Raw genomic sequence first — 561,340 nt, forward strand, 5'->3', positions numbered from 1 at the left:
CGCGTGTCAACGTGTCTCATTTCAGCTCAATGATGGATGAAAAGAAATTATAACTGCTAAAGTTGGTCTGAATATTATTCTGGTTCAGGGTTTCATTCCTGATATCATTTAAATGCCTGTTTAGAGAAGACTTACAGAATAAAAAAAAAACAGCATGATAAATTTTTATCCTTCACCAACCAATCAGAGGATGGAAAAATGTTGATATTATCGAGGACCAGCGTTCTGTCCCTGTGAAAAAAACTTGAAGTCTGATTGTTGTAGAAATGGTTCTGTTGCTAATAATTGAAGTTACATTAGCCTGCACTAAAGATGATTAAAAACACACAATACACAAAATGAACTTTATAGACGGATGCATTCATGATGCAAATCAGCTTCCACATCTGTTTGGATGAGCAATCAAGTTTACATACCGTAATTTCCGGACTATAAGCCGCGACTTTTTTCCCAAATTTTGAACCCTGCGGCTTATAGTCAGGTGCGGCTTATATAAGATTTTTTTCCGTGATATTTGTGATGACTTGATCACTTTTACACACTCGTAAAAAGGCTGTGGACCACTGTTGTGCGGTATCTTGAAGAAAAAAACAACAAAAATACTATTTTGAAACACTACTATGGCTGCTGCTTATTCTGGCTGTGTTGCTTGTGACTATTATGAGTTTTAGTAGGAATGCACGCTAGGTGACCTGCGTCAAAGGGCTCTAAACCATTTCTCTTACTCTGCCATGTGACTCAGAGATTACACAAAGCAGTGGCGCTGTTTGGACCATCTGCATTGTATTAAAACCCAATCAATCAGCATTTAAATTCAATTCTTCTGACATTTTGCTCATCAAAAACAAGTTGTAATGAATGTGAACTTTTAATGCATTTTATTCAGAAGGTTACTTTTAACCCTGAGGCTTAAATGGCCGCGCGGCGTATTTATGGATTTTTACGGCTTTCTGTGTACTGTCTTTCTTTGTAAAAAAACTCATGTGCACGTGCGGCTTATAGTCCAGTGCGGCTTATGTAAGAAAAAAACTAAAATATCCCTGAATTTTAGCTGGTGCGGCTTATAGTCCGGTGCGGCTTATAGTCCGGAAATTACGGTACATTGCTGCACTCACAAACCTTCAGTAAATCAAGCTCAATGAGTACTTATTAGTTTTGACAGTATATGTGAGAGCATGCATGCATTTGGGTTTTGCATGTTCTTGTGTGCAGTCCTTATCCAACTTAAAAGCTAATGAACCAGCAGATTCCAACCTGACTGAGCATCTGTTCCTGACAAAACCCATTTCCTGAGCCACTAATTAAAGGATGAGGTTGCAGAAAAACAGATGAAGAACAGAAAATAGATTTCCGTTGATACGTACGTACGTATCCACACAGTTGTTGAACTGCAAGAGTTTCTTTATGCTAAATAGATGAAACATTTTCATCTTACTTTCACAGAACATGGCTGGAGTTTTTTTCAGAAACCATATTCTTTCAGATGGAAATTAAGAACAGATCCCGACTGCTCAACACGAGCTTTTGTGCGTGTTTGAGTTCCCACACATGGATCTTTGTTCTTATGATAGCCCACTCATTTTAAATTTATATTTTTTTTCTCAGTGCACCTATTTCAGCTTTTGTATTTTACCAATAAAGTGGAGCCTACATTTTGCCTCCTTTGAAGATACATTATCTAACAGAAAATAATGGGATTTAAATGAATTATTTACAGGGTCAAGTATTGTACAGGTTCATTTTAAATCATTTTATCAATTGAAAGCAAACTATAATAGTGGACTGGGAATAAAGACAAGTGACATGAGACATGATGCACTGCATGCAGGAGCCAAGCTCATAGATGCTGCATGTTAGGTGCAGCCATATTTTTTCATGACTGGACGGCAATGTAGATTACCAGTGCTTCAGCTTTTACATTGTATTAGATTGGTAAAGTATAAAAACACACATTTAGGACTGTGACATGCTTGGAATCCGACAATTATCTGATTACATTTTTACAACTTGTTGAAACTGGCAGTACATGCTGCTGAATTTATCGGATTAATTATGTGCATTATTCAAAGATGGAGGGCAGATAAGGTCTGGCGACAATGGCGAGCTGATGACGCTGCCAGAATTTAATTTCCTGCTGCCTAGCCGTCAGTAGCGAATACCCCGAACATAATGATGGAAGGTTGGATCATTGCTGGTCAACTGTTAGTTAGATAAGTCATTATTGTGTTAACTATATTTTCTGTGACTTTGTTTTGTTACTTTGAAGTAAGCAAATAAGAAGTAAACAATCAACCCATACAACAGGTAAACATTATGTTGTTTTTTCAGAAATATCTTTCGGATTTATCTGGTACCTTTTGCAACTGGGACAAGATTTAATCTTGCACGCACATTTAATCCCAAAAAAGGAAATGCCTTCAAAACCAATACTTTAAGAATTATGAGACTGAAGAATTGTGTGTATTTCCGCTGGGAAGCACGGTTGGACAAAGTTTATGTACAATTGTCAAAATGTTATGAGTTTTGGATTATGAATCTTGCAAAAAGACTATTACGGGAAGCAAACCAAACTAACAATTCAGCATTTCTTTTTAACTCACAAATTCTAAAGAGTGTAATGCAGCATAGAGTGGCTACAATTTCAAACTCCTATGAAGCATTTTGGCGCATCTACATATCTAAAATATTAAACACAGCCTAAAGTGGACACTTGCTCCTTATCCAAAACTTCTTAGATTTGACCATTTGCTATTTTATAAGAATTAAATACAATGGATGCCTGATCTGGGAGTATGCAGGAAGTATGCAGTCGTGCAAAACGATTTGATGTTTTATTTTAATAGAAATTGCAATTCTAGAATCCGATCCAAAATACGATCATGTGATCACAAAATCTCTGTTTTGTGCATTCCTGAGTGACTCCGAATTACAACACAAAGCTAAGTTATGTTTAATTTACCCACAGAGAAACACAGAGATTTAATTTACCCAGAGAGAGACAAAGACAGAGAGACACTGCATTGGTGTATTGACTAATTGGCTCTTTTGCACTTATTGGTATTTAGGTGGATTAGTGAATACCTTGTCGTCAATAAAAGTAATAACAAGGTTTTATGATTCTGCGGTACTGTATGTGACCGCCAGCCCGGATGCCAACACTGGCAGGGGAGCTTTGTTAGACTCTACTGGGGCCACAAACATGTTTCAACGCTGCCGGGTGTTCATGTTTCATGTGTAGAAAGCCTTGACGCAAAGTGAGAATTGCAAGTGACCCCGTCAGAACATGAAGGGTCGATAGGGAACATACTGGATTCTGTGGTTAACCGCGAGCCAAACCATATTGTTCCTTTGAGCCTCCGCGACTAAACAGCCCCATCCCCTTACAACCCATGACAACTTGCTATACAGGAGGGTCATCCAGGGTCAAAAATGGGCAAAATCTCACAGTGGTCTACGTTTTTGGCAGTATACAGTGGGGCTGTTGCGGCACCCAGGAGCATAATGTAAATGTAACATAAAGCTGTGAAAGACTATTGTGGTTTGATAATTACATTTTTTTTTTTCTGTCTTCAGGTTTGGATATTGAAAACAAATATTACAGTTCTCTGAAGTCACACACTGCAGCTACTGAAATCAAGTCTTAAGACATTCAGGCATGCATGATTACACACTCGCTGCAAGAAAGCAACAAGTGCAACTGTGACCAACGGATCAGATATTTTCAAGTAATTGACACATCATGCTATAACTGAAGGCTCAAAGTTTACACCCTTGAAACGTCACACAGGCTCCCGATTATTCCCACAAATCACAGACATTTCCACTTGTTCCGATTAGTCTATCAGCATAGAGAAGGTAGAACCAGACAGGATGGCCGACCGCTACCAAAACAACATATACCACCAAAGCGACGGCGACAGCTATGGGACTTATGGAGAAGGTGATGGAGGTGGTCATGATGGATATGGCTACCAGGCTGACTATCCCCCCCAAGAAGAGGACGCTGCCAGTGATGTGACTGAAGGTCATGATGAAGAAGACCAAATGTATGAAGGAGAATATCAAGGGATACCACATCCTGATGAGGTGAAGGCCGCACAGAGGGCTGCAAGGTGAGGAGACACATTTACCATGCTGATGTGGGAAAACTGTATAGTACAGACTTTCCAGATGCACGTTGAACTCATGTAAAATGAATACAGAACTAATTGCAGTAATAAAATATAGTTGTTAGTATCGTAGAAAGAAAACTAATTTGAGTCTTAATAGTTATTCTGTCCAATTAACATCATGTATCATTTTGATGTTAACGTGAGCTCATTAGAGAGTGATTCCACCTCAAGATTTGTTCTCCTTTTTTGTGCAATCTCAGGGCAAAATCTCGAGCTGGCGGTGCACTCTCCGAACTGCAGGAGTTATCGGAACAGTATGAGGATATCATGGAAGACTGTGGCCATGGAAAGTTCCAGTGGACGCTCTTCATGGTGCTGGGTCTGGCTCTCATGGCTGATGGGGTGGAATGTTTTGTGGTTGCCTTTGTTCTGCCATCTGCCGAAAAGGATCTATGCCTGTCCAATGCAGAGAAGGGGATGTTGGGTAAGGTTGATTGTCAAACTGATTTGATACTGGCTTACCTGTTATGTGTGCTCTTTGATTTTGTCTAATCCGTGAGTCAATATATTCCTGCATTCCAAACGGGTGTGTGTATTGACATATCCTGTAGTGCTCGTTTCAGACAATTTCAAACATTTCCTTGGTCTCTTAAAACCAGGTCTGTGATTAGATTTCATCTAATTACCCAAAGGATCAAGAAATACAAGATGCGATCAATGATTTTAATTATTTTAGAGCCACATTTTCTCATTTGCAAATATATATATATATTTTTTTATGTGCTTGGCTTGCACACCTTCCAGCTCAGCGGATTCTCCCGTCAAATTGCTGACACACCCTCTGTTAGGAACTTGGAAATGTGTAGGCAAACACCAAAGAGGCATGACTCAATAAAGTCTGAGCCTGGCTGTAAATCATGGAATATTGGGTTTTCCAGAGACTTGTCATTGTACTGACACCTTTGGAAAGCAGAGCACATTTTGCTTCAATTGTTAGGAACATTGTAGAATGAGCAGCAGAGCTGAGTAGCAGGTTTGTGCCCATGAAGAATTTTCAAAAAAACGCTAGTGACCAGCAGATTATTTTGCTGTTGACTCGTTTTGAGGTTCTGTACATGTGGAGGAATGTTATGCTGAGCTTGAGTTCAGAATTGTGGAGAAGACCCAAAGAGTTTTCTGAGGAAGCAGAAATAAATCTACTTGCTTGCTGGAGATTGCATGCAGTCTTCGTTGCTCTACACATGAAGGGCTTACTTGAGTTGCTTATTTGTATTCTACAAGTTATGCAGGGCATGGTTAGAAGTAGACGTGCGTATTTGTACAACTGACATTCATGCAACTGTGAGAAAAAGTAGGATAGACGCTGAGCAAACAAATTCCACTGGGAGAGAAAAGTGAGAAACAAACAGCAGCAGAAACAAGAAAACAAATAGCAGTCAAATGCAGACAGGGGGATACAGAAACAACTTGTGTGTGAATGAATAAGCAGGGGAGTGGATGGCAAAGGGAAATGGAGATGTGACGTGAAGAAATATGGGTGGAGGAAAAAGCCTGCTGCAGTGCGGTCATCATGAACTATTTCAGTCGTAGATTAAATGGTCTAAAATGGAGTCTGGTCAGACATTAACACTATTACAGTATTCATAAGAAATGTTCTGATGTGTTTTCATACATTCACTTAACATGTATGCAGCCTAATAAAATAATCTTAAAATGAATAGTCACAGCCATAGCTCGACCCCTGTTGTACGACCATCTGCACACTGGTGGTGCGTTCCAGAATTAATCTGATGCAACAAATAGATAAAGAGAATGATCTGCCCACAACTCTCTTGAATAACTTGAGAAAATTCTGTAATTCCATTTGCCACAGACAAGCTCCTTCCTTCACCCAGATATATTGAGATCACATACCATAATTTAATCACATCTTTCAAATTCATTGATCTACCTCACAGTCAGCTGATCTACGCTCAAATCTCTGCTGGGACATTTTTGTGTGGCGTTTGCATGCTCTCTTTGCATGGCCGACTTTCAGTACATTAGTTTTTTGGCTTTATTCTCACCCATGTCGTCTTTCTGCAGCAACGTGTCTTACTTGGATGACAGGAATACAGATACAGGCTTGCACAGTTCACATCACATTGAATCATTGTGCTAAATTACCTGGAGAGAAGAGTGAGTGGCCATTTTTTATGATCGGACCGAGGTGGAACCCGGAAGAGTCACGCGCGGTGACCCTTGCTGTGATGTTGTCATGGAGGAGTGGATTCCAGTGGCAACCCAAGAAGCTTTGGTAAAGTCCATTCTCAAAAGGGTTAATACACTGTTGGAAAAGAATGGACAAAACATATTGGCACTTAAGGATAAACACTTATTGACACAAGTTTGGACATTTTTACATAGGGGTGTCACATGCCTGTGTCACCTGCCACCAAGCCAGTCACTTCCATTGACGTCACATGCTCACAGCCACACCCACGAAATCAAGTAATCACCTGCATCTGTCCCTTCTTGTTGGTGAACGCTACTTAAACCCGGCACTACCTGCTTTTCTCTGCCAGTCTGTCCCATGATGCCACTTGTTGCTCACCGCGCTTTACCCCTCTGACTCCTGTTGCCAACTTTGCTCATGTGCTGACCTGTCTATCTCTGTCTGCCGCCCACCCTGACCACGTCTTGCTAGCCACCCGGCCTGACCTCCTGCTTGGTCAGGCCGGGCGGCCGCACCTGTCGTTCAGCTTCTTCCTCTGCGGCCTCTGTTCCCGGGACTCAAGCGCCGCCGCCCCCTGAGCCGGTTCCTGATGCATCTGCGGAGTAGTGATCCGCTTCTGTAATTGGTTGTCCTGTCCTGTCTGTCACAAGGGGCATGTCCATTTTGTTTCCAGTGGCTAAGACAATGTGTGTGTTGAGGTATTTTGAGGGTACAGTAATTGACCTCCATTTTTTTCAATGTTGTCCCACTATGAAGTACCGAAATTGCCCAAATCTTTTTCTACGCATCTGCCATTGAGTATGAAAAAGTGCGTTTAATGTCAACCAAATAAATGGCATTTTATTTTCAAAGCCCAAATTCAAAACAACTGGCTATTTCAATGCAATTTACATATCAATCAGAACTAGAAAGATGCTCCTCAGAAAAAGAAATAAACTGCATGAGAAAGTACTAGGCGAGGGAAGTGATGAAACACTCCCACTTTCTCAAATTTAACACCTTGTGTTTCTCTCTGCAGGTCTGATTGTCTTCCTGAGTATGATGGTGGGAGCATTCATATGGGGTGGTCTCGCAGACAAGATTGGCCGTCGACGCTGTTTGGTTGTGGCCTTAGCTATAAACTGTGTCTTCGTCTTCCTATCTTCTTTCGCCCAGAGCTATGGCTTCTTCCTCTTCTTCAGGCTGCTGTCAGGCATTGGGTAACTCATGCACTGTACATCCCTGCTAACTGTTGTGTTGTTGCCTTCACTTCTTTTTACTCAAGAACTCAGAGGGTTCATACTTCTCCATTATTATCCACCATTGCATGTTTTAATACATGATTATCTTTGATCAGTATATTGTGGTAGACAATATTTCTGCCAAATGCAAAATGTAAATCAATTCTGGATCATTGTCCTTTTTCTGATACCGCATAGACAGAAAATATAGAGAATGTTTCTAAAGAAACATTTTTTTGCAGTAGAGGACAGCACAGTGTCTCACTGGTTACCACGTCCGCCTCACCGTGCAGAATTCGATTCTGGCTCTGGCCTTCCTACTCAGGTTTCTTCCCACATCCCAAAAACATGCATGCTAGGCCTATTGAGCACTCTAAAATTGCGATGTGAGTTGTCTGTCTATATGTGTGCCCTGCGATTAGCTGGCAAACACTTCAGGGTGTTCCCCGCCTACTACCCAAAGTCAGCTGGGATAGGCTCCAGTGTGCCCGCGACCTTTGACCTTCATGGCCATTGACAGCTATAGACGTTAAAGATACATTTGAACTAAGATGGCAGTGAATGAGTTCATATTTAGCACATCTTTTATTATGGTACTGAAGTTTTGCTACATTTCCATTCCAATTGCCTTGTGCTGTAAATCTCATATTTACTTTCACGTTTACAACCCCACGTCGGCAGTCTGGTGTTTCATAGCAGGGACTAAGCTCAAAATAACTCAAATCCACGGGGAACCACACACTCAGAAATCAGGTCACGGCACACCACAAATGATCCCATCCACAAACAGCTTGCACCACATCAATAAATTTCTTGTAGTTATAGCTTGTTTGCCGTGTCCTGCCTCATTGTATGTGTCTAATAACTATAGACTTACTGTGGACTATTAGTATTACTATTTCATCCATGCATGCATTCTTTAATGCTTGTCTTCACTGTGAGTGTACCCTGGAACGGTTACCAATAGAGCACATTCACAGCAGACAAACAATTCACACTCACATTTACGCCCATGCATGATAATAGAGTCTTTAATTAGTCTAACATTAATCCCTGTGGAAGGAAGCTAGGAAACCTAGTAGAAATGCACGCAGGCAAAGGAGCAACAGTCAAACTCCACACTGAAAAGTATCAGTCGAGAACCAAAGTTGTAACCTCTTGATGAAGAGGTGGATGTGCTAAACAATAGGCCACCCTGCTGACCACTACTGATCTTTAATATTATTTTAAAACTTGATAATACCTCAACAAGCAAGACATCATAAGGTATCAGTAATTTTAAAGTATTTTTTTTAACATATTCTCATATTGTGACACTCGCAACATTCACGATAGCTATGAAAAACAATGTATCAACATGAGCAAGATACATTATATCTAAAATATATATACTATTGGCAAATATATTAGGTTAGGGGAGTACAAATATGCATTCTGCTAAGATATAGACCTCCATGTGTATTTATTTGTGTATTTGATTAATAGCGTGATTTATTCATATCTCTCTCTCCGACTCTCACTCTCTCTCTGCAGATTTGGTCAGTAATCAGATTAATTAGATATTCAAATTGTACAGGAGGGCGACACTAGAATATTCTGGTAGTAGTCCAAGCGGCCTTTGTTGTTGTTTTTATGACCCTTAATTCAATTATTCCTTTGAATCAAATAATTTGAAAACAAAATTCTCTGCCGATAATGTTTGCAAGCAAAGTTAGTTAAAGGAGTCTCATCTGTTTTTCAGTATCGGTGGCACAGTACCGATTGTCTACTCGTACTTCTCTGAGTTCCTTCAGATGGACAAGCGAGGAGAGCATCTTTCCTGGTTGTGTATGTTTTGGATGATTGGTGCGATTTTTGCCTCTTTTACTGCCTGGGGAATCATCCCCAGATATGGTAAGATGATTTACTGTCATTGTAGCTACATGTACAGCACAACTTGGCATATAATTCTCAGGTTTAAGACTATGTATTTGTGCTTGTATTTTGCGTAGGTTGGGGGTTCAGTATGGGCACAGACTTCCAGTTCCACAGTTGGAGGTTATTTGTTCTAGTTGCAGCTCTTCCTGCCATCGCCTCTCTGATCGGACTAACGTTCATGCCTGAGAGTCCTCGCTTCTTGCTTGAGGTGAGATAGCTCACATGTTTTGGTTCCCTGCTCACTTTCGCAAACGTGCTTCGTTTAGTATATAGGTGTTGTAGTTTTTTCAATGAGGCAATCTGCATGACTTGAAAAATCAATTTATGCATAAAGGGGATTAGTAGTGTGTCAAATTTCTTTGAATCTACAAGTACAAAGAATATGAATTTATTCTTGTGTTGCTCTATAAACACCAAGAATCTAGTGTGCAGAATTGGTGCTGAAAATGTCATCTTGTTTGGAGCAGAATGCCAAGCACGATGAAGCATGGATGATTCTAAAGCAGGTCCACGACACCAACTGGAGAGCCAAAGGACAGCCGGAAAAAGTCTTCACTGTGAGTCAATACTGCAGATATCCAATAAAACTATCCAGATGCATAGAACTGCCTATACATACTGCTTGTACACTAACTGCATATATATATACATCTTTACATCTCTTTACATCTATATATATATATATATATATATATATATATATATATATATATATATATATATATATATATATATATATATATATATATATTTTTTTTTTGTGCATCTCAAAATGTGGCCACATTCAGCTTTGTAGTCACTCAGTTTTAGGATCATTTTAAATATGAAACTGAACTATTTTTGGTGGGAAAATTGCATCAGGCATTAACATTCTCAGAACCACCCTGAATATTATAACATGACTGGAGGGCTTCATTTGCAAGAATTTTACGAAAATGGATATCACTGTTGCATTTACATATAATTAGTCTCAGGGTTGTGTCAAAAAGTGGATAAATAAGACTCTTTTGTTCATGTTTCAGAGTTGGTGATTTTGCAAACATCTATAAATATCTGCATTGGCTCAAAAGTTGTTGTCTTCTGAAAGTCTGTCCTATTTGAAGAAATTAAAAATGACGTCATTGGAGATGTTGGACAAATTTGATCAACCGTACGTATATCAGTTCTCCTTTACCTTCTTCAGGTGACTCACATCAAAGCTCCAAAGACAGCAGAGGATGAGTTAATTGAGATTCAAAGTGCTACAGGAACAGCTGTGCAACGCTGGGCTGTCCGCTCTCTTACGCTATGTAAACTGGTACGTAAATCACATCCAATACTGTATTTTAAATTTAATAGAGAATACTAATTCAAGTGAATTACATCTCACAACACATGCATTGCTGTTCTGGCTTAACGTTGTTCTGTATTAGAGAGTTTAATTCAATGTAGATTTTCTGTCATGTGTATTTGTGTTTCGGCCCCAGGTATTTAAGAACGTAGCATCTCTCTTTTCTGCTGAGCTGAGGTTTGCTACTCTCTTTATGGCCATCATCTGGTTCTGCATGGCTTTCAGGTTTGCTCACACTGTCGCCCACTCCAGGTGAAACTTGCCATTTATTGCATTTTAAACACCCGCTTTTCTTTTCACACTGCTTTCTCACAGCTACTATGGCCTATCTGTGTGGTTCCCAGACATGATCAAGCACCTTCAATATGAGGAGTATGAATCCAGAGTCAAGGTAATGTAAGCACCACTCTGCATTCATTGATCTGATAGATTATGCGTGACCCTTCGCGAGTGAGCTGTTACATCTCAAGGGGCTAAATAAAGAATTTTCACCAACTTAAACAACTTTGTGTAATAAAATAATGATTACATTTTCATACCCAACTTTTTCTGTTTCTGTCTCACCTTACTTGATGCATATAAATCAGTCACATATCCCATCTGTGAAATGTTACTTTATTTATACAATTGCTCAATTCTGAATATCTGCCTCTCACTGAAGTTTTTTCTGTCTTCAGGTATTCCATAGAGAAAAAGTGGAGAACTTCCATTTCAACTTTTCTTTAGAGAACCAGGTCCATAAAGAAGGCGAATACATCCATGACAAGTAGGTGCTTCTTTCCCGTTCTCTTAAAGTTGTTTTATTGACATTTATGTGATTTGTCATTTAAATACGTAAAACTATGAGGTTGTAAAGTTGAAATTACTTCAGCTTCTCTCCACAGCCCTGCTCAGTGAAAGCACAGTAAATCATCTTGATGTGACATGTAAAGCTTCTGTAGTTTGAATGTGGCCAGGATCCTATGCCTTGAAAAACATCATAAGCACCTTGTGCAAAGTACACAAGAGTTAATGCATTTCATTAGTTATCCAAAGTGCATGTTGTGCTGTGTGAAACATTTGCTCGATGTGATTAATCATTTTGCTCTTGCATAATGGCCAAATGCTTAAGTTGAGAAGCTGATCAACCTCGTGAGGTTTACGCGTAGGCATCATTTAATTGCTGATTACTGAAACTGTACAATGTACTCGGAATAGATCGATAAACTGCAATTTCATTCTGCACAGCTTTTCAAGCATCCACTGGGTCGAAAGATTCGACCTGGTCAGTCTTGATGTTTTGAATGTTCACAATTGCCAACCTATAGAAATTCACTTCCCGATCATTCTCATATTTTAAAAATTCTGTCAGGAACATCACAGCGGGACCGAGCAGGACATTGAAGGCATTGAGAAATTCGCTACTCAGAGTGTGGGTGTTTTTGGAGAGGCAGAATGCGTTCTGCTCCCATTTGTTTACGAACACGACCAGCAATGACATACTGAATAAAGAAAACGGCAAACTTCATGACGCCAGTGTTGCACTTTTCGTCCTCCAACATTATTTACAGCCTGTTAATTCCTGTCACGTCCTTTTGCATTCACCCCATTTTTTTTCTTTTACAGTGACTAGATTTCTCATCTATACCATGACTTAGTGGCTAATATTTTGCCAGTTTAAATATGAGGCCCAGCATCACATTTACCCATCTCACTTCCTCACAACTTTGTTTCCAGTCCACTGTAATTTGTCCCAATGGCTGGCCTGAAATGTGATTGAAAGAGCCGCCAGAAAAAAATTATGTAAACACAGCATAACAGAACATGACGTGTGCTATTGCTTGCCTCCATTATAGAGTTTATAAGGGGTGTGTGTAAAGTTTGAAAGAAAGTTCTGGCAGGTCCCCAAAATATTGTTCTGAATGTGCCTTAACAAACTTTTATTGGTTTGTGTAGCGCACGGGTGGTTGGATGAAGACACTGAGAGTGTTGTAACTTTCTTTTTCTTTTATTCGGTCACATTTACTACAACATGTCCCAGACACGGCTTCCCCACACGACTCACTCGGATCTCCGTCCCTCCTATCTTTTCCTCAATCCGGACCCGTGAGGACCCCTGAGCTGTCTTTCACCTGTCTGCATGGCTTCCCAAGTATCTCCTGACTAAAAAAAATTGACTTAATTACTACTTTCATGCAACTGTTACAAAAATACAAACATGTCAAGTGGACGACCTCCTATGATTAAATTCTGATGACTACCGTGTACCCCACATTTGGCTATTTGCTTAAAGTAAGTTATGCATGGCAGCACATGTTAATCAAGTTAATTAATCACTGGCATCAGAGACCAGGCAGGATGTTTCCTCCTATGTTTCAAAAACATGCATGGTAGGCCAATTGACAACTCCAAATTGCCTGTAGGTGTGAGTGTCCGACCTTCCTGTTGCTCATTGTGCGGATTTACCAAACTCGCTGTAGCAGTAAAAAGTGGTTCAGATAATGGATGAAAGGATGGATGGACTTTACATCACCAAATCAATCATACGGTTTGCTCACAAACAAACATAAATATAAATTTCTCTAAAGTGGAAAAAAAAATTGTAGCTGCTATTGGGCTTTACATCATCTGTACGTGACTATATTTAATGACGTTTTCAGTATACAGTATGTGACTACTACTGTATATTACTTGACTTCTATGCTATTGCAAAATTGAAAAAAGACAGAATGGGACTTCACTTCAATATAAAAACAAGTTTTCCGCTCAAACTATGATACTGCCATGGAGCGCATCATGTATGCATACATGTGTGCATCGTATGGCGTTCATATGTTTGCATGCGACAAAGCTTGTTTGCATAGCAGTTGTGACTGACTGCAATGTATTACTAGACCATTCTGCTCATTCTGCAATGCTTCAGCTATAGAAGTCTGAGTCCATATTTTTTTTGTCTATTGGCTTGTTTGTGTGTCCCATCCCATGCCCATAGGTTCATCAAAATAGAACTGAAGTCTGTGAAGTTTGAGGACTCATTGTTTGAAGACTGTCTCTTTGAGGACATCAAGTCCACTGACACGATGTTTGAGAACTGCACCATACGCAACACTGTCTTCACTAATACAGGTAGGTTCAGGTGAAGCAGCTCATGTTGGTGAGGCTCACTGGTTTGGCTGGTATGTTTATTAAATATCATGGTTTGAGGTAGGCAGAAAAATTCATAGCTGTCCCAATACTGTACACCAAGGGACAACACCCTGAATCTCTCTTATGCATTATCTGCTTTATGATACTCTGTAGATCTGAAGGAGAAGTTCATTGACTGTAGAATGGAAAACAACACCTTTGAGGACGACAAACGTGGCTGTCACCTAGACACTGGTGAAGAGAATGATGTCCTCATATATCTGGTCAGTTTCCTTGGCAGTCTGGCTGTGTTGCCTGGCAACATCATCTCCGCCCTCTTCATGGAGAAGATCGGCAGAGTCAAGATTATAGGTGATGTGGATTTTACTTTGCTGACCTCTCTGATGGTCATTACTCTGTATATGCAAAAGTCAACCCAAGATCTCCAAATGTCCAATTGGCATATTTACTTACCACCCTTTTCTGTATTTAATTGGCGGTGTCTTGATAAGTACAATATAAATCCAATTTAGTGTGTTCATAAAATATAATAGCCTGATATTATCACATCTGCAGACCTCCAGTGTTGGTGTACACCAGCTCAAATGAGTAAGGCTGTATAGCACTTGCAAAATCAGCTTCTTGTCCTGATTGGGGTTATAAACTATTCCAGCAGACTTTTGGCGAGAGATGGAGTGCCTGTGGGCAATTGAAAATGTTCAATTAATTTAACGTGCAAACTCCAGGAAGGCTGGAGCTGAAAGTCAAACCCAGAACCTCATACAGGAACTGGGAAGCCTACATTATTCCTATCTATCTCATCCAGATTTTTAGATGATGAAAGGGATTATCCGTCGATCTATTAAATGGGAATATTCTGGCAGATAGAATTTGGGCTGTGTCAACAAGTGTGTTGGACGTCAGACAATCATTTTATAAAGACGTGGACAGCACTTTGAGATTTGCATAAAAATAATAACTGCAATATAGTTAAAATGTATTATTATCATTATTATTATTATTATTATTATTATTATTATATATTTTTTAAATCAGCCCGCAATAGTCAGGGTCAGGTCGCAGATGTCGAGAATCTATGTGGAGACTCAACGAGCATATTCAAAGGGAATGAAAAGAGCTGCTTTGACTGGCCATGATTGAAGTCCGCTGTGACCACTCCCATAGTGGCGCAGCCCTCCCCTTCACAAATCTGCCGCCTTACACTCGTTTGTGAAATTACCAACATGGGGTTGAACTTTTCTTTGCGCAGAGATATACTGTGTGCTGCGCCAGATTTATGTTAGTCACAAAAATAGAGCCCAGAACCTTTCAATTCTAAAGTGGGATTTGTAAAAATTGATTTTGAGTCCAACATTATGAGTAGTTCAGTCAGGCCTTTGAAGTAGGGTTTTAATTGGACTTATCATCTCCTCAGGTGGCTCAATGCTGATCTCAGCAGGCTGTACCTTTTTCCTGTTTCTGAGCTTCAGCCAATCTGCGATCATCGCTCTACAGTGTCTCTTCTGTGGCGTCAGTGTGGCTGCATGGAATGGCATCGAGGTGGTGACAGTAGAGCTCTACCCTGCTTCTAAAAGGTACTTGCCTACTTTTGTCACAACAGGAGAGACTTTGTTAACATCAATCAGCATTGAATGAGTTTTAAATAACCAGAGAAAAATAGTCATTCAAACCCCAGAAGCATGTAATTCAAAAGAAGTCATGGGTATTGTCTAATTTGTGTCTTTGTCGCTTTGCAGGCATGATCACTCAAACCTTGATTGTAAATCGATTAATCATGGAATACCAAGCTATTTTAAGGTTGCAAAAAATCTTCTTACATCTGTCTGTATCTCAGGGCAACAGCCTTCGGTGTCCTGAATGCTCTCTGTAAGCTGGCAGCGGTTCTTGGCAGCTCTATCTTCGCCAGTTTTGTGGGCATCACCAAAGTCATCCCCATCCTGCTATCATTTGTTGCGCTGGTATGCGGCGGCATGGTTGCCCTCAAACTGCCGGACACCCGAGAGAAAATTCTCCAATGAGGTGACTTGAGGTCCAGTATTGAGAGCGTTTAAGACATACTGTAATTGCTTGATGTTGAAGTCTTGGCAGCACCAATTGACTTTTACTGCACTTTTCTTTCCAAGGCAAGGACGGTAACAACTAACACTTCAAATACAAAATGCCATGTTGTACTGATTATTTTTTATTTTGACAATGCGCATTTTGAGGGGTAGATCAGACAAAGTGAGATGAGATCGATTTATTTTGTTTCAGTTATCAGGGATGATCTTAAAATAATGTGTGAAAAGGATATGCATACACTAACTTAAATCATGTGCACACTCAATATGACACAAATCACAATGTAATTGATCATCATTCCCCATGCTCGGTGTTGAATATATAATGTGAAATGATATCACAAACTGGCAACATAAATTTTTAACTGTCTCACTAGCAGCAAAGTCCATTTTTAAATGTGTTGCAAAAATGATCCTACAATTGTGATTTCATACCCAGCTCGTCCTAATGCTATTCATTGCGTCCTTGTTAAATGATTACACTTGTCAGTACTCTTAACTGGAATGACTGGAACATAAACTGTGATAATTAAATCAATAATAATCCACATTTTTAAAATGTACTCAAACCCATGGCTAAATTGCACCGATGCTTTTGTCCCGAGACTTGACAAACATGAGGTTTTATAAGTAGTCAGTTATGTACTATTACCATTCATAGCTGCTTTACATTGAAGATGTTTATTTTAGTACTGACACTATTAGAGAGATGTTTTATGTGTTAAATATTCACCCATGCGTTCTCAGTTAATTTATAGAGACAAGCGTTCGCACCTTGAAAATGAATTGACGGCACATGCATGTACAGTAAATCAGGCGCGTGAACCACTACAATGACTCCTTACTTAATGTGTGTATTTTCGTGGCTGCAGCAAATAAACACATTTATCTCATGAAAAGTACTTATTTGCACTCAAGATATTTGAATCTCTAATAGTGTCAGTCAAAAAATAACTCAGCTTTGTAAAGGCACATCATTTAATACAATTTTGGAAATGACAAACGTGCAGGTGTGTCTAATAGTTTTAAAGTGTCCAGTGAATTCTGTTTACAGGCACATTTATTATTGCATTCCAAGCCGCTCCTGCACATCAACACACTGACAATGCACATACCAATGATGGATGACATTACATGTGTGGGTGATGGAGCTAAATGTTTTATTTTTCTTGTAAAATTTGATGTTGACATGTATTTATTGCAAGTGGTTCCGTGGCGCAATTGGTTGTGTAAGTAACTAACTGCATGTTCGTCTGATGTTTTCTCTTGTTTGTATGTTTGTCAACGTGTGCACCTCAAAAAATTTCCTCAAATGGTCTGTGCTTCCTCTAAAGCAGGGATTGTCAACGGGTGGGCCGTGGTGGTATTGCAGGTGGTCCGTGAAATTGGAAATGATAAATAATTGTAAGATTTTTAAAAATAAAATGTATCTATTATTTACACTTAATTTATTTTCCAGCTAATTTTGTGAATCATTTAGCTATACAAATTGTCAAATGTAGCTGAGATTCCCAAAATTGACAAACAGATGCAAATAAATAGCCTGTGTAGGTCTATCCAAAATTCCCAAAAATTCCACTGCAAAAACAGTGGTCCCCGAGTTGCTTCTTGGTTATAATGGAGGTCCCTTGGACACAACCAGTTGAAAACCCCTGCTCTAAAGTCCGAATAGTTCATTTCTCTACATATGACTCGCATCCAAAGAGGAAAAAAAACCTGGTTTCGAAATTTTATTCTACATCCTCGGTTAGCTCTGGTTTTGGTTGCTCTGTTGGTTAATGACAAGTGTTGTCTTGCACCAGCACATTTACTAGCTTTAGGTAAACATACGTACATGAGCTGTAACCAAACAAAAACATATAAGCCCTGGGCATACCGCTGCAGAATAAACACATTTACGCCGCTTGGCTTTAATTCAGTGACGGTAATCGTGAGTATAACATCAAAATAAGTTTAAAAAATGTAGTCGCTCAGTTCCTCTGCCTAATAGTATTGATGAATTTTGTCAGAATACTGTAAGGGTTTTAGAAAAGTAATCAGAATCTTCCTCCCACAACCTCTACTCCCTTCAAAAGATTCCATATTGTTACCACACAAACAAGTGCAAATTCTGTTTGGGTTTTTGAATTTTATTGTGTGTATATTTCTTTTATCTTACTGATCTTCATATTTTATACTACTGTTTATCAGCAGTTATTTTATTGCAGGTAGTTCTACAAACTTAAAAGGGAAGGCGACTCCAAAATATTCTTTACAATAATATGTTGTATGTACCCACACTAGTCTAAAGACGGCATTCTGACAAATTCGACATCTTTTGAATGGCAGTAAGATATTATATCCATTTGAGGGGCCGGCTATTTTGCCATTTGCCATCGACTGAAAATGATATTCCATAAATAAAACATACATCAGAACACTGTGTTTTGATTGGATCATAATTGTTGCTGCAGTGAGGGAAAAAAAAGGGCAAATCATCAAACGGTGACAGTATTTTTTGATGTCATGACACCAATAACCAAATTGCTTCTGACAATGAAATAGTAACATTCAGTTTTTATGGCTTATCATATTTATAATTTTCCCGTGTCAATATTTGTGTCTGGAAGAAGTGAAAGCAAAGCCTACTGTTTGTTCCAAGTGCAAGTGATTGAAATGATTGTCTTTCATTTTATTGGTGGTTCATGGTATAATTTGATTTCTATTCATTACATATGTGTATTTGTGGCAATGACAAATCTGATCATTAAAGCAAAATTGTCCATGCTTTGCAGTCTTTGAAGTACATTTATTTATTCCATGACCAAAAAACACATGCATACTCGTACTGTACTTTCGACTTCAACTCAGATATAAAATCAGATATTGTAATCTTTGAAGATGCATATTACTAAAATGAGACCAGAATAAGTTTTGATGCCAATTTATATCCATAAATGACTCTGCAAATATTCTAGAGACCAGCTTCAAAACAATTGACAAAAATTATTTGCTGTAACTACCCTCATTTCGGAATATTCCAGCGGATTTTTCTGCCAGACCCCTACCAAGGTCTCCTGCATCGGAGACAGTGGAAGCAACGATGCTTGCTTCAAGGAGAGGCCAATCAATAGCATCATATGCCTTCATCACTCAGAAACTCCTGAATTACTTCTGCCTCATGAGCACTGACAATTGCATTCACCAGAAGGAGCCCTGCATAACGCCTGCATAAGCAGATGGTCTGACAGAGCCCGACCATTTGCTAAAACCAGCCAGGGTCCATCTGGCTACCCCACAAAAATTGTGTGCCTTTCAAGGACAACCCTCATAAGACCACCTTGAAAACTCCCGCGAGCATGGTGGTGGCAAGACCATGAACAGGCATGTGCTCGTTGTTTTTTCTAATTAAGTTTTACAAGTCATTGGTCAGAATAATGGTGAAAAAAAGACATGTAAGCAGAGGTGAAGACTTTTTATATCGACTGTAGGTCTACATTGGTTTGTAATACTAAATTCTTACTAAAAACCACAATTTTGTAAGTATAAATTCTAGCATGAGCATAGCTTCTCTCCCCAAGCAGAACAAAGTTTTGGCCCGGGTGCAGTAATTGTAAAATAGTGACATTCTCCTGTAAAAAGTATTTGTGGTCACACTCTTCCCCTGCCTTTAACATCAACATAAATGTGGTTTTCAATGACCAGTGAATTTGTCTTAGTTAAAAAGTCACAAAATCTTAACGGGTAAGTGTTATGTATAAATGCATTGCTGATCACACACACAGACACACACATGCTCTGCTACTTTATTTTTGTGTGTGTATAGAAAACATTGGGCCATTAGTCAGGTGATTTCCATAGTGACATAATGTTAAGTATTACGTTTGCATCAAATCTTGTCGAGACACAAAATCATCAAAATCTTCACTGGTCTCTCTGGCTGGTGAACCAGTGGAGGATCTCCTGTTTGTTCTGCTCTAGCCATTTGATATTTGCTCTGGTCCTCTCCACTGCTTGCTCCACTGCCATAGTTGCTGAACCAAAGCCTGTGGCATGGTGTTCAGTCACAAAATCCTCCAGCTACCAGAGAAAATGTGAGAAATAGTTCAGACAGATGCAGGACTAAAATACATAATGATTTTTTTACATTGACTGACCTGTTGTAAGTGGACAGGTGTGGAAAACCTTGCTGTGACGTCATCAATGATTGAGGCAAAATTGAAGGAGCCACCACCATATCTGGAAAGAAGAACACAGGAACAGCTTCAACTCTATTTTCCTCTACTACTTTGACTCTTTCTCTGTTAAAGTTCATCAGCAACTCTCCTTTTAGTTTGTAGTGCCATAACAGAAGCAAGTTTGTGTTTCCAATTTTGGCCAGAAACATAAAGCACATAAATGCACACACACAAAATTGACCAAAATCGACTCTTTACTGGCATTCATAAATGAAGGTATCACTGTAATTCAATTTCTCAATTGAAGCCATAGGTCACAAGCAAAAAAGAAATCACTACAGAGGAAAATCAAATGTTATGTTAAACCAAAAAGCAGGAGATAACCAGACGACAAAACACAGATTAAGTTCAAATTCAATTAAAAGTACACATCCATGAAGCACTATTATCCATGACTGTGCAAGACTTACTCATTAAACATGAAGTCCCATTGAAGTCTCACAAAGTTCCACGCTAATTCCTGACCCAGTCTGTTGCTGGCCACAGCCCCAATGACTGTAGCGGCATCCTGCTTTCGAATCATATCTGGCATTAATGTGTACGAGAGATACCTGTGAAACCCGACAACAGCTATTAAAATCAGTCTTCAAAGCACGATTGAATAAAATGTACTTACCTTTCCAGCAATTGTGTGTTGCTGCTACACGCTAGGGCGGACATGAGTTTATTTGCCTCACTGGCTACAGATGCATTCTTAAACTGGGCCCAGCCAAACTCCCACTCCGCCTCGTCCCCAGATGCTATGGCACTGCAGTATACTGCATCTCTCAGGTGTGGCTGGATCCTGTCAGAGAAATACAATGAGGGTTGCATTTTGTATTTGTTCAACAACATTAAAGACTGTGTGGAGTATAAAATATATTATGAAGAACACACGAGTTATGTTGAGGGTTTTGCATCCATTGTTCGAACCAAGTGCTGGTCAATTTTTGGCACTGTGTTATTCCAGTCTGACAGGCCATTTGGATGGCATTCACCTGATTGTACCTGCAGGGAGAAACAACATGGCCATCAGCTTGGTGTGCAATTGGTCCATTTGTTCTGTATACCTTTGACTACACTATGTTCATCCTCCCTGACTGAAGGTGGTAGGAGTGCAATACTTCTTAAAGTTAGTTTTGAAAACTCATCCGGTGTTGTCTTCTCATCAAAATGCTACCATGACTACAAATCAATTATTGGATTATTAATATATCATTAAAGCTCCTGAACAGGTAAAAACTTTGTCTACCTTGATGACATCATATCAGCAAATAAGCTACAATTTTCCACAACAACCAACAAATGTCAAACTTCATACATGGTCTGAAACCTCAACGCAGTATGGACCTATCACTAGTGCAGTGGTTCTTGACCTAGTTGGACGTACCGAACCTCACCAGTTTCATACGCGCATTCACTGAACCCCTCTTTAGTGAAAAATAAAATAGTTTTTTTCAAATTCAAGACATAGATGTTTTTGACTGGTGCGCAAAATGAGCCGTGTATGAGCATCACCTTCTTCAGAGAACAAAACCAACACAATGCATGAACTCACAACAAAGTACATACCTGCAAATTAGTGTGACTTCTGTTTTGGCCTTTGCGAGCCAGTTTAGATATGTCATCACGAATTTACACGATAAATCAAGTGTGTTTGGACCTTCGCAGTGGAGGCTCTGCCGAACCCTTGAGACCGACTCACCAAACCCCTATGGTTGGAACCCAGGTTAAGAACCACTGCACTAGTGGAAGTCATGTGGAGGATTAAACAGGTAATACCCATTACCATGGACTCCTTTGTGTTGTTCTTGTAAGTATATTTTCCCCATATTTGTAAGTGGCCAGGTGTGGACAACCTGATATACTCACTGGTCTGTGTGTCTCTGAGGAATCTGGATCCAATCTGACGTCATGTTTTTGAAATACAGGTAGAGAGGCGTGACTAACTTCTTCATGTACTCCTGGAAGTGTTTCAAAGAGATGAGTGAAGTCCAGACTGTAAATGTTACTTTCCAAAACTACACAGTAGAACAAACATGACAATGGGTCGAAAAGTGACTCTTTACGTACCTGCATAGGGTGGTAGACTTCAGTTTGGTCCAACATAAGGTAATAATAGTGAAAGTTATTCAAAGCAGTCTGCCAGGGAATGTACTCAGTCTCAGCATATAAATAAGATGTGGTTCTCAGAGCAAGTGAGGCAGAGACGAGACCAGCTCTGCAAAGGGAACAAAAATATCGATGGGTTATCGAATTTATAACTTGGTTATAATGAATGAATCTTCTTCCCAGTTTTTTCACTATTCAGAGGTACTTTTGTTTTCATTTTTTTCTGTTTTGTTTTGCTGGGAAATAGTCAATGTTATCCTTGAATTTAATTGGTCGAAGGAATAGAAGAAAAAAAATCGATGGAATTTGCTAACAATTTAGTTAATGTTGTAGTAGATTTTAACAAATTTCCTGTAAATGATTGGGAACGGAGCAAAAATATTACAGACACACTTGAGTTCTCTACCTGGCCAGATTAAAGGCATCATCCACAAGTTGGGCTCTGTTTGTTAGTGGTATAACCTGCACAAGAGATTTAAATGTTCACACACAACATATTAGCGTATATATTTATTCCACAAAGAAGACAGAACCACAAAGTAATTAGAGTTGATATCAGTATACTGTACCTGATGATCGTTGATAAGCTGAGAAAAAAGTCTTTCCCAGTTTCCTAGATCATAATTTACCCGATAATAACCTGTGACGTTGATATTAGCAAGAATCCACAAGCCGTCACTCTTCATCTTCATGTTTACAGCTAAAAGGAGCAAAGTGCATGATAAAAAAAAATAAAATAAATAGTTTCTGGACTGATGTTAAAAATCGTTTTAGTAAGATTTGCCCTTCAGTGTAGGTCAGACTATCAACTTGAGCATCTACAGAGAGATATTTGTTCCATACCTGTTTTCTTCAACAGCCACCAGGTATCTCTTTGGACCTCACCAGACTTCATCCATTGAATAGGAATTAGCCACTCATAGCTGTAAAATTTATAATAAAAGCAAATTGTAAAGCATATATATTTTTATATTTAGTCCAATCTATTTATACAGTTTCTTTTATTTATTTATTTATTTATTTATTTATTTATTTATTAATTTTAAAAAGAGTGAAGTACATACTTATATGGTGATTGCAATGATCTGTTGGTCTGAGCGTCCAGCAAGAAGTGCTTCTGAGATACTTGTCCTGTGGAAGTATCAATGGTAACGACAGGGAAGCCCATCTGGAGTATCCACCGATTCATGATGTCATGAACTTGACGAGGAAGATATATATCGTTGGCTTTCACCGCCTGTTGACAAAGATTACACAATTTTCAGATTTCTGACGAGGCTTGCCCCATTTTTGTCTGACGTATTCATGGTACTCAGTTGCACCACTTGTCACATTGGAATTATCTAAGCATATTATGGTTTTTTTTTGAAGATTCCATTAAACCGCACTACATTTACAGTAAATATTTTTCCCCTTGTCATATGATATAGTTACAGGTGCTTTACAAAACCAAATATAAAATTACATGAACAACTTGCAGTTTTATGTTTGATATGGTATTTAATAAGTGTGTGTGTTGTTTTCCATGCATTTCACACTATTGATCATATGATCACTTGTGCATTTTGACCATATCATATTTTAACGGAAGCTTGCATTAGCTGGGATTTGAACTTAATGTTGAACTTAAATCAATACCAATAGCGATGAAGAAAAACATTCAGTAAAATATTTGGCTCTTTATAGGCTCTGCAATAAGTAAAATAAAACTAAACCAAACTCCTTACCATTTGCAAATTGTGCCATAGGTCATTTCCTATTGTGTTACTGTAGGCAAAGTGGCTCAAGTATTTCTGGAGAAGAAAGACAAGCACATTATGCTACATTAGATTTGCAATTACCGTAATTTCCGGACTATAATCTGCACCTGAATATAAATCGCACCAGCAAAAATTAGGGGGAAATCCTGTTTTGTTGATATATAAATCACACCAAACTATAAGCCGCAATTGTTTTAAATGAAATGTGCTCATTTCTATTTCCTGTATAACCAAAACAAAGCATTTTACATTATCATAAAAATCATGATAAATCCATAGATAAGCAGCACCGCACTATTATATAGTATAAAATAGCCTGTGGAAAAAGCAGCGTCTTATAGTCTGGAAATTACATCATTTATGGGTTCTGGACAACATTGCTAATTGTTCTATATCAATTCTAAGAACGATACATACATTGAGTCCTTGGACGAAGACGGGCTCTGACAGGAAACTAGACAACATTCTCAAGACTGCTGCACCCTAGGGAACAGAAAGTTGTGTTTTGAAACTTGCAACAATGTATTGGAACTTTTTCATTTAATCTTGGAAAATATCAGAGGTGGTAAATCCAGATTCAGAGAGGAAAAACCCTGTCACTGTTTGGCTTTATCTATAGGAGCTTTGCAGCTTTTTCCTACAGTACGTGCACATGCATGTGTGTGTGTGTGTGTTAAACCTTGCTGTATGAGATGGTGTCAAACTGCTGACTGATGTGCTCAGGCAGTAGAATACTGTCTTCTTTCGAAGACAAAGGGTGAGAGGAGGTCAAGGCATCAACTGCAAACGCTCTGTGGGTTTCTTTCAGAATTATCTGATCCTTCTAGAACAAAGAAACAGAGATATATAATCAGTTTCTGGTGTTCACAATAGAGATTTATGTAGGAAAGGGAAAAAAAAATGTACAAGCACATCATACCATTCCAAACAGTAACATTAGCGACAACACACAACTAACGACTTGAACAACTATCGTGAAAAATGTAAAAATCTGTTTGTCAAAATTGCCCAATATCTGCAGTGGTTTTTGAATGAAGTCAAACAATTATTACTGTGCATTAGCAAGAAAACAAGCTGCAAATACAAAAATAGAAAGATTGAAATAAGGTCCTCACCAAGCCCCATGTTGGCTCATAATAGTCAGCTGCTAGATAAGAGACATACGAAGCAAAGCCCTCATTGAGCCACACCTCATTCCACCACCTCAGGGTCACCAGGTTACCAAACCACTGCATCAGAGAATCAAATCACACAACTTTACTGATTCAGTCAACTTGAAGGACTCATTTTAAGTGTGAGAATGTGATCATCAGCAAACCATGTGTGCCAGTTCATGGGCAATGATGGTGGCTGTGCTCTGTTTATTTTGACCGGAGGAGGTCAAAGGGCTGTATAGCAGTTTGGTTTCTCTGTATGTCACCAAACCCCAATTCTCCATCGCCCCATAATAGAAGTCTGGCAGAGCGATTTGATCTATGAGATAAAGCAGCAGAGAAAGTATTGATTGGACGGTCTTTGGAGGCATCAAAAACATGTAGGTGAACAATATGAAGAACTCCAGAATAATTCTTATTTATAAAATAAAAGTGTAAGTTTAAGGGGAAAATTGTATTTTTCTCCTAATCTAACCCAACTTCCTCAAAGGATAGGAGATGTTGTAATAGAATTGAAGGAATTCCAAAACGGGTCCCGTCACATTGAGCGCATAGTTTCCTTGTCCTTGCTCCATGGACTTCCTCCGGGCCCAGACACGTAACTGAAAACACACCCATGTTTTAGTCCACACATGACTTTTTCTTTAATCTAAATTAAGAAAAGAAATTAAAATAACACAAGTATTTATATAAATATATGTATTCACCTTTTAATAGCATGTGGGTTGACAGTAATTGGAGACAGCAAAATAGTTACTGTATTCATGTTTACCTAAACTCAATACTTAATTTTCAGAAAATATTTTTCACAAATGTGATGTCAAAAAATATATAGATATATTCTTAATATGAGTTACCAAGATGTCATCCTGCACAGAATTGACGTGTGTGTAGTCTGAGATGACAATAGCCAATAGATATGTTGACATTTTCTTAGTTGGCTCAAATCTGGTCCTCGTCACAGCTATGCCGTCAATAGTGGTGTTAACAGCCTCTAAAATGAACACAAAGGATCAATCAAATAATTAATTCACGTGTAAAGCAAAAGAGGCAGAGAGCCTATATACAATATGAATAAATGCTGACCTGTTTCATTGCCATTGGACAAGGCAACAGTTTGGGGTGGGTGGATGAGAGTTATGTTGAAAACAGCTTTCATAGCTGGTTCATCGAAACAAGGAAAGGTTTTTCTTGCGTGAGTCGGATGCATCTGAGAGCTAGCAATAATCCTGTGAATGAGTCATAATCAATCTGAGCACCTGACTTTACCTCACTCAAAACAAATCTTAAAATACTGCACAGAAATATGCAGTAGAATATACCTTCTGGCTCCATCCTCCACATATTCACTTCTGTATAGGCCAGCTAAGTCATCAGCCAGCTCTCCAGTGAACTCAGTGTGCAGAAGGTATGTCTCGTCTTTGGTTAAAATATCATTTAGCTGAACCACCATGTACTGTGTCTTTGGCTGCAACCAGGTGGATCTAATACTTGGAACGTAACCATTGCCTGCATAAAAATACAAACAAGTGAGATATGCTCGCTACCATTTATTTGAACCATGCACTGAAATAGTCGTCAAATCACATTGCACATATCTAGACAAACTTATTTAGACAATCTCAGCAGTGTCCTTCAGTAAAGTTTGTATTATATGGTTTTGACTTGAATGGACTTAAACAAAATACTTCACCACTTTTCATTGAAACTTACAAGTTTTATAACCAAGGTAGAAGTTTCTGGGACATTTGTCGACCAGCATTCATATTGGTTGTCCTTCACTGAGGTCTCTGCGCTTGGTATATGGTTTTACCTTCAGCAGACTAAAAGGAAATGTCTTAAAAAACCCTAAGCCAAACCCTAACCCAAAAGAAAATGCTTAAAAAAAACTAACCCTAACCCACCACTCATTAAAATTACACCCAGGGCAGGAGTTTTGCTGACATTTGTTGACCAAACATTCCCTTCATTGTGGCCTGTTAGCTCAGTTGGTTAGAGCATGGTGCTAATAACGCCGAGGTCATGGGTTCGACCCCCATATGGGCCACTGTCTTTGCTTATGTGTGCTGCTTGTACTGCAAAAGTTCTCGCTGAGCATGCTGTTCTTGGTGGGTTGATATTTTCCATCACTGGGGTGTCATACATTGTATATGGTTTCATCTTCAGCAGACTCAAAGGAAATCCCTCGTCACTCTTCTCATTAAAATGTTTGACTAAACCAAGGCGGGACATTTGAGGACATTTGTTAACCAGATGCAGACTAAATTGTGGCCTGTTAGCTCAGATGGTCAGAGCGTGGTGCTAATAACGCCAAGGTCATGGGTTCGACCCCCATATGGGCCACTGCTCTTCCTTATGAGTGCTCCAGATCTGTAATGTTGCCAAAGTCCTCACTTGGACATGTTGTTCTTAATGGGTTGATATTTTCTATCACTGAGGTGTCATACATTGTATATGGTTTTATCTTCAGCAGGACCTAAATTTAAAAGGCAGGACTTTTGGGGACATTTGTTGACCAGATGCAGACTGAACTGTGGCCTGTTAGCTCAGTTGGTCAGAGCGTGGTGCTAATAACGCCAAGGTCATGGGTTCGACCCCCATATGGGCCACTGCTCTTCCTTATGAGTGCTCCAGATCTGTAATGTTGCCAAAGTCCTCACTTGGACATGTTGTTCTTAATGGGTTGATATTTTCTATCACTGAGGTGTCACACATTGTATATGGTTTTATCTTCAGCAGGACCTAATTTTGAAAGGCAGGACTTTTGGGGACATTTGTTGACCAGATGCAGACTAAACTGTGGCCTGTTAGCTCAGTTGGTCAGAGCGTGGTGCTAATAACGCCAAGGTCATGGGTTCGACCCCCATACGGGCCACTGTCCTTCCTTATGAGTGCTCCAGATCTGTAATGTTGCCAAAGTCCTCACTTGGACATGTTGTTCTTAATGGGTTGATATTTTCCATCACTGAGGTGTCATAGATTGTATATGGTTTTATCTTCAGCAGGACTTAATTTTTTTAAAAGGCAGGACTTTTGGGGACATTTGTTGACCAGATGCAACCAAAACTGCGGCCTGTTAGCTCAGTTGGTTAGAGCGTGGTGCTAATAACGCTAAGGTCGTGGGTTCGACCCCCATACAGGCCACTGCCCTTCCTTATGAGTGCTCCAGATCTGTAATGTTGCCAAAGTCCTCACTCGGACATGTTGTTCTTAATGGGTTGATATTTTCCATCACTGAGGTGTCATACATTGTATATGGTTTTATCTTCAGCAGGCCCAAAGGAAATCCCTCGTCACTCCACTCATTGAAATGTTAATTTTTAAACGCAAGGCAGGACTTTTTGGGACATTTGTTGACCAGATGCAGACTAACATATGGCCTGTTAGCTCAGTTGGTTAGAGCGTGCTGCTAATAACGCCAAGGTCATGGGTTCGACCCCCATACAGACCACAGTTGTTACTTATGTGTGCTCCAGATCTGTAATGTTGCCAAAGTCCTCACTTGGACGTATTTTTCTTAATGGGTTGAGGTTGTCGTTCATTGAGCTCTCATCACTTGGTACATGGTTTTATCTTCAGCAGACCAAAAGGAAATCCCTCATCACTCCTCTCGTTAAAATGTTCCAATCTTTAAACCAAGGCAGGACTTTGGGGGACATTTGTTGACCAGATGCACACCAAGCTGTGGCCTGTTAGCTCAGATGGTTAGAGCATGGTGCTAATAACGCCAAGGTCATGGGTTCGACCCCCATATGGGCCACTGTCCTTCCTTATGAGTGCTCCAGATCTGTAATGTTGCCAATGTCCTCACTTGGACATGTTCTTAATGGGTTGATATTTTCTATCACTGAGGTGTCATACATTGGATATGGTTTTATCTTCAGCAGAACCGATTTTTAAAAGGCAGGACTTTTGCGGACATTTGTTTACCAGATGCAGACTAAACTGTGGCCTGTTAGCTCAGTTGGTCAGAGCGTGGTGCTAATAACGCAAAGGTCATGGGTTCGACCCCCATATGGGCCACTGCTCTTCCTTATGAGTGCTCCAGATCTGTAATGTTGCCAAAGTCCTCACTTGGACATGTTGTTCTTAATGGGTTGATATTTTCTATCACTGAGGTGTCATACATTGTATATGGTTTCTTCTTCAGCACGATGTAAATTTAAAAGGCAGGACTTTTGGGGACATTTGTTGACCAGATGCACACCAAACAGTGGCCTGTTAGCTCAGTTGGTTAGAGCGTGGTGCTAATAACGCCAAGGTCATGGGTTCGACCCCCATATGGGCCACTGCTCTTCCTTATGAGTGCTCCAGATCTGTAATGTTGCCAAAGTCCTCACTTGGACATGTTGTTCTTAATGGGTTGATATTTTCTATCACTGAGGTGTCACACATTGTATATAGTTTTATCTTCAGCAGGATCTAATTTTAAAAGGCAGGACTTTTGGGGACATTTGTTGACCAGATGGAGACTAAATTGTGGCCTGTTAGCTCAGTTGGTCAGAGCGTGGTGCTAATAACGCCAAGGTCATGGGTTCGACCCCCATATGGGCCACTGCTCTTCCTTATGAGTGCTCCAGATCTGTAATGTTGCCAAAGTCCTCACTTGGACATGTTGTTCTTAATGGGTTGATATTTTCTATCACTGAGGTGTCACACATTGTATATAGTTTTATCTTCAGCAGGACCTAATTTTAAAAGGCAGGACTTTTGGGGACATTTGTTGACCAGATGGAGACTAAATTGTGGCCTGTTAGCTCAGTTGGTCAGAGCGTGGTGCTAATAACGCCAAGGTCATGGGTTCGACCCCCATATGGGCCACTGCTCTTCCTTATGAGTGCTCCAGATCTGTAATGTTGCCAAAGTCCTCACTTGGACATGTTGTTCTTAATGGGTTGATATTTTCTATCACTGAGGTGTCACACATTGTATATAGTTTTATCTTCAGCAGGACCTAATTTTAAAAGGCAGGACTTTTGGGGACATTTGTTGACCAGATGGAGACTAAATTGTGGCCTGTTAGCTCAGTTGGTCAGAGCGTGGTGCTAATAACGCCAAGGTCATGGGTTCGACCCCCATATGGGCCACTGCTCTTCCTTATGAGTGCTCCAGATCTGTAATGTTGCCAAAGTCCTCACTTGGACATGTTGTTCTTAATGGGTTGATATTTTCTATCACTGAGGTGTCACACATTGTATATAGTTTTATCTTCAGCAGGACCTAATTTTAAAAGGCAGGACTTTTGGGGACATTTGTTGACCAGATGGAGACTAAATTGTGGCCTGTTAGCTCAGTTGGTCAGAGCGTGGTGCTAATAACGCCAAGGTCATGGGTTCGACCCCCATATGGGCCACTGCTCTTCCTTATGAGTGCTCCAGATCTGTAATGTTGCCAAAGTCCTCACTTGGACATGTTGTTCTTAATGGGTTGATATTTTCTATCACTGAGGTGTCCCACATTGTATATGGTTTTATCTTCAGCAGGACCTAATTTTAAAAGGCAGGACTTTTGGGGACATTTGTTGACCAGATGCAGACTAAACTGTGGCCTGTTAGCTCAGTTGGTCAGAGCGTGGTGCTAATAACGCCAAGGTCATGGGTTCGACCCCCATACGGGCCACTGTCCTTCCTTATGAGTGCTCCAGATCTGTAATGTTGCCAAAGTCCTCACTTGGACATGTTGTTCTTAATGGGTTGATATTTTCCATCACTGAGGTGTCACACATTGTATATGGTTTTATCTTCAGCAGGACTTAATTTTTTTAAAAGGCAGGACTTTTGGGGACATTTGTTGACCAGATGCAACCAAAACTGCGGCCTGTTAGCTCAGTTGGTTAGAGCGTGGTGCTAATAACGCTAAGGTCGTGGGTTCGACCCCCATACAGACCACTGCCCTTCCTTATGAGTGCTCCAGATCTGTAATGTTGCCAAAGTGCTCACTTGGACATATTGTTCTTAATGGGTTGATATTTTCCAAAGCCTAACCCCCTAACACTTCACAGGGTAATAGTGTTTGATGGATATAGTATAAGCGTTTTTTTAACTTCATATGAACTCCATATAAACAATCATTAAACATTGCATCTTAAAGTCTGAGAGCTGTAACAACACAGAGTAGAACACATGAAGCACACCAATGATGTCAAGGAACCCACATGACATAATCCCCCTTCATCAGTATGTGTTGATGTGTGAATACACCTGAAGCATGAAGCCGGGCAATGTGTTTGTTCTCCAGCACAGTATAGTTGAGTTTGTTTGAGTGGATCAGGACCAGATCGGTTTCTATTGCACACTCAAACTCCACAGTAGATGTGCCTGATGGGAAAAGACATCGCATGTTTTAGTATATATTGACACTGTTGGAGCTAGCATCTTTCTCAGAAGGGACTATGGAGGAGCCGAAGACGTCTCAATCCTTCAGATTTGACTTCAACCAGTAGGTGTCGGTAATGCGATTGAACACTTGGCGGTGTACCTAACAGTGTGTCCAAGTGACGTCACAGCTCAAACAGCCAATCAGGAGGTGGGGGTGAGGGCGGGTGTGGCACTTTCACTTAAGCTTTTTCCCTATTGGCCTGTTATGCAAATCACTAGTACAAAGCAGTGCATCCGAATGTAACCTGTCAAGTCGAAACAGCTGACTGGTTAGTGACACAGGCACTTGTGGAGTAAGATCTTGGTTCGATCCCAAGTGAGAGCATGTACTTGAATGTACTTTTAGAATTGGAACCTCGCTTTAAGTATACACATAAGCGAACTAATGCAAGTATTTATGTCGAAATACATGAGGTGGACCCCTCTGCACTCTTTTCAAGTGTACCTAATAACAGGCCACTTTATTAAGGAAATATCATGGTCAAATGTCACAGGTGTCAAACTCCAGTCCTCGGGGCCGCATTCCAGCATGTTTTAATAATAAAGTGGCCTGTTATTAAGTACACTTGAAAATGGCGGTGTACCTAATGCAGTGTCCGTGTGATTCCCTCGTTAAGCGCACCTGCGGGAAAAGTTTTAGCTTCTTTCACGTTCTGAAGTGGCTAAAACTTTTCACGCAGGTGCGCTTAACGAGGGAATCAAACGGACACTCCATTAGGTACACCGCCATTTTCAAGTGTACCTAATAACAGGCCACTTTATTAGGGAAATATCATGGTCAAAGGTCACAAGTGTCAAGCTCTAGTCCTCGGGGCCGCATTACAACATGTTTTCCAAAATTCGCCTCGTGTATTTCCCTAATAAAGTGGCCTGTTATTAGGTACACTTGAAAATGGCAGTGTACCTAATGGAGTGTCCAAGTGACGTCACAGCTCAAACAGCCAATCAGGAGGTGGGGGTGAGGGTGGGTGTGGCACTTTTCACTTTCACTTAAGCTATTTCCCGATTGGCCTGTGATGTACATCACTAGTACAAAACAGTGCATACAAGTGCAGCCTGTCATGTCAAAACAGCTGACTGGTTAGTGACATGGGCTCTTGCTTGGTAAGAACTTGGTTCAAGCCCAAGTGAGGGCATTTACTTGAATGTGCTTTTGGAATTGGGACCCCGCTTTAAGTATACGCATAAGCGAACTAATGCAAGTATTTATGTTGAAATACATGAGGTGGACCCCTCTGCACTCTTTTCAAGTGTACCTAATAACAGGCCACTTTATTAGGGATACATCATGGTCAAATGTCACAGGTGTCAAATTCCAGTCCTCGGAGCCGCATTCCAGCATGTTTTAATAATAAAATGGCCTGTTATTAGGTACACTTGAAAATGGCGGTGTACCTAATGCAGTGTCCGTGTGATTCCCTCGTTAAGCGCACCTGCGGGAAAACTTTTAGCTCCTTTCACGTTCTGAAGTGGCTAAAACTTTTCACGCAGGTGCGCTTAACGAGGGAATCAAACGGACATTCCATTAGGTGCACCGCCATTTTCAAGTGTACCTAATAACAGGCCACTTTATTAGGGAAATATCATGGTCAAAGGTCACAAGTGTCAAGCTCTAGTCCTCGGGGCCGCATTCCAACATGTTTTCCAAGATTCACCTCGTGTATTTCCCTAATAAAGTGGCTTGTTATTAGGTACACTTGAAAATGGCAGTGTACCTAATGGAGTGTCCAAGTGATGTCACAACTCAAACAGCCAATCAGGAGGTGGGGGTGAGGGTGGGTGTGGCACTTTTCACTTTGACTTAAGCTTTTCCCCTATTGGCCTGTGATGCACATCACTAGTACAAAACAGTGCATTCGAGTGTAACCTGTCATGTCGAAACAGCTGACTGGTTAGTGACACAGGTTCTTGTTGAGTAAGATCTTGGTTCGATCCCAAGTGAGGGCATTTACTTAAATGTGGTTTTAGAATTGGAACCTTGCTTTAAGTATACGCATAAGCAAACTAATGCAAGTATTTATGTCGAAATACATGAGGTGGACCCCTCTCCACTCTTTTCAAGTGTACCTAATAACATTTTTCATGCCACTGGACTTGCTGGTTCTACAGAATAGCAACATTTCAGTAATGTATTCCTCTTGACAACTATCCAATACTACGACTCACCAGTGAAAATAAAGAGACCAGAGTCGGGGTCAGGGCTTAAACGAGGCCACAAGGTAATGTTGTATGAAAGAGGGATCAGAGAAGTGGGCAGACGATACCTGAGGAGACAAAACATTTACTGTGGGCCCAGCTCAAGTAAAATTAGCCTTTCTCATTAAATAACAACAACACATAAATCGTAATGAGGAATGAAATCATTATGCCGAGAGGATCAAAACCCACGGCTCCTATCTAATCATAAAAGTGGAGCTGCATAGTCATGTAAGTAGATATTTAACAAGACATTCACGTGAGCAAAAACCAGCAAATAAAAATTAAATAATAATCTAGAGAGAGAGAGAGAGAGAGAGAGAGAGAGAGAGAGAGAGAGAGAGAGAGAGAGAGAGAGAGAGAGAGAGAGAGAGATTCAAGAGTTTTTTATTCGCCATGTTTGAGCGTGCCAAACAAGGAATTTGACTTCGGTAAATCACAGCGTCTGTGATAATAGAGAGAGAGAGAGAGAGAGAGAGAGAGAGAGAGAGAGAGAGAGAGAGAGAGAGAGAGAGAGAGAGAGAGAGAGAGAGAGAGAGAGAGAGAGAGAGAGTAGCTAAGCAGTCATGACAATGTTAACCCCAGTCGTAAGAGGAAGTTTAACCTGAGATATAATAAGATAAATGATGATTGATTAACTGGCATCAAGTCCAGCGCATAATCTGTTGGGTCAGTTGAAGAGGAAGGATAGATGGAAGATAAATGAATTCGAAATTCATTGAATGGTTCTGTTGCTCGAATAACCTTTGTGAGATTTAAGTATACTGGAAAAATGTTTTTCCAGTGTGTTGAATGAATGCAGTTGGAATGGAATTGACGGAATCTTCTCTTGCAAATTTACTGTCAAACAATGCTTGTTATTTAATCCTAAAACAATTATCATATCAAAGCAAAGTGGTGACTTGACTAACCAAGCAACTCAATCTACATGAAAAGAATGAAAAAAAGATCTCTTATGAACATCACTAAACTGTTAAACATCTCCTGAGGCTAACAATCATACCTGTCCCAAGGAGCAACAACATGATCACCTTCATCTCCTCCTGTCAGGGCAATAGTCCACAGAGTGATAATGGTTGCTAGTGAGACAAAGGTTAAAAGGACACACAGAATACAAAACTTGCTGACCCGACGACGTCTTTTCTCCATCACCTGATAAACAAGACACAGAATGTTCACACAGAATAAGTCACAATTAAAATAAAAGGCTAATATATCCAAAGCACACTTACTTGGCAGGGCTTCAGATCCAAAATGACAAAAATCAAATGAAAGTCATCACTACAGTTATGCTCCCGTGCTCAGTCCTCTCACTGTTTGCAAGGGAATGGATGACGTATTTGGACGGAGGAGTGAAATAAACAGCCGATAACCATTGACTCGAGGGAGCAATAAGAGTGGTTTACAATGTTTTTTTAACAATGTCCATGGCATGTTCCCACGGCCTCATAAAATGTGAAGATGTGTTGCCTCTGTCACAGTGATTACAGCTCAGTCTTTACTTATCCCCATCGGAAATGAGTTTGAAATAAACAATGCTGCGAGTATTGATTTTAGTACCTTGAAAGTTCTGTATAATTACATATATCTCACAAATACACACCAAAATAGTTTATTTTGTTTGTTTGACATAAATTAATTGTGTAGTATTCAGCGAAATGAATGACAAAATGAGTAAATAGAGACATATTTATTGGAGAAAGCTGATGGAATTAAATTTTACAAAACAAAGCTTGAGTATATATGATACATGCAATAAAAATAAATAATGGAATTACATGTCTCAAAATTGTTTCTCATTTTATGCTTGACTGACAAAACATTCCAGAAAGTACAGTATATAGTTTTTAAGTTAGGTTTTATTCTTTCAATTCATGTAATAGAGTGATCCTGTTATGAATAATTAAAAGAAAATTGAATTGCAAAGTTGTCCTTGTAAATGAAAACATTAAATTATTTATTTACAATAGGAATCTTACTTTTGACTCCAACAAAAATCTTAAATTGAGGTTGTAGTATTTTCAAGGGCAGAAAATACCCAATAGTTGTGCCTACTCTGTCAAGATGAAAGTATCAACAGCTTCAAAAGATACTTTGTTTAACAATAGATGTTATAGTTGATGGAAAGTGAAGGCATCATTAAGATTTTGCTGCATCTTGGAACCACTTTAAGACACTTTCCTTGTTCTCTGCTATCCACTTCATGTTGGCGATGGTTCTCTCAATGGACTGATCCACTGCCAGGGTCCCAGAGCCAAAACCGACCTCGGCATTATCTGCTTTGAACTGCTTTAGCTACAATGATAAAGAAAACAGACATTATTATTAGAAATTATGCTAACACTTATGAAGTTATGTTGAGCAGAATAAGAATTTAATTTACAGAAGTGCTTGTTTGCCACAAACACTGACGGCAAGTGAATATGTGCTTGACAGTAACAGATGTCATTATTATCATCACGGTATCTAAATATTAAGTTGTTTTACCATGTTTGGCGGTGACCCAAACTAGTCTACATAATTGCAGGATTGACAGAAAGAAATCATGTGCTGGCTAAATGTGTGCCGTAAGGAATGATGTCTGACAGCTGGTAAAATGATTGTTCCAACCTGTTAGATTAGCTAAAAACAATCTAACCTGTTGAAGCTCAAAATCACTGGAAAATCGTTTGGTGACTCCGTTAATGAGGTTGGAAAAGGAAAAAGATCCACCTCCATATCTGTAAGTGAAAGAAGACAAGAATTGACTTAGTTATATTGTTACATCTTTACAAACAGTAACAATAAAACAGTAATAGTAATGGTACAAAGAAATTGGTCTGGACAGGCATATGTTAAATATAATTTAAGCAGAAAACTATAACAAATATAATTTAAAAAAAAAGAAAATATGCTTAACAATAGGGTAATATTGTTTTCAATAAAACAGACAAAGTGATTGTGTAGTTTTTGTCTTTTAGTATGTCTGAGTAATCAACCAGCAATGTTAACTATACATTAAATATATATAAATTAAATAAATGTAGCATTGCATCTTTTTTTTGTGAAACCCTATGATTCATTTTTGAAACTCTATTTGGTGCTTTCAGTCTTTAATCTTTTCTGTTTTTTTTTTTAAGTTTGGAGGTCAACATTTTTTAGTTGTGCATTTGTGGAAGGAACGTTTTTTTTCACATACTGTAACTGAATTCAATGAATGGACACTGCACAACTCATGAGCCTATATAAGAGGCGGTAAAACCAAGCAATAACACTAAGAAAAAAAAATCAAAGATAACGCATTGTAAATGAAACCTATTGATAAAATACAAAGATTTGAAAAATAAACACTTAGCCATATTATGTTCAAGGTTCTTGAACATAATATGAATTTAATGCTGAAAATACACATTGAACCCTTCAAACAAACGATCAAAAGGTGAGTTTAAAGTATCGGATTGATTCTTAACTTGAACAAGCTGCACTTGCCCAGAGAGCAACAGTCAGCACAGCAGAGGTTGGATTACAACCAGGCTCACAATGATCTGGGCTATAAAGCTGCCATTCTATTTTTATGTGACATGAGTCGAGACCATTTAATTGCTTTAAGCTTGTCAGGTAAATAAGTTCCTTGACATATCATAAAATTTAGCGGCTACAACAATGTCAAGCTTTTACACAGGGCCGTAAAGTTAACTTCAGCAATTTGAAACAGTCACGTTGTGAACACGAATGATGAGCAGACATCATTTGTCAAAACAAGGAATTAAAAAGCTCGACTTTATACTCACTGGGTAAAAATGTATGACCAACGAGCCCTGACAAAGTCCCAAGCAAGAGATTGACCAACCACATTGTTGGCAATGTAGACAATGGTGGAGGTGGCATCCTGCTTTCGGATCAAGGTGGAATTCAGCGTGGACTCCAAGTACCTGAGGAGACCCCACCAAATAAATCTGTGTTGTTCAAGTAAAAGCATGCTGGACTGTATAATAGTAGTGTAGACTGAACGTACCTGTTGAGCAGCCAAGGCTGCTTTGTACAAGCCAAAGCAGCACGGAGTTTTTCAGCTTCAGATGCAATGGTAGCGTTTTGAAATTCCGACCAAGCAAAGTCCCACTCTTTAGCACCACCTGCTGCGATGGCATTGCAGTATACAGTGGAACGTAGGTTGGGGTTGATTCTGGACAGAGATAGTGTCAAATCAGAAACAGCAATGATAGCAAATCAGAAAAACTAAATGGACACATCTTGCTATTCACGTACGGGTTTTTTCCCCCATCCATCCATTGCTTGAACCATGCTTTGGTCAGGTCTTGGCATTCTTGATGGCCCGTCCTGCAGGCCAAACTGATGGCATTCACCTGATTGTACCTGAAAGGCAATCCAAAGTTAGGAAGAAGGGCTGAAGAATATATTGGTATTGGAAGTGTTGAAGGCTCAACATCTGCCAAACCTGTATTTCAATCTATACTCACTGGTCCATGTGTCCATTTGGTACTGTTGTCCAATTTTCAGTGATGGTCTTGAAGTAGTTAAACAGTTGGATGACCTGCTTCTTTAAATAATCCTGAAACAAACAAGAATGAGCTTGAATTAGTTGAGGAACATGGAAGAGATCATATTAAGATATAGCACACCGCATACAGTATACACGACACATTCTGCAACATCTGGTTTCTTTAATGAAGCTGCTGCCAAAGTGTTTGTGGGAATATTTACCATTATTTTTTTGTTAAGAAGAACATTCCAGTATGTGAAATCATAGGGTGTGCTTGTTTGTGGGCCAGTGAATGACTTCATTATCAAACTCTATACACGCCTTCATTGGCCCTGCCAAACTTTTTCCACACTGTTTATTTCCAAAATATTTATTCAGAGGCAGCTAACCAGGGATTATTTGATTAAAAGTCATGTTTTAGTTATTGGATCAATGGAGTGTATTTGTTGTATATCTTATGAAAGGAAGAAACCCCACCTGCATGGGACCATAAACCTCACTACGATCAAACATGAGGTAGAAGAAGTCCAGGTTGTTCAGGGCCGACTCCCATGGCATGTATTCCCTCTCCTTATCCAGATACTTTGTGGTTTCAAGAGCCAGCACAGTGGGGATGATCTTTGCCCTTGTGGAGTTTAAAGCATTGTGAAAATAAGTATAACATTACAGTAGAGTTTTTTTTTTTTTTTATACTGTGTATCAGCATTAATATAGTCAATATAGTCAAATTGAGCAAACTTCCTGGGTCGGTCCGATTTTTAACCCTGTGGCTGGAGTGAGTGAGTGAGTGAGTGAGTGAGTGAGTGAGTGAGTGAGTGAGTGAGTGAGTGAGTGAGTGAGTGAGTGAGTGAGTGAGTGAGTGAGTGAGTGAGTGAGTGAGTGAGTGAGTGAGTGAGTGAGTGAGTGAGTGAGTCAGTGAGTCAGTGAGTCAGTGAGTCAGTGAGTCAGTGTTTACCTTGCCAAGTTGAAAGCATCATCCACTAACTGAGCTCTGTTGACCACCGGTATAGTCTTGAGACAACAGAACAAGTGTTATCACTTGACTAAAATTAATCGAAAAACTGTAGAGAAGTGTGATGTCACAAACGGTCTTACTGCGTGAGTGGTTTTCAGGACATCCAGAAGTTTGTTCCAGTTGCCTTGGTCATAGTTAACTCTGTAGTAACCCATCACATTGAGATTGCCCAGGAGCCACTCAGAGCCTGATAACTTCATTGACGTTTTCGTATCTGGAGAGAAAAATTTAACATTTAACGTTTCCCAGCCATTTGAAGCAGTTCCCCTCATTCCCTTTAAATTAAACGCATGAGAGGTGCAGAAATACACTCAGCTGAGTCCGTGTGAAGCGTGTAAAAACTCTTTATAAGGAAGTGGAAGCAGACCTCAAGGGATGGAAGATGGTCACTGTGATCACCAATGTGAAGGGGACCCGATGATAATAATGATACTTTCAATTAATAGATCTTTACAATGATTACTTAAAAGGTTGGATGCATGCTTTCCATCACACGTATCCATGGACCTCATCGAATCGATTAAACGTTACAGCACTTGCGCTGCAACTTCAACCTACTCCAAGCTTGTCCTAAGTCTGTGTACTGTCAGGTGTGCTGGGCAGTATAAAAAAAAAAAAAACCAACCTTGATCTGTCAGAACGCCCAGTTTTTTTTTTTTTCATTATGTGCATGTCTACAAAAAGAGAGCCCATAGCGTCTACTATTTTGGTAACAACATATTCTTGTATTGATGAATTTACTATAATTTTTAAATTGTATAATGGATGTGAAGATCTATTACGACTTTGTTTTTACCCTACCAGTAGTATTCAAATGCAGGAGAAATTATAAGGGCTATGATGACATGATGAAGTGATCATCTTAGTATAATTTTGCATTTTCAAGCCTAATGCTGAAAAATAAAAATAAAAATAAAAATAAATAGATAAAAATTAGCTTAAAACTACTTATGCTATTTACCTGTTCCATGAGTTAACCATAATTGATCTTGGGCGACTCCAGTCTTCATCCACCTGATGGGTACAATCCATTCATAACTGCAAAAGACAGATGGTACAAATTTGTTGGACCACTACAAAAATTCATTTTATGCCTTTCTTTGCAGTTAATTACACCAGTAATCATATGCACTTAATTGATTTTCTATTTCTGAAATATAGTTTGTAGGTTTGTTTATTAATTGATTTTTGAAAATGCTTCGCAAAGTAATTTGCCTGTATTTGGACGGTCTAATTTTCAAAAATATTACAACTGAACATAATTACTTGAAAGGAGACGGTGCAGTAACTTTGGAGTCGGGATCCAGGAGAAAATGTTTCTGTGTAATAACTCCATTTGTTGTATTGATTGTAACCACGGGAAAGCCCATCTGCAGCACCCATGTGTTCATGATGTTATGAACACTTTCGGGAAGATCACCAGCACCATCACTGTCAACAGCCTGCAGAGACATATTAGTTTTCTTCATTGTTCAATTGACTTGCATATTTACACGACCTTTGACCGCTGCATTTGACCCATCACAGTGACCACACACTGCTGTTGGCACCCACTGGAACAGAAGCAGCCAAGGATGGATCTTTGTTCATCTATGTGTGCCAGTTCAATGACAGGCAGAACAATTCAATCTTCTCCCATTACACGGCAGAAAGTGAAATTAACCTTAGTATCAATTTTTCTAATGCAAATTATAGCCTTGTCATAAAGTTTGGGATGCACAAATCTACACCCATTGAGCATCAACTTGGCAAAACAACTATTTTACAGTAAGCTTAAAAACTTCAACACAGCGGCTAAAAGAGATGTGCCACTGTTTGAAGATATAGGCTCCTAAATGTATAGTTTTTCTATTCATGTATTTGATACATAAAAAAAACACTTGCCTTTTGCAGATGTTTCCACAGATCTGTATAAACCGCATTTCCAAATGCAAATTCATCCAGGTAGGTCTAAAGGGACATGAATAAAAATGGTAACTGTGGATAAATACTGCAAAAACAAAAACATCAGGAAATGCTGGTACAAGCTGTAAAGTTTAATAAAAGGTGAACGTAATATCATCGTAATTGTCTTAATTTTTAATTTGTACATGCCTAAATAAATTCGAGCGGTAATAAAATGATTTTATTACATGTGATCCGACGAATCGCGACCGGCAAATAATCGAGAACATGAGTGTGTATTAGCAAACCATCAAGTGAAAATTATTCAAAGCATCATGTGAATATATTTTAATTCATGTGGTAAATATTGGTGCAAGCACTCCTTACCCTGAGGCCCTTTAAGAAGACATCTTCAGACAGGAAATCTGACAACATCCTCAGTACAGACGCTCCCTACAAATGAAGGAAAAAGGTGTAACTCTGCTGATTACTTACCAAAATATTGCAGGGTTTTTTTTCAGTTATAGAGATTTTGAAAATTCACATGTATGTGTGAAAAGTCTGATGGACTAGGTTACCTTGCTATATGAAATGGCATCAAACAGCTCACTGATTTGTGCTGGCTTCTGGATATCTTCTTCTTTCGATGACAAAGGGTGAGAGGAGGCCAAAGCGTCAATGGCAAACACCCTGTGCATATCACTCAGCACAATAAGATCTTTCTGTTGAAAGGAATATTCAAAATAATCAGAGTGCTTGATCATCATCATCATCATTTAACGTGAAATTCAAGAGACCGAGTTGGAAAGCAATCCTTACCACATTCCAATCAGGTTCAGCTCTATCTGCTCCAAGGTATTCAACAAATGAGGCAAAACCTTCATTTAGCCACAAGTCATTCCACCACCTCAGGGTGACCAGATTCCCAAACCACTAAAGAGAACAAACAAATGGAGCTATTGAGGCAAACCTGAGAAGATGTCACCTTACATACTATATGTAGCATGTCATACAGACTCTGAATTAAATTTCCTCTCCTAATTACAGATTGTTCTACATTTTATTTATAATTGGCTTCGCCTAACTTCTCACATTTGAATCTCCCACACTCTGGGCTTTTCGACCTTACAGAAAAGGATGTGCTGTTAACCATTATCTGAACGAACCATATGAGCCAGTTCATGACTGATGATGGAAGCGATCCTCTCCTTGTTGCCATTGGAGGAGAAGTCCTTATCGTAGAGGAGAGCTGTCTCTCTGTAGGTGATTAGACCCCAGTTCTCCATGGCTCCAGCATTAAAGTCTGGCAGGGCTATCTGATCTGTATTCAGTAAGAGTAAACAACAGTATATTTGTAAAAGAAAACCTTCGAATGACTGCTTTTTCAGTTAAACATTGATCATTTACGACCAGGTACAATGCAGTTCCCAAACGAGACATAAAAGACAACCGCAAAGAAATAAAATATTTACTGTGAGCTAATAAAAGTCCGGCATCTCTCACCTACTATGATAAACGAGACTAGAGTGCAACAAAGGAGTTTATGAAAAGTTATCGATAATATTATCAAAACCACACTGGCCTTGATGGTGACTTGACATAAATGCAGACTTATTTTATAATATATGGTTTAATTTTCATTATTTTGAAGCTCATTCTGATCACAAATGTTTGTTATAACTGCTCCAATTGGCCCTCACCTTTGCATAAATACAAAGCGGTAACATCATGAGCCCCAAGATGAAAATTCAATTTAAAGTAGAAGCATTTGACATACCTGACTTGGGCAGGGGGTACGTGGAATTGTAATAAGTCTCAAAAAACTTCAGAATTAGTCCAGTTTTTTCAAGAGCATACGCTCCTTGACCAGCATCAATAGCAGATTTGCGGGCAAAGATCCGGATCTAAATCAACAAAACAAAACACAACAGAAGTTAATGCATAAATAAAACACAACTCATGAAGTGAAAAATTGATTTCCTCAAATGAAGATGATTTAGAGTGCATCTGTTTTCTTTAAATGCGAATAAAACTTAATGATGTGAAAAGAGGGTAGTGTACAGTTTTTTATTTTAAGTTTTACTGGATCTCTGTCATGCTCGTGGCTAACTAAGCTTAGTGTGGAAAGTGAAAGGGCTTTAAGAGCCACATGAAACCGAGTAAAGAATCGCTTGAGACTTGGGAGCCGTGGGTTGCCCAGGCTTGTGGTAGTCAGGGGATGCTTTGAGAATAATTGTCAATTTTTGTCTATGTGAAGCCCTTTGAGACTGCTTGTGATTTCGAGCTATACAAATAAACTTGACTTGACTTGACTTGACTTGACTTGACTTGACTTGACTTGACTTGACTTGACTTGACTTGACTTGACTTGACTAGTCTCGATCCCAACTGTAATAATACTAACTACTGAGAAGATTCTGCCTTTCTAACATTTTATCAGTGGAATGGGAGAGTGCGTGTCACATGAGACGACAGATCGTTATCACTCATCTGATAAAGAATTCATTCTGTGCAAGAGATTGACGTTTTCTTTAAATTTATATTACAAAAGACAGATGAGTCAGCATTGACTATGCACTATTTTTAACGTTAATGTTGTCTCATGTGCTTGTTCACTTAAGAATGCTAAACTATTACTTTTATAGATGTTAATTATCAACCTTTCGACCCTTAAAAATAGATTATTACCCTTTATGTGTTTTCTCTCTGTTTCCCATTGAAGGTAAAAAAAAACCCATCCTGGAATGGATTATTGTATTCTGTTTTAAGAGGTTCCATGGCTATTTTCTTATGAATACTTGGTTTTGTTACATGCTATAAAAATTTATTACGAACATTATACTTTGGTAAACTCAGCCATAAACATAGTAATAACACAACTGTTGGTATTGCTGGATTGAATACATTACCGTGACATCATCACTGATGTTGGAGATACTGCCAAAATCACTGACAATAAATGCCAAAAGATAGGTGGACATTTTCAGAGTTGGTTCAAACACTGTCTTCTGTAGATTCTTTCCACCAATGACAATATTGCTTGTTTCTGCAGAATGGAATATGATGGATTATAACAAATGAACATCAAAATAAGAAATAAACATGACAATAATCTGGATGAAACCTTTTGGTTCGCCATTTGAGAGTGCCACAGTTCCTTTGTCATGTATCAGAGTGATGTCAAAAATGGCTTTCATAGCCGGCTCATCAAAACAAGGGAAGGCCTTCCTGGCATCTGTTGGCTGCATCTGAGTTGTTGCAACAACCCTAAACAGTAATAAATGCAATCACTGCATAAAATACTCATAAAACAATTCATAAAATACTCAAAAAACAATGAAACGTGTTAAGAGCAATAAAGAATCATACCGATAAGAAAACAGATAAGCAAATGATTGTCTTGCACACGTGAACGCTTAACAAAGGGATATCCATTTTTTTCACTATATTTTACAAACATAAATAGAAACAAGTCCACATACTTTGTCACTCCATTTTCCTTGTATTCGCTTCTGTAGAAGCCTCCAAGGTCATCAGCCAGCTCTCCGGTAAAATTTGTGTGAAGAATGTACCGCTGGTCCTTCATCAGTTTATTGTCCAGTGTTATGACCAGATATTGAGTTTCTGTTTTGACCCAGGAGGATTCTATTGAGGGAGCTTTGATTCCACTCTCCACAGCCTTGAGCATTGCCAATTGGTTATTGTCATACTTGCTGTAGTTCAGTTTATTGGAGTGGATTAGAATCAGACTTGTCTCCTCAGCACACACAAACTCTACACTGGATTCACCTAGAATGACATTGAGTGTGATATGATGAGAATAATATATACAAATATATAAAAACACATGTAATAACAGAAAGTGTGTCAAATTGTCTTTATCTAAACCAGAAGCTTCTATGACAAAGTACAAGCAGGAAATGCTTTTGTGAAAGTGATGATGAGTTATAATTTACATTGGGGCCTCCACATTTTTTATAAATAGAGTAATCTGCAAACAAGACAACACTATATATCATTGCAATTTTTGATATTTTGAAAATGTGTATTTGCAAGATCTTATAGGCGAGTAATTCTAATCAACTTATCAACTTCATATTAGGGAAATTGGACATGGTTATATTGGGAAAGGGTGTGAACAATTAGAGATGTTTTTGTCAAACAAATTCTTAAAAAAATAGGGATTTTATTTTAAATAAATACCGTTCATGATCAAATAAAAGACATAATTATTTATCAATTTCCATCACTTTGTGTTGGTCTTATTTTGATCATGAGAGTAACAACACTGAACAGTTTTTTGGTGATACAAGTTAGATTGGTCTAAAATTGAAACCACTTTACCTGTAAAAATGTAGAGTCCAGTCTTTGGATCTGGAGTTAGCCGAGGCCACAGTGTGACCTGATAATGTTCTGGTACCAGGCTCTTGGGCAGTCGATATTTGTCCCAAGCATTGTTGGACGGTGCAGTTGTGGTGGCAAGGGGCTTGGTTGTCGTTGCTCCAGCTGTTGGGGAGACCTGACTCCCATTTTTTGCCTTTTCCTGGGAATAAACAACACTCAATGCTATTATAGTGGCGACAGCCCCAGCTCCAAGAATAATACAAACTACCCCAACGCCTTTACTGATAAAGAACCCTTTCCCCATTTCTCTGCCTGAAGTTGAACCCCACTCAGAAACGGAGCAGGCAACAGAGAAAAGGTCAGCTTTTATATGTGGCCCTGCAAAGTATTCCTCCTCCCTTTTTGCTGGAGCAGCCGAGCAGGTGATGCATTAACAGGGACATCATTACTAACACTATGCAATAACTTGTTACTGCTTACTAATTGTTACAAGTAACTAAATGTTCTTTTTTCAGTCAGGTATATTAAATTTAATATTGACACTTACCAATATTGTGAAATAAAGTCAGATTACCTTGAAATAAAAATGTGATAACATACAAAGATGTGTCTTTTGAGATGTTATAAAATAATATAATAGTTGTGAAGACATTTCTTTTTCTTGCTACACTTAAAAATGGGAGTGGTATTTACTTAAACCATAGAACGAGTCATTAAGTCACAGCAACCAAATTATTTGTTTTAAAACCTGTTTTGCTGACAGTTTTTGAGAAAAAAAAAAAACACGCAAAATTTGCCCCATGTTGGGCACTGCTTCTGGGGTGATCATTTCTGAATATATTTTTTATTTTCAAGCACTCAAAATGTTCATTGGCATCAGACCTATCCATACATATATCGTTTTTCAATTATGTTTTTGATAACTTCTGTGGACAATATTAGTATTTTTATGCTACTATCAAAGATAACTAAGATGTTCTCATTCAAATTTCATAAAAATTTTACTTGCATTTTATCCGTATATCCGTTTAGTAATATTTGCTTTAAATTATTTTTGAGATACAGTTTTGTCATTGAATTGTGCTCTCTTCATTAAAATTTTCTACAAATAATAGAAAACAGTAAACACGCATGCACTTGTGATACTATCTCCTCTTTCTCAACATGGAAGAATTGCACTTTCAATTTAAGTGCTGATAATACATTTTGAGATGTTTAATATTCTACCTGAATGCTTATCAGTGCCAGAGATATACACAAATTACCGGATACACACGCTATCACATGTCTCCCATGATTGAATTGTTCTCTCATCGATAAAACTGCAGGGAAAGTCACGCCCCCATCGTGTTGATATTATCATTTGTATAACATCTTGCATGCAGTAAAGCACAGTCAGCATAAGTATTTTGTTCCATTCTGACAATAAAGATACAACCAAGTAAAAGTAAATTATTTACTTTATCTTATGCAATGGTGATGTTCATGTCACGTGTGGAGCAAGATAGGGTCCCAGAAGGAGACATGATACAAAAATTGAAAAGTTTTTATCAAGTGTCCCCAGAAAGCAAGGATGGCTCCTCAAGAAAATTAGAGGTTCTACCTAGAAGAAAGCTTGACACACTGACAACTTCTCACAGAGTAACCCGGGCTTACATCAGGCCTGTTTGACGGAATAAAAGTTGACATAACGGAACAAAGCATATAGTAAGGGAAACGACAACTGTATAGCAACTGATGCATTATGAAATCTGGCTCATGACAGAATGAACTGGACAAAAGCATAAAGGATCAGCATTATCTGAACAACTGATGAGTCACCGACCGGTCACAACAGTTCAAGAGATAAGTGATTTTTAAGACTCAGTATCTCCATCAGATTACACCTGTGACAAGGTTGTGAGCGTTTATGGGAAATGTTTTAATGCACAACCTAACCTTGGAATGTGACATGAAATGACAACCGGCCTCTTCAGAAGGGCTAACAGGAAATAGTAGTCAAGATAATTTAAACTGGAAGCAAAGGTTTATATAATGTAAGATTGTTCAATCATATTTTATGACCTTTAAGTGGCTGAATAGTCAATAAAACTACATTTCAGTAAAAAAATAATTGAAAACTACAGGAACATCCTGTGGCTACTTGCCTAGTCATGTGGATACACCATTGAGAAACTGAGCTCCTGAAGATTTATATAATGCCCAGCATTTTAAGATACAATCATATCTGCAGGCAAAGCGAGCACTTTAATCCAACAGGCTCAAACACAAATAACAGGAGTGGTAAGCGGCTAATTGTACACTTGAATAAAATATTTATTTATTTATTTATTTATTGATTGATTTATTGATGGATGGATGGATGGATGGATGGATGGATGGATGGATGGATGGATGGATGGATGGATGGATGGATGGATGGATGGATGGATGGATGGATGGATGGATGGATGGATGGATGGATGGATGGATGGATGGATGGATGGATGGATGGATGGATGGATGGATGGATTTTAGGAATAACATTTCCACACGTGATATGAGAGTAAGTGATCTCTTCTCACAAGTGTCAAACTCAAGGCCCGGGGGCCAGATACGGCCCATCACATCATTTTATGTGGCCCGCAAAGACAACTTATGCATCAAATTCATGTCATTACTAAAATTGCTAATTGTCTTCACTTTTAATAATATCTGTTTTTTAAATATTTGACCAGTTTTTACTCGTCTGATTTCAGGAAGAGTTTGTTTTGTAGCTTAAAATATATATAATATGAGGCGTTCATGCACACTCATGTTTCCGATAGACTTGAATGCAACGTTAGCTCCATGGTCTCCATAGTAACGATCATCAACAACAACAACAACATCTCCGTCAGCCTTTTGCCTCTCGCTGGCAATAAAATTGTATCGAATCATAAATTAAGCGCGACTTGCGAGTTTAATTTGACAGTAAATGCAGATACATAACCAGAAACATCCACAAACCCATACATTTAAGAAAATTCTATGAGAGGACGTCGTACTTAAGTGGCAGGTAACTAAAGTCAGTCTTCCAGTACCTGGTTTCGGGGTTTGTGCTGTATCTGTCTGTGTGCACTGTATTGCACGTGTAGACCCACGAACTAGATGCCCCTCCTCGTAACAGACCACTCATGGACCCAGACAGAGTCCATGGTTTTCATCAGTGTGCCTCTGAAAGGGGCCAAGAAGGTAGACATCATGTCGTCCGACGAGTACCTGAAGGTGAGCTAACATAAACCTGTTAAAGACAGAATCAAATTAATTGTTAAGATGGTGAGCAAATCCACATATTTGTGATTTTATTTTCAATAGGTTCATTTCCCACCATTCCTGTTGGAAGTGTTTCCTTCGGAGCTTGTTGATGATGACCAAAGCTCAGCAAAGATTGGAAATGGTGTTGCAGTCATCAATTTGTCAAAGAGGACCAACAAACTGTGGGAGCACCTATCAATAAACACATGTGAGAATTTATTTGGACTCGTTTATTTTTTAATACAAAATAATAGATGTATAAGATAGAAATACTTTTTAAATTCAGTATGGGAAAAAAATACTCAGTACATGTTTGTATATCTCTAGCAAACAAAAAATATAAACTGCATAAATGACACTTTGAGCTTCCTCATCAACATATTTAATATACATGTACATTGCGCATAAACCGCACAAACTAACAGGAGGGATTTATTAAACCTTTCTGCTATTAGGTCATAATAAGATATATATTTTATGATACAATATACAAAATAAATAACAGCAGTCAAAATGTTATTGCACATCCTCTTAGATGGGGATGACTTGAAAACCAACTCATTTATGTGATGACATATTTTATCTGCTCTCTTTCAGATGATAAAGAGAAAAAAAAGGAAATCCGTGAGCGAGCACTGTCAAATATGCAGGAAAAGCTTGCTGCCCAGGCCAAAAACAGATCAGAGAAAAGGCATCATGAGAAGAGATATGCTGTGAAATCAATGATGAATGTAAGAAACACGAATGCCTAGTGGGCGTCAAGTGGCAACAGTCAAATTGCAAAACTCACATATTTGCTGTTTTTGTGCTCATGTCACAGCAACAGTGGTAATATTTCGGTGCCACGTTGAAATGGGATGAGGTGCTTGCAACTTAAGGCATAATACTAAAGTACATATGTCGAAGTAACCTGACGGAATTGGATTAAACTAGTTCTGTGTGCCATCTTGTGGCATCTTTACACAACTGGGTTGCAGCATCAGTTACTTGCAAAGTTTTGCTATTCATTCTATTGATTAGCTTTTCTGCTCTCTCCCTATTGAACTGGTTGAAGCATTTGCAGTCCTATCTAATCCCATTGTTATCTGTTTATAGATTGAAAGTGAAGAAAAAGACAGAATCCAGAAAATGAAGGATGCTGAACGAGAGAGAACCACAGCTGAACTGGAGGCATGGCAGCTGAAGGAGAACAAAAAAGCTGCCGAAGAAGCTCGACTCAAACTGCAAAGTCAGAGCAACCATTTAAACAAAGCAAAAAGTGTAAAACACACCCGTGAGAACGGAGGATCGGATGAGAGAAAGGTCATATTTGGTGAGTAATGTCCAGGTACCATGCCAAGTATGTTATTTGCTATTATACAGTGGTATTGCTAAATAATGTCTACACTTTTGAAAAGTTATTTTAATTATTCCCCAGTAAACATGTCATCATCTGTGCTTTTCATTTAGTTTCTATTTTGTTTTGTTTCATGTGCTTATTTACTTTATTTTGAGCATTGAAGTTTACTATACTTCCAAATTGTATCCTTCCATTTAGATAAAAGAAATGTCCGTGAAGCAGAGAGAAAGAAAAAGCAAGTGGATCTTCCTGCTCCAAGAGTTTCAGGAAACATCCAGGTCTCATTCACTCCTCGAGTTTTCCCCACGGCTCTCAGAGAGTCACGAGTTGAGGAGGAAGAAGAGGTAACATTTTAGTCCTTCGTGCAAAGGAACTCTCAATAAAGAATTTGAAATCGCACCCGACACCTGCGTCTCTCTGCCAAACAACGGCAGTGGCTGAAAAAGCAAGCAGAGGCCAGGCGTGTCATCAATGCAGATATTGAAGAGCTGAAAGACTTAAGAGAGGAGGAGAGGAACCCCGACTGGTTGAAGGAGAAAGGCAAGTATGTGAAGTTTTCTCTCATCACCAGCGTTAACTAGATCCTGACATGTGACTACTAAATAAATCATTTCTTTCTCCAAGCAAATATTTTGCAGCTGGAAACTACTTGAGTGCTTTAAATGCCTACAACCTGGCAATTAGACTCAACAGGAAGATCCCAGCTTTGTTTTCAAATAGAGCTGCGTGTCATCTCAAGTTACGCAACTTTCACAAAGCCATTGAGGACTCCTCTCAGGTCAGACTGGTCAAACTGAATACTGACAGCCAGACTTTTGCTGACAGATTTACGTATATGAAACATCAATAAAGGTATTAAAAATCTGCAGTCAGTCTGAAGTAATCATTGCAAGTAGTATTGCACTGAGATAATTACACACCTAAAACAACAACAAAAAATAAGATGATGATGTCATAGGGGGCGGGGCGTCTATTATTAAATTATCCTTTTTCTATGTCCTTGTCTTCTTTAGCCTCAAGGGTAACTAAAGCCTACCCCAGATAAGTGAGAGGTATACCTGGAATGGTCTCCAGTATAGTATCACAGGCTGACAAGCATTCTACAATAAATCAATTATTGATATGAGAAGAAAAACAGTACAATAGTAATTAGGTTCATGCACTTGTCAAGTACCACACTAGACTCATCGAAGTTTTAAAAACGGCCTCTGATGAAATGTATATCCAATCCAAGTATTATGGTAATGCTGAATTTCAAAATACATTAAGGTGGTGGTTAATACTGAAATGAATCTTTCTCTGCAGGCTCTTGAACTGCTGACTCCAGCCGTTTGTGCCAATGCGGCTGCCCGAGCGAGAGCTCACGTGCGTCGAGGCTCTGCTTTCTGCCAGCTGCAGCTCTATGCGGAAGGTCGGAAATGCACCACACTCAGTCTGACTAAGCAGAGTCGTATATCAAAGCACTCAGATTAACAAGCCACTCACTTAACAGCAGCTCTTCTCATCACACTTTAAGAAGGAAATCTACCCAAAGTAAAGTCCTCTTGCATAATATGTTCATTCTGGACTATTTCTGTACCTGACACTGCACCTTACCATAAAAGTTCTATTTTTTTAAACACAATTTAATCCAAACTTTCTACTGACTACTAAATCTATTTTCTATGTGTAATAGGGGAATCATTGTATCATAAATACTACAAAGTTTTGGTGAGATCAACCTCCAACTTTGAACTCACTACCGAAAACGATGCTCAGCGTCACATTTATAGTCCTTTGAAACTTGCAATCGTCTATCACTGACTTGTGCTTACACAGTAGGCTAAATCCCAGCAATTTGTGGAGGCTAGGAACCACTCATGCTGCAAATAGTGAAAATGATGCCACACCACCCCAAAAAAGTTTACAATTGCCAATAGATGGCAGCAAAGCTCTTTTTATGTCCAAATGAAACTCCGAGTAATGTCAGCGTAGTTCTGTGTCAGAATGAATCTTTCTAAATTACTTTAACTGTTGAAAGTTGATATCCAAAGCAAACACACACATCATAGCATATTTTTACCAAATATTTGTTGATTAACTTGTTTAACTTTCCTTTCCACAGGACTACAAGAGTACCAAACTGCTTTAAGGATTGAGCCAAACAATGAATCTCTGCAGGCAGACACTCAAAAAATTAGGGACATCATACAAGGCAGTGCAGAATAGGCTGACTGTGGCAAAGTGAAAGCTGTGAGGCTTAGGATAAGCGGTTCAAATAATGGATGGATGAAGTTTTGTTTATTTCAGTAGTTCATTTCAAAAGGTCAAACTCATTACACTCACCAGTTTCACTGACACATCTGTTAATCAAATTGGAAAATTCTTCCCAGAAGTCAAATTCTTCCCTTATTTCTCTATTTAAAAAGTTTTGATTTTAATAGAGTGTTCTTATTTCTTGAGATGGTGCTTGAATCATCCAAATTTTTAGTATTAGTTGCTTTCATTTTTTAATTCCCATTCCATGAGTTCATCTTGTGAGTCATTATAAAATCAATATCCTTCATTTGCAATGTGGTCCTTTTTTTTCTTGCTGATCCACACAGATCCAATCTTTCCAAAGATTGTCAAGTGGCGCTTGAGGACCTCGACCACACACCCTGCCCTCTGTTAGTTGGCACAATTGAAATCTATAAACACCTCGTGAAGCCGCATTTCTTATTTTTTTATCCTACTGCCAATTTTGTGGGGGGGTTTTCCCCTAATCTTCTAATCAAATGTGCCGAAAGCTTTGCCTGGAATTACCAGTGGTTGAAATTCTGCATCAAAAGAATGGGGTCATTAAGAGGCTGTGATTTGTAGTGGGGCTGTATTGTGCCGGGGTAGTTGCAGTGAATGGCTGTCACTGAATGACGTCTCAAAGCGTTTGAAAAGATAAACACAATTCCAGAGCTCACGGACAAGCGAATGGCTTCAAGTGTTATTACAAAAGATTAATGCAGGGCCTTGGAAATGGGACTAAAGGAGGGTCGTGCACTGAGTGCTGCTGCTGGGAATTCGCTGCAGTACTTTCAACAGTTTGTACTCTGATATCTAAATTAGGTACTGGTAATGACAACCGGGGACAGATATTTTAATTAGATTCTTTTCAATTAAACAACATAACTAAAAATGGTATGATTACTGAGCGATGATAGAATGAAGGATGGAAATCATTATGACAAATTAGAATCAGTGGTGGGCCATGCAGTGGGGATTCACGCAACGTTATTCACATTCTAATATTAAATCACTATTACAGAAACCATCAATATGCAAAAATGTAACAACAATAGAAGGTGGAGCAATGCAGAAGCAAAAATAGATTTAATAAAATACATGATAATCACTAGAGAGGTGAATTATTACATTATTTGCGCAGAGTTTTGTCAGCTGAACTTAACATTTTACTCTGACCAACCAATCAGAGGACAGAAAAATGCTGTGGGTAATGTGAGGTGAAAAAAACATTGATTGGTTTAAGAAACAATCCCATTGCTAATAAATTCGACAGCAGTATTCATTCTGAAGGCTTGATTAGACTCTTACGGCAAACAGAAAGAGGCTGAAAATTGAAAATGTTATATCCACTCGCAATAGGTAATACTGCAGCCAAAACTGAAAAGAAATGGTAAAAAGAAAATGGAAAAGGCTTACGATTCCTCACGTCTCAGAGGAATATCATCAGATTGTGATCATTTTCCACATGATATGGAAATCTAGTTATCATCAGTGTGTGTGTGTGTTTGTGTGTGTGTGCGCACGTAAGCGCGTGCACGTGTGTGTGCACCTGTGTGTAAGCTCTGGGCAACTTTCCCATTGTTGCTGGAGGTGGTTTGATTGGCAGCTGGACGCCCCCTCTGGCTGGCGACTGGGTCCGAGTGACCAGCACAATATGGAGGCCTTTATCCATGCGCACTGGCCAAGACACACACTGCTGCTTCTGGACACCACACTTTAACCCATTTTACACACTTATACAAAGGCTCGGGGACCCCCATGTGTACATGTTCCGGCCACAAAGAACAGTGTAGAATCAGCACCTGGATTCAAAGTTAGGTCTGGTTAGTGTTGATTCTTGTGAAACACTGAAACAGGAATAAATTTTCTCTCTGGTCAGAGTAAGCTAAGATCTGAGTCAGTGTCAGTGGTTGTCTGATTTTATTCGTACTGATTCGTGATTGACTCATAACCAGTCCAGCGTGGAGTCCGCTAATCGATACCTGTATGGCTTTTCATGCTGGTATAGTAAAAATTCACTGCCTCAAATATTCAAAGTATTAGTGATTAAGTTCGATAATCGGTCTTAGTGGTATCAGAGGGATCAACAGCTCTAAAAATATCAATGCCGCACATCACAGCAGATGTAATGGCCATTTGAGTGAGCGTAACTCCAATCACACCATTGCGCTGTCCACAGTTTTAAAGTTATAAACATTATGCAACTGTTAAGTCCAATGTCCACCATGAATATGAAAAACTGCACAACATCAATGTCCTACCTAACTTGACACTGCCATGTAGCTTCGTTGAAATAATTTTGAAAACATTCCAACTAAAGCAGGTATAGTCATTTTGATGCTGATTTTGATGCGTCACGTTACTAAAAATCAAACTGCTCATTTGTTAACGAATATAAACATTTCATATTCTAATCCCACCCATTGTTAAACAATACTTTAGAATGTTAAAACATGCTTTAGCATCATTTTAGTGACAATCAGTATAGCATAAAGAAGCACATGCAGTAAATAAAAGTTATTCTAATCGAAATTCGTCAGGTCTTGTGATCGTGATATATGTATAAATATAAAGTTCATAAATTCACCTTTCTACCTTCTGGTTTCTTTACTTTTGAATGATAGGAGAAAAATTGATTGATCCTAATTGGTCCTTTTGCTTCTGTCACTCCCTCCTTACCTTACAGGCTCATCTTTTCCCGCTTCCATTCCCTCCGCCTTCCTTTCCTTTCCTTGTCTGCCTAGCTGAATAACCACTAAAGGTAAATTAGATCATAATGACCCTGCAGCCTCTATACAAAACCTGATTTGACACGCAACCCTCTGCCTAATGAGCTGAAAAACTCCTCTGTGTGCGTGTATCTGCGTGTATGTGTGTGTGTGAAATGTCTGTATTTTGCTCCTTTCGTCACAGCTCTGTGTGGTATCTCCTAACACACAACCACACATGCAAACACGCACATACACCAGTCACCATATGTTGGCATTATGTGGTTAATGTGCTCTCCAAAGACATAGTTAAATGGATTATGCGGGTAAACGTCACAATCTGAGCTCCATTTAACTTTTCAATCCACTAAAAGTACACATGAAAGTGGTTAAAATCCCTTTTTTTTTAAGTGTACAAATGTTACACAATGTTAGCTGAAGTGGGAATGCAGAAACAAAGCAATCAAGTAGTATGCATGGTCATCCTGGACAACTCCAGTCCTCCAAGTGCACAATCTGATTGGCCATCTTCCCATTTTACCACAATGTCCGTGTTTTTTTTTTTTTTTTTAATAATTCAAATTTGAACGAATTAATGCCGCAATGGTTAGCACGTCCGTTTCAAAGTTCGCAGGTTTGATTCCAATTCTGGCTCTCCCTGTGCCTTATAATACTTTTCTAAGTGTTGTACTTTTTGATGCTGTACTAATTTTTATGGGCGGCATGGTGAAGCACTGGTTAGCACGTCCGCCTCGCAGTTTAGAGGTTGCGGCTTCGATTCCACCTCCGGCCCTATGGTTGGATGGACGGACGGACGAACAAACCGACAAACAAGTCCTCCTGCTGGAGTTTCAAGTCAGAGGTCAAATGTTTATGTGTCCATATAAAGGAGACCATTGGGGTCTTAAACACTGTGGTCTCTATACTTGACCTTTGACCCCCAAACTTTCTTATGTGTCTCTGTCAGATCAAAATACGCAATCGCAAGCTTCTCTTTTGCTTCACAGTCTTTCCTATCTTTTCATTTCATCCACAAACTCTCGAAATGAACTCCTCAATCTTCCCCCTGTTAATCTGTGTGTGTCTGCGTGTGTGTTTGTGTGTGGTGGTCTGAGCGTGTGAATGATAGACTAACCCCATTCTGAATTATAGACTCCTAGGGGTCACCCAGTAACCCCATGGGCCAATTGTTACTGCCCCACTTGCAGCCTCTCTAAGCTGCACTTGACATCACTTTCCTTTAGTGTGTGTGTGTACGTGCGTGTGTGTGCATCTGTGTTTATGTGCATGCCTGCGTGCTCGTGTGTGTGTGCTTTCTAGCGCGTACATCCGTGCAGTCGTGTGCGTTTCCTCTCAGGTAGATAAAACCCCATAGGTCTCTATCCTTGCATGCCTCAGTGCTTCTTTTGTAAAGCCTCTGACTAAACTCCCGCAAATTTCACTGAAATGTCTTGCTCATTCATCACATGTGGTTTTATGAGCCATCCAGGAGTCAGGTAGAGGATTTTTATCAGTCCCAAAGGTGAGAATAAACACTCATGGTGAAACATCCAAACATTATTATCCTCCCAAAAATCCATTTTATGCCAAGCAGTGGTGGGGAAAGAGATTCTTACAAGTAGACAGCACAGATTTATTTTGAAAAAATACCAGATCGACCTCAAATGCTGACGCCCGACTTCCTGTCTGGCTCGTCTAATTTCTTCAGCCTCATGAAAATCTGCATGCGTTATCCGCAGAAAATATAAACCTAGGTTTTACATTCGGAGCCAAAAAATGCTATAAATATATCTCATGATATATCTGAGTCACTACTACATTGATCTCGAGCTTTGCACGTTTCCAGCAATTTTCTTCAAACATAAGATATACGGAATTGAACAGAACAGATTCAGAAACAAATCTCGAAAAAATGTCCTAATGGAAGATGTTGATTGCTTTTTAATGAGCAGATGATATAATAATTACATTAATAATTAGATTATCTGTACTTGCTTGTAACTTGTAGCACTTCTCTAATTCAGCAGCAATTCTCCTTCTTCAAAAACCTCTCATGGCCTTTAACCTAAAGCTAATTAGACTTTTCATTCGTCTTGAATGACTTAATTGATAAACGATCAACCGTAATGGCTTCATCTATAAACATCCTCTCATTTGCTTTCAGTGCCTACTCCTATCCACTACGGTCTCATCCCTCTTCCATTGTAGCTCCAACAAGTTTTCCAACACATTAAGCTGTGCGCTCACATAAAGAAAGAAGAGAGTTGCTTAGAATTCCTCTGGTGATTTTAATTAAAGTCCAAGACTAAACACCTCTTTCTCTGCCTCTCTTTCTTTTGGTCTTGCTCCACTACTGCCACCCAAACTTTTTTTTCTGTGATCACCTCTTATCCCTACGTCCGCTCAACAGAGTGGCATAAGGAATGCCCAAAAACCGGCCTTGAGAGGGTCCTTGTGTCCTGACAGCTCCTAAAATAAGAGCCATTAGTGAGATGAGATGAGAGAGAGAGAGAAAGAGAGAGAGAGAGAGAGAGAGAGAGAGAGAGAGAGAGAGAGGGCGTTCTAATTAAAAAAATTTCCTCCTTTATGTCGTATTTATGTTTGACCCAAACACTGAAAAATGGTACGAGCTGAATGAATAGTGTTAGACTTCAAAGTTAAGTTGTAATAGTAGTACTGGAAGACAAAATAAGCATTGGGGTTAGAGTTATTTAGTTGTATAAGTGTTATACTATGTAAGTGTTAGTTACATAAGATCTGTATAATGTCCGAATCCCTTGTTTGATGGCTTTCATGGTTTGCAATTGTTAAGATCCAAGTAAAATAAAATGGGCAAATCACACTCTTTTTGATGGGGATATTATAATTTTGCTACTTGTTGGTTGGTCGGTCGGTCGGTCGGTAGGTTAATCAAAACAAGACAAAAATGCAAATTTTTGCAAATGTCTTGTTTTGATTAAACACCAAAGATTATCTGTTTTCATAATGACTGTAAAAAAATAATGAAACATTACTGTTGAGAGGCTGGCATTAGAGGATTTGGACAAATCTTTGGGTTAAAATTACTTGATTATTAAAATAGTTGTTGATTAAGTTCATAATCGATTAATTTGGACAGCTCTGGTTGGTTGATATTTTTCAGAAACCTCTCAAATTTAAGCTTCAGTTCTTGCCATCAATAGAATATTACTGATTTCATTTTGTATCTATTGTGGTGGTGTATAAAGGCAAAATACAGCGAAACAAAAGATACGATTGCATGATGGCCAACTCTTCAAAATAGTCCTTTCTGTAAGGGATTAAGCTGGATCTTTAACAAAACGCTCACGCTCGGTTAGTCTTTGACTTAAAATGCAGACGACTACATACTCACGCACGTATGGTTAGCCCTCGTTGCGTGCACCTTTTACGAGCTGAAAAGCAACAATTATCTTGACACAAAGAGATGTGGACGCACCACAGAAAAGGAGTAAAAGAGAGTCGGGCTTTCTTTGAGAAGAAACGAGAAAGAGAAATTATCTTGAGCATCAGCGTTTATCGGACATATGGTCAAGTGGAGCAGACGATGAAGACTTGAGGACAATTCATGAGCTCCACTCAATTAAAGGGATTAAGAATGCTGGGGTAGGCCACACACACACACACACACACACACACACACACACACACACACACACACACACACACACACACACACACACACACACACACACACACGCGCGCGCATCTTGACTCTTTTACATCCTTGAGTTAAATGCACAGAGAACCAGTATTCTTTTGGAAGACATTTGGAATAAAAAGTGGAAAAATATTAGAGAAAAAAAAACAATCCATATCCCTCAAGTCCTGTTGATTGTTTACAAAAGATGCTATAAAAAGTCTACACAACCGTGTTCAAATATTTTTTTTGTGATTGCAATTATATGAGACCAGGGTAAATCATCTGAAAACTCTTCCCATGATTAATGTGACCTATAACGCGAATAAAATCTCTGAGAGGCGGAGGGAGGGGGTTTAGAATTAACCGATCAAACTCATGTTAGAAACACTGAAAGCAATTTAGGGTTCAATCTACTTGGAAAATGTAAGACAGCTAATGGCATCAAATCATCAGGTAGTTACAAAATAATATTTTTTGGTAAGACACACAAGTGTAAAATTTAAATTTCCACTTAAATTCTATTTAATCACTGGTCAATATTTTAATCTTTAAGTTTAGTTGCTTTTTGTTTTAAAAATGTGCTCTTTGTGAGTAGGTGCTGTACTTACTTTTTAAAAATATCTACACTACTCATTGGATTGTTGCGATTGGATCTACTTCATGTAATTAACTAAGTGAGATTTCATAAAACAGCCCACCTTTTTCAATTTAAAGTAACTGAAATTGAAGGCCAAGTCTACTCAAAAATTTTCTTTCAAACAATGACAACGACATCCTGATTAATATTACGTTTGTGTAATTGACTCGCCAGTTTTCTGAAACTGAGCCGCAACTGTGATGTTGTTTTCAGTCAACAGGAATTGGCAAAATGGCCGCCCCTGAAATGGATAAAGTCAGGTGGATTTTGCTGCTTAATTAATATTCCACAAAGGCAATATCAATCTGCATGTTGTGTTTAGCCCACAGAACATTTGAAAAATTCGGACTTGACTTTTCCTTTAAATAAAGTAGGCTTTTCTTGCATTGTAAGCTTGACAGCAGTTCTTACTTTTTTGTGCCAACACTGACTACAATTTGTAACTGTTTATAATCCCTTCTACTTTGACTAAGGCCCCAGTTCCAGCTGAACCAAAATAACACCAACACACGATGTTGTCAGACCATGCTGTACTGTATACTTTCTCTGGGGTTAATGAAAGTCACTTTGAATTGTGGCAGGTATGTGCGGACTACATTTAACTTGAGTTTCAATGTGATTGGTTAATTCTGAAGAGGAGCCACGAGTGCACACCTTTTCTGCGTTGCTAAGTGATCATTTACCGTGTGTGTAAAAAAACATTGTGTGCCGATAATGTGCATCGTAAATTGATATAAATTAGTTAGTTGAGCTCTGCTTTCCTTCCCTTTCTTTTCTCTTTTACGCTCTTCCTTCCTTTCTTTCCCCCTGTCCCGTTCCCGTGTCGCTGGGTCTGAAAGGCCTAGCCATGTATAACAGATATGGTCGATTGTGAGTGGATCAGAGCAGATCATTGATGTGAATGGCTTCAGTGAAACCTCTCTTTCAGCTCAGAGTCAAAGCTTTCAAAGGATCCCTGATATGGAAGAAATGAGGATATCCTTCCTAGCTGTTCCTTTCTTCTGCAGGGTGTCAGTCAATGTGCGTTTGTGTGCATGTGCAGGATGTTTGGCGCGGGCTGCTGACTTTGGTGCTTGTGAAATTATTCGACAAAGCTGAAGTAGGAAGTCAAATGAATGGAGTCATGCTAGGCACCATGACCACGGTGGCGTAATGCGTTGTATGTTGCGTGTGTGTGTGCATGTGTGTATGTGTTGTTTCATATTGTTCTCCTATTTTTCTTTTTTGGTGCGCATCCTTACTAGCACCTTTTTTTAACACTTCCCACTGATGGCCTTTTCTGCCATTAAATGGAAAATATTTTTCCAGACTGGATATTCAGCTGTTTAGATGCCTCAATAATCAATTGCGGTTTTGCAAATGGTTCTACGAAAGGACAACTAAAGTTCACTTGTTTGGTATTGAAAGTATTTCCTTATTTTTGGTTGTGTTGGGGCTACATAGGCAAAGTGTGTGTGTGTGATTCTAACTGGCATATTCGTAGTTGTACCATACTTCAGTGTGACACTTGACAGCATTTCATATTCTCTCAAACTTAATCAATGGGTGATATCTACTTTATAATCAACAGGTACAGAAACCCTGTAGAAATAGGATTTGTATTTATCCCTTGGGTAAAAAAACTGTGCCAAAGCCAAGATGATGATCATAATAAGAGCATCGGCCCCCTGACTGGGGTTAGATCCGACTGGATTAGCTGTTTCCTGCCTCGACACAATAGGGTCCACTAGGAAACCAGATCAAACCACACACACTCATATACATGTGTAGACTCTGCATATATAACGTGTGCCTGCATGGATTTGTGTGTGCACTTGCTGGGAGCAAAGAAGCAGGCTAAAGGGCCGAAAGGCAACAAAGATCAAGAAGAGAAGAGCAGCAGGAAGCTGACTAGTCACTCTATCCCAGCCATCTCTCCTTGCGAAAGCAGACGGTGGGATGAAGGGAGAAAGTTGAAGTTTAAAATCAAAGGCTAAACCGCGGATTAGCCTCGGGTGGAGAGAGGGTGGGGTGTTGCTGAAGGGAGGTTCGGGTTAAAAGAGATTCGTAGGGGCGCACTGACTTGCACTGAAAGCAATATTAGAATGTCTGTCTGTGCGTCGGAAAACGGGGTTACTGTGCGGAACTCCAAATTGCATTTCCTTCACTGACTGCAGTTTCAACGCGTCACAGAGCTGAAATTTATTAAGGACTTGTGAAAATGCAAACATATCACAAGAATGCCGTAAGATTGAGGTGAGCTGAGATTCCTAACTCAAATCTCAGAAATGTCTGTTAGACATCCTTGACACAAACTCACTGTGCTGTCCAACATTATTTCGAATTCTATATTTTTTTCCTGTGGCTTCAAACTGAAGGACCTACAGCTCAGCTAAAGAATTTGCGATAAAATTTCATGAACACTATCGCGAGTTGATTTTATTTACCTTTTAATAGTGTTAAGGGCAGGAATTTTCATTTATTCAGAGAAAGATAGCCTCACATTGTTGCAATTAGCTTCTTGCTAGACATAATTCTTATAATTTAACTACTTTTGCGTGTCATTATGCGACTCATTAGTCTTTTATCTAGAGATATAAACACTACTGTTTTTTCCTCCTCATCATTTTCATTTGTTTTCTATAAATGATGGTTCAGATAATTCCTATGGATATTCAGAATCGCTAATATGGTACATGCATCAATAATTATAATATATTACCAATCACACATAAATATCAATGGATCACACACGTAAGCATTCATACGGGTATTTCTCACGTGAGCAGTTTTTGTGCAACAGAACCTCAGATGAACAATATCGTTGTATTTGTTTAATTTGGTATCATATATTCCAAGAAAACCTTTTGAGTCTGAGCAATTACTTGCTTGAAATGCCATCACAACAATGATGTGAATTAGTCAATACACAGCAGCATGCATGAGTGTATTGCAACAGAATCTCTCTGTGTGCTGATCCGTGTGAGAAAGCGTGTTGCCCAGCATATGCATATATAAGCCTGCTATACACTTTCAGTTACAACACTGTTCCTGTTCTCCTTCTCCCTCAAACACACACACACACACGTACACACACGCAGGGACACTGAAAAGGCAGAGTCCCTTCTCCCTGTTATGCAAATAACGTCAGCTCTTAAAATGTTTTGAGTGAGAATTAAATGTGAATTAAATGAGGCTTGGCTCTTTTCTCTCCATTCTGTCTGAATAAGGCAAAGCTCCGTCACCATGGGAGATCCCCACGCTGTTGCCATGCCTGTTATAGGATTGACAAGACAAGAAGTGACATAAATACCGTAGCCAGTGTTCAATCCAATTATGTGGCGTGGACCGCTTCAATACCTGGTAGTCATGCAGAGTTGCGCTGGCGTCCTTGTATTCAGCCTAAGAAATGAGACTGCGTTTTTCATTCAGCGTCAAGCCTCTTGCTAACCTTTCTGTCGCTTCACCTCGGCTAGCTTGGAGTCTCTGCCCTCAACTCTGAGCTCAACAGCCTTCTAAAGGCCTTTTGGGACTGGACAATTTGCATCCCCCTGGCTCACTCAAACTCGGAAAATGAAAGAAAGTCCCCTCTAAAGTAACCAACATTGTCATCAAAATGAATAGCTACTGAAATAATTATGTAGACAGAGTAAAGAAAAGCAAATAAAAGGGGAAGGAGAATAGAAAGGTCTACGTCGAGGAATCCAGAGTTACACAAAATATGTAGATTTAATAAAAGCGATTTTTGTTTAGGTCATTTTTTTTCAGTAATTCAGTTTGAATAGTACACTCACTACACACAAAGCGACATCTTTTCTGACAATTATGATTTATCCAGCTTAGAACTAAAAAAAAAAAAAGCAAATTCACCATCTCGAGAAATTTTAGTATTAGATAAGAAACTATCAAAGTGTTGGAGTAGAAATTAGGGTAGGAAATGTCATTCTCAAGTGGTTTCTGAGTGCCCACTTCACAGATCTATAATCTCCCCGATCAGCTTGCTCTTCCTTATAAACGTACTTTGTGCACTTCAACCTCCTGCTTGGACTCCGGCAAATCAATTTCTTCTTGTGCCATGTCAAGGACTGCGCCTCTAATGCACCCATTTTAGAAGGAATGCAGGGAGGAAGAAATCGGTCACTGCAGTTTTCCAAAAGCAAGAAGGCAACGTTAGTGAAAGACCCAAAGCAACAAGTTGTTGCAAAAAGTGTGTCACTATCCCCACCCTGTTTAAAAACCAAAACATAAACTAAAGTTGACAACCAAATCGGTGCCCCTCCTTCTGCTTGTGCAGCGACTGGCTTGTGTTTGAACCCCAGGGCCCATTTTAACCACAGACGTTTACAAGCTCCCTTCTAAACAACCTGCCAGGTTCTTTAAGACCATCACTAAAAGGCCGTAGAACATTATGAGACTCCAATGAGATTAAAGCAGAAAGGCTTTTGAATTGAAGAACGGCTGCTCTTATAACGGCAGCGATTGTGGAACAGTGATGTGATGCTCTTAGCTCCCATGACCAATCTGCAACTAATGAGCATGCTATGTGTCACAAGTACCCCAATGATGGGGACACAGAGGCATGCTACTTCTCATATTTGTCTGCAACACAGTCTAATTGCTTTGGTGCACTTTCACTTTTGTTGCACGCATGAATTCAGGCTAGGGACGTTCTCACACTCTGACACCGATGAAAATTCATGGGGTTGGCTAATGAGCATTTCACAGCGCAAAGTTTGAGGCATCCAGCGAATGAATTATTGAAGCAGTGACTATAAAAGGCAATTGCTTGCATGGTTTCTCTGTGAATGAGCCCAGAAAAAAAAAAAAAAAAAAAAAGGTTATTTTTTTTTAAAAATTTGTTTCATCAATGACTAGCAGTGCCTCTTGTTCAGTTCAGTTCTTTAATGGTCATGTTTGCCAGTTATGATAAGAATGCTGTTAGGGTGCTACTCGCACAAATATTGTACTTAGTAAAAATCTACTTGGGATTAAGGAAGAATTCTTGATTAAATTACCGTATTGGCCCGAATATAAGACGACCCTGATTATAAGACGGCCCCATCTTTTTCAAGACTCAAGTTTGAAAAAAGACTTTTTGAACACCAAATTTAATTTTAATACAGAAAATAATTACAGTACATCTGAAACAAATGATAATAATATATTTGAGAGAAAAAGCATGTTATTTTGCCTCATTCAAATCATGCAAAAACTGTCCATCACATCTTAATATCTGAACTATTTGCTCATGCACTTTTTCACAAAGTAGTAAAACTTGCGCCGTGCTTCCCTGTGAACGACGGCGCCTTTCGGGATGCTCCTTTAACACTCAATAATTCACCTGTCTCCAATCAATCTGTTTACCTGTGGAATGCTCCAAACAGGTTGGTGTTTTTTTTAGCATTACTCAACTTTTCCTATCTTTTGTTGCTGCAGTCACAGCTTTTTATAAAATGTTACAGGAATCGTATTCAAAGAGAGTAAATACTTGCCCTCTTTGTCGTCTGTTTTAATTCACATCATACACACCATCCCAACTAGCAGCACAGTGGCTAACTGATTAACACATCATTGTATTCTGTTTGTGTATTATTTCTCTCATGCAAACATTTGCAACTGTTTGAAACTGACATGACACATCCATGTTTGGTTCCTAATCCAACCCTTTCAACTATGCTGGGAAACGGTACCATGCTTGAACGCGGTACACAAATAAAGAATCCAAACTTCTGGGGCTCTATTTTCCTGTCCAGTGCAAATCAGGTGCAACAAACACTGGAAACAAGTTTTGGTCATTTCACAGACCCATGCAATGCTGCATTTTAAAAGTTGTGTTTTGCGAAGTTGTGGGTGTGAACACAGTTGTTTTTCGCCACCAATCAAAGAGATTCTGCTTATTTCCAAGTGTTGTGCTAGTAGCCCTTGACATGGCGGAAGAAGACACTGATTAGTTTGAGTTCAGGGCAGGTCAAAGTGCACAAAGTATTTTGAAGAAAGTGCAAGTTACATGGGTGGATGACATAAAGTTGGCTTGAAACATCACAGATCTGTCAAGTGAACAGTTCCGCCAAGTTCTTCAATAACTCATGGGTGAAATTTGGGATTTGATGAAAATTATGAATCTTTTTCATTTGATGTAAATCCGCTCTATTTGTACAATCACAATGTCTGACAAAGGCATTGTATTTGGTTATCTTTTTCAGTGTACATTACACTGAGAGAACAGGTGCGCTCTGTCTCTCTGTCTCGCTCTCGCACTCTAAGCAGCTTTGTTCACCGCCTTGTCTCTCTCACCCACTACACAGCGAGGTGATGTTTAATGGAAAGTTAATATGGTTTTAATGCTTGTCGCTGCTCTTCGACACCCAGGGCCCCACTAATCCACTCTGTTCCACACCGCCTGGAAACAGATGCTCGGGGAGAGAGAGAGAGGGAGAGAGAGAGGGAGAGAGACAGACAGCAGACAAGCATGCCAAGAGAAAACGTGATTTTGATGTATTTTGAGATGAAGAAGTGGTTAAACGTACATTTTTGTTTTGGTAGGAAACCCCAATCAGAATTTTGCAAATGACTAGTTATCCATGAATGCATAATAGTTAATATGAATACTGTAATAATCAATAATATATTGCATTTTATTGCATGTCATTTTCTATTACCCACCCACATTGTTTTGCTATGCGGTCATGACAAGGTAGTTTATTAATAGTTTTGAGTGTTATAATACTAAGGCACTATTACGATATAGATAAGATACATTTGATTTGTTGATATTGTCATATAATCAACTTTGACATACACAGGATGTTTTCTCATCAGTTTGACAAATCTTAAATTGTCTGGTGCATTAATTAGCCTTCCAGTTACCCTGCCCATTTGTTCATTAAGAGCAATCAAGAGTTAATGCATCGGCATGAGCATTAAAGAACAATTACATCCCCACTGACACAGCCTCACTTGTGTGACCTTCTTTGCATGTGTTATCAAACGAGGCAGTTATAGGGGAGGGTTGATGTTGGAGGACTTCTCCAGGCAAAGAGCTTTAAAATGAATCTTGACTGGTGTTTAATTCACTAACAGCTGTTACGTTTGTTAAGAATCTCAGTGCAGGCTGTTCTGTTTTTCGACCCAGGAGGAGAAATTAGTTCTGCTGATGTCCACTTTCCCTCCCAGAGAACCATCTGCTCTACTTCAATACAAAAGAGGGATTTTGTGAAGGAATAAAATGCTTTGAACATAATAATTTCTGGTTCTTTCCCTTTGAAAGAAGTTTTGGTTAAAGTGTCGCATTTCCCAGCAGGTCAGGTGCTCAGCGAATCAGCTGCACACTTAATGATTGCCTCCTTTAGTTGAAAAGTGGATCCTTTCATCATAATGCCCTCATAATGAGTAATGTGCAGAACTTATACGACATGTTTTTGTTCATGTCCAAAATGTATAAAGTAATATACCTATGTCAAGGTTATTGTATATCATAGTGCAACGTTGCTATTCTGCTTATCATTGGGTTCTATTTATTCTTCTATGAGCTACTTCCATCATGGACTTTAATTATAGTATTCAAAATATATTTTTTAAATCTACTCCGTTTCATAATGCACATGATCACTGTTTGTTAGTTGTGTTTCTTGCTATGAGTGTTTCTCAAATTTTAATATTAGCCAAATAATTCATTTTAAACTATGAAGATTTTGTTTTTGTATGATTTAAAGAAATACCAGTAAAATTAACATCTCTCTAATCAACTGAAATTATATACAGCGCAATTTAACACAATACAATTTTATTTATACAGCATATTTCATGATAGATAAATAGATAAATAAATAAATAAATAAATAAATAAATAAATAAATAAATAAATAAATAAATAAATAAATAAATAACAGCAACTGTGGGATTGGAAATAACCTACAATATTGCTTGAGCTATTGGTGAAGAAATATGTACACATTTTAAAAATGCATGTTCATTAGGGTTACACCAGTAATCTCTAAACCATGGTTTTATACAGTACATTATTCACTTTTTTTTATATTCTTTTGGGTTGTTTTTCATAATTAATCATACATGTTTAGTGAACATAAGTTACTGCGTAGTTCAAAACCATGAATTAAAATAAACCTAATATCGACCATTGTAGTCCAGATGTTTTGGTCATTTGGATATAAAGATAAGCGCTAATTAATTTTGTGGGGGCATGAAGATTAAAAACATCAGTCAAAATCACCAAATAAGAATTTACACTGATTGAGATTTCCTGTTTGTTAAATGATGAAATTTATAAGGATGATCGACGGAGTGAAATAACATTAGTCACGCATCTTGTCACGTGCCCCCTGGGACTCATGGGCTCTTGTCCCACATGAGCTCTTTAAAAAAGCGCTTTTGTCCACCTATCACCTCTTTCAACTCAAACATGTTGATAATAACATACTCTTGAAAAATGATATTTAAATCGACTTGATCTATCTATGTGACTCATTCCAGAATTGAAATAATCACTGCACGTCACTGCACGCGTGCAAATTATAGTTGTCCTAAATCAAACTGTAGCGGTACTTTGCAATATTTTTTTTCTCTCGTATCTCTCCCTCTTCACCAATTTACTCATCAAATACAACAGCTACAACAAGACTTCAATGAGTGAAACATTTTGTTTAATTGTGAGATATATAACTCAGCAGAAATGACATCATCAAGATAATTGTATTTCCATTTCTATAATGACCCATCTCATATACAACTCCCCCGTCCCCCGCACTAACTCCAAAAGTTTGCATGAGATAGGCGCAGAAAAAAAAAAAAGGAAGAAAAAAAAAAAAAAGAGTCCAAGTCCAATCAGGCCAGGAGCAGAGACGCGTTGACCAATCCCCGGTAATGGACCTTCTCGAAGGCTTATCCATTCAGATGATGGGCTGGGCGGTGAACTTGCCAGCCAACATCGCTTCTATAAAAGTTGCAACTAATCACCACCCAAGAACAAACTTTTTGCCTGCAGGGCCCAGCCATGATGTTTCCGTGCAGCGCCTTGCCACATCCTCTCTACTCGGACCTGTTGCGTCCCCCGGCCGCTCTGACCTGCCATCTTCCCCGGTCACCGCCCTCAGGCTACAGGGTGGAAGATCTCCTTCGAATCAGCCAACCGGCGTACAGCTACATACAGCGGACATTCTCGGTTGCAAACCCCGGGGAAGTCCTCTCGCTGAGCCCAGAGCAGGGCGTCTCGCACCGGGCGTTGGGACCGAGCACTGCCCGCTCAGTGTTTCAGTGCTCCGGGCAGCCGAACCACAGCGGGGGTGGCGCCACACAGTCCGCATGTCCGGCCTCGAATTGTCTTAAATTCGGCGTCAGTGCCATACTGGCACCATCAACCAGGAGTGGTAAGAAACTCATTATATTGTTGGAAATTAGATCGTGCTTGGAGTGCAGTATTTTTTTAGTACTAATATAAATATGTGTATTCATAAAATTATGTATTTATGATATCAAACTAATTGGACTTCTAGACCATGTGACATTTGAATAAAAATACATAATTCCGTTTCATTAAGATCTATGAATATTTAGTCACAGGTCCTACCAATAATATCAATTAATACTGTATCATGATCACTTATATTTTTTATAGTCTGCCACATTACCTACAAAAACTATGGAGCATCTTCAAATGAGTTTTATTAAAATTATATCAACAAACACATATGCAGATTTTTTGGGGAATAATGATAATTGAATTTAGGGGATAATGTAATTACAGATGTATGATGAGTAGTGTATTTATGTTGCGTCACAATCATAACTGACCCTCAGAGGGAAACAAATGTGACAGCATAACTGTGACACACCTTTAATTTTCTTTTCCAGGTTGTTCTTCTCCTCCAGTCCATAGTTTGCAGACAAAATCTTTCCCGCTACCATTCTTGGATGCAAGTCTTCTTTCATCTCCTTTCATCAGAGCTTCATATTTCACAGGTAGGAGTTCTATCAGCTCTACAAATTCATACAAGCAGCCAAGAAATTACATTTTAGATAAACATATTTCTATTAACATTGCTCTAACAGTATCTGTTGAGTATGATTGTAAACTTGGAATTGATTCATGTGTGCAGGTTACTTAGTAAAATGAAACTATAGGAACGTTTTGGACAATAAATTGCATATCCAATTCTCTTTGAATTTTTTAAGTTACACCTCATAGTTTGAGAAACTAAAAAAAAAAAAGTCACACATTTAAAATACTGCCAATTCCGAGTTTTCATTTTCAAGACATTGTCAGCCTTTTAGCATGGGAATACCACGGACAGCACGAAACCAGCTCCGCCAATTTGAAGACCTATTTAGGAGACAATCTGACTGCTGACATTAGCACCAGTTGTTGTTATCTACAAATTAGTCTAGTTTGTCACGCTCCATATATATAAGTGCCGTTTGTCATGGTTTAAATGTGAGGCGGGTATCTTCCCAGCTCGGGAACTCAGTGCCTCTTCACGCGCTGTCGTTTTCCCACCAAGCTCTTCTGCCTCCTCACAAAACTCCCTGTACCGTGACCAATAGGAGCCACGACACCCACCCACCCACACACACACATATACTTTGTAGATTTTATTCTAGAGCTACAGTATGTGTCACACTAATAATTCTATGCTGTGTGTACAGACAATTAAGCATCTCTGTGCATATCCTCACGTCACCTCAAAATTAAATGGAAAAAAAAATACTGGATGACTTTGCAGGGACATGAAGCTTTTGACATCTGCATTAGGTCATGAAGGCAAGTACATAACTGGCAACATCTCTAAGAGCCCAGCAGCTCAAGGCGTTTAACAGTAGCACATTATACTGACCTGCCTTTAATGGGCCTGTAATATACTGGCATGTCGACAGCCTTCTCCGTGCAATTCTTTGAAACACAATCAGCTTTCTCTATGCGTTTGCAGCCTATACAATCCTTCTTCATGCTTCATTAGAGGTAGTGTGAGCTGAGCTTTGGAGAGCCGGTCTCATTAGCATTGGCTCTGTTTGCACCACTTGACAAATTGGACTTTTAAACATCACATTTCAGGGAGGACAATTCTATTTGAGGCAGAGTCAAGACGATGAAAGTCCTGACTTGCTCCGACTACTGACAGCAAGAGCGCTACTCTACCAATCGCAAAAGCAGCCAAGAGACAACAGAAAACGTTCACTCTGTAAAGTCATTTACTCTCTTTTACTTGAGTTATATGAGCAGGAGCAAAATAAATGGTTGTATTTACTGTATGTTAATGAGACTAAAATGTAACCTTTAGAGCAGTGGCCCTCACTAAGTACAGCCAGCCACTGTGCTTAAATATAGGGGCTATTTAAGTCATGATTTAATTAGAATGTTTTGATCATAAACATTTTAAGTGTACGTTTAAAAACAACCAGTTCATAAGGATAAAGAAAACTGCATTACCGTACCTGAAAGTTAAGTAGTGGATTTAAAAAAAAAAAAAAGTTTCAACTGACTGTACTATGCATGGCTACAAGCTTCATTTCAATGTTTTATTGTAATTCATGTTTTTTTTTTTTTTTTTTAATTGGGTGATTCTTTGGCCCACCCACCACAAGTGGTACTCATACCACACCAGGAACTGATACCAAGTCCATTATATACAAACAACTGTATTATAAATGTGTTTACCTTAAATTCTGTTTTACATTTTGTCACTTCAGCTTCCTCCTCCTCTGTGGTTCCTGTCCCAGGAACCTTTACATGGCCTCTGGTCCCCAGAGGGAAGCCAAGAAGGGGCATGCTGCGACGAGCCGTCTTCTCAGATCTTCAGAGAAAGGCCCTGGAAAGAACTTTCCAGAAGCAAAAGTATATCAGCAAGCCCGACAGGAAGAAGTTGGCTAGTAAACTGGGACTCAAAGACTCACAGGTACATATATATAGAAGTACTTTGGTTGACATGAACATTTCTTCTGTACAAAATATGCACACGCTTGAACTTCTTTACATGCAGATTTACGTTTTAGTCACTGCAGTACGGAAAAAACACTGTAAGTGTAAACCGTTGAACACAGCAACCATGGGTGAGCTATAGAGGTTATTTTCTTCAACACAAACCAGAGACAACATAAGAACAGCCTAGCCTAATGGGTTGGCATTCAGTAGTTAACGGTCAAAGGTCATCCATTTTTCACCCAACCGACCAGATGTTATATCCATCTCATACAATAAGACAAACAGGATTTTTGTTTGTTCTCATAGGTAAAGATCTGGTTTCAGAACCGGAGGATGAAATGGAGGAACTCAAAAGAAAGAGAGCTGCTGTCGACAGGAGGTTGCCGTCAGCAGACCCTGCCCACCAAAACTAACCCCAACCCAGACCTCACGGATGTGGGCAGCGTCTACTGCCACGGTGGGCTTGAGAGGACTGCAGCTAGCAGCCAAGGACAGAGCCAGGAGTCACATCTTCCCCATCCTCTTCATCATCATCACTACCACCAACATCGCTCCTCTCCGTCAGAGTGCAGTAAACCATCAGAGTCAGAAAGTGAAGAAATCACAGTTTCGTAAGAAAATGATCAAAAAAGACTCATTCTTTGCACGACAGTTGCCTTACAGTGTCAGTTAGGAGCAAAGCCACAAGAACGTCTGGTGACGTTGTGAATTGACTGTATTCTATCAGCGTCTAATCTCTATTTGTGTATAGTGTTTTATTTGACTTTTTATATTTAGTTCAACATATTGTGTACACACTGTAAAAAAATATATGGAGCCAATTTAGATAGACTATCTGTAGGATAGCCTATTTTTTTTTTAACTACGAAAGATACAATTGATTCAGCGGACTATATTTGTTTCCTTTATTTTCGTAAATAAATCTTGAAAAAGTCCAATAAATCTATGTCATAAATTACAAAAAATTTTTGTCAGCACAGAAAACTTTCCAGTAAATTCCCAATTGCTCATCAATATGCCAAAAATATTCATTCAAACTGAGGTTTACAGATAGTTTTGCCTTGACGTCACACATCTATATTGCGGGCATATATGGACATGCCCGTAACTGCCATGTTGGAGGTCAACACATTGTTTTGTTCTGATGCTTACTGGAGTGTTTGTATGGACAAAATTTGATAGACAACATATACAATTTTTAACTTCTGTCATTGAATTAAGGACTATTCATTCATTTATTTTCCAAACCGCTTATCCACATAAAGGGCAGCATGGTGGGACACACGTTTGCCTCACAGTTCAGAGGGAGCGGGTTCAGGGTGTCCCCTGCCTACTGCCTGATGACTGCTGGGATAGGCATAGGGTCCAGCACGCCTGTGACCCCCATGAGGACAAGTGGTACGGAAAATGGATGGATGGATGGATGGATGGATGGATGGATGGATGGATGGATGGATGGATGGATGGATGGATGGATGGATGGATGGATGGATGGATGGATGGATGGATGGATGGATGGATGGATGGATGGATGGATGGATGGATGGATGGATGGATGGATGGATGGATGGATGGATGGATGGATGGATGGATGGATGGATGGATGGATGGATGGATGGATGGATGGATGGATGGATGGATGGATGGATGGATGGATGGATGGATGGATGGATGGATGGATGGATGGATGGATGGATGGATGACCACACAATGATTGCAGGTGTGCCACTGCCTATCCCAGCAGTCTTCATGCAGTAGGCCGGTACACCCTGAACCATTTCAAATAAAATGTAAAATACATACATTCAAAATAATAGCCATTTTATATATATATATATATATTATATATATATATATATATATATATATGAAGATGCCACTTCTATTTTTACACACAATTGATGAGGTGTTAAAAATCAATGGATGAAAGTTCATGACTTTTTACTTGACTTGAACAATGGTTTGCTGCCCAATGAAAGAATAGCTCAATAAATCTAATAATTTTGCTGAAGAATGAACCAACAACCATCAAACTAATAATGAAATGAGTGATGACAGGAGTAAAGTCAGTACCTGATGCAAACTGCACATAACTGTGGAATAACGAAAACAAATCCCGGAGAGGGTCAAGAGAGGGTGACAGCATCGGGAGACAGTAATCCGTCACTAACTCCTTAGTGACCTCTAGTGGCCGGAGGAAACCCCTACCTGTGAATCATGAACACGTTATATCCTGTCTATTTTAAATAGATACGGTGGAGCAAATATGTATTTAGTCAGCCACCAAATGTGCAAGTTCTCCCACTTACAAGATGAGAGATGCCTGTAATTTTCATTATAGGTACACTTCAACTATGAGAGACAAAAGGAAAAAAAAAAATCCGGAAAATCACCTTGTCTGACTTTTAAGGAATTTATTTGCGAATCATGGTGGAAAATAGGTGTTTGGTCAGTAACAAAAGTTCATATTAATACTTTGTTATACACTCTTCATTGGCAATGATAGAGGTCAAAGGTTTTCTGTAAGTCTTCCCAAGGTTTTCACTCACCGTTGCTGGTATTTTGGCCCATTCCTCCATGCAGACCTCCTCGAAGACTTACTGAAAACGTTTGACCTCTGTCATTGCCAACAAAGAGTGTATAACAAAGTATTAATATGAACTTAACCCGAAGTGCCTTATGGTGCGGAAAACACGGAAATTGCTAGTTGGATTGACTTCACCATGTTCAAAAAATTAAAGTAAAAATAAATAAATGTCAAACTGGTCCTTTGTCCTATTTTTCTGTATGCAGCCTTCCGCGGCAAAGGTTTGGACAAAAGTCTTAAGGAATTGTCACTTCAGACTTGCACAGATCATATGTATGCAGTGTGGATGTACGTATTGTATTTTTAAATTACAGTATCGCATACCGAAACACCAAGTACTGCAAGTTGGAGAAGAAAAATGATAAATACAAATATTTGTAAGGAAAAAAATCCTTGGGGGGAAAAATGTAATTAAGGAGCATGTTAGGCAATGTAAACTTTATTTACGTGACCAAAATAAAAACAATCATGAATGTAATGGCATGCTCTCAACCCTGCGCAGCAAGAATTTGCTTCAGTGGGATGAAGAACTAAGAATTGGTCTGAAGCGCTTTTCCTGACGCCGTTAGCTCTGGACTCGTGTTCCAAAGAAAATGTCTTGGCATTAAACAAGGACATTACATTAGTACATACAAACAGTATTTACAAGGACTCACAGTGTCCACGCTAGGGATGAAACTGTTTACGGTACATTACTAACAGTAAAATCTCAATTCTAAATTATTCTCATTGCCATTGTTAATGTATTCAGTGGCGCACGGCCTCTTAAATGGCGAAAGAACAAGGGGACGAGTGAGGCGGGCTTCACGTTTGCAAATAACAAAGGTGGGTCAAAAGAGAAATCACAATCTTGGTCTAGTTCCTACTCCCGATTGTTCTTTATACGCTCCAGACGTTTCTTCAAGTCGCCTAGGTTCGCCGCTGGCGAGGCCGAGCGGGTGTGTGCGTTGGACGGAGAGCGGGGCTGAGCGTTGTGTTCCTGCTGACAGAGCTCGCGGGACTCTTTGAGCTGCGACAGCTTGCTGTGGAGCATGTCGGTGGAGGAAGCCACCGAAGGCTTCGATGACAGCAGACAGGACAATGGGGCTCGCTGTTGCGGCTCATCGTCACCCCCACTGATGCTCTGCAACACGTGCAAAGGCTCGTATTGGAGTCAAAAGGCTAAATTGCAGGGTGGCGTACCATGGGGGTTAATAAGACTGATGATTTACAGCAGTGATTGTCAACCGGTAGTCTGCAGCCCTCTAGTGGTCAAGGGCGGTATTGCCAAAGTGAAATTTTGAAAAACTCACCCTGGTGTTTTCCAGGCCTTGTCTCTGACGTAGGATCTTGAGTCGCTCGTAGTAGGCGGCTGGCTTTAGATCTTCCTCATTACTGTTGTCAGTACCATGCTGTCCAATCACTGCATAATCACACATTACTCAAAATGGCTATCGGTCAACAAAGTTCAAGAACACTTTTTGTCTATGTTCTTACCTGCTGGGTTTTGAATGCGAGGTTTGCCCTCTCGCTCCGACTCGATCATCCGAAGCCCTCGCTCCACATAACTCTGGAAGAATGGGCTTGTGGTTTTGAGGAAGGGCTCAAGGTCCACGTCGGAACACTTCTGTTTGTACTCGTACAGCTCTGTCAAACCCTGGGGAAATTCAGGTGCAGTATTTAAAGACATGTTGCTAATAAGCCTCAAATACATGAATATTTTGCAGTATAAAGTTTAAAAGTAAGCCACGATGATCAAACTGACCTCTTTAGTATTCTCCCTGGAGCCGATCTTCTTGAAGATTTCACTCAGATCGTCACGGGCTTTTGCTTTCGGCATCCCATCCTCCTGGGAACAAAACTTTCAATATCAAACTTGAAAGTCAAAGATTTTGTAAAATTTACATTTTAAAAAATACAACATCAAACCGGTAATATTGAGGTTTTTGTTTCCCAACAGATTCCCGTAATTTTGGGACTAAAAGTCGCTCCGGAGTACAAGTCGCATCAGCCATAAAATGCACAATAAAGAGGAAAAAAAACATATATAAGTCGCACCGGAGTTTAAGTCGCATTTTCGGGTAAATTTATTTGACAAAATCCAACACACTCCGAGCGACTTTTAGTCCGAAAAATACGGTATTTGCAATAAGTGTGTTACTCACTGTGATCAGACTACCCTTCTCATTGCCTCGATCACTCTTGATACCAAACAGAATCCCCGGTTGTTTGACAACACGCCTCAAATAGGCCTCTAATTCAGACTCATTTCGATTCTCAATCATCGAAAGGTGGTCCAGGATCTGTCAATTAAGAAAAAGTTGAGTAACTACATTGACAAAAACAAAACCCTCCTAGGATGATAACAAAAAAGAAAATAATGAAACAGTTACGATCAACAATCAAGCAAAGGCAAAAAAAAAAAAAACTTCAAACAACCATATTTAAGATTTTCAATGGCAAAGGAGTCTAGAAGAAGAAAAACAAAACATTGCCAGCTACAGTACGTGAACTCTGGTTACCTTAGCCCCAGTAAGCTTGCAAAGTGTGTGTAGTAGAGTCTTCAGGGTTCTGTGTGGAACATCAGTCTTGAGCTGCTTCAGTTTCTCTTTGGGGAAAACCTTCATGATGTTGTGCACATCGAATAAAATCCGATCGAGGTTGATGCTGTTGATGGTCTCCGGAAGATGCCGGATCAGCCTCCACAGACACTGAGTAAACATTTTCACATTAGCCTTGATTTCTGTTTCAGTTCATCTACACTTCCGGTTTTGCTGCTTAGCTAAGGGACTTGCCTTCAAAACCAGGTCAGAGAACGTAGGAGACCCAGCTGTTGAAACCAAAGTGTCTTGAAGCATCACCAGGAGGGCACTGTCGAGAGTCAACAGGTTGACAAAATGCCATTTAAAGAAAAAAAATTCACATAGGGGTTGTGGTTTGTGGACCAAAGTTTTGTTTGGGTCCAATGAGTCCATCTAAGCTGGCTTTTTTACAAGAGGATAAAGCAGTTGGATGGATGGATGGATGGATGGATGGATGGATGGATGGATGGATGGATGGATGGATGGATGGATGGATGGATGGATGGATGGATGGATGGATGGATGGATGGATGGATGGATGGATGGATGGATGGATGGATGGATGGATGGATGGATGGATGGATGGATGGATGGATGGATGGATGGATGGATGGATGGATGGATGGATGGATGGATGGATGGATGGATGGATGGATGGATGGATGGATGGATGGATGGATGGATGGATGGATGGATGGATGGATGGATGGATGGATGGATGGATGGTTTTGTTTTGTCCCCCTTGGTATTGGAAAAAAAATATAAACTCTCAATGAGGTTAAAGTTGAGTCTGTTAACACCTAGGAGTCATTTATGTACCTAATCATGTTGGTCTGGTCAGACTTCTCCAGCACTTTGATTACGAGTAGATTTACAGATCTAATGACCTGCTGCCCCTCCTCAGAGACCTCCACTCTGTTGTCTAGCAACAACGTTATCAGGCCGTGCATCAGGTCCTTTAACACACCCATGGATGCCTCTCTCGCCAAAGACTCCAACGAGAATAACTGAGGAAAAGAATATGGCGACCATTAATGCATCCGGTGTATCCACCTCAGGGTTTCCCAATAAAATCTAGATGTGGAAGATACTTACAGACAGCATGTTGCCAAGGATGCAGCTATATAGTTTAAAAATAACCTTCTTGTCCAATCTGTCATCTGCCATGTGGGTATTATAGATGAGCCGAAGCTGCATGATGGTGGCAATGAGAAACTGGTCAATGTGTCCAGACATGACCTCTGCCTTGTTCTCCTGCCACAATACTTCATCAATCTGTAAGGAGAAACCCACTTGTCAGCATTGGTATCCAAAAAAATGAAATCAGCAGCCCATAGCTGTCAAAATAACGAAGACCGTAAAGGGCTAAGCAGTGATCCTTACCTGTGCAAGTGCCTGTATGCTGGTGTTAATGTCTCCACTGGCCACCTGAGAGATCACAAAGTTTATAGTGGACGCAGTGCTGTTGTGAAGGTCATCCAAGTGTGGTGAAATGCTACGCATCCTTGTGAGACAAAACACAACAGCATTCAAATGAACATCAAGTTCCATGTCCAAGATCTGTTCTCGATATATCTTGTGCAAACTAATTAGACATACTTGGGCTTGGGTATCACAATGGGTTCCAGAAGCTCATCTAGCTTGTGCTGGACAAGGTCTGGCAGCTCATTTACCCTGATCTGGTCCTGCTCAATCATGTCCAAGTCCAGTTGGAACACTTTGGGGAAGGGCACGTGGGAGGACTCACTGTGCTGGGCATTTTGACGGGCTTGGCTGGGGGAGAGAACAGTGTATCATGTCAGTGGTGGTTCTTATCAATAAGGCAGGACGATCATTTGATTTTATTCATTGAGTTGATTGCTCAGGACTTTTTATAAATCGATTTAAAAGGACCCCCGTGGAAGGCAATCACAGAATCAATTGGGATGAACACTGCCAAAGATGACTTGTAAACATGTGTGCACTGAAGCGGTGTGCTGGTACTCAAAAGTACTGAAAACATTTTTGGTGTGCGCTTTTGGATTTTGGTGCTCGACTTGACTGAGGTCAGAACGACTGCAATGTCAGAGATCATCAGGGTTTGGTAGAGGTCGCAAATATTGCCCAAGTATTTAGGCCTTCGACAAGAAGTACAAGGCAAATGTCTGGCGAACATTCCCAACCTTGAACGAGAATGCAACATTTGCTGCCTTCAAAAACACTCCGGATTCACAAACGGATTTGGTCGCTTTTGGGTGGTGCCAGCAGGTAAGAATAGAGCAAAAACACAGCATCTATATTAGAATAAAAATAGATCCGTACAATGTTAGATTGTGTTTATAAAAGAATAAGAATTGGAATGAGAAAAATATATTGAAAAAACATAAAATGATAGGTTGCGTCGGCAGTTTTGAACAAGTGTGTTTTGAGTTGTGATTTGAATTGAGCAAAAGTCACTTCCTAACTGCCATTGTGCAAATAAAGAGCAATTCAAGTATTATCAACAAAGAAACTGTCAAAGCTTTAGCAGAAGTTTAGTTTTAAATTTAATTTTAAATTCCAGAGGAGGGGGGAAAAAAAAAAAATCAGCAAAATTTGTTTCAGGTATAGAATGGTACGTATGTTTAAAAATGAGCCTAGGTACCGAATTCCTTTTGTCAACTTCACCCATTGTTAATCCTCAACTAGCAAACACCCAAAAGTACTACTTTACTTTGACAAAAACCTTCCTATATGCTCAGCAGACCAACAAGTTAAACATGTTTTGTCATCATAAAAACAGCTAAGCCTCTCCAGTTACACATAATTTAGGTATCAACCTCATCATAAGAAGCATCACATATTTTATCTTCGACTTGCCTCAAGTTCAACAAAAACTAACGTTACATGTTTAAGCACCAATAGCCAAAATGAACTTTGATTTGAAACTAAAATGATAACCTTTTGTTACAGCGCGGCTAAAAGGAACTCCAAAGTGACATTGGCACGACATCATGGGGCAAATCCAAAAGATGGTGTCCAGTTGCATTAAGATGATAAAATGATGTTTTACATTCTTATCAAAGGATAGACACAAGAGGTGGAGGAGGAGGAGGAAGAAGTACTCACATCCTATAAGTGCGATACATAATTCTGCTCCGGAAAGGAAGGCAAGCAGAATACAGAAAAGAGGAAATCACAGGAAAAACACATATAGTTAAGAGACATGCAGGCAGCAGGTCCACCTTCCAGCCAAAAGACACACAATGTTTGTTTTCACTGTATCATCCTATCAACTAAGTGCCATATATGAAAAAAAGAATTGTAGTGGGCCATAACTTCTACAAGAATGTCACTAGGAACATATGGAATTTGTATCCCCTCCTTTCATTCATTCAATTAATTTTACCCTCCTGAGACGAAGGAGTTTACAAAGTTGACCCAACATTTCAAAAGAACATTTGTCTAATCAGACAGTAGACCACAACTTTCAATCTCGCTAATTTCTAAAGACACGTTTGAATTTAAGGCTTTGGGTGAAATCTCTCAATCTCTTAACCAACGACACCCGTCAGGGTGTTTCATTGAGCAATAGGACCATTTGAAATTGTCTTGGTAAGACAGACAAGTGATAAGTAATGGGTCAAGTTTAGGCCCTGATTTTTACTCTAGTTTTAAGCTTCAAATTAATTTCTCCACATCAAGTAGTAGGTTTAATAATGATTATACATCCTGTTCAGAGCAACCCAACATCATGCAGGAATGAGCAGAGGAGGAAGGGTGAAATAATAAAAGAGACATTTAATCTACATTATATGTATTCTGAGATGAGATGGATTAGTGCAGTGATTGCCAAAGTGTGGTAACGAGATCCCTTGGTGATATGCAACTGGAAGGATTCCGCCTGATGCCTGTTCTGTTTAAACTTAAGTACATTTGCATTTAATGTTTGTTGTCAATTGGATCTATGTAAAACGGGGGTACAAAACTTTGGTCCTAGAGAGGCGCTCTCCTCTGAATGGACATGCCTACTCTGATGTAAGCATCAGAATATATTCGAAATGAAACATTGACATCTTTTTTTTCTAAAAGCGCACCGTTTATTGTGCATATACGGAAGTATGTTACAGTGGCTTGCTTTCAATGAAAATACATTTCAGGAATATAACCTGAAGATCCTAAAATGCTCTGACCGCCATTTTACAATTAAGCATTTTGAGTGAGCAAGCATTTTGAAAAAAAAATGTCTCAACAGCTTAAATAGTGCACATTTCCAATTACACACAACTCATCTATTCATACTGGTTCCATATCCTATTGTTTTAGGGGGAAAAATCAAATTTTTTTAATATTATTTTCCTTTTATTATTAGTGACGCAATGTGAAGCCCCTATCCCACTAAGGGGCGAACCACCTCAACTGTCTGCATTCACGTCAGAGTTTGCCAGGGTTCAATAAAGGTCACAAATGTTTGCCAACAGGCGAGCATCTGGCGACCGGTTAACATTTATGGCCCTGAACGAACCCGGACGGGAACGCAACATTCACTGCCTTCGAAAACACTGCTCAGAGGGCTTGAACGGTTCAACTAACATGCTATTTTTGGGGTCTCCTGAAGATTTTGGAAGGATTCCGCCAGATGCCCGCAATATATGATCATGAATGTGTCTTTGCAAACATTTCCATTTACCTCCTTTTACCGGTGCAACTGTTCACTTTGGTTACCTACTTGAGTTTATTGGGGTCTTCCTGTGCAGACTTGCGAATTAAAGTGCCATTGGGGTTAGCTGCGTGATCTTTTGGAGACCGCTCATTTACACTCTGCTTGGCTGGAGCAGCAGCTGTCCTCTTCGCTGATGAACGTTTGATCCTCTCTTCTAACATGCTCATGTCTTTCTCCGACAACTGGAAGTGATGGAAGTCCATGGTCAATTGTGGAGTTGAGTTTTAAATCAACTTAGCGACTACAGAGATTGTAATCCTCAAACTTACATTTCCAATTAGTTTATAGACTTGGTCTCCACAGACGTTGTAGACGGCCACGACCGTGTTTAGAGCAGCATTTCGGACAGAAGTGTCTCTATCACCAATATGAACTGCGATCTCTTTCAGACACTTGGCTGGAGTAGGTTGGCATACATTCATTCCATAGCCTTCTATCAAACATCCCAACTCCTCTAGACATTCTTAAGACATAAATCCAAAGACACATTGTAAGTAGGCTTACACTCACAGCGAGCCATAAAATGTCAATACTGCAATGACAGTTAGCGTGTTGATCATCGGGACTCACCAGCTCTTTGTTTGGAGTTTTTGGACTTGGTACCATCCATGAGGAAAGGAAAGATCTTTGAGGCAGGGTAAACCTTACATAGCATGGTCAGTATTGCACGGACATCTTTGCGAACTACATCCTTCGACTCTCCAACCTGAGAAAAAGAAAGAGGAGCCAAGACTTAAACTATCATTGACGGTTTAAAAAGGCTTGCCGAGCCAAGTGCAGCGTGCGCGCTGACCTTGAGTAGAAGGTAGGGGACAAAGGAGTTTGCCTCATACTCAGTGAGATGATAGTTTTCCCTATCGAGCATGGCAAAAAGCATCTTCAAATACTCCAGCACCTTCATGAGGACTGTAGTATTGGTGTCAAAAAAGCGCAGAGTGAACCACTTAAGAATTAAGTCCAGACAGCTTATGGTGGCATCACTCTCGCTCTCCAACCTCTGTCAAAAAACAAAAGTGCAGTAACTGTTTAGATACTTGAGTGATCTATCGATAAAAAAAAGAGAAACTATTGTGTATGTACGCCTGAAATTCCTGTAGAAAAATGAACGCTTGCGATCTCACCTCACTCATGGAAGTGATGGCCTTTACTTGTCTCTGGAAGTCAAGATGGAAGAGTTCATCCTGGAGCCACTTGGCAAAGCAGGTAGACATCTGAGTTTTAAGCTGTTCCAAATATTCATCTCGAGGAGTGGTGAAATTCCACTTCAAAATCTATTAGGAGAAAAAAAATATTAAGTTACATTTTACTTATTCAAACATTCCAGAAATTTCTGGTTCTCTATTTTCAATGATACTGGTCACATTATACTAAGTACCATTAAATTTCACAACATTTGGTAAATCATATAAGAGAATTACATTGCTCCAGGAGTGCGTTCAACCATCCACAAGAATGTTCTCTGCGCTCGTTTATAAATCACCGCAATATATCAGGTACCTTCAGCTGCTTCTCCTCTTTGATCCTCTGCTCCTTAGCATTGGGGACAAGGATGAAGAGAGGCCCAGACCTGTCCTCATCATCTTTTACGCCTTTGGCCGCAGGCTTCTTGGTAGGTGCACTCTAAAAGTGAGGCAAGGCCAAAACGTCAGAAAACAGCCGTATAACACAAATATTTGACCCTATAACAAAAACAAACACACCGCACTCAAAAGAAACAAATACACAAATGACAGACAGAACAAATGGAAACCATGACACATGCAACGATTGAATTCATGCAGCTGCTGTGAAGGAAAACTGATCACTTATTAGCGTTCCATTTCAGCGCACATGCAAGTTCTGCAATTTGAATCACTTTTCAGAAGGATGATTATTCATTGAATCAAAACTGACGTGTGAATGGGTTAGTAAGCGCTCACTTAAGAGAGGACTGTATTCGCACAATTAAACATTTAAATAGTAACACCACGACGGTCTAAGGATTCAACAGTTGTAAACACAGACCAAGGGGTCACAACGAAGGTCAAAGCTTAGTGGCTACACATTCATTGGTCTATCACAACTTTTTTTGTTTGCTGGACTACTGCTTGTTGACAACAAGACCTCACAGAAACATTTGGTTAGTGGTAGAGTTGTGCAAAATCTGTCTCATAGGCAGCACGTCTTTTCTACGTCTACCTGTTGACTGCCAGCAGCAGTCTTTCCCTTGTTGAGAGACTTTTTATTAGCATTACAGTCCTTGTCCTTTGAGGGAGGGGTAGGGTCAGGTTCCTCGGGGGGAGAGGGTTGCTGAGCGAACAGAAAAACCAAATCATGTTCACAAATCACTCAACAACTAACTGAGGGGGTGATAAATGATATACACAGACATGCAACGGACAGGTTGCTCCCAAGGACCACACAAGTAGCTCGTGGGGCAAGTTCTAGAAATAGCTCACCAGTGAGATGCTTGGTGAGCGTAGCTATTATAAAAAATAAATCAAAATAGAGCTACTTACCAGAGAACTGCATCTAACTTTTTATTGCCATTGCTTTTTGTTTTGTTCAAATCAAACGTGTGTAAAATTGGAAATTACAATATTTGGGGGGAGTACAGTTCAAAGTTCAGTAATGACAAAGCCATAGTTGGAGACAAGCTGGCAGGCACATTAACAATGAGCTTATCTCCAAAAATGGGTGGCGTGAATCAATGGTAGAGTGTTCGCCTCTCAACTCTAAATTTGTGGGTTCGATCCTCAAACCTGGTGACCATGTCGAAGCCTTCCCATTGGTGTAAGAATGTGTGTGTGATGGGTGAATGTGAGGGATTGTAAAGCACTTTGGGCACCATGTGGTGTCCATAAAGCTCTATATACCGTAATTTCCGGACTATAAGCCGCACCAGCTAAAATTCAGGCATATTTTAGGTTTTTTCTTATATAAGCCGCACCGGACTATAAGCCGCACGTGCACATGAGTTTTTTACAAAGAAAGACAGTACACAGAAAGCCGTAAAAATCCATAAATACGCCGCGCCGCCATTTAAGCCTCAGTAACCTTCTGAATAAAATGCATTAAAAGTTCACATTCATTACAACTTGTTTTTGGTGAGCAAAATGTCAGAAGAATTGAATTTAAATGCTGATTGATTAGGTTTTAATACAATGCAGATGGTCCAAACAGCGCCACTGCTTTGTGTAATTTCTGAGTCACATGGCAGACTAAGAGAAAGGGTTTAGAGCCCTTTGACGCAGGTCACCTAGCGTGCATTCCTACTAAAGCTCATAATAGTCACAAGCAACACAGCCAGAATAAGCAGCAGCCATAGTAGTGTTTCAAAATAGTATTTTTGTTGTTGTTTTTTTCTTCAAGATACCGCACAACAATGGTCCACAGCCTTTTTACGAGTGTATAAAAGTTTTCAAGTCATCACAAAAATCACGAAAAAATCTTATATAAGCCGCACCTGACTATAAGCCGCAGGGTTCAAAATTTTGGAAAAAAGTTGCGGCTTATAGTCCGGAAATTACGGTAAGTGCGGTCCATTCACCAAATAATTTCTGCATTTATTTTTCTGTTTACTGAATTTTTTATATCAAAGCTTTGGAATTTGCCGTTAGCTGGCGTTGTTTTTAGCGTGTTTTAAACCATTGTGACGCCCGACTGCAATCGCGCGAGGTGCGCTTCCAAAAAGTTGCACTGGCGAGACCACAAGACTCACGTGAAGAGTTGAGCTCACACGATAACAACCGTGTAAATAAAAAAACAACTGTATTTGTCAACAATAACCATCCTTTTGTTCATTCACATTGATATGCTTTACGGACATTACATGTATCTTCGCTACTGGCGTTTCAGGCCAGGCTTTTTCTAAGTGATTTATTTTTTGAACCAATATACATACAGTACAATAAAAGACTTCCGTGCGCAGTCCTGCTGTAATAATCTTGACGGAATTTCAAAAATTAAATGGCCATTGATATAGAAATACAGTACCTTTTTGGCAGCTACTCCGCCTTTTATCTTCTTGGCTTCTGGTTTATTATCACCAATATCCTCACTGATTGCCTGAGACCTGGGGGCTGCAGAAAAATAGGAAAACATGTAAAAGACACAAAGAGCAATTTTACTTATATTACAGAAGTGTCAATCTGGCCACAAGTGTGATACTGAAAGAAAACAAATTTTCTTCAGATATACACACCACAAAAGTCTCTACAAACTCAAACGATACCTTATTTAGTTCCAATAATAGCAGGACCAAAACAACAACCTTTTTTGCTCATTTGAGAACCATGACATTTTTATTATGTACTACTACTGTCAACCTTGACTATGATCATGATATCAAATTTGAATTTATATGATTTTATCCCTAGTTAACATGCTGAATGATACTAACCTGCTCTGCTTGTCTCAGAAGAGCCTTTTTCTCCTCCGGTTTTGACAGGAGCAGCAGGTTTATCTGGCATCACAGCTCTGGCCTTTTCTAACATGACTACGATCGGGTCTTTGGAAGTTGTCTAAAAAGGGACAACACTGAGTATGATAGGAATCCCTGTAAAGTAGTATTGTCGAGAATCAGCTGAAACATTTTCGGGTACCTTGAGCTTGCTCGTAGCCTTGTTCATCTTGTCATAGCCAAGGTGCATCATGAACATGGGGAGGGCATCCTGAGCTTTCTTCCTCACGTCACCATTTCTGTCTTCGAGGCACGCATATAGGTGCGGGACGCAACCCATCAGATCCCCTGGCACGGATCTCAGGGTGGGTAACTTGTCGGCTAACCACCCTAACAACTTTGAGAGGAAGGAAATGTTTTGATCATTAACAAAATGAATAATGACTTTAAGAACCATATGGCTATTTCTCAATCAGGTATTATTACAATCATTTCACAGGGTAGCAATTTTTTCTCTCCCCCTATTCTCCATATATACATTACTCTGCAGTCTGTCACGTTCTATGTACCTCTTGCCGTAGAAAGGGGTTTTCCTTCTTTAATTCCTCTGCTAGATCATCTCCTTCCAGCCATTCTTTCATCCCAGTCTGCTCCACCCAGGCCTGCAGAGTGGCCATTGCAGCTGCCCTGACATTGGACTATAAAGATAAACATTGCTCATTAGGAGCACATATACAGGCAGTCAATACACAATATGTTGTGCTTACGTACTTTACTATCTCCAAGCACAGCGATGATGGGGAATCCGAGCGTTTTAACATGCTGTTTGAGTCCAGGCCCCATGGCTGTGGCAAGCTGCATCAGGATAGTCAGGCTCTGTTGGACCTGGACATGCGCAGAGTCATTTCAAATGTTTTAATTATAAGCCTGAATGTAAAAACTTTCAAACAAAAGACAATTTGACAATACATCCAACCAATAATCAATGGAACACAAGACAAGTTGCTGTATCTAATGTTGAAATTGGTAAACGTTTTATTTTTGGCAAATACAATTTTGCATCTGGGAATGCTTCTCGAGTATAAAGTGACAAATAACATGGATTTACCGTTTACACAGCATCTCAATTTCATTGGCGTTTGTTTGTAGCTACCCACATGTTAATCATCAAATGGATAAAAACAGGTGGATTTTGCTCCATCATTCAAATGTATTCATATATTCTTGTTCCACCTACCAAGATCTTGTTGGAATCACCGAGTCGTCCTTTTAAGGTCAGAGGGAGCTCCCCGATGTTGGCAGTTATGAATTTTGCTTCTGAGATGATGGCTGCAACCTCATCAAGTCCCTCCTTTCTAATCTTCCAGTTCTTATCGCCGATTTTAGAGACCAGATCATAAGTAATTTTGTCACTAAAAGGTGGAATAAAAGGTTAAATTTAGTTTTTCATTTTCACACATCCCTATTTCAAACGTATTGGCTAGGTTTTCGACTGACAACATGTTTTTTTTCCCATTAACAAATACAAGGCAACAAATAGGAGATAAGAGATGTTCAGCTTTTTATTTCCAGGTATTTATGTCTGGACCAGATACACTATTTTTAATCAAATATCAAATGTTTAGGTGACATTAGATTTAAAATGTATTCATACATCCATTCATCCATCCAAATAAGGCTTAATCATTAGCTTGCAATGATTGTACTATCAAGCCTGTGCTCCATCCTTCATCTTTTTTTCCCTACTCTTCTTTTGTGATATTTTTTTTCAGGATTTCAAAGCAGCCTTGTTTCTCATTTCGGGGGTTACTCCCTTGAGTTCACTTTTATGAAGAAAGTTCTAAAAAGTTATTGCATTCAACAATTGATAGCTGCATAGAGAAAAAAAATGAACTCGCGTTCGGCTGTTTACACGAGTTGCGTTCAATGACCACTCCTAAAGTAGGACATCTCAAACATCTATCGAAGTCAGTGAGTGGAGGCTCATTTTTCTGACTTTCCTAACTTTTTATCTGGACGGTCAATATGTGATATTGGGATTAATGTATTCATTTTTCAAACTACTATTGTGTGACTATGTCGGACGGGTGATCCAGTCAATAACGAATGACTTTACAGTCCGGCAAAATTTACTGACGCTCCCTGCCAGGTAAATAAACGTTTGATACTCCCCGACGCACACAAGGCGCCATCGTGCTCCTTCCCCAGTGCTCATTGACAATGTGCACTATCCATATCTCCACCCACGATTCATACGCACAAAGAAAAACATATAAATACATTTCACGAAACAGCGAGGCTACAAAAGGTGAACCACAACATCGCAAGGGAACGGCGTACTTCTAAATGACAAACTTGAATTTTCAGTAAGTCACCTAATCTCTGTTCTGGGGAGTAGGTCCATGATGTCCTGTCCTCCTTCCTCTTCTTGCTCCTCTGCATTGTCACACTCATCTTCATTGCCAGCCTTCTTGCAAAACCTTGTTGGCGCTGGAGGTGATTGGCCTTGCATCTATGATGCATTATTACAAAAGAAAAATTAGGTAGCTTGTACAATTCTTTTGTTAACACAAACAGATGTTATCATTGTGAGCATTAGAAAAAGCCATTACCTTCTCAAATGCCGCATCTATTTGTGAGAGGAGAGCTGGTTTTTCATTCTCAAAGAACATGCGGAGTGGAGCTCCCATGTAGAGATACATAACACTCAGCAGGGTAATGGCTGCTGTCCGAACAGCCGGGTTAGTGGCACCAAGCGCTGTCTTGACATTGTTGATGAAACCTTTTACATTAATACTGAGAAGAAAAAGTTAAACGTCAGTTTACTTTACACCTGCTAAAGCCTCTTCCGTTTCTACAGTCCCGTCAATTTTGTAGTCAGAATTGGCTAAACGAAACAAATATAACGACTGTTAATTACCCAGCAAAGCCAAACTCCTTCATGGCATTAGCCAGCCAGTTTAGAGTCTCTGCCTGGTTTTTCGGGTTCTTTTGTGCAAATGCCAAAGATACAACCTGGACACAAAAAGAAAAAAATAACCAATGTTACTACAGTATTATCTTCATAAAATCACTATTTTGGTAGCTAGTTTGCTCTTTGAAGAACTACAGCAAATTCTAGGAATGAAACCAAAAATGTAAACTTGTTTTGAATAATGTTTGCAGAAAATGAGGTAGTGAGGATTGGTACAAGATTCAATTAATTTTTTCAACTTGAATTTCTTTAATTAGATTTGCATGGGTGTGGGAGCACAGAGCTCAACCCTACTATTCTGTGTTTGAAAATATTTTTGTAAAGTTAAAAACCTGTTCAGCAGTCCACGGCAGTGAGCAGGCCTCCCCAATTGCCGTCATTCCTTCCTTGGCATTTCCACCACATTTGACATCACCAACCTTATCCACCAAGCCATCCAAAACTACAGAGGCTGATGTTTTTGAAAATTGCCCCTTCTGGGCAATAAGGGCCACAATGTGTAGCTTCATCTGCATGACCTAAGAAAGAGCAGCACAAAAGATTGCGATAAACTAGAATCACAAAGACTAGTGACTATAAATCCTGAATCACTGGAACAGGCAGCCTAGTTTAATTTACATTCAACATAATACAAAGGTTACCTGGAAATTTGTCTCCTTCCAGCCTGGTTTCTTGGCCAACATTTTGACTAAGGCCTGACATGGCATCGCCATCTTATCCATCGTCTCAACAGCCTAAAAAGAAATGCAAATTCATCAATTGGCATTCTTTTGTCCATTGCGTCTTATCAGCTCTTTTTCCAGCTTTCAAAAAAAAAAAAAAAAAAACAGACCTTCAGTCATTTGCTTGTGCAAATGTTATGAATGTGCTTGATTATACTTAGAATGGTGGGATTTCCTGAAGTGAATCAACAAACCTACCCTCTGAAATTCCTCCATGCTGGCGAGTCTCTCCTTCCAGTTAGCTGAATCTATCTGTTCAAGACAGGATGCAGGAAGTACTTCGGCTGCCCGCTCTTCACACACCTCAATCTGAAAGAAAAATGCAAAGGTCAACATGTCGCTTAAGTGGGTCAAAGAGCAACCAAAACCTTCAGGCTCTCAAAAGTAATAATTCGGAATTCTCTCGCCTTTGTGAAAGCAGACAATTTTTTTTTATTTAATCAAAATAAAACATTTGCTAAGATCTGCTTTTATTTTGGAAACAACGACCACGAATCTTGTGTGATATTGCTGTTTAGTTCTTCTTTAATCAATAAAGAAAATACCAAATACTAAGCAGGAATAGTGTTGAATAGTCATTGGGGAAAAAAATTTAACGCAAATAAAATTTTATCAAATTATTCAATTGATTAATCAAATAATCTATTCTGAAAATATTTCATAATGACATCCCTAATTTCATTACACTTCGAACGGTCACTTCTGGTGGACAGCAAAGCTACTTGAGACAGAAGAACACTTAAAAAGTCAAATGGATGAAAAACAGGTCTCACCGACAGTTCCGTTTCTGTGAAGTCTTTACTTTCCATGGTCTTTTTGGGTTTCGCGCTGGAAGCAGAGGCTGGTTTGCCTTTTTTTGGTGGACCAGCAGACTGTTAGAGAGAAAAAGAATCACAATTTTAGCCACTTTTTTAACAGCAAAGCAGGGACTGTACTTTGGATAGAATTACAGTAGTTCTCATAAAATGCATCTTTAAAAAATTAAAAAATGGCCTTCAATAAAACAATTGTTCAAGTTACACAATCTATTTACAACATACCAGGGCACAATTTACCATTTAACCCAAAAAAAAAAAAAAGGTCACGGAAGCAAGATAGTGTTTGGTTGTACTTTATTATAGTATTTAACCATGTACTCTACTGTACTCATATTAGTGTTAATTGATATTCATACATACATCAAAGTCCTCATTTTCTGTATTTTATCTTTTTGAGAAAATTAAAGGCTTTTAAGTGCACCTTGTGGTGCAGAAAATACGCTAAGTTCAAGTCATACTACATGGTCCAGGAAATACGAAACTACAAACAGTAAAAATGTTACCTTGCCGGGGGGACCACCTGAGGACTTCTTGGGCGGGGCAGAGGATTTAGTTTGGGCTTCAGCAGCAGGAGGTGCTTTCGAAGCTGCCTTCTTTACAACAGCTCCACCCCCTCCTGCATCCTTCTTTCCTCCTAGTTCTACTTTGTCAGCGCACTCTTTTATCTGCGGTGGAAAAACACAGGACAACCCACAAGTCAGAAATCAATAGGTTCACCTTCTCGTCAGGCTAATCGTTGTATTTCACCTTGTCAAGTTTTAGTTTATCCAAATCAGCAAGGTGAGGGTTGACAACTTTCTCGCCCACCACTTTCATGACTGTCCCCAAAGCTTCAAAAGCAGCATCTCGCACCTCTGGGGCAGAGTCATTCACTTGCTGATAGAGGAAAAAGACAAGTACAGATGTGGAGTGATTCAGACTTCATTTCCTTCTTTATTTAATGCGCATGCATGTACCTTTACAAGGGCAGCACAGAGGAGTTTGAGTACACCCTTGGGCAGTGTGGCCTGAGTGCAGTGTCTAAAGGAGCGGGCCAAAAACAGAGAGGCTTGCTGCTTTATAGAAGGGTTTTTATTATCCATCACAGCCAAGACGTCCTCCGAAAGATTTTGTAGAGTAGTCTAGGAGAGAGTTACATTGCATTAAGTTTCACGCAAAAAATAAAAATTAAACATCTAACAAGCAATAAGCTATGACCCATGAGGGAAAGTCCCAGAAATTCTCATTAAGTTCATGTGGCTGTGGATGAGTAGAATAGAACCCCGCAATTTGACGCTAATTTGTTTCGGAAGGAGCATCGAAAAATGAAGCCATCGAGTTCCGAAGCAATTTGTCTAATTTTGTCTAAACCAGAGCATAAAACCATAAAAAAAAAAAAAAATGCACCCTCTTACGTACATTTAAAAGATAATGCGTTTGTAATTAATATTTTGCGTCAAACTGCGAATATGTCGAGTGACACTGCCAGAAAATTTCAAAAAGGGTCAATAAGTACTAGAATTAGCAACCAGTGCCTGTTTTTGTGCCTTCTACTGCATAAGGTTTTCATGAAATATTTTTTTCTTCCAACTTCAGTGCTTAGAATTTGTGTGTACTTACGGTAAGAAAAATGGCATCAATAGCCTCTTGCAGGGCTTGGACAACCTGAGGCTTTTTCTCTTTAAACTTTTCCAGAATAGTTGGAACAACCTGGGGAGTGGAGAAAATTGCACCTCTTATTTAGGGATCAACCATTTAAAAAAAAAAAATGCACTCACTTCTAGCTGGGTTATTTTCTATTTTTCATTTCATTTTCACCCTGCAAAAAGTAACCGAGTCTGTCCTAAAAATATACTTTTTCATGAATCATTTTACAGTTTCTCATTTATTTAGATGGTTGTCATACAGAAAGCTGTCTGTAGTTTTACATTATAAATCTAATGAAATAAACTTGTCAGCATTAATGAAGAAATGCAAAATAAAAATAACAGATGATAAAATAAAAGAAGAAAAGATTGGGAAAAACCGAATTTCCCCTCCATTCACCCATCGATCCAAAAGAAGAACTTACCTGTCCTGCATATGTTCCAAACTTCTTCCTGAGACCGGTGGCCAGACCAGCCAGACATTTAGCAGCCATTGAAACCAGCATGACATTGGCATCTTTCCCCACCACCTACAACATTCAACCAGTACTATAACGTCATCATACCAGTGTTAAAACACCAAGAGCCAGTCAGAAACTTGCCATGTAAGTTATTTTTTTAGAAATAACCAAACATTAGTCTTCCAGTTCTTTGTCATAATCGACAACTGCATGTATGTGTATAAATATAAATCATAAACGAATCACAGCGCTACAGTTTAAAAAAAAATCTGAAATCTGAAAATGACTCGAATCCACCAGAATGAGCCATAGCTTTAGTTTTTTGCACAGACCCAGAAGCAAATAACTCAACCATGTACCTTCTTGAGTGCTCTAACAAGGTCTCCATAGTCTCCACTCTCCAGTTTGGGATTCTTTGACAGAGATTCAACAGCTTCCAGAGCTTCTTTCCTCTCCTGCCACTTTTTGGCTTCCTGCAGATACAGAAAAGTAGGTTTGCAATTAAAATGTAGATAATGCCTGATGACGACTGGGATAGGCTCCAGTACGCCCGGGGCTCCCGTGGGGACAAAGTGGTACACACACACACACACACACAACGTAAGCTTAATACACTCACAATTTTATCATAAAAGTCTTTGGGCAGCTTGCTAAGTATATCCACAGCTTCCATTAGCTCATAAGGATCCACTGCTACAACGGTTTCCTCCTCTTCCTCTCCTGCAAAATGGGAAACACCATCAGATTAATTTACCAAGTATGAAAATACATTATGTAGAATAGGAACATTGTTTGAAACACAGCTTTTCGTACTTACAAACAAAATAAATTGCACAACAGCACTTACTGAATATTTTTGTAGCTCGTTTCTTGAGCAGTTTAATTTAATTAAATGGAAACATCTCCAATGGTTTTATCAAACTATAAAGACATTTGTTTGAAATATTTTTGATAAAATATCCCATAACTTTTTATATGTTTTAGATGATAGTACAAATCTGCAAAGTAAATTGATCGCAAAAATGGTTATCAGTAAAGTTTGATTGATTGATTTCTTAATATAAATGGGAAAAGGTCTTAAAGGTGGATAGCGGTTCGAAAATTGAATACCTCATCAGATGGCATTTCCTACTTTTCGATGGCCTTATTTTTTGTTAATTTCGTTTACTACCTTTTAATACCGTTTACAACTCCCGTGGAGACCTTGCGAACTACCTTGTTAAATACAAATGGAATTCAGCAAGCGTTAATACCAGACTCTTCTTGTGTTTGTTGTTGAAACTTCGCCTTCAACTCCTGCTGGGAGCGCAGAAACCTGCTTTGCTTGGGTGGGCTTGATGGCAGCTTCACCCACTCCTCTTCAAGTTCCTTCAGCTAGTGAGGAGCGACAGACATTGTGTCATTTAATGCACACTAAAGTATTCAGCAAGTACTAATGTAGTATGTTTCCAGAAATGAGCGTATCCCACCAGCACAGAATTGATAGTCTGCAGTGAAGGTCTCAAAGCATCTCGGATCCATTTGTAGATTTCAACAGCAAGCATCTTTGCCTCATCTCTCACCGCCTTCTCTCTGGACTCAAACTGCTTGGATAAAATCTTCACTACTGGCTTCAAAGTCACGATTTTGGATCCGAATTCACTGAAAGGATGACACCCACGTGAAAATGTCGTATGCAAGTTGTGCGATTTGTGTTTTTATGTTTTCTAATGGACGATAGGCTGTGTGGTAGGCACACATCACACATTCAAGTTCATTTACATTTTTCACATATCTCCAAATTCTTCTGGCAAAGGCCATCATTAAAGTTCATTGAATGTGTTTTTATCACAGTGATTTTCTTTATTGGTGGGGTGGAGGGGGTAAGGGTGGGGGGTTTGTAGCACTGACCTGAGAGCTTTCCGTAGAGTCTCAATACAGGCCACAACTATCTTGGGGTTCTTGTTTTCCAGCCCTTTCAGAAGCGCATCCTGTACCACCTCAGCTTTTTCAATTTCAATGTACATCAGACAGATGTCCATGCCGAGCTCCTTAGCCCGGGCCTTTGGCTGGTTGAACACTTTGGTCACCACGCCCGACACCACGTCACCTGTTGTCCTGCAAAGAAAATGAAAATCAGCCCATGCCAGCACTCGTAAAATCTCATAATGAATACAGCTAAGCCTTGATTTTACGCGGACTTTGGGGTCTAGAATTTGGGAATCGTGTTAAACCCCCAAAGGGGGAGATTAATGAATCAATATTACACTTAATCTTAAATATTAATCTGGAGCCATGATATTCAGTTAATAAATCGGAATGAATTTAATTTTTCACATGACAGCATTTTGCTTGTCACGTTACAAAAGGATTTCTTAATTCAACTTTTCATCACTTACTTCACAGCGACGTGAGCATTCTCAACGTACGCCAAGGCTGCTTCGAGGCCTTTAAGCTGAGCCACTGCATTTGACTCTGTGACAAACTTCCTAATCAGTCCAAGGTACTTCCCCCACTCTGGACTCTTGTCATCATCGATCCTATTGAACAACTGTAGAGCTTCTTCATAACCACTAAGACGAGCTTTCCACACCTGGAAATCAAAAGGTTCAGAACAAATTGTAAATGCACAAAATGGCACAAGTGCAATCTTATATTTTTACGTGGCCAATTTCCCCTCAAATGATTTATTTTCCTGTCAGTATAAATCATTTTTGTGTAGTCTCACGATAATAGCTATGTAATTTTAGGGGATAATGTTACTTTTACTCTATGCCCTGGTGATTTCACTTTGACCTGACATGCATTATTTTCTGATTAGCATTTGGTTGAGAGGACAATATAGAATATCACTGGAGCACAAGTACCAGATACCTTATGTTCGCATTTCTGGTCGATGGGAAGCTTCATCCACTCACTATCGTCCCCCATTTTGCCACTTGTAGCGGCAGGCTTCCCCAACGGTACTCAACTGCAAAACATCAACAATTTTAAGAACAGTTAAATTGTGCAGAAAACGGTGAATAATAAAGGCCCAATAAAACTGACATCAGGGAGGAGTTTCAGCCCTCAAAACAGTCATGACTTGTACATTTGAGTGCATGGATGACATTTGTGTTCAAATTTGAGCTCATCTCTATTTCTAATAGAACATCCACAAGGCGGCGACCCAACACCTGGTTACTCGCCATTCTCTTAGCAGGAAAAAACAAAAAATGCCTATGACGGATTTAAATAGGGTGCATTCAATGCATTTCTGTACCTCAGGCAGTCAAGAGCCTCCAATCATTTGCGCTATCTTTATGTTATCTATGTCAGCATTACTTTACTTGCCCACACTTCTTGCACTCAAATGCATTAGTAGATAGACTAATGCACTTTAAGTGTGGGCATTCAGTCCCCTTTTTTTTTTTTTTTAAATTGATTGCCCTCCATCAAGCAAAAATGGTACGTGTGGAACCCCTAACGTTGAATGTCCCTCAAGTTTCACACATCAGAAGTGTGAGAAAAATATGCCCACTGTTGGCCTGGGAACTAACTCGACCATGAAAATTGGTGAAAACAAAAATGTATGTTTGAAAAGGCCTGCAGTTAGTTTTTTGTTACAATGTATTGTCTTTGTTGCTTTTTCTTTGATGACTTGTATCTTGTCACACTTATTGCTTCTCTTTGTTGGCGCCATGTTATTTCCAGCCTTTTCTTGGACCCTATTACGTTTACGTTCATGTTATCTGTACGTCTTTTATATTATATGCACACTCTGCAGCATGAATATCGCTAATAATCGTTATCCATCCATCCATCCAATAGTGCACTGTGAAAAAACTTTATAGATTTAACCTGCACCCAAAATCATCTGCAACAAAAAATTCAAATTACTAAATAAAAAAAAATAAAAAAAAGATATTTCCCAGACCTAGAGACAGCTCTAATCTTGTGTCACACAAAGCTGCGTTTGATCAGGTGGAACTCAGAAAATCACATATGATATGTTTTCTGGTTTGGTCATGTGACATTCGCAAGCTAAGCCCATAAGCACTCTGATGGCATTTTCCGTTTACAGCAAATGGCAAAATGGGCACCACGTGAGATGACTAAATGAATTGGTGTATTTTTTGATTTATATTCCACAAATATTAATCAGAATGTGGCTTGCTGTAAAGAAAACTGGCCACTCTGGGTTAACTTTCTCCAATTGCTCGAGGACGAACAGAACCTGTCTTGTAATATCGGCCCAAAATCCTACTCACACAGCCATTGCATACCAGGATAATAAAATATAACACATTTGACGTGACTTCCAACTTAATTATCAATGGCTGGTATCGGCAGCCACCATGAGTACCCGATACCCAAAAATAAAGCTATATCGACTCGATACCGATATGGTATTTGGACTTGCTTATCCTTATGACTGAATTATACATTAATTAGTCGAACTATTGAATAAAAGCAGGCAGCTGAATGACACCCCCACAGACAGACACATTCTCAGAAATAGGAAGATAAACGATTTAGTGGCAGTGGACCCAGATTTTTGGTTATATCAATCAAAAAAGTCAACTTTGTATTATAAAACCCGATTAAGTTGACGCTCCAGTGCATCACGTATACTTTGACTCTTATGCAACAACAAACTTAACCACATTATCATCAGAATGAAACAGTTCATTCATGACAAACAAACCTCTGAAGGGGCTAATATAACAAATAGAAAGACATTACAGATAGTTTTGGCAATTTCCATATCAAAACACAGGACACGATTTCCTGAGCTTAATTGCAACCGTCACCGCCACAGTAAATTTTTCAGTCTCACACACACACACGCACATCCACAATATATGAATTTACTCAGACATGGAAGATCAGTTTGATCGGATACACCGGATGTTATACCAGACTGCAAGTTCCCTCGCATATTGTTGAACAAATGTTTTGGGGGATGTTTTTAATATTTTTTAAACGGGTCATCGTCATACACGCAACAGTAACAGTAACAAGCTAGCGCATTACATCGTTCATTTAGCTTGGAGACATTTGCACTGAAAAAGCAAAGGCCGACATGCATACATACACGTGTGTCAATGGACAAAATATGCGATGATCGATATGCTAACTGGGTGTCTGCCATAGAAAACGCTTATTGTTCATCGGACACGGTAGCCGCCTTTAGCTGCTCTACGAGCTAACCATCGGCGCCAACACAAACAGGCCGATCAACGCATACACATCGGCCTCCCAACTGAAACACAATAGCCTTTCACGCTATCTATGAGCCGATTACACATTTTAATACTGACGACACAGCAATTCTTTATAAGATGATTGAATACCTTTTGGGGGGGATCTTGATGTAGATGTGCGGTGGTGAGACGCAGGTGAAAATGCAATCACCCCAATCAAGCTTCATAGAATAGTCATCGTACGTGGAGGATTCAAAAAAGTAACATCCGGTACAAAACTAAAAGCTTGCAAGTACTGTTGACATTGTGCCGTCTGTTGATGAAACAAGTTCAGTGATATGTAGTGAATATTTTATTGTGAAAATGTTGTATTCTGTATTTCAATACAATGAATCTTTTTCGAGGACATTTTCAAAGATTTAAGACTTGTTGTATGCACTACATCCGGTGTGGCGTTGTTATTTGAGTCCAACTTGTTTCAATAATTTGAAACCTTTCCAGGGGCGGAAAAAAGAATGAGGGAGTCAATGTTTTTTAGAAACATGTTTTAGATTTTTTTTTTTTTTTTTTTTGTCAAAGCGAATGCAAGGTATTGCAGATCAGTCTTACTCAAATGTCGCTTAACCCGACAATTATTTTATGCCTGCGAAATTGATTCCTCCTGTGTCACTAGGGTCGAAAACTGATTGGTCAATTTTGAAACTAAGCTCCACCCTAAACTGTAACTTTGACTTGAGGACCGATTTAATTGGTCCAGGATGGGCTTTTTTGATCCTTGGAAATAGTCAAACCTCGGTTTTCGAACGTCCCGGTTCTCGAACAAATCAGAATTCGAACAAAAATACACAAATGAGTTTTCATCTAACAGAAAAAAACGTGTTTTGTATGTCATTAATCCAATAATTATTGCAATGTTATATTATTTAAAAAAATAACTGGTGAAAAAAAAAACTAGACAAGCAAGGGCCAAAAGGAATCTTGGTAGGACTTATGTTGGTAAATCCATGTTTTGAATTTTCCTACTAAATAAATCTTCAACATGTTGTTTAAGCTATTTATCTGAGAACAGCATTTGCTTATTTTCAAGCGTAGTGGCGATGAAAAAGGACATTCGCCTTTCCAAAGAGAAGGGTAGGAACTATATGTTCGCTTTTGTTTTTTCGCGCTATTCGAATGGTGACTCACAACATCCGGTTTATACATACACATTCGAATCCAGACCGAAGGATAAACGAACTAGCAAATCCTGAGACTCATCACATATGTGTACTGTCAAGAGCGACTCAAGAATATCGTGTAATGTATTTTCGGAAGATGTAATGTTCATCTTTTTCTGTCGATATGACGTCAGGATTGAATCGTTTTAACCCAACTGTCTCGGTCGACGAATATCTTGGTATGTTCTTTCCGAGAGACTTGTTCACGTCTGCTTTTCCTTAGCTTTGAATTTGAGGTCATCCATGGTGGCATTTTGGGTTCATGCAAAACAAAAAAAGAACTGTGAGAGCCCCAGATCGTGTTATTTAATTGTTGTTTATTTGCTTCACAGCTGACAGTCATGTGTTGTTTTACCTGAGTGATGCTCTGACCCAGCTGCTGGAGCACAAAGAGGAATACACCCATTTTGGCGTGATCAGCTACTTCGCTGAATAGTATGTCACATTTATTAGGCTGCAAATTTACGGGAATTGTATTCTAATCTACATCACAAGTATATGTGTGTGTGTCTAATATATTTGAACATATTTATTGTGTGTGTCTGTAGTTTTAGCAGCGTAAAGAATAGTAACCACATCCTCTTCAGAGAATTTAACTACATCAGGGCCACCCCTCATAATAGAGCCTCATTTATCAGAGTCTTCTGGAGATGCTACCGGCAAATTGGCAAGAGTGGAGGTGAGGGAAACACTTTGAAAGTCAAACAGAAGAAAACATTTCACCAAATGACCTTGAAAATTCAATTGAGTGAAGACAAATAGTTACATTGTTCTTCAACGAGTAGATCTGCACAAAATATTAATCTACTCATTGATAAACACAAATGGATCACTTGTTTGTGTTTAGACATAGGTGCTGCAATTCAAATCATTAAAAGAAATATTCCAAGAGTATGTTATAACAATTATCCTAACTGAGCAGCGCTCTTGCATGTTTCATGTCAAATGATCTGGGGTTTTTTTGTTATTTGTTCCTTTCAGACCTTCTGTCCATTTTGGAGTACTGCTCCCTGCTCCAGTTGTTATGTCCAGACTTCCCAGTGGAGGTAGTAAAAAGTGCAGCCAGGTCCGTTAATAGCAACATCACAGATAACACAATTTCAGTATCAATCCCTGGATATTTGGTTTGCAATTATCTATCATTTTGGATTTATACTGAGAGGGTGAGCCTCATCTGCAATGCTCTTTGCAGACAGTGACTGTTGTTGTGAGGGCTAACTCGAGCTTTGTTCAGCACTTGCTTGACTGCTGAGTTAATATCAGATATAATTGACCAAAAATTTAAAAAGATAAACTCTGTTGTGGTTTTTAACTGAGTTCAAGTAATTCAGTTTTACTCATTAACCTCCAAATGGGCTTAGTGGAGCTAACTTAGAATATTTATTTAAACTCAGCTTGGAAGAATGTCTTCAGACAGCTAAAACAATTTTCACAAAACATGATAAATGTGATGAATGCTGAGTTGTGAATATAGCATGTGTACACACCACAGAATATTCATACAAGTGTTTGTGGACATTATATTCACCCTGTTAGCAGTACAATGTGTTCAAATGCTCTTCTTGTGTCCCTTTAGCATTGTTTTGATGGATGATGGCTCCGATTCCTTGATGTCTTTCTCGGACTTCCTGTATGCCTTCCAGTTGCAATTCTACTACCAAGGTACTGTTTCATGTTTTAAAGACTGCAGGGCCTTTTGGGTAATCATGCAATCATTTATCGATTTTATGTGATCGAAAACAGATATTCTGACGTGCTTAAAATGTAAGTCCATTTTGGTTTTAAACAATCTTATTGTTAACATTGACATTTACTTTTGATTTGTTTTTTTTCGGAAAGTAGAACACAATTATTAACTGGAAGTTTGATAACAATTGATAGCAGTTTGATTTGATTGCAGCAATGACAAGTTAATTGACTTATAATATATTTTAACAGTTTGATTTTGAGAGCATATCACAGCCCTACATCTTGATAGATTTAGATTCAGTTCATCCTGTTTTACACTCAATACATTGAAAAATGAATTCAAATTCGACATCATTCTTGATTCCCTTTTCTGTGTGTTGCTACTGTTCTTCTAACCCTTACTCCTAATTGTGCTTGTAGAATTCCTGGATAGCGTGTTGCTAATCTACCAGGATCTGTTAGCTGGGAAAAGTCCAAACACAGTCATTGTTCCAACATCAACTTCTGACGAACCACTTTCTTGCTTGACTACAGAAGAAAATAACAAGAAACAGGACTTAGAGGTCGAGGCTTCCATTCTGGCTGGGTGTATAGATGCACTCTGTGACCGCAACAAAAACAGGTAGAGCAATTTTAGGCTCACCAATTTTAGTCTCACCAGGAACTGATACTGATCTGTACAGTACAGTACAGTACAGTTGAAATGTATCCAGCCTCTTTATATAGCCTGTGTTTGTGTATATGGATAGAATCTTGGTTATACAACAGTAGGCCTGCAACTAACAATTATTATAATAAAAAAATTCTGACGATTCTTTTTTTTTTTCTTCAATCGATGAATCACCCAATTTTTTTGAGGGGCATTTGGGTTCATCTGCACCACAGGAGATGCTCTGAAAGTCTCATTTTTAGTTCCCTCTCCCCCTGAGCGTCCACCTCATCCTTCTGCAATTCAGGACTCCGCTGGACTTGCTTAATAACCGTGTGTTTGCATGTGCGTGTGTTGTGTGTAGCCACCCTCCTAGGTCCTGCTTACAAGAAGCACTGGAAGAGACTGCCAAGTTGTCATACTACAGTTTACTGAGGAGCCTGGCTAAGCATGAAACCATAAACCAAATGATTGGTAAATATTCTCCTTGTCATTATGTCATGCCCATACCGTATTTATTCTAATTATCACCCATATTCTAATAATCGCCCAGTGCGTGTTAGCGATGACATAAATAATAAATACGGTAGTTATTCCAACTCTCTCATTGGTTAAGGTGCTGCTTAACAGCCTGTTGCTTTCATTCATTTCACTGTGTAACGTACCACCGATTTAGGATTATTGTATTTAGTTTCCTCCCCATTGTCTGTTATTCTTTCAACTCATACCCTCTAAATCTGTGCAGATTACAACCACAATAAACAAATAAATCTGACTCAGTCATCAAAAAGCAATGTTCTGTTCTTAACGTGTCTTTAGCTTTCTGGTTATGTTGTTGTGACTACCAACAACATGACCAGAAACCTAAAGACATAATTTCTTGCAAAGAAATCTTTACAAATGGAAATACTGACTACCAAGACAGGATTAGTTACTGTAGATGGATATGTGGAACTTGAAATCTTCAGTCTTTGCTTGTCGGTTACAGGAGCCTTACCGTGTAAAACCGAGGTACTGAATGACCCAGAGATGGACCAGGAACTGGACAAACTGTGAGATATGCATAGATTGTCTTCCTCGTCATGCTTTTCCTTTCACCTTCAGTTCTCGTTGCTGTTTCCTTAAATTGGCTCAATTTGCCTTCCTTCCCGCAGCATCGCTCAAATCTCAGTCAGCCCCAGCAGCAACAGTAGTAGTAGTGCGGTGGGGATGCTGAAGGAAGTGCAGAGAAAGGCCTCACCTAGAAGGAACATCCACCACAGGAGGAAGATGGAGGTGGAGAGTGACGGCTCCACAGAGGAGACGGACTCTTCTGAAAACTAAGCCTTCACCATGCTCTCGGTTATAATACAATTTTTTTTCTTGCTTGTGTCACACTAGTTACTGGCATTCACATCTGAGTAGTTTAGTAGCATGAAAATACTTAAACCTCTAATGTAAGGAAGTACGTATAACAAAAAGACCTCACTGTACAAATGTAGTGTATTGTTAAGCTTATTTTAGAACTTGGTGACTGAAAGTTTATAACCTAGATGTCCTTTAACTGTACACTCAACTATGCTCTATATTTTATTGGAATGGGGGTATTAGACTGAAAGATACGATAAAGCTATTAAAGATGTAATTGTGAGATTGTTTCTGACTATTTCTGATACCTACAAAAATGATTACAGCATTGACTTACAATAGTTGTCATGGCAAAAGGTGACAAAAGTGTTGACACAGGCTACTTAAGACTGGTAAAAATCTAAGTTCTTACTGATTTCGTTTCTGTTGTTGCGACTTTTGGCTTATCCCATCAAGGGTTGTCACTCGCGTGATTTATTTGCCCTTTCTGAAGCGACCCACCCGTTTTGCCATTATCCAGCACATATAATTGACTGCGTAATTCAAATATAGTACTCAAATTTTTAAAAAAAAGGAAAGAATCAAGCGTAGTAGAGTAAAAATGACTTTTTTCTGTCAATTGTAGACTGAACCTGAAATTGGCACATTGAAACAAAATACATACTTAGTGCTTATTGCGAGTATTGAGAAGGGGGGGAAATCCCATAGCTTTGCAAATGTGAAGTAGATAAAAATTTATCAACTCGCTGATGCTAACTGCAAAAAGACTTTTTTGAACATTTGTATGTAATTTACCAATTAGATGCAGAATTTTTGAATGGCAAAAGCTTATGGTTTTTAGGCTGGCAATTGCCATTTCTGTCGTCGTCATCGGACAGTTTTTGTGACAGCCCCAGCTGACAATTAGAAAATATTCCAAAATTTTGAATAAGCTCCAGGATGGAGAGGCTGATTTTTCATCATTTGAGTCCGACCGCGGAACCAGCGTGGCACGGACATTTTTTGTGACACCCCCCGCTGACGCTTAGAAAATATTCCAAAATTTGGAATGAGTGACGATCATGTTCAGTTGTGTTTGACACTGTTGGACCTACTAATTATTAGGTATCAGGTATTAAATATTTAAATTCACTATAGTGAACTAGGTGTACAACTGCACTATGTCAACAGCTGTTACTAAAATATTGGTTAGGTAGACAACTGTTACAAATGTTATTGAGCCAAATGTATTTAGGCTGTCTTTGTAGAGACATGTCTAAAAAAACAGATCTTGTATTGATCGGATCTTATTAGCATGTGCAAGGAGTTGTAATGTTGTGGCCAGTTGGTACATGTGATGTCATACAAGTCTCATTTCTGCTTTCTTGAATGTGTTTTATTGACAGGAATAACCAATTAACCATCATCATCGGCACTAGTCTGTGCATAATTCAACATCAATATCATGCAGTGTTTCACCCATGGTTTGGTCAAACTTCCAGTATAGAATAATAACTTCTATACAAACATACACTCTCCATGTATTTGGATAATTATGTACAGTTGATCCCTTTAACTGAGGAGATGAAATAAGACGTTCAAGGGGACAAAACAATCTCCACTGCAGCTGGGCTATCTGGCATGGAAATGATAAAAAGCTCCCCCATTAAAGTTTGGAATTGATCATTTCGGTGTGTGTTTAATTGTTCTATTTTACTTCAAAATTACATCTTGAGGTCAGAACCTGAGGTTTGCTGAGATTTTTACCACTTTTTTTTCACTTGAAATAACCATGTTAGCGATATTAGTGAACCAATTAATACCAAGCTGTACAAATACAGAATTCATTTGAAGACAACAGTAAATATAGACAGAACATAATCATAAAAGAAAAATAAATAGGCACTCTTTTTGCATAAAACATAGTATATTTCCCGCTTAAATCTGTCATTCAGCAGCTTGTTCTCAGTCACCCACCATGATGAAGTTCATGTTGTGATGGGTGAATTCATCACTTGATAAGGCAGTACTACTCATTTCTGGGTCCAGATCTGGTGAGTGTGAAGGCCAGATGTTTTTCATATACCGAGGTCCTTAAAAATTGGAGTTCATTTGCAGTTGAGGTATTTTTTTTTCATATTTATTCAAGAGCATGCCAGACTAGTGTGATCAGATTTAAACAGGAAACAACAATGTAAGTTCATGTGAGCTCAGGGCATCAACGCAAATGGGAGATGGGGCACAACGTAACTTTTTCTTTTGTCTTGTATTATGTACTCAATGCCATCCATCCATCCATCCATCCATCCATCCATCCATCCATCCATCCATCCATCCATCCATCCATCCATCCATCCATCCATCCATCCATCCATCCATCCATCCATCCATCCATCCATTTTCCGAACCAAGGATGACAACGGTCACGGCATGCTGGAGCCTCTCCCAGCTGATTTTGGGCAGTAGGCAGGGGACACCCTGAACTGGTTGCAAGCCAATCGCAGGGCACACAAAGACAAACAATCATCCGCACTCACAGTCACACTTACGGGCAATTTGGAATGCTCAATCAGTCTACCATGCATGTTTTGGGAGTGTGAAAACAAACCAGAGTACCCGGATCAATTCTATCCGTAGTAAAAATGTACTTAAATTTCTATTTTCGTTCTTAGTAACACCCTTTTTTTTTTTTTTTTTACCATGCAAGGGGTTGTGGAGGGGGAGTTACTGAGAACAGGTAGCCGGTTTTAGTGTTCAGAATAAGAAAAAAAAAAAGATGAAATCACAGCATTGTCTCAAAAAGCAGACAAGTAGACTATCCGAGCTGTGGCAGTTAATTGTTCTGTAACGTTGGGAAACTAGTCACAATAACAAATATTTTAGTTTCAGTTGCTCCCCATACCCCCACTTCCAAAATCCCATCTGCGCCCCTGGCTGAGGATAATGTTGACTGCTAAGACAACAGGCTGCGGTGTTGAACATTACACTTAATTGCACGGAACACCTAGGCCACTACACAGTGCTTACAAAAAAACTGCATGTCAGGAATAGGGGTTGTACAGACCAATTCATTTGTCAACTTTACTACTCAGAATCGTTTGGACATAGATGGGTCACCAATCACATGTTTTTGGCTTGAGGAGAAAGCAGAGCTGCTTGCAGCAAGAGGGCTCTCAATTAGATGACTTCAATACCTTAATTGATTAACATTGTCTTCTATTTTTGGATGTGTATCTTCTGTGAAGTGATGGAAAACCAGTAAAGGGGTACGAATAATAATACAAAAGTCAGGCTCAAAGATGATGACATTTTTTTTCACAATGATGGTGGAAGGAGATTGGGAAAGAGGTCCGTCATTATTGCAAACGTGACAAATTCCCACCATGTTCTGCTGTGGTGGCCCCAAAAAGAAGAATATTTTTAAGCATTATCTCAGATCATGTTTTTTTTTTTTTTCTGTATCTTGTCTGAAGTTGTGCAACCCCTACTCAGGAACACTACTTTTGTGGTGGGCAAAAAACAAACAATGTCAGAACTGTTGAACAACAGTAGATTGTCTTGGGATTGTACGATAAAAAGTGACACGATTGTATTATTTTTAAACACTTTGTTTTCATACAGTATGTGCAAAAGAAAAAGCAGGGCCATTACTTTATAGTGCTTTTAAACAGCAAATGGAAGTTATTAAGAAGCCCTTGTTTGGCTGTGCTGAGTCAATAAAGAAGACAATTTGATGACAGGAGAGGCACAAGGACTGTGAGAAGTTTTAGTTCATACAGCTGACTTTACTCAAAACAATGTTGAAAAGTGATGCATCTTGCTGAGGATAGATGCACACTTCATGCCCTCTTCATTTATATCTAGGATTGCAGTATGACCAAAGATCGACTGCTAATGTGTGCTTTCAAGTAGTATCCACTATTACAGCAAGGCAAACTGTAATTTTAGTCAAAAGACAAAAATAATCATATAAAAAATATAATATGGGAACAAAAGGAACACAGTTTTGTTCAACAAGAGTCACTATGTACTCTAGATGGATTAGTTTAAAGAGGAAGTCAAATTTTCTTTGTAATCATTTTTCCTGTGCAACTACTCAAAACACAGTGTTCTGATTAATGTTTTGTTTATGGAATATTACTTAAACGGACATAATCCACCAGTTTTTATTCAGGTCTCAGGTCACAACCAATTATGGCGCACCAGTTTTCTGAAGCTGAGCCGTGATTGGTTAAGACCTGGCAACTGTGATGTCATTTTCAATTAACAGTAAGTGGCATAATGGATACCCCCTGGGATGCATGAAAACGGTAGATTTTGCCTCTTTAATTCATATTCCATAAACAAAACATTAATCGGAACACTAGGTTTTGACGAATGGGGGCTCATACTACATATTATTAAGAACATTTTGGGGTTGCCTTCCCCTTTAAGGTGGCGTGTAGAGCTTCTATTGTGGCAGGAACTCATATGTATTCAAACACGATTAAAGAGTCAAATTTGAATCATCATTTGAATCATGTCCACATTTATGGTCGCTAAACAGTCTCTATTGATCGTTCAAACATTATTTTATTGTCTTTCTAACCTTGCAGGCCTATTCCTAAAGTATGTTTTGAGTATGTGTGGTCCTGGGCAGGTATGCTGTACGTTACAATTTTGGATAGTTCGCATGATCAGGTCCAACCTTCCATCGAGACATGGCTATGTGACATACAGTATCTACAGGCAAAAGTTGTTGCCTGTATGTGGATGCAGACAAGAACAATCAAACATGCAAGCAGTCTCACATTGGTCATTGAAGTGGTCCAGTTTATGATGTAATCCCTCCCCCCCACATACCAAGACTACCTCCAAGGCAACTGGACTTCTTTGTGGCTGAAGATGCTTCCCCTGTTTTCCAAAAGACTTCTTCTGTTAAAACTGTCTCGTAGTCCCTACATTAAAGACGTTTGGACAGACAAGTATGTGATAACATGAAGTCAAGTCAAATATATTTACTATATAGCCCTCAATCACTGAAAAGTCTCAAGGGGCTCCACAGTTGACCAATATTAACAACATCCCCTGATCTTAACCTCCAGGAGGACAAGGAAAAACTAAACCAAAATATAAACAAAAACATCTGGGGGCGAGAAACCTTGAGAACTTGACGATAGATAAAACACTTTAAATCTCTGTATATTGAAAGTCAATGTCTTGTAAATTTGAAGCTTAGTGCATAACCTGCATGAATTCTCATTCTCAAATCTTGTTTGGGTGTGATTTAAAATGGCACACGTGAGCTGCTGTACTGTTTTTAAAACCAGGTTAAAACTATGCTTTTTTTTATTTTCGATTCCCCATAGCTAATTGAAAACTTGAAACATATGATGAAGGTATTTTAAATCTGTTTAAAAATATTTTAATAAGCTACTTTTTTTTCTGATTTTACTTTTTTCAAACTCAGAGATCTACCTGTGTTCTATCTGGTTTTACGTTTTGTTCCTCTTAGGGTCATTTATGGCTAGTGTTGTCACTGCAGGCTGGAAAAGATGGTGTGTGGGGGTTTGTGGTGTTAACATTGAACTGATCCATCTCAGGCAGTTGGCTGCTTGAAAAGTAGATTTTGAGTCCAAAAAAGGTTGGGAGCCCCTGATCTAGATGGATTACACATGCACATCAATAATATTTAGAACATACTGTTGCTCGGAGCAAAAAGAAGCATTATTCAATGAAGATGTCTTCGGTGGGACAAGAGTAGCCAATGTGTTCCTTGTAATACTGCTGAAAGGCTTTCCTGCAAAACATGAAGGAATGCAGTTCAGACATACTCCAAAAATGGTCCATATCGTACCCCAAAGGGCTAAAAACTAAAGTGCAAGAAAAAGCAGAATACAAAACCGGCCTACCCGACTGACTTGGCCAGAGGATGTAAAGTTGTGTCTGCCATCATTACGTGACAGGCAAAGCGCTGTTGGTCAGGATGTTTGGTGATGAAACCAAAGTACCTAAAGTAAAATAATTAGAGTCACGTGCAGTGAGCACGCTGAAGGTACGATTCCAAATTGGTGACCTCATGGAAACTCCTTAGTTCCACTTACTTGCTATGATTTGGATGGCAGCCACAGAATGAGATGTTCTTCAAATGAAAGAAATGGAAACACTGCTCTCCCTGAAATAGAGACAAAGAAATCAAGAATATGAATGGCAAAAAAGTCACGCTGCACGTACCCTGTGAGCAGCATGACACTGGTCCTGGACGCTGATCTTCACACCCCTCACGCTGACTTCAACCGTACAGGTCGAGGGAGGCTGTCCTGCTAATCGTCTGTTATATGCAACCTGTTGACACATCGGTTAATACGTCTGAGGAGCACCACCAGCAGCGTTGTCAATGCAAACTACCAAATGTAACATTTTCTTGTTCTTTTTTTTGTTCTCAATAAACTGAAATACAACTACGCAGAGATACTAACATCGGTGTAGTAAATATATTGAAATCAGTTTTGTAGTGGAAATAAGACAATGTTGTATTTACAATCCCTTTGAAAAAGTATTAGAATAGTGAGGTAAATTCCTTTTGTTTTTCTGCAGTTTGAAAACTTGTAAAGAATCCTGATCAGAAGAAAATACATTTAGAATTATTTTTTTTATATATATACCCAATGACACCCAGCTGAGAAAATCATAACGGTTTTAGTTGTATTTTTGATGATTCCTACAAACAAACAAAAAAAAGATTGTTCGTCCAAATAAATCAAGCGCACAGTGGCTTTGAGATTACTGCTCCTAATTTCCATACAGTATTAATCCATACAAATTTTATTTCCATCTTGACCCTTAGACGTTGAGATATATTTGTTTACCTTACGCATGGCTGCACACAGCACATCACTGCCTTTGTGGATGGGGACTTGAACGGAACCTAAGAATCGTACCAGGAACTGCTCTATGGAACCATCCTTTTGTCCTGAGAGAGTGAGATATGATGAAAGAAAATCTTGTTTTTTATATATTTAGTTTATAAAAGATTTGTGTTCAACAAAACATGCCTGTGTGTCACATTTGTGAGTAAGAGAGCATCAGAATTTAAGTGTATTTACTTTTTGGGGACATTTATATTATACATACGCTGTATATTTTTGGACTGTGGGAGGAAGCTGTGATACCAAGAGAAACCCAGATAAGCACGGAGACAACATTGAGGTGACAGTAAAAACCATTGGCCACTATTCGACTGATTCCATCAAAGTCGTGCTAGTTTTTGGTTAGGACAGAGTCATATTTATTGATTTATTCACCTTTGTTAGTATTTCTGGTTAGCCTGACAGCATAAAAAGCAGGGAAGATTCCAGTGGCTCCAGTCCTCATGTTGTAACCCTGACACCATAGATCCTCAGACTGCTTGAGAATTAAGACCGGGTCATCTGTTTCCAGGTACAGCTCATCAGAATGGCGGGGGACGAACCTAGTCGTTAATAAAGAGCAACATAGTATTTCTAAAGTCTTGAATGACACATCGATTAAAATGTTAACATGTCAAAGCGTCAACCTGTACACCGCTCTGTGACTCTGCTGTTGCTCCACGCCATCCAGAATACAAGAAAACACACCAAATGAGCCAGCACCTGAAAAATATCAATATGTATCATACACGTGGTCACTTTCCAAGTGTATTATTGTTAAAAGAACTCAAGCAACTTTAATATGTTTCTTAAATATTTAATGCTGCACGGTAATATCACCTTTGTCTGAATCTGAAACACTAAGAGAACCAAATTATGGTTTGTTAGTTGTTGCTATGTTTTATCCAGGATTAGAAAATGACCACAGTGGATGAGGTAACAAACCAGTGGAACTGTAGTTGTCAGAAGAAAACAGGTTGAGGAACTTCTTGCTTCTGGGGGCACTTGCCCTCCCCGCATTTGACTCCTCTTGGTCTGATGTTTTGGTTGCCATTATTTTGGGGTGCTTGCTGACCCTCGCCACCACCTCTCTTCTCCTCTTCACTTCCTCCTCCCGCCTCCTCCTCAAGTCCTCTTCTTTCATCTTTCTCTTCTCCTCCTCCTTTCTTTTCAGTTCTTCTTCTTTCCTCCGCCCTTGGAGCAGAAAACACCGACAAATCCGATCCGCTTAATGAATACTTGCACGTCTGGTCTTTTAATTTCACAATCACATAAATCTCAATGAGAACCATTTTTATTTGATGCTATATTTCAGTGCTCAAACTGATTTTTTAGATTGAAAATATAAAAACGTTCATCCATTTTCGATGCTGCTTGTCTTCATTTGGGTTAAGAGGTGAACTGGAGCCGATCGCAGCTGACTTTAGGTGCGAATGTCGCAATCACACGTATGGTGTCGATGAAATGAACATGCATGCGTCACAGTACGCCAAGTATTCCCCACAATCATAGAAAGAACAGAAATTTGAACCGCAAACCTCAAAACCGACATGTCTCACCTTCCTTCCTTGCTTCTTCTTCTTTCCTTTTCCTCTCCTCCTCATACTCAGGGTCTTCCTCCTCATTGGCTGACTGATAAACCGTCTCTGCATCACTGTCATCATTGTGTCCACTCTTTGTGTTCACGCAATCCTTGACGCCAACCAGAGTGTGTTCCTCAACTGCCAGGGTGTTTTTGGCATCATTTAACACTGCAGATGCTTCGCTCTTTGGTACATTTTGTCCGCCTACGAGAGCTCCTTGAGAGGCTGATTTGGTGCTCTCAGCCCCAGTCACATTATCATCCTTTCCGTGCACTGACTTCACTTCTGACTGGACCTTCACAGATTTTGAATCAGGGCAGGATTTTGTACTTTGATGACCTTTCCGGGTGGAAGATTTACCCTCCCCTTCTTCTTCCCGGATGTCAGGGTTTGCTCGATGCGATAAATGGGGATGTTGGGGTTCGGGTAGAGGTCCCTCTGTGTCTGAGCTGAGGGACATTCTGTTGGAAACCACCTCACTGCTAGACTGGGAATGGCCAGTGGTATTTTGACTTTTCCTGTCATGGTTTTGGCCTAAGAAAACAAGCAAAGATCAACAAAGGTTATAGTTTAAAAGCACATCCATTCATTTATTTTTCAAAGTTTTGAATTTCTTTTCAGAAGTTCTCCCTTGTGGGACTTTTATGCTCATGTGGGCAAAGACAGCGAGACCTGGAATAGCTGCAGCGTGCTGAACCCAATCTGTACATTGTTTTTTTATTTCTAAGGTTGACACTGACAAGGATAGTCCATAATCTAAACATATCCAAATTTAAGAGCGTCCATATGAACACTTGGCAGAAGTTTGAGGGGAGGCAGGAGAAGGTGATTATGAGTTGGGGCTCTAAATTGGTTGGTCCCTGTCTTATAAAAATATTTGATTTATATTAAAGGTAAAAAAGAAATCATAACATTGAAAGGTAAATGCAGCAACCTTTGACAACAAATTTACATTAACAATTTCTTGGAATACTCATTTTCGTTATATTGATGACATAATTATTATTCAGCTGAAACTGTCTTGAATTCTAAACGGTCACATGATCAAGAGTCACGCATACGGACACATCAACAGAGCCAATCCTCAATTTGAGGCCACGGGTGATTTATTACCTTGGACCTGGGTCTTGTCCTCTTTTCTTGGTGCTACGGGTGTGCGTGGGACCACCATGGCCGTCAAGTAAACCTGGTTTGGGAGCGAGTTGTTGGGCTTCCCCCGTCCAGTCAGGTTTTCCTTTTTGGTGCATAGTTTCCCACTCCCAACTGAGCCGGAGCTTTTCAGTCCATTTCCTTCTTTTGCTCTTTGCTGTATGGTTTTCTCTTTCTCCTTGCCCTTGGACTCATCACACAGTCTTCCACCTCTTCGTTCTTCTCTCCCTGATGTCACTCCATCCTTCCCTCTGATGTCCCCCAAGCTTCTCTCTCTCATCGCACCTGCTCCCCGCCCTCCCCCTCTTCCTCTACCTGGTCCCGCTGCACCACCTCTCCGTTGGCTCCGAGGCATGCTCAAGGACTGAGCGTGTGTGGCTCCGAGCGGCTGTTTGTCTCGAGGCCGAGCCCGCGTGTCACCAGCTGCAGCTTGAGTGCTGGCTCTACTGTTGGCCCCATTGGCAGTTGGAGGTTTAGGGGCTGGGCGGCGGGTGCGGGGTCGGACTTTGTCCTCTGCTTTTGATTGGCTATCGGGTTGTGTTTTATCCCCTTACAACACAAAGACAAGCATCAGATTATTTATTCGGTAACCTGATGTGGAACTGCATGCAGACCTCCAAGGGTGAATGACGTAAAAGATGGCTGGGGTGGTTACAGATCGCCACTGAGAAGTAGGAACCTGCTTTCCACCCAGATTTTTGTGTGTCTGGGCCCCTAGGACATACCTGTAATGTGTGGGGATGAAGATCGGGACTCCTTCCAGCTCTCCTTTTTCCCAAGAGAATTGTTGTTAATGGTGTCCTTGGGACAGATGATGAGAAAGAGCAGGAGTAAAAAAACAAAACTAAAAAAAAAACAGTATGCAAAAAAGAGAATGCAGTGTGACCATCTAAATCTTTCTTTTCTATTGGGAAATTGTAAATAATGAACACAGGGTTGCAATGGTTTACAAAGGTGTTTCAGATACGGCCCGCCACATCATTTTATGTGGCCCGCGGAGAAAAATTGTGTATCGACTTCATGTGTCAATACTTTTAAAAATATGTTCACTTTTAAAAAATAGAGATATTGCACAATTTTTATTACCATGCATCTTTTTAAAACATTTGAACATTTGTCTCTGGTCTAAATAGTCCTCCATAAGTGGTGGCAACTGGTATCAAGTAAGAAACCATAATAGCTGCCTAAATATTCCTGACTTAACAGTGTGTTAATTAAGCTACCTTGTTAGGTGTCTTATCTTAAGTGTCTTATGTTGGGGACTCTTGCTTATTTGTTCCTTTTTGTCCTTTTCCATTTGAACAATTTACATTTTCATACACTGATTCTGACCTTGGAAGCACATCTATGCTTGTAATTCAGATTTTTATACTAACATACTAACAATATATTAACAATATATGTTTATGTAAAAGTAGTTTTTTTTTAGAATATGCATTTTTACAAAAGACTAATATTTCCATGACTCAATAATTAGGTATCAGATCCTTGTTTGTAAAATGTAAAGTTGATTAGCACATTCCAATATGGTACAGTCCAGTTTTGCAACACTGCAATTCCACTCGCAATAATCGGACATGACAAATGTATTTGATAAAACATGGCAATCGGAGTATTCACGTTTATTGTAAATCTGGTATTGCATTTTTCCCTACAGCCAAGGTCAAATCCTTCACTAAATAAAATTGCAGGATTATTGTTCATTACATATCAGCGCAAAAACATTATTGATTTGGAATGATATCAACCCCCAGTGAAGACATCCAATCCAAGATGCTGAAAATAGCAGGGGTCAAAACAGTTCCACTGCACTCTCCTAGCTTCCATTTTCCAAGTATATTGTTTTTCTAGGACTTTACTTTGAAAGTCTGCTGTCCTGCAGCTGTACAACATTACTCTTTTATTCAGTTATCTTTTTGTCACAAATAATATCAGTAGTGTCACTATATCTAATCGGCAATACCATATGTCCTTGTGGACTAATGAGTTCAAATAAATATAAATATATATATATATATATATATATATATATATATATATATATATATATATATATATATATATATATACGTGTATATATATAAATAAAAGACTCCACCTACACATTTATGTACTTTCAGTTTCCATTTCAATCTGCAGTGAAAATAATGTTACTGTAATAGGCTGAAAGAAAGACAATGTCAAGTTTAACATGTAACACATTTTTAGCCATCTATTGTATCACTGATAAAATATATATTTCAATATATTTTTTAAAAGTCCATCAAATGTGTCAGGTTTAGGCCCTCTGGACAAAAGGCTCATCCTTACGATTACAGAGACATTGTGTACATGATCTAAACAAGTCATATTCTCTCTATTACTAGTCTTGCATGAAGTCCTGAACTTGTTTTATTAAGCAATTTGAAAGCTGATGATAAAGGGATGCTGCGATGAGATGACTCCACTCTGACACTGTAAACAGGATGCAGCTCATTTAAAGGCATACTGCTCCTGCATGGTCTGGCCTACTAACACTACTAAACACTGAGAAAATGATAAACTTGTTTGAATATTCTTTGTGAAATGATGAGTCATCTAAGCTTTGCTTGTATGCATGTCTTGTAATATACTGTACATCGTATTTCTGTTGAAGATATTAAATCCAGAGTTAAACCAAGCATTTATTTGCACTGACCTGCAATTCGATACATTTCTAATTGTGTGAATTTGGCACGATTACTAACAAACAAAAACCACATCCACTGCCCATTAAATGAGCACTGCATGTAAATTCTTCATATTTTTCCAGAAACGCTGCACACATACACTTGACCGCAAAGACATAGCCAATGCTGTATCATGATGATGACAGGACACACAAACATTCACACAGAGTGGAGCTAATGATGCTTGCTGCTAAGTACAGGATCCACCCATACTCTCGCACACACAAACTCATTTGAAAGAGATAAAAAATAACAAGGGTGGAGTCATCCCTAATCCCTACCTGGGTGCCGGCTTGTGGTCGCTGTGGCATTAGAGCTAGCGTAGTGGGCCTCTTTGGTCGATATTTGTCCATGACAGCACAGACTGCTCCGCCGTGGAGCGGTGACAGCCTCCACCCACCCTCCTCCTTCTCCTCCTCCTCTTCTCCCCTTTTTTAAGCCGGTGTATATTCTCCGTCTTCTCTACCTCCTTGTTTCTCTCCGTCTCCCTTCTCTGATTCCTGAATCAGCCCCAAGCTAGACAGCGGACACACCCCTTGCATTCCCTTCATGCTTGATCATTGGCCAGACTCATTGTCACAACATCATCTTCCTGGCAGGAGCAAAGCAGTGACGAGACAGGGAGAGATGGCAGTCAGATGGGAGATGGAGAGAGGAGTGGGTGGATGATGTAGTAGATGCAGTGAGGATGGACGGTTGAACGAAGGCAAAGGGGGAGGAGAGAAAGTCCTCACCGACCAATCATCACAAGGCATGACATCACCAGCTTCTAAGATGCTCTGCTTATGCTGCATCCCGTAAGCAGAAGCCACGATGAGTGCATATCAGTTCTTCGGTTATACAAGAGGACACTATTTAGAATGAGTTAAAGGGGGAATATTCCCCTCACAAATTGAATCTCATTAAGTAGGGAACATCAGCAACAAATTGACCCCCCCAGGGGGATGTCAGCAAATGCAGTGTGCCACCACAAAATTTCACATTGTGTAAAGGTTTCGAGTCAACATTAGATTAGTAGTATTAAGTCATTTAATGCAGGACATAAAAACAAGTACGTTTATAGCCGTAATCCTCCCCCAAAACATAAAAAAAAAGGATACATGATGTACTGTCTCAGGCCAGTTTTATACAGGTGGAGCACTTCCTAGGGTTACCACACCCGATTTAATTCAGTGTACCATATCTAAAAACAGAATTTATTTATGCTAATGTAATAGAAACGAAACTGTCAGGGTTTTTTTTTTTTTTGGGGGGGGGGGCATTCTTTGATAGTCTCACCCTCCAAAAGTCATGGTCTTGTCTAAACTGCAATATTCTAACCCCTGACATGACTAGTTTACCTCACAAAAATTTGACTTTAAAAAAATCAGTCTCCTCATTGATTGGTATTGTGGGCCACATTGCAACAGTGTTCAGCCATGTTGAATACAATGATAAAGTTATTGTGGGAGGAACAAAATTGCACATGAATACTTTAACTTTCCAATTGTTTTATTCAGACTACGCTGGCATGTCACAAACTTCCCGACACCAAGGAGACAGCCTACAGCAAGTCATTTGGAAACCAGACCTGAAGGGGAAATAAAACATGCACAAACAATATTCTCAGACAATTGTGTAGAGAGTTCAAGTCTTACCAGCAGAATCTTTTCAAAAGCCACCAGGGCCTGCAGGTTTGGCAGGTCTCCTCCAGTTTTTGCCAAAACGCCAGTAGATTGGCCAAAAGGGATAACGGGGCTCACCAGGGATGTAACGACTTTGCGCAAACATAACCTTTCCTCGTCTGTACCTTGAGCCAGTGTCAAAGGAGTAGACTGGCTCTAGATGTGACACGCGACTTAAGACTGGCTTCTTGGGTTCATCTGTGGGATCATCTGTGGCATCATGCCATTGGTCATCTGGTTGAGGTGGTACAAACTCATTCAGTTCTGGAAGCCCTAGATTTTGACCATCAGCTACATCCCCAGCGTCATAGCCAGGGACACCGGGACCCCAATAAGGACGCTTCCCCAAAACACCCTGAAGCGCATTGCCTTCAAATGCATTTCGACCTTCATGACTGGGAGGCTCAGCATTGAAACGGCCACTTAGAGGACCACGCAACTTGGATGGATCTTGGTAGGCTTGCGTCCAAAAACCAGAGTTGACTACTGGCAAAGCAGCATAAGAGCCATAATCTAAGAATACACAGCACTTGCAGATTTAAAGAACAGAAGTGATGGCGCAGCTTCACATGGTGCAGAACTTACCAAATTGTAAAATATTACAGATTATGCTTCCAATCAGCAGACATGAAATCATCATCCTGCTGATATATTTAAAAAGACATTTTAATACCATGCAACCACTGCAAAGTTGACCACTTCTGCAGCAAAGTTACTTACATTACACTGGTGGAGGAGGGGACACAGAATGTTGTCAGGCTGTGTATGAAAATGACAAAACCATTGCAATTTAAAGTGAAGGTAAAATAAGACCTATTCAACCAAGAAAGACTCTGCTTACCTGCTAGAAACCCACCAAGTGAGCCGCAATTCTGCAGAACGTCCAAAACCTTCTTTTATGGGCCCTTACACCAAGTGTCTAACTCAAAACAGATGGTGACAATCAATGGGAATGCGTGATTTAAAAAAAAAAAAAAAAAGTCTAAACTTTCTTGGGATTAAAGTTACTTTATGGCAGGAGTTTTCAAATAATTTTGTCCAAGGGATCACCATTATAACCAAGAAGCAACTCGGGCACCACTGTTAATGCGGAATATTGTTTTATTTTGCGCCGAAGGAGGCTAGACCTAAACAGGCTATTTATTTGCATCTGTATGTCTATTTTGGAAATCTTTGACATAAATTGGACGGGTAAATGATTCACAAAATTAGCTGGAAAATAAATCACGTCTAAATAAATAATAAATCCATTCTATTTGTAAAAATGTTACAATTATTTCCATTTCCAATTTCACAAACCACCTGCAATACCACCACGGACCACTAGAGGGCCATGGACCACCGGTTGACAATCCCACATATGTTGTGAATTTACGTGTCAAAATTGTATTTAAATAAATAAATAAATAAATAAATAAATAAATAAATAAATAAATAAATAAATAAATAAATAAATAAATAAATAAATAAATAAATAAATAAATAGATTACGAGCGTTTTCAACAAGTGGGCACATATTTCGCGGAAATTTTTAGACATAAAAATAAATAGAGCGTGACACTGATTTTTCCAACAGTCCCCCAATGTCTCCCACACAAACCAATGAAATGTTGACATATTTGTTGATGATGTGGCCAGCCAATCAGCAAACGCAAGAGAAATCTAGCCACGCCTACGTTGCGCTGTCCCTGCCATCCAGTCGCCTCGCAGTCCAGTTTGACAGATAGTAAACTTTAGACGAATCTCCTCGTTCGGGACCGTTCAAGACCAATAACGTTTGCTTTTTTTTGGTAACCTCTTGACGAAACCGTCCATATTTTGCTCTTATGATAGAATGAAAAGGAATCATGGTGGTGAATTCAGTGCACTGGTTTCGCAAATGTCTTCGTTTACACGATAATCCGGCGTTGCAGGAGGCCCTGAATGGAGCTACTTCAGTGCGTTGTGTTTATATTCTGGACCCGTGGTTTGCTGGCGCTTCCAACGTGGGCATCAACCGATGGAGGTTTGGTTCTCTCCGATTTACTATATTCGTTGATTACTACACTAATAAGAATGTCAAGAATAATCTCGCAATTTGCATGATTCATTGCGGTCCCGGCTCTGGAGTTGAGGCTCGGGCCTCCTCCCTATGTCAGGTAGCTAATGCTAGATTAGAATGGAGAGGGTGCTAACTAATAAGGTACTTTGATGTTATATTCGTCGACGTATCGGTGATCGGAAAAGAACGCATTACTGATTAGATTCGTGCTAAACGCTTACTTTGTCAAATAATAAGACCCTTGGAGACTTTCAATTGATTCACTCATTGCTTAAGTTACAGATCGGACAGGTCTCACTGACACTAGTTGTATTTTGGCTGTGTCAAAAAAATAGTGCTGGGTTCACTTTTTATGAACCTCTTTAACGTGATGTGTTTACGGGCCATGTGTTATACAACGTAGATGAACGCGCAGCGCCGGTTGGAATATGTTGTCATATTACGTCGTATTCGATTTATATAACGGATTCCCTCTCACACGTTTTCCCACCATATATTGCTTGCCTCATCAAGCTTAGTCATTGTGTAACGGAATCAAAATACAGCAATTGCAATTTATACATAGATGTGGGATGAAATGACTTTTCTACAAACATAAAAAATTGCATTAAAGATTATATTAATTTTGCTGTATAAGAAATTGAGGATACAGTATTTCTCGGTTTGGATGCACTTAATTTGTTATTTTATTTGATCTTCTTTAAGAACTCCATTTCACTGCTTTGCTGTCGTCAGACTCTCAATTTAATTGATTTGAGCAGCACAACTGAAGTGACCAGATTTATTTTGAAAACACACTAAATAATTATATCATGTACCGGTACATAATAGTGCTATAACGTCTTACTTCATTTTAGAAGGTTGATGATTTTGTCTGCAATCCCTGTCTAATGACTCACTTCTTTGCCTGAAGGTTTTTGCTGGAGGCACTGAAGGACTTGGACTGCAGTCTGAAGAAGCTCAACTCCAGATTGTTTGTAGTCAGAGGGCAGCCTGCAGAGGTTTTTCCAAGGCTTTTTAAGGTCTGTACTCCTGTCAGCAATGTGCTCATAATGATATAATTTGTCATACAATTGATTAATTTGAACAGAAAACTAGATCATGCTGTACAAGAATGTCTGCTCAGTTGTTGGTGTGCCTACTGATTTCATTTAGACTTGTAGATTAATGACATTGAATTGTTTTTCATTCAAATATTTAGCATGCCTTTCCTATTGTGTTGTTGCCATTTAATAACCCACTGACATTTCAATTCAAACGGGATGCATCGAGAGTCTTTTTTTGTTTGTAAATAGAATTACACAAACTACAACAAACAAATGAAATAATATTTTGAAGGTTTTTATATTCTGGTCTTTTTTTCCCCAAAAGGTAGCGTCCTGGCCATCCAATCCTAACATTTTTGTTGTTCACAATATACTACTGCTAACATGTGGGCAAACAAATACAAATTTATCATACAGCATTTTGTAGTAGTTTCAGCAGAGATGGGCATTTCGTCAGTCACCGACGCATGCCCATTTACTGATGAGGGACGAGAAGGTTCCAAAAAGCGAATGAGGATGGACGGAAGTGTTTTTTTGTCCATCAGTTTAACCATTGCTAATTGGAATAAGTCCCGACAGACCTCGCCCATTTTATGAATGACTTACCAAAACCCGGCCTAAAAATGTGATTATTAAAAAACACATCATTGTTTTTCTCCAGGAATGGAAAATGACAAGGTTAACTTTTGAGTACGACCCTGAGCCGTACGGGAAGGAGAGGGACAACGCCATAATCAAGATGGCTCAAGAGTTTGGAGTGGAGACGATTGTCCGAAACTCTCATACCCTCTACAACTTAGACAGGTTTGTGACACGTGTACATGCACATATTATAAAGTTAAGCCCAAAACGTTTCATTTCCTGGCTACATTTTGTGTTGAAGCAATTTTTTGTTGAATGATACTTTTGTTGAGAAATGACGTAAGAATTTTTAAAGATTTCCTTTGTGTTATTGCTGCCAATTTTGTATTAGCGTTAAGCGAAATGGAGAAGAGGCATGGACAATTGATGTTCTTGAGTAAAGTTTTAGATGTATGCTGCTAGTCGTCAGTGGCCATGTGAACCAACCTTTATTGATTCAGATCAGCTAGGTGAGACTGGCAGCAGCCACCACCCACATCCAAGGAGCAATTCTATTGTTTTAGTTGTCCACTCTGGGTTGGAATGCGTCAGCTGTACGTGAAAGTCAGCTGGTTGGACAGGGCGGCATTGTGCAATGGCGGCTTGGGGTCGATTTCTCTGGCTGTTCTCTCAAATCTCTCCAGCACCGGTGCTCGTCGATTTAATTGACATCTAATTCTCAAATCAATCAAGGCTTTTTGATAATCAATCAATTGTACTTATTACAATAAAATGTGTCCAAATTTCAGATTCTCAACAATAAATTATTTTGAATTAAATTATCTTATTAGTGTATGAAAGCATCAGTTACGCAATCATAATTTCTGCAATTTGAATAAAATAGCCTGTTTTTGAATAAAGGGATGGGAATTAAAACCGATTCAGCGATTATTAAAATAATCACTAGTTGCAGCCCTTGACCAAATGTGCATAACTAGAAGATTGGTTGAACATTTTGCACCGGTAAAAGAAATTGGTGGATCTGCTACTTAGTATAGTAGTGCCAGTGCAAACCCTGTCCACCCCAGTCCAACAGTATTGATGGTTTTCTGTTATACTGAGTATAATTCCACTGTCTTTTTTTGTGTGTGTAAATTGGCCCACACAGAGTAATATACCTGGAAGAAATTGCAATTGCATGCCCCTGTTAGGTCACGCTGCTTTCTAAATGTTACGAACAGATTATGAGACGGTGTAGGGAGAGAAAATGGCCCTTGTGTGTCACGCTGCTCTCTAAATGCTACGAACAGATTATGAAACTATGTCAGGGAGAGAAAATGGCCCTTGTGTGACTTCTTACCTCATGCCTGCTACACGGAGAGTACTGAGATCAGCTCGTTATTACATAATGATTTGGAATAGAGATGGACCGATAATTGACAACCCGATGTCCCTATTCCACTGAGATGCGAACATTTGCAAGTGTTTTCAAAGGTACTGAATTTTGCGTTGCTCATCACGGTTCGCTAATGTTCTCCAAACAGTCACAAGGCCTTAAATAAAACTGTTGGCGAATGTCTGTTGACCATTTGGAAAACATTTCCGACCCAGAGCAGTCAAGTTAAATTGACCAATAGAAAGCCTGCTGCAAATCCTACTGGCAGATCTACACAGGTTGTATAAGAAAGTAAAAATACACAGCTTTGTCATCAGTCCCAGTGGCAAGACAGAAATAAACCATCAAGATGAAATACAAATTACAGAAACTTAAACACTTTAGAATTATTTTTGTGTATTATATTAACTACCAAGTGGTGTTGTCACTGTTGAAATCATTCCATTGATTAATTCATCTGATATATTTCATTTTGTACTGTTTATTGCAAAAAAAAAAATCTGTTGTGTTTATGTGGTGTTTAGACAAGGCTAAATAAAAAGCTAATAAATAAAATGAGTGATAGAGTAATCACCAATGGTAATTAAACTTGAACTCCTTGGGTACTGATTAATTCAAAGGGCTTGAGTGTGAAGAGTTCGATGTGCATTTCTGAGCCTACTACTACGTGTCAGTTATTCTTTCTATGGCTGCAAATAACAATTATTTTCTTAATCTGACTTTTTCCAGAATCATCAGACAAAAATGCTGATAATTGTTTTCCAAAGTAAAAGTAGATGTTTGCTAATGTCTTTTTTCTTTTGGTTTCATGGAGCACTACAGGAATCAAAGAATATTTACTGTTGAGTGAAATCAGTGTAATTGGACTGCAAGTTAAACAATGGCTCCAAATGATAGCTTGAGAATCCATATCCTTGTCAAGTAATCTGATAATTATTTAGCTCTTATTTGCGACAACTTTGATGCATAAAATTGAAACTAAAATTGAAAAGTTTTTTTTTTTTAATCAAAGTACAGACTCTATCGTGGCAGCCCAGTGACAAACAATAATCCATCATACCTTGAATTTGAAATGTACTTCCTTATCAGCCTTGTTGTTCGGCCATGTACATTTTACCTCAGATCAGACTGCTACATGTGTTTCTTTCTCTCCCTTTCTTCATTGCTTGCAGGATAATAGAGATGAACAACAATAGCCCTCCACTGACCTTTAAAAGGTTTCAGACCATTGTGAGCAGGCTGGAGTTGCCCAGGAGACCACTACCTCCCATCAACCAAAAGCAGATGGACAAATGTCAGACTAAAATCACAGACAACCATGACCAGCTTTACAGTATACCATCACTGGAAGAATTGGGTAAGCATGTTTTACATCAGTCATTAAACTTGATCTTCTCTTGTGTCGAGATGAAATTTTGCACTACGCGTCTGGATTTAAGTAGTACAGTTTTTTTGCACCAAAGCATCAACACTATTGCCATCATTTATAGAAAATGGGGTCAGACTTGGTCGATGAGTGCTCGTTCTTCTTTGTTGGAACTTATTTTGACATCAATCTCTCCAGGCTTCCAAACAAAAGGTTTGCCACCAGCAGTGTGGCGTGGAGGAGAGTCTGAAGCACTGGACAGACTCAACAAACATTTGGACAAAAAGGTAAGCCACATACATAGTTAAACACATCAGATTGCTTTTGTGCCGAGTGGCGGCTGGCTTTTATTTGACTACATTCCCTTGTCCGATTATTGTTTTTAATGTTATTTATTTTCATAGAATAGCTTTACAAAACAGTCCAAAGCCAGTTCTCCACAAGCACCTTTGAAATGCTCAATTAATGTGCTGTCACTTGTCTCATGTCTTTTGTATCTTTGAGCAAAATACAAATGTTGAGTCATTGTCTCTTTGTGTGTAGGTGTGGGTGGCTAACCTTGAGCATCCTCGGGGGAACATGTGCTCACTGTACGCCAGTCCGACCGGTCTGAGTCCTTATTTGCGCTTTGGTTGCCTGTCCTGTAGGGTCCTCTACTACAACCTCAGAGAGCTCTACATGAAGGTATCGCCTATAACTCAATTTCTGTTATCTTCACCACTGCATCACAATCGCTGCCTTTACACTCAACCTTGTTTGCAATTAGCTCCGGAAGCGTTGCAGTCCTCCTTTGTCTCTTTTTGGTCAACTGTTATGGAGAGAATTCTTCTACACTGCTGCCACCAACAACCCAAACTTTGATCGGATGGATGGAAACCCAATTTGTGTTCAGGTGGGCAATAATTAAACAGAACCAGACACTTGATGGATACAAGTGCATGTATTTAGAAAACTTATAAACTACAGTAAATCAAATTGAACTTCTTATTGCCCAAAGTCACAGAGAGTCAATAGTCATGTCCTTACCGATATTACAGTCCGTTCCTCTTTCTACAGACAAAGAAATACTTCCACTCTTTTTGTCTGCTATGTTTTGTTTAAACTATCCATCGTCCTTCATCTCACTGTGCAGGCCCTTGCCGTCGCAAGGACGTGTCTCAGAGATTGCCACAACCTTAAATCTTAAGGTTATCTACTATTAGTCATCCTGGACTTTAGCAAAGTTCTTCCTGAGGGCCATGCTATTAAAACAATCAATCACTCACCCAAACAAATTTTTTTTTTTAACACTTACTCACCCCTGTGGCCTAAAAAAAAAAAACATTCATTCTAAAGAACTAGAACAAAATCACGTCATATCTGGCTGCCGTCGAGCCAGTAACATAGGTAAAGGTGTCAAGGAAGCGTAGATGAGACGACACAAGGCGTTGGCCTGTGTGGGAATACTAAATCCAGAAAATAGATTGTCTTGAAAAGACTGTTGCCGTGTTTGCAAATGCCGAGTGAAATGTAACGAAACGTGAAAATTTGTCAACCCATCTTGAGCGCCACCTTGGCATCACAAACACAAAACCTAAATGAATCGACAACAACGGCTACTAGAATTGGGTGGTATATTCCAATTGAAAATGATAAGAAATTTGCCTCCAGATTCCATGGGATCAAAATCCAGAAGCGTTAGCCAAATGGGCTGAGGGTCGGACTGGATACCCCTGGATTGATGCTATTATGACCCAGCTCAGAGAGGAGGGTTGGATCCACCACTTGGCTCGGCACGCTGTGGCTTGTTTCCTCACCAGGGGTGACCTGTGGATCACCTGGGAGAGTGGCATGAAGGTAGGGCACGGCGTTTGTCATCTACGAGGTCAGATGTAGTACATGGAGCAGCTTTTGGAATTTCGTAATCTTATGTTCCTGCAGGTGTTTGAGGAGCTGCTGCTGGATGCCGACTGGAGCGTAAATGCTGGCAGCTGGATGTGGCTGTCCTGTAGTGCCTTCTTTCAACAGTTTTTCCACTGCTACTGTCCTGTTGGTTTTGGAAAAAGAACTAACCCAACAGGAGACTACATCCGGTAGGCATTGTGCAGTAACACCCCTCAGATTTGTGGTTCAGCGCTTATGTAGGCACTGATTTGCAGATTTCTTTTGGAAACTATACCTTTGCTCTGAAAAACACATATTTGCTATTTTGTGCTCAGGCCAAGGTTATGATAGTTTCTTTCCTTTTTATTTTGCTTTTACTTTTTGGAATTCAGCTGATTTTAGCAAGTTTTTAGAGCAAGTTTTTATTCCTTTATTTTTTTTTGCTCAAGTACAATCTTCTAAGTTTAGATGCATCACAGCATACAATAAAACCATTCATAAGGCACATGCTGCATAGCTTTTTGTACATCATTTTAATAAACAAGTCATTTAACCCTATCAGTGCCAGTCATAGTAAAATTGGATGGACGGACCAACGTTATTCTTGTGAAAGAAACATTGAAGGTAAACGATTGAACTCTCCTGCAGGCGTTATATCCCCATCTTAAAGGACTACCCAAACCGCTACATCTATGAGCCCTGGAACGCACCAGAGTCCGTCCAGAAAGCGGCAAATTGTGTGGTGGGAGTGGACTATCCGAAACCGATGATCAACCACGCCGAGAGCAGCAGACTCAACATTGAGAGGATGAAGCAAGTTTACCAGCAACTGTCACATTATCGAGGACTCAGTAAGTCTGTGTTATGCATTCAACGTGTGAGAGAATATAACATAATTTGATGTCCCACAAAAATAATATATCATCCAAGGGGCAAAACACCAGGACAAAATCAGCCGTATGAGGAGGATTGAATTTGTAATTTCATAATTACAATTTCATTCATTGGTTGAATATTAACAACTGCAATTTCCCAACGACACAGTTTGTTTGTTAGGCTTCCTCATAAAACTGTCATGAGCCGTTTTCAATTTCCGATTTAGCAATTGCTTGTCTTTAAGTTTACTTGCCTAACTTAAAAAAAAGAAAAAAAAACCTTCACAATTTCTACAAAGCTTTCTGAAGGATTGGGCCAATTTTTTGAAGGTTTGGGCTAATTGCCAACAACGTACATTTTCTTCATCTTGTTGATTCAATATTTATTTTCTATTATTGTTTATGACCCAAAGCCATTAGCCAGGGAGTGCTTTTTACAGTATTATACCAGACCGCATTATTGTCTGAATGATTCTTGAAGCAAATTTGTCACTCCCGACACTCGATTGTCCACAATTGTATAGTTCTAAAGCTCTGTAAAGTGTCTTTGTGTAATAAATAACGACTCCTAAAGTGTACCTCCAGAGCATCCCACATTGAGGTCTTGATGGGGAAGAGAGCAATATTTCACCCACCACTTGCTACTGAGAGTTATTAAAGATCACTTGCCCATGGATGGTAATCTTTTTTTAATTCATTAAGTGACCCAATTAAGCCATCGTACGAAGAAGAAGAACAAGCCCACTGCCTGCCAGGCTGCGAGAAAACGTGGCATTGAGACTCTGATTAATTTATTAATTCATTATTCCTTAGTCCACGTTGAATGTGGCATTTCGACTCAGATTTATGTATTACTCATGTGGGCATGTGGTTATTTATGCACAGCACCTGTTAGCCCGATACAGACTTACAGAGAGAGTGCGTCATTAGAGACAGATTGACAGGCCTTCTGGTAATATTTATGCTGCAAAATTGCAAGAATAACTCGGATTTGTTAGAATCAGGTTGTCTCCTGGCTACTGGAGACGGATGCCGGGGACATCACAAATGAGGAAGCGGCGTAGATGAGCTGGCTTCTGCCTGTCTGTCTGTCTGTCTCTCGCTCTCTCTCTAGAAAAATAAAATGTAAAAACAAGCAGATGAAATGCATCTGCAAAAGTGGGTTGATGGTTTTATTTTCGAACATACTGTTACCGTATGTGTTGTCATTTTATCTTTGTTTGTGTTTCAGGTCTGCTTGCATCAGTGCCAACAATCCAGGAGGAGGCAGAGCCACCAATGACTGATGAGTCCCAGACCAGCAGTGGTCCTGGTGAGAAAAGACCCATCATATTTATTAATCTTACGCAGATTGAGAGCAATTTCATCACAGTTGGTTTAATGAATAAAGCAGCATGTGCTTCATTTTTCTTTTTAACCTCCATCCCTAGACTCTCCGGCCATAGTTCATGATGAAGCGGCTCCTGATTCATTCACAGTCTGCACATCTTCCCACACTGTTTCACACCCAGAACTGGAGAAGGATGCAATGAGAGCCTTATCCCACACATCTGCCAACTCGTCAGTATCACAAATCCATCCTTCTGCAGCCATTACATCATCAACATGTGCAGACCATTCATCAGCTGTAGATAATCCCGTTCCGCTAGTCTCAACACCAGCCCACAGCCCTTTATCAGAGTCCAAGACATGCACGCCGTCTTCATTGTGTTCCACATTGCCCCCGTCTCCTAGTCCATCTTCAGCCCAAACCCAGACATCTTCTTTAGGACCAAGAAGAAAAAGCTTTACCCGTAAGGTACGCCGTGGCCAGAGGCAACGAGGACGACACGGCTGCCACGCAGTAGCCAGAGAGGGAGAGAGAAGGGGTGACGAGGAAGAGACGGAGCCGGGAGACAAGAATGAAAAGATGGAAGAGGGTATAGAGATGGAGGAAGAGAAAATGGAGGAGGAGACTTATGCAGGAAATCCACGATAAAACAGTACAATCAAACCATCATTGGTTTTACAAACATGTTAAAACGGTGATAAAATGCATTAGTGTTCCCTTTTTTATCGCAGGGATTACTTTCTCGTAATAATGCCCGTAATAAGTGAAATCCACAAAGTACAGGTTGACTTAAAATTATATATAAAAAATAATAATAATAATACACTTGTTACACAACAACGCAACTGTCTACCATCCGGCTTACACGGCTCGACTGACTACGGCACATTTGAATAACGTTCAGAGTTTCCAAACAGAATGTTGTTCAGAGATGCTTTTCATTTATTCAAGGTGCACCAAAGACGCGGTGCTTCACAATACATCGCTTTCCAAATCCCAGTCTCTCTGTATACTGTAAATTGTTGTATTTTGCCAACAACATCTGAATGGTGCAAATAATCTGGAAACACAATTTGCATTTGCTTTCTTTAATTTATTTTCTTTTCAACTTTCCAAAAAAGTAGCATCTAACATATGTTCTGGAAAACTGGACGGTTAAACCCAATGAGATGCTTATGTGGTTATTCAGAAAATCTGCACTCAATTACAACATTAAAGATACAAGTTTAAAATCCAATTAGGACAATAGAATAACTTTACCCTAAATTCTGCCTTTTAAATTTTCTGTTCTGTAAAAATGTCAGTTTTGATTGACACTGATATTTGCTAATATCAAATTTGATGATTTTATTTTTGCAATTGTGTAGCGCTTCATAATTCTGTAGATAAATAAGGTAACCAAAATCCTATTCATCATCCGCCACAAACTTAACATAACTCTTGATAAACCAACATTTATCTCTGTCAAAACATCTTTACTTAAATGCTTCCTGTATCAACTCTCATTTGGTTGTGCAGGTTTGCCTAATTCAATCTGTCAAGTGTTTATAAACAGTACAGAACCAATGTACTTATAAAGTAATGGGAGACTGCAGAGTCGTGTGTGCATGCAAGATGTGCTTCTTGAAAATAAATGATCACTCGTCATTTTAATTTGGGAAAAAAAAACAATTATGGTGATTGCAAAGTGTCTTAAGTGATGGACACACAACAAACATGGAGCACTATATTGCATTGCAACTCGTGACTTCGCTTTGTTTAACAGTACAATCTGTAGCACCTTCCTGCTTTCTCCTGCTTCTCTTCACATTTTCATTGAAACCAGATCCAAGATCACCTGAAACGTCTGTGCGATTCAGCCCAAAGGGACAACATCTATTAACTGACAAAAGATAAAGCAGTGTATTTTGACTTTATCTGTAATGCTATTTTAGACCAAATAGGGGGTGTCAGATGTAACTTGCTCCCTGGTCTGCTTTGCAATTTGGTGAAAAGTAACATTTTGGAGAATGCTGACCCCAAAATGAAATGGATTGAACTTCCCATTGTAGGGCCTTCAATGTACAGTTTTTGGTGGCGCGCATGTATATAATGTATACTGAATATAAAGTGTCAGAAAGGTTCTGTGACTGGAAAGATAATATTTGCAATCCAAACTAGGAGTTTTTCCTGCTTCAGTGTGGGTCAGATTACAAACCAACACGTCTACAAAGAGATCCGACGGTGTTTGTTTTGTTCACTGCATGAGAAGAGATAGGAATTGTGGTAGAGCAATTCATGGCTGCAACCAAGCTCCTGACGATGGAGTTGCACATGGTCACTGCAATGGCAAAAGTGCATGTGAAACTAATTGAAAAGAGAATAAGTGAGAAAAAATGAGATGCAATTCAAATCTTTTAAATAAAGAAAATAACTTGCTTGCGCCGTGACATTTCGATAATAACCAAGTTGGCAGCCGCAAAGAAATACTTGCCTAATTATATGTAAAGTATGCACAAACATAACGAATAGACAGTCATGTGGGGAATATTTTGTAATAGCGTGATATCAGAGAAGAGGAAGGAGATAAGAACAAGGTGACCTACATTAGCGTGAAAGCAGTTCATATGATGCTATGATAAAAATACATTTTACAAGTCCAAAGAAATATTTTTCTTACAGTACCGCAAGAATCCAGAAAGTGTGTTTGATTCCAAAAGGTCTTTCTTAAAAGGGGAAACGTATAGTTTGGATTTATAATATCTTTGGTGACACCAGTCCTGGAATTTTTTTATGAAGTCTCGGAATAATGATGTGCAGTCGAGTTTTAATATTTGCCATACTTTTCTTCTGGCAATTGATAATGCTGCTTGTATTTAATGAATGTAGAGAAAAGCCTGGGGTGTTCTCCATGTATTTATCAGAGTTTGTACATAAAATATTTGAACCCATTTATTGTCTCTTTTACTTAGTCTTTATTATACAAAGGGTCACATCTACAAGTTTGATACACACTTTTGAAAAAACGTGTTATTTTTAATTACCTTTCGCTTTATTATTAGTATTTGTGTCAATTTCCCCCCACAAATTAACTTCCTAATAGCACTAAACATAAGTTACACAAAATTGTCTGGTTATTTTACATTACAGTACAGAAGTAACATTGCTTGCTGGTGGAGTTTCCTCTCTTTTTCTTCCTACCGTACCTGAATGCAACCTACGGACAACGCGTTGTGACGTAATATTTAAGCGCCGGTAACATGTTTTTAACAAGTTAGCTAACAATTAAAAATAGACATGCCGTAAAATAAGGTATTATTCACACGTTGGAAATCCATTTGATGACAAAATGACTACGGCAATAATCTCGGCGTTGAATGTGCTTACGAAACCTGTTGGTGGTAAGTGGTTAAGAATTTTTCGCGGTTTTATCTCGTAGCTGTCCAAATGTGGCAAGAGTTGTCTAAAACTATGAAATACTTCCAAGTGGCGAAATGCATTTTCTGTGTGTATAAATTCAATTCTAATGTCCTTTAACTTGTTGTAGTCGTCAAACTTGAGCCCATGTGTCGTTTTTTTAGCCCAATTTACAAAACTGGACTCACTCATGATTCAGCACAAATCAAATCAAAGTTTGAGCATGCCAAACAAGGAATTTGACTCCGGTACATCTCGGCCTCCGTACATCATTTAGGTAGACAAGTTATTGAGTCTTTGGTGGACAAGGAAGTGGGATTCATATCGCCTCTATTATTATTTTTTTTTTAATAAAGAGTCAAACAAATCTGTGTATCCAGATATGTATTGATAATGTATTGTTTTTGTCTGCAGAGGCATCTGGACATAATGCACAAACCTCAAAGGAGGAGGCGCTTTTGTTAGCATTGCGGGCGAACAGAGAAGTTCTCCTGGAGCAGCTGCACGGTGACCACAGTTTGCAGGAGGCGAAGGAACTGAGGAACGATGTGATCGCTCACGCAAACTGGTTCTTAAATGATACAGAGGATGTAATATGGAGCTTTGTCCAGGAGTGTCTCCTTCTGCTGCTCAGTTTAGCACGCCACCTCTCTGCTGAACTCGAGCTTTTTAAGCAGACACCTGCTCCCTCTGCTAAACTACACACCCCTGAGATGGCTCCACCCTTACCACCAGACGTCCTCAGTTTCACTCAACTAAAAACAGTTGGGACAGCCCTTCAGTTTGTGGTTTCTTTTGGCCTCTGCCCATTTTTGGCTCCAGGAGTCGGTGTGCCACTAGGTCACAGGTCTGCATTTGGCGCAATGGTGGAAAAAATGGTGAATCCTCATAGTGCTGTTAGAGCATCACACCAGCTTCTCACAACGACAACTATCTTGTTGCGTTTAGCGGAACTGTCATCTCTTGCCACACTGGTGTTCACCCGACACCTAGGAGATGTGATGGCGGCACTCTGTCAGCTTGGCTATCAGCCGCAGAAGTCCAAGACAAGCAGCACAAAGGATGTGCAGGTAGTGCATCCTCAAATTGGTTTATTTTTGCTGTCTGTTAATGGGGTTCAATTCATGCCTCTCTGTAAAGGCCAATTAAAAAATATCATCAACCAAGGCGGACTTTTTGAATGTTGTGGATTTTATTTGAATGTATATTGTACTTGTGCAATTGTTTTTTTGTATGGTGTCGGCTGAGATTTTTTTTTTTCTCTATAGGAGTTCAGTGAAGAAGAACGTAGAAATAGTCGAGAGGCTCTCCAAAGTCTTCTGGCAAAAGTGTATCAGCCAGTCGTGATCAAGGAGCTCCTTATTTTACAAGGTGGAGCCAAACAGGTATGTTTCTTCTTTCTGTGTCTTGATAAAATAGAATTGAAACTTCTGAGATTTGGGGTTCAATATGTGTCTTTTAATTGACTGGCGACCTGTCCAAGATGTACCCTGTCTTTTTCCCCCAAATCAGCACACCCGTGACCTCGATGAGACTGTGCAGTATAGAACATGGAAAGATAAAAAAAGGAAAAAAAAATACAAACATGAAACTGTTAGACCCAAATACAGTCTAACTGTAGAAAAGAGGCTGAATGTACCGTCATTTTATGTCCCTCCGATAAGTCGAGTCCAGAAGCAAGGTCCAGTGGTTCCAGAAGCAGGACAGCTCCTGGTTGGCTGAGGCGCCTTTGTGGTCAGTTACTGTCTGAGCGTCTGATGCAACCAAATGGAGTCCAAGCTGTAGTCAGAGCCATCCTGCAAGGAGGAACAGGTAGGCAAGTGGCAGATGATGAAGCCCAGAAATGTCAAACAAAAACCTCTCGTGATATTGCTCATGTCCTCTAGGTGAGTCAGACTGGAAGAAATGTGACGGGATCGCCAAGATTCTCACAGCATGCCCGCAGCAGTCTGCTTCAGCCGACGCTTACTATGAGCAAGTCTGTTCTCAGGTCAGTTTACACACACAAAGCTATAATAATGGGACGAAAAGAATGTTTCGTGCAGAACCATCATGACAAAGCAAGGCAACTTAATTTGTATAGCACATTTTATACACAGGGGTGCTTCACATGACCAAAAGCCTAACATCTAATCTAAAAGCATGAAAAAAACCGAACTAACCCCCCCCAAAAAATAATAATCAAAAAGCACACTAATCAAGCTATAATTGTAATTTAACCCGTTACATCATTTTACATAAATTATCTCATCTAATTACATGTATTTCATTGGTTTGTATCGGTGTAGATCCTCGAGCTCCTGCACCTCAAAGACACCTTCACAGCCCAACAGTTTCAGTGTGTGGCCACCAGGACAGCTCTCTACCTGATACAAGACAAGACCAGTTTTGCTCAGTCCTACTTGCTGCTTCCTCTGTTGGGTCCTCTCTATCACTGCATCACTGCTGCTGGTTAGTCGCAATCAGATTTCTGTATGCAATAGATTTCCTATTCAGCAGATGAAATGTTTACTAAGTTATGGCCAGTGATGCCCGAAACGCGCGAAACGTTTTCCAATAATGACTAAGATGCATTCAATCGTAAAGAGAAATTCCCACCAGATTGTGTGACTGAAGAAGGTCCCCAAATGTAATTGGTATATTTATAAACAATGTAGTAAATATATAATATAAACAACTAAATTAGTTGTTTTAATCAGAAAAATGCTATTAAATGAAGTTCTGTATGTTGGTTTTTTTTTTCACCAGATGATGTTCACGGCCAAGTTGCTGTGGAGGAATGGGAGATGACACAGTGTGTAGAGGACATTAACAAGGTGAGATCCTCTAAAAGTGCTCGCAATGGTGTTCATAAGAAGAAATATTTTTGAATAGAAAAAAAGCAGGTTGTCTTTGGTTTTTGATGGAGTTTGATTCTGACAAACCATTCACACTCTCAGATATGCACGATAGTGGTGCGAAGCAGTCTCTAAGTGCCCACAATTGTGATCTACTTGGACAGCTGAATATCAGCTGCCTGTAGATTTCTGCTTACAATTCCATCTATACGTACTTTGGGCACCTTTACTTTGCGCAGCACTCAAGCAAATCAATGTCTTCTTCTGCAATGTCCAAGACTATCAACGAGCTTCTTGCACCAGATTTGCACAGAGCCCGTAGTTACTATCACTAAGCTACGCGGTTAGAATCACAGTAAATATTTGTGTGAAAAAATATTTTTAGGGCTTAAATGTAAAATAATAAAATGAAGAACCAGAACAAAAAAAAAAGAAAACAATTTGGTACCCTTAATCCCACTGGAAAGTGTGAGAACTAGTTTGTGTGCGCTTCGTGACCACAAAATGCAATATGACAGACTGTTATAAACCCTGTGCATATTGAGTATGTATGAGTTTGTCGGGTTAAGCATTTTCTACTTCAATGTCATGTGTCTCAGTATTTTTTCAATGGATTTCTAATGGTCAGATTTGGGTTATGGGCAACAGTCCTTCGACTCGTCTTCTCGGCGCATTAGAAGAAGTGCTTCCAGTTGTCTTCACGCTCTTCTGTTTCACCAAGCAGAATGTCTCCAACCTACGGTAGGCTTTTTTTTGGGTTTTTTTGGGTCCAATATTGTTGGCTCAGGAACTAATTTGTGATGTTTGAAGTCCAGCTAGCGTAATCTAATAGTGTTCATATATAGATATTAAGGTTATGTCTATATTTTTGCACCCAGTACTGACCAATAAGAGATGAGAGCAATGTCACATGGTTTGTTTTTTATAGTTCATTGATTGAATATTTGTGTGTGCTCTTTCTGCTCCACAGAGGCCCGTGTCAGGACATTTTGCTGTGGTATCTGAGCCATGCTGAGACCTCTGCAGTCCTGTCACTACTCAGGCAGCTCTCAGGTTTGAAAGATCAGAAGAATGATGTAGCAACAGGCTTTCATTTCACCCCTGGCAGCAGTGGTGGAGTTCAACTTAGCTGCAGAGAAGGCTGCAGGTGACGGATCCAGTTCGATGATGGTCTTTGCGAAAGAGCTCTATAATAGAATCAATTTTCCCATGGTTTTGTCTCCCAGTGATGAGGATGATGCTCTTTATGAAAAGCTGTCAGGGGAGCAGTGGAGGTTGGAATGTCTGATGCACCTGCTGGCTGAACTCAAAGACAGTGATGTCCCTGGAGATTTCTTCCTTGACCTGCTGCACGTGAGCAATCTAATTATTAATAAAACAATAATGTTTTTGTCATTTGCCTATCTTGGCCAAGCTGTGATCGGCAAAATCAGGGATAACTGTATTGTTTCACACAAGACATGAGATGTTCTGTTTCTGTACATTAATAAGCCATACAACAGTAAGGTCAGTGGTTTTTACTGCTAATACCGTTTAGGTCACTGATGTAGAATGAACCACAGGGAAAAGGTTAGCCGACTGGTGACAGTGATGTTTCAAAAGAATTCCATCATGTTGTCTCTGATTTACATTGGGAGCCTTTTCAAATGAAATGTTCAGTATGTCCAATGCAGCTCGTCGGGTAATATTTATATTCCTTTACGATTGCAGGCCGGCAGCTACTTGTGTGGTTAAATATTCATGCAAAACAATAAATATTTGACACAGTTTTATTTCACCTATTGGTAACCAAGTGGCAGTACATTTTATTTCTTTGGGGTTTCCGCAGGAGCTAACAAGCTGGGCGGCAGTGGCAGCAGAAGAGGAGGAGAAAGATGGACAGCAATTGGACATAGCCTCCATGACTCTCTTGGAGTTGGAGCAGCAGCAACAGGGTTGTGTTGCAAGGCAAAACCACGCATTGGCTTTGCTTCACTTGTTGGCCGTAATGGTGGAGTCCCTTCAGCATACTGTCGTGCTGAGAAAAAACATACAGGTTTGTGAAGAATGTGCATTCCAACTTTCTAGAATGCTGAACAATCCAAATTATTCTGAGATGTCACCATTCTGGAGCCATATCACGACATAAGCAATTTTAGTTACGTCAATTAGACTTTACACAGATCTGATCGGATGGACCAGATGGGCAGATAGTCCGCACTTAATGCAAAATCGGTGAAAGTTTGTTATGTCTTGATTTGCATATTGATCAATGATGTTATTGATCACATCCGTGAAATAAGACATTACAGCAAACATTATCTGGTACACTCAAGGGATGTTCTGTGCTGCCGTTAATAATCCAAGGCTTCGCGTCATATGCAGTCAGATATTATTTTTTTTCCCCCCCTCAAAATTTATTACATTTTTTTTTTTGGAGTGGAGGGAGGGATGTTCTTGTTTGGCTAAGGCTCAGCGCAAGATAATGAAAGCAGGCCATGTTTAGTCATGCTGTTGAAAAAAAATAGTTGTTCATGTTCAGTTGAAGCAGATTAAGGGAAGAGGTATTACAGTTTTGGTCATGTATTTGTGATAAGTACAATAAATATTTGTCTGGCTGGAAATGTAGGGCTAACACGTTGCCTGACGGATTACGAAATGACTCATACATTGGCATTACATTGCGGAATAAATAATAATACATTTTCTCCCACAAACCTTTGGTACTAACGGTTTTAAACTAGTCATTGCTGTTCTATTTTCCACAATGCTGTGGTTAATTAAGAGGTTGAATTTTTCCAAAGACAATGTTTGATTTCATTCTGTCTTCTCTCTAGGTGGTTGATTTTATTGACTCACTGCTTCAGAGGGCATGCATTGTTCTGGAGAAGGCAAATGGTGTTATTATTGAAAACCCAATAGAAAACCAAACGCTGAGTATGGGGATGGGCCTGGTGGCAACTCTGCTCTCTGGACCCCAGGTACTCAATTTTGAGAAATATTGTCTACCATATTACATACATACTGTAATCAGTCAAATGGAAAGCAATATTTCAGTATAATGTTTCTAGAGGAATAATTATTTGGGCAATGACACGCTTCTCTGATTAACCTTCATGCATCACCACAAAAGATCTGAACAGTCAACATGAAATTTAACTAGTAGCTTATTATTTTTTTTGTTTCAACATATACAGTGATCCCTCGTTTATCGCAGGAGATGTGTTCCTGAACCACCCGCGAAAAACAAAATATAAACATTGTGTTGACATTTCCAACATGTGGTGTTTCATGCTGGCCGCTAGAGGGCGTAGTTGTATTGCAAGTCATTTAGAAGATTTATTTTTTTTTTTTTCACAATCCTCAAAACTTTTACGCTAAATAAATGTTTCCCATTCTCTTAATAAACATTGCCACACTCCGCGATAGGTGAAGTGGCAAGGGATCACTGTTTGTATTTGTATCTGGCATACTCGATAAGCATCTATAATTGGAAGTGATAACATATTGCAAGTGACCTTGCCCAACCGCTTCAATTTCCTGTGACATCCACAGCTTACTGTTGACGTCTACTCATCAATGTCAAGACTGCTCCGGCCGCTCGAAACTGTTTCTCAGCAACACCCAGAGGTGTTCATCCAGGAACTGGCTTCAAATTTAAGAGCAATCATTGCGACTCACGGTGCCTACCGACCAGATGACCTCACCATCGGTGCCTTCCCAGGCTCCAAAGACTGTCATGTGTCACCCAATGACAACAATCTGCCATCAAAGAGAAAAAATAAGATTGAAACTAAAACACAGACTTGTCCTCCATCACCTCTGTCTCTCAACAACACGCTTCAACAATCCCATATCAAACAATCAACGTCCTCTGAGGGCTCTTTGGCAGGTGAAGGTTCACGTCCATCTAAGGCCTTTTCTGATTGGCTACTCGAGGCGTGTCACCCTGATGTTCCAACCAGAGCATTTGCCCTGAGGAATTTGACCCAAATGGTGCGATCCAAAGACCAAGAAACTGTACAAGCCCAGGGGAAAGTCCTAACTGTAAGTTCTTGATTTTCAGTCAATGCAATTAATACATTTTGAACAAAAGGGACAGCAGAGATAACTTGTCTGTTGGGTGCTGCAGGTTTGTGTATTGTGTCATGGACAAACACTTGAGCCAGCTCCTCCATGGCAACATTGGTGATGTCTTGGGACTTGTTAGTTTGCCTTGGCATAAAAGGAACGAGAACTACTTTCATATTCTCTTTAATCGACGTTCCCTCCCTGTCATATTGGACATCCATTAACCGTCTATCTGGACAGCAGGACCTCGCAATATTGATTTTTTTTGTATTTGTATCATTTTATGAATGTTTTTCCATATCCCTAGGTTACCGTTATACTGTCCTGGGGCTACATTTTGAATTATTCCCTTTGTAGTCCTGTTGTTCTTTCCCAGTTTTGATCATCTTTGATTTAGAGGTCTGTCTTGCTGTAAGTTCAACTACAACTGTCTTCTGCTGTGTGGTGATTACTAAAGCAGTTGATTTGTTTTCCTTAGCTCTTCCTTGAAAACCTGGAGCATGAGGACTCCTTTGTCTACCTGTCAGCCATTCAAGGTAATGTAATCTAACAATCTGAATATAAATGTAATATTTTCTCCTTACAAAGTTATAGTAGTGGAGAAGCCTTTGAGTACGGCTAATTCCTGAGACAAAGACTTACTGTATACTGTCTGCAGGACTTGCTTCATTGGCTGATTTCTATCCTGAGAGAATTCTGGAAAGGCTCCTGAAAGACTTTCAACATGGTTCCTCACTCTCCACATCCAATAAGGGCCACTCCTTGGAATTTCGCCTTAAATTGGGTGAAGTCCTAATGAGGGCCAGCAGAGCTATGGGTGAGCATCATCGTGTCATTATCCATTTTCTGAATCATTGTTTCACAACCGGTGAAGTGACCCGATGACTAAAAATTCTGTTCAGCTCCCTACCCTTTTTTGGTTTTGCTGCTTTTCCCCAAGAGAGTCTCTCTTTTTTTTTTTTTGCCTTGCTGGGACTTTTAGTTTATTCAGCACCCTTTACAAACATTACACAGACAATCTACTGAGATATGGAGTTGGAAAATAGCTGAACTTATTTCTAGTATGTGATCTGGGATGAGCTGTTAATGTTCACAAGTTTGCATGGAATATGCACTGCTGTTTGAGGCAGTGTTAAAGGTGATCACCTTCGACCCCTTCTGCTACTGCAGGGGAGTTGACACCCCACATCGGTCGTCCCCTGCTGTCAGTGTTCCTGAGAGGAACCAGAGACTCTGACCAAAGCATCCGTGCCAGCAGTCTCTCTAATCTGGGAGAACTGTGCCAGAGACTGGACTATGCACTGGGTCCGCTGGCTCAGGAGGCAAGTAGAAACAACAAATGCTTTGGACATTATTACAAATGTTTCCACAGTGACAGGATACAAACTTCTTACATCCTTATTTTCATCATGAAGCTATTGTTGATCAGCTCAGTGATGTGTCCCTGCTTGTGTTGTTCAGATAAGCTCCTGTCTTACTGCCTTGATAAAGACAGAGAAAGAAGCAGAGGTGAGGAGAGCTGCTGTTCACGTTATCACCCTACTGCTCCGAGGACTCAGTGACAAAACCACCCAGGTACAAACACACACAGCAAATGTTCTAATGCAAACAGTTGACTGCATTCCCTCCAAGTAAAATGCTCCTATTTTTAAAAATTCTGTCAGGAACATTGCAGTGGGAATACGTAGATTTAATATGAATGCTTCCAAAGATTGGATGAAAATGTTCCTGGGGAAAGAAGCATTATTTTTTCTTTGATACCATGGCAGGAAATCATTAGAAGCTCCACATGTTTTGTAGAGGTTATTTTGACTCTTTCAGGTACCACAGGAGGCCACTTTTCTCACTCCACATAGCTTGCGCAATTTTGACAGAAAGAGAGTGATGTAAGGGTGGTGTTTTGGAGAGTGAGAACGTGTCACAGTGACACAGCCTTTAATCTAGCAACTGTGGCCGCAGGGAATGTTTAACTTAATGTCAGCTTCTCACCAAGCACAGGACACACAGGGACCCTCCCATCACGTTTAACAATCAAGCAATTTCTCACTGTTGGTCATCACTGTTTTCACAGGTAATATTATTCTTAACACCTAATAATAATGTGAACCCTTGCATACATGAAGTTCCAAATTTTCCTATTTGCAAATTTTGGAGTTTCCCCTTCATTATTTGCTGGAAAAACTCACCTGTCTGCTGTTTTGTGCTCACGCTAAAGCCATCTTGTGGTATTCCTGTTGACTTATGCTGAAGTAAGAAGAGGAGGCTCATTTATCCTATTCCGACATCATTGTACTGTTTTTCAAAGATAACTTTAGGTTAGAAAATATAAATGTTTCTGTGTGTTTATAATATATATACAATACAATACATCTATTTTCTATGCCCAGTCAATCAAATGAAAATTTACAGTCACATTTCCATATATAGTCAATTGACTCTTCTTGAAAGGGGAGGTCAAGTCAAAAATGTTCTTTACAATAACATGTTCAGTGCAACTCCATTAGCCTAAACATGGTATTCTGACTACTGTAGCATTTGTGGAATATGAACAAAGTAACAAAATTCACTTTTTAGGATTTTGCTGTAATTCATATTGCGCAAAGGACATATTGTCAAGAAAAAAAATTGACTCGAACAGAGTTTTCAATCAACCCAACATTACAGTCCATTTTGGGAATATGGGAGGAATTGGAGTAATCTGAAAGAAAAAAACAAAAACATCCAGGCTCAGAGAGAACATGCAAACTGCTCATACTCGAAAGGCTTTAGCTGAGATTTAAACCCATTGACTCCTAAATGCAAGAGAGCTGTACTAACCATTCCACTATGCTAGCCTTAGGTAACATTGAATGAAGCAGCAGCATTACACTCTTTATTATTCAATCAATGGTATGTGCTTGTCATTAAAACCTTCTTGTGGTGCAACCCCCGACCCTTGACACCTCCACCCAAAGAAAGAAATGTTCAGGTGGGGCTGCGCTGCTTTTCTCAAACCAGGCTCTGTCATTACCCAACAGCTGCAGTGCACCATCTGTAGATGCTTTAATGATACCCGGTGACGTGCGAACAGACATTAGCAGAACACATCACAAAGGTTAGGCCAGGTGGTGACGCTCTTGTGGAGGGTGAAGGGTCATGTGAGGATTATCTCAGTGTGAAAAAGATTGGATGCGGCTTCAGGGTCACTTTACCAGTGTAACATCTAGCATTTCTCTGTGTCCACCAGGTCCTCAGCGATGTTCTGCTGGACCTGTACCGAGCTCTTAAGTGGGTCGTTCGATCTGACCCGGATGAGGTCGCCGTGCTTCATGCCCAGCTCGCTCTTGAGGAGCTGGACGACATTATGCGAAGCCTCATCTTCCCAAAACAAAAGCTGGAGAAGAAGATAGTTGTCTTGCCGTAAAACTTGGATTTATTTATAAATCTCTTGGCTCGTAGAGTTAGTAAAGTTGAACACCCCAATTAATCAGTCCCCCAAAATCAAATGGTGTATAGTATTAGTTTGTGTTACTGTGTGCTCATATCAAAACCAAATATTCATGATATGTGTAACACATTTTAAAAACTAAAAATAAATCAGCACAGGTTCCATGACTTAACCCTATTTAAGATGAGACATTTCAAGCTGGATTTGAATAAATTTCCCATGGAATGATTGAAGACACCGTATGTACCAGAAATGGTCCACCTCAATTGACATAAAGGACTTCAAGAGAATTGATCTGCTTAACCGGCCAGCTTTGAGGGGCGTCAACCCCCACTGTGTTGGTAACAAATCAATTCCTTTGTACAATATTGTAATTGGTCTTGTTCCTCCAACTGGATGCCGACTTTGTTTGAAAATCATGTAAGGAATCCATTAGAAATTACTTTTGGAGTATTGTCATTCATTTAGACTGAATTAGAAGGGAGGGGTGGTTAGCTCTAAATAAATACACCCAAATGACCTTCAGGGTTTGAACAGGATCTGATTCAAGAGGCATTCCTTCTTTTGTCCTTCATCATGCCTCTCATCCCTCCAGCACAGTGCATGAAGCATGACCTCCCCCTCTTCCCCCTCCGAGGGCAAACATGGCAGACCAGCCTGGTTTCCATGGATATTCTCTTTAATACGGAGTCAAGGTATTGGTGGTGTGAGGTGCTTTACAAATCTCTTTGAGTGTCCTGGTAGATTTAGGCCTCTCCAGGAATATCATGGAATTGTGATCTTAATCAAAGATGTGTTTATTCTGGAATTATATGTTATTTTGTGAAGAACAAATACAACATAGACTCCCCCCTTTCACCAAGGGGGTGTGCAATTGGGGGGGTGATTCAGATATTTTCCATTCGTTTATAATCAGCATTAGAACAAATTGGTCTAACAAAATGAAGCCTTTTCTCCCCATTGGACTCTTGAGTTGATTTCATATTCAAAATGGTGCATTGCTGCCATCTATTGGTTGTTGTGCATCAATAAAGTAGTTTCCAAGCTTGAACTTTGCAGTAGAGCACCATCAGATTCTCCTTCACCATAGTAATTGGCAAGTTTACACGTCAAAGGCAGTGAATGGGTCAATCTGGGGTTTGGCTAGATAGACTTTTTAACATTTTATGCTTCCAACAATGCACAAATTAATGTCCATAAATGGATAATTTGAGTAGTGTGGAAAAAAATCCCCTTATTTAACATTGGTGACCTTTAAGAGAGGTTCTCTGTGAATGAACAAAATTTTGCCCAATTTTGGACTAAGGTGGTTACGAACAGGGAACGTTTTGCAGTTCAAACAAGGATGTCTGAACATTTTTCTTTGTGGGCTCCATAAACTAAAGACTCCAGGGACCATTTGAAAAATATTTATTAAACATGACAAAACCAAGCCACCAAGTGATCATGTTTTGTTTTTCATTACTAACTCTTAAAAACTGCTGCATCGCAGATTTTTTTTTTTTAAACTAGTAATTAGGCAAATAGTTTTACAATGTAGATTATTACAGTATCTTTAATCTGAAAGGATTTTACCTCTTACTTGTTTTCTGCTATTTTGTGATTTGATCAATCTTTACTATAGACAGTTGCAAGCTGAATAAAAAGATATGAATAAGCCCCCTAACCACCTTCATTCACACCCTAATCCAAACACGCATTCCATATTCCAAATATTTTATGAACTGTGTCAATGTTGATGGAAGATTAATCTTTGTAAATGTTCTTAGGTGATGAGAAGCTTTTCGCCTATGATTCTTGCTATTAAGAAAGACGAGTGACAGCATTAAAAAAAATAAAAATAAAAAAAAGCATATTGGCGTCAGTATCACACCAGTTTTATTAGAGAGAACAGTAAAAACAGCCAGCCATTATTTTTTGACATATTCATGTGGTATAAAAAATGGCTGGGTGGATCCATAACACAATTTTTTGTGTAACACTTCATGTTAAAAAATTAAAATGTCGCCTTGATTCAAAATTTAACAAGGCTATGAAAACCTTGACTGTATGACTTTTAACTGGAGGAATGACGATCCAGTTCCCACACACGAGGGCCTGTTTTTACCTACTCTGTTCGATTGTTTTGTCTCATTTCTTTCCCTGTGATTGTCCCGAAGACAATCAAACTTTTTGTTTTATTCCAGGAGAAGATTCTCCCACCATGTGTTCCCCAATCATCAAGTTAAAGGTCATGCAGAGAGGCGTGGGAGGCAGGAATATTAAGTAGCTACCCTTTCTGCTTCATCTCCCTAACAGACAAGTGCACACTATTTATTACTGGATTTTAATGAAGTATCTAAGTAGTAGCCTCATATCGATCCCACTGAGGCATGCAGGCAGTCTGTGTCATGGAAGCTGCAGCTAAGCCTCAGAGCAGGAGAGGGAAGGAGGGAGGGAAGAATAAATAAAGTCATAATAGATGCTTTGAGTCAGGCGGCGGGAAGGCGAGAGGTGGCTCCACGCAACCAAACAGTCCCGTGGCTTGTTGGATTCCGCTGCCTGCATTGCAGTGAGAGAGCCAAGGTAGAACTTCAGTGTACAGGTACAGGAGGGGGAAGAGGAGAGTGAGAGGCGAGGACAGGACAGGACAGCACGGCGGTGGCGTGAGGTAAGAGCCTATAGTGCAACCGAGGGGGAGAGAGATGGAGGCTCATCTGCGCCCTGGAGGTTTGAAGTGGAGCTGATATTGCGGCATAAGGATGGCAGGAGCGCTGGAGATGAAGCATGGGTAACCTTCAACCTTCTTAACCTCTTTGACCTCCCAGTGGGCCAGCCAGGATGGAAAACTAGGAGAAGAGCTGGACTGATCTGACCAATCTTCAAGGGCTTCATCAGAGAGCACGTCCTGGGAGACAGAAGGGGGAGGGGGGTGGAAGAGGAGGAGGTGGTCGGTGGGGGGCTGTCTCACAGAAGTGGTCTCGCAGTGGTTTCGGCTGCCGGCTGTATTTTTGGGATCCTGCGAATGGAGCGAGTGCGCTGGAATAAAGATGTAGTGTGAGCCGGTGGAAGGAGGGGGACCAAACAAGGAGAGCGCTGTGCTCAGGGAAGGAGAGGACGTCCCAGCTGGGCGCACAGACTGGGAGGACAGATCTTTGGGGGGGAGACAAAGACGGCCGGTGGGTCTGCTGGATCAGGAAGGTAAGGAAGGCATTCAATTTCCTACTATGAGGAGACAGCGGTGCGTCCTTATAATGTAAATGGATGCCCACTGGGAGAGGAGAAAAGATCAATTCCCCCACCCCCTCCCACTTTTTTTAACTTTACTATTCAAACAGGACTCAGGATTAGTGTTAAAGCCATAATTAGGTGGATTCAATTGTGAGGGTTTGTTGGTAAGAAATGAATGAAAGTCTTCATCCATGAGCAAACGTGTTCTCGGGGACTGACACTGAATGGAAAAGTTTTTAAAAGCTTGAGGAAGCGGCATTAAAGTTGAGTTAGAAGATGCAGGACAAAGAGCTGAGTGTGTTCATGTTTGAGGGGCAAATGTGTTTGCAATGTGGGGTAGAGAAACCGTGGTTTTTTTTCTGTGTGTGCGTGGGTAGGTGCACTTGTTTGGGTGCAGTACATGCATATATTCATCTCATGTGTGCGTGTGTGTGTGTGAGTATAATCTGAATTCCAAAATATGTCCGGTTTTAATTGAGCCTGTCAGACAGGAATTCATAATTATGTAAACTATTGCGGTTGCAAAGGTGTGGGCCTTCCAAATGAATGGTGATGTCATTTGTCATTCAGAAAGTTAGACTGAAAAACATGCTTAAATCTGTAAATGATATTTGAAAACAAGTAGAAACAATTTGGTGACACACATACAATTAAACTATCACACATTTTCGATTGAAAAGACTGTGAAGGAATATCAGTTTGTCAAACACCAATTTTAAGATCTGGTATAATGCAAATATGGGGAATAATGGGGATGACCTCCAATTTAGTCAGATTTGGGGAGCTTGTAGGAATTAATTTGAGGGTCAAACTCTCATTAAAAAAAATACAAAAAATTCCTTTTACTTTCTAACATTGTTTTTTTTCACACCAGCTACATTAGAATATTTTACCCCCTAAACAGTGCTCATATACAGTATATATTTTATTTTCTGTCATCTCAATAAGCTGTACATGTGTACACGGGCCTCCCAGAGCTGAGCGTAATGATATAAATAAATCGGGTTGTGTCTGCTGTCAAGGTCTAGTGGGGAGGTTTTGATGGGGGTTGGTTAGGAGGAAATGTTAGGAATGAAAGGATGGAATTGTAGCTCCAGGTACGCTGGTTCTGAGCACCAGCCACACCCAGACTGACCTTTAATCAGCTTTATAACCCCTCCAGGCAACAAAGGATCAGGGATATTCTCGTGAGAATTTCATATGAAAAAACACTAGACTCTATATATTGCGCAACCTTTTTTTTTTTTTCCCAGAAGTAGCCTCCACGTAAGCTACCATTTTTCAAAACGGTGCATTACAGTTTGTACAAAGTCCTACTATATTCTCATGAGGACAGGCTTGAGAGGGAGTGCTAGATGCTTGACTAAGGGGACATCTGGCGAGGGACAGGATGGAGGAAGATGAAAGACGCAACACTGAGGCTGTGGATCCATGAAGTGTTTTATTTGATGGGGCCAATTTCCATTGCTACAAAATGGCCAATGCTCAAAAATCATACTGGCATTCCTCCAACAAACACTTCCATTTTTATATACATAGCAAGCTTTAGACCTGCAACCCTATAAATTGAATCATGACAATTAATACTCTATATTTATTGAATGTGGAAATTTAATGAGCTCTGGGACTGCTCACATCGTAATAGTGGTAATCAAATCGGCAGTCTGAAAAAGAAACCAAAGGACTGGAATTTTATTTTGGGATTTTTATCAGTTGTACTGAAGATATATTAGGAGTGATTGTTCTTATTGTACCTACTACTATTACCAAATGGATCCTCCAATCTGAAAAATCTTTAGGTAGAAAGCCCAACTCCAAGTTGCTCTTCAGTCTACAAAGTGAAACTCTTCCCAAGGGCGCTAAAAGTAATCAACTGCGTAGTGTCCATGATGAATTTATTTCATTTCCAGGCTGTGACGTTCAACGTTCATGTTTTTTCCCTGTGTATTCATGATGTCATCCAGAGGCTAATGATGTGTTTTCAGCTGATGGGAAAAAAAAAACAGGAAATCGCATTTGAGTCAACTAATGACACCTTTTAAGCTTTCCAAAAGACTCGCATACTGTATGTACCGCTTACGTCAAAGCACTAACTGTGACAGAAATCACAAATTCATGCTCCACTGAAAACAGTTTTCTCGAGTCATCGCTATTTCTTTCCATCTTCTGCTGCGCTGCATTTACGTGCTGATCCTAATCTTATTGTGATGCCCCCTCAGATGACCTCTTGCTGCAGAAATGCGGTGAACATCGTGGTCACCACCGTTTTTGCAGCGGTGGTCCTCTTCACCATCCTGCTGGCCTACATCACAGGTTAGCATCTTTATTTATTTCCAAGTACTTATTTGAGTTAACTTTGTTCTTGTGCTTTGCAGGTTACCAGTTTATTCAATCTGAGCAGCACCACCTGTCCTTCGGCCTCTATGGCGCTTTCCTCTCCCTCCACCTTCTCCTCCAGAGCCTTTTTGCCTTTCTGGAGCATCGGCAGATGAAGATCCCCACTCACCCTCAACATCTCCGCCGAACTGTGGCCCTCTGCATCGCCGCCTACCAGGAGGACCCAGACTACTTAAGAAAGTGTCTGCGGAGTATCAGACGGATTTCTTTCCCAGGATTAAAAGTAGTGCTGGTGGTGGATGGAAACAGACCAGAAGACCGTTACATGATGGACATTTTCCAGGAGGTGATGGGTGGGGCTGACCAAGCGGGCAGCATGGTGTGGAAAGGAAACTATCACAGCGATGGAAGCGGTGGAGGTGGAGTCGGAGGTGGAGTCAGAGGTGGAGTCGGAGGGAGCACAGTTCACATGGAGGAAGCATTACGGGTGACTCGGCTGGTCAGAAGTTGCCGCTTTTCCTGCATTATGCAGGAGTGGGGAGGGAAGAGGGAGGTCATGTATACAGCTTTTAAAGCGCTGGGGGACACTGTGGATTATGTGCAGGTAAGGACCACACACAGATCATTTATTCTTTGACCACGTTCGTAGTATACCTCAAAGCATTCTCATCTCGTCTCATTTTTATATTTTCAAATCATTGTCTCATATAAACTTTTCCCCTTTAAAACAGTAAAAAAAATTGTAATGTGATTATTCATCATAGAAATACCATAGTACAGCATTGAATGAACGAATGAACGAATCTTTATTTCGAACATGATTTAAAGAATAAAAACAATATTAGATTGTATAAGAATGATGCAGTCTTGCCAATAAAATTGCATTAAAAGTAACAAAAGTAATATATATAATATATATATTTTGTAGTGCCCTATGTACGGAACATACTGTAGGGCAGAACCACCTAGGATACTCTGAACAGTGGTGCAGTAAATGAATTCCTGGGATACTTGAATTAACAATCGCCAAATGCCATCTGTTTTACGTCGTTTGTTCTCAAGCTAATGGATAAGGTCATAGGCCGCAAAGATTTAGGCATCTGTCAATAGTGGAAAGTCCTTAGCATGTGCTTGTGCCTTTTCCAGGTGTGTGACTCAGACACAGTTCTGGACCCAGCATGTACCATTGAGATGCTGAAGATCTTCGAGGAAGATACGACAGTAGGAGGAGTTGGCGGAGATGTACAGGTAGAACATCAGTTCAACACAAAAATCTCTCCTGGCAACGGATGAACATGCAGTTCTTTTCCTTTCATAGATCCTGAACAAGTATGACTCCTGGATCTCCTTCCTCAGCAGTGTGCGCTACTGGATGGCCTTTAACATTGAGCGTGCCTGTCAGTCCTACTTTGGATGCGTCCAGTGCATCAGCGGCCCTCTGGGAATGTACAGAAACTGCCTTCTCCAGCGCTTCCTGGAGGCTTGGTACCATCAAACCTTCCTGGGCTCCAAGTGCAGCTTCGGCGATGACCGCCACCTCACCAACCGAGTGCTAAGCTTCGGCTACAAGACAAAATATACAGCCCGATCACAGTGTCAGACTGAAACGCCAACCCAGTACCTGCGTTGGCTCAACCAGCAGACTCGCTGGAGTAAGTCGTACTTCCGTGAGTGGCTTTATAATGCTTTGTGGTTTCACAAGCACAGCCTCTGGATGACCTATGAGTCTGTGGTCACTGGTTTCTTCCCGTTCTTCTTGGTCGCCACAGTCATCCATCTCTTCTACCGTGGAAGGCTGTGGAACATCTTGCTCTTCCTGTTGACCGTCCAGCTGGTTGGGATGCTGAAGGCCACCTACGCCTGTTTCTTGCGTGGTAGCCTGGTCATGATCTTCATGTCGCTCTATTCTCTGCTCTACATGTCGAGTTTACTCCCTGCCAAAATATTTGCCTTGCTCACAATCAACAAAGCAGGCTGGGGAACTTCCGGCCGGAGGAAGCTTGTGGTAAACCTGATCGGGGCTGTCCCTGTGACAGTGTGGATGATGGTGCTGCTTGGAGGCGTGGTGTATACAATTTACTGTGAAACGCAACAGCCGTTGAGTGAATCCGAAAAGGTCTTGTTGATATCGGGGACGATACTCTATGCCTGCTACTGGCTCATTCTGCTGGTGCTTTACCTTGCAATTGTAGCCAAACGATGTAACAAGCGGCAAGAGCAGTATCGCCTGCCGTATGTTGAGGCATAAAACTGCTTCAAGAAGTTCTTGACAGGTTGCTAATATGAAGGACAACTGCTGTATCCTCACACCTTTGTGAACTGCTGGAGCAAATGCACAGTCATGTCTGTAGTGCCAGTGCTAAAAAGGTGGGGATGTGAAATCCAAGCAGCAGGGAGCAGATCCAGTTAGGGGGGTGGGGGGGAACTTGTGAGCTATGACTGCGTCCATGAAGCACAACACTGCTTGCGCTGAAAGGAAAGATCATGTACTCTATTTGAACATCATGAAGTTCATGGGTAGAGGTTAGCTGACAACAAAGCGGTCCAGAACAGGGCTTGTGATGAGAAGAAAGAATTACAGAGGTGTCAATTCCTGAAATAATATCTTCAGGAAACATGTGGAATAATTATTTAGGTTTGATTTTAAACCTGATCAAATCTATTCATTTTAGGAAGTGAGATAGAGAAATTAACAAAATGAAATGGCCATATTCTGACTGAGATGGCTCCAATCAATCTATCGAGCAAGTGGATTAGATTAAAAGCTCAAAGAATGTGTCAGGGTGGCTGTCTATCCTTTAGCCTGTCCCAAAGTTGATCAAGTGGCTATCCAAAGCCAGTGCCATCCTCTCAGAACTTGATAAAACGGGAATTTTGACGCTGTTGTACGAATCGCTGTCATGCCAATTCTTGTTTGTCTGTGTGCCCTGCGATTGGCTAGCAACCAGTTCAGGGTGTCCCCCGCCTCCTGCCCGAAGTCAGCTGGGATAGGCTCCAGCACTCCCGCAACCCTCGCAAGGAGAAGCGGTTCAGAAAACGGATGTACCATGTCAAATTTACCTTACGGCTATTTCTATTCCTTATTTTGTTCTGGTGAGTTTGAGCTTAGTGATCCCTGAGGTGGCAGAACATCATCCGTGATCATCAAGTAATATTTGAACCAAAGGGCACTCTTCTCTTGACCTTTTACAGTAAATGTAGAAGAAAATGCTTTTAACTGTAACTGAGTACCAAATATATTTCCTTGTGAGAGACTTGGGAACTTTGTGTTTGAGTGTTTCACACTCTTTTCCTGTTATCCAAGCAAAATGACTGTGACAATTCGGTGTCCGACTGTCAAATCTCTCCTGTTTGATGATGATCTCAGGAAATCACTGGAATGTTTCTCACTCAATAAAATGTGTTCTGCTTTTGACAGAATGGAGCCATTCATTCATACTTTCCATGTTTGTATTTTATTCAGTACGCCATGTTGAAACATAGACTACTGACTCTATGCCCCAAAACAGTTAAGTATCAAAACAGAAATGCTAAATCTCAATACGACATTAAATGACAACAGCATTTGAAAATACAGCCTCAATTGACTAAGCTTTGACATGATTGTCAAAGTGTTTTGTTTTGTTTTTCTCTTGAAGACAGGTCAGCCTAAACACATCATGGCATTAGCTGAAGAATTCGGTTTGGGTTGCAGGCACTCCAGAGACCTAACTGCTTGTAAACAAATATAAAACCTCTGTTTTCATAATATCGGCCACCACATAACATGCAGTCCGTACACTATACTTTCTTGGGTACATTAGTGATGATGGGTTTGGGTCGCGTCTTAAGATAAGTTTTCTCTTGATGAGTGCCGACACGGAGTAGGAGGTTGAGACATGCAGCTCGGTTTTCATGGCAACCTGGGAGGCGTTGTGGTAGTCGGTGCTGTCCATAACATCCTGTGATTGGGCAGGATGCTTAGTAAGGACGGCAAAGGGTTTTTCCAGTTTGACCTGCTTCCCGTACAATATGTGATGTCCTACAATTAACACAGGCACCCCCTGTTGGAAAGAGAAAGGACAACGGGGCTGATTAAAAATCATGACAACATAGAGAACAAGCAACTCTGATTTAGCGGGGAATTGGGTTTAATTTATAACAAACTGCATAAAGTCAAACTAAGTAACAAATTCACTTTGACCTGTTATGCACAAAAAAATGATAAATAAAGTTTTTAAATGACTATACATGTATATGTTACCCTTATTTAGGGCTTTGGATATCAGCAATATTAGAATAATGTCATATATATACAGCGCTGTATTTTGATTATTGAGTGTGGTTCAGTGTTAGCAAATATGTAAACATCTTCAGCATTATTAACTAACATTGTTCATAGTTTACCTCTTTGGTGTAAAGCAGGTCTCCCATTACATTACCTGCCAGACCAGAGTTGTGTCTGGAGATCATCTCTCCTTGCAGTTCGATCAACAGCCACTCAGGAGGACTGCTGCCATCAACACTTCCTCTAAATAGACAGTCATAAATCAGATTAATACATATTGACAAGTAGTATTAGTTACATATACTGCACGAATAGTAACCTCAAAAGTCAACAATAGAGCATTCGCTTTTTACCTTATGACTATTTGAACCATTGTGGACACTCGTACTCCTCAATTCATTAACAAAGTACACAAAAAACAATAAATGCACATTAAATGCAAGTAACCACGCATAACGAAGCCTCGCCAAAAAGGTCTTTCGATTATGTTGACAGTCACGTTTCCCGCCAGACGCCGGTGGGCTGGGTCCCTGATTCATGACGTAGTTCCGGTTAGTGCCATCGTAGGTTGTTCATTTCCGGGTCAGATGTTTCTAACGTGGCTACCCATGTTTTCCAGCGTGTGTCAAAGTTGTGTGAATCTTTATTATAACGTGAGAACTCGTAATCTTCAACGTGTTCTTCTGGCCAATTTCACGCGCTTATTTTTTCCCCCCACGTGTTAGCTGTTTGGCTTGCTAGCACGGAGCGAAAGCACGTGTTTGCCAGGCTCCCCCCTACTCGTGTAGGAGCTACCTCAGCGTGGCTTTTCCCTTACGAACAAAATGGGTGAGTTTAAGGTGCACCGGGTTCGTTTCTTCAACTACATGCCCAGCGCTATCCGAGCCATGGCGTTCAATAGCCGCACTGAGAGGCTTGCAGTGGCCCGGGCTGACGGAACTGTGGAGATCTTTAACTTCAGTGACCACTACTTCCAAGAGAAGGTAAGAAGCTCAGTCATCCCTTCCACAGCAGCCTGTCGCAATTCAACTTCATAAAGTGCTTTAGAAGCGCCACCCAGCTGTGGTATTCCAGTTTTCACTAACAAACTCACTTCGTATATTTTTTTTTGATCAAGAAAATTAAAACAGGTTCTATTTTATATATTCCTTCAGGAGGAAATAACGCCTAAGGTGGGCGGGCCAATTTATCTAAATCGAATCCCCCCCCAAAACCCTTAAATCATCATTTTTACATATGGACGTAGGTCAGCTCACTCAACTCTCACCTCTATTGCTGTATTCCAATTTAATGAGAAATGGCATTTAATAAACCAAGCATTAAACCACATTAACAATTTAATCAGAATGTTTTATTATTATTAAAGACATTTTTTTCCCCTTACAAACATCAACTTTCACTTTGGGGGAAAAATAGAATGCAATGACTTTATTGTCATTGTCCAACTGATGTACAACGAAATTGTGCTGTTTTTGTTTTAATAACATGATGAAAAATAAAACATTTCTTGAATACGATTCTCCAATTGACAAAATAATCATTAGTTAATAAAAAAAAAAAAAAAACAGAATGTAAAATTGAGATTCATCTACATCAAAAATAAGTGATGGTTTTGGCCCTAATTGTTGTGGCCCTACAGGAAAATCACCTACGGAAGCTAATGATTGTATTCTGGAACTGAGAATAACAGTTTTTATTATTATGTTTGAACGTATAATTGTGCAGTGACCATTTCCACTCTTTTGGTAAGGTGATTCCTGGTCAGGATAACGCCGGCATTGGGGCTCTGTGCTGGGTGGGTCAGCGTCTCTTCAGTGCTGGCTTGCGTGGGGAGATCACAGAATATGACCTTGAGAACTTGCAGCCCATGTACACTGTGGATGCCTATGGGGGACCGATCTGGGCCATCAGCTGCAACAGCAAGGGAACCCTGCTGGCTGTAAGTTAGCACCTAATGGCTCACTTTTTTTTTTTTTTTTGTTCAATCAATATGTCAGCGTTTTAATTTGATGCACATTTTTGTATCAGGTTGGCTGTGAAGATGGGACAGTGAAGATATTTGACATACTCGAGGGCAAGATTCAGTTTCAGACAAACTTCAATAGGCAGAAAAGTAAGACCATTTTTGAGAAAATCTTCGTTGTTGTGTAATTTTGCCACTGTACGTGTCTTGTGAAGACAACCTACAGCCATTGTGACTCGTCTGTTACTGAAATCTTGTAGGTCGTGTCATCAGTCTTTGCTGGCATCCCTCTGGCACGCAGTTGGCCGCAGGCATGATGGACATGATCCGAATATTTGATGTTAAGACTGGTAATTTGATTCAAACTCGACATTAATGTATACCGAACACATGGTACATGGATAAATTTTTTTTCAAATTATTTATTTATTTATTTTGGGTGGCTATGCTTATTTCAGGTCAGAGCTTGCAGAGAATGCTTGTTGATAGAGCTGCGCAAGCATCCAAAACCAAGGAGGTGGTGGTTTGGAGCATAGTCTTCTTATCTAATCACACTGTCATCAGTGGTGATTCTGCTGGAAAGGTCCAGATATGGGACGGAATTACAGGAACACTCGTCCGCACTCACCTACTCGCCAAGTGTGACGTGCTTTCGCTTTCTGTATCCAAGGCAAGTGGGGCATTAGTTGAAGCATCACATTTCGCATTATAAGGGATTGTTTCCAAATCCAGACTTTCCAAAGTATGTATATGGTGCATGTAAATGAATTGCTCTTTTTGCAGGATGAAAACAGCCTTGTAGCAGGAACGTCAGAAGGCACTGTTGCCCAATTTGAATTTATTTCCCGCTCCTTCAACCACGAAGATAAGGACTGGGTCCGAACCAGAACCTTTAAACACCATTCACATGACGTGGGGGCACTGGTTCACACCGAGACTGCTGTTGTATCTGGAGGTCAGTTTGAAGTTTTTCTTCTGTGGCTGCTCTGATGTATATTTTATGCTCCACCCCCCTTCCTTTTAATATTTTATCAATTGTGGAGCACCCCAAAGAGGATGTTTAAAAATGCCTGTTAATTGTGCTTGTTTTGTCGGGTTTTTGTTTTTTGGGTGACCTCATTGTGACAAAAGATTTAGTATATTTTCTCCAGCTCACGATGCCACCTGGAATTGAACTTTAATCTATAGAATATGGAGACAAAGTTTGTGAAGATGTGGGATGACCACTGTGCGTCGCTGACTTTGTTCCTCTTTCAAACATTCATATAATAAGCCCTGATAGCCATCTGTGAAATGAAACTTGTTATGAAGGCTAAGAAAGCAGCTAAAACATTTTTTATGGTTTCTACCTTGTCAGGTATGGATACACAGCTGATAATTCAGCCCTTGCTGCACAATGTGGAGAAGAATACACTTGAGTCGTCTCAGCGTAAAATAATTTTCCCTCATGTGAGTACTGTAAATTTTGAATTTATTTCAGTCAGCCACATGAAATTGGATCAGTTTAATAATGGTTTGGGCAATCACAACGTAAAATACAAAATGTCAATGTGGTTCCCTTCTATATAGAGGAATTTGGTGTCTTGTGCCAAGAAGTCTGGACTGCTGCTCTTCCAGTTCCCTGATCATCTTGAGCTGTGGAGACTAGGGGAGAGTGAGGGGCATGGTGAGAACAATAACACACCCAATTTTGATACCTGTGCTCATTTTGGATTCTCAAATATGAAGTGGTAATGTGTAGCCGTGAGGTATACCGTATGGGCCCGAATATAAGACGGTGTTTTTTGCATTGAAATAAGACAGAAAAAGTGGGGTTCGTCTTATATTTGGGGTGTAGACATTAGACCCATTCGCAATGGTGGTCACGTGTCTAATTAACAGCACAGCTCAAAGCACTTGAATGCCGCCAGTAAAGAATGACAAGCCTTTGACGTATGTCAGCATACTATAAACATGACCTTTAAAACACCACTATGATGTTGACCAGGAAAACCTGGTGATAGTCTACCTTTGAAGAGGAAACCAGAGAAACTGCTTCATCTGAAGAGGAAGGTATGTGATGTGAAGTTCACCAAACTTGAGCCTGATACTTTTCTCTAGCGTTGACTGGTGAATTGGAAGAGGATCTGGACTTGATTCATATACTGGCATTGCATAAATGTACGGGCCAATCTGAGATGCCAAACATTTTAACCAGATTATGATTGCACATACAAGGCCACAACTTCCTCTCGTTTAGGACACTTATCTTTATTGACTCACTATGATTGCATATGGACCCAAAATTAACACTGCTGATCAGTAGAGAAACTTCTTACCAACTCTAATGACAAGCTGTGATGTGCGCAGGGCGAAGAAAATATTTGGTGCAGTGCTCTGTCTCCATGCGGAGAGTGGCTGGCATACTCGACTCTCTCCAGCGTTCGTCTGTACAGGCTACAGGTCCTCAACAACATCAGTATTACAAAGGTGACCGCCTCGCTGCTAACATGAAACATGTTAAGTCGGACTTCTAGTAAAAGCATGAAACACTGTCGTGCCTCATGTACATTCTGTGTTTGATAATATTCATGTCAGACTCATGACATGCAAAGCCAGGTTGACCTGGGTCAAGATTACTCACCTCTTGCCTTTTTTTCTTCCTCACCTTAGGTTTCCAAAATACCCAAGATCCTTCACTCAGCCCAGCAGCTCTGCTTTTCCTCGGATTCCTCCAAACTCTTTGCATCCTGCAGCTTGTCATCAGTTGTTGTGGTCTCCCTCAGCCAGTCAGAGTGCAAATACATCCATACCCTTAAACCTCAGCCAGGTGTGATTGCAACTGACCTTTGTCTGGACTCATGTGACCTGCAATAATCCCTTGATTATGCAGTTGATTGATTATAATGTTTTGTTCCCCACCCCCACGAATTAAGCAATGCACTGAACCGGCAAAAAGTGAACCGCAACATATAGCGATGGATGACAATCCAGTGTACGTTTGTGTTTCAGGTTCCACACAGGCAGTCCACCTGTTGAATGCGAGTGACGATGGCAAATGGCTGGTTACAGCCAATACAGGCTGTGAGATCCACGTTTACAACCTTCAAAAGCTCAAGGTGGTTTGAATTTTATTTTGACTGGACACAAGATGTGTGCCTGACTGTACACGGCTTCAACTTGTTCCTATTTGCATATGCACGTAGCTTCACTGCATGCTGCCGGTGTACAGTTCCTGTCCTACCGCCTTGGCCATCCACCCAACCACTGGAAACCTCGTCACAGTGCATGCTGACCATCAGGTGAACATCTCCGTCACCTTTGTTCATATCTCTTACTTGTGCAATACCCAAGATTAATGTTGCAATCGCTTAATCTGCCCGTGATGTGTGCATCTACGCCACGCAGATATTTGAGTTCTCTCTAGTACAAAAGGAATACACCGATTGGAGTCGCAAGCTGCAGAATCATGGGCTGCACCCTCGGTGGCTGCAGAGGGACACGCCCATCACCCACGTCGCCTTCAACCCCAAGAACTCGGCTCATATTCTTCTGCGCGATGCGTTTATGTTCTGCATCATTGACAAGAGCCTGGTGTGTGAGCAGACGAAAATCCACCTTGATTGCCTTATTTTGTGGTGTGCGAAATTCAAATTAACAGGGCCTTTTTGTTTTCCCCACATAGCCCCTTCCTAAAGCAAATTGGCATTTCTCCAATCAGATGGCACTAAGGAGTCTTCCCGCATTAGAGAGGATGGAATACAGCCATTCGTTCAAGATTTGCAAAACCTTTCAGGTATCCTGATTGTGCTTATGGTGATAGATAGATAGATAGATAGATAGATAGATAGATAGATAGATAGATAGATAGATAGATAGATAGATAGATAGATAGATAGATAGATAGATAGATAGATAGATAGATAGATAGATAGATAGATATGCAAGCAGGGAGGTGTTGAGTTTCTGAGCTTTCAGTTTAATAACTCAAAAGTAGCAATGTTAACTTTCACACTTTGCTTCCACAGCCTCTTTTGAGTTTGTCTCTGCTGGATGACCAGTCCTTAGTTGTGGTTGAGCGCCCCCTGTCGGACATCCAGTCTCAGCTGCCTGCACCTGTACGACGGAAAACGTTTGCCACCTAAACAAAAGCACGCAAAAGCAGCTTTTCACCGACTTGTCAGCATAGATGTCAGAAGGTTGTTGCTGGAGCACATCCAAAAAACAGCAGGTTATCACTTTGTAAAAACATTTTGATAAATTAACACAATTATTACCATTATTCTTGTTTGTTCTGTTTGCTGTTCTTTCATTTTTGTTGCTATCACGAGGTACTTAATATGTTAATGCTTTGTTTTGATCATCCTTGCAAGTCACACTTGCTGTGTCCAGCCCAAAGTTTACAAATGACGGGACAGCTCTAATTTCAGTTCGTCTGCATTGAGAGATGAACGTAGTATGCATAAAAAAGTTTGGGCGGCGATGTAATTTCTCAAGATTTTCTACTATGACTCATTGATTATTCCGATCAGAATTTTTTTCCTCAATTTTTCTTATTTTCAACATGATTACAAATACATGATGCAGCCCTAAACCCCATCCTTCCCCACCCTCCTCAAACAAGACACTGTTTTGTACATGATCACCTCAGTGAACAAAAATTACCTAAACATCTGCGTACACATACAATTTTCAGTATCCACCATCCATAGTTACAATATGTACCTTGTATCAGAAAAAGACAAAAATAAGTATTATTTAAGTGTTAATATATAGCAAGTATATAGGAATTTTTTAATAGACATTGAAACAAAATTATAACCAAGGGAATTGTAAATTAAGTCTACGTATTAGTTGAAAGATAAATAATACCAGCTTTTTCACTCAATGTTAAAGGTTCCTAAAAACTTGCCATATTCATACAGTTTGTTCTTAAAGAAATATTCTCTCGACTGCCATGCACTGTCTCATAAACTGGATCCAGGCTCCAAGTGAAAGTGGTTCAGATTTCTTTTTGCTTTGGTCACTTCTATGTGCTAACAGTGTTTCCCAACCAGTGTGCTGCATATGACTTCAACCAGTAGGTGCCGGTAATGCTCATTGAAGCTGGTGCTAGTGATGTGCATTCCAGTTCTTTTAGGTGAACTGAATCTTTAGAATCAGTTCACTCAAACGATTCGTTCTTCGATGAATCCCACACACAGATACAGCTTTTTTTTTTTTTTTTTTTTTTAACATCCAGTGGAAACAACTCATACACATAACAATACAACTACACAAAATGGGTTCAAAAGAACGAATCTTTTCAGTGAACGAAAGTGACCGAATCACTTCCTAAAGTGATTCGCTCTTTTTTCAGTTCATATGACTTCAACCAGTAGGTGTCGGTAATGCCCATTGAAGCTGGTGCCACAACGCCGTAAAACAAAACGAAGAAGAAAATGACGTCACTTCCCCTTCACGAACGAGTCGTAAATTGCATTTCACGTTCATCAATTGAACGGATCTGCGAGTGAACGAGAAGTGAGTGATTTGCATTTCCACTTCATCGCGAGAACCTACCAGTGAGGGAACGAATCCTGACTTTCCGGTTCGCGAACGAGCCAATGGGTCAACTGCCTTCCTTCCTTCCTTCCTTCCCGTGCATCAACGGATCAGTCAGTGAACGTGTTGCGTCTCCCTCCTGGCGTGAACTATGGAAGCCAGAATGTCGATTTACGAAGGAAAGAAAGAAGCACTCACTGGAACACCACTTCTTTTGTGCACGTTTTCACCAAGCTAACGGCTAACTTTATTGCATGAAGGGATGCGCCGTTATGCAACAACGGGGAGATTATGCTTCTCTTTGGCTCATCTTGATTTTATAACACTTGTAGTAGTTTTTAAATAACGTGTGCATATATACGCCTAAATATTGTTATCCAATATATCTACTGCAATTTCACATTGGATTTCTGGTTTGAATTTTACTTTTAATATTATTATTTTTAATAAACATTTATGTTAAAACTTGTCTGGTGTTTTATTCCTTGTTTTTATATTCGCCAATTAAAACATAAAAAGCAGACATTTGCTTAACTGCTTTATATGACAATATGTGTATGTATATCTACTGCAATTTCACATGAGATTGCTGGTTTGAAATGTACTTTTATTATTATTTTAATAAACATTAAAAACCTGTTAAAACTTGTCTGGTGTTTTATTCCTTGTTTTTATTTTTTTGGCATAAAACAAAAATTTAACATTTGGTTAACTGCTTTGTATGACAATATGTACGTGTTTTACGTTGTGTAATATGTGGTGGTGTCCTCCAAAATAAAGAGGAAGTAGTCAAATACACATTCTTGACACGTACAAAATACTATGTATAAAGTTATTAAGTACACCTGAAAATGGTGGTGTACCTAATGTAGTGTCCGTGTGACGTCACAGATCAAACAGCCAATCAGAAAGTGGGGGTGAGGGCGGGTGTGGCACTTTTCACTTTCAGTTAAGCTTTGGCCAAGGTTTTTCCCTAATGAAGTGGCCTGTTATTATGTACACTTGAAAATGGCAGTGTACCTAATTGAGCGTCCAAGTGATGTCACAGATGAGACAGCCAATCAGAAAGTGGGGGTGAGGGCGGGTGTGGCACTTTTCACTTAAACCAGGATTGCCGACCTCCGGTCCTCGAAGGGCCGCGTTCCAACATGTTTTCCAAGTGACCCTCGTTAAGCGCAGGTGCGTGAAAACTTTTAGCCACTTTCACATTCAAAAGGAGCTAAAAGTTTTCACGCACCTGCACTTAATGAGGGAATCACTCGGACAGTCCATTAGGTACACCGCCATTTTCAAGTGTACCTAATAACAGGCCACTTTATTAGGGAAATATCATGGTCAAAGGTCACAGGTGTCAAGCTCTAGTCCTCGGGGCCACGTTCCAATATGTTTTCCAAGTGACCCTCGTTAAGCGCAGGTGCGTGAAAACTTTTAGCTCCTTTCACGTTCTGAAGTGGCTAAAACTTTTCCCGCAGGTGCGCTTAACGAGGGAATCACATGGACACTCCATTAGGTACACCGCCATTTTCAAGTGTACCTAATAACAGGCCACTTTATTAGGGAAATATGGTCAAAGGTCACAGGTGTCAAGCGCTAGTCCTCGGGGCCGCGTTCCAATTTGTTTTACAAGTTACCCTCGTTAAACACACAACCGATTCTAGATTCACTAACTGGAATGCACATCACTAGTACAAAAGAGTGCAAGCAATTATAAGCTGCCAGTCGGAATAGCCGACTGGTTAGTGACTTGGGCTCTTGCTTGGTAAGAACTTGGTTCGATCCCAGGTGTGAGGATGTGCTTTTGTTGTGCAGTTAACCCTTTATTTATTCTTTTTTTTTTTTTTTTTTTTACCTCGTGTAGTGTACTTATTGAAGTGTTCATGAGTGTACACATCATATAAAGCAGTTAACCAAGTGTCTGATTTTTATGTTTTAATTGGCGAATATAAAAACAAAGAATAAAACACCAGACAAGTTTTAACATACATGTTTATTAAAATAATAATAATAATACAAGTAAATTTCAAACCAGCAATCCAATGTGAAATTGCAGTAGATATATATATTTAGGCGTATATATGCATACACGTTGTTTAAAAACTACTACAAGTGTTATAAAATCAAGATGAGCCAAAGAGAAGCATAATCTCCCCGTTGTTGCATAACGGCGCATCCCTTCATGCAATAAAGTTAGCCGTTAGCTTGGAGAAAACGCGCATAAAAGAAGTGGTGTTTCAGTGAGTGGTTCTTTCTTTCCTTGGTAAATCGACATTTTGGCTTCCATAGTTCACGCCAGGAGACGCAAAACATTCACTGACTGATCCGTTGATGCACGGGAAGGCAATTCACCCATTAACTTGTTCGTTGGTGAACGGCAAAGGCAATTCACGACTTGTTCGTAAACAGGAAGCGACGTCATTTTTTTCTTCGTTTTGGTTTACGGCGAGGTGGCACGAGCTTCAATGGGCATTACCGACACCTACTGGTTGAAGTCATATGAACTGAAAAAAGAACGAATCACTTTAAGAAGTGATTCGGTCACTTTCGTTCACTGAAAAGATTCGTTCTTTTGAATGAATCGTTCACTCACGAGCCAACACTAACAGCAACACATGCATAAACTGAGTATGTGCCGATGCCACAACATGAAATCTCAAGATTTTCCGATTTGCCACGCATGCACGATTACCAAGTGGCTGACCAGGCCTTGCGCTATCTGACCTGTGGTTTACAATGCCCTCGATATTTAATGTTGGACAATTTCCCACGGCACAACTGAACATCTCTCACGGCACACCAGTGTGCCACGGCACACTGGTTGGGAAACACTGGATCAGATGACCTTTCAATAACATGGTGAATAGCTCATATTTGTATCGTATTCTTTTCATATTCCTTTGCATTCAGGACGAATAACACAATGCAAATTCAAATGAGCAACACAAATGTCAGCCTAACAAAGAAACCCAGCAAACGGCTGCAAACCATGAGAAAGTAATGTCATCTTTATTTTGGTTGAATGAAGCTAACCATACAAGTCCAGTCGACTGGTCCCATTGGGACAATACAGACACGATATCAACATAGATACATCAATTCACTGGCTTTCAATGTCAGATTTTCTTCGTTCACTCTCAAAACATCTAAACCTTGCAGAATAGATCAAACGAGTCGCGAATATTGTATGTTAAAATACCAGAACATCTTCATAAAAGAAACTTCTTTTTTTTAAATCCAGTCGACTGGTCCCATTGGGACAATACAAACACGATATCAAGATAGATACATCAATTCACTGGCTTCCAATATCAGATCTTCTTCGTTCACTCTCAAAACATCTAAGTCTTGCAGAATAGATCAAATGAGTTGCGAATACTGTATGTTAAAATACCAGAACATCTTCATTAAAAACCTTTTTTTTTTTTTTTTAAATACCCCTTATGAGACAAAATGCAGCACTGTAAACATGACAATAAATAAATAGTGTAGAATAAATAAAAGTTGGTTCAACTTTGAAACCCTGAAGTCTTGACCGAATTACAGCAAAAATAGAAAAGGTCAACTCCAATTGTTCTGGAATGGGACGCCACCATCAGAAAGTCCACATTCCAGCCAGAGATCATAGTTGACCTGAGATGAGACTACGCAAGACGAGGTCTGGCACAGGTGCAGCCCACCACTACAACCACGGAGACAGGCTTCAAGTAGTAGGTTTTCCCGTCAGCGCAGCGCTCCCGCTTCAGAAACACTCGGGTCTGATTGACGGGAGCCGAGTTGTAGTCGTGGCTCAACACGGCGCTCCCTGTACTGTTGATCATGATGCACCCGGAGCACAGACACTGAGCTTCAACGTAGGTGGACGGGTAGTGGTCCTCCATGAGTCTAGATCTGGAGATAAACGACAGCGCAGGGTGAGCAACGCGGGCTCGGGGAGAACATGCAAACTCCGTACAGGGTGGGTCGGAGGTGGAATCAAATCGGCACCCTCCTAACTGTGAGGCGGACGTGCTAACCAGTGCTCCACTGAGCCGCCGCCATGGAAACTAATAGACGAACTATTAAGACATCTCCCTTTAAATTACAATTGGTATTATTTGATCATGTATATACATCTTTTCAGTGGCTAAATTAAAAAAGGGACTCTCGTGGACAGCACAGCATCAGATTCACACAAAGTGAAAGATTTCATGATTACAATGGTTTTCATTATTTGAAAGGAATTCGGTAGGAATTGGCATTAACAGCATTTTGCTGTGTTTAATAATAAAACTGAAGTACTATACAGTACATTCACTTGTATTAAGGCAACTGTTATGATTTGGACACGGATTGGTTTGTTAGAAACATCAGACATGCAGTTATGATAGCAGATGCAGGTAAGAGCAAGAGGGGAATCAATAAAACAAAAATAATAGTAACAAAAATGAATTTGGTTTTCTCTCTATCGCATTGTTAAACAATGAGGAATTGATCGGAGCAAAATTAAAAGAATTTCAATTAGGGTCACAAACCTGTTTAAGTAAATAAATGAATATTAAAAAAAAACAGCAAATGTATCTGATGTGTTAGTGTTGTTTCATGAATGTAAATACACATTTATTTTATTTAAATTTCTTGTGTGGCAGAATCTGCCTGAATTTGTTATTTTCTCAAGAGTAAATGTATTATTGTTTCAGTTAGACTGATATTGTCTGTATACCTGAATTTGCACACTCCCAGTTAAACCTTTTGTCTAATTGACGTTAATCCTTCAATCAAAAAAAAAAAATCACAAGTGACTGAGCATTTACTCCTTGTCTAATTTTCCCACAATTACTTTTACTCAAGCAATATTTGGAGGAATACTTTTTCCAATGACAGATCTCTTACTATTCTGGTCACCTCTGGTTATAAATAGATCTGGTTTATAAATAGAACAAACCTACTCTGGTTATAAATAGGTCTGGGTTATAAATAGAACACAAGTATTGTACGAGTCACATGATGATGCAATATGTACAATGATGCAATGCTGCTGAAAAAGATCTTCCCAGTACCGCCCACTTCGCTGTATAAATGACAAACTACTTCCCGAAGTCAGTTGATATAGGCTCCCGCACGCCTGCAACCCTTGAGGAAAAACGATCAGATAATGGATGGATCGATAGGAAAATAGAGTTTAATCTGACTAATGTTTTTGAACGTCATAATATATCGATAGGGGAATATACTAGCGAATGTGCTTTCAAGAAGGGTGGGTTCAATTTCGTCACAGGATCATTTCCCAACTGCTGATTTCGCCACAGGATCATTTCCCACTTGTTGGTTAACTAATTACTTTCACTTTGAACAAAGGAAACGTAAGGTGCGAGATGGTGAAAGTCTGGAAATCCCGTCATGACAAGAGATGACACCACTTTCAGACTCAGCTGGTTTCAGCGATCACGTGATCACGCGTCAACATAGCACGAGAGCGCGTCAGCGCCTCAACAATTGATGGCAGCAGTGTGACGTAATTTGTTGTCTTCATCGGAGTTTCGACATATACACTTTTTTTTTTTTTTAATGTGAAAGGTGATTCATATGATCTAATACATAGCAGTAATCAAAATAAACATTCAATTTTGAGGTGAAAATTCAAGAGGTAACATGATGAACTTAATTAGACCTAAACTTCTAAATCCATGCCTAACTGTTTAATGCTGTATTATATTTTGAACAGCGAAACCTAGTCTATCAAGTTCAGTCTCTCTATCAACCTGCTATTGATTACACTGTGCAACAAACATTCTGAATGGCCATTTCCCTGCAATATTATTTCTGTTTGAAGCCTTACAATGGCAAGGTAGAATTTTTGGGTGTTGTCTCCGTCTCATGATGTCAAAACTTAAACAGCATGATAAAGAAAACTGGTTGAATACCCATTTTAATTCAGCCAGGAAACAATATAAAGTTGGAAAAGGTCAAATTAAGCTGACCTGTAACTGTAAATGTTATTGTGCATTTTGAGGTGACGTGTTAGCTAAGATTTATTTTGATTTTGGGATCAGCACAGCTTTTAAGTTGAAGATAAAGATTAGAGGATGAATCTCTTGCATGATAAACACTGCACATAAAATCATTCAACTTAAGCCATGCGGCGACACAGCGATGCCTTAATAATTAGTTTGCCATCAAAAGCCATTTCATAGTCTTGTTTTTTTTATATAGTTTGAGGTGTCACAAAAGCAAACATTATTTGTGTATTTGAGTTCAGTTTGAGGTGTTTTAATGAAAAGAGCGTCTACTCTTTTCTATTTCTAGATATGCCACGGTTGCCACCAAAGTGGAGCACCAAACTCAATAGTCAAAATGCACTAAAATGGCTGGCAGTGACAGACGAACAGGAAATTTGAATTTTTTTTTTTTTACAATATAGTTATTGTTCATTTCACTTTCACTTTAATTTTTAAATTCAGTTAGTTTTATTTTTTTATTTTTTTCAAAAATGCTTCATTTTGGTTTAGTTTTGTTGGAGTATTATTTTTTTGTAAATAGGTGGAGTATTTGTGGAGATCAAGACCATTAAAAGTATTGTGTGATAAAGTAAACTACAATTCTCAAACGACTGTTTGACCTTCCCTTTTGCACTGAACAAAATTTCAAATGACCGCCAAAGACAAAAATGATAATTATTTTCGCTACAATTAGTTTTAGTTAGTTATATAAACATATTATTTCGTTTCACTTTGTTTTGCTTTTTATTTAATTTTGTCAACAAAAAGTTTTTTTCAATTTCAGTTTTTCCTTACTTTTTGTTAACTAGAATAAAACCTTGTAAGTAACTGAATTAGGTGTAATTAATATCACAAGTTTACTTTCGATACAGTAATTTCACATGTTAAAACATTTATCCGAGTAATACTCAACAATGGTTATACTAATGTAAAGTAATTTTCTGTTTAGATAGCTGAGCATTTGGGGTTACTCAAGTGTCATTTCATTTGATTGATTTAATCATTATTTATCCAGTTGTCATTTGCAATGCAGGTCTTTTTAACTGTACAGGACTGGATGACAATGATAAAGATGAAAAGGATGCTTACACGTATCTCCAGGGAGACAGTGACCTCTCCTCCAGGTCCCAAAGCGAGTAGAGGTCCAGGGGGCACTCAGGGGGGGAGTCGTGGTCCGGTACCACCGCAGGCTCCTGCGGCTGCGGGTAGTGGGTCGCCAGCTTCCTGCTGGCCATCTTGCTCAGCTCCCCCTCCTCGTAGCAACGGTTCGGGTTGGACGACCACGCGAGTCCCATCAGGAGGGCCACCACGGCCATTACCTGTGTCGGACGCGAAAGTGGTTGGTACCGATGGGATGAGGAACAGTCGATTGTGACGTCCCCACTCACCTGAGTCTCCATCCTCTCTTGGCTCTCTTTGCCTGTCTGGCGTGTCTGCTGCTGGCGGACATATTTATTATTTATGAGCCAGCGGAAGCTACGGTGGCATGAGGAAATGGAAAGCAGGTGTAATTGGTGAAGAGTTTGGATAACTACCACTCACACGCGTCGTCATGTTTACACGCTCACGAGTGTTTTGATTTGCAGGAGACGTCACGTGGTCGCTCCCCCCCAAATTGTTAAACACAAAGATAATACCGAGTGACGCATGGGGCGAGATTTCGTCACATCGGCTATCGTTTATTATTTGCCAAAGTACTGTTTAACTACTTGGGTAAGAATCCCCGTGCATCGAGGATTGTTTAACTGTGTTTTATTAATAATTTCCTCGCTGTAATAAATGTAGCCAATAATGATGAAAAGTTTCCCGTGCAGGAAAAGAAACGGAGCGATTAAGATCAGTGTAAGCACAAGCAAATTTCACTGATAAGAGTAATTCTAAAGTAAAAGAATCTCTAGCTTAGGCTTCTTGGGACTCCTTTTCGAACAGTGATATATATATATTTTTTATTGTTTTTATTCTTTAAATCATGTTCGAAATTTGATTGTAGTTGGCACTCTTATTTTCGGGAATTGCTGACAATTCAGAGTATGCTTTTAAGTCCTTGTCAAGTGAATCATTTGTCTTTCGTGACAGAGAACACGTTTGTTAACAAATCTGCCATATTTGTGTAGTCACGACATAATGACGCTGTGCTTGACGAGATTTAAGGAATTGCTTACCTGTCAATCAAACACTTGCTCTGCAGCATTTTTTTTTTTTTTTTTTGCAGTATTTGGCAGAATGAGCAAGGAGTACAACAGCTCCACATACAATCAAGTAAACTATTGAGGACGTTCAATCAGCAACCTCACGCACAACCTCACGATGCCAGATTCTCCCATGAATGTATGTAAACTTGTCCCACCACAACTTTTGTTGCTATTCAAACAAGCACATTAATTTCTCTACATACTAAATATAGGGGAGTTATCTCAAAATCTCTGATGTCAACTAAAATGATGAAGTAACTGACACGGGTAATCCCACTAAGTTAGAAATTCCTGAGTATTTTGGCCCACACCTTCCACTTCATAGACAAATTTTTACAGAGAGGCCAAAAAGGAAATACAACCTCTCATTAAACATTTATAGTTCCTTATTCAGACTCTGTATACAACTTTAGGTGACTCACGGGTCATACAAGTGTGAAACTGACAATATGACTATTTATACAGTACCTGGACAACCGCAGTGTAACAAAGAAAAAAAAACAAGAAGAATAAATCACATTACAATAATAAACGACAAATAAGTACACTGGGATGCTGAAGTTATAATACGGCAATCATGTGTAACATCACTGACATTAGCCACTTAGGTGAGTGAATCGGTATCTAGTGTCGATACTCCGTATTAAACAGGTCAACATCAGTCTGAAAAAGGGTGTGCTGCCTCAGCAGTGGAAGACGTCGTGCATCATCCCTGTCCCAAAGAAACCACGACCAGCGGAGCAGAATGACTTCAGACCAGTCGCGGTGACTTCACACGTGATGAAGCGCTCTTGGGCAACTCTGAGTTCTGCCATGTGCAGAAGTTTGCGGACGACACTGTAATCATTGGCTGTATTGGAAATGGACGGGAGGAGTACAGGGGCCTGATCCGGCGCTTCGTCGGTTGGTGTGGCTCCAACCACCTGCACCTAAACCCTGCCAAGTTCAGGGAAATGGTGGTGGACTTCAGGATGCCCAGGACTCATTCTGAGCCAGTGACCATCAATGAAGACTGTGTAGCGATAGTGCAGACCTGTAAATATCTTTGGAGTGTGGTTGGCCGACAAACTCGACTGGTCCGCTTTGTGCAAAAAAGGACAATGCCAGCTGTTGGTATCCTTCAACATCTGCAATTTGATGCTGCAGATGTTTTATCAATCCGAGTGGCCTCTTTGCGGTGGCGTGCTGCGGGGGAAGCATTCAGAAGAAAGATGCCTCCTCTCAAACTAGTGAGGAAGGAGGGTTCTGTTGTGGGCATGGAGCTACCTAATGTGGCGTCTATGGCAGAACAGTTGGTGTTGGCCAGGCTGCTGTCCATCAAGGACAATCCTGTCCACCCACTGTACAGCACCGTCACTGGGCAAAGGGGGAGCTTCAGTGACAGGCTGTAGACACCATCTTGCTCCACGGAAAGGCTGACGGGTTCATTTCTCCCCCATGCCGTGGAGACTTTTTAACTAGTTGCAAGAGTTAGACTTAGACTTAGACTCAACTTTATTAATCCCTTGGGATTACTCCTTCAGGGAAATTCTGTGTCCAGTAGCAGTAAAATACAAAATACACAAGAAAAAGCACAAGAGATAAAGATATACAGAAGATGCAGAAATACACACAGTGCAAGAGTTAGCAATGAAATGTAAAAGAGGCAAAAAGATAAACTAGGCAAGAAAATTGAGGGAGGTAAAAACACTACACAGTAGTTGCCATAATATTGCACATTGTATATTGACGTGTGAATGTGTACAGTTATTACAAGCATCTCCATGTCCCAAGGACATAAGGGTGCGTTCACGGTCATGATCTTGGGTTGGCAAATAAATATTGTTTGTTGTTTATATATATATTGACTCTCTCTCTCAGTAGCTAAGGTTGTAAGGATTTCTCTTTTGAAGAAGTAGGTGTGGTCAAGATGATGGCATGTTGGAGCTATTTCAGACACGCCAGACTGCTGGGGGTGGAGCTAATGTGGCTAGTGCAGTCATTTGCTTGGAACGAAGTCACCTTTCAGTCACCTCATAACCTCATATTCGTGTCATTTGATGTGAAGGGAGACGTTTCAAGTCATAGTAGATATGTGACGTGGATGACAAGTAGGTTCAAATCAACAACTGAAAGTGGAAACCTTGGCGGAGCACATTACCTCAGTGGCCAAAAACATCAAGGTGGTGTGCAGTAATGATGTCAGACAATTTAGGCAAGTTATCTTTTTTTGGACTGCATGTCCATGTTGGGCTTTCCAGAAAAGCCACACATTAACTACTAATAGCCACTTTTTGCTGTCCTATCTAGCCTATGTAGATGAACTGATGATGCCTTGTCTGATGAGGCAAAATGTCATCAGAGACAACCAGAGCAATCCAGTTGTGATGATCCATGCTCCAAGAATGCTATGACCTGGGTGAATGACAATATTCAGATATACAGCAAATTAATCACTTACTAGCAAGTTTGTATCTCTTAAAGCCTTATCTCTTCAACTTTGTCATTAACCTTTCTAAAACTGAAAGCCACTTGGGTACTGATTAAGCCAAAGGGCTACCAGTTTGGGAAACTACTGGAAATTTCCTCATTTGGATAGTAAGCTTGAGGTTGGCCTAGTTCCTCTGGACAGCATGGCAAAAAAGTCAACTGTGCTCTTTATCAAAATAGTTTATTTGGGCTTTTGTCACAAAAGCAAGACATAACTTGTCTCGAACATCCCATTTGCAACCTCTCTCACCCCCAACTACAAATATGACACAAATAAAACATTGGTTTATTCATTACTTCCGAGAAGAGCTATGAAGAAAATAAAATGCATATTTCTTTTGTTAAAAAGCATAACTCACTACTGCTGTATATAATTTTCTTGAGCTCCTGATGACTTCTTGTCATGGTACAAGGTGTGACAGACATGGTGTCACAACATAACTCCAGACAGACTTTTGGTTGAAGGTGGGCCTACGACCAGTGTTGTCATATACAAGGAAACACTACACACTTGCAACAAATTTATTATTATTTTTTTTACAAAGGATTGGGGGAGAGGGTCTTGCTGATTCTGTGTCCTACTACAGTGAACACTTCATACAGAAAATAACAGGAGGCACCAAGATCTGATGGAACAAAATCAAAAATAGTCCACACAACAGCAAAAGCAGATTCGTTAGAATCTTGCTCGTCATCAAAAGAACAAATAATGGATTTTGTTTCATCACTCAAAGATTAGAGTGACACCTTCTGTTAGTCAGGAGACAAATTATATGATCCCAGCATGCCTGTGTTCTGTCCTGCTTTTAAAACTACTCGCAGAATGAGGGCATATGGGATTGAAAGATGCTCTAAGACAAAACTCTTTTGTGGAGGCCACATGTTTACTTACACAATGTACATGAGAGCCACACAGCATTTGTACATGTCCACTGGAGCCAGAAGACTAAAGCAGGATTCACTGGGAATTGATCCCCACCTGCGAGTGGCCTGGGCTTTCCATGCTGTGCGCTGGCGTGGACTGCCAGCCAGCCAATAGAAGCGAGAGATGCACTCTGGCTTATTTGCCGGGGATCTTTGCTCTTTTCCTAGCGATGGCGTCTTCCACGGCCTTCAGTTGTTTGAGCAGCTCCTCACGACGAGACAGAGTGTTGCTGGTTTTACTGGAAGTGGGAGCTTGAGTGGGGGCAGCGAGCTTGCCAGACTGAACTCCAGGGCCTTTCCCAGAGGATTTTGAGGGTGGTGATAGAGGACGTTTTCTAGAAAACCAGACAAAAATATATTCCAGTTTTTGTGATTGTATTTTTGGGGGGTTGTAGCCAACCCCCTCAAAAATCTTTGTAAACTTTCAGCCGCCTAGATTTTGACAATCTGCTTTGTCATGGGGATGGGGAGGGGTCTGGGTTATCGTCACCGGCATCTTTACCAGCCAAAAAAGGAAAGGTGCTTCTCATTGTTCTTCTTTCAAAAAAGGAAACTGGGTAATTGACAGAATTAATTGCATTCGTCCACCAATGTCACCAGAATAAGTGAGTGGCAAAAATTAGCAGGCCTAGGACAAGATGCACTCTTGTGATTTTGTGAGTTCAAGGGGCGCTTGTTATATTTATTGTGAAAAAAAAAATGCATTTGATGAATTTCTTTATACTATTTTAATTTATAATCAATTTTACAACCTGTTTATGCCCCTCCTATAATAATGCTTTGATACTGTTTTTTTTTTAATATATTTTGCTGTTTCTTATCAGGAATTAAAATTGCCTAATGCGAAAATCTTTTGTGTCACTAAATATAGCGAAAAACTTGTTAAGTTGTCAACACTGGCTGCGTTGTAAAAAAAACAAACAAAAAAAAACCCATTCCTGTCTGTTTGCAGTTAGCGGAAGCAGTCGACGTCAGCTGAGACCTGCTTTGAACTAGAGAATTGCACACGTACATATGTACCTTTTATGATATGTTCCTCATTGAGACCAGACATTTGTGACCAGAGCACACATTTGTGCAGCTGCTGGTAACAATAATAAGTGTGTGTGTGTGTGTGTGCGCGTGCGGTAATTATTAAACGTCCATCTTTTTGACAACTCGAATTACTGTGTGATCAAGTGTAACAAATGTTGGACAGCTGCACTTACCGGTCTCCCTGGGGGGGCACCGCCCGGGGTCCTTGGCCTCTGGATCGATCCATTCGAGGCGAGGGTGGGGGTCGGCCAGGTATCCTGCGATCACGAGCTGAAAGAGGTTGAGGAGGCCATTAGTCATGATTCTTGGCATTTTGTGATACGTTCTGCCACAGCTATTGTGGCATACACCACACATCCACTGCTGCCTTTGTCATAGAGGACAATAGAAGACATTGTGGCTTGGACCAAGTAATGGTTCCGTACCATGATATTTAGCTGGCAAAAATAACTATATAATCATTTCTTATTTGGGGGGAAATGCTGCAACACCTTTATGTTTGAACAAGGTGTTTTTTATGGACAATCCGTGATGAGTGGCGGGCCATTTCTTTCAATTCTAAGTATTGAAGTCTCTCAGCAGAACCAGGGAGTCCTTAGGGACAGTGCTATCCAGCCAATTCCAAAAAGGTGGGTAATCTGTAATATGTCTCCCAGTTAGCTTACATGTGCATTACGATGTTTCTCACCTCTGTCAGGAGACATAGCCATCCTTTTGCTGAGGGGCGAAACAGGCCGGTCTTTGTCAGAAGGGAGATAGCGCTTTCTGTTGCTCTTCTCACTATGCTGCTGGGAAAAAAAAAACATTCAATTACGTGTTAAAAACAACAACAATAAAACAAGTTGTACCTTCACTTTCATGTTTAATTTGTTCAGTGACCAAATTGTAACTCAAGTTACTATAATTTTTTTTTTTTTTACAGATACATGGCAATGTCAGCAAAATCAGGAGCTTGGTGTCAAGTCACATTGGCGAATGTGAGCGTAAATAAAACTCAGACATGAAATCATTCACCCCTCTGTTTTTTACTTCACAATTTTGACCTCTGTTGAACTACTGGCTCGAAACTCATTAGCAGGCTAAGTAACTACCCACAATACGTGTGCATCCAAGAAGCTGATTTGAATTTGACGAATTGTTCAGCCATAAATTAGATTCGCAAGTACCTTGTTGAGAAGGGTGAGTTTGATATCTTTATGGGAACTTGGCCCGCCATAGTTTCCTGGTGGGGGCATATTCCCAGAAGCGTGGTGTCCAGGGTGACCACCTCTGTTTCCGGGGACTGTTCTGGGCATGGGGTTGCCTCCTCTGGGTGGGCCGCCAGATGGGTTCATCTTCCTGCGATCGTCTCTTAAGGGTTCTTCTTTCTTCACCAGCCTCTCTATGATAATGGACCACATCAGTAAAACATACACATTATGCTTCCAACTGTCATCACTACGCAGTCCATCCACACTGACCCCTATTCTTGTCCCTGTTCTGTGGAGGTCGTTCCCGAGGGGGGGCTGCTCGCTCTTTCCGTGGGTGCCCTGGCGTAGGTGAGCGAGTGCTGGCTGAAGACACTGGACTAGCCAGGTCGGCATACATGTCATCAGAGTCGGCACTACGAGCAGAACTACTGCCTGTTGAGCCCGATGACACCGATGACACACTGCTCACACTCAAAGACCTGTGGCAGGGGAAAAAGTCATTACGTAAGAAGACAGCTAGTAGTATTTGCAGGCACACACAAAGACACTTCCTTTAACAAACAAATCATGACAAACATACCTGGACTTCCTGAAAGGTTTCCCAAGATCAAGCATGTGGAAACAAGAAGAGATTGCTCAATTAATGCCTAGCTCGACTGGATCAACATTGTCGTTACGCAAGTGTGTTAAATTAGACAACACGTTATTAACATCATAAATACCACCACTACGAACACGAACAACAAATATAATTTAAATATAAAACGTCTTCTTCTGGACAATCATGCAGTATCTACCATGCATGCAACAAGTGTGTTGAGGGTCGACATACTTGGATTTTCTGGATCCGGAACGTGAAGGTGACAAGGAGTTTGAAGAGGATCTGGACCTAGAGCTTGAACCAGAATAACTACTGCCACTTCCGCTAACACTTCCACTTAGAGTGCGCCTAAAAGGGGAGACCAACCATAAAGGAAAGAACTGACAACACAGTGCACACAGGAATGCTTTATAAGATAAACAGGACACAACTAAATCTAAAATTAATATGAATGTCTGAATAATCCTACATTAGAATTCACAAAGTATAATGTCTTCTAGGTCATTTAGGTCTACCCCCCTCGCTCCCCCCCAAAATACAGCATCAACAAGATTGGCAACAGACGTCTAAGGAAGACACTAAATAAGTCAAAGACACTAAACAAGTCAATCTTAAATAAACCTTTTGACATTAATTTACTGCTTACCTCTGAGGATGCTGCGGCTGCTGCTGCCGTTCTTTCAGCCTTCCTTCCCTCTGGTTAGGATGCTTCCCAGGTTCTCGGGAAGGTAGCTGTCGAACCATCACACCAGCATTACCGTCACCACTGGCCCCGACAACTATGCCTCCGGTTTGCCGAAGATTAGAGGAAGGCTTTCCTCCCTCAGGCAAGGCTTTGAAAGGCCTACTCATTGGTCCACTGGGTAGTGGAGGCGTCTGAACTTTTTTAATGAGGGGTTTATCTCTTCGTAGAGTGGGTGCAGCACCCTGTTTCAATGGCACACTATGGAGAGAAAGAGGGGGGAGACATTTTGAAACATGCAGACAACACAGTGCAAACAAACTATAAATGATAACAATATACAGTTTCATTATTCAAAAAGACAGTGACCCTGCATTATAAAATGGGTACAATGTGCAAACTTTGAATGGATTTATACTTGATCATTTTTATGATTCTGTGGCAGCTGCGGCCCAGGTGGTAGAGCGTTCAGTTTTGGTTCGAGTGTCCAGAAAAGAGCTATATAAATGTAATGCATTATTATAATAACGTGAGAAGGAGCAGCTGAAAAGCTCTAAATATGGAAAATTGGAACATGGTTTTGCGGAGTAAACATAACTCTGATGTCCCACACTAAGCATTTAATTAAATGCATCACTTGTTGCAGTTATGAAATGCACTTTGATTTACCCTTTAGTAAGCACTGGAGGAAGGTCTGGCTTATTTTTGGCATTCCTTGGAGCAGTTGGAGCCGGAGAGGGAGACGTGGAAAATGATCTTGACCTGAATCAGTAAGGCAGTAAACAAGAACAAGTTTAATGTAGTACACGTTTATATTTTTGTTATTCTAACAATACACAATTTTCATTCCATAAGTTTATTGAGCAACCCAATCTAACAAACAAAATCTCAATATATGAAAACAACCGTTTTTTTTGTGTGTGTGCTCAAGGGAGTAGGTTCAAGGAACTTATTGAGACCTACCTCCAATTGTACAGTTTATGTAACACTTCTTTAGAGTAAATAAGAATCCATTTGACTAATACACCCAGAGACCTACCTCCAATTGTACAGTTTCTTATGTAACACTTCTTTACAGTAAATAAGTATCCATTTGACTAATACACCCAAACGATAAGAGCTATAATAACATTTGAACAGTATGACATTTCTTATTCATACAAAATAAACTTACCATTAATTAATAACCACCCATTCCTTTTGTCATTTGCAGTCGTGTAAAGCTCAAGTTATTTTTAAGTGAGGAAATTGGACTAAAGACTCCGATCGGAAGTTGGACTAACTTATTATTTTTTTTACATTTCATTATTATTATTAATATTTTTATTTTTCTTGGACCTCAATCGTGTGTTATTGAAGCAGTGATTTATAACTTATAACTATTTTTAAAACGCTGGCGGGAAGAAAAACAATTGTTTTTATAGGCAGTATTCAAAATAATTCAGGACAACTCCTTTGTAAAGTAAGCTTACTATCCATTTCACAGGGAAAAGAAAAGCCGACAGCTAATAACACGCTAATAACATCTGTGGTTCTTTTGAACACAATTTTGCAACATTAGCTTGAAAAAACTATTTTGCACTCAATGCTAAAATGAACAGTGCAAGACCATCAGGATGAGAGTGATATAACGAAACATGAGGTATAGCTAAAAGCTCAGCCTGGCATTTTGAACCGATAAAATGATGATTTATGGAGATGGGTCAAAAGAAAACTGCGATTTTCAACATGCGAGAAGAGAAAGGTATGAAAGATCTTTTCTGATTTAGAGTGGGATTGTATGAACCTAAGTTTAGAAACACTCTTAATTAGAAAAAGCAGGAATGGATTACAGTTTCAATATATTACTGAAAAAGTAAGGCTTGATCAAATATGACACACCAAGTTGTCTTTTTCCGTCCGGAGAACATAGCAGTGTTAAATTTTGTACGTGGGTTTGATTCAACAACTAATTATTTTGGCAATGCTCAACTTTAGTCACTTTTGGCCGCATCTCCGTCTGTGGTGAGCCTACAGCAAATAAACAGTCTGCAGGGAATGTGACTGAACACGGCCATTTGAGCTAATGTGAATTTTATACGTGTAGTTTTGTGAGTAGGTATATTTAGTAAAGCTGCAGAGAATGTCTACAAAATGATTTAAAAGGCATTGTGAGACAAACAAACCTCGAGCGGCTCCCACTGAAAGAGCTGTGATGCGAGGAGTGGCTGGTATAGGAGCTGAATGAGGTGGAGCGGCTGCGGGAACGAGAGGAGCCCGAGCCAGTGTAGGACGAAGAGTGAGAGGAAGACCTGTGGCAGACAGAGAAATCTTGCTAAATTAAGGAGCTAACAAAAACATTGACACAAATCGAAAGATACTTGGAGATTGCACATCATTTGGTGGATGCAATAAAATAATTAAATCACAAGCCATACAGCCGGTATATTGTAGAATGAGATTTTCGTCATTCTATCAGGCATGCTGACTTGCAGGAAAGCTCATACCGGGAAGAGTTTGATGGAGAAACAGAAGAACCCGAATGACGATTTCTCCGACGACCTCGGGGTGGAGAGCCCAGACTGGATCTTCTCCTGGGGGATTTTGACCGACGCCAAGGGTCCTTCCACTCGTCCGGTTGTCTCATTGCTGGCACAAGCTCTTTCTTGGTGGGAGGCTCCATTGGTCGGCTGAAAAGATGGAAGAATGTGGACTGTGTTCCGAGTTGTACGATGACGCTGCTCTCGAGCCATGCCCATCTGAAGCAGTTCGACTTGTCTATTTCCCTGGCACGATCCTCGTCTTTTTTCTCCAAAACCTTTGCCATCCTGGCGAAAACTTTTGCTGAGTAGGCCCTAGATCTATCTAACTGAATAACTCGTCTACAAGTGGTGTAAAAACACTTAGTTCTCCGCGTAAGTGAACACGTGGAAATGATGTGACTAAAGTAGCGCCAAAATGCTGCCGAAAATAAGGCGGATGTTGTCGCATCACCGCTGCCAGTCGATTTCCGTACTCACATCTCACATCGGAAAAAAACACAGAAATCCTCGGATCCTCTGAAAATTCTCATCCCTGCTACATATTGCTGGTTTAGGGTTAAAATCCCAAATTAAAATTTGGAAAATTAGATTTTTTTTCACCAGTTGATACTATTAGTCAAATGATTGACAAATTATTGCCGGATCTGAAGTGTCAAAAATGGCTTGTTTTTTATGACGGTGGTACAAGGATTCTGCACGACACAGATGACGTTTCTTTGTTGACTGCCATGTTATACAATCAATTACCAGGATAAAGTCCAGCTAGATCACCCAAATCTAATTTTAACCACAAACAACAATAAAGGAGCTAACGACACCTTTTGCAATATTTAAGTGAGTTTCACATCCTCAGACAACTCCCTGTGACGCATCAAGGATCGTAATACAAACAAAGCATTCCTGTTACACTCAAAATCTTTCAAGTGTTATATGAACCATTCAGGATGGCCGGTCATTACGTAACAGTTTGCTTGGGTAAAGATATTGTTCGAATTACTGCAAGTATTGACAGGGGGAAATGAACATATTTGGGGATTTCCCCATTCTTGCATTTCAAAAGGGCTGTAATAAAAGTGGTGCTAAGCACTGTTGCATATTTTGATTCATTGCTATATCCACCCATTTAAGTTTAGCATCACGCTAAAACAGGAAGAACTGATCATTAAACAGAGGACCATTGTCTTGAGAGTTGGTGATTATCTTATCTGGAACAACATATTGTCATTTTATGTCAATGTTTTATGTTAATGTAGTCAATGACTTGGGGTTAATGATAAATTCCGCAAGTGTGATGCAAGAGCAAATAGATGACTCAATACATCAGGGTGTCAGATCTAAAAATAGAATCGCAAGCTATTTTTAGACATTTGATGAAGCATTTCATTTGCTCAAGGATCAAACAAAACAAACAAAAAAAAATCAAACAAAGTAAAAAAAGAAAAGTAAACATCCATCCATTCAATGTTCAGTCAACAGTGTTTCCAAAGCTTGTCGATGTAATTAAATGATTTTTATGAGGGTTCAGGAAAAGCATAGCTCAGTCGGAAGTGAGGACTTTACAGGAAGTGGATTGTAAACCGAAGTAAGCTACTACTGGTCGATCGCTTGACATTTTAAAAACTATAGGCTAGAATCCATCCCATCGCTTGATTGACATATAGGTAGCCTGTCAGGAGGCAAACACAGTGAACCGCACACGCGCAATAGACAGTATTTTACTTACTTGGGTGGTAGAATTAAAGGTGACTGTGGCTTGAGTTTGTTCTCATTTTTCTTCTCCCGCATGTCTCGAGGAGGACGCATCTTGGGTCTCTCCTTCTCATCGCGCTTTATCCTGTCTCTCTCCCACTCTTCTTTCCGCCTTATTCGCTCCTTCTCTCGCTCTCTCTCCCGCTCTCGTTCCCTCTGCCGGCGTTCCCTTTCACGGTGATCTCTCTCCCGCTCTCGATCTCTGTGCCTCTCCCGAGGGTCCCGTTCCCTTTCCCGCTCCTGGAATGGTGACAAAAATCATTACAAATAATATTGTATTATTTTTTAAATATTTTACCAACAATACACACAGGATTAGATCCCCCTGGGATTGACATCTGTTGCTTGGTCAAAAACATCTTGTAAGGGTATTTTGGTTTTTTTTGGGATGTCCTGACTAGATGTCAGGATCACCCAACTGTGGGGCAATGGTATGTAGACCAAGAACTAGGGCTGCACAATATTGGAAAAAAATGTGATGCTGTTTAATAAAGCGATATATATTATTGCAATATTCATTTTGTACCTAAGATAAATCACATTTTTTATATAACTTCAAAATTATTTTTCATGTGACAAGCTCAATGTATTCTTACCTAATTAAAGTGTACCCTTGGGGCTTCTACATTGAAGTCTTGATGGGTAAAAGAGAGCAATTTTGTAAAGTTTGAAGGCTATCTGGTGTTTCTATTTTTGTGCCTAGTCTTGTATTTGTCCAAAATAATCTTCTTGGTGTATTTTAATGCACAGGGCCATGTTGGGAACAGATGTGATGTCAAGTCATTGCACCCAGCACTTGCTTTTGAGTGATACGCTAGATCACTTGCTTATGGCTGTAAATGTGCCTTCTTTCCCCCGCCCTAATAGCGAGGGGACCCTAATGAGCTGTCGTAGGGGGAGAAGAAAAGGGCAAGCCAAGAGCAAGCCGTCAGCCCTGCCTGCTTCCTCATTTGACATGGAGATGTCGGATAAAATCATTTATTTACCTTCAGACGGCATCGACACTGGAAAATTGCGAGAGTGCCTCCGATTTTTCTGAATCTGACCTTGAAAAAGCTGCATTGCAGTCAGTCGCCAAGTCACCTTGTATGGATGAGGTGGTCGAACCAAAACCGCTCTCAATGCCGTTGCTTCACAGCACACCTTAATATGGATATGCCCCGGGAGACTTGACAAATGGCTTCCGCAAACTATCATAAACTTGCAATAATACAACCAGTGTAACCCAAAATGTGTTTGGATACAGTTTTTCTTGATAAACCATGTATTTTCTTCGGTGCTCCACGGGTACACTTTAATTTGAACCCCCTTAATGTTCAACTACGAAACAGCGATGTGCATTTAAGTTTGTATTCCCTTTGCGATAAGCATATTGCCATTATCGCGATATGGATATTTTTTCAACATATTGTGAAGCCCTACCAAGAAGGGTTTTGTTCAGGGTCTGTGAATGCTGGTGAAATAAAGTAACAGAAAAGCAACTGTCTAAAAGGGATCACTCACACTAGATGAGTTCTGTAGTAACACACTTTGGTGCGATTACCCTTCTTTCCCCTGGCCTCCTCTAGCCTGCACTCACGTTGCTTTGCAAACATCCATCCTTCAAAATGTTTACGTGCGGCATCACCTCATGATACAACACTTTAGAGCAACTTTCCAGATTTTTTTAGGTTTGGTACACTTCCCCTCCTCTGGCACGCTTGGAAGAGGTGGGCCAAGGCCTGACACTATTGGTCATGCATGCACATGGACGACGTGTCATACAATTACTGTAATGCAAAAGTTCCTTGACAGTTATTCATGGTAAATGGCATCTTGCATAAATATATAAATGGAATAACTTAAAAGAAGTGATCAACTTAAAAGAAATGAAAAAAAGGTCTCTGCACTACGAGAACAAGAAGCAGATCAACAGCCTGTATAGGTCGGTGCATGCGTTGAGGATACTTACATTATAGTGGTATGGAAGAGGAGCTTCGGTATACTGCACTTGGAAATTTTCATACTGCCCACCTCGCCATAGGGCCTCCATTTCATAGTCATAGTATGGATCAGCATATTGATCACTGTGAACGTATTACAGCAATTTAATGGACACATCAAAAATGTGCGTACCTGAACATTTGAGTTAAAGGTCTGCTGATTTTTTTGATGGACTGTAACAACTGGGATGATAAAGCAAGCTTTTAATATAGACTAGTTTATACTTACCCATATATTGGCTCTCTGATGTCCATTTCTCTGGAAGAGCAAATAAAATATTAGTGAATTAACTGTTTATATTCTATTGACTGTCTCACATTGATTAAAACAACATCAAAAATAGTATTTTTTTTAATAAAAAGCTGAGTAATCAATTAATTATTCATTTTTAAAGTCAGGTCACCTATTAATGCAGTCTTGCCTGCAGTGTCTGGTCTTCATAAGAAAGAGCAATAAGGTAATACCAAAAACCAAATTATATTGTCTAGTTTATCAATCGAGTATGTATATTTACAAAATATAGTACCAAGTACCCGCAATTGCATAATGGCTTTAGAACCTCTCAATCGAGGTGCTTTATTTTGACACTCAGTTCTCCCATTGTAACTGGGTAAAGCTCAAATTAAAAAATGTAGACATTGCAAATTTTTTTAAATCAAATTAATTCCATCCAAGGTTATGTTATTACTTAATTTTAAAACCATGTACCCTACGGAGGATGCCCACTATTTGCACCCAATAGTGAAAATCCGAATAACTGCGTGACACCCATTCAATATGTGGGGATGTCCCGCTAACAAGCGTTTTCCCTTTCAGTTGAATCTTGAAAGCCAAAAATAATTCGGGTCCCAATCGCTGAACATTTGGTCAGTAAGTACGAGTCATTTCAAATAAAGAATCAGTGCAGCAAATGCAGGTAGATCATACTCTCTGATTATACGGTAGCTGCGGTCCCTGAAGAACTCGTTCTCCTTGTCAAATTCTCTCTCATCTTCTCCAATAGTCACATTGAAACATTTCTCCTCAAAGTCTGGCTCTTGTTCCTTTCGGATGGTGGCCTTCTTCAAAATCTACAGGAAACGTAAAAATAAACAAAATTTGTTTAAAAAATGAACACGGCCATGTCTGAGCACATTGGCGGGTCCAAAAGGAGCTATGCCCAGTGTCTAGTTTGAAGATAACACTTTACCCAAATATTCTACTCATTCCTGAATTTTTGCAGACACATCTGTCATCGGTGACAGTGGTGATGTCTTGAGTTTTTTCCCCAGAGTAGCCAAAACCAAGCCAAAATAGCAATACCAAATAAAGGCCAATTATGTCCACAAACTATAAAGCCTAAATCAAATTAAATTGGAACTTTGTGTAAAATTTTGGCAAAAACAAATTACACTGATTTGCAAATTCCTTTCCATCTCTATTTAGCTGAATACACTACAAAGACAAGATATTTGATGTTGTATTTCATCATTCTTGTTTTGAGTAGCCTCCAATAGATGATCCAAGTAGTTTTGAGTGAAAATTGTCCCCCCCTCCCCCCCCAAAAAAAATGCAGTGGGCTGACGCTGGACTGCAAAACGGGTAAAATAATAGTTTCAGCGAACGAGACTAAAGAACGCTTTGTGCAGTTTGCCAAGCAAGTAAGAATTGCTTGTCTTAGTGAGCATTCATTGATTTATTTACATTGTGTCTTTCCCCAGGCCAGTTGAGAATTACTAGTACCAGTATGGAAATTCTCATCGAAATTCCAAAACAAATACAATGCAACACTGTGACTGCCCTTCAAAACCCCATATGTGATTCATCGAGTTTTGACACTTACCTCTTTGGCATGCCTAACGCCTCTCTCCCACGCACTTTCCACAGGAGGTTCGACAGGAGGTGGAGGAGGAGGGAGTTCTTCCACTGCAGGTGCAGCCTGAAAGAGAAATGATGATCATTTGGTGTGAAAAAACAATTACAAAAATGAAAATAAAGGTGTGAAAACAAAGCAACAGAAAGAAACAAGCCACCCCCCGCTTGTGAGGCAAAGCCAATTTGCTAACAGGTTGTGCCAGCACCTTGGAAAACCTCTTTTGTTGGCCCGTGAGCCATGTTAGTAATGCACCTTGTCAACCATGCTAGTGTGGATCCACTGTCTTTAATAAAGTCCACAGTCAATGCAGCTGTCAACCACAAAATGTTGGAGCAAAAAAATTAGTCTGGCTGCCGACAAGCTTTTTATAAACAATGATTCTATTTTTCAGCAGGATTTGGCAGTTGACCATACATCAACACTACCAATACCTATCTAAACAGCCATGGACTAACAGAACTTGATCGGCCAACAAACTTGCCTGACTTGAACCACAATGATGATGATGATGATGATGAATTTATTTGTTTCAAACAGGCAAACCACTAAAGCATAACGCAAGGTGAAAGTCATTAAAACTATGACGCTATACAAACAACAAACAGAAAAAAATCCACTCACGCACAATCATTCATATCAAAATCGTGGGCAACACTAACATTAAACTTTCATATTAAGGTGGAGGCCACAAACTATAGTCTGTGAGTTTGAGAACACTTTTCAAAAGGCCAACGTTTGACAATAATTATCTAAATTAAAAAAAAGTCCAAGTTGAAATATTTCACGCTGTTGTGAACTAATACAACATACAAGTTTCACTTTGTCAGACAAATTCAAATAAATGGACTTTCCCTTGTCCTGCACACATGATTAAAAATAACACAAATACCCACTTGAAGAAGTGAGACAGCGACTTACCCAGGAGTTGTTGGGTATAAGCGGCAGGGGTCCTCCAGGCTGTGCTCCATTAGGTGAGAAGATGTCTGGCTTTGTGATGAGGGAATAGTTACCTTTGTCATTGACGCCAGGGTGGATAAACCGACAGTTCATACCCCAAGTACAATTCCCTGGTGAAACAAAATAGTTCTTGAACGTTCATGAAAATCGACCACACAATAGAATCTTGTAATGACTTCGGTTGGAGTTATTAGTGGTTCATCTTTGGCAATAAATAATGATCCACCAATGAGCTCTTCAAAAACATTGACATCAATCAGTGAGCTGCATGAATTGGGGAGAACGGTGTAATAAAATTGCAGTTCTACTAAAAGAAATGTTTACCATGTTACGTTATTCCAACTGACACTTAAGAGAAGAAAATATACATAACTCTATTAGGGCTTCAGCTATGGAATATTTTGGTAATCACCTAGTCTTCTGTTTATCCTTAATTATTATCAAATAATTGGGTATTTGGATAGAAATAATAATTAACGGAAATCTTGTTATAAATACAGAAGACCCCAAAAAATTCCCACTGAATGAATTTTTATTTCAGACAATATTTGATACTTAAATTTAAATTGTGCGTAGCAGATCTATGAGACAGATTAACAACAGAAAGAGAGTAGCAATTTTGCTAGCAAAAACAGCAGGCTTGACTTGAGTAAGTCTGGTTTGTTAAAAAGTGATTTGTGGGAACGGCATCCGAGTCAGGCTGTCAGCAAGAATCAAAATGCGATAGTGTCATTTTGGTCTAATAAACTGCTTTTAAAAAGTTCTTGCTAGCCTATATGGGGCACTTGAGCACTTCGAGCAGCTAGCGTTGCAAGGAGCTAACGCTGGAGTGCCATTAAATGCTGCAAAAAGGTGCCGCACGAGTGTCAGCGTAATCACAATAACAAATTGTTGTTGTTGTTTTTTTAAGTGCCCTTAATTACCAATTGAATGTTATTTCAGTTTGTGACGGCAAACGCGAGTCTGGGGGACGACAACAAGTCAGCCGCAACACTGCAGGGAACAACATGACAAAACAAACTTGGCATTGAAGAGCTAAGTTTTCCGTTCAAGTTGGCTTTTTCGTCACGTTGGCGGCGTATTACTGTCATAAATAGCTTGAACTATTGTTCCTGCAGTTTGACTTCTTCCTACGTCTTTACTTCTATTGTGCACATAAATAAATGCGTACTTCTTAAATTTCAACCACATGATCTGTGTAGTTCTGTGGAGGATCACAAAAATTAAGGCACAACTGTGAACACTGTTTCACAATTTACAGAACGCATTTTTACAGGTTCTCTATACGACAGAAGCTTAACAGAGGTCACGATATGTTCTAACATGACTTACCTTTAATAAAGAACCTGCAGATAGGACGTGGTCTGATCTTTCTATCTGACGGATCTTTTACCTCCCCTTCCTCCAAATCATCGTCCTAGACATTAAACACGAAAATACAGCTTTACATTTAACAGAACATTTTCAGGCACATGATGTTCAAAGTTTCATCTCAAGTGTAAATTTGACATAATGTGCTTGCAAGGTATGAAGCGGCTCATTCAGCAAACGCTGCCAATGAGAGCCTCGATAGATCAATACAACATTTTGGGTTAATGAAGCGAGGCTTTTGGACCTAATTACATGGAGACGCCACTCAAGATGACGTCACGTCACCGCCGCCAGAATTGTCTGCTGAACGTTAGCTAAATTACTATTACGGAATTGGAATTGAGCAGGATGCAGTGTCATTAAAAAAGATACAGGTAGATTACGGGCAAAAATAAAATCCTATCTGGGTCGATTTGCCTGCACTGTGACACCAACTGTCATCAAGCCCCATGCAGTTATCAGTCAAACCGTGTCTACTTACATCAATCTCGCCTTCATCAATCTCTCCATCATCCTCTTCTTTCTTCTTGTCTTTCAAAGACTCTCTACGAATTTTGGAGTTATCGGTCTTTCTGGTTTCCCCATCTTTGGGGGACGGGGGAAGGATTGGTTTCTTCTCTCGCTTTTTTACAGTTGTGGCTTCGCTCACCTCCTCTTCCAAGGCTAGTTTTGCATCCTCGTCTTCCTCATCGTCATGTGGGGGGATGTTGGGCTCATCTGGGACTTCCTCATCATAATCCAGCTCATGTTCATCCAGCTCCCTGGAAACAGACGGCGAGTCCTCCTTAATGTCTCTCGACACAGGAGCTCTCCCGTCTCGAGTCCGCAAAATATCATTCTGTTCTTCTGCAACGTTTTTCGCTCCCTCCTCCTCCTCATCTTCTTCCTCATCTTCACGATCAGCACCAAGGACTGCTGCATCCCTTCTGGACTTTCCATACGTGTCTGATAATTTTTTGTTTTCCTTGGTGACAAAGTTCTTGCCTTGTGCTGGTTCTAATTCAGGGGACAGAGTGTGAAGTAATCGATCATCTCCATCTTCCACCTCATCCTCTCCATCCAAACCACCCTCATGTTGCCTATCATCATCGTCATCATCATCTTTATAATCGTCATCGTCCTCATCCCCTTCCATTAGCAAAATAGCCTCATTCTCTTGGCCCAGTCCATCAGTTTCTCCTACAGATTCATCATCTTCTGGCTCAGAAACAAAGTCCGGTACAACCTCATCCTCTTCTCCTGCCACCGCCTGTAATGCCAGACCTCCTCCTCTGATTTCGACTGTATCCTCATCTTCATCCTCCTCCACCAGTTCTCCATTTTCTTCATAGAGTAGCTCACTGTCTGATATGACCCTATCCTCCTCACCAGGGGAATCCAGTAGCTCACTGTCAGAAATGTCCTTTTCCTCCACGGGAGACTGCAATGACCGGGTAGGGCTTTCAGGCGTATCCATTTGAGAATATTTTACTGTAGGCAAAAAAAAAAAAAAGGCACACGTACAATTTAAGGTAATATGGATTCAAAAGGCAGCCTCCTTGTGTATAGCAATAATTAAGCTGCTATAGCAAACTCCAATAATTCCCTATTTCTTAGCACACCCAAGTTGCAAGCGATAAGGCTAAAAATATCGGATTGTTCAGGCCTTCTGGCCATTTTGATGCTTTAATGTTAGTAATGACACTTGCGTTAAAGCCGATCGCCAAATTCAAGTAAAACGTGTACACAGTTGTAGACACAATAAGTCTAAAATAATAAAGGTTAGGAATAAAAAAGTCAATAATTACATATTTATGTTTACACGTAAGTGTGCACACAACGAATCTAATGTTTCAAATGAACCATCCCCTTAGCATTAGCAAACTAGCCAATATGCTAGTTGGTAGCATGGGTTTAAAGCATTCAAAATCATATGTAGAGTCAATAATGTCACCTACTAGTGCGTTCAGCACTTTACAACGATCAAGAGAATGTAAACACGACACGATTCATTACAGGGTCATTGACTGGTAAGCATGCTAATAGCCAGGACGTGTAGTCGGCAACAAGGCCCATAACGCGAGGGCGCATAGTTAACAGGCTAATCGCCTAACAACAACCAACTGTCTTCGGGGTATGATCGAAGAAACTGATTAGCTTCGAGTTCAGAGGTTAAGTCCATTATCACTTGGGCAACCTCGGGACACTTGTAAATCGACCAATAATTCACTAACAATGAGCGCCGACCCCGGTGGTAAGCTATACGCGTAACGCCACTAAGCTAACTATGAACAAACCCTCGATGTAATTCACCTTGCCGACCGGAACTCCTTAAACGCGTCACTGTTGCGTTAAGAACTGTCCTTCCGCAGTGATAGTGGTGTTTGACGTCTATAATGTCTCATATACGATATAATTTAACCGATAGGATTGAGAAAATAAAACACCCCACTCGACACAGCGAGGTTGGCCGTTAGCTGACGTCATAAAGACACGACGCGGCAACGCAAAAACGCCGCGCCATCGATGGAGACCTGCAGCCAGGGCGCACTGAATATAAGGTGCCAGTGGCCTGTCATGAAAAGATCACCAGAATATGTCGTAATTTCATTGTCTTCGTGAGAAACGAAGTGACTGTAATACTTTGATATTTGGTGACAATAATCCGTCAATATGGAAAATAGTATTTTGAAAAGCAGTTTGAAGCTGACGAAGGACACTGTGGGAAAGAAGGGGACGCATGTAAATGACGACCTCAAAGTGAGTGACCCCAAGAACTCAACAGAAATGTATTTACCTGGTGTGAAACATGCAGAAACCTCAACCAGGGGCACAATGGACAACTCTAAAGTCCAAACCAACAACACAAGCAAGAAGTCTGTCATTAGACAAAAGAAAGGAGACAACAGTGATTTTTTGTTAGCAACTCAAGGGCTTTCAAATAAACAGGAGATTTCCCAGAAGATTTCAAATATTGAACTCATAATGGAAACAAGTTCAACATTTCGACGCATTGAAAGGATAACTTCGACAGTCGAGCAGCTTGGTGTGAATGTTAATTGCCACAAAGACATTCTGAAACAGACGAAATTGGAAATTGACCAACTGAAAAGAGAAAACCACATGCGGAGAGGAGGAGCTGCTGAAAAGCGTGAGGGGCGCTTCTACGGCCGACGAAGATGATGACTGCAAGAAAGAAAAGGGAAGTGGGGTGAAGCAATTCTGCTCAGCTAATCCCGTCCCGATGACAACCAAGTGTTTCACTGCCAGACACACAATCTACATTACTACAGGACTACCTATAATACTGACATAATCATGAAACAAAAGAAAACAGACATTTGTCCAGGATAACATATGATTTGAAGACAACAATAAAAAAATAAACTGGAGTTTGAATAAGATTTGAATACAGCAATTATTTGCATACACCAACAACAAACTGGAAGTTTGAATATGATTTGAATACAGGAATAACAAATAAACAGGATGTTTGCATAACAAATTATATCAATTTGTTTTGAATACACCAATGCCAAGTTGATTTAGTTATAACATGTTTTAACTGTTTGATTTGAATACAACAGTGACAGTTTAATCGATTTCGAGAGAGTTGGAATCACAATCCTGAAGGCACTTCGGGCATGGTCCCCAACAACAGGCGGTACTTGCACCGACCGATCACACATCAACCATGCTGGCTTCCTTTAGCTTGGCCATTTTCTTGTTGAGTCCAGGAGGGTCAGAGAGAGCCAGCCGATGACGAGGAAGCTCAAGATGTACACATCTTCCGTGTGCAACACATCAATGCATATGACATGCCATTGCTCCAGCTATCCATTGTGTACCTTGCAAGAGCGGTACCATTGGGGGCATTGCGGCTCTCTAGTTCTTGGATGTCAAGTGGAGATGATTGCACTGAAACCCAGCTCAGGAGATCCATAGCTTTATGATACAGTTGGGGAAGTGCCTCTTCCTGCCGCTAGTAGATCTGCTTCCAGTGTGCCCTCAAGTCTTAGTCTTTTCACTTTTGCACATAAGGCAATTCGTGATATTTGGTATTGGTTTTAGGTAAATAAATTAGCTACATCTGTGGAGCTCCACTAAAGTGAAGGGGAAGAAAAAACTGATGGTGGTGGTAAGCTTTTATATCCAATACAGTTGTAAGTTGCAGGTATCCTTGTTGTCCGCTTGGGGTCACCATTATCATGCATGATTATTACCACGGAATTCATTAACGAGGATGACGGTAAATAATGAATGAATGAATGTGTTTGCTCATCCGTCACGAGATGTGCACAGATGGGTTGATACTACACTCATTGCTGCAAATGAAGTCCTTTGGTCCAGTTTTCTGGGTGTTTTACACAGTAATAGGGCAAAAAGTGTGATTTTTGGGAAAGTCCAGCACGCATTATTTGCTTTTACATTGATTCCTACAGAAAACATTGCTTCTACTTACAAAGGTTTCCATTTACAAACCCTATCACGGAACCAATTAAGTTTGTAAGTAGAGGTATTGTTTTATGAAAATGCGGACATGATGCATTAAATAATGCAGAAGTACATAATATGTATGCATGGTGAGAATTGTGTCGCCTAAAAAATACTGAAAGCCCCACACTGTATACTGTACCTTATTGTGAAGGTATAGTGCTTTTATTTTGAAATCACACACCGCATCTCAAGTTGTAGTGAGTGGTGACTGGTGATTTATCTTGCGAAGGGAGCGTTACAGCAAGTCGACCACTGACAGTGTCACAATTGCTTTGGAAACTAGTAATAGTTTTGATCATGTAAGTAAATATGAACTAACAAGGATTCAGGATGAAACTAACACGTTGCAGAGAGACGTATGGTAAGTAACTCCTTTTGCTACAACTAGATTAAAAATAAGTTTAGGATCAACATATGTGCAGCCGTATGATGTCACACTGATGCCTTCATTCCATTGTTTTGCATTTAACAAGGGTTTAACACAAAACGATTACAATAATTGAAGCAATTAAGGCAGAAGATCAAAATTGATACATCCACAGTGTGTCATGAAATAGCTGATCATTTATTTCCTTTACCTAATTATGCAGTTTTTGAAAATGTTTGCATACCGTTTGGTTTTTCACATAGAAGTTAAGCTTGAATAGCTTGATATTCACAACGGACTGGTCTTTTTATTTTCAATCTTGTGTGCCTTCTACTTGCAAATGCATGTTGCATATATGAGTATAGGAATTTGGAGTCAAAGCTGCATCATCATATTATATGTGTTGTCATCAGCTGACGAATACTATCCATAGTTTAAGTATGTCAATTACGCTTCTTATTTATGTACCTGTATGCTTTCCTCTTTTTAACTAAATATGGATACACATGTAGGCATGGACAATGAATCAAAGCACCTGAGCCTTATGCTTGTGTATGCAGAAAAACAAATATGGAGTTCACATCTTTTGTAGTTTCTCCGAATTTTGGGAATAGTTGTCCATTAATCTACACAAGTGACACATTTGGACAAGACTTCCTGGCTCGTAATATGCACTGTAGATCTTCCTCGATTTCTGAGTTGGTTGTAGAGACAGAACAGCATATACAGTCAAATACACACCAAGCAATGTTGAGTTTTCCAAGTCCACTATATTTAAAAAATGCAGTGTCACCCATTTAATTAGAGTTAATACTGTATATGATATATATATATTTGTTGGAAGGACAATGCGCCACTGATTATACAATCTGCTGAAACGCTTCTCAACTGTCAGTCATACTAAAACCCATCGAGGACAAATCATGTTCCCAAAATGAAGTGTCAGTCACCTTTTTTGTCAACATGCAAATGAGGAGAGTAGTACGGAAGCAAGGTTGATTGGTCAACAAAACTGAATTTGTGTGGCGCTTAATTGCATGACCTCAGGTTGACCTTTGGCTTAGTTTCTTTTAGTCAGGGGTCGCCACAGTGAGTTACTCGCATGGTATGTTTTGGCAGGTTTCACAGGGTCTTCAAAATTATTACATGGACTCAGGTCCATGCTACGCTAAATCTTTTTTTTTTCTATTTGTCAGTTCTATGACTGATGGGTGATCAATCTAGGGTGTATCCTTCCCATCGCCCTGTGTTTGCTGGTAAATGAGTATTGATAACTATTGATGAAAATGCGTCAGCTGCAATTTTTATGAGAATGTATGGGAACATAATTTCAAGGAGATGCAGAAGGTCAGTTATTTTGTGACACATTTAAATTAATGGCAGAATCGTGTAACTAAATTGCTTTTTCATTCCATGTGAACCTCAATTTATTAGAGGCAGACCCCAGGAGAAAAAGTCCAAGATGTGCTTGTGCTTTGTCTGGGAGATGGGCCAGGAGAGCAACATATGCCTCCTTCACTTTCAAAGTGGTGTACACCGGTCACTTAATTTTTGATGGAGGATGAAGACAACCTGAAAATATAGCAAGGTTTTTAAACTGACCTCAAAGTAATTAAAAAGTAACCATCTTATTCAAGTGCCACTGACAAGGCGTACATTTTGTACCATTTTTCATCTGCACCGGGAGCAGCTGAAAGAAGAAGGCGTTTCTATATAACCCCCTCCTGCCTAATTTTATGGTATGGCTTTTTTATGTCTCCATCATTTTCCTTTGACTCTTCTGCTTATTCGACCGACATTGAGAATGATCAATTCAATTGACTCAATAATTCCCTCTGGTGACGCACTACCTTCAAACATGCTGGGAAAGATAAATGATTTAAATCATCGACAACAAACTGATCCCTTTCTTCTGTTTTTATTCTTATTCTAGGTGACTGACTATGGGCCTGGAGCTGCTCAGAAATTGAGAGACAATCACCTTTAATGTCGTATTGGTTGCCTCATGTGTTTACAACTGCGTTTGTTTAAAATAAGGACTTGATGATTAAATCAATTAGGAAAAAAAAGCCGCTAGCAAGTTTCTGGTAATAAATATCATTCCATTCCTTTGAAATCAAATAGCCTAAAATGAGAGTCAGCTCTCAATGCAGGGGAAGGAGCATGTCCTTCATCATTAATTAAAATCAAATCATTCTAGCCTTCATTAACTCACACTAAGAGCAAAAAATTGTTTAGCTTTTCAAGTAGACATGACTGACAATGCGAGCGCCAGAGTTGACACCCCAACCAATATTTCTCTGAGTCCCAGCAATGCCGTTTCCCAGTCCCTGGAGTACAAGACCGTGTCTGTTTTCTTGGTCCTGCTTGTGTGTGGTGTTGGCATCGTGGGAAATATAATGGTGGTCCTCGTTGTCCTAACCACCCGACACATGAGGACACCAACAAATTGTTACCTGGTGAGCCTGGCAATAGCTGACCTAACAGTACTAGTTGCGGCGGGACTTCCGAACATCTCAGACAGTCTCACGGGAACCTGGGTGTTTGGGCACGCTGGCTGCTTGGGAATCACCTACCTGCAGTACTTGGGCATCAATGTCTCATCATGCTCCATCACCGCCTTCACTGTAGAAAGGTGAGCATGACCAATCAAAGTTTTTTTTTATTGTCTTTTTTGTTTTACCATTGGTAATGATGGATAAATGAATGATTTGTCACATGTGCAGGTACATTGCGATATGCCATCCAATGAAGGCTCAGACTGTGTGCACAGTGTCCAGGGCCAAGAGGATAATTGCAGGGGTTTGGATCTTCACCTGTATTTATTGCATATTATGGTTTTTCCTTGTGGATATTCAGGTAGGAGGAGTAATGCATTTTACAGCAGAAGTTGCCAATTTATGTATTTACAAGCAACAGTAACCTTTAGAACTAAGTGGAATATGAAAGGTACAAGTGTTTGTGCTTGAAACGCTCCCAAATAATAGAGCAGTTAAATAACATTATGTTTTCAAAATGTGGTCCACCTTGAACATACTTAGCAGTCCTTCAGTCAATAGTGGTAACCTTTACGAGACGAGAAATGTTTTGCTCGACAGTAAGTGAACGTCAAAAGCCATTTTGAGAGCACTCTTTTCTGTGTGTTGACGTAAAGTGTAAATGAACATTCTAATGTTCGGTCTGCTGTATTTCTCCAATAAATTTGTGATCAGGTGAGCCTGGATGGACATGTACAGTGTGGGTACAAGGTGAAGCGGGAGCTCTACCTTCCCATCTACCTCATCGACTTTGCTATTTTTTACGTTGTCCCATTACTTCTCGCTGTTGTGCTCTACGGACTGATAGCAAGGATTCTCTACCTCGGGTAATTACAGTTTCATTATTGACACTACCAGTGAATCACTATTAAAGTTGACGGATCATTTATGTTTACAATTTAAAAAAAAATCCCAGATGTTTTAATAAAAGGTCACTTGCATTCTAATCAAATTACACAAAATGAAACAATCATTTCTATACATACTAATGTGGAATGAACTTTGTGTTGTCACGATACCACAATTTTGACTTTGATGCATAAAATGCCTCAATACTGAAAAGATATCCTTATATTCCTGTTTTGTGTGTTTTCGACTGTCTGATTGAAGTGCTTGCTGAGCCTCCAGACATAATTGTATCTTAAGATGTTGGGCATTGCTCAAATCTCCAGGAACTCACTTTTTAACGGTGTATCACATGACCATGCAAGTAGCCACATGGTGGCGCAAATCCCCGGGCTTGTTCATTACTGTACAAAGAAGCTGTCCCACAGCTAAGTAACTTAGAAATTGTTTTATTTGTACTAATTTAAATAATCCAAATACAAAAGAATAGAATAAGATAATAATGCAATTAAATTCAAATAAACAACTGATGGAACAATAGTGGAAAAGTGAGCCAGTTTGGAATTTGACCCTGTTTGTGTTCACATGTCTCTCCAGACCTCTGGCAAACCAACCAGAAACCAGAGCCACAACATTGCGGCAAAGTTGTCGGGAGGTCACAGAAATGGGGAAGGGGGGTCGTCCTCGCCGTCTGAAGAGTGCACTCTCCTCCAGGAAGCAGGTCTGTACCTCACTTTTATAAATGTTGATTAACAGGTACAATTTGGCTTTGTGGGGGTCTCCAACACGACACAAGGTTGGAGCTAGATTGATTTTTTTTTTTTTTAAATGTTTCTTTATGTTTGTGCTAAAAACACAAGAACCCACGAGAGAACAGAAAACAAGCATCATCTCATCTTATCTGAGTGGTTAACAATGGTTTATTTTCCACAGTAGGCTTAACTTGCCTCCATTTTGCAAAGCGTCAACATCTAAAATTAGTACTTGTCAAGTGCAACCAGTATTGTCATTTGTGAATGTAAATCAGAGGTTGCCAAAGTACTCACACTCTGCGCTCAAGTAGAAGTGTCTAAAAACAGTGTGCAAAACACAAAAAAGTAGAAGGTAAAAGCACATATTCAAGTTATTTACTTAAATATCACATGCCACTATTTTTCTTGGTTTTTTTTTATTTCTTATAAACTTTGATGTCCTTTTATTGGGGCTGAAAGATCATTTGGGTTGGAAATGAGTAGTATGCCTTTTTTCACGCTATATTCATTCATCAGAAACGGCCATAATTTTGAATGATCTTGTAATTAAAATTAAAAAAATCAATATGTAAATAAGCTTTGCTCTGATCGAGTCTGTTTCCATAATTTGATATGGAAAGCAGCTCTGATTGGTAACTGCCATGTCTCGGTGCACTTTGAGCGTGCCAGCTTGGTCGATCGTCTTTCAGGAAAAGTTTCCCTCCTTTTTTCCCCTCCATTGTGACGCCTGGTGTTACCACCCTGACTTGCGTCCGTGAGTTTGAAAATGGATTTCTTTCAGCTGACACAATTTGTGAGAAGGCTGGTAATAAATAGAGTTCTAAGATTTTTTTATATGATTTTTTTTATCCTGCTTGCATTCAGAGTTACCTCATGTATCCGTGGTAAGCACTGCCTGAAGTCTGAGTTTTAGAAGACCACAATCTCCTGTAGTCAAGAGCCTTAATCTAAGAGCAGAAGATTCGCATAATGTGATTTTCATTTTCCAAAGAAGTGTGCTTAATATCGCTGATGATTTTACCCTCTCAGTTCTTAGGCACTTCACACTCTTCCATTCATCATTTGATAGGCCAACTTAATCTGATGGGATATTGATAAACCTTTGCTCGCTGAAGAATTGCACTTTTATGGATGAAGGTTAAAGCAGTCCGTTGCCAGATTTCTAAACACTTTTAATCTTATTTAAATCCCTGTGGCTATGATGTGGATCTTAAAAAAGACTTTATACAGTAGAGTCATTGTTGCTTGCAGCATTTTGATAGCACAGGAAGATAAATATATTTTATTTTTTGATTCTGAAGACAACGCTATTGTTCAATCCCAGAGTGGAGGGTCTTCTTATGTTGGAGTAGTAGCCTGTAGCCTCCCACCACATCATTAATCTGCATATTCAAATTTACCCAGCGCTGCTCTGCTCATTATGATGTAATTAGAAATATTCCCCTCTCCTTTCAAATCAAACATTTGGCTCTGCATCCAGATTTTTTCTTTATCTACCTGCTGAGGTAGCTGAAACTGTCTTACCACAGTTTAGACCTAAAACACACTTATGGTGTACTTCCTGCTTGTTTTTCCCCTATTGTTCTTTCCTTGGTGGTGAAAAGAGGCGGCTGCATGAAAGGAAATATACACACTTGACTTAAAAAGTCATGGCACAACAAAGGTAGCAGGAAGGCTTTTCCAACAAAAATGACCACTAGAAGACTGAGGCAAAGATGCGTAGGAGGTTAAAGGTTACCAGTATTATTAGATTGCCGCCCTCGCCAACTCTGTGATGTTCAAAAATGTCTGTTCCCATCTGTGCGGTAGTGGGTAAGTGTTGGGAGGGGTCAGTAAACCAAGAGACAGGCGCACGCACACGGCCTTTAATTATTACCTATTTGAATTATATGCATGACTCTTTTGTGAGCTTATTATCTTTCTTCTTTTTTTTGTACCTGTTCCTGCTCTATCATTTTTGGCTTTGCCCGGTTATGTATCACCGCAGCACGCGTTCAATGCATGTCTTCTCTTTCTGCTTCCTTTCTACAGGTGACCAAAATGTTAGCTGTCGTGGTGATCTTGTTTGCTCTGCTGTGGATGCCCTATCGAACATTGGTTTTGATCAACTCTTTTGTGTCCACACCCTATTTGGATGCCTGGTTTCTATTATTTTGTCGGACGTGCATTTATTCCAACAGTGCAATCAACCCTGTGATATACAATGCCATGTCTCAGAAGTTCCGCTCAGCATTTCGTGGGCTGTACCACTGCAAGCCGCAAGGAGGAACGCAGAGATTATCAGCCATTCCTGCCGGCTTCAGTACCGGTCGCGACCCACGTACATCCTTGTCCAATATTAGTGCACCAAGTGAAAAAGCAAAAAGAGATATTGTAAATTCTACTCCAGATGTAATAAACACAAATCAGAATGGAAACGGTCATCAAGAGACAAAGTTGATAAATGGCAACAAAGCAGACAACTTTATCAGATCGCCATCTTATTGTTTAGATGTCACTTCCGTTGACACATTGCTGATGAGTGATGTGAAGCGGTCTCCATCAACTCATGACACAACTAATTTTCTTGACACACAGACAACAAAAGCTCAACCGGATGCTACATCGGTAGACGGACGGACGGACAGATAGATAGCTGGATTAATAGATAGATAGATAGATAGATAGATAGATAGATAGATAGATAGATAGATAGATAGATAGATAGATAGATAGATAGATAGATAGATAGATAGATAGATAGATAGATAGATAGATAGATAGATCTTGCATTTGTAAGCTTTAGTGCTGTGACTCCGAGTGTTATGTGATCGACGTCAAAAATACGTGTGTTTTTGTTTTTTCCTATAAAGAATGCATGATTATACTGTTTGACTAACAAGCAAATATGAATGCTGATGCTGAGTGAACTAAAACCTATAGCTAAAAAACTAGATATCGTTTCAAAAAATACAGTCTACTCATGCAGGTGTTACCTTTACAATTATTGATTCATCCAAAGTGTTTAAAATGCCTTGGCTTCTTTGATGATGCAATGTTAACGATTGAACAAACGTGCAGTTTTTGAGGTCTCGTGCAAAGGGACTTTTTTAGAGGTACAAGGATTTGCCCCGATGCCAGCAATATGTAGCATCTAGCAACTAACTTTTTCTAGCTGCAGTTCTTTCCCATTGATGCATTTTTACGCCGATGACACAATCATTTACTGTTTTGGATTAACCCCTGCTAAAACTGTTGATTCTCTGCAGAAAGCTTTTAACGTGATCCAGCAAACTCTTCTTCAACTAAAGTTGGTCCTTAATGCTGACAAGACAAAACTAATACTGTTTTCAAGCACAAAGAAAGTCCTTAAAGCGCTGCCCACAATGTCTACCTTGAAGGGAAATGTCATAGAGGTGGTTCCTGTGTACAAAATATGTTGGAGTTTTGCTTGATGACTCTCTCACCTTCAGGACCCATATTGACAATCTTGTTAAAAAAAACTGAAACTGGGCTTTTTCTTTCAAAATAAACTGTGTTTCTCATTTGAGGCAAAAAAAGCGACTCGTCACTGCAACGTTTTTATCTGTTTCAGATTATGGATATGTGTTGTTCAAGAATGTCTTAACTGTTTATCATGTTTTTCTGAGGTTTATTACAAACTGTAGAGCCTTGACTCATCATTGTGAACTGTATTATCGAGTGGGATGGTCTTCTTTGTTAGTACACTGGTATACTTTTATTCATAAGGCCTGGCTTGGATTTTTACCTTAAATCTGTAATTTAATCACACATAGAAGTGTTGACTCGTATTATTTGCGTTCAAATGGTAATCTGTTGCTCTCTGTTCCATTTGCCTGAACTGAAGTGGGAAAAAGGGCTTTAGTTCCCTTTGCACCTTCAGCATGGAACACATTGCAAAAAGAGAAAATCGACGGAAGTTGTTTCATTGACCAATTTTAAGTCCAAAATAGTAGCACTTGAGATTACTTAATCAAATTGCAACTGCTTTTTATAATGTTTATGTACAATTTAGTAAGATGTGTAAATGCCTCTTGGCCAGGACTCCCTTGTAAAAGAAGTTTTTAAGCTCAATGGGACTTTCCTGGTTAAATAAAGGTTAAATAAAAAAATAAAATTAAATTGATCATTATGTTCAGTTGATAATTTAAGGCTGCCTTCTGAAATTGGCCCCTTGTACAATAATGGTATGTCTTTCTGACCCGGACTGTATTTCAATCAGCTCCTTCCTTCGTCTGGCAATTTGTTTTGAAGGAAAAAATGTAAATTATACTTTAACATATTTTATGAAGAGAAGTGCGCAATATGTGTAACAAACTGTTGCACCTAATTACTTGTTGTGTGATATGTATTGCCTTGCTTTATTGACATCATTTAAAAGTTTTAAAACTTCATCAACTGTGGTTATTCGGCCCTGGAAAGCTGCTTTTGTTACATGGTATATGGTATCACTATTGTAATTGCATATCGCTGGCGTTGGGCTGGAACTTCCCATGTCACAGTTGGATAAATTTCCCTTTTTTTTCCACAAATCTATACCCTTGGTCTATTGGTGTACCTGTCTATGTTTATTATTATTATTATTATTATTATTATTATTATTGGAGTTGAATGAAAAGTGAAAAGTCCACCCAACGCCAGCAATTTATTTAAATGTTTTGGGTTTTATCTTTTGTCCATTTGTTTTATATTTTCCCAATATTGTACTTATTGTTCTGCTCTCTTCTTACTGTGTAATTTGTGCATGAATTATTTTCACTTAATAAGTGAATAAGTAATAAGTGAATAAGTAATAAGTGTGTATAAATTATTTTCACTTAATCAATGGGAATAAATAGTTATGTTTGCACAGCATCTTTTGGTCACAGCTCATTTCTAAATAATTACCGTGCTTTCTGGACTATAAGTCGTTGCATTTTTCCCGCTCTTTGAACCCTGTGGTTTTTAATGTGACATGGTTTATGAATTTTTACTGACATACTTCAAGCTATCAATATAAACTCATAGTGTTGTCATAGCTGTCCAATGAGAATATCAAACATCCCAGTGGACCAATGAAGCATGCACACGTGATGGCAGAGGAGAGAAAAATCCAGAAGTGTTCATGTGTAGCGGTGTGCAGTTGTTGATGGAGCAATTGGGAAATTTTTAACATATTCACAATTATTTAGCAGCAAGAAAAAACTGTTTGTGACCCTTAAAACTGTTGGTGAATGTCTGGTGAACCTCTTTGGAACCTTGAACGAACCCTCACAAAATCAACATTCACAAACACTTCACAACACAAACACGGTCTTCAGATCTAGTACCTCTCGAAGGGAACACATGTTGCGCATTTTTAGTCATTTCACAACCATTGACAGTGTGTGTGTGCGTGCGTGTGTGTGTGTGAGATCTTAAGTAGGGTGAGGATTAACCATAACTGTGAAAACGTGTTTGACCTTGTGGGGATGGGGTCTGAAAGGGCGTGGGTGGGGAGAATAATTTTAACTTTGAGCTACAATTTCTGAATGAAAAGTGCTCTCTAAATGAAATTTGTCTGTCTGATCGAGCGACTGATGTATTGATCTGTGAGGAGCCTTTCTACATGCTGATGGGACTTTCGAAGCACTGGTCACAAACAATACAGTCATCATAATAGGCCCGTTAATGATCAATTCAGGGGGTATTTGATGCGCACAATGCGTTGCTTGGCAACCTGGTCAAGTCTCAGTCCTATTTTTTAGACTGGCATTGCTTCATGACAAATAGACACACATATTGGTGTGTTTAAGTCACAGTTAAGTGTAAACATTCATGGCAAGGCTCAGCGACGCAGCACAGAAAACAAACTTTTGGGGCAAGGAATAAAAACCTATTTATTACTTTATTGCTGTGGTGAGTGGCATGAATAGGAAGTGTTTTATTGATGGGACAACATAACAAATGGAAATTAGTCATATTTGCGTCACAACGTCTGTGTGTCACCATTTAAAGAGGATTATACAAATGTAGGAGTAACTTTGTTCCTTCAGGCATGTAAATGGACTTTTACAAATGTGTCAGAAATTGGAATTTTGACCTTAACCCGAATACTGACTTGCAAGCAAACGTAGTCACTGGGTGTTTCTGATGCACCTACCGGCCCAATTTTAAGTAATTTTAAGGTAATTTTGGAGAGACGCTAGTGGACAGATTTTGTGCTCCAAGGAGGTGCGTGTTGGAAGTCATCGAATTTTATTCACACATATGACAACCAGGATGAGGCAATCCGTATCAGTTTGTGGAAATGTATTCATTGAACATATTATAATCATTATGATGTTAAAAATATTTTATTAGCTCCGCCCCGTTACTATTGTGAGGGGCGTCACACACTGTCTTACGATTGGGGGGACAAAGCAATCTGAAAATGCCCGTGTTGTTTGCACACCTAACAACATCCTCCTCAAAGGTAGATTTTGGAGTTAACCTGCAAACTCCAAGCAGAGGTTAAAATATATTCTTAATAGTAGTTCTTGTGCTGTTTTCTCGCAGTTGCAAAATAATTATCCTTTCCTCTGAGAAATGAGAGTAAATTTAAGGAGGAAAAAAAACAGAACATCCTAAAAGCCCTTTACTGCTTTTTTGAAACTGAGAGCTACTTTTTGGGTCCCAATTAATGAGTAAGGCTACCAGTTTTTGCTCAATTTAACTTTGAGCAATTAGTAATACTTAATTATATATGTCTATTTGAAGACACTGATATTGTTTTCTCAAGAATTATTTTACAAGGTAGGAAACAGTTGTAACAACATTCAACAATCATTTCTTAATAAATGATGACACATCCTCAATTACATTTTCAAATTATCATTTCTCCAACTTTCATTGGAAATCACAATGTTCCATCACTGATGAGCTATATTTTAGAGCAAGCTACTCATGTGGACCTTTGGGCTTCCTTATGTTCATAAGGACTATGTATGTGAACCCTGAGGATCTATATGAATTAGCACCTTGTATCTCTAAGTAATTATCTATGAGATGAAAAAGAGTACCTTCCTTGAACATTGCCACACATATCAGCATACAATATTCATACACATGTACACATACGGCAAATAAATAATACATGAATCAAAACATCATTTGCACTTTTGATCAAACTATTAGTTATTCATCCACACAGTCCTGTGTTTTGACTTTCATAGCTGTTATTTGCAGGCAAGCAAAATGTATGCGTTTCTCACCGAGGCACTGATATGTATGCAATGTTTAATCTCCACTCTAATTCTATTCATGTCAGTTGACCTGTGACTATATATGGTTAAAATGTGGTTTCGTTGTATGGATGCAAAAACTATGTGATCTTCAAAGATGAATATATCAAAAATTGTCCAATGAGTCAAGCATGCAGTCCATGCAACGTTTATTATTCCTGTAAACTATTTCAGTTCCATATGCAGATGAACCCAAGGTCACGTCTGTTCCTTGTGAATCAAAATATCTCATCTAAAAGCTAAGTGTGTTTTCTTCCACTCTGTGTTCTCAGCTTTAACTGCAGTCTGGAGCGATGAGATTTTGTCTGTGACAAGGAGATGTGCAGAGAGCAACAGATGAGTTAGACTAGCCCTAATAGCAACAAATATCCCCCTCCCCACAAACACACACATGTCAACCTAGATGTAATCTATTCCTTATTAGAATTCCATCCCACAGCATTCTATTGTCGTATTAGTCTTGTTTGGTCTGTGTTGATGAAAATCAATCTTTCTGGGGGGGATGAAACTCTTGGGCGTAATAGCCATCACACTACCTAAATTCCAGTGGCAAGAGGGTAAAAAGGTTAAAAAAGGACAAATAACCTTTTCAATAATCATTGAACCAAATGTTGAATCCATGGCATCAATTCGATCTCAGATTTTCCTTAAAAGTCTTATCTCAAGGGTTGAAGTCATTTCCTTATCTTGTGCAAATAACAGTGAAATAACCTCCAGTAAAAATGACATTTTAGTCTCAGGTGCCCTTAGATTTACGTAAAAAATAAATTACTATTCGGTTTGATTCGTCATACATTTAATTATGTTGCCATTTTATGTTTAATTCCATTTTTCAGTCGCACTTATTACCTCAGTCAGGGGTGACCATACACGTTATTCACATTCTTGTGAGCACCTCTGAAAACCAGGAAGTTATTGTTAATCATCAATTTTATCCGATTTTTATGAAATAAAATGCACACAAATCAGAACCTGAATCAGGTCTGCTGCAGCAGGGAGACACGGAAAACATTTATTTAGATTTACTGCAAAGATTTCAGGTGAAAAACAGCAATGGGGCTTTCTGAACAGGTTTGCTGGCCATATTTCTGGATGGAGCTGGTCTGAATTTCTCAGAGAATGTAGAAACTAAAAATGAAAATGACAAGTGTGATATGATCACAAGTATGAATTGGCTCACTGGTACACTTCTGAGTCAGCAGTGCATCAGTGCTGACGCCAGTGCTGACGGACTCCTCGTTGGGAGAGACACCGACGGCTCCGGAACGAAATATTGACTGATTATTGAGTATGCTAGGAGGCAGTTTAGACTTCTTCACACCAGAAGTCTTCAATATTTATTCAAACATTGTGTGTCAACTCAGTGGTAAAGAAGCATAGCTCATCTCCTCACTGAGCCAGATTCAAAAGTGACAAATGCTTGATGAGCAAGGTTCTTAACAAATCGACACTACTTGTCCTATTTGCTCTCTTTTGTTTAAACATGATACTCTGTGCCCTTTTTTAACTTATCTGTGAACTGACACTGAAAAATCAACATCTGAGCAGCGCACAGCGTGCATCTTTGATGAGTCACTTCCCTAGCGCAGGTTTTGCAGAATCTGACCTTCTATAAAGCGTCATAAATACATTCAGATTCTGCTTCAATAGTGGCATTTAAGATTATTTTTCCATGAGTCACATCCTGTCAGGACAAACACTGCAACTACGATATCGTTCTTTGGATCTGTGAAGGCGCCAGCTGTCAGACTCATTACAAGTATTGACAAACATGATGATTTCAAATATCACCCAAGACTAAGACAACATTTTCCAACATTACGTAGGAAGTGCGTAATGTAATTACAATGTCTGTTTTAAAATATTTGCCTGCTGTCCACCTGGCAGTGCTTGATCTTGTTGGTCCTCTGAACCCACGTACATCAATTCTAGAGAGCTGAACCAAATTGAGAAAGGATGTGTGCCACTAGATCGGGCGCAGATCCTGGACCTGTGAACAAAAAGGGTCACTGGCGGAACAGTTCTACACAGGCAATTTGTGGAGGATCCTCGGATAGCCACTAAACTGGAACTAGTCTCTCAAGATACTACGGAGCCAAAAATGGGGACTTGAAGTCAGCCTGCATGCTGCAATAGAAGTTTGGAAACACCAGAAACAAGAGTGGCAAAGTGCGGAGGAATGAAATGAAAGCAAGGATTACCTTTTTGACGGTAATCCTTTGCACAGGAGGTGAAGCGACATACGAGGTGTCAACGAAATGAGACATTTATGACATTTATTTGGTCCCCACATAATGGTACCACATAAACTGGTAAACACGTAACCAAGTAAAGGTCAGCGGGCATACAGGAATCTGAAAAAGGAAAACACATCAAAAATAGGCCATGACTAGAAGATCAGATCTTTATAGTACGTGCCCTGCAACCAGTATCCATCCATTATCTGTGCCGCTTGTCACCACGTGGGTCTCGGGCTGGAGTCGAGCAGTAGGCAGGGGACACCCTGAACTGGTTGCTAGACAATTGCAGGGCACACAGATACGAACAACCATCCACATTCACACTCACACCAATTTGAAGTGCTGAATTGGCCTAAAACATGTTTAAGGGATTTGGGAGGTAACTAAACTTAGGGCCGAAGGTGGAATCGAACCCGCAATCTTTATGGTCCACCACTGGTAGATCATTTGAACAGTTAAACGTGAATCAAGTTTTCTGAGGTCTCCCTGGAAACTCACTAGATAAAAGCAGCTCAATCATATTGGCTTTTTCTTCAATGCATGTGCAATTTGTTACCATCTCTTTCAATTGGCCACTCAGGCCTTGCCGCAATAGCTCTCTCTCTCTCTCTCTCTCTCTCTCTCTCTCTCTCTCTCTCTCTCTCTCTCTCTCTCTCTCTCTCTCTCTCTCTCTCTCTCTCTCTCTCTCTCTCTCTCTCTCTCTCTCTCTCTCTCTCTCTCTCTCTCTCTCTCTCTCTCTCAACACCCACTTCTTCCTTACATCTTGTCATGTGTCATTAAGGGCTGCCGAAACAGAACTGCAGATCGTTGCAGGAATAACAAGTCTAGAAAATGTTTGTGTCAACCACACATCGACTACGTTTATATATACATATATATTTATATTCACATGCATTAACATTGTGGTTTCTGAAACATTTGGAATAACCCGTTTTAATATCTGAACGGACATAGTTACATTTAAATATCCTGATTTGAATTGCAATGCACTGACTTGTGATGCAAACTGATCCAATTTCTGTATGGTACTTTTGACCATGAATTAGCTGGACTCACACAGCTAGTAAATTAGATTATGACTTAAAAGGTGCTACTAATAAACATCAATTTGAAGAACTATAAAATGAGATTTTGCATAAATATGAACAGAACAGAAACATAATATTTGCCTCCAGGGCTCTTGTGTCATGGCTTTTAAGATTGAGCAACTGCAGAGATGAAATTCTATTTTTAATTATTTCTATATTCTCTACATAATCTTCTGAATAAAACTCTGAGTAAGTTAACCCTGAAATGAATGAGTTAGTTCCAGAAAGAGAGGTAACAAACTCTGGGTCAGTTACTGCGGTAACTTACTTTGTGAACTCTGTGGCCGTTCATTCAAAATCCGATCGACATGGAAGCCGTAATAATTCGAAATGCTTTACATCGTGAGAGAATCTTCCGACCCAGATTAGATGTTTTATCATTTCTAGAAGAATAACTGAGAGGATGTTGGAAAACATTTTGTTTGGGGTTTCAATTATTTGAAGTAGCCACTTAATTAATATTTCAGTTTCAATTAATATTGACCTTGTTTAATAGCGCGAGTCTATTTAAAATAATAAAATTAAAATCAAAGTGAGGTGCAATCACACCCTAGCAAAACATGCCTTATCTTTTTCAAGTCCTGTCTTTCACATGCTTCTCTCTTCTTGTAGTAATACTACTCGTAATTGTTTCCTTTGATTTATGGTGATGATCTCCACCAGTGTCCCAAACTATAGGTTTAAATAGTCTGCATCTTCCCCTCTCCTCAGTCAAATTATCTTCTGTACTGACATTTCCCAAACTCACCTGTAGTACTTGCTATGATTCTGATTCTTTTGCTCGTCTTCATTCCAGCTCAGCTTTTTTTTGTTTGTTTACCTGTGATTAAGACTGTTGTAATTGCTTCATTGCGGCGTTTAAAATCCCCGTTAAACTCAATAAATCTACCGTCAGTTTTTGGCAGACTGCAAGTTGTGTGTTTGGGTTCTTTTTTGCTCTTTCACAAGTGTGCATGCAGGGTGGAATTGCTATCTCTGAAGTGGTTTGAAAGCCTCACTGATTGACCACATAGCAAAGCCATTCTACAAATGGCACAGATGAAATCCAATTCAGCGTCAAATCTACCACAATGGCTTGTAATAGGGGGAACTGAGGCAGACAGAAAGTGCAACAAAACAAGCATGCATTTTTAACTTCACCATTTTGACTGTTGTGTTTGAAATTAATATAACAAAACTGAACGACTGGTCAGCATTGTTACCTCACATCAAGAAGAGACTCAGGTGCCTTGAGTGCCTTGACTCAAGATACAAATTTCAAGACGTACGAGCCACAGTTGGATCGATTTTTGTCCTGCTTTGACTTCCAAAGACTTTCAATCAGTGCTGAGGAGCTCAGTTGAGACATGGCTGTTTCTCAATAAGCATGCTTGTGCATTCTTACATCCTTGTGATCTTCGAAAATCGTCATCGGTCGCGGCCCCAAGTTTTGTTCCAGTTTATTTTTTATAGACAGGCCAGGGACGGAAGCCATTTTTAAGGATGAGGACAACTATATCGTGAATAAGGACGGAGGGACGAGCACGGAAGTCGGCACATGTCTTGGGCCGTGAGACGGAGCGGCAAAATTCGAAGTGCCCACTTCTGCCACTTTCTTTACCCTACCATTCAAAAGCTTGGGGTCACCCAGACAATTTAGTGTTTTTCATGGAATCGAACATAATTACACAAGGGTTTTCAACCATCCACTAGGCTTCTAACACAATTAGCAAGCACAATGGACCATTGTGCCACTGGAGGGATGGTTGCTGGAAATGGGCCTATATGTATAGATATTACATTCAAAACCAGATGTTTGCAGCTAGAATAATCATTTACCACATTAACAATGTATGGAGTGTATTCCTGATTAATAAAAAGGTTATCCTCATTGAAAAAAATAGCAATTTTCTTTTAAAAATAAGGACATTTCTAAGTGACCCCAAATATTTGTACGGGAGTGTATTTAGAGCTTTCACAACAGAATACTTTGTGGCTCATCTATAAAACTATAGAGATGGGCACGAGTTTTGCATCCCTGGGCATCCTTACGTCTTTATCCTTCGATTCATCCCAATCCCCTCTTTATGTGAGGAGGAAATTTACTGCTTTATTTTCGTGGTGAGTGACATGACTATAATGTGTTTTATTTATGGTAGAAAGCAACAAGCGGAAATGGTCTATTTGTGTAATAATGTTGACGTGTGTCACAGTTTCAAACGGGGTATTTTAATGTAGAATTAGCTCTGTCGCTCAGGCATGTATACGAGTTAGTGATTCCGAAACTGTAATTTTGACTTTAAACCAAATATTGACGCAAGTAAAGGTAGTGAATAGCCTTGGGGTCTGTGTGACGGGACTGGAAAACATGCAACGACACAGCGAACTTTCTTACTGGCTGGGAGTATCTTGTGAGTGGACTGAATTGTCGGAATATCGGAACTGTAGAACTGCAGAAGAAACCACCAAAACCCTTTGAGAGCACATTCCAAACAAATTAGAAGGCAACCAACAACTGGTTTTGAGCTCAAAGGTTTAGTCAATATATAAATACTAGACCTTTTTCCGGAGCTCTGTCTTGAGGGAACGAATGTGGTAGGAACGTCCAGCCAATTGCTCCCATTGGTTCCACTTCACGGGACGGTTCTCTGCATTGAAAATTGTCTCGCACACCTTGGGACATGTCTTGCTTTGCTGACTAATAAGCAGAAGAATGAATCTGGAATGACAAGTACATTGCTTATAAGTGGCCTTGCCGGGCGAGGAAAAAGGTGCTGTTTTCAGTCTCCAAAGAATCAATCTTCTACCCGGGAATAAGGAACAAATTAGGCTGAGAGTGGTTTGAAAAAGAACACCTCGACATCGTACATGTCCTGCTTTTCCTTTCATGGACGAAGATACGACGCAAAAACTCGCACTGTGCTAATGTGGTTGCATTAAACCACCGGAGCAGAGTCACCATGAGTGCCACAATAACATCGAGCATTTTTTAATGTGTGTGGGAGACGTTACTATTTGTCAACTTCTGAAATTATTGCTACAAAAATCTTCATTTTATGGACAGTAACTTAGGGTGATTGTCACTAAGCTGGAGAGAGCGAGCAAGCACAGAGTTCAATGTGAGTGTTTTTAGATTTTATGGACAGGAACTAGCGTTTCTGTTCACATGAACTTTGAAGAATGATTGTAGTTTTATGATATCGAGTGACGTTAAGCTTGTCTATATTTAAGTCTCCCGGTGACCAGGCAGTGGGAAGTAGTTTGGCTCCAAACAGTTATGTCTGCTTGAAGCTAAATAAGACTGCTGTCCACCCTTTTTAAAAAAAATCTGACCAACTTTATTACATACGCCTTAGAGCTTTTCAGATTCATCGCATCTGAAACAGCAGAGTTCAGAATGTCGTAAGACGTGACTGTAACTTGGAGCTGGCCGCTTTTTTTTATGTCTTCCTCCTCCCCCGCTAAGATTAGCAGGAAGTGAGATTGAAATGTTTTCTCTTAGAGGTTGCAACAGTTGGCATTCCCATAAAGTCTGTAACTGTCATCGAAAGTGGGTTCCCATAGAAATAAAAACCTGGTTTTGCTATATCAGAAGTTCCGCCCACATTTCATTCTGGGGTGATCTTCACACATAGCTAATATGAACATTTTGTGGTTGGTGTCAAAGAATGGTTTAGCAGGAAATTACTTTGGAAGTTCAATGTGACGTCATGAAAAAGAAAGTCTTCCGGCTGGACAGCACTATGTTTAGGTTAGAGGAGATTAATTGAGCAGAAACTTTCAGCCAACATTGACAAAGTGTATGAAACTGAACAGGTCATTATTTGGTTTTACAAAAAAAAAATTCAGAGTTAAGTAAATATTCTTCAAATTATATTTTTTCAGGTCAGTACAAATAATTTCACAAAAGTACAACAAAAATCTTAAATGATAAAAATATATGTTTACTCTAATGCAAAAGAAACATTTAGAAAAAAAAGTGCCATCAATCATGCTGGTAGCAAAAAGTTAACCTGATTTAATTTCAAATGAATATGCATTAAATCATTTAGTTGCAACTGTGGATCATCGATATTGTTCTCCTTTATGATTTAGTCTCCCGACAAATAACGAAATGTGAGCCCACTATTGGTTCTCGAAGCTCCAGCTGACAGAACAGCAAATGCCTTCACCTTTTGTACAAACCGCATGCGTCAACATGGGACGTGGGAACAGATGGGTTTGACATTTGGAAGAGAAGCGATTGCTGTGACACTGCAAAGCATGCGTGGCTGCCAGTAGGCGGGGGTCAAAACATCTATTTGTGACACCAAGGCGGCTACATAATGCTTGTTAACACCGATAAAAATACATCAGAAGGCAGAACAGGGAAATACGCATAACTGCCTTAAAAATTGGATATGTACTGTACATCTAAAATCTCCAAGGCAACAAGATGTATGTCCTATATGTGGGCGTTCGGAATGGGTGAGGCAACAGTCCTTTTATGGATGGCAATCAAACAAGGTCACTGACTAACTAACTGAACGGTACTTGCTCATGCAGCAATACCCAAGGGCGGCATTAATTAAATTCCATTTTGTGTAATCTTGGTCTTACTTCAGAAGCAGTAAAAATATTAAGATGTAATTTACCCTCTGTAATGTGGTCACGTACATTATTTTTTCTATGTAATTTTAATTTTTATGTAATTTTAACTACTTTTAACTCCAATCTTTTTTAAAACTTAAAATAACTAAATTTCAATGAAATGATTGTATCAGTGAACGAAGACAATAATATTACATAAATACATTTGTCCAAATTCATGCCAGCAAAAAAAAACTTGAAAAATATTATTTTATTGTACATTTCGAACGCATATGATTTTAAGCAAGTTAACGATGGAAATCATGTCTTAAATGGCAATGACAATTTTTAATTTGCGAATCCTGCTTTTGCTTGGAATCCCTTTTACAGCAAATATTAGACAGCCTGTAAATTGTTACTGCACAGAAACAACTGTATTCACTCTCATGCTGTTGGTATTAAACAAAATGTGTCACTGTATTAAACCTTGGCTTATATGAAATCATTTTTGATTCTGTTAATTTAGACTGCTTTTTCTTATTTTTCCTGGACGTTTCAAAATGTGGTTGCTTGGTCAATACTTAGTTTCAGTCAACTTTTCCAATGACATTTCCAGCCTGCACATTTCTGCCTGTCCTTCAGCTCTTTCTTCTGTTTTATTGTCCTTTGCTTGTGTCTATGATGGACCCTTTTCAAGTATAAAAACTAGCCTTCAGAGTGAAAATGAAAATCTTTTTTTCTGAGCTTCCTCCATCACAGCTTGAAGTGTTTTGATTAGTGCTTTTGTGCTTTAGCTCAAGGCCCAACACTAAAAGGTAATTAGCAACCTTTTTAGGAATTTAAATTAATTTTCCTATACGCTGTATGATTTTGGGCTGAAGAATTTAAGCCTCCTTAAAAATCCACTCATTATAAAAACATAATTGTCCATGACATATTCATGCTTTTATGCATTAAGAGTAGGCCTACATATTAGTTGCAACAATTTAGTACCTATAATTTTTTCATACTAACCTAGTCCCAGTCCTTCCACCACATCTCCTTTTTTACATTTCTCACATATATTGTGTGAATGCTAAGTTCATGGAACTGAAAAGGCATACATTCAATGCACAAATATTTTAGTGTGATTCTCAGATGACCACCAATGGTTGTTTGGTGCTCATATTTTTTCCTGACCCACTGACCTCATAGATGAATGGAGAAGATTTACAACACATCTGGGCAAAGTCAGGCTCTTGGACTACAACCAGCCTGTCCACCATCTCTGCAGTCTTTGGCAAGTCAAACTAAAACGTCAACTATGCTTTGGTTATATTATCAAATGCATATGCATCAGCAATGCAAGCAAACAAGAGAAGCAACTTGTCTTCAGTTTTGCCAACTTAGTAACTCAATGACTTCTGACCACATGCTAGCTAATAATAAAAAAAAAAACACTCTGAATAGCTGTAGTGGTAACACTACTTGAAATTAGCCTACTTTTTGCTGTTGGTAATATGTTTTTCTCACGGATCGGATGGAGCAGGGCGACCAAATGCAGCTTGGACCCGGGTTTACTGGACAAAACAAACTAACAGACTCGGCAAACTGACATAACTTGACGAAATAACAAAAGGACTAACCGACAGGGATGCGAAACAAAGGATGTGAAGACATTAAGACAACAGGAACCAAAAAGACATCGAGACAACAACAACACACACACAATGACCCGAAGGGTCGTGAGGGGCAGACAGGACTTATATACACGACAGGTAACAAGAGGCAGGTGAGACTATTCACGCTTAATCATGGAGGGGAGGGGCGAGCACACAGACGGAAACCATGACAACAGAGACACATAGTAACACGGCTGGGGACGAGACGTGACAGTTTTTGCACAAGCAAAAAACAGCATTGCATGGAATAGGCAATTGGTTAGGTTGTGTAATTAATCAAACGAAATACAATGTTGTAAATAATGTGAAAGTTATATTACAGGTACATGCCATTTATTGATAATAAAGTGTGTTTACACAGATTTATTTATTGTATTGGATTTATTTCTAACTACACAATGCTAAAAACGAAATGCACTTCAGTAGCTTCAAGGTTCACTCATGGTTACAGTTTATTTAGATTGTAGGACAGGGAGTTCTATTTTGCAGCACTCTGCTTTGTGAGTACACACACATACGCACACACACACGCACACACACACTAGACTCCACTCGAAAGCAATGCTTCAGTGATCAAGTGGACAGCTGGTATTGGCTTGTCACACTTGACCACTTTTGTCATCGATAGTCATTGTCCAAACTCAATGGCAGCTTGCTGTTGGATGCTGTGAGTAAGTGTGTGTATTTGTGTGAAAATGAATGAGTGAGGGATTTTCATTTGTTTGTGAACATTAGAGTTTTGAAAGTGGCAATTTTTCGTCCTTGTGACCTTTCGCTCCATTTCCAATCTTGGCTTACAATACAATACAGTGATCCCTCACCACTTCGCGCTTCACCTATCGCGGCGGCGCGACTTTGCGTGTTTATAAGTGACGGGAGAACGGCGTTTAAATACACGCTGATAGCGCGGGCCGTGCCTCTGAGCAATGTGCATCGATCGCTGCAGGCAAGCGCGGATCAGACAAACGGGAATCAGTTGGAACGCGTGCGTGTGTCAAAGCAGACAAAACGGCAATGATTGACTGGCGACGATCGCCGTCTATTTACACGCCCTAATCAGCGGGTAACACGGGACAGATGGTGGTGATCAGCCATCTGCGTCTGGTCAACCAATGTCCCCAAAAGTCCTGCCTTGGTTTAAAATATCTAACATTTTTAATGAGAGGAGTGGCGAGGGATTTCCTTTGGGTCTGCTGAAGATAAAACCATATACAATGTATGACACCTCAGTGATGGAAACTATCAACCCACTAAGAACAGTATGTTCAAGCGAGGACTTTTGCAGCATTTCAGTTCTGGCAAAGCTCAAGCAGCACACATAAATAACTGCAGTGGCCCATATGGGGGTTGAACCCATGACCTTGGCGTTATTAGCACCATGCTCTAACCAACTGAGCTAACAGGCCACATCTTGGTTTGTGTCTGGTCAACCAATGTCCCCAAAAGTCCTGCCTTGGTTTAAAAATTTTAATGAGAGGAGTGACGAGGGATTTCCTTTGGGTCTGCTGAAAATAAAACCATATACAATGTATGACACCTCAGTGATGGAAGATATCAACCCACTAAGAACAGTATGTTCAAGCGAGGACTTTTGCTGTATTTCAGTTCTGACAAAGCTCAAGCAGCACACATAAATATCTACAGTGGCCCATATGGGGGTCGAACCCATGACCTTGGCGTTATTAGCACCACGCTCTAACCAACTGAGCTAACAGGCCACAATTCCATGTGCGTTTGGTCAACTAATGTCCCCAAAAGTCCCGCCTTGGTTTAAAAATAGGAGTGGCGAGGGGTTTCCTTTGAGTCTGCTGAAGATAAAATCATATACGATGTATGACGCCTCAGTGATGGAAACTATCAACCCACTAAGAACAGCATGTTCAAGTGGGGACTTTTGCACCATTTCAGTTCTGACAACGCTCAAGCAGCACACTTAAATAACTACAATGGCCCATATGGGGGTCGAACCCATGACCTTGGCGTTATTAGCACCACGCTCTAACCAACTGAGCTAACAGGCCACATTTTGGTTTGCGTCTGGTCAACCAATGTCCCCAAAAGTCCTGCCTTTGTTTAATATTTTAATGAGAGGAGTGACGAGGGATTTCCTTTGGGTCTGCCGAAGATAAAACCATATATAATGTATGACACCTCAGTGATGGAAACTATCAACCCACTTTGAATAGCATGTTCAAGCGAGCACTGTTGCAACTTTTCAGTTACGGCAAAACTCAAGAAGTACATGTAAGGAAGGGCAGTGGCCCATATGGGTGTCGAACCCATGACCTTGGCATTATTAGCACCATGCTCTAACCAACTGAGCTAACAGGCCACAGTTTGGTTTGCATCTGGTCAACAAATGTCCCCAAAAGTCCCGCCTTGGTTTAAAAATGGGAGTGGCGAGGGGTTTCCTTTGAGTCTGCTGAAGATAAAATCATATACAACGTATGACACCTGAGTGACGGACATCAACCCACTGAGAACAGCATGTTCAAGCGGGGACATTTGCAGCATTTCAGTTCTGACAAAGCTCAAGAAGTACACATAAATAACTACAGTGGCCCATATGGGGGTCGAACCCATGACCTTGGCGTTATTAGCACCACGCTCTAACCAACTGAGCTAACAGGCCATCGATTCGGCCGCATCTGGTCAACAAATGTCCCCAAAAGTCCTGCCTTGCTTTAAAATATACAATGTATGACACCTCAGTGACGGACAACATCAACCCACTAAGAACAGTTTGTTCAAGCGAGGACTTTTGCAGCGCAAGGAGCACACATAAGTATCGACAGTGGCCCATATGGGGATCGAACCCATGACCTTGGCGTTATTAGCACCACGCTCTAACCAACTGAGCTAACAGGCCACATTTTGGTTTGCGTTTGGTCAACTAATGTCCCCAAAAGTCCCGCCTTGGTTTAAAAGTCGTGGCGAGGGGTTTCCTTTGGGTCTGCTGAAGATAAAACCATACACAATGTATGACACCTCAGTGATGGAAAATATCAACCCACTAAGAAGAGTATGTTCAAGCGAGGACTTTCGCAGCGTTTCAGTTCTGGCAGAGCTCAAACAGCACACATAAGTATTGACAATGGCCCATATGGGGGTCGAACCCATGACCTTGGCGTTATTAGCACCACGCTCTAACCAACTGAGCTAACAGGCCACAGTTTGGTTTGCGTTTGGTCAACTAATGTCCCCAAAAGTCCCGCCTTGGTTTAAAAATCGTGGCGAGGGGTTTCCTTTGGGTCTGCCGAAGATAAAACCATATATAATGTATGACACCTCAGTGATGGAAACTATCAACCCACTTTGAACAGCATGTTCAAGCGAGCACTGTTGCAACTTTTCAGTAACGGCAAAACTCAAGAAGTACATGTAAGGAAGGGCAGTGGCCCATATGGGGGTCGAACCCATGACCTTGGCGTTATTAGCACCACGCTCTAACCAACTGAGCTAACAGGCCACAATTCCTTCAGCGTTTGGTCAACTAATATCCCCAAAAGTCCCGCCTTGGTTTAAAAATGGGAGTGGCGAGGGGTTTCCTTTGAGTCTGCTGAAGATAAAATCATATACAACGTATGACACCTCAGTGACGGACATCAACCCACAAAAACCAGCATGTTCAAGCGGGGACATTTGCAGCATTTCAGTTCTGACAAAGCTCAAGAAGCACACATAAATAAATACAGTGGCCCATATGGGGGTCGAACCCATGACCTTGGCGTTATTAGCACCACGCTCTAACCAACTGAGCTAACAGGCCACAGTTTGGTTTGCATCTGGTCAACAAATGTCCCCAAAAGTCCTGCCTTGGTTTTAAATAGATTTCATGAGAACAGTGACAAGGGATTTCCTTTGAGTCTGCTGAAGATAAAATCATATACAACGTATGACACCTCAGTGACGGACATCAACCCACTGAGAACAGCATGTTCAAGCGGGGACATTTGCAGCATTTCAGTTCTGACAAAGCTCAAGAAGTACACATAAATAACTAGAGTGGCCCATATGGGGGTCGAACCCATGACCTTGGCGTTATTAGCACCACGCTCTAACCAACTGAGCTAACAGGCCATCGATTCAGCTGCATCTGGTCAACAAATGTCCCCAAAAGTCCTGCCTTGCTTTAATAATTCTAAAATTTTAATGAGAGGAGTGACGCGCGATTTCCTTTGGGTCTGCTGAAGATAAAATCATATACAATGTATGACACCTCAGTGACAGACAACATCAACCCACTAAGAACAGTATGTTCAAGCGAGGACTTTTGCAGGGCAAGGAGCACACATAAGTAACGACAGTGGCCCATATGGGGATCGAACCCATGACCTTGGCGTTATTAGCACCACGCTCTAACCAACTGAGCTAACAGGCCACATTTCCAATTGCGTCTGGTCAACTAATGTCCCCAAAAGTCCCGCCTTGGTTTAAAAATAGGAGTGGCGAGGGGTTTCCTTTGAGTCTGCTGAAGATAAAATCATATACAATGTATGACACCTCAGTGATGGAAACTATCAACCCACTAACAGCATGTTTAAGTGGGTTCTTTTGCACCATTTCAGTTCTGACAAAGCTCAAGGAGCACACTTAAACAACTACAATGGCCCATATGGGGGTCGAACCCATGACCTTGGCGTTATTAGCACCACGCTCTAACCAACTGAGCTAACAGGCCACAATTCGGTTTGTGTCTGGTCAACCACTGTCCCCAAAAGTCCTGCCTTGGTTTAACATTTTAATGAGAGGAGTGACGAGGGATTTCCTTTGGGTCTGCTGAAGATAAAACCATACACAATGTATGACACCTCAGTGATGGAAAATATCAACCCACTAAGAAGAGTATATTCAAGCGAGGACTTTTGCAGCGTTTCAGTTCTGGCAGAGCTCAAGCAGCACACATAAGTATTGATAATGGCCCATATGGGGGTCGAACCCATGACCTTGGCGTTATTAGCACCACGCTCTAACCAACTGAGCTAACAGGCCACATTTTGGTTTGCGTCTGGTCAACAAAGTCCTGCCTTGGTTGCAAACGCTTTGGTACAAATGATTATGTACAATTTCCTGACGTTTTCATTGTTATCAATTGCTTAATTGATAATAACTACAATAATAACTACATTGTAATTCCCAAAGTGTTGCATGTACAATTTTCCCTCAGGAGATGCAGATTGTCCCATGTTCATATTCAGTACGTTAAGTGGGTCCTGGAACTTCTCAACTGAAGCATCTCATATAACAGGACTTTTTACGACATACAGGGACTTCCTCAGTACCCTCACTTGTTTTATTTCCCTCTTCCGCCTTACAATACTCCTAAGACTTTTTCAGTAATTCACCTAAAAAAAAACGGCAGAGGATATTTTATGCTCGGGTGACAATTTACATGCCGTCGTTTACGTAACACGTATGCAAAGGCTAAATTTAAAATAAAAGCTCGACAAATAATACACTGGTGTCAAACATTTTGTCTTAATGGTTTGCTGATATCTACCGTCTAAATTACCTGGCAAAAGTCAAATAAAGGGAGTACCGGCACATTCTTACATTCTTTTCCCCACTTAAAACACTCTTCATCATCCATGATTTTAAAAGCTAGTCTGATGAGTCATTCAAGGTCTCTTCACAGGCCATCATCAAGACGACACTTTAGTTTAAAAGGAAGCTATTCACCTGTGATTAATCATACATACGTTTGAATGCGTCATTCACCAACCTTAAGATGTGCAAAATGAAAAGTGCGTACATAAAGGAGCAGACGTCACAACAAAGTACATTCCCATAATGTGTCTCAGAACTTTTTTTTATTTCCCATGCATAGTTTGGACAAGCTTATAGAGGAAATGAAATATATGAAAATAAAAAATAGAGGTTTTGACATTCATTGTGGTTTTCTACATCTGAGGAAAAATAAAGTGGGAGGGTCCTTCATAGTTCAATAAGAATTAGTCTGTTTTTTGATAGGGAAAAGTGCTGTATAAAATAAATACAGTTACAGGAAAAGTCCCTAAAATAAATTTTAAACAACAACAACACAGTGCAATAAAATGGGAAAAGACCAACACAATAAAATAAAATTCCAGCAGTTGACAAGATTCTGACTCTGGGCTCTCTCTGCAACTGTAAACTATTTTAGTGAAGATAATGTATCAATGTAAAAAGATGTCCAATAATTAAATGTGTCGGATGAATTGCAGCAAAAGAGAAAATTGGTGGAAACATAATTAAAATTGGACTCACACCGTCATCGCATATGACCTACAGACATTGTGTCATGGTTTTAAAATGCAGCTGTGATTTCATAGGATTAAGCAGAAGCGGTTTTCCACAAGGTTGTTTGAAATATTGTGTTTATTTAAGTGAGTGGCAACCATCTGAGCTATATGGAACATCATGGAACATCTAGCAGCTTTGGATTTATTCAGTGTAAAAAATGAGAGTGGGCTGCACAGACACATGACGCATACATTATTGAATGTTGTTCCTGGAAATCGGAATGTCTGACGAGGTCGTGATAATGCACACTGGTGATGAGAAAAATGTCGGGGACTTTGTGTTGTAGGACAATTGGCTTTCTGACACCGCCAATACATTTTTTTTTTGGTCATGATAGTCAAAAATGCTTGCAGGACAGATATAAATTCCACACTACTGACTTTTGCAATTACAACTAGATCTTGAATCTGATGAAATGAAAAGAGGTCTTCTATATTTGCATGTGCGACAAATGACAAATCAAAGTGTCACATGGACTCTCACCCAACACGTTATGAAATGACGTGTTTCCTTTAGTGCAATGAGGTGCTGGCCGTGCTGTAAAGAAACATGACAGTGTCTTTGCCCACGACAAACAATCACCATAATGAAAAGCATTTTAGAATGTATATTGATTGAATGGCATGGGGGGGGGGATGTCAAACACTTCATCTTACACTTATAGGACAAAGAAAAAAGAAAGCATGTCGATAAAGCCAGAATGAAATTAAAGATGTTGTATCGCTTAAATTTGGAAGGTGACTTCATTGCTATCACAGTATACAAGCAGCTGTGTCCAAAATATTTTTCCGAAGCCTTGATTGACGATTGGATCACGTTGTGCTGCTCATCCAACAGTAGATTAAATCAATTAAATATGAAATCAATCTAATGTTAATGTCACCATCGCATAGACTACAAACGCAGAAGAAAAATGGTTACACAATAAGAAAATTCAGTGTAGTCCCATGGAGAAGACAGATATCTACACAAAACCACTTCAACACACCGAGAGCCACACAGTTCCTTCTAACAGCATGAAGATAAAGCAAATAACAAATAAAAATACACGATATGTAGGTAGTTTTCTGTTGACATGAAATCAGTGAGGACTAGAAGATAAATATTTCACATTTGTCTCTCCCTTGCGTTTGAAGAGAAATAAAAAAAAATGCTTGTACGAAAGAAAAAAAAGAGAAATTTGAAATATCCTTCACTAATTAGTAACATTACATACCACATTTATTTTCTTTTTTTCTTAACAAAAATGCCTTAGCTTCTTCTAGTAAGCATAAAAGAGCCAGTGTTGAAACCAAAATGTCGTATAGAATTCTTTTTAGACATCATCGACTATGCACAGATAATAAAATTACATGATCAAGTCTTTTCTATACAAGAGATTATTCCTCTGTTTAGGTCTGGACCGAGGTGAAAAGACTCTCCGATCGCCTGTCGACGTAATTGTTGCTCAGTTCAACCGAGACAGAATGAGGTTGTGCACATAGAACCTTTTAACGTCCCACGACGCAAAATATTGAGAAGTGGTTGGTGTTTAATTTGGGACAAGAAAGTGACCTAGGGGACGAGGCACACTTTAGTGTGCAGGTAGTCATACGGGTAGGATCCCTCTCAGCTCACAGTGTTGTTGACCCACGAGAGAGGAATAATCAGTGAGTAACATCACTGGCAAATTGCGCTCAGGAGCAAAATGGACACCGGGCCTTGCCGACGAGTAACAGCCTTTCATTGGGATTAATGTCATGCCAGCTGAGTGCCACTTTAGCAAGGACTGACAGCACAAAGGGTGCATGGGACCTTCTTGGAGCGGAGTGAGGACTCGCATCTGCTCAGTCAGATTAATGAAGGGAAGGAGAAAGAGGATGATAGCAATTGCTCAGCTCACTTGACATGTTCAGCACTGTGGGAGGAACAGTAATATTTTTTGTGAGCTATGAATGTCGAGAGGCTGCTGAACTTAATATTGCACAGCCTACAGTAGCGGGAGTTACCGTTCTGGACCGGGGACACGACTGGGCTTTTGGGACCGGGGTTGGGTGCAGGGAGGTGACGCGAGGCAACGGTTGGTGAAGTCTTACCGGGGGGGAGGGATAGCCCCGCTGTTTCTCTTCGGTGGTCAGGCACAGGTGACAAAGTCAGAGGGGGAGGAGCCCTTGAGGGGGAAACGGGTTGAGGTGAACTCGCTGACGACGATCGCCCCTCACCTGATGGGCTGCCGTTTATCGGAGGGGAGCACGGAGAAGTGGCGTCGCTCCTTCCCTGCCCATTAATAGTATCTCTGTGAATGCGAGGGAGCAATTTTGAGGGGGCTCTGGGCGGGCTCGTTGAGTTGGTGGCTGTGACGCCGTCTCTGGGACTAAGGCTCGGGCTGGGACTAACTCTGCTGCCTGGCTGGGGTTGAGCCTCTTGGGGCGACTGAATAGAAACAACCAAGCCATGGACAGTCTTGAAGTGCTCCATTAGGTCACATGTGATGGACTTGTTAGGACAATATGGACAGACCATCTGAGAAGAAGCCATGCAAACGCCTGTGGCACCTGCACCTGGGGTGGCCGCATGTCTGCTTGTTGCATCAGGGGGAGTTGTGGCATCAGAGGCACTTAAGGCTGAGGTGTGAGGACTGGTTGATGAGCCTTGTGCCTGTGTCATCCATTCTGCGGGGAGTACTTTGGCTTCCACGGGCTGAAGAAGGAGATCTTGGCGATCCTGGTGAGACCTGCTTTTTGGAGATGTAGAAGCTGATCTTTTCAGCCTGTGAAGCTGTAAGCTTTGCTGTTGGAGGGTGGTGGCAGGGCAATAGTAGGTCTTATGAGCCAAGTAATTCTCAATGCTATTGAAGCTGATACTGCAGGCGGTGCACTTATGGTAATCGGTGAGCGGCAAGGCAGGAAGAATACTGCTGGTACCGTGATGAGGAACTTCTTTGAGGCGGGGCCTCTTGCTCAGATCGATCGGGCCGTCGCCTTCTGGGCTAGAGCAGCCTGCGGCAGTAGGAGAAACCTCTTGCTTCACTGCCAAGCCAAGTACGGAAGGAGAGGGCGCAGACGCGGCAGCGGCAACCGTGGCAGCGGCGGCGGCAGCCGCTAAGGCTTCTGTTCGCGCCATATGAATTTCATACATCTTCTTCCTTTTGCGTGTACGAATGGGCTGAGGATGAAAGGCTGCTGTGGTGGTTCCCTTTGCCGTGTGGACGGCTCGATGATTGGACGGGTCGTGGCGCGATGCACAGTAGAAGCGTTTGTGAACGGTGTAGTTTTCGTGACGGCTGAAGCGAATATTGCAGGCCTCACAAAAGGTTCTATTGGGATCATCATCCAGATCTTCAGCAGACCCGCTGGCGGGGCTCTGGCTACCTTCACTCGCTCGTCCTCCTCTACTGCCTACTCCCTCGCCTTCCGACGAGGATGATATTCCTTCCCGGCCTGTAGGAGTTTCGCTCTTCACCGACACTCTCTTGGTTTCTGTTGCTCCGCTATCTGCAGCAGGTTCGGATTCAGAGGGAGAGGCGGAACCTGCTCTGCTCACTGCTCCATCTTGAGGAGATGCTGATGAATCTTGCACCTTGCTGGACGGCACAGTGGCTGGGGAAGTATCTCTTGCTGATCCAGGGCCTGAAGCTGAGGTTGCACCTTCTCCGTGGTGCCTACTAGAGCAGTAAAGCCTCTTGTGTGCATAGAAATTGTTGATATTGTTGAATGTAATATCACACTCAAAGCAGGTGGTGCCTTTTAGAGGTGGTGTTTCTGCGGCTGTTGGTACAGTTGGTGCAGAGGGGAAGAAAGTGGCTGTGTTAGTCTGAGGAATTGCCTGGCCCTGCTTCAGACGGCTGTGAACCATCTCAGACATTTTCGCCAGGATCTCGGAGGCCTGAGGCAAAATGGCTGTTTCGGGGTTAAACATGTACTGAGGCAAAAACATTGATCCACCGGGGAAAACGGAGCCAGCACCACCTATGTGACTTGGGCTACAACCAGGAGTGGGACTCGTTGGTTCTGCTTTTACCGCTGTGGTGGCAGGACTCTTTGATGCCTGACAAATAGAGGTGGTCGTTTGCCTCTCCTTTATCTTCTCTGCTTTCTTGTCAGCCTCCTCACCGTCCTCTTTAAAGTCCATCTGGTGGTCTTCTGCCTCCGATTCTGAATGAGGCTCTTCTTTGATTCGGAGGGTGGTGGTTTGGTCATCAGGTGGACTGCATCCACGTGGAGTGGCGGAGCCTCCGTGAGCACCTGGGCTGGAGGAATCTGAATTTGGGACACAGCCTAGAGGCTCACCCTCCGGAGTCGACGGCTGATCAGCAGATGACGGGGTGCTTTGACGAGGGGTGGGACTCCTTTCGGCGGGGACTCTGACTTCAAGGTGGGTTCGTACGTGCTGCTGCAACTGGGAAGGTGAATCAGCGTTGTGGCCGCAAACTTGACACTTCAGAACCACTCCAGAGTCTCCTGGGCTGAGAACTGATCAAATAAAACAGGTTAAGGTAGTCACTACTATTCACACCGCAAATCATTGTACTGTTTTCATTTCATTTACTGACTTTATTTAAAAACGTAAAACAAAACCGACAAGTTTACATCAAGTAGCTTTCAATTGCAACCCGCACTTTTGCAAGTGAATGTCGGAAGCAAAGGTTAGCGTACAAGAGCCTTGACTTTATTAATTACGTGTCAAGAACAGCACCCCCCATGACAGAATAAGAGGTGTTGAAAATGGATGGAAAATTGATGATGGGGAAAATTATCCTTCAATCTATTGCTGATTGTTCTGAACTTTTGTTTGCACTTCCTGCAGTTGATGTCTTGTCAAGACTGAATGCCTCTGCCAACTGCAAACAAATAATTCACTCTTTTATTATTATTTATTGAGTATTCAAAATAAAGCGGATAACTGAGGCTTTGTTGTTTCGATACGTAGGAGAAAGGCTTCCTTTTCACAGCGCATTGAGCAGGGCGCAGCGTGGCGTCATCAAACCCATTCATTGCATATGTGGTAAGGGGCGGCCAGGTGCCGAGAATTAGAAAACGTTCTATTCAAGAGCGCCGGTGCCATGACATCAGGCATGTGGCTCCAATTGGGGAGAAGATGGCGGAGAGATTTAGTGGTATTTTGGCAGACTTACTGTCAAGTAAGATAATTATCCAAGTTGCCTGAGCTATTAAAGTTTCTCTCCTGCTCACATCTTCCTTTCTTAAAATGAACAGTCAAGGCTTTTTTTGTAACAGTGAACGAAGCATTTTGTAGAGGTGCGGTCTAAATACTGACTTATTTAATAGACTTATTTATGGTAGAAAGTAACAAGTGATCAAATTCCCTTTGATTGGCTGTCGATACGTGCGTAGAATAATTTTGGGCTTAAGATCAGGGGATGCTTTGAGAATAAGTGTCAATTTTTGTCTATGTGAAGCCCTTTGAGACTGTGATTTAGGGCTATACAAATAAACTTGACTTGACTTGACTTGACTTGACTTGACTTGACTTGACTTGACTTGGCTGAACTGGGAATCGCTTTAAGATGTTAAAATCAATATCGCTACTCTGCAATGTATTCAATTATGCTTGCTATAATTTTCACACAGAAAATAAAACAATGCTTGATTCTGACAAGAGTTGAAATTTCTTCAGAATGAGTCCTAAGACATATTTACATTGTGACTTACCTGTGGACATGGGCAACTTTGGAAGGCCCGGTCCTGGAGAGTAGACCTCACTACGAGATCCGGGCTGGCAAACCATGTGGCTCGTAACCAAGTGGCTGTAGAGAATGTCCCTCGTCGTGGAGACAAAGCCACAGCCGTGGCACACGCCGTTCAATGTGTCAGTGTGGACTTTCAAATGGCGCTCACAGTTTGCTTTAGTGGTGAAGGCAGACAGACAGATGAGACAGACAAATGGACGCTCCCCTGTGGGAAGAACAGGAAAGTGAAATGAGTCAGGGAAACAAAACTGTTGCTGAGGTTAAAAGTCTGTGTCTTCGACAATGCAATGTTCTCACCGCTATGTGTACGCATGTGAATCTCCAGTGAACTTGCGCTTGGGCAACTCTTGTTACACTGAGGAAAGGGGCAGATGCGTTCATTGGGATAGGACTCCTTCGGTTTGTCTTGTGGTCCAGGAGATGAGGCCGCGGCTGGCTGTTTCTGTCGGCTGGCACAGTAGTACATGAGGTGGGCTTGCAGGTTCCTTTCACTTCTGTACCAAATCCCACAGTCTTTGCACGGGAAAATGTCCTCTGATCACACAGATAACACAACGCTGAGTTGATTCAACACACAAAGTGAAGTGAGCACACTTTGAAAAGCTTCATTATTTCCATAGTTTTGCTGGGTGTGTAATCGAAGTTGATTTTTACAACTTTAGCGACAAATATAGTGTGCAACAGCCAGACAGGGCAGAAGCTTAACAGTCACTGAGTACTTGATAGTTGCTGCTAAAGAGCCGCATTGCCATCATGTGGCTAAAGTCAGCATTACTACAGGTACTTAAAAAAAAATCCTTGTTGCAGAATGTGAAACATTAGAATGTTATAAAATTTCTGGGAAGGTGATTGCAATATCTACTTATTTTAATGGGATTAAAAAAACTTACTATTGACAACAGCAGTAGCCAAGATTGCAGCCATGCCTGCTTGCTGTGGGAGGAGCTGGATGTCTGTGTGAAGAGCAGCAGGATACAGTGGCTCCTCTTTTGCCACCAATGTTTTAGGGGTTATAATGTTGGGAAGAGGGGAAGCCCTGGCGACAGGGGAGGAAGGTTTTGGAGGAAGCAGCGGAGTGGCCAGGAGTTTTTCTTCTACAAAAATGTCTCTGGTCACCTTGCAGAATAACTCTTCACCTAAAAACACATAGGGTCAGGACATGAGTAAATAACTGGGACACTTTACCATTTTAAAGCAATTTTAATCATGATAAACTGCATCTAAATTTGATAAACTTCATATTATCATTTCATTAATGACATGCAGTGGAGATCTTCAGGCTAAAAGTCAAATTGTGAGACGAGTTGGGCACAGCAATATCTCTGTTGCCGATCTCACCTTGGCTGTAGATAGTACAGTTGGCCTCTGATGGGTTCGTGGTCAACGCAAGACTTGTTATCCAACAATCTGGATCATCACACACCAAGGTCCAATTGGAATTCTACATTAAAAAAAATATACAGAGGCACAGCAAAATATAATAGCTAAACACACAAATCTCCTTAACTTCAATTCTTAGAATCATCATCAACTTTCACTAATCCTTATGGAACCGGTGGAACTGATGCTGATTCAGCAATTATGCTCTTAAGAGAACAATAGTGCACTTTTGATCATCCGTGCAGTCGCCCAGTGTAGTCATTCATTAAATAAAATAAAAAATAAATAAATAGCACATATGCAATTATGTTTAATAGCCAGTTGGGGGCAGCAGGGATTCAATATTATGGTGTGGCAGAATTAAGAACACGTTTTCATTCCACGACTGATTGCCAATAACTCAAACAAGACACAAGCCATCAAACCTATAAAGACAATTTGATGTAACAAAGGTCACACGCCTAACTGCAGGCCTGCTGGGTGAGAGGCCTGGTCCTGAGGTCCGCCACAAAGCCCCCTCTAACACCCAGAAGGACACTCAAAACATAAAAAACTCCACAGGGTCCATGAACCGGTACAGAGGTGGTTCGGCGAGCAGGTCACAGACTACAGAGCGAGCCGATGGACTGTTCCGGTGTAAACAAAGATCAGACGTTTGGAAATCAGAAAATTGGTACAGGCAAGACTTTTTAAACAGCAAATTTGGTGCAAATAAAAAAAGAGGAAAAAAAAAACATGATGGAACACCAAAACACGTGACAAAGATGGAAATTATGCGTGGGATTGTTTGGGATGGAAAGAAGAGTGGGACGAGAGAAATAAGCTTCTCATTCTGTTCTCCAGTAGAGATCGAGGCCGAGCGTATTGTATTTCACGGGGAATTGAAGCTGATGGGACGATACGACTGCTTTTGTTTTAATTTGTAACCCAATGCTGGAGCCGTCTGAGTCGTAAGTACTTCTAATTTGTTTCAGACTAATTCATCATGGCCATGAGTTTGGAATTTACCATGATAAGGCAATTGGGAGAGCTCAGTAGCACACCAGTGGAAAACACAAACACCACACATCCGTACGCTCATAAAATAAAAAAAATGAAAAAAATCATCAAAATGGGCCTATAATGAATTTAAATTTAGAAATTAAAATCCCAAAGTGGTGACTACATATCTCTACAATGTTACACTTACTATGAATAATAGTATTAATATGATTACAAACTGGTGACAAAATGACAACATTATAAAATGGTTACAAACTTTTGAATCCAACAAATGAACATGTTGATCACGGAACTCCCGCAGTTGTATAATTGAATTATTAGGATGAGTATACCAAATTACATGAGATACAGTTAATCCAAACACTGAATAAAAGTAAAAAAAAAAGAGTCCAAAGTGTATGCCATAAGGGTAAATAATAGACAAGAAAGGATCAAGGATTTACAAGGATCCCCAAAATTGATGCCCCCACCCAACATGCTCTTTTTTTTTTTTTCTAAGTAATAGGGACAGAAGCAGAAACCACCAAAATGACATGCTGAGTTATTGTACCTTGAAATGTACTGAGTGTGCATTTTTCTATGATCGTATCTCATACTTGAGAAGCATTGTGGTCTTATAGACTGAACTTTAAGAATTGCTGGTCCATCCTGGAAATTGTCAAATAGAAAATTTGAAACTTGCATATACATATATATTACATGTCAATGTGTTTCTCATCAACAAAAACGGGAATTTAAAACAATAAAATCTGTCTTTTTTTTTTTTGCTGTGTTTTGCCTTTAAGAAGTTATCTGGATGCACGGCTGAGCCGTCACAATGTCTTCATCTTGGGGTCTTGCGGTCTCTCAAGAGAATGTAACAATAACAGCACATTTTTGAATAATATGTCAGATGTGACAACATCCAACATGAACCTCAACAGCAGTCGATACGAGATCGGCAGTTCCTCCTAAACAGTACGTGCTGAATTTCCCCATTGCCGGGCTAATAACGGCTTATAATAATATATCATGAGAACTGAAACACAAGAGGGTTGAACCAAGACTTGCTACTGGAGGATATAAACGGCAAAAATATTTGATTAATATCATATACCCAGCATTTCAGTTATTAGCCAATTAGACAATCATCTATAAATCCGCAGAGATGAAGATTTATTCAACGTCAAGACATTTCCTTGGCTGCCATTTTAACTGTCAACGCAGCTCTCCATCTATCAGTCAGGCCTTTCCGCTACAGCTTGGTGGAGAGCATTGCCTTAAGCCCCATCAGCCGGAGGAGAGTCTTTGAGCCACAGTCTAAGCCCGGACCCTGGTCCCCTCATGAATATTAACTAGCCTTGAGCCTGGCTTTAATCTGCCTGATCCTCGCACTGCTGCTGCTGAGACGATAGCGAATCTAATTATTTGGTCTGATATTAACCCCCCGCTCCCACAGCCCCAGCACACACGCATACATCTCCGCAACGTCCGACAGCACGTCTTGGCTCTTCCAACATTCAAACATGTATTCCGGCACAAACACACACCGAACTGAACTCTAAGCCACCTTCACTTACTAAAGTCAATTCATGCATCACATTTGTAAGCACACTCAAGCTCGCACGTCTCCACCAACCCCCTCCACCTCTAGCACAGCCTACGACACTCTCTCCTTATCAGGCCCCAAAACACCCTCCTCCTTTGCTGATAAAACTTGAATGCAAATGATGCCAGGCTGATTTCATTTCTTCATTTTCTTCCTCCATTCTCTTGTTCACTATCAGAATGCCTCCTTGCTCTCTATCCTTTTCTCGCTCAATCTGTACCAAACTGGAAGATGACGAAAGCGGGGACGAGAACTTTCCTTGAACAAAACCAAAGAGACTTCTTCGTTTCATATTGGCATGTTCCCCGTGTACTCGTCTCGATTATTGTACAAACGATTTAAAATATGTGACTTTGATGCGGTTGCCAGCTTCCTGATAATTATTGGACCAAACAGGATTTTCTGTAACACAATGATTTGCTTTTTCTTCTAAGACTTCCAGTTCCATGATTTTAAATTTTGGTTTGTGCTTGTGGTTCTCAAGTACATATTTCATGATGACAACAGAGTAGTCGAGATCATTTTCATACCTGTTGCCAAAACCGCCAACATGTAGGTACTGTAATTTAGCGCCTGCTATTTGGGATTGCAGTTACTCTCCAGCTCCTCAGGAAGTCTCAGTATGAAAAGATTTTATCATCATCTTTTAACAAGTGTTAATGATGCAGTTGTCTGAATCCAAAATTGGAATGCGTCGGTTCCAAAAAAAAAAAAAAGTGGCATGTAACAACTTGCTTTCCATAAAACCCAGAAAGGAGTGATGGATGTTTTGTGTTGATGAGTATGGTTCAGAGACGGCTTGGATATTTTTGACAGCTGTTATGACAAGCACAACAAGAAATATCCACCCAAAAATTCCAATCGTCAAAACGAAGCTTTGTATCTAGAATGACTTCTAATTCCCTGTACCCAGAGGCATGCTACATGCGCTGGACCAAAGACAAAACAATTTGGACAAGCATCAAGACTCTTGCTTTGTCGGCACGTCTATCACTTGGCAAAGGTTATTTTTACTTCTGTCGTTGTCGCAGTTCTTTTTTCAATTTCCACTTGCAGTTTGCGTATTTGTTTGCAATGTGATACATTTCCCGGAGTCAACCATATTTCAACAGCATTGAAAAAAAAACATTTCTCAAAGGTTAATTAATATTCAAACTTGAGGTTGGAAGCATTTTCCTGAATTTATTTCCCATTTTGAATCATTTTAGTGTTTCTTTAGCTGGGAATCCTATCCCAACCATTTCAACCATTGTTCATTCATTCATTCACTCCTTCACAAAACCAATCACTCCATCCTCTGATTTTTCCACTTCCTCCCATCTCCCCTTTCACTGTCTCTCCTATGAAGCCTTCTCCCATTCTCTTCCTCTCTCAAACTCCCATTCGTCCCCTTCATCTCCATCATAGCGCTCTCTCTTCTTTTTTCTCTTCCACCTCTTGCTACAGGAAATAGTCTCCTTCCCTATCCGGGGGGTTACAGGGTTGTACTCACTGTCCCAAACAAAGAGGTCACTGTGTGAATCCTCCAAAAATACAAAGAAGAAAAGGAAGGCAGATAAAAATCTGAAACCTACTCCCACTTCTCCCATCCAAATACACACTCTGGCACAAAACACACGCAAAATACACACTTAGATTCTTTTTTGCAGTCGAAATGGAAGAAGAATTTCCTTTCATAGACAAGCTGCAAGCAAATGACATGCAAAAATATAAACTTGTGATAGTTTGACAAGAGATTGGAAAATGAGAACCTCTTGGAGAGCGAGCTCCTGAACAGCCAAAGATGAGAGCGAGATAGAAAATGGAGGAGGCAGGCTTAACGCTTGCACTTGCTTTCCTCCTCCACCAGGCAGGAGCCGATGCAGATGACAGTGGGATGCAGATACCGGAATCTTCCTCTTTTATATCCTCAGACATCTCAACATTCCTTCTTTCACGTGATACGTCTGCTTGCATAGTTTGTTCCAATTAACAGCATTTTTTTTTCTTTTTCTCCAGATGTTTTCTTTCTCCTCTTTCCAATAATCGCCATCTCATTTTCCCTCTCTTCAAACAGACAGCCAAAGTCAAGCTGTGGTTTTACAGGTTGCCCCAGCCCAAGATTACTTTTGTAACTTGGTCCTGAGCGTTTAAATTTAAAATCAAAAGGCAATGATTGAGGGGGGGGGTTCTCCTTGGGAAGAACACTGGATGGATCCTTGACTGCAATGTTTTCATGCTCTCTGAGTTTCTTTGAGCCACTAGCCAAAAGGTGAACAGACCAATTTGGTTTTCATTAGCTAAAAATACTTAGCGAAAGTAGCAAGGGCAAAACTTGGAAAATAATATTTGATTACTACTTTGGATGCCCGTTTCTCGCTGTTTTGTTCCTTCAAAGAATCTAACTGCTGCATCTCTTCTGGGGGGCATCACAGAAGGTGTCTCACCATAAACATCGATTTGTCATCTTATGAAGGAGCATAATTTTAATTAACATTCTAATTTGATGGGCGGAGGAGACAGACGGCTAGAGAGGAAAAACTGCTGATGAGTCTAGATAAAGGCAAAGATGGAAATCAGTACATAAACAAATTGGCTCAGATGAAAAAAAAAGAGAAAGAAAGAAGACCGCTCATGGGAGGATAAGGAGGTGATCACCTTCACGTGTCCTTCCAGCACAGGAAGTGATGATGAAGTGGAGGGATGAGGAAAGTAGTGGAGGTAGAGAGAAGCAGAGATAGAGAGAGTGGGAAGAGACTACCCCAAAAGTGTTTGAAAAGCCGTGGGTGGCGCGCCTTATCGCCCAAGTTCTCCTGGAGAGATTATTGGGGGATTAGTGCGAACGCTTGTTTCTAAAACATGATGAAAAGACGTTTGCGCGTGATAACGTTTTGAACTCCACTACTCTGCTCCTTCTAGGATCGTGCCTTGAGGCTGCCTTTCCAAGAAAGACAGGATTGGTGTGATGCGTGAGCCTTTGGGAAGTGCTGACGGAGAGAGAACAATAGGAATGATGTTGTACACGGGCGTTTCGAGACTTTGCTTTGAACGTCTGTCAACTCACGAATGAACGGATGAATTTCTGCGCAGATTATGGCATTGCCGCATCATCACTTCTATCCATCTCAATTCAAAACAAAGCTGAAACTTTGGTCCAATGACATGCATCTCTACTATCAGTTAATTAAAGCTGGATCCAATCCAAAAAAGGAGACCATTTAAAATCAGATTTGTTATATTCGATCCAATCAGATGAATGGCTCACTGTGGGGTTGCCATGGGAGTCTTGCCAAGGAGGACCTGGTTGTTCACTCAACCAGAAACGGGAGGAATCAGCAGCCATGTGATCAGTCCATCAGTAAACATTATCATAGGCCTGTTCGCAACTCCACCGGCCATATCAGCTAGAATATGTTTAAATAGATAAATGGTTTTACGCCTTTTTCTCAAGAGATGCAAATGGGAGGATTTCCATATGACACAGGCCAGTTAACACGTTGCTAATCTAATGAAGGAGATCTGTTTCTTAGCTCACTGCTACCCGCATGATAACCAGCACATATAGCGGCTGCTCACACCAACACGCACAAACAGCAGCAAATCCATATATTGATTAAGATAAAAAATACGTCATATGTATCTGCGTGGAGCATCTTCACTTGAACTTAAACATACTGCTGCTCACACAAAATTTTCCCCGTCCGGGTAGTGTTGCTAAGTAGACCTCCTACTGAACTGATAGGTTATCTTGCTGGGCCAAATACGAAGCAAATTTGTTGACGGATAAGTTGAGAGGGGAAGAGAAGTGCCAGAAGGGGCATCATGGGCTGGGGTGTGCCAATCTTTCCTAGAAATGGGGGGGCAAGGTCTTTGGCTGAGGAATAGGGAAGATAGGTCAGAATATAATAAATCGATTTAAAAGAAAGAGTGATTAGACTGATCTGTCTGCCGAACAACCATTTCGATTTTTGAGCTGAGCATACATGTTTTTGAAATGGTGGTAGGACATCTTGGCACAAGCATAGAGGGAACATGCAAAGGCATACTACGTCCTGAACTGGTAGCCAGCCAGTTGCTAATTTTTATAGATATAAACATTTTGAATTTCTAGTTTTGCCATTACATTGATTAACAAATTAGTCAATTACATTTACTTTAGATTTTGTTTTCCAAAAAAATTATGTTGAGTGAAGCAGCCCATTTATGTTAAGTGAGATCAAGAAAGAAATAAGATATACATGTATGTCAAAAATGTTGTTTTTATTGTGTTTTTAATTTATTTTATTAAAATTATTGTTCATGAATGTCACCGTCAAAATAAACTTCCAAATAAATGGCAAAATGGATTAATTACTGAAGTTTCATTATTATTAAGCAAGGTCGTTGGTATCTTCTGAAAGTAACTATCGAAGAAACTTGTAACCTAACTTGGTTACATTTAAAATAATCAGTAAACTAATTTAGTTTTAAAGCATGAACTCAGTAAACAAGTTACTTTTTTTCCAGATAACCATGGCAACATTGCTCGTCTGTCATTAGTTAAATCTAAGTGTTTTATTTCTTTCACACAGTACTATTAAAAGTCATTTATTGATTTATTTTACACTTGTATTATAGTTTAAATACTAAATAAATGTGTTTTCTGATGAAAAAAGATGATCAAGTTGAAAGTGGGAAGAATGCGGATGACTCAGTGGTAGACCAGTGTTTTGGAATACATTACAAACAACTTTAGAACAACTGAATTAAAAAAATTCTCAGGTTGCTTTACATGTGCACATCTCTCTTTTTTAGCATAGCCCTGACCTCTGCTGACCCAGGTAGGGATGGAGTGATAGTAAGCTGAGGGGGGAGGATACAGAGAGAAGCGGAGAAACAGGAGGAATGTGAGATTGCGACGGCTATCGCCAACAGATACTGAAGGGCCGACTCCTCACTCCTTCAGTCCACTCGGACGGATGGGAGGAGGTGAGGATAGAAGGGAAGCATAAAATGAGGTAGAGGGAAAGAGCATGAGTATTAAAGGCTGAGTTTTAAATACTTATCATACAAATACAAGCCTTCAAGGACAGACTACAGGACAAATAGGACAGTAGGAAGGGAGACGAACAAAAGGTGATGGGTGATCAAATGCACACGGACACACACACACACTATCTGTATGCTTCCTGATAAATAAAATCTTAGAAATGAGAGACTATCAAATAGAAATCAATCATTGGGGTTTGCTGTCCAGGAGGATGGCGCCAAACGGAGATAAAAGACAGGCGGATGTCTGGGGAAGGAAGGGAGGAGAGGTAAATGACCGGCTTTAACTAGAGAGAGCCTCAGTCAAAAAGTGAACTAGGCACTGCCTGACTGACCAGTTGGTATTTAACATGATACTCTCCGAGCATGTTTAATAGTTTTCACTCCGTACCAGGAAGCCTCATCCGGCATGAGCTTGGTATGATTAGATGGACTTGCACATGATGCAAAATAACAGATAGGGCTCCATCCGGTCACACACACACACACACGCATGCACGCACGCACATCTGACCCGTGACCATCTACCTCTCAAATTAAAACCACTTCTACTGTACTTCACCTTGGAGGCAGTCTCAACCGAGTGTGTGTTTCTGAAAACCACACCATACAAATTCTGTCCCAATGACAGAATGATTTGATGTAGAGTGTGAAGAACAGGCTGAGAGGAAAAGCATTGCAAAATTAAAAAAATTAAAAAATCACCCAGCCATACGATGCATACAAAAATGTCATTATTGTTTCACAAACTAGTTAAATGTTCTGCAAAGTAGACTGATAAATATCCCTAGGCAGTCTCAAAAAAACACCAAAATCCAACCTACGATTTAAAGGAAAATATCAAGCAAGTCTCCAGAACCCAAACCAAAGTGGAAAGCAACTGGATATTAAATAATCTCCATTGCCAAGTTCAATGTCATGCGTTTGGTCAGGCATACACAGCGAGACAATCGGGTTATTGTTGTCGTCCCGACGTTGCCCCTTCCCGACAAAGACATCAAACGCCCAGCTGTTTTATGTCTTATAAAACCGTCCCGATAAGATTATCCTTCTGCCTGAGGTGTGTTAATTTCTGATTTGTCCTGATTATAGGGACCAAAAGGCGCGGTACAACAATCAAAAAAAGAAAGCCGACCTGGGTGACCTCAGTGTGTATTCTGGAATTTCTATTCCTCAATTTCGAGAGATTTCATGTGACACTTGTGTCTGTGAGGACATTGATAGAATTGTTGTATATGAAGCTCTGTGTTGAGATTATCGGAGCAGAGCACACACCCAATACAACCAAAATTGTTAACACGAGGACTCCCCGGATTTTGAAATGACCAGACCTACCAGCTGTTATTTTGCCAACCTGCGCTCTGTTGCGCTCTGACAGTGACATTGCCTAAAAGCAGCGGTAAATGAAATCAAAGTGCCTTTGGGCTCAGATAAAAAGCAATCACAGTGTATGTACCAGATCTACTCAGGTGGTCAGATCGGCTCAAGGGGCCTGCGCCTGTTGATGGCATCACGCTATATGATTGGGTAGAAGACAGTACAGTGACGGACGTTGGTTTGTTTTGCAGATATGGAATTGTAGTTTGTCAGAGAAAACAAACATTTTGCAAAGAAAACTATTACTGTGAGTGAGTGAGTGAGTGAGTGAGTGAGTGAGTGAGTGAGTGAGTGAGTGAGTGAGTGAGTAAAGAAATAAAGAAATAAACAAACCCAGACAGTTCACCACGAATAAAATTATCTACAGAATCAAATTGCTTTACAGACATGGAAAAAAATTAAATCTATATTGCCAATATGTTCCCACTATTAATATGTGTAATTTGATTGAAAAATGATAATTAAAAGAAGAACATATAAAAAAATGTCTGCTTTCTTAGCTGAGTACGTCTTTTTGATAAAAAATTAACATCTCATTATTAAAGTACAATTAGTTGTTAATCTCTGTATTACCAATGTACATTTGTGTTCAAACCTCCAGGTGAATTGAATGAGCAAACACCACTAAAGAAAACAGGAACACTTCCTGACTCTTAATTTATTGAGGCACAATATTACTTATAATATTAGTACTTATTATTCGTATTACAAGTTTTTAATGTTGCAGTATTATTCTATCATTACTCTCTGTATTTCAATGTCAATGACGTGCATACGGAAAACAGATAACGATCTGACCACCCGAGTAATCTGGTAACAACAGCTCACACGTTTTCTGGAGTTTGGTCACGTGATGAACATTTTTGACTTACCTTCCCCTTTAAGAGTTAAACAATTAGAATAAACAAATTCACTGCAGCCTTTCTGTTTGTACTGTATCATATTTGAATTTCACATCAATAACATAATATATTTGGACCTTCATGGTTCGAGTCCTTACCTCTGATGCACCATCATTTGCACTGCAGTCTGACTGGAGGCTTCCAGGGTAGGGTCCCCAAATTGTGTCTGTATGGAGCTCCCTGCGAGCGACGACCTTTCTTCCACTGCCTTCTTTACTGAGCTCCAGCTCATCTGTCATGAGAAGAACATCAGCATTACATTAGCATCAGTGACATTATAAGTATACGCATTTAAATAAGCATTAATACTATTAGCATTGTGGTTTACTTCCATGTAGAAAATTCTTATTGTTATGTTGAGGTGCTTGTGGGAGTTTTAATGACCACATTTATTGTGAAATGAATACTTTGGACATAATATCTGTGAGTTGTTGGATTACTGGACACATCACATTAACTCGGGAGCACGTGAGAGGTTTTGAAAAACAAATAAGGCATTTGACTTGAACTTGACTTGAACCCTTGGAGCTGTAACACCAGCAGCACACTGACCAAACAGTCCGTGGCTCATCAGCAGGGGGCGTTTGATGTGAGCTGAGCAGCTTGACTTCTGGCTCAGTTCAGCAGCTTCTTTTTGTGTATTTCCTCTATGTGATAACTAGAAGGATGGCAGTGACAGCTGCGGTCGGAGCACACCGCATCCCAGACAGATAGTGGGCTGTGGGAGTGGTCTGTACTTTCGAGAAGTTCCAGCAGATCTGAAGATTTGTGACCAGCTGAGTAGGAGGGTCCCTTCAGTGGAAAAGCTCTCTCATTATGGTCATTTCATATTTGTCTAATGAAAAAACATCCAAATTCAGCCTCACCTTCCTCTTCTTATTCTGCCTTTTTTCATCCATGGTTCAGGAGACTGTTTCAGGGGGTCGGTCTAAAGTGTTGGGCCTGATAAGAGTGTTTGTCTAACACTCTCCATGTCAAAACACTCATCTATCTTCTCTGTATCTATCCCCACCAGAGAACAACGGACAGACGCTGATAAAATGTCTTTCCCACAGTTGGTGGGGGGAGGAGGGGAGTGTTGGTGCAGGGACGGGAGGGGGCAGATTTATGAGGAGGTCCATAAGCATGGTTTGAGAAGGAAAATGATGTTATAATGTATGAAAAGCTCAGCTAATTACGTGCAGCAGTGGTTAAATACTCGGAAAGATAACACTTTCTCTTTAATTGACAATAAAAACTGCATACTGACAACTGTATGGATTATGAAAATCAAGCGCCTGAAAATGTAAAGCTGTCTCCTTCATGTGCCCTCTCACCCAATGTACCAGTCCTGGTCAGTATAATAAGCAATTCTACTTTTTATTCTGTCACCCTGCTGAATATGACACCATGAACTTAGATTTGTGCTGGCAGTGTATTTTTTAGTATGCTCTAAAGACGACCAAAAAAAATAAATAAACTGGCCTAACGTTGAGTAACATAAACAGCAGATATCCGTTCTATTTCAAGAGCCAACCCAAAATGACTCCTATAGTCAGCCTAACCTGCTCACATCACTGTCTTAAGTCCAATGTCCGTCCAGGCGCTTATATTCCAGGACGGTCTATTTGGCCACTGTGACCCTCCTTATCACAGCAGTCCATCAATGCCCAGCCTGTTTTTGTGTTATTGGCTGATCCTCACCACACAGTCGTCTTATCAAGCTGACCAGCTCCATTGACCCTTATTGTGAAATTGGGCTAAAATTTGAGCTCAGTGAGCCAACACAGATATCAATTTATAAACAAGAGCGTGAGCTTGTCAGTTATTACGGATGAATACACACCTTACTTTCATAGTGTGTGTAAACACATCTTCCTGTGCTTCCATGCATATATCCACAGGTTCATCAAACTAGCCAATAGTTGTTTGGGAATATGTAAATATTACAATATACATTTGTTTTCCATACTACAAGTCAATGACTCTCATTCAAAATGGTTATGATTTCAACAATTACGTATCGTGATCAGACAAGTGAAACCTTGAAGGTGAAGGCCCCCAAAAGTGACACATTTTGCAGTACAACCAAAAATTTCTTGGAATACATACGTCAAAGGCCAAATTTTGTGCGATATCAAGTGACGTCAACATTTTATTTCATATTTTACCATTTATTTGGTTCAAAGTATAACTTAGCTGAAAGCATAATGGACTGACTAATATGAACATGACCAAACAAGCTTGTCAAATAAAAAGATGAATTTCACAACGCCGCAGACTGAAGAAGCAACCGCACAACTTAAGAAATGTTTAAATGATTCCTATAGACACACAGACAATTTATTAATTCCAGCAATATCTAAAAAAAATCATCAAGTGTCATCAAAGTTGGCTAACATCCCTTTGTACTGAAATGTTAACAATTAGTACCGGCACAATCTAAAAAGCTTTAATAATTGTCTGGAACAAAATAATGACCTTAATATTATTTCTAATGGGAAAATTGTTTTAAAATGAACAAACTTGAAGTCAACTGGTTCTATTTGATGTTTAGAGGTAAAATCTGTTAAGAAAAACGGTCAGTGAGTTCAGATAATATTTACTCATAGTTTAACAAGGATCGAGAAAATCAAATATCCAGTAAGAGCTGTAGGGCAGGATTGTGTTTTTATGATACACAGTATTGATACATTTTCTCTAGATGATATGAGACTCTTGGTATCAATATAAGTTGAAATACTGAACTTGGTTCTCTTAGAAATCTGTGCTCCACAAAGAAGCACTCTGTTCAACCAACCATGTCCCTAGTTTAAAGGTCAGACATTACTAACCAATCAGAAGATGAAAAAAAACAATAACTTGAAATCACTTCTTCACTAAACGTGTTCTTCTATTTTTGCACATTTTAATAAATATATGAATTGAAGTCCCCACCTCTGTTACTTTAAAAAAAATAAAAAATCAAGATTATAAATTTGATGCAGACAATTCTAAGGACAAAAATAGAAATGTTGAAGATTTGATGGCACATATGACCAGGAGATTCGATCTAAGCCAATGCCAACAAAGCCCCCAAAAGGCTACAATCCTACAGAATAATTAGAAAAAAACTTTTCTGTATTTCATATTAAGAATCACTGTTATCATTATTCAGCTGATTAAACCACAAGGCAATGTACATAGTGAATAAATAAATGCAAATGATGGAACCAAGTAGGTTAATTAAAGCAGCATAATCAAATGTAGATTATGTCCCTGTCAAGGAGGTCCGCTTAATAAAAGACTCTTTTCGGATGGTTTGAACACCTCCACTAATGACTACGTCTTGCTAATCCCAACAGGTTTACTGTGTTTGCTGGGATACCATGAGGCCTGCAAAAATCTTAATCCCTTTTAATTACCCCCCTTGCTCACCATAGACCTGAGCAATAACCTGACAGTCCTTATCAATATGACTGCATGCTACCCTCACTGCACTGTATGATACTATCCCCATAAACGGTACACAAACTGTGCGCGGCTGACACACTATTTCTCTGTCATTGCTTGATGACCCATTCAAAAAAAAAAGAACAGACACACAAGACAGCATGGGCTTGTTATCAATATAAAACAGCTCTGCTACAATGTAAAAAAAACCACTCTCGCACACACACACATGCACACGCACACACACACACTGCGTTATCAATATGGATGCTCCAGCAGCCAGTGTAGCACCCAGGTCTGCGCTGAGCCAACACAATAAAACAATCAGTCTGCTATTAATTTAAACAAATGACGCGATTAACTATGATTTGGGGGTTGGAAAGAGCTGGGGACATTACCATTGTGTGAAGGAAATCCTGGAAGATGGGATCTTGAGTGGACTTCCTGAGCAGCACCTTTGCATTATTTTTGTTGTTATAATGTTAACCATTCCATCTTTGTCAGGGGATGATGATGACTTACAGATTCACAGTATGTTTGAAAGATTCATGAACGGCTAGTTCCAAATCATACATTGGAATTGTTTACAATCATGTCAGTAACTTATCTTACTGTGACTTAAATATTTTACTCCAAATAGGAATTTTCAGTGTGAATTTATCAAATAATAATAACAAATGATGTAAGGATATTATCTTATATACATCTATACAATCTATCTGACTCAATCGTTAAACTGATTATAATTATCATCATCTTTTGAAAAAATTATAAGAACCCCAGTAAGTTTTTATAACTTATTATTGGTGTTTCCATGGAAAGTAAAGTACGTCAGCAACGAGACGTTATCAAATTTCATCCAAATGATTTAGGCACTTGTATATAAGTGAATTCTTTCAAGAAAAGTTAAATGAACGACAGCAAAAAAAAAAAGCAACTTCCAAATGGAATGCAATCTACTACTTATCTACTCCTGTGTGGAAACTGTCCATGACTCTGTGTAGAAATAGAAACTGCAGTTTTACCCAAAGGCTAAAACCATTTCCATCTTAAGAGGCCTGTAAATGAACATTTCATTTCTTTCTGAAACATGTTAGTATGAGAGTAAATTAGGACAAATTCTGTTTTTATACTAACATTAACTCTCATCTTTTTAATTGAATATTAGCCAATATGCTTTGACCAACCAACCACTGTCAAATGCAGATGACCAAAAAGACACTGAAGGCTTTGCAAGTCTATCTCACAATACACGTCTTTACTAAATGACAGCTTACAAAGTAATGAGTCTCACAAAGGAGCAACCCCACACTGATCCTTTCCTCTATTCCAGCTAATTGATTAGAAAGGACTATTGTTGATATCAAATGAGAAGATCACGGCAGAGCTATTGATTTTTTGACACGGTACAACAGGAAATCTTTATCAAGGTGCTGCTCCGACCCCTCACTAATAGTTTTGGGTTAAACTATGTGGATTTGCACAGTAAAATCCTGACCCGTCCTTCTCTCTCGTTTTCTTACACTAAGAAATTAATATAGTAATATAGTAATGAGGTAAATTTAGACAACATAGTTAACATAGTCCAATTCTATTTGTGATCAAAGACGTTTCTGAGTAATGCTTGCTTGGTCCCTCACTCAGGAACTTTTTGCCACATTGCAAAAAAGTGAACAAGAGCACATAAATCAGCCATTTCAAAAATATTTTTGAAAATGATGACAGAAAAAAACATTTTGTAGGAGCAAAGAAAATCCATCAATTGTGGTTTCAATGTTTAACACTAAATTAGCTTGACTAAAAACATTAATTGCCAATATATGTCACAATGCGTGTGAGCCAAAACATAATTTCCTAAATTTAATGCAGATTGATCCATGCCCTAAGTTCACTTTTTTCCGTTTATGTCAAAATGGTACTATAGTGAATCCCCATGACACCACTTAACACTGCTAAAATAGACTTTTAAAGCTTACAAAAGTATTCAAATACATGATGTTTGTATTCCTTCTAACTCTCACGGCAATTTTGTTCTATAAAAGGCATCATCGGAAAAAACAAGAAAGGTCTAATTGCTTTTCGTTTTCTCCTTGTTATTCTCTCATCATGATCTTCCACGTTGCAGCCGAGAGTCCAGCAGGATGAGCTCAGTGGCAGATACGCATTTCTGGGATAGGCATCTACTGCTCAGGACCACGCAATCATTTCCATTTTACCCTCTGTTGCACAGTCAAGATAAGACACCTGCGTAGCCTCGCTAATCAGATGAGCTTCAACAGAACTTTATCATTGACATTTACCACTGTTTACCCAACTAATTTCTCTTAACTGCACTGCTGAACTTTTATCTACAAAATACATACACTACCAGAAAAGAGCAAGAAGCAAACATGCAAATTCACAAATATGCAAAGAAAGATAAAATGAAAGGGGCAAAAAAAAATAAAAGCCTTTTTATTCAGAAGAGGAAGGAAGTGAAGACGGACCAAGTTACCTTGCTGCCACTGACATTAAGCAGAAAAAAAAAAATTGTGTTCATATCAACTGCTGGTGAGATGTTGTTTGACAGCAGCAAGAACAACAACTATTCTTTGACCTTGTCGTGAAAATCCCATTATCAACCACAATATCACATTTGAAATCTGTTGATGAAAGATGTGCTGGCACATTTTAGTATGTTGTTACCAATAGTTTGTTAATGTGTGTGCCATTGGATACAGACTTTAACATACACTATATCACAGAAACTCAAAATGAAGCACTCCACAGTAGGCTGTTTCAGCGTAGAAGGGAAAGAGTCACGCTTAATTTAGGTCAAAATTAAGGAAATGTAATTGGATTGTCAATCCATACAATAGTCTGGTACTGAAAGATTGATTACAATTAGTACTCCACAAATCCACAAAAGACGATTCGATACGCTTTTCGATATGTGGCTTGTGAAATGATTCAAAGACTGTTTGATTTCAAAGTGGAGCGATTTGATTTGGTTCAACTCAGTGGGGGGATTACGATTGCTTTTGACATTCTTTCTGGCTCAGTTTAAGAGGGTTTGACGAAATTAATTTTTGTGTTGTAATTTTACATACGCTGGAATTAATTTATTAGTACTGTAAAAGTTCCATTTCCTTCCTAGATATCGCTCTCCAATAAAAGACAATTTAACATCTACGTCGATATAGTCCAAAGTGGAACGATTAGATACGGTTTGATTCAATGCACTCACATCTTAAAAAAAAAGGTTTGCCAGTTCAAAACATTTTTTTGTTATGCCCCTAATTATAATCCATCCATCCAATCATTATAATATAAAGTATCATCATTTAATGACATGATGTATGGATGCCAAAAATAACTTTACTATTGTGTTTTTTCACATGCTAGTAATGTGCACATTAGTTTACAATACTGTCTTTCGGTTTATAAATTAACTGCACGGCCGAGCCAATTAGTTAAGACGGCAAAATCTGTCTTGATCAACAGTAAGCGCTGTAGTATGGGCAATTACATCGCCCACGCACTTAACCCTAACAAAACTAAAAAAACATGGAAGATAGCAGACTCGTGAACAGACTAAATGTTCTATTTACGTATGTGATATTATTTTAAGAAAATAATCTATGTGTATCAGCCCCACATCCCCAAATCCTGCTTCTTAGATTAATTGAAGAATCTAAATTGGCCATAGGTGTGAAAGGGTTTCTGGTAGAGTGTACCCCACCTCTCGCCCGAAGGTAGCTGCGTGCTCGCTGATAACAGTTGCTCGTAATTTGCAGCATGAATGTCCATCTTTACAGCCCGAGTTGCTAGCTTTGAGTCCGTGATGTCGTCTTTGAACCTTTTCTCTTCAAACCCGTTAATAACGAGTCAGTCATTGTTCCGGAGTCAGAAATGCTAATAGGATCTTTCGAGTAGCGTCACTCTTGTGACTTGGGTGAAGAGTAAATCAGCTGTGAAACTTTGAATCGGAGAGATCAAGACAATGTAAGTCCCTCCAAGCATGTGTTTTAGGATTTCAGCCAGTCGCTAAATCACACCCTGGCCTCCATTTTCATCAGCCATCCCTTTTTGTTCAGCTGTAGCCTGTCACAAATTGAAAGTGACGACCTTCTAGAAACTATCCCTGATAATCACATAAATTAATTAGAAAATGTTACTTGACATTCTCCAAGCACAGACAGAATGAGGGGGGAAAAAGATTGAGGCAAAGCCACAAAATTAATTGTATGCTATGTGACTCTGATAATTAATTCATGTCTGCTTTAAAAACTCCTTCTGGCATTCAATGAAAAAGGATGTTTCAATCAAACCAGTATCGGCAGCGGTCAGGAAAGGAAACATAGAAAAGTTAAAGAGTGACAGACTCGCTCGACATGCTCAGGGTCATTTAGAGGTTCAACAATTAAATAGAAGCAACCAGAAAGGGAAGAAAGAACAAACGAAGACAACATGAGAGGGACCCTTAAAGACAGACCGTGTCCATATCTAGAAAGAGTGCAAAGATACTGTGGACAAAAGCCTCTAGTGCTTTAATGGTGGCTCAGAAGTTTTGATTTTGAAGAGGAGAAGATTTTAGAGTTTGGATGATTATTGCAATTATTCTTTGAAGGCATTGACCCGCCAATCTTTAGTGAGATCGATTCATATAGAGCAGCAACCGTTTGTATAGCCTGCACCCCTTACAGCTATTGAATGTTTTTGCCTACAAAAGTAATACATTTGAAAACAAGAATTTATAGAATATATCATTTCAAAATCACATCATGTTGCCTTATCATTGAATTGTTTGCACCTCTGGTTGGGTATGTCATTCCATGTGGAATTTTAAATGCTGATTTGTATTTGATTAACTGACAGAGCAAAGGCAAGTATGGGGCCAAGACATCAAAATCAAAGAAGTTATGCCACTGCGGCACAATCTCATCGCTCTTCAACGAAGCCTCGCGCGTGTCTTTGTTAGCCAGGCGGAGATCTTCGCTGCAATTGTTCTTCATTTGTACTCGTGGTTTGATATTCATTGATTTATTCACATTGTTTGAATCACTGAATTATATTAATCGATTTGTAAAAACAATTAATGCCTATCACCCATAATAGTAAATTATTTTTTATATAAAATAAAATATATGAGTAATTTTATGCTAGAGGAGCTTCACTTGTTAATTTAAAGGCCCGCGGCTGAGTGTTGTGATGATATAAACTTCGTAGGTCCCCCATATTCTCTGGATGCCACAGAAACATCAGAGATGATGAGCAAATAGTGTCTTGGGAAAGGATGAGGTGAGTGACACCTCACAGACAGGCTGGAGAGAGATGTTGGAGAGAAGAGAGCATCATTTGTCAGTCATATCAGGAAAGGCAAGGGCTGCAGCCAAGAGGAATACAGAACATGGTTTAGCAGCTGAAATGACCAGAAATGAACTTTGACCAGAAAGACTCGATTTTCTCTTATGCATGTGTAAACTGAATGAAAAGTCAAACATAGAATTTTCTACACGGCTGTGTGATTCGATGTCGACCAGTCCAGTTAATACCTTGCTTCTCACCTATAGTAAGCTGAGTCAGGCAACAGTTCACCTGTGACTCGACTGGAGAGGTGCTTTATTTAATTGGAATCTTTTATATCAATTTTAAGATGACTAGATCTTATGGCAATAATTGAGGGTTGTGTGGCTAAGAAGGGTATGAATTTGATTTGCAATTAAGGATCATAAAAACAATTAACCTCAATTCAAATGGATCAGAAATGGGGTTTCTGGTCACAAAATGAAGTTAAGATCACGGGAACATGGAAGCACTCCATGAGGCATTTGCCATTATGAACATTTGTTCAAGGCCAAAATACCATCTGGGCCAAACAAGTGGATGTGCCGACTGTAGATTACTGCTTGGCTGCAACGAGCACCTGTGCTTTCTTTAGTCTCAACTAGTTTGAAAACAAGAACATCGGCGATAAGTAAGTGTGATAAATCCACTAAGACCTCTCGTGCATACGTACGTTCTCACAGGGCAGTACGACACTGATATCAATCCAGATGTCCAGAACATGTACAAAAAAATAATAGAAAGGATTTGATCAAATAATCTATTCATTTGAATCGCAGAATTATGATGGCCAATTATGATGGCCATAGAACAACAATGTTTTAGTACTTATGATACTGAGCAACAAAAGCCTGCATACATGACGGGTAGGCTAAAATGTTGGCAGCCACTCATTAAAAAAAGAAAGAAAGCCTGAAATGTTTTCAAACTGATGAAAGAAAATATACAAATGATAATATTGCATTGCCTTTTTTTCTAGTTCAACAGAATTATTAAACAACATCGTCATGGACAAAACTGATACTGATGATAATGATGGTAAGTTGGTAACCTTGACTAAATAATTTTCTCCCAACCTTTCTTTTACCAAACATTGACATTTTACAACAAAAAACAAGGGCAATAACAACAATAGGCAAGTACCTTGTTAATTTCAGTAGATTTGTATTTTGTATTTAACTTGTGTCCATTTCAAATCACAGAAGTAGCCATTGCGGGTTTTCAATCTTGAAGGGGAAACTTACAGACAATTTTTCCAAGCCAAACTTCCCAATCTCCTTCAAGTATGACCCATAGTGACAAGACAAGCCCTCTGGTGGTGTGACAGCCAATCAGCATCCTGTGCCATTTCGACTGACATCTCAAATTGACAGCTAGCAGAGTGGTACCCTTCACCTGAGATGCAAGTGAGTCTGCTGGTTGGAGATATGGTGCAAGGAGACAGTCGGAGCCCAGTAACCTCCACGTTTGCAAGAGATGGATGGATGTGGGTCAACTCAACTCTCATGCAGCTCACGGTTATTCTGGAACTGCACTCTTTTCCAGTATACTTGAGTTTTGGTCCTTCCACAAAAATACTTGAAAACAAAACGAAGATGAACCAAGAAAATATATATATTTAAAAAAAGATCTTAAAATCAATCAAAATGTTCCTTCATCTGTTCCTTCCAACTCTACAAAAATGTCCCATTTCGAGGACGGCTAAGATAAAAGAGAATATTAAATTGACAGCCAAGCTGAAATGTGATCTACTTAAGGTACTTCATTTAACAGCAGCATCGAGACAAATGATATCTCCCTCAGCCTTCCAACTCTGAACCCGAGCCACTTCCCATCGTTCACCTCTAATTTCGCTATCTGAATTGGCTCTCTTAAATCTCTCACCCCTCATCTGTGCCTCTCATTGATCTTTAATCCCTCACCCATTTAAACCCCTCATTATCTCAGCGCTCTAAACTCAATATTCTTTATTCCTCACCGTTTCTATAAGGGCCACGCTCCCTCACCTTCACCTCACCTGTCCCTTTAAAGGGAAAGTACCACGGAAAATGTACTGTATATCAATAAATGGGTGTCATCAAGTGCGAAAACATACAAAAAAATAAATCTATTCCCTGAAATGTGTCTGTGAGCACATTCACTGCATTTTCAATTAATTCAACGGCTTGGGTGATGAAGTGCTGCTGAAAGGAAATAAAGCTTGCACTGTTTATCAGGGCTCGGGTGCACTTTGCGTTTGCAAGGCTCAACAAGTAATCAACCCCAAGCGTTGCCTATAGTTGTCTTGGCAACAAATGATCATGAAAGCTGTACTTGGCTTTAGCTCTACAAGTGCGGGCCTTATTTTTGTAAGGCAAAAGAGGATGTAAAGTATCACTGACTGTGACAAATGGAATGTATCCTCATGTGTCCATATACAGCATGGAATTGTATACAGTATGATAATGCAATTTCCACAGGACCTAGTAAATATTACTCGTGCTTATTAAAGTAGCCGGCGGAACGCTGGTAATTTAAAACCCTGTGCTGAGATGGATAAGTGCCAAGCTGGACGATATGTCTTACTTGGCTGACTTGCTTGCATAGTTGACACTTTCAAAGGCCGTTTATCTTTAAAGGGCCCCGTGAGGCTATTCTTGGCTATCCTTGCTACACATCATGAAATTGGAAAACTAAAATGTGTTAATAAAATGACAGGTATTATCATACTACAAGTGTAATAGAATGGCAGATATTGTTATAGTCATGATTTTATAAATAACAAATCTAAGGTCTATCATAATGGTAAAAGTTGAATTTTTTTTTCATTTCCATTTTGTGAAATTGTGCAAATGTACGTTTCGTCAGCGGTGTAGATTTGCCCCATCAATGACGATGGCTTCTCATATTCAAATCTATAATAACAAGCGGAAACTGGGAATAGCAGTTTGACCTCACAGGTTTGTACCACAGACATCAAGGTTATCTTTTTTATGAGAGCTTGTGAATTTGATAATTCATCACTGTGTTGTTCATCAGCTTGCAATTGTATAGTAAGGACATGAAGCACTTTTACTGTTTCGATGGAGATTGTCTTTGGCCACTGACAATGGCGTTAGAAGGCGAGCAAGTGGGGAGACTGCCAGGCAGCCAGCTAGCAAACGACAAGGGATTACTGTGACACCATTTGCATATCAAGAAGTTAAAGCTGCGAGGGAGAAAATATCGAACCGTCAAGCCTGCAAGGTCATTCGAAAGATAGTTTTTTTCCCCCTTCACTTCATCATTTATTTTGCATATCATGCAATATGGACAAACTGTAGATTAAAAATGGCAGCTTTAGCAAATCATATCATTCCTGATAGGGAGCGGCTCCCACCTAGACCTTTCTTAAGGCACCTCGCTGCCAGTGCGCGATCAAAATGGCACGAGAACACACACGCAGATACACACACAGTGCTGCAGCAGGCAGATGTCATCTTGATTGTTTCACAATAGAGTACACATCCGAGAAGTGAAAATTGCTGGACTCACTAATCCATTCTGAATTATCACTACTTTAATTTATGTATTTTATTATATCGGCAGAGGCCACTAAGTCATTGTCTTGTTCCTCACTCTGCAGCAAGTAATCATGAAAAGAAAATTGTTGACGACAGTCTAAAATTAATATAAGCGGTTTAGAGTACCACATACAACAGTGTCGAATATATTGAATGAAAAATGCTCTCCAGTGATCAAATACTATTTGTATGTAACAAAAGGAGATAATTAATTATAAAGAAATTAAAAATGTCCCTGATCACTGGCAATGGCAGTTAGATAAATTAAGAGACATCATATGGTTACAGTAGAAAGGGCAAATACAAGATTGCTATTCAACAATCCCCGCACGTTAAAATAAACTGAATTGTGGGGAAAACACACAAAGCTTAGGTGGATGCCAAATAAGGAATGGGAGTCTGCGTGGCAGTGTAAGATCATTGAAAGAGAGCCAAAAAAAAAAGCAAACGAGGAAAAACAATTTTTTAAGAGAGCTCCAGCTGGCTGCATTATGCAGTAAGTGACTTCTGTATATAATCTGTAATCTGTATATGATTGCATTTCAGTGCATTGGAACACGGCGGTAGGTGTACTTTATTAGAAAATGCCCTTCCTTAGAAATAGTGACTGCAATAAAAGGACATTTGTTGTCCAGTGCCTTCAAGTGGAACCTTCAAGTGGAACTTTGAAAGCGGAATGCTTCTGAAATTCGTATTTTGATATGATGGAATTCAGTATAATTCAGTCGGACATCCATTTTAGTCTTTAAATGTGGCGCCTTAGCTGACATGCAAATACAATTAACTCCTTCTGCAGGTTCACCACAGAATTAAAAAGAATCATTCATTTAACACGAAAATGTTCACAGTTCTTCATGCACTTGTGGTTTAAAATATTACATAAAATGGCAATGACTCAATTTCCATTTGGGGAAAAAAAATACCCTCCATGATCATATCAGAGGTCAACCGGTGTCTAAAGGAGAGTGGATTCAACTCTATAATGTTCACATTAGTAGTTATTAATAAGTTAACGGGCTATAAACATTGTGACACAGCATTAAGGGTTGTTAATGTTGACACTCCCGAGCGACTCGACACAACGTAAACGGCGAACCACCATAAGATTAAACACTAGGAACTTCTCGTCCCTAAAGCCAGTGTCTACAATCAACAAGAATGAGAAACGAGTGGAATGCCAACACTCCCAGGGGAGATAAAACCCTGTTTACTTCCATTCTAGCCAATACACACTTTCTCTCTCATGCGCTTATGGGAAGTGTCTGATACATGATGAGTATTTTGTATGGACAAGAGTACAATTGGCTGGTGGCACTTATCCACAATGACGGGCCAGAAGAGAAGAAAAGAAGCAGCGAAGGAAAGACGGGTTGGCGGAGTTGTTGGCCAGCCAGTGATGGAGAGACCAGAGGAGGAGAAGGTGGATGGATGGATGAATGGAGGAAGGGAGCGATGGAGGAAGGGGAGGCTTGACGATAAGAGAAAAATTCAGACTGGTCAAAGTTTCCTTTTTGCCAATCGTGCTCCTGATAAAGACAGCGCCTGCTCCGGAGCTGATAGAGGGGCTATCTCTCTCCCTTTCTCTCCCCCACTCCACCACCTCGCTCAGCCGCCAGTTAGTTTGCGTGGAGGAGTGTGTGTGTGTGTGTGTGTTGGGGGGTAAAAAAAAAAAACACGAATGACCATATCAGTACAGCATCATGGTGCTACCATCAACCAGCCACCACGCAGCAATTAATATCGCTCCAATTACTGTTAAAAGGACAAGGCTGGGACAGGACGATAATGAACACATCCTCTCTTCCCCACTGGAGGAATTAAAACATACGCACACACACTCACACACACACATGCAAACACGTAAAAAAAACCACAGCTTGAAAAGGAACTAGTGAGAAATGGTGTGCTAATCTTTGTGCACTGTTTAACTCATTGAAGACAAAAGAAACAGCAAAATAAACAAACCTCGATAAGAAAGGTATTTTTCGTGTTATCTCCTTCGAGCTCTGTGTGTCTGTTTTCTGTTGTTGTTTATGAGTTGAATACATTTGCATCCCTGTTGTGTTCACATCTGTAGAAGGGACAAGGTAGGACAACCGAAAGGACATGGGAAGACGGTGACACAATAGAAGAGAATGTTTTTTTCTTATATATTTTTTTAATTGATTTCTGATGACGACGATTTAGGCTATTATGCAAAACCTATTTTCTCCTTATTTTTCTGTCGAATGCTGATTAAAGTGCGTGCCTCTACGATCCAAAGCAAATACACAAGACATGTCTGAATTGTGAACTGTCATGGCTGCTTCAGATGGACAATTTTAAGGTGAGACGCAAAACGTGAGAAACCATTTTGTCAGATAGATTAGTGACCATAGCAATAACGTGTATTTTTTGTTTACATTGATTTGCTTTCTGACAGTTGATATATTAAAAGTATCCACAAAAGGGATGAAGCAGAAATGCTTTTTTTACGACAAGCTTTTTTTTTTTATATGTTCATTCAAACATCTTTTGAACTTGGTGATGAAGCAGGAAGGCAATCACATGATCCTTTTTATGGTTTTATAAGCAGAGAACTAATGGGACAGAGGGCAGGATTCAGGAAAGCACAGTGGCGCCACCATGGGATAGCACAACAATTTACACCATCATTTGAACGTGATCATTTAATTGACTTCAAACTTCTTGTCCAAGAGATCTTCAAAGTTGCACATTTTAGGAGCAATGACATGAACAACAGTGAATGCCAAGGTCACTGTCAAGGACATTAAGAGCGATACTGAACTCAACGTGTGGGGCTCTACTCACCTGGACCGCTCCACTGCAACACCCCATCCTCTTCCTGCCCTTCATCTTCCTCTTTCCCACCACTGCGTGGCAGACGTTGCTCATCCCCATCTTCGTCTGCCTCATCCGGGTCTCCATGAATGTCCCGTGTCCTCGGATCTAGATACAAGACGCATCGAGTCGTTAGTGAGAATTCCTTTGAGCTTCAGACTAAATAAACCATTCATAATAACTGGCTTTCAAATCTGGACAGTCATCGACCTAATCTGGTGTGTGTTTGCAAACTCTGGATATTTGCCCGTGTGATGTGTGTGAATGTGTCTGGGCAGTGGCTGTTCCTGTCTGTTGATCAAAGGCTGCTGTGAAATGACTACCTGAGCTGTGTAACACAACACCTCGCCGCACAGAAACGGGCCCTTTCATTCCGTCTACAACTCTGGAGAATCAGAGATGATGCGTTCACTCTTCCTGCTTTCACCTCCCTCATTTTGAGGCTACAATATTTCCACTTGTCTTCTGCCAGTATCTCATTATTTGTTTTTATCGTTAGCCACCACTCTCTCGATCCCTCTGCGAAATGTGAGAGTGTAGAGGAACGGGGGATGTTCCAGGTTTGCTTTTTTTTTTTTTTTTTTCCGCTTTACCGCTAGCTTACCCTTGCTCTGTCACATTTAGCAAAAATTGAGGCTACCAGTGTATTTCCAATCAACGCTGATATAGATGCCATTGATCAAGCTGATTACAGTGATCAAAGAGATCCTTGTGTAGTTTGGCACATGTGTGTGTGTGCGTGCATGGGCTTCACGTGTGTGGTAATGCAAAGTGTTCATCCATGCATGTGTATTCGTGACCTTTGCCTGTGGAGCTGTTATCAGTCTGTTTATCAAACGGTCACGTCCCCTCCCTATTAGCACAACTCGTGATTAGTCAAGATTAGATCGATATATAGTTACATCATCTCAGACTATCTGAGTAAAGATCACTCTTTTCTTGTTCAAGAAGTCTTGCATCATATTCAGGACAAGGGTTGTATCAAATGAAGAAGTCTTTAATGTTTGTCTTTTTTTTTTCAAGGTGTTTCCTTTCTAAATCGACACCACCTGCCATCTTTATGGCCTTAATAGTCTTTATTGTATGCAACAGCATGCTAAACCATCGCTTTTTTTTGGTGCCAAAGTACAGAATGAATAAATACTGGGGCTGAATTCTTAACGTGAGGCTCGAAGACTTGTTTTGTTACTATCCATCAATTGACCCAAAAAAATAAATAATACACGAGGATGAGTACCTGTAACTAAAAATTTAGCCACTTTAACCTCGGCATGCTTTTTTTAGCCTCCAACAATTTAGCTTAGACTGCACAAAGGCCGTGTTTACCCTAACACTGCCACTTTGATAAAGAGCAATCGCGTCCAATCAATAGCCACCATAAAAGGCCAGATGACCACGAGGCACACCCAACATTAATAATGTAACCATTGAAAGATCTGATCAAATAAAGCAACATTCCCACTCTCACACTCATACACGCACATCAAATCATCCGACGGCTACCACTTTACGTAGCAACATACTGTACGACAACAAAGGACAATGCAAACACAAGCACACACACACACACAAATACCCCCACCCGTCTAAATAGTGCCATTATTTTCAGCTATAAATCACATTGAATGGCACATTGATTTTATCCCGCGGGGGATGAAGCGTGGGAGGGGAGCTGGAGACACAGTTATTGCATTTAATATTATCAATATTATCTCCCATATCATCTCAGACAGGGAGGCAGGTATCGGGAGGAGTCGACAGACACTTCTCTGCCAAAACCCTCCCTCCCCCAGTCTCAAGACAGTCTCCATCAATCTGATAAGCTCAACTTCCCCTGTCAAACTGGCAGGGCAAAGTCATCCAACAATCTCACCTCCTAACTCATTTCTATAATTCTTTTTTTGGCTTTCATTCTGCCCCTCTGTGTAGTTCTTGCTTCTTGCATATGCTGTCATGGCTGGACACAGGGTGACAAAAACTAGATGTGACCTTGCAATTGATATGTGGTGGAATCTTTGCAGGAGTTGCATCAAAGTGTGGACTGGTATTATTTATCCACAAACTCACAATCTAATAAAAACAATCAATGAAACAAAGAGCGAAATCACATCGAGGAAAAGCGTTTCATAAGCATGTCCTAAAAAGATAATTTAGCATTTTTATACTAGCTATTATTTCAATAAAGTCGGCTTCTGTTTTTTTAAATAACACTTCTGGCCTTGTCCAGTCCATCACTTTAGGGAAAACAGTTCAAATATTAAAAACAGCAATAAAAACAAGTTTGGAAAATAATTGTGTGTTTTTTCTTCTTAGTATTTAGATGATTCACTGTTTACTGCTTGTAGGTAGAATGTAAATCATATATACAAAAAAAAAAAAAAAAGATACATTTGCGTCTGGCGAATCACTAACATATTATGGAGAAAAAAAAGAATCAACTATCTAGTGCACACACAGTTTTAAACAAAGGGCACTCATGCATCCGGTCTCTTGAGGCCAAGGTGTAGCAGAAGAGAATATACAAGCCCAAACATTCCCAATTGGAGTATAGCCAAGCACCGTATCTTGAATTTCTCTCTTAACTCTCTGCTGGCTATAAAGCCATAAAATGGTTTTGGATAAAACACAAAGGAAATTACGGTACTTAAAAAAAAAGAAAAAAAGAAAAACAGGCGGTGGTTTGCTCATTGTAGTTTACATGTTCGACTTGTTTCTCCCACAGTCCTTAATCACATTTGTTTCCCTGAAGTAAACATGCTAAATTGCCTTTTGGTGTGAATATGAATGGAAATGGTCATCTGTCTCAGGTCATGACTGCTGATCCGTCAAGGCAAGGGTATCAAATTATTTTTTTGTCGTGGGCCACATCGTTTCCTTCGGAGGGCCATTATGACTGTACACCTAAATAAATGTATGAACACCTCATATGATATTCACTTTAGGCTACACAACAAACTGAAAAATAACTAGTTTTCAAATCAGAGACTAGTCCAAAATGTTAAAATATCTTGAAAATGAAAATAAAATTTCTAGCAATCTCTTTTGTAAGTAAAGACAATTTGCAATTTTAGTATGAGTAAACTCCATGTGTTGCACCTGACTGTACAGAACACTGACATCATTTTTCTGCTACAGATACCCCAAGGAGACAATCACCTTATCACAAATTCCCTGGATCAATGACTACATAATCCATACTAAATGCAATGTGCGTACTTTGCCACTAGTTTGTGATGACATTTTGCTTGCACTTTTGCTGAAGAAATTGGTGGTAGGCTTGCAAAATCTTCTTTCTCTGTGGCACTGAAGTGAATGTAACTTTAAAATCTACATGCATCAATCCTAGACTGTTACATCGTATTAGTTCTGGTGGTGAATTAATACCACATCCATCCATACATCTTCTGAAACACTTCTCCTTAAAAAATGCTCAAAAATGGATGAGGTTGGCTCTAAAAAGGACATGAAAGTCAGAGGTCAAAACTGGGTCATACATAGACTAATCAGTAAGCTTTCGGCCAGGCTTCCTGTGATCTAGAAGTTTGATTACTGAAGTTTTTTGTAAAAACGGAACACGTTTGCGGCGGTTTAGAAATTCTGAGATAGAGATAGAGAGAGAGAAAGAGCGGGAGAATGTACACGAGAGTGTGTGTGCAATAATAAAAAAAATACTACAAAATGAGAAGGGTGGTAGGTAGAGAACTGAATGCATGCTTGTGTTACTGGTAGATTGTGTTTTTCTTGCTAGTTATCGGAGGCACTTATCACCTGTGTGTGTGTGTGCGTGTGTGTGTGTGTGTCAGCAATTGTCTCTCTTTTTCTCTCTTCCAGATGGCGGATAAGAGGCCTTGCCTTATTAGCCAGCGCTGGCCAGATAAAGACCTGGTATTGATCCCAGGTTGAAAGAGCAGGTTCGTCAAACATGGCTGATTTATAGAGAACTGATAATGACAGCGCTGGGAAACTGAGGAACCCTCGAGAACGGAGGAGTATATCAAGAGTGTGTGTGATGGGATGGTCCGTGTTGGGGGAGGGATAGAACAAAGATGGTAAAACAAAACAGACAAGGGCGCTTCAGTAATAACATAGTAGGAACATGTTTTTTCTTTTATATTCCATCGTTCCCATAACCTACCGCTTACTCTTTTCTTGCATGGACACACACACACATACACACACACACACACACACACACACAAACACACACACACGGACACATGCACACACAGACTTTCCTAATCTCTAATCTTGTCTCGATTAGCACCTGACAGAATTTCCATGGCTTTATCAAACCAACCGAACCAACAGACGCTTATCACTTCCAGCCCCAAAATTTCACAAGTGCAGGAATTTTTGAGATTACAAAAACACAGCTAGAGAAATCTTGAATAAGTCAAAAGAATATGACTGAACACTCTGCTATCAGACGGTACAAGCGGGAGGCATGGGATAAGAGGTGCATTGAGGGGACAGATTTACCGGTCTCTAGATTGAGCTTGAGGATTTTTTTTAGAATGTAGATAAATTTTTAAAATATGATGAGGGGGCACTTTATTGGGTACAAATTTAAGGGGAAAATCACATACAGTAAGACAATCACATGGCAGCAAGGTCAAGGCAATCGGCTGAAGCTCAAACTAAGCTTTAGAATGGAGAGGCGTGGTGAGTGTGAAATTTAGAATGGTACGGCGTTTCACATTCCTATTAAAGTGATCGATATAATCACGGTTATCAGTATTATCATAACGTTGATAAAATAAATGTAAACAAAGTAGTCTGAGTTGCAGCTAGTTTCAGAATGTTATTCAAGTGTGTTGATATTGATTCATATATTATTTAATGGATGTGTGTTACTGAGAAAACTAATTCACTTTTTAAACACCAGGTTGTTTGTGGTCTGAGTCTCAAGTTTTTCAGACGACTTATCAACAGCAGTTTAGTAAAAAAAAAAAAAAAGATTGTAGTTTATGTTTGTACTGGTGGAGTTTTGACCATATGCTGCAGTTCCAGTAGGGTTAAAGGACAACGTTCTGAAAAGAAACTATCCAGTGAGCTAGTTTTACGAAAAAGAAAACAATGGCAAAGAATCAGAGGTGACTGGTGAGGCTGGTTTGAAGTGAGAGAAATATCAAGCATTATTAATCATACATGCAGAGAGAATCATGGCCATACACAAACGCATGCAACCTTGATTGTTCTGCATGGCAGCTGCCCGGTAATAACTTGCTGGAAATGTGATGAGGACTTAGATTTTTCATATGCGCTGGTTACCAGCATGTAAAATGAAACTGTGAAAAACAACCAATGAAAACTTACGTTGCCAAGTTTCAGTAAGATTTTTTATTCACTGCCAAAATGATCTTTGTACTGGCAGGTAGGCACATAATGCTGAAAAGGAAAGCTGGCCATTGTTACTGTTTTAGTCAACTAAATGTAGACAAAAGTATATGGGAGACAAATTATTCAAGTTATTTTATAATTAATACATGTAGATTAATCAGGTTTCTAAACAACTCTTTACACATGTGACAGGTAGAGGTGTCTAAATTGAGGATACAGATTTCTAAACTGAGGATACATTATGAAAACCAAAAGTAGAGATTCCTAAACTAAAGGTCAAAATTTTCAATGATTATTTTAGTAGGTTCCAAATTTTTCAAGAATTTGTGATCAAAAAATTATAATTGTTAATTGAACATTTGTGGTGGTTGATTGTTTGATCACTACAGATCAGACGAAAAATAGAAGTTAATTTACTCACCAGTGTATTTCTCATATTTACTATTAACAATGTGTAAGATAAAATGTGTTTTAGATGTTTTTTTTAAGGTGTTGTAAATCAGCTTTATAGGCTTGTGCTGGGCATCATCTCACCTTCATTGTACGGTGGTGTGTAGGATGGTGGACTACTGCTGTCACCTTCTGCTGCTGAATCATCTAGGTCCGAGGCCTCTGCCTCCTCTCCTGAGAGGCCCAGGTTGTCAAGAGTGGTATCCTCATTCTCGTCAAGATCACCAAGGGAACCTGCAGGGCAAAGATGGAACAAACTGTAAATATAAAACTATTACAGGTTGGTGAGAAGTGAATGGATTAGGATTTTTTTTTTTTAATTGTTGTTATAAACGGTGAAATATTGCGAGAAAAGTGTCTTATACGAGGAGCAGCACAAATCAAATGCAATTTAGAGAAAGAAAGGCAAACTGTAAAGACACAAAACAAACAAATACATCCAAATTAAACCAACGGTTTAAAAAAAAAATGGTTTGAAGACAGGGACCCGTTTAATGATCTAATCCATAAGATTAATGGCAGAAGCCAAAGGGGACCTAAAGCCAAATTGCAGTATACCTAAAATTGAAGCTAAAAGAGTGATTAGTAAAGGGCTGATCTATATCAATTACAATTTCACAATCCCTACTGACCATAGTAATTATACAGTACTTTTGATCTATTTTAGCCTGTTTGAAGATTACATCCATGAAAAGGGGTGAAAAAAGCGTTTTCATTATTAATGCCCCCTCTTTAAGATTAATATATCAGCCTTCTTAAAATAGTACATTTGGAGCTCGGAACCGTCTCTTGTTTGCTGCAATTCAAGCTTCAGTTATGATTCTTGGCTTGCTGCTTGGTTGCCAGACAATATTAGTCATCGTTTTCATTTCCCTGAAAGCCTGGGTAACCATTTCATTTAAATCCAGCTGTTTTTATCCATTTCAGGGCGCTGCCATTATGCCACTTGCTGTCGACTGAAAATGACATCACAGTTGCCAGGCCTCAGGTCACAACCAACCACGGGCCAGCTCACCCATAAGCCGGGTATTTAACTAATATTTTACAAATGTAATAAATATAAGACAATATATATCTATATTTAAAAAAGTGGGGCTACCCATCCATCCATTTTGAGCTCTTGAGTAAGGCAGACATGTTTAATATAATGTGCTCCCTGTCAAGGGAGAACACCAGATGACAAAATACTAAAAAGAAGAAATGGCGTAAGGTTTTAAATTTAATTCAGAGGGAAAGCCATGATTCGCATTTGCCTCAGACAGGTTGTGAATGAATTCTAATTTGATTGTGTCAAACCAATCGAGGGATTGTTACAGAACTAAAGCCGTGACTTGGGGCGTATATATTTACAATACTGAAACAAAGGAGTCTATAATCTATACAAAGCACACAACAATGCCTGTGAATAAAGAAGCTTGTAGAAAAAGGGAGAGGCAATTTTTCTAATTCTGTTAATTTCACTTGCAAAGCAATTAAAAGCAGCCAGAGATAATGCTTGGAAACAATCGCTGCCTGACAAAGTGTTTCTGTCTTTGTAAATGAAACATCTTTAGGCTAATTTCAACTTCCACGCCTGCATGGTTCACTCTAATTTCAGATAAAAATTAACATAGCTAGATTTGGACCTTCATAAGAGAAAAAGATAGTTGAGAGGGGGGAGAAGAAAAAGATCGATCCCATACACAATATTTTTAGAATTAGGCCAATGCCGTCCAAGCGTTGCTTTATCTAGTTTTCACTATCTATGAGGACATTTTCATACAATTAATTTTGCTTTAATCATAATTGTACAAAGGGACTTCTCTGTATAAAATTCCAATTACATTTTGTGTTTCAAATGTTAAGTTTGAATTGTGATTTCTTTCCTCATTACAGCCCCAGTTTAATTAATCAATCACTGCATCACTGCTTTCGGACATTGAATGGTAAAGAGAAAGTTTCGGGTTTCTTTTTTTTTTTTTTTTTTATCCAAGGAGAAATATCTTCTCCTTGTGTCTTGGAGAGTTGGTAGAAAGGATTGTGGGAGACTGTAAGATTTAACTGGTGGATGTTCCGCTTCATTTGCCCTTTAAAGTTTAAGTTAAGGCTTTATTAATTGTTATTCTGTGATATATCCACTAGGAAAATTGGACGGAACTATTGGAGACCAACGAAAAAAAGAATTGCACAAGGCACATATGTATTATCAATTGTGCTGAACTTATCAAATAGCACTGAACTTTCCGAGTTTTGAAATAATGACGTACAATCCACAGCTCATAAAAAAAGCCTTGAGCTGCCTAATTCCCAAACTCAATGACCACAGAAAAATAAAACTTAAGCACATTGCTAAGAATGAAAGCTACACCGAAACCCTAAAATATCTAATTGACAGAAAAATGATACGATGATTAAGTAATAATAAATTCATTTCAATTTCAATTGAGAGGTTGTTTCAATTTGAAAAAGCTACAATTCAGGTAAATGATGTTGTCTAAGTGACAAAACAAAACAAACATTTCTATATGATTGCTTAAAATATTGTGATGGATTTTAAATAATCCCTGACAGGATGACAGGACATCTAGCAAAAGAAGAGGCTGCTTTAGATAAACACCCTTAAGATTAATTTAATCCATGAAACGCATGTAAATCTCTGCAAAAGTCTCTGCAAATCAAGATTTATTAATATACTTCTATAAATTTTTAGTGCAATTGTTGCATTTTTGGACAGTAACAACATATGAAGCTTTTCTATATGTTATATGAAATATTTTATTTTTCATGTCATTTAACTTTGATACTTCCTACGACAGTAAGTGTAAAATACATGCTTTTAATACATTTCAATTTTGATCCATTTTTCAATGCACATACAAAAGATCTATTAAGACGTGCATCTTCGTGCAATGTGAGGGGAAGCTGGAAAAAGCCCAGGCAGGCACGGGGAGAACATGCAAACTCCACAGAAGAAGACAGGAGCCTGAATATAAAACCCACGGCCTCTGAATTGCAATTTACAGAGAATTTAATTGGAATTAATTTTATATTAGAAGTATCTTTATTTATACTGTGACTAAACTGTATTGTTGGCGGTGTATGCTCAGTGATGATCAAGAGCATCCCTTGTTCACACATGCAATGATGGTGTGAAGGCTTGTCAAAGTTTTAAATGAAAACAAGACTTTAATGTGGTGATGAATCTAAGTCCTTGCAGACACGGAGCGGCATCAAGATGAAACCGAGAAGAGTTTTGTAGAAGAGGAGAATACTTGAGCTGCTGCTCAGGGACTGTCGCTGTCTGTCTTAGAGAGGCACGAGGAGAGGCAGAACAAAGTGATGCAGCTGATGAAGGCACCCAAGATACTGCTTTATTAACTCTCCATCCACATCAAACCTGCGGCAGGCAGCTCGGTGATTAAACACTGAGACAACACACATCAAACCTGTATGCTCAACAAGCCTGATTAAACAGACGCAAGCCTCGCCGCTCTTACGCTAATAACCCAACGCACAGCGAGAAAAAGGGAGAGTAGGGGTGTACTTGTATCAGACAATCAGAAACTTGGAAAGAAAAACATGAGGAAAGGATATTTAAAGAAAGGCAGGAGAGGGTGGGAGCATGACTTACGTGACTGGAGAGGAGCCACTTATTGATCAGTGTGAAAATTGTTCAATCAATCGTTCACATCTAACAGCTCCCTTGGGCCATGCCCTACCTGCCGCCAACTAAACCAAGCCATAAAATCAGAGAGCCCTTGAAATATAACTTATTGTAACCTTGATTTACAGGTTTAATTATTAATGGGGACACACTGGTGAGCCAAATCATTCATTTCCTTTATGAAGTAAATACAAAGACCATGAATCCCAACCTATTAAAAAAAAATGACATTTTTGGTAAAGCATTTAACTGTAAAAGATTGCCAAGAATGCAGGCGTTGATCAGATCCATCCTATTAAGTGCAATTGTTTTTTATAGTGTGAATCATAAAACAATTGCATTTATTAACTATTATTAAACCCAAGTGGCGGCACGGTAGGGCACTGGTTAGCACGTCCGCCTAACTCTTCAGAGGTTCGATTCCTCCTCCCTGTGCGGTGTTTGCATGTTCTCCCCGGTTTCTCCGGGAACTCCGGTTTCCGCCCACATTCCCAAAAACATGCATGGTAGGCCAATTGAGCACTCCAGATTGCCCGTTGTCACGTGTGGGCGCCGCCGGCCGCTCGGCCACGCCCCCCTATCACCCTGATCACCGGCACCTAGCGCTGATTCATCAGGAAGTCTATATTAGCGTGACCAGTGCAACTCCAGTTGTCAGCTTGTCTTGTCATGTCCTTGTCCGCATCGATCTTAGAAAGCTTGACTCCCCCGTTTCCCGGTGATTCGGTCCTTGTCCAGTCAGTCCTGTCCCGCTTTTGCAGCAGCAGTCATCCGCTCCAGAAGAGTCCTGTCATTTAGCCACCCACGCTCAGCGAATACTGCCTCGCCCGTCCACCGCTCCAAGACTCCATCGATCCCCTTCCCTTTCACAATAAAGTCTGGTCGCTCTGCATATGGCTGTACTGTTTGATCCTTACACCCGTGAGTGCGAGTGCGGATGGTTATTTGTCTCTGTGTGCCCTGCGATTGGTTGGCAACCGGTTCATTGTGTCCTCCGCCCACTGTCCGATGACTGCTGGGATAGGCATAGGGTCCTGTGACCCCCGTGGGGGCAAGTGGTACGGAAAATGGATGGATGGATGGATGGATGGATGGATGGATGGATGGATGGATGGATGGATGGATGGATGGATGGATGGATGGATGGATGGATGGATGGATGGATGGATGGATGGATGGATGGATGGATGGATGGATGGATGGATGGATGGACGGGCAGATGAACGGACGGGTGGATGAAGCCCAAGACATTGTACGCGTGACACTTTTTTCCTTAATGAGAGACCAAATACCTCCACGGGAATTTGAAAGTCTTAAATACCCTGAGTTCAAAAGAATTCAAGGCCTCTTTACCTTAACTGCATACATGTCTAAATGAAGAACATTCTCTCGGTCTCTATCCTTCATTCTACTTTCTGACCTGCTGTCTCCCTCATTTCTCTCCTTATCTATCTCATCGCCTCTTTTACTTTATTCCTCTTTGTGGCCCTTTTAATATCGCTTCTGCTCTTTCCCCATTCCTTATAGCACCACCCTCCTGTTCTCTCTCTCTCTCTCCCTCTCTCTCTCTCCTTCACCTCCATCTCTTCCTCCTCCTCTTATTTTTCAGCGAAAAAACGTAGTGACTGGGAGCGTCACTCTGCGGATAGCTGGGAGCCGTTGGCGGTTATCGGCTCCTGCAGACTCTCTCTCCCGGTCTGATCTGTCTCCTCTTCATTAAGCAAATACGCCGACGTGGAAATGAAAACATAATAGCTATTTGATTTCCAGCGAGATATTTTGCATATTGGTTCGGAGCTGATAGCGGAATTTCATCAAGTCGTTTTTTTTTCTCCCCTCTCTCTGTCTCTCTCCCCCACTCCCTCTCCTGCCATCACTACTGCCACTGCTTTTCCCTCCATCCCCCCGCCACCGTCTTCCCCGTCCCCCCCCCCCCCTCCCTCCCTCCCTCCATCCACACACTTTAAAAACTGCATTACTGAGATGTGCCGACTTTCAGAGAGATTTCTTTGCATTGCTGGGAAGAGGGGAAAAAAGAAATCTGGTTCCCCAGGAAGACTACTTAAACGATTAAATACCCCCCATTCTCATCTTTTTTTTTTTGCTTCTCCCTCTTTTGATAACAAGGAAGAAAATTTAAAGAATTCACAGTGCTTTAGGTTGACTGCACTAATCAGAGATAGGAGGGAGAAAATTAACTCCTTAATGAGCAGAGCTGTCTCCCTGATAAAGGTTCTGGTGAGATGGCAAAGTGGGACACTGGCTGAACCTTTGGAGAGAGACAGTAAGGGGAAGATGGAAAGTGATAGAGCTGGCCAGTGGATGGCTTGTAATCGAAACAGAATGAGTTAGACTTGACACCATGCAGAGGAACAATTAGTTTTGCTTCCTTCTCCTCTGAGGAGATATTTGCTTCTGGAGGTACGAGAGGGGGACAGGTAGTGAGATAATAGCGATAACGGCCTTATAGCATCACAGATACCCTTCGTGCATTGCCTCGGCGCCAGACGTGATGAATGGTCCGGTCGTGGAGTATATCCATGCCCCACTGAGAGAAAAACTAGTCCTGGAGAAGAGGATCAGCAGCTTCTTCACCACAGGACTACAGTATCTGATAGTCCGGTGCCTCTCACGAGAACTATTCACTGGCCCTGAACCCGAAGAAAAAAATCTCCCCGTTGCTGTGCTCCGTCTTGGAACACTATGTTGCTTCGAGCCTGATAGTAGTGTGCCGTGTTGGAGCTCCGGCAAGTCTGGTACTGAACACTGATGTAGAAAGATCAAATGCGCTGCGATGTCAAAATTATTTTGTAATTGATGAAAACTGTCTTCTTGTCTTTTTTCCCTCCAACAGTCATCCCAAAGGCTCATATTATACCACTTAACCTCAGTACACGATTACACTTTTTAGAATTAGATAAGCAGTACTTGACTAGCACCTGTAATCACTTCTGGTTCTTGGATCACCACTAGCAGATGAAAAGGGGCAATACACAAAAAAGAACTTTTTGTGAGATTTAGTGATTTCTGTGAGATTTAATGCGATTTAATGGGATGGATGGATGGATGGATGGATGGATGGATGGATGGATGGATGGATGGATGGATGGATGGATGGATGGATGGATGGATGGATGGATGGATGGATGGATGGATGGATGGATGGATGGATGGATGGATGGATGGACAGGTGGGAGGCAGGCAGGCAGGCAGGCAGGCAGGCAGGAACGAACGAACGAACGAACGAACGAACGAACTATTACAGTAGAAGTCAAGTAAACGTTTTCTTTTTTCCAATAATACGCTCTTTGTGCCCCCACTCGTCTAAATATTCTATTTGAACTAATATTGTGTTGTGTTACTGCCACCTGCTGTCAACTGAAATTGAAATCACAATGCCCACGGACTCAGCTTGCAGACATCACAGCTCACCTCTCGTCTGTATACATGTATGTATCTACATCTTACATACTATATACATGGGATTTCACTGTATTATTGCAAAGAAAATGTTTGACTTGACTTCCCCTTAAAGGGTATTTTAGTTGCCTTCATGGATCTTAAATTTGAACTACATGGCAAACATTTTGCGAGCATTTGCAACTTTGAACGAATCCTGACAAACTCGCAATTATTTGCCGCTCATGGGATTTTGCTTTGTTTGATAACTTATTATAATAATAGGTGTAACATCTTTAAAACTGCAGTTAAAGTCTTCAGCAAATCCTGTGGAAATGGTCTCTACATCTAATGAGCATGCGTCACATAACTACTGACATGTTGTTGATAACATATTCGAGATGATGCATGTCATATTTCATCACCTCTGACAGAGATTTAATCAGACTTATTCGGCTCCTATAACGTCACCTCTCTGCTCCTCAGATGATCTCTTCTTTCATCGTTGTTGCTCATTGAGTTTGGTGCATCTTGTAAAGTTTCCATCAAATAAAATAATGGTCTCCAGATTGCATTTTGAAGCAGAGTATCAAGGAAACAACATGTTTGCAATTTAATATGACATAGTCTCTAAAAAAAAAAAAAAGTATTGTACTTTGTATCGTAATGTAGAATTAAGGTGTTTCACATTCAGTAGCAAAGGCACTTTCTGTTGAGTTGGATCAAATCTTTCCTCCGGTGCTGTATTCGGTTTCAGTGTTTCTTCAGCACTTCAGACGCTCAAAAAAAAAATGTACTACTCAAAGACAACCCACTTTTATATACGCCACTCAGAATAATATGGTTGTCATCATAATACAGCAGACCTGTATAATACTGCCATGTCTGGCTATTACGCAACCCACATCAACAGAAATTTAAAGAATGAGGCCATGTTTTTACTAGATAATTTCCCAGTAGCTTTGAAACAACAGAAAGACCGGAAATGCTTAACGTGATGCCATGCATATGGTCAATTCACAAAGTATTTAGAGCAAATAAACATATGTATGCGTCATTAGCAAATCTGGGTTCAAAGGTTGGCTCAGGTCCAAAAGTTTGTTTTTTGTTTCCATTTTGTCTAAAACGAAAAGCAGCATCAATGCTTAAAACTTCTGTAGTTGTGTTGTTTGGGTTTCCTGGATGCAATGTCGTATTTTAATATTTAATGTGGCAGAATAGCTAATCATATCAATTTCCGCTGCATTTATGATGCAACCGAGATAGCCAATTTTGAGAACAGAGGTTAAAAACAGGTGTTGTTTGAAATCGCAAAAGGAAGGGGTGGAGTTTTCAATAAGAGTGATAAAGAGCAGTTACCATGCAGCCCGAGCTAAGACCCTGGACTATTGAAGCCAGGCATGCAGACGAGAAAGCCAGCTGATAAGCTCCCCTGATAAAAGATGGAAAATAGCAGCAGATTTGAACTTTCCCACCATCCTAAGATCCATGAGAGAAGGAGGGGTTGAGTCGACTTATTGAATCCCTCTTCCTATCTAACCCCCCAACACACACACTGTTCCCCCAGAAACACCGCAACAAGGCTAATACACAGTAGAAAGATACGAGGATGATTTCTCCAACTGCACAGAATGCATGGAATTCTGTGAAATAACTTCCAGCCTTCTTACGAAAAAAAAAATAGTACCACATGTGTGACTCACAGTCTCTCCCTCTTGCTCCAAAGATTCTTGACCTTGAGGAGAATGGTGAGAATTTTCACACAGTGTGATCAAATAAGGTCATTGGGGTATCCAACTTCCCGATCCAAACACACGTCCATTTTTATGTCCATTGACCCATAGTCAAATGACTTTTCATATTTATGACGAGTTTCCAGAGGCTGACCCGCTTCTGCAACCTTAAGTGGTGACGGGCACGCATTCAAATGGATAAGGACAAATGAAGTGCTCAAAAGGAAGACTAATCATTTTGATTAGCCCAACATCTTATCTCTCAACATATTTTAGGAAGGTATTCATCACACCGGATGGTTGTTCGACAAAGTAACACTCTTACGCTCATCCTCAAAACTACAGCGGCCTTCATAATTACTCTTTATCGGAATGTCGACTGAAAACTCGTGTCAACTGTAAAACTCCACAGGCAGATCAAACACAGACACAGACATTTCTGTTGCTTTCAGAGACTAAACAACTCAGAGGGAGGAAGGAACAACAGCCCGTACAAAGAGGAAAAAAAACATTCATGGAAAGTGGAACAATATCTTCCCTGAGGGTTGTTTCACTTTGACAGTGTGGTGGGATTGAGTGGATTTCATTTCTATGCTATATTTCAGGTTGTTTGTTTTTAAATAAAATGTAATGTTGCCAAATAAGAAAACCTACTAAAGCACAGAAGAACACTTCACTTGGGCTTCCAACTGCTGCCAAACGCCAACTCAACTGTAATTGACAGTAATTCCTAAATGGTGGTCAGTGCCAGATTTTTGTTCAATCTGAAAAGTCTAATCTGTGTTTTATTTCAATAACATTGTGGTGGAGTTTAAAGGCTAATTCAAAAAGAAAATAATCCTTTCATTTCTCAAACAATTAAAATGAAACTCATGGGTAGTTTCCATCTTCATACATATTTAAAAAAACATATTCAGAGAATAATGTTATAATTTAGGACATTAACTTTCACTTCTACTTACTTTACATTGTGAATGTTCAAAACGTGTCTTTCAAAATTCCATTTGATGGGACAAAGCTCAAATTTATTCACGAGAACCATCTTAATTTTGATAAATGAGTTGAGATTAGAAAGACATGACAGAGACATGGGTCCTCTCTTCGTTGGAAAGGAAACCAAATATAAAGACAAAAATGTTAAGACAGTCAGGAGCTGGAACATAATTACCTGCTTTTATGATTTAATAATCCTCTATTTTTAATATGCCTGTTGGTTAATGCCCATGCTGCACTGTAAATTATAAATTACTGCAACATCTAAAGTTTGTGAGCGACCTCTTGAAAATCTGAAAGTTATATTGCTAAAGACAGAGAAGAGGATACAAAATAAGAGAGCGAGAGAGAGCGAGAGAGAGCGAGAGAGAGCGAGAGAGAGAGAGAGAGAGAGAGAGAGAGAGAGAGAGAGAGAGAGAGAGAGAGAGAGAGAGAGATGAGATGAGATGAGATGGGTTTGTGGGGTGGGGGGGGGGGGGGGGGGGGCAACAGTCACTTGGCTTTGCAGCCGTTATCTCCGCCTCCTGTCACAAGGCTTAAAATAAAAATAAAAATAAAGTGAGATGGTGGCAGCAGTGTTGGGATGATAGCCCTGTGGAGCATGAAGAGGGGATGTAAAGGAGATAGCTGGTTAAATATAACCTATTGCATGGCTGGCAGCAGCAAAGAAAGGAGGCATTTTCAAGAGGCAGGGCATCAGTGGAGCCCTCGTTGCCCTGATAATCCACGTTAAGTGTGTGTGTGTGTGTGTGTGTGTGTGTGTGTGTGTGTGTGTTTGTGAGCAAAAGACAGCCATAATTACTCTGCAGATGGAAAAAACACACATAACACACGACCATGAAAGCTAAGTCATGAAGGATTACTTTAGCACACAGACAAAGGAAACACACACAAAAAAAAAGGGAGCAGAGCCAAGAAAAGATGCGCTCACTTACATCTACATATCTTTCTGCCTTGCCAAAGGAAGTATCAGCAGCCCCCTCTCGCTCACCCCCTTTACAATGCCAAAAGTCACAACAGGGTTTTGATGGGAAAAATGTGCTTTCCTCAGATGATGGTTAGATAGGGGGAGTACAGCCAAATGTCAAATATGATAAATGGAAGGGTGCAGAGACAAGATCACTCACACAGCACACACAGCACAGGCAGGCAGGCAGGCAGGCAGACACACGGGGAAATACTCCCTCTCTTCATTTGGGCATATAAGAAACATACAATAGGTTACAACTGTTTCTTCCATGTTAAAAGTCACTTAGGGTGCCTTGTTGGTTTCTATATTGTGCAATGAACCAACTTCGATAAAAAAAATTAAAAAAAAGGACTGACAGGTTGTGTATTTAGATTCAACTAATGCTTGCAAGTTTGATTTTAAGGCACTCATACACAAGGCTATTTTAAAAAAAATTACTTTTGACCCCACGTTTAAAAAAAAAACAGGGTGTGTTCTTCAAAAAAAGGCCGATTGACCACTCCAAATTGTCAGTAGGTGTGATAGTGACAATGATTGGTTGTTTCTCTAAACTGTATGTGCCTTGTGCCCAGATCCACCCGAAGTCAGCCGGGATAGGCACTCCCATGACCCTCATGAGGATAAGTGGTTCAGATAAAGGATAGATGGATAGATGGATGGATGGATAGGGCAAGCTGAAATCAAGTCAAGCAAGCGCTCATGTCACCATGCTGGCCAACTAACAAAATAAGAGCCGATTGTGAATATTGCATTGCCATCAATGTATTTTTTTGGGTAACTTAACCTTTGCGTTGGTGGCATGTAAGTATGATACCCACCCCACTTTTATTTGTCGATTAAGCCTCTCCTGAATTTGAACATGTGCCTCCTCTTCTAAAATGAAACACTGTTGACTAGATTAACTCATGGTAACCTCAGTATCTCATCATCTGCTGACATCTGTGATAGCATCAAGTCTTTGCAGGACTCTGTCGAGTCTAATGTCTTTTGAGGCCATGGAGCCTCGCCTTGTTCAGTGTGTGTGTGTGGAGGGGGGGGGGCAAGAGAGTATGACAGAAGATATTATTTTAATATCTCACTGGTGTGGATTGCTGATAATGTTTTAAGGCAAGGCCCAGTGGAACGAGTGGCGGTAGTACCTATCTGTAATTAGTAACCATTCGCTATCACCGATAAGATAAACTATGCCTGACCTTTTCCATTTGTCGCCATGGTAACCAGTAACTTCCCCACCCAAGCACAAAAGCACTCCTTTTGTATTATTTCTCTGATGAACCTGCAAATAATGCCAGAGATGTGAGGAGTCGATGGGATGATTAATAATTGTCTTTACAGTTTCAGCCAGTGTCAATCAGTCGTGAGATTGACGTGGCTTGGCTTTTTGAAGTGAATAATGGAAATTTTGTAGGAATCCAACAGCTTATCCAACCATGGCAGAGCTATACATCGATGAATAATGAATGCAAGATGCCGGGTTTACCCTCCACCTCACTTCACACACACACCTCGTAGTTTAGAGTGCTGGCCCTGTTTTTTTTTTTTTTTTATTAAAGGAACTTGAAAAGAGATACAAGGTGAAATCTGTGATGAATGTCAGCGATTAAGTGGCCTTTCTTGGAAAATTTCACAGTGAGGATTGTGTGAGATATATTCAAGTGTAAAATATGATTAATAAACGTAGTCTGGGAACATAATCTACTAAGCGGAAGTTTGTATTAGTACGTACATATACACACCCAGGTTAGTACCCTGTTAATGAATGAAAAATAATACAAACTAATGGTGGAATAATACAAATGTGATGAAAATTAATTAGTCGCTTAGTTGTAGATTACCTAATTAATTAATTTTGATACCTCAACTGAAGAAAAATCGCAACTATACGTAGTGGAACAACAAACATTTAATGAAAACTAATGAGTTGCTTAGTTGTAGATGATCAATTAATTTTGACACCTCAACTGTAGAAAAAAATGCTACTATATAGTGTAAATTGTCTCTATTTACCATTTTGATCAAATTGGATTATTCATTTGTTAGGCTCTGACATCTTTATTCCAGAAAAGTAAATCAGATAACCATTTGATTCCATTCCGAAGTCATTCATTACTGTTAGTGATGGGGAAATGAAGCTTCAGATTTGCTCCATGAACCAGTATTGTATTTTTTTGACCCCTCCAGATGGAACTCTGTTTCATTCAGTTTCATTTTCACAAATTATTGTCAACACAAGTAAAAAATCAATATTTGGAATGCAATTCTGACCTCAAACATACAATACACACTTTCTTCCATAGATTGTGCTGTTACGATTTGTCCATGATCAGGATTAAATCCAGATGTTTAATGATAGTGTCTTTATCCATTCCAAAATCATTTTTGATGCATTTTTGGGATTTTTGTTCTGTTCAAATGGTGTAGTAAATTAAAAGAATTTGGATGTATCAAATATCCTACAATATTCTTCAATTTTCTATACCCTTTTTTTAGCCATTGTGGCTAACTATCTCAAACCTTGTCTCGTCTGTTCATAAAACTTCTGACTTAATTCGTATTTGTATGGTATGTTAACAACATGGACTTTCCCAATCCTAGGCAACATGCATGGCATCACAAGTGGGTATGCAAAGCATGACCAGTTGACTAAAAGGTCAGTGTAGGCCTCCCGGATGTTATCAGCGAGATGCCGCAAATGAATGAAATCAAGATGAAGGAGATACTTTCCTATGACAGCACTTTCTATCTGAACAGGTGGATTCAGCTTTCCCCATGTTTCACAACAGGTATATTGTTCTTTCCTTCGTATAGGGGCATAGGAGAAATAACCAATAAAGCAACAATGATCATGACACTTGAATTGATCAAAATGAAGAATGTAAAAAAAAAAAAAGAGATAAAACTTAATATTTTCAGCGAGGCAAATTAGCTCTATGTTTTCAGATGCAAAAAGGAGTGTGTCTCATTTGAATCCAAACGTTACACCATCTGCGGCAAAATGCAGTCCACCAAATTCACAAGCACGCTAAACTAGCCCTGCGCCACCACAAAAATAAAGATGCACCTATTTCTATCGTCTACAAAACAGGGTCCATGTTGTTATCAACAAACGGCTACTTTTGTCCAAGGCAGTTTTTGACATACTTTGATTGGACCACAAATATAAAGCAATGCCTAATTCTCATTATTTATTTTTATTAACTTTAATAAAATCAAGCTATTTCAATGCCAGTTGTTTTTCTTTCTTTAATGGACGAGCAAGAACAATTTTGGCAACACGTGTAACGTAGTGATATGAACTGAGCCCCAGAATAAAGATGGCCCTGACAAAAACTGCACTCATTGGGTTAGCCAGGTTTGAAAAATGTGCTAGGTGAGGACGATTTCAACCAGATCAAATGTGCGTCAGTGTGATATTTTAAAGATAATGAACATTCTGGGATATTTCTGCAAAATCCCTGTCTTTTGTAGAGTCGTTGATAATGAATGAAATACAATGCTGAGTGATGTAGACTGAGGCAAGATCAGATTCACACAAGCAATATACACCCCACCAACACGCACATATGCACGCAAACCCAGAGAATACATTTTTTATTTTTTTTTTATAAACGGCGTGTGATTCCAGCACGCCTTTGTGTGGGACACACACACATTCAGAGTACGCCTGCATAAATGCTTGAGTAAGCAAATCGGTTTCAGCAATGGCTGAGGAAGCAATATGTTTGCAGAAAAGAGGGATAATCTTTTATCTTTCCCCCTCCCAAATGATTTCTTAAAGTCTATATCACTTCTCTGGCAGTTGACGTTCCACTTTTTCAGCTTTAATTATTTATTTATCTATTTCTGCTTTGTGTGGGTTCAGCTAAAATACTTCTAAAGCGCTTAATGGCTCTATCGCTGCCACAGATCTGCTGCCACATGCTGCCTTTTCCTCGCTTCCCTCGTTTTTAGGAGATACTCTATGGCCCGGACCCAAAAGTAATGGCACTTTATCAAACCGTCTTGACGAGAACGACACGGCCAATTATTGACAAATTATTCCTTCATAGAATAACAGTAAGACAAGGAATGGTGGGAGTAAAGGGGAAGAGTGACTATTGGCATAATGAGTCCCACCCCCCCCCACACAACACACACACACACACACACACACACACACACACACACACACACACACACACACACACACACACACACACACACACAGAAAGTCCCCAAGAGGCCTGAGGAGACAGACATCTATCAGATTCTATTAAGAGCTTGACACTTTGGCGAACAAAGCTGCCCGCGCCCTGCCACGCATTAACTTCTATTATATGCTCATGAACTCTTTTTTTTTTTTTTTCTTCCTTTTTCCACATGTGTGTTTGTCTGGGCTGCAAATGCAAAGTCAGACTACAACTGTACTGTCTTGTTATTGTATATACAGAGAAGACTAATAACAAAAAGGAAATTAAATATATTTCTTTCTGGAGGAGATATGGATGAGTGTTTCATTTCTTTCGCAGCTTAACATTTACCAAGAACGAAAAACGTTTTGCATTAGCTTTCAATATTAGCTCTTCTGAAGTGTATTTACTGGAGGACCTTTTGCATCAGTGCTAACCCTGACAAAATTGGGGCCCTAAGCAAAATTTTATTTGGAGGACAGTGGATGCTTTCAGAGATTCCTTTTCAATAAACTGTTCATTTGTACCACAAAGATTTATTTCATCAACATCTGTCTACGTTGAAATGAAGCACGACCTTACTCTTATTAAACCTTTTGACTCCCTCCTGACTCATGGTGATATGTCATCTCACTTTTTGCCCTGCAAACTGCAAGTGCTAGCCAGCACGTTTCTGTGATGTCACAGATTCTCAGTGCTGGCATTGCATCCACTTTGTATACGAGTAAATGTGTCTCCTTGACTTTTTATACAACGCGCTCTCAGGGTTCACGTGATTTCCAAATTTTCAAGTTTTAGGTGTATATGTTTAACACACTTCTTCCAAAACAGGCTTCTGGTTGACACCTACTGATCTAGAAATATCGGAGCAATTTTAAACATTATCAAGCATTTCTTTATAGCAAAACAAATGCTTCATGACTAACAACTGTTAAGAGCTGTTGTGACATCAAACTTCTCTCATGCGTTTGTGATTACAATGTCAGAAAATAGAAGGGGACAGTATTAACTGGTTGATTCATCATTATTCCACTATTGAATGTTTTATCATTTGTTCGAACCACTTTTATCAACTGCATCATAATTGTGGGACTTTGAGGCCTTACAAGTCCAATTAGCAGCAGAATAGAGGCTTCATGTGGACAGACTGTGGAGTCGTCCACTATCATCATTTTTTTTATTTATTTTTTTAAATGATGACAACCTTCAGTTTGAAGCAGTTCAGGCTAGCCAAAGGGAACAAGGGTTGGTAGGGATCTTTTTTTTATTGTTAGTATTTAGCAAGTTCATGTTTCTAAAATAATACTGGGGTGCTAACCAAACATATGGGTCAACAGAAGTGAAGATAAATGAGTTATTAAAAAAAAATAAGACAGGAAAGCCAAAAAACAACATATTTAGTGACTGCTGATTGATGCCTCTCTTTCTTCCTGTCATCAATGTAACGCTTTTCTTCTCTTGTCCAATTTTTTCACCTCTGTCCACCCCTTCCTTCTGCTGTATTTTGCCAAGTCGACGTCATCGGCAATGAGGGTGTAGTTTCTTAGCATTCATCATCGCTGAACTCTGAAATTTTATCAGCTCCAGAGAGCGGCGCCACAGCCCCGGCCCAGCTTTCTTAGCTTTCAGATAGTGCTGATAATGAACTGATAGATTACAGCAGATTGTTTAACTTCAGGGAACACTGCCGCTGTTAATACTAATACGCAGACAATAGTGTGGTGACCGAAGGAGAGGTGAGCGGAACATAGTCGGGGGTAAAGGGTCACATTGGTGTGAGAGAAGAAAGCAAGGGGGGGGAGATTTGGCTTAACAACTGGGAGTCAATATGTCTTCCAAAATAATTTTAGTTATTACAATTGCTGTTAATTCAGGTCAACTGAGGCATACTGTACCACAGAGGGAAATTTGACAAACTGAATAAAAAATAAAATGTAGCCGTTTTCAATATCATTATTCTTTCCAGTTATTTTGTCTTTCTCTGTGTTTTTAAAAACTATTCGCATAGGTGTGCGCCAAACATGATTGCATAAGATATACATAAATGCCCATGCAAATAAGTAATGACTTTTGGTGAACAGCTTCAGGCCAGGTCCAAATGGAAGCGATAGCTAAATGAAATTGCGACAGCTCTAGCATTTGAGGATAGTATGCAAATACTGCCAAGGGTCATGGAATGAGATTCATACTATCATCCATCATCTTTGCGTAAAAAAAGGCTGCAGGACCCAAAATACACAAATTACCCATTTGGGGAAAATGGGGAAAATGTTTTAAACAGATGTAAAAATTATTTCTGGGGTGCTTAGGAGTGTGCTGGAGGCCGCGGCTGACTGGTCGGATTTTCCTGCCTTCCGTATAATCACCAGGCTGGTACTTCTTGAAATTATTAAATTTGATAGGGGGTGGGATTAAATAAATTTTACTTCTTCCCATTCCTTTTCAAACAGGTAGGCTCCAGCTATTTGGTACAGTGGATTGTTTTCTGTTTGTATTTGTTGTTTGTATAGAGTCATAATTTTAATGACTTTAATGACGTTTTGCTTCATGTTGTTTGCAACTAAGCTACTCTACGTGTTTACGAGCCGATGGCCATTTACAACTCCAACCAATCACGGCTCAACAGTTTTCAAATATGAGGTTTTGGGTAAAAAAAGAACATTTTGCACTTCCGTACCACTATTTTGCATCATAGGAACTTAGTGATTACTTTTAATAGGTCAACCTAACATTCATGAGCAAAAAAGATGCTGGTCAGCTGGGACTTCATAGGTATTGTGTTAAGCACCGACACAATTAGTGATTCAGATGTAAAGTGAGGTCAAGCTGTCGACCCGCCTGTCGCCGTGTCTTCAGTTGAGACGCCATCTGATGTCTCTGTGCCACAAAGCAGGGCAATCAAAGTGTCCCATTCATGCATCGATGACGTTGCAGCCCTTCATTGGGGAAACTAAAACCTGTCCATCATGGGTTCTTGGCTCTCTATTAGCAATAGATTAGGGACTGAGCTTATCTGCATCCACCAGAGTGCGCTTGTGTGCATTCTACTAATACAAAACAATAGCAGAAAACCAACCAATATAATTATTTTAAAAAATGACAAAACTTGCCAGAGAATGACAAACACCTCTCTGTGTTGCTCCTAATTTCCTAACTACATGAATAATCCAGACCGATTTTTTTTTTTCTTGTGACTCTTTTTGTTCTTGGCATTTTGGTGCAATGAGATAAGGCCTAAAAACAACAAAAGGGTTTGCTGAGTGAAAAAAGACAGATAGATAACATTGATATCAACTCCTACACAACCCAGTCCCTGTCTTATCTACACTTTTTATCATTTTTCATTTTTTGTGCTTTCTATTTTCTTTCCTTTTCAGATGTCTACTCCCTGTCCTTTGCGGACTGAGACACATGGGACACAAACGCAAGACGTGGTTTTGTATCAAAAGTAACTTGAATATCCATGGTGAGGTAATGTACAGGGATCTGTTGCAGAGAAATGTTTGCATATGTGCAAAGTAGATTCTGTGCAAGAGGAAAAAAAAAAAAGAGCTGACCTATTAAGGTGGAACAGAAGATGCCTACTTGGGGGCACAAATGGAAAGATTTGGTAGAAGATGCACATGTGCACACACAACAACAACGTTGTCCACTCCCAGACTGAAACTATCATTCTGACAGAGGAAAACTATTTCGCGTAGACGGGCTTATCATTGCTATGTGTCAGACAGAAAAGCCTCTCTGACTCTAATCTATCAAGGTCAGCTAGTGTGGCCTGGGCTAACAGCATGTTGTTTCATTCCAGCACTCCCGGTTGGAGAACACAACATTGCTTGATGTTTGGATCATGACTAACTTGACAGGGTCAGCAACTGTAATTGTACGATGTCGTAACATGGATGATATGACAGACAATTTCAATAAATGCTATAGATGCATCAGTTATTCCAATGTATACAGTATAAGTTTTAGTTACGAGCATTCCTGTTTATATAATATATAAATAATTGACATTGTAGCCTCATAAAAATTCAGAAATTATTTTATTTTTTACAGAAAATACACCATGTGTTGGGTGGGCATGTTGTTGGTCATAGCGGTATAGAAACTATTCCAAAGCAATATTGTTTCCAAGATTTTTGCAGGTGGATCAACTTGTTTGAGAAGCCACATTGTATTTGCACACTTAAGTTTCAAACGTAAGTAAATAAATGATTAAATAATTTGATTGTGATCTCTGTCACGCAAACATTTCTTCAGTCATCATCAGGAATCATTTTACACCCCATAACAAAAAGTCAGTTTAGAAAGGAACAGCTGATCTGTGGTGACAGACATCAACACAAAATGGGAGGACCAGTGCACCTGCAACTTTGTCAATAAAATTCCTATCTCCAGACAGTGAGCAGTTTAGAAAGCAGATGTCATTTGATTTCACGGCAATGTTTGCCAGCTGGACGGTTGCGCAAAAGGACTTGCCTTCATTGATGATTAACCCATCTTTGGATTGGCTTCTAGATTTATTTAGCCTTGAGATTGCCAAAGGCAGCACATTGTAAAAGCGGCTTCATAGTAAAAAGATCCTTGCTTGATGGATTTTCACCACAATCTCGAAACTCTTCCCACATTCCAAAACCACACAACCTGAACATTCTAATTTGCCCATCGGTGTAAAAACGAGTGTGAATGGTTGTTTGTCTAAATGTACAATTTGCTGGTGAGCAGGCCACCCTGCCGCGCAACCAATTAAGGATCTCATCGGTGACGTTAAATGTGGACAACTTGTATAGAAAATTGTTGGACTGATGGTTTGATAACATCTGCTGTTGCAGCAAGCACCAGATGCAACCAAACAGATACTTTTTTTCCAGACGCTAAAACAAAGACGCTAATACAATACATTTTTTCCAGACGCTAAAAGTACAGCAATAAGTAAAACCGATTTACTGCATAACCCTAATGATACCAAAACTTCGCAGAAGGGTGCAAGTTTTGAAAAATGATGGATAAACTCTTTTGTGTGTTGGGGCTTTTACATGTTCTTAGTACCAAGAAGATTGTTTTGTAGCTTAAACTTCAAGAAGATAAATTTGACAAGCTGAAGTAGAGACTAAAAAACAGATGGACAACACTCAAATACTTCTCCATAGGTGATGTATTTGCAAAAAACCCATATTATGATTTGATAGTGGCATTACCCATGGTCATTCTTGCCACCAAGATCATAACCAGAAGAGGGAATTTCTCTTTGTGGAAAGGGGCAGAAAGAGATGACAGAGGTTCAGTCAGACAGACTGATAGCTGGAGAGCTTAAAAAAATAGTATGGGGGGGAGAAAAGTGTGAGTGAGTTGGGGGATAAAACGCAAATGGGTTAGAGGATTTGGATGCAGGGAGCATATCCGTCAGTGATCTCTCCTGATATCAAAGTGGCACGATCAGCGATTAAAAGAAAAAGTCTACCTGGAAATGGCTCAAGCTGCAGTTCACGGGGCGACAAACAGACCGTGCCCCCGCCAATCTGTCTGTCCATCTCTATGTCTTACTACATTTGTAGCCATCTTTATTCTGACAGGAAATGCCAAGTTTCTGCTACGACTTGCTCGATTTTGTGTATGTGGATGCCACACGTTTATACAGCGCAGGATGTGTTAATAAAATACACATCGACACATCAAGTGAGTTTCTCCAATCAGATGACCAGTACGGAACGTGCCATTCCTCCTTCAGCAATCTCTCTGCACTTCATATTGCTCCTCAATGGAAAAGAGAAATGAAAAGAATAGAGGTTTTTCTTCCCGCTACACCCACCCCTTTTCTCAATAGAGAGTGAGAGAAGAACAGAAAGGAAAGAAACATAATTTATCTGTGTATTATCAAGAAAGGCAGACACTTTAATCAGTCAGCTATGAAGTCAGTATTTCCATCCTTATCTGTCGCAGGAGTGGAAATGGAGAGGAGATAGCGTTCTGGGAGCCCATCGGTGGGCAGGAATGATAATGGGGAGGGGGGGCAGGGCGAGGCTATTGGACCGCTGTGTCAGCGCTATCTGCACCCATTATCAACGCCCTTATCGGACCTACCATCAGCCTCGCTGTAATGGGGCCAGTTCAACTTTCCACATTATCATACCGCCAAGACCTGGTTCACCAAGGCTAGGGGTCTGGCTGGAGACAGAGAAAGGGGGTGGAAGCGGGGAGTAGATAGATGGAATGAAAGAAAAGGTGATAGAGAAGTTGAGGTGGAAGGCGAGCAATAGAGTTTAAAAATCAAGAGTGAGATGGAAGATTATTTGGAGTAGAAAATTAGTGAAAGGATAAAATGATGGAATAAGGTGGAGGGCTGAAGGTGGTGTCATAGGGTTTAGAAACCAGCATACAGAAAAAAAAAAAAAAAAACATTACAGACTTTGTTATTTAATGTCAACCAGTGACGTTGAATTTTTGTATCTACGAGGCTGTGTTGTGTTTACAGTCAAACATTCTGCCTCTATGGACTCTTAAGTTATATTGGATCAACACACTCAAAAAAGATGGTATCACAGCGTGGCTTTAATAAGCTTGAAAAGTACAAATTAGTTTTATCTTGGTCATCAGGAGGAAAAGGGAAGAAGTATTTTAATGGAAAATTGCAAAAAATGCATTCTATTATTATTATCATTATTAATGTTATCTACCCATTCATTTTCTTCATTGGGGTTTCGGATATGCTGGAGCCTATCCCAAATGAATTGGCCGGAGGCAGAGTAAACTTTGGATTGGTCGCCAGTCAGTCGGGAGGCACGTAAAGACAGCCAAGCATTCACACTCACATTAGCGTTTTTATTTTACCTAAAAAAATAGGTATGTGTGCTACATGTGCTAAAATATATGATGTCAATTCAGATATTAACACTTCTAAGCTTGAAAGAAAATCAGGCATCCGTCAGTGACGGACTAAAGGACCTCAGTCTGACAGAATGCCTGCCTTTGCTCTTTACATTGAATAATCAGGTCATTGCTGATTGGTCATAATCGACCAGATTATCTACAGTACACAAAGATCTTGGCATAAATTGCAATTGTGCTATGACAAAAGACAAAAGTGGGATATTTACAGAAATGGCGAATTCAAATCATGTGACTTGGACTCAAGTCCACTTGAATTGCTGATTTTATGACTTGCAACTTGCTTGGCAAACACTTGTGAGCTTCACATAGGACAATGTTGACTCGACTTGCTTAATTTTTTTTTTTCTCCCCACAGTAATTTGAGACTTGTAGGTTAAGAATTGAAATTTGCACATAGGTGACTAATTCCCACCTCTGGATATTTAAGCAACTGTATGCATTCTCACAAATGACAGCTCAGGCTGTCTGAATTTGTCTAAACTGGTATGCTCGGTGATGTAACAAAATTAAAAAAAATAGTGTAGACATTTTATTTTATCTGAGGTTAATCGAGTCCTATATTACTGTATTTCAGACAGCAATATTCCACACAAAAAGTACTACAACTGTTTTTTTTCTCACACAGACAATCTATTTGCATGGACACACATTCACACAAGTGATCAGTAGAACAATGCTCGCTTATAATATACAAACCGACACCAGAAAGGGTTGCTTACTTGCAATAGCCTTCGTTAAGTTGCCATCCAGAAAATAAATATTGCATTTTAAAAAAAGGACGCATTATTTATGGCTTTTATCATCCTCTGTTGGCAGCCAGATGTAACTGCAACAACTGACTGAGCTTCCGGAGGTCTTGTCTGCAGCTGATAAAACAGAGGGGGAAGCACACACAAACAACAGTCTCTTTTTAGGAATTTAACGAAAATGCTGGTTACTGCTTGACTTGTTATTTTCCATACACATATTACTAAAGGTGATCTAAGGGAAAGGCAAAGTCAGTTTAGAGAGACTGATAAGAGGTGCCACTAGTCTAAGCTCCTCTGTTAAGGAGGATCCCAGGAGATCATACGGCATCTCGTCTTTCTAGTTCCCATTGTCTAGGATGCTGAGTCACCCTTATCACCCCATTGACTCTCAACCTCCCAATTTCCTCCTTCCCATACAACCTTCAAGATGTGTTTTTTGTTTTTCAAAGTATATTTTTTATTTTCCATTCATACATACATAAAGATTTTATTTTACATACATACATAAAGATTTTGTGGTAAAAGAACAATACATTTCTGGCAGCATGAGACAGCAGTCATTTGTTATTTTACGGTGCATTTACTGTTATTATTAACAGGACAGTACTGTATTTTGAATTACAATACAATTTCATATTTTGAAACAACATAACCGATTTATTAATATATATAAAAAAAATGACTTAAACTTAACACACACACATCCCAGTTTGGAATTGCCAATATTAGTAGTTTTGGATTATGAATACATCCATCCGTTTTCTGAACCGCTTAGTCCCCACGGGGGTCGCGGGTGTGCTGGAGCCTATCCCAGCCGACAACGGGCAGTAGGCGGGGGACACCCTGAACCAGTTGCCAGCCAATCGCAGGGCACACAGAGACAAACAACCATTTGCACTCGCACTCACACCTAGGGACAATTTGGAGTGCTCAATCGGCTTACCAGGCATGTCCTTGGGATGTGGGAGGAAACCGGAGTGCCCGGAGAAAACCCACGCGGGCCCGGGGAGAACATGCAAACTCCACACAGGGAGGGCCGGAGGTGGAATCGAACCCCCACCCTCCTAACCGTGAGGCGGACGTGCTACCCAGTGCATCACCGAGCCGCCTTCCATCCCAAAACAATTTAGTATAATTTAATAATCTTTTCACATAATCCTTAATAAAATTGACTACAAATGAGTTGATTGTTATAAATGTCACATGCACTGGATGCGCACATGTCCATGCACATTCTGCTTGCAAGCTTGTCTATTCATGTACATGCTTCCCTAAAACCAATTGCTATGCTACTTAGCTGTTTGGACAGGTCCCAAAAAAGTTTTTTTTGTGGTATGAATGACGAGCGATTTGAAAAGTGATATAACTGGGAAAGGAAAAGACATGCATACAAAAATGCACATACCACAAAATGTTAACTTGTGTCGCCATCTGGATGGGATCGCTATCCCCTCAAGGCTTTTCCGCTTTTCTACACAACGATATCGATAATAGGCAACTTGTTTAAGAGTACAACTCGACTTGCGTGTAGAGGTGGAGCTGTAAAAACAGGCTGTGCTGTACTAGACCTGAGCATTCCGAACAGTAGGAGAATGGGCTGTCTTATCAACGCCACTGGGGGGGCCTTGTCATAACAATTGCCGTGTGTGTGTGTGTATGTGTGTGTGTGTGTGCGTGCGCGCGCATGTGTACGTCTCTCTTATCCACACACCTTCATGTGTCCAATGGCATTCTGAGCAGCCGTCTCCTAAACCAACATCCTCTAAAACATAGGTATCAAACGCAAGGCCCGAGGGCCAGACATGGCCCGCCATATCATTTTAAGCGGCCTCCGAAGACAAATTTTGCATCAACTTTGTGTCGTTACAAAAATTACAAATTGTCTTCATGTAAAGAAGATATTGCGTTGGATTTTGGGGTTGGTCAGGTCAAACTTCCACAGTGTCTCATATGTCATCTGTGATCTAAGTCCTCTCAAAGCTCCTTGGGAAGATCTGGCAGAGTTGTAATTACCGCTTGAGCAAATAGTTTGGACTTAGATTAGGTTACTGTTAGTCATGGAAATATTTTATTTCTTCATCCGTGGAGCTGTCAGCACCAGAGTGAGGAGGTGAAAATGTTTACATAATAGGGAACGTGCAACGCTCATCATCATCAGGGTCATCATAGACGAAGTGTCATTTTGGAGATGATGGAACTACAACACAAGACGTGTTATTGCTATGTCTATCGCTGCGTTCCTTCTGAGTTGTAGTAGAATTTGTAGAATGGAAATATGATGAATGTCTAGCAATTATACAGTAAGAGGCCGTATCTCATTGAGTGGCGAAGATTTACGAGTGTGTGTGTGCCAGTGTTGGGAAACGTCAGTTTTTACATAAACTAGTTCAAAGTTCAGTTCATGAATTTTAAAAATAACTTGTTCAGTTCATACTCCATAAGTGGATTTATTTAACTAAGTATATCATTCCAAAAATGAAAAGTTCATAGTTCTTTTGTTCACGTCACTCAACGTTGGTTGTGTGGCGTTGGTTTGGATATTTCCAAAGTGATATGGAATAAATTTAGCTCATGTGTCAGTGGTCAGGGCCCACAAAACACGAAATCGATTTAATCATTTAAAGAAGTACCAGCCAAGGAATTTTACGGAGAGCATGAAAATCCGACCAATCTTCACATTCAGCCGCATGTTCACATTTTTATTTTTATTCCCAAGAGGGTAATTTGTGAATTTTGGGTTCTGCACACCTGCAAAAGCACTATAGAATATAATCCACCATTTTCCACGTTAACATTTTTTCTACTTCTGTTTTACCGTTGACTATTTTATGTCAAACAATCATCTTCATTACCGTCAGTTTTCAGTGCAACAAAAGAAAAAAAATTGTGACAACAATCGAGCTCAAACGATTATAGAAATATTAGATGGTGAATATATTTTTCCCAGATTGCCCGGCCCACTCACGCCATCCACAAAGATAATCGAAAATATCCAGAGGCAGTAGTTCCGGGTTTCTGCTCCACTCTATATATAATTTACCAGGGGTCAAAATGATTAACAATACGTCATTTTGCAAGGTGTGCGTCTCTCGGTTTGCGATCAAATCCCACAGATTTCTTGCATTTCATCTTGACTGCAAAGAAATGCTACAAATACGCCGCCTGTGCACCAGCCTACAGTTAGCTTTTTATTCCCGTTGGCAATGGTGGATGGTGACGTTGTGATGACGCCGTGCCCTGGGCCGATTCAACAAGCTTTTCCCTGGGTAAATAGCAGGAAAGGGTAATAACTCATCTGCACACTGAACACAAATGGTGTTTCCTCTGTAACCTCGCCAACTTCCCTTTTGAGTATATTTGACCATGTGTCTACATGCATCCATACACACACACACACTTTGTTGGCCGTGCTCAAATAAACACAATGCACACATAATATAAACTGTGTATATACGTATGTGTATATATGTATTTAGGGATTGAGATAAAAGAAGGTATGTCCACAATGATGTCAAATTTTGGGGCGGTACATCTTCTGTACTTTTACAAACTCCACAAAGCACACAAAATGTTCATGCATACCGCTGGTTTTCTACTGACTACAGTTATATGCAGTTCTCAAGCAAGAGCTAGCTATCTGATCATAGGAACGAGAATACTTAAGTTCCAATAACCAAATCAGACGCCATCTCGCTTGTTCAAAATCTGCCAGTAGAATCAAACTAAATGTGAGTCATCTTGCTGAATCAGCAACTTCTTTTTCCTCACTCGCACTGGCTGCGCTCTTATGGCTCTTAAAGAGAAAAGAGGATTTAAAACGGGAAAATTGGTGATAAGCATCCGCAAACATAAAAATTTCCCAACATGTCAACTCTATCTTACACTTTATCGGAATGAGTAATACATGGTATTAATTTTAATTTAATTAATCAATGACAATGCTTGTTAAGGGGTGCAAAGAAAGAGATAGGGGAGGCGAGGGAGAAGGAGGAGGAGAAAGATACGGTTTGAATGAATGAGAAAAGACTGAAGCGCATTCACACCTATCATCTAATTATACAACAACATTAATCCCATTACCAGTGGAACTGATTGCCAGGGTCCAGACCCTGGCTGCTCCAACCGAGGCCTGTTGTTATTGCGGTGGAGCCGAGGCTCCTGCCTGCTCTGGCCAGATAACAACTTTAATCGTGCTTGGCAATCTCTATCTGTACCGGAGATCGGGCCCCGTGGCTTATCGCAAGTTCACATCAAGCTAAAAGCAGAACAAAGAAGAAAAAACAAGGCATCGAGGCACAATGCGTGCGTGCTGCGTGTGCGTGTGTGCAGAGAAAGAGAGAGAAGAGCGAGCACGAGAGAGCGAGCGAGAGAGAGAGAGAGAGAGCGAGAGGAAGGGAGGGAGAGAGAGCGACATGCTTAAAGCATGACAATTCAATTCTCAGTTGTGTATCCATGAAACAATTACGTGACTGATAACTTTAACCTATAAACGAGAGCGTGCCTGTCATCTCACACATGTAAACCTCATTTATGAACTTTGATGAAGTTACCGGGGAAAATAAGAGTAGACAAAAAAAGAGGAGGTTGGCTTCGAGATTTCCTTCCGTCTGATCTTGCAGGCTTCCAGGTTTGCTTTAAGCTGGAGGAGGGCAGCTATTATTCATGCTGACCTCAGAAGCTCCGGCTTGGCTGTCATAGAAACCAAGCTTTCTCACACAGAGGCACACAATCAGCATTGTGGATCTGCCTGCTGTTATCTATCTATCATCAGCAGGCCTTCTTATCGGCCTGAAACATCTTCCACAGAAGGGTGGGGGAGCAGCAGAACAGGCTGCACTGCCATTAAAAACACACCACAACACATTCATCTAACAGCTATGTATTCTGCACACTTTTCACTCTATCTCTACCTACCCCCACCATACAACTATGTCCACTCCTCTGCATCTTGTCTCTTTTATCACCCTGGCTCTGCCTTTCTCCTCTTTACTTATCTGGGGATCCACCCCCAGCCAATCGCAAACAAAACTAATGACAACAGCGCGACAATGCTGGAAGAATGGCACGCAACAGCCAAATGTAATTAAAATGCGCCCTCCAATCTGGATCTTTCCTTCCATCTGCCCTACCTCTCATCTCTTCCTCTCTCTTCTGCTTTCTGTTATCACCAGCAGGGATCACTGCCATGTTTTATCATGTCTCCCATCTCAACTGGCAAAATATAAGCCCAGGGATCCAGCCTCAGTGGGCTGGCTGGCTGACTGACTGCCTACCCCGCCTTCCGAATCCCCTCCCTTTCTCACTCCTATCTGTCCATCAAGGAGAGAAGCCTTATCAGGCTCAAAGATCTCCAACTGCAGGGGAGGATGACGCACAAAAAAGCACAGACAAATATCTATCTGCTTCACAAACATCCGCTTCTTCTATTGGCCACGAGAAAGCCTGAAACCCAACGTACTGATGTACGACTTCATTGTAAAGAGGCTGTAGGGGTGGTTTGTCTCTTGGGTGGTTTAAACAAAAGTGCCTACAAAAAACGACATCACATGTCGGGTGTCAGGCAATGCAGACGCAAGAAAGGAAACTTTCAAGTATGCTACATCTCGAAAGCCTAAAACACTGACAACGGGCTCCGGAAGACTGGTGGGCTGTCATTTCTTTTGGATTTCACGACTATTTTCCAACAGTAAATAATGAACTTAGATTAATCTCTTGTTTCCTTCGTAAAACTTACCTGTACAGGCAGGTAAGCGACATTTGAAGAATTGTAAACAGCAAGTGCAGTGTAAAAAGAGGTTAAATGATCACTGTTAAGAGAAAAAACATTTTTAACATTCACTTCATATTCACAGAAGTGTAAAAAGACATTTAACTTTTTTTTGATGAGTGACAAGGCATGTCAACGGCTAGCCTGTCCGCAGCTCGTTGGGCGCTAGGCCCTAGATGCGCGGGAATGTAAACGCGAGCCCGCCTTTGTCATCATTGGTAGCTCTTAAAAATATCTTGGTAAAATAAAAGACATTGGCTGTATCCGAATGTCCACACCCTTTCCCCGTCACCCCTCATTCATATAGTCTTACACTATAGAAAATAGTTCCCTCGTTGTGGGTAATGTTATGTAATGTTCACGTCACCGAGGTGTAGGGGATAATCCGATCCATTTTCAAAATAAAAGATCTTTCAGGCTCAGATAAATAAAATGCAAATAATGCTAATTATTTATTTTTTCTTTAGCGGCCTGGTACCAAATGATCCACGGACCGCTGCAAGTCCGCACCCAGGGGTTGGGGACCACTGCTCTAAAGGGAATACTGTGCACATTCGGACAAAGCCATTGTAGATGTTTAAAGCTCATATAAGTGCTGTGTTTCAGTCTCCTGCTCATGTGCAGATAGTGGAAGCGCTACCGGCAGTTCTTCACACAACAATTCGGTACTGGACACTACATTAGCATGCACTGGAGTCCTTATGCTTTGAATGACAGTTCCCTTCTGCTTTTCCTTACGCTGGTGTCTCGTGGAACATGTAAATTTAACATAAAAAAAATTGACTGCTTTCCAATCATTTCCATGCAGGAATTGCCTGCATCTGCAGCAATGTTGGTTAGAACATAACAGAGCAGATCAATCATCATTATCTTTAAGCATCATTCCTGAGTTGTAAATAAATAACACAGCAGAAACGTTGCATTGTTCTGAAGAGAAGGAAGATAGAGTTGTAGCACCTTGCAGAACCTTACCAATACCTCACTTCAGTAAAAATATGGATCACAGTGGACCCGCTGCTTTAATTAGTGCTAATGTAGTTGTGACAGCACAAGCCCACACCTCTGCTGGACCCCCTCAAAACCCAGATCAACAAAGTTGTCCTTATCACTCCACACTCTTTCCTATCAAAATGTCTGCCAAATCACAAGAGAGTCACGGGGCTGAGAGCTGGTTGGCCTCGACTACAGCCAGGCCTGCTGCACAGGGAAGCATGAGGGACCAGAAGCGCTGATAAAGATGGCCATGACACCCCTGAGATGGAAACACACAATACAGTATGTTCTCCCTGTGTTTCTTGTTGTCACTCATACACACAAAGTCAAGCTGGGATTTAGTAGCCGATTGCTCTGGGATGCCTTTCCAGACCTCACCACTTCCCAAACTGTCTACTAGCGATTTAGAGCACCTAAAACTTAGTGAAGAAAGGTATGGATGATATTGGGCACTTTCATCATGAAAGCCAATGCCATATATTTTTTTTTAAATATAGCACAAAAATGTGGTGCATTGCTAGTACAAATTTTGAGAATAAGAGAGGGAGAGAGAGAGAGAGAGAGAGAGAGAGAGAGAGAGAGAGAGAGAGAGAGAGAGAGAGAGAGAGAGAGAGAGAGTGCACTTGTCTTATTTTAATCTGTGGCTGAATAACATCCAACATACTCGTTTGATTTTGATGAAAGAAAAGTCTGTAACTAACAATATGAAATAAATAATGAAATGGGAGGAATCCCACCAGTTTTAAATTAAAGAAATATAATTTTAACAGCTTCTTAAATGAGTGCAAACTTGCACTTCTCGTTGCGCAATCTCTTTTCAAATTACAATAAACAATTTAATTATCAGTGATGGTTTTAACAGAATCTAGTAGTAACTGTAACTTTTCTTCCATCACCAGCCCAATTGTTTAATACCGTTATTTGTTAATCAGCTATTGCATTTCAAAGTTCGGGACTGGTCAACGATTACATACAAAACACTAACATACATTGATGGCTTCTGAAACTAATGTTTGTCAAGTGATGCTATGCAGTTTGAAACATCCAGGTGATGCTTCAATGAAACGTAGAGAGAGAGTGGGCTTGTTTCCTCAATCGTTTTGTTAACAGACTGAGCAAATTGCAATGTATTTTCCCCAATGATGCATTCAAGGTACAAAACTACTTTATAGAAAAATGCACTTTTAATGAACAGTCAATGATTAAAACTGCAAAGCAACAAAAACCCATTCGAACCCAATAATTATTGAATAAAAAGGAGAAATATGTCAAACTGTCTAATTGTAAGCAGCAACGGAGGAAAGATCGGGCTATCTAATGCACCATCTCTGGGGGAAAAGAAAGAAAAGAAAAGTGAAAAGCCAGCGGGGAAATTCACCGGCGGCCTTGGCGCTGCTTCAGACACAAAACAAATAAAAAAGATCCAATTTTAATTTTTATCAAGGCTCACATCGGATCGCTGCTTTATCTCTGTTCACATCGGCTTTCTCAGAGAATACTGACGTTTTCACAACAGAATTAAACAGGAAGTCTCGGCTACAGTTATGTCTGCCAATGCGAGCCCAAGTATTTGCAGAGTATTTTCTTTTTTTAGTGTGACACACACGGGGGGGAAAGTCTTGTGTCATTTGCACTGCAAGGTAAATTCTGTAAGATATAAAACGCAATATATTGTCTGTTTTAAAAAAGGCTCAATAAAACTGCTACTGTAGATTAAAATCATGCATTATAGTTGGATTTTGTCCTGTTTATGAACTTTTAGGATGGAGCGGTCCCTATGGAGCGTTACAAGCGATTTTCTTGTCTTCTGTTTATCTGACAAGTTTGACACCGAGCAAATATCGCATACGACAAAAACAACAAGTGATTTCATCTGACTTACGCTTTATCTGTCGGGGTTTGCTCTGCTTTCTCCTGGACATTGTGGCTTTTCCTGGGACCAGAAACCCGGTCGACTGGACCGAGAGGCGGAACAGCGTGCAAAGTCTTCTCGCTTCTGCTTGTGTTCGACCTGCGCCGTTCCGCAGCTGAAACTCGTCGCTCGGGTCAGAGACTAAAATCTACATGACCAGCTTGCACTTTGAGATCTTCTGCCACGGCAGCTTTCCTACCTGTGGCTCCGTCTTTTTACTATCCTCCTTCCAAACGTGTCCACGACACCTCGCCTAGGCAGGGTTTTACTGCTAACGTTAGTCCACGTTATTATTCCGCGCCTTGCCAGGCAACGATGCCGAATATTTGGATAAGAACTCGCGTAATGTCAGATCGTTAGTTCATCGGTCCGCCTATTTGTCCGTCTTCACCGGCACTCAAGCAGGGTATAGTGCCACTTATCCAACGACCACACTGTCAAGTCGGCGTACTACTTGCCCGCCCCTTATTTGTGACGTAAGATGTCGCACTCCTCTCCTATTGGTTCAAACTTCATGCACTTTATATTACATGACAAACACGCACATTATTTCTCTTGAATGGCCTGTTTTTCATTTAAAAAAAAATCTAACCTATTTTGGCCTCACCTGGTATTTCTGTTTAAAACCGCACACTTGTTGTTATTTTTATATTTATATATTACTTTATATTATACATTATATTACTTTTATTTATTACACTATAGGCCTATACGTTTAAAATTTGACTGCATTGTATATGAGATATCAATTATTTCTATAAACAAATGCAAATTGTTCTTCAAGCATATAAGCATAGCATAATATGATGTAAATATTGGTTAGCTCAGTGTAATCATATATTCGGTGTAGCATCAACCCAAATGAAGGTGTAACCAATTCCCTCTCAGTACAGTAAACAGCGATCTGGGAGATAGATAGTAGTCCTTTCCTCACGAATGGTCGGGTCACAGTTTATTTCTGTTTGGAAGATCCAATGCTGCTATCTGGCGGTCAACCTATAGACTACGTGAGAGTCAAATGAATGTCATTTTTTGCTCGTGGCCTCCATCTGTAGGCGTCAAATTATAATTTAATTTCAAGCAATTTGTAAATAACTACCCAATGAACGCAATCCTTAATAGCATCCCAGTAAATCAGTTCTTGCGATGTATTAATTTAATTTAAGCCTCTTCCAACTTAATTACTACCTATCACCTTTTATGCACTTGCTGGAAAATATATTGTAAGCTTTGTCATTGGATTGACACAGCTTTCCCACCCTTTTGCAAAACAGTTACACTTTTTATTGATTATTTTGACGCAGCCGTCAACACAAAAGTGAGTTTAGTGTATAGTGTTTATAAAATCATAAGAAAAGCTGCACGGGACACCTACTATTTCTTGTAAAAGTTATGGTCAAATTCCAAATTGTATGACTTCAGGGGCGTTCAACTTATGGTTACACCATTCATAATAGCACAGAGTACACACTTGGTATAAACACAATTTCCGCCTTGCAGCTGTCTTCAACCAATAAGTTTAACATGACCTCAGCAAACTTAAAAAGTAGCCTATAGTTGCGTGAGTATTGAATTGCCCTTGTCTAGTCATTGGCAACAGATTCCACTTTTGGAGCTTGGAGTGGTTAAAAAACAGGGTTTGTCATTCACAACTGCGGTCAGAGTACTGTTTGTTCAGAGGAAGTCAAATCAATCAAATCAATGGAGAATTTGAGCAGTGGTGTTTGTGACGTTAAAAGTCGAAGTGTGTGTGTTTGCATGTGTGTGCGTGTGTGTGTGTGCTTGTGTAAATTTAAGGGGGATTCAAGAGGACCAGAACAAAAACAGGACTAGCATTCTTAAAGTGTCTAGTTTAGGGTACATTCAGGATGAGAATAATACTCTTCATTGCTTATCTGCTTTGTCCTGTAGCACTGAAAGCACAGGAAACACAAGGTAAGGTGCTTTAACTAACCTCTGTTCACTTTGCATAGTCAATGGAAAAGTTCATAAAACTGTAAGAAACTGTAAAAAACTGTAAAAAAAAAAAAAAAAAAAAACACAAAAAATTATATATATGTATATATATATATATATATATATAGTATGTGCATTTAGAAAAAGATTAACTGTCTTTCACCCTTTTAGGAAGAAGCATTGACCCTGTGGTCTCACTGACAAATGGCCAAATAAGAGGAGAAATTGTTTCTGTAAAAGGAACAACGATAAAAGTGAAACAGTTCCTGGGAATACCTTTTGCCCGCCCTCCAGTGGGGCACCTCCGTCTGGCTGCCCCCAACGATGCAGAGCCTTGGGAGGGGATCAGAGATGGCACACGCCAGCCTCCTATGTAAAATTTAATAACCACTTAATCATGAACTGACAGAAAGCATTACAAGATTTGCTTAATACAGCTTATAGATCTGACTTTCCCTTCTATTTTTTTCAGGTGCATTCAGGACTCTGATATAGTTGTGAATGTTTCCAGAATGATGTCAGTGGAATACACTCCACCAGAACTTTCAGAGGATTGTCTATATTTGAATGTATACACTCAAGCTGAGGCAAAAAGAGATGACAAACTGCCGGTAGGTTTAAGACATACATTCAGTGTAAACTTTCCTCAAAAGAAATTAAAACACATTAAATGAGCTGAAATCAACACATTGCTTTTATTTTATCTCGATCCGATATACAGCTTGAAACAAGATACATTTTGTGGGAATCCACTCAGTTTTCATGTGAGCAAAAGTATTAGTACATTGATTAATGCCGCACAAAATGTCTGATCGAGAGTTGGACCAACAAGAACTATTTTCGATAGATAGATAGATAGATAGATAGATAGATAGATAGATAGATAGATAGATAGATAGATAGATAGATAGATAGATAGATAGATAGATAGATAGATAGATAGATAGATAGATAGATAGATAGATAGATAGATAGATAGATAGATAGATAGATAGATAGATAGATAGATAGATAGATAGATAGATAGATAAATATACTGTTCTGTTATTGTCAGGTCATGGTGTGGCTCCATGGAGGTGGTCTCGTAATGGGAGCTGCCTCTCAGTATGATGGTGCGCCATTGACTGCTTATGAAAATATAGTGGTGGTTATCGTTCAGTATCGCCTCGGCATTCTGGGATTCCTAGGGTAAGACATCATCTTGTTCTTCACCTATGGTCAAAGAAATGTTCCTAATAATAAGCACAACAGTACATACTACAAGATGTTTTGTTCATTCGTACTTGCTTTGGTTTTGTATGGTCACTCATTTATTGTCCTGTTGGTTGGTAAAGTTTCCAATATGTTTTTGTGGTGAAATTACCTGAATAAAGTTCTGCATTCCAACAGAACTGGAGATGAACATCTGCGGGGGAACTGGGGTTTCTTGGACCAGCTAGCAGCTCTGAGGTGGGTGCAGGAAAATATTGAGGCCTTTGGTGGTGATCCTCAAGCTGTTACCGTTGCTGGCGAATCTGCAGGTGGCATCAGTGCTTCTATACTGGTAAAGAAAATAAATTGCAAACAGAAAATCACCAATAGAAGATTTTAGTAGGCTACTTGTCTACTTGAGTTTTCTAAGTAATTTTCTATATCATTTTTCTTTCTTTCTAATGACTTGGCATTCAGGTGATTCCTTTTCTAGCTTTGGGAAACACTCTCACGAGGCATTCATGGCGTGCCTAAAAATGACAGAGACACCGGAATGAGGATGTTGGCGTTGGGTCAAAACCTCCTATGACACAATTTGGTTAATTTGATATTTTTCACATCTATATTATTAATCCATCTACATGTGTTGGTGTTATTTTTACAAATTATTAAAGTATTAATGGCTTGCTGTCCTTGACCATGCTATGTTAATAATACTTGACATTTTTTAGTCTCCTGAAAAGTGATAATTTTGGCGGTATGAGGAATTCAGCCTGATGCCAGCGATATATTTCTTTTAAATATTAACGTAATCATGCCAACTATGGACAGTTCAGTCAAACAAAAAATAAGATTGACTTTGCTACCCTCCCTTCTCATCGAGAAAATTGTTCTAGTGCATTAAAAACGTCGTTTGCACGGTTTGCACATCCGTGTTCTTACTTTTCGTTAGCCCCAAAAACATTAACCAAATTCTTTTGGTGCATGACCAACACATGATATGGGAAACGACCATTTGAGGGGCACAGAAATGACATTATGCATCAGGCCACAATTTGGATAGCGGCGAGCCTGTTGTGTATTGATTTAATCAAAGATGTATTTCTTCAGACTCTGTCTCCGCAAGCTAAAGGATTGTTCCAAAGGGCAATTTTTCAAAGTGGAGTTGCAACAGTTGGAACTTACACTAGCAAGCATTCATCGGGTCTTGTCAAGGTATGTGACCTGAATCAGTTAGGTTTATCTTGCTTTGATTAGTACTGAGTCGAACATTTAAATCATGTTTCAAACCAAAGGTATGATCATTATTGTGGCCTGCTTAAATCACAATAAAAAATAAATAAATAAACAAATCAATTAACATGTGCATGCCATTTTATTTTGAATATTTAAATTTGCTGTTTGCTCACAACACCAGATTGTAGCCAACCTGACTGGATGTGATGACAATACATCACAGGAACTGGTTCAGTGCTTGAGAGGAAAGAGCAAAGAGGAGTTCGTTGATGCAACTAAAAAGGTAAATGGCACACATGCAGTATGTCAAAAAATCGATTTGAATGGAGTATTTTTAATACTGGGTTTAGATGAAAATTTACCTGGGAGGCGTGGTAGATGGCGTCTTTCTGACGAATACTGCTGAGGAGCTTCTAAAGAGAAAAGAAGTAATGGCAGTTCCAGTTATGATGGGAATAACCAACCATGAGTTTGGGTGGATTCTGCCGCAGGTAATACATTTCATTCCAAATATTAAAATAGTTCACAATTATAAATGCATTTATCTTCAAATGGATGTCAAACAAGTCATTTAAATCGGTACATATTTTTAATGTGGTTTGCAGAGTTTTGCTCTTCCTGGCTGGGAGAATGGTATGACCACAGAGTCTGTGCTGGCAGTGGTGAACATGTTCAATCCTGAAGGGGTGAGCTCCATGAAATTTGTTGTGAAAATTCTAATGACAAAAAAGACTTTACTTCAATTTGTACAAAGTTTTCGCACTTATCACTGAATTTGAATTCCTTACTATGAAAATCTAAGCAAATGGTAAATGAATGGGAAGACACCTAGAAGTGTTCTAAAATCTAAAACCAGGAAATTTCATTAAAGTGCCCAAAAATCAACAGGGTGACCCAAAATCAACTGCAACTGATCTGCTTTGACAAATATTTGCACATTCCAAAACTTCCTAATTTTTCAGCCCCCCCCCAAAAATAAAATCCATATTAGGACATTATTTACTCAGCATTTCTTGCCAGATTTAAACATTCCACTTCCAACACAAATAATTTTATCCGTCTAATTTTGCTGACAAAATTCATATGATTTCAAAAGCCAAAACTAAACAATTTTACATATTCACCTCCAGGTTCCGCAATTTTTGACTGATTCAACTTCAAGTTCAACTCAGTCCAAATCATTGTATGCCTATATCATTCCATATCATTCAATATCATTTGACATCATTTTATATTATCCCAAATAATTCCATAATTATTCTCAGCCTTCATATGCATTTTTTCCCGACATACATTTATTTGGGTTGACAGTAATAATGGCCCTCCGAAAGAAGCTATGACTACAACGCGACCCGCAAAAAAAATGAGTCAGCTTGGAAAATATGAACATTACCTAAACACTTCTATTTGTTTTCCCTAATCAAGGGGAGCAGTTCCCGGAATTTGTTTTTCCTTCGCACCGGCGATAAAGTTGGTTAGTGTAGTGTTTAAAATGAGATAAGGCAATCCTTTAATGATGCCGAGGGGGGAAACCCAGGGTCACAGTAGCACACTGGGCACAACAGAATCTTATGATTAAAAAAGAAAGAAAAACACAAAACACCACAAGGCAAAAAAAGGTGGGGGCTGCACGAACATTAAACATTAATGTCAAGTATGGGGCAGCAAAATATCAATATAAAAGTTTTTTTATTTTTACTTACGTAATTTGAATGACATCAATGTACTTTGGCGTGAATGTTAAGCTCTCATCATTTTTTTTTCACATTCAACATAAATGTGAACTCTAATGCACCAGCCCTTCGTTTTGGTTTAGGCCTCTTTAGCTAACGGACTCATCGTGGATGAATACCTGAAAACTGCCAAAACTCCACATGATATTAGAAACAAATTCACTGAACTCATGGGAGACCTCCTGATGACGCTACCTGTTGTCAAAGTGGCAGACTACCTCACAGGTCAGAAATAGCTTTATTTATACGTATATTATTAATATTAGCACCGTTTTTTTTAATCTGTGTGAATCATTGAGTGAGTTAAGAAATATTTCAGGCGTGCCTCTTATCTACAATAAACAAATGATGACAAGGTCATTGACAGTAATGACAAATTTGTTTAGCTCGTACATCCTTCGATTGACCTTGTCCATCCGTATCTAAATTGTCTTTCATGTTTAGATGCCGGCAATCCAGTTTACGTGTATGAATTTGGATATTGTGCTGGGATACACAAAGACTCCAGGCCCGATTTCGTGAAGGCGGATCATGGTGATGATGTCGGCTTTGTGTTTGGCGGATGTTTCTGGAGCGGAAATGTAAAAATGATCGGTATGTTGCATATAATAAACTGTCATGTTATGTTTGCCTCATGTTATTGTTTTCTGTTTGACTTATCTGATTCCCTTGGATGTATTTTCAGGAAACATTAGCAAAGAGGATGAACAACAGTGTTTAACTATAATGAAATACTGGGCCAATTTTGTCCGTGCTGGGTAAGTAAGAATGCGATAAAGCTAGCTAGAATTCCACCCATTCGTTTATTGATCTATCCACCGTTATACCCATGGTAACGATTTCTTGGGCGTGACCAAACAAACAAACAAAAAAGAAGCAGAATCAAAAGAAACATGAACACGAAAGTGATGAAAAGGCAAAGTTTTCTGTGGGGTGGAAAGGTGACACAATATCTGTGAAAGTGACCACGTGTGCACATGAACAGGTGGAGAGTGGAGTGTGTGCACATGCACACGTGTGAGCACACACTCATATTTGCTCATACCCTTTTCTCTAAGTGACTGTTTATGACACCATGAGCCGTCAGGGGTTACATAAAATAAAATACACAAATGTACAGAACCTTGCTCAAATACACTCACAACAGGAAAGGTGTATAAGTAAAATCTAAAAAGCAATGTTTTTCTCATCCTAATTGACTTTTCTGTCCCTTTTGTTTATTACAGTATCTCATGGTTTATTTCTATTACATGCACTGATGTGCTAGCGAACAGCCAATCAGAGTGATCAATTGTCACTGACAGGCTCAGTCTACGCCGTTTTGCATACTGCGATCCGATGCCTTGTTCATTCAAATCAAATCTAAAAAGTAGAATCACATAATTATCTTTTGATTCTTCATATTTGTAAACATTTATTTTTCCTGCTTGTATTATGAGTGTGCTAGTCAAGATTGGTGTATGTGTGAAACCTGATTGTGAATGGTAAACAATGACTTCTCTGCCATGTTAGTAGTTTAGTACGTTACTAATGGTTTTGAGTGGTGTGTACTGTAAAAATCAAATGACTGATTCTTTTATACTTTGCACGGAAGACTAAGATTTTCAGATGTGCATGATGCCCTTTAGAATAAATAAACAAATAAAAAACTAATAAAATACAAACAAACAAATAAAAAACTACATGAATGAATTGCAATGATGTTTTTTTTTCTTTTTTTCCTCATTAGCTCACCCAATGGCCCAGGGCTGGCTGCTTGGCCTCAGTATGACAGGCAGAAGCAGGAGTACATGGAGCTTGACGTGAAGCAAACCGTAAGAGAGAAACTGAAGAAGGACAGAGTCCATTTTGCAACGGTCACCCTGCCCCAGAAAGTGGAAATGCTAGCTGCAGCTGCTACATCTGGAAACTGAACTGGTTGTAGTGTCCTTTTTTACTACTTGACGACGACAGATATGTTGGCCGGTGATCTGAGACCTGGAAACTGTGATGTCATTTTCAGTTGACAGTTGGCAAAATAGATGGATAAAAACAGCAGGATTTTGCCTCTTTAATTCATATTCCACAAACGAAACATTGATCAGAACACCGTGTTTTGACTAGTTTGGCTGCATAGAACATAATATCATAAAGAAAATTTAGGGGTTGACTTCAATTTTTCAATATCTTCACTTGTCTCCACAGTACTCAAGTATGTAATAAAAACATCCATCCATCCATGGTCTGAAACATCCCGGAGAAATAAAGGAACTTGACAAAGTCATAGTTTCCTGCTGTGCATATATGTTTTTAATTTGTACATGTACAGTTACCGTACATACAATATACACTGTTTGCTACAGAGTCACTTAATGAGGTGCAAAAGGGGAAAAAGTCAAAGGTTAAAAAAAAAAAAAACTTTCAGTTACATTTGCACAGTAGGAAGAATTAAGAGTGAAGAATTAAGTTTTGAATGTTCTCTTTTAAGGTATATCTGAGTGCTACTTAAATATTCACGTCCATCATGTCAGAACCATCAGGACAAATTAGGTGCAAAGTGTAAATCTAACTTCAGGATGCTGATGTAATATACTCTGATTTTTTTGTTTTTCTGAAAAAAACGAACAAAAGTATTTCGTAACTATGGCAACGGGATGGCTGTCAGGGCCCCGGTTTGTTAGGTCGTTCATCGACGTCATCCTGGATCATTTTCCATATGCGCGCTGGCTATTGGTTGTCCTGATCAAACGTCACGTGAGTTTACCTCGCGTCATTCCATTCTTGCGCATGCTCACTTCCACAAAACAAGAGCGAAGAGCCACACCAGCAGCAAAAGCGAAAACATTGGACGGCAGAGAGGAGCAGCCCCCTTTCCAGGCAGCAAAGCTCCCTCTATTGTACGAACATTTCTACTTTCTGATTCGTAACATGTACGTACGCATATTTATTATATATGCCTCAAGCTTCCGCAGAGTTTCGTGTTTGAAAGCATTTTGAAATGTTGTTGTTTGAATGGTGTCCGAGTTATTCGTCCCGTCCAGTGCTGTCAGGGCGTTTTTTTTTTGGCAACCGATATAGATATTTGACTACAATTGTTTAGCCAGTGTTTGACCTCTTAACGAAATCAAGTTGTCATCGTATTCCGTAAAAAAAATGGCTACGCAAGTGACGCTTATCACACTGTATCGTGCAACCTTCCAGGAAACGTCAAGCAGCGTTTTTCTGTTTATTTAGTGCTGCTTCCTTTATCAGCAGCTCTGCGCCCAGCTTAAGCTCTCAGGTTCAAATTACAAGTCTGTAGTGATGACTTATACTTTTCTTTAACCTTGCCCATAAAAGCAGATTTTTATTTCTCTCTGATAAGTAAGTATTGCTACTACATTGGGATGGCTTGATAGTCGCTTCTAAATAGAACAGTTTATTGACACTTCATCTTTTTCTCCCATTTTATCTCTAGTCTGTCTGCAAACACAGGAAACAAGTCATGTTTCTGTCATATTGTGAATAATAGGTTGACATAAAACGTTTTTGAGGTCGATTATAATGAGGAAAAAAACCTAGGCATTGCAAATATGAGTTTAGTTTTGAAGCATATACTATATTTCTGTGTCGACCAATTTTTGCGGTCGACTAAACGGACTTTTTCTCCAAGTCCTAATTATAATGAATAATAATTAATTATATAATTACCTCTTGCAGAGTCACTCAAAAGAGGCAATTAAATATACTTGTACAACACTTTCATTGAAACTAATTTGAATGTGCACAAGTTTCCATAATGTGTCCACTGAGCGTATGTTTGCGGTCTTATTGTAATTAAACCAGACGTCACTGCATGAAATCAAATAAATTATACTTCTCACATAGTCTATGGTGGTACTCATTCTCACCTCCTATATCATCTGTCAACTACTTCTGCTTGTCCTCCGTTTATTGTAGCATGTGACGCTGTGAAGTTGTCACCCAGCCTGATTGTTGTGCCTCTTTGAGAGATTAGAGTGCTGCTTTTAGTTTTAGCAGTCATGTGTTTGTTTTTTGTTTTTTATAGAACTCAATTGCAGTGCTTACCAACCTTTATTGAGACGATGCATTTAGATTACACACAGGGATAAAAATCTCGCGGCACACCACTTAGCATGCACAACCAACACTGATTGTTCAAGAACTCAAATCCCACGTTCGGCATTGGTTCCATCTGTCAGAAAACTTCTGGGATGCCAGAGAGCACTTAGCTGGAAATTTGTCAAGCGCTATACCCATTGTTCACAGTTTCCAGTAACTGTTATTCTTTTCCAGTAATCAGATGCCAGACCTTCATTTTAAAGCGACTATTATGTAACAGCTTCTTTCTTTTGTTTCCAGATGCCAAGTGTTTGTGATGCCCATATCACCCGAACGAAGCCTCATGCAGCCTCACTTGCAGCCACAATTTTGTTCCTGCAGAGCACTTAGTAGGTCGATCTGAAACCTAAGAGGAAAGAACCAGCGGAGTCTATCTATCGCAATGGACAACCTCATAGACTTTGAGCCTACAAGTCTCAACGGGGCGAGAGACAACCCTCAGGCCCGTTCCGACTTTCTGTCCCCAGAGCACCCGTCCTCCAGATTTGCTCAACAACCTGTACTCCCTGAGCCAATCGCTCCCACCGAGTGCAGTTCTTATCACATTCCTGAAGATGAAGAGGAAAACGTAAGTGATGCAACAGAGTCTGCGGACAGTGAGAATGACATGGATCCACCTTCAACCATGTGGGAACTTAGACGGTCGTCATCCTCATCCGTTCATAGTAATGAGGACATTGATGCTGAGACCTTAGAGAGGAGAGAGTTTATGAAGATTTATGTGGAGAAAGTGTTTCATGGAAGGTAAGGCACGTTATTGATCATGCAAGGTTAGTCTAGTACAGGGGTTTTCAACTGGTTTTGTCCAAGGGACCATCATTATAACCAAGAAGCAACTCGGGGTGCAGTGACTTCCAGATCCAGCAGATGGTGCTAAGACTTTGTGTATTTTACATTCTAAGGTTGAGGAACCTTCATTTGTACATTTTCAGATTTCTGTTGTGGAAGCTTTAGAGGTCTTCGTGCCGCTGGTGTCATAAAATTTTTAATATGTGTTTTTTTCAATCATTGTTTATGTAATTAAACTGTAGAATTGTGTTTTCAATGTTGTCTTTGGACAGGCAGGACTTGGACCAGGAAGAGATAGCTCGTTTTGGACAGCTATGCACTGGCGAGAATGGCAAAGGCAGGGAATGGTTTGCAAAATACGTCAGTGCACAGGTAAACAAGAAGAATCGAATGACTCTAAGAACAATATAGTTTTGCTACACTGCCTTTACCAGATACCAAATGACGGAAGTGTGACATTTTTCTCTCACCAGAACCATTTAGTGTGTGTTAACTGACAAATCCTCTCTGAAAATCATCAAATCTGTCTACTGTATCAGAAATGCATGAAATATTTTTCATTTTAAATGTTCTTTTCCCTCCTCAGCGCTGCCACTCTAAATGTGTGAGTGAAGCTACCTTTTATCGACTGGTGCAGTCGTTTGCAGTCGTGCTTTTTGAGTAAGTCAATTTGTGGCGCCCATTTGACAGTCAGATAATTTATGGCTAAGTAATATTTTTAGAATTTTACAGTAATGTATGACTATTGCTGTTTGAATCAAGTGCAAGTGTTATAATGTGTGTGTGTTTTTTTCCCCAGATGTTACCAAATGGATGACTACAGCCCAGCCAAAAACCTCATGACCATGTGCTTTACATACTACTATATTGGTAAATTAATTTTTTTCCCTCTGACGAAAATTCAAATATTTGCAACCAACATACTGGTTGAACACTCGGAGACTTATATAAATATGTAAAAGAGCAACATCAGAATAGAGTGGGAGGTTGTTTATTGATAGTTTTTTTGTTTTGTTTTTCTGTGAAGGAAAATCCCAGCCATCTCCTGCAGAGCTCCTGGAGCGAGGTGGTCCTCCAGCTGGACTGGACTCATATTTAAACAAGGCCAACTCCTGGCTCTCCGTTAAGAAAGACGCTGCCGAGCGCCTCCTCAAGAACTCATCAAAAACTGATGTTAAAGGCTTTTTCGGAGGCTTAGAAAGCAAACTGAGAAGCTCAATAACTCCAAAGACAGAGTAAGCAAATATACTTCCTTGTTTTGGACAATCTCTTAAACGTAATCCATGTTTGTCATTTAACGTATCTTTTCCTTTTACATTCACTTCAGGAATGGTGAAAATCCAGTTGAGACAAAACCCAAATTAACAGGTAAACGGCATTGAAATTTCATTGGGGTTGTGTGTGTGTGTGTGTCTGCATTTGTTCTAAATAAAAAAAGAATCTTCTTGGATTACTGCATTCATTTTTCTTTGACAACAATAAACACATTCTTTTCACCCTAGTGTCAGAGGCGCCGGAGGAAAAGAAGGGAGAAAAGGTTTACTTGTACACCCATCTGAAGCAGCAACCTATCTGGTATTTGTTGTTTTTCCATTTGCCCATTTAAGAGATACAGAACGTCTACAACAAAACAGAAAAGAAACAAGTCTTAAAATAGCAGACAAGCTTCACTTTGACTTAGTTCCCTTTAGTGGTGTCGTGGAAGATCTGCAAGTTGGTTGAGTGAAGTTAGCGTCGCACACTTTTTCCTCACCTTGACATTAGCCATATGGCTAAAAAAGTTCATGATAACTAAAAGAACATTGGCATTCAGACTTAAGTGCGTTGATATGAATTAGTTCTTCCTACTTAGAGGAGAATTTTCAGATTAGACTTGAAGTGTTTGAATGCTAAATTGTCAACTCACTTTCACGTCATAACTGTTGGAAGTCTTTTATGTCGATGTACCAAAAAAAAAAAAAAAAAAAAAATATATATATATATATATATATATATATATATATATATATATATATATACATATATATATATATCCCTTTAAATCTGATAAGAAATTCTTTTGAAGTAACAAGAACTTGTTATTGGCTCTTGTCAGGCATACGTTGCGATTTTGGAACGCTGCATTCTTCGATGCGGTTCATTGTGAGCGGAAAAAGAGGTCGCCAACAACAAGGTGAGTCTAAAAGTCATAGAAGGCCAGATGAGTAATTGACTAATTGAATTGATTGTCTAGATTATTTTATATTGAATTGGTTGTTAAAATTGTAAAAAAAACTTTCATGTGTGTGCCTGCGTGTGTCTGGGCAAAGTGTCCTCCTCTTTCTTCTACACGCCCTCTTTCTGCATGTCGACTTAATCCTTGTCTTCTTGTGCCTTGCTGCCGAGCAGGGGAACGCAAGATGGAAAGAAAGATCAGAGGTCTGTCTCCCATTTGTCTGCTGCTTTCGAAAGGCCATTCCAAAAAGAAAGAGCAGGGTTTTTGAAATTTATCAGAAAAAATTAATACTCTCGTGGCTGTCTTGTTTTTTTGCGCATGGCTTCATGTGATTCCTAAGGTTCTTTGTAATGGAATGATTTTTTTTTAGTATGTTAAACACTAGTTTGTAGTTTAGTTGTTTTCTTTTGAGGTGTGCGGCTCCATTTTCATCGTGGCCAGCGCAAGTCTAGCGTCAAGTGCAATCTAGTTGTGCGCACGAGAGTTTTCGTATTTTCATAGTCGGGCGTTCACGTCGTGGGAGTGCCTCCACTCATTCGCTTTTAAGGCAGTTCAAATGAGGCGTGCGGTCTTTATGGTGGGAGCTTAACAGACTTGGTGATCATACTGGTGATCGTCTCGCACAGAGTTCGTTTAACGTGGCCACTTGGAGACCACCTTCCACCCCTGATCGCCCATCTACGAAAATAGAGCCCCTGGACTTTAAAATACCCAAGCAGTTAGGAAAATAGATGGAAGTTGAACTATAGTTTGAAATGAAAATGACTTTGACTGGGTTAGGGTTGAACTTGTAAGTGGGAGCTTGTACAATATTTTTAAAGACTGTTTAATTTAATAGTTTTCTGTTTGCACCGGACACACAGTGCTTAAAAATATATAAAATAATCGGTCAAAGAGAAATGATCCATCGTCATTAATGCCAACGTCCGATTTTGAGCCGACAAACGTGTCGTACACAAACGTAGCCGATTTGAGCGGTCTTGACGTGTTGTAGCCTACTCAACGATTGGTTGGTCTGCATCTGAGCCTGCTCAGTGGGCTTCAGAAATGAGACGAGAAGTTATTATAGTAGCAGATTTCATAACGGTTCATCAGGAGTTCATCAGGTAAAAGTATTGAAGTATTGATTATTGTTGCGAAGCATATTTGAAACTCATTCCAATTTTATTTTTCCCTTTATTCCTTTTTTCCGTGTCCTACTTTATATCCATTTGTCTTTGTTTGGCATCTGTTGGCATGTACTCATGGTTTGTCTGACAATCTGTGTGCTTTCTGACGCTGAAATGATCTCTTGCTTCTTGTTTATTTTCAAGTGAAGGTTCTTTAACCAACAATTGATGTCATAAAAGTGCTGCGGAGGCATTGTCCGGAAATATATTTTCTGTATATTGTGAGCCAACAGATCCTCTGCTTGCTGTTCACTATTGCTTCACAGCTCAGTGCATCATTTTCCCCTTTTATGTATGATGTGTTTTTTTTTTTTTTTTTCTAACAAACGCAAGGAAACATTCTGCTGCTATTTTGCCATTTCACAGCAACAGTTTTCACAAAAGCAGCAAATGCACCAGAAATGTTGAAATGTTATACGTGTTTATTTAATTTCCTGATATGTTGAAAGGGACATAGCCCACTTCCCTACCTGTGGTGTCTTTCAACAAGATGTCATTCATGGTGTTTAATCCATAAATAGCCAATCAGATTCCTCTTCATCATCATGATGTTTCACATTTTGACATCTGATCTTACTGTCGTTGTTGGATCGCAACATAAGAACATGAAGGGACACCGAAAGGGGAACTTTATTTATAAAAGAAAGAATTTTGCCATTCAGTTCCTTTTTAGACTAGTGTGAAAAGTACTGAAACATTGAAGTTTAAAAGTCAGTTGTAAAGTTTACAATACATCACGGTGCAGCGGTAGCCCAATATCTTTCATTTTTTCTGAGTGGTCTGTCTATGACAATAATGCCTCTTAGTGATTAATTGCTATTCTTTTTCGTCCTATCTTCTTTCCCACTGATCTTATTTTTAATCTTTTTACATCCAATAAATCAGAATCTATGGATATTCTAATCGTCTATTTGAAAAGTGGCATTGTTTAACATCCATCCTTGGCCTGGCCTTTTCTCTTTTTTGGGAGAATTCAAATTCATGGCAAACTTTTTTCTGTCAACAGGGAAAAGTGGTGTCACATGACCCAGGAGGAAAGAGACGACAGCTCCAAAATGGATGAGAACATTGCCTTTGGCCAGCTAGGGTAAGGAAGGGTGGAAAAACGTGGAAATGCGACCTTTTGTTTAGCAGTTTTGTTGCAGATCTTTTCGAATCCTTTTTGTATGACCGCAAATGGAAAAACTTTGACTGCATCGTGTCAGGTACTCAAGAGAACTGCAGCCAAAAAAAACAAACCAAAAAAAAAAACCCACCCACCCGCTCTGTAATTTTTTAACTGGTAAAGATGCCGGTTGATGATGTTATCATGACTGGTCAAAACAAAAAGTTTGGTCGGTTTGTACAACTTGCCATATCGGCCAATCAGCTCCAAGTATTGTACCGTATGCCCTGCATTTCCCGAGTCGATCGCCTCTTTGCTTTTGTGTGTCTTTTTCAGGACATTTACTCACAACATGCTGGCATTTGGGCTCAGTAAAAAACTCTGTGGCGATTTTCTGAAAAAGCAGGCTGTCATTGGAAATCTAGATAAAGGTACCGTAATACATTTTAAAATATACATATATGATGTAGTATAGGATATAGTAATATACATAAGCTATTGGTGTTACTTTGAGTGTGACACTTTGCCAGCGATCGAGTTCTCATGCATCTTATGACCACTTGCTCTCAACTGACCTATATTGAAATTGTTTTCCAAGAATGCCAAAGTGACATCATTTAAATCCTTACAGAACAGTACAAGTTGTTAAGTGACCATATTGAGAAAATGGCGACAGAGTGAGGGTCACGACGACGTGCCGAATTTCAAAGTCTCCGGTCTTCGCTTCACGTACGCCTAACGAGTGTCAAGTGGAATGGAAAACACATTACTGTAGTGAACTGTATCATAGCTGTAGCGAAGCTTATCCGTCCATTTTGAGTGTGCTATTCTGAACACACCCTACATCAGCAATAATACATCATCATCAGCTGTAATATTGAAAATATTTACCGTGTAGCAACTGTGTGTAGCCTGAAAAATCCTATCTGCCTCTGTGTTGCAACTGTACAGTATACAATGCAATAAGCTCTTGTAACTGGTTTCATCTGCCACAACTAAATGACTGAATATCTTTCCCAACCCTCATGAGCGCTCCATAACACCGTACATTGACAAAAAAAAAAAAAAAAAATCCAACTTTTAGAGTAGCATTTAAAATGGAGGAAAGTTTGGGCAAAAAAATAATCATAGAAAAAGGAACATTTCAGTCTGAAGCTTGATAAGCCTGATTAATTCATTAAATCAGAGCTCTATGGCCAGCGGGAGATAGCATAAAGACTGTTCAGTTCCAGGATCTAGCTGTTACGTAATGTCTAATTATCTATATAAGTGAGGTCTGACCGTTTCAACAATTACCGTAGTTTGCAGTTACTTGCTGAATTAAACTGCACTGTCATCGTCACAATTGAAGTGCACCGTCATCGATCATTGTTACGATTCAGGGTTGCGGGTGCCGAGGTTGGTCAATTATCATCCAGAATTGTTTCAAGCAAATATTTCATAGTATTGCTCAATAAATATACATGGGTCTTGAGTCGCGCTGTCACTGTTTTTCGAATCGATTATCGTTCCAGCGATTAGTCGGATTTTATTTTGCATTAAAGTGCAGAGGTGTCAAGTAAAATTGACTAACCATGAAGTTAGTTAATAAAATTTCAATTATGAACTATGAAGGGAACAAGTTCTTTTTAAAACATTTTAACTGAACCTTGAACTATTTTTTTTTAAATGTTCCACAAATGCTTTTCCAATTTCAAAAACGTAATCATGTAAATAATCATGATTTCAATATCGAACAAAATAATTGCGATTTTGATTTTAACCCCTAATCGAGCAGCCCTACTATGTATATATATTTTTATTTGTGCCTTAACCTTCCAAACAAGTCTTGATCAATGCTGATTTAAGAAGCGCGACCAACTAAACTTCCTCCAGTAGTGTTTTTCTAGATGGAAGCACAATAAGTGCTTTTAAATGCTTGTTACAGTTGCTTGAGCAAATTGTGGGCAGGCTTTATCAAGCTCAACGTTCCGTGAATTACTATTTGTAGGCGTACTGGTTGTGATCCATGAGAAATATGAATGTCTGTCACTCTGTAGTTGATCCCACCTATGTTATCCATTCTAATTTCAAATATTTATGTATTAATTAGTAAATGTCCCCTTACATGATGTTGCACATACAGAATGCCCTTCATCTTTGCCAGATTGCACTGTTTTTATGACTTTATTATTCGTTTATTTTCAACTGTCACTTACTGTGTGTGCTCCAATGTTGCTACCAGGATATTAATGGGGAAACCTGCGTGCGTGTGTAAGGTTGACCTCACTATGTGGCAGCTTCAATTTATTTTTTATTTTACACCTATTTTGCTGCTGATCACAATACTCGTGTTAATATGGCGTTTGAAGCATTTATTTGTATAATGTAGTCTTTATATGTACAGTACATGATACTCTTGCCTTTGCTTTTGATAGTTCCTTCCAGTATCCAGCCAGATCCCCCTGAATTTACAAATTGGTGCTGCAAAATGTTTTCACGGACAGGGAGGAATTAATTAAGATATCAAAATAAGTAAGGAATTCAATTGATAATTTAACCTCATAGCAAAGAATACAGTGGTTGTTTTTTTTTTATGCATGGACAAGTCGATGTGAAATCAAGATGCTGTAATAAATGTATTTTTGTTGAGGTTTTGTGTGTGATCAGTTCAGGATAAATGGATGGATAGATAGATAGACTTCAAAACTAAAAATGGGATTTGGTTAGCATGCCCAGTGAGAGAAAACAACCAAGTAGATACCATAAGTCACTCAACTACATTCTGAGATGTCTTACCATCGTATCTTTTTACCTGACTTGAGAATGTATCAGTTACAATAACCTTGATGTTTTCTGAGAAACATTGAAACTTATCCAATTATCATAACGAAGCCATGACTCTAATGAGAGTTGTGTGGTTAGCAGAAAAATCAAAACCATGTCAGGCTGAGCAAAGAGAACCAGCTTAAAAAAATACCGCACACCAAAAGCGTTTCTCTGAGTGCATACGTGTGATTGTGAGCGCTTGTATATGGTCGTGTCAATAGACGTGAGGTGTTGATGAGGAGCCTCTGTCGCTGTACAATGTGCTGGAGTGTTTCAGTGTTTGCGTTGTAGTTGGAGCTGCCTGCACTCAGTGCCGCGTATAAATAAACAGCGGTCGCATTGACTGCACTCTGATTGGCCATTCTGTAACAAGCTCTGGAAAAGCCAGTTTGCAATGTCACAGCATGAACAACCTCCTCCATCTAATTAACACCAGACCTTTGCACAAGGGACAACCACGTCATATGTATCGGCATATTCATGCTCATCCAAGTAGATGTCTGAATTTAAAAAAATAAAATGACATCCTGATAATGTCTTTAATCAATATCTTTGCATAAGTATTTTTTGGGACTTTATGTGTCACCTTCTGGAACTGCCATGTGAATGAATTATGACTTCACTGCTCCTGTTTTTTTGTATCATCCACGTTTATCTAAAAAGTATTTTTTTACTGTATTCACGTTCAAAATTTCTTTGTTCCAAAATTATAGTTACAAACTTCCTGAATAATGAAAGTCTTGTCAAACTGACCCAATTAATTCAATTCAGGGCTGAAAACATTACTGTATTCTCATGAATGACCTCTTTAATAATCTCTTCTGAATGCATTTTTATTAGCTTCACTTTAAATGTTTTAGTCTCCTCTTTTACTTGCGTTTTTAATGTTGCTAACCCTGAAAAAGACCACAAAGGCAGTTGATATCTACGTAACAATTTTTTAAATTTAAATTTACTATATTAATCAGTGTTGAATAAAAAGAGGTGAATTTTAATACTTTTGTTCATTTAGTTGATGTTAGAGCTTTGCAAAACTATGGCAGATACACAACTTTTGGGACTGAAAATCAAGGTGGTCATTAAATGTCTTTCCATTAATTTGACATTAATCAAACCTGAATTGGATTCTTTTTTTAATTGACTTTAACACCTCTGTCTTTGTTCAGCCACGCAAAAAGCAAAAATATATTTAATCCCTTTCCTGAAGGCTCATTAATTACATTGCTCGGTGACTCTGTGACACAGCCCGCTGTACTTTTTCAACAAAACGAATACATTCGGTGTCCCTCTAACATTAACACAGTCAGCAAACATGTTAAAATTGTACACGAGCAGCTGTACAATATAAATCTTAGGTAGTTTGTTTTAGCTTACTGCTCAAGATGCAGTGAGGTCGTGAGCATGTTTACATATGTGTGTACAGAGGGGGTGGTGGCCCTTAGTGACGAAGCTCCGCCTCGTCGTTGGATTAAACGTCAGGGTGGTCCCAGTCGTGGGATGGTAATCCTGCTGTCCCTTTAGCAGTGTTCATACAAACACACACGCTCACATACACAAACATAAGTATTCATTAAACATTTATCAGAGTAAACTTTTACGCAAAATCAAATATTTTCACATTTCAGGGTAAATATTTCGTCTTAATAAAATTCTTACACGGATTTCATGTTAGCTAAAACTGACTGCATTAATGCTATCCAATTGACCGATGCAAACAATTACATCCTTGGTATTAAGATATTTAAATCCCAACAGGTTTCTTATTTTGATGAACACAATTCCCTTTTAGAAGATGTGTTGTCAGCTTTTCTGCAATTGTTTCTGCTATTGATAAGGTTGCGACAGCTTGGGTTCTCGTTTCAAACGCCACATTTGATCTTTCTGTCTGTAAATTCTTTTGAAGCTGTTTCCTCAAGGTTTTTAGAGGATGTAGCTCACCAGACTAATCCATCCAACTCCTCTTATGACTCTGTTCCTCCTCCTTTCTTTCATGAAGTGCTCTGGAGTAGCGGTCAATCGGTTTTGGCCTTCATTTGTATTCCAGCGTAGTCCTCGAATATTCTCAACATGCCGTAGTGCAACCCCTGCTCAAGAACTTTGGTCTTGAATTTTACACCCATGTCCAAGATGGTGAAATGATCTCTCATGTTTAATGACAATATTAGAACCATAGTGCTTATGTTGCATGATATTAAAAAGGATTCCCACAATGATAATAACCAATTTAGGCAGCCCTTTTGTGATGCAATATGCAATGATTTGGTCCGTACATTACCACTGTCTGTAGACCAAAATATAAAAATCTGATTTTTACTTTAAGGATAGCAACAAACGAAGCTGGGTGCATCGTCAGAAATCCCCCTTACAGCAAGCTCCCCCTTTCTTTATTATAAGGTCTATTATTATAAGGTTCTTTTTGTCGAAATGAATTAATGTGTCAGCTTCTGTTGCATGGCCCATATTTCTCATTGGTCATTAAAAAATATTTATGTTACTCCCAATTTGCACATGTTGACTCTGTATCGAGGAGAAACAACAATTCTGTTGTTTGATTAGCAATTAATGATGTTCACTCACTTGTTTGTCTTACCGGTTTATGTCAAATAAAAAGGTATAGTGATCAAATAGATCAGGACGCTTGAACCAGCATGTTTTTAAAGTTGGTGATATTTTAGATGAGCTATTGCAGAGTGCGAGGAAAAAGTATGTGAACTCTTTGGAATATCAAAAATGCTTGCAATAATTTATCAAAAACATTTGTCTGATCCTTATCTTAAACAAATATAACTATGAAACCATACAAACAATTCTATATTTTCATAACCACTCAGAGAGATGCCTTGAAAAAATTATTTAAGAATTGATAAATACCAAAAGGTCAAGCAAACAAACAATGCAAATAAATGAAAAAGTGTTATAGCCAAAGCTTACCCATTGGACACATTTGTTTTCTTATGGTATCTCAAACACCGCGATATGTTTTTTTTTTTTTTTTTGCCAGTGCTACGTCTCATGAAGATCTTTTACAATACAAACACTCACCATCAGATAACAGTAACCAGCGTTTATGAGTCCCTTTCTTGATACAGCACTTCAGAGAAAACAAAAATGCAGATGGATGGATGATTTGTTGAATTACTAATGTACACAAAGAGCAAAGAAATTAACGCAATGATTTTTCTGTTCTATTTCTATAAATATCTGTTTCTCCATTCTTTCCCCTCTGACATTTTAGCATGTTTTGTTTACAAAACACACACACAGAAAAAGAAACAATAGTATAAACAGGAAATGTGTCTAACTGTGAGTTGGTCATCTTTAAATATTTTTATTTCAACAAACATTCCTGATTTGCACAGCCCTGCAGGGCCAAGCTTTCTCAGGCCACTGGGTGTCCGAGCTGTAAAATTATATTTAGATTGGCAAACGATGCTGTCAGCTGACTGGACTGATTTCATGCGGGTGTTGTAAATATAGCAGAAGTTAAAGTACATTTATCACATGCTATGGAATTTCAATAAATTGTACTTCATAATAACAATAATGATACTATCAATTGAATCAAAATTCTGTTTTAACTTTTATTCTGAAACTTAAACATATCATATCCTAATTTGGATAGTTTTCCACAATTACAAAGTGGCCAGGTTTATCGATACTTCTTAAACTCTGCAAATCAAAGAATGGACCAAAATCAAGCTATTCAATTTAGTGGTCCTTTTTTTTAATTATTATTTTACACACTGAATTCACAGCAGATGAAAATAAATGGTCATGCATGGATTAAAATCTTACTTGCAGGATTACAAAAGACAAAATGTAGAAATAGCTATGTCAAATATATGGTACATTATACTTTGGAACATGTTATCTTATTTCAGAAGAGAAAACATTATATGAGAGGCTTCTAAACAGACTGAGCCATGTAGAAGAATGTCCATCCATCCATTATCTGAACCGTGGATCCTCACAAGGGTCGCGAGATTGAATGTTTGCATTTTAAAATAATCAAGTCTGCATTTGCATAGAATTTGCATAATACAGTGATACAGTTGTGGCAGTGTGCCATGAAAGATCTTCAGATGCATGAAGTTCCTTTTATTGGTCCAAAGGTTAGCTCAGAATTATTTCATCATTTCTAATAAATCATTGTTTTTATTTTTGTGGCACTAGTTTGATGGTGTGCCTTGAAATCTAAGCCCCCCCCCCCCCCCCCCCCCCAAAAAAAAAGTTGAGAATCACGGTTTGAATCAATAATATTCTAAATCTGTCATTATTGAGATTTGTAAGGCAGAATTTGATCTGGACAAGAGAGTGACAAATAAGAGCAAAATGGAAATCCCATTTGGTAGAAGTGATGCTGTCGAGTTTCCAAAAACATGTTTGGAGCGACACCAGTACGTTGGCGCTGCGAGCCCAGGTCACCTTCACTTTTTGCAAGGATGCTCTCAATGCTGAACGCCGTGCATTTGTCCTTGCTGGGAACGCTTGATTTTGGAGCCAAATGTGCAAGAAGAGAAGTGGAGTTGTTGTCACCGGGAATTTGCAAGCTGAGTCTTGGTGCGCCCTGCGTCCGCGGTGAAATGTACCTCTGGTCCAGCTTCCTCCTGTTTTGCTTCCCGGCGTGACATCCTTTCTTTCTGCGGCTTTGCTGTTGAATTGAGTCTGGTTGCGTTTCAATTCTCTGTGCGTTCTGCCTCAGCGTCATCTCCACCACCAAGGAAGATGAACTGGAATGGTCCCTCACGGAGGATGACGAGGAACCTTTAGCGCGCTCCTGTTGACTCTTCACCTTCCTCTTCCTCCGCCGGTAATTGCCGTTCTCAAACATGTTGGAGTATTTGGTATCCAGCGTCCAGTAGCTGCCTTTACCGGGTCGACCCTTCTCCCTGGGCACCTTGATGAAGCAGTCGTTAAGTGAAAGGTTGTGGCGGATGGAGTTCTGCCAGCCCTGCTTGTTATCGTGGTAAAATGGGAATCGGTCCATGATGAATTGGTAGATGCCGCTGAGCGTGGCGCGCTGCTCCGGCGTGCTCTTGATTGCCATGGCGATCAGGGCGATGTAACTGTAAGGGGGCTTCTGGGGGGGTTCCTGGCGGGCCGACACGACGCTCAAAGCGGCGGGGACCACCCCATCGTTGTCTCCTCTGTACAAGTAGATGAGCGGAGGTGCGGAGAAGTTCAGTGCGGAGGCTGGCACGCCGAATCTCGCCATACATCCGCGGTAGAGCGTCATGACGCAAAGTTCGAGCACTCTGGAGTGAGCCCCAGAGTAGAAGTGCGCTTCAGACTCATGTGCTCTACTAAATAAATGTTAATCACTGTTGTACTTTTGCTCCGTTTATGTTGATTTTGCGCCGGAAAATAAATTGTCCACCCTAAACCGTCGGTGCCGTTTTAGCCCACCCACATTAATTAAAATTTCATTGCAGCCAATGTGCCCCCCACCCCCTTGTTCCCCCACTTGGCTCCACGACCAATCAGGTGCCGCTTTATTTCCTCATCTGTTTATAGAATTAGTCGCTTGATAAGTCTGCCCACCCAAGTTGAATCAAGCTGTGTTTATTTGGAAAAATTTCCGGCCACCCAATACATAAACGCACTGATGTGCTGTTTGAAATTTCACGTCCACCCTTGACGCTGAGTCTTGCTCGCACAGAAAGAACAAGCAAACACCGCAGACTTTTTTTTTCTAGGTCTTGCTGTGGGTTCACTCAGACAAAAACGTGGATGAAACGAATGCTATCCATCCATCCATCCATCCATCCATCCATCCATCCATCCATCCATCCATCCATCCATCCATCCATCCATCCATCCATCCATCCATCCATCCATCCATCCATCCATCCATCCATCCATTGACCAAAATTCTCCAACTATATTGCAAATATAATATATACTGGTCACATGGATGCAGGAAAAAAAAAACGAGTGTTACTAACTAATGAAATTAAAGAGCGTTATCAGATTTCCCATTGTTCCCCAGATTTTGCCTGTTCCTACCATTACTTCAAGATTCAAAAGTTTTTATTCGCCATGTTTGAGCGTGCCAAACAAGGAATTTGATTTCGGTAAATCACAGCCTCTGTTCAACATTTAGGTGACTTTTTTTTTTTTTTTTTTTAGTTGTTTGGTACATTTCTCAAATTATAATTGAATGACTCTAAATTTTAACATCATTGCATCACTTGTGCACATCAAAACGTAATTTCTCATTTCTTGGAACAAGTTGGAAATCCTTTAATTGCATTACAGTGTTGGCAGCTAGCATAACACACGAGTGGAGAAGTACAAATAGAACTACAGCAACAATAATGTTCCAATTACATTATCATAAAAATAAGTAATAGACTCGTCTGCACATTGACTGCTTTTATCAAACCTGGAGGAAACAGATTGTGATATTTTTCATTCTCATTCGTAGGCTACAGTCAGACCCTGGGCCCAATTGCCTTACAAGGACAAATTGAAAAGTGTATTTTGTCATAGAAGCCTTATACTAGGATTTTTCCTGTTTATAGGTCAAAGGAGTATTATAACAACTTTACAAGTGCTCACAGCTGGCTCGTGCTTACATTGGCTTTTGGAAGACTTCAGCGAATAAACCTACAAACTCAGAATGTACTCTGTTTGTGTCTCAGCAGATGATGATTCAATGTAGCAAAAGAAATAATACTAACATGCAAGTAAGTACACAAGTCAGCATGCAGACTGACTGGTGGAACTTTTACACTCTGCATTGTGCAGAAGATATTAGGACTTGTACTGATGATCTGTTGCAACTATGACTAAATTGTCTGATGTGTCTTTCAAAAGTGTAGATTTTTAATAGGCTGTAGCATTTTCAACAATAACAATATTCTGTAATAAAATAATTCATAGTCCAGACATGGCCGGCAGGGTGATGTAATGGTTACCCAGCATGGGGTGACTTGCAGATCCTGGTTGGTGGCTCGAAGGGTGCCATAACAGATGGTTGATATTGGCCTATATCAATATATTCTATCGGAAACCCATATCAACACTGTCATGGTGGGGGATTCATTCAGGGCTCTGCCATTTTTGCTTTTATGTTTTGTTGTGGTTGTTGTTAGTGTGAATTTTAACAGAAGGACACTTCATCCCTATCCTGCCTGTTGTTTTCTTCCTGTTGTCTGCGTTCTGACGTGCAGTAAATCGGAACATAAGCGACACCTGCTGGACATGTTGAAGAATACAATAATCCTGACTTTCCAATAGTATCACGTTGTTACATTGTTTTATCGATTGCTTTGACCTGTTTGAAGAAATCTGGGAACCTCTCAGTCTTTACTATCAAGACACTTGATGAGATGAAATGTGTTAAGCCATTCTCTTTTGAAAATTTTCTTTTGTTACATATTTTAAATAATTTGGCACAGCCTTTTGCAAACAATTTTGTGCGTATATGTTTACTCAACTAACAAATCTGCCATAAGTTCATCTACATTATTTCACAGACAATTTAGTCTTTAATTAACCTACCTACATGTTTATGGAATGTGGGAAGAAACTGGCAAAAACATTAAGTACTGGCATGTTTTTAAGCACATTTTATTTCTTTTAATTAAGCAGCATTAACTATGTGTTTGAAAAAAAAATTGACATGTCAAAAACAAAATTGATATAAGCCCCCCCACACAGTGTATCTTAAATGTTAAAAACTACTTTACTGTAAAGATCTGTAAATACATGTAAAATTATCACAACCATCGTTCAGTAAAATCTCAAAACTTAAGAGCCTGAAATTGAATGAAAATAGTCACCATGATAACAAAGTGACATTTCAATTAGCTGGGGTCCAGTCCAGTTAGAGATTTTAAAGATGCATCATTTTTTTTTTTTGGAACAAGATACTTGATAGCCCACGACAGCAGAGATTTTGCGACTTGAAACTTGCTGAAGTCCTGAAGATTCTGCTCAGACACCGTGTAAGTGTACGAGAATGGCTCTCCGTCAGCGTGAACAGTGAGAGTTGGTCTTCTTTCAGTTTGAACATAAAAGCTGTCTACAACAGTGCCAGAAGCCCTCTCAGTGTCAAACAGCCACGATGGGGGGCTTCCATTGAGCTGAGCCTCACCTTCCTCCACCGCAATTGCCGTTTGCGCCCACTCACGTTTTCTCTTTGACTGTCTCTCAACGGGCTCTTGTTGCGTGTTCACAATCTCGTTTATAGTCTGTTTGTCTTGAGGAGCAGTGTGACTATTTGCTGTGTCCGATGAGAGTGGTTTTTGATACGGTGGTAAGGAGTAATGGTCCCTTTTGCTGTGTTGCAAATCCTCAGGTTGTGAGCTAGTCATGGGAAGTCGGGTTATGTCCACATGACCGTTTCGATCCTGTTCACGAGACAGTTCTGTTGCTGGGGACTGCATTGGCATGGATTCCTCGGATACACTTGAGGGTGAAACGCCATTCGGTGGAGGAAACATTTCCCACGGTTTCTCCAATGGTGCGATGTGCTTATGAATCAAATCTACACATACGTCATCATCGTGCGTGATGCCACAATTCTGGACTTCTTCCTTGATATCTGTAAGATCTGCTATTTGGCGGTCCGCGGCGTGAACACATGATTGGCTGCTCTCCGAAAGCTGCAAATTCAACACAGCGTCCTCATCTGTCGTCAATACGGCAGCATTTTGTTTTTGGACCTGCATTGTATGTCCTTCTGGGATGAGGAGACACTTAATAGGAACACTGAAACACTCTGTGTCATTATCTTCAAGGCGCTCAATGTCCCAGCTGGTGAGAGCGAACGTCTCGGAAGGAATGTCGAATGATTGCCCAATCGGCGGCCAATGCTGAATTATTTCCTGAGACGAATCCTCTCGCGCGTCTTGAATTATGTGATTCTGCCATTCACCTAGAAGCTCAGACAGATTTAAGTCATCGCGGTCCATTTGGGAGCTCTGTGTTTCCTGGAAAAAGACAATCCTCCATGTCTCCAAGATTTTCTGCTGGACAGAGATCAAAGATGTGCAGCAGGGCGTAACGACTCTGTCTAGAATTATTAACTCTGTATACATGCTGTCGATTAATAAGAAGAACTTGCATTGGGCCGGTTCTGTGCTCGGGTGGAACTTCAGTTGGTAGTTGCTGATGCAAACGACGTTATTGACCAGACCAAAGAAAGTCTCCCGATGCTCCGACTCCTGAAGACGTTTCCATGCAGATGGGGTGAGAACGGAGGAGATCTCTACTGTACCATCAGACAGAAAGATCAGGTCAGTGGGCTCTTCCTGGTTTTGGGCCTGAGATGGAGACATCAGACCAATGGAGGTAACAGAAGCCCTTAGTTTTTCAGTCGGGCTTTCCTTCTCACTGTCATAACTCTGGATGAGTTTCTCAATCCACGGAGACAGTGTGTCCTGCTTCGGAATCAAGGGTCGCATGTTTGAAGATTTGGCTTTTTCTTTTGCTGTCCTGTTAAGCAATCATTGAAGACTTACTGAATGAAGTTTCATCAGATGATCTATAGGACAAACACAGTAACACAAACATAATAATTATCATGGTATGTTTCTCACCATCATTTCACATTAAAGGGACACAAAAGCCATGATGGGCTATTTCTCATTAACAAGCTCAGTCTTTTTGGATAAGGATGCAAAAAAGTTATTTTGCAAAAAGAGTTATTTTGTATTCTATCCATTCATTTTGGAGGAATAATATTCACTGTATTGTAGTTATTAAGTAATACTGAATAATTAAGTACTGCACATTAATTTTGCTGACAATGAATCCCTACTAGGTGAAAACAGAACGTGCAAACCTTGCCAAGAAACAATAAGCATTAAAATGCGGAGCATCGTGATTTGATCGTGAAATGAAAAGCAAGACATGTACGAGGTCGAGGTGGTCTTTTCAAACGACTCTAAGACATTTTCCTCGTCTGCTTGTAGCACAACGATCAGCAGCCTAAACTCTTACCGGAAGTTCATCCCGTATTCGATCTCTGGCAGAATCTGGGAATAAGATAGATATACTTTAGATTGCATTAGTTTTGTTCACTTTTTAATTCCCCGTGATGGTGCCGGTTTGGCAGATAGTCAGCGTACATCAACAGAATTGTAACGTTACTATGACGCAAACAAGGCTCCATTCAACTTTGTCCATGAACACCGAACACAAAAAGTTCAACTAGCGTATTTGAATGTTACTCAGCTACGTATTTCCGGCACGCTAGTGGTGTGTTCAGGTACAGCAAAACTCTGTGTATAACAATGTTTTCAAATTACAAAGACCGACTTGTTTTAGAGCGTTCAGCAGTCGTTTGCAAGGATAATAATAGTAGATGTATCAAATAAATATTTTCATTTTCAAATCAAATCTACTCGTGGTATTGTATTTTGTATGCAAATAGGATGATCAATTTTCCTGAGGCTTCGAATGCAGCACAAGCCATGTCGGGTTTTCTCAAAACATTGTGAAGTCAAGTGTGCTCACTAAAATGTTGTTCGGTAACAGGACAGACTACACCCATTGGTAAAAGTGACGCACGTTTCTATCTCAAGGTAGGGCATATCTATTTTGCACTTTAATTCGTTAAAAAATCACCTAGCAAGTTTCGAACATCTGCAAACACACAGCTCCTAGCTAGTGGAATCAATTCAATTTAATCACACCATTATTGACCTCTCGTGTGAATTATAGATCGCTAACAATGTTTCATTTTTTTCGGAAACCAGTACAACAAAATAAGCTGAATCTTTGAACAGCAAATAGAAATGAAATTCATTGTAGTTTGTGAAGCCCCCTGTTGACGAAAGTCATGACATTCTTTCTTCTAGTTGACATTCTACCGACTCGCAATCTTGAGTATCCACTACTGACAGTATTCGTGGTACATTATTAAGTAATAACTGTGTAATAAACCCATTTTTGTCAGTCATGTTGCTTTTCCCATGTGTCTTAATAAAATGTACATGACATACTTTTGTACACCAATCATGTCTAATCTGTTATTTGCTTAAGATTCATAATGTCTTCGTATACTATATAGGGTAGTTCTTTTGTTAAGACAAATATAACATTTATAACAAATATAACATAATGATGCTTTAGTATTTTAGCCACTACTTGAAAGTGTCTCTTTTGATCTGAAACTCAGACTAGCCTAGCTGTCAAGTTATTGTATGATAATTGATGGGGTGGTTATTATGTGAGCCACTTAAAAAGGTGGGGAAGACTTACAGAACAATTTGCTCACATAAACATTTCCAAAATTAGGCAGATTTCACACTTGATGGCTGCACATACATAATATATCCCATTTTATAACAACAGATTCATTTTGAGGCAATGTGTTTGTTATGTTATCATTTCCAACTTGTTTTTGTTTACTTGCTATTTCTCACAATAGTTGATCTGCAAACTGTCATTAGTAAACAGAATTCCAGAGTGCACAACCAGACGTCTCCGAGTCCAGAAATGCCAGATTCAGCGTCAAGTGATCCTGGTTCAAGGGTATTTGACCCTCAACATTCCCAGAACCTCCTCAGAGTTCTTCGTACCTTCTGGCAAGAGCAAAGCTTCCATGATGCACTGCTGGTGGTAGACGGTGAGGAGCTTCCTGTCCAGAAAAACATCCTGGCTGCAGCCAGCCCTTATATCCGGTAAAGCAACATATATAAGTATATATATTTTAGCCTTATTTCACGATTAAGTAGGTCTGATGGTAACAACCTATGTGTCTATAAAGTATAGCGGCAAGGTCCAAGGAGTTGCTCATGTTAATGATTCTATTGTAGGACCAAACTGAACTACAATCCTCCAAAAGAAGATGGCTCAGTGTACAGGATTGAGCTACAGGGGGTCTCCATGGCCATCATGAAACAGATTCTGGACTACATCTTCAGTGGTGAAGTGAGTGCAAGTGTTTTCAGAAGCAGCTTAGATTTCTGGTTCCTTTTGTTTCACTTGGTACTACCTCGCCCTGGTCATTGTTTACGTTCCTGTCTGTGCTTTAACATTTACTTGACCTCTTCTACAGATCACTTTGAGCGAAGGGACCATCCAGGACATGGTGCAAGCATCTGACCTGCTCCTCATGACTGAGCTCAAGTTGCTGTGTTGCCAGTTCCTCGAAAGCTGCATCACAGCAGAGAACTGTATCGGCATCCGTCTTTTCTCCCTCCATTATTGCCTGCACCACGTCCACTACGCTGCCACCGAGTACTTGCACACGCATTTCCGCGATGTGGCCCTCACAGAGGAGTTCAGGGAGTTGCCTCACAACCGACTCTGTGAGGTGCTGTCTGAGGAGAAGCTTAACGTCGGTAATGAGAAGCATGTTCTGGAGGCCGTGGTGCGATGGTTAGTCCACGATCCAGACGCTCGCAGGGTATGTGCTCGGTGATATGGAATAATCCAGATGTGACAACAATAGATTCCATGTGTTCTTTTTCTGTGCCATGCATCTTTCGTCTCATTGCTGTTTAAATTGAATGCACATTTCAAGTGACGTCCTGATATATTTGTGGAATTGCAGGTCCACATGAAGGAAGTGATGTCTGCCGTGTGGTTGCAAGGCTTGGATGCAAGCTACCTGAGAGAACAGGTACTGAAACACCCCACAGTCTATGTTCACTCTGACGATTCAGTTTATTATAGGTTTCCTTGCCGTACAGATATTTCTTGACAGGCCAGATTGTCATTTGTGTGCATGTGTCATCATATCCTTTTAGGCCATGGGAGAGCCTCTGATGAGAGAGGTGATTAGAGAGCACTGCCAGCCAGTTCTAGCAGAGAGTCAATTGCAGGGCGAAGCTCTTCTTGCTGCTTTCAAGCCTCGAGGTTACTCTGAGTGTATTGTTGTCGTCGGCGGAGAGGATCGAAGGTATGATATTATAGTATATATATTATGGTATAATATATTCAATCATAACTGCATAGTAATCATAAAATGTAATCTGATTGTGCTAAAATAAGGTTTGTTGTTTTTCTTCTCTTTGGTAAATATGTATGTTTGTAAATGACACACAGTGGCCAAAAACTATCACAGTTTTTTATTTATTTTCATCATTACTATTAATTGAGTTGCTCTTTACGTAGGGCAAAATATATGCACTTGCAGCACTGCACTGGGCTGTTGTTAACAATAAACAAGGATTTAAATTGTTTAGACATGACATCATCATTATTTGTTGTGTTTATTTGGGATTTTAATACGTAGCTCCTTGGATTAAATAAAAACAAAGTCACCTGGACAAAAATTGTACCCGTACTCGCTTAGGCAGGGCAACTTTATTTATAGAGTGCATTTGATACACAAGGTAACTCATTGTGCTTTAATTTATATGATTAAAAGTACAACATTTAAAAGGATTTAAAAACAAAGACATAAAGACATTTACAGTTAATGTTAATTAATGTCATAATAATTTCATTACAAATTAATTCAAATCAAAAAGACTAAAAATAAAAGAAAATTATATTTTTCAAATTATTTTAAAAAAATCTTTATGAGTTCAATCATGTTAGCGTTATTTAAAAAAAATAAATCAGCTCATTACATTTGGGTGTGTGTTTGCGTTTAACTTTGGGCTGCACCATGTTACCCAAGTCTGCAAACCTCAGAGCTTAGCTTAGTACTCTTAGTGTTAAAAATAGTTTGGAAAAGTAGAAGTTACTGTAGATCAGTGCAAATCTGTTTGCTTTCCGTACAGAACCAGAAAACCCACAGCTGTGACCCGCTGCATGTGTCCACTCTATGACACCAACCGACAAACCTGGATTGAGCTGCAGCCTATGAGCATTGCCCGTGTGGGTCATGAGGTGGTCGCTGCTGGTATGTGACAGGTCATACCCATTAGGTTTTACAATAATGTGTCAAATGAGTATAGTCTGAACCTGTGATACTCAACTGGTGGACCGGGACCCAAAATGTTTTACTATTTTCCTTTTTTTTTTCCCAGACCAGAGGCATACTTTGTTCCCACAAATAACCATAGTCACTCGTCATAAGTATTCTGTAAACAAATACAGTAACAGCTCAGATATTCTTTTGGCAGTACATCTAACTAATTTAAAACAAAGTTTAAAAATGTATGTTAATGGACATTTCAAATGTTTTAATGAAACGAAAAAAGAATTCATTGTTCTTAACTTCTATAAATGTTTTTTTTCCTGTGTTTTAGAGGGATTTCTGTTTGTGGTGGGTGGGACAGACGAGAACAATATCGTCTTGGACTCTGGTGAGAAGTATGACGCAGACTCCAATACATGGAGCCCCATCCCCCCAATGTTTCAGGTATACTGACCAATTCCTGCGTTTCTTCAAATTGCTCACCTTGTTTCTTTTCACACAGACATAAAACAGTACGGGCATTTTATATGAACAGGTTTTCGGTATAATTCCGATAAAAAAGAAAAAGAAGACAAAAATTTTTTTGGAATATGCGGTTCGGAGAATGAGAGCGAGAAAAAATATAGCAGTGAAATATCAGGTTTTATCGATAAACTGTTTCATCGCCAGGCTCAATCTGTATTTTATCTTTTGTTTATAGACCATACTATCTGATGGAATTACAACTGCCACGCCATTAGTTGGCATGGTGACATTTTGAGGCTTGAGGTTTTTATGACTGTCACCACTTGCCAGGGATCAGAGGGTGAAGAGCGTACAATGAACTCGCCCTTCACTTCTATCACAATTACACACCTGTAAAATGTTGTGACTACAGCTTCCTTGCTTGCTTGATGCTGTTGGTGACGAGATCTGTCACTGGACAGACATATAAAAACATATACAGCAGTTTTCTAAAGCTGAGCCGTGATTGGTTGTGACCTAAGACCTGACAACTGTGATGTCATTTTCAGTTATCAGCAAGTGGCAAAATTGCCGCCCCCGAGACAGATGAATTTAGCTGTTTAACTCATATTCCACATTAATATTGAAATTAATCCGAATGCCGTGTTTAGACCCGTGGGGGCACATATAACATATAATTGTAAAGATAATCCTTGGGTAGATTTACGGTTTAAGGTATGTATTTGTCAAATGTTCATAGTTAGATCTTTTAGTTTTTATCTATGCTGTTGAATTTTTTATAGAAAATATTAAAGTGTTGGACAAGCTAAAATTTTTGTTCCTGTGCCATGTAGTTTTCTGTAGAAGTTTGAAGGAGAGCACTTAAATAATGTCATGATGCTGATTTATGCAGACTCGTCAGAACTTCGGCATGGTGGAGCTGGATGGTCTAATTTATATTCTGGGTGGGGAGAATGACGAAAGTGAACTGACTACTGTGGAAGTGTTTGACCCTCACGTCAATACCTGGAAGATGCAGACCAGTATGACTATGATCCGCAAGGTAACGCACCTTGCAACAAAGTAGAACGTGTGAATAGCCTGGTAAATGTTATTGATACTCCACCGTTCCCCCTCATTCCAATGGCACCAGGAATCGGACTGTCTGTGCCCAAATAATGCATCTTATGTATACACTAAATCTTATCCCCCCCCTCCCCCCCAGGTGGGTTGCTATGCCACTATGAACAAGAAGATCTATGCCATGGGTGGCGGTTCCTATGGGAAACTTTTCGACTCAGTTGAATGCTTTGACCCCAAAACCCAGCAGTGGACGGGACTCTGTCCGCTCATGGAAAGAAGGTAATGATCTCGTTTTGCGTCAGCTCATCTTAAGAGTTATTTCAAGCGTTTTTCATGTTGAAAGGATTTTTCAAGCTGGAACTGTACTCTAGTATTACAATGATCCCTCGTCACTTCGCGATTCAACCTTTTACCACTTTGGTCTACAAGTGAACAACTGGGTACTTTACTTAAATTGTTTAACTTATCAACTTTGCGATGACGCGTACTAGTTTACCGTTTACTATTGCGCTGTAGCATTACGTCACCTTCCCGCTTCTTCCCCGGAAACAGGAAGTGCCCTCGAAGTTAGACTTACTTTTGGTTTATATCCCAACTTAATATTCACAATACACTGCTACAAACTATGTACAAATAACAAGAAATAAAAACAAATTCACACAAATATAATTTGCGCACCATGTAAAGCTTGAACCATCGCTAGAGCTGCAACAGCTCCGACTAGTGGCAAAGGACACAACTGCATGCAGACTTCGGCAGTTACATGGGACACGTGAAACTATCACGTGTTTGTTTCTTTTATTTACTTTAAAGTTACAATACATGCACAGAACAGTGTAGGAATGGTTATTAAGGGAATGGGCAATGTCTATGTTGCGTAAAAGTATTGAGGAGGGTTTAAAAAGTTTTAATATTGTGGATGGGTGGGTCATGTATTTCAAAACTGTTCTATTTGTTAGGTTTGGATCTGTGGCCTGTGGCGTCGGTAAGGAACTCTACGTTTTTGGTGGAGTGAGAAGTAAAGAGAACGACAACCCAGAGCAACGTCATATGATGACCTGCAAGTCTGAATTCTACCATGATGAAATGAGGAGGTTTGTATCATGCGGACAGCTACTCAAGTGAAGTGTCTTTTGACTCAAGTTAGCTTGCAGTAACAGCAATTGCTCGGAACACCTCCCCGGGGAGGCGTCCAGGAGGCATCCTGATGAGATGCCCGAGCCACCTCATCTGGCTCCTCTCAACGTGGAGGAGCAGCGGCTCTAGTCCGAGTCCCTCCCGGATGACTGAGCTTCTCACCCTATCTCTAAGGGACTACTACTAGAAAAGATTTACTCGCTTTTAACCAATGTGATGATGTGGTTTTGCGCAGGTGGATGCTTCTAGATGACCAAAGCCTATGTGTCCAGACGAGCTCATCATTCGTCTATGGTGCAGTTCCCATCGGAGGCAGCATCTATGTCGTTGGAGACTTGGACACCGGTCAGTGAAGCGCAGCCACGGTGAACGAGCAAATGCAAGCTAATGATTTGAATCATCTGACCTGTCGTGGACAAACAGGTACCAGCTTCGACTACATCCGCGAGTTTCGCCGCAGCACGGGAACCTGGCATCGTACCAAGCTCATGCTAGCCAGCGACCTCTCCAAAACAACCTGTGCCGCACTTCGGATCGCCAACTGCCGTCTGTTCCGCCTTCAGTTGAACCAAGGCATGTTTCGAATCAGAGTCTGAATTGAGGAAGACCAAAGATGTTGGTGCGTATCGCTTTCACTTTTGCACACTTGTAACGTCAACCCACATATGACATGTCTGGGTTTAGGGAATTCAAAAACACTGAAGTATTTACTAAGTGGCTAACTATGCTTGTTACTAGGGAGACTGTTTGCGGTATACAGTTCATGCTGTGTGACTTAGTTGCAAAAACTATTGTTTTCTTTTTATAGCCTGATTTGATTTATTGATTTGATCAAATGCTTGGTTTTTCAACCAAATATATTTAGTCATGGTTTTTATTTTATTTATTTTTTTACTTCTAGTCTACTGCTTGATGGGGGATTTGGGTAACACTGGGGAAAAAAAAGCAGTAGGCTATGGATACTTATGGGGAAATGATCCAACATGGTGTATGTGTTTTTATTTTTTACTGTTCTAGTGGAACATTGAGTTAATCATTTGGAAATCGGCAAAAGTAAGACTGGAGAAAAGACAAAATAGCTTGCAAACACATTTAGGAAGTTTGCCGGTATGCTGGAATTTCTCATTTAGTACCAAATGTTTTACATATAGTTTGTCTTGCACAAGTGACAAACCATCGTTTTAAAAATAAGCCAAATGATTGTGTCGGAATATTCGTTTTCTTTACTGCTTTTTCTCTACATTATTGCGTAAAATTTTGAGAAGTGGCGCCACTAGGAAATTTTGAAATACGGCTTGTGAGCAAAAAGAAACCGTTAATGTAATTTCTGAGCCACAACAGGCATAATGTCAAAGAATAATTAGAAAAAGTTTGTTCTGGGTACCACGGTGGCCTTTTTGGTACCCTGTCTTCCTCACAGTTGAAACTTTCTGTGTTTAAATAGTTTCTCAGACCTTCCTTTGTGGAGTTTGCATATTCTCACCGTGTGATTTTATTCGACTAGCTTCATCCTACAGTGCAAAAACATGCTCAGGGAAGGTTAATTGAATGCTCTCAATTGTCCATAGGCACGAATGTGAGTGTGGTTATTCGGATTTGTTGGCAACCCAGTTGATGAAAAGTAGTGTAGAAAATGGATGGAAGGATGAAAAAAGGCTGTATCATCATTAAATGGCAGCATACTAGCATCACTAACAAATGCAGAAATCAGTATGCGTAGCACATTCACTGCTGTCCTCTATGTTTTATTGCATCCAGACTCCGACTGAATGTATACACACACACACACACACACAAGTATACACAAAAATGGATGGATGGATGACTATTACATTAGCAATGGTATACTAAGGAAGGGGTGGGTACTGCTGTATTGTTTTCAATATCACTTGTACACCGTTTACTGCTACATTTGCACTCTTGATTTCTTAAGTTACTAACCCAGGGGTATCCAAACTCAGTCCTCAAGGGCCCCTGTCCTGCCTGTTCCGTGTCACGATGCCGCAACACAGCAAGGTGTCATGGAAAACTGGACATGCCTGCACTAACCTATTTAAACTTGGATTACCGCCACTGTGAAAATTGTGCGTTAAACTGACTAATTAATTCCAGACTATACGTCTTACTTCGGTGCCATCATTGAAAGCACTTTGGAGACAAGCGCCTACATCTGTATCTACACCTCACGCTCAAAGAACAAACATATAAAAAAAGAATTGCCGAAGAAACTTGTAGCATAGCAAAGTTGTCGGGGTTCTTATTTTCATTCCATCACACGTGCGCTTCCAGTAAAGATACAGGGATTGTCAATCGGTGGGCCGTGGGGGTAATGCAGGTGGTCCGCGAAATTAGAAATGGAAAATAATTAACATTATAAAATTGCTTTATTATTTAGACTTGATTTATTTTCCAGCTAATTCTGTGAATCATTTACCCATCCAAATTGTCAAATGGAGCTGAGATTCACAAAGTAGACAAATAGATGCAAATAAATAGCCTGTATAGGTCTATCCTCCTTTGGTGCAAAATAAAATAATATTCCGCCAAAGCAGTGGTCCCCGTGTTGCTTCTTGGTTATAATGGTGGTCATGTGAACAAAACTAGTTGAAAACGCCTGCTTTAATACACTCCTCATTGTTGATGGTTTCTTCTGTTAATGATTCATTTCCTCTATTAATATTTTAAACGGCATGACGTGAGTTAGAGTTATGACTGAATAGAGAACACTAGGCAGTAGCCTATTTCACCTGTGTTTTAACAGTTACTGTAACTACAGTGATTTATTCTGTTCTTCCACATTGGCACTTAATTACGCGGCACAACAGTAGAAGTCTAATCTGATAATGAGGGTTTTAAACAGAGTTATTTTAGACAAGTGGAGAAAAACATAATGTTTAGCTTGTATGAACGAATGTGTTTTTGGAAGATATAGCTTGGTGTACTGTATGTCAAGGGAATTAAAGTACCATAATAATTAACATTTCTAATCTCCTTTCTGTGAGGTTTTTTTCGGATGACTTTGGATCTATGGATCATTGTTTGCCTTGTCATGTTATCTCTCAAATGCAAAGTGACATGCATGCACATCAGTTTATGTAATTCAGTGGTTTTAAAATGCAAATTGTTTGCTCCCACCAGGCTGATGGTGAGTTACTTCCCCAAATGTTAACCCTTATTTGGATTTTTTCATTCTAGAGCTATCAGCTTTAAAAAAAAAACAACAACATGGTACCCTGATGTAATGAAAGAAAACCCATTGGACACAGAAATAATGAAAAGAATATATAAAATCTGAATTATTGGACACATGGACCATGGAGGAAGCTATTGAATGATCTTGGGAGATCAGAAAGAAAATCATAGACAAGCATATTAAAGACCTCAAAGACACTCTCCAAGCACCCATGTTTATGTGACTACAGTTTGTCATGATTATTTTATAATATACTTATAATTTTCTGAAATTTGAGATCCACGGGACCATAGCCAACCTCCCTATTAAAGGTAAAGGAGCCCAGAATGACCTACAAAGAATTTAGAGGCTACTCCAAGGTCAAGGTACATTAGTGGCGTATCACACCATCCATTGGGAACATTCTGGGAGATGACCAAGGAGGACACCACTTTTGAAAATAAATTATTAGAAAATTGCCAAACTGCATGTTGACAAGCTACAAATCTTCTCAGAGAATGTCCTATAGAACGACCAAATTTTTTTTCTGCCAATGAACATGTTCAGAGAGCAGACCAAGATAAGAACACTGTGAAACACGGAGGACGCTTTGTTAAGAGCTTTGAGTTGTTGTTGTTTTTTTGTGAACACATGCACAAAACGTATTGCACTTTATGTTGGTTTCCTGTTTGCAGTTTTGCGTCAACTTTGAATGTGATTTGTTTTTATGCTTGGGCGCTTTGCATGGGGAAAAGGGCTGTGGATGCCCCCTTTCAGGTGCACGCCCCTGGTGTATTTTTATGGGTATCATTGGCCACAAATTCTTCCTAGTAACAAACGACAGAAAAACACCTAACCAGATAAATAAAACCAGAACCTCTATGGATGCGTAATTACGTTCGTTTTATTTGCTGCCTGTGTTTGGTCCATATTTTCGGGATTGTGATTATAATGAAGGAATTCCATTGTTTTAACCTCGGATCCTTCCATTTTTCTATATAAACGCAACTGGTTTTCATTCTAATCAAACGCCTTGAGAGAATTGTGGAGGATGTAGAAGGCGAAAGTAAAAGAGGAGGTGGTGGAGGAGTATGCAGCCTTCGGCGTACAGTCAAGCGCAAAAGACACAAGAAGAAGGCTCATCCGCTCGCCTCCCCATACCCGATTGACGTCAGTCCAGTATCACATGAACCGGCTGCGACCAATCGGCGCGGCGCTGCTGGAGAGAGCTGGCTCATTTACAGCAAGATAGGTAGGGGGGAAAATACGGAATAAAAGGGAACCAAGCCAGTGAGCCTGTAATGAGCACAAAATCCCAGGGAGGAAGCGAGACCCGCCGCAATTGGAGCTTTCTTTGCTTTTCGTGCTACTCTCCCCGTCTTTCTCTCGCTGGATTATTCGTTTTGGCTCGGCGGCGGAGCGAATGGATAAGGCCATGGCCCTCGCATATTGAATCGCTCATTGGCAGCGGGAGGGGAGTCGAGACGCGCACCGCGGACACATTTCATGGAGCATTGTGTGGGGAGGAAAATGGTGGATTGTTTACAGTGTCTCGTCAAAACCTTACCCTGTGTGGATATCCTGTCATAAAAGTGCTCGACGGCTCATCTAGCGCCCGTCTCGGCCTCGTCTCCTTCCAGTAATTAGTCGTGTTCGAGCACCACTCGGTAGGTAGGTACCCCCTCCCCCAGCTCGATCAGACACTGCTCATTTTTCATATACATGTAGGTAGGTGTCTTGTGTTGGAGACTTGTGCCAAGCGAACGCGCTCCGCGTTTTAGGGAAGAAAAAAAAAAAAGGTTGGATTTCTGGATTATGGATTTCAACAGCGCCGGCGGAGGCAACGAACTGCACAACAACCAGTTTTATCAGTGCGAGGAAAGCAAGCCTTTATTGGGGGACATGTCGGAGGGGAATAATAACGCCAAAGTTGCCGCGGGGCCGTGCAAGAGGAGCCTGCAACATTGCAGCAGCAGCGGAATGCGCTACAAGCTGCTCCACGAAGGAGACATCCAGGTGTGCGTGGTCAAACACCCTCGCACCTTCCTCAGCAAGATCCTCACCTCCAAGTTCCTGCGCAGATGGGAGCCGCATCACCTCACGCTCGCGGACAGCAGCCTGACCTCCGCCACCGTGAGAATCTTCCTTTTCTAACCCCGAGTGTGCGTGTGTCATTTGAAAATGCTGCGTCTCGCATTCCACGGGCAGCGTTGGTGTTTGTCTTTTCTTGTCTGGACGCAGCAGCAGACGAACGCCAAGATTGTGCACAATCTGTTTGACGCAGTTGGCGAGAAAGCAGCGTGTCAGCATGTTGATAGCACTGACATTGTGTTTGACAGGAGCTCACTTTCTTAGTTAGACACACCTTGCCCATACCTGGAGCTCGGGGGGATTTTGCTTTTCACGCCTGGGGGGTCCACGATACAATTCGAGGCCTTCGTCTTGGCAATCTTTGAACATCATTTCAATATTCCTTTATGGCCCACAGTGTAGATGACTGTCTGGCACACCTCCTCACACTTCTATGGTTGGAGGTTCAAATCAGGGTTTGAATGTTGCTCTGGCCTTTCTTGTGTGTTTGCAGATTTTCTTAGGATTCATTAGCTTCATTCCATATTTAAAAACGGGTTTTATTTTAATTGTGTTTGGCTGTATTTGCTCTGCAATTGGCTGTTGATTAGGTTAGGTCCAAAGTCAACTCGGAAGTCCATCTCCCCACCCACCGTGGCACTGATTGGCAGTAACGAAATTAGATGGATGGCTTCATGCTTCCTTCATATCCAACAACCTAACTTAAACGTACGTCCGACAGAGTGGGGTTTTAGTAACAGCTTGTGATGAGATACAAATGATATGTGAACGTAGCTATTCAAGTCTGTAATTCAGTTTCATACCATATATCTTGTTGAGGGAAATCAAAGCCTGTGCCACACTGACTAGGGACCGTCATATCAATATTAAAATACAGTCTGTGTCCATGAAAGTATTATTATTATTTTTGCAAGTAACTTTAACACCATGTCTGGACATAAACACTGTGCCTGAATACAGGAAAATTGTGTTTAGAGACAAAATAGATTTGAAATCTACTTGGCCACCATTTGTCCTCGTAAGTGTTGCTCGAAGCCTATCCCAGTTAACTTTGGGCCGGGGTACACCCGGAAATGATCACCAATTGCAGGGTACATACATAATAGGGCTTGCATCAAAATTGGGGTGTCTACCCACCCAATAAAAAATCTGATTGCCCTCTGTGGATTAATCACGCTTTTGCAACATGTAAAGCGGCATTATCTTGTGCAGTGTCTTCCACTTTTCTTGGTATACGGAAAACAGTGCGAAAATGATTCATCTTATCTCGTCTTTTCTTCAAGAGGAGTCAAACTCGCCAGTTGCTTTTTTAGCTACTGTAATTTCTGGACTATATGACACACCTTAATACAATCCGCACCAGCTAAAATTTGGGGAAAATCCTATTGTGTTTGTATACATCAGCCGGATTGGACTATAAGCAGCAGGTGTTTTAATGTTTAATTTCCATATGTAAAAGAATATGCACAGATGATACAATATTGTCATAATCATGAAAAATCCATATATAAACCGCACTAGACTATAAGGCGTTGTGCAAAAAGTAGCGTTTTATAATTCGGAAAATACGGTAGTTCCCCTCATGTTAGGGGAAGCGGTGGATGTCAGCAGGGATACGCTTTAAACTCACTAAAATCATCCGGATAATTGAAATATAGTTATTTGTTAAAATCCATTAATTCACCAGTTGCAGTTCATAGACAAATAATCACACTCACGTTCTAATATGGGCAATAGAGGCTGGGTTTACACTGCAGGTCCAAGTTCCAATCCCAATTCAATCCATATTCCTAGTTCTTTTCATTCAACTTCTGCATTTTCATGTATAGATGTCTGCTTTTTCTCTTATGTAATGAAACCTATTTAACAAAAAAAAAAAAAAGAAAGTGCAGTCTGAATAACCGAACAGTATTTTGGAACGTTCTGTTCAGAAACTCAGCACATTATTGCGGTGCTCCATTACTTTTTTCAAGTTCTTAGGAATCTTTGTTGTCAGAACAAAAGAAACATGTTGATTCAAATATTTTGATCTTGTGACATAAACATTTGTTTTTGCGCTTTATCAGTTTCACTGTCGGGAAGAAACCGTGAACTGTCAAAATGACAATTTTACAGAATTCAAAAAAAAACATCAGCTTGTTTGAGTTCCCAAGCACTTCTTCATTCAAGTTGTATCATACCTTATATTGCTTTTGCACAAACCCAAAATCTAATATGCTAAAAAAATGATGCTGGCATCCATCAAAACAGGAGAAATCCAAGTACCTTCACTCACGCCTCACTCACACCGGAGTTTGCCAAATAATGTCCCAAAAGCGTATCAATGTGAATGAAAGGATGGCTATTGTTTACAAATAGCTCTCTTTTACTCTCTTTTTATCGCGTGAACTCAACTCTTCAGCGTGCACCCCCACTCTTCCCACGTGATCTTGTGGTCTCGTGGGCGGAGATACCCGGAGACACAATGCAGTTGATCGCCGCCGGTGTGAGTTGCAGTGCGTTCCGCGGAGACACCGCGCCGCAGCTGTTCGGCGCCCAGTGTGAGCGAGGCGTGAGCGGAGTCCCCGCCCGAGGCACCGGTCTCTTCGGTTGGAGCTCCATTCTGTAACTTTTTGTACGTTCACGTCTGTCTGTCCGTCCATCCATCCATCCATCCATCCATCCATCCATCCATCCATCCATCCATCCATCCATCCATCCATCCATCCATCCATCCATCCATCCATCCATCCATCCATCCATCCATCCATCCATCCATCCATCCCTCCCTCCGTCCCCCCCGTACATAAATACATACCTCATCCCAACTTCTTACCCTCACGAGTATCGCAGGCGGAGCCTATTCTAGCAGACTATTCCAGCCAATCACATGAGACACATAATTATATTTAGCTTAATTTTCCTATTTTTTAAAATTCTGTCTGGAACATTACAGCTGGACTGTGCAGAGGAGTAAATAGGACCAAAATCAAAACATGATTAAATATATAACCCACCATAGCTGGACTTTAGCGAGCTGTGGCCATTTGTATTCCAACTATTAACTATTATTATGACTGTGCTGATTTCTGGTAGAAAGTAACAAGCGGAAATTACGTATATCTGCGTCATGACATCGTCCGTGCGTTGCCATTTTAATCCGGATTTTTTTAAATGTAGCGAATAGCTCTGCCTGTTGAGGCATGCAAACGAGTTCTTCTGATTGTTTCAGACTTACGAATTGTGACGTTAGCCCAAATATTGTAGTAGTCATTTATATATAAAAAAAACAAGGAAGCTTTCAGATGTTCTTCTTTTTTTTTCAAATCCAGCTAGACCCCAAACCAGGCATGGTGTTTGTGTGAAAGTTGTCCATGTGAAAAGATTGTCAAGTCTGCCATCAAAAAACAAATGCGCATCACATTTACGTAAGAGTGATAGAGCGAGCGCACGCTTCCTGTGTTGCGAGGGGCTCACAAAAGGCTTGAGATGAAAGGAAACAGGGTGCGGCACAAGCCTAAGGGGCTCATAGTAGGAACATTACTATTTAACTTTTACAAAGCCATCACAGAGATATTTTCATTTCATCACTTTGTCAGTTAATCATAAGAATAGAGTACTTTTCAGGCTCCTTGCAAATGTTTATCCACATTTATGTGGTTTGTTTTCGGTTAAATGTCTACCCCACATAATTGACAATAGGAGAATTGCATTTGACTACCTTGAGTCTCAATAGTGGTTGTACAATATAACTCAGTGTCGTCATAATGCACTTAACTACACAAAACAGGTTAAAAAAACATGGTGGTACCTTTCTGACAAAACTGCAAATGCCACGAATTCAGGCTTTGTTTGCTGTAATAATAGAAAAATGAAATAGCTTGTGAAATCCTGGAGCGACTAAATGAGCATTTTTAAATGTCAAAAAAAAAAAGAAAAAGAAGCATGTGACGTCTATCTATTCCCTCCGAATCAGTTTGTTACACATTTTATAAACATAACACACCACGCCCAAAAAAAACACAAGTTGCAAATAAACGAAGACTACAAAAGTCACAATTAAGTAAATTTAATATTTTTTCCCCAAAATCCTTACTATTGATCAGACCACACAATTAATAGCCAAGTATTAAAAATGGCTTTCTTTCTTTGATGAATGTTAATGGTTAAACAAATTTGCTATTTTTGGGGTGTCTTGAAAAGTGACTATTTGGAAGAACAAAGTTTCTGCTTGACGCCAGTGATATGTTTTGATACAGTTCCTTCATTAGATGTAATAAGTGTGCAGTTTAACGGGACAGTACACTGGTGCAGTGAAGATTTTTTTCCTTGGGGTGGTAGGGTGCGATCGATACACCACTTTTCTCCCCAGTGATCGCCTGTCTGGTCACATATCCCTCGACTTTATCCACTTCTGACATGTCGGTTTTTGTTTTGGTAGTCTTTCGAGTGCTTATCACTTCTTTTGTCCAGCTTGCTGTCACTTATTGTCTACCATTTTTTTGCATTTACTCAAAGGAGCGATATGTTTTCCATACTAGTGCCAGTACTTAATGAAAAAAATATGTAAATACCAGCATCAAACTCGGATAATTATAGACCGATTGTATATTATCTAAAGTTCTAGAGTGTATTTTATTAGGTAAACACCAAGAATATATAACAACTTCTGAAAACCAGTTTGTGTTTAAAAATGAACACGGTACTGATTTATGTGCTTACCAGAAGTTGGGTATAAATAGAAGGGGCACAACACTATTTTTGTACTTTTTCGATGCAGCTAAAAAGTTTGACTGTATCAGTGGTCCTCTTTAATTTGTATTTGGGTGAATTGTCATTGACTTGACTTGACTTGACTTGACTTGACTTGACTTGACTTGACTTGAAACTGAGTGGGGTTCACTAGATACACTAAGAGTTGCACTTTTGTGTGCCCAGTTCTATGGGTTACGCTTTTTGACTGTCTTGTTTGTGATTTTTTTTTTTTGTTTAGTTTTTTTTTTTTTTTCTTGGACATAGAGTCTGTCAATAATGTAGCACTGTTCTGCCAAAGCAGCTTTGTTTACGTTTGGCACACCGCATTGTGTTATGCGTGACGGCAACATCCGGAGCTCTATACAACTAAATGCTCCATTAACATCCAAATGAGGTCATTCAGGACAGTGAGTAAAAGACTTCCATTAGGGCTGAATGATTTTTATTTAAATGTAGTCCCCTTATAATATAAATTGTAATGTGCGGTACATTTCATGCCCTTTTTATTATGTATTTTTAAACAAACACACACCATTATTAATTAAACGTGATTAAAATAAACAACATCAGCTCAAACTTAAGTATTTACTATACGGTAAATCAGTAAGAAATCACACAAACTAAAGTGTAGTTATCAAAAATAATGCAAACAAAAATGTGGCTTTACCTGTTCGACATATGAAACATGATACGTAAAATTTGGACTGCACTTCTTAAGCGCTGAACTTTTCATCTAGAGTCTGAATGAATGATCTAGAATAAGTGTAAGTAAAGTAAGAATACACTTGCTTAAATGAAATAAAATATTCCAAAATAGATCAACTCCAGCAGGCATTATGAGCGGCGATCGAGTAACATCATTTTGTCTGTCTTTGGTTTCATTCATGAAATTGGACGGGATGAAAAAAGTGAATTTCCAGGAGCAGATTATGACTTCTTTACCAGTTTTGTTTTGCACGTTTCCTTAGTTGTCTGAAATTGCATTTAAAAAAAAAAAACTTTTAATTGACAGTGATTATTTGAATTATCTAAATGTCATGATGTACGAAAATCTATGAACTTGTGAATGTTTTCACTCGTGTTGTTTTGACTCATCCTCTTATTTAGCTAGTTGCATTACTTCTTCATCTGGTCGAATGTTTAAAATTACACTGCGGCTTTAAATGTGGATTTTGAAACTGCCTCGAATTTTCTCACACGAGCGAGTCAAGAACTGAACATTGTTGGCATAAATCTCTCATGGCAGAACCAACCATAGCAAACCTCAAGCCGCAGTAAACAAACTTGCCGCTCAGAAGGCTGTTTTTACGTGTTTGGGTACTGTCGCTTGTCAGTCGTCAACGTGTTTTTTTTTTCCATGTTCATGATCAACAATTTAGTTCCTCATCTAATGCAGAAGTAACATTCGCTTAAATGGCACATGGACGTCGTACGAGGGAGACCAGCATGTAATCAACTGTCCCTAAACATATCATATAACATGTCATGAGCATGTCTGATCAACGTGTGTATCACAGAGAGGGACCAATCAATTTGAAAGAGTGACACGTAGGAATATTTGTATATATAAAAACAAGGTAGCCAAGGTGTGGAATCGTAATGGTTGCTTGCGAACAGGAACAGGAAGAACTTTACCCGTGAGGATGATTGTGGTTTTCCGTGTGTGTGTGTGCTGCAAACACAGTGGCTGCAGAACTGCTTGTGTGTTTTATGTATCAATACATGTGACATTCTGTATAACCTTTGACCAAAGAAAACAGAAGTATATAAATGGAGTACTATAACAAAACAATATTAAAGTGATGGAGTTGTCTGGTAGTAATCTCGTCGGGCGAATGGATAGTCTGTTAAGAGAAATTTAAAAGAAATACCATGCATAATATGCACCAGTGTATAATACATCTCCATAAAATCAACGTTGAAAAGTATTCTTTTTCTCTTTACCCTGATTTCTTGGTTTCCATTATTATCATTTGGTTGCATTTGTGCATGTTTTTAATGCTCCCATAACACAGTCTCATTAAGCATTATAAAATGGTTGAAAGTTGCCCTCTTTTTTAAACATTTAGACAGTCTAAGTGGTTTCAACGTACCCTCTTTTTCACTACTTTGGTCAAGCTCCTCCATCTGCACTTCTGTTTTGAAGAGAGTGCCAGGAGGGAGTGCAGAGCCAGATTTTTTTTTTTTTTTAACATATGGATAACTTGCACATAATTAAACCGTGTTCAACAAATATGTTATTTGATTATTTATTTAACAGACTTAGCGGAAAGGAATGTAAACCAACATTTGGAGCAATACTACATTGTCCTAAAGGACATATGTGATCGTTCATTTCTCTTGACTGCTGTACTCCTGTAACGTGTATGTACACGAACGTAAAACAGGAAGTAGTATCGCCTGAAAACGGCCTTCAAAATAAAGCACCCTACCTCAAATCAAAGCACGGCTGAATAACATAACACACTTACTGTAAATATGTTTTTAGAAGAGCTTTTATTATCATAACAATGTTTTAGGTAGAAGTGTATATACTTTAAATATGTTTTTAGAAGTCTTTTATTATTATAACATTTTTTCTACAACACTAAATATGTTTTTAGAACTCTTATTATTAAAACAATCTTTTTATAAAAAGGCAGAAGTGTACGTACTGCTGGCGTGTGGGCAACGGATTAAGTCATTTTGATGCTATGTGAATTGGATATAAGCGTGATAAAGCAGCTAAAACAATCCCAGCTATGTGTAATACTAAATAATAATAAAAAAAAAAGCAGTCCTACAGATCAAACGGCCTGACTTCTTATTATCTGACGCCTTTATATTGGTCATGGAAATTCATCAAATCACTAGCACTAAGGCTAGTCATTTAGCTTTGTCCCATTAAAAAAAAAAAAAAAAAATACTTGGAAATGTATTTATGATAAAAAAAATTGGGGTCCATGATCAAACCTCTTTAGACAGTCACGTGGAATCGAAGCGAGTAAAAACGAGATGTAGGTAGAACTAGTAGTGTGCGAAAGCAGTGGTTTATGTTAATATTGTGGTATCCGCTTACAATGCTGAGTGAGACAGTTTCATACAGGGCCCAGACTATTTTGATTGTCTCAACCCGGAGGTTTGATCCCCAAGCATTGAGACCATGTCAAAGTGTCCTTGAGCAAAACAATGAACCCTGAGTTGCTCCTAATAGCATGTCACTTTTAGTACCCTGACTGCCAAGGTACTAGAAATAATATATTGCAGTTCCCGGTAGTATTGTACCTAGTTTAAATTTACACGATTGCAATTTTAAATCTTTTCAATAATCTGAGTGTTTGTCTATCACTATCCATGCAAACTCTTCTTCCTGGCACAGAACAGAAGCAGCATAGTCATAGGTCCCAAGAGTCAATTTAACTCTTCTTCAGTTGTGTCTCTTATCTGGCTTCCTCTATGACCCCAGTTCCTCTTTCCTTTGTACTAGCTATGCGTCCTGACTTTGTCATTTAGTTCATAGCACATATTACCTCTGTTTAGTATTGTAAACTACAACCAAAGAAAACTGCAAGAAAAAAAGAAGTGTATTCGAGGAAGGCTTTGACTTGGGTTAGCTTTGACTTGTGCTGTGCAGGAATTACATGGATGATTAAATAAGGGTGGGACTTAAATGCATCAATTTTAATTTCTTCACAAAAAAAAAAAAAGGCATTTAAAAATGTATTATTTCAATGGCACTTTTTGTTCTGCACTCCAGGCCATGTGAAAATACATATACGTAAGTAAGAGACATTGTTTTTCCAAAAATGGTTAAAGATACACATTCCAAGGTCGAGCTACAGTGATGATAACACATTAGTAATCATAAGTTATTGAGGGATTGTTTTCTTACTTAATCACTTCAGTGCCATTGTGCTTATATGTGTTTTTTTTTTTCCCCCATCTTGGTCGATTTTTCTCTGGAAACAAACAAAAGAATACATCCGTCTCCATCTTGTTTCTATGGAAACGCATGGGAAAGAGGAGCAGGCAGCAAGATTATGTTGCCTTTTCTTCTTTGATGGAAAGCCAGAGATTTAGAAAAATGGAAGGAAAACAAAAGCTTTCTCTTGAAGACAAAGGTGGAAGAAAAGACAGCGTTTTCAAGGTTGAGATCTAGAATCGAAGGAGAAGTAGGCAAACCTCAATGGGTTATCAAAAAATCGAAACCCCATCTGCTGTCTTATTCCACAATCCATCTCCTTGTTGACGACCGAGCACGTCATATATTATCTTACAATTTTAATATTCCACTTCCTTGAGAGAGCGACAGAGAGAGAAAGACCGAGTTCACCTGTTGGATGGCGATGCACATTTATTGTCGTATGTATAGTAGCACATGCTGAAGGGTTTTCCGAGTGTGTGTGTGTGTGTGTGGCCGTGTTCTGACTTCCTGCAGACATTACATGAAAGACAAGCTGCTTGTTCTTTGCTTGTGTGTAGTTTCACCATTCAAAGTAGGACTGGTGCAAATAAAGAGAACCACCTGTCTACCTGACACTGGTGGTATGTCAGGCCAACAAAAAAAAGACACTGGTTGCTTTTTCCAAATGGGCTTGTGTTGACTGGAGTTTAAGTTTGTGTGTGTGTGTGTGTGTGTGTTTGTACGTGCTAGAGGAGGTCAGAGACGGGATTGTTTAGAGAAGAAACATGGAGGCAGTGGAGTGATACCAGATACCATAGAGGTCTGTAATAAAAATAAAAAAAATGCCGGTGGTGATGTTCACATTATCATACAATCAGAATTATGTAATATTTTTTGCCTAACAGTACTTTTTGCCCAATACAACATACATCCCTTTTTGGGGATGTTTTAAACTGGCTCACGTGGAGTCAAAGTTTTGTGTGTACAGTTTGTTCAATGTGACCATGCTTGAAGTTCTTCTTCCCCAGATATGATTTTGCTTGCAGTAGATTTAGCATCATCACAGTTGACGAAGACAAATCCGTATCGTGATGTTTTGGTTTTTGTCTATTATTTGATTTTCTTTTTGTGTTCCAGATGACAGCCAGTAAACATAAATACTACATGGTCCGTCCAGCTCAAGTGTCTTTTTCTTTTTTCTTGTCCACAGCCCACTGGTTACATGGAGACTTCATTGTCCTACAGCTCCATAGAGGACTTGCAGCTGCTGTCATGGGACAATGCACCAAAGTACTGTGTCCAGCTCAGCTTCCCTGGTGGCACAGTCCTGCTGCAGGTAAAACTTGTCGTTAGAATGTTTAAGGGATTTGTTCGCATTTGTAAGGTTAGTTTGCAAACCAGAATTATTGATTACGATTTGAAGACCAAAAAGTCTTCTATAAACAGTGAAACCTCTGTTAACCACAATCTGTTCCATGACGTCAGCTGACCTACAATTGTTTGTTTCAGATTGAAACTGTCTATGTAAATTAACTTTTAGAAATTACGCCGTGTTTCAAAGGGAGTTTATGGAAAATTTACTTTTTCTTTGTTTACAAATACTGTAGTTGGCCCACCCTTCAAATGTGAAATTAAGTCAATCTTTTGTTATCTCCATTTTTGAAAATTTGTGATACCGATACCAATTATTCATGGGTAAGGAGGCCGATAAGTGATCTTTTAACACAATATTCATTTGCAGTTAAAAAGAGAAATTTGGCATACGTTTTTTGATGTACCCGACACATTTTAATGCGAAAAGGGCATATGTTAATTAAATAACAGCAATTCAGATATACGTCATTTCTTTCTGTTTTTTTTTTTAATTATATGTCTATTCTAAAATAAGACCAAAAAATGAAAAGTTACAAAATAAAAACTGTAGGGACTCCCAAGGGTCAGCACCTCTTATAAATGTGATTCAATGAAAATTTCAACAAATAGTTCCCTGAAGTTTTATGAAGTAAATATACTAAAAAGTTCAAAAACTAAGTGCAGAAACTCGCATGCACGCGCACACACGAACACAAGTAAAAAGTCTAATTTTAAAGGTAGGTCCTTTTTAACAATGACACTCTTTAGACACAAAGTTACCTGCAGCAAAGAAGAAATAATGACTTTAAGGAATAATGTGGGCCAGAGTCTTTAATAAATCTAACATACATTTCTCGATTACCCAAAGAACCTTTCTCGTTTGTCGGTTCGTTATTTCTGACTATGATGTGATAAATGATGTGTCTTTGATTTTGTGTGCTCCTGCAGGCTGCTAACAGCTACTTAAGGGACCAGTGGTTTCATTCCTTACAGTGGAAGGTAAGCGGCTAAATGTTAAATATCTTGGTATCCATTGTTGCGTTTTGTTCAAGATGTCCGTCGTTGAGCAAGGAAAACAAAGATGTGGTTCTTTATTTGCAAGATCTTGGGTCGGAGTACACCATGCACTTCAGCAGATAAAACAACAACCTCATAGTTCCGGTCAGAAGGCTTTATAGTATCCACAAGCAGGAAAAGGGAGGGGAGAAGAAATAAAAACATACCCTCATAAGGCAGACATTTGTTCTGTTATCGCCTGAATGTTTTGTTATCTACTGAATGTTTTGTATCTATGTGTCATGACGTTAATGAGCTGTGCCTTATGTGTAATGGAAAAGTTACCAAGCTGTGTGTGCTGGCAGTGTTTTTGATTGAATAACTATGTGTCTATAAATTATTAAGGGTATTTACACATCGATTGACATGATAAAATATATAAATTAATAGGAATGTGTACACATTGATTGACATGATGAGTAAAAAAAAGTATGAAAAGTATATAGGTTTGTGTAAAGTAACAAAAATATGCTCTCTCTTCACCATATTTCCAAAGACGTGACTTTCAGGCAGCAAAATAATCATTCGTCTCGACTTTTTCCTATTTTTTTTTTCTGAGATGAAATCATGTGTACACGTCTTGCCTCTTGTTTCTAACAAGAAAAGTGCACGCACATTGTGTAGTATTTAGAAAAGATCTTTGGTGTGACCTTCGACCAAATCTTAAATTCTGCGTTACATTTTTAAATTTCTGCTCTGATCTGTTATACATGTTCATTCTACAAATGTATTTGAGCATCTGTATGTTAAAAAAAATTGCAAAAACAAAATGGCCGCCCCTGAGATTTTAATTATAATAAATTATATAGATATAGTAAAGTTATAAAGTTGGCAAGTAGAAGCAATGAATGACCCCCCCATGTTTTGCAATACATTTAAATGCAAAACAATTTTTTATGTGATTATTCAATTAATTGATGCCCAATTCTTAAAAGATTGCACAGTAACAACTGTACATATGTGGAGAATAACAAACCAAAAATAAAGACCTTGATGTTTCTCAATGGTGGTGGTGGTGGTTTGTAGTGTTAATCCACAAATGCTTTTTTGTATAACTTATTTTCCATGTAGAAAAAGATCTACAAATACCGTAAGGTGCTGAACAATCCAAGCCGCTGGGATGTCGTGCTGAAGGAGATTAGAGCGCTCGTGGACATGGCTCTGACCTCACCGCTGCAGGACGAGTCCATCCATCAGGCCCCTCTACATATCATCTCTACTTTGCTGGCTGAGGTAGCAGAACACATACACAATGATATGTAAAAGACCAAGGGCCTCCTCTTTTACCATCTTTTAAAATCTTTTTCGTCTTTATTTCAAATGATTGTGGAACGGAAACAACTGCTGCAGGTGTTGAGAGGCATAATGCACTCTTTCTTTCTTTCTTTCTTTCTTTCTTTCTTTCTTTCTTTCTTTCTTTCTTTCTTTCTTTCTTTCTTTCTTTCTGTCTGTCTGTCTGTCTGTCTGTCTGTCTGTCTGTCTGTCTGTCTGTCTCTCTGTCTCTCTGTCTCTGTCTCTGTCTCTGTCTCTGTCTCTGTCTGTCATTTTACTCTCTGACATTTTTAATTTCTGTCATTCATTTATATCTTTCTTGTCCTCTTTTCGCCCTCAGAACTCTAATCTCAGCACACAGGATCACGAGAACATCATTGTGGTAAGAGTGGTCACACATTAACATATTCTATTTTATGGGTGTTTATGAGTGTTTGTCTGATTTAGTTTGCTTCAGTAGAACTATATAATTATATATAAAAGTGATGACACTGACTGTAATGAGTTGACATTTTTTGATGATCTGGTGGCATCTGAGCACACTTAGCTTGTAATGTGTGTGTGCGTGCGTGCGTGCGTTATCACGTTAGCACGTCCGCCTCACAGTTAGGAGGGTGCCGGTTCGATTCCACCTCTGACCCTCCCTGTGGAGTTTGGATGTTCTCCCCGTGCCTGCGTGGGTTTTCTCCGGCTCTCCGGTTGCCTCCCGCATCCCAAAAAATATATATAAATTTTGTAATTTTAACGCTGACTTGGTGTATCTATTTCCCTGGTCCTCTTTCGAATATTGTTTTTACCTGTGTCTGGGTTTGTGTCTGTATTTACAGGCAATTGCACCGCTTCTAGAAAACAACCACCCGCCCCCAGATCTTTGTGAGTTCTTCTGTAAGGTGAGGTGATGAGTTATCCTGGAGCTGTTAATGCATTGAACACACAGTAGTGTTTTATTATTAGACATTACTGCCCAATCTGATGTGTCATATCTACTTTCCGTTGGGATAACCTTCTCATTATTTGGCGCTATATAAATTAAAATGTACCTGACTTTTTCACAGCATTGTCGCGAGCGACCCCGTTCCATGGTTGTTATTGAAGTATTCACTCCTGTGGTCCAGAGAATCCTCAAACACAACATGGTGAGAAATTATTCTTTCAGAAGATTCTTGCAGGAATGAATGTGATGAGTTTTGATACACTCACTGTCCGGTCCTAATAGATTTTATTCAGTCAGAATGCTCAAGGTTTTGTGTTTGTGTGGATTTTGCAGGATTTTTTGCAGGAATGAATGTGATGAGTTTCTATGCACTCACTGTCTGGTCCTAATAGATTTTATTCAGTCAGAATGCTCAAGGTTTTGTGTTTGTGTTAATTTTGCAGGATTTTGGGAAGTGCCCTCGACTTCGCCTCTTCACTCAGGAGTACATCCTGGCCCTGAATGAACTGAATGCAGGAATGGAAGTTGTCAAGAAGTTTGTTCACAGGTTAGAAATATTTTAGTCACTAAATTCAAGGCTGACCGCCGACTTTATGGAACTTGGGTCAAGTTGACTTACCTGGTATTCAGTATAAATAACAGAATGTTGATTCAAATCATGGATCGGAATTAAAATGACTGACTTAGCACATAAGGCTTGAAAAATCTATTGCAGAGTTGATCTGGTGAATTTCACCTTAAAAACGATTTATTCCCGATGGTTTTTTTTTTAACTTTACAAATTATTTTATTTTAGCCTACTAACCTCTCTTTTTCAGGATAGTTCATGGTAAAATGTCACTTAAAGATTGCATCATGCAGTAAATAAAATGGGTTTTAGAATGGCGTCAGTTTGAGCAATTCGGAATTCAATCATTGTCACAGAAAGGAATGTCTTTTAGAGCTTCCAGTGCATTCATCTGATTTTTAAATTTGAATACATGACAATGTGTCACACCTATACTGTGTTGCAGCATGCACGGGCCAACAGGTCAGTGTCCTCACCCACGTGTCCTGCCAAACCTGGTCGCCGTATGCCTTGCAGCCATTTACTCATGTTACGAGGAATTCATTAACAGGTTAGTCAGACGTGCGCATACACAGTTACTTTCCATCTTTACTGCTCTTAACTCTTTTTATGGATCTGGCTTTCGAGTTGTTAAAATATGCTAATCCTGAAGGTCAGCATCATAAAAGATAACCTCCAGCTCACACTTTCCTCAATTTCCTTATAGTACTTTAAGACAACACAATTCATGGAAATAAAAAATAATATATATTTTCTTGTTGCACATACACTCAATGATATAATGTAATTAATATGATTATAATATAATTTCCCTTCAATTTATAACCCTCTTCACTTGCACTGACTTTTTTTTTTATATATGACGTATGAGCTGTCTACAATCCTCCAGTATAGCTGACAATTACCTGTTTACAATGACCTGCACTATTTAACACGCACAGTATCACTCAAATCAATTCAGCCACATATTGGTTGTGTCTGTTTGTAGATGTTTTTTTTTTTTTAATAAACCAGGCCCAATGTTCCATGAGTCATTGCAAAGACTAAGATACACCTCATAGGATGTAATCGCACAATTAGCGTCATCAATGTTGCCGTTGTCAACATCATTTACCCTAGAGGAAAACACATCTTTGTTTATTTTCTTTTCTTTTCCGAAACACCAACCCTCCAAGGTACAGTTCTTAAGGTACCTCGTCCCCTGACTCAATGCTCTCATCTTTTCAGATTTGTTGTTAAAGGGGAAGTCAACCCTCATGTTTCCTTTGTAATATGTTCTGTGCAGCCCAACAAGTTGAAAGGCAGCGTTTAGTTTGTGGAGTATGTATTAAACAGACAAAAATCCACGTTTTTATCCATCCCAGGTGGTGGCCATTTTGTCACTTGCTGTCGACTGAAAATGACATCACAATTACCAGGTCTCTGGTCACAATATTAATCAGAATGCTGTTTTTTAGACTAGTGGGAGTAGATACATTATTGTAAAGACAATTTTGGGGTGTTGTCCTCCTTCAATTTGTATGCATTTGTTCATTGTTTGAGGTTAAGCCCTGTCAACGTTTCTTTTTTCTCTGCCGCCATTCACTCTCCAGTCGAGACAACTCTCCAAGTCTGAAGGAGATCAGAAATGGCTGTCAGCAGCAGAATGACCGCAAACCTCCGATGCCTCTTCGCCTGCTGCGCCCAGAGCCTCCAACGCCACCTTCAACCACCCTGCTCCCCCTCTCCTCCAACCCCAGTCCTCCTCAGCCACCTCCTCCTGCTCCCCCAAACCCTCCACCATCAATTCCCATATGTTCCCCAACACCGAGCCTGCCTCTCTCGCCTCCTCCGTCTGTCGTCAACTCCAGCGAGATCCTGGTGGAGTTAGAGCGCAACAACAACTCCGCCAACACAAAGCGGAAGTCCGAGCACGACAGTGAACCCAACCTCATCGACTGTCTACTGGTCAGCCCGGCTGTCAACACTCTGTCCATCCAGCTGCCTGCGCAGGCGGACCGTGTGCTTGGCTGTTTTGCTCTCATCCTCAAGATGCTGTGAGTCTTTCAAAACTGATCAGTTAATCATTTATCACATTGTCCAATGGTATAATAGCTGTTATAGTAAATGATCTCGGACCTTATATAACGCCAGGTCAGATTAATAGCTGGAAAATATCTCGTGTTAGATCATATTTTTTTATGTTTGACTTTGGTATGTGAACTTTTTTTTATAGATAATAATTTTTACCTCTTACATGCACAACACAGTGGAGAGAGAAAGTGGTACCGCTAAATCTTTAGTTGTTTTCTTTCCTGTGATTTTACAACTAAACATCCAATTCGGCTAGAAGACAAATACGAACAGACACAATCAACTCTTTGTTTCCAACTCTTTCGATGTGAGGGTCACGTGCGTGCTGGAGCCTAACCCAGCAGTCTTTGGGCGGTAGGCAGGGTAAACCCTGAACTGGTCGCCAGTATAAAAGTATAGAACTGTAGTAAATGTAGAATGTGCATTAATTTTAAACTCTAAAAAAACATTTTTTTTTTTTTTTTTTTTTTTGCGGGGATAATTACAACCAGAATTGGACAGACTTACTTTCACTGAACAGCAATATTTTATTTTTAAACTCATACCTTCTGAATGTCACATTGTTTTGCAAAGATGGCGTTTTTTTGGGGGTACAGCTCTTGTCTATTCGTGTACATACAGTAAAATAAATACTCAACTATACAGGGTCATTTCTACTCAACGAAGGTGACATATTGGTATGACTGAAGTCACCGAGTGAAAATTATTCAAGCAGTGCTGAATGTGATCGCACAGTGTGAAAGTGGAGCTTGTGACTTTCTTTGAAGGTGGAGGTCTTGTAACCACATATGTAGACTAGGCTTCATCATTTGTTAACTAAAAAGAACCCGGTGTTACTTCACTCCCAGTAAAGTGATACATCTTCTGTCAAGTCAGCACTGTGGATTTGCGTCATCTCGGCAGCTCATGTTCAACCGCACCTTTTGTCCTGGATTCGACGTTCAGCATCCAACCCCCAGAATTTACGTATTTTACCTTTGTTCCTCTAATGACTCTCTCTGTGTGTGACAGGTCGGATTATGACGACTGGAGACCTGCGTTGGCCAGTCTGTTGCAGCCCATCCCTTTTCCAAAAGAGTGAGTTGTCACACTCATTAAAATTGAATCATCATCATATTATTGCCATACTGCATTTATCTCAATGCTGTACTACATTTTTATGGTTATTGTTGTGTCGCAATTACAACTTCATTAACTGATCACTGAAAATTCAGACCTTTTAAATGTGGCAAAAATACAGCGAGAAGAGAGGTTTTTAAATTTGCATTTCAGAGAAATTTGGTTTTCAAAATCTGGAACACTTAAAGAGAATTGCATTTTTTGTTTTTAAATCAAACAGCTAGGCTTTATAAATGCCCTCACTATCTCAAGATAACACATAATGGAAAACACCATTAATGGGCTTGGCCCTGATAGTCACTTTGTTATAACCCTTTACGCAACAGATCCTCATAGGCAGATATTCTTTATTCTCTGTGAAAATAAATAATATTACAGTAGTAACTGTTAGTGTTTGCATGCCTATTATACTGCCCCCCAGTGGCCAAGGAGGACACACCAGAAGGAGCAACATTATGTTAGCCCATCAATTGTGTTCAGAAGCATGTTTTAAGTAACTGCTGGATCAATATATTTTCTTGAGGTTTTAAAAAATAAAGCTCTTGTAAAAAAATGTATAAGTATATACAAATAAATATACTGGTCAAAATAGCCCTTTGAGTAACTCATATTAAGCTTTACAAAATGTTTGTGACAAGAACAAAGAATTCAATACGATTCATCCCAAAATAACTAAGAATCGTTAGGAACCAGAACGGAAATCGGAACCATAATCGTCCAAACCCTCCTCAAAGTGCCAAAGTACTAAACTGCAACTTCTACAAAAATAAATCTAAAAATGTGTGCACAACCTTGGAAAACATCCCTCTCGTTAAAACAAATATGTGACGCAATACTTCATGAAATAAAAGTTACGATTTTTAGTGGTTAACAATTCAACATCATAAAACAAGACCTTTTAGTTCCAATTCATTAACCTCAGCCCAATCATAATTATAGACCGTACGCAACAACATAAATCAAGTTCATAATACTTTGCTGGATGTACCTTGGAAAGTTGAGACCATCGTTTCCTTTGGGAAGTTGAATGCTGACGTGGGTTGTAGTCTCTCAGGCCTCTTGTCCTGGGGGTTGTGAACTGAAGAGTTCACGCCTCGTTCCCCAGGGATCCTGTTATAATATGCTTGAAGCCACCCTAAGCGACTTCAAGGATGTAGCTCCTGAGGTGTCAGATTGACAGGTTCATTAAGCAGTTGAGATGAGATGAGATGACTTGTTATCCGTCACACTGGGACTCATCTGCATCATCGTTGCCTTGTCGATGGCTTTTGATGTCATGAGGAAATCAACAATACTCCTCAGTAACGATTAGGATACGATTAGTCAATCACTACACACAGGTTGAGGCTTTGATTCCGGTTCCGGTCTTCCTGTGTGGAGTTTGCATGTTCTCCCCGTGCCTGCGTGGGTTTCCTCCAGCTGGGATAGGTTCCAGTTTCGTGACCCTTGTGAGGAAAAGCGCTTTAGAGATTGAATGGATGGATTTCATAAAGGACTGCAGTTTCAATGCATTGCGCATCTTGGGTACAAGATGTGCGTTTGACATTTTGTGTTTGAAGGCTGATGTATTGTGATTCACGAACGTACGAAGATATTGATGAATCATACATTATGTGCTGACGCACGGTTAGTGAATAGGGCCTATTGTTCCTGCCTCGCTAGTTCATTTCTCGTTCAGTTCCCGAGATCATCACAAATGACTGTACATGATGTCATTTTCTTTTATTAGTCACAATAATGCAACCACGAAGAAAGTTTTCTGTGCACAATATTAAGTAAATAAGCTTAAACACACACACAATAGAGGTGAAAGTGGTATTTGTTTTGTTGTAAAACTTCTCTTGACACTCTAGCAGGCTACAAAAAATGGTTATCATCAGCAACCACTTATTCGCTCAAACCAAATGATGACGTAAATGTACGCGAAACAATTCCAAATATTCAACAATGCTTCCATGAAGACACTTACATGTCATTTTTCTTCTTCCCCCCAGGGCCCTTGCACATGCCAAATTCACAAAGTAAGTATCATATATAACCCGAGTGGATATAAAAATATTGACTTTAATCCAGTTTACCAACTTTATTGTTTATCCCCCGTCTGAATAGGGAACTGAAATATGTTATTCAGAGGTTTGCCGAGGATCCCAGGCAGGAGGTGAGACTTTGTTCAACCCAGTGTCAAGCCCCTCAATGATCCAGAGAACACTCCTGAACTACTTCCTTGTACCTTAGGTCCATTCCTGTCTACTCAGCGTGCGTTCAGGAAAAGATGGCTGGTTTCAGCTCTATAGTCCTGGAGGGGTGGCCTGTGATGATGATGGAGAACTTTTTGCCAGTATGGTGGGTCTCCATACCCTCAAAAACGTCATCGACTACATCTACAACTATCCCATCACTCTTCCTCAATACCAGGTTCATATCCTGATGGGCTCCTGTTACAAGACTAAGAAGTTCCTCTTCTCTTTGGCTGAGAACAAGCTCGGTCCCTGCATGCTATTGGCCTTGCGTGGGAACCAGACGATGGTGGAGGTATGTTAATGTTTATGTTTAATTCTAATGCAATTCTCTTAGTCTGGTTAAATATATAAAGTATTCACACTCTACATGATTAGGCTTTGGTCAAGATTTGTTTGTTGAGGGCAACCCAACAGTTTAACAGTTTGTCCATGGTGGCGGTCTGCCCTCGTGTCATCTAGTTGAAACGTTGAATTGTGTGTGGCCAGATTTTGTGTCTGATGTTGGAGTACAACATCATCGAGAACAAGGACACCCAGCTGCAAATCATCTCTACCCTGGAGAGCACCCAGGTGGGCCTCCGCATGTACGAACAGCTCTGTGACCGACAGCGGGAACTCAAAGAACTGGTGAGTGTCTATTGCCTATGCATTTAAAGACACACATATCAAAGTATTTTTTAAGATATTCAAAAAAAGTCAACTCGGTGACTAACACTTTGTTTGGCTAAAGCTACTCGCACGCCATCTGCTGGCTGAAAATATTCTTGCAAGGTCATGTGTACTGACGCTATCTTTTTTCCCCCTCCCTGTCTCACAGCAAAGAAAAGGAGGCCCTACCCGCCTGACTCTCCCCTCCAAATCCACGGTTAGATAACACCGATGAGCTCCAACGTCTTTGCCACTCTGTCCTCATATATGCGTAAACCTCAATATATCGTTTTGCTGTGTTTTAGGATGCAGACTTGGCTCGCCTGTTGAGTTCAGGGTCTTTTGGGAACTTGGAGAATCTCAGCCTGGCCTTCACCAACGTCACCAGTGCCTGTGCCGAGCAGCTCATTAAGCTGCCTTCGCTCAAACAACTTAACTTGTGGTCCACTCAGGTACAAACCCACGCGCTCACATGGAACAATCAGAACTTCTCTATTGTTGTGATGAGCGAAATGTATCTGATAAATTTACATCTACCGTATTTTCCGCACTATAAGGCGCACCTAAAAACCTCCAATTTTCTCAAAAGCCGCCTTATAAATGGACCAATATTGAGCCACTACAGCAGGCGTGTCCAAATATATGGATTTATAAATGTACAAAGTTTTAAAATGGGCCATTCATTGAAGGTGCGCCTTATAATCCAGCGCGCCTTATAGTGCGGAAACTACGGTAAATTATTGAAGGCTTTCATTGCAAAATAATCACGTGACATTATTTCAGTAATTTCATTTCAATTCTGTAGCAATTCAGAAAATACTACAGACATTCAATAAAGTATGTACACATATTGAATGTTCTTTATCTCCACAGTTTGGGGATGCGGGGCTGCGGTTGTTGTCGGAGCACCTGGCTTGCCTTCAGGTGTTGAATCTGTGTGAGACGCCTGTCACTGATGCTGGATTATTGGCTCTCAGCTGTAAGAAAACACATAGATATACGCATGATACCGTTGTTCTAAGATTTCAATGAGAATATGTACGAATAGTACAAATAGTAACCATTCAACAAATTGTCTGCTTGTTTCAGCCATGAAGAGTTTGTGTAGTCTGAACATGAACAGCACCAAGCTTACAGCGGACACATATGAGGACCTCAAGGTAAAACAAGCCACAACACGAATAACGACAAAAGCTACGTTCACACCGCAGGTCACATCTGTTTTTTTTTTTTTTCCCCATATGCGACCTGTAGTTTGCTTTTAAGTCTCAATCCCGATTTTGTTTTCTTCAAATCTGACCTGGGCACACTTTCATATGTGATCCTAGATCAGATGAGTCAGATTTTTTTTGCAATTTTTTGCATTTTTTGCTGATCACTACCAGACATGGCTGAGAGCAAAGTGAGCAGGAGCATAGCGCTGGCCAATGATTAGAGCAGAAACATGCAGAAACATGCCTGTTGACAGGAACATGGCTGTTGTTAGCTTGTCAATATGTTTGTGCTCGCTTGAGGAGCAGAGTTTTTGTGCTCAGTGATGCATGATAAGTTTTGCAGTTTAAAATTTTTGAATTTTTTTAATCAAAGTTGAAGAAATGAAGGTCGGCTTGTAACGTCTTATGCGCTATACTCCCCACAGGCCAAACTGCCCAACCTGAAAGACGTGGATGTTCGGTACACAGAGGCTTGGTGATCGACCGCACCTTGTGTGGGAAAGCAGACTCTCACAAAAAAATCATAGCCACTCTGAAAACATTTTTTTTTTGTCACATCATCTGATATTTTCATCATTAGACCATGATGTCAGACAGCAATCATCAGGATCATCTTACTTTAATGTGTGTGTGAGTGGAGGATACAAACGACGCCATAACCAGGAAGGAAGGTTCCAATTTTCTCCGACAATGAAAGCTTTGTGGACTTTGTTGCTCCCCTCGCTACTACTAGTGGACCCTTTTTTTTTTTATGTGATCAGAGGTTGTTCAAGGACCTGCGATACTGTAACTCTCTCTATGTATATCCTCGTAATATGTTGTCACATATGTAATCTGTTTCTGAACCGGTCCAACTCTGATGTTCTGTGGCAGAGAGTGATAGCCACTCCCAACCTTCCGAAGGCTCTTTATCATTTTTTTAATGGCTCGTGTAGATCTCACGTGATGAAACGCTTACTGTACATTCCAGCTCTTCTCTGCCCTAATCCAGGATGTAGCTATTTAAGCGGACTTTTTCCTTTTAATCACATCAGCCCCCCCCCTTGCATTATCCAGATTGATTCCCGAGGCCTCCTTTTCCAAGACTTTGGTTGGGAACGGTGCTTGCCTTTGCGAGTTGTAAGACTGTGCCTGCTCCTCATTTACAAACATATTCAAAGGCAAGGTTTTTACCAACTGAAATATACAGTACATATTTTTCCAGGCATCTGCAATTTCATATACTGTGTGTTTATATGAAGATGAATGTCAGGAATTACAATTGACAAACAACTTGGAGTAGGAAAATTCAACCGTGATAGCAAAATATGTCCCTTTTTCAGTTTGTCAGTGTACATTCTGATTCGCTCTCATTTCTATTTAATAATAGGACTTTTGTGTAGCAGTAGCTTGGCAGTCTGGGACTGCCTGTTGTTTATAAGCCTCTTTTACTCTGTGGGATTTGATCCTGGCAGTTTAGATGTACACAGACTTTGTTCTTTTTAGTTGTTTTGAGAACTTGTTTTTGACACATGAAGCCAATATCGAGCGCGCCCGTACATGGATCTCTCCGTACTATGCCATGCTGGTCACATAGTTTATGTACACGTCTATACGAGAAACGTCACCAGCTAAGAGTTTGTATATTTTCATAAGCTCAGTCTTTTGGACCCTGTTGGAGACTGTTGGACACGGAGAAAGGACACTTGCCAAACAAATTTGTTTTTGTCTTGTTGTGTCAAGCCAACATGAGCTTCTTTCACTACACTGGTGCAGCAGATCTCATGGTGAGCTACCCGTGCAAAAGCACAGTCTGACCTCCCCTGTCAAGGTCATACTGAAAACTCGTTTCTGCTGTATTGAAATCGGTGGTGTTCGTAAGGTTATTTGTAAGCAAGATGTTGGGACACAATTCATGTAAATACTATTGAGGTGGGCTTTTAAGGACAATGACTTGGGCGAGGGGAGGTGTGTGGGGGGCGGGGGGCAACCTTTGGCCATAATTGTCCCTCGACATTCCCTCAAAGCGTTGCCTGTGTACTGTGGTAACATGACATTATGTGGTAATCGCCCTGGCTCACTGCAAGTCACCCTATTTTGTCTCATGTATGCGGCTTCACGTTGAGACAAAATAAGTCAAGTCTACCTTTTTTCAGTCCCTTTGGCTCCATCTATTTTCTTTGTACGTGCCACCTGCAGGCTGTTGAAAAAAGCAAGTTTCAGCAGAAAATACAATGCCGTCCTCTACTTACTTTACTATTTATTTGGTGAAATGCAGCTTTCTGTTTGGTCAGTAAATTTTGGCCCATCCGCATCCTCACTAACTTTCATATCCTGTATAATGTACATATAATTGTAAATAGTCTTTCTTTTCTTTCTTGTATTGGAATCATTTTTAAACCCTTCTTGCTTTTCTTTTCTGTTTTAATCATGGCTCTCCATCAGTGGGCCGGTGTTGCCTTCATTTAGCAATCTCTGCGGTTGTTTTGTTGTTTCACACAAAAGTGCACTGTAATCAAAATTGTCAAAGCATCATTTTTTTTATTTTAAGTTTCTGGCTTTACTGATTTAATGATAATTTTGTTGGTCATATTTTCAGGGTTGTTTTGCATGTATGTGTCTCGACGTCATCTGATATTTTCATTTTGGTTATTTTATATAAGTTTTGAAATCGTGATAAAGGGTTTGATCACTATCTGAGGCTGGGTACTGAACTAAAGTTATCAATTTTCCCCCCGTCATCCTTTCAAGCCATGACACATTTTGTCATGTACTGTAATTGTTATCATTATTTACAAAACCTAATGCAGTCCCATTATTTTATATATATATATATATATATATATATATATATATATAATATTTCTCCCACAAAATACTGTAACCTTTGTTACCTGACTATTTCAGGAGCGCCACATTAGCCAATATTGCAGTTCAACTGTTTTTTTTTGTTTTTATCTCTAGTTTGCTTTGGTTGCAAAAAAAAAATAGATAACCACTCTTGTGTTTGAAAACATACTGCTGTGGCTACATCTACTGGTTGCGTGATGAATTAATAAACTACAGCCAAAATCACGGTGGTCCCTGCTACTGTGTCAGTTTTATTTATTGTGGTTTTTGTCAATTTAAAAAGAATATTTTAATGATAATCAGTGAATTTTACAGGTTCTGGTTATTTGAATTAAGCCACGCTATTTATTTGTGTTTCAGATTGCTCCTCTTTCTCAGAAACACATCAAACAGCTTATTCTTTGTGGCCGAATAGAGGCTACTACTTTTTGCCTTGTTTGTAAATGTGGGGCAATCATTTTCTTCTTAAATGTTCACTTCCAATTATGTTCCTAAGAAATAAGATTTATTAAACTCCCAACAAACAGCAAGTTTGTACAATTTTGAAATGCTCTGCAGTTAGAAGTTTGGGTCATTCAATGTAAGGATCTTATTAGATTGGGCAAATCTCAGTTTTGAAATCTGACTGAAACCTGAAGAGATTTATTTTTTGTCATTCCTCCTTTGTATTTTTGGGGGGCAGCTGGAAAGAGTGGTCATCTTATTTTTTAGTTTTAGTCCTTCTCAGCATTGATCTGCTTACTGGGTTATTGTTATTACTTTTATTGTATTTATTATCATTATTATTATTGTTGTTATTATTATTATTACTGCTGCTACTATTCTGTGGCTGTAATAAAAAAAAATCTTCAACATGATGTAAAATAATTTTAAACAAAAATAAATTGTCTGTGAGTATGTTCTAGTTGTAAGTGTTCATTTTCTATTACATACAAAAGTCTTTATTTTCTAATGACAAGCTTTTCACAAACCACTGTCCACGGACATGCACATAACATTTTATTGATATAAAATGTGAATACTGTATATCTTTATGGATCGTTACGAGGCATTAAGGGATGGACAGCGCCATCTGTTGGATAATATGGAGAGGTGTCTCCACTTCATTCACTGAAAATATAAAAAAAGAAATACGTATGGGGAAACTGTGGAAAAAATAAACGTGATCTACCACTAAACTATGTACTTATTTGCGGATCATCCGTTCATTGTACTTCAACTCAGTCCCACTATTTAGGTGAAAATAACATAATAGTCTCCATAGCTGTGTGCAGCTCCTCCATGGAAAAAAAAAAAAAAAAAAGATGCTCGTCATTAAAGCAAATTCGTAATCCTGCTCAGATTTTCCAAATAAAACCGATCCAGCTATGTGCAGTGGTGCTCTCTGCGTCATTCGTCTTTGAGCGCTCCGTGGACTCACAAGAAGGAACAGAGGCAGAAATGTCCGGCCATGCATTATTCTCACTTTCTTTCCGTTTGTGTTTGTTGTGGGCGTCTGTCGGAGTCGTGCCGAGCCGGGCAATGATCATTCTGGACGTCCAGGAGCAAGGCTTTGTCAGCTTGAACGACATGTTCCGTGAAGTGGGGGAGTTAATGGAAGATACCCAAAACCGACTGGAAGATGCCGTCGACCAGGTCTTGCATAATATAATATGGCCATTATTGTGTTTGAAACGAGTGAAGGACAAACATAGGCAGTCCAGGACTAACTTAAGTTTTTGTTGTTCGACTTCAGTATTAAATATGTAAATAAGTAATTAATGTCACTGAGGCCCATCTTTTGCTATCAGTATTTTTTGCAATTCTATACTTTGTCCGGCATTTTTGTTGCATGCAATTTCCAAGTTTATTCTAATTCTCAGATAACAACGGAGAGTGCCAGGTCACTGGAAAATCATCATCATTATCACCACAGCGACACGAAGACTCTGAAAGATGCAGCGATAGCCATTCAAACTGACAAGGTACTTCTTTAATCCTTAAGTATCAGAACTACTAAAGAGTATTTTAAAGATATTTTTCTTCTTTCTTTGTTTTTCAAAGAAAATTAATAGGACAACAGGAGAGACAGAATCATCACATGTCCATGTCTCAAGCAACTGGAACAATGTGGATCATGTAAGTCTTCAGCATACCTGTCATCTGTTTTGGAAATGTAGAGAAATAACTAAGATAGTGAGATAGCAGTGCAATCGAGTTTAGCAATGGTCTCTGACTAAGTGTTAAGGAATCCCAGTTTTGCTTCCCAAAGACACAGACTTAAAGTCAACCCCAAAAGTTCTTTGCAATAACATGTTTTATGTACCGCCACTAGTCTAAACATGACATTCTGATTAATATTGCGTTTGTGGAATATGAGTTAAGAAGCAAAATTCACCGTTTTTTCATACATGTCAGGGGGCGGCCATTTTGCCACTTACTGTCAACTGAAATTGACATCACAGTTGTCTCAGGTAAACAGTTCTCACAACCAATCACGGCTCAGCATCAGAAAACTGATGAGCCGTGATTGGTTGTCCTCATTTAATTCATATTCCACAAACGAAACATAAATCAGAACACTGTGTTTCGATTAGTTGAGCTGCACAGAATATATTATTACGTAGAATTTTTGGGGTTGACTTCCCTTTAAGAGCAAAGACCAGAAAGTTATTGTATAATAACAGTGCTTGATGTGACCTTTTAAATCCAAATGTCATCGACTGGGAGGGGTTCTTGGTCGGGCTGCTTCAAACTGTGACTGTATTAACAAACACACCAGATGGTTTTTGTTTTCATCATTTGTCAACAGGCAGAGAGCATGGTTGCGGTCAAGTGTTTTTTATTATGCACATTAAATCCCTTCAGGGGAAATTTAATTCACAGTGCTGAATATTTTATGTAGTGTGTGTGTGTGTGTGTGTGCGTGCGTGCGTACGAGCGAGCGAGGATGGGAGAGAGAGAGAGAGAGCGAGAGAGCAAGAGAGAGAGAAAGAGCGAGAGAGAGAGAGAGAGAGAGAGAGATAGGTGACAGTTTGACTAAGCAGAGCTCTAATAGTTTGTTCTACTCACTAATGAGTTATCAATAAGTTCTTTTTGGGAAATGTTGATTTGACTAGACTGATAAGAGCTACTGTGCACATATGAGCAACTCCAGTAGCATTTGTCTGGACCATATTGAGGTAATTGCCATATTGAAGTAATTACAGGGTTGTCTGGCCCTTACTTATAGTTTCCAGTGTGTTTTATTACTTCCTCATGTCATATGCTGCAAAAAAGCTGGGAAATTCAGTGAGTACAGAGGATGATTATTTTAGCATGATCTGGTCAACAGATATATTTGCAATTATTTTATGTGTGTAATTCTAATAATGGTTCTGACTGGACACAAGCTAAGTAAATGATAATGATATTGTGCAAAACTGTAAGAAACTAAATGTACAAAAAACTAATCCAGATAATCAGTTACGTTTCCTTTTATCTGGCGGTAAGTGTCCTAGTTTTAAATCTGATTTAGTTTCAAATTTAACCAAGGCAGCAGTTTTTGGGACATTTGTTGACCAGAATTCGTTTTCGTTCAGACGTGTTAGCTCAGTTTTTTAGAGCGTGGTGCTAATAACGCCAGGCTTATGGGTCGGACCCCCATGTGCGCCACTGTCTTTGCTTATGTGTGCTTCTTGAGCTTTGCCAGATCAGAAATGTTGACAAAGTCCTCGCTTGAACATGCTGTTCTTAGTTGGTTGATGTTGTCCATCATTGAGGTCTCATACGTTGTTTGTTTTATTTTCAGCAGACCCAAAGGAAATCCTTCACCATTCCTCTTATTAAAAATGTTAATTTTAAACCAAGGCAGGACTTTTGGGGACATTGGTTGACCAGACGCAAACCAAAATGTGGCCTGTTAGCTCAGTTGGTTAGAGCGTGGTGCTAATAACGCCAAGGTCATGGGTTCGACCCCCATATGGGCCACTGTAGTTATTTATGTGTGCTGCTTGAGCTTTGCCAGAACTGAAATGCTGCAAAAGTCCTTGCTTGAACATACTGTTCTTAGTGGGTTGATGTTTTCCATCACTGAGGTGTCATACATTGTATATGGTTTTATCTTCAGCAGACCCAAAGGAAATCCCTCGTCACTCCTCTCATTAAAATGCTTTTAAACCAAGGCAGGACTTTTGGGGACATTGGTTGACCAGACGCAGATGAAATTGTGGCCTGTTAGCTCAGTTGGTTAGAGCGTGGTGCTAATAACGCCAAGGTCATGGGTTCGACCCCCATATGGGCCACTACCCTTCCTTATGTTTACTTCTTGAGCTTTGTTTCCGGTGGAGCATTTAAAGTTCAAGACACAAGTGGTGCGTCATCGCTCAACCAGTCTTCGGGTAGCTCGACGTAGTAAATGTCGAGAAGCGGGTAGGAAACCGTAGAAGAAGAGAGAGGCAAAATTAAGGCTACGAAGGTCGCATTTTCATAGCCTTAACTCATGGCCCGTCCCCATAGAAACCAGGCCAGATTTGAGGTCTGGTTGTCGAAGGCTGCGTGAATTTGGACAACAGCGGTAGTCTTGTTGCGCCGGGACGTACTGAAGATGCCCCATATCAGGTCTTTGCTTCAGTTTTGAGCTGCCAGGAGAATGCTGGGACTCACCGGCACCTCGTAGGTATGTTCTCCCAGGAAAGGTGTAGTTTTGGTTTATGATGATTTATGATGGTTTATTATGATGACGAATGATTACTGAAGAATTATCTTAAGGTTGTATGTGGAGACTGGGGCAGAAGATTTGAGGATTCTGTGCCACAAAACAGCATAGAGATTAGTAGTCCAAAGTTCATGCTTGATTTTTTTCCCCCATCAATGATTTTATGTGTGTCTCACACCACAGGAGTGCATGGTGGACGAGGACTGTGGTGAACTGAAATATTGCCAGTATATGATTGACAGCTCCAAGTGCCTCCCATGCATACCAACTGATATGGTGGGAAGTCTCTTCTTTTTCTTTCTGTTCATTAACCAAGCCTATTTTTAAGTGACAAATGAAAAAATGGCTACTGGTGTAGTGATTACTGAGATTTAAACAGACACAAACTGAGAAGCTAAAGCACCTTTCAAAGTGATTTACACGTGATCAAATCAACAATCGAAAGCTTAGTTATAGCTAGATTGACTTGTAATTTCAATTTAACTTCCATTATGCACCAGCCCTCGTGGAAATGTAGTCCATCGCAATGGCCCTGTGAAAGTCGAATTTTGATCTATACTCCCTGTGTCTCATCATTTCTTAATATCATCGGTAAAATTTCACTGTGGCTAATAGTAGTATGTGGATCGAGCTGGGTTCTGTCAAATATTTGCATTACCGTTTTGCAAATCTGAATGTCTTTCCCTTCTTAGCCCTGCACAAAGAATGAGGAGTGCTGCTCAAGTCAGTTGTGTGTTTGGGGCCAGTGTACAGTCGACGCCATTGAGGGAACAGAGGGAACAATCTGTCAGGGTCAGAATGACTGCAGAATGGACCTCTGTTGCGCCTTCCAACGAGGTAGCCTTGTTTCTCCAAGACTTCCTCCAAGACTAACATTGAAAGTTGCAACCCGTTCTATCCACATACTTTCTGCCACATATTTTTTTCAAGGTCAGGAGCTTCCCCCCCCCCCACTGACACTGGGCAAAGTCAGGCATTCACAGCTCTGGGCAATTTAGAGTTCAGAAAATCGAGCATGCATGTTTTTGGAGTGAATGGAGAAAAGCGTGTGGAGCACATTCAAACTCCAAGACGCATTCCAGATGTGCTACTTTTTTTCTCATTGGTTCTTTTTTTTTTTTTTTTTCAATAACTATTTTGAAATCCAGGCGTTTGAAAATGCCGACTCTGTCATTTACCCCTTTCTCTATTCTATCCAGAGTTTTTATTTCCTGTGTGCAATCCCAAACCGGGAAAGGGGGAGGCCTGTCTGAACCAACCCAATTTATTGATGGACATGCTTGCCTGGGACCAGGAGGGTCCTCGTGACTACTGCCCATGTGCCAATGACTTGCAGTGCCAACCTCAAGGGTAACAGCAAAAAATAGTACACAATTAATGACGTAGGTCCTAAACTATGCTCCCTAAATATTTCTTTTACAGACGTGGATCTGTTTGTGGGCCGTAGGACAGAAGTGCAGTTGCTAAAATACAAGCAACAGTGAAGGAGCGACTGATGATTGACCAAACAACCGACCGGCTGCAACTTAGTTTTTCAAAATTGGAAGGCGTTGCACTATTTTTATATGTATTATTTGTAATAAAAGATGCAAAGACTCAATAGAAGATTCTTTTTTTTCCTCTGAAATTGACAGGAAACGACTGAACGCTAGGGGGCCCACTCATGTTTTATCAGTAAGGCACTGTTATAAGAAATTCCTACTGAGCTAGTTGTTTCAAACTTTTAGCCTTGAATTATGATGATCGGTTTTAGGGTTCGATTACTGCTTTGATTACCTCTTTATTGTTTTTACATCGCTGTTTCCTGGTCTTGACAGGACAAAAATACAACAAAATGTTTTCAAATGTAATTAGTGGAGATCACGCCGTACTGTACAGTCGGGATCTTAAAAAAAACAAAACAATTGTGGATAAATGTCAAATGGTGTTTTTATACATGTGAACATGTAGTTGGAGTCGGGATTAAAACGAGTCACCGTGATCACTCGAATGAGCTCGTGGGTAAATGGTAGACTTCTTTTTTTCTGACGTCTCTTTACTGTGGAGCCCGCCGTTCCTTCGACGTCATGACGTCACACCATCCGCCCCACGACCAGCTTCCTCGTGAGTGACCGACCACTCTAGAATTTAGCGATACCTACCGAGTGCTTCACCGCTCTGTTGTCAGAACGCTGTGCAACAGGCTAACAGATTCGGAAAGGCGGACACATCCTCATTTGGGTAGGTACAATCGCTGTTTAACAACCGTGGGCCGATATTTTCAACTGTGCTTTTCGAAGCTTGTGCGTCATGCGGTTCGAGATGCTTGAAATGTAAGAAACCGTACATAAAGGATTTTTTTGTCCCCCCCCCCCCCTCCTTCTATTTACTGTCGTGTTCGCTTCTCTTGGCTACCACAGAAACATAAATGCAATCTCCAAGCAGCCGCCGCCGGGTTCTTGTGTTAAACAGTAATTAGAATCCTATTTGGTGGCCAGCCAGCTGTTGAACTTTCTCTGCGAGCTGCAGCGGTTCAAGCAAAGGCAGAAAATCCACGATGAAGTGTTAGTGGGAAAGCACGCTTGTCAGGGTGGAAATGTTCAGGGAGGAATTGGAATCACGAGTTTAGTGGCTTCGGTTTTGTCTCCTGGGGTCTGGATTTCTCCAGCTCTCGTATGCATGCTTGCATACGTACATGCATGCACATATGAGGTCTGTTCCAAATACCGTCTGTTTTGCAATTCGCGTGTACGCAATGTTTCTTATTCCCTCAAAGTAATGCACGAAAAAGTATTTTCTTCTTTTAGGGCTGAACAATTAATCCATGATGATGATCCCGTCATATTATCACATATACACAGACAACAGAAGCCAGTAAAAAGGCATTGGTAACGAAAAAATGCTTCAGTATCTCAATGTTAGTAAAAGTGAAGCGAATTTGCATTTTATTTTAGCAAGAAACATGCAATCGACATAAATGATTTGCCTGGTTGTCCAGATCTGGCCTCTAGGCCTTGAGTTTGACAGCAATGAATTACTTAAATTTCAATCAACTTCACAATGTATTAGAATGTAATTGGGGAGAGTGAGAGAACCACTTCTGATTCATTTCAGTTGGTCATTGGGATTTATAGTTGTATATTATTTATATAGTGTCCAGATGAGTTTAGTGCAAGTGCGAGCCACATCATTGTTTCATGAAACATGAAACATGAAAAGTTGAAGTCATAAAGCCGCTGATCTGTTTGCATTGTTGTCGTAATCCCCCTTTTAAGTTAAGTCTGTGGTGCTCAGAAAGAAAACTATATGGTTGATTTAATAAAAACTGCATCCAAATGCATTTTGAGTTACACCGGTTGTACTATATCAAGCTCTACAAATCCGATGGAATGAGGACTGATGTGCTCCCTCTTGACTTGCCTTTTTATTTTTTCCCCCTCCCCTTCGGCAGTTTATTAGGCTCACTTTGCAATTGAAAAAAATAAATAGGAAAAGACAGATCACCAGGTGAGCAATCTGTCATATCACTCAAAAGTAAGTGAAGGGTACAAGGATAGCCCAGTTAGCGACTTGACCTCCCATCCATCCCCAACATGGGGCTGTGCATTATAATATACCATAGGGATTATTTGGGCAAAAACAAGACTAGACACAAGTCAAGTCAAGTTTATTTTTATGGCCCTAAATCACAGACAAGTCTCAAGGGCTTCACATGATTGACAATTATGTATTCTCAATATCCCCTGATCTTAAACTCCCAGGAGGGCAAGGAAAAACTAAAAAAAAAAAAAAAAAAAAAAAAAAGAGTGTTTGGTCACATATAACCCCGAGATTGGTTACAGTATCACTTTGGGTTATAGTATACTTATCCATATTTGCAGTGGTTTCCTTAAATAGGTGGTGATAATGAGCAGGACCAATTATCAACATCTCGGGTTTTATCTGGGTTAAGATGTAGAGACGTTGAGAGACATTCATTGTTGAACCTCAGCAAGGCAAGCCTCATGATTACAACAATCCCGCAGATTTGTCATCGATAACGGCATAAATAATTGGCTGTCATCCGCATAACATTGAAAACGAATGTTGTATTTCTGTATAATGTCCCCAAGCGGAATCCTATAAATACTAAATAGTATAACAAAGACACAAAAAGGAGGACGCTAGATATATACCGTAATTTTCGGACTATAAGCCGCACCGGACTATAAACCGCACCAGCTAAAAGTCGTGATTCTGGGTTCTAAAATTGCGAGAAAAGTCGCGGTTTATAGTCCGAAATTTACGGTATACATTTTCCAATATTGCTTCCTTTACCCATTAAGAACTAAATGTGGGAGCTCCAGCGGTACACTTTAACAACTCTAATTAAAGTAGATCAACAGTCTTTTGTTTGAATTCATGGTTCATTTGTCGTTATTTTTGCATAAAGTTAAATCTTTACATAGAACGGACAAGATATAAAAGAAATATAAAGCCCAGTAAAATCTCAAAAGTTGCCAATTTTGTCATTTGTATTTTATACTGTCAAAAAAATACACAAGAACATGCAAAACTGTATAAAGATGCTTAATATGTGTTATACGCGGATAGTGGATTTTGCTGACCCAACTCTTTAACTGTTCTCTCCCTAGTTTTCACCTTTGCAGATTTAATTGAGAAACTTGAGCCTTCTCATTCTCACCCAAGCGCAGCAATGTGAGACCAAAACTTTCCTCTGTCTGTGATCTTATGCTGTTGTGCCTGGATAGATGACGATAATCTGAGTGATGAATTATTGAGGGTGTGAATGTGACATCAAGGATCAGCTTGCTGCCTGACTGTCCAACCGTAAGCTACATTAGCTCCAGAATAGACACCCCATTAAAGGTCGCAAGAGTTCAGACCTAAGATTACCCCACTTTCTATGACACATCAGGTTTGTTTTTAGCCCCGTACACTAGCTTGGTCTTTGACGGCCAACATTTTGATCACGACTGACAGTTTCCCCCGTGAGAGTCTCTCTTATCTGCACACAGTTGAACCGTTGAACACATCTTTACAGAATTTCTTCACAGATTGCACAAATAATGCAACCTGTAATTTCTGTTCTTTTTTTAAATATACCAAAACACTCGTGGTAAAATTCCGACAACCTTTTCTCAACTCACTTTACAATTTGTAGGCATTTGACGGTGAACTGGAAACATTGCCAATCTGTTTACTTGTAGATCTTATTTAAATATTGTCTTGGCTGCAGTCTTGCAAAGGTCACTTTTACTGCCTGCCCCATGTCAACTCCTTGTTAGTTGTCACCGAAATGTTAATCACACCCACGGGGGACAACGAGCCTGCACAACCAAAGATGAGTTGCTGTACTTACGCAAATGAATGAAAAGTCGAGTTTTATTTCTACGGCAATGAAAGCAGTGATTGCAATGTTGTTTTGTTAAATGTTTATTCCCTTGCATGTTTTCGTCTAAGCTCTCTCTAACGTGTGTTGGCAAACGGAAATTAAAACAGGCCTTCCCCTTTTTCAAAGCCACATAGATTGGCTTTTGCAATAACAACCTATTTCCACAAATCCATTTTGAATAATGACCTACTAGGTAAAGTATATATATATAACGTGAACTGTCATGCTGGACTGGAGCGTCCTTTAATATTGCATTATGATGTTAGAACTAAAAATGTACCAGAATTCCTAACAAAAATACGAAGCTAATCATATTTCTTGTTTAATTTAATATATTAACATACATTTCAACTAGCCAGTTAACCATTTCAAATAGAGAAATAAAATACACGGCAAATTAAAATTGAGGAAACTCAGAGTTGATGTTCATTTTGCATTTTTATTCTGTTTGAATATAAATTATCAACCGAGGTTTTTATTTAACATGTGATTACATGATTTGATGAGTTTGATGATTGATTTTATTTCATGCCTTAGAAAGGCCTACAATAAAATTAATATAAACAAGAAAGCATATGCAGTATATATATTTTTTTTTAATTCAAATTGATCAAGAATTAATAATACTCACCGTGGTCAGCCTTTCAGTAGTGAATGTGAAGCAATTTGTGGAGAAAACCGATCACGTTGGCTGTGTCAATATTGACTGAAGGTATCTAAATGGCCTGTTATCAGCTGGACCGTGTCTCTTTTTGAAAATCCAACATCATTTTACTGATAAGACCCTGCCCGACAAAGGATAACCACATCCCATTGAAAGTTATCCTTCATAACAGTAATGCTAATTAGGCTTTGTGTTGTGTACATGAACTTTATTAACCCAAGTGAGGCTGCCCTCTGGGTATACTGGCAGTGCTAAGTGAAAAGGCACATAGGAACAAACTCTGGCTTGAGACATGTTTTCTTAACTGGAATATTTTATTGTGATTTTTGTTGTGCTTTTTGAACAGGAGGAGTGGTGATGAGGAGATCAACAAACACATTTGCAGACATGATGAACATACCAGAATACTATGCAGGGAAAAATGTGCTGATCACTGGAGCAACTGGCTTCATGGGAAAGGTACAATAGTAATTGACTTGGCAGGGAGTCACTCGGTCTGACTCAACCAATGTGTGGAACAAGCGGAAGCGGATTTGTGTGGCAGTGTGCTATTTATTTCTGTGTATGAAATGCATTTCTTCCTTTTGAAATGAATGATGACAGCATCATGTGGAACTATTTTGCACACAAACGACATTTGATTCAAATCTTTTAACACGGAAAGATTTTTTCTACCCTGTGTATGAAGATACTTGATTTGTTTTACATTTTTTTGATAAATGTAAAGCAAAAATAAAAATATTTGCCTGCATCTCAGTGAGGGGGGCTTATATGAGAAGTCACTTGGGTTACCAAAAACATATATTTATATATAGTATATATATTTATACTTTGTTTATCCAGAAAAGGCAAGGCAGATTCTGTTTTGCAAAAACGCCAACCTGGCTGCAGACAGCAGAGTTAAACAATGCAAAATAAAAACAATGATAATAATAGTAACAATAATAATAATTACTCCATAACAAGGAAAATGTAACAGTATGCTGCTTTCATTGTCTTCATTAAGTTTTGTAGTGATCAGAGCAATATTTCTACGCCTTTCCCTATGACTATGACAGGTATTGCTGGAGAAGCTGCTAAGGTCATGCCCAGGAATTAATGCTGCCTATGTGATGGTTCGGTCAAAAGCTGGCCAGGGCCCTCAGACACGTATTGCTGACATGATCAGCAGCAAGGTAAGAGATGTTGAGATCCAATCTTAAACGAAATATTCATTGATGGTGAATATTGATGGTGTAGGAGAGTAGCGGTTTCTTTGAAAGTGTTAGATTGTGACCCTGGCCACCTATTTGCCTCTTTGTCATGAAACAACAATAAAGAACCTTCTTTAATAGGACTCATTCAAAATATCTTAAATTAAAGCTTACTTAGGGCTTTGTTTTGATTTGAATTCAAATGTGTCTTGCTCTTAGTTGTTCGAAAGGTTACAAGAGGAGCAGCCATGCTTTGCAGAGAAGATCATTGCAGTCAGCAGTGACCTCACAAAACCAGAACTGGATTTGAGTAAGGAGAATCAATGTTTACTGGCTGAAACCATCAACATTGTCTTCCACTGTGCCGCCACCATTCGCTTCAATGAGCCACTGAAGTGAGTTGTTTTGCTTTTTCCTGCTGATGCCAATTCAAGGCCTTGAGTATTTTGAAAAAGCTCAACTTGTTATTAAGCATGGCATGGTGGTATGAGCCAGTGTTTGCAGTACACAGGGATATTTGACACCTTACCTCTTCACCAAGGAACAAAAGTCCCCCCTTTTTTTTCTCCTGGACAAAACAGGACCGTGCCTTTCAATTAGTGGTGAATTTAGGGGGGAGGGGGTTGCTTTTTTTGTGACAAAACAGGTTTGTTTTAAATGACACTTGTATTGTCATAGGTCTGCTTAGGTGTTGAAACACTTGTTTTTGTACCACATCTACCCAATTTTTTTATCACTAAATATTCATGAATATACTGTACAGAACTTAATATATTGTTGTCTATAACTTTGATTTATCTTGCATGTCTTTAGGCACAGCTGTTTACGTTGTTGTGATTGTCATTTTTGATTTTTTTTTCTTTAAACTTTTGACAGTTTCTAAAACTTTTCTCTTAGAGACGCAATGCAGTTGAATGTCTTGGCAACTCAGAAGATGCTCGCTCTGGCCCATAAGATGAAGCATCTAGAAATCTTCATCCATGTATCCACAGCCTATGCCAACTGTGATCGAGAGCTCATTGAGGAAATGGTCTATCCTCCCCCAGTAGAGTACGTCAAACTCATCGATGCTCTGGAGTAAGTTCATTTTGACTTTTACCAAATGTAGCGATCAGCTAGTCAGTTAGCCAATGACGTGCATGTTTTATGAGGATTTGATTGAATTCAAATTGTAAAATGATTAAAACGCTCACAGGGTGGGCATAGTTTTTTTTTTATCAACTCTTTACTTCCTGTCAACAAGTATACTCGTCATCAAAAGTAGAGTCTTGCTGACTCGTAAAGAGCTGATCTGACAGCCCAAATGGAAGAACAGCGGAGAGTTTTAGAGGAAGACGTCTGAGAGTGAAAGAACATTGCGAAATGCAAGCAATGGCGAAATGCAAGCAATTGGCTTTCAAGCAGCTTGCAAGTCGAGCAAAGTATTGCTCGTCATAAGCAAAGTTACACTTTGCATCAGTTATGAGATCATCTGTTAAATTAAAACAATTTCTACTGTTGCATCAGTCATGAGAAAATGTTGAAACAAAGTAAAAAATCATGTTACGCTATCATAAATTTTCTTTTTGTTCTGGATCTTTCACGAACTGCACAAGAGACATCTCTCATCAAACTTAAGCAGTAATCTGCCATCACCTTGTAATGTTACTCCATCTCCATTTTTCCTTGTCTTAAAAAAAAATCAGGTGCTTATTTATACTGCATATCAATCCAACAACTATCTTTAACTTCCTGTTAAGAAACGGTGCTTCGGACTTCATCAAAAGTTGCTGACTGTTCAAATACTCTTCAGGTTTACACCATCTCCAGGCAAGAGCTAGTCAATGTTTTGACAGATTTGGCCATCTTGTATAGAGGGAAAAGAGGGAAGACAATTGATGGCCACCCTCACCCTTTTGACCGATCTTGGTTAAATTTATATTAGGTTACGTCATCAGACCCACTCACTCTCTGTAACCTACAAATAACTTGTACATAGCAATTTAATATTTCACCAAAAAAGAATACCATTCACCCGATTGAAAAATAAAATTGGTGTAATTGCATAAGAAAGAATTGTTCAGTGTTTATGATTAGACAATTTGAACTATTTTTCCTCAATGACAAAAAATATTAATGTTAAGCATGATGTAATAATGTAACAATTTTGTCCCCAGTTGGATGGACGATGAATTGGTGTCCGCACTGACTCCCAAACTGATTGGTCAGCGACCCAACACTTACACTTATACAAAAGCCTTAGCTGAGTATCTTGTGCAGCAGGAGGCCGGTGACCTCAATGTTGCTATTGTCAGGCCTTCCATCGTTGGTGCCAGCTGGAAAGAACCTTTTCCCGTGAGTTTCTTTCTATTAAGTAGTTTTTCCCCTCAAACTCAAACCCATTATACATCATCAATATTGTTTTGCATATACCTGTAATTCACGAGCTATAATAATTATATGTTACTTCCATATGCTATTTCAGGGTTGGATTGATAATTTCAATGGACCAAGTGGAATATTCATTGCAGTGAGTACTGACCAGAAATATGCTCAAGGATTTGTCATAAATCAAACCACAGAAACAAACATCATTTGGATGAAGTGCTTCAAATGGAAATATTTTGCTTTACCACTCCTAAGACAGTACTAGGGGTGTAACGAAAACCAGTTGGAATTGGAAAGTGTTTTGAATAAATCAAATCATTTTAGTTTTTCCGCGTATTGAGATATTTATCTCATCATCTTTTACTGGACTGCACTTGACTAAATATATTTTAAACATATATTTCAGTGATTTGGGTGCACTGTGCCCAGTGAAATCGTACTCGGTTTTATAAAAACTGTGTTTCATAAAGTTAACAAATTATTTAACAAAGGGCAATTATTTTTTCACGTCATGCTGGCTTTTGATTTATTTTTCTTTAAAGAATACATACAATTAAAAAAATCTAACAAATAGTCATCATTGTGAAAATGGCATTTTGAATTGGCTTGTTTCATATTAAGATTGTCGGAAACAAAATCAGGAAGTGGGCAAATTTGATTCATAATGCTTCTTATTGGTATTTACCTTTCTAACTAAATCCTTCAACGATTAAGATAATATTTGAGGGCCTTAAATAGCTTGCATTTGTCTTTTGTGATGCAGAGATATATTCATCAAGTTTGACCTCTTTTTAGGCTGGTAAAGGGATACTACGTACAATGAGAGCATCTAATGATGCAGTAGCTGACTTGGTGCCTGTAGATGTAGTCATCAATGCTACGCTGGCTGCAGCCTGCTATTCTGGATCGCAACATAAGAACAGGTTTGAGACTCAACAAAACATATGTACCCAACTTTATTACTTTGTAGGTATCGATACGCTTCAGAGCTTTTCAGACTCATCACGTCAGAGGCCACAAAGTGTATGTAATTAGACATGACTGTAATTTGCCGCCGGCTGTGTTATTTGTCATCCTCCTACCCTGCTAAGATTAATACGAAGCGAGATTGGAATGTTTTCTCTTCAAAACCGCAACACCTGGCATATCCTTGTTGTTTATGTCTATAATTGTCATAGAAAGTGGAGTTGCACCAACAGTTCCCATAGAAATAAAACTGATTTTTCTAGACCAGAAGTTCCTCCCACATTTCGTGCAACGGATCATGGGGCTAAAGGTGTACAGAAAATGTTTGCACATTGCTTTTAATTCAAGTTATTGTCTCATTGTAGGCCCAAAAACATCCTGGTTTACAACTGCACAACTGGTGGCATCAACCCATTTCGCTGGGGAGAAGTTGGTATGTCTCTCTTGTATTATCTAAACCCACAGCCTAAAACAGTCCCAGATAAGTGAGTTCTAGTTGGAGATGAGAACATTTTTTCACCTAATTACAAATTTTGCTCTACATCTGATCCACTTGCCACACCCTACCTGGGAACATTAGTTTGCTCGTGGATTCTGGCTCTAAAACTCTTTATTACCATTGCTTTAAATATCACTCTAACATTGTTACATCTTATTTGCAATCATACAGTGTTTAAGTCTGTGAAAAATTATCAAATCATTTCATAAAACCTCCAACAGTAAAAGCAATTACTGGAAGTAAAGATATGTTTGTTTCATTGAAAATATTCCAAAAAGTCTACCCTCACATAAGGTGAACCCCACCATAAAATCAAAATTCATCCAAATTGCATCCACAACTGTTTTAATTTTCATAGAATAGACAATCCGATGAACACAAAATAAAATCACAACATCGTTAGGCATCCTTGAGGTAACAATGACATTTGACCAAGTAGCTGCTATGTTGAGAATTGTACTCAAATTTAAATCCAGATTTGAAGCTATTGTCCAGGAATATTTCAATTTAAACTGGAATAGAATATAGAGCACTAAAATGCTTGCCCTTGCAAATGCTTTGCGGAAATTTTACTCCACTTGTTTGTGTGATTTTGATAAACCATTTTTTTGCAAAGGTTAAGGGAGGCTTCATGTAGGTCAGCAATTAATTCCTTTAATCAATCTTAAGCTGTTTCAAAGCATGAACGTGTTTGGAAACGCATATTCAAAGCTCCATGCGGTTGCTGATGGGATCTATTGCATGGTTTATTTGCCATTAAGACAGCTTACGTGCACGTTATCTTTAAAACTACTGTACTACAGATCAGCACAAATGATAGCGCCTGCAATAAAAATGACTGATTAACTAGATCACGATGATATAACTAGTTAAGAATTTTGACATTCATGCTCATTTGTAGCTCAGTATTGAAGAAATCTTGCAAATTTGTTTGATTAAAAAGGAAATCTTTAATCTGCATTTTTACTTTAAAGATTGCTTGGCACAAGTCCAGACAACATCAAAAATAATACCGCGCATCTTATGTACGTTCTTTGTCGATTACTTTTGTTTTTTTTAGAATACCATGTAATATCTACTTTCAAGAGGAACCCTCTCGAGCAGGCTTTCCGTCGGCCGAATGTTAATCTCACATCCAATCACCTAATCAATCAGTACTGGATTGCTGTGAGCCACAAGGCTCCAGCCTTCTTGTATGATGTGTACCTCAGGCTGATTGGACGAGAACCCAGGTAACCTCATATTATCGCCGTACTGGGCTTCCTGGCCCCCTTCTTGTTTTCCAAAATGCACAAAATCCCCCACCGCGCACACACAGACTTTGCTGCTGCTTAACTCCTGTCACTTCTTTGTCAGTGTAACATTTGAAAGCTGTGCTGCTAACGTCTAATGTCTAATGCTTGTACGTTAAAGAATGTGTAACCCAGATGGTCCTCTGTGTAATTGGGGCGTTATCACTGGTTTATGCACACTTTACATTCTGCTGCTAGCAATTAAGTCCTGGTTGAGTTTCCAAATTGACACCTTTATAGGTCATCTTAGTCGGCCTGAATGACTGAATGAAAGTTGGCCGAAATGTGAGAGTGCCTTTGGAAACCCAACCAAGGTTGTGTTGCTTTTTGAAACCGCCTTGCTTAGCAGCTGGATTTGTAATCAGGACTTGAGGGTGTTGAATTCACCGGTTTTTAGTTCACAGGTCATCTGATCTGCAGACATTTACTGCATGATGCTATTAACAAGCTAATACTGTTTATAGCATGAGGCAGTAGGTGTTTCCTTCAATAACTACAGGAGGACAGATTACAGATTGTACCTGTGAATTACCTCCCATTTTTCTCCTTGTTTGTCATGTCTTTCACCTGCAGAGAACTGTATAAATATGACCTTCAAGACCAATCCTTTAGAGCAAGCCTTCAGAAGGCCCAATGTCAATCTTCGCTCCAACCCCTTTACTAATCAGTACTGGATAATTGTCAGCCACACGCTGCCAGCTCTTCTCTATGACTTCTATCTTGGCCTAAAAGGCCAAAACCCTCGGTAAGGTTGTGTGTGCACTTTTTTTCTTTCCCTGATAGTCTGGCCCAAACAACAACCAAACCGCACATTCCTTGGTACATTATGGCAGTGTTCAGACTGTCAGCCAAAAATGTAATTTTTAACCCCGTCCACATTGAAACTCAATTGCTCTTTCGTAGTCTGTCACAGTCACAATGCGAATAAAACCAAATTTGGCGAGACAGATTGAAATATGAGGTAGTCTCGTATCCAATTTGGACCGGATGGATCTTAGTCTGATCATCTTAAATCACACAAATCTGGTTTGACTGTCTGTGATGTGAGTCCACGCAAATACCCATTGTGCCAACCCAAATGCGGAGCAGTAAAGAATGGAGCACATCAAAGAAATTAAAACTGGCAGTCTCCTAAACAGAGGAGGAAATGCCTTGCCTTATCGTTTAAAGCCGAGATGTAGAAAAACTGAAGTTGGTTGGAGGGACAGACGCTGGGGAAACACTTACTACTACTACTACTAAATAAGATGGTCAGGAGAGCGAGCTCTGTCCTGGGCTGTCTCCATAGAGGTTGTGGGTGAGAGGAGGACATTAATTAAGCTGAAATCCATCATTGACACCTCTCACCCCCTCCATGACATTGTGCGGTCCCTGAGCAGCTCCTTTAGACTATTACACCCACGGTGTAGGAAGGAAAGATTCCGCAGGTCCTTCATTCCCACTGCTGTCAGACTCTACAGCTTGTGATCATGTGTTTCGTCTCTATCGCTACTAGTGGCACTTGTCTTTGTCCTCGTCTGTTATTTATCCATTTTTACATTTGGACACTTGTACGCTGCTGTGACAAGTACATTTCCCCGCTGTGAGATGGATAAAGTTTAATCATCATCATTGGATAAACTTTCAAAATCAGAACTTATAAAATGTGTATTCCTGCAAATTAGAAGGTTAACGTGGACCGACGATGTTAACTAAAATATGCATGGGTATTCGAACCGGTAAACTTTACATCTGCCTTGAATTTACATTTAAAGGTTAATCTTATAACTCACTACATATGAAACAAAAGTGATTAGGGCATATCCTTGTATGTTTTGATGGTGTAAAGTGGTCACGTCAAAGATGTGTTAGCCATTGTGCTCGTCTTCTTGCACACAACTGCTTAGTTGAAACCCCCCCCCGGTTCATGAACATTACCGGTATCACAAATATTTCCTTCTCGTCGAGCGATTGGAGCAACAATAAACAGCACCGGTGTTCACTTTTGTTGTGAACACAAAACAGATTTACGGAAGTGACTATTTTGCCTCCGTCGTGTGCCCTCGACCGCTTATCCGCTTGACAACACACACACGACACGGCCAATTGGTGATCGGAGCAGCAAGCGGTGATCCGTTCCACTATGGAGGAGGGAGCGTTGACACAGCTGAATTTACATCCGCATCACGATAATCAGATGCAAAGCCGAAAAGAGAGTAGAGACGTAGGTAGGCCCGAGCCAAGAGCCGTAACACCAAGATTACATTGACTGGCGGTGTGTAAACATTTTTGAAGAGGAGGTCCTAATTTTGTCCTTTTGGGAAGTCACAAGTGGTGCGTCGTGATATTTCAGATTCACTCTGACAAAAACCCACTCTTGCTTAGTCCGTCCTTTCAAGTCCGTCCAAATCTGATTTGGACACTTACAAAAAACGGTGTGAACGGTCGGCTCGAAAAATGGAATTTGAGGAGGGATTTGATTTGAATCAGATCTACCTGCAGTATGAATAATACTCATCCAGTATATTCTGAGAGTATTTCATTTTTATAAAACAATAATTTTAAACAACTTGTTAATGTGGAATCTTTAAAAGTAGATCATTGAATAGATAGGATAGAAATTCACACAAGAACAACATTGCTGGTACCAAATTAAAAACAGTAGACTGTAAGTTGCCAAAACACAAGGACACGCCTGTGGGAGCATGTCCTTTAAACAGCTGAGACAAAACTGGCTTGTTATTTCATGTTTACAGATGCAAAAATGAAGCACAATAAGCCAAGAAAACTGTTAAAAAGGTTATTGTTTCAGGACTCCTTTTCTGACACTTCTCTGTCGGTTCTAATGAAGACAAACCTGAAAACATGCAGTCAAGAGAAGGCCCTCTTTAAGTGTAGTTTGCTTAGGTTTCCCCCTTTAATTGTTGTTTTTTCTTTTGTTGGGGAAAGTGAATGAATGCTAGTGTAATGTATTAAAAATAATCACAGTATATTAATAATTTCTATTCATCTATAAAGATTTTTTTTTTACTTTTGAATAATAGCGTTTTTGTTATAACGCTGGCAGTAGGGATGCATGTTCGCAGCCTTCAAGGGTTAAGGCGATTAAAAAAAAAAAAAAATCTGTGGCCCTTTTAACGATTCAAAGCACTTACAAATATGCCTGAGAACTGAAAGCATACAGTAAAAATGACAGAAGGTGAAAAAAGCTGCTTGACGAACTTAGGTTAAAGACCAAACTACAAAAAGACGTACAAATTGATTACAACATAACAAATTATTACAAAATGTAGTGTGTGTTTTACTAATAGTTATGATTTCATGTCATTTTTTTAAGTGTTAATATACTTTCATATTACAAAATATCACAATGGGTTCAGCTGCCCAAAATGACCCTGGTTAAAATGTTGCAGGTTTAAGCTTGTTAGCGGTAACCTTTGCCCTCTGTGTTGGCTGCTTGTAAATGCATACTGCTCATCTCATTTGACTCGTTTGCTTTGTCTTCTTACTGTAAATTTTGAAGCATTTGATCATAATTTGCTCCAAAGTGATTAGAAGACTTGGCTCATTGTTTTTAAGAGGTTTTGCTGTTATGTTTTCAGTACTGTGATTAATATTAGTGTTCATACTTAATTAAAACAACCCGCATATCAAATATCTTTGATAAGCTTTTAACCTGTGAATCAATTGGATTTTATGAGATATCAAAGATGATCAGAGACAATTTCAAGGTAAATATTGATTGAGGCCATTTAGAGCATACAAACACATACCACTGTTTAGCTAAAATGATCTCTGATAAAAAAAAAAAAAAAAAAAGGATCACTTCTCACATCCTGGAAATTACCGTAATTTTCGGACTAGAAGCCACACTGGACTATAAGGCGCACCAGCTAAAACCCGTGATTCCGGTTTCAAAATTTATGAAAAAAGCCGCGGCTTATAGTCCGAAATTTACGGTAGTGTCATAGTATGCAAATAATCAGAAAGCAAATTTAACTACATGATGTTTCACATAGACATCATGACCTGAGGTATGTACATCAACTGGATCTCCATGTACAAATAACAGCAATCCTACTAAAGCACTTCTCCGCTTCTCTCTTGCAACACCTGACACCCTGTTATTTTCCTTTTTATCATTATTATTATTATTATTATGCTTCCATTCATGCTCAAAACATCTTATTACACAGCTTGCTGTCTTTGTTCACTGTGCCTTGCTTTGCTTCTGCGACTCCCCCACTGAATTATGTCAGCAATCTCCCTCGGCTCTCTGCCATAATCCTTTTTAATCTTCAATCTACGTCTGCCTCATTTTCTTACCTATTTCAGGATGATGAAGACAATCACTCGCCTTCATAAAGCCATGATGGTGCTGGAATATTTTACTAGTCACTCCTGGGTGTGGAGCACAGACAACCTAGCCATGTTGATGGCCAACATGAACCCTGAGGATAAAAAGGTGAGAGTCATTGATAGATAGATAGATACTATAGTTGGATGATCGCCCAATTTTCACGCTCGTTGAACAAAATATGCACAGTTTACTACTGAGTTAATGTGTCGTCGTAGTTCAGGTGCCATTGAGTAAATCATTTATGACTGCTTTCCAGTAGACAATCATCTGTTCAGGAAAAGGAATTGTGAGAATCCTAATTGCTGGAATGCATCCTTGTGCCCTCAAAGTAGGGCTGAAAAATTAATCATATTTAAATTAACATTGCATTGTAAAAGAATGCTAGTTTTGCAGATAATTTGATGTTAAAGCCACTGCATCATCAAATCAAAAGGGTTTAAAAGAACTCTGTGCATTTCCTTAGCTGATTTGTAAATGTTGCTTTTTCCTCTGTGACAATACATATGATGTCCAGCATATATGACAACATGAATCCATTTTGCTTCTATAGGTGTTCAATTTTGACGTGCGCCAGCTGAACTGGGCAGAGTACATGGAAAATTACTGCATGGGCACAAAAAAATATGTCCTCAATGAAGAGCTTTCAGGCCTGCCCGCTGCACGCAAACACCTCAACAAGTAAGAGTGTTTTGCATTAAACATGCATTTCTGCCAATAAATCAAGAATTTACATTTTATTGAAACCTACTCAACGGGTTCAAAGTATTTTTTGCATGCTCTGGAATAATTCATTTTAATTGCTTAACAACTTCTACTAACGACATTGAGATTACGAATTTTTTCTCGACATGCCTACAAAATCTAAATGTTTGTCTTTCTTTTTAGGCTGAGGAATATCCGCTACACTTTCAACACCATCCTAGTGGTGTTCATCTGGCGTATTTTCATTGCCCGATCCCAAATGGCTCGAAATATCTGGTACTTTGTCGTGAGCCTCTGCTTTAAGTTTCTTTCCTACTTCCGAGCCTCTTCCACCATTAAATAATGATCCAGAGTCCCTGTTGAGGGCGGCAAGGTGGAGAAACACAAACGTGAAAATATACTGGCTGTGGATGTTTACAGAAACGTGCATGTCTATTCCATTGGTTGTGTGTCCCCCCTGGGTACTAGAAAAATAGCGGCGCTTTCAAAGCAATTATACTTGGTGATCATACATTAAATACTGTTGGCGTCTAGAATGCACAATGTTGCAAAGCTTTGATTTTTATATTCTAATATGACCATCAAATCAATTCAACCACCCCTTCATGTTTTGTGTACTTGCCCGACTACCTAATAACAAACACACTGCTCGTTTCAGTCAGTCCCAATACACTGTCTTTGTTACTTGAAGCATTGTGAGTGAGTGAGTGAGTGAGTGAGTGAGTGAGTGAGTGAGTGAGTGAGTGAGTGAGTGAGTGAGTGAGTGAGTGAGTGAGTGAGTGAGTGAGTGAGTCAGTGAGTCAGTGAGTCAGTGAGTGAGTGAGTCGGTCAGTGAGTCGGTCAGTGAGTCGGTGAGTGAGTCGGTGAGTGAGTCGGTGAGTGAGTCGGTGAGTCGGTGAGTCGGTGAGTGAGTGAGTCGGTGAGTCGGTGAGTCGGTGAGTGAGTGAGTCGGTGAGTCAGTCAGTGAGTCAGTCAGTGAGTGAGTCAGTGAGTGAGTCAGTCAGTGAGTGAGTGAGTGAGTCAGTCAGTGAGTCAGTGAGTCAATCAGTGAGTGAGTGAGTGAGTCAGTCAGTGAGTGAGTCAGTGAGTGAGTGAGTCAGTGAGTGAGTGAGTGAGTGAGTGAGTGAGTCAGTCAGTGAGTGAGTGAGTCAGTCAGTGAGTCAGTGAGTCTATTTATAATGGGCCTCAATCATACATGGATTTTCATCGTTCACAAGTTGCGGGGGTCCTCTGTATATGTATACCGTATAGATCGCTAGCGTTGGGCCTAAACCTTGTACCTCCAAAATAGTTACTTTTCAGGAGATCCCCAAAATAGCAAGTTTGTTCAACCATTAGCTTTGCATTGTGAAAGAGAGCAAGCCATTTCCAACACTTTAGATTTTTCAATCTGTCAAAATAACTCCTAAACAATTAGTTTAGGTTTTGAAAGGACTATGAAATTCACCAAAATGTGACTTATGAGGTTTTGGCCCGACGCCAGCAATATACGTTATGCAATACGTATACATATAATGCCTTGAGATGCCTTAACAGTTACTAGTTTAAAAAATATATATATATTAAAAAAAAAAGCAGAAAAAGTATACCTGTTGTCACGGTATCAGAAGTTGCACATTTAAGTGTAAATCCAATCATTTTGTGAGCCAATGTTTGGTCTAGCTAGTGGCCACCATCACCAAACCTGCTAAAAGTTAAGCCATGTGATTCATATTCATCACAAATGTGCAACTGCTGACGTTCCAGTACTTCTGTTTTAAGGATAGCTTCTAAATGACCTTCAGAACCGTTTCTATTTTGATCCTTTCTTGGCCAAAGGTCACCCTTTAGCTGTTTATTGCTCGTTGCAATGTACGTTAGATCATGTACAATGTACAATAGTTACCAGTGCCTAGTGCTTGCTAATTAAGCTAATTATCAATGTCAGTCATTTGTGACACTTTTAAAGATTTTCTTTTGCTCCATCCAATTGCATATTCAAGTGATTGTTCGTGTAGCATTTGTTTTGTTGATGTTCGGAACCTTAAAGCCCATTGTTAATCATGTTAAGGATGCATTTGCCTCCGGGAGGACACACTCATACCAAACCTTTGTTGACTTCATTCGGTTTTACTGAACGTAGAAGTATCAGTGTGAGTGTCTGTGTCTATTTTCCTATCAACACTATAATATTTGCATAATCTGGGCGTGACCTTGCTGATGTTTGCTCATATGTTTGTTCTTGTCTTCTCTATGGCTTAGGTGACAACTTTCACATATATTCAGGTGTTGTCCTTTAAATGTCCTGGGGTGAAAAAGAATTTGTAGTTTGTTCCACATTTTTTGTGTTCAGTGCCTAAACATTTGGAACATTGTGAAAAAAGAAGAGAGCTATGTTTTCTAACTATTTTATGAGTACTCTAGCTCTATATAGGTAGATTTCAAATTAAGACCATATTTTTGTAATAATATTGTGAGGGTCTACCCAAAGTGTACCAAGCCAACATGATCTGCTTTAATTCAAAACGAAACTTTCTGCGTTTTAAGATCATCATTTTTGCTTGACTATTTGCTTTCATTTGAATGTAATTGAATAAGATGGCCTAAGCACGTGTCAGCTCCAAGCCAGTTTATTTTCAGTCGAATGTAAACCATATGTAATCTGGGGGAAATGAAAATTGAATGCCATTGAGAACCTTTTTCCACGTAAATGTGTGAGTAAGCCAGGTTTCTGTTCTTGTGTTTTGCATTTTTACTCCCATTTCTTTTTTGTTTCATGTTGTATTTAGTGAAACAGATGAACTGAATCATGCCTAAAAAAAAAAATCGTTAAATAGAAATGCAGAAATAACCAAAGCATTTTGACTGAAAGTAATTTGCGATATGTTTTGATCCAAATCTGATGGAAAAATCCTACAACAGCCCTAAATGTTTGGCATTTATACAGCCGTCTTATTTTTGTTCAATAGTAGTACTTAAATCCAGGAAATACCCAAAGGTATCCAAATTTAGAAACTGACACAATCAACATAGTTTTGGTTTGGGGGTATTGGATTGATTTGTCAAGTGATGGTGAATCCTGTCTGATGCACAGGCATGGTCTAATCTTGATCTTCTCTGACCTGACCTTGAACATAGATTTTAGTATGTCCTTAGTGATATTTCTCTGACTAATAAAATTCTATGGGCCAGTGTGTTTTTCAACCTCTTTAAATTTCTTAGGCTATGTTCAAGTTTTGTCTTGCACATTCAGCTGATAGAACATGTGGCGTTTAGTTTTAGACATTCCTACTTCTGCTGATGTGGCAAACATGAATGTAAATGCTGTTTATCTGGACTTTAATCGTGTTTCATTCCTTGTTTTCGTTGGAAGCTGGTCAATTAATTCATTTCTCTTAAATCAGCCTTAGCTAATATATTTGTGTATTCAATTTAGAATAAATCAACCGATGACTGGGTTCTTTTTGGATGTGGGGCGGGGGGGGGGGTGTTTGTGAACCAAAAATAAGAAATAAAATGTGTTTGATATGCTGATATGAGTGTGCACAACTGGTTTTATTTTGCATTTGTATGCGTTAACACCAGTGGCGGGTCTAGACAGTTTTACCTGGGGCGGGAGGAGGTTCTGTTGGGTTCCACGATCAATACCTCATCATCCCCGACTTTCTGCAGGGGCATTTTTTGAGTGCCAAGTATCAAACAAGTTTGATGGCAGCTCGTTCTGCTAGGTCCATGTTCATCATAGCATTCATGTGTACATGCGCCCGGGCATGTGTGTACATGTACTAGGTGTTCCCATTGGCACTTGTTAGGGATTTTATATATTCAACCAGTCCAGTTTGCACATGTATCTAATTATGTCCTTCTCATCAAAGTGAGGCGTGCATTAATTTAGACTGAATGTTGATCGATTTTTCACCATTCTCGACTTTCCATTAAAAATCCTTTGCCTGCCGCTACGACTATGCAGCCAGGATGTCTGCATAAACAAATGTGCAAGGGGCCATTTTGTTTTAAAAGAAGTGGGAGTTATTTCCAGACACTTTCCACAATATGAAGAAAATATAAGGAACATTTATGATAACATTTTAGTATTGATAGATTGACTGTACACAGCGTGGCAAAACATTTGGTAGGAGAGGCAGCTGCCACTCCTTGCCACCCCGTAAATACACCTTTGGTCAACACAGATCGAAGTGATCCGACAGCTTGACGAAAACAAACCATTATTCTCAATCTCTACAGCTGACCTATTCCCATTATTGCATAACAGATCAATTCTCCGCTTTCACTCGTACTTTATGTAGGTCAGGTGAAAGAGGTGGCTCTTGAGCATCTCCATTAAGATTTAATGCAAGAATTGGGATTAATTGTCCTTGTATTACATGCAATCTGAACGTTTTCATCCGGAAAACTGGGTTAAGGTTAAAGTACATGTGTTTAAGAGCAGTTTTTATTAAACTCATGTACTTCCTGCTACTGTCAGATGAGGTAAATACTTTTTAAAGCTAGGTGAGGATGCTGATCACGAGAGAGTAAAGGCAATTACACTTCAATTTAATACAACTTCTGTAAAACCGATTCCTTTTAAAATGATCTAATTTTATGAAAATAAATTGGTCCAAAAGGAAGTTACATTATTAGTGTTTCAAATAATTTTGTCTTAATATCTTTTTTTTTACATTTAAACATCTTGTTAAGTACCAACAAACAATTGTGGTTTCAATTCTTACCAAAATAATCATGATTAATTTATTTTTCCCCATAATCCAGCAGCCCTCGAGCAGAGTACTGTACAATATACAGCTTGATCATTATAATGTTTGACAAACCTGTTTTGTTAGCGTGTGGCTTCATACATGTTGACATAAACTCATTGCGAGATGAGACACGTTTTGTTCACCATTTGTTCATTTGATTTTTATCAGGGCTGCAAAAAAAAGACACATTAACGGCTTTCTGTGAATTGTCCAATTGTCCAATTGAATTGTCGTAATTGCATTTTGGCCCTCAAAGAAAACATGACATGTATTTTGTGCACTTTTATGCAATGCTTAACAACAACTGCCTGGAAACCAGGACCCAGCAACCACTGTACTCCCACTGGGACATGGCATGACAGTGCTGCATAAACAGGAACCCAGGAGCTTACATGGCTTAGAATGAAACCTCTCAGGCAGAAAATATACTCTCATTCACATGCCTCTGTCAAGTTGTGCTGGTTGGAGCATGTTATGGTGCCCATTCAAACATGGCTTATGGCAAATAACCAATTACCAATTGAAAAAAGCATTTAAGTGCTTGTCATAAGCTAGGATGAGTAATTCCCTCTTTCTTCTCTGTGTCCATTTATATATTTCTTTTATTTGGGTTGTCAAACTTGAATTTAACATGGATTATAGTTTTCCAACAGCCTTTGAAAACAGAACTGTGACTGATTGTCATGCCTGTGGTAAAATGATTTAAAGGTTAGTTTATTCCCTAGTCAGGAACCACATGGTGACTTCCTCAGCGTTAATGTTTCCTAAGTGACTAAGTGGTCCGAAAGGTTACAAACCGCCTTCTATTCCGTCCTTTGTTTTGCTGTTCTCGTTTGATGTTGAGTTTCCTGCATCTCATCTTAAAGGGCATGATGTTCATTGCAGGCTGTGTTATATTGTCAAGCAGCTTTTTCACTCATTGGAGCAATGACAAAACAGGAACATTGTAAAAGGTCACAGAGCACTATTATTTGTGAAGCCTAAAATATATATACAGTAAATCAGTGTTTGCTCAGTGTTTTAGAATGTTTTTTTTCCCACACTTCAGGTTGCTTCATCATATTCAAGCTAGTGTTTTAAAACTACCATACTGACCTTGATGCTGCAAACTGAACCACATGCTGTCAATTTTCTTTTTTTTTTTTTTTTAAGAGAGAGCAGTCATCTCACACTCAGGTAATCCGACAGAAGTTCTGTCTTACTGGTTGAACCGAGTGATGCATTCTATGGCTGGGAAGAGGACTATCATTGCTGTTTTTATGCATAATACTCTCCAGGCAGGTGAGTATCACAAAAATAAACATTCAAGGGGCTTGATAATGTCCGACCACCTTCCAAAAATTTTCACCGATGTGTCGCTGCCCTGGATAAAGTATACATTGAGAAATGCTGAGTCAAAATTAGATAATTATCCATGTTTGCCTAATTTGTGTCTGGAATATAATAGAATAGTTTATTTTTGTGTTACACCTTCTACTGTGCCATTCATTCTGAAGAGTAAAGTAATTTAACAAAATGATAGACGAACACATTGTCACCTGAGGTAATAATAAATCTTTTGTTTTGGCCTTGGAATAGTGCATGTATGTTGAAAATGATGGCACACATCACATCACTGACAGAATGATGAATATACACACTGAACAGCAGCACAGCAGCATTGTTGTGTGTGAATTTAGATGCCAGGAAGCTGATAATACCACTTCCGCAATATTGTACAATACATGAAACATAATATGTGTAACAGCCCCTTTACATGTGTTATTTGAAAAGCAGCATTGTGCTACCACAATTACCTCGTTGTCGGCTTTGACCTAGTTTATTCACTCTGTGTGGGTTTTTCTCTGGGCCGCCCCCCTACATGACATAAAAAAATGCTGCCCTGGGCAGCCTGCCCATGTTGCCCATGCCAAAAACTCCTACTGAATATATTCACTTACTGTCCTGTTTACTATTTGTTCATGTTATTAGAACAAGGCCATTCATGTGGAAGTGCTACATGTAAACAAGGCCTGAGAAAATTATGAACTGAATGTGATGAGTGGTTTTATATCCTTAAAACATTTATCATAAACAAAGATGTATAATCATTGAAAAAATCATTAATAAATGAAAAAAATACAGTATTTTAAATGGAAAACAGTTTTATAAAAAATGGAAACAAAAAATTTATTTTAATTGAAAATGTATTCATAATAAAAAGACATTGTAAATCAAGAAACATTCACTAATTTGGAAAAATTCAATTATTATAGGAAGGTAAAGATGTACTAAATTAATATGATATAAATCTAACTTCACATTTCATCTGCCATTATATTATTTTAAATTTAATGATTTGGGCCCTTTATTAATTGCACTAAATCTATCATTTTGTGATTGACCAGGCGATCCATGTTCCTCCATTCTACTGCAATTTAATCATTTTAACTTGGAGAATGACTCATTTTGTCACAACAGTCAACTTAGTGTTTTAATGGGAAGCGACAGGCCTGCTGTTAAGACACACACTCTTACACAAAAGTATTATTGTTAACTGGTGACTTGTGCATTCAGAAAGTTATCTATTCTCAAACATCTGTTACCTGATGCATCATACATTCACAATAAAATAGACCCTTTTGAACAAGATGTGATAACAGTACATGTTTCACTGATGGGGAAGTTGTTGATGATGAAGAAGATGATAGCACAGAATCTTCAGGGCGAGAGAAGTAATTGCTAAAAACATGTTTCACACGTGAAGCTGAATGGCTGTCAGACAGATGATCGTGATTTAAATGGAGATAAGATTATGTAAGGTCAACTCATTTGCTGCTTTAAATATATGTACAAGACTAGACAAATATTTACTAACAGCTATGTGATATTAGGATAAGCCTCGCATGATATCAACATTCTAGCATTGTCCAACTGAGGTTAATTGCTGCTTGCACTGTAATATGACTAAAAGACTAGACTTTATTTTTTGTACATACATTTTATTACTGGAATTCTGCTTGGACGTGCACAAGTTATTATGTTTGTAGATGTTGAGAAAAAAAGGCATCATGTATTTTGTGCATTTACAAAAATAATTAAACTACCAACCACTCTTTTTAATTCCCTCCCTCTATCTGTCCAAGTGTGATGTCATGCTATGTAGTGTCATGTTTAAAGCGGACTTCCTATTGGTGCTTTCAACAGCTAATGTTCCAGTTGCATGATGGGCAACTCCCCCAGCATGCTTGGAGTGAAAGGTACTATAACTGAGTGGACTCTGGTCTCTCAGGCTGCAGGAACAAATGAACAATCTTCAACTCGGTACAACTTCTGAAAACTATGGATCCAATGGTGAGAAGAACAGTCTTTATTTTCCTTTGCTGTCATTGAGGATTTGTTGTCATTTGTAATACTGAGAATTCGAATGTAGAATGCTGTAAAGTAGCTACATGTCAAATCTGCCAACACATTTGTATGTAATATCTGTTGCAGCTTTTGTCTGTGGTGGTTGCTGTGTGCGTAATAGTTGTAAGTGTGCTGTACTTCTCAAACAAGAAGAAACAGCCAGTCACCTTGCTCGATCCTATGGTTAAATATCCTCTGAAGCTCATAGCTAAACAGGTATGCACAGTCTGTCTATCAATCAATGCAATTTTTAGTCAGGCTCTCATTGATTTTGTTCTTTTCCTTTGCAGGAAATAAGTCATGACACAAAGAAATTTCGCTTTGGCCTTCCGTCTTCAGATCATATCCTTGGATTACCAGTAGGTACTAAATCACCCAACTGTCCTTATCATTTATGACTGTTAGTGCATTTATGCTTTGGGTATTAAATCCACTTGTTTGGTTTATTTCACCAGGTCAGCACGTGTATCTTTCGGCCAAGGTGAATGGCAGCCTGGTCGTCAGAGCCTACACGCCAGTCTCCAGTGATGACCAGCAAGGATATGTTGACTTGGTTGTCAAGGTACATGTTCACAGGTACAAGCTCACATTTGATGTACAGTACTTGATTTAAAATGTTTTGTGTTGCTAGGTGTACTATAAGAACACGCACCCTTCATTCCCAGAGGGAGGGAAAATGTCGCAGTACCTGGACAACATGGCGACTGGAGACGTAATTGACTTTAGGGGACCTAACGGACTGCTCGTGTATAGAGGCAAGGGTATGTGTGTGCATCCAAAATGTACCCCCATTTCACTTTTTCCACGTTTTGTTTTTGCCTCTTCTCAAAATGGAATACATTTATTTCCACCTGACTCAAAATTTTACACACAGCGCCCCATAATAACACAAAACATTGCAAATCAAATTGCGATCGACAAAAAAAAAGATATCACGTTCAGTCTTTTGTTGATAGACCTTTGACAGCAATTAGTTTTTAAATATGGTACCACTATTTTTTCCCCATTCCTCTTTGCAGCATCTCTCAAGCACCACCATGTTGAATTAGCTTTTGATTTTTTTAGGATCTGCTCTTTACTTTGGGGGAAAATTCCGAGAATTTAGCCACTAGGTTGGTGGCGTGATGCAGAGATGGTTGTCCTTCTGAAAGGTTATCCTCTCTCCACAGGAAGAGTCAAGCTGGTTCAGAACTACTGTTTACAGATAATTTTATTTTTTAAGAATTTGCACACAAAAAAATCCCCCAAACATTGTGTCATCATGAGGTGTTGTGTGTAGGATTTATCACATCTTGCTTTATCATAACATTGGGAAAAAAATGAAACATTGAGTGTACTGTATGTGCACAATTGCAACAGCAGATGTCACTGTTGTACAAGGAGAGATCAATGCAGGTTTTTCTATTCTCAGGTCAGTTTTCCATCCGACCAGACAAGAAGTCAGAACCAAGGAATTTGAAGTTTAAACAGATTGGAATGATTGCTGGAGGAACAGGTTTGTTCAGGTTTTGTTAAAGTCTGTTATTGACTTATTCTTGTTAGTTGTTGATGAAATAATACTCTTAGAAAAATAAAATTTTAATTAAAGATGAAGACCAAGTTTAGAGACTATTTGCAACACAGGAGTCACATATGAGTGATATCAATGAAGTCTTTTGCCATGACAGGTATCACACCAATGTTGCAGTTAATTCGGACAATCGCAGCAGACCCCAGTGACAACACGATGTGCCATCTCATTTTTGCCAACCAGGTCAGCTCTATACTTTATTGTTCTTTAAACACTTTTTAAGTATCTCTCTATATGTTGTTCTACAGACAGAGAAAGATATTCTTCTCAGGGAGGAGCTTCATGAGGTGGAGAAAAGCCATCCTGACAAATTGAAGCTCTGGTTTACACTGGACAAACCTAGTGAAGGTAATTAAGCATTTCTTCAGCCATGAGGGTCAATGTGACGTTCTCAACATCATTGGCTGACTATGATTGATTGAGTGCGCGTGCGTATCACAGATCACAGACAATCACGACTCATCCTAGGAAAAACGCTGAGCTGTGATTGGTTGAAATTTGCTGCCTAACTAATATGAATATGTGTTTGGACTAGAGGAGGCACATACTACATATTAGTGTAAATAATTTTGGGGGCTTGACTTTTACTTTAATTTGTTTGACAACTGCGGCATTTTATTAAGGATGAAATTGGAAATGCACTACTTGTGGAAGGCAAATATTTGGTCTGGTGAGCAGGAGGTAGCTTGTGTTTATACAGTTTGCCTCCGCACACTAATGCTTCACAATACTAAGCGTAACACAGCACAAATTGATGACACGATTCCACACGAAAAGTACTGTGAAACAATAAATAAATCATGATACAAACAATTCCATTTAGAGTTAGCTTATAAACTGATATAGGACATAGGGAGCACACGTGTCGTCGAAACTCTCCAAGCTTTAGTCCTTAGATTGCACTGTTGAATTTTCCAAGAAAGAATGGTAACAAAGACTTGTCAGCTGAGGGAAAATCCAAGCAGGGAGCTTTAGCTCTGACAGTGTGTTAAAGTAGCTTGGAAAATGTGCATTTGCATAATCCTTAAAGCGAGAAAAAAATAACGAGCAAAATATTTTACATAAGCTCTGTCGTGAAATCCTTGAAAGATGTTCTTACTCTTTCATGTGGTGTCTTCATTCGTTCCTGACAGAAAATCCGATCCATGATCATTATTTATGAGCAATACAATAGTGCTCTTGCTCTTTGAAGTGTTTTATTTTTGGTTGCCATGGATGTCACCAAAAATTTGTTACTAATTTAACAACAGAGTCTTATTATTTGCACATGCGATTCTTTTCTTTATTTATACCTTTTTAGAGTGATTGAGAGAGCAAGGGCATAAATGAATGTTTTAAACCTGCAATTTCTATTATTTTCAAACAAACTACCATCTATGATTTCTCACAAATTCTGTTTTAAATCAAAGATCGTGACTCTTATTGTCATGCCGACACACAAACACTATTCGTGACAAACAGGAACACTAAATGGGAAAGGGAACAATTTGGGGAGTGGACACTCCAAGTATTGCAGCACTGAGGGCAATGCCTTCATTTTTTGTCATAGACTAGTTATTTGGATTTACATCATAAATATTATATAACTGCATTGAGCCTCGCCCACTGAGCTCAACATACTTTTGACATTAAGACTGGAGAGAGTAACCTAACACTTTGCGGGCCACATAAAATGATGTGGTGGGCCGTATCTGACCCCCGGGCCTTGAGTTTGACACCTGTGCTCTAGTCTATAGGCTTCACGTCTGAATTGACATGACAAGTGGAAAACCTATTTCTTGCCCTTTCAGTATTTTAAGTCAAACTTTCTGCCTCTACCTTCTCTTTTTCTATTCTTTAGGTTGGAAGTACAGTTCTGGATTTGTTACCTCGACTATGATCAAGGCGCACCTCCCACCTCCATCCTCAGACGTTCTTGTTGTTCTGTGTGGTCCTCCCCCAATGATCCAGTATGCGTGTCTGCCAAATCTGGACAAACTGGGATACAAAACAGAACACATTTTTGCATACTAATATTAAGATTAGCAAAATAGTTCTTGTAATAATGCCGCTGTTTTTTAACACTGTCAAAACACAATAAATGATTTTATCATCTTCTAAAATGGTAACATGCAGTTTTACTGTCGTGTATAATTTGATATTTTAATGAAGATACTTCTATCAATGCGCCTCATGTAAATTATCGCCTAATGCTATATAGAAAGGATTATGATTGTTTGGCTAATGTTTTTCTACATGCTATGGCATTGTACACCGTGAAAAAAAGAAAAAAAAATCTGTGTCAAGTTTCCGAAAAAGTTGAACTGCCGTAGTTGAGTCACATGAAGTTTTAAAATGTTCGACGCTAATTGAACGCATCATCGTCTAATGGGCGTGTCCATCTGAGCCAATATGTCTCCTGAGAAATAAGTTTTCTGTTAACATAGGCTATGTGGCTACTTCGCAATACGATGTTTAAACGGAACCTAATCTCACTCACGCATTTTAATCATGCGTTACCACATGTTTGTTTGCTTTTCGCTGTATTTATAAGCTTACAAATCACGATTGTTAACTGCGAAAGAATCGACCCTGGAAGTTGTGTCATCTGGGGTCCAGGACTTAATCCTGATGTCATTTTGCCTGTCCGACACTTCTTCATCCAGGCGGTCGATTTCAAGGGAGAACATCTGACTTCATCTCCAGGTACAAATTTAATCAACTTAATTACAATTGTTAGTTTAGCATCAGTGACGTACCGCTTGAACGAGCAAGTTGCTGCATAACTAGCACTAGTAATTTCACCCTGGTCTCAGAAGGTAGACTTGATTTTTAATTGAAAGATAGCTTGCTCATTGTTAGCCTTACTATTTTCCAAGCTTTTCCTTGAATGCAAATTAATTTCTGCACTGTTTCGTACAGGCAAAGACACATTTACAGTGAAGATAACGTCACTGGAGAAGAAGGAGCACGTTCGCATCCACGTCCCCCCACCTTTGGATAGAGGAGATGGATCCTTCATGGTGAGGTACCGCTTGCACAATACAGCACCAACGGGCCTCAGAGTTGAGATCTTCCATCATGAAACTGCTGTTGCCAAATCACCCTACATCATCCCAGGTCAGTTTGCTATGCACATAGTGGAAACCAGGACATATGTTGGAGATGCAATGCAGATGTTAACTAATGTGAAATGTCAAAATTCAAAAAGATGATTATTTTCAACGTGTAGGTCCAGTCTATGATGAATACTGTGACTGTCCTGAACCTGACGCCTCGGCCTGGCAGGATGCCATGCAGTGTCCGCTTGACGAGCCTCAGATTGAGGCAGATTTCAAATCATTCCCGACCATCAACCTGCAGCATCTGAGGGAGCAGGTGCCTAAAAAATTTGCCAACAGAGGGGGTATTATTCATTATGCCATTATCGAAAATCGTCTGTTCCGTCGAACGCTGGGAAAATACACCGACTTCAAGATGTTTTCCGATGAGATGCTACTATCCCTGACAAGGAAGGTAACGATTTCTAAATCCTTTCAGCACTGTTCGCAAGAACAGAATGTGTTTAATGAGTTCCTTGTGATGCGATTCTGACGACGTTGCTTGATAACTGGCTGTGAAGGTGAGGCTACCTGATGTGGAGTTTTACATTAATGTTGGTGACTGGCCATTGGAGACGAGGGCGGTCAACGCAAATCCTGTCCCGGTCCTGTCCTGGTGTGGTTCCACAGACTCACGAGATATCGTCCTTCCAACCTACGAGGTCACTCATTCCACTCTGGAGAGCATGAGAGGCGTCACCAATGACCTGCTCTCCATTCAAGGCAACACAGGTAACGCGCTCTTGAGTCGGTTACAGTTTTGAATTTTGATTCTCAGCTCATCTCTTCCTGTGTAGAATTGACAAGATCAAATGGAAATTAATTTTCCTCCCCAATTGAATTTGGTCCTCAGAAGGAAAATACAAAAGCCAAAGTTTCATCTTATTTATTACCGTGCCTGACTGAACACAGCTTGGAGGTGTTTCAGAAAAACATGAAATTTGTCACAAGTCTCAAGCAGACTCGCTGTGCTGAATAAATCTCCATAATAACTTCCGTGCCTTCGCATTCGCGCTGCTGAGTCATGCCAAGGCTCAGCCATGACAACGGAGACCTCTTGAGTTCAGCCACTGTTATTATGCGTTTTCTATTTTTGTTCTAATTTCCTTCCTGCTTTGCCAAGAGCAGATTACAAAATACATTTCTTTGTATTTGTTCTTAAGTAGTTAACTCCCAAAGAATGTATTTTTTTTTTAAGTTCTTTTGCTTACAAGTAGGGCTGTCATCGGATATTTTTACAATCAATTATTATTCACCGAATAATCTGGTATAATCTTATTTGCATAAAAGTGTAATTAAAAGCATGTTGATCCAATTTTGTTTATTAATTTTTTTTAAATTTGGTATTATTTGGTAATTAAAACAAGTAAATAGTTAAGCAGTATCACAAAAGAAGGTGACTGTTATTTAAAGTAAAAGCAGATGCTTGCAAATGTCTCCTGTTCATTAAACGCAAAAATAAATTAGTCTGATTTAATGAAGGACTATCGAATTCAGAGAGAGTCTGAAATCAGAAAATGTGGGCAATCTTTAGTTAAAATATGGCTTTAAACAATTCCTTGATTATTAAAATACAAGGCCAGTATTTGATAACAAATTTGTTGTTGACTAATTGATTAATTTTGACACGTCAACTTAGTTTTTAGGATTATCTAACAATACTCACACGGACGACTGAATGAAATTTGAAAAAAAAAAATCAATTTGAGATTTTTCGTTCCTCAGTATTGTCTGTGTTTACAATGTGCTAGACTGGCCACACTGTAAGCATTAAGCGATATTGTGGGTGTCTTGTAAGATGAGTCAAAATGGAAGCAATATGAGAAGCTTTTTTGAAAACGACTAGCAATGAATGAGTCAAGTTAGACAGCTGGCAACTGTATGTGTGTGAGTGTGTGTGTCTTAGTGCTTCCTCTTATGCTCACTACTAATCCATACACCAAACATTACTCTTTACATTCTTGCAAACATTTTAAGTGAAGCAGCTAACCTCACATTTGTTTGCTTAGTATTTTACAGAGCAGAAAAAAATTGAACCAGGGAGCAAACAGTCCTAATTTACAAAGCTGTCAAGTGATCTGGATCAGATAAAAGCTAAGACTCTGGATCATCTCTTTTAGGTCCCTCATGGGCAAACAAAACCCATCGGGCTTTTTTCCGTGGCCGCGATAGCAGAGAAGAACGTCTCCAGCTGGTGTCTCTGTCCAAGAAACATCCAGAGCTTTTGGATGCCGGCATCACAGGATGGTTCTTTTTCAGAGACCGTGAAAAACACGTTGGCAAAGCACCGCTTGTCGGATTCTTCGATTTCTTTAAGGTGAGTCTTAAGTCACTGTGCAAAAAACATTGGAGGTTTCTTCTTCATCCTGTTCTATTCTCCTCAGTACAAGTACCAGGTGAATGTGGATGGCACAGTGGCGGCGTATCGCTTTCCTTACCTGATGCTTGGGAACAGTCTGGTTCTGAAACAGGACTCACACTACTATGAGCATTTCTATAGTAGCCTGAAAGCTGGCGTTCACTACGTCGCCTTCAAGAGAAATCTTTCAGACCTGTTGGAAAAAATCAAATGGGCCAAAGAGAATGACACCGAGGCAAGGAAGATCGCCAGCGCTGGTCAGGCTGCAGCCCGGGAATTACTGCAGCCCAGCAGACTCTACTGTTACTACTATCGAGTGCTCCTGACGTACGCCCGGCGGCAGTCGAGTCAGCCAAGCCGCCACCCTGACATGGAGCTGGTGCCTCAGTCGGCCGAACACGCAAATGAGTGCAAGTGTCAGCGTGAGAGCTACGAAGAAGAAACGACCAAAGAAGAATTGTGACACATTCATTAATCAAAGAATCCCAATCAGGGATGAAGAGGATGAAGAAAATGTGAATTTTCATATTAGATTGTAATATCGTATCATTGGAAAATGCCTATTTTGAAAAGTATGACACGTTTCTGGACCAGAACAACATTCCTTTTTTTTCTTTTTTCATTTTTTACAAACAAAGCTTGGTCCTAATGATTATTATGTGATATTTCTTTATTATATTATAAAATGTCTTTGTAAAAAAATGTCTTTGTTTGACTGAATCATTACATGTTGTGTGTTGTTTTTAACCAAGTCATTATTTTTAAATTAATCCTATTTTTATTACCTGCGTCAGAGTTCGCAATGAAAATTCAAATTCGTGTGCTGTATAGCAATTATATTTTTGGTGCTATATGTTTAAAGTAATTCTACCTTATTTGCAACATGCTCAACGCAATTATCTCATCAAATAGCTTAACTCATTATAACAGTTCTGTGAAATAAAACAAGAAAAATGACAGTCACCTGCAGCGTGTAAAAATCTGACAATTTGGAACCAACTTTGTTGCATTTTATTTCCTTTACTCATCATAATTTCTAGTTCATTACTGCAGTCGCCCCCATGTTTTTATGTGCAATTCCCTCTCAACTTTGAAAGTTTAAAGGATATTACTTACAATTATTATTCAAATATCATGCAAAAATAAAGTAAAAACCTACAGAGTGTAGTCTGTCTAATGACAGTGTGAAGGAAGTGGCAAAAATATTCAACTATACATCTTTTTTTCTAAAGCTCATTGCTAAAACTAAACTGTTACTTTTCAAATCAGACAAGAGGGTTTGGACCCTCTGTGCAATATTAGCAATTCTGTGGTCACACATTTAGGTGGCATTTCTAAGTAAGCGTTGCTGAACTTTTCTGCCTTGTGTTGGGTGTTGATACATTGTAAAATAGTTTTACAGAAATATTTTACTAATTGCACTCAAAGAGACTGACAACAACGTCCTTAAAGACCTGAATCAAGTTCATGAGTCTATAAACACAATATCACGGGCCTTAAATTAGTATATGGAGAACAAAAGACAAAATATAGACTATTTGGTACATAGTGTTCATTATAAAACGTCATAGTGAAACACTTGACAGTGGAACCATTAAAATCAAAACCCCAAAGCTAATACAGTTTTCGCTATCTAAAGGTCACAAAGGAGCTTGAAAAACGTGACACTTCCAGCCACGTAGCACAATCTGTCTGTCTGTCTGTCTGTCTGTCTGTCTGTCTGTCTGTCTGTCTGTCTGTCTGTCTGTCTGTCTGTCTGTCTGTCTGTCTGTCTGTCTGTCTGTATCACTCACTGACTCACTCACTGACTCACTCACTGACTCACTCACTGACTCACTCACTGACTCACTGACTCACTCACTCACTCACTCACTCACTCACTCACTCACTCACTCACTCACTCACTCACTCACTCACTCCCTCATTCATTTACACTTATGTGTTCATTGAAAACCTTCCTTGCGATTAATCAATTGTAATCGAATTGATTGAATAGGTCTGATTAACTTGGACGCGATGTTACACATCTTAAGACTTGATTTGAGAATATGATTATGTTAAACTCAAGATCTTGGGATCAGCTGAATTTAATCATGAGGGTGAGCGGGTCCCCCTCGCTCCTCGAGATAATGGATTGCATCATCCCGGCGGGTGTGTGCAGATACCGCGATCCCTTGAAGAAGTTCTCGAGAAGAGCTCTGTCGATCTTGTTGCACTTTTCAATGGCCGCCTCAAAGTTGTTGCTGAGAACACCGTAGATATTGCTTTTGTCGTTTTTCCTCCCGAAGAACAAGAAGAGAGCGTAGCAGTCCTTGCCGACGGAGGAGCAGAAGTCCACCATCCTCTCGTACATGGTCTTGTCACTGGACTCCTTTTGGGCCATTTTGACACTTTCGCTGATCGTCTCTGGGAGAACGCCGTCCCCTTCGCCGCCCTCTTTGTCAGACAAGTGGAGCACTTGCACGGCGATCTGGATGCGAGGGTTCTTGGTGGACTTCTCCAACACGGCCCACACCCAGTCAGCCCCCAGCAGGATGCGCTGCTCGGGGGTCATGGCCGTACAGTTAAAGGTGTCGGTCAAGTTGAGGCTGACGCTCTGGGAGATGTAGGTCATTAAGAAGATCTGTGGCAAAAGACATTAGACGCAGTCGGGGATGGGAAGTCATGAAGAACAAATATTTTGTCAATCAAGTATTCTACCAACTTTTTACTTCTCCTCCCTATAAATTTGAAAATAGATACAGTGGATCCTGCTCCAGACTCTTAACGCCTGTGGTAGCTGGACTATCATCGCAGGTATTTTCCACACTGTGACAATGAGGCACTCTATAAAACAGCTAAACCAACCCAAAGTCTGTCTTCGTGGCGGCTCTCATGTCTGACTTTTTTTTTTTCTTCTAACTCGGTCTTCCACCTTCTCTCTGTAATGTGTCTGCATTCATGGGCACTTGAAAGCAGCCATACTGAGGTTACACAGGTTTCTGACTGGTCTATAGCCGTGCCTCATATTACCTGAGTGAGGGTTTCTGTGCTGGGGTGGAACTTGTCCTCTGGGTCCTTGAAGAGGAGGTATTCCAGCGTTCGAGAAGAGGCAGTAGTAATGCAGTCACTGAAGAGAGGAATGAAATCATTGGGCTTGGCGACCGGGCGCCGTCTCAGGGTTGAGAAGACGCTTGGTCGAGGGGGGGTGTTATTGGTGGAGGGAGAGTTGTAGGGCTTGAAAGGAGTGAAGAAGGTGACATCCTGAAAGGGCTTTGCGGAGGGTTTACTCATGTTCTCTCCCATGCTAGACGGACACTGGAGATCACAGGGTGCTTTCACCAACACACTGGGGAGAAGAGTAGGGATGAGCATATAGAAGCAAACACTGGGGGTCAAAGGTTATGTAGAGCGGTACTTTGAAAAAATAGCTATTTATTTGCATCTGTATGTCTGTTTTGGTCATCTCAGCTACATTTGACGTAATATGGATGGCATGACTTAACATTTTGTAAGGTTTACGACACGGACAGTTTGACGCTGAAAAAAGAATTATACTAAATTAGAAGATCTGATCTTGAAGTGATGATATGTGTTTGGGAATTAGAATTAATTGGAAACTACATATTGGATTGTGGACCACTGGAGATTGAACTGTTCTGCCATATGGAGCAATAGCACTGCTAATTTAATTATGGTTATTGTAACATTTGTGGAGCAAATAAGCAATGTTTGCTAATAAAATATAGTACTCACCAGGATGGGCCTGGATGTTGTGTGAACTTCCAAGTCCAGTTCCGACCCTCTGCTCTTCTTCCTGGCCTGCTCACGTACGTACACAAGGTGTGTTCAGTTTTGTGGTGTGTACAGTACCTTCAGTAGAGCTAAGGACTTTCCATCCCAGCTTCAAATGGGAGGTAACAATGTTAGCATGGGTGGGGTTTTTGTCATTTATGCAACTTTGCGTAAGTCAACAAAAAGTTATCTTACCAGTTATAAACTCAAAGAAGCATTTTGAAAACTGGGGTTGGCCCAAGGGGTTTGACAAGTAAACAAGTTTCTTTTCTCTGTTTTGCATGGGAGGCTCAAATAAGGATGTTGGTTTTAACATTTTGGAGAAAAATTAACAGCCATAAAAGGGAAACAGGGATTTTCAAGGCTTGGGAATGTGAACATTCAAACTGACAAAAGCAATTTAATATATTATTTATTTAGAACACAATCCATTGCATACATACAGTGCCAAAAACATTAATTCTATTTTTTTTTTTTGCATCAGTTAAATGGTAGTTTTATTTTTTAATGAAAACCCTCCAAAATTATTCAATGCTGTGTAATATGACCCTGTGTGAAAAAGTAGCTCATTGCTCCCTAAAGTGAAAAAGTGGTTGGGCCAAACATAGCATCACTTGAAATCAAGGACCCTATTTTCGAGCCCAGTGCAAGTCAAATGCAAAGCACAGTCTAACTGTGCGCATGGGTGGAGTTTTTGTTGTTTTGCTATTTTGCTAGTGTCCCGTCTCGTCCCCAGCCGTGTTACTATGTGTCTCTGTTGTCATGGTTTCTGTCTGTGTGCTCGCCCCTCCCCTCCATGATTAAGTGTGAATATTCTCACCTGCCTCTTGTTACCTGTCGTGTATATAAGTCCTGTCTGCCCCTCACGACCCTCCGGGTCATTTTGTGTGTTGTTGTTGTTGTCTTGATGTCTTTTTGGTTCCTGTTCTCTTAATGTCTTCACGTCCTTTGTTTCGCGTCCCTGTCGGTCAGTCTTTTTGTTATTTCATTAAGTCATGTCAGTTTGCCGAATCTGTTAGTTTGTTTTCTCCAGTAAACCCTGGTTCAAGATGCATTTGGTCGCCCTGTTTCATCCGATCCGTGACAGCTAGTTTACTGTGTTTGCATTGTTGTGGGAGCCGATCGAAGCGCTTCCCAGCTAGTTGACGTGACACCGCTAATATATATAGCCTGACAGCATGGTTAGGCAAGGCCGGTCCTCGAGGGCTGGTGTCCTGCATGTTTTCTATGTCACCCTGTTGCAACACGCGTGATTCAAATGATCAGGATTGTTATCCAGCTTCTGCAGACCTTAACCAGATCTGACCTTTTGAATCAGGTGTGTTGCAACAGGGAGACAGAAAACATGCAGGACACCGGCCCTTGAGGACTGGAGGTGACTTCCCATGCATGACCTATGGTAACAGAAATGTGCTGGGTAATTGAAAGCAAGTAGTGCCTAATGAAAATGAAGTGATTGAAGCGCATAATGAACATTTTAAAAATACTTTTTGTCAAACTTCATTTGCAGGTTTACAGGTATTGTAGTCACTGTGACTTATTCAGAAGCACTGTTTTAAAGGAAAAATTGTCTTTTTAATAGGACTGAGTCGCAACAGTCATGCTCGCGATCATGAGTCAAATTGAGTCCACCTTGAGAAAACAGACAAAATTTGACTAAACACTTGCAAATGAATGCTGTGTAACAGATCCAATCGCACAAAGACATCACATAGGAAAGTATTTCTCACTGTCTGTCCACATTATACAATGCCACCTGTTCTCGGTTAAAATGTAGTTGGCTTTTGTCATGTACCCCTGCACTACCAGTGTGGCCTGACACAAAATAAGTGGTTAAAAACCAAAAGATAGGAAAGGATGAGAAGAGGTATTTAACAAAATATTTACAACATGAATATATCCACATGTTTTTGTGTTAAAACAGTTGCGTTCATGTATTTTATTGCTGTCATGTCTCGTCCCCAGCCGTGTTACTATGTGTTTGTTGTCATGGTTTCTGTCTGTGTGCTCGCCCCTCCCCTCCTGTGTGCCCATGATTAGTTTGATTATTCTCACTTGCCTCTTGTTACCTGTCGTGTATACAAGTCCTGTCTGCCCCTCACGACCCTTCGGGTCATTGTGTGTGTGTTGTTGTTGTCTTGATGTCTTTTGGTTCCTGTTGTCTTAATGTCTTCATGTCCTTTGTTTCGCGTCCCTGTCGGTTAGTCCTTTTGTGATTTCGTTAAGTCATGTCAGTTTGCCGAGTCTGTTAGTTTGTTTTGCTGAATAAACCCTGGTCCAAGCTGCATTTGGTCGCCCTGCTCAATCCGATCTGTGACAATTGCTATTTACCACATTACATCCAAACCCACACACTCATGCACTGCAACAAACACAATAAGTTAAAAGTTCTTTAAAAAAGAAAAAGAATTGAAAGAAAATAATCTGCCTGTAAAACATTCACCTTATTGCTTTACCAAAACCACTTTTCACTTTTCAAGAAACCTTAAAAACAGACAAAAACAAGGTTGGCAGGATTTGGACTTTATTCTCAGAATTCTCACTTTAAATTCAGAATTGGTACTTGAAAGTAAATTTTAACTACAAAGTAAGAATTCTGAGAAGTTAGAATCCTGCCAACCTCTATTTTTTTTTGGTTCTTCACTGGCCCTGATCCTCTTCCGTATTATTGCATTATCAAAGATAGCACGTGACAACACTTAAGATTGGTCAATAATTTCAAAAATAACATCTATCACTATAGTATATATATATTTGTATATGTATATAATACACACGCGCACACACACATTGGTCAGTCTCCAACCAATTGACCTGTATTCACCATACATGTCACTTTTTTCTCATTACGCAAAATGATGCATCTGACTTATTTTTGGCTTTACATTTGAGGTGTAAACATGCACAGGTCAGTATTATCATTATAATTTTTTGCAAGCCACACTTTTTTTTTTTGTAGTAGCTTGTCGAAGTAGATTCAGTGTTATTTGGCCAGGCCTCAGTGGTCAGCATCACATGAACTTGCTTCAAACCAGCGCTGTCTGAGACTGCCTCAGCTCCTTATGTGCCTCATCTCGGCTGAGCAGGTACTGGAAACAGACACGTGCCATATTAAAATCAGGCGTTATGCATTTGATACTTCTTTGTTTGCGATCAATATGAAAACCAATCATTCAGCTTAAAACAAGTGAAATGAAATTTGATGTAAACGTCAAGAAATTTAGTATTCATTCACACATGCCGTTTAAATGCTGCTTACTGTCATGTTGTTGATGCTCTCAGAAAGTGCTTCAATTTGTAATATGGTGCCCCTTGTGATCCCCATCTGCAACACACACACACACACACATGCATGCACACAAATGCACAAAGAGTGGTGAATTATGATAAAGTGTTTATTTTTCAGTTTGTGTGTAAGTCAGCAGCCTGGTCAGCCAATATGATGCTGAGGATGGAGGATTAAGGGATCATGCTGGTGGCAATGGCATACAATGGGATTATTTAGTGAAGGAAATATCTTTTTGAAAAGCTCAGGTTTTCGAATCACCCTTTTCAAAATGAAAGTGTTATGCTAAATTAACAAAAGTTGCAGATCCTGCATATTAGAAGAAAGTAATTGCCCCAACTCAACCTAGAGGAATGCAGCTGTGGTGGGCGCAAAACCGTGGTAAATGTTTGTTGAGGCCACGGAAAACGGTTCACCATTCAGAGATGGGTTGCTTTTGACCCCGACTTGGCAATGCTTAGGATATTTAGTATACCTTGTGCATTGAGTTGAGGATTGGACTCAGTAGGATTTAAAAACCTACCCACACTGATAAGTCAAGGCTACCAAAAATCAGGTTACTAGGTGAAAACAAAAATACAAACTTTTTTTTCAAGAAGCAGGTCTGTAGAGGACTTGAACTGGAATCCCTGGGCCCCAAATCAATCCTGCCACCACCAATATTTCCCAAGAATTTTACATAACATTTATTTCTACTTCAGTACAAAAGCCCAACTAAATCCAGTCTTTAAACCAATTTGCTGAGTCAAATTAACTCACCACTGCGAGCCTCGTGCAAATAAGCGGTACAGAAAATGGATGGATGAAAATTAACTAACCAAACATTTGGTCAAATTAACCCAGTCTACTCAAACCCACATTTACCCAGTGTGTGGGTTAGGAAAGCAACCAAGCATTTTGGGGTACGTACAATATGGTAGTGATTCTCAACCAGTGTGCCATGGCAGATTAATATGACTTGAGAGATCTTAGGTGTGCCATGGGAAATTATCCTGTGAATTATATAAATTAAAATTTGTTTTTTCTTTTATCAATTCTTCTACACCAACCAAGTAACATACAAGTAAAAGCAAAATGATGAAATGCTCTACCACTACTTGACTTGCACTGGATGACTTTTTGTTAATTGTTTTGCTGTAATGTGCCATTTTTTTTCTGATGTGAAATATGTGTCTTGCCTCAATAAGGATGAGAGACATTGCAGTGTGGAATTAGCTGGAAACAATAATGGACTTTTGAGTAAAGTCTCCACAGTATAAAGTTTATATGAATACATTCTAAAATTATTTCACATAAAACTGAGTCATAAAAACAAAGGTGTTGAAAGATTTTAATGTTTTCAATTGACATTTTGAAAGCATTCACTTTTAAAAATAATTACCAGTGTTATGTTGCAGCCTACAGCTACATTAATTCAATTTAAAAAAGAAAATGTAAATAACCTTCTGCATACTCACACACACACAGTTTGTATATTTTAATCTTTTTTCTGATTACATGACACAAAGTATCAGTTTAGTATAAAAAGTCATCAACTACTGTAAAATAATAACATTATACAAAGTCAGTTTCCCTGTTCCAAAAACAAGCACTCAGTTTTATGTTTGGCTCTGCCATTCCATAAATAATGAATATAATTTTGTAAGAATTAAAGCAACAATGTGAGAAGTTTATTTCAAGCGTGTGGAAGAATTGTACTCAATCTGGAAAAGAGGTGGAGATGGTGTCCGAGTGAACTCACGCATGAAATAATCTCTTGTAGGTGCACAATGGTTAGAAAAACTGCCTTTACACTGTCACCAGGAAAGGAGGCCGAGGTTGGGCTTGTTAAGCACCTGACCAATAATACATGAAGCGGACTAGATCCATCATGACAGGCAGCTGTGATTGTAGAGTCACCAGGCAGCTTTATCGGAACGTCACAAAGATCTCCTCACTTGTCAAGGTACTGGGTCACACTGATGGGCTGGGTTGAGGAGCACGGGATGGGGGTGGGATGCGGGCTGAGGTATTAAGGGCTGCAAGCAAAGGAAGGAACAGTGGCAGTCATTGGCTGATGGACAATCATGAAAACGCCCACGTTTTTGACCTCGGTGAGATGTCACGCCTGTTGTTGGTCCTACCTGGTGCCTGGACTGATCAGGTTCTCTGGTCACAATGGTGCTCAGGCTTCTGAAGTTGTTGTTGTTGTTGTAGTGATACACCTGGGTACCGTTAACTGTTGAATGTCCCTTAAGGGACCCCGCTGACTCAACCGGGCAAACGTAGTCTGTTGATTCGTCTGGCCGCTTCTTCCGCAAATGCGTCAAGTTAGAGAAGCCCAACTTTTTAGGCTGAAACAAAAAGACAAAACACCTGTCATTTTGTTATACGGTGATAGGTGAAAATCCACGACGTAGAGTCAATATTTTTACGATATCCGCACAAGACTTTTTTTTTAATACACTTTATTGTATTTTTAAACACTTTTTAAACATTTTAAAGTGTAAACGTGTCACGGCTCTGCTCTGCTCTCGCCTGTGCTTACACAAAGTTGTAACAGTTAACAGATAGATGCCGTTCTACTTGAACTTTTTTTTTAAAATAGATTTAATCAAATTGTTGGTGAATGAGGCCACAATGCATACCGATGACCTATAGTGTACTCTATTAAAATGAATGTTTTTTTTTTTAAAGCAGCAGTAAAGATGAAGTACAGAATGTTCAAAGTCATGTAAGGGACAACTCTGAGTTCCAGTTATATGTGCCTGTTTCTTTCCTTCGGAGGAGGAACAGTGACGGGGATTGCGGCAGAGGAGTTCCGACCTCGCTTTATTATCACACAGGAAATGCGTGGAGCTTAAACTGAGCTGACGCAACGAGGACTCATGCAGATAACGGTGCTTTTTCATTCATGTAACACGAGATAGGAGTTGCTTTCTCTTATACAACTATTTTTGCCTCGTGCCCCTTCTATGCTGTAGAATGCAGTAGTGCTGGCCTTATTTGCCTCACCTTGACTTTGGCAGTGATGCTGAGTGGTGTGTAGTTCACTGCCTCGATGTACTCTTTCTTCTCCTGCTGAGCTTGTACTCCCACCAGGTTGCTGAAATTGGTGGTCAAGTGGCGCCGCAGCAGTGTTTTCTGAGGAGGGATGTTAAGCAGCATGGCCAGCGAGTCGGAATTAAACCGAGGCTCCAACATCTATTACAGAAGAGGCACAAGACACTTAAGTTAATCGTGAAATATTGTGTCATAATTCCACGCGTGAGTGAACTCACTATTAGTCCTCCGTGAACTCCACTGCCTCTCAGGTTTGGGGCGTATTCTGCCAGATCCACAGATCTCAGCCACTCCATGACTCGATGATTGGACCACTGAACCACCTCGCTGGGAGCAAACTGGTTCTGAACCACACACATAAACATACATGGTTACCGCTTTTTACTCATCACTCAGTTCTTCTCGTGGTTAGATATTGTGCCATACATGCAAAGATCATCCATCCTTTCAGTGAATCAGTCTGAATGCTCGCATCGTGTTTATGTGAGTTTACAATAAATGCAGCCAACCTCTTGCCCAAAGTCTGCTGGAATAGGCTCCAGCCCACCCGTAACTGGATGGGTAGGGTGTTGAGAGAGGGGTGCATATGAGAATGGTGAGAAAATCATCATTGGCAAATAACTTAAAATCATCTTTAACATCGCACGGTGAACGTTTATAGCAACAGTGGCAGCCAGTAAGCCACTCTGAGTCATAGGAGAGATTGTTAGTTCTTTAGTAGGTTCTCCTTTTTTTTATTAGGACCCGAACTGGCATATCCAGACTACATTTTCTGGTTTCACTAGTTCTTTCACGTCCATGTAAGAGACCAGATTCTAGGATCTGCAGCATTTATACTTACAGTCCTTATTATTATTATTTTTTTAGTTTTTGCATGGTTTCTGTTTGAGTCGAGGTCAGTATTTAAGGAATTATTGTAGGAATTCAAAATTTTAACGACTAGGCATTGGGGCCGAAGAACCAAAAGGATTTCTATCCATCAAAAAAGAAAGAGAGGAAAAAGATTAGTTGTTTGACGGACAAAAGTGTGCTTTCTGAGCACTGCCGAGTTTGCCCTTGAAAAAGTCAGACTCAATAGGAGCAAAGTAAAATGGAAATGTCATCTCATTCATTATTGGTTGTTTTACCAGCATGTACATATTTCTTACTGACCTCAGTGCCGGGCCTGCGTTTGAGGCAGTTCGGGTTGAACTTGTTAACATGTAGAACATGTATGGCGCACTTGATGCTGAGATGATGCAGTTGGCTGGTCACTTTGAGGACCAACAAGTCGTTCTGAAAAGAGAGGTGGAAACATCAGTGGTTTTACAACAATTTTATATTAATGTTATGCTGATTATGCTATTCAACTTTCTATAGAACGTACCACAGTAAGGTACTGCAACATCTGCCCATCCACTCTTCCTTCACTAAATTGGTCCTTATACTGAGGAAGGCCAATGTCATCTAGCCAGCCTTCGGAACACATGTTGCATTTAAGTTTCAAGTATTATTGTTATTGAGATAAATCCATTTCTGGTGTTTTGTACATACGAGTGACCCAGAGGTAATCCAGCTCGGCGGACTTCTCGTGCTGCTTGCTATTAAACGTCTTGATGGCTAAATGGAGTTTCTTCCTGTGCAATGGATTTTTCATTCCCATTTCCTAGAGATAGGAAAAGATAGAATTCATTTTTCTCTCACAGCTATGTTTGATGGTTAAGAGATGAAATTGCACCTGCAAAAAGAAAACAAAAAACAAAACACCATCCCGATGAAAGAGACAGTAGACAAAGCAGAAGGGAGGTGTGAGGAAGATGACATGTTGAAGGCGGAACTAAAGGGCAGGCTGAATTTCAGAGGCAGGTGTTACTAAATGTCAAATGAACAGACAAACAACAACAGTGAAGAGACAGGTACAACTAAAAACAATTAACATGCAGTGCCGAAGATAAGCCTGACAGCTAGAAGAGCAGATGATTCACAAGACTGGGAATTGGTGTTGCTGTGCGTACACAAAATTGTTGGTACCGCTCTGCTAATGAAAGAAAAGCCCACAGTGCTCCAAAAATAAATGTGACATAAGTTGTAAATAAAAACAGAAGGAAAATTAAGCAAGGAAAAACACAGTTTTTAATTGCGCTTCAACAGAATGATTTCAGATGATACAAAGCCTGGACAAAAAAAAAAAAAGCTAAATATTTGTTTCACACTCTTTGCCTTCGGAATCTCTCAACAGAAGGATTTTGGCTCACTCCTCATGTGCAAACTGTGTGTGTACCTTTTCTAGGTCTTGCGGTGTGGCAGACAATAAAGTTTGACCACTGCTGACCCACTGGTGGGCCATGGTGGCATACTGGCCCAGTCCAATGTCCTCAAGCCACGTACACACCTGCTCTGTGTTCCACCTTGAAAAATGCAGCTTCAGGTCTCTGAAATTCAAATCGGAGAAACAAGATTTTATTTGGATAGGTTATCGTGGAGCTATTGAATCAATTCCAACAGGCACTTGAAGAACATGAGCCGATAGATAGATATGATAGACAGATACAGTACTTTATCAAGTTAAAATCACAACACGTCAAAACAGGCATGCGGAATCACTCAAAATATTAAAGACATGAAAAAAGCAATAATAAAAAAGTTGTAATTCCAGTGTAGTCTCAAGGTCGAAAGGTGCAAGTTGATCAGTGTGCAAGATGTTGACTACAGCGTTGATCAATATATTAGTGTGACCCTCCCAGTGTGTGTGTGTGTGTGTGTGTGTGTGCACGTGCGTTTGCGTCCATGCATGCATATCTTAAAACAGAAATAAATGTCTTGTACCTTATGTACCCTGAACGTGCCTGTCTTGGTCCAGTTGTGTTTCTGGGGCCTCCCCTCTTGAACTCGACAAGATCGGGGTCATGTGTTTGAACTGGACTACCTGATTGACTCCGACGAATCCTGCAAAAAGCATGACCGATAAAGTTCAAGAAATAAGCACAGAAAATAATCAAATCTATCGAGAATGCCGTAATTTGACTATGATTACTTACAAGCCCCAGAGCTTCTTTATGCCTCTTTGGCTTTTCCTGTTTTCGGGTGACATAGGAGAGTGCTGTCCAGAGTTCATTTCAGAGGATAGAGGTGACTGCTCTGACAATATACACCCTTCTAGTTGCTCTGAACATTCTATCGGATAGGAACAAAAAAGAGGAACATTAATTAGGCTGTGCGTTACGTTATCATCTGCAGAGTGACTCCTTTAAAAGGTTTGTCCATTACAATTATAATCAGTAGTTGTTTTGGTAGTCATTGCAACAGACAAACATTCCCATACGGGACATGCACAACTCCAGTCCAATGAGCAAAATGCTTCCACTTTGCTGCATGAACATCTACAATGCTATGGACTCTTTTCACAATCATATCAACAATATGCACTGGCCATCTACAGATAGATGTACACAATTGCTAATTTACGATGAAATGAAAAGCAAGTGTATGTTTGTGTAACAGTGATGCACAGATTAATTATGCAATACCCACCAGTATAGTAAAGATCATACTTTCCAGGAGAGCCTGAGCCAGGTTAGTAAAAAGTGAGAAGAAAAAATGAGCGGGCATTAGTCACACCCAAAAGGACCTCTACAGTATGTTGATTGTACAAACAAGCAAACTAATGAGCCTTAGGCAGGTGCAATGCCGCTAACTTGATAAAAATGACTCACAAAGTTTGTGATTCATATTTATTCAGCAGATATTCAGCATTATCTGTGCATAAGGCTTCATCCACAATAGTTCATATGAGTAGAGGACAAGCTTGAATAATGAGGTCACTCCACACCATGCAGTGTTTGTCCTTAATTTGTTGGCTTGATCGTCTTCACAGCCTAAAACATAACAAGGGAGCTGCTAGAATAAACTCCAGTATCTTCCATGATCTTACTAGCTCACTAAATTACGTGTAAATGCTATCGTTTGAGTTGCTTTTTATTCCACAACCCACACTCAAGAATAGATCATGCCGTATGAGGCACAGGGAGCATGGGGCATGTCAGGTAACATACTTGTTTACTTCGGATACTTCATCTAAAACAAAAATCATATATTTTTAAAGCATGGTGCACTCATTCCTGCTAGCTTCCAGCTCAGCCTTATTGAAGGAGAGTCTGATATATTCTGTAATGGTCGACACTGGAAATGCATCGTCCACAAATAACAGACACTGATTTGCTGATTTGTGATTTCCTTTTCATGAAGATGAATTTCTGGTTTACCAAGTGGTGCATACAGTACCTAAAACTGGAGCACTGGCACTCCTGAAGCGAACTGTAGCCATAAACAAGGAAACAGAAAAGTCCAACAGCAAAGCAGGCAGGAAGATAAGAAAGAGCACAAGTGGAAAGCAGTTGAAGCAGCAGTTAAGTGACAGAGTTGCTCAGTCAGATGTTACCTGCAATCAAACCTAAACACTCTATTTATTATTTCCAATTTATTTATGGTTTGCTTTAGTTTAGCCGCTGCCCACTGTTGACACTATTTACCTGTATTTTGTTTTCAAGTTGTTTAAGGTGTTGAGTAAATAGAAGAAAAGTAGTGGATATAGGTCACTTCAAAAACAGTTAAAAACAGAAAGACAACAACAAAATAACAAGGATATAGTCAATACATAGGAATTGGGCATCCGCTCACTATTGGTTATAAAATATTCGAGTAGATGATCCAAATTTGAAAGCAGCTAAAGATCAGATTGTATGAAATCAAGGATGAAACTCACTCAGACTGTAGTCCTGGTTGTGGCTAGAGACAGGCGAGAGCCTTACAGGAGATAAATATTCTTCTCTTTCTCTGTCACCGTTCATCTTGGTCCTTAGCTCACTTTTTCCACACAGCTTCCCTGGCAGCGTCTGGTACTTGTTCAGCTCCATTAGAGCATTCTGTCAAAGACAAATGTTTCTTTTAAAATGTTAGGCTCAACATTTTGTAAAATGAACTGCCTCAAGAGTGTTTCAAGGATATAGCAAGGTGGATGTAGCTTCATTTCCGTTGTGCAGTGAACATGCCTGTATGCTAATTCTGATGACTGCAAATATGTCAAGTGTTCGCCTTTGTCAGCACACAACACATCCAATTTGATCATGGTAATGACGTGATGTTGTACTGTTGCATAACAGGAGGGTGCATGTGCGATGCTGCACCCAAGTCATTGGGGCTAGGAGTAAATAACAGGAGAAAGGCCAACAGAAAAAAAGAGCTGGGAGGCAGTCATGATGTTAAACACTTCTGACAGCTACTTCATGTGGATTTCTCCCCTTGTGTCTGTGTGCGTGTGTGTGAATGTGCGTCATAAACAAGATCGTACACTGTATCATTATGGAAAGGGAATTTATCCGCTTGGCCTGTCAAATGTAAGAAAAATATTCCATAAAATAATTGTTAGTACGTTTTTAACAGTTACATCTAGAGTACACAGGGTGTGATTAATTCATCAGTCAAGTAATGAGTAAAATCTATTAGTTCTGCCGAATTCTTAATTACATCGTATTTATTGATTCTCTTTCCAACATTCTGGGAACACTTTTTCACAGGATAATGCCCCAGTGTAGAACGCAAGTTTTAATGCTGGTTGAATGAGTCTGATGTGGAAGAACCTGACTAGCCTTTACACCATTTCTGGTTGTAATGGTTTTATTCATGAACAGAAGTCGCTATACTAGTCAAAACATTTTTACTACATCGGTTAATCAGGGATGCAAGGAAACATTTTGAGATGATTTTTTTTTTTTTGCGCTGATTCCGAATCAGGTTGACGATGAAACTAATGTGTTTCAGACATCTTATCAACTGCTTTTTTAATTAATGCTTCAAGTTGTTAGGATAGCTTATAGACACCCTATAAAATATGGAACACTTTTTAACATTTATTTGCAACAGCAGTAGTCATTTGGCAACCTTCTCTGAACCTTAATTTCTGTAGCAAAAATATACTACTACAATAATAATAATAATAAACATTGCAGCCTGGGACGGAAGCTCATGAAAAAAAATGAGAACCCTAAGTGACCTTATGTGGCAGTTTCTTCAGTTCACTGAAGAGTGTCTCTGTTTTTTGTTTTTCTTTTTCCCCCAAACACTGTTATGCAATCAACAACTGTAAATTCTGTTTATAAAGCAGCGTGTTAGATTGTGTTATGCCATGCAGTAGACCAGTACCTCTCCCCCTACGTCTGATTCACTTTCATCTGGCAGGACCTCTACGGGCTAGCGCCCACGCAAATACACACATGCAAGCAGAAAGAACAAATTAAGTTTGCATGTTAAAAAGCAGGACATCTATGCGTACACTAACAATGCCTCATATTGATTAGTTCAATTAGAATAACAGCAGAATGGCAGTCAAACTGGATCAGAAAAAATTGTGGGAACCTTTTGTAGAGATCTGCTTTGCAATTCCTCAAGACTGCTTGACTGCAACCTGCGCTGATGCCTGAAGAAAAGGTTTATGTATATTTATATTTATGTATCATTCCAACGTCATCATCTTTTCTTTTTTGTACATGCGATCAATGAAAGACAAAGGGGTGAATCTTCACCATGATCCATTTAAGAAGGTTGTATCGCCAGTAGAAAGTGATATGTCCATAGAGTTCTGAAAACTGAAATAAATGGCACGCAAAACATGTATTAGATCCACAGTCGTGCAAAATACCAATGCGATGGATATGTTACGTGCTAGCAGCATACCATGAATCTAGGTCTCTCTGGTAAGGTGATGAGGATAACATAAGTGGCGAAGATCCTCTTGATGACATCTATGGAAAAACAAAATTATTTGTCATCATTCATAAAATGTCCATCCAATTTACATTCCACATAAGGGACTGGAGTCTTTCCGGGCAGACTCAAGGTGAACGTAATTCCGTCTGTTACATGAACAGTTACACGAGCAACCATGCCCTCTTAAATAAAAATGGTTTCCCCCTGAAAAATAGTGCTATTGTATAGAAAAGGAGAATTTTTTTTGTGATGTAATACAAAGCAATATGAACATTTTTAGAGGTTATTTTGGATGCTTTGTGGGCTTACCTCTGACCTGTAGATATCACAATGGGCTTTGTGTGCAATGGCTCTGACTTTTAAACTGCCACTCAGCTCCTCTTCACTGCTTCCTGGATGGTAGAAAAAAATGAATAAGAAGAAGACAAAAGAATACTGTAACATGTGAACGTTAACTAGGTTTTAATCAGTAAAGCACAAACTGTATTCAGTACTTAACCAGGTAATATTCTTACCATGTGTGAGTGCCATGAGCTCATTAATCTTTCGATACTGGCCAACCAGATTTGTCAGCTCCTCTATACGGCGCGTCTGTTGATGCAAACCAGGTGGGGGTCTTGAATTCTCAAATTATGTCAGAGATTATTCATCTCTCAAATCGTACAAATGTATTTTATTACCTTTTCATCGTTTGAAGCTAAAAGAGACTCCATCCCCACCTTCAGCCTCTGGTATTCCTGATCTGAAAACATGAGCCATGCAAGTGAATTTCATAAATCCCAGCTCCTGTCAAGTTCATTAAAACATCTGATGTCTGACTGGATGATGTTTGTGAGAGATATGACAACCATGCTAATATGACGCAGCAAACAAAACAAATGCATGCTGACGGGAAGCGCAACCGCTTGCCATTGGAGACAAAAACGAACTGTGAAATTAATTTCACGATGTTCGCGTACTTAAAAAAAAAAAATGCAAGGCAGCAACTATGTTCTATAATGTCACGTAGAGGACAAATATAGGAATAAACCACTGCCGTCGTTCACTGCCAGCCCAGTTAAAATGGATAAAAGCGGCTACATTTCTCAGACAAAACACAGGTTTTGTTAAAGTGTTTATCTTTTGATTAACTGACTAAGGCATATGACTGACAAGAAATTTTGCTGTGGCCTAATCTCAAACTGATGTAACTGTAATAATCAAATATCATACTTGTATGCACCTTAAGTTGGTAATTGCCATGACTTTACAAAGTAGTGGAATTGAGACTCAAGTTGTGGGAAGTAGTTATAGTAAAACAATCCAGTGGGGAAGAGTAACATTCAGACTCAACAACAGGAAACACAGAAATTGTGCCGGTCCAACAGACATGAGCTGAATGGGAAAGAGATCAACGACAAAAGGGCGGTCTTGTCTTACATTTGTTTATCAGATGTTTGATGTACACCTCCTCTACAGCAGAGGGCAGCACAAAATCAAGAAAAAGCCAAAAACAGCAAAGGACGGATAAGTTGTTCAGTTAGTTGAAACACAAGTAATTCAAGTTGACAGACGTGCATACACACACTCACACACATTTACAATATTCTCCCTGAACTGTAGATTCGATGTGACAGTCTGGCTGACATCAGAATGTACCTCTCTCTGCGTTGTCATTGGCTGTGCTGCCTCTGGCCAGAAGTTGGGTGTGTAGGCATTCAATCTCAGCATCTTTGGAGGCAAGGAGCTGCTGCAGGTCTGAAATTTCAGCCTGTGGAAGCAGATGAGCAGAAAAAAAATCATTAAGTCAGTCTTCCGTATCTTTGGACACAATTTTTAGCATGCTTCCATTACAGAAAGGAAACCCCGCAATGATCAGCAAAATTAATCCATGTATACAAATGAAAGAAACAGGCTTTGCTGCCATGGCTGCCAGAGGTCATGAGTCCTCCAAAAAGGATAATGACCCTATCAACAAAACTTTTAAAAAAAATATTCCACTGTACTATTTAACCATGTTAATGTACCTCCTCATATTATTACATACACTGTCCACAACAAATGGATGGATCATTAATTTTAGTTCATTGCTTAAAGTTTGTTGATGAACAGAGCTTTCTTTTCTGTAATTCAATTTAATCTTGGATATTCATTTCAAGGAAGGTAAAAGAGGCTAAGAGGACAAGCTCACGTATCAACAGTTCCTAAGGACTCCAAGGTAAGTTGCAGAGTATGTATATATTTTTTTGTTAGTTCAGTAGCAATAAGTTTTTCAAGCTCAATGACAACATTTTTTGGTTGACAATGTTTGGCTGTCATTCATGTTATGTCACTGTTATTAGGCTACGTTCACGCTGCAGATCAATTCCGACTTTTTTGCCCATATGCAACCTGAATATGATTTTTAAAAGAAGTCCGAACGTCTCAATTACGATTTTTTTTAAAATCTCACTTGGCCACTCTGATATATGGTCTGTGATCCGTGCAGGCGGCCAGACAAACTGCTAGGGAGGGAGAGAGACTGTTTTGATTGTCTGTGAACCCATATTGTCTTTTTCTGAGAAAGTCCCTGTCCCGTGGCAATCATGTGAAAATGCTTGCGTAACCCGAATAACGAAATTTGTGGTTCTCTAATTTTGTACAAGTTCCACTTAAAAAATCCCATGTCTGGATAAAGAAACAGCAATCAAGGGTTTGTATTGTAAAGTGATAAACAAGCATTTCAAAACCTTGCCAAGATTAGAAAGAGGTGGAAAAGCGCATACTGTGCTAAAAAAAGAAGGTTGAAAAGGGAACACAGAAAAAGAGCCAGAAAAGCAGGAGCCAGGAAAAGTAAGAGGCGGCACCTGTGCGCTGCGCCATCGCTCTTCCCACTGTTGCTTCTCCAGCTGTGTGTGCCCCACAGTCAGCTTGAGACTGGAGAGCTGAGTCATGAGCGACTGGTAACACACATGGAGTGAGTACGAGATAGAAAGCTAGAGGGGAGAGAAAGAATGGACACACACACACAGGAAGAGAGTAATGATGGAGGAGATTGCAAAATGTCGAGAACAGTGGAGCAGAAAAGGAGACAGCAGGCCACATGGAGGGGTTTATAGAGAAGACAGCAGATAGTACAGGAAAAAGGAGGGGGAGAAGGAAGCAATGTGAGCACAGAAGATGCAATGGCACTCAAAAAATTGTTAGGTGGAAGAGAGCTAATTGCACATGCAGTTAACGTTCTTTAACGTGACTGCTTTAGGATTTTTATATATTTAGTTATTTTAACGCTCTGTACTAGACACTGAAAAACAAGAATAAATGATATTTTTAAAAAACTATTTACATTGCTGACCCTTCTTCAGGAATCTTCAGAAAGCCTTCTTTTAGGGTGAATTCAGAAAATTCATTCGAAGAGCTTATTACAACAGATGACAGATGCAATTTGAAATCAACTCTAGCAGCAAGCACATTTTAGTCACTGACGAAATGATTGACTACACTGTTATTTTACCATGAGTTACGTTTTCTCGATCAGAAAAGGTGAACGGAACTATGAACTGAACAAGTTCATTTTAAAATTTGTGAACTGAACTTTGTGTAGAAAATGAACTTCCCCAACACAGCCTATGATGATGGATAAAAATGGGTGGGTTTTTCTGCCCAATTCATATTTCACAAATGCAATAATAAACAGAATACTACATTTAGACTTGTGGAGATGCAGAGAACTTATTGTAAAGACATTTTTTGAATTGACTTCCCCTTTAAAGTAGTTTTGTATACCGTTACAGTCCTGATCAATTGTGCATCATGCATGGACTGTAATGTACCTTGGTGACTCGAAGTTGCCTCTCATACTGTCCCTTCTCTTCCTCCAACTCCTCCACTTTATTCTTGAGTTTCTTCACTTCTTGCAAAAAATCCTACGGGACAAACAGGTTTAATTAAACCCAAAATGACTCACCAATAAAATGATTGTGACGGAGGGGGTGGGGGTGTACAAATGGGTAATTTTGTTGCCAAACTGTGCACATGCTAAGACGGAAGGGAATTCAAAGAGCAGGTTAACAACACATTGCAGTTGTAAAGGTCTCCCCAGTCAGAAACAGCGGTTAATGCAGGAACCAGGATCTCCCGTAAAGACCCACCAGCACGTGCGGTTATCAAAAAGAGTTGGAAATTAGAACCCTTCAAAGTGATCATACATATGAGCATGAAGAGGCTGCACATCTTAAACACCAATGGCAATTTCTAATTTATAACTTAATCATTGTGTTTCTATATCAAAGTACTTTCCAACAAACCTGGTTAGTTCAAAAATTCTGTCATGCAAGTAATACACACAACATATTAAGCCACACGGTCGCTTTAAGAGAAATGCTATATTTTATATGGTGCTGTGACCTGGAACACAATTGCGACAGTTAATAAATAAATAGTAAGTAATACTGTTTGGAGTTGCTATGGCTATTTGCTATCACCTCAAAGAATGGAAGCATGAGGAAAACCATAAGTCTCCATTTCTGCAAGAACATCCCAAAGAAATGAACACCACAGACACGGCAACAATTGTTAGTTTTTCTGGAAAATGTTCTATACCAGGTGCGGTTTGGATTGGTTACAGGGGGAGAGGCGAAGATTTGTGTGTGTGGGGGGGTTGGCAGTAGCGGGTAAGACACAGTCATCCATGAAGTCTCCCTACATTTGTAGTCAGTGCTCCGTTGTGCTTCCAAGTACTGAGACCACACAGGCTCAGGTTTGTGCCGCTCAGCCCGATCACAGGGCTGTGACCCTGGGCTTGGTCAGCACGTGGCTCTCCACGCTGGCTGTCACCATCTTCCAGAGCCCGCTTCTCCTGAATGCGAGTGCTGATTTCCTCTTGAAACCTGCACATCTGCTCCTGGAGCTCACTAATGAGATTTACCACGTACTGGGAGGAAGGAGCCAATGAACCATGGCAGGCAAGTCAAGGGTGGTGGTGGTAGAGCAGGAAATTGTTGAAATAAAGAAAAATACAAATGAAGCAGTCAGTTGCAAGGTCATAAAATGTGAATCTAGGACTTTTTTGCTTCCCTCACAACCCATGGAAATATGGCTGACCTGCTTACTGTCAAAGAGAAAAACAATCCCAAAGACGTGAAAACAAGTACTGTGACAATGTATTATAAAATTTGTCAAATTTACTGTGCAACTGAAACCTTCCAAGTTTCTTGAAGTGAAAAACCAACAATTATTTAGCATTTTTCTAGTGATTGATCATGGTGATAGTTTGTTGTTGCTCTTTGATTGCTAGACTGGGACAGTTCCTGGGGAAAAAGCTGAGAAATCATAATTACAAATGAAATATTTAAGAACTAGAGGTACGAAGTATGTTATATTAAGCACGTACACACAAAGTGGAAAAAAAAATAGCTGAAAAACAATTATTCGCTCATCTTAAAATGACAAATCGACATCTTTCCGTTTCATCAATGAGATTGCTGGATCAGGGAAAAAAATGAGCACCAAACAACCTCTGGTGCTTATTTGAGGACCTCTGCAAAATTTTTATGTGCGCATGTGAACGTGAACGTAAACGTACAGTATGTATCCAATAAGCTCAATTAAAGAATAGCAGAAGGTTAGGCCTTTTAGTAAAAGTGGCTATTAGGTTAATAATCTAATAGAAAATGGCTAGATTCATTCAACATAATATGAATTTGGCCAGAAATAGAACATGCACAGTGAAAGTACTGCTCGGTGCATTTTGGTTGTAATCAGTGTTAGTATTTGTTGTTCCCTTGTAAGTGTGTACACTAAATAACACTTTCTGCAGCTGAATGAACAAGCAGATATGAGCCAAAGTGACATTTACGCTCTAAATATTAATACGTGCACACATTCCAGTTATGTTTAATAATACTCCACCCTCCACACATCATTCACGACGTCATCATTTGGTGACCAATGTAGTCAGCGGTGCAAATTTGCTGGCTAAAATCCCCTGGCAATGACTCTGGATGCCATGTGATGTCTTAACAGTCACACATGTCCTCACTACAATTGAGGCTTTGTGGCAGATTGGAAGAGCAGTGAATGCCACACAAGACCAGCAAAACAGCGTAACCATATTGGTTAAGGCATATTTTAGTCAGTGTTTGTGTGTTACACTTACCACTAACTAAATAAATGGGCATTATTACAATATTTAAAATTTGGGAGCGCACATAGCAAATTAACTTGCAAAGTAGAGATTTGCATATCCACTGCTTTTCCACTTTATTACTAATAAGCACCCGGAGGAACTTTATCCATCCAACGGTTGACATCAAGCAAACATGAGATTTGTGTCAAGCATTCAAATATATCTCAACCCCATCAAAGCTTCTTGTAAGATGCGGAAAAATTTCGTCCAATCAAAACGAATAAAAAAGCGGATTCTTACAAGCAATACAGGATTCCGATTCCCTCAAAGGTAAAACAAAAAAAACAAAAAACAAAGAGAAATATTACATATTTGTATACAAATAGACAGGATTGACCATTACGTTGGAACTCAAGCTCCCTTCAAGCAGGATCTAAATGTTCTGACGACCATATAATGCCATAATCTCAACCAAACACCATGTTTAGCCTCATTATTACTATGTTGGTATATTTAAAAGTACATAATGATTAAAGTTAAAAAAGCACGCACGCACGCACGCACACACATACATACATATAGCAGAACTTTGCCTACCTCTGCTTTGTTCTCGTTTGTGTCCATGGGATCTTGCGGATGTGTGATCTGCGTTTCCTCAATGCTAACCAACTTCAGTTTCAGGTATGAGACCTCATCCATCAGATCTAACTTCTGAGTTTCCAGAGACGTCCTGCTCACCAGTTCCTGGGAAAAACAAATACGTAGAATCAATAAGATGAGTTGGAAAAAAAGCAAAAATACACAAACATGAGAGACATAATGTACCAGAGCGAAGACGAGAGACGTTTAGGCGTTCCTAAGTTCAGTGTAATTCCCACACTGAGAAATCAGACTTGACTGGGGACCCAGACCCCATGAAGCTAAATATACACACACTCATACACAGGCAAGTCAAGGGCTCTATTAATAAAACTCGATGCCTCCATGGTATGGCAGACAAAAAACAAAAAAAAGTGTGTGAAAGCAAAAATTGATGGTGGGCAATTGTGTATGTATGTCATCTCTCCAAAGTCTCTGACCATGAGTGTTTTGATTTGCTCTTCGGAAGTAATCTCAATTCCTCTTTTTAAAATCTAATTTAAATATCCATGGATTAATTTTTTTAAAAACTCTGATAACCAATGTCTTGCTCCAGCTAATTGCAAAGATTGCAAAAATGATACTTAGGTTAGCAGACATAACTGTAGGAGGAACCAGGGAGTACACACATATTAGGTAAAATGCAGAAAATTACTAGATGTACCTCAAGCTTATCCGTTCAAGGAAGCAGGGAGGAGCAAAACGTGTAACTGAGGAATGTCATCGTGCAGTGACAAAGTTTGTAGTAAAAGGCTTGCACCCATTTGCTTCTGTAGAAGCCCCTGATTTTCGATGGGTGATGATTTCTATTGTAGGAGAATGTTTGCATTCTTCACTCTTAATGTCATATTTACATTTATAGAACAAAATGATCATAATCGGTGTGTATGTGCGTCTTTTTTTCCCCCAAATGAGAATCGATGAGAATTGAAAAAATCGAATCATTAAACGGAATCGAAAATGGAATCGTAAACTTCTTATCAATTCCCATCACTAGCGATGGCCATACAACTGGAAATAAAATGTATTGCAAAGTAGGTGTGGTACAAGTCTTTTTCTGTTTAAAATATGAAGAAAAAAATGAAGAGGAAGAAGATTACTTTTACTTTTTACTGGCTGCAGTAGCAAACAATAATATACCATAATATTAAAGGACAGCACAGGAACTAAGATTCATAGTTGATCTGGAAACTATAATGCTTTGAGGCAGACAGCAAACATTAATCATCGTTCAATTACATTGCAAATACACTCCATACCCTGTTGTTTTTTTCTTCTATATTTACCTACGGAAAAATAGGTTCTTGGATTAAAGTAACTCTTGATAGGGTCACAGGTTCATTGTGGCCATTGTAGCATGGCTTTGTTGTTAAAATGCCGTTTGGAACAAAAGAGGTGATTTTAACTCACATAGTTTTCTTCCCAGGTCTCCAAGAATCTTAAACCCTCTTTACATTAAAAAAGCAGACAAGCCTTAACTGCGAGGGGCTTTCCCACGTCAACATCAGAATTACAACTGGCCCAGAGGGAGGGAAGGGAATTTTTGCATGGAGCGAAGCTCCCCTCTTACTTGCTACACTTCTAAGCTTCTGATTATCACGTCGAGCTATCCATCAATTTATCCAGTGCAGCAGTGCAAACAGAACCAAGCTGGGTACACCATGAACACATCACCAATACCAGAGATGACATTTGAAACCAACCATATCCTAATAATAACATTCATACCGCAGTGATGGTGAAGCTGCAGATTTTCCAGCATGCTTGGCAGCACTTTTTGTACAAAGTTAATAGTTGCTGCTTCTTGCTTGAAAAATCAAAGACAAAAATGAAACGAAAGAGGAACATTTTAAGATTGAATGTTGGCTCCTACCCAAATGAGAATGTAACAAGAGCAGTTATTCATTGACAACTCTTAAAATGCAAGGACTGTAGAAGTGTGAAAATTTGCATTATGGATAAGTGATATAATGGGTGATTTTCAAAGTCAACAGCTTTAAATTTGTCAGGCTCATTAATTGAAGAGATTACAAATCCATGTTGGATGTCTACAAGAAACATCAGTTTTAGCTTATCACAGTGAGCTCACTAAGACTCCAAATGGGGAGCACATGGCAAATAAAATCAGCACCACACACACTCAGACATACAGCTAAAAACCCCAAATGATCCCAGCACGACACGCACACACGCAGTATTTACTTAGCAATGACAGCTGTCTGTTCATTTGTAATCTAACACCAGTCTCACTTAGAGTAGCATAATCAGCAGTCTTAAAACCTAATTTATCAGGAATCTGTGGCCATAAGTGTGCCATGCTAACCCGTAATGAGAACAACGATATAACAAACTTTCACCCTCTACGTCTTTTCACCAGCTTTTACAGATCTCCGAAATAAACAATTTGTTCTGTAATTTAACAGATGGCACCGTTAATTGATTTGGGCATTCACTTGAAAAAGTGATGACACAGAATGAATTATCGATTAACTTTAAATGCTGCTTAAATGAGATAACGCCGAGGTCATACAATAAGCGTGCAAAAGAAGGACAAAACGGTGCACGAGACATGACAGAAAGAAAGCCAGTTATTGTTATTACTGTCCTTCATCTCACATTAGTTAAGCAGTATGACACTGTCAATCATTATCTGTCAAAATAGGACAATATTAAACACAAACAGCACGAATATTACCGCTAAGCAGGACAACAGCTGCGGATCAATACAGCTAAATCCAATAAAAGCTCTAAACTTAACAAACACCTCTCATGAGGCATTGTTTAGGAAAGCTCTTGCAGTGACAGTTGGACCTATATTGTTAGTTTGAAATGTTGAAATCCCTGTTGGCTTAATGCGACTTTCAAAAAAGCAGCAACCATCAATTTTGTTCATAAATAATATTTTATTAAGCGGGCCGCAACAGTGAAAGCTGCGAGGACCCAATTGTTTTTGTAGAAATTAATTTTTATTATTCTCCGTAAAGACTCTCAATCTTGATTAACTACACGTTAAAAGAAAACTCACAAACTTTTGCTCAAACATTGAGCTTGGCGAAAAGTTGGATTTGTTGGGGGATATCTGAATATGCCCTCATTTTTATTGTTAATAATACAATAATAAATTATAAATAATACAAATAAAATGTTTAATATAATCAATAAAAATAAATAAATGAATAATAAAACTAATTATGAATTAGGGGCTAGGTCCACCAACAGGTGGATTTTTTTCTGATATGTCACAACTATCAATTACGACACATGGTAAAATCCAAATTGCACAACTTTTTACAGGTCAAAGTTACAAAAAAAGATATTTTGAAAACCTGATATGCAAGAAAAAAAAGCAAAGACATCGTAAGTGTCAAAAATACATTTGGAGACACAAAGCCATCTCTGATAAAAATTTGCTGTTGATGAATGCAAACAATAGATTGTTTTTAAAGTGTGGTCTCCAAAAACAAAAGACAAAACAAAAGTTAAACAGAAAAGTTGTTGTTTTGTATCATATTTTGCCACATTCACATTTTAATTTAATTTGATAATAATAGTGCCCGATTACAACAATGAACTTCTCGTATGAGCGCATTTACGTGATCCCAACCTTATAGTCATAATGCGGCAGCCGGCCACGTATTTGTAGGTACCGTAAAAGTCAACAAACGATAAATTCCCAAGAATGAGGTACAGTACTCTCAAATAAAACTGTATATTGTGTTACCAATTATGGATACAATGACTCTAGGAAAAACTACATTTTCCCTTCATTTAAATTGAAAAGACTTTTTGATTAATAGATAATGCTTACTTTTTAGTTTAGTGGGTTGTAAAAACTTGTTAAAAACAGATATAAACATGGTTCAGTGGGATATGTATTCAAATGTGGGATTTTACTTTTACTGCTGACAATGCAGAAGACAAAGGATCCATTGTAATGTTTGAACAGAGAAGAGATTCACTGGTAAACTCAGTTGTGCTATTGTTGAGCCTGGGATGGCCATGCTCAAACGTTTGCCTCAACGATGAGGTCAAAAACATTTGGAGATACGAAATACAACTATTTAGTATCAAATCTTAAATTCAATTTCTTGAAACTGCCAATCAATTGCCAACAATTTGGCAATTTATTATTCATACATGTTTTGGCTATATTTATGGCTGAATCACTTGCTTATTAAAATTATATAGGATCTTATGGTGCAAGTGTAAATAAAGTCACTCATAGTTTTGGCCCCACAAAGAAGTTTTTTGTATGTGGCAGCTTTCCAGTGTCAGTGTTACCTGTTGCAGCATCTCCTCAGTGAAGGCTAGTTTCCGTCTGTGTTCCTCGAGGGAGCTTTCTAGATCTCTGATCTTCTCCCCTTGGGCCTCCACCTGGTCTGTCAGTACACTTACCTAAAGGTGGCACATTTATTTATTATTACATTTACACAGTAGAATTAGTCAATGAATAGAAAACGGCTAAATACAACGTTTTATCAGCTTGCATAACAACATTCCCTTGTTCTGGTCCACAAAAAAAGATAATATCAAACATGAGATTCCTCAACTCAACAACACCATTCTATTACTCAGCAAGTCTATAGCGAAGGAATCAGAGCTAGACATTTACAATAATCCCCATGACATGACACTCACTTCCTGCCAAGTCTACAAATTACAGACATGTAAACAGACAGACACATACCCCTTTCTAAGAAATTGTGTGGAATTCCTCCTCAGTAGCTGATTCACTGTCACTTCAACTCCCATTACAGTCAACCCCGCAGCCATTTTCTAACCTAAGGCACGCTTGTTAAAAGGACAGTGTAGACAGTTTAGATTCATTCATTTTAAAAATCCACGAATAATTATCCAGTAGTATGCAAAAAATATATGTTCTATCAACATGCATTGTTTTATATAATTGTAGGTCTGGTCGTGCATGCACTTTGACCTTTGGTCATTGCATTCTATTAGTTTACCATGAGGCAGCACAAAATTCTACACATTTATTTTAATGTGAAGCTCCTTTTTCATGAACTGTCTCATGGTTGATTACAAATAATCCAATGTGTGTTCATTTTTTTCCACTAGGTGCTAAAACAAAAGCACTAATACACACAAGTAGGCCTGTAAGTGAAGCAGGTGAGAGCTGCACACAGACAATCTGGAAAAACAAGTTCAGCAACCGTGGTCACATAAAAAAAATGAGAATTCCATTTTGTCAGTTTTGTGTTTGGTTTGTGCACAAAAAAATACACCAAGCTTCAATTTAGAGGTGAACATTGTAATGATCAAAGCTGCATGAAGTACCTATTAAGGTGAACGAAGTGTCTGGTGACTATGTCATCTGGTGTTAACAGCAGCCAGTGAATGCAAGTACATGCTTGAATGGGTCAAAGACGTTCAGGCATGTTTTATTTGGAGCAACGTATAATCTTCACAACCAGGAACTCAGATGTGTATCAAGTGTGGCACCAAACCTTCCAGACTAATCCCATTTACAATGATTGCATCAACACAAACACAAGTGAATTCATCTTTTTAGAGATAAATAATATTAAAAGTAAATTTACACGTGCGCGCGTGCACACACACACACACGACACAAAGAAATTGCTCACCTGTAAAACCAAGGACTCCTTGTCACCCTCTAGACGGAGCAGTCTCTCTTGGTAGGTTTCATTGTTGGAAGGAGGACACAGGTTCACCTGGACAAACACAGAGAGCAGAAATATAATTATGTCAGTTGAGGTGATTATATCTTCATCGTCTATTGACCTAACGAAATAGTTGATTAAGAATCTTGTCTACAGGTCAAACAACCCTAACCCGAAGCAATTTCTAGAAAAAGTAGCAAGGAACACTTGAAAATTATGATGTTTCTATACATATTGATATTTGACTAAATTGCAATTTCCGAGCTGATGTCTTATTGTTCTTTAAACATCATGAACTTGAGAGACTGATTTGCCTTAAATATGTTGAGACTTGATTCATCAACAAACACTTTGCACAGCATTGACTACATTTCTAAAAAATAATCAACAAAAAAAAGATCCAACGATTATTATGACTCTTACTGCTTATGAAACAGGATATCAAAATTTGGGATTTAAGAACATGGAGTTAATCAAGTTAAGAGATGAGTGGCCAGGATTGGAACAGAACATTCTACTCGAGATGAAAATAAATACAGAGCTTGTGATTGCCTTTTAATGTTTGGTGTTATACAACTGGAAAAAAGATTGTATTATCACTAGGGTGATTTGAATGCATCAGGGTCACAAGGTGCTTGATTTCTTTTTCTTTTAATGTCAAAGGCACCAATGTGTCTAGAGTGCAAGATGGTTCTGAGGACATGCTGTAAGGGCTACTCACATAAAAACAAGTCTTTCACAAAGCACAAGGTAGCCTGCTGAAACGTCATAAGACGTATCATTCATTCAGACATTGCACCTCAAGACAACCAGGCAGGATTTGTTGCTGCACATTGTGAAACATTCTAGGAATTCAAATTGAAGATTCATATATATATACGTATATATATATTATGTTTGAGGCTACCAACTTCTTAGCCATGGAAAATATTAATTTAATTCTTAAAACATAATTTTTAATTGAGAAGATCCCAAATTTAGGATTTAAACAAATCATGTATCATGCTGACAATCTTCTAGTGACCAAAAGGAGGCAGTTATTCAGAATATGAATAAACAGGCTGGCAATTGCAGGGTGGGCGAAAGATAGGGTGATGACTTAAGTGATATTCGTGATGATTGTATGAAGAATACAATTAATTTTGATAGGAATCCTGGCATGTGAGGTTAAGCCTTAATATTGTAGTTTGACCTATCTACATCCATTTGAACTTTGCATACTTGGACGTAATCCATGTGTGCGTCAATCACACACTTTCAGCAGACTAAAATAAAGTGTCAATGGCACTTGGGACTGATAAAAGAAAACCGACTATTTCTCTGTCACCTGTCGGCTTGTGTGACAACTGTCAAAGGTTTTGCCTTTCCGCAAACTACTCCAACCTAAATTCAATTTAAAGAAAGTATTTTATTTTATGGGCTCATATTTCCGAACCTATCTAAAATCTAAACCTCTTATATTAAATGACGTCGACATGGGCTGTACGATGGGTTTCAAAATGCTCCAACACTGTTGATTGCCTTTCAAAAAAAGCTGTGCAATGTACATGCAACAAATGTTTTTTTTTACATCATGGGTGGAGCAATGTATGACACCAGTGCTAAAGAATGCTGAAAAATACGACATGCAGCACCCCATTTACACGACTAACGCAATGCAGACACACAGGATATGGACAATAGTGCACAAAATAGTGTCGCATTCCTGCAGTAATATTTCTATAGCTATCCTTGTACTTTAGATCAGATCAATAATCTTCACGTGTAATTATTTCACTGCTTGTGAATCTCAAAAGTTCTAGAGTTGTTGACGAGGCTAGGTAGGCTATCTTCATATTGCAGGTTAACTCTAATTTAATCCAAAAACGTCACAACTGTCTGACAAAACAGTTGGGCGTGAACGTCATTGCAGTCAGAAGAGCATAAAACGGTACGTGGTGAAATGCTTTATAGCTGACAAATACTACATGGGGGGGGTGCTGTAAAAGAACAAATGTGTCATGACTGAGACCTACAGGGGAGGGGCAACACTTCTGTAAACACTGGGTGTCATGATGTCATGCTGTATACGCATACTTGTCACTTCACAGAAAAATTGCGTTCACATTGGAAGTTCAGCTTTGGTATGTATATAAAAAGATGGGATTCGACAAAAACACAGACTTGGGAAACACACCCTACAGTGTGGCAGGCCATTTTTTTTCCCCATGTGTTGCTATAAAGGCACAAGAAGAGGCCACCACATAGGTTTCCTCTTATGTTGTCTTGTAAAAGTAAATATTCTTTGGAAGCATGCTGACCTGAAGTCTTATGTTGTGTATGAGGACTAATATACGATGAAAAGTCTGCAAAACGATTTTTAAATCAACCCCCAACGTTCCAAGCCTAGACCATTGGACCCTCATTTAACATAGTTCATTCCGAATTCTACATTATTATAATCTCAGTCAGGCACAAAACATTTACCATGAATTACCATCATCAATGTTCGACTGTCTTGCTAAAATGCTATGAATATATATTTCTAAAAATTTGATTTCAGCAAGTACAACACACTTATTAAAACTTCATTTCACATTTTGTTTTACATGACTTGTCAAAAACGGGAATCGGGTTGAAGCAATTCTGCTTATCTAGTCACGTCCCAATTTCAACCAAGGTTTCACTACCAGACACACAATCTACATTACACACGACATTTAAAACGATAAAAACAATGTGTCCGACAACAACGATAAAGCCCAAAAGCTACTGCCGTCATCGGAAAATCTTGTGTTAGTCCTGTAAACAAATGTGACTCTCAAACTACAAGGGCAGATTTTGTGTGTCTCCTTCAAGACTGTCAATGATTGGATCTTGCAGTAGTATCACAGATGCGGCTTTGTCAACAGGAATCAGCTGATGGATAATTCGCCTAACCTGATACCATGGCCTTGGTGATGCATTCCTGCAAAACCCCTGAGAATTCTGCTATGAAATTGGAAACTAGTTAAAAAAAAAAAACAGACACAAAAGACTGACCATAATGACATCATGTATCAAAGCTAGAAAATGAATTGCCGGAAAAACGATGTTTCATCCCCAGTTTTCCTTTTTTGCGGTCTTGTAAAAGTACAGACTGAGCATTATGTGTGATTGATAGACATCACACTGAAATGATAAACTTAAGCTTAAACACTTACCTTTTTGAGCCACGAAAAGTGCTTGTAGACATCAATGGGAGTCTCCATGCTCCCAGCCCATTTCTGCCCTGTCTATTTCCTCTAGGATTTTATCTCAGCTGGTTAGAATGTGAGGCTCTCTCTCTCTCTCCCTCTCTCTCTCTCTCTTACGCACTCCCTCTCTCCCTTTGTGTGTATTCAGACCAAGCCGACATCATGTAAATCTTAAGTTTGAAGAAAGTAATGTCAAGTGTGAAAAGGCATGACTTCAATGTTCATTATCATTTTTTTAAGATCTCTGCTGTCTGAGCAGAAAACTCCCTCCCAGTCCTTCTTCTTCCTGTTACTCTTATCTTCTTCAGTAAGACTGACCTGTTTTTGTCTACATTCTGTCTCTCGATTTTCCCCCGTTTGTGTTCGTTTTTAACCCTTTTATCAACAAATACTTCATTCCTTGCTTTCTTTGCTTTCATGCACTATTTTCTCAGCTTCCTTTTTGCCCTGCTGCAGTCTGTCTTGCGGCCAAATGGCCAAGCCCAGAAAGAGGGGGTGGTCAAAAAGGTTTTGCCTGTTTTGTCATCTGTTTGTGACCATCTTGGTTCAAAGTCAGCTTCTCAGACGTGCCTGCTGCCACACACATCTGCTAAGCATGTCATACAAGTCAATTCACATTTGTAAGCGTGATATAAGTGTTTCACTCTTATTTTTTTATCCCACTTTGTCTCATAATCATACTTTGGCTTCCTTTCTGTGCCCCCTATGGAGCCACTCAGAAATGGTCAGTTATTCATCTCATGACATCATCAAGGGAGGAGACCTACATTCATAAAAACTGCCAATAAAAGATCAGCTGTGGAAAAATCATGTTTTTCCCCTTAAAGCTGCATTCCGCTGGAATTTGAGTTTGTAATTGCTGCTGCCACTGGCAAAAATTGCAATTTACGTGCACGATGCACCTTCTCGTATGAGCACGAGTGAAAACTCAACACAGAGGCTACATACGTTTTCCGATATTTTTAAGCACAGTTTTAATGTTCAAACTGCACGTTCAACTACAACTGCAATGTTAGAGTGGCTTACAATAGTAGTAATTATTGACCATTATAGTGGTGCTTAGAGAAAGAGGTATTTGGTATTAAAGGTTTGAGAATAGGCATGGATCAAATGAGAGTCAGAAGCCGAGGCAGGACAAAAGCAGTGTGACGCCTGTGAAATGTGTGGTTAGAAGTGAGAGTCCAAATAAACAAGAAATGTGGTGAGCTGCAGGATTAAGGTGGGGCCTTAAAGTGTAAATTCTGGCTCTTTTTAGAGAACCGGCTCCTTTAGCTGACTCTTTCGGCTCCAAACAGCTCTTCAGATCGTTCATATTATTGAAGTTATACAAATATGAATGTTTTTGTAAAAAAAACAAAAAAAAACTTGTTTATTAACTAGCTTATTTATTTGCTCAATTTAGTGCTACAAAAATATTAAATACAAAAAACCTTAGTGAATGGCATCTAGCAGAATCATCCTCAGGTTGCCTGAAAATAATGCAAAGTACTTAATGTTCAAAATGGATATCAAATTGAAGACAAACAATTTGGAGGGGGGGGGGGGGTCCATTGCACAATAAATTCATACTCATTTACTCGATGTTGAAAAACAAAGATGGATCAACTTCTGTTTGAAACAATGCAGGATTTTAGAAGCTGCTAAACTGGATCCACCTTTCTCTTTCAGCCAACTAAAGTATCTTATACATCCTGTCGAACTGCTTTCTAGGGAGAAAACAGCAGCCTCTGCAGGTCAACACAAGACAAAAGAAAAAAACAATTTTATGTCTCTCAACCAGTAAAAACAAATGGAAGTTTATGAAACCTTAAATTCAAAAGAATAAAAGAGACCACGGAAATAGCTTATTAAGAACAAGAGCAGTTGTGAGAGGTCACGCAGGAAAACCAGTGGTTAGAGCAAAGGGGCCGAGGGACAGGAAATTGGTAATAGTCTACTTGAGAAGGCCAACCTCAAAAGAAACTTTCTAGACCAGCCTGTTTTAGATGCATTCCCACTGCAACACACATTCGGATTCAAATCATCAGAAGTCGTCAATGAAGATAACATGCATATTTGTTTTTGTTTTTCTTGAGGGAGGAAGCTGGATTACCCAAAGACAACCTACACAAGCACAGGGAGAATATGCAAACTCCACACAGAAAGGCATGAGCCTGGATTTGAACCCCCAACCTCAGATCTGTAAGGCCAATTTACTAAGAATTTGACATATAGATTCACTTATGAAAAAAAAAATTAGCAGATTGACAAGGAACAAAAAAAAATACATGGTTCTGGAAATAAATAGCCTTTCTGTTGCACAATAGCAAAATTCCTCACCTCCCTCTGACCATCCAGCTGACCCTGTCCAACCGGACTGCAACTGACAGACTTTGGACTGTGAAAACACTAAATGATTGATTACTGGATAATTTGCACGGCTTGTTCCTCGATTAGTAACTTTTATTTCCAACTGAAATTTACTAACGACAAGTAAATGTATGTAAAAGTACTATTAACATGTAGGTAAAGCAAAAGCAACATGATGAATGAACAGCTATAAAATAGCTTGTGGCTATTTACGTTTAAAAAACAGTTGACTGACCTCCGTGAAAACTATCCATATTAACTTTTGTATGGTAAATTATGTGTTCCCATGTGAAACTGGACAAAACTACTATTATTGAAAGAGACATCCAGTATTGCCAAACTTACCTTGAAAAAGTATATTATTGCTTTAAAAAAGAAGTCAACCCAAACATTTTTTTTGTTATTTGTTGGATGTGCTCCCTCTATTCCAAACAAGGCATTGAGATTAATATTGGTCTTGTGGAATATGGGTTAAGCCACAAAAATCCCAATTTTTTTATTATTTATATTTCAAAGAAATGTCTTTTCTGGATTTCATTTAACATAAATGGGATGGTTGTTCCCTTCCCATGGGCTCACCACCTGTGGGAGGGGCCAAAGGGGGATTCTGAAATGCATCACAATCCAGAAGTTAATATTATTGATTTTTTTTTTTTTCTTTTTGGTGAGGTTTTAAAAGAACTACTGTGGCTGCCCCGTTGGCCTGCCCTCTGCAGGCCACTGCCCTGACATATGAAAAATGACAGTTGAGCAGGATTTGACATTCAAGGACGTACGCGACGTACTCACATCTCCACTCTGGAGCCAGTCTTTGAGAGCCTCCGCTGTATCTGTGGGCAATTGTGCTCTGAGGCGCTCTCTCTCTTCCTGGTTTGGTTGGAGCTCCAAAGCAAGTTTGAGGTCTACAGCTAACTGAATAACCCGCAGAGGGGTGTGGCTCACGACAGAACCAAGGTCATACGCGCCATTAGTGAGCTCCAAAGCTGTTGCTTTTGAACCTGGAGGTGTATGTGGTAGAGAATAAGAGGAGAAAACCATTCAGTACTGGGGTAAAACTGGAATAGCTTAAATTGATTAGATAAACCGTTCATGAGAATATTAGGTTGTTCCATACCTGCAATTATGTCATCCATCTGCTCCAGAGCTGCCTCGAGCATGTGACTAGCCTCAGTTTCCATTGTAATGGTGGGTAGCATTTGACCTCAGATATGCATCTGTCGAAAGGACATTAAAAAAGTTATTCAATTAAGAAAAAGAAATGAAGTTGTTGTTTATTTATTTCACTCATCAAGGAGCCGGATCATGCCTGCTCGACTTGATGGAGCTTTCAGCCATGTTGAAATGCTAATTCCTCACAAAAATAAGGAATGTGCACAGCCAAAAAAAAAAACACTTTTTCCCTATTGCATTCATGTAGAGTAGTCAGTGAATTACAGATATATCTTTTTTACATTAAACATATGAAGAATAAGCCCTGTGTCAACCAATACCATTTAAAAAGTAAATAATATTTTCCTTAATCATAATGGTTGAATTATTCTACATTGGCTTTGCTTGAATACACTATTATGCTGTTTTCCTTCACTCTGACTTTGGACTGCCATTTTTCTCTTCTCCTCCTTTAAGGCTCCCATCATGTCATATTGTCATGCCAATTTAGAAAGACATCATCATGAAGGACGCAAGGGGGAGGATGTGATGTAATCTTGCTTTGGGGAAATCATGCCCCCTACAGATCATCCTAATGCTCATCAACATTAGCGACAATACACTATGACAGCTCACACTGACAATCTGCACAAAGTCAATGTACTGTACAGTAACATGCTGCCATTATAACTGTGATTCCATCATATTTTTTTGTCAAGTTCACTAATGGCACTAATTTGTGAAGGGTTGCTCATGGTGCACTATAAGACCATCATATTTTTACTGAAACGCAAGAGTGAGGGCACAATTTATGTAGACTTGACCAAAACCAATGCCACAAAAGAACCCCACACAGTGAGGTGTGTATGTGTAATACATGTAAAAAATTAAATCAAAATTTTATATATATATATATATATATATATATATATATATATATATATATATATATATATATATATATATATATATATATATATATAAAACATTCACACACCATAGTAAAAACCTCACACACAAGTGAAATGCTTTAATACACACAATTGATATGTGTTCTCACACACACAACTGAAATCCTTCTACACACACACTAGTGAAATGTTCTCACACACTTTCTGCTACCTCGGAAGGAGACAAATTACCCAATCACAAATTTGCTGGCTCAGTGACTTCAGCTTGTATAACAAAAACAAAACACTTACTATGTCGCATGAAGGAAAACGAGAAGTTGTTTGTGGTGCCATTTTGTTTGAATCAATGCTGAGGAAATTGGTGGTAGGCTTGCAACATGTCTGTAGTGTACCTTTTAATTAAGTATACGCACTTCGAACTTATTTTGTTGTATTCTATTAGTGCAACTTGCACATCATTTTATGTGGCCCGCAAAGAAAAATTGTGCATCAAATTCGTGTGTCATTACTAGAATTGCAAATCGTCTTCACTTTTAATAATATATATATTTTTTTTAAATATTTGACCAGTTCTTACTCGTCTGATTTGAAAACCAGTGATTTGTCAGTTTGTTTTGTAGCTTTTACAGTATATAATATGAGGTGCTCATACATTTATTTGGGTTGACAGTCATCATGGCCCTCCGAAAGAAGCTATGACTACAACGCGGCCCGCGAAAAAAATGAGTTTGACACCCCTGGTTTAATAAATCGACAAAGTACAATAGCTATGTGTCTGTTACCACTGGTGGAGTGATTAAAATAGGTTCTAACTGGCAATTAGAATTGGCTAACGAAGCTTACTTTACCATAGATGTGCAGTTGTGAAAGTTAAACCAGTTGTGCTTTGCAATAGTCTCTTTAAAGTTGGAAAGGGTTGAGAAAAAAAAAAAAGTTTGTGGCTCTGGTCCAACCACATCCTTCAAATGAAGCTTTGGCCATTTTAGCAGACTGCTTAGTCTGGTTACTTGGTTACGGTCTATCTGTCTCTCACACAATGTAGTTTTCATTGATAATTTGAATGTTTGTATGTCTGTGACCGTTTACGACCTTACAAATGCTGCTGAAAAATCAACATTCAAATCCTCACCAACCTTCGCCGCTCAGAGAAGATGATTTGGTGCTCAAGGATATGACAGAGAACATACAAATCCTAAATGTCAGAGGTGGTGTCCTGATGATGTTAATTGGTGAAGAATCTGGTGTCTCCTGTTGGCCTCACGACGCACATACACATGCACACACAGTTTGTGTTTAGCGCCCGAGGCTTAGGTTTGGCCTCTAGCTGGTGACACTAATCCAAACAGGCTACGTCAAATGAGGAGAAATGCCTCACACATATATTCCTTTTGTGTGGATGTTTAGCTGTGACTATTTTGTGCTAATATGTAGCAGTTCCTGTCCATCACAGAGGTTCCCATGCATCGTGAGACTCACAAATTGCCCTTGGTGAAGAAGGTTTTGGTAGAACTGAAATTCCAAAGGTGATTGGTTTCTATTTGCAAATCACTGACATCGCTGTAGATGTTTGACTAGCCAAACATGGTTGACGTTATACAAAAAAAGAGAGGGTGTAGTTTTTCAAGACTTTCAGATCTTGCCCTTAAGTATTTACTCCAAATGACACCTCTTAAATTTGTTTGCAATTAATAAGTATTCTAAATGAATCGTAAACTTAATGGGATCTTCAAACATGCTTTGGGGTTGAGGTCACATGACCATTTTGCACCATTTCACCTGTTGAGATGTCGAACTTCCTCAGATTCTAAAAGATTAAAATTTCAGATGATATCTTTACTTGCTATTGGAATTTACCAGTGGTCCATTTCCTCATAGTTTGGGATCAATATTTTTCCCGGGGCACTGGTTGCTATGGCGCTTTGAAAGTATTGTATGTGGCAAAACCTTAAACGCATTTGTTCTCAAAACCAGAGATTTCAAACTGCCAACATTTTAACTGCCTAACTTTGTCAATGTTTGACGTGATTTCATGTATAATACATCATTTTAAAGGCGATACACAGAGAGAGAGAGAGAGAGAGAGAGCGAGAGAGAGAGAGAGAGAGAGAGAGAGAGAGAGAGAGAGTGGAGCAAGAACACCCGCGAGTACCTTTGTTGGAATAGCTTTCATTTTGATATGATGCTATCCAAATAAAGCATCACATTCCATGACTCCATCAAAGTTAACTGGTGGGAAAAACCATTGCACAATTCCATAAAAAAAAGTAGTATGTTCCACAAGCAAATGCAAACACGGTAATAAAACTTTACATACAACACTATCAGCTCACATCATCCTCTGCAGAAATGCATATTTTAAAATGTATTTGTTGTACTATTTAGGCACCGAGGCTACATGAGACTATGGTTACACACATAACCTGCTCCACAGCAAGCAGACAACATCACAAAGATCAGGTGACAGGGTAATGTTCCAGTCACAGAGAAGGAAGTTGTGTCATGCGTCAATGTGTCATTAGCTTTGAGTACTGTCATGAGTTTACTGTGTTTTCTGTGGTTGGAATCGATATAAATGATTGGTGTTACGATCAGGTCATGCTCAATAACTTGTTAATTATTGTAACTGCGTTTGGTTCTATTCTTATTGTATATATTCATAATTTTATTGCACCAAATTACAGCAATATGTTTCGACTAGTTGCAGGATTGGTTCTTCTGAGAATGTCGTCCTTATGAAAGAAAAATTAGTACTGCTTGAAATTCTTAACCGAATTGAAAAATCAAAGTGAATTCTGAATCGAATCAAATTGGTTTTGTAAATCTGAGTCGATCATGAAAGATGCTCATTTCCTCAATCTCTTATAAATCAGACGTGGAGAGGATAATCTTTGTGAAATGGGGATAAATTCATCCATCCATCCATCCATTTATTACAATTGCAAATGTCTCTGGACAAATTTGTGGAACCTATTCATTAAATGTACTACCTCTGAACGGGGACCATTAGTTCTCATAAGTTCCCAATCTTCAAAGTGGGCACTAATATTAAAAAAAGACTTTACACCCTGTATATATGAGTGCACCAAATTTGAGAGGAAACGATATGAATATATCAAAATATATCAAATAACTTAAAAATTTCTCCGATCCGTACTTGCAGCCCTCATTGAAATAAATTATAGTCCACCATTTGGCATCTAAGGAGGGTTAAGCAGTGCACCATCAATGCTGTATAGTGGAGATGAAGTGTTGCAAACATGAACATTGTGAGTCGGTGAAAAGAATACTTGTCGAGCTTTCCAACCCACGCGCATCCACAAGAAGCCTACTGTCCCAGTAGCTACTTCTTCCGCCAGCCCAGGACTAAGCTCATCACCATGGGAGACAGGACCTTCCAGTCAGTGGCCCACGAATCTGGCACTCACTACCGGAGTCCCCGAAGGGTACTCAAAGTTTGGAGGCATTCAAAAAGCATCTAAAACTTCTCTTTTTCAAATCATTAGGTTTTAACCATCATTCATTTTAATTCATTTTACTTTGCATTTCTATTGCTTTTTAATTCCATGATCCACTCGGAACATAATGGAGGTCACCCAGCATGCAGGAATGGATTGTGTTCCACTGTAGCCAAAGTCAAGTCATTTATGACTAGTATATTTTTTCTGTTTGAGCTTTAAAAAAACAGAGTCGAGTGGGTAATATCTTTTAATCTTTTTCGTGTCTTGCACTTTCAACCTTTTTTCATCCTTGCTTCCCCATTCTCAAATTTCCTTCCCACTTTTCCCTCTGTTGACAGCATAGCAGATAACAGCTAAGAACTGCAGTCATGTCATTTTGTGCTTCTTTCTTTCTCTCTTTCACTTTTTACCCTCCATCCCTGCAGTAAGCAGAGGATTAATTCTTGCAGATTAGCAGCACGACTTTGTTTTCACAGGTGCAACAACCAGATTCCCTCTTTCTCGCCGACGCCTATCTTTTTCATCCTTCTTCAACAGTTCAGCTCCCAACAGACGGCAGTCGATTTCTTTTTGTTTAAAACACATGATTGCGTGAGAAGATGCAAGTTAAGATGACACACAAATCATCTGATCCTGTCTAGCAAAAGACAAAAAGACTATCAAAGGGATTTCTTTGATCAGAAACAAAACATGCTTTATAACGGTTTACTGAAGAACCTTTAAGCTTTTATCTTGCACCGCTCCATGTTAACAGCCATTTTATCATACGCTGTTTTTAAGTCCTGATGCCGTTCCCTTTAGGCCAGTGATTCCTTTCAACTTGTTCGCATTTAAATGAGCTTTGCTACAGAGATGTCCTCTCAAGTCCCCTGTGTTGTTGTGTGTATGCATCCCTGGTGTTAGATGTGGCAGATCTTCAGCTAAAGGGAGCCACTCATTAGTTTTTATCTGCACTACCTCTTATTGCCCCCCCCAAAACGTATATAGGCTTTGTCTTGCATGTCAGAAACTGATGATGGGCAGTTACACAGCATGTGTCAGTGCAACAACACTTCATTTTGCAAAGCTGACAGTGCATGAAAGAGCAAACAGGGCTAAACCTTCGTTGTAATAAAGTTAAAAAAAAAACTCTATTCTAGGAGTTGCAATGACTGAGACACAAGACATAAAGTAGGCAGTGGGCAATATATTATATACTATACATTATATGTGTGTGTGGGGGGGGGGGCGTGCGTGCGTGCGTGTGTGTGCGTGTGTGTGTGTCAGTGCAACAACATCATTTTCATTCTGCAAAGCTGACAGTGCATAAAAGAGCAAACTGGGCTCAACCTTTGTTATAATAAAGTTAAAGAAAACTGTATTCTAGGAGTTGCAATAACTGAGGCACAAGACATAAAGTGGGAATATATATATATATATATATATATATATATATATATATATATATATATATATATATATATATATATATATATATATATATATATATATATATTAGGAGTATTTATATATATAATTATATAATTACTATATAATACTATATTATATATACTATATAATATATAGAATTACTCCTAATTATTAATAATGACTCCTAAAATTTTAAAATAATTCCTGATCATGCGTTATTATCTGCTATTACCTACCCCTTTTCAACACCAGGCATTTTCAATGTGTTCACGGGGTTTAGTTTGTTTTTACTACGCTCTCGAAAACTTTTATTGTATCCTATGTCAGCTTCGCATTATTTTACAATAGTAAACATAAGGCAAACGTCGCTTCGTTTTACTTACATAGGCGTCACCTCGAGACGGTTCTCGGATTAAATCCTTAAATATGTTCTTTTGGAGACTCCTCCCGATGAAATGATCGCGCCCAGGCGGAAACAAAAACATTCCCAAAGTGACACAACAGGGTGTCGCACGCAAGGTGAGCGGAAGAGTACAGTACACTTGCCTGCCGTGTCGTCGCTCAACTGAAGCGCAAGCTCCATCAATTCCACTTGCCATGTGACAGCCATGATGCATTCATGAACGCCTCGGAAGTAACGAGGTCGTCACTTCTCATCCTGTTCGCGATACAATAGAAAATTCGACTAAATTTAAAATGTTAATAACTTACATTACATTGAAAAACAAAGCTAATGAAAATAAATCAAATTTACTGCAGAATTATCCACAAAACTCTTTTGTTAAGGTCAGACACTATTTAATACGCCAGTGTTGTTTTTGGTTATTAATACGTAATATGCGTCAGCGTAAGTGCTTGATAATCGCCGCTATAACAAATTCACAATCACTCATGTGGGATGTATCTATTTTTTTTATTTTGCAGGGACAGTGTACATGAATGAACCTTTCTGTAAATGCAAAAGAAATTAGCCAATTTATTTGTCATCCGTCGCCCCTGACGCAAGTGTGTCAAGTGTCTTGACACAACTATGTCGTACCATACGTGGCACGGACAGATGTAGAGATGATGTATTGTAGTGTTTATAGTAGTGTCTTTCAATAATATTGTGGAAATTCCGATACGACAAACAGTATAAACTTTACCAAGTATAATGACAAAAACGACTCGTGGATTTATCCGACTCAACGCTGCCATCTAGTGGTAATCACTGGCAACTCATAGCACATGAGTTTTTTTTATTTTCCAACTCTGATCGAACACATTCCTGTTATCACTTTATTACACAGAATGACAGTCAAATTATATTTGGGGTCATTAAAAACTGGGAGACATTTGGGCTTCAAAATTCTTGAAAAAAATACAGGGTGGATGACTATTTGATCCAACATATGAAGTAGGTCTCGGAACGAATTAACATCGTATGTAGAGGTTTGACTGTACATCAATAAGTTAAAACAAGGTAATTAATTCCTTCGACTTATTAATTTCCTTAAAACCAGCCATGCCTTAAAATATACATCTGTATTTAATTATATTTTGCTGTTTAAGAGACCAACTCCTTCAGGGTGTCCCCCGGCTACTGCCCGATGACTGCTGGGATAGGCTCCAGCACGCCCGCGACACCCCGTGGGGACAGGCTGTATCGAAAATGGATGGATGGGTGTTTAAGAGACGACCAAACGTTTATTTTGAAAATTAAAAGCAGCTTCGATATACTTCCGATCACCGAGCTGGTTGTCGAAGTCCCGGTGAGCGACTCTCAGTGGCCACACGCCGCGCTCTCGCACGCAAGTTGCCTCTGCATTCCGTTTGACTGAAGGCTTTATTGGCCGACTGTATCCCCGTCATCCTTTCGCCATCGTAAGGCTCTTTCTGATTGGCCAGGGGTGAACCAATGGCGCTAGCACTACTGCCATTGGTTGGAAAACTAGGTTAGTGGTCCGACAGGCATGACGGTGAAGAGAAACTAGGTCACCGAATGAAAATCGTTTATGTCACAGTTCTTGGACTTTCTACAACACGTTACCTAGTGGCCTTCAATGGATAATTAAATCCTAGCGGACCAAGTGTAAGTATGACATGAAAACCAGCATGCGTACTCTCTCCGTTGTACATCGGAGACTTTTCTGCTTCTCCGGGGTTCATCCATGATGTATGTCGTCGTTGTTTTCCCAGCGTTGGGAAGGAGGGACATTAGCTCGCTGGCCAATTCTTGACAGCGTTCCGCGGCTAATCGTCAAATACTATTACTGGTCAATTGGACTAAATGTTAAGAGTAGCGAAATCAATGGGAATTACTCATATTGATGACAATTGAATCTTTGAAGAAAGCGCCGTAATTTAAACCCCCGCTTGTCCAGTGCTAACGACCAGGTGACCAACAATGCTACCTAAAGCTAAGACGCTAGCTGTGTAAACAGGCCGTAGTGAGCAACTAGTGCACGTTTTCTTCGACAGCACCTTCTCTGTTTCGAAAACTTAAAAAATTTAGCAGCCCACCCTTATCCCCGAAATGCCTCGATACAACAGGCTCATTTAGTCCTGAAAATCGTGACAGATTTGGTTTGCACTGGCTGTGGAAAAAAAAAATGACGACATCAAGGGGCGCTCCTCTCTGCAGATGTTTACATTTGATGTTGATCAATTATGTGTTTAAGATGTAATCATACTTGGTGTTTAGTGCTGTATGGTCTTCGAAGGGGACTCTTGATTGATTTAAGATCTTCGCAGGCTGACGTTTTAGTGTTAATTTGGTATTCATGCATTTGAAGCTGAGAATTGATGATGAAATTTTGTTCGTTTTGGGTTATACGCATTACCTGGTAATTAATAATCACAGTCCGTGTCATGCATTATTTATAACGACATTTAGCCAGTTCTTGGAGAAGAAAGCATTCAGTTTTGTTTTATATAATATATAATATAGAAATTTTTTTCAACTTATTGTTTTAAGAAAATAGAGCTCTGTTGTGAGCTTCAGAGTGTCAGTTTAATGGTCATAAAAATCTGAACTGCAAAAAGCTTTGTGCTGCTTGTAGCGCACAAGCTAAACTTTAGTAATCACATTATTGTATTGTCACGTGAACTGCCACAGATATTTTTTGTGATCAGAACACAGTTTAATTTGGGTCACATTCAAGTGGGTCACAATACATAGGCAATGATATGGTCCAAAATTTGTTTTTTAAATGATAGATTATATATTGGTGTTGTGTGAACCACCCTTGTCAGAAGTATGTATTAAGGGTGGAACTGGATTAAAATATTTCAGGAAATGTGCACTGCCAGGTAAAACCACTTTTAAAAAAAAAAATACTGACATCTGAACAGAATTTTACAAGATTATTATAACAACAAATGTAATGTTTGGTTTCATATTATAGCTTTCCTGACATTTGCAAAAAAAAATGTTGTATGGAAATAGTTGGCTGTGGTGTAAAAGCTACACTGTAACATATTAAGTCTTAATATGTAATCATTAATAATTAAGAGCTTTGTATAATATTTTGGTCACATTTAGCAACATGAGAGGCTCACAATGTTAATAGCAGTTTTGATGTTATTCCACGATTGTTGTTTAGTGAAACAACTTTTATGGACTATCATAAAAATGGACAATGTTCAGTGCAGTGAAGTTGTCCACACCTTTGCATTTCTGGTTTTACAGGCAGCAGATCATTAAGTGTGCCAAATAAAGACAACAACCTTTCTTTTTTAATTTCAATATGAATATAAATCTCATCGGCCGAACTTGGGAGTAGTCAAAACTTGAATGTTCAATCTTCTATTCCCAAATTCCGTGTATTGCTTCTCATTGCTTCTTCATATAGCTTTCTTCCTGTATTACTGGTATCATTTGAGGTTATTCACGCTCCCAAGCATGCTGAAAGCATATTAATAACGCCTAGTGTTTGTTCGCTGCCTTTTCTTCACTGTTTGAGTAATGTCCATTTTCTCTCATTTTACTACAACTACTCTCAGAGATGCTAAATACGCTAGTGCGGATGATAGGAAATTGTGATTGTAATCGTCAGAGATTTGGAAACTCCTAAACTGTGCTAAAGGATGCCACGTGAAAGCACCATTCACTCAGGTTGCGATAAACGAGCAGCATTTTTAAATTACAATTCCACAAGACAGGTAACTTAATGAAAAGGCTTGGTGCTTAAAATGCTACTGCAATGCAATGCAATGTAATGACTTTTCATCTCTTTCCAGAGTTACACAGGCTTCACCTTGTACCTAAGGATCAGAGCACATTACCTTCGTACCAGAGACCACACGAGATTAAAGCCGACTGCACTGCTCTGTACTGGATACGACTCAGCTAGTCAAGGAGGCCTCTTCCTGGTTCTTATCAAGGTAACTCAAGTGGCTTAGTAACTCATGTTCTTACGTAATTGTGTACCATATGTGTAAGGCTGGGCAATTATGGAAGAAATAATTGTTATTTAAAATGATTACCGTATTAATTTATTTTAAATCTTTGCATGGACTCATGAACCATTCCAACACTAATGTAGAACATTCTTACAGTCAGACGTTTATTTTTATTTTTATTTTTCATGTTTGCAGTTGTGGGATCGAGAGTGGATGGAAGGAGATGATTTTAACACAGAGGCTGTGATGAACATCTGTGGTGAGTGTGGTTTAATAACCTGACATACATAAATCTTCAAATTTTAAATGAAATTTAAAATTTAAAAAAGAAAAATGAATAAATGAAACATTTTGTATTCACAAATAAATAACAACAAACTAAATTTACAGTGAAAATGCTCTTTGTTTTGGTATTTATCAGTTATAACATTCCAGGCTTGGGCCGGTTTGATGGTTTATCATGGTTTTAAAAAGTTAAAGTTAAAGGTTACGTAAAGGTTGATTCATTGATTAGTAGAGATGGAAACAGGTTAGGCAGTTTAATACAAAGAAAAGAAAAAGAAAGAGCAATTGTTCTCTTTTCTGACAGATGACCTGATGGCAGACCAAAGGATGGACATCTCCTCTACAATGACTGACTTCATGTCTCCCAGCTCTACCGACCTCATCTCGAGCTCTATCAGCACTCCTGGCATGGACTACACTCGGAAAAGAAAGGGCAGTACCACCGAATACCAGTAAGTAAAGAAGGAAAAATACAAAAGTATGCTTATAGGTACAGTGCGTATACGGCTTTGATTTGTCAATGTTCAATCATTTAAAAAAAAAACATTATCAAGAATTTGATTTTCATTCGCTAGTCCATGTTTAATGAGGTGCAAAGTCCACATTTTGACAAGCAGATCAAGATTGCTTACTTAGTGCCATAGTGTGATGAAAATTGAAAGTCTATTGACATTAATACACGACAACTGACCAATCAATGTGTTTTATTACAGAATCGATGGCTTCTCATTTGAGTAAGTTCAACAATCACAAAACACCAAATATGTTGTATATTTTTTATTTACTGGTATACTTACTGTACTGAAAATGATTGTTCCAAGCTTCCCCGTACTGTTGCATTTCTTTGAATGTTCTTGAAATCAGTATTGTCTCTTTTCCCTCATTAGTGACATGGACCCAGACAAAGATAAACTGGGAAGGTAAGGTGTCACTATTACGTTTTTTTTTCAACAGAAAAAATAATGTGCGCTTAAAATACATTGGAATTTTTGTCTTGTGATGTTGGCAGTATGAGTCAAGGAATTATTTGCTTAACCTACAGACTCACGTAGTGTATTTCCTCTTAAAGGGACACGAAACCGATGATGGTTCATTAACTCATCCAGTTTATGGTATTAAACTAGTACCGTAATTTCCGGACTATAAGCCGCGACTTTTTTTCCAAAATTTTGAACCCTGCGGCTTATAGTCAGGTGCGGCTTATATAAGATTTTTTTCGTGATTTTTGTGATGACTTGATCACTTTTATACACTCGTAAAATGGCTGTGGACCACTGTTGTGCGGTATCTTGAAGAAAAAAAACAACAACAAAAATACTATTTTGAAACACTACTATGGCTGCTGCTTATTCTGGCTGTGTTGCTTGTGACTATTATGAGCTTTAGTAGTAATGCACGCTAGGTGACCTGCGTCAAAGGGATCTAAACCCTTTCTCTTAGAGATTACACAAAGCAGTGGCGCTGTTTGGACCATCTGCATTGTATTAAAACCCAATCAATCAGCATTTAAATTCAATTCTTCTGACATTTTGCTCACCAAAAACAAGTTGTAATGAATGTGAACTTTTAATGCATTTTATTCAGAAGGTTACTTTGAACTCTGAGGCTTAAATGGCGGCCAGGCGTATTTATGGATTTTTACGGCTTTCTGTGTACTGTCTTTCTTTATAAAAAACTCATGTGCACGTGCGGCTTATAGTCCGGTGCGGCTTATGTAAGAAAAAAACTAAAATATCCCTGAATTTTAGCTGGTGCGGCTTATAGTCCGGTGCGGCTTATAGTCCGGAAATTACGGTATTTAAAAAAATGGTTTAAGTTGATTGTGTTAGATTTTAATTTCACTAAAGATCACCCCTTGAAAAATATTCATCTAATCTTTTTTTTAATTGTAAATATTTTTCTCTTTTCAGTGACCAACCAGGCCGAATAAAGAATGCCAGGTATATAACTTATTTTATTTTTCCCTATACAGGTGTGTTTTCTTTTTCCACCCACAAAAATGTTCCTTTTCCCTAATCATGTGTTTGTGAAGAAAATCATTAATCAGAAGCTGAACTTTAGATAGATCAGGCGATTATGGTCGTGTTGAAGTCACAGACCGGTCAAAATTATTTTTCCAGCGATTGATTAGTTAGTGTGCACAATTAAAATAATTGCAAACATCAGTGGAATCTGATTCCCTGAAAAAAGTTCTAAGCTGATTAAATATTATAATAACGATATACCCTCACACCAGGGGTTGTGAGGACTTGCAATATTTTAAATGAATAAATACATCTAAACAATTAATTATTTATGTGATAATGCATTATGGATTCATCAATTGTTGCTCTAATTCAAGTGATGGAACAAATGGAGTGTGTGAGAAATGTCTCCAACTTATGCAGATGAATTTCAGGTAGGTGTTAATTATAACATTTCCTCTATGCTTCTTCACAGAGAGGCTCACAGCCAGATTGAGAAGCGTCGAAGGGACAAGATGAACAGCTTCATCGATGAGCTGGCGTCACTGGTGCCCACATGTAATGCCATGTCTCGTAAACTGGACAAGCTCACAGTTCTTCGCATGGCTGTTCAGCACATGAAGACACTCAGAGGTTAGAATGGACTCCATCAGTTATAGAATTATTTGGCCAGATCTGGAAAGGATATTCAATAGAAATGTTTTTAAAATAGTCCTGGTTTTTAGTAACTGTATTTACTCTTTCATGCAGGAGCAGCCAATCCATACACAGAGGCCAACTACAAGCCATCCTTCCTTTCAGATGATGAGCTGAAACATTTGATACTAAGGGTGAGTTGACGCAGGGCATGGGGCAGTTGCCGGTCTGATTGTTAACCAGTGTTTTAAAATGTCAAGGTTTCAGTAACCTCTCAGACTCTTCAGACTGATTCCTATCGGATCGGTGTAATTTGTTGATTTATGCCATAGAAAATAATGATCCTTAAACCAAGCTAAATGTTTTCTTCGGGGGGTGGGGATGTTGTTGGTGTACTTGTTTGTTAGGCATTATATGTTGAACTGTTTCCAAAATGTAAATATTTGTTTTAATGTATTATCTTTTGTATACGGCAGGCTGCTGATGGTTTCCTATTTGTGGTTGGATGTGATCGGGGAAAGATTCTTTTTGTTTCGGAATCAGTTTACAAGATTCTTAACTACAGCCAGGTATGGATTTTGTGTGCGTGGGTGCGTGCGTAATGAGTGACTAAGTTTCTGTGTTGCTTTCTTTTTTCAGAATGACCTCATAGGTCAGAGTCTCTTTGACTACTTACATCCTAAGGACATCGCCAAGGTCAAAGAACAGCTGTCTTCTTCCGATACAGCCCCTCGTGAAAGGCTCATTGATGCTAAAAGTAAGCCAGTCTCTAGATGCTCACAAGAATGCTGTCTTGCTTTGAGAAATTACAACAGTGTTTTTCAAATAATTTTTTAGCATATTCATTTTTGAGGTAGTATAATGTTGATTTTTTTTTGTGTGTGTGTGTAAATTTGCAGCTGGTCTTCCAGTCAAGACAGACATCACACCTGGACCGTCCAGACTTTGTTCTGGTGCCAGACGGTCATTTTTCTGTAGGATGAAGTGCAACAGGCCATCTGTCAAAGTAGAGGACAAGGACTTTCCCTCAACCTGCTCAAAGAAAAAAGGTAGAGTTTTGCAACAATTCTATATACTTGAGCATCCTGTCCTGGAATGAATTACTTTTGTTTATTTCTTGGCATTTTTTTTTTTTCCTTTCTCATCATTGTCTTGATATACTTTGTACACCAGTTTTAGCTGCCACGTCATGAAAACTCTTGTTCTTTTTGCCCCTCTTTAAAAGGCCACATCCTTGTTATAACCAGGACTCACACTTCAATGAGCACTTAGCATTATACAACAAAGGAAGTTGGCCTCCTTAAATGCCCATCTAATCCAAAAGATAGAAATGCCAAAAAAACTATCAGGCTAATCATCTGGAAAACCGTTCTCTGTGGCGATCCCTGAAGGGAAAAGCCGAAAGGAGCCACCACTAGTGTATTTTTTGTACCAGTACATGACAGCAGGACAATTGTGTTACTGTATTTTTACGGTACACGCCAGTTTTCGGAAGTGGGCAATTTACCATATTTTGCCTGTCCGTCTTTTGTCCACAACCTGGCCACTCTTCCATCATCTTCAATCCGCCCTCATTCATAATATAATCGTCTCTCCACCCTTGTAATTTTAAAAGCTCTTCCGATATTGCTTCTGTCACTGGTCCGCCACTCTATCCTCCCGAGAAGAGATTCAAAGTTTACTTTCACCAGTGGATCAGTGGCATCATGATCACAGTGTGCATGATGTCCCACACATCTGCTACAGCTAAGTTTGAAAGTAAACAATCCGCTGTTAGCATCCATTGACAAATAAAGAGACTGAGTGGGTGATTCAGTTCTAAGCGCTGACTCAGAATGACACACGTCCGCATCACACTAAACCAGACCGAATGCTCCTATGCTAAAGCATAACCCATAAAATGTGAAATATATGATAGGACATAATTGATCATTTATTTTGGTGTATAAATTCCTTACATATATTGTTACATTTCTCTGTTGTATTCTCATCACAGCTGATCGCAAGAGCTTCTGCACGATCCATAGCACTGGTTACCTAAAAAGTTGGCCGCCTACGAAGATGGGTCTTGATGAAGACAATGAGCCCGATAACGAAGGCTGCAACTTGAGCTGCCTGGTTGCCATTGGTCGACTACATCCACATATTGTCCCCCAGCCCAGCTTGGCAGACATCAGAGTGAAGCCCACTGAGTACGTTTCCCGGCATGCCATAGATGGCAAATTCGTCTTCGTTGACCAGAGGTGAGTAACGCAATTCATCAGATCAAACATTAGTAGTTTGAATAGTTTATTTCTCACCACTTTCCCAAGGCACATGTTTGGAGGTGGTCAGGGTGGGCCGTAACTGGCAGCCACACTTCCATCACTGTGCCCCTGGAACCGTGGCTACAGAATGTATTTTTTATTTGATCACCACCAGTGTGAATGTATGAGTGCACAAATACTCTGAAGTGCCTTTGACAAGTCTAAATCATTTTGTTGTTAGAGCAACAGCCATCCTCGCCTACCTACCCCAGGAGCTGCTGGGAACGTCCTTCTATGAGTATTTTCACCAGGATGACATCAGCCATCTGGCAGAGTGCCACAGACAAGGTATTTGGAAAGGCCTCGGTCTGATGAAAAGTCGTCATGAACAAATCTGTTGGGCTGTAGTCACTTATTGGAGCACCGTAGACTAAAATAACAGAGCGAAAGAGCTGAAGTCCCATAAATCGATTCATTTTCTTATTCTGTTGATTCTTGTAGTGCTGCAGATGAGAGAGAAGATTAACACAAACTGTTACAAATTCAAGATCAAAGATGGCTCATTCATCACACTGAGGAGCCGATGGTTCAGCTTTATGAACCCCTGGACCAAGGAGGTGGAATACATAGTCTCCACGAACACTGTTGTGTCGTAAGTGGAAGAGGACAAATACAAGATGTCAGAAAGTCTTGTTTTGAAACCGATCATTTTCACATGATTGTCTCTCACTAGGTGTCCTATGATCGAAGGATCAGAATACACTCAATCTGCTGCATCCCCACAGAGTATGGATAGTGTTCTCCCTTCAGAGGGTAAGCTTCAAATGCTGTAGAGCACAATATAAACTGCAAGCGTTGCCATTGTCGGGCATTACTGACCCCTGACTTGTGTTAAAACCTTGCTCTTCTCTTGACGCTGACCAGTAGGTGGAGGAAGACGGGCATTGCAGACGGTGCCTGGCATTCCCGGTGGCACAAGAGCAGGAGCTGGGAAAATTGGAAGAATGATTGCAGAGGAAGTGATGGAGATCCAAAGGTAAGAGCATGATCCTATTGTGATATCATCACTATATTAATCAAGGGGATGCTTCTTAACAGAAAACAGGACTGTGGTAGTTGCACGTCACAAATATTGTTGTGAGTTTCTGCACAAGCCTTCTCTACCTAGCCCAAAGTTAAATGTGCCAATGTGAACGACACGTGAATTAGGACAAATTAGAACAAAACTTTATTGTAAAATATATCATCCTATACGTGGCAGCTGCGTTTCCCTGTGAGTGGCATGTATAGTGTCTGGAAAGCTTTATTTTCTTATTCCTTTTAATATTTTATTCTTGTCAACAAATAATTCACTGTTTTGATTGTAGGATCAGAGGCTCCTCCCCATCCAGTTGTGGTTCTAGCCCGTTGAATATCACCAGTACCCCTCCGCCGGACACCTGCTCTCCTGGGGGAAAGAAGGTAGCACACGTGCGCGATACCTACTGGAAAATAAAATCTTGAAAAGCGCACACATTACATAAAAAAAAGCTCATAAACATAATTATACCCTTTACACCCATAATGGGCCAATCATGCGAACTAAAAAGGAGTCATTAATGCAGACCTTATGTATGAGATCATGTATGCTCCTCTCATCAGCTATTAGTCTCCATGCCAAGACAAAAAAAGCATGTCTTGTAGAGGTATACCAGGTATCATTTCATCTTCTAAATCAAGGAAAATAAACCACTGTTTATTAACTGCGAGGATAAGCAGTTCGGAAAATGTATTATGTGTTGATGGCTAATTTATTTGAAAATTGTCCAAATTCCTGGAATTTCAGCAATTAATAGTATCCAATTTCTGTAGTCCTTCATGAAAGCAGACTTATTGTATTTGTGTTGAATCAAAAAAAAAATTGCTAACGGAAAGAGAAATGTCATCACATTGTGTTTGTACAGTCACTGATACTTGTCATTCTAATAGATTCACAACGGAGGGACTCCTGAGCTGGCCAGCACCGGGATCCTTCCTGGGCCTGATTCTGTCGGCTACCCCTACTCCAACCAGTCCATTATGAGTGAGTCTCATAGTCACAGATTTCAGTCAGTCGCGATGGATATATTCCAACCCACTCTATTTCGATATAGGTTTACCCTTGCCAGACGCTTTAAACATATTCAAAGCAAATTAAAATCATTGCATAGTGGCGGTACACTGTAAGATCTTCTTTCTGCTCACACTCGGGCTAATTGTCTTCTGAATCCTTCAATTCAGGCGACAACTCCCACCTGAGTATAGACATCATGGACGACCCTGGCTCGAGCAGCCCCAGCAACGACGAGGCGGCCATGGCTGTCATCATGTCCCTTTTAGAGGCAGATGCTGGCCTAGGCGGCCCAGTGGACTTCAGTGACCTGCCTTGGCCTTTGTGAAGACGTTGAAGGGCATCTCGCAGAGAGAGAGAGAGAGAAAGAGAGCGAAAAGAAAGAGTACACCCCCATTCAGCACCGGTAGAGAGAGTTCAGTCAAGAGGAAATCGCTTTCCTGTTCCATTTTATTTTCTGTTTCATCCACTGTACCTGCCAACTTCTCTGCAAAAGTGTCATTCGTGGCATTCAGAATGAAGCAGAAATGAAGAATTAAACGGAAGAAGAGGATTCCCGGAGCCTCAAGATGATGCCAAATGAAGGCATTTCCATGACATATGTACAGATGAGCACTTTTGCAGTGATGGTTACTTCCACAGTTGAACTTTGTATAAATAGAGCGGTTAATTTAGGTGTGCTGACAGTCAGTTTTCTTTCTAACACTGGCTCTGGGCTTCTCTGTCAGCTGCTGAGCCCCAACCCACATCAAACTTTGAAACATTCAGCCGATCCAGTCTCACAGGTGGTGTTAGTCCTCCGACTGTGCAATGTGGTGTTGGTGCCCGTTCAAGTTGACATGGAGTAAACAGTCACAACTCGTTGCTCAGAAGACACTCGACCCCAAGAATTCCACGTTTTTTTTTTTTTTTTTTCCAGTTGTGTGTATATCCGAGGAAGACATCCAGGTGTGTCTGAGTTGGAATGACTCGTTCAAAAACTCATGCTTAGTGCTCCTTTTGAAGCTGAACTCCTGATGGGGAAAGGAAATAGTCATGGCCCTCTTGTAACTCTTCCACAAGCAAACAAAAACGTTGGAATGTGACAAGAGTAGTAGCCTTATGTGTTTTAAGGCTTACGTCAGACTCTGTGCTGACCAAAGACAAAAAAAAGCAGTGCTTCTCATCATTCAGTTTGACATCTGTGCATTTTGTCCATGCAAAGATTTTCTGGCAGGTAATTACCATAAAACACAGACATAAAAAGCCCTCAGTTCTCAGTCCACTAAATTGCCGTCATTTAATATCTGTTGGTGAAATCTTGTTGAGTCAGTTCTTTTTTTTTTTCTTTAGGACTCTGCATTCGGCATTTAACAAACATGTTAGGGCCACGCTGAAAAGAAAAGTTGTAATATACAAGTAATTTGTATCTTTTTGGGGAGGGGGGCAAAAGAATGTTCAAGTATCAAGTTATTTTTGGAAAACCAAGTAGTATAAAATGTTTGTGATGAAAATGTTTTAATATAGAGAACAAAGCTAAAGTCATTATCTTAACATTACTACTTTTTGTGGCTTTATCTCCCTCACAGTATCACTTTATTTTTGAAAGTATAGTCATATTTTTTCAGAAGGAAAAAAACCCATATATAATCTCTTAATCAAAGAAAAAGTTGAAATGCTGTGAATATAAACGTCCATATGTACTCTTGCGCGTATGAAGTCATATTTTGGGAGAAAAAACTATAAAAAACAATGTAAATAAATATACCTTAAATATTTACGGAATGTATTTTGTAAGCAGAAAAATCTATCTTATAAATTGTCATTGTCGATGGGAAAAAAGTCTATTTGTCAAGGACCAATTGGCAATATGGATTCCCACATTCTCAAAACTGTCAACTTGTTCACGTTATGACTTCATGCATGTAAGAATGTATTTGCAGAATTTTTCAAATGTGTTGGATTATTGCAATTTTTGTACTTGTTAAATTACAACTTTATGCTTGTAACATTGAGTTTGAATTCTCAGTGGTGTTCAGTGTGGCCCTAATATTCCTTTGTACACTCCCAGCCGGGGTAAAAAAGAAACTCTTGAATTTGTTCCATTTAGCTCTTGATAACACAAGCATCAGGGCAAATTATTATTTTTTTTTTAACGCTTTATTACTTACCATCTAACTGAGGGGAGTTGAAAATAATACAAACCAAGATCCAAGTGCATGTAGCCGCAAAGGAAAAGTGCAATGGGATTACGTACATTACACCTACTGAATATTTAATGATTAATTCTTGAAAGATGTCCGCGACTTCATTTGAGATTCCATTGGTTATAATGAAATCTCGATACGACCTTGTCACCTGGCTGCTGCTACAAGCCGTGTCCTTTAAAGCTTTGATTTGAAATGAGATGTCAGGAGGGGGTTAGCGTGCGTCGCCGCCTGCCCGTATGGAGACTTTACAGTACAACACTTCTGTACATCCAAAAGGTTAAATATGTACTTGAAAAAGTGTTATAAAACATTTTATGGCATGCACCACTAGTCAAAATGGAGGCATTGTTTTGCATAAGATAGTAAAACCACATGTTTTTATATGTTGCAATTAAATGTAATGAAAGAAAATACTGAGATTATCAAAATACAAAAAAGTTCGTATTGTACTACAATCATATTTAGTGCTGTGTTTTTGCTGTCTAGGTATTTAATGCCAAGATGGAAAAGTGTAACGACTTGGAAAATCTCATGACGGCACAAGATAAGAAAAAGAAAATGTTTTCTCCTCACGACCCAAACGCACTCTATTCCGTTGCAACGAGCCACTATATTATGACTGATTGCATTACTACACAGCTCTTACTTATCTACGCAACTCTACAACCACAAATACCATCTTTTTAAATCTACCTCTGACTGGCCAATTAAAACTTACCTTTTATAAAGGCATAATTTTGCATCCGGCTGTAGTATTGGTGACCGTAAAGTATTGTTACACGTGGTCATAATGTTTTGGCAGGTCAAACTTAACTTGTGTTTAAGAACATGACAGATACTATTTTAATAAGCCAAGCAGGTAGTCAAAATATCTTAAGTCATTTAGTTTTTAGATACTTCCAAGATTATCAATGTAAAACTGTGCATGGTTGTTCCATTTGCCGCAAAGAGCAAGACTTTTTCCACCACTATCCAAACATGAATTCAAAAATTACTTTTTGCAACAGGCCACTAAAGCTAGTTCTCTCCATACGGGCAGTTATTTATTTTTATTTTTTTATGATTGCTTGTGCTTCTAAGTTTATAATTTGACAGCACTCATAACATTGTCAGCACAGTCCCCATTCCGAACCCAAAAGACAGATGGTAGGTCGCTCAGCTCAGCTCAGCTGATGAGGTTGTCCACTCTTTGTCTGCTGTAGTGTTTCTTTTCTGTGTTTTAAACGCTAGACACTACAATAAAGTATTCCCCATGTCGATTACCCATCCCCCACCGGACAATTATGTATCAAACTATAAATATTATGTTAAGAGTATACTTTATGCAAATATGAGTATGATGAGTGTATTGTATCAGCAGTGAAATATTTTTAAAATAAAACTATTTGTTTCTGTCAGTTTGGCATTGTTTTTTTTTTCTGAAAAGTCTTCAGCTCTGCAGTTGTTTTTTGTCAACCCTCAGCCAATCAAGCAGCTCCATAGAATTTTTGTCTCTATGAACATGTCCTCCAAAAATGGAACTGAGAAGTTGTGCGTGGAATGATATATGGTCTAGTGATGGAAAAATTAAGCTTCAAATCTGCTTCATGAACCACTTGTTGTATACTTTGGTTATTCTAGAATATTTATGTGTAAATACATAAGGGCCCGCCCCCAAGTTGGTGTAGCAAACCAATGGATCAGCCCCAATACCTAGGGGGCGGGGTGGAATCCAGTAGTGTAAGGGGCGGGGTGAAGCGAGTTAGGGTTCCAAAGTAGGGTTTAAACCTAGGGTTAGGGGCTTTGGTCTAACACTGAGTGCCAAAAGTCCCAATGATCGTGAGCAGCAGGGGGGGCCCCATTTCAACCCCTTACACTGAGTGCCAAGCAGGGAAGAAATGGGTACCATTGTTATAGTCACTGGTATGACTCGGCAGGGGTTTGAACCCACAACCTCCCAATCTCAGGGCGGACACTCTCCTCTTCGGCCACTGAGCTGGTAAACACTTGTATCGTAGTATAACACTTATAGTCGTTTTTAAATAACGTGTAGACCTATATACGCCTAAATATTGTTATCCAATATATCTACTGTAATTTCACATTAGATTGCTGGTTTGAAATTTGCTTTTAATATTATTTTTAATAAACATTTATGTTCAAACTTGTCTGGCGTCTTATTCCTTGTTTTTATATTGGCCAATTAAAACATAAAAATCAGACATTTGGTTAACTGCTTTATATGACAATATGTGTAGGTACACTACACGAGGTTAAAAAAAAAGAGAATAAATAAATAAAGGGTTAACAACAAAAGCCTTTCCTTGCACCTGGGATCGAACCAAGATCTTGCCGAGCAAGAGTCGGCTATTTCGACCGGCAGTCTATAATAGCTTGCACTGTTTTGTACGAGCGATGTGTATTCCAGTTCTTTTAAGTGAACTGAATCTTTAGAATCGGTTCACTCAAAATATTTGTTCAAAAGAATCGTTCACCAAATCGTTCGCTACAGTTTCTTATTTATTTATTTTATTATTTTTTTTACCTCGTGTAGTGTACCAAAATATCCCATAATTATCTGCCTAAATAATTGTGACTAATTTAAAACTATTCTACTTGTTAATACCTACAAAATAATATATTCTAACCGGAGATTGCATTGACCTAATTTTGACATGGTCCTCGTTTACATTTTGCATTTGACACTGACAGCTGTCAAGTGCCACGTTAGGGCTCTTCTTGTGTAAGTTTTATTTATTATGAGTTTTCTTTTGTAAGTTTAACTTTGGGTACTTCTAAAGTGTCATTTTAAATTGTACTTTGCTAGGTGTTCGTGTACACAACCTGTTGTGATGACATCTGCTGTGGAGTCTTCAGCTAGTCGCTTGTGAGCTGCTCAGTGGGACCCAAAAATTTTTCAGATCTAGTCTTCTTGTGAGCTGCTCCATAAAACCATACATGTTCCATGGCCTGAGAGCAAGGTTTCCATAGGGTAGTGGTTAGTGCTCTGGCCTGTCACGCCAGCGACCTGGGTTCAAGTCTCAGTGGGACCCAAAAAATTTTCACTGATCTTGTCTTCTTGTGAGCTGCTCCATAAAACCATACATGTTCCATGGCCTGAGAGCAAGGCTTCCATAGGGTAATGGTTAGTGCTCTGGGCTGTCACCCCAGCGACCTGGGTTCGAATCTCAGTGGGGTCCAATAATTTTTCACTGATCTTGTCAGGGTTAGAGCTAAGGTTAGGGTTAGGGTTAGAGCTAGGGTTAGGGTTCGGCTTAGAGCTAGGGTTAGAGCTAGGGTTAGGATTCGAGCTCGGGTTAGGGTTAGAGCTCGGGTTAGGGTTAGAGCTCGGGTTAGGGTTAGAGCTAGGAATAGAGCTAGGGTTAGGGTTAGAGCTCGGGTTAGGGTTAGAGCTAGGAATAGAGCTAGGGTTAGGGTTAGAGCTTGGGTTAGGGTTAGAGCTAGGGTTTGAGCTAGGGTTAGGGTTAGAGCTAGGGTTAGGGTTAGAGCTAGGGTTAGAGCTAGGGTTAGGGTTAGGGCTCGGGCTAGGGTTAGGGTTAGAGCTAGGGTTAGGGTTGGGGTTAGAGCTAGGGTTAGGGTTAGAGCTAGGGTTAGGGTTGGCGTTAGAGCTAGGGTTAGGGTTAGAGCTAGGGTTAGGGTTAGGGTTAGAGCTAGGGTTAGGGTTGGGGTTAGAGCTAGGGTTAGGGTTAGAGCTTGGGTTAGAGCTAGGGTTAGGCTTAGAGCTAGGGTTAGACCTAGGGTTAGAGCTAGGGTTAGGGCTAGGGTTAGAGGTAGGGTTAGGGTTAGAGCTAGGGTTAGAGTTAGTGCGAGGGTTAGAGCTAGGAATAGAGCTAGGGTTAGGCTTAGAGCTAGGGTTAGAGCTAGGGTTAGGTTTTGAGCTAGGGTTAGGGTTAGAGCTAGGGTTAGGGTTAGGGTTAGAGCTCGGGCTAGGGTTTGAGCTAGGGTTAGAGCTAGGGTTAGGGCTCGGGCTAGGGTTAGGGTTAGAGCTAGGGTTAGGGTTGGGGTTAGAGCTAGGGTTAGGGTTAGAGCTAGGGTTGGGGTTAGAGCTAGGGTTAGGGTTAGAGCTTGGGTTAGAGCTAGGGTTAGGCTTAGAGCTAGGGTTAGACCTAGGGTTAGAGCTAGGGTTAGGGCTAGGGTTAGAGGTAGGGTTAGGGTTAGAGCTAGGGTTAGAGTTAGTGCGAGGGTTAGGGTTAGAGCTAGGAATAGAGCTAGGGTTAGGCTTAGAGCTAGGGTTAGACCTAGGGTTAGGGTGAGAGCTAGGGTTAGGTTTTGAGCTAGGGTTAGAGCTAGGGTTAGGGTTAGGGTTAGAGCTCGGGCTAGGGTTTGAGCTAGGGTTAGGGTTAGAGCTAGGGTTAGGGTTAGGGCTCGGGCTAGGGTTAGGGTTAGAGTTAGGGTTAGGGTTAGGCTTAGAGCTAGGGTTAGAGCTAGGGTTAGGGTTAGAGCTAGGGTTAGGTTTTGAGCTAGGGTTAGGGTTAGAGCTAGGGTTAGGTTTTGAGCTAGGGTTAGGGTTAGAGCTAGGGTTAGGGTTAGAGCTCGGGCTAGGGTTTGAGCTAGGGTTAGGGTTAGAGCTAGGGTTAGGGCTCGGGCTAGGGTTAGGGTTAGAGCTAGGGTTAGGGTTGGGGTTAGAGCTAGGGTTAGGGTTAGAGCTAGGGTTGGGGTTAGAGCTAGGGTTAGGGTTAGAGCTTGGGTTAGAGCTAGGGTTAGGCTTAGAGCTAGGGTTAGACCTAGGGTTAGAGCTAGGGTTAGGGCTAGGGTTAGAGGTAGGGTTAGGGTTAGAGCTAGGGTTAGAGTTAGTGCGAGGGTTAGGGTTAGAGCTAGGAATAGAGCTAGGGTTAGGCTTAGAGCTAGGGTTAGACCTAGGGTTAGGGTGAGAGCTAGGGTTAGGTTTTGAGCTAGGGTTAGAGCTAGGGTTAGGGTTAGAGCTCGGGCTAGGGTTTGAGCTAGGGTTAGAGCTAGGGTTAGGGTTAGAGCTAGGGTTAGGGTTGGGGTTAGAGCTTGGGTTAGGGTTAGAGCTAGGGTTGGGGTTAGAGCTAGGGTTAGGGTTAGAGCTTGGGTTAGGGTTAGAGCTAGGGTTAGGCTTAGAGCTAGGGTTAGACCTAGGGTTAGAGCTAGGGTTAGGGCTAGGGTTAGAGGTAGGGTTAGGGTTAGGGTTAGAGCTAGGGTTAGAGTTAGTGCGAGGGTTAGGGTTAGAGCTAGGAATAGAGCTAGGGTTAGGTTTAGAGCTAGGGTTAGACCTAGGGTTAGGGTTAGGGTTAGGGTTTGAGCTAGGGTTAGGGTTAGAGCTAGAGTTAGGGTTAGAGCTAGGGTTAGGGCTAGGGTTAGAGGTAGGGTTAGGGTTAGAGCTAGGGTTAGATTTAGTGTGAGGCTTAGGGTTAGGGTTAGAGCTAGGGTTAGGGTTAGAGCTAGGGTTAGGGTTAGGGCTTGGGTTAGGGTTAGAGCTAGGGTTAGGGTTAGGGTTTGAGCTAGGGTTAGGGTTAGGGTTAGAGTTAGAGTTAGAGTTAGAGTTAGAGTTAGAGCTAGGGTTAGGGTTAGAGCTAGGGTTAGGGTTAGGGTTAGGGCTTGGGTTAGGGTTAGAGCTAGGGTTAGGTTTAGAGCTAGGGTTAGGGTTTGAGCTAGGGTTAGAGCTAGGGTTAGGGTTAGAGCTAGGGTTAGGGTTAGAGCTGGGGTTAGGGCTAGGTTTAGGTTTAGAGCTGGGGTTAGGGTTAGAGCTATGGTTAGGATTAGGGTTCGTTTTTTTTTTTTTTTTTTTTTTTTTTTTTTCAAAAAAACTACCGTGTATGGTAGTTTTTTTTTAAACTACCATGTATGGTAGTTTTTTTTTTTTTCCAAAAATAAAGCGTTTTCATTTTTTTTAAAAAAAATGGTAGTTTAAAAAAAAACTACCGTGTATGGTAGTTTTTTTTTTTTTCCAAAAATAAAGCGTTTTCATTTTTAAAAAAAAAAAAATGGTAGTTTAAAAAAAAACTACCGTGTATGGTAGTTTTTTTTTTAAACTACCCATTTTTTTTCCAAAAATAAAGCGTTTTCATTTTTAAAAAAAAAAAAATGGTAGTTTAAAAAAAAAACTACCATACACGGTAGTTTTTTTTGAAAAACAAAAAAAAAAAACAAAAAAAAAAACGAACCCTAATCCTAACCCTAGCTCTAACCCTAACCCCAGCTCTAAACCTAAACCTAGCTCTAACCCTAACCCCAGCTCTAACCCTAGCTCTAACCCTAACCCTAGCTCTAACCCTAGCTCAAACCCTAACCCTAGCTCTAACCCTAACCCTAGCTCTAACCCTAACCCAAGCCCTAACCCTAACCCTAGCTCTAACCCTAACCCTAGCTCTAACCCTAACCCAAGCCCTAACCCTAACCCTAGCTCTAACCCTAACCCTAACCCTAGCTCTAACTCTAACTCTAACCCTAACCCTAACCCTAAGCCTAGCTCTAACCCTAACCCTAACCCTAACCCTAACCCTAATCCTAACCCTAGCTCTAACCCTAGCCCAAGCCCTAACCCTAGCTCTAACCCTAACCCAAGCCCTAACCCTAGCTCTAACCCTAACCCTAGCTCTAACTCTAACCCTAACCCTAAGCCTAGCTCTAACCCTAGCTCTAACCCTAACCCTCGCACTAACTCTAACCCTAGCTCTAACCCTAACCCTACCTCTAACCCTAACCCTAGCCCTAACCCTAGGTCTAACCCTAGCTCTAACCCTAACCCTAGCTCTAACCCTAACCCAAGCTCTAACCCTAACCCTAGCTTTAACCCCAACCCTAACCCTAGCTCTAACCCTAACCCAAGCTCTAACCCTAACCCTAGCTCTAACCCTAACCCTAGCTCTAACCCTAACCCTAGCTCTAACTCTAACCCTAGCTCTAACCCTAACCCTAACCCTAACCCTAGGTCTAACCCTAGTTCTAAGCCTAACCCTAGCTCTAACCCTAACCCAAGCTCTAACCCTAACCCTCGCACTAACTCTAACCCTAGCTCTAACCCTAACCCTACCTCTAACCCTAACCCTAGCTCTAACCCTAACCCTAGGTCTAACCCTAGCTCCAAGCCTAACCCTAACCCTAGCTCTAACCCTAGCTCTAACCCTAACCCTAGCTCTAACCCTAACCCTAGGTCTAACTCTAGCTCTAACCCTAACCCTAACCCTAGCTCTAACCCTAACCCGAGCTCCAACCCTAGCTTTAACCCTAACCCTAGCTCTAACCCTAGCTCAAACCCTAACCCTAGCTCTAACCCTAACCCTAGTCTAACCCTAACCCTAGCTCTAACCCTAACCCTAACCCTAGCTCTAACCCTAACCCTAACCCTAGCTCTAACCCTAACCCTAGATCTAACCCTAGCTCTAACCCTAGCCCTAACCCTAACCCTAGGTCTAACCCTAGCTCTAACCCTAACCCTAGCTCTAACCCTAACCCGAGCTCTAACCCTAGCTTTAACCCTAACCCTAGCTCTAACCCTAACCCTAGCTCAAACCCTAACCCTAGCTCTAACCCTAACCCTAGCTCTAACCCTAACCCTAACCCTAGCTCTAACCCTAACCCTAGCTCTAACCCTAACCCTAGCCCTAACCCTAACCCTAGCTCTAACCCTAACCCTAGCCCTAACCCTAACCCTAGCTCTAACCCTAACCCGAGCTCTAACCCTAGCTTTAACCCTAACCCTAGCTCTAACCCTAACCCTAGCTCAAACCCTAACCCTAGCCCTAACCCTAACCCTAGCTCTAACCCTAACCCAAGCTCTAACCCTAACCCTAGCTCTAACCCTTACCCTAGCTCTAACTCTAACCCTAGCTCTAACCCTAACCCTACCTCTAACCCTAGCCCTAACCCTATCTCAAACCCTAACCCTAGCTCTAACCCTAACTCTAGCTCTAACCCCAACCCTAACCCTAGCTCTAACCCTAACCCTAGCTCTAACCCTAACCCGAGCTCTAATCCTAACCCTAGCTTTAACCCTAACCCTAGCTCTAACCCTAACCTTAGCTCTAACCCTAACCTTAGCTCTAACCCTAGCTCTAACTCTAACCCTAACCCTAAGCCTAGCTCTAACCCTAACCCTCGCACTAACTCTAACCCTAGCCCTAACCCTAGCTCTAACCCTAACCCTAGCCCTAACCCTAGCCCTAACCCTAGCTCTAACCCTAACCCTAGCTCTAACCCTAACCCTAACCCTCGCACTAACTCTAACCCTAGCCCTAACCCTAGCTCTAACCCTAACCCTAGCTCTAACCCTAACCCTAGATCTAACCCTAGCTCTAACCCTAACCCTAGCCCTAACCCTAGCTCTAACCCTAACCCGAGCTCTAACCCTAGCTTTAACCCTAACCCTAGCTCTAACCCTAACCCTAGATCTAACCCTAGCTCAAACCCTAACCCTAGCCCTAACCCTAACCCTAGCTCTAACCCTAACCCAAGCTCTAACCCTAACCCTAGCTCTAACCCTAACCCTAGCCCTAACCCTAGCCCTAACCCTAGCTCTAACCCTAACCCTCGCACTAACTCTAACCCTAGCCCTAACCCTAGCTCCAACCCTAACCCTAGCTCTAACCCTAACCCTAGATCTAACCCTAGCTCTAACCCTAACCCTAGCCCTAACCCTAGCTCTAACCCTAACCCGAGCTCTAACCCTAGCTTTAACCCTAACCCTAGCTCTAACCCTAACCCTAGATCTAACCCTAGCTCAAACCCTAACCCTAGCCCTAACCCTAGCTCTAACCCTAACCCAAGCTCTAACCCTAACCCTAGCTCTAACCCTTACCCTAGCTCTAACTCTAACCCTAGCTCTAACCCTAACCCTACCTCTAACCCTAGCCCTAACCCTAGCTCAAACCCTAAGCCTAGCTCTAACCCTAACCCTCGCACTAACTCTAACCCTAGCTCTAACCCTAACCCTACCTCTAACCCTAGCCCTAACCCTAGCTCTAACCCTAACCCTAGCTCAAACCCTAACCCTAGCTCTAACCCCAACCCTAACCCTAGCTCTAACCCTAGCTCTAACCCTAACCCGAGCTCTAATCCTAACCCTAGCTTTAACCCTAACCCTAGCTCTAACCCTAACCTTAGCTCTAACCCTAACCCTAGCCCTAACCCTAGCTCTAACCCTAACCCTACCTCTAACCCTAACCCTAGCTCTAACCTTAACCCAAGCTCTAACCCCAACACTAACCCTAGCTCTAACCCTAACCCAAGCTCTAACCCTAGCCATAACCCTAGCTCTAACCCTAACCCCAACCCTAGCTCTAACCCTAGCTTTAACCCTAGCCCTAACCCCAACCCTAGCTCTAACCCTAGCTCTAACCCTAACTTTAAACCTAAAGCTTGAAGGAAGTGTATCGTTATATGGTTACACTAGCAACTGTGTTGCAAAGCAATATTTTGGTCCCACTGAGATTCGAACCCAGGTCGCTGGGCACTAACCACTACCCTATGGAAGCCTTGCTCTCAGGCCATGGAACATGTATGGTTTTATGGAGCAGCTCACAAGCGACTAGATCAGTGAAGACTCCACAGCAGAAGATAACAAAATCTTTTTGGTCCCACTGAGATTCGAACCCGGGTCGCTGGGGCGAAAGCCCAGATAACTAACCACTACCCTATGGAAGCCTTGCTCTCAGGCCATGGAACATGTATGGTTTTATGGAGCAGCTCACAAGCGACTAGATCAGTGAAAAGTTTTGGGTCCCACTGAGATTCGAACCCGGGTCGCTGGGGTGGAAGCCCAGAGAACTAACCACTACCCTATGGAAGCCTTGCTCTCAGTGCATGGAACATGAATGGTTTTATGGATCAGCTCACAAGCGACTAGATCAGTGAAGACTCCACAGCAGAAGATAAAAAATCTTTGTGGTCCTACTGAGATTTGAACCCGGGTCGCTGGGGTGAAAGCCCAGAGCACTAACCACTACCCCATGGAAGCCTTGCTCGTAGTGCATGGAACATGTATGGTTTTATGGAGCAGCTCACAAGCGACTAGCTCAGTGAAGACGCCACAGCAGAAGATAAAAAAATCTTTTTGGTCCCACTGAGAATCGAACCCAGGTCGCTGGGGTGAAAGCCCAGAGCACTAACCACTACCCCATGGAAGCGTTGCTGTCAGTGGGTGGAACATGTATGGTTTTATGGAGCAGCTCACAAGCGACTAGATCTGAAGACTCCACAGCAGATGTCATCACAACACGTTGTGTACACGAACACCTAGCAAAGTACAATTTAAAATGGCACTTTCGAAGTACCCAAAGTTAAACTTACAAAAGAAAACCCATAACAAATAAAACTTACACAAGAAGAGCCCTAACGTGGCACTTGACAGCTGTCAGTGTCAAATGCAAAATGTAAACAAGGACCATGTGAAAATTAGGTCAATGCAATCTCCGGTTAGAATATGTTATTTTGTAGGTATTAACAAGTAGAATAGTTTTAAATTAGTCACAATTATTTAGCCAGATAATTATGGGATATTTTGGTACACTACACGAGGTAAAAAATAATAATAAAATAAATAAATAAGAAAGTGTAGCGAACGATTTGGTGAACGATTCTTTTGAACAAATATTTTGAGTGAACCGATTCTAAAGATTCAGTTCACTTAAAAGAACTGGAATACACATCGCTCGTACAAAACAGCGCAAGCTATTGTACACTGCCGGTCGAAATAGCCCACTGGTTAGTGACACGGTCTCTTGCTCGGCAAGAGCTTGGTTCGATCCCAGGTGCGAGGAAATGCTTTTGGTGTTAACCCTTTATTTATTTATTCTCTTTTTTTTTTTTTAACCTCGTGTAGTGTACCTACACATATTGTCATATAAAGCAGTTAACCAAATGTCTGATTTTTATGTTTTAATTGGCCAATATAAAAACAAGGAATAAGACGCCAGACAAGTTTGAACATAAATGTTTATTAAAAATAATAATATTAAAAGCAAATTTCAAACCAGCAATCTAATGTGAAATTGCAGTAGATATATTGGATAACAATATTTAGGCGTATATAGGTATACACGTTATTTAAAAACGACTGTAAGTGTTATACTACGATACACGTGTTTACCAGCTCAGTGGCCGAAGAGGAGAGTGCCCGCCCTGTGTTTGGGAGGTGGTGGGTTCAAACCCCTGCCGAGTCATACCAGTGACTATAACAATGGTACCCATTTCTTCCCTGCTTGGCACTCAGTGTAAGGGGTTGAAATGGGGCCCCCCTTGCTGCTCACGATCATTGGGGCTTTTGGCACTCAGACTCTAAACGTAACAAAAGGTGGGTGAGCCCAGTGTAGGGGGGGGGGTTGTTGGGCGAAAGCCGCAGCCAAGATATGACAAGGCAATAGCCACAAGAGGGTAGAAGAGGTGCGTTGCTTATCAAGGCCAGTGTGTGCTTTACTGTGGCACAGTGCTTCTAACATCTGAACAAAAGCATCAACGAGGTGATGTAACTTGGCCTGCTTTCTACTGCAATGAGGGAATTTCTTATGCCATTGTATCAACTTGTTCATTGTGTGATCTTAGCACATCTGGATGTCCATGTACTAGTAGTGAGGACAAGGAGCACACTCGCAGAGCACACTGAGAAGGCTCATGGTGCAAATCCTGCGGAAAAAGTGACAGTATTGTAGTATGGGCGGGTGTCATGCAGAGGGCGAGGGCGGGTCTGGGTCGGCCTCGTAGCGGTAAGTTGCCTGAGTGTGTTGCGGGTTGCCAGGTGTCACAACGTGAGCGACCAGGTTTTGGTTGTCCTGAACTCGCTGAAAGGCCGCGCCCTCCACGCCCGACGGCAGCAGTTGGGAAGGCTCGTGTGCATTTGGCTGCGGGGGCACGTCCAGCTCGTCCACCTGCGGACGTGGGGGGTGCATGACCACTAGCTGGTCCTGGGGGATGTCTGCGGCAGCGGCGGCCAAGTTGGTGGTGGACTTGGACTTGACGCACTGGAAGTCCACGTGACGGCTTTTGCCTTCTTCCTTTTCCCACGACATGCGGATGAAAGGGCGCTGGACGTAGTTGTAGATGACCTCTGGACGACCCCCGGGGCGCCGCTTGACCTTTTCTTTGTAGGTCGGGTAGCCTGGAGCAGGAATATAATAGTTTGTAATTTTTCATTATAGTTTTTTCTTTCATTTTGTTGTTTGGTTTTTCGATTCAACTAGTTTTAATTTGTTTTTGGAGCAGATTAAGGTCACTATTGTGTAATTAAGTAAACAATAATTCCCGACAATTTTTTACGGCCATATATTAATTTGAAAATAGATAAATTTAAAACTAACCTTAAAAGGTTGCTTTGCATTGTATGTAAAACATCATTAGAAAAATACCTTCTATTCCCAATCGGATCTTTTTCAGTCCTCTGTCCTTCAACACCGACTTGGCCACGTCTCGGTTTTCAATGTATTTGAAGAAGCGGTACAGTTTGGTGCTGTAGATAACTGTTAATTTACAAAGAGACACTTATAAGTCATTTTGATCATAAAATCTAAAGACTGATGAGTAAATATGTTCTTTCATTTATGATTAAAAGCTTAGAGAAGCCTACATGGGGGACTCACGTCTCTTCCAAAGATTAGCTTAAACAATTTATCTGTTACATTAGAATTTTAACTGATGGAAATACTACAAAAAAGCGTATGTTCAAAAGATGTTATTTGATAAAGAGTATGTGAATTTAACAATGTTTTTCTTTATTTACATATAGTAATAAATTGTAGCTTATTTTCTTCAGCGTATCACATTATTTTTACCATTGCAAAATACCATGATAATATCGTTTCACAAGATACGCTACAATTTCCACTCCTTTCCGAACCACACTGTAAAAACCAACATGCACATGCAGGCACTGAGTGCCACTCAAAAATGTGGACACACCTTTTTCAATTCAATAGCATGAAAAAGTCTGTCCAAGTTTTCAAGCGATTAAAGGTATTCAAAGGATGGTTCTAGAAAAGACCAGGAAGGGCAAGCAGCTAAAGCACAAGTACAGTACGGGCCTGGCTTGTCTTTAAAACAATAAAGTTTTTGTTTGGTTGTTTGGTCTAATATAAATTGTTCATAGAATTATTCAACAAATCAAGTCTTACTCTGAGAGTACTCCTCTCCCATTTGCGGAGGGTACTCTTCATCCCAGTCCACCACATCATCATCGGTCAGCACCACAACGTGGCACTCTCTCTCTCCGCTCTGTGCGCTGGCCACCATCAGCGGTAGCACCATCTCCTCAAGGTAACACTCAAACTGACGCCTGGCCCCGTCGTTTGACAACTCATGCATCAGGGCACCTAAGGGGACAACAAATGAAATGTTTGGCAATAACATGTTTCAAAACTCGACACAGAGACAGACAAACAGTCTAGTTGTATTTATTTTGATATCATGTTTTTGAGGCAGTGATGAACACAAATATATTTTTTCCTCAGTATTTTAGAAGGAAATTTAGAAGGAAGACAATTGAGAATAGATTCTCACTTGGAATGCCAACCTGGCTACAGACTGTAAAATATAGCAAAATAAAATACAAATAAAGCTTAAATATTTTACGAAATATTTTAAATGATTGATAATAATACATTTATAGTAATTAAAATTGTATGTAGGGCCACACGGTGAGACACTGGTTAATTTCTCCTTCCACTGCTATGTGGATGACAGTCAAATTTATGTCTCACTGAGCAAAAAGGAAGCATTCTCCTTCAGACCAATTATGTCCTGCCTAGACAGAATAAAAGCCTGGATGTCACTGAATTATTTAAATCTCAGTGAATTTTTCTTTTTATGGTTTTAGATCTCATACAACCCACCTTGTTGACTGAGAGCCTTATCTGGAGCCATCAGTCTCAAATTGGGTTTTAAATTAGACACTGATCTTCAATAGATGAACCTTTAAATTTGAAGTAAGTAAGGATCTTTCTGTAGAGAATCAAAAATGCTTTTAACTTTCAAGAAAATAGAGTTGCATTTGAAGCTTAAGTGAAATGTCAATGTATTTGTATCTAACTGAATAGCAGAACCACTACAAGACTATTTTGCTGGGGTACTCGATATTTAGGTTTTTATTAATGCTCATATATTTTGCTTATGTTCAGTGACAACTGTACACTGGGAAGAACATTTTGAATCCTAGTCTGAAGTGTAAACAGGGCAGTGTGCTAGAATTTCATTATCATACGGCATATGCAATGTTGTCATTTTCCTGCATTATTTCTGCATCCAAATTGAATGATTTCAATTCATTCTCCAGAGTGACACAGTGGGGAATGAACAGATGCATTTAAATTTGAACCCATTTGAATCGTCATACAATTTGACAAGGATTAGTACTTCCCTGTCAATTTCAGCTGTTTATTATTGATCGGAAAAAAAAAAAAAAAAGGAGTTACATGATGTTGTTCCACACAGAGGAGGACAGTAGAGTTGGATGATGTTGAGTTATTGAGAACATGTTATAACTGTTGCCTGTTTGACTTCTCGCCAGTATAGATCGTGCCAAATACTCACTGGGTCATTTCAATGAACTAAAGTCTGACACTTTGGGATCACGATTCCACAGTATTATGTAAGACTCATTTCTGTGTATAATTCAGTGTTGACTGGATTAACATTTCCATCAGATATCTAACCTGATCTGATAGATGTTCCATTAACGGCGCTTAATGTAATACTAATGAGCAGAAAGTTCATTCAAATAGAATGGTGCTTTGAGAATCGGACCTGCTCATGTGGGTTTCTGCTGTGCCTTATAATAAACCGCTGTAAATCTCCCAGCTAATCATGACCTAGTTAGACCACCAACACACACGCATAGACACACAGGAGAAGCCATGAGTAGAAGCTGTCCCTCCCACACGCTGCCAAACAAGGACGCACAAAGTCTAAACACGAGTGCATGTCAAACGGCAACAGAAACACCGTACTATACTACGTATTAACTTGCTGTTCGGACGGCAGATTCAAGTAGTGATGTTCATTACAACATTCATGCAAATGTGTTTGTAAAGTCAGGCGCTGTAGAGCCAAGATAAATCAAATGCATTCATCGAAGATGGCAATGGCACTTACCAAAAGCGGCACATCAACAAAAGCAAGTTGAACATTAGCGTGCATGCAGTTGCACACAGTGTGAACAGTGCCTAGTACTCACTGAGGTCTCTGCATTTGATGGTGCTGTAGTCGAAGGAGATACACAGGTAGTCACATGCCTCCCTCAGCTCAGGAATGGAAATGCCGTCAGGGCAGCGGATTATCCCCGATTTGTAGTAATCCTGCCATTTTCAGCGTCATGCACACAAGTGAAGAAGTGAGCAGAGAGGCGGGCGTTCACTCACAGACACACATGGAGGATGGGAAACAAGACGCCATTATTGATGCTGCTGCTTCACTCACAGAGGCAGAAGGGGAGGGAGCGAGAGAATGTGTGTGGGAAATAGATGGGGGCAGGGGGGTGGAGTGCTGACCAACGTAAAAATCTGGCAGCATCATAGGCAGTAAAGAGGGAGACTGAGGGTGGGAGGCGGATATAATGGGTGAAGAGGAGAAAGCTGCTGTCGTCACACTCCCTGCTGCACTTTCCCACCTCTTCATGCCTGCCTGCAGCCTGTCTAAAATGTTAGAGGAATTGCCGTCGACTACGAAGGAAACCATCTTGATAACATTCCTACTTCATCCAATTGCCTCTTCATTATATGCATCAGAAGAACTGTTAGACCACCATTTTAATTGAAATCAGTTGACGTTCAGTCCTGTTGCTACATCAGGTTATGCTCGCCCGTTATTTTAGCCATAAACATGTTGACAGAGGATGGTAATTTACCTTTTTCTAAAAAATAAAAAAAAACAAAGAAACCCATATTTTTTTCTTCCTGTCCTCAATTAATACACATTTCTGGGAACTGGACACTTAAAAAGGACGAGTAAAGTCTCAATCCCTGCAATAGAGCAATAATATAGGTGGTTCTTCGAAGAAGATAAACAATATATGCAATATATAAGTATACAATAATATACTATATATTATAATATTAGTTTACCTGTGTTGCTGCACCGTTTGTTTTTAGATATCTGTTATTTGAAGAGTCATAACATTGCCACATAAATGCTAATTGTTAGCTTGTGTGCTTATGGCGTTTCCCATCACATGTTGGCATTAACTTAGTGTAATCTGTATAGTTGTTTTAAATATACAATGTGTAATTGTTTTGGTTTTTAAGCCAGGTCATCTGGTGAACCAGGTTGGGGTTCTTGACGCGCACATTGACAATAGTATCGAACAATTTGTTACATGATGATATGCGTATAATTGCAATGTTTATATATTTCCATTTAGAGTGTCATTAAAACTCCTGTAGGTATAACGCAACAGTGGACAGTCACTGAATTAAAGCAGGAGAGGGGAGGAAGACAAGTTTGACCGAGGAGGGATAATGGGCATAAGAAAAGGGATGTAACAATTGAGAAAAGGACAAAAGGAAAATCCATCAAGTGTAAAACTGTCAGGGAGTTCTTACCAAAATTGCTCTAAACACAGTGGAGCTGATACCATCAGCGACTTCAAATTCTCCTTTTTCATTGGGCCTAGTGAAATTGTTGTCTCGCCCTGAGCCAAACATCCTGAAAAGAGATGTGGAAGAAAAACAAAGCTTTTGAAATCAATACACACTGACAAAACTGTCTCTGTAAATGAAAGAAACCCCCACAATGGCTACTCCAATGAACAAATGGAAATCACACATTGTTTTTGTGATATTTGTATATGGACCATCATGGACACACATACATACTAATTTTGATCGATTAGTATATCGATTATTTCATCAATTAATCCAATAATCAGACACCATTTCATTACAGTGTATATAAAACATATTTTTCCCTGATTAGTGCTTATTGACCAAATATTCTTATTTATTTGGCATTGTTTAGCAGTTAAGAATCAACTAAACAACAGTGAAGCAATATCACACAAAGATTGATGGTTATTTATTTTTTACAAAGCAAAAGCAGGTGTCTTATTTGGATTAAACATAAAAGATGAATCAGTCTGCTCCCATGAAGACTAGAGAAATCAGAAAATCACTACTTGTCAAAGCCTGAAATCAGAAGATTTAGACAATCTATAGTTAAAAAATGTATTTACTAAACGGTTCCTTGACTATTAAAATACAAGGCAAATAATGTGATAATCACTTTGCTGTCAATTAATCGATTTAAGTTTTTAAACTCATGTACTTGAACACCTCTACACTACACCGGTTATAACTGCACTATTCCACCAGGCTCACTCTCATTCACACACGTCCTCAGTCATGCTTCTACTGACTTTCATTTCCCCGCTCTCCAGAGTGTAGCGCCATCTCTCGAGGCTTGACTCAACCTGCTCTCTACTCTCACTCCAGATCACGATGTCATCTGCAAACATCATAGTCCGTGGAGATTCCTGCCTGTTCTCATCTGTCAACCTGTCCATCACCACTGCGAACAAGAAAGGATTCAGAGATGATCCTACCTCCACTTTGAATGAATCTCTCATTCCTATCGCACATCTCATCGCTGTCACACTATCCTTGTACATGTCCTCCACTACCATCACATAATTCTCTGCAAGTCCAGACTTCCTCATACAATAACTTCCTCTGGTCATAAAATTTCTCGAACTCTACAAACACACAATGTAACTCCTTCTGCCCTCTAAACCTCTCCATCAGTATTCTCAGAGCAAACAATGCCTCAGTAGTTCTTTCTCGGCATGAAACTATATTGGTGCTCACAGATCTTCACTTGTTTTCTTAGCCTCACTTTTATTACTCTTCCCCATAACTTCATGCTGTGGCTGATCAATTTTATGCCACGGTAGTTACTGCAGTTCTTTCACATTCTTAAAAATAGGAACCCTGCACACTTCTACTTCCCTTCCACTTAGTTTCTTGCATACATGATATGTCTCCCTTTCTCCTCTCCATCATGTCAGCCAGCTCTCTCCCTTTGCTACCAAGATTCAAAGTCCCAACTCTCACTTCCACCCTTCTGGTTTTAATCTTCTCCCTCTGTCTGTGAACACAGAATGTACTTGCTGCACAACCCATGTGGTCGCATGAAACAACTAAAACACCTACCTGCCAAGCATGGTGTTGGGTTGAGCTGTGAAGATGGCCGGATCCACCACAAATCTCGTATTATCCACAATAAGAGTCACTCGCTCTCCGACTCGCAGACCCCCACGATGAACCTCTTTACTGCTGAGGTCATACACATAGATCATATCACATGATCCTTGGCTGAGGGTCTTGGGGTGGTGGTCACCGACAGCAGTACCAAAGGACCGTGGCATGTGTCCTGCAAACAGAGTGCCTCCAATGTTTGAACAGGGAAGAGAAACCCGTGGGGGACGTGGACTGGAGGATCTGGAGGATGAGCCGCCATCACCACGTTCTCGGTCTGAAGGAAAAAAATAGCACAACTCGTTTGTTTGGTTCATGAATAAATGTGGGACCTAGAAATTCATTTGGACATCCGGCCTTAACACCTGACACTGTGGGGCAATATTTATTTGTTGGTAGAGTGTCTAGATAAATTCAGTGCTTAAAGTGCAATCCATGCATTGCACACCAGTGCTTTGTAGAATATTGTGAAGTTGACATAGTGGGTGCTTAAAGACCACAAGTCCAAGTGTTTAGTAAATAACTCTAATTAAAGTAGATAAACTATCTTTTATACTAAGCCATGGTTCTTTTGCCTTTATTTGAAAGTAAACCCAATCTATAAAACCGTGTAATGGATCTAGCATCGTTGATTGTAATACAGATGAATTCACTTCTTGTGTTTGTTTAAAAATGCATGGTAAGAAGACCTTAGAAAAGTAATTTCATGTTAATTCTAAATTGCAATATTGAGGGGGAAAATAGCAATTACAATTCAAATGGACTCCTTAATGAAAATGTGTATTCACCATGCTGCCGAGTGGGCGATGTTACATTCCGAATACAGGGGGTGAGCTGATTCTCTCCTCTCTCGTGGGACGAATCACGTGAACGGTCACTGGAACGCCGCCGCTGCTCCCGGTAACATTCACTTGCTGCTCTCACCCCGCCGGACGCATCACTGGTGGCACCAGCGCCATTCAGACTCATGGTTCCGGCCCACCTCTGCTGTTGCTCGCAGTCCAACACTGACACACCACACTGCCTGTAAGAAACCAATAGAGTTGAATGAAAAAGCATTGATAGCATATTATTATATCAGTCACACAATTACACACTCAAAAGTTTCGGTTGATGTTGTTTCATGAGTTCAAAGCAGGACAGAATTACAAATAATTAAAAATGTATGCCCCAACAGAAAGTGGTATCGGAAAACAGGTCACTGAGTCTCTAAAGCACAGAACTGCGGCAAATCAAGAATATTCATAATATTTGGAATGCAGTAGAACACGGCAAGAACCCATAGATGTTTCATGTGAACATCAACAAAAGCGACACCTTAAGATGCAGTGATGAATATTGTCATGATACCAATATTGGTACTTCATTTTACTTGCATCTAGTACTTCAAAACCGGTACTGAAACAATAGTATGGCTAAAACTTCAAAATAAGTAAAACACAATGGAATCATGTGCTTGATGCGACCACTCACCAAACTCAATTTTCTGGTAAAGTCAAGATTTCTAGGCTAGCAAAGCGGACTCGGTGCTGTTCGCTACAGGTCTGAATACAAACCACTGCTGAGCTGCATTAAATACAGGATACATGTCACTTTTTAAGCTTAACAAGCTGCCGTATTCACTAAAACTGTTCCAAAATGTTGAAACAAATCTTCGCAAAACTGCATTGACACTCAAAATGAGTATTTTGCAGCCAGACTAACGGCATATAGTATATGCACGTAGGAAATGCATCTTTTTCTCTATTTCCAGGTTTCTTTTTCTGCGTAATGGGAGCAAACAGGCCAAATGACTTTTCTGGTGTGAATACACCCTGATGTAACTTGACCTTGGAGTTCACCTTTAATTTCTTTAGTGCTTATTCTGAGCTCTTTTGTTACCATTCATCTTACCTGTCTCTTCCATTTGTCTCATCTATTTTCCTGCCACATACAGCGAGGTTAGCTACAGTCCCGTTGATCTCAAATTTCTGAATAATACATGCAACTGTAGCCACAGAAACATCAAGATGCTGGGAGATGGTCTGGTAGCCTTTACCTTTTATGAGCATTTCTATTATTTTTTTCTAACCTTCTGGCGTGCGGGCAACTTTCGTGCCATAATTCCTCAATTTAGAATTTTTATTTTGAATTTTTTCTTATTTTTTGGCCCACGATGTACTGAAGCCGCGATAAATGAAGCATAATATATAGCGAGGGATTATTGTATTATCAACCTATAATAGTATATTGGCAAAAATCTAAATCTGTTCAAATGTGCATTCAATGCTTTTCTTTGCGAGTTGTCAAGTATGTCTTTTCCAGTATCAGGTAGATTAGAAATAGGTGCAGTACATGTCAAATTCTATGAGTCAGGGAGAAGGTGACTCATTAGTGCATCATATCACAAAAGGAGACCCAGACATTATTTGGCATGCCATCTTGAGTTCAACTCGTGTCTTTTCTGCTACACAATATCCAGACAAGGTTGATTGGCTCCTGATTAGTAATGCTTGAGATATGTAAACACAATACAATAGGAGCGGGGAAATAATATTCAAATAAATATAATATTATACCATGATTAGCATTTTTTTTTTAGGTTTTTGAAACGTCCTTGAAGAAAAGGGTCACAACAACAGATTACGGCTCTGCAGGTAACATTTTACAGATGAGACAACCTCCTGTGCCCAACAACAGAAAATGCACTCACTCTCTTGCTACCCTGAATATTGAAGGATAATCTCAGAGGAGATTGTAATTGCTGGCCAAAATTGGATAATAAAAACAAAATCAGCCAAGCTGGCAGACAGCCGAGCAGCCAGACCAATATGGTGATGTGAACAAAGGAACTGATGATGTGATATCAGTATGTCATACTTCTGTCATCTTCTGACTAAAATATGTGCATGAATAGCAGGAAAGGTTTCTCTTGCTGTTCAGTTGCTCTCAAAAAGCTTCCTGTTAGAAAGCAGAAGATACCTTTCTGTTTTTAGTTATACCTCATCTTGCTGACTAGGTCAATGGCCTTGAGCCACGTGGGTGGGGGTGATGTAAAGGGTTAGATTCTTAATATCAAAAACGACTTAACCATGACAAAGATACAGGCTGTCGTGGCTATCTATTAAAAGCAAGAGGTAAAAGACTCGGGGGGTGAGGGTCCCATCAATTATTTAGTGGCTGCTGACACAGACTGATGGACAAAAGCAGTACCACCAGCAATAAAACTGTACAGACACGTAAAAAAAAAAAAAATCGCTGACCACAATGATCAAAAATGTGGAATCTTTCAAAAGATGATTTTGATGCATAAAACATTTGTATTGATTAAGATGCATAAACGGGTATATATTTTTTAAAAAGTCAGACGTGGCAGTCAGTGCGAGTCTAGTCCCGCTGATTAACGATACAATACCCAAAAGCAAGGCAAAAGGAGACTAAGCAAAGTACCGGTTAAGTCAATGACAAAGCTAAAAACAAGCAGACCTACCGGTCCCGATCAGCGGGCCAAGAGTAGACAAAGCAGCAAGGGATGAGACACGGGATGACAGCGGCACAAAAGCCTTGCGCTCCTCCGAACAAAACGGGCTTGCCGTCAGTTTCAGCATCCTTGCTCATTACTTTGCAACTTCATCGACATCATTTCACAAACTTGATTTGAAGCGCTCACGCAAAACGCAACCCCCTGGTCCCACACCTTCAAACCTGTCCTACATGAAGAAAAGGGATAGCGTGCATCGACGAGTGATTCGGAGCCTCAGAAGAGAGCTTAAACTGTGAATGGCCGCGTGCTTGACTGAATCGCAGCAATGCTGCCTTCAGGTGCCGCTCGTAAACGCCCACGTCTCTATGCAAGCAACGGTGTTGTAAATGTTGATCAAATCTCAACACCGACGGAAAGAAGTAAAATGACAACTCCATTAATAAATAAACAAACAAACAAATAAATGAATGAACAAACGAACGAATTAATGAACGAGCGAATGAATGAATGAATGAATGAATGAATGAATGAATGAATCTACAGTTACAAAATTTACACTCTATATATGGAAGTCCTGAGTAGGAATATATACCGTATTGGCCCGAATATAAGTCGGTGTTTTTTGCATTGAAATAAGACTGAAAAAGTGGAGGTCGCCTTATATTCAGGGTCTAGACATTATACCCATTCACAACGCTAGATGGCGCCAGATATCTGCTGAACTTAACTCCCCAGCCCAAAGCGAACCCCGTCACGAATAATAAAAATAAAAATAGCGGTAGCACGAAGAGGAAAAATAAAAAATAGTGGTAAGAAAGAAAAGAGAAGAAAATAAGAGAAGAGATAACAGAAAATGGAGAAACTGTTAGAAAAGTTCCTATGTTGATGTTAAAATGTTATTGCCGAGAGTATTTCGTTTATGGTTATTTAGTATAGCGGAACCGTTACGCGCAGTTAGTTATGTAATGTGTGCCGTCTACTAGTGTTGTGTGACATCAGATGTTGAGCGTTGACTTACGTGCTGTATTTCTGTCTGTTGCAGAACCACATGCACACACACTCCACAAACCACTTTGAAATGCCATGAACTGCTGTAAACTGAGCATCGCCTTTCCTTTTACGACTTGTTTGGGCCCCACCTTGTCCAGTTGACAATCGCTGCTCAAGACTCTAAAATTCTCAAAATGGGATAGGGGACCATAAAATCTGAGTACAGTAAATCAAGTAGGGCACTACGACATAGCATGTGGTTAGTACGTTTGCCACACACTCAAAAGATTCTGGCTAAGAATCACAACTCGTGCTTTTTTCGTGTGCTATTTGCATGGTGTCTCTGTTCCTGCTTTGGTTTTATACAGCCACATTCCAAAAGCATGTTTGCCGATGTGTCCTGCAAATGAGTGGTGGCCAGTCTGGCTTCTTGCCAGACATCAAACAAAAACCCCATTGGAGTGGTTTTACATGCAGCAAACTTGAATAGATGTACAGTAGCTTTTTCAGTCAACTTGTCTGGATGTGTGGAAATTCAAGCAGAAAACAATTAGGACTAGCTTTAAAATGCACTGCATTATTCATCGGAACCGACAATTTAAATTATTAGTTTGACGTTTCACATTGAAAATAAATCAAATTTGGAATTCTCAATCAACCAATTAACAAAAAGCACCGTGTGCATCTCCACCCTTACACAAGCAACAAGGCCTCCTCAAATAATGCCCTTGACAGTATTTATAGTAGTAAATTTGCCTTCCTTGTGTGTGCAGGAAAGATAATCTGCTGGTTTAAAGAATTGTGCATGCACGTTTTATTTTCTTCGACTTTTTTCTGTAAGGGCTTGCACACGTACTGGCAAAAGCAAGTTGTTGTGGGACTTCTGTTGACAGCTGGAGATGCTGGATCATCTAATTTAATTGGTATTCATTTTGGTATTGGTTTATATTAAGAGTAGATTGATTGTGTGCAAAGTCACTTTGTACTTGAAGCATTTAGGATCGAGTTGACTTGCAAATGACAAAAAAATCTATCTGATCATTTCCTATATGTAAGATCTGAGATTATTGGTTTATTTTGAGTGCAGAGAAACAGTTCCAATGACCCTGAACAAAAATAAGTATTAAAATAATAATAATCATCATGAATTTCTATGTTTAAATGTGTCTTGTACACGGACTCATCTTGTAGAGGCCATTGATTGAAGGAATGGATTAAATTTTCACGTACTGCCGGGACACCGCTTCCGGCAACACCAGAAGTGACGTATAACCCATCACAGTCACAAAATGTGCTCAAAATATAAAAGGAGACTCTTAAACGTATTCTTATTACTTTGAGCCACATAACTGAACATAGTAACCTCTGAAGGCAATACCGGTTTCTACATATTTCCGCTTCATGATTTTCCACATAAGCCTTACCTGCTCAGACATTTTAAATTGTTAACGTTAGGTCGGGTAAAAAGTTAATATTTTCTTTACCTTAACGTGTAAATTCCAGAAGCGAACTTTCATTCCGGGTAAGAAACCACCTCTGGTCAATTAGATTGGTTTTTAAGCTTGGGTTGCTATGGACTACATTCGCCTGTGGCTTCTTTGTTATTGTTGCCGGGCTAAACTCTCGCGTGACATCACGGACGACTCATGACTTCTCGCGTTGGACATTCTGTACCCCCCCCCCCCCAACCTCCCTTGACGCGATAAAACACGACCAACTGCATTTTTAAAACAATAAATACATACACAAGCACACATTTTGCTGAAACGCAAATTTTGATTTATGTTGACAACAATCTCCAAGTGCCAGTGCGTGCAATGATAATATTACAACATTGTTCGTTTTTCATTTTGCAAATAAATAGATGGAAAAAAAAAAACAAGAATAAAGTGCCTACTCAAGTCTTTGCTCCTCAGTGAACAAATTAGTCAGTTCTTAAATAACAATTTCATAAATACAACTACAAAATAGCACATATATTTAGAAAAATAACTTTTATCGAGAAGTATCCAAGTAGGGGAATAAAAAAACTTGCAATAAAGGTCCGACTGTCAAGTGAAATCCTCAGACTCTGGTTGCGTGGCGTTAAGGAGATTCTCAAATATTTTTATGGCTTCCTGGAGTTCCTCCGTTGTCAGGCCGGTTAATTCGGGCAGCTCGTCGGGAAGCAACCTCATCCTCGTCCGGCCCGCCTCCAATTGGCTGCGGCGCGGGGCGGTATGGATGCCCCGGAGCCTCAACTGCAGCCAGTCGCGGCGCTCTTGCACCTCCCTGTGCTCCCCGAGGTTATGCATGAGCTGGACCTCACTTATTGTCCTTTTCCTGGACAACATGTATATTGTATTTTGAGTACGAATACATTTAGAAACGGGGCAATTAAAGCTACTACCACTTACCTGAGGGGGCGCCCTTCGGTGACAACGAGGAGGTGCAAAACGCACAGTGAGATGAAGAGGGCTTGCCACTGAAAACTTCTCATGATGAACTATAACTTGATGACCTGTTAAAAAGGAAGATCATGTTAAAAATCACAAATCAACACACACAAATGCATGTCACTGTATGTAATATTATAAACAGTACATGAAAATGACTGACTGATTGGGTCTGAAGTTTAGAAAAATGCTGATATTGCAAATTCCCATTTCTTAGATAGAATGAGTTCAACATACCTGATGTGGCCTATCCTGAGTCTTCAATGTATTAGGCGAGTACAATCATAGTTCAATTCTAGTTGGGTTGATGCTGGCTATCACTTGATGAAATAAGCTCTGGACTGGAGTTGCTTTTATAGCCAGTTGGGCCAGCCATTGATGACTTGTCGTCATTAGCGCTGATGATGTCACACCACTGGTGGTGGCTGGAGAGGAATGACAACACCTCCTTTTCGCTTTGGACTTCTTTCACCTTCCTCATACCAAACCCAAATACCACTCCACACACCAAAGACACAAACTCTTGAGGACCAAAATTCCAATCTTTTATAGCAATGCATGCATTTGAGAGGCAAACATCCAACTTAACTTGTAACGATACTGTGTGATGTTTTTTCATGTATTAATCATGCATTTTATTTTGTCACACAAATTCTTAAACTTCTGCAATACTGTTAAAATTGTTTCTTTTTCTCCCACGTGGTCTTGCCATTTCAATTTGTTCACATCTGACCTTTTTATCTGACTCTTAACCTTCCGCACAACAATAGTTGCCACAATTGGATAGATTTATGACTGCCGTTGACCATTTGCAAGTCTCCTTGGTTACATTGAGTCTTTACTCAAGAATTAGCATTGTTTAAAGAGTGTGCTTCCCAAAAAAGGAGCTTTTACACTGATCTGACGTCAGAGAATATCTTCTGAATGAAAGAGTATAGAGCTGTTTGCTGGTGGCGTCAGTCGGTAATCCTGTAGATCTTTATAAACGGTGATAAGTGTGTCCATGTGTGTGTGTGCGTGTGTGTGTTTGTGTGTATCGTGTAACTGATTCAGATAGTTTTATCTCTTGTTGAAAAGAGCTAACATTTAAGTTATTTTCACATTTCAAATCTCTCATCACATATTTTATTGGCAACACAAAACATATTCCACTGCATTATTATCATTTTCTCGCCAAATTAAAATCAAGTTTACTTTTTATACTCAATAACTAAAGTCAAACATGATACATCTCAACATAATCGTTATGATATTAATGCTAAATAGTTTTATGTTAATGGTTTTAAATAACCTCACCGTCCAAAGATATTTGCACTCAAAATTTTGCCACGTAATAAGAATAATACTACACTTTATTTAGGGTTATGAAAGATAGAATGAATCATTGTAAATAAAGTATTGTTTTATGCTTTTTGTATTAATAGATCTATTTTTTTTTTAATACCAGGAATATGTCCATCGGGGTTTTGTGCTCAGGTGTCACTGCACTCTGTTTTCAGCAAGTATCTCAAGGATGACAGATGTGCTTAGAAAAAGTGAAGGAAGCCCACCAGGGTATGAGTTTTTTCAAATTAGTCGAAGCAGTGAGAGATAATGTCATGACACAAAGGTTGTGTTAACACGTGGCCCGTATATCTGTTTTTTTTGTAAAAATGGATTATAATAATTTGTATCACATTATAAAATGAACATCAAATTGATTGGTGAATTAATTAATTAATCTTGTGATTTGCAGGATTTACGATTTAAGTTGAAGGGTCATATTTAACGGTGAGTGAGTTCATGAGCATCACAGGGGTTTAATTACTCCCGCTTTTCCTGGAACAGCACTGGCTTGCCCTTCTTCTAAAGGCAACCCCCTGTTGATTCACTTGACACCAGACACCACATAAGAGAGGCTAAATTTCTCACCTCACCAGAAATAGACTGGAATTTGCATTTTAATTGTATTCCTTTGTTTTTAATTATTTTTTTCTAACATCAATTTAAAAACATACAATCTATGATCCCATTTTAAGGGGAGAACATGTCTCCTGTTTAATTGGAGGCATAAAGGACTGAGTCTTTCAACTGTCCAAGCAAATACACACTTGAAAAAGTAATCCACTGTTTACTTATGTTCAAACTTCCAGGGTTATATCGAGATCAAATGCTTTCTGCTTTTATATCATCATCTTTTTTGACTATCACATTTATTGTTACGCCCTGATTGTGCATATCACAAGATCATCAAAGGATGATTTTGACAAATTATTTTACAAAACATATGAGCAAAAATCAGCAGACAGAAAGTGAATGAGAGAGAGAGAGAGAGAGAGAGAGAGAGAGAGAGAGAGAGAGAGAGAGAGAGAGAGAGAGAGAGAGAGAGAGAGAGAGAGAGGCCTCTTTGGTATGTCATTGCTGCATTCTTGGAGTGCACGAAATGTACAACCCAAAGCACACCTAAACAAAGCACAACATTTTTCTGAGCTCGGCACATACTGCCAAAACTTAAATGATGAAAAATGTACAATACCTCTTCTCTCTTTAATCCCAGTAGCATTTAATGGGCATTCTTCTTCACGAATCTCACAAAACATGGCCCTTATTTGCAAACCTTGACAATTATTTTCAATTTTCAATTTGGTGGGATAACTTGATGACTTTGATCATGATTTACCTCTGTGATTTTACCATAAATGCACACTATACATCACTGCCACCTACCCTAGCTGCTTGAAATTACAACTATTGGTGGAATAATTAATCATACTTGTGTGCAGATTTCCACAAGTTGCAAGACAAGAAGCAACACATACTGTTGAAAATTGGACAAACCAAGCAGATTAAAAAGGGTAAATTACCTTACGTTCATGAATGCAACACCAGATAGCAGCATCGACGGTGCCTATTGATGTTGACTTCAATTTTACTTTCTGCGAAATATTCAGGTATAGTAGTCATTTTGACACCCTTAAACATTATAACATGGACAAATGATGCTAGTAAAACGAATGCGTTGCAGAAGAGTAATAGAAACATCTCGAAAACCGTTTACCAGGGAAACGTGACCCTCTTTTACGTACAGTATTGCGTTGACTAACCTGCGTGGAGTTCTCGTTTTTTTTTTGTTTTAAGTTTTTAAATTAAACAGCGTGCAGAATCATTCCCCGAAAGTTCGCTGCAGTTTACTAATTTTATGCTTTCGTTTCCTTTTAAGTAGACTCATTATTGCTACCCGTGGTTAACCTCTTCTTAATGCATTTATTGTACTGTTAAGCGATATTAAACATTAACATGATGCAACTTAACTTGTTGCTGTATCATTCAGTGCTTCAACAAATTGATAGTAATATTCTTTAATGATTATGTTGTAGCCTCTGTTCTTGTTCAAATCAATGAACTTGGGTTTTCCTTTCTGTTTTATAGAGCCATGTCGAATGAGATTGACTGCTTTTGGGAGTCCTTGCTTTCACCTGGGAGAATGAAACGGGAAACAAAGGACAAAACTGGGTCAGAAAGAAAAAACGACATACCCTTAAACTCAAATGGCATCATCCCGAAGAAAAAGCAATCCAAGAAAGAGAAGAAAAAGAAGAAGAAAAAGAAACCGGATTTAAAAAGTATATTTGACAGCAGCGATGCTACAGTGACAACAGAATCGAAATCTGTCATGTCTCAACTGAGAAGTAGCAGCACTATTAAGAAGGAGAAGTCTCATCACACAATTCAGGACACCAAGAAAAAAGGCCAAAGAAAAAAGAAAGTGGCGTTCGATTTGTCACATGACTCCGCTTGTGTCAAATGTCCCAATTTTGCTTCTATACATCCCAAGTTCCCAAAAGAGTGTACAGAGTTTAAGAAAGCCGCTGAAACAGATTGTGAGAAGGCTCCTCTTGTGAGCGAAACAGCTCAGCATCAGTCTCAACTTCAAGATAACAACATCCAGTGGGAGGAAAGCAACAGCCAGGACTTGTTTATCACCCAAAAGATCTTCAGATCATCCTCCTCAGACACCAGTGGGGAAGACAGCTACAAAGCTGCCACGACAACTTCGCCGCAACAAACCCAGATATCAGACAAATATTTGGACCAGATAAAATACCTTGACAAGGATTCTTGTCAGCTTTCAAGAAAAAAGAAACGACAAAAGACAGCAAAGAAGACTGCGGAGAAGGACAGATCACACAGTCGAAAAAAGAACTATTCATTCCAAAACAAACCAGCGAACCCCATCGGGGCCGAGGCGCCCTTGTGCCCTCTTTATTCAAAGCCTGATGTGATGACTCTCCACATGGACAAGATGGCCGTAGCAGATAGGTCACCACCAAAGGTTGCAAAGTCAAAGCAGTATCACCACAAGGAAATTCAGCAGGCTTTTTCACACGCTCTCGACATACCCCTCAAACCCACGGCCTGCACCGCCACTCAGACAGAAAACTTCTTCACTGCCGAACTCTCTTCCTATTTCGCTTTCTCCACAAAGCGAAGACTGGCGGGTGTCTCTGATGTCGAGAATCCTTTGGATCTGAGCTTGCCTCAAAGAGCTAGGAAAGACCTCTGGAGGTGGGCCTCAAGGGAAGTCAAAGAGAATGAGAAATGGGGTGAGAATAAACTGTCCGCCAAAGGGCTCAACGTGCCTTCATCCTGTTGTTCAGCCATGAAAGACCTGGAGGTGAAGGAAGGGGTTGTTGTTAATGAGAAGAGGGAAGGAGAGACCACACAGAGTCCCCTGACGGAGTCGGAGCCCAAGTCCGGCGACACGACAACATCCAGCGATTGCAATGAGCTGCCAGGCCAAAGCAAAAAGGTTGACCTGAACCAGGTGATTACAACCTACATTCTCATCCCCGACATTCAGGCTCATATTCTGTACATAGCATTTCCTCCATTTAAATACTACACCTTAGGTTTATCATCAATCCAGAATTTACAATAATGCCTTGTTTGCTTTGCCAGGTAAGGCCAGTGCAGATGAGGCTGAACGAGTCATTCTTCTTCAAGACCAAAGGAGACGGATATTCACCCAGACCCGAGTCACCTCTGATGAAACTTTCTCAGAGCAGAGCAAGTGAGAAAGACATAAAAGGCAAGAAGACACGTTGAGGTTAATCAGAAATTCACATAAAATCAACTGCCATAATTTGTTTACTACACTTGACCTTTCAGAAAACAGAATTTGTTGTTTGGGTTGAACTGAAATTGTTTTTTCTACTTCTGGAAATGATTGAATAACAGGCAAGAGTATCGGCTGAAGTTTGCAAGTCATCTTAAAGGAAAGTTTACTCATTGATTGTTGAAAGTTAAAATGTGATGTTATTGGTACAGTTTATTGCATTAAGAGAATACGTCATCTTTACTGTAAGTAACATTCTGACCTGAATTTTCTACTAGTGATTTGCATTTCGAAAATACAAATAAAACCAAGGGCAAACAAGGGGCAGCGTGTCACTAATTTATACAACATTGTTAAACACCACATCAAAATTTAATTGTGCCTGAAGAGCTTAATTCCTATCCAGCTCCACAGGTGGAAGAAGACGTAGACAGGGATGGTGATGGGCAGCAGGAGACTGTAGAAGCACAAGTTGTTGCTACTCGTGCAGCCATGAGGAAAGTTTTCATCCACTGCGGCAGAGTAGAATAAACCAAAGAGGGACACGATGGGAACCAAGCCTACCATCATAGACAAGGAAAACATGCTTGCAATTGTGTGAACCTCTACCAATAAAGTTTAGTTGAGGATGCAAAGTGAACAATTCTATTCTTGGGCAGATGGGTTTGAGTCTTTCTGTAGAAGTCTGGCTTCCTGGGGGATCATGTTAGGGATTCCGTCGACGATAGGATAAGCGATGCCGAGCTCGTCGTTGATGAGCTCGTTGGTTGTGACTTCAAACCTGCAGAGCAGACCAAAGTCACCCGTGACTCACAATGAAACTGCCTTTGTAATGGGAATGCTGTAGTAACACAGTCAATATCGTCCGTATTAAAACTGACATAAATTGCATTACGAGCCATAAACCGAATAATTAAAGTAGCAAACTGACAATTTTACCTGAGTGGCTTCTTGGACAGTGGACACACTAAGAACTCTAGCAGCGATGTGTCAAACGCCTGCTTCGTTTCGTCCTTCACATCCGTAAAGCTCCTCACCGACGTAAAAACAGATACAGCTGCCTGAATGGATGCCTTGTATCTTACATTAGTATGAACTAAGGACGATTCGGTCAAAAATCTGCTCAAAACATTGCGCAACATGTCCACAATAAAGCGAAAGATATTCCCCTAATGACTTCCGGTAAACCCTTTGAGTGCACCTCAAATAAAAGTCCCCCGCCTGTTGGGACTCAGCCTTTTAAGTTCCGCGCAATTATTTAAAAAATGTGTGTGATTGTAGTTCAAATAATACATTATTTACTATTTACTCGTTAGATTTTTTTAAAAATGGTTTCGGCCTGATGATCATCATCGATGATTTGATTCACAACTGATTGTACTTAAAGAGCTTCCACATTTGTCCATGTAGTGGCAGCATTGTTCTGCAGTGCAAAGATGTACTTTCCCCCATATTGTAGCATGAGTCAAACTTGGCATTCAGTGTCACTACGGCACCCTAATTGATGACCTCGACTTCCCGATAATATTTATTTACTGTCACACAATCACCAGCCTTTGCAGCAGAAGATATCTAGACTGGCCAACACATCATCCAAAACAGTGTTGACAGTAAGCAAACCAAGGTCATGTGCATCAACACTATAATCAGTGATACATTGCAGAATGTGCAGAATGCCATGCTTTTAAGGATCAAATATTATTGTCGCATGAATGATTTATTTAGATAAATCACACACGCTTCAAAACGAACAATTCATTGTCTGAAGTGATACTTTATTTAAATTTATTTAAATATCTCTTCATTGAATATTGACGAGTGTGTCTGTGACACACACAAATATTATTTGCTTTGAGACTCATACACAGTACTTGCAACTAGTTGTTCTTTTTAGCTGCACAGCACAATAATAAATCTTACCCCCAGCAAAAGGTAATGCAAGAATTTTTATGTAGCATGCTGCAGTCAGGGACAGTTCCTTGTGCTGGTTGTTTACTTGTGAGCTGTATCAATCAGCTGTGTGGAGTGCTGGGCTGAAATTACTCTGACACAGAAGAAAGATGTACACAAACAGCACACATGACTGAGTGGTTTAGGGTTGGCCCTTATTGATGTGTCACTGAAAAAAAATGGTGCTTGTGGACCAACACACCAAACTTTTGCAGTATATGAACAGAACATAATGCTGTTATCATTTGAGTTGTATATTCATATCACCCATCAAGACTAAATAGTTAGGTTTATAAAACCAACATGATTTTACTGCAATACAATAAAGTGTTCTGCAGGTTTTACATTGTGGTGAAATGGAATTAATTCGGTTTCAGGTGAGGAATAGTCTACAATTGGATGGCGACACAAATGAGGAACCCTGCTATAGAAAATAGATGGATAGAAACAAGATTGGAAATAAATTCTGATGAGAGTTCAATCAGAAAGCTTCAAGAGCAACCTGGGAAATAAAAGTGAATTTCATTTGCTTCTATCAATAAAAATAGGCACATGAATAAATGACACCACCGCACAGCCCACATTCACATGCATCTGACTGTGCAGCAGTGTTGTCAGAACTGCTTCAAACCACTTCTAGGCAGACAGGATCTCTCTGCCAATAGTAGAAATACTGTTGTTTCCTGCACCTCTCAAGAAATGTTGCCCATATTTCAAAGATTGTAGATTTTCATCACAGCAGTGACCTTGAGAGAGGGAAAGCATAGTTCACACACAGCACCTCTTGACATTTTCTACAAGTGGAATCAACAGCAGCAGCAGCAGTGAAGGCATCACCCACACGGCAGCAGCAGAAACCGAGGCAGACAGGTTACGAGGTTTTGGCCGATTTTATGACTGCACTCCACAGCAGTGATATTTGACAAAGCTTTCATCAGTCCGACACCTCTGTGACCTTTTCACAGTCATTCATGTGGACACAAGATATTTGCCGACTGACAGCTGGCCCTTAGGAGCTGTTCACCAGCATGACTTTTCTGACTACTTCAGGCTGTGTTTTTTTTCCCCCTGCTTTGTTGACCTAGTTTGTATTGGGAAGATGTCTTCATGGGTCAAGAAGATGTGATTTAAACTTTCACAGCCTAGTGACTGCAATGCTCAATTTTTTTTATTTCACATTTCCCTCAAAGCAAATGTCAGAGTGAACCGAAATGTGAATTTGTGACATTAAGTAGCAGTGTTGATCTAGTTACTTGTAATCCATGACATACTGCATTACGAGTTACCGGCATTGTGAAGTGACTAGCTCTGGTCCGTCCTTGGACTGTGATGCATTTTACATTACTTTTGCGCTACTGTCACAAAATACGAAATCCCAAGCAAGCGAGAGGAGATGCAGACTCCACACTGCAAGGCCAAAGATGAAATTTAACTCCAGAACCTGCATCCTTGAGGCAGAAATGCTTGGGCAGCATTGGGAGTAATAGATATAAAATTTCCAGAAGGTTATTATTACTGCAAATTGTACCACTTCAACAGTGACAGCTAATCACTGTCGCCTAGTTAAACTATATTGGAATTTTTATATTGTAGCACTAACAACTCTGTCACCGAGTACATACGCTTCATAAAAGCATGATGTAATGAAGTGTTACAGCATTCATTAGAATTCTACTATTGTATGATCTATTATAATGTAATTATAATTCCATATGCAGTAGAAATGAACAAAGTCTTAAAGTAAATGTCATTTTCAAAGTGTGGACAGTGAGCCTGCCCAGAGAAAACATTAAACGGGTACGTCTTCTTCCTTCGACTTCTTGCATATGGAAAGTTTGAAGTGCACAGCGTGTCACTTTTTCCACATTTTATCTTACAGTCCATTTCATAGATTTAATTTCCCCCTTAGAATTCTCCACAAAACACCATACAATGTAACAAAGAGATAGTACACCCAAAACTTGTTTCATGTTTTCATTATGGGGTGTTGTTGGTAGAATTTTGACACATTTGAATGAATAAATAAATAAATACATAAATACATACATGCATACATACATAAATACATACATAAACAAATAAATAAATAAATAAATAAATAAATAAATAAATAAATAAATAAATAAATAAATAAATAAAAGAACGAACAAACGAATGAATGAATAAATAAACAAATAAACAAGACACTTACAACAAATGTTGATAAAGTGAAACACTGTACATACATTTTATGATGGACTGTACAATTTCATATTAACATACAGGTTATATGTTATACCTTTTACTGCGATACTGTTCCATCCACTTGAATAGGGAGGCATCAAATCAGACTTTAAAATTATTATGATTATATAATATTGCACTGATCCAACATTTTCCTAGACTGACAAATAAATTGTGGACTACTTATTGCCTTGTTTAACATTTAAAGGCACAGTTCAAGCAATTAACCCTGTTAAAAAGATTTTCAATGGAAATTTAAAACATGTATTGGCATTTCACTCAGCCAGTCGGACACAAAAATTTGTCATAGTGCACCATTGCATCATACTTGTACATGTATGTCTTGCTAAAGTATGCTAATTCTTATCACTATCAGCCCTTATTACCGAAATCCAGGCTCTGGTTAGCACGTCCGCCTCACAGTTCAGAGGGTGTGGGTTCGATTCCACCTCCGGCTGTCCCTGTGTGGAGTTTGCCAGTCAGTTCAATTCCCTGTCAGATGAAATTTCAATGTCATTCCACTTTAAGTCTATTTCTTGCTGACTTTAGGTTTTATCTAATTAAAAACAGATTAAGCTTGTTCATGAAAGAAGATCATACATTTCCATGCTGAAAAATTGCTGATGAATCATTTGTTGCTTAATCTTATTATCAAAACCCTCAGGACTATCTTCTCCCGCTGTTTCGTCTGTCCACCATTCACCCATGATTTCTTCTATCATAATCTTGCATGTTCTCATCATTTTGTTGCTTCTTTCACTTATTTCCAAAACACATTTTCTTCCTTCAATTGATATGTTTTCCCACCAACGAGAGTGAAAAGCTGATATATTGCAGGTTGGCCTGTGTGATGATGGACAGGCACAGATCTAGCGAATCGCTTCCTCAATTAGTCCCCCCTGGACCATCAGGCAACAGTGTTAATGACGATGCCCTCCATCCATTTACCCTCCATCCATTAGCTGTTGTTTTTATTGTTTGAACGTGTTTGTAATTGCTGGGCATGAATACAACTCCGTGAATTGAATAGGTTTATAAAAATGTTGATGTTATAAGGGTCACTGATTTGTAACTCTTTAAAAAAAATATCAAGAAAAAAAGCAATGGAAAACATTTTTGCATTGCTTTTAACCTTTGGCGACAGAACCTAATTTTAAAAATATTGACCTCCACTAAAAGGTTGAAATTAAATTTAAAAAGCAGTTTGTACTTTTCAGATCACTTTGTTTGCAGCTTTGCTCTAACTGTGGCCATAAATGGAAACGCCCCAAGGTTAGTCACCTGTTGTCCCCTTTTCTTTGCCACACTAGTGAAAACAAAGGAGCTGTCTGAGGCCATCAGAAGTGCACAAACACACACAAACACAATATCTATCTAAAAAAGTACAAAACGATCTCTAAAGACCTTGGTATCGCTTTTTTCACCAGAACATAACGAGAATAAGAAGTTAGACAAGCATGGAATTGTCAAGAATTTCCCTTGACGTGGAGGGAAGAGAACATTAATGACTGAAGTCTCCCACGTTTGGTACGAATGTTTGAAAAAACACCACTTCAAACATCCAAAGACCAATCATATAAAAAGGATTGACTAAACCTTGCCAAGGAGTGCCTGGACAAACCACAATACTTTGGGGATTTTTTTTCTGTACTGATATTTAAATGTAAACAGCTTTTACAAAAGGCTTATTAATCATACTAAATAAAAATCATCAATTACTTATATAGAAACAGCTTGTAAATTTCTCACAAAGCCAAATATGTTGATAATTAAAGTTATAATTAACACTTTTGGTGTGATTTTAAAGAGGTTTCTAAGGCACTTCTAAAGGGATTCTTGTGGACATATTAAAACAAAGATTTAAGTTAGTGTAACTAATTAGTTCATTATGTAAATATGTTTCGTAAGGTCATATACTGCATCATAAACCTATTTGTACTTTTCCAAATGTTACCATAAAGACTAGTTTTGTGTTTTTGAGTAAGTACCTGGTTGCGGGGTGGGTGTTGCGAAACATGCTATTTAAAACACAAGGACCTCTGGTGGATTTTTTATTTATTTTTTGTTGCATAGCAACTTAGCCAAGCGGTAGAGGTGGCTCCAACAGCTTAAGTCAAGTAGGCCGCTTAAGTGTTTTAACGAGGCCATTATGACAACTCGCCAGAAAACTGCTGTTATTGTATAAGCTTGGGATTGAATTCCAATAGATCATATGTTAAAATAGCTGCTGCGATATTTGGATGGAGAACCTAATATCCTTGCAAGGATGGATTCCTCTTTAGTAAAAAGACATGCACTCATGCATGTGGGGTGTTGGGGTGACAAGAGAGATGTTAATGACAGAGGGAAATGGGTGATGAGTGCTGCTGGGAAAAAAAAAAAAAAAAAATGCGTCCAGCTACAATCTCAGCGGACTAATGAGACAGCACACTGTTTTCTAGTTGGGAATAATTAGAGCATTCTCAGAGGCTGCAAGATTGTGAAGACCTACATTTTCTTCTTTAACTATCCTACACAGCAGAATCTACTCCAGTTTGTATCTTTGCACTAAATGTCTTATAAATGCACACTTGTTTTAGAAATGGACGAATAAAACACAAAGAAATATCAAAACTGAAATCTCATGAGATAATATGTTCCAGTCACAGTTGATGCCATTAATTGATGGTGTTTTGTGCACTGTGAACATTTTCAGATTACTTTCTCCTCATTTGTTCATTGCGGTGAATGTGAATGTTTTTTCCATGGGACCTGGGATTGACTGGCAACCAGTCTCGGGTGTACCATGGCTTAAATATCCTATCCTAAGTATGTCCTGAATAAAGTTAGAATGTGATATTTCAAAGGAATGAAGGCAGTAAACACAATCTCCCTGCATGCATGAAAAAGTGTTTTGGAGACACCCAAATTGTTGAAACTGCTCAAATTGCTGTTACTGTGTTTTCTCATCACGTTTAACCAAGATGCAAACACTCAAGGAAAATGGCCCACCTTATTATTGACCATGCAAGTCAAAATAAATTAAGCAAGAGTAATACAAGACACCATCCCTCCAGCAAATTTAAAATAGTGGACGCATTGAGTTTTTGGTACAGTCTAGCTTTATTTTCACTTCTCATAAATATTATAATTTTCATACACTAATAAAATAGCGTGAACATTTTTATATCACAACAGCCTCCCCCAAAACTACAAAAATTTCAGGTTGTAAAACCGGAGTCACAAGGAGATTTAACACGTTTGATAACGGATGCTACACAGTAGCTTAGAAGTGCACAGCTGAAATTAAATTACAAATATTTTTCATTTGTTTGTCTATGTTAAACAGATTTGAATCAGTACCTGCGCCCGACTGGACTGAAGAAGAATATAATATTTAAGAGTCAGTTTCAAACTGATGTTATGTTTGATAATGCCTTCGGAGATTTATTAGTTACCTGCAGTCATTTTGTCAAATCCACAAAAGCCAAAAATATAGATGATTTAAAAATAATATATTTGTGTCTACCTATGAACAAGTTAGGTAGTACACAAAATATGTAATAAATACTTGTGGATCACATGTTTGTTTATTTTATAATTACACCATATAATGCACATGCACGATGACAAACACATAATAATGGTGATTAAAAATATCATTGAAAAACAATCTATTGTGCAAAGAAAAGAAAATCCACTGGACATGCTTTTAAATAAGTAAGCAAGTAAATCAATAAATACATAAGCGAATAAACAAACAGACAGACAGACGGATAAATAAATGAATGAATAAATAAATAAATACTATAATTGAACTGCCGCCCGCATACAAAAATGAAACACAAGTTTGAGTTTATCTGCTCCGTGATTGATACTATTCAATGCCTTGGTCATCACTCAAGCATTTGGTAGTCATTTTCACTGGCTTATTTATTTATTTTCATTTTAACGTATTTTTACATGTGTAACTCTTGCGAATATTTAAAAGTGTGAGTGCATCTTGTAACTCTCCACATTCGCATTACAGTACGCCCATGAAATTGACTTTAAAATTAAAAATGACTGTTTTATTATTTTCACATTTCCATTACCAATGGTTATCTTATGATTTCGGCAGTGTGAGGGTTATAACTAGTTTCAAATTTTTCCTAAGGCTAAAATGGTCCTTCAATGTTCCCCTCTAACTGCTGAGATGCAGAAAGTCAGGGACAAAATTGCTCTCTAGCTTAGGGAGGGGAAAGGAGGCGCAGGTTCAAGCCCTGAGGTGGTGTGGTTTTTGACCTTAATGAAGGAGCCCAGAAGCAGAGCAGTATATTTTTGTACTTTTCTACTAACACTATGGGTCCTATTTTCATTTCCAGCAAAAGTCCATTGCAAAATGCAGTCAAACTGTGTGCGTGGGTGGCATGTATTCGTCGTATGGAGGCTTTTTGTAGTGCTCTTTGTTGTTCCCTACAGTTGCTGTGGTGCTGCACCATCAGTGTATGAATGATTTGTTTGTTTCACTTAACCATAAATCATTGTGTGAGTGAGGTGACAGCATAAAAGCACATAAGTATCTTGAAGGTACAAGTGCTCTCTCCCCAAGTAAAGTCAATTTATCACTGAGAAGGGCACCTCGAATCGGGACTGCTTGCTGTGCATTCACGTTTTTTTTTTCCAGCTGGGATTCCAATTGATTGTCATTAATTTCTTTAAAAAATCGACTGGTATTTCCATTGGCAAACATCTCTGTCATGCCAGTAATATTGATTTTCTTAATTTTAGAATAGTGCATTCAGTTGCATAACCCGATTCTCAAAAAAGTACGACTGCATTTTTGCCCATTTTATGTTGCTTTATATATTTTTCTTTTTAAAAGTACTAAAGTAATTCCAATAACTGGAGATCATTTGTGTGTTTTTAACAGCAGTACTACTTGGTCAGTGAAGATAATTCTGATTGTAATTCTTAGTCAAGCTGTAGAAAGTCAAAACAATGCTGTCTGTGTAGCTGCCCATCCTGACTGAATTTATTCCACACTAAAGAAAGTGAAAGATAGTAGGCCCACTTAAATCTGTACTCCCTTTTTGCCATTACATTTTGAGATCCGCTTTAACCATGAGAAAATCGAATATACATATTTGTCCTCTGCACTGATATACAGTATATAATTCGATGATCAATAAATCAACCAAGAACTAATAATAACTGATCTGGTAATAATGAGTAATTGCTTCATTTGTACTTTAAAATTAAAAACATTTGGCCAGAGCAGTTTGTAGTTAATGCAACAAAAAGAAATGTACTGTAATGTTATAATGGCATTCATCCATTTCATGGTTGCAAGTTTGTGAACATCATGCGCAAAATAGCAGTTAACTCAATTGGATATCACCCATAATGTTGTCGAGAATAGGTGGACCTAAGCCCACAAGTATATTGGAATCATCCAAACTGAATTTGGTTTAGTTACGTGATAGTCGGGGCGCAACTGCCGTCTGATATCCAAAATTTTATTTCGAGCGGAGTTTCTGAAATAATCAGCCGGGGATTTCATGGGTCTGTTCCCTGGAATATGAAATTGTGTTTCTCCTTCATTCTACAGAAAGGGAAGTTCAGCCAGCATGATCCATCTGTGAGTGTCTCCTCTCACGAGACATTGCAGGTATAAAATGATTAGAAAGGAACTGACGGTAAGTTTCAGATTGAATCATTTTCTTGCCCATACAAATCAAATTTTTGTTCTTTGCAGCTTTTTGTTTTGTAGCAGCTGATAACAAGTCTGTCTTTCTCCATTACAATGAAGATGTCACAAAATGTCTTCACTGGGGTAGGACAGTCAGTATGTTAGTGATGGTCCACTTTTGTCCGCTGCAGTCCTGAATGGCAAGCTGGAAACTAAACTGGGACTGACTGCTTTCCACCATCTCCAGACAATGTTGAGACTCTGTGTTCTGGATGGAACCGTCCTAGAGAGACAGACATTCACAGAAAAAGAGCAAAGGTTTGAAGGTTTAGCTTTCCTTACAAGGAATAAATCAGTAATCACCCATAATGTTGATGATTAATTGTCAAAAAGGATTATCGGGAGTGAGGAAAAAGGAAAGGGAAAGAGAATGATACGCCGTTGCGTAGTCAAAAGTAGAAACTGCCTCTTGTCTTTTTGCGCTGTGATTTCTACAATATCGTCCATTTAAAATATGGCGAAAGGAATTGGGGTCCATGTCCAAACCGCTTTAGAAAGAAAGTCGTGTAGAATCAAAGCTTACCTAGACATATTTAGTATGCATGGAAAGAACATACCGTAAGCGTATGAGTTTGCGATTTGCCTTTATTCCAAGCTACCTGGAGGAAAAAAACTTTATTCTTTAAAATTGTGTTAAGGAATGTCTTAATACAATGGAGCTGGTGCTTTTCAAAGTGGAAATGTCATCCGAAGTAGTGATTTTTTTAAAGATGAAGAAATCGATCATCAACTTTGTGAGTGATGAAGCTGCGGTCTCTCACTCTGTCTCACCCCCTCAAGGTCACGGCTATAGCATTACGAAGCTTCATAATGAATTTTGGAAATGGATTTTCAATGATTTAAAGTGTATTTCCAAAAGATACTTTTTTTCTGAACAAGAAAATGTTTTTCTTTCATAATATGACAAACAACAAAAATCACATTTTCTGATAAAAATAAAAAAAAAAAAAAAACACACCACAGGTTACAGCCTTTCAGTGAGCACATCATTCACCGGATTTTTTAAAAACACATTAACATCCGATTATTATAGCTACCTACCACTTACTGACAGAAAAAACACTTTTCTTTCCACGAAGAAAATTTCTGTTTTTATCATTTGAGAAATAATTATTGTAATTGCATTGCTGGTGTTGTTTTCACATCAGACAAAAAAAAACCCCACAATTCTATATTGTGTATTTCTTTAAAAAAAAAATGTAAATTTTATCCCCCTCTTTGCAAGAATGTTTTGTTACCATGCAAGAAATATTGCTTTCATATTTTTGCTGTCTAACATGCACTACTAATGTTGCCGCTCTGATGCTTCCAATAAATCTAAACGTGGACTGAGTCATAGCATGAATGCAAAAATGTCTGCGTCCTAAGCTTGTTCAAACCAATGCCACTTTGAATAAGATTGCTTCTCTATAATTTAATAGGAGTACTTACATCTCCATCGTGTGTGTGAAACCATGACGACAAGTTTGTTTGTTTGCGATATGACAGAGCCTTGAGTCTAAGTTCCTTAGTAATATTGCAGGAACAGTAACATATTTTAATGAGTTTACAAGGTCCCAGGAGAGCAGACTCAAGCTATTACCATCAAGCTTGCTGTGATCTTCAGGAAGACAGCCTTGCTTATAAAACCAAAATGTTTTGTACATTACAGGGGTGTTCAAACTTTTTCCAGAAAAAGTGAAGGATGCAGGGCCACTTCAACTTCTTTTATTTAACATTCCAATCAATCAATGTGGTTAAATAAAGGCTCATTAACACAAATGAGCCATGAAAATATGAGCATCTGCACAATCTACTGCTTTATAATACCAAAGCTGCATGAAAAATTCAGCCTTTAAAAAGTGTAATGACTTTTGATGTTTTGTGTTCTTAATTTATAACACAATGTTTATTATTGTGACTGTAGTTTGCAGTGGTGTCAAACTGCGTTGCATCATTAAGAGAGCTGACATTCTTTGGACTCATGTCATTAAAAGCAGCATTCAGAATGATGCAAAACAATTATACTCAAATGAAAAATACAAACACAAAAATAGACTACAGGCTATACGGCCACAATGCTGTTGCACAACGATATTGAATTCATACACATTTTATCTGGTCTTCCATAGGTCTATAATTTTGGTATGGGCTCTGGATTAAACGAGAATAGAACCACTCAAGCACCGAGCAGCATATTCCGAAGCGAGAAAAACAATGCAGAGGATTTAGACAATTTGCAGCTGTAACTTTGTTCATCAGAATAACACGAATCAAGACTTGGTCATTGTTTTAATAAATATTGTAGTTCTAAAATTAACATCGCTCCATTTTTAATCAACACTGAGTAAAGAACAAATGCGTACTTCATTAACATCGCTCCATTTTTAATCAACACTGAGTAAAGAACACATATTTTATATATCATCATATAATCCCCTCCACACAATTCAAAAATGTTCCCAGGTGTTTTAAGACACACAATTCAAACATGCAAAAAGCTCAATGTGGGCTGTATCACATGTTACATTTAAAATAAGCACCATAAAAAAGAGTTTTGGGCCTGACCTTGGAAATCCCTGCTTTATAAGATGCCCCTTAATCAGTCCAACAGTCCAGCTCTGCAAAAGCTATTGATTCTCATGTCCCTTGCAGGGAGACATTTGCCCACATATTGAAAGGCTGTCTAGGTGGGATAGCCTGACAGACTTTAGTGTTCACAATCCACACACAGCGAAAGCATAGAGAATCGATGTCCTGGTTGACTGAGCCTTATTTTCCACGGACTACAATAGCCACTGACCTTTGAGTTACTTTTGTGTTGCACAAGGGATGTTTTATCAGTTAAGAGCACCATTGAAATGAGGCCAAACAAATAAAGATGTTAATGGTGATGGTTATTGGCATTTGGCCGACGAGCACGGACACACTCACTCATGCACGCACGCATATCGTAAAAATAAATATTTTGCCTTAATGAGTAGAAAAAATGAATAAAAATACAAAATAAATGATGTTCAAATTTATCAACCCAACAAAACAAGTTGTAGCACACACAATATTTTAGTGACTAGCTTAATGACAAAGAATATTTACTTATCATCTTGGAAATAAAATATTTAATGCGAATTGAATGTTAAACCAGTGTGCCCGTTCTTGCAGAGCATTGATTTTACATAGATGCAAGCATTTCATATTAGTCAAGGCAGCAGCCATGTCTTGTTAGAAAAAGTGAGGTCATTTGTTTGCAATCACATAATTTACAAACCATAGCCACCCGCAAATTTGCATTTATTACAATTTCACAAGCTAAGCAAATGACAGTAATTAAATTTTGTAGTATTTTGGGAGCAGTCATTGCCTGAACAGACAGCTTCATCTTGTTGAGCTGGAAAAACTATTGTTTTATTTGCTCATTCAGCCCACTTATTTTGTCAGGCAGTCAACCACAAATGTTCTAGTCGACAAAACATTGCAGGGATAATGACTTATTTACTCAAAAACAAAGCCATTTTGCCTCTTCAGACAAAAGATAGTCCCCTCTAAATCTAAACTTTAGGTAAAAATGCTTACTTTATATGAGCAAACACTCACACTTGGTATTTGTCTAAACCTTTACTCTCAATTCAGTGAGGCAACACTGTCATTCTGCAAGGTGCACTGATGGAATGCACCATTGATTCTCTGCTATTAAGGCCAGTGCACCGGTTAATCAGAGGGTCATTCTGATAGTCAGCCAGAAAGCCATTCCCCCAAAAAAGACCGCTGATTGGCTGGCAAACCGTCAGCTGCATGTTTAATCAAGTCATTGCAAAAGGCATAAACTGTGCACTATGAAATAAAAAAAATAAGACGTGAAAGCAAAGTGCAACTTCTGACTATGATTGGAATGTCTGTTTTTGTCAGACTTTTATCATTTGAAACCAGGTAACGCCTGGAATGGGTGATAGGATTAATGACCATGTATTTGACAATTTCAAAAAATATATAGCAGGAAAATCAACACTAAGGCAGCATATACAGTACAGTGATTCAACCATATACCGTTTTTAAATTATTATTTAGTTATATTTTTTGGTTTGGTGACATCCAAACATCTCAACAACCCTTCCCTTCTATAAAACATGAACAAAAATAATAAAAATGTGTTTTTGATGGCGAAAACATTTATTTATACGTATTTGATCATGTGTGCAAACAGCAACATTTTCACATTTGACAACCTATTTACAAATTTTGGGCTATTTACAGAGATGTTTGTGCACGTGTGCTCACATGCGTGTTTTGCTATTTACAAGGGACGTATTTGTGCACCACTTTATCCTGCATCAGAAAACTCGTCAGATGACGGCGATTCATCCGAACGGTGGCACAAACAATTGCCACTTATGTGGCTTTTGAAGTTGACGCCTGCTTCTGTTGTGTACTGTTAAAGCGGACTTTCATCTTTGTTGCGTACTTACAGGCATCTCCTCTGAATTCGCTCCACCATCGTTTTGCTCCCGCCATTTTATTTCGCCATTTTCTCTCACTCTCAGACTTCTTCCTCCATAACATCACAACTACATTCTCCATTGTTCTCCCATTTGGGCTGAGCTCACACTTTGAGCCAGCAAGTGCAACTCTGCTATTAAGCAGTCGGAGTTAACCACAACACTGCTCTATAGACTTTTAAGTTGAGTGGGAGTCTTATCTACCCATTAATAAATTAAAAATAAGTTGACGAGAATACTCATCGACGGGATCCTACGTCATTGATGTCAACTCGTCGCTGGCATACATAAAGAACTGGGACAAAATCTAACAAGGGATACTTTTTAAAACAGCCAGGAACGTGCCTCTTGAGGACCAACGTTTCCTATCCCTGGCCAAGACACGCAGAACTTCCACTACCCCATTTTCAGGGCCCCTGAACACAGTGGATGAGCTTCCATGGCTCTACCATCCTCTGTTCACCCTCAATGGACGTCAAGACGGTCCTTTCCACCACCTCCTACAAATAGTTTGGTTAAATGTTTAGCTTCACCCGCATGTAGTCCAACGCTGATGCAGGCTACAGTTGCTTTATGTCGTCAAGTTAACACCCACCCGCTCTCCACGTCCGTGCTTTCGGTAATGTGTTAAAAGAACAAGAGCATTCATCCTCTTTATCCTCAACTTCTGCAAACACCAGCCAATCCAGCTAATGTAGGAACAAAATGGCAGAGATGGAGAGTTGGATTGGGCCTCTTAAGAGATAAATGGACATATTGTAAGGAACTGGGTCACAATGTGTGTGTATGCACCGTTGTGTTGTGCTGTACAGAGTGTTTTTGAACGCATTACTGCGGCTGGCGTGTGGGAGTCGAGAAGACAGAAAGACTCGTGTTTTATGGCATCACCAAAATCCTAGTTTGTGTTGTATACGTTCCAGAATCTATTTGTTATGAATGTAAAACATAGCAATACAATTTTCTGTGCCACTGTAGAACATCACTGTTCATTTGAATATATTTAAGAAAAGAACAAACCCAATTTTAACACCTAACAGAAACATTATGGCGGCTAAAATAGTAAAGTGTCACAGATTACAAGTATGCAGTCAGTGCAAAAGAATTTACTGACTTACAAAATCTGCTGAAACTGACAAATAGTCATAAAACTAACGTAACACTTTATATGCACTACTTTTTACTTATTGCATTCATGTATTCATTTATCTTATTCATCTATCACTGTTTTGGTGCATAATTATTTTTTTTTATCTTTTCTTGCCTTTCTGATAAAATGCACTAAATAAATAAAAGTCAAAAGTCAAAGTCTGCTTTATTGTCAATTTCTTCACATGTTTACAGGCCTGAAATTTTTTAGGACAGAGATTGTTTGATTGTTGCATTTACAAATAAAAAATCCTCTAAGCGCTGTTGGAGGCCATTGATGTTCTGATGCTTAACTTGGCCCTGATACATTGGGAGTGAATCGGTTTGGTGCTCTGTCTGTTTCTTCCTGATACAACTCCTCTTACATCTCATCCACCCCTCGGGGTGTATTGCGTTTTAGTATTTTGTAGCTGCTCGCATCCACCTGTCGGAGAATGCCAAGCATGAGTTGCTAAAGCCTACCTCCCCAGTTTGAAGGCTCTCTCGGCTGTCTTTCCAGCTCTCTGCACCATAGTCATGGACATCATCCAGTCTATACCCGGAGGTCAATGGCTTGGCCGTGGCATAAGGTCATCTTGCCATATCTTATGATCTTATTCAGACATATCAGTAAAGTAGACCTAACCTCTAATCATTGATTGTTTTGAGTGTCAAAAATCTTATTCCCAGAACCGGGCAACCCAGTCTTGATGTGAAACGACTCACTACACAAGCACAAGATATAATCTTCCTTTACATGTTTACAATCTCACCTGGTTGTTTTAACTATTTTTTGATGCACATATAAACATGATCTATATAGCTGGCAAAATTATATGATGGTAATATTTTGATGCAAACACAGAATAATAAAACTCTCATCGTTTTCCCTGATGAAAAATGTACTTGATGAAGTTCAACTGGAGTCCTGTTGCATTATAGAGGAACTACATGTGCATTCATCTATTAGTACTAGAAATAAAATATGATTGTTGTTTTTTCTTTTTTTGTTTTGTTGTCTTTGTTTGGTTATATTTGTTATATTTAGTAACTTGTTAGTGAAGGAATCACGGTGTTAAAAATGATAGACGACAATGTTCAATGCAGGAATAAGAACGTTTTCTTTTACTATAGTTTGAAATGAATTCCTTCATTTCCAGTCTAAAAATCTCAAAATTAAATCAATATTAAATCTTGAGTTTAATTTAATCAAAGTGAATTGCTTTGGCTGATTTTTCTGGTTAAAAATGTGATACTGAAATGAAACTTCTTTACCGGAGTGAAAGTCCAGGTAAGCTTCATGTGCTTGACGGCTGCATAGGTGCATTCCAGCAATCTGGGTTTGCTGTTAACATCCACCAGACACTTGTTGTCATCATCATCAATGGTTGGACTCAGCACTCCAAGGTGAAGTTGCTGGGAACTAGTGTAATACACATTCTACATGGAAACAGAAAAATATTTTATCACACAAGACTCTCCAAAAAAAAACAAAAAAAAAACAGAATAAGGGGTTACATTACTGCCTCACATATTTCAAATGAGTAATTACAGTGGCAAAGCATTTTCCTCATCAACAATTAACTTCTATATTTTAGTTCAATATTACCTTTTTTTTTTTTTAACCGTTTTTCTTGAAATTTCCAGTGTTTTCATTCTTTTGCCTTTTCATCCGCAGGCAGATATTCCTTTCCCCCCATTTGGCATAAAAAGTATGACTTGTGTAATCATGTATATAAAGGCTTTATTTTAATCCAACTAATTTGGTAATGTAATAAACAGGCCTTTCCGGGATTTACAGTGTATCAGTGATCTAAATAGACAGAAGAAACAATGTGTAAAGACTTTAAACTGACATTTATTTAACATAAATTGTGCATTTATGCATACTAATTTGGAACAGAGTCACTGACTTAGGGCACTGGTACAATAGCGTATTTTATTCAGCGAATACTTAAGATTGACCTTTGGCATGAATTTGAGCAGGAAAGGTTGATGTCTGTATCTGTCAGTCTTTTTTTTTTATGGTGATCAGCCGAGAGTGTGTCCCAAATCTTACCCGAAGGCCCACGCACACACTGAACTGTCACACAGTGCATCTATTTTTCATGAGCGGTTCCGGCAACTAGCTTTGCAGTGATTCAAAATTTGAATCACAGGCGAACGATGTTGTAAACGCGCAAATGTAACAGTCGATCTTAAGTGTCGTATTGTATCACATGATCCTTCACAACAAAAAATATGTATCTGGATAAAAAGTGTAATCCAACTGGCTATCTGTCAAGTACAATATGTTTATTGTGTTTTACAATTATACCTAAATTAATTATTACCTATTGTATGTTTATAGCACACGTGTCAAACTCAAGGCCCGTGGGCCAGATGGGGTTAGGGTTAGGGTTACAGTTGGTAGCATTTCCAAATTCTTACAAAAACACGTTTACAGTTAATTGGTCTAATGATGCAGGAAACACGAGGAAAACAATCCTTTTTTTTTTCCAGAACCAGGGCATGAATAAGAGATAAGAGAGGTCAGGGAAATAAATGTACATACTGGCTGCAAACATTTGCATACCTGAAAAAATAACACAGGGATGCACTAATGAATTCAGTGGTTGGCCTAGTTTTGAAGCCTTCTAAAGGTCTAGTGATGCAAATCAAATACAGTGCAGGTAATCTTAAAGCCAGACATAAATTTGCCTGAGCCTGACAGAAGACCGAAAAATCCTCTGGAACCTGACATGAGGGTAATAAGAAGGATCAATGTTGACATCCAATGCTCACAAAAAACGAGATCAAACAGAAACACAAGAACCAGTGAAGGTGCAGGCTTGTTCAGTGGAATAAGTACACTGACCCTTTGATTGTTTCCAGAGGAGAGAGTGTACATGTTTTTGAAGGGGCTGATAAGCTTCTTGCAGGAAAAGGACATGCCGAGAAGGAGTCACATGCATGGCGGAAAGAAGCCACACAACAGGCTTTTAAAACACCGACAAAGCATTACGGACAGCTGAGTGCATGCCTTTGAATGTGTTGAGGATGTGATTTGTTTCTTTGACCATATTGACAAATAAGTGCAATAAGCACTGCATGTTTCAATGGACATCTGCTTAAGTGCCTGCAAATGGTTTTGTAATGCCTCCTGTCAGACTGCCTTAAAAGCACCTGCAGGAGGAACAGGGACGTGTTAAGCAGACATATGTATGTTTTTACTGGTAAAGGAAAAGGAAAGCCTTCAAGACAGGTTGCGTTGGGTTATTTCGTTGCTGTGACATATCCCAGCTATCTTTAGGTGGTTGGCGGGGTACACCCCAAACTGGTCACCAGCCAATCACAGGGCACACAGACAATTATTTTTCCTCAAACATCATCCCGATATTAGCGTGATTCATAAAAAAAATATTTTAAAAAACACAACAAAAAATATAGTTTGTCGTGAAAGTTTATAGGTAAATATAACATCCGGACAAAATAGGTGTCGTGCCAGGCCTACAAATAAATCAAGTACATAAATACAGTACACTGATAAAAATGAAGGGTTTGAAGTTTGAAAGTATTTTCCAAGTGTGCGGAGTGCCATTACGTGCAGTAGGTGCTCCAAGTGGGGACACGATGCTGGCTGTGATCAGAAATTAATGAGATCGGTAATACTCTCAGAGTAGTGCACAGGTGTCCGAGTACTACATTTGTGTACTACATGACACGTGCCCTAAATATCAAGAAGCTGGATCGGCTTGTATACAATCAGAATTTGAAAGTATGTATTCTGGGAAAATTCTGCATTTATCTGGTCCTGGATATTCATTTTATTTCACATTTTATTCAACTTTTATTGTATTGTGTATTCTATCCTACATTTACGAATAATTAGAAATCATATAATAGAATATTGCTGGTTACTTCATACAATTTTAAGGAAAAATACTATATCAGGTTATATATCCTTAGCAGGATATAATTAACTTTATCAGGATGTAAATGTTTGTCCATAACGCACAAGTCTAGATGGATGGTTCGATCATTTATGACATTTTCTTGATAAGTGAGTACAGAAAAGACCTTTATGGATCATTACAACCGTATCACGTTTGTTCGGTGCATTGTGATTCCAGCCATCCACTCTTTATCCACACAGACTGCAAAAGGAAAAAAAATGACAGAGGCCAAGGTAAAACATTCCTGCTGGCAGCAGCCATGAATAAGAAAGGTGGCTTAGTGGATTGGTCCTGTTCATAACAGAATGCAGGAAGGCTATGGGCTTGCTTTTTCTTTAATTTTGTTTTGTATACAGCGATTCCTCACCACGTCATCTTTTGAGAATGCGCTATTTCGTGGGTTTATAAGTGATGGAAGAACGGCGTTTAAATACACGAGGCATACTTCTGAGAAATGTGCGTCACTGCGGATGTGACTGAGTTCAAGCGCGAGGGTAGAAGCACCAACCGCTGCAGAAGGAGTCGAAACACGTGACAATATCACATGTTTTTTCTTTTATTTACTGTAAAGGTACAATACATGCGCAGAACAGTGTGGGAATGGTTATTAAGGGAACGGGAAAGGTTTACGTAGCGTAAAAGTATTGGGGAGGGTTTACAAAGCCTTGTGTATGGGACCACAATGCAGCAGAAGATTCATGTGCAACTGTGATTCACTTTGGTTTTGCTATGCATGATGTCCTCCAAGTTAGAGTAGTATGGTAATTCCGAAGATGGACACATTGCATTGCTTGGCAAGGAAAAACCACTCTTCTAATTGACTTGCAATATATCCATGCCTTCTAGCGGCCAACAAGAAACGCCACGTGTTGGACATTTCTAAATAATACATATATTGTTTCTACTTTGCAGATTTTGGCTTTTCTGGAACGCAAAAAACGAGGGATGGCTGTACTGTATTTTTGCTGATGTTTAGAAACAAACATACTTTCTGTTGATTCTTCTTTCACTTCATGATAATGATTATAATCTACGAACAATTTAGAGACACACACTTGTTTGAGACCTAGATTTGAAAATGACTATAGTGAGGGGGCTCCAGGTTAGCTTTTTATGACAATAGGCGATGCCAGTAGAACGACTGATGTGGCATATCCCCAGCCATCTGCCAAGCCGTGAGGAGACAAAACAAGCACATACACACCAGCTGGAAAATTGATTCCACATAATGAAGAGGTTACTCGGGATGAGTGGATGACAAAAGTATGGGAGGGAGCCAGCGCTATGGCGTGTGGGACTATGTGAACTGCAGAATTTCTTTTATTCAAGATCATAATCATTGAAATGGCATTTTCTACTGCAATGCAAGATTGAATTGGCTTAAAGACTTTCATTTGGTAAATGTATTACTTTGCTTCAAACTCTCACACTAGCTCAGTTTTCCAAGACGCTCTCCTTTAATATGAAATTAACCACATCCAATTGTCTTGGATGAGACTGTAAAAAACTTATTTTCAAATGAAGGTTATGTAAGTAAGTATTGGGCATGGTGGCCAATTCTGGCTCCGGCTGTCTTATGTGGCGTTTGAAATTCATTAATTTCTCGACCTGCTCGTGACGGACGAGGCCCCTTCCCCTTCACTGCTTGTTGTGTGTCGACGGCGCTGTCAGGATGCCCCCCCCCCCCTCCAACTGACGGCTGATTGGTTTATATCAACAACAAGTCGTTACAAGGACACAAGCTCGTTGAAAAAAAGTCAATCAGGGCATGAAAAAAAGAAGATATAATGTTCAAGGATAAAGAAATGACCAAAGAGATGGTGGTAATTTTTTTTAATATCTGGTAAAGGTTTTATATGTTACCATAAGAAAAGTAGTGCTGTCCCAGTATCACCAACATCCATTACAATGTTGGCTGCACATTACGAGCCTTAGGGATTCCTAACGCTCTTAAAATCACCAATTATGTAAACGCAAAAAATGATATTTTGCGATGCCATCCAAAATAGTACCACCAACGCACCCACACACAATTTACCCTGGTATGCAGAATACCACACGCTCAATGCAGTTTAAGGTCTGATAATGTAATACAAAAAATTTCTGGGGTAGGGCTACGTATTTCTAGGAAAAAAAAAACAAAATTCGCCCTAAAGAGTGATTGCAGAAAAACAATGTAGCTCTTCATCTGCATCATACATTGCTGAAAATGTTTTAAAAAGCCGGATGTGAAATTATTTCAAAGGGTATTTAGCAGGTAAATTGCTGCCGTTTTGTCCTGATTATAAATTTGTATTACTTTTTTTAGCTCCACATATCTTACTTTAAGTATAATCTCACATTGCATTGGGGTCAACAGTAGAATCTGTGTCAGTTATTCTTGCACACGTTAGTGTTGCAAAATAGTAATAAATAATCCTCGCGGCAAACATTGGATGGGTTTGCTTGCATGATTCTTCTTCTTGGCAGCTTATAGCGGAGACCATAGAATCTATGCTGTGTGCTTATTTTATCTCCAATAAACCTAGTCAGCCAGAGGAAACAAATCTTGCTAATGAGTCCAAATTGTTTTGTGATGAAACATTTGTGGGCAAAAAGGCAGGAAAATCTGTTTGACAGAGAAGTTGCTGCATGCTATCAATGAGACAGAGAAGAAATGAAAGGAAATTTGAAATTGACTTTGCAAGTTGATTTAGTGTGGGCTTCTCAATGTTCTATTTTTTTAAGTTATGGGCCACTGTGCTTAAAGCAAAGAAGTTAGCCTACTATACACACACGCACACACACACACATTGGTTCAAGCCTTGATTACACTATTACAGCTCCAGAGTTCTTGTGTGTACACATAACACCGAAGGTGAGGCATGATTTCAACCTTTTACAATAAAAAGTGTAATTTAAATCGCATTGTGGCAATTTGCTGCTTTTTTTTCCTCCCCAAGAGAAGTAGCTGTTTGATGTGGATGTTGCTTTTCTGTAAATCACTTTAAAAAGATGAAGGCAATGATGCTTGAAATTGCATTTTGATGACACAAGCAGCCTAAGTGATGACATCTATTAAGAGCAAAGTTGGTGGATATATTGATTATATTCCCAAATTCTTTCATCTCTCTCTAAAAAAGGTTTAAAGATGCCAGAAAATGATAGAAAGATAATACGTATTTGTCTGTGTCAACCTTAACAATTTGAGTTACGCACAACAATAAACATTCAATATAGTTTTTGCTTTGAACCAGGGGTGGGGGTGGGGGTGGGGGATCTTGGAAAAATAGGAAAAAAATCAACATATGAAAAAATATTGAAAACAAAAAAAGAAAAACTAAATCTGCAAATTTGCAGGTTTCAAAACTGTGACTATGCAGGATATGACTGTAGCTTTAAGATGTAATACTACTACCATCACCTGATGGCAGACCCTAATCTGCGCTTAAATTAAAATAAATAAATATTGAATATTTAAAATTTCAAGTGAATTATATTATTTTTGTTAAAAAACACAGGACAAAATGAATTCTTGTACTTAATATTGGTTTGCTGTTTAGTGTTTTATTTTTGCCAACCTTGAACAGGAATTTTTTTCTGCGAGCCCTTTGGGTGTGTCAAACATTTTGTTGTTATGATTAAACATATTATAGACATTAAATATAGAGTTGACCATATTTAAAATAAAATGTCTGTCACTAAATATCATTTAAAGCTACTTTATTATTTAAAGCTACTTTCTGTAAAATTTTGTAAAAGAAGTTTGTGTATATAGTAATTTTTGGATGTTGATCCCCAGATTTATACACAATTGGCCAAGTATGGAACAATCATTACAGTGGGCACTCTGGCATTGCTTCACCATGAAGATATAAGATAAGTTTGTCCTTTCAAAGCTCTGCCACTGCCAAGGCCACTGAATGAAGTGAACGGCAGAATGAAGGGAACCAAAGTTAAATGACGGCTCACTAACCTGTGCTGTCATACCATGACAGATATACATGATGGGTATGTTGTCAGTGTCGGGTCCTTGGTCCAAACACAGGTCATTTCTGAGACTATTCTTCAACTGTGAAATTCAAAGAGAGAGAAAAAAGACAAAGATGTGATTAAAAAAAATGTCTCTTGGAATGATTAAACAAGTAGATAGTTAGAACAAATATCTGAATGAAAAAAAGATAAGAATTGATCATTCTTCCAATGAATAAATGCTAAATTTGCTAAATTTTCAACTACTTGGGCGAGAGAGTCGTGGCAGAAAGTAGCCTCACCTCGCCTCACTTCAGAATCAGCTTTATTGGCCAAGTTTGAGCATGCCGAACAAGGAATTTGAGTCCGGTTGATCTCAGCCTCTGTACATTTAAGTGACTAACAACATTTAGGTAACTAACAACATTTAAGTGGCAAGAACAGGATATTATTGCCCAGTGATGTCTCTGAAACTTTATGAGTGGTGTGAGTTCATCAGAGCGACAGCCTGGGGAAAGAAGCTGTGTCTGCTGGCTTTGGCGTATTTTCCAAAGCAAGTCCTTTCTCGCTGACATCACCATCTTACAATGCTCCCGTCTCTGGTCTTCTTTGAAACCACTTGACAAGCATCAGTGCATACGCTGAAGCGCCTGTTCATCTTTGAAGTTGTGAGATCAAATGTGATCATACGAGAGAGAACTGGACTCTAGACTGGTAGTGGAGCAGCAAAATCTTTGTGTGGTGTTCTTTGTTGAGCTTATTGGACAAGATCATACAATATGACCACGATCTTTAAACCCCTGAGTCTTGGAGTCCCTCAAAGACTAAAAAACAAAATAAAACATTGCAGGACACACATAGGCAACCCAATCATTCTCACAATCACACCTACAGACCATTTGGAGTGATCAATTGCCCTAAATAAAATATTAAGACATCACATTGATTGCGCAATAAATAGACACTTACTGATGGGTAGAGAAAGATGAAGTGTTTTACAAGGGGTTCACAAAAGCTTTTTTCTCTGGAACTACCATTTTCTTTTATTGATATTTGTATTTGTATCTGTCTCTATTTGTCCAATTATAATGTTTATGGTTGAGCTGGAGCCCATCCTAGCTGACTTAAATCAAGAGGCGCACTCTGAACTGGCCATTACAAATAATCATTCAACACCGATGGGCAATTTAGCTCAAGTGTACCTCCGGAGCTCCTGCATTGAGCAAACTTTACATTATTGCTCCCTTTCCCCATCAAGAAGAATTTGATGATGACAAGACAATTTGTTTTCATACGCATATAGTATTTAATTGTCCCACAGTAAAGTTTCGGACATAATGGAATTAAAACTTCTGTTCTGGAAGTGTATTTCTATAGACTGGCAGCTCTGTTGATGCTTCATTGTGCATTTGAATGAAACAAAATATTCCTGATGAATTGCAGACATCAAATTAATCTTACCACTCCATATGCAACTGTGTTACCGTAGGATCGGAGCTCAGGGTAGATATTGGCAAGGAACCAGCTGAATGGTTGGCACTTGAGTTTGGATCGCAGAGCCTGTCTCTCCGAAATGTCCCCAATATTTATTCCGGAATTCTATTGAAATAAGCAAACAGAACACCTCAAATTACACAGTGCTTCCCTTTTACAACAATAAAAATCCAATAAAACAGTTGCCAGTGCCCCAGTCCACACATTCACTGTTCGTCTCTAGCCCGGATAAAAAAATCACGAGTGTCATTCAAGGTAAAAACTGCCAGCATGTCACCGCGGGGACCACTGATGTGGCAAGTTGAAAGCTGCAACAATTGTGATTGAAAACATTTTTGTGATTTCTTTTATTGGAAATATGATATGCACAATGAATTGGACTGCCCGTAGTTCACATGTCATGGCCAGACCTTTTGTGCTGTACTTTTGAATTGAATCGAGCTGTGCTTTTATGCTTTTGAATTCAATTGAATTGAATTTTTGTCAAGGTTTTCCTTTGAAAACCTAAGCCTGTTGGTAGAGAAGCTGATCATTCAATTTAAAATAAAAATAGAATAAGCAACAGGCTGAAGGGTACGGTATGCTAACATTATATAAACACAAACAAGGAACTAAGTGCGTGCCTGACGTATCATATTTAGAATTATTCAAATAAATATAGCATAAATAACATGCCAACAAGTTTATCAAACCATCCGTGTCACGCCAAATCATTAAATCCAACGAAATCTTCATCCTCACCTTAGACCTGCTTTTAGGTTGTCTAAAATGTTGTGTACCTTTGGTCACCAGTGTCACCAGAAGCATAATTCCTGTGGAGGCCAAGCACGGGCTACGAAATTCAGATACGAAACTAGACTGTCACCAGCACAAAAAGGAACATGTGCCTTTTTTCACTTAGATCGCGGTCTACTTTCTATCACCAAATTGTCAGGCATGCAGAAGGCGCCTCGCTCCTGTCTGCCAAATTCCCAAACACACACACTTGCCCGAACATAAATTCGGCTTTTAGTGTGAAAGAAGCAGTCAAACATGAGTGGCTCTATTTTAATAGACAGCGCATGTGCAATTGGGCGTAAAAACTGGCGCATCTTGATCATTTTGCAGATACAAGCCTCCTTTAGTGAGTTGGGGAATTTGGTAGACCATGCTGGGCAGTAAAGGTCGTGGGTGGGGCGTAGGTGGTATACAGCAATTTCGGTTAATTGAATTGAATCTAGGTGCAGGCAGACAGATGCCACGCGTGGTGGATGTCAAGGCATAATTACTATAATCACCTGAAAACATTTTTAAAATCACTCCCCCGGCTGCAGCACAACTATTAGGGGTGTCACATAGACACAAACATTCCGGGTGAAAGGCAGTTTCCAAGTGCCCACTTCACACCGGTGATCTGCAATCACCCTGAGTCACCCTGGCCAACTTTACATTTACAAGTGGAGCTCTTCTTGCAGTTCATTATAAATGTAATTCGCACGTGTCAATCTTCACCAAAGACTCCTCCAGCATGTAGACCGTCCGCCTCTTCTGCACGGAATCTAAAGTCAATGAGTGAGACCCAGGAAGCAAGTTCATGCCCACAAGGGTACAAACGCCTGTTTCCATCTGCAGTCGTCACAAAAAAAAGAGTTGGCAACCCTCGCAGCATACACGAGTCAAAGGTCTTCAGTAAAATTGTCCAATTGTAAAACAAAATGGCAAAAAGCCCATGATTAGTTGACTTCAAGCTTTTTTCACTGATGCCGGAAAGAGGACTCATCCTCTATCAAACAGAACCGAATATTACATGTCAAATAAACTTCAACGTCTCAGGTGAACTGCTTTCCAATATTGTACCTGAAATGGAACATTCCAGGCCATGTAAACATGACTCTTATAGTTGTCCATCCAGACCTCAGCAACTCTTAAAGCATTGCGACGCACGAGGGCTGTCAGATTTTCTGTGTAGGGCTTGTGGGCTCTCTCGATGTGTGCAATCCTGGAGCAAGGAAGAACTTCTACGCTTCCACCACACTGCCATACCTAAGAGTGACAATGAGAGAGAGAGAGAGAGAGAGAGAGAGAGAGAGAGAGAGAGAGAGAGAGAGAGAGAGGGAGAGAGAGAGAGAGAGAGAGAGAGAGAGAGAGAGAGAGAGAGAGAGAGAGAGAGAGTATTCAATAAAAAAAAAGCCATCCTTTTTTCGACAAAAATACTTGGCTTGCCACAGAAAAATAAAATACTTGGCTTGCCACAGAGAAATAAAATACAAGGCGCCGTCTTTTTGCGGATATGTGTATTTACAACCCAGGATAAAAATATGCGTCCTCACAATTGGTAAAATCAACCTCGAAAACAAAAAGCAAAGGTAAAAGACGCAGACACTCATAAAAATAAGAAATTATAGTCTCAGATCACAATACTGCAGGCCTTGATGCTCAATCTGGTTTTGAGTGAAATGCAATTATTGGTGCCCACCAAATTGCAGTGTATTGCAGTGGGATTTTTTGGCAGGTATAAGGGGGGGGGGGGGGGGGTTAGCGCTGGCGTGGGAGGAAATGCAGCCGACCTTTTTGCCATCTAATTGAAGCGGCTCCCCTTATTCCCTTTAAATTCAGCGCAGAGAGAAGCGTAGCACGCTGTCTGTAGATCGCTGTGCGAAAAGTCAAAAATATTACAAGATCTCACAGATGTTAGGTTGGCCCACTGTGGATTGACACCACCATCTACCATTGCGGCCATGTGGGACAATTCCCCAACATTATTCAGATAATAATGATTACAATTCATTCAATGAATTGAAATTCAATGGATTGAGAGGCACTGTCCCACGCTGGTGTCATATTTCTGTTCGAAATTCGATCACGTTACATCATACATTTCCTCCGTGTGCCTAATCTGTCTGCCTGCGCCTCGATTATACATCAAAATCGTGCTAGAACACCTGCGCTAAGAAATAGACCTACTGTTAGAAAGTCGACAATTTAGTCTACTTTTGGGTACTAAATTGCTTCTTGCGCCGTGGGCGTGCTATATGATAGGCTACAATGTTTATCCAGGCATATCATGGTCAGCCAAAATCACAAAAAACGCTAAACTTGACTTGCTCCGCCACAAAAACTAAAATGCATCCTTTTTTATGCAGAGCGCAGGCTACTCTACATCGGGGGAGTGGTATCTCACACAAAATAAACTACACTTGACCCTGGACAAAAATGAATTTGCCACCATTGTAACTGTCTACCAAAATAGGGCCCCTTAAATCAGGTCACACTGTCGGGACAGAGATTACCAAGTGTCCAGTGGTAGACCCATTTTTTTCCTGTTCATTGTTTATACCATAAATCTGTAAAGAGTCTTTCCTGATGCATAAATTGCTGCAACCTGCCTGCATTCTCCCCCCCCCCCCTGGTGTGATGAAGATGGCAGGAAATAGATCATCATCTGTCACAGTTTGAATAAAAGGGTTTAAAAGCAGCTTGCCATATCTTGGGAATTTTCTTTTCCATGAAGTAATGTTTCTTGTGGAGGTGAGTCCCAGCAGAGCAGTTTATGAGTGGCTTTAAAAATTTCAATATTCTTTCTTATTTGTAAGGTTGTTGCAGTATTAATTTTGGTATTTGAAATAATGGATGGATGGATAATAATAATATTTAAAAAAGTGCAACATAATGTCGAATCAATAATTTCAAGGTTGATTCACATTTGTTCTTGGGAGAAAAAAAAACATTGATTCCATATTGTTCTTGAAACTAACTGCTTGTTGCCGGAGGTAGCACTTGTTTGCCAATCTTGGCTTCTTCTATACTAAAAAACAAGAAAACCTTGTTTCTTTGTGCAGTGTTCGTGTGTGCAATAATTTCCTGTGACCTGCCTGCATTCTTCGCCCTCTTTTCAAGACATAAACCAACCACATCGGCTGTACATTTTTAGGCTGGTTGATCCCTGTCATTATAAGCCATGTCTGTATAATGATATCCAATAAAAAAAACTGTGATATGTCCCTCAAGTGACTCCAATCAAAAAAATGAAAGGAAGGGGACAGGTTGTGGCCATACTCTTCATTAAAAGTCAGCGTTTCTGAAGGCATTAGCTATCTAAATATTCCTCAAAAATTAATGGAAACTGTTTTCATTTCCTGATCAAAAAAAATTCATAGAGCGAGCTAATGTTAATGAAAAAATGGAGTATTATGGCCTTAGGGCCTCTTTAAATAGTTATAGAAGTTGAAAACACCAGCTACGCATTTTCAGTCAAGGCGAAGGTGGAATTTAGGTGAACCAGGCGTCTTAATTACGGATTAGAAAGATAACCAAAATAACTCATATTTCATGAGAAATTAGATCACCATTGTTCCAACGATAAGATATAATCATATATAATCCTATAATTAACTATAACGCTTAAAATAGCATGATAAAGCTCCTTTAATAAGACACTTGAGTTAACATGGTTGTTGTGGTTATGATACAGATGTGCAACAAGTCTGGGAAATTAATTATCCTCTTTAATCTGCATGCTGAAATTGTTTTCTTTCAGCATGCTGACGACCGCATATGCTTCTGAACTAAAGTTTCTTTTCCGGATGTGAAGAATGTGCAATGGTTACTAAAAGCAAATTATTATGCGGTGGCTGACCGTGTTTGGCTGCAGGTTTATGCGCACAAACTCACCCTGATGCCAAGCTCTACATTCTCCCCTCCGTAAACTTCCATCCCCTCATCGAGTAGGCCAATTTCCTCAAAGTACTTCCTGTCAACCACAAAGCATCCGATAAGAGCGGGACTCCTAAAAAGAGAGAAGGGCAAACTCAGACTGCATGCAAAATGGGTTAAACGGGCAAGTTCATGTCAAATAGTACAACTGATCACACATTACTTTTCTATTTTGTGTTACTTTCCTATAAAAGATGTGGTGTGATGCCGGGGTTGGTATTATGCTTTTCTGTCGTACTAGAATAAAGAAGCGTAATTATGCATCCATTAGAGTAGGTGACTGACGAGTCTAAAAATGGCAGAGGCCCCAGTGCCGTGTAAGAAAATAAATAAATCGAGTATAGAATCAAAAAATTATCAAACATCAAATTTGGAAAATCGTGACCACCCACTCAGAACTCTTGCACTTGATTTTACCTGATTGGAGCTGTGTGGTTGCGCAATGACCACCAGGACTTTGGTGGGTTGAGGTATCGACACCAGAGCTCCCAATCAAAGCCCTGAGCAGATAATGGGTATTCTTCCATCTCAAATGTATCATATTTGATGTTGTCAAAAGAGGGAGACACCACCCGAGTGCGGTCCTCCTTTATTCGCTGAAGAACCGGCTCTGCCCTGTGGGATGTCAAACAACAAGAAAATATAGAAACTGCTACTTGGCAAAGAACTGTATCTAATTTGATTTTGTGAAAATAATTCAATCCATGATTCAACAAACTACAAAATATGCTACTGAAATAACCAGTATAAAACTGAACACACTTTATTTGGTCATAAATTTAGGTCCAATTCTGCATTGTTCTATCATTTGCCAAGTAAACCTGCTGATGTAATTATGAATCATAAAAGTAAATGGACAATACAACAAGCTCAGAACACAAACTCTGAAAAAAACCTGTGATTTATAGTCTGGGAAATACGGTAAATTACTTAAAGATGCTACCACTGACAAGCAGCCAATAGAATGCTGTGAGAAATGGGTCATTGATTGAGATGAGATGGGAGCTTATGGGTGATATTAAAGAGTTTGTGTATCATTGTTTGGAGTATATTAATGGATTAACTTCACATGACCTGGTGCTTGAGGTAGATTTTTACTCATTACTTTATTACGCTATCCTTCTGTGCTGACTTAATTTAGGATTATTATGTTTCCTTCCTAAACTAAAACCCAAACACAGAATTATATGTGTACTTTTTTTTGCACATTAAAAGTATTTTCACTCAAACTCACCAACCAGTGTTGAATTCCACATGTGCATCAAATAGAGCGACCACAGGCGCTGAAGCAACTCTCCACCCACTGACTCTGGACCTGATCAGTCCTTCTTGTTTGTCATGATGGACTACTTTGATGAACTCCAATCCATGCTGAGCATTCATCTCATCGACACAATTCTGAAGGTTCTCTTTCAATTCCGCTGGAGAGAAAGAACACATGCAAACAGTCAAGTGAGTGAACAAGCGATATTGTGAGAAATTCCCTTTCCAAAATAAAATTCAAGAATTATTGCTTTTTTTTAAGTAACTGCAAAAAAAGAGAGCAAAAATTTTCCTAAAAATCATTATTTATTACACATGACAAATTGAAAATAAACACGCACACATCTCATTCTTTGTATTCAAATACACATTTTGTTTTTTGGTATTTGGTCTGCAGACTAAAAACATTATTTGAATAGAAAGAATGAGACAAACCACTTCAGACAGAGGCTGTCTACTCAAATTCTAAATTACCCATTGGAGTTATCCCTGTTATAATCCTGCCCGTAGGCTACAGCTGCTGCCTTCTCCTTTCTCCTCCTTATTACTACCAACCTAGATTCTCCTGCCCGTTTCTCCTTAATGAGCCACATTTTGATGAGCACAAGATGAGCATGTTCCCCCATATTTTGGAGTATTTGAAAATAATTATGTGGTGTGCGGTTCAGGGCATAAAATTTGATATATCCAAGCATTAAATATCAACTCATCAAATCACACTTTAAGTTAAAATTACACAAGTCAGATTTCGTGGCGGGCCCACGGTTAGCACATCTTAGTGCAGAGGTCAAGGATTCAAATCTGGACTGTGGCCTTCATTTGTGGAGTTAGGAAGTTTCCTCATATCTGCTTGCTAATATCTTTTTTCATTCAAATACAACTTTACTAACTATGAGAACTAACGAGACTAACGATACAGTAATATGATATGAAATGTTTGCCTCCAAATTTGGGATATTGCCATCGACTTGACGATTTACGTTTGAGTGCTACTTTGACCACATCCGCTATATTTTATTAGCTCATCAAATTCAAAAACATTTAATGAGCTGCATGGGTATATATATATTCAAAGTCTTATTATATTTGTACTGCTCAAAAACGGGCATGCACACACACTTTACTTTATCACAGAATCAGAATTAGCGTGGAATACTAACAGCTCCTGGAGCATGAGTGAACATTCACCCATGAGACCTGAGGATGATGAGACAGGGATGTTTTGCCAGGACTCAGAATGAGCAAATACGACATGATATCAAGCTATCCTCACGTCTTTTATCAGGGGGAACGCAGGGGTATCTAAGTTAAATAAGGCTTGAACATGTTCTATTTGCTCTTTATCGAAGAAATATCCAACCCTGACACTAACGTATGGAACCAAATCGAACTGTGAATTTCGTGCATCTTTGCACCCCTAATATTTAAATAATCTAAATCATCTGTCTTAAAACAACATAAAAAGATTGAGGAAGGTTGGTAACTCTTACTGTTAGTGCTGTGGTCATCAACTAGTATGATCTCCTTGAGTAAATGGGATGGAGTCCTCTGGATGGCTGTGTGCACGGAGCGCAGCAGCACTGACAAGGCCTCATTGACAAAGATGAAGATGATACTCAACTGAGGAAGGTCGGGCGAATACCACATGTTTTTACATCTGAGGGATAAAGCAGAGGAATGACATTACTCCACACCACCACGTTTATAGATTCAGTTGTCACCAACACACCCAAGTAACTATCCAACTGACCCGTCCGGACGAAAATCTGGGATCGGCCGGGTGATGGAAAGCCGATCACTGAGGTAGCTGTTGTAACCATAATAGCGGAACTTTTTGATGGCAATTCTTCGACTTTCTGGGCCCAGGTCATGACCCCAGTGATCAAATAGTGAGGATCTTGGGTTTGAGGCTGATGAGGATGAAGCATCTTCATCTTCTTTCTGGGGTTTATCTGTGGGGGAAGAAAAAGTGATTTTTTTGTGCTAAAAAAAAAAGATTGAGCACTGGAAACTGCAAGCTGTCGGTTGAAGTTGATTTGCTTTCAAGCACCTTGAAGAGTGTTTTTGATCTAACAACATGGATCTACCTTGTCACGAGATGGTACAAGACTTGATTTTACTCGCCGGCAGGTACAAGGTTTCCTTCCGCCACAATAAATAACAGCTGTGTAAACTCAGTGTTGTTTACTATATTTGCAATTTGACCTTAAATTCAATTCAAACACTGTTATACGGTAGAGTTTCACCTTGGGTAACAAATGCCCCTGTTCATGAACAAATGAGTTTACGAATATAATTTTCAGATTTCTTTTTCCTTGCTTTCAAAACTATGCTTTGTGAACAGTCACAGGGTGAATGTCATTTATGCCAAGCTTCAACACATGCCTGTGCTGAACCTTATACTGTTTGTCCAAATATGCTTTATCTCATTTTTGTTGCCTCTCAAACAATAAATTCTAAAGCTCTGTTATTTTTTAATTACATTTTTGTCTTCACAATTTATGAACCAATCGAAACGATTGAAAATAAATCTCTTAACATGCTAAGTTTATGACTTAAAAATTGATACAATCAGCCAATGACTAATTTCTATATGTATACCTTTAGATATATTTTCTATGTGGTAAAATGTGAGATCACAGTTATTTGTGTACATACTTACATGCTAGGGTACAAAAAATGAAAATACCTGCGATTGTTAAGTGTATTTTTGAACTACAGAAACAATAAGTACAGTTTCTCATCCATATATCTGCAAAATCAGTATTTACACAGGGTTTGATTTTCATTCTCTGGCTGGGGACTGTCAAACATAAAAACTATCTTGCTATGAAGTGCCTCTAAGCCTTGCCTCTATGGCGGCAAAGACATTTTAATGAGATTTGATGTACTGTATTGCCTCCTATGCTTATTACAAACTGCATGCTCTCGTAGGTGAAATGTCATGTCCCCTTAAGTTTTCTCAAAGCCGCATAATAAACACCCTTGGAGCACTGTTAATGGGTTTCCATTACTTAACATGGCATGCACGCAACTACTATTAAGATACAATGTCTGAAATTATATGTCACTGTTTGGGATTGAATGTTACAGAAAAATCAAAAGGCATTTGAAAACGCATTAATGTTTTCAGATTTTCGGATTTTGGTTACTCCTGGCAACATTGAAGAGATGGATGTTGTTTGTCAAAGGTTTTCTAATCGTCCAATGAGTCACTGTGCTATATTTTTGGGTGCAGATAGATTTTTTTGGGTGTCATTCGCAAATAAGCCCTTGAGATTGTTGCTAGGCGCTCATTTGTTTTCCCCAACCAACCAGCCTCATGGATGAATTTAAGACTTAAGGCACATATTTATATTATATTAATATATAAAATGTTTATAATATAATATAAAAATTTTAGAATTTTCCAGGATTTTGTTTTTCGACTGCCGCCGCCCTCTCCAGCGCTCTCACCAAGCACTATATAAATAAACTTGACTACCATGCATGTTTTTGGGATGTGGGAGGAAACCCACGCAGGCATGGGGAGAACATGCAAATTCCACACAGGGAGGGCTGGAGGTGGAATTGAACCCGCACCCTCTGAACCATGAGGTGGACGTGCTGATCATTGTGTCACTGTGCTGCCATATATATAAATATATATATATATTTCTTCAACGCCCACACCCCTAAGGATTTGAAAGAATTTTCTTTTTGTTCCGAGAATCTCATGTGAGCAGCAGTCCTTGCACCATTATCTTCCTCTGAAAGTGTTTTGTGTCACAATATTAGAGGCGCAGACAATTCCTTTCCCTTTTGCACACCCTCAGATTCCCTCCATGAAGCACAAAGCGCCGTTTCATATCACAGCCCGGTATTATGGAAAGAGTGCATATTTTGTGAGCTGTGTTGCCTTTCACCCACACATCTAAGGGCAACTTGTTTTTGCAAAAAAGCATGTGAGTGAAGAGTGGAAGATTGAAGTCAGCATTTTGGTGGATGCAACTTTTGATCAAGTACAATTTTCTGTTCCGGTACATTCATTCATCCACACTCAAATTTAAAGGCTTTTTTTCTTTCTTGAACCTAGGAAACTACAATTTAGACGGTTTCATATTCAGAACATAAATCAGTTAATTATGTTTTCTACATTTTTCATATGGAATAAAAAGCAAGACCCTTTTATTCAGGTTGTCTGTACTCTTATGGAAGTTTTTTTTTTTTTACCAAAAATGTTTGCCGAGAAGTGCTGAGCATGTCTGCCTCACAGTTGGGTAGTGTGAGAATCTCAGTTCCGGCCTTTGTGTGAGGCATGTGCATATTCTCTCTGTTTTTCTCTGGGTAGTACTACATTTATAAATAATGCATGTTAGCTGTTGGTTGTCCATCGGTGTGAATGAAAGTGTGAATATACCGTATTGGCCCGAATATAAGACGATGTTTTTGCATTGAAATAAGACTGAAAAAGTGGGGATCGTCTTACATTCGGGGTCTAGATATAATACTATATATATATGTATGTAACTTGCTTTGTGAGCTTGGAACAATCTTACCCTGTGCCTGCCAACAATAATAAGATCAATCCAATGAAACGTCAACTTCACGCAAATGTCAAGACGTTGCATAACATCTGCCATCCTTCACTAAAAATACACATCAGTGTCAGTTGCTGTTTGGATGTTCACCATATACAAATAGTAAAGGAGAATGGCTTTTCCTTATCTGAACGAGCAGAACGAGCTTGACTTCTGAGGGACTAAATTGGAACAACAGCAAGTTCTTTAAAGGAGAGAGCCTGAAAACGAAGTAAAGCAAAGCACGTTTATGCTGTTTTAGGACACTGAACAGCACAAACAAGGGAAAGGAGTAAGGATTAAACCTGAGCAGGGAAGAGGGGGAGAAGAAAGGAGATCAATGACCACATTTAGCGGACAACAGGAAAGAAACATTTGTTTAAATGAATCCCACAATGCAAAGCAGACATATTTTGTGTTGCCTGCTGAATTGCCAGCCCCCAGTCGCTGAGGTTCATAGTTTAAGGAGGTTAGCACTGTTACATAAACTCGGTGGACAGCGTCACAGGCAGAAAGCATCAAGGACAACAGGAAACCAAGAGATTTAGGACACTATCTAAAAGGTGCAGAAATGCTCTGAAAAGCTGAGCCCACTGAGACTGCAAAGCCACCTTACAATTCACAAGGTGTGAACAAAGATGCTCCATGTCGTGCAGCAACCACCTTGGTGAGTCAATCACTATAGATAGCAATTGTTATTTTTAGGTGATTGGAACTTAGTACTTACTTGTAAGAATGCATTTCTTTTTTTTTTTTTATGCCTTTCTGTATTAGTACTGCAGGACTATCCTAGGAAAGAGGAAGCCTTCACTTGCCTCAGCAGGTCTTAAGAAGAACAAAGAGCCACCACTTCACCAGTGACATGGTGGCATTCCAAAGACCTATGACATCACCCGGTATGATGCCCCACTCGCCAACCAGAAGACAAAAGACCAAGACCTTGATCCCAGCACCCTATCCATGCTGTTGGTCCTGGTTCAGATGGGTCTGCAAAATTCCAAATGACCCCCTGCTGAGGTGAAAGTCTGTTCAGAGATCTCTAGTGTAGAAACAGTCCTACATTGGGCCTCCTTAGGTTTATTTGGAGGAAATATAAAACAAATACAAATGAATGTGTTTTGTGTTTATCTTTTTCTTGCTTCATTATTGCAAAATAATTTTAAGAAATTCAGTCACCAGTTCCAGCCCCCTCTGAAACTGAAAACAAATCCATCTCAGCTACTATTTCAGATTATTGCGCCTCAATCATCCCTCACAATGTAGATGAACAAGCACAGGCAGTAAAAACAATGATTGCTCCAGGCCCGTCTTGTGTGAATGAGAGTTTTATCATGCAGAGACAATGTGTGGGACTCCAGGGGTGAAAGAGTGAACATCTGTGGAATCCTGTATGGTTGCCTGAATCTTGGGGTGGGAAACAGTGGTCTATTGTTCTACTTCTGGAATTGTATCATTTAGAATTTATATAAATCATTTCAAAAGATCCTGAAAGATATTTACAGAAAATGTGTATGAACAAATCAGAATCATATCTATCAAGCGTAACAATAGTTGTCATTAAACTAAATTTAAATTTGTATGGTTAATCTGAGGAGTACTTCCCATGTGTGATTTGTTCCATCAAGAGCAATGAGAGTGGTAAAATATTACTTTTCCAAAATGCCTGGACGGACAAGTAATTCAGAGTTTAGAGGGGACATTGTTTTCATCATTGTGTCCTCTGAATGGTGTCTGAAAAAGCAGCTTTCAAGCAGCAAGGTAATACACAATGTCAAGGTGACTGCTAGCTCCTCATTGCCATTCTTTACTTCTTGAACTTCTATAAAAACATGTTTTTATGCTGTATCTGACAAGTCAAAAAAGATTTCTTCATGGATTTGTGAGCGACTATATGATATAAAGTATATCCAACACCGAGAATCTTTGTCACTTGTCCTCTTTCGTTCTCTTTTACGTGCTGCATGAGTGACAGCGGGGCATTTCTGAAAACTAGGGGTTAGGGTCCTCTAATTCGCTCTGATGGTGTGTGTGGTGATGACAGTGTGCAAGAGTGAGTGTGTCAGAGAAGGAAGAGACACGATGACATGGAGGCCAGGAGGCAACTGTGAGAGGACTAGTGAAGGAATCATTCCTCGAGGCAGATGAATGTCCTTGGTTGATACCACAAGAGACAAACTGACTGCCTGTACAAAATTTGAGACATTTGACAATGGCTGTTTAAATCGTATAGAAACTAATCTGACCTAGGAATAATATATATAACCAAAATAATATTACGCACAAGTGGCAATATAAACTAATACACACTTTGCTATTCAGTGGAGGAGAGGAGAGATTTAAAGAAAATCCCCAACTGGTTTATTGTAAGTTATTATAGATGTAAGCAATGCACATTAAAGAAAATATGTTCAATTTGAATTAAAATAAACCACCTTTTTTTCCATTTTGTATTTCTATTCCTGTATTTCTTTTTAATTTGTGAATGGTCTGCAGATACTACTCAACATAATCATGTTGGATCAATTTGGCTGAAATCCGAGCTGCAATGCAATGTGGAATCAAAACAAATCTGACTATCAAGAACTTGAAAAGAAAAGACCTGAGATCGGCAATTCACTCCAAAAAATTCAAAGTGTCCACCATCTCAGTGTGCTGCAGATTTGTAACTCTCCCACCTCAGTCTTTTCGTTTTGCATAGTAATTTTGAATTATGCAAATACTGAATTAATCGCTTAAAAATAACGAGCCAGTGATTGATTTGAAGTATTTTAGTACTTTGTTAAGACATCAACGGAAAACTCAATTAAGTATTCAATGACCAGGCAAGAGTGCTTCGTCTCCCTGCTCTACTGCACAATGACAGAGAGGGTCGGGAAGCTGCAGTGATTTTAAATCATTCAGATAATGTGTTGACCTGAGGGAGCACACACGCAGATGACTTTAGCAGCATGATAGCAGGAAGAGAGAATGTGACTGGACAGTGAATAAACACTGCTCATTAACAACATGCACACAAATACACTCGAGCGGCTCCTCCAAGGTAGACTGATGCAATAGGCGACCTCCAAACACCTCGAGAGGGATTCATATTTGATCTATTCCTGATGCTGGGACAAGATTACCGTTCTCTCTCAGAGGGGATTCAGCTCCAGTTGGTACAGTTTGCTTTATTTAAAGGTGACACAGGCTCGGCAGGATTTTGCTGCTTCCTGAATGTTTCATTTTTCGGCACTTCATCTCTGAGCATTTCAAAAACTTTGTTTATTGTGTATTCTTAATTAATGACTGTCATTTCCAAGTGCTATATTGTTGTTCTATGTTAAAAAATGCATTGTCATTACCAATGTAATATTTATGTTGTTACTGGCCTAAATTAAATGGTAAACACACTAAACTTTTTTTAGGTTTCTGGAATGGTTTACTGATCCACTTCCCTTATTAATCGTTATTCAGCAGTATCTACGCTTTGTCCCTCAAAGCCAGCGTCCATAGTGGCTGCAGTTTTTATCATCAAGCCACGCAATTACACTGGTAGAATAATGTAGTCCTGCAGTGCATGACATGTTAAAAAAAGATATACTGCACACTCCACATCCACAACTTGAATGAACTATACAATCATTAGCAGCGCTATCTTGAATGGCACCCTGTGAGCGACCCCACCCCCCCCCCCCCCCCATCATTATCCTCTTTATCGTCAATGCTAATAGCAGTGTGGGCGACCACAATTACATTCCTCACACTTTTGACATAAATTACAATATTATTAACATGAATATTTCCTCACAGGATTTTAAAATTAGTAGCTAGAAGTGCAGGTATCCAAGGCTCAAAATTAATAAGTTCAGATCGCAGGTTCTGAGGTTTGGATATTAAAAAAAAAAAAAAGTCAGATCATTGCTCAAACAAGTTGAACGCAAGCAAAAATTGGCGGATAATTTCACTGTTAATAAGCCGACTAACTGTAAGAGATCGCGAAAATTGCTTTATAAAAACAACGTTGCCATATGGAAAAGCAACTTGCCAAGCCTTATGGGACAACAGAGTGGGAGGAAGATGTTACAAAGTGATATTTATTTAAACAGCTTTTGGACGAAAAGGGGTCTATAGTCAATGTGCATGAACATTAATTGTGCAATTATCAATGGTATCTGATTCCCTGAAAAAGGTCAGGCCAATTACGTATCAAAATGACGACATACCCTGCGCCATCTTGTGCATTGTTGAACAGCTTACGTAATCATTACAAGGTGTAAAAACTGACTTGTTTCCTGGTCTATTTTTGCGATAAAATGCCAAATGTAGTCAAGTACTACTTTGTTTTTCGATATCTTTATATCTTCTTTGCTTTTTAATGTACTTATAATTATGTCAAGCACATTGCGGATGACATTTACGATGCAGATGAAGCTGTTTAGCCTTGCCTTGCCTTGCCTTGCCGTGATGCATTTGGCCTTGCCTCCAAGATTCGGATGTAAATAAACAGGTCCATCATTTCTGTAACTTTAAGATGTTAACTGCAATGTTTTAATTATTGTGTTGTCTTCCGGTTTCATTTTAGGAAGTTTTGGCTTTAGTAGCAAGGCTTTTTCCTTTCTTAAAGTGCTTTTAGGAGTACACGTGAAATACTGCACTGCGCGAACAGGCAGTGCTAGGAAGAAGACTACGACTGGAGTTGGACTGAATTATGACTGCCTGACTGAGCAGCTTTCTCGAGGTGACAGGCCAGTGAATAGGCGGAGGTAATGCATCACAAAGAGCTGGGTCATTCATTTATAATTTTTTTCCACATTAAAATTCAAAATCAAATATTGACATTTTTAATTCATTCAAATGTTTTAAAACAAGGGTGATGTAAAAATGACACTGGATTCTATGAGATCAGAATCAAGCACATGTACAGTAGTACTGGCCAACATTCAAGACATTTAACCCTTGTGTGGTGCTCGGGTCTGTGGGACCCGTTTTCATTTTTGATTAAAAGAAAAATGATACGATTAATTAATTTTTCAAAATGAGACTCACTGACTTTGGCTCATTTTCTGTGAAGAACATATATCAGAATACATGATATGTTATAAATGTGACCTAACAAAGGTAAGGTAAAGGTAACAAAGGTTTATATCTCACTTTGTAACTGTTTTTAAATGTTGTACTTTTGATTACAGTATGTGAAGCATATTGTGAATGAAAGTCACAATAAATGAGGCATGCTATGTTTTTACAACAGCTAGTTATTGCTAAATGTCTCCTAGGTAATGCACCAGTTGATTTGGGATTTCTTTTTTTTTTTTATGGGGAGAGGAGGGGGTTGATTCATGGGATTTTACAATGCATTGAAGAGAAAAAAAAAGTTCTTCTGAGGATGAGGACGTTCAAATAAATCTTGTAAATGAAGACAGAGGAAGTAAGTGAGGACAGGACCTCAAAATGGCATGACACTAATAAACAATTATGATTCTGGGTGCTCTGCCTATGGTACAAAGGTTAAAAGAACTACAATCTTGAGTTTTGATAATGCAATGGCCTCATCCTGTTTAATTCTGGCCCATGTCTTACAGTCTCAACCCTCACCATCCAGCCATCTGTCAGCCGTGACCTACTGGTGACATGAACATGGCTGCACGCCAGTGACTGCGAGAGGGAGGAGGCTTGAGCACAATGAGGCTGATGACAGAAGACCAGAGGAAGGCGGCAAACTGATGATATAACGTAATTAGGGATAAAAGCCTGATAATGGAAATGTATAGGGAGAAAGATGCAACATTAAGAGAATGGTATAAATGGATGTAATCCTTTTGCCCTAGAATGATCAAATTTAATTCCTCTTGGCTTAAGCTTGATGAAGCTTGAAGCTGAAAAATGAGGTTATAAAAAAGGTTGACAAGTTGATATCAGATGAAGCAATCATTTTATAGTAAAATATGACAAAAACATTTGATTCAACAGATTTATTTTATTCCAAATATTGTGTTTGCTGCCTCTGTCAAGCTATTTGTCTTGCTACATAAGGAAGGAGTTTAAGCAACTAACGAAGCTTCTTAATGTTCAGAACCATGGGTGAGGGACAGTTGCGCTTCCATTTGTATGACCGATTAATCCTGGAGGGATCTTTTTGAAACAGTCGTCTAATCTTGTAACCACAACAAAGGGACACTTCATTGAGCCGGAAAATCAACTCCAGCTGTTATCTTGTTTACCTGCTGTGATTACTGCAGGGGCAAGAAAAAGAACATGGCTCACCCAAATCGTTATATAATCATGACACGCAGTCTCAACTGCTTGTTCCTTACAAGTATAAAGCACAATTTGAACTATCCCAGGTTATTGCCACAGTGTGAATGCCAATAATCTCCTTTTTTTTTCTACATGTCCCTTGCGATTGGCTAGTGACCAATCAAGGATGTACCCCATTTTTCGCCACAGTCATCTTAAAAAGGCTCCGCCACACTTGCGACCCTAATGATACGGGGATAAGGGCTGTAGAAAATGTCGTACTTTCATTGACTCACTCTTGTAACATTGGAACAATAAAATAAAGAATGAATGAATGAATAATTTTGAGTTCACTCGAGGTTTGACTCTTACACACTTGATTCCATTCAACTACCTACTACTTGTAATTTTCTATATGCAGCCTTGACGGAAATTTTTTGTGTTAAACTTTATTGAATTCAATAATCAACTATAAAAAGAATGTACACATACAGTAAGTAACATGGCCAGACCGCGGATAGTCAGGCAATCATGCATATTTCAAGGTTTGGACATCGCAGTAACTGCAAACAAATTGTCATTCATAAAGGAATAAATGGAGGGCATTTGTATCAAGCTTTATATATAACATAATAGTGCAAAGCTCATTATGAAGTTTAAAATTCACCCATTCACACACCAGTGGAGGGCTTCTGCCATGCAAAGCACTGCCAGTTCCTCTGGGAGCAAATTAGGGTTCAGCATCTTGCCTAAGGACACTCCCGTGAGGGATAGATGGAGCTGGGATTCGAAACTGCCCCAACTGGAGCTGCCCCAACAATGATTTGAAGTGTCTCTTCAGTGTTTGACTTGTTTCACAGTCAAATTTTCTTCTTCCTGCCATTATTTAGCAGTATTGTCATCCTATATTTTCCACAATCTTAATTTCTGTGTTTTTTGTTGTTCTATTTGTAGGTGGGAAAACAAAACAAAAAAAAAAGGTGTTCTCCAATTGTTCGTGCTGGTTCCTTTGCCAGTGTTTCTTTTTTTTTTTTTTTTAAATCACTTTTGATCCTGTAAGATTCCGATGTTGGAGAACTAGATTCTAAATTAGTGATGGAAGAGAATATAAATAAACATGTGCAGTGTTGATATTCTTATTGGTGTACACCAGTGGTTCCCAAACCTTTTCAGGCTAGCGCCCCCTTGGCTCCCCAGTGAATTCCTAGCGCATTGAATTTAAATGCTGATTGATTGGGTTTTAATACAATTCAGATGGTCCAAACAGCGCCACTGCTTTGTGTAATCTCTGAGTCACATGGTAGAGTAAGAGAAAGGGTTTAGAGCCCTTTGACGCAGGTCACCTAGCGTGCATTCCTACTAAAGCTCATAATAGTCACAAGCAACACAGCCAGAATAAGCAGCAGCAATAGTAGTGTTTCAAAATAGTATTTTTGTTGTTGTTTTTCTTCAAGATACCGCACGACAGTGGTCCACAGCCTTTTTACGAGTGTATGAAAGTGATCAAGTCATCACAAAAATCACGAAAAAAATCTTATATAAGCCGCACCTGACTATAAGCCGCAGGGTTCAAAATTTTGGAAAAAAGTCGCGGTTTATAGTCCGGAAATTACGGTACTTATCTGAAAAAAACCATAGTTCGACAGTCCTCCTCAGATGATGTGATCTTTCAAATACACCTTTTCTAGTAGACATTAGCAGACGTGTCTGTCTCGCTTTTGTCTCTATTTCCTTCTAATCCTGCTGTCATCTTGTCAACAATATTTGCTGCATCACAACAAATACTTTGCTGGAGCGTGAGCTGCTTGCGTTTTGACATCTACTTGTCCTTCCTTGGGGTGTGACACTGTTAGACATCTTTCGCATCCTTGTGAAATGTGGTTGTGTGCGGAATGTGGATAAGTGTAGAGTAATAAAAATGATACAATAGGAAAACAATTCCTCAGTACAGCAGTAAATTTAAGCAAATAAATACATTCAGTGATATTGAAACAAATGGCTTGGCATTGACAAGTGATGAAATTACTGCTGTATTCAAAATGATGTTCACAAGCGTGGTTAATAATGTAGAATTGGCGGCATGTGTTGATTGTTTAATAAGGGAGCATTTAAAATGAGACAGCAACTTAGGTGTTTCTGACAAATTGCAATCAGCTTGTCTGCAAACACGTACAAACACACCAAGCGTGTTTCATATTTTAGGGCTGAATTAATTAAGACAGGTTGGATTTGCAGTTGAATTAGTGGAGACAGGTAGTGTGGTGAATTCTAATTTAAGTAGACATGTTTAAAACTAGTAACTGCTATAAGAGTGTATTTGAATGTGTTGCTTTTCATCCAAGACCCAAGGGCAAAGTAACATGTCTTTTGGAATTTAGCTGAACTATATGGACATGTCCTTCTTATGACTCATCTTTGAGCCAGTTTGTCTCTCTACGAATCCAAGGGAAGTTTAGTCAAGCTCAAGACAGAAGATTGTAGATGTGTTGTTGAATGGAAAACTGAAAAAACAAAAATCCACTCGTACTTTTGAAGCTTAAAGATTAAAGCGGGGAAAAGCCATGTATACACAAGTACCGTATTTTCTGGACTATAAGTCGCTGCAGAGTACAAATCAGCCATAAAATGCATAATAAAGAAGAAAAATACATATATAAGTCACACTGGAGTATAAGTCACATATTTGGAGGAAATTTATTTGATAAAATCCACCACCAAGAACAGACATGCCATCTTAAAAGGCAATTTAAAATATAAATAGAATAGAGGCAACAACAGTTTGAATAATTGTACGGTATGCTAACGTTACATTACACAAACAACGAATTGAGAACATGCCTGACGTAACATATTAAGAGTTATTCAGATAACTATAGCATAAATAATTTGCTAGCAAGTTTACCAAACCATACGTGTCACTAAAATCTTCATCCTCTGTGTCACTTTTAAACAACTCCACGCTTCAAGATGATGGTGATAAATGAGGCAGAGTCTTCAAACAATTGCAAAGCGACTGTGAAATATGGTGTCACAGAGTGTAATGTACGGAGATGGAGAGCTCAAAAAGATCGCCTAAAAATTGCTCGTAATCAAAGAAAAGCTTTCTGCGATCCTCAGAGCGGCTGCTTTTAAGAGCTCGACAGGATCATTTGTTTCAGATGTACTGTAATTATTTTCTGTATAAAAATTTAATTTGGTGTTCAAAAAGTCTTTTTTCAAACTTGACTCTTGAAAAAGAGGGGTGTCGCCTCCAGTTGCTCGTCCTTGCCCTGAGGTACTGAATTTAAAGAATTTAAACGGAAGTGTTTTTGCCATTACGAAACTCAACTGCATGCTAAAATGGTGAAACATTTTTATCGACATAAATGGAGCTTGGCAATGGACATGAAAATTTAGAATACATAAGAGCAAGAGCTCTAACATAAACCTTACAAAGTCATCTGGTGTTTTTTTTTTTTTTTTAAAAAACAGCCTTTGAACATTGTCATTCGTAACATCAGCATATCATGCAATCTTTACACCATCTAAAAATGCTGAGCATTTCTTGTAATTTACATCTACTGACAGGTTCTAGAACAGTCTACAAAGCAGACCTTGACCTGCATTTTCATTATCTTTTCTCTCTTCAGCATTGATTTATGTACTGTCAGCTGTTGGATCTGATGAATTCCAAGCAGATTCTATCTTAGGCTGATAGCGTCCCTCTAATGCAGGTATATAAGTTCACAATAGAGCTGTCAAAATTAATTGATTTATTGACAAGTACTCATTTATCAAATTAGTCAACTATTTTATTATCGAGTAATCTTTTAAAGCCTTTTCTTTATCTTAATTTTCCAAATCGTCTTGCCTCTCAGCAAGAATTATTCATTCATTTTTGTAGAACGGTATTTATTCATTATTTTTTTGTAGTTATTCATGAAAACAAACAGGTTGTTTTTGTGTTTATCAAAACAAGACGTTTGCAAACGTTGGCTTTTACTTTTATCACTAAACAAAACATAACAGTAAATGGGGACATTTGTTTTATAATACACTTTCATGCAAAATATCAAATTAGTTCATTAACTGATGGCAATTATATCAATATAATTAGTGATTCAAAAAAAAATCAATAGTGACGACCCTAATTTATAATTACATGACATTCATGATTTCTGTAAAACAAAATGACAAGCTAGGGTGCCAGTGCTATAACTACAAATATACCATGTGTCCAAATTACTTTGCTTTCCACAAAGGAAGATAAATGTGATAAATGAGTTTGCAAATCCTTACAACTAAAGTATAAAGCGCAAATTATTTTCTTTCTAAATAAATATATCCTGACACATTTATCACTGAACAGGGGAAATAAGAACTGTATCTAATTTTGAAACTGATGATATATTCATATTTTTATTCTTTTTGTCACAAGCTAATAAAATACTGGCTCTTGTTTGGTGAATATGTCCAATTTCTCTTTGTTGTATGAGATTAGTTGGACGTGTGTCGTACAGCAAAAACTTTACAGAGGGACAGCCCCTGCAGATGGAAGACCCTTTTTTTTTATTGTTTTTAAGATTAAACAGCCCACTATAAAGACACAGTACTGTTGCATATCCGATATTAGAACAGTCTGAGAGTCTGGTATCAAGTCAGGAGGATTATGTAAATTCTAATTTGAAGATTTGAGGACACTGCTGCAGCCAGCCATCATGACATTTTGATGTGTGTTCCAAAAAGCATCCATCACCTCTCACTCTCGTCTCACTTCACTCATCATTTGTCTCTCTTGCGTTTTCATGCATATCAATTCAGGAAGCAGCTTGACTGAGGGTTCACGACCTCCATTTTCTGTCAGAAGTCAACTTCTTTTGAGTTTTATGATATACAACCCCTGGGAAGTGATATGATGGATACGTTAGACAAAAATCTTGAAGACTTTTTAAACAAGACCCGTCATTTCCAAACTGCACGTTGCAGTACAATTAATTTTTAACCTGAGATCTTGGGAAAGGGGGAAAAAAAAACGACAAAACAATGAACAATCTAGAAATATTGTCTGTTTTTTTAATGGATTTGCATAATTTGTATGATTACAATGTCCCACAGGGACTAAGTCATTAGTTGGGAGTTAGAGTTTTGTCAACAAACCAGAGTGCATAACATTTTCATTTCCAAATTTTGGTCTCTCCTCTTCAACTTACAAAGATGAACATATGGAGAGACGTTCAACTATTTGTCTGCACAGTGACTTTTGAATAGCCTTTAGTATCTCTAACATACTTTAAATGTCTGTTCTTCTTCTCTTTATCTCCGCTTCTATGACTTCTTCCTCTATGAGAATAATAATAGAAAATGAAATTATAACTGAAAACCAGAGCCTCTATTAAAGGCTTAACAATGCCTGTGCTGAGACTCAACTTATGCACACTGCTCTTTACCTGACACACAAACCTGAATGATGCAAGCAATAACTTGACGTAACTCGGGCAAGATCAACCCTTTACTGCACCTCAGTGGAAGCTGAGTGATAAACCATCATATACTTTTTTTTATTAGCTTTCAAAGTTTTTAGGGTTCTTCCATGGCCAGACATTTTCTGACCCTACCACATTATAAAAATGGACACTCCAGCCTTAGCCGAATATTGGCAGTAGTGTGGTACACGCAGAGGTTGACGTCTCGTGTAAATTAAAAATAAATAAAGTCCAGAAGTTCTAATTGTTTCCACAGAGCAAATTCATTCTCATAATCATTCTACTGAGAAAGAAATTATGGACATAATTGAATACTTAAAATATTCAGCTGCAGGTCATGATGAAGTCTGGGCCTTTTTTATGAAAACACTTGATACAGAAACAATACCAAATTAGTTTAAAATTGCAAAAGTTGTTCCTATTTGCAAATTTAGAGATTGGACTTTCTTCAGCAATTACATCAACACTGTTTATAAGAATAGCTTACTTCAAAAGCTGTTAAACTGTTTTTTTCTGGAACTACTCATACATGGTTTACAAATTATAGCCACAACAGTTTGTAAATTACAATGTAGAGATCTTTTGGACTAGTTTAATTTATCCATAGATTGTATACTGTGATATGCATATAATATATCCCTCTCTCACCTTCATAAGCTTTTTATCCAGCAAAAAAAAAACAGATGTTGCAGAATTGCTACTACTTGTAACTTATTAACTATTTAAACAGCAACCTTCAAACATCTTCATTTCTTATCAATTTTTAAAATAAATTAATATAAGATCTACACATTTGCAGGGTCCTGTCTTCTCAAAGTTCTCTGCCCTTTAGTTTTTTTAATTATTTATTTACAGATAATTGTTTTATTTTTCTTTTATGACACAAGTACGCACCAACACGCTCACACACGCGTGCACACACACACAACCATAAACTTCTTTCTTCGAACCATGGGTCTTAAGAAAACCAGTGCTGAGAAGATTAAGATCAAGATGAAATAAAACCGAGGCCGAAATTGTCTATGGGCTAGAAAAGGTGTTTAAATAATTTCTAAGTTGTGGACCTATGTCAAGATGACAAGCTGGAGAAGCTACTGAAACTGAAGTGTGATAATAAAGTCAAAAACAGTGAATAAGCGTGCTGAAGTGCTAAAAAAATGGAACAATTAAAGAAAAATCGTTTTTCAAATTCTCAAAGGCACAGTATATTGCCTAAAAACAACACTGTTATTGTTTTTCCACTGCAGCCCTTGCTTTGCTTGGTGAGTTACTAGCCGATGATTTTGTAGCTCTTGTCCATTATTGTTTTGTGCACTGGTGTGTTGAATTGACACATTATTATTTTGTCGATTGGCTGCACACAATAGAATCATCTGGATTTACATCTATTTTTTGAATAGACCTTTAGCCTACTTGAAAAAAGGTATAGGTAAGTAGTTGGAAGGAAAGACTTATTTTCTCCCACTGCTGAATCGTAAGGACAAACACTAGTAATAAATGATTCTCTTGTAATCACAGAAGGTACGTCGATCACCCTCTGCAATTCACAAAATCTGCCTTTAATGATATCATTTTATTTACATCTTGCTTTTCTGGGTAATACAGGATAGAAGAACAAAACTGTCATTCCGAAAGCATTGAGTCAAAAATATACTTTATATTTTTTTTTGCCTTTGTAAATGATATCTTCCCGATGTGGAGCAAATTTGAGAAACCTGAAATGCATTGCCTTAGGCATCTTCGACATTCTCACCCACGCTTGTTTTCCCATCAACTGTGCTGCCAATGATATTTGCCTCACATTGTGTTTGCACACATTTTATAATGACATAATACTTTCCATCAATCTAACATTCTTGAAATAAAATTGTCTAAGACGTGCTTTAGTCGGTGTGCAATTAAAATCCAGACTGTCAATGAGGTTAATGACTACAGCTCTGAATACAGTCTTCTCACAAATTCGACATGGATATGAGAATACTGTCTCCTGTTCAACTGAAAGTGTTGTTTCAATGATTTTATATAAATGTGCAGGCATCCTGTACTCCACTCCACTCCACAAACATCCTCAGCTTCCTGCAGTCAAATCCACTAAAAGGATATGTGACATACATAAGTAGATTGTGGAGTGGGATTTTAAGCGAGCCTTTGAAAATCTCCAGTCCTAAAAGGTGACGAGGATATGCTGTGAGGGAGGTCGCTTTGCAGAGAGCAACAGTGGGTGGCAGATTCACACATCTTAGATAATCTTCCCACTGCAAAGACAGATATCTCCAAACAAACAAAAGAAACAAAGAAAAAATACGCTGCAAAGCTCTACATGTCTGAGTTCTTTTCAAATTCATTCAGAACGTTCTCAAACGAAAATCTTTTCTTGCTCTTAAATCATCAGCGATAATATACAAAATAACAATAAACAAACCCTGTTTTACATTATATAAATATTGTTATATACTATATTATATAAATTATATAAATATAAACACCGTAATTTCTGGACTATAAGCCTCACCTGATTATAAGCCTCACGAGCAAAAATTAGGGGAAAATGTTGTTTTTCGTAAATAAGACGCACCGTACTAAAAGTTGCACGTGCACGCGAGTTATTTACTCTCAGTCACTACGACTGAAGCTGCTCTTTGAATTTAACTCCAGGGGTCATGTTCGCTGGGCATGTTGTTTTTTTAATTATATATTCACTTTTGGATTACAAAAAGGTGATACGTTTAAGTGACAAGTTGTGTAGATTTAATAAATGCCATGGTTTAGCACGATTTAGTCTGTTTTTAAAGACTCTCACTGAAATCCGGTGTAGAACATTGCATGAAACCACTATGTGAAAGGTCTAGCCGTAGGCCAGAAGCTGTTATTGCTCAATGGTGATTTGGCAGTTTGGAGAGCTGCATGTAAAATTTTAATGATCTTAGCTGAACGAGAAGTTCCTCTTTCTTAACAGATGGTAGCCTACAGAATACAAAAGTACACAAAATAGAGTAACAGCACAAGTTTGGACATGTCAGCTATAATCTTTTCATCCATTATTTCAATGAATGACGTTACGCAGGGGCTGGTCCATCTGTCCATCCGTCCATGTTTTTTTTGCAAATTTCCGCAACGTAACTGTTTATAATCAAACAAATGCAAACAAAAAACGATAAACCAAGTAAACCTTAAAGGCTAGTATGGACAAGGCAGGGCAACCAAGTCCAAAGGGGAAACTGGAACTCTAGCAGGGCAGGTGAACGAGGCATCGTGTGTCGTCGAGGTAAACAAGAGCAAGGCAAGTTCATAGTCGGGGACAGGCATGTGGTCAAATCTTGCAGAGCACAAAGCTTTGAGGTTTTATATACGTAGGAGTCGACGAGCCGGGACCAGGTATGGCGGGCAATCAGTGCTGATCACTGTATAACAGGATGGGAGGGGCAGGAACAGAGAAACCAAACTGTTCGAAGTGCTGATACGTGAAAAAGGCAAGTTTCAAATGATCACTGTATTTCTTACGAAAAAACAAAACTGGAGACGTGGTCAGAACAGACAATAAGTCATTCCAGACAGAGTAGATCGATCAGACAAGCAGGCAGAGACGTGGTCAGGAACAGGCAGTTGGTCAGGCCGGGCGGAGTTCATGAACGGCTCGATCGGGCAGGCAAGGTCAGCAATGGGGAGTCTGTTTGAACAGTCGCTAGTGAGCAGAGTAAAACAGAGAGGTAGCAAGCCAGACGAACCACCAAAGTGTGCTTCGAGAGATGCGCTTAAGTAGGCTCCTTGACAGAAGTGGCAGGCAGTGAGCTACTGCGGAGCGTGGCTGTGAACGACGTGCGTCATGGAGGAGTACTGGCAGTTAGAAAGGAGCTGTCCAGGGTTCTGATGTGACAGGGAGATGAGCGTGTGAAAGAAAGACACTGTCCAGGGTGCTGATGGCGCGGACACATGACACAAATGATGTAAAAAAGTCGCAACGACATGACATAATCCAACATTTTTCAAGAACAGATAAGAAATAAAGTAAATGACATTTCCCAAAGCTTTTGGATTCAAACTACGACCTGCGGCGAGAGCAATTACCCACAAAGGGAGAAAACATGCAGTAGTGAAAAAAATGAGAATTTGAAACGAGGGCAAATACTGACAGTTCTAGTTCTGAGGTCCCTGGAAGACAACTTCAAGTTTGTTTCTGAAACGTCACTGGAGAAATACTGTATCATGTAATAGAGCAGCACTGTGGTCTGTAGAAACTATGCAAAGATTAGATTCTGTCAAATGCATTTCGTGTAAAATATGAACTGGCTCCTTCAAATGAAGACACAGATGCAGCCACGCAAACACAATACAAGATTCTATGTATGTCTCCAACAAACTGCCGACAAAGGGCACACAGCTCCTTACACACTTGCTGCTTATGGGATGAGACAAGCGTATGCACGAATGGTTGATTTAATGGCTTGCACTTTAATGTGTTTGGGATTTGGAAGACGTGTGTGTCTGCATGCATGACTTGTTTGCATTCCAGTGAGTACATGGCACTATATGTCAGGTCGAAACCACAAACCGCTGCATGGTGTCTCCGTGATGAGGTGATGCAAGACCCCTCTTTGCTAAATCTTGGTGTCAGTTCTCACAGCTGTCAGTTCTCACAGCTGTCTGAGAAAGCAGAAGCTTGCTTTGCACTTCTCCTCAAATCACTCTAAGTTCTGTTTTTAAAATGTGCAACTCTTAATTTGTAAAACATTGTTTCACCCACAAATTAAAAAACAATAATAATAATCTACCCGTGGAAGTGAAGGCGAGCAGGTCAACCGTCCCTCCCAATGAAGTGTCCCTTTTTTATTTTTCAGGGAGTTGGCAAGCCGCGCGATGTGTGACTTTGATCCAGTGGTGAAAGGGGACTTTGAATTTCTCCTCTTTCATCCATAATCACTTGAAACAACAAAGCATAGTATGTAGAGATGGATAGTTCTGATTATATTATTGCCAACGTTCTGCGTGATGTATTTTTTTTATGTTATATGCTCTATAAAGCGTTTTGTTACAGCAACAGCTGCTGTGACAGTTATTTATTCAAATTTATTATTTTGGGAGTTTTGTTTTGTAAATCAAATCGCCCTACAAGGGACAATTCAAAAACGTGAGATGAAGTAACGACCTTATATTTATTCTATACGTCATTCGTTACACCTAAAAGTAATGCCTATAGAATTATACTTTGTTTTCCATTTCTTAATATATGAATACATGCACCACAAGGTCTTCCAACACCGGTTTTATTGAACTTTTGCCCTAAACTAAAAAGGTAGTGAACAAGTGTGTATTGACTCACCTATGGTCAAATATTCTATTAATAATCAAGTAATCAGACAATTTATTGGACTTTTAGATTCATGTCAGATTTTATTTTTATATTCTATACCAAAAGGCATAGTTTTTTGGTACCAAGGTTCAGTTTCTTTTGAATGATGACATGAGTCCTTGTAATGAATTTAAATCACTAAGGTGACTTACAAAAAATGGTGATACTGTACTTGGGTCGTGTGAAACACTACAAGATACATAATTTATGATGAATGGTAGAAATTAGTTTCCACTGCATCATTTCTGCTTCCTCCCTTAAAAATTTAGGTGACGACTCTGGTGTAGATGCTTTGCTTTATTTGGTGCGGCACGCTTTCAGTCTGAGACAGCTGTAACAGTTTGCTAACTGCAGAGTACCCATTGACAGATGCACAAATTTCATTGAGATTTACAGAAATAGTTTGACTGCAGGGATTACCTAAAAAATGCAACAAAATACCATCTATTTTGTCCAGGCCAGCTTCATTCAAAATAAAATGAATAAAAAATAATAATAATTAATAAAAGGAAGAAAAAAAACAGTTTAATGAACTCATCTTTAGTAAAGTCAAGGTGTTTAGATGTTCATTTTGTATTTTGCCTTTTTACTTTCTGCCAAGAATTTTGTCCGTGTGTGTATTACTGATGCCTCCTGGACAGTGGCGAGCGAAACGGGGGTGATTGGTTTTCATGACCAGCAATGAAAGGCATTGATTTATTTTTCCATGAAAATCAGCCGATCGATAGCAGCACCATTAGTGGCGAGGGATACAGAAGTCAGCAAATTAAAGTTTTAACTGTCAGCTCCTTGCCTTGTACACATGGAAGAAAACGGATGTCTAGACAGATATAAAATATTGTTGCCCAGCTGGCATATGCTTTGAACAAAATCTATTTGGAGCACTCTTGATAAAAATCATAATTACCCCAAAAATCTGTCAAGGGCAACAACTTAATGGAGGCGAGTAGAAACTCATTTTTTGCAACAACAAATTACTAATGTATGACCGATGATTATAATGGTGGATTTGTTTGAGTCATATCAAAATATTATCAATGTGAACTAGCAAATGGACACAAGGGAGCGCCTGCACCACTTAGGGCTCTCCTACATCAATATTTCTTTTCCTTTTCTATTTTCTTCTAATTCTTAGAGTGGCGTGATGTCACACTGAGTACTCATATAAACACAGTGTAAGTAGGATTTATAATAGGCAATCCTAACCCAAATCAAATATTCAATCATTGCCATGCACTTTTGAGGACACCGTGTAACAATGTTACACAACAAAACACAAGCCTTCTAATCCACCCTCCAAACTGAACGCTGCTCCTCTTCAACTGACTGTCAACCTGGATTAACTTGCACTGACTCATAAAGTGACTGCTAAAAATAAGATGACATTATAAGACAAAGGGAATTGTAGGAGCTGTTTACAGGAAGGAGAAGACGAACCACTGTAACCCAATACCCTCTTCTAATTGTCTGTCACATCTAGGCAAAGCTCAAAGTGAGAATTAAGGCCTGCACTGAGCCCTGCAGCATTAGCCAGTCCAATTACATATACTAAACAAAACCGAGCTATTCTAAGTAAATACCCGAATCTGACCGTGTTCCACTTGACAGACCAACATATCTAGACTTTTTGGAAACAAAAAATCCTCCTGCAGGAAGGAGATTCCATCAATTGAGCATCCGAATCAGCTGTTTCTGTAAAACGCCCAACATCTACAGATTAATTTGCAAGTGAAGATCAAGCAAGGGTGGAGGCATCCCTCAGTCATCGTCAGTCCGTCCCTAATATCCCTCGTCTGTCCATCTCTCCTCATCTTTTTAAAAGCACTTCCATCATCGCTTCTTTCAGTCCGTCAAATGTCATTCTGTCCCGCCTTAAAAAGCTTGTCACCATTGCTGTTATGAATAATAATACATTCCAGTGACTTTATTATTATTATTATTATCCAGTGGGTAGATTTATGTGTGTCTGTGAGAAAAAGCAGCCAAATAGATCGCCTGATCAATCCACAGTAACATGAACATAAACATCGTGAAAATTACGAGCCACTTCCCGCCCATCTTGCAGTGTTAGCGCAGAGCGCTAACCGGTGTACCAAACGACCTCGGAGAATGTGAGGCTCAATACCCTTGTCGTGCTGCAAACCGCAGTCATTCACACCAATAAGGCTCATAAATTCACAAGCAGCTGGGTTCCTCTTGATGATCCCCCATAGTTGGCAGGACTTGAGGTTTAACAATAATAAAGCAGTTGCGTTGATACTAGGTCGCAAAGCACGCCTGCGCACCGTTTCATTTCACGTCCCGGGTTAACGTAGCATAACAAACACACTCAAGATAAACCGGGTGTGTTTCCGTCAGTCGTCAGTGAAATGGGGATTTGATGGACTTAAAGGTCTGTCGGCGCATGACCCAGTTAGTGATTATTACACAGATGATCAAAAACCCACTTCTGTCTATCGTCAGTCCATCCCTTTCTTTAAACTTTCTTGTCCCTCGTTCTTTGTCTGCAAGATGGACGTGCTTCTGTGACGGACAGAGAGACAATTTCGTCACTGAGATGCACTCTGCTAGTTTGACATGACTGAGCCAACTTTAACAATTTGTTGTTTTTCAAAGATGTCAAATCTGCTGCTTACAGAAATGACTCCGACTCAATGATGTGGAAAAACAATACATGAAAAGCACAACATGAAGCAAAACGCTCATCTATGCCAAGACTGTTTCTTCGCCGAAAATACTACCGTATTTTTCGCACCATAAGGCGCACTGGATTATAAGGCGCACCCTCATGGAATTTTTTATTTTAGAAATTATTTCATATATAGGGCACACCGGATTAAAAGGCGCATAAAATAGAAGCTATACTGCAACAAACTGAGGTTGACTAGGGTGGCGGTATGCACCCACTAGCCAATAACCAATGAGCCCTCTGTAAAACTCTCAAACTATCTCCTACAAAATGATCGGAACTGAATAAAGTTCGATCTAACAAATTGGTACCGCTTACTTATGTTTCCCTTCCATATCGATTTGTAAATTTACTCGAAACATTAACGAAGAAGCCTATTTTGAAATGAAATAGCCTCGTGCGTATCGTAGCTATCATTATAGCCAGGGGTCACCTGGTTCTCGAACAAATCGGAATTCGATTTTCGTCCATTTCTCATTTTTTCTTGTTTTGTGGGGGAGTGGGGGAAACACAGGAGTAATACACAACCAGCTTTCACTAAGCATATAAGAGCTATTCGATTTGTGAACAACATTGAACACATCAATGAACTGTTTCTAAAACCAGTGAAATTTCAGAATCTCATAAAAGTTAAAATGGTGCAAATAAAGCAAGACATACAATATCACCGTCTCGCATCCAAAAAAGATTTGATGACAAACATGGGTGCTATGAGGGGCATTGAATTTTAAAATGTGCATATTTTCTTTTTATAAAAAGTCACTATTTTGAGTTTATGTCATCATCAAGAAGAGTCCTGTCAAATTGTGTCATGACGGTAGATCCCCAAATTTTACCGTTATATTCATAAACAATGTACATTGTTGTTTTCATGTATAATGTGTGTGTGCGCGTGTGTTTCTTTTCTACATTTCGTGAGAAGCAGTTTGGAAGATGAATGAAACTCTAACAAGTGTGACAACACTGATTTTGAGTGTTAAAGAACTTTTGAAAACTTTTACAACCAATGTTTTGGATATTGCATTCGCTGAAATGCGACTAACCCTTTCCAAAAACCTCATTGCCAATCCACCCATGGGGGGGTTTAGTTCGTGCTGTTCTAAGTATACATCATGTATCATTAAGCCCAAGTGTGTGATGCTGCTGGGGGCATTCTAATTCTACTCGATAATGAACTCAAACTGTGCGCACAACATCCCCGAGCTTGCATGAGCTGACCTTTGATGTGTTCATTGACGACGCTCTCCAGCTTGTCCAGCCTCTCGATTATCCTCAGGGTCTCTCCTTTGCTGTCCTCCTCTAACTTTCTCTCCGCCTCGCCGCTCATCTCCGCAACTTTAGGACCGCTGTTCGCCACATAGTTGGTAATCCAGCCGACGTAAAGTAGACATAAGATGTTGGTCATGCCACTCAGTACCACGCATGTTGACACCAAAGTTTTAGTCCTTCTGGTGCACAGCATCGCGACATCCCTCCTTCGATGGGCTCCTTTAGTTCCTCTCCTCTGTCCGAGGCGCGCAGGCGAAAGACCCAGAGATGAAGAGTCAGAAGTCCTCCTCTGGTTTCGCGACTCTCATGCCAGACATGTTTCCTACCTTAATGTCACAGTGGAAATACCAGGAAATCCGGTTCCTATTCAAGACAGTGCTCATCGGTGGCTGAGCAGCCAGCAAGTCAAGCTGTGCGAGCCGATGCAAAGCTGTCTGCCGATCCCTCGCTAATCCTCCAGTCCAATAGCAAGGGAGGAGGCGTGCGCAGCTGGATTGCATACAAGGTAAAGAGAGGTGGGGGAGTGGACAACAAGAGGATGCTCAAGTCCAATGGAGGACCGAAAGTGGCAATATTAAATAAATAAATACGCCATGGAGTGTTTGAAATGTCACTAATTAATCAAATGTTTCATTCATTAAATAAATATGCAATTAAATAAATCAATGTGTTTTGAAATGTGTCATCCGCTAATCCTTACTGCAGGGGGTGGGCAATTCTGGTCCTCAAGGGCCGGTGTCCTGCATGTTTTCTAGGTCTCCCTGCTGCAACACACCTAATTCAAATGATCAGGATTGTTATCCAGCTTCTGCAGACCTTACTAATAATCTGACCATTTCAATCAGGTGGGTTACTTACTGAACCGCCCGCAACCCGATTGCAAGGCACGCAAACAAACAACCATTAACACTCACATTTACGGAAAATTTGGACTGATCACGTGGCCTACTATCCATGTCTTTGGAAAGTGGAAGGTGTTAGAGTGGTGCTTACTCTAATTTATTTTTGCAAGAACCACACAGGAGACAGTATGCCCTTTTTAAGCACTTGCAAGTGGAGAGTCATTCGTCGCTGTGCGTACAGCACTAGTTCGACTACTTTTGTTAAGACAGGACAAGCTAGGTTAATTATTACAGGTTACATTCCAACATAAGCATAGGATCAAACTAATATATCAACCCTAACAAAAGGAAAACAAGGTACCCAAGGTGCCATCGTATGATCACTCCTCAATAAGTGTTTTTGTTACCCTCCCCATCCCACAGAAAAGGTTCTGGCTATGCACCCAAAGAGGACCCTCAAGAAACAGAACATCACATTTTGTTTTTAGAACAAAATAAATTTCCGAGGTCACTGTAGGCACTTAAAACCTGACAACAATGACATATTGCACCAGACAACAAAGAATAGGATGAAATCTTTGAGAGGAATTTTTGTAATAAAAAAACAAGAACCTCAATACTGCTTGGAATGCATATTTTTAAAATAATAGTTCATTTCAGTAATAACATTGATAACAAGAGATAGAAAGAGGCCCCCTTGGGGCAGAATCAAATTCTAACTAGCAATTTTGTTTTTTCCTAGCACCATTCAGCATAGGAATGGGAGTGATTATGTGAATATGATAGAAGCAAATTAGCTTTTGCCCAAATAAAAATCTATCAAAATACTCTTTCTCCATGCATCTCATTTAGAAAATGTGCAAAGACACTGGTGACCTGGTGCTAAAATGAGAGCTCTCGCACAATTCGTCAGCCGGTATGAGCTTCAAAGAAAATGATCAATGGATTTTTGATCTTCACATCAACATCTTAAAAATGTTAAGAACATATTTGTTGCTACGAAATGACTGGCCGATTTAACCAACTTGACCTCATTATAAATAGATGCTCAGCTGAATATTAAGACTGCTCTACTCGTCTTTTTCACCCGTTAGTTTTCATTTGGTGAAAAAGGTTGTCATGTCTTATTCAAAAGGCAGCACCAGGGGACAGTTTTAAATACCCTCAGGTTTTATCATCCTTCAACACATGTCGTCAGTTAGAGGGATAATTGCATGAGCAGCTTCAGATATGATCACTCAGATTGCTAATGGTTAAAGCTTGAGGCCTCACAAAAAAAAAAATTTGATTGCTCCGTTATCACAGATTCAAAGTTGGAATGCATCTTGGCTTTCATAGGCAACAAAATAACAGGGCTTCCTATTATTCCTACACAAGACAACATTTTGAATAAATGGAAAGTTTGTCAGTTGCAAGGCTAAAAAATGTCACAAAGTACTCAGAACCAAATTTAAACTACAATTCTCAAATGACTGACCTTCCTTATTCAGTACGGATAAACAGAAATACTGAAATAAACACATCAACCCTGAAAGCTCATGTATGATATGAGTTGGCAGACCAAGACGAAGGACTGTTTTTTAAATTTCGCTTTTATTTTGTTAGTTTCTTTGCTAACTATAATGATCATATGTCATGCGCACAGCTAATGAAAATAGAATCGGTGCGAGAGATTGTGTGGGCAAGTGATGGAGAAACATGATGGAACATTCCTAACAGGGCTTGTGACAGGAAAAAGATGCCGTAAAACTACAACGTAGATGAGTGCTTGATAAGTAGACTTCATAAGGAATATTAATAAATATTTCACAAGTATTTATTTAGTTCGTAAAATGTTAAAATGATATAGTGGGGAAAACCATGGTATTGCAGTGAGACAGAACAGAGGCAGAATTCATGTCAACTGTTTAAAATGAAAATTTGACTCAACTCCAGTTCTATTTGAAAGACTGGCATAATATTGGCATAATATTTATACTATACAATAACTTCAACATGCAAGCTAACCCTCTACCTGGAGAAACCCACACAAGTACAGGCAACCAGTCAAATAGCAGTTCTTGCGTATGCAGTGTCTTGTCTTTACTTTAGTGACAAAACATTGATTTGTTATGGACCATCTGGAGCTGGAGGGAAGTCGAGCTGTAAAGTATACATATCAGCAATTCTAGGGTTTCTCTATCATACCAGCTACTTGACCTCACGTTCTTCCCAGTCCACATGGAATTGTGTTCTTTGATTGAGGAGAATCTTGAGAATAAACCTCCTAAGAAACCACACAAACATCAAAAGAGGTTATTGTAGACAAGGAAAGTTATGGTTACATTTGGCTTAACATTCTTAGAACCCGAATATAAAACATTAAAGATACTAGTTTCCTTGAGCCCATCAGGCATTGTGCTACTATCACATTATGAGGATGTGTGTGTCTGAAGGAAGGAGGTTGGAAAATATGGATTTTTCTGCAGCCACATGTACATATGTCGTCCTTTATGCTTTTCCTCTGAATTTACACTGCTTGATGTACCTGTTGCCCTCTTCTTTCTCGTCATCTTGCTTTTTCCTTCAATATGCGAGTAGTTGGTCAAATGGAATTTGTGTTTGTGTCCTTGTTTCTATTGCAGCCTTTTTCTTTTTGTGACATATTCCATGTTTAGAATTGCTGTCAGCTTTACATTTCTAAAGAAGGACAATAAGGGAGGCAAGTGGGTGAGTGGTTAAGTAAAGTCATTTTCCATTTATTAGTTAGCCTGGGGTAAGAGATTAATGTGAAGATATCAGTCAACAGGAGTTTTGGACATAAAACCCAGACCAGACATTTTATATATATATAATATATATTTATACTAGACTGAAAACATAAACCGAAATAATTACTATGAGACCAACAGATACGAGATCAACATTTAGCTTTCTTTCCAGGTATTCACACCCAGATCCGATACGTGACTCAGAATACAGAACCTTTTAAATTTTTCAACTCAGCTTTCTTGTGAGCAAAAGTAATCAAACATGTGGCTTTTTTCATTACTTTGATGCTAGTTCCCCAGAGATCATTGCTGATGATGGCTATCTCCTATCAAAACATTAAAACTTGGAAATCAAAGGTCAGGTCACCAACAGTTTAAACATACTGTAGTAATGAACATTACAAAGAAGCGAAAATGTTTTCATACGTTTCACTTGATTTGAATTAAAATACAAATGAAAATACAACCACGTGGAAAACAAAAATAACTAAGCAACAAAATGTAAGTAATTAGTGCACGTAAACACGATGGTAAGCATGAGCACAGCATACTCCAAAGATCATCAGCGCCATCTTCAGGCATACTTTATTAGTGAATAGATTGGTTCCAGGTTGGATGCTGCTTGTAAATAAGCTACTAAAGTATTTTTCACACATCATGGATTTCAGTAGTTTATGGAAAGAAGACAGTCAATAGTTAAAATATATAAAATAATGACAGTCTAATTGACAATTACTTTGCATGTTCCCCAGTTACTGGATGATCCAAATGAACTAGTGCCATAATTGCTGAACATAGTGCCAACTCTTAGGCATTGCCTAATCTGATTGTATATAAAACTTTATACATTTTTCCAACTACTATAGTACACATAATCAGAGTTTAAAAACTCATTATGAAGGCTGGAGATGTTTGCGGCAGTGAGACGCAAGAGATCAGTCAGAAAAGCAGCAAGCTTTCTGATACAAGGTGAAAATTCAAGTTGCTTTTTGGTTCGACCTTTATTGTATGTACTGAACTTGACTTTCTATTTCGAGTAGTGCTTTCTCGACCTTTGAAATCATCACGTGTGAAAATGTTGTCTTGTGTGAGTGTGTTTTTGTAAGCTTGCATTTGGTTGTACTTGTAAGTTACTAATTTGCCCAAGTTTTCAGGCAATTAGGCAGCTTCTATTGCTTTAAGCCAAAAGAACAAGCCATTATGTTTTATCAGAACATGAAAGGGTTTTTATACTCCAGTGGTCCTTGTATAAAATATGCAGAAATGGATCACAAGAGTCACTCACTTGAGAAAGGCATGATGAATGTTAGAGATTAAAGAAAACAACCAAGTCATGCTAATAAATAGTAGTGAAACATTTGGTTGAAGTTCGTCGACATAAAAACAAAGACTCTCTGGGCAATCATCTTGCAGATCATGTGACATTGTTAAATTACCATTCTCGCTGGGGTTTCTGTTTCATGCTGATCAAACAGGGAATAGAATTACAGAATTATGCCGTATATGCATGTATAACTCCAACTTTGAACAATGTTTTGACTCAACGGTTTTAGGCAATTTCGGCAAAGTAATTAAATCATCTTTATTTATAGAGTGCATTTCATACGCAAAGTCATGTCACATGTGGTGCAGGATTTGGACCCAGAAGAAGACATTACACAATAGTTGAAAAGTAAGACGTGTGCTGCAGGGCGTATATAGTCAGTGCTGAGAACCGGGATGGGGACCTGCAGCTGCCGAGGTGTTGGGATGGAAGCATGGCGCAACCACCAGAACTAGGCCTACCGCTCTCGATGTAGGGGAGCGGAAGGAATGCAACTGGGGAAGGTTAACGAGCAAAAACAGAAACGAATGGGACGAGGTAAAGTAGAGAGTGTACAAGGTGGCGAAAAAAGTGGCTCGGGGACATGTTTGGAATGATGCCACTTAGAGAACCTTTCTTTTAGCGGCCTCGTTGCCAATTCGGGGAGGTCCCAGATAAATGGCCAACTGGTAAGGGTCTGAATGGAAGGGTTCTTGGGTGGACTCGAAGGATCATCAAAAGACAAATGTGACAAAAAAATTGATTGATAACCAAGGAGGGACTGGGAAAACAAATATTGTTAAGATCGGAATCAGAATCAGAAAAGATATAGGGGCCATCTTTACGATTAGAGTCTAAAAAAGACTCATGAGGCCGAAAATTAGAAGAAGTAGATGGCACATGTGAAAGAGGGGTGGAGAAAAAGACAGAACTTACACCAAGGGCGTGGGGGTGATAGATTGGGGCTTGTGACGGCCTGAGCTACGTACGCATCGAGGAGGAACAACAAAAGGGATTCCTGGTGAAAAGACAAAGCAGGAGCTGGTGAGATATTTAGAGGTGAAGGGATTGTTTGGAACAATGTGGGTGACGTCTGTGACTCAATGGAACGTGTCTAAATCTGCTGGGACGCTTTCTTTCTGGGAAAGAAAGCTCGACACAATGACAATTTGAGTAACCCGAGTTTTTGCACTGTGAAACATCAGGCTTATATGACAGAATAAAGCTGACATAATCGAAGGACACAGCACATAAAGGGAAAAGCAACATCAGCAACAAAGTGATACCTCAAGGAATCGGGCCTATATGACAGAATACACACATAATAAAAGGACACAGCATAAAGGACCCGCAACTATGCAGTGACTCATACGTGGAGAAACGACAGGTAACTCTCAGTTTGATTCACATAATTTAAAGAACATTTAAAAGCATTTACCGACAAAAGAGTTAGACTTTTAAAAGCAAAGTAAAGAAAGTTTACATACTAAAATTATTACAAGAACGTTAGTGCAAGAATAAGAATGGTTTTGAATTTCTTCAAAAGGAAAAAAAAAGTCAAACTCTGATATTTTCTTACTTTAGAAAAGGTGTTGGAAATGCTGACTGCGGCGTTTATTGATAGAATTTATATTGTATCGAAAAAAGGCCGACTGGATATTGAAGACTGATATTATGCACTAACTGGATTGTCCTTCATTTCCATAAGGACATTCCTGGTTGAGCCGGCCGGCAGTGTGGTGTGCTTTCATAGATCCTCTAATGAATTCTGTAACTGTTCATTAACATGGCCTCTTATATAGCCTGAAGCTCTTCCTGGTCTGTCTCAAGTGGAATATAAAACTGACTGACACAATGAAGCCTCCTTCATACGGCCTTGACAAGCCAATGTCTTTATCCCCTTGACTGGCCTGTTTAAAACTACTTTAATACAAATATATACATTCCAAGTATATATTTGTATTCTGAATGGAGCTTCAAGTTATCAGCGATGGCGTTCATCTGTCCGCATACAAACCCAGAATTGCACAATCAGTGACCGATGGCAAGACAACATCAGCAGAGTCTGATTATTACAATTTCTACGAGGACAGCAGTCCGATTGTGTCCTGTGGATCGGATGTCCAAAGTCGCTATGAGACCCTGGATGCCCCGCCAAACTCGGACTTCTACGCCAACACCGAAGTTTGCGGACGACGGAAGCGCTTCAGGCCGTCTCTCTACCAGCTGTATGCCAACCATGAGGTGAGGAAGCATTATGAATTCAAATGTGCCAGCTATTCGATTTTCATTGTTCTCACTTGAAGCACATTTCATTTATTTTCTCCTACATTTTCATTGCCTTTAACTAGGATGATGTGCAACCTCCCATGTACGAGGAGACAACACCTGTGGGCATGGAAGGAGACAGCTCAGAGGAAGAGGAGGGAAAAGATCCAGTGCCTGAACCGACGCGATTTGGCTGGTTTCATGGAGTCATGGTTAGTCGAGAAGAGTGGATGTTAGAGGTTAATAGCCTTTCAGGCTGAATAACTTGTATATGTGAATGTCTTTCTAGATCCGTTGCATGTTAAATATTTGGGGTGTGATCTTGTACCTGAGGCTCCCTTGGATTACTGCCCAAGCTGGCATAGGCAAGTAAAATAAAACTTTTCCTGACCTGATAATATCCTGTTTTAAATCGTTATCTACCGAAGAAAAAATTGAGCAAAAATAAAATCCCGCCATTATTTTGACATTTTCTTCCTTTCCCATTGCGTAATTCTCCAGGTCTGACCTGGGTGATCATCCTGCTGTCCTCATGTATAACTGGCATCACTGGGCTCTCTACATCTGCTATCGCTACCAACGGCAAAGTCAAAGGAGGTTTGTTCCATCTGTGAATAATTTTTGAGATCTGAAGGTATGTATAGCATGAAGGTATGTCGCAAAATGAAAATATAAGACATATTCTTGCTCGTGTGACAGACCCGGTGTTGTCTACTTGACCCGATCGTAACGAATCAGTTATTTTCTCAATTATGGATGGATGGATGGGCGAATGGACAGATGTTACGCCTATGTTTGACCAAAATAAATGGCTTCTCCTTTTTCTTCAGGTGGGACCTACTTTTTAATCAGTCGTAGCCTTGGTCCGGAGCTTGGTGGGTCCATTGGTCTGATTTTTGCCTTTGCTAATGCTGTGGCTGTTGCCATGCACACTGTGGGCTTTGCTGAGACTGTTGTAGACCTCATGCATGTAAGTGCCATACCCAGTGGACATTTCTTAATCATTTTACTCATTAATTTCTAATTATTGTGTTTCATTCAGCCAAGGACAGTTTATTTTTAAAATTGTTTGGAAACAGAAGGTCAAATCCCTCATTGACCAACGCAATTGACATTATAATTTAGCATGCTCACCCCAACTAATTTTGTTTTTCATGATCATTTACTTGGTGTTTAATATTCTTTATCCTCGGTTTCAAACTCTGATTTACTTTGTCTCTCAGGAAAATGGCGCTGTGATGGTAAACCGAATCAATGACATCCGCATCATTGGTGTCATCACAGTCACATGTCTTCTAGGAATATCAATGGCTGGAATGGCATGGGAGTCAAAGGTAAGCTCAACTAAATATAAGGCCATACTTAAGTCGTCAAATCTTTAGGCTCCCCTGAGTATATCTAGTCAGAACTTCTTTGCTTCACATCTCAAATTATTTTAATAAACTTTACATTGGGCTTTGTCATTACTGAGATAACGCTACGAACTAGTGGTGCATTTAAAAAGCAGTGGCATATTTGAAGAAACCTGATTTCTATGTGAATGTGTTTTTTTTTTTGTCTTCCAAAGGCCCAGGTTTTGTTTTTTCTGGTCATCTTGGTGTCATTTGCCAGTTACATTGTTGGAACCATAATCCCTGCATCACCGCAGAAACAGGCCAAAGGTTTTTTTAGCTATAAAGGTGATTTTTTTCTATTGTTGCATTTGCCCATACAAAATCTTCAGCCTCTGAATTACTGTCTAAATAAGAGATGAAATTCCCTCCCAACAGCGGACATTTTTGCAAACAATTTTGTGCCCGATTGGCGGGGACCGGAGGGCAGCTTCTTTGGCATGTTCTCGATTTTCTTTCCTTCTGCAACTGGCATTCTGGCAGGAGCTAACATCTCTGGAGATCTGAAGGTATGTCGCATTTTCCTCTCCTCCCTCGTCTCCTCTTGTTTGAAATATTGCTTTTCCCATTGTCAGGATCCAACAGTGGCTATCCCCAAAGGAACGCTAATGGCTATCTTCTGGACCACTTTGTCATACCTCATAATCTCTGCAACCATTGGTATTGTATTGTCAGAAACAAAAGTCGTGTGAAAGGATGTTTTAAGATTGAGTTCATATTTTTGTGTTGCGACATAATCTTATAACAGCAGGGTCCTACTTTAAGCATTTTTGAGTGATGGCCCTGACAGAACAGACGCTAGCCCTGTATAGTCACGATGTGATACATTTCAATGGTTAGGGTTAGGGTTAGGTATTGATTCTGTGTAGTTACTTTTTTACATGTTTGTTTTTGCAGTAGACTGTATAATTTTTTTATTTTTTTTTTATTCGAGGTATTCTGGGCCTGAGCTCTTGTTGAAACCATTTCTTGTGGAACCCTAACCCTAACCCTATTACAGCGCATCTGGAAAGCCTGTAAAGTACTGTAGGTAATAAGTTCGTGTCTAAACCATATATCGTGTGTGTGTGTGTGTGTGAATGTGTGTGTATGCGTGGGCACCGTTTGTCTTTCTTATTGCTTTCAGGTTCCTGTGTGGTTAGGGATGCATCTGGATTGTTAAATGACACCTTGTCCTTCTCCTCATCCAGCAACCATTGTGTTGGTTTACCTTGTCACTATGGCTGGGACTTTACCGACTGCATCAAGAACAAAACATGCATCTTTGGCATTAGCAATTACTATCAGGTCAACATACAAACACACACACCATCAAAATGAAGGATATGTTTTCTTGTCTTTCTATTGGTACATCTGTTAGGGGATTACGATATTTTTTTTTGTATACAGACCAACATCTAATGGGTTTGTTTCAAATAGTTCAGAATCTTTGTCATTGTTTACAGTCAATGAGCATGGTGTCAGCCTTTGCTCCACTCATCACTGCTGGTATATTTGGTGCGACACTCTCTTCTGCTTTGGCCTGCCTCGTGTCTGCACCCAAAGTGTTCCAGGTACTATATAGACTTAGACATCTGTTGGTAGGAAGTTTTTGCACGTGCGTTGATATAGCTTTACAATGTGTATCTTATTCTGCTTTCTGTAGTGTCTATGCAAGGACAATCTCTACCCTCTGATTGGCTTCTTCGGCAAAGGTTATGGCAAAAATGATGAAGCACTCCGAAGCTACCTCTTGGCATTCATAATTGCCGTCTGTTTCATTCTTATTGGTGAGGACTGGAACTTAGCATGTCGGAATTCTATTTTCTTAATTTCTTCTAAAAAATTAATTAATTTGCTATTTTGGGTCACCTTATTTTCTTTGACCAGTGTATAAATCAGAAATTGAACACAATGACCGGCCTCTTATTAGATTTTTTTTTTTTAGACGTACAAAAATATTGCAAAATGAAAAGCGAGACAAAATATTTCCGAGAAACCAGTTTATAATTGGGACACAAAGGCTTTGAAGCACAATGAGGTAAAAGATTGGTATTGTTGAGACTCTGACAGATCCTTTCTGTTCTTGTCCTTTTCTTTTTTTGTTTACGCAGCCGAGTTGAACACGATAGCTCCGATCATTTCCAACTTCTTTCTCTGCTCCTACTGTTTGATCAACTTCAGCTGCTTCCATGCCTCAATCACCAACTCTCCTGGTAAGATGGGACATTTTCGATACACAGTACTGTACCCACAAAGCTATAAAAAAAAAATTGTAAATTAATTACACTAATTATGTGTTCATATTGTATCAAGTCATGAATGTGTGGATTTAGGTCAAACAGCAAATACCTGTAAGTTATACTGTGGACACAAATTAGTATGCGAGGAATATTATGTTAAGATTTCATGGCGCTGATAACAAGCACAACTTAATTTCGGGAAGTAACACAATACAACACAATCTATCCTGAGATTTTGTTGTGTTACAGGTTGGCGTCCATCCTTCAGGTTCTACAATAAGTGGCTGTCTCTGCTGTGTGCTGTGTGTTGTCTGGTTATCATGTTCTTATTGACTTGGTGGGCAGCTCTCATTGCCTTTGGTGTTGTCTTGCTCCTATTAGGATACACACTCTACAAGAAGCCTGGTAAGCATACTGAACACTTAAAGACGAAGTAACTGTCGTTAACTCACGTGTTTTATTCACTTTGTGCCTAGCTGTGAACTGGGGCTCGTCGGTGCAGGCCAGCTCCTACAACATTGCACTCAATCAATGTATGGGACTTAACCAGGTGGAAGACCATGTGAAGAACTACAGGTCAATGACTGAATATTATCCCTACTGTCCTGTCACCAGAATCATTAACCGCGATGGAAAATTTAAATAAATAAATAAAAAATATAAAAATATATATATATATACGCGTTCTCCGACTGCTCTTAGCAGTTCAATACGTTGGCAAATAAGTGTGTGTCTTTATTGCAGACCACAGTGTTTGGTGCTAACAGGACTTCCCAGCAGTCGGCCAGATCTTGTGGATCTTGTCAGCTGTTTCACAAAGAATCTCAGTCTCATGATTTGTGGCCATGTGGTCACTGTGAGTACAACACAATATATTTAAGTGGTTAGCACATCTGCCCAACAGCTCTGAGGTTGTGCATTCAAATCAGGGGCGCTGCTCGGCATTAAGGTCTACTGCTCTCTTATAAAGAGGTCCACAACCACCGGTCTGCAGAGTCTGGGCTCAAATACATCATCTTATGTGGCCCGCAAAGACTAATTGTGGATCGACTTTATGTCAATACTAAAATTACAAAGTGTCTTCACTTTTAAAAAATAGATTTGCTCGCAATTTTTATTAACATTCTTGTTTTTAAAAATATTTGGTTTTACTATTCTCTGATTTCAAAACTAGTTATTCATCAAATTGTTGTGTAGTTTATAATGCATATAGTATAAGGCGGTGACAGTCATAATGATCCTCCGAAAGGAAATTATGACTAGCTCCAGTTCACCCAAGACCATGATTAGGAAAGGTGCTATGATGGACAGATGGATGGAATTGGAACAAATACTTTCATGATTGTTCCTGATATTTTCTTTGTCACACTCTTCCAGACTGATCTCTCTGCACTTGTGCAAAGTGAAAGTCCCATTTCCTGGTTGACCCAAAGAAAGGTGAAGTCATTTTACAAAAACGTGGTGGCTGCAGACCTACGATCGGGGGTGAACATGCTGCTACAGGTCAAAAGACTTCATTGAGTACACTCTGCCCGTCTGTCTGTCTGTCTGCCTGTCTGTCTGTCTGCCAAGTACGATGCTTTCTAACCCGATGCTTCGCAGAACTGTTTTAAAACCATTTTCATCATTTTAATGACTAAAATCTGTTTTGTTGTCTTCAGTTTTACTAGGAAATATCACTCCTACCTACTTTTACAGACTACATTGTTCTCAGCTGATATGACATCTCCCTCATTTACTTTAAATTTACATGGCCCTGTTATTTGAGAAATGTGGATTATACAGGGTACGGCAAAATGATCTGACACATTTGTAGGTTTAATAAAATGCAAATTAAAGAAACAAAAAAGTTCTTTTTTATTTTTGAAAAGTACATACAATGACATTTTGTTTCGTTTCGTTTCGTTTCATTTTCGTTTCGTTTTCGAATAATGTTATTTTGGTCTTACCGCTGCCACATTTTCGGCCGATTTTCATTTCAGTGCATTTTATTAAACCTACAAATGTGTCAGATCATTTTGCCGGACCCTGTACATTATAAGGGAATTAAAGAATGTGGATAGATGGATGGACATAATATCTCAGTTTACCAAAATGCTAACAATACAACTTAATCATAATTTAACTCAACTATATGTAGGAGCAGTGACAATATTGCCAAATACTGTGCTCTTCATTGTTTTCGAAGGCAACACATACGGAGCAAAATAAAACTTACTAGCTCACAAGAACTTCTGTTATGTGACAGAAACTAAATCAAGTTTTTCCTCTTTCTACTTGTAATGTTATCGTGTGAACACCAGGGAACAGGTTTAGGTAGGATGCGTCCCAATGTCCTTCTGATGGGTTTCAAGACAGACTGGCGCAGTGATTCGCCACAGGCCACACACAGTTACGTAGGAATATTGCAGTGAGTAATATTTGTATACATAGTCATGCACCATATAGAATATTCAGCATCAAGACTACACAATGTGTCGTTGTGAACTTGATGCTTGTACATCTTTTTATCCAGGGATGCGTTTGACCTTCAGTATGGTGTGTGCGTCTTAAGAACAAGAGAGAGACTAGATGTTTCTCACATATATCACTCCCATGGTGACAATCTCAGTTCAATTACATACATTTGAAATAAAACATAATATTTAGAACTTCTAACCCCCCCAATTTGTATTTTCTTTTTTTAAACAGCAAACCCAGGCTTTGATGGAGACCTGAAAGGCATGAACACTTTATATGCCACTTCTGGAATTAACATCATTTCATGTATGTTGCTAATATTATAGAGGTCATGAATTTAGTTATGAAAGTCTAGATATTCATTCGCACCGCTCGTGTATAAAATATACTGTATGTATATCATATGTACTGCATACCTACCTACCTAACCTACCCACCTACCCTACCTTCCCTACCTAACCCACCCACCTACCTACCCACCCACCTACCTCAGCTTCATCCATTGACACAGAGACTCAACCGAGTAGGCCTACAATGTTTCAGAAAAAACAAGGAAAGAGGACAATTGATGTCTACTGGCTGTCTGATGATGGAGGTCTGATTATGAACATATGCAAGTCTATATAGTTCATTACTGTAAAATATAATTCCTCATGTTGTGATGTTTCTAACTAGGTCTTACCTTGCTGCTCCCTTACCTCCTAACTCGGAGGAAGCGCTGGTCCAAATGTAGAGTTCGAGTGTTTGTGGGAGGAGACAATTCCAACAAGGATGCGAGGAGAGAAGAGTAAGAACTTATTTAACCTTTAAAGTATTGATTGTTGCACAAATGGATGCAACTATACCTCTGGAAAGAAAAAACACAAATCAGAATGGTCAATACAAAAAGAAACAATCACTCAAAATTATGTCGATTGAAACAAATTGGACACTTTAGTCAACCAGAATTAGTAGGGTGCATTTAAAACTACATCCTCAAACAATTGAGCCAATGTTACAAACTAGACCAATGATTCTCAACTGGTGGGTCGGGTTCTAGAGATTACTCCATGTATTCTTAGATTCATTATAGCGGTTTACCAGTCCGTCCATCCATCCATCCATCCATCCATCCATCCATCCATCCATCCATCCATCCATCCATCCATCCATCCATCCATCCATCCATCCATCCATCCATCCATCCATGGATAGACAACTCATGGGCGGGCTTAGTTACCGGCTTACTAGTTTAACTACAGTAAGCAAATACAGTGCAGCTCAGCCTTTGGCTTGGAGGGCATCATGGCGAGCAAAATGTTTTTGACAGTACATCAAAATCATTTGAAACTGAGTTTGAAAATATAATCTACTACAGTATATGCGTTTTCAGAGTTTTCTTTTTTTTTTTTAAAGTTCTTTATCCTTAACTTTGACAGAAGTGAGTCGGGACTTTGTAACGATACAAAAATCTGGGTCCCTGGGTGAAAACAGTTGAGAACTGCTGGATTCGATTATTTCGCAAATTTATGTTCTACAAGTTGTAAAGACTTCTTCAAATGTGGTCACTGTAAATTCATGAAAAAAAAATCGGTGACAAATGTTTAACTTCCCACGTCTTACATAACTCTGGGTAGTCCATGTGCAGTTTGCAGGTGTGGACATAAGATAAACTTAGAGTTTACAGTATAGTTTTATTATCTCTCTCCAGGATGATGAAACTAATCAAGAAGTTCCGTCTTGGATTCCATGATGTAGAAGTTCTTCCTGACCTCTTTCAAAAACCTCAACCTGGAAAGTAAGCTTGTCCTGATGTTTACCACAATTAAGATAATTATGATTAATGAAGCCTTGTTTTGCTGAAGAAAGAAACACATACATTCTGGTTGAGTCTTCTTCTGCATGTGGAAACAATGCTTACAATGGAGGTGTGAAGATCCTTTAGGAGTGTTCAAACCCGGTCCTCATCTAAAACATGCAGGACAGCGCCTGTCGAGGACCAGAGTTGGACACCCTTGCTTAGATGTTTGGAGATGTGTTGGACAGCCAGGCGGTAGTCTTGCCATCAACACGTTGCTTTTGGAAGACAGTAATGGGGGCAGCACATGATTATGGTGTTCTCTGCACCACACTCACAGACAGCTGTAGGAGCCACTGTTAAGCGTAGAAGGTAAAATACCAGCTCAAAGGCGTTTAAGCCTAATGTAGACATGATTGCCATTCCTGATGGTGACATCTGAAATCTTAAAACACACAGCTCCAGTCTTTATGCTGGCAGTTGGGGTCTCCATCAGTGATGTGGGAACCTTGGAGTGGTTGTTGGTGTAAATCACAAGCTTCATCAAATCATTAGCTGGATGTTTGGAAGTAGTGGCTGTCTAGGACTAGGTCTGGTCTCGAACTGGTGGCTTTCCAGACCACTGCAACCATCTCTTGCTTGAGGGCTAACCATTTACCACCCAGGAAGGACTCCCTTTTGGTCATCATTTGTTAACTTCATCATGGCCCAGGAATCGCTATAGGAGGCAGATGATGGAATCACCACCAGGTTTAGTAAATTGAGGGGAACAAATTAGACCTTCCACAGTGAAGATGGGCATGGAAAGATGTCACAATGGGGGCATTTTATTTTCCTCTGTGTACTCCGCGTTGTTCTCCCACATTCCAAAAATAAGGATAAGCGGTTCGGATGGACACTCGAACATGTGGTTCATTTTTCTCATTGTAACAGCATTCATCAGTTTGAGGATATGGTGAGTTCATTCAAGATGGACACAAACCCAAAAGGTGAACCTGACTCCAGCTCATCAAGAGTACAGGAGGAGCCCTGGTGGATCACGGAACAGGACTTGGAGAGGAACAGAACCAAGGTGAGTCCGATGAGGAACATCAGCTTCTGGAAGTTTGCAATGGCCAGGGCGGTCCACATCGGCCTGAGGATGTTGCTGGCAGTGGACAGTATCGTGTCCATTTCAGCAGAGCTATGGAGAGGGTGTTGTTCTTGATGGAACAAGTCTTCTGTGCTCCTTGGGAAAGAGGGCCCACGAGAGAGGGGTTCTCGCTGAAGCTTCAGTTCCCAAGTGCAGAAGGGGATAGCTCGCGATAGACAAGCATTCATTATAGAAATCAGCAGGCTAGCAGATAGAACGGAGTACGGTCACGCTGAAATATCTAAGTTGGACGGCACTAACGCAGTAATGGCTGCTGCAAAACATTATTTGGCCAGTTAGAGATGGTTCGGATGACGGAGAAGAATCGCTTTAAGAACTTGATATGGCTGTTCTCAGCTAAACAAGAAGTTATAATGCATACAGTGTTTGGGTGTCGGCCAGTGTTTGGGCCACAATTCTCCACTTTGGACAGAGATCATCCCACATCCTTGTCCGGAATAATATCTCTTTCTGAAAATGCAGATAAGGGCACGCTAGTTATTATTGCCAGAAATAATGACAATATCGAATACTCAACATGTTCACATTTATGTGGAAACCAGTCTTTCCGTCAGATTCGTCTGAATGAGATTCTGCAGGATTACTCCCGGGAAGCCGCACTGATTGTTATGTGAGTAATAGTATTTGTGCATATTCTACTTTATTCAATGTCATTAATCTGCCCATCATATATGCACCCAGCACCATGCCAGTGGGAAGGAGAGGAGTATGCCCCAGTGTCCTGTACCTGGCATGGCTGGAATTCCTGTCACGTGACTTAAGATCCCCTGTCTTGTTGGTCAGAGGAAACCAAGAAAACGTCCTCACCTTCTACTGCCAATGAATAGTCCTCTTTTTTTATGTGCATATAAAATGAACAGCAATTGATCATTTCTAACAAATCTACATCTCAATGAAACAGTTAATCTGAGTCACTATGACTAATAATCACAACCATAAAACCATGTGTCATTTGCTAACCCCAGTAGTGGCTTTTATTTGGCATAAAGGGTCTTGCTAAGGAACCATTATGGTCGGTGAAACTTGTTTTAATTTACAAACTATGTAACAAGCCGTGTATTATGCATTCATCCTGTACTACTCACTCCTATATTATCCAGTAAACTGTTATCACAAAAAAGTCCATCACCAGAGCTACTGTTCTTTGAGTAAGAAAACTCTCATAATAATAATAATAATAATAATAATAATAATAATAATAATAGATTGGTTTTATATTGCGCTTTTCTAAATACTTAAAACCGCTTTACATAGAAAATCCACGCATAATCGCGCATGTACATATGCACACACACATCGTTACACAAGATAGGCGAGTGCACCCCTACACCACCAGCGATCCCCATAATTTGATAGCTAAATCCGTATATTCTGTTCTATTCTATTATATTAATGACGTTTTGCAGCCACTCCCAGATTATGCAATATGACTTTGTATATATGACTGACTGTCTTTTACGTAAAAACCAATCCTGTGCTGTTCTACAATGATCACTCACTCTTTCAATTTTCATATGCACAGGACGTTCCCGGAAATGTTGTAATTTCCCAACATTTCCTGTCAACCATCGGTTGATAACTGGAAATCACTCAATAATATTTTAACCTCGGTCAGTTCAGGCTGGAATGTGATCATTAAAACGGAGTATATCATTATCAAAAGAATTTGCATTCCATTTGAAACACTGTCTTGCAATGTATTTTAATAGACGATCTTTCTCTTAAGTATCATTTGCGCATGCTCACAACACGTCGTGTTTTTGACCGTCCACGTAGGAACGCTGGCAAAAGCTAACCAATCAGAAGCAGCCACACTGTTTGGCAACAACATTCCGTCTCGTCGCAGTTCGACAGCATATTATGTATAGAAGCCTAACAGTCCAGCTTTTGTATGCACAAGTTTGAATTTTGACAAGAAACAAGAACCGTAATTTTTGGTGACCGTAAGACAGTTTTGTTCTACACACACTGTGCTGCAAGTTATCGCCGAAACGTGACACCAAACGTGAGAAGTGGAAAAATGGACGTGGAGGACTCTCAACCGAAGACGATAAGTCTTCTCATAAAAACACCCAGTCAGGCTGTGGAGGATCAAACAATTGAAGGAGTCCATGTGAACTGGACGGTGAAGGACTTAAAGACACATCTGTCGTCAGTTTATCCGATAAAACTGGTGAGTGTTTTGAGGCGTTGACTAACGTTAGCGGAACCAGCTAGCCGAGTGTTGGAATGTCAAGACGAGTTGGCTCGGTCAGGCTGGCTGACGCCTCTGCTCAGTTGGCACTAGCCAAATGGATCTAAATCAATTGTGCAAGTGGAATCTCAACCTGCATTAATCTAAAACCGACTTTGTCATTAATTTTCTTCTCGTTTGTTCCCATCAGGCTGTTAGTGACCAGAGGCTCATCTATTCTGGCAAACTTCTACCCGACCATCTTTACATTCGAGATCTCTTCACACAGGTGAGTCTGTTTACCCATGTAAAATTCGATTAATAATATCATACAGAATGTATATAAAAGTGGATCATTTATTTAACTGACACTTATAAGAAATTACTTTGTAATTGCATGTAAACAAGTCATTGGTTCTCGGGAATACCTACCTACCCATCAAGTGTGAATTTACACAACAAAATAAATCTTGGCAAAGCTGCAATTTTTCTGAGAATCTGTCCATATTCTATTGTTTCTGAGTTTTCAAGAGTTGAGGCATCAAAATTAATTAATCTAATGCCACCTCCATGTTTGGTTTCTCTGCGCATGCCTGCTAGACGTAATTCATCAAGTCCTGCCTCTGTGAGTGAAAAAAAATAAAAATTATGCTTTTATTTTGTCTTTTTTGGGGGGGTTATATTCAAGATCAAGAGATGTGAAGAAAAACTGAGCTTGCCTCATGACTCTCTCTCTTTGCCTTCTCAGACAGATACCATTCCCACACTGCATCTAGTCTTTGCTGTAAAGATGCAACCCAAAGCACATCCGGGGGCAAGACCAAAGGTGAGCAGTGTTAAACAACTAAGCAGTGCTGCGAAAATGTATTAGCCCTCTTCCTAATGCAGCTTACACTTTCCTTAAGACAACCTTGAGACTACTCAGATAAATATAAAAAGCAGTTTCTAGATGGGGAAAAGAAATCTGAACTATTTTTACCACATGTGAAAAAGTAATTGCCCTCTTACCGAAACTTAAGTTATAGGCCACATTTTCTCCAGAATTGATTTTAAAAAAATCACCCATCGTAAAAAGATGAAGTGAAAGTTGTCATTCAGGAAGTGGTAAAATATTTTGTCACGGCACTGCATGTCGCCAAACCTCTCCGGTTTGGTATCGAATAAACGTACCTTTTTAAGAAAAGTAACGGCTCTTTGTTTGATTTGCTTAGGTTAAGGAAGCAGATCTGCCGCATCTCTGTAGTCCAAGGCCCACGCCATCCTCAGCGTCCTCCAGTAGCACAGCAGAGCTGAGACAGAGGAGGCAGACGTCTTCAACTTCAGATGCCATGCTGGCAGCAGCCCCAGGCGTTCCCGCGTGGCCTGGCACCAACATGTAAGACAAAGTGTCAAACACTCTTGTTAGTGTTATCTGAAAACTTAAGTTCAATCATCAGGAGTTTGAGTATTTTCATATTGTTGAATTGGATTTCAAATGGTACCTTCATCAATTTAATGTTGAGTTGTTCAACTACTCAATAGACTTGGATTTGACACAATAAGTACACAATTTGATTTAAGACAATAATGTGACTTGGAGTTTTTCTTCAGTCTTTTTGAAAGCAAGGGGCCGTATTTAGAAGACAAACAGGTGTTGACATGCACGGCTGACTTGATTTGCATCCTGAAAAAAAACTACCTAAATCACTCGAGCCTTTTGTAACAGATATCAAGTGACTTTTGCTTTTAGACTTAACTATGCTCTCTCTTTGACGATGTGGTAAAAGCTTGCTGAAGTTCAAAACGTGTATGGCAGTGTTGATCGTATAACAATGACTTGACAATACAATTGACCTAATTTCTTCCTGCAGGACTGGAACGCCACAAATGGCTCAACCAGCATTTCCAGCTTACTCGCTGTACAGTCCCCAACAACTTCTGTGGCTCCAGCATGTCTATGCTCGACAATATTACATGCAATAGTGAGTTGTTGTTTTTTTTCTTTCTCCCCAGCAAGTAATACAACACTTTAAGGCTGTATCTGTAAGCTCAGTGGAGGAACTCTTGTTAGGCGTGATGGGTAACTTTGGGTGATGTGTTCTACCAACAGTCAAGCAGCTATGGCAGCAGCTGCCACCGGCCCCTCCATAGCACCCGCAACTGTTGTCCATCACCCACCTGTACCCGCTCACCAGGTACCTGTGCCAGCGCCAATGGCTAATCAGAACCCCATCAACAATCTGCAACCAGCAAACCAGAACCAAGTGCAGGACGGTGCATTCATTGACCCTGGCGTGGCCAATCAGAATATGAGAATGAACGCCCAAGGGGGACCTGTCATGGAGGACGAGGACGACATAGAGCGCGACTGGTTGGACTGGTTGTACTCGGCGGCAAGGCTCGGTGTTCTGCTCATGATCGTGTACTTCAACTCCAACCTGAGTCGCTTCCTTCTGGTGATGGGCACCCTCTTCCTCATGTACCTGTGAGTCCACTCGGTTAACCTGACCTCTGCGGGAACACCCACATTCTATTGTTATAATGTCAAATTGTATTAAGCAATAACATCCGGTAAATTTGATCACAGAATTTCAGCCGCGACCAAACTTTGATTTCAAGCACATATTTTAAGATTCATGTAAAATAAGCGTGCTGTGCTGAACAACACCTTTTCAACCGTGCTTGAAAATGCATAGTGAGCCTGAGTGGGGGCCACAATGTGTTTAGTAAACTAGTCAAACAATCCACACTTAACCCTATTATTATTTACACTCCTGGATTGTCGCTACCATGGTAAATGGCATTTCTGAAGCGGGGAAAAAGTCAATGTGGCCAGGTGTCTTTTATCTTCCTGTGCCCGAGCTATCACTTCTGAGCAGCTTGATCACGTTCTGCAAATATTTGTTTTGTCTTATCTAACCCAAGCCCACTCATGTGTCTCTACTCGCTTAGAAATTCTGAAGGCGGAATCATAATGAGGCATTTGGCTCTTACATATTTGGGGTTATAGTGTTCTCAACATTTCATTTTAAGTAAGTTCTCATGTTTTTTTGTCTTTTTTAATTATATTTAGTCACACCACCGGCTGGTTCTCACTTAGAAGACGACAGCAGATCCAAGGACCCAACCCCCTGCAGCCCCCCGAAGTCCTGCACAACCAGGAGAATGAGGACAGAATCCCAAATCCTGTACATAAACAGCAATTCATGATGACTTGAAGCGACATTTACCTTTATTTTTATTGAAACCCTTTTGTGACTTGTGTTCGCAGGGCGCAGAGCTTGCTGAAGAACAGAGAGAACTTTCTGCTGAAGGTGAAGAATCAGAGGAACGTGAGCCCATGGCAGCTGTTTTGGTGCCTCCGCACCGGGTGTCAGTCTTTTGGACAGCCTGGGTCTTTTTCAAAACCTTTTTCTCCTCGCTCATACCTGAGGTTCCTCAAGGCGTGGCCAACTGACCTGCTCCGACAGACCATCCATCCCCAAGTTGCTAGAGGCATGGAATTTTTTTTATTCACAGTGGAAGAAAAACTTCAACTTGACCAAAAACAGCAGCATTGTGTGCACAAGTGTGAGAGAGTGAGGCAGGATCGGGGGCAGAAGCAGCCCAGTAGCTCTTAATAATGAAGTCAAAGAGAAATTTAAAATCGAACCAATATTCTGCAGTACAAAATCACATTTATTTACTTAGCCACATGAAAATGAGGTTGTGAACTGATAGTGCAACTTCACAAGTGCTTGTGATGCTCCTGATAAAAGTGACAGATCAAGCCTTTTGGCCTCTTCATCCTGGAAAAATAATTCTCAATCACAAATGTGCCAAAATTAGATGGTGTGGAAAACCAAGCTAAACCTTTTGATTTTTCTTTATTTTTGCTGCATGTTAAAAATAATCACGTGATTATGCCATGTCATTTGTGTAAAGCAAAAAAAAAAAGATTTTTAGTGTGGTGAATTTAGTTTGTTATAACCCTGTTCAGCCTTATTCCAAGCAATTTAAAGTGATAATTAAATTGACTGACTCATTATATACATAGTATACATAAACGTATTCTTCACGACAAGAAAAATAAAAAATAAAAATATTGTAATGCAAATCATCAGTCCAGCATGATTCGCAGAATACTGCTTCGTTTTGCCCACTGTAAAATTTGTCGGCAAAATAAAAATATTGTATATACCTTTTAACGCACTTTAATACTGTATGCAAGCATCTTTACTTTATTAGGTGTTATCTGAACAATTATTTATAATTTAAATAGTACGGATTGCGATTCGGCGTGAAACAGGTCTGTTGAAATCTGTTTGAATATGAGAAAAAAGGCAAATTATTTACTTTTCAAATGACTTGAATGCCCAATGTATCAAGTTTCAACTCTTTACAGCATTTTCTTTGTCATATCTGGTTGCTAGTCACTTGTGATCTTTGTTGACCGTGTTAGTGTACTTTCAATACTCCAAGTATTGAAGGTTCACTTTTACCAGATGTTGATTTCTGTAGTCCTTGGATGAAATGTGTTTTTCACCCCCTGTACTAAATCATTTGTATGTGGGACATACAATTATTCCCATTTGTTGGATTTATAACCCGGTGATGGAAATTGTGTGACCTTAGTCACTATGTACAGTATAAATGAACATTTGAAAGTTTGCTCAACAAAGTTATATTGAGTTGTTTTGTATGTTGGGAATACTTGCAAAAAAAAATGCAATAAATATTCTTAACTTAAACATGTTTGGGTTTGTTGCAGTCGCAGTGTACTCTCTAGTTTGACTTTCCACAGACAACAGTGGATCGTTCACATGATAAGTGTCGCATTTGCACTTGAAACAATTACTAAAAATCACAGTCACTTCAATAGTCACAAAAGTCACTCTAAGTAGTTTTGAATATTTTGAAAAAGCAATGGGCTGTTACAGATATGAGGGCATTTTGTCATGGACATATTTACATTATTGCCCAGAGTTTTGAGTGTCAGTGCGAATGGTTGTTCGTCTCTATGTGCCCTGTGATTGGCTGGCAACCGGTTCAGGGTGTCCCCCCGCCTACTGCCCGATGACTGCTGGTATCGGCTAATTCTCTAGTACTAATTAATGACTATCCGTGAGATACACACTTCAGAAATAACAAATTTGCTCAAATTACTTCTAATAATGTTATATTGTCATTAATAGCATACAAAAGTCAAAGTTATAATTTGCATGGTTATCCCTGCCTGGGTTTGATGACTGTGATATACATACTCCCACTAGATGGTGCTATATTATAGGTTCATAAATAGTACTTGGCTGTCAATCAGTTACCTCCAACAAGTACAAATGTCAGTAACTGGGTTCAAAGAGGCATATTGATGAACAGCTTTCTCATATTGGAATGGTCTCCTATATGTAGTCACACTCTTAATTGGATCATCCTAAATTTTGACTGGACACACGATTTAACCTCTTAATAGGAAACGCAAGGACAGAAGACGTTTCACGGGGGAAGGTTTGTTCTCTTCATATTGATACTGTTATGGTTTTGGTATACCAGCGTGAGAAGCTCTGTCATCCGGAAGGGGCTCGGAGTCGAGCCGCTACTCTTTCATGTTGTGAGGAGCCAGATGAGGTGGCTCGGGCATCTGACTAGAATGCCTCCTGGATGTCTCCTTGGTGAGGTGTTCAGGGCATGTTCTGCCAGAAATAGGCCCCGGGACATGCTAGAGAGACTATGTCTCCAGGCTGGCCTGGGAATGGGATCCCTCCAGTAGAGCTGGAAGAAATTGCTAGAGGGTTGGGGGGGTACTTTGGGCTTCCCTGCTGAAACTGCTGCCTACGTGACTAGATAAGCGGTAGAAGATGGATGGAAGTCATGACTGTTTCAAAGGCTTCTGTAAAAGGACAAAGTTAGCAGTGGCCAAAAACCTTTGCACAGTACTATCTATACATTTTGCATTTTCTATCTTCCTTTCAGGGGAGAGAGTTCAACATCTGTAGGATTTTTGAGTGAAGACAAGAAGACAAGAAGACACGTTGGAAACTGTAGCAGCTTCCTAAGTCACGAGCTACAGTGGCAAAAGAGCCTAGCTGTGAAAGTGAGCCTGAACCAAAACTGTCCAACCAAAACTCCCCCATCACAGACTTCAAGAGTGTTTGCTTGCAAAATGACTCGTGGTATTTCTCCACCGTTCCTCGTTCTACTCCTGTCATCAGCGTATGGATTATCTCATGGATGCTTGGAGGATACGGCCTCAGCTCACAGATTCACTGGAGCTGTGTGCCGTCTCACATACCCTGCCGCTGTTGTGTGTGAGTACCTAACAGCCTGTACAAGCGTTGCATGCTTTTTAATGTGAACACTTGTTTTCCTTGACACGAGGAATTGTGCCTAGCAAACATAATATTTTGGTTTGTCATTGTCAGAGGGAAGGTCAGCACCTCCATGTGTTCGACCTTGGCTCTATCCTTTCTGTGTGCATGCTCTTGTGTCACACGAGAAGCTAATGTTTTGTTAGTTATTCATTGACTCCAATGATCAATTCATTTTTGAAGCAAAAAATGAAACGGAAACTGGAATTGAACCTAAATTCAATTGGGGGGGGGGGGGGGGGGGGGGTGAAACTGACCAAATTTGAATATGGGAAGTTTGTGTGATGTGATTCTGTTTGTGACTACACTTATCTCATTTTTAACAGTGAATGAGAAAACCACTAAAGTGATAGAGGCAGCATTCCAGCATGCAAGATATCCAGGTGTTAAAGGAGAGAAGACCTTGCCTCTCATGGGAAACATCTCCTACAGCCTTGAAAAGTAAGTAAATGCATTACAACAGTTGGAAAACAAAATGTCAAATCGTGTAACGTTTCCATTTCTTCCTCCAGTATGGAGATTCACAACCTGACGATTGGTCAGAGCTCCTTTGAGCTTCTTCCAGGTGAAGGTATCGCCATGAAGATAAGCAACGTATCTACAGTCTTCATAGGGACCCTGCATTACGGATATAACAATTGGCTGTGAGTGCATCTGGACGATTACATTTCTCGAATAATAATAGACACATTAAAGAGGAAGTCAACTCCAAAATTTGTTCTAAACATAGTATTCGAATTAATATTGTGTTTGTTGAATATGAATCAATCCTCCCATTTTTATCCATCTCACAGGGCAGCCATTTTGCCACTTGCTGTCGACTGAAAATGAAATCACAGTTGCCCAGGGCTCAGGTAACGACGAATCACAGCTCACTCTTTCTGAATTTGTCATGACGTTCGTGAGCAGAGCCGTTATCAGGAGTTACCTAAGCCCTGAGCAACTGTAGTGTCATTTTAGGTCAAAAACAAGTGGAAAAATGGCCGCCCCCTGAAATGGATAAAAATGGGTGGACTTGTTTCATTCATTTTCCACAAACACAATGCAAAACAGAATGCTGTATTCAGACTAGTGAGGATACAAAGAACATATTGTCAAGAAATATTTTAGGTTGACTTCCTTTAAGCCATTTCTGATTAAAACTTGCTGTAAACAAGGACTCGGCCTATAGTGCAACAAACCATTTTTAAAGTTAAGTAATATAACGGTCTTGATTCACCATACAAACCCTTGTTCTGATTTCTCAAAAAGGAATGAACAGACTACTTGCCATGATACTTTTATTTCTAAAAACAGATAAAATCTCTGCTTAACCTGCCTAAACTAGTTGCCACCAGCGTGGCATGCTTGATGTTTTTGGTCTCAGAAGATTCTGTGAGCTCTTAGTTTTTCTGTGGCAACAGTACATGAAAAGAGTAGAAATGTTATTAGGCCAAAATGAGCCTTAATGGCGCAATTTAAAAAAATGAATCGCATTAAAAGGGGGTTGGATTAATCATGTTAATAATGCATTGAACTGATGCCATTATTTAAAACCTTAGGAGGAAATTGAGAGCAAACATTCACAAATTGATGAGGCACTTACTTCCCTACTAAAATGAGTGCAACTCTAATAACATTGTTAAAAGAGCAAATATAAATGCATTTGTTTTTCATTTCATCCAGAGCCAGGGGTGCTCAATCAGTTAATTTTGAGATTGAGTCACAGATTGACCTCGGAATCAACCCCAAACTTTGTAAGTATTCATCTATTATGATTTATCTGTGTGAGTCGACTTTAATTAAAAAACTGTTGGATAGGTGTGACTAAGCGCTATACAAATGAAGGTGTATTGCATTGCATTATGTGATTTAATTTTATTCATATTTGACTTCTCTCAGACTGTGGTAATGGGAAGGTAGCAGCAGACACATCATCTTGTTACTTGAACTTTGACAAGCTGCATTTGCACCTGGAGGGAGAGAGAAAGTGGGTTACTCATACTTTTTAAATAAACTAATCGCTGTCAGCTAAAGACACTTTTTCACATCGTGTGTGTGCATGCGCGTGTGTGTTGTCAGACCAAACTTTCTCAAGAAGCTCTTCACTGACTTCATCACATTTACAGTCAAGCTAGTCGTCAAGGGGCAGGTAAATCATCTCTCATTGCTACCATGATCATCGAAAACATGGCTGGATTATTGTTTAGATTTTCTTTTTATGTAGATTTGTAAGGAGATCAACAAGGTAGCAAACATATTAGCCGACTTCATCCAGGAGAGGGCAGGTGGGTTCACTCATACAGTACCTCTTAAAGTAAATCCCTTTCTACTATATACAAATTTCCCTAAATATTCCAAACTGCAATAAATTTTTTCATGACATGAAAGAGTGATAGCCAATTCAGAATCTTGCTGTCTTCACTTATGTTGGTACACAGCTAAAAGTGTACATTTTATACACCACGCATCTCCCAGCCTTAATTTAGCCCCATCATGCTTCACTTAGTTGCTTTTTTAACTTGGAACCACTAGATCATTGTAGTGTTTTAATGTGTTTTCAGAGAAGGTCCTCAGTGATGGAGATATCACTGTAGATATTGGTGTGACCACTACTCCCACCATTACTGCAAACTACATAGAATCATACCACAAGGTAAACAATATCCAGACATATATGTATATGCGTATATACATACATGACCAGGTGGGTTAACTGAGAACCTTAAAAAAAACATTTAGAATTAAAAACGCACGCACATTCATCATTCAATAACTTATTTACTGTAATAAATTATTGTACTCATGTTGTCACGCACAATGACAATAGTTTTCCCCTTTGTTTTTTAAATTTATTTTCAAGGGGCTCATAAACTACCACAATACTTCTGCTGTCATTAGCAATTCAGTTTTCAAGCCCAGTCAGCTGACTGAAAACCGGATGCTCTACTTTTGGATCTCAGGTCAGCATTTTCACAGTACTACAATGATGCAATAAAATACTTTGTGCGTACTTCTAAGGAATATGAGCAAATATTTCACGACATATTAGCTGGTATTGCTGGATTATGTAATGTAAATCATCAGACTGCATCACTCACCGCACTTCTTCCTGTCACGGATCGGATGGAGCAGGGTGACCAAATACAGCTTGGGCCAAGGTTACCTGGAGAACACAAATTAACAGACTCAGCAAACTGACATGACTTAACAAACAAAACCAACAACAGGACTGACGGAGAAAGATGTGCGACAAAAAGATATGAATACATGACGAGAACATCAACACACACAATGACCCGAAAGGTCGTGAGGGGCAGACAGGACTTATATACACGACAGGTAACAAGAGGCAGGTGAGAATAAGCAAAGTAATCATGGGCACACAGGAGGGGAGGGGCGAGCACACAGACAGTAACCATGACAACAAACACATAGTGGAACGGCTGGGGACGAGACGTGACACTTCCTTAATATTGTGTTTGATATTGTTTGGGCAAGTTTACCGCTAAAATGTCTTGTTACTCCTAGACGAGGTCATGAACCCCTTGTTAACTGCTGGCCACCAAGATGATCGCTTCCGGCTTAACATCACTGGAGCAGAGTTGATTGTAACACTTCAGATTAATACTCACATCCACCATGATGTTACTAAAACAATACTTAGGAGAAATACGATCTGTCAAATAACGTTCAGAACTCTTATGATTTCAGGAACTTTTCAAGACAAACGTCTCGACAACCATGCCTGATTTTTTTAGAAAGGTAATATGGACAATACATTGCATTGCTCTTTCATATGAACATTTGTCTGTTTTTTATCTGGAGATATTTTCATATTCATAGTGTTTGTGTGTCAAGTGTCTTGTAGAAACGAGTTACCCAGAATTACGAGTGTGGAGTTCATCTGCACCCTTCATAAACACCTCCACCTCATATGGAACATCTGTCTGGGCTGAGGTCTCTGGTCAACTCTGGTGTGAAAGTCAAGAAATTCTCTTCTTTAAGACAGTAAGAATTTGCCAAAACTGGATTGAAACAGTCCAAAGTAGGCTAAAATCAGAATCGCTAAGATGAGTGATTACACGTTTTTTCACCAACAGTATTTGCGCATAAACAGTATAGAGTTTGCTAGGGAGTTTCCCCGATCATGTGGTACACTTTTAAAGAGAGGGTGAGATTTGAATAATGCCCAATATTCAAAAAGATACAAATCATATCTGCAGGCTCAGCGAGCGACAGGCGCAATCACAAAAAAAGGGTTTGTCTTTTTTCAGTGACTCAGTGGCATTTCCAAACCAAAAGATAAAACAGTTAAACACAAAAACACATGAAAAATTAAACACTTATTAAAAGGAGTATGAATAGCATTTTTGTTATTGACATTAAAAAGAAACGAAAACCGTTTTTTTCTCTGTTGTGGAAAAGATCTGAGATATGTGTAGTTGTCCCAACCCGTCGTGAAAAGTAGGGTGAGGAATCTGTAACAATCCAAAAAGTCCTAAAATAACTCATCTGCAAATTTAATGAAGTACGTACCTGTTTTGGAAAATGAATGCATGAAGTTGTGCTTTAAATAAAGGAGATAAAACAGCTCAGAAAAATGCAATTCACTGGCAGCAGAAATTTTGGAATGCAAGGCGTTAAAAAAGATAAAATCACCCATCACACCAGTGACATGGCCATGGAGAGTGTCATATGATTTTTTATTTTATTTAATTCACGTGTTTGTCATGTTTCTGTTTGTTTTTTGTGCAGTTCATCACCACTCATGTCACAACTTCTTACGTCAACAAACATGTCGTACTGCACAGCAAATCTTCACAGTAAGATCTTTCTCATCCATTTTAATTATTACCAGATTACTTCTAGTCATTTATCAGGTGTGACTACATATTCACCTCTGTAGTGTTAAAGAAGTTAACGGCAAACTTTCTATTCGTCACTGTCTTGTTGCTGTGCATAAAAACAATTTGAAATTGTGTATTGTGTTTGTAATTGATCATGCATTTCTATTGTTTAAAGATTTTGACAAACGATTTCATCTTCCAGGGTTGGTAGAGTAAATGCCCATTTATACCAATATACTCTGGTAAGTGTTTGCATGAGTCTTATAAAAGGTCTCTGGCATTCTCTCGTCAAATTAAAAAAAAGATAAAGCAAAATTACACCACATTCACATTTTGTATTATCGGATTGTCATTCGTGGTGGAGGCATCACTTCATCACCAAGATGGCTAAGCACAAATGCACTCACCACTTACCGACAACTCGGTTGAATGTTGGAGTTAGTTCCAGCTATCAGAAGCAAACACTGATAAGCACTCATCAGTGCAAACACTCCGCCTCTGCTTTTGGCTTTGACACATACAGTCAAGGAAAAAAAAGTCACTTTGTTTTTCAGTTTCTTGTACATTTCAAATGCCTGGTACTCATGAATAATATTCGCTTGAAGAAAAAAAGATTTACATTCTGATTATTATGGACAATCACGTGTTTAACAAACACTTGATTTACTGATTCGTCTGTTCAGATCACTGAAGAAGAACTGGATTTACTAGAAGAAGCTATGATGACGATAGGCATCCCCAAAGTGTTATCCGGTAAGATCATAACTATAGAATGATAATGTCTTTTAGTATTGATAATATCAAGACGACCCCAATTATATTCTGCCACACTTACATATACCGTAATTTTCGGACTATAAACCGCACCGGATTATAAAGCGCACCAGCTGAAATTCGCTAAATTACATTAAACTAGCGAGCTACACGTATAGCTCCAGAGTAGACGTGACTGGGAAAAAAAAAATCCTATATAAGCCGTAGATTTCAAAATTTGAGAAATAAGTCGCGGCTTATAGTCGGAAATTTACGGTACTTTTCTATGCGGATGCACTGCACTATCATTGTGTGAAAAAAGAAAATATTTCAAAATAACAGGATTAGAAAACGTAAATCCAAAACGTGTGAAAGAAATATGTTGTTGTTCTTTAGGCTTGATCTTTATTTCTGTTTGCTGTTCTAGTGCTTGAAACGGAAATAACCAGGCTGTTGGACAAACAGGGAGTTCACTTGTTTGACATCTACAACCCGGAAGTGCTTCCTCGGGATGTAAGTGTGACACACACATATTGTCATCTGCCCATTTCTTAAACTAAGTCTTATTCTCTTTGGCTTAGGGATTTGTGATCATACAGATGGACTTTGGTTTTCCTCATCATCTCCTCGTTGACTTCCTCACAGGCAGTCTTCAACAATAAATGATGTGCTTATAAAAATGTAAAAAAAAGAAATGATTAGTCAAGCAATGTAAGCAGTATCAAGGAGATCAAAGTTTTGAAATAAACTAAATTCAAACTGACCCAAAGATGGATGTGCGCATGTTTGGATCACTTTCACAATATTGCCACCATTTTGATGGACATGCTTTACCTAAAAAGATTGAATACTGCATTTTTTAAGGTTACTTTTTTTTGGCGTATTGAACTTTGCATTTCATCTTCAATCTTTCAATTAGTGTTATAACAAATTTCATCACTCACATCATGTTACATATACTGTAACATATTTGTACCTTAAATAGATCCAGCCCTTTTCTTATAGTAATATGTAACATGGCAACATTATTTATAGAATATATATACTTGCCACTTATTTTAATAACAATCTGGAATTAATTGTACATGCAGCCCTCAATTTTCTGTAGTGATTATCCTCTTGAACTATATGCTTGGTGACTGGATTTGTCTCATTTAAATTAATGAATTAATAATCTGTAATAATAGTAAATTGATTAAATATGCATGGACGGAAGCCCACAAAACATGTATGTGGAGAACATTAAAAAACGCCACATAGCAGGAATTAAAATCAAGAACATCTTGACCGTGAGGCTTGGCTGCTATTCACGATTACACTGTGATGCCTGTTCTATTAAAATAGGATTAGGATATTATTACAATATAAATAATATATTTTACACATGATACTGTCCAATATGTTAATTTACACACACAAAAAAACTAACATTTGGTCTTTCCATCAGAAGTTCTTCTTGAGGGACATCAAAAGTTGATCAACCGCTAGGTGGCATAGTTCTGTTACTACTTTGGTACTGATTCCCATGTCTGGGAACGTGACAGCAGTCTTACCTCAAATTGCTATCAGACAGTCGCCCACCAGGTAGCGCTATTTTCTCAATTATAATACTCTGGAATTGTATTCGTAAAGTGCGGCTCGGTGGAGCACTAGGTAGCACGTCCGCCTCACAGTTAGGAGGGTGCGGGTTCAATTCCACCTCCGGCCCTCCCTGTGAAGTTTGCATGTTCTCCCCGGGCCCGCGTGGGTTTTCTCCGGGCACTCCGGTTTCCTCCCACATCCCCAAAACATGTTTGGTAGGCCGATTTAGCACTCCCTAGGTGTGAGCGCGAATGGTTGTTCGTCTCTGTGTGCCTTGCGATTGGCTGGCAACCGGTTCAGGGTGTCCCCCGCCTACTGCCCGATGACAGCTGGGATAGGCTCCAGCACACCCGCGACCCCCGTGGGGACTAAGCGGTTCAGAAAACGGATGGATGGTCTATAATTGGTCGAATGGCTTAGGTCTTGAAGACATTACAACAGTGCTAAGTAAATATGAACCGACTCGGTCAGCAGACTTGGATCAATTAGTGGAGAATTAGCCCGGAGTTCAAAGCAAAAATGGTGAATCCGCATTTTTAGCGGTTGGACACAAATTGAATAAACTGCCAACAGAACTGAAGTCAGCCTCAAGTATAAAAACTTTTCAATCCAGGTTACAAAATCTTGCGTAATTTTAGAAAAGTACTTTTAATGTCTTTGCTTTTAGATTTTGTGTGTCTGCTTGTGTGTGTTATTTTTTCCCTTTGCTTTAAATGTCTTATTTTGTTTGTAAATGCCTTTTAATGTTGAATTTTCAGTTATGTGAAGCAAATTGAGCTACTTTGGTCATGAAATGTGAGATCAGTAAAGCGGTCTTGCTTTGCCATGAAAAGCTTAATCAATTGCTACACTGATTTGGAATTGTTTTTTGGTAGGGGTGGGGCAAGAATGCACTTTTTGAGAACAGGCTATAATGGGGTATTATAAGCTACTACATATACTAATACCAAATATATTTTTCATCACGCGGTGTCTCATTTAGCTCATACACAAAATACAGGCTCTCAAATAGATGAACTCTCCACCACATGAGCTGGCAAATGATGTGTCGTCATAGCAACAGGAAAGCACATAACTCACTATAATGCAGCGATCAATAATTGCCGTCATCATCTTAAATCCTTGTACTATTGCCCTGGCGACATCTTGCCAAATGTACAGATGTAAACAGGACAGAGGAGTCACGGATGTAAACAAGCAACGTGTCTGGACAAACGGCCCCAGCTGATCATTTCAACTATTGAACCTCACAGACCTCTTTGTCCGTGATAACATTCCTCTACGCTGCATTCTTGCCCCCTGTTTGTCTGCGTGTCAGCAGATGTTACATGCCAAACCATTCCTTGCTTAAGCTACATGTCAAGAAGGCCAAAAATGCCAATTCATATTTTGGGACACAGTCAACTCTGCTCGTCATATACATGCAGATTGCCATTTTTGTTGCGAATAATATAACCACTAAGTTTTCTTTGTTTGCTTGTGGCTGCACTTCAAGACGGTTAAAAGAATTGGGCTCTCTCTAAGTGCTGGTCGGTGGCCTTCATCCCTTCCCCCATTTTTTGTTTTCTCTGGCTTTTGCATTCCATTCAAGTTAAAACAGTGGTAGAAGGTCGGGGCCAGTTATGCCTTTTCTACTGGCCTAAACAGCTGCAGCTACATTTACAACCTAAATGCAATTTAATTTGCCAACATTCAAATTGTACTAATTTAATCCCAATTTTTTAGTTTATAGTGTTTCTCCTCCAGGTTGTTATGATTTTTTTTTTTTTTTTTGGGCATATCAAATTTCTGCCTATGTCAATATAATCTGCCCAGGGTGTTCAGAATGATTGTTTCTTTAGCCAATCGGATTTATTTCGTTGTCAAAAAGCCAAAGTAGGCCCTCAATGACTTCATTTTTGTCCTCTGTTGGGTTGTGAGTTCAAAACATGTAGTAAACTTTGACCATGAGACACAAATCTGTAGCAATCTGCACACAATAAGTTAATCAGTGGCACAATTATTCTATTTTTGTTTTTTGTAACCGACACACTTACATAGAGTGGATTAAGTAGGGTAAGAACCGAAGGTCCATGTACCCAACCCTTGACATGTGTCCACACATTAAGTAAACATGACCTTCACACT

At 39.5% G+C, this 561,340-nt stretch overlaps 36 protein-coding genes, 3 long non-coding RNA genes, 30 other non-coding genes and 1 pseudogene across 110 annotated transcripts; 39 read left to right on the forward strand and 31 right to left on the reverse strand.

Moving 5' to 3' along the window:
* Positions 1–3,020: 3,020 nt before the first annotated feature.
* ckap5 (cytoskeleton associated protein 5) lies at positions 3,021–97,525 on the reverse strand. 4 transcript variants are annotated; one of them, XM_049722654.1, is made up of 45 exons: positions 97,415–97,525; positions 94,953–95,049; positions 94,478–94,671; positions 93,990–94,196; positions 93,569–93,740; positions 93,353–93,473; positions 92,719–92,819; positions 92,459–92,572; positions 92,064–92,168; positions 91,613–91,702; positions 90,970–91,134; positions 90,761–90,889; positions 90,517–90,678; positions 89,969–90,067; positions 89,394–89,504; positions 89,115–89,207; positions 88,806–88,991; positions 88,420–88,514; positions 88,112–88,295; positions 87,875–88,011; positions 86,737–86,911; positions 86,271–86,384; positions 86,069–86,197; positions 85,702–85,896; positions 85,500–85,620; positions 85,094–85,179; positions 83,297–83,407; positions 82,616–82,738; positions 82,240–82,389; positions 81,912–82,115; positions 81,689–81,824; positions 81,388–81,581; positions 81,125–81,300; positions 79,525–79,548; positions 78,037–78,210; positions 77,821–77,941; positions 77,533–77,712; positions 77,257–77,444; positions 76,651–76,726; positions 76,378–76,566; positions 76,021–76,158; positions 75,621–75,704; positions 75,353–75,512; positions 75,169–75,278; positions 74,300–74,999 (listed from the first exon to the last, which is right to left on the reverse strand). In XM_049722654.1, exons 2-45 carry the CDS (start codon positions 95,007–95,009, stop codon positions 74,739–74,741), a joined length of 6,141 nt encoding a protein of 2,046 aa, XP_049578611.1. In that variant the 5' UTR covers positions 95,010–95,049; positions 97,415–97,525; the 3' UTR covers positions 74,300–74,738. The 4 variants fall into 4 exon arrangements, with proteins under 4 accessions (XP_068507095.1, XP_049578611.1, XP_049578614.1 ...); XM_068650994.1 differs by lacking the exons at positions 74,300–74,999; positions 75,169–75,278 and adding an exon at positions 3,021–4,285; XM_049722657.1 differs by lacking the exon at positions 83,297–83,407.
* On the forward strand, positions 3,871–18,753 carry LOC125970477 (synaptic vesicle glycoprotein 2B). 3 transcript variants are annotated; one of them, XR_007482117.1, is made up of 15 exons: positions 3,871–4,112; positions 4,373–4,596; positions 7,346–7,526; positions 9,289–9,440; positions 9,539–9,672; positions 9,932–10,021; positions 10,648–10,761; positions 10,931–11,019; positions 11,110–11,185; positions 11,472–11,560; positions 13,766–13,899; positions 14,074–14,271; positions 15,335–15,494; positions 15,755–17,572; positions 17,604–18,753. XR_007482117.1 is itself a non-coding variant. In XM_049722798.1 (14 exons), the coding sequence occupies exons 1-14, from the start codon at positions 3,871–3,873 to the stop codon at positions 15,936–15,938; spliced, it is 2,067 nt and encodes a 688-aa protein (XP_049578755.1). In that variant the 3' UTR covers positions 15,939–18,753. The 3 variants fall into 3 exon arrangements, 2 of the variants coding, with proteins under 2 accessions (XP_049578755.1, XP_049578756.1); XM_049722798.1 differs by having other exon boundaries at positions 15,755–18,753; XM_049722799.1 differs by lacking the exons at positions 13,766–13,899; positions 14,074–14,271; positions 15,335–15,494; positions 15,755–17,572; positions 17,604–18,753 and adding an exon at positions 12,146–12,808.
* On the reverse strand, positions 19,752–35,144 carry LOC125970476 (aminopeptidase N-like). The gene is made up of 24 exons (XM_049722796.2): positions 35,008–35,144; positions 34,779–34,927; positions 33,746–33,843; positions 31,403–31,519; positions 26,525–26,711; positions 26,289–26,431; positions 26,060–26,196; positions 25,678–25,804; positions 25,367–25,521; positions 25,164–25,277; positions 24,728–24,871; positions 24,466–24,531; positions 24,016–24,081; positions 23,353–23,525; positions 23,132–23,211; positions 22,858–22,988; positions 22,695–22,750; positions 22,250–22,397; positions 22,049–22,140; positions 21,074–21,184; positions 20,814–20,981; positions 20,608–20,748; positions 20,117–20,198; positions 19,752–20,039 (listed from the first exon to the last, which is right to left on the reverse strand). Exons 2-24 carry the CDS (start codon positions 34,922–34,924, stop codon positions 19,884–19,886), a joined length of 2,838 nt encoding a protein of 945 aa, XP_049578753.1. The 5' UTR covers positions 34,925–34,927; positions 35,008–35,144; the 3' UTR covers positions 19,752–19,883.
* On the forward strand, positions 27,176–27,249 carry trnai-aau (transfer RNA isoleucine (anticodon AAU)). The gene has a single exon. It is a non-coding gene; the product is annotated as a tRNA-Ile (tRNA).
* Positions 27,472–27,545, forward strand: trnai-aau (transfer RNA isoleucine (anticodon AAU)). Its single transcript has one exon. It is a non-coding gene; the product is annotated as a tRNA-Ile (tRNA).
* trnai-aau (transfer RNA isoleucine (anticodon AAU)) lies at positions 27,738–27,811 on the forward strand. Its single transcript has one exon. It is a non-coding gene; the product is annotated as a tRNA-Ile (tRNA).
* trnai-aau (transfer RNA isoleucine (anticodon AAU)) lies at positions 28,004–28,077 on the forward strand. Its single transcript has one exon. It is a non-coding gene; the product is annotated as a tRNA-Ile (tRNA).
* On the forward strand, positions 28,273–28,346 carry trnai-aau (transfer RNA isoleucine (anticodon AAU)). Its single transcript has one exon. It is a non-coding gene; the product is annotated as a tRNA-Ile (tRNA).
* On the forward strand, positions 28,580–28,653 carry trnai-aau (transfer RNA isoleucine (anticodon AAU)). The gene has a single exon. It is a non-coding gene; the product is annotated as a tRNA-Ile (tRNA).
* On the forward strand, positions 28,889–28,962 carry trnai-aau (transfer RNA isoleucine (anticodon AAU)). Its single transcript has one exon. It is a non-coding gene; the product is annotated as a tRNA-Ile (tRNA).
* trnai-aau (transfer RNA isoleucine (anticodon AAU)) lies at positions 29,152–29,225 on the forward strand. The gene has a single exon. It is a non-coding gene; the product is annotated as a tRNA-Ile (tRNA).
* On the forward strand, positions 29,418–29,491 carry trnai-aau (transfer RNA isoleucine (anticodon AAU)). The gene has a single exon. It is a non-coding gene; the product is annotated as a tRNA-Ile (tRNA).
* On the forward strand, positions 29,684–29,757 carry trnai-aau (transfer RNA isoleucine (anticodon AAU)). The gene has a single exon. It is a non-coding gene; the product is annotated as a tRNA-Ile (tRNA).
* Positions 29,950–30,023, forward strand: trnai-aau (transfer RNA isoleucine (anticodon AAU)). Its single transcript has one exon. It is a non-coding gene; the product is annotated as a tRNA-Ile (tRNA).
* trnai-aau (transfer RNA isoleucine (anticodon AAU)) lies at positions 30,216–30,289 on the forward strand. The gene has a single exon. It is a non-coding gene; the product is annotated as a tRNA-Ile (tRNA).
* Positions 30,482–30,555, forward strand: trnai-aau (transfer RNA isoleucine (anticodon AAU)). Its single transcript has one exon. It is a non-coding gene; the product is annotated as a tRNA-Ile (tRNA).
* Positions 30,748–30,821, forward strand: trnai-aau (transfer RNA isoleucine (anticodon AAU)). The gene has a single exon. It is a non-coding gene; the product is annotated as a tRNA-Ile (tRNA).
* On the forward strand, positions 31,017–31,090 carry trnai-aau (transfer RNA isoleucine (anticodon AAU)). The gene has a single exon. It is a non-coding gene; the product is annotated as a tRNA-Ile (tRNA).
* LOC125970827 (aminopeptidase N-like) lies at positions 35,451–45,850 on the reverse strand. The gene is made up of 21 exons (XM_049723490.2): positions 45,499–45,850; positions 44,637–44,943; positions 44,279–44,421; positions 44,064–44,200; positions 42,932–43,058; positions 42,321–42,475; positions 41,974–42,087; positions 41,733–41,876; positions 41,542–41,607; positions 41,155–41,220; positions 40,537–40,712; positions 40,232–40,308; positions 39,351–39,484; positions 39,211–39,266; positions 38,733–38,880; positions 38,233–38,324; positions 38,021–38,128; positions 37,770–37,937; positions 37,546–37,686; positions 36,414–36,495; positions 35,451–36,070 (listed from the first exon to the last, which is right to left on the reverse strand). The coding sequence occupies exons 1-21, from the start codon at positions 45,800–45,802 to the stop codon at positions 35,915–35,917; spliced, it is 2,901 nt and encodes a 966-aa protein (XP_049579447.1). The 5' UTR covers positions 45,803–45,850; the 3' UTR covers positions 35,451–35,914.
* On the forward strand, positions 48,617–52,665 carry dnaaf4 (dynein axonemal assembly factor 4). Its single transcript, XM_049723780.1, has 9 exons — positions 48,617–48,744; positions 48,835–48,982; positions 49,372–49,505; positions 49,870–50,086; positions 50,312–50,457; positions 50,548–50,657; positions 50,738–50,891; positions 51,419–51,524; positions 52,218–52,665. The coding sequence occupies exons 1-9, from the start codon at positions 48,628–48,630 to the stop codon at positions 52,319–52,321; spliced, it is 1,236 nt and encodes a 411-aa protein (XP_049579737.1). The 5' UTR covers positions 48,617–48,627; the 3' UTR covers positions 52,322–52,665.
* Positions 68,238–72,716, forward strand: LOC125971007 (homeobox protein DBX1-B-like; annotated as a pseudogene).
* Positions 97,526–98,426: 901 nt separating the features above from the next.
* On the forward strand, positions 98,427–102,449 carry cstpp1 (centriolar satellite-associated tubulin polyglutamylase complex regulator 1). Of its 2 annotated transcripts, none has more exons than XM_049723478.1 (9): positions 98,427–98,560; positions 98,814–98,916; positions 99,030–99,160; positions 99,463–99,547; positions 100,058–100,143; positions 100,591–100,792; positions 101,184–101,293; positions 101,808–101,871; positions 101,974–102,449. In XM_049723478.1, exons 1-9 carry the CDS (start codon positions 98,527–98,529, stop codon positions 102,140–102,142), a joined length of 984 nt encoding a protein of 327 aa, XP_049579435.1. In that variant the 5' UTR covers positions 98,427–98,526; the 3' UTR covers positions 102,143–102,449. The 2 variants fall into 2 exon arrangements, with proteins under 2 accessions (XP_049579435.1, XP_049579434.1); XM_049723477.2 differs by having other exon boundaries at positions 98,431–98,660.
* Positions 102,450–102,956: 507 nt separating this feature from the next.
* On the reverse strand, positions 102,957–115,158 carry mapk8ip1a (mitogen-activated protein kinase 8 interacting protein 1a). The gene is made up of 13 exons (XM_049724218.2): positions 114,754–115,158; positions 112,490–112,565; positions 111,729–112,313; positions 110,592–111,149; positions 109,978–110,226; positions 109,680–109,755; positions 109,429–109,595; positions 108,994–109,097; positions 108,359–108,469; positions 108,229–108,299; positions 108,037–108,135; positions 107,828–107,924; positions 102,957–107,082 (listed from the first exon to the last, which is right to left on the reverse strand). The coding sequence occupies exons 1-12, from the start codon at positions 114,823–114,825 to the stop codon at positions 107,852–107,854; spliced, it is 2,241 nt and encodes a 746-aa protein (XP_049580175.1). The 5' UTR covers positions 114,826–115,158; the 3' UTR covers positions 102,957–107,082; positions 107,828–107,851.
* Positions 115,159–117,819: 2,661 nt separating this feature from the next.
* cry2 (cryptochrome circadian regulator 2) lies at positions 117,820–129,544 on the forward strand. Its single transcript, XM_049724219.2, has 12 exons — positions 117,820–118,141; positions 119,091–119,199; positions 119,885–120,027; positions 122,353–122,537; positions 122,745–122,833; positions 123,090–123,230; positions 123,313–123,438; positions 124,197–124,382; positions 124,467–124,618; positions 125,058–125,260; positions 126,516–126,596; positions 126,715–129,544. The coding sequence occupies exons 1-12, from the start codon at positions 117,984–117,986 to the stop codon at positions 127,260–127,262; spliced, it is 2,121 nt and encodes a 706-aa protein (XP_049580176.1). The 5' UTR covers positions 117,820–117,983; the 3' UTR covers positions 127,263–129,544.
* A 269-nt stretch (positions 129,545–129,813) lies between these two features.
* Positions 129,814–140,863, forward strand: tango6 (transport and golgi organization 6 homolog (Drosophila)). The gene is made up of 18 exons (XM_049724217.2): positions 129,814–129,994; positions 130,425–131,080; positions 131,279–131,395; positions 131,675–131,822; positions 131,897–132,000; positions 132,299–132,461; positions 132,759–132,826; positions 133,476–133,588; positions 133,818–133,994; positions 134,074–134,200; positions 134,676–134,882; positions 135,664–135,807; positions 136,382–136,873; positions 137,376–137,433; positions 137,556–137,714; positions 138,068–138,219; positions 138,359–138,472; positions 140,124–140,863. The coding sequence occupies exons 1-18, from the start codon at positions 129,943–129,945 to the stop codon at positions 140,298–140,300; spliced, it is 3,228 nt and encodes a 1,075-aa protein (XP_049580174.1). The 5' UTR covers positions 129,814–129,942; the 3' UTR covers positions 140,301–140,863.
* Positions 140,864–142,494: 1,631 nt separating this feature from the next.
* On the forward strand, positions 142,495–149,291 carry has3 (hyaluronan synthase 3). 3 transcript variants are annotated; one of them, XM_049724221.2, is made up of 5 exons: positions 142,495–143,504; positions 145,754–145,847; positions 145,910–146,475; positions 147,018–147,119; positions 147,190–149,291. In XM_049724221.2, exons 2-5 carry the CDS (start codon positions 145,754–145,756, stop codon positions 148,117–148,119), a joined length of 1,692 nt encoding a protein of 563 aa, XP_049580178.1. In that variant the 5' UTR covers positions 142,495–143,504; the 3' UTR covers positions 148,120–149,291. The 3 variants fall into 3 exon arrangements, with proteins under 3 accessions (XP_049580178.1, XP_049580180.1, XP_049580179.1); XM_049724222.1 differs by lacking the exon at positions 142,495–143,504 and having other exon boundaries at positions 145,742–145,847; positions 147,190–147,523; positions 147,641–149,291; XM_049724223.1 differs by lacking the exon at positions 142,495–143,504 and having other exon boundaries at positions 145,727–145,847.
* A 16-nt stretch (positions 149,292–149,307) lies between these two features.
* On the reverse strand, positions 149,308–150,705 carry chtf8 (CTF8, chromosome transmission fidelity factor 8 homolog (S. cerevisiae)). Its single transcript, XM_068651106.1, is given in 5 exon segments — positions 149,308–149,701; positions 149,704–149,914; positions 150,258–150,381; positions 150,492–150,528; positions 150,638–150,705. Coding segments are annotated over 5 exon segments (462 nt in total). The 5' UTR covers positions 150,678–150,705; the 3' UTR covers positions 149,308–149,651.
* Positions 150,706–150,962: 257 nt separating this feature from the next.
* On the forward strand, positions 150,963–156,362 carry utp4 (UTP4 small subunit processome component). The gene is made up of 16 exons (XM_049724220.2): positions 150,963–151,121; positions 151,889–152,077; positions 152,167–152,251; positions 152,362–152,451; positions 152,560–152,771; positions 152,885–153,056; positions 153,459–153,550; positions 153,671–153,767; positions 154,089–154,153; positions 154,451–154,570; positions 154,754–154,910; positions 155,093–155,199; positions 155,287–155,382; positions 155,489–155,674; positions 155,766–155,876; positions 156,109–156,362. Exons 1-16 carry the CDS (start codon positions 150,963–150,965, stop codon positions 156,223–156,225), a joined length of 2,055 nt encoding a protein of 684 aa, XP_049580177.1. The 3' UTR covers positions 156,226–156,362.
* A 4,246-nt stretch (positions 156,363–160,608) lies between these two features.
* On the reverse strand, positions 160,609–165,175 carry il17c (interleukin 17c). The gene is made up of 3 exons (XM_049724229.2): positions 164,985–165,175; positions 164,686–164,915; positions 160,609–161,509 (listed from the first exon to the last, which is right to left on the reverse strand). Exons 1-3 carry the CDS (start codon positions 164,994–164,996, stop codon positions 161,263–161,265), a joined length of 489 nt encoding a protein of 162 aa, XP_049580186.1. The 5' UTR covers positions 164,997–165,175; the 3' UTR covers positions 160,609–161,262.
* A 3,247-nt stretch (positions 165,176–168,422) lies between these two features.
* Positions 168,423–185,602, reverse strand: zc3h18 (zinc finger CCCH-type containing 18). 3 transcript variants are annotated; one of them, XM_049724214.1, is made up of 20 exons: positions 185,419–185,602; positions 183,608–184,596; positions 183,088–183,172; positions 181,717–181,865; positions 180,766–180,861; positions 179,871–180,013; positions 179,172–179,201; positions 178,912–179,026; positions 176,935–177,200; positions 175,176–175,358; positions 174,855–174,980; positions 173,359–173,451; positions 172,654–172,950; positions 172,239–172,355; positions 171,987–171,995; positions 171,677–171,885; positions 171,383–171,597; positions 170,905–171,004; positions 170,390–170,486; positions 168,423–169,516 (listed from the first exon to the last, which is right to left on the reverse strand). In XM_049724214.1, exons 2-20 carry the CDS (start codon positions 184,580–184,582, stop codon positions 169,318–169,320), a joined length of 3,504 nt encoding a protein of 1,167 aa, XP_049580171.1. In that variant the 5' UTR covers positions 184,583–184,596; positions 185,419–185,602; the 3' UTR covers positions 168,423–169,317. The 3 variants fall into 3 exon arrangements, with proteins under 3 accessions (XP_049580171.1, XP_068507150.1, XP_068507149.1); XM_068651049.1 differs by having other exon boundaries at positions 170,905–171,001; positions 171,987–172,018; positions 172,238–172,355; XM_068651048.1 differs by having other exon boundaries at positions 171,987–172,018; positions 172,238–172,355.
* Positions 185,603–187,315: 1,713 nt separating this feature from the next.
* trhr2 (thyrotropin releasing hormone receptor 2) lies at positions 187,316–196,958 on the forward strand. Of its 4 annotated transcripts, none has more exons than XM_049724228.2 (7): positions 187,316–187,963; positions 189,166–189,708; positions 189,903–190,604; positions 190,696–190,828; positions 191,182–191,333; positions 191,950–192,073; positions 194,136–196,958. In XM_049724228.2, exons 3-7 carry the CDS (start codon positions 190,222–190,224, stop codon positions 194,733–194,735), a joined length of 1,392 nt encoding a protein of 463 aa, XP_049580185.1. In that variant the 5' UTR covers positions 187,316–187,963; positions 189,166–189,708; positions 189,903–190,221; the 3' UTR covers positions 194,736–196,958. The 4 variants fall into 4 exon arrangements, with proteins under 4 accessions (XP_049580185.1, XP_049580184.1, XP_049580183.1 ...); XM_049724227.2 differs by having other exon boundaries at positions 189,166–189,316; positions 189,404–190,604; XM_049724226.2 differs by having other exon boundaries at positions 189,166–190,604.
* Positions 196,959–210,214: 13,256 nt separating this feature from the next.
* On the reverse strand, positions 210,215–210,288 carry trnai-aau (transfer RNA isoleucine (anticodon AAU)). The gene has a single exon. It is a non-coding gene; the product is annotated as a tRNA-Ile (tRNA).
* Positions 210,289–210,526: 238 nt separating this feature from the next.
* trnai-aau (transfer RNA isoleucine (anticodon AAU)) lies at positions 210,527–210,600 on the reverse strand. The gene has a single exon. It is a non-coding gene; the product is annotated as a tRNA-Ile (tRNA).
* Positions 210,601–210,829: 229 nt separating this feature from the next.
* On the reverse strand, positions 210,830–210,903 carry trnai-aau (transfer RNA isoleucine (anticodon AAU)). The gene has a single exon. It is a non-coding gene; the product is annotated as a tRNA-Ile (tRNA).
* Positions 210,904–211,140: 237 nt separating this feature from the next.
* On the reverse strand, positions 211,141–211,214 carry trnai-aau (transfer RNA isoleucine (anticodon AAU)). Its single transcript has one exon. It is a non-coding gene; the product is annotated as a tRNA-Ile (tRNA).
* Positions 211,215–211,440: 226 nt separating this feature from the next.
* On the reverse strand, positions 211,441–211,514 carry trnai-aau (transfer RNA isoleucine (anticodon AAU)). Its single transcript has one exon. It is a non-coding gene; the product is annotated as a tRNA-Ile (tRNA).
* A 163-nt stretch (positions 211,515–211,677) lies between these two features.
* trnai-aau (transfer RNA isoleucine (anticodon AAU)) lies at positions 211,678–211,751 on the reverse strand. Its single transcript has one exon. It is a non-coding gene; the product is annotated as a tRNA-Ile (tRNA).
* Positions 211,752–211,977: 226 nt separating this feature from the next.
* On the reverse strand, positions 211,978–212,051 carry trnai-aau (transfer RNA isoleucine (anticodon AAU)). The gene has a single exon. It is a non-coding gene; the product is annotated as a tRNA-Ile (tRNA).
* Positions 212,052–212,277: 226 nt separating this feature from the next.
* trnai-aau (transfer RNA isoleucine (anticodon AAU)) lies at positions 212,278–212,351 on the reverse strand. Its single transcript has one exon. It is a non-coding gene; the product is annotated as a tRNA-Ile (tRNA).
* Positions 212,352–212,577: 226 nt separating this feature from the next.
* On the reverse strand, positions 212,578–212,651 carry trnai-aau (transfer RNA isoleucine (anticodon AAU)). Its single transcript has one exon. It is a non-coding gene; the product is annotated as a tRNA-Ile (tRNA).
* A 237-nt stretch (positions 212,652–212,888) lies between these two features.
* Positions 212,889–212,962, reverse strand: trnai-aau (transfer RNA isoleucine (anticodon AAU)). The gene has a single exon. It is a non-coding gene; the product is annotated as a tRNA-Ile (tRNA).
* Positions 212,963–213,189: 227 nt separating this feature from the next.
* On the reverse strand, positions 213,190–213,263 carry trnai-aau (transfer RNA isoleucine (anticodon AAU)). Its single transcript has one exon. It is a non-coding gene; the product is annotated as a tRNA-Ile (tRNA).
* Positions 213,264–213,489: 226 nt separating this feature from the next.
* Positions 213,490–213,563, reverse strand: trnai-aau (transfer RNA isoleucine (anticodon AAU)). Its single transcript has one exon. It is a non-coding gene; the product is annotated as a tRNA-Ile (tRNA).
* A 237-nt stretch (positions 213,564–213,800) lies between these two features.
* Positions 213,801–213,874, reverse strand: trnai-aau (transfer RNA isoleucine (anticodon AAU)). Its single transcript has one exon. It is a non-coding gene; the product is annotated as a tRNA-Ile (tRNA).
* A 786-nt stretch (positions 213,875–214,660) lies between these two features.
* Positions 214,661–284,681, reverse strand: zfpm1 (zinc finger protein, FOG family member 1). The gene is made up of 9 exons (XM_049724213.2): positions 284,205–284,681; positions 253,103–253,252; positions 247,199–247,336; positions 232,208–232,341; positions 222,192–222,294; positions 221,744–221,989; positions 221,151–221,387; positions 220,816–221,058; positions 214,661–219,615 (listed from the first exon to the last, which is right to left on the reverse strand). Exons 1-9 carry the CDS (start codon positions 284,242–284,244, stop codon positions 217,043–217,045), a joined length of 3,864 nt encoding a protein of 1,287 aa, XP_049580170.1. The 5' UTR covers positions 284,245–284,681; the 3' UTR covers positions 214,661–217,042.
* Positions 284,682–286,016: 1,335 nt separating this feature from the next.
* On the forward strand, positions 286,017–292,611 carry ces3 (carboxylesterase 3). Its single transcript, XM_049722539.1, has 13 exons — positions 286,017–286,169; positions 286,362–286,563; positions 286,663–286,801; positions 287,245–287,378; positions 287,580–287,733; positions 288,492–288,596; positions 288,799–288,900; positions 288,968–289,108; positions 289,223–289,303; positions 290,434–290,575; positions 290,795–290,944; positions 291,036–291,108; positions 292,080–292,611. Exons 1-13 carry the CDS (start codon positions 286,103–286,105, stop codon positions 292,261–292,263), a joined length of 1,674 nt encoding a protein of 557 aa, XP_049578496.1. The 5' UTR covers positions 286,017–286,102; the 3' UTR covers positions 292,264–292,611.
* Positions 292,612–293,118: 507 nt separating this feature from the next.
* Positions 293,119–309,769, forward strand: kiaa0513 (KIAA0513 ortholog). 7 transcript variants are annotated; one of them, XM_049724271.2, is made up of 14 exons: positions 293,119–293,226; positions 294,692–295,195; positions 295,513–295,612; positions 295,827–295,900; positions 296,040–296,110; positions 296,268–296,475; positions 296,568–296,608; positions 296,743–296,815; positions 297,336–297,413; positions 297,629–297,658; positions 299,631–299,711; positions 300,066–300,160; positions 307,240–307,347; positions 308,234–308,570. In XM_049724271.2, exons 2-13 carry the CDS (start codon positions 294,834–294,836, stop codon positions 307,305–307,307), a joined length of 1,281 nt encoding a protein of 426 aa, XP_049580228.1. In that variant the 5' UTR covers positions 293,119–293,226; positions 294,692–294,833; the 3' UTR covers positions 307,308–307,347; positions 308,234–308,570. The 7 variants fall into 7 exon arrangements, with proteins under 7 accessions (XP_049580228.1, XP_049580227.1, XP_049580226.1 ...); XM_049724270.2 differs by lacking the exon at positions 308,234–308,570 and adding an exon at positions 309,062–309,769 and having other exon boundaries at positions 293,126–293,259; XM_049724269.2 differs by having other exon boundaries at positions 293,126–293,259.
* A 319-nt stretch (positions 309,770–310,088) lies between these two features.
* On the reverse strand, positions 310,089–312,730 carry acd (ACD shelterin complex subunit and telomerase recruitment factor). 2 transcript variants are annotated; one of them, XM_049724264.1, is made up of 2 exons: positions 312,489–312,730; positions 310,089–312,030 (listed from the first exon to the last, which is right to left on the reverse strand). In XM_049724264.1, the coding sequence occupies exon 2, from the start codon at positions 311,948–311,950 to the stop codon at positions 310,349–310,351; it is 1,602 nt and encodes a 533-aa protein (XP_049580221.1). In that variant the 5' UTR covers positions 311,951–312,030; positions 312,489–312,730; the 3' UTR covers positions 310,089–310,348. The 2 variants fall into 2 exon arrangements, with proteins under 2 accessions (XP_049580221.1, XP_049580222.1); XM_049724265.2 differs by lacking the exon at positions 312,489–312,730 and adding an exon at positions 312,331–312,480.
* Positions 312,731–312,920: 190 nt separating this feature from the next.
* Positions 312,921–322,007, forward strand: gan (gigaxonin). 2 transcript variants are annotated; one of them, XM_049724262.1, is made up of 13 exons: positions 312,921–313,072; positions 313,943–314,173; positions 314,309–314,423; positions 314,551–314,901; positions 315,049–315,117; positions 315,245–315,396; positions 316,226–316,347; positions 316,697–316,809; positions 317,723–317,872; positions 318,035–318,171; positions 318,852–318,986; positions 319,265–319,374; positions 319,453–322,007. In XM_049724262.1, exons 2-13 carry the CDS (start codon positions 313,989–313,991, stop codon positions 319,623–319,625), a joined length of 1,812 nt encoding a protein of 603 aa, XP_049580219.1. In that variant the 5' UTR covers positions 312,921–313,072; positions 313,943–313,988; the 3' UTR covers positions 319,626–322,007. The 2 variants fall into 2 exon arrangements, with proteins under 2 accessions (XP_049580219.1, XP_049580220.1); XM_049724263.1 differs by having other exon boundaries at positions 312,943–313,072; positions 313,921–314,173.
* A 1,343-nt stretch (positions 322,008–323,350) lies between these two features.
* On the forward strand, positions 323,351–349,112 carry cmip (c-Maf inducing protein). Its single transcript, XM_049724261.1, has 21 exons — positions 323,351–324,334; positions 334,120–334,245; positions 335,211–335,261; positions 336,390–336,551; positions 336,931–336,972; positions 337,418–337,480; positions 337,646–337,726; positions 337,968–338,071; positions 338,538–338,642; positions 339,685–340,128; positions 341,177–341,242; positions 343,279–343,305; positions 343,394–343,442; positions 343,520–343,627; positions 343,700–343,816; positions 344,011–344,151; positions 344,342–344,389; positions 344,478–344,624; positions 345,046–345,151; positions 345,262–345,332; positions 345,812–349,112. Exons 1-21 carry the CDS (start codon positions 324,017–324,019, stop codon positions 345,863–345,865), a joined length of 2,430 nt encoding a protein of 809 aa, XP_049580218.1. The 5' UTR covers positions 323,351–324,016; the 3' UTR covers positions 345,866–349,112.
* On the reverse strand, positions 323,986–325,076 carry LOC137840383 (uncharacterized). The gene is made up of 2 exons (XR_011087000.1): positions 324,549–325,076; positions 323,986–324,472 (listed from the first exon to the last, which is right to left on the reverse strand). It is a non-coding gene; the product is annotated as an uncharacterized lncRNA (long non-coding RNA).
* Positions 349,113–349,533: 421 nt separating the features above from the next.
* Positions 349,534–354,495, forward strand: dkk3b (dickkopf WNT signaling pathway inhibitor 3b). The gene is made up of 7 exons (XM_049724276.2): positions 349,534–349,850; positions 350,078–350,179; positions 350,259–350,333; positions 353,074–353,166; positions 353,583–353,727; positions 354,090–354,240; positions 354,313–354,495. The coding sequence occupies exons 1-7, from the start codon at positions 349,656–349,658 to the stop codon at positions 354,335–354,337; spliced, it is 786 nt and encodes a 261-aa protein (XP_049580233.1). The 5' UTR covers positions 349,534–349,655; the 3' UTR covers positions 354,338–354,495.
* Positions 352,090–352,163, forward strand: trnai-aau (transfer RNA isoleucine (anticodon AAU)). Its single transcript has one exon. It is a non-coding gene; the product is annotated as a tRNA-Ile (tRNA).
* Positions 352,404–352,477, forward strand: trnai-aau (transfer RNA isoleucine (anticodon AAU)). The gene has a single exon. It is a non-coding gene; the product is annotated as a tRNA-Ile (tRNA).
* Positions 354,496–354,945: 450 nt separating the features above from the next.
* Positions 354,946–373,799, forward strand: far1 (fatty acyl CoA reductase 1). 2 transcript variants are annotated; one of them, XM_068651155.1, is made up of 13 exons: positions 354,946–355,110; positions 359,275–359,387; positions 359,987–360,103; positions 360,341–360,516; positions 361,019–361,198; positions 362,278–362,455; positions 362,586–362,630; positions 363,284–363,411; positions 363,820–363,887; positions 365,819–365,990; positions 369,560–369,689; positions 370,135–370,262; positions 370,470–373,799. In XM_068651155.1, the coding sequence occupies exons 2-13, from the start codon at positions 359,286–359,288 to the stop codon at positions 370,627–370,629; spliced, it is 1,584 nt and encodes a 527-aa protein (XP_068507256.1). In that variant the 5' UTR covers positions 354,946–355,110; positions 359,275–359,285; the 3' UTR covers positions 370,630–373,799. The 2 variants fall into 2 exon arrangements, with proteins under 2 accessions (XP_068507256.1, XP_049580224.1); XM_049724267.1 differs by lacking the exon at positions 365,819–365,990 and adding an exon at positions 365,014–365,185 and having other exon boundaries at positions 354,947–355,110.
* Positions 373,800–378,123: 4,324 nt separating this feature from the next.
* Positions 378,124–382,090, forward strand: cyb5r2 (cytochrome b5 reductase 2). The gene is made up of 9 exons (XM_049724278.1): positions 378,124–378,358; positions 378,500–378,628; positions 378,703–378,775; positions 378,868–378,974; positions 379,044–379,173; positions 379,824–379,907; positions 380,080–380,165; positions 380,231–380,330; positions 381,823–382,090. Exons 1-9 carry the CDS (start codon positions 378,347–378,349, stop codon positions 381,993–381,995), a joined length of 894 nt encoding a protein of 297 aa, XP_049580235.1. The 5' UTR covers positions 378,124–378,346; the 3' UTR covers positions 381,996–382,090.
* A 227-nt stretch (positions 382,091–382,317) lies between these two features.
* Positions 382,318–386,581, forward strand: poglut3 (protein O-glucosyltransferase 3). The gene is made up of 6 exons (XM_049724268.2): positions 382,318–382,667; positions 382,884–383,081; positions 383,194–383,477; positions 383,584–383,794; positions 385,183–385,379; positions 385,447–386,581. Exons 1-6 carry the CDS (start codon positions 382,412–382,414, stop codon positions 385,882–385,884), a joined length of 1,584 nt encoding a protein of 527 aa, XP_049580225.1. The 5' UTR covers positions 382,318–382,411; the 3' UTR covers positions 385,885–386,581.
* Positions 386,416–389,315, reverse strand: rep15 (RAB15 effector protein). The gene is made up of 3 exons (XM_049724279.2): positions 389,157–389,315; positions 388,434–388,749; positions 386,416–388,044 (listed from the first exon to the last, which is right to left on the reverse strand). Exons 2-3 carry the CDS (start codon positions 388,704–388,706, stop codon positions 387,499–387,501), a joined length of 819 nt encoding a protein of 272 aa, XP_049580236.1. The 5' UTR covers positions 388,707–388,749; positions 389,157–389,315; the 3' UTR covers positions 386,416–387,498.
* A 4,479-nt stretch (positions 389,316–393,794) lies between these two features.
* ppfibp2b (PPFIA binding protein 2b) lies at positions 393,795–427,712 on the reverse strand. Of its 14 annotated transcripts, none has more exons than XM_068651069.1 (31): positions 427,669–427,712; positions 421,309–421,408; positions 420,984–421,192; positions 420,165–420,233; positions 414,595–414,681; positions 413,270–413,383; positions 408,947–409,093; positions 406,928–407,155; positions 406,056–406,148; positions 403,903–404,014; positions 403,684–403,716; positions 402,945–403,006; positions 402,780–402,855; positions 402,574–402,656; positions 402,232–402,299; positions 402,081–402,143; positions 401,914–401,974; positions 401,701–401,748; positions 400,265–400,424; positions 399,784–399,816; positions 399,034–399,066; positions 398,541–398,676; positions 398,329–398,448; positions 397,784–397,934; positions 397,057–397,168; positions 396,890–396,978; positions 396,676–396,798; positions 395,742–395,867; positions 395,476–395,664; positions 394,605–394,814; positions 393,795–394,499 (listed from the first exon to the last, which is right to left on the reverse strand). In XM_068651069.1, exons 2-31 carry the CDS (start codon positions 421,388–421,390, stop codon positions 394,422–394,424), a joined length of 3,195 nt encoding a protein of 1,064 aa, XP_068507170.1. In that variant the 5' UTR covers positions 421,391–421,408; positions 427,669–427,712; the 3' UTR covers positions 393,795–394,421. The 14 variants fall into 14 exon arrangements, with proteins under 14 accessions (XP_068507170.1, XP_068507169.1, XP_049578615.1 ...); XM_068651068.1 differs by having other exon boundaries at positions 427,506–427,706; XM_049722658.2 differs by lacking the exon at positions 420,165–420,233 and having other exon boundaries at positions 427,506–427,705.
* A 1,314-nt stretch (positions 427,713–429,026) lies between these two features.
* On the forward strand, positions 429,027–442,311 carry bmal1a (basic helix-loop-helix ARNT like 1a). The gene is made up of 20 exons (XM_049722818.1): positions 429,027–429,193; positions 431,344–431,487; positions 431,701–431,764; positions 432,095–432,242; positions 432,504–432,524; positions 432,678–432,710; positions 433,701–433,730; positions 434,230–434,387; positions 434,505–434,584; positions 434,867–434,959; positions 435,030–435,147; positions 435,290–435,439; positions 436,387–436,633; positions 436,878–436,984; positions 437,138–437,288; positions 437,370–437,449; positions 437,561–437,672; positions 438,004–438,097; positions 438,605–438,698; positions 438,896–442,311. Exons 3-20 carry the CDS (start codon positions 431,719–431,721, stop codon positions 439,051–439,053), a joined length of 1,920 nt encoding a protein of 639 aa, XP_049578775.1. The 5' UTR covers positions 429,027–429,193; positions 431,344–431,487; positions 431,701–431,718; the 3' UTR covers positions 439,054–442,311.
* Positions 442,312–451,789: 9,478 nt separating this feature from the next.
* On the reverse strand, positions 451,790–465,125 carry LOC125970667 (BTB/POZ domain-containing protein 10). Of its 2 annotated transcripts, none has more exons than XM_049723211.1 (8): positions 464,983–465,125; positions 459,834–460,069; positions 459,001–459,322; positions 457,396–457,498; positions 456,033–456,153; positions 453,976–454,173; positions 453,214–453,324; positions 451,790–452,966 (listed from the first exon to the last, which is right to left on the reverse strand). In XM_049723211.1, the coding sequence occupies exons 2-8, from the start codon at positions 460,012–460,014 to the stop codon at positions 452,533–452,535; spliced, it is 1,470 nt and encodes a 489-aa protein (XP_049579168.1). In that variant the 5' UTR covers positions 460,015–460,069; positions 464,983–465,125; the 3' UTR covers positions 451,790–452,532. The 2 variants fall into 2 exon arrangements, with proteins under 2 accessions (XP_049579168.1, XP_049579167.1); XM_049723210.1 differs by lacking the exon at positions 464,983–465,125 and adding an exon at positions 462,515–462,818.
* Positions 465,126–465,549: 424 nt separating this feature from the next.
* pth1a (parathyroid hormone 1a) lies at positions 465,550–465,977 on the reverse strand. Its single transcript, XM_049723354.2, has 2 exons — positions 465,895–465,977; positions 465,550–465,820 (listed from the first exon to the last, which is right to left on the reverse strand). The coding sequence occupies exons 1-2, from the start codon at positions 465,975–465,977 to the stop codon at positions 465,550–465,552; spliced, it is 354 nt and encodes a 117-aa protein (XP_049579311.1).
* A 2,767-nt stretch (positions 465,978–468,744) lies between these two features.
* Positions 468,745–471,349, forward strand: LOC125970751 (uncharacterized). The gene is made up of 3 exons (XM_049723353.1): positions 468,745–468,863; positions 469,342–470,737; positions 470,872–471,349. Exons 1-3 carry the CDS (start codon positions 468,790–468,792, stop codon positions 471,016–471,018), a joined length of 1,617 nt encoding a protein of 538 aa, XP_049579310.1. The 5' UTR covers positions 468,745–468,789; the 3' UTR covers positions 471,019–471,349.
* On the reverse strand, positions 471,224–471,770 carry LOC125970754 (phosphatidylinositol N-acetylglucosaminyltransferase subunit Y). The gene has a single exon (XM_049723357.2). The coding sequence runs from the start codon at positions 471,611–471,613 to the stop codon at positions 471,401–471,403; it is 213 nt and encodes a 70-aa protein (XP_049579314.1). The 5' UTR covers positions 471,614–471,770; the 3' UTR covers positions 471,224–471,400.
* A 3,356-nt stretch (positions 471,771–475,126) lies between these two features.
* galnt18a (UDP-N-acetyl-alpha-D-galactosamine:polypeptide N-acetylgalactosaminyltransferase 18a) lies at positions 475,127–527,847 on the reverse strand. 4 transcript variants are annotated; one of them, XM_049724112.2, is made up of 11 exons: positions 527,335–527,847; positions 503,594–503,795; positions 503,334–503,500; positions 501,815–502,001; positions 500,998–501,195; positions 500,539–500,653; positions 497,725–497,910; positions 495,856–495,993; positions 494,399–494,494; positions 487,784–487,948; positions 475,127–475,693 (listed from the first exon to the last, which is right to left on the reverse strand). In XM_049724112.2, exons 1-11 carry the CDS (start codon positions 527,576–527,578, stop codon positions 475,619–475,621), a joined length of 1,773 nt encoding a protein of 590 aa, XP_049580069.1. In that variant the 5' UTR covers positions 527,579–527,847; the 3' UTR covers positions 475,127–475,618. The 4 variants fall into 4 exon arrangements, with proteins under 4 accessions (XP_049580069.1, XP_049580068.1, XP_049580067.1 ...); XM_049724111.2 differs by lacking the exon at positions 475,127–475,693 and adding an exon at positions 478,752–481,134 and having other exon boundaries at positions 500,539–500,617; XM_049724110.2 differs by lacking the exon at positions 475,127–475,693 and adding an exon at positions 478,752–481,134 and having other exon boundaries at positions 527,335–527,845.
* Positions 527,848–533,555: 5,708 nt separating this feature from the next.
* slc12a3 (solute carrier family 12 member 3) lies at positions 533,556–544,510 on the forward strand. Of its 3 annotated transcripts, XM_049724107.2 has the most exons (27): positions 533,556–533,667; positions 534,374–534,524; positions 534,632–534,760; positions 534,838–534,913; positions 535,050–535,145; positions 535,379–535,518; positions 535,772–535,882; positions 536,116–536,227; positions 536,318–536,448; positions 536,515–536,599; positions 537,066–537,226; positions 537,385–537,492; positions 537,585–537,708; positions 538,033–538,134; positions 538,411–538,566; positions 538,638–538,737; positions 538,906–539,017; positions 539,539–539,664; positions 540,465–540,571; positions 540,677–540,759; positions 540,853–540,926; positions 541,111–541,216; positions 541,297–541,408; positions 542,312–542,398; positions 543,332–543,470; positions 544,094–544,161; positions 544,233–544,510. In XM_049724107.2, exons 3-27 carry the CDS (start codon positions 534,650–534,652, stop codon positions 544,372–544,374), a joined length of 2,769 nt encoding a protein of 922 aa, XP_049580064.1. In that variant the 5' UTR covers positions 533,556–533,667; positions 534,374–534,524; positions 534,632–534,649; the 3' UTR covers positions 544,375–544,510. The 3 variants fall into 3 exon arrangements, with proteins under 3 accessions (XP_049580064.1, XP_049580062.1, XP_049580063.1); XM_049724105.2 differs by lacking the exon at positions 533,556–533,667 and having other exon boundaries at positions 533,860–534,524; XM_049724106.2 differs by lacking the exon at positions 533,556–533,667 and having other exon boundaries at positions 533,866–534,524; positions 540,853–540,927; positions 541,115–541,216.
* An 827-nt stretch (positions 544,511–545,337) lies between these two features.
* On the forward strand, positions 545,338–550,433 carry herpud1 (homocysteine-inducible, endoplasmic reticulum stress-inducible, ubiquitin-like domain member 1). Its single transcript, XM_049724128.2, has 8 exons — positions 545,338–545,724; positions 545,936–546,013; positions 546,473–546,550; positions 546,936–547,099; positions 547,575–547,685; positions 547,814–548,188; positions 548,777–548,891; positions 548,975–550,433. The coding sequence occupies exons 1-8, from the start codon at positions 545,572–545,574 to the stop codon at positions 549,158–549,160; spliced, it is 1,260 nt and encodes a 419-aa protein (XP_049580085.1). The 5' UTR covers positions 545,338–545,571; the 3' UTR covers positions 549,161–550,433.
* A 1,309-nt stretch (positions 550,434–551,742) lies between these two features.
* Positions 551,743–558,401, forward strand: cetp (cholesteryl ester transfer protein, plasma). The gene is made up of 17 exons (XM_049724120.1): positions 551,743–551,990; positions 552,377–552,491; positions 552,563–552,694; positions 553,716–553,786; positions 553,932–554,019; positions 554,112–554,181; positions 554,257–554,317; positions 554,594–554,685; positions 554,893–554,992; positions 555,561–555,640; positions 555,744–555,794; positions 555,891–556,040; positions 556,788–556,855; positions 557,082–557,121; positions 557,563–557,632; positions 558,060–558,145; positions 558,214–558,401. Exons 1-17 carry the CDS (start codon positions 551,846–551,848, stop codon positions 558,292–558,294), a joined length of 1,500 nt encoding a protein of 499 aa, XP_049580077.1. The 5' UTR covers positions 551,743–551,845; the 3' UTR covers positions 558,295–558,401.
* LOC125971146 (uncharacterized) lies at positions 553,883–555,328 on the reverse strand. The gene is made up of 2 exons (XR_007482358.1): positions 555,131–555,328; positions 553,883–554,002 (listed from the first exon to the last, which is right to left on the reverse strand). It is a non-coding gene; the product is annotated as an uncharacterized lncRNA (long non-coding RNA).
* Positions 555,888–556,659, reverse strand: LOC137840403 (uncharacterized). Its single transcript, XR_011087028.1, has 2 exons — positions 556,569–556,659; positions 555,888–556,003 (listed from the first exon to the last, which is right to left on the reverse strand). It is a non-coding gene; the product is annotated as an uncharacterized lncRNA (long non-coding RNA).
* Positions 558,402–561,340: the final 2,939 nt, after the last annotated feature.

Source organism: Syngnathus scovelli, chromosome 6, assembly GCF_024217435.2.
Source record: "Syngnathus scovelli strain Florida chromosome 6, RoL_Ssco_1.2, whole genome shotgun sequence".
Lineage (NCBI taxonomy): Eukaryota > Metazoa > Chordata > Actinopteri > Syngnathiformes > Syngnathidae > Syngnathus > Syngnathus scovelli.

What these genes read in the sequence shown, in the direction of transcription:
- zfpm1 (XM_049724213.2), bottom strand. Translation starts at nt 284,244, where the DNA reads ATGTCCAGGAGAAAGCAGAGCAAACCCCGACAGATAAAGC. An exon ending in GGCTACTGCTGTTGTCAATA is followed by an intron (nt 221,388 to 221,743) that starts GTAAGTTTTTTT and finishes CTGTGTGATCAG; the next exon opens with AGGACATTTTCCCGTGCAAA. An exon ending in AAAGTTGCCCATGTCCACAG is followed by an intron (nt 219,616 to 220,815) that starts GTAAGTCACAAT and finishes TTATTTGATCAG; the next exon opens with TTCTCAGCCCAGGAGACTCT.
- ces3 (XM_049722539.1), top strand. Translation starts at nt 286,103, where the DNA reads ATGAGAATAATACTCTTCATTGCTTATCTGCTTTGTCCTGTAGCACTG. An exon ending in GAAAGCACAGGAAACACAAG is followed by an intron (nt 286,170 to 286,361) that starts GTAAGGTGCTTT and finishes TCACCCTTTTAG; the next exon opens with GAAGAAGCATTGACCCTGTG. An exon ending in AGTGGCAGACTACCTCACAG is followed by an intron (nt 290,576 to 290,794) that starts GTCAGAAATAGC and finishes TTTCATGTTTAG; the next exon opens with ATGCCGGCAATCCAGTTTAC.
- poglut3 (XM_049724268.2), top strand. Translation starts at nt 382,412, where the DNA reads ATGTGGCTACTTCGCAATACGATGTTTAAACGGAACCTAATCTCACTC. An exon ending in ATCACCCTACATCATCCCAG is followed by an intron (nt 383,082 to 383,193) that starts GTCAGTTTGCTA and finishes TTCAACGTGTAG; the next exon opens with GTCCAGTCTATGATGAATAC. An exon ending in CTCCATTCAAGGCAACACAG is followed by an intron (nt 383,795 to 385,182) that starts GTAACGCGCTCT and finishes CATCTCTTTTAG; the next exon opens with GTCCCTCATGGGCAAACAAA.
- dkk3b (XM_049724276.2), top strand. Translation starts at nt 349,656, where the DNA reads ATGTCCGGCCATGCATTATTCTCACTTTCTTTCCGTTTGTGTTTGTTG. An exon ending in TGGAAGATGCCGTCGACCAG is followed by an intron (nt 349,851 to 350,077) that starts GTCTTGCATAAT and finishes TCTAATTCTCAG; the next exon opens with ATAACAACGGAGAGTGCCAG. An exon ending in CATGCATACCAACTGATATG is followed by an intron (nt 353,167 to 353,582) that starts GTGGGAAGTCTC and finishes TTCCCTTCTTAG; the next exon opens with CCCTGCACAAAGAATGAGGA.
- dnaaf4 (XM_049723780.1), top strand. Translation starts at nt 48,628, where the DNA reads ATGCCCCTCCTCGTAACAGACCACTCATGGACCCAGACAGAGTCCATG. An exon ending in GCACCTATCAATAAACACAT is followed by an intron (nt 48,983 to 49,371) that starts GTGAGAATTTAT and finishes GCTCTCTTTCAG; the next exon opens with ATGATAAAGAGAAAAAAAAG. An exon ending in GAGTTGAGGAGGAAGAAGAG is followed by an intron (nt 50,458 to 50,547) that starts GTAACATTTTAG and finishes AAACAACGGCAG; the next exon opens with TGGCTGAAAAAGCAAGCAGA.
- bmal1a (XM_049722818.1), top strand. Translation starts at nt 431,719, where the DNA reads ATGGAAGGAGATGATTTTAACACAGAGGCTGTGATGAACATCTGTG. An exon ending in GGCAGTACCACCGAATACCA is followed by an intron (nt 432,243 to 432,503) that starts GTAAGTAAAGAA and finishes GTTTTATTACAG; the next exon opens with AATCGATGGCTTCTCATTTG. An exon ending in AGATTCTTAACTACAGCCAG is followed by an intron (nt 434,960 to 435,029) that starts GTATGGATTTTG and finishes TTCTTTTTTCAG; the next exon opens with AATGACCTCATAGGTCAGAG.
- cry2 (XM_049724219.2), top strand. Translation starts at nt 117,984, where the DNA reads ATGGTGGTGAATTCAGTGCACTGGTTTCGCAAATGTCTTCGTTTACAC. An exon ending in ACAAACATTTGGACAAAAAG is followed by an intron (nt 122,834 to 123,089) that starts GTAAGCCACATA and finishes CTTTGTGTGTAG; the next exon opens with GTGTGGGTGGCTAACCTTGA. An exon ending in TCAGAGAGCTCTACATGAAG is followed by an intron (nt 123,231 to 123,312) that starts GTATCGCCTATA and finishes GTTTGCAATTAG; the next exon opens with CTCCGGAAGCGTTGCAGTCC.
- gan (XM_049724262.1), top strand. Translation starts at nt 313,989, where the DNA reads ATGCCAGATTCAGCGTCAAGTGATCCTGGTTCAAGGGTATTTGACCCT. An exon ending in GCAGCCAGCCCTTATATCCG is followed by an intron (nt 314,174 to 314,308) that starts GTAAAGCAACAT and finishes ATTCTATTGTAG; the next exon opens with GACCAAACTGAACTACAATC. An exon ending in CGTTGGAGACTTGGACACCG is followed by an intron (nt 319,375 to 319,452) that starts GTCAGTGAAGCG and finishes GTGGACAAACAG; the next exon opens with GTACCAGCTTCGACTACATC.
- ppfibp2b (XM_068651069.1), bottom strand. Translation starts at nt 421,390, where the DNA reads ATGCTACCCACCATTACAATGGAAACTGAGGCTAGTCACATGCTCGAG. An exon ending in GGATTACCTCTGGGTCACTC is followed by an intron (nt 396,979 to 397,056) that starts GTATGTACAAAA and finishes TGTGTTCCGAAG; the next exon opens with GCTGGCTAGATGACATTGGC. An exon ending in CTGATCAGTCCAGGCACCAG is followed by an intron (nt 394,500 to 394,604) that starts GTAGGACCAACA and finishes CTTTGCTTGCAG; the next exon opens with CCCTTAATACCTCAGCCCGC.
- pth1a (XM_049723354.2), bottom strand. Translation starts at nt 465,977, where the DNA reads ATGAGAAGTTTTCAGTGGCAAGCCCTCTTCATCTCACTGTGCGTTTTG. An exon ending in ACCGAAGGGCGCCCCCTCAG is followed by an intron (nt 465,821 to 465,894) that starts GTAAGTGGTAGT and finishes CATGTTGTCCAG; the next exon opens with GAAAAGGACAATAAGTGAGG.
- herpud1 (XM_049724128.2), top strand. Translation starts at nt 545,572, where the DNA reads ATGGACGTGGAGGACTCTCAACCGAAGACGATAAGTCTTCTCATAAAA. An exon ending in CGACAATATTACATGCAATA is followed by an intron (nt 547,686 to 547,813) that starts GTGAGTTGTTGT and finishes TTCTACCAACAG; the next exon opens with TCAAGCAGCTATGGCAGCAG. An exon ending in ACCCTCTTCCTCATGTACCT is followed by an intron (nt 548,189 to 548,776) that starts GTGAGTCCACTC and finishes AATTATATTTAG; the next exon opens with TCACACCACCGGCTGGTTCT.
- acd (XM_049724264.1), bottom strand. Translation starts at nt 311,950, where the DNA reads ATGCGACCCTTGATTCCGAAGCAGGACACACTGTCTCCGTGGATTGAG.
- far1 (XM_068651155.1), top strand. Translation starts at nt 359,286, where the DNA reads ATGAGGAGATCAACAAACACATTTGCAGACATGATGAACATACCAGAA. An exon ending in CAAGTGGAATATTCATTGCA is followed by an intron (nt 362,631 to 363,283) that starts GTGAGTACTGAC and finishes ACCTCTTTTTAG; the next exon opens with GCTGGTAAAGGGATACTACG. An exon ending in GCACGCAAACACCTCAACAA is followed by an intron (nt 370,263 to 370,469) that starts GTAAGAGTGTTT and finishes CTTTCTTTTTAG; the next exon opens with GCTGAGGAATATCCGCTACA.
- kiaa0513 (XM_049724271.2), top strand. Translation starts at nt 294,834, where the DNA reads ATGGACAACCTCATAGACTTTGAGCCTACAAGTCTCAACGGGGCGAGA. An exon ending in GACAAAACCCAAATTAACAG is followed by an intron (nt 296,609 to 296,742) that starts GTAAACGGCATT and finishes TTTTCACCCTAG; the next exon opens with TGTCAGAGGCGCCGGAGGAA. An exon ending in CTGAAGCAGCAACCTATCTG is followed by an intron (nt 296,816 to 297,335) that starts GTATTTGTTGTT and finishes GGCTCTTGTCAG; the next exon opens with GCATACGTTGCGATTTTGGA.
- ckap5 (XM_049722654.1), bottom strand. Translation starts at nt 95,009, where the DNA reads ATGGGGGACGATAGTGAGTGGATGAAGCTTCCCATCGACCAGAAATGC. An exon ending in TTCTGAGACAAGCAGAGCAG is followed by an intron (nt 85,180 to 85,499) that starts GTTAGTATCATT and finishes ATTTTTCTGCAG; the next exon opens with CCCCCAGGTCTCAGGCAATC. An exon ending in TCGCATTCAAAACCCAGCAG is followed by an intron (nt 75,279 to 75,352) that starts GTAAGAACATAG and finishes GTGATTATGCAG; the next exon opens with TGATTGGACAGCATGGTACT.
- has3 (XM_049724223.1), top strand. Translation starts at nt 145,742, where the DNA reads ATGCCCCCTCAGATGACCTCTTGCTGCAGAAATGCGGTGAACATCGTG. An exon ending in ACACTGTGGATTATGTGCAG is followed by an intron (nt 146,476 to 147,017) that starts GTAAGGACCACA and finishes TGCCTTTTCCAG; the next exon opens with GTGTGTGACTCAGACACAGT. An exon ending in GAGTTGGCGGAGATGTACAG is followed by an intron (nt 147,120 to 147,189) that starts GTAGAACATCAG and finishes TTCCTTTCATAG; the next exon opens with ATCCTGAACAAGTATGACTC.
- slc12a3 (XM_049724105.2), top strand. Translation starts at nt 534,249, where the DNA reads ATGGAGCTTCAAGTTATCAGCGATGGCGTTCATCTGTCCGCATACAAA. An exon ending in TTTGTGGCCATGTGGTCACT is followed by an intron (nt 539,018 to 539,538) that starts GTGAGTACAACA and finishes ACACTCTTCCAG; the next exon opens with ACTGATCTCTCTGCACTTGT. An exon ending in GAAGCCGCACTGATTGTTAT is followed by an intron (nt 544,162 to 544,232) that starts GTGAGTAATAGT and finishes ATATGCACCCAG; the next exon opens with CACCATGCCAGTGGGAAGGA.
- LOC125970477 (XM_049722798.1), top strand. Translation starts at nt 3,871, where the DNA reads ATGGCCGACCGCTACCAAAACAACATATACCACCAAAGCGACGGCGAC. An exon ending in TGCAGAGAAGGGGATGTTGG is followed by an intron (nt 4,597 to 7,345) that starts GTAAGGTTGATT and finishes TTCTCTCTGCAG; the next exon opens with GTCTGATTGTCTTCCTGAGT. An exon ending in AGCCGGAAAAAGTCTTCACT is followed by an intron (nt 10,022 to 10,647) that starts GTGAGTCAATAC and finishes TACCTTCTTCAG; the next exon opens with GTGACTCACATCAAAGCTCC.
- zc3h18 (XM_068651048.1), bottom strand. Translation starts at nt 184,582, where the DNA reads ATGGATACGCCTGAAAGCCCTACCCGGTCATTGCAGTCTCCCGTGGAG. An exon ending in ATCAGAGAGCCAATATATGG is followed by an intron (nt 179,027 to 179,171) that starts GTAAGTATAAAC and finishes ATACGTTCACAG; the next exon opens with TGATCAATATGCTGATCCAT. An exon ending in CTCTTCCATACCACTATAAT is followed by an intron (nt 177,201 to 178,911) that starts GTAAGTATCCTC and finishes TCACCATTCCAG; the next exon opens with GAGCGGGAAAGGGAACGGGA.
- galnt18a (XM_049724110.2), bottom strand. Translation starts at nt 527,578, where the DNA reads ATGCTGTGCACCAGAAGGACTAAAACTTTGGTGTCAACATGCGTGGTA. An exon ending in CCTGGAATGTTCCATTTCAG is followed by an intron (nt 495,994 to 497,724) that starts GTACAATATTGG and finishes TTATTTCAATAG; the next exon opens with AATTCCGGAATAAATATTGG. An exon ending in GTCATGGTATGACAGCACAG is followed by an intron (nt 487,949 to 494,398) that starts GTTAGTGAGCCG and finishes GTTTCCATGTAG; the next exon opens with AATGTGTATTACACTAGTTC.
- cstpp1 (XM_049723477.2), top strand. Translation starts at nt 98,606, where the DNA reads ATGACGTCAGGATTGAATCGTTTTAACCCAACTGTCTCGGTCGACGAA. An exon ending in CTCGGTCGACGAATATCTTG is followed by an intron (nt 98,661 to 98,813) that starts GTATGTTCTTTC and finishes TTTGCTTCACAG; the next exon opens with CTGACAGTCATGTGTTGTTT. An exon ending in GCAAATTGGCAAGAGTGGAG is followed by an intron (nt 99,161 to 99,462) that starts GTGAGGGAAACA and finishes TGTTCCTTTCAG; the next exon opens with ACCTTCTGTCCATTTTGGAG.
- trhr2 (XM_049724226.2), top strand. Translation starts at nt 190,222, where the DNA reads ATGACTGACAATGCGAGCGCCAGAGTTGACACCCCAACCAATATTTCT. An exon ending in ACCGCCTTCACTGTAGAAAG is followed by an intron (nt 190,605 to 190,695) that starts GTGAGCATGACC and finishes TCACATGTGCAG; the next exon opens with GTACATTGCGATATGCCATC. An exon ending in GCAAGGATTCTCTACCTCGG is followed by an intron (nt 191,334 to 191,949) that starts GTAATTACAGTT and finishes ATGTCTCTCCAG; the next exon opens with ACCTCTGGCAAACCAACCAG.
- LOC125970751 (XM_049723353.1), top strand. Translation starts at nt 468,790, where the DNA reads ATGCAACACCAGATAGCAGCATCGACGGTGCCTATTGATGTTGACTTC. An exon ending in ACTTTCTGCGAAATATTCAG is followed by an intron (nt 468,864 to 469,341) that starts GTATAGTAGTCA and finishes TCTGTTTTATAG; the next exon opens with AGCCATGTCGAATGAGATTG. An exon ending in AAAAGGTTGACCTGAACCAG is followed by an intron (nt 470,738 to 470,871) that starts GTGATTACAACC and finishes TTGCTTTGCCAG; the next exon opens with GTAAGGCCAGTGCAGATGAG.
- rep15 (XM_049724279.2), bottom strand. Translation starts at nt 388,706, where the DNA reads ATGGGAGAGAACATGAGTAAACCCTCCGCAAAGCCCTTTCAGGATGTC. An exon ending in GCACAGAAACCCTCACTCAG is followed by an intron (nt 388,045 to 388,433) that starts GTAATATGAGGC and finishes CTTTTGCCACAG; the next exon opens with ATCTTCTTAATGACCTACAT.
- LOC125970667 (XM_049723210.1), bottom strand. Translation starts at nt 462,642, where the DNA reads ATGAGCAAGGATGCTGAAACTGACGGCAAGCCCGTTTTGTTCGGAGGA. An exon ending in TGGCCCGCTGATCGGGACCG is followed by an intron (nt 460,070 to 462,514) that starts GTAGGTCTGCTT and finishes GGTTTCTTACAG; the next exon opens with GCAGTGTGGTGTGTCAGTGT. An exon ending in ATCGCCCACTCGGCAGCATG is followed by an intron (nt 459,323 to 459,833) that starts GTGAATACACAT and finishes TTTTTCCTTCAG; the next exon opens with ACCGAGAACGTGGTGATGGC.
- LOC125970754 (XM_049723357.2), bottom strand. Translation starts at nt 471,613, where the DNA reads ATGTTTTCCTTGTCTATGATGGTAGGCTTGGTTCCCATCGTGTCCCTC.
- cmip (XM_049724261.1), top strand. Translation starts at nt 324,017, where the DNA reads ATGGATTTCAACAGCGCCGGCGGAGGCAACGAACTGCACAACAACCAG. An exon ending in GAGAACTTTTTGCCAGTATG is followed by an intron (nt 343,628 to 343,699) that starts GTGGGTCTCCAT and finishes CCTCAATACCAG; the next exon opens with GTTCATATCCTGATGGGCTC. An exon ending in ACACATATGAGGACCTCAAG is followed by an intron (nt 345,333 to 345,811) that starts GTAAAACAAGCC and finishes TACTCCCCACAG; the next exon opens with GCCAAACTGCCCAACCTGAA.
- cyb5r2 (XM_049724278.1), top strand. An exon ending in ATGTTGACTTGGTTGTCAAG is followed by an intron (nt 378,975 to 379,043) that starts GTACATGTTCAC and finishes TTGTGTTGCTAG; the next exon opens with GTGTACTATAAGAACACGCA. An exon ending in GCTCGTGTATAGAGGCAAGG is followed by an intron (nt 379,174 to 379,823) that starts GTATGTGTGTGC and finishes TTCTATTCTCAG; the next exon opens with GTCAGTTTTCCATCCGACCA.
- cetp (XM_049724120.1), top strand. Translation starts at nt 551,846, where the DNA reads ATGACTCGTGGTATTTCTCCACCGTTCCTCGTTCTACTCCTGTCATCA. An exon ending in TCACTGGAGCAGAGTTGATT is followed by an intron (nt 555,641 to 555,743) that starts GTAACACTTCAG and finishes TTATGATTTCAG; the next exon opens with GAACTTTTCAAGACAAACGT. An exon ending in CATCCCCAAAGTGTTATCCG is followed by an intron (nt 557,633 to 558,059) that starts GTAAGATCATAA and finishes TTGCTGTTCTAG; the next exon opens with TGCTTGAAACGGAAATAACC.
- utp4 (XM_049724220.2), top strand. Translation starts at nt 150,963, where the DNA reads ATGGGTGAGTTTAAGGTGCACCGGGTTCGTTTCTTCAACTACATGCCC. An exon ending in ACCACTACTTCCAAGAGAAG is followed by an intron (nt 151,122 to 151,888) that starts GTAAGAAGCTCA and finishes TCTTTTGGTAAG; the next exon opens with GTGATTCCTGGTCAGGATAA. An exon ending in GCATCATTGACAAGAGCCTG is followed by an intron (nt 155,675 to 155,765) that starts GTGTGTGAGCAG and finishes TTCCCCACATAG; the next exon opens with CCCCTTCCTAAAGCAAATTG.
- LOC125970476 (XM_049722796.2), bottom strand. Translation starts at nt 34,924, where the DNA reads ATGGAGAAAAGACGTCGTCGGGTCAGCAAGTTTTGTATTCTGTGTGTC. An exon ending in CTGTGCAGGATGACATCTTG is followed by an intron (nt 25,805 to 26,059) that starts GTAACTCATATT and finishes GTGTGTTTTCAG; the next exon opens with TTACGTGTCTGGGCCCGGAG. An exon ending in ACACCATCTCATACAGCAAG is followed by an intron (nt 24,532 to 24,727) that starts GTTTAACACACA and finishes TCTGTTCCCTAG; the next exon opens with GGTGCAGCAGTCTTGAGAAT.
- il17c (XM_049724229.2), bottom strand. An exon ending in CTGTCTCCCTGGAGATACGT is followed by an intron (nt 161,510 to 164,685) that starts GTAAGCATCCTT and finishes GTTTATCTCCAG; the next exon opens with ATCTAGACTCATGGAGGACC.
- tango6 (XM_049724217.2), top strand. Translation starts at nt 129,943, where the DNA reads ATGACTACGGCAATAATCTCGGCGTTGAATGTGCTTACGAAACCTGTT. An exon ending in CAGAATGTCTCCAACCTACG is followed by an intron (nt 133,589 to 133,817) that starts GTAGGCTTTTTT and finishes TCTGCTCCACAG; the next exon opens with AGGCCCGTGTCAGGACATTT. An exon ending in GAGGGCCAGCAGAGCTATGG is followed by an intron (nt 137,715 to 138,067) that starts GTGAGCATCATC and finishes CTGCTACTGCAG; the next exon opens with GGGAGTTGACACCCCACATC.
- LOC125970827 (XM_049723490.2), bottom strand. Translation starts at nt 45,802, where the DNA reads ATGGGGAAAGGGTTCTTTATCAGTAAAGGCGTTGGGGTAGTTTGTATT. An exon ending in TCTTCTTAAAGGGCCTCAGG is followed by an intron (nt 41,221 to 41,541) that starts GTAAGGAGTGCT and finishes ATGTCCCTTTAG; the next exon opens with ACCTACCTGGATGAATTTGC. An exon ending in TGGTCATACATTTTTACCCA is followed by an intron (nt 36,496 to 37,545) that starts GTGAGTATAAAG and finishes TTTCACTTACAG; the next exon opens with ATATGGAGGTGGATCTTTTT.
- mapk8ip1a (XM_049724218.2), bottom strand. Translation starts at nt 114,825, where the DNA reads ATGGACAAATATCGACCAAAGAGGCCCACTACGCTAGCTCTAATGCCA. An exon ending in AACCAGAAATACTAACAAAG is followed by an intron (nt 109,098 to 109,428) that starts GTGAATAAATCA and finishes TCACTCTCTCAG; the next exon opens with GACAAAAGGATGGTTCCATA. An exon ending in TGTGTGCAGCCATGCGTAAG is followed by an intron (nt 108,470 to 108,993) that starts GTAAACAAATAT and finishes ATGTGTCAACAG; the next exon opens with GTTGCATATAACAGACGATT.